Source organism: Talpa occidentalis, unplaced genomic scaffold (assembly GCF_014898055.3).
Source record: "Talpa occidentalis isolate TD23 unplaced genomic scaffold, MPIMG_talOcc4v2.1 talOcc4.14, whole genome shotgun sequence".
Taxonomy (NCBI): Eukaryota; Metazoa; Chordata; class Mammalia; order Eulipotyphla; family Talpidae; genus Talpa; species Talpa occidentalis.
In genome coordinates this window covers 3141933-3712444 of record NW_023601433.1, presented here as the reverse complement: position 1 = coordinate 3712444, position 570512 = coordinate 3141933, and the positions used below count along the sequence as shown (strand labels likewise).

The 570512-nt window shown below is 54.0% G+C and overlaps 4 protein-coding genes and 1 long non-coding RNA gene across 13 annotated transcripts; 1 reads left to right on the top strand and 4 right to left on the bottom strand.

Moving 5' to 3' along the window:
• Positions 1 to 138129: 138129 nt before the first annotated feature.
• NTRK3 (neurotrophic receptor tyrosine kinase 3) lies at positions 138130 to 387832 on the bottom strand. 3 transcript variants are annotated; one of them, XM_054694738.1, is made up of 18 exons: positions 387535 to 387832; positions 345196 to 345270; positions 344558 to 344629; positions 323660 to 323728; positions 318964 to 319121; positions 318229 to 318371; positions 317678 to 317819; positions 317005 to 317301; positions 311582 to 311605; positions 310216 to 310277; positions 309305 to 309407; positions 252562 to 252750; positions 187538 to 187668; positions 181781 to 181953; positions 178682 to 178925; positions 145533 to 145574; positions 141095 to 141253; positions 138130 to 140195 (listed from the first exon to the last, which is right to left on the bottom strand). In XM_054694738.1, the coding sequence occupies exons 1-18, from the start codon at positions 387780 to 387782 to the stop codon at positions 140010 to 140012; spliced, it is 2517 nt and encodes an 838-aa protein (XP_054550713.1). In that variant the 5' UTR covers positions 387783 to 387832; the 3' UTR covers positions 138130 to 140009. The 3 variants fall into 3 exon arrangements, with proteins under 3 accessions (XP_054550713.1, XP_037365924.1, XP_037365925.1); XM_037510027.2 differs by lacking the exon at positions 145533 to 145574; XM_037510028.2 differs by lacking the exons at positions 138130 to 140195; positions 141095 to 141253; positions 145533 to 145574; ... (1 more) ...; positions 181781 to 181953; positions 187538 to 187668 and adding exons at positions 213523 to 213917; positions 215265 to 215399.
• A 39459-nt stretch (positions 387833 to 427291) lies between these two features.
• Positions 427292 to 510805, bottom strand: LOC129145705 (uncharacterized). Of its 3 annotated transcripts, none has more exons than XR_008551631.1 (4): positions 510073 to 510805; positions 506842 to 506920; positions 495816 to 495920; positions 427292 to 427429 (listed from the first exon to the last, which is right to left on the bottom strand). It is a non-coding gene; the product is annotated as an uncharacterized LOC129145705 (long non-coding RNA). The 3 variants fall into 3 exon arrangements; XR_008551630.1 differs by lacking the exons at positions 427292 to 427429; positions 495816 to 495920 and adding exons at positions 504600 to 505059; positions 505247 to 505373; XR_008551632.1 differs by lacking the exons at positions 427292 to 427429; positions 495816 to 495920 and adding an exon at positions 503759 to 503893.
• A 1105-nt stretch (positions 510806 to 511910) lies between these two features.
• MRPS11 (mitochondrial ribosomal protein S11) lies at positions 511911 to 527219 on the top strand. Of its 3 annotated transcripts, none has more exons than XM_054694737.1 (6): positions 511927 to 512750; positions 521337 to 521450; positions 523892 to 523970; positions 524999 to 525128; positions 526171 to 526236; positions 526831 to 527219. In XM_054694737.1, exons 1-6 carry the CDS (start codon positions 512231 to 512233, stop codon positions 526936 to 526938), a joined length of 1017 nt encoding a protein of 338 aa, XP_054550712.1. In that variant the 5' UTR covers positions 511927 to 512230; the 3' UTR covers positions 526939 to 527219. The 3 variants fall into 3 exon arrangements, with proteins under 3 accessions (XP_054550711.1, XP_054550712.1, XP_037367295.2); XM_037511398.2 differs by lacking the exon at positions 511927 to 512750 and adding an exon at positions 521009 to 521229 and having other exon boundaries at positions 523872 to 523970; XM_054694736.1 differs by lacking the exons at positions 521337 to 521450; positions 523892 to 523970; positions 524999 to 525128; positions 526171 to 526236; positions 526831 to 527219 and adding an exon at positions 513584 to 515608 and having other exon boundaries at positions 511911 to 512750.
• MRPL46 (mitochondrial ribosomal protein L46) lies at positions 515133 to 520827 on the bottom strand. Its single transcript, XM_037510026.2, has 4 exons — positions 520594 to 520827; positions 519162 to 519348; positions 518247 to 518420; positions 515133 to 515962 (listed from the first exon to the last, which is right to left on the bottom strand). Exons 1-4 carry the CDS (start codon positions 520819 to 520821, stop codon positions 515712 to 515714), a joined length of 840 nt encoding a protein of 279 aa, XP_037365923.1. The 5' UTR covers positions 520822 to 520827; the 3' UTR covers positions 515133 to 515711.
• Positions 527220 to 539973: 12754 nt separating the features above from the next.
• DET1 (DET1 partner of COP1 E3 ubiquitin ligase) lies at positions 539974 to 557927 on the bottom strand. Of its 3 annotated transcripts, XM_037510023.2 has the most exons (6): positions 557869 to 557908; positions 552704 to 552878; positions 551447 to 552543; positions 548810 to 548997; positions 542947 to 543138; positions 539974 to 540618 (listed from the first exon to the last, which is right to left on the bottom strand). In XM_037510023.2, exons 3-6 carry the CDS (start codon positions 552527 to 552529, stop codon positions 540429 to 540431), a joined length of 1653 nt encoding a protein of 550 aa, XP_037365920.1. In that variant the 5' UTR covers positions 552530 to 552543; positions 552704 to 552878; positions 557869 to 557908; the 3' UTR covers positions 539974 to 540428. The 3 variants fall into 3 exon arrangements, with proteins under 3 accessions (XP_037365920.1, XP_037365922.1, XP_037365919.1); XM_037510025.2 differs by lacking the exon at positions 552704 to 552878 and having other exon boundaries at positions 557869 to 557927; XM_037510022.2 differs by lacking the exons at positions 552704 to 552878; positions 557869 to 557908 and adding an exon at positions 556311 to 557466.
• Positions 557928 to 570512: the final 12585 nt, after the last annotated feature.

Sequence of the window (570512 nt, the reverse complement as noted above, 5' to 3'; positions counted from 1 at the left end):
AGGACTAGGGCAGAGACACTGAGTGACCCAAGATCACAAGGTGGTGAGCAGGCCAGAACCATCTACTCACAGAACCCAGTTTCTTTTCTTGTAAAATATTTGAGCTATTGAAATTTGCAAGGATCCCATCTCCCTATTTGTATTAAGCTACCCCAGGGAGAGTCTGGGGCGTAGGGGTAGCACAGTCTTCACAGCTGCATGACTCCTACCATTGGGGTGTCCCCTGTGGGATATGGGGGAACCCCTGCCCCTGGGAGAGCCTGGGAGCTCTCCATCCAGCAATTCTGAGCTAGCCAGTACACAATCTACGCCCGTGCACACGTCACCCTCTTCAGAGTTCTAGTGTCCTTGGGCAGGGCCACCGAGTTTATATTGATTGAGGCCCTAATTTGTGCCGAGCACCAGGAAACCATGGCAACTGGTCCAGGCTGCTCCTGCCTTCATGGCGCTAACTACTGAGTAGGAGAGACAAGCCAAATAATGACTCAGAAAGCCCAGAGCCGCGTCTCCCATAATGATGAAGAAAGGGATGAAAGGTGACATCTGCTTGTGGGGAATGGAGCCCATGAACCTGCCTTCGTTCTGTCTGTTCAACATAGAAACACATCCCAGCGTGTAGCATAGCGTGGATATTTTCCATCTCTCTGCCCTCGTGTCTGTATTCTGGATAATTTCTGTTTTTTAAATCACAGAACATTCGTTGTCTAGTTTCCTCCATTGCATTAACCCTCTACCCATCTGATTCTAAACGATGATTATTTTACGTTATTAAGGTACCAGGGAAATAGTTTCTATAGATACAACACTCATCGCTCTAAACATCAGCAGGCAGATGGGACAGGGACTTGGAAACCCCAGGATCCGCAGGGGTCACGTGCCCCGGGCTCGCTCCTTGTCTCAGTGTCATCCTCAGAGCCCAAGGGGCTGGCGACCACCAGCCTCCACCAGGAACAACAAACCCAGGTAAAGGGACACAGTGATTTCCAAGGTGACCACATTATATTATCGAAAATGCCAGTTTTCAACAACAACAACAAAAAATGGATGCCATGAAAGAAATGAGTAAGCACAACCCCTATGCAGGGAATAATAAATCAACAGAAATTGCCCCTGAGAAAGTCCAGACATCGGATTTACTAGGAAAAGACGATAAATCAGCTACTTAAATATGTACAAAGGAAACCATGTTTAAAGAACTAGAGGACAGTAAAGAATCATGTCTCACAAATAAGAGAATATCAATGAAGAGATACATATTTTTTTAAAGAAACTCTGGGGTTGAAAAGTATAATCATTAAAGGCAAAATTTATAGGGGGGTTAATAGCAGATTTGAGCTGGTGGAAGAAAGAAGCAGAAGACTTGATGATAGGTGCATTGAGATTATCCAACCCGAGAAAGAATAAAAAAAAAAAAGTTAGAAGGAGAAAGACAAATGCCAGATGATTTCACTCATATGTGGGAACAGATCAGACTAGACCCGAATAAACCATAGAAATGTGACTGCAGAATTGAGGCTGCTAGCGGGGGAGGCTGGGGCAGGGAGCGCCGCTGGGAGGGAAGGCCCCACTGGACCGTGGTGGAGGCTGGTGGGGCTTTGGTGGAGGGGGGGGGTGTGGTGACACCCACCTGAAAAGTATGCCCCTGCTCCCCAAAATCACATACAGTGTGTAAACCAATGTTAGTGCAATTAAAAAAGAAAAGTGACACAAAAAGAATAAAAGAAGAATAAAGAAAAAAGGCAAGGATTTTGCAATGCTATCAAGTGTGTTGTTACAAGGGCCCCAGAAGGACAGGAAAGAGGGGAAGGGGAAATAATAGCCAGGAGCTCCCCCAAATTTCCCCAAAGCATGGGTGTGTGAGTCCTGTGGGCTGTTCTCCTCAGCCCCTGCTTCTACTCTGGAGGTCCTCCCTCTCTCTGCACGTCCGTCTATATCCTGAGTGACTTATGTTTTTTAGATCGTGGTTCATTCGTTCTCTCGAGCTCGCCATTAGATTCATTCTCTATCTCTCCGTGTCTAAATGAAAATTTATTTCACATTTGGGTATGTTTTACCTACAGTGTTTCCTTTTCTTTTTCCTGTGTGCCACATCAATCTCCCCAGAACCCCTCTCCCGTCATACTTCTGTCCTCTGTTCTTTCTTCATATTTCTTAAACATCCCTTCAATATTCTCAATTCTAATATTTGCAGTCTTTACGGATCTATGCGTGGCTTTGCTTTGTTTTGTTTAATCTTGCTCCTCTTGACTTTGCCTCTAATTAATGCATTTTTTGTAAGTTCTGCTCTTTGTATTTGTGGGAAGTCTTTGAACGCGGACTTGTGTTCCTCCGGACAGGATTTGGTTTGCTTTTGTCAGCCACCCGGGGAAGGGATAACCTTCACTCTTTTAAATAGGTATATTTAACCTTGGATTTTGTTCCTCCAGGTCACAGCAACTCCAGAATAAAGACTTGTAAATAGTCATCTTGAAGGCTATCCACACCCCCACCCCCACCCATGTCCTTGATGAAAGACCTAAGACCTCACCTAGATCCCTCAGCAGGAGGTACTTTTCCAATCCTAGGCTGTCGCCCCGTGTAAGCCACCGTTCTGGGCCAGGGGTCTGCTCTTTCTGTCCCTTCGGGACCATCTTCGACTGATCTGGGACACCGGATCACTGCAGCCCCCCATAAGACCCCCTGCAGGCACCATGCCATGCTCAGCCCCACCCTTATTTCATCCTTGTCTCTAAAGAACATCCTTATTTTTCTCAGCCATGCATTATTTATCAGGTACGTGCAGTTCTATGCTGGGAGAAACTTCTATGACCTTTAATCCACCCTATTGCTTCTATGTTTTACAGCATCCCCTTGCTCTCAACTGGCAAGTTTCAATTAATGTGATATTAGCAGAAGCATGGGGGGAACACATTTGTCTTGTTGCAATAATAGTCTAGGCCAGAAACTGTAGCTTAAACTGCTATGGCCTTGATGGCAGTGGACAGTGCTGGATGAATCTGAGAGATCTTAGAAGTGAAAACCATATTTGTTTTTGGTGAACTGGACATGGGAGTTGGAGACAGGTGTTTGGACATAGCCAATGTTTAGGACACTGTCCACTGTTTAACTGGACAGATGGCAGAGCGATCAATAAGGGATGAGGTTCAAAGAGCAGAGAATATGGGTTTGTTTTTTAAAGATTCATTTTACATATTTATGCATATAAGAACTGGGGTATAGACCAGAGGTATGGAGGGTAAGAGGATTCACCAGAGACAGAGTGGGGGCAGAACAGGCAGATCTACTGAAATACGCTGCTGAAGGGAGCAGCGGGGAGACAGGAGAGGTCTGCCGCGCCCTGTGGGTCAGCTCCCTGGCTGGGGATCGAACTCATGCCGCAGTGTCTGGCTATAGCTTAATGGCACTGGGACTTAACCCCTGAGCCACCAGGAAGGCCCTGGGTTTGTTTTTTAACTGAACCTGACCCCCCAGGAAACATCCAGCTGGCCTGTGTAGACCTGGGAGTTGAACTAAGCTGACTCTGAACCAGAGCTGTACCCTCACACAGGTGTGACTGAAATGGGCTGGGTGACAAGACACAGAGTGGGGAATGGCAAGCCCAGGCCCCAGTCCTGAGGAGCTAGAGCTGCAGTGAGCAGGCAGTGGGGAAGGCACCTGTGGCAGCACGAAGCTCAGAGCCAGCAGCCCGGACGCCAGGACAGCCTGTTCTCTTCCCTGCCCATGGGAGGCTTACCTGTGTGTGCTGTAAAACCACAGTGGCCAACCTGAGATGTGAAGGGGTGAACCGTGCAGCCAGGTGGGGTACACCACATGGTCTGTCTCTAGCCCCTCTGCTTTCCAGAGAATTCACTGCAGAGAACACCCCTGAGTGAGCTGCAGGGACCGACCCAGCAGGTCTGGGTGCCCTGACATCAGGGCATGCACCCCTCATTGTTAGGGGGAAATGGTAGAGCATTGATGAGTCCTTTTAAGCGCGCGGGTGAGGACCCACAGTCAGGCACCCCGTTTTGTATCAGGGTTGCTCTACAACATCATGAGGCGGCAGAGCAGTGGGGGGGCCTGGGCTGGCACTGGCGCTTTGAGAGCAGACAGAGCAGGGGAGGCTCTCCAGGAGACCACACGGGGCTCTGGGCAGAGGAGGCGGAGGAGGAGACAAGCCCAACAGTCAGAAGAGGCTGGATGTCCAGAAAGCCTGTTGTTGGGAGCAGCCTGGTTCTCACAACCATCTCAGGGGTACTCAGTTTGGGGCGCGGGCAGGGTGTCCCTGGGGTCAGATTACATCAAAGTGGGGACAGGGAGGCAGTTGGAAGACTGTTTGCATTTTCTTCCCAGATTGATGCTTATTATGACTGAAAGGGAATGACGAACAGCATGTGCTGCTGCTGACATCAGCCCACAAAAATTGGGGCAATGTTCGCAGTCTGAAGCAATTCCCGGGGGACTGGGGGGCCCATGTTGCAGTGAGTGCCACTGGGCCTTGCGTGAAATTGGGACAGAAGGCCATCCATCAGCACCCAACAGCCACAGCCCAGAGTCCGGGCCCAGAGCTTAGCCTCTGACACTTTCTGTTATTTGGCCACAGAAGTCCTTTAACCCCCGCTCCCCACTATTTTCCTGGACAACCCTGGCTTCCAGGCAACATCAGGACAGAGTCCCACACACTCACCGCGTGCCTTCCTGTCTCTGCCACATCTGTTTCCCACACCTGAAAGGCTCACCTCACTGCTGATCCTGCTAACATGCTTCTTGTAGGGCTGCGTCATGACACCCTCGCCGAGCTGGCAGGTGCATTAATATCTACCTGCTGCCTCGTGCCCCTGGCAGCTGGCGAGTCACAGCAGAGCAGACACTGCACCAACACAGACACCTAAGCTACAAAGCACCCAGCACAGTCGTGGACATCATCCACGCCGATTCCAACCCCAGGCCTGAGGCAGAAAGTATGATTCCCTGAGGTTGTCCTGCCTGGATGCTGGTAAGCACAAAGGTAGTGCTGTGCACCCCCCACCTCACCCCACCCCCGTGCTTCCTCTCCAGACTGAGAAGGTCTCATTCAACAGACCGACAGTAAATAAAGAGGGGAGATTGCATGAACGAACAAATTCCTTTACTATTTCAAATTTGTCAGAACTGTTTCCCGAGCATCAAAATTGTGGTATTTTAAACAAAAATAAAAGCAAAGTCAAAACAAAGGCCAGGACCTGTCCTGAGTTATTTCTGTCTCTTGGTCCAGATGACCAAATGGCTTTGTAATACCCCTCAGGGGGGAACCGCCCTCCATAAAGGTCAGAGCAAGGTCTGGGCTAACCTGAAACAGGTAATATGAGCTTGGCTCCAATCCCAGGCACTGGCAAAGCCTGACCTTTGCATTCTCATTTGTTAAAAGCATTTCCTCCTGACGTGAACCCGGTCTCCATGGCCTCCAGAGGTCACCTCCCCTGGCTCCACGGTGCCCTATTTAGCAGGTGGCATGGAGACAGAGGCCAGGGTAACCAAGGAGGATGAGGGACGAGATAGGATTCAGTGAACATTCTGTGAAAGCTCTGGACACCCCGCTTGGCCTGGCTGGCAAGTGAGCAGAGCCACCTGCAGAGACATGAAGGCAGGAAGCGGCTGGCAGGAACCTGCTGACTGCCGGGAAACCAGCCTTTCAACCCCTCTGATGACCAAAGGGCGGGATAAAGGCGGTGCAAGGATGGGTGGCCGCCTCTGTCTCCCCAGGGCATTCTCTAGCAATCAGAGAAGCAGTCAAACCCCAGCATCTACATGTCTATCTTCAGGTCAAGCTAACTTAGGAATGGAAAACTCTAAGTTCCAGAAAACGGCCTTCCCCACCAAGAATAATCACTTTTTTTAATGACAATAATTCACTGTTCCGCTCTACATAAATTGAGCTCAAATGTGGAACAGCAATCTGTCCCACGGCTTCCCGCATTCTAGTCCTCACTCTGATTGTCTAATAAACTGTCTAACTATCAGAGGTTTCTATTTCCCTCAACAACTGGATCATCTCTATAGGTCCTGTCTAGCTCTGGCATAGGGAGAACAAATCTACCAGCCAATGGAGGCCCCAGAGAGGCCCTGACAGGGTGGGGAGACGCTATGTGTATGTGTGTGGGGGGCGGTGCTGTGGGGTATAGATGCTGTGGTAGGGAGGTGCCATCCTGGGGGGGGACACTCCCCAGCCACTTCTCGGGGTTGGCCTGAGCGCCCCTCACCTGCTAAACAGGCCTCCTCTGGGGAAGGAGTAACCAGGGAAGAGGGAGGCGGCATTTCTGTCCTGGGGGCTGCTCCCCAGCAGTCCCATCACCTGCAGTGGGGAAGAGCTTCCCTCTCAGCAGATCTGCCCAGAGAGGCCCGTCTGAGGGTCCTGCATGCCAGAGAGGCCCAGGCATGGCTCAGAGTCCGGCAAGGGTCTTTTTAAAGTTGACAGAGCTGCCAAGATCTCCCCTCCAAGATCTTCCCAACCCTGAAGAACCCCCATAACCACAATTTGAAGGAGGGGTCACACAGCTGTATATTTCAAATCCTTTCATTTTTCATAAAATAGTGAGAGGCAACCTGAAATCCAGGCTAGAAACACCCCAGAACACATGGGTGTGTTTCCCAGCTCTCCACCACAAAACTTAGACATGTCACTTCATCCTTCTGTACCTCAGTTTCCTCATTTGCAAAATAATAACAGGGACTACACACACACACACAAAAAGCTATGAATTATTTTCAATAGCCAAGCTAAGGAAACAACCAAAGTGCCAAAGGAGGAACAATGGATAAAGCAGATGTGGTATACATATGCAGTGGAGTACTATTCAGCCATGAAAAAGATGAGCCCCTGCCATTTAGGACAATATGGATGGGCCTAGGAGATCTTATACCAAGTGAAAAACATCAGATGGAGAAAGACCAACACCATATAATTTTACTCAGCTGTGGAAGGTTATCAAATGATAAGTCTGTACATCAGAAACCTGTCTAGTATTTAAAACCAAGATGAATTCAATAAAAAGTTTTTAAAAATTTAGCATTTATAAAGCACGTGAAACTGTTTCCTGGGAAGCAGGCATGACACGAGACTTCATTAATAAATCTGAATGAATGTGACTACTTGGCTTTTCACCAAGCCTGCTGGTTCTCAAAGTGCAATCTGAAGACCAGGAGACTGAGCAGCACCTAGAAAACTTGTTACAGATGCAAATTCTTGAGGCCTGGGTCCAAATAAGCCAAAAATACTGGGGAGGGGGGAGGGTGTGTTTACAAGGCCTCCTGGTCCACAGTCAAGTTTGAGAACTGAAGCTTTCAGCCATGAACTCTCATTCAAATGTCTTTTTCTCCAATCGTCAGCCTGATTTATGCTTGCCAAACAGCCCTCTTTGCTCCCCAGAGAGACAACGCAGTCATTCTAGAACTCGGATAGACGTCAAATGCATTTTCATTAGTGAGAATTATTTTGGTATCAAGAGATAGACACGCACTTAAACCAATTTGGGCCCCAAAGAGGCTGCATCTATTGCTTTATACAGCTGCCGGCTCAGTGGTCACAATAACAGTCAGTGTTTATGGAGCAGGTACCGGTGCAGGCACCGTGCACCCACCTTACCCACGCTGCCTCCTGCACCCTTTGCTACAGCTGCATGAAGGAGAAGCTGCTATCAACTCCCTGAAGTGTCAAGGGGCCAGGAACAGAAAGGTGGAGGAACTCACCCAAGGCTGCACGGCGAGACCTGGTAGACCTGGGTTCCTGCCACAAGGCGACTGGGAAGTGATACTCTCAGGCACCTGCAAGGCGAGGCTGGTCCAGACGTCCCAGGAGCCGGACTGTTTGTCTCCTTCCGGGCCTGCTTTGCACTGGGCTGGCTCCACTTTCAGGCAGATGGTCCTTGCAGAGGATGAAGACCGGGTGCAGCCTGGACTGCAGGGGCTACAAGCCCATCTTGCCGTTCTTGGAACAGTGACTGGTCTGGACTCCTCGGGACTGAATGTGACCCTTCGCCGGGCTGTCGTCGGTAACCGTCCTGGATTCAGGGACCCTGGGCCCCAAGAGTTTAGAGGAGGCATCGCCCCAAGTGGCGTGAGCCTCCAAAAGGAGGCGTGCTAGCTGGGCGAACACTACCATGCTCGCTGCCAGGCCTGTCCTGAAATCCTTAGGCTCAGCGCCCCCGTTCCTGGTCACAGCCATCCCGGGGGGGCTGGCGCCGTCACCACCCAGGCTTCAAGGAACTGCAGGTGACCCCCGTTACTTACAAGGCCGCCTTCTGGCTACTTTGCTGCAGGAGAGCCCAGCCTTGCGCAGGCCTTGTCATGGGAAAGGAACCCACTGAGGACGGCCGCTTTTACGACACAGGCGGAAACGCGCCAGCGGCCGTGTGCTTTACGGCTGCTGCCCAGGCTGAGCTGCAGACAGCCCGGGGGTCTCTCCGCACCCCAACTGTGTCCCCAGGCCTATGTTCTCATAGCGGTCCCCCCTTGTCTGTGTTTGCGTGATTTGAGGTCGCCTGCGTTGGTGGGCGTAGGGTGAGGTAAAAAAGCATCAGGCTTTTCTGCCCTCCCGCCATTAGGGTTGATGAGAGAACCCTGTGGTCCTGAATGCATGCCCCATGGCGGGCACCTGGAGTGGGGTGTGGGCATATGTAGATGGGCTTCACCTGGGCTGAGACTGGGTTTATAAAGGTGTTGTCACAGGGACCCCGGCAGAACGAGAGAGAGAAGGGAACAGCAGAGAGAAAGGAGCAGAGAACAAGGCCACGGGAGAAGGCAGCAGAGCCCAGAAAGAGTGAAGACTTGATTGGGGCTGGGAAGCCTGCCAGCCTCGCAGCCCACTCCCCCACCAACCCCCTCCTCCACCGGAGCACCCCTGCCTGCCTTGTACCTGGTAAATCCTAATAAAAGCCTGCAATAGCCACCGAGGGCTCCAGGACTCCTCCTTAATCTGTCTGCCCAATCATAGACATCCTGCCCTGTGCCCATCCTGGCCACCACAGTGGGCTTATTTTGGGGGGAGGGAGCTGTCAAGGTCTGCTCAAAAATGTTTCCGTGTGAATGAACAGTCCTCTGAGCAGCCGCGCGGCTTGCAAAAGGGTCAAACTGGGGCGTCTACATTGTTCCCAGGGCAGGAGCAGCAGCAGGGGGAAAAGCAGCATGCAAGTCGTGCCCTGGGCCTGGGCCTGCCCTCAGGGCACCCTCACCCCCGGGGGCTCCCGCAAACCAGGGAGCAGCGGGCCTTGCACATAGTGGTTCTTGGGTCAAAGAGTACTGCTCCCATTTTGCAGATAAAAAAATCAAAGTTCAAAGAGTTTAAGAAGCATCTTTCCTTGCAATCTGCTGGGTCAAAAGCAGTGTACTGGCTCTCTCATTCTGACTGCAGATAAATAAAAAATCAAAGTTCAAAAGAGTTTAAGAACTTCTTGTAGTCAAAAGGAAGTTTAATGATCTAGAAGCCTTCGGTTATGCCAGAAGAGTAACTTCTGGAGATGTGCTTATAACATGGCATTATTTCAGCTGCCAAGCATTCCATGGGCATTACCCCCCACCCCCACACACACGCGGGATCCCTCAGTTAGCACAGCAGCAGCTCACACCCCCCAGCCCCCATGAGCAGGGAAGTGTGGTATCTTCTGAAGAGCCAGGGAAGCCCTGGGTGTGAATTTCAAACGTGCCAGTGACTAGCTGTACAAGTACAAGTACAGTACTAGTACAAGATAATCACCCTCTCTGAGCCTCTGTTTTCTCGACTGCAGAAGTGTGGATGGCGGTAATAACTCTGGTTCTCACGCGATCTCTCTAACAGACCATCCTAACCTAGTGGCAGAAACAACATTTGTGCTCTCAGATGCTGTCTAGGGAGTCCCGAGAGGCAGTCCCAGACAGGTGTGGGCAGCTGCATTCCAGGATTGGAGGCACCTGCTCCACAGTCCCCTGAGCCCCAGAAGCTTCCAAGAGAGACAGGGGTCTCGGGTAGCTCCTGCTATAGGGCAGCGGGGTTGGAATGTGGGCATGGGGGCGCTGTTGGGCATCTAGACCTGGTGGAGTTATATAGCCCCAGGAGATGTGGTCAAATACTGCCCTCAGTTCAGACCCCAGGGGGAGCCGCGCTGCGCTCACCCTTCCCTGCAAACACCCAAACACCAGTTTGGGGTAGCTATTTCCTAAAAAGGGAGAGAACTGCTCTCAGAGCCTGCTCCAAGCCCCCTCCCCTGCTATCCAAATGGTCAGTTCCTCTTTCCCAGCCCAGCCCAACCCCACTGCTTGTAACAGGAGCCAGGTCACCCTCAGGACTCTAGTTCCTCCCCCTCTCTTCTGCCTCCCCCCTTGTATCTAGTCAGCAGAGCAGCCATCCTCACCTCTACGATGGGCAGAAACTAGCATCCTCTAAAGAGCATGCAGAGACCCGCCACCGGGAAGCTGAGTGTGAACCTCGAATGTGCCAGCGACCAGCTGTGCGATGGTGCAAGATAATTACTCTCCCCCAACCTCAATTTTCTTGACTGTAAAATGTCTACGACAATAATTTTGATTCTATTAACTACCACTGAGTAACAAGCCATCTCAACCGCATGCATAGGGCAGTCATCTGATTATGTGCTCGCATTTGGGAGGCCAGTCATTTGGAAAGGACCCCAGGGAGGGCTTGTCCCTGTGCATCTGTCCACCACATATGGCCACCCCCAGGCAGATCAAAGGCTCAGAGGGACCTGACAGCTGGGGCCTGGGGTCTTCTTTAGGGTCATTTACTTTCATATCTGAAGTTAGGATATACTTTGTATCTTACAGATATGATAGAGATAAATAACCTAAAGAAGATAGACAGACAGGTAGATGATAGACTGATGTATATATGTGTATATGTGAGATTTGAGTGTGTGCATATGATCTTCTCATGCCTTTATTGTAGATTTTATGATATAAAGGATATGTAACATACATATAACACATTATACTTAACTCTATTTAAATTTCTCTGTAGCTAACTGATTCTTAGAGAACGCTTGCATTGACTTTTGCTGAGCATATGTGCATATATACACACTTACAGAGAGTCAATGTGTGTTCACAATTGCTATCAAATGAGTGTAGTTCAAGCATGAGAATTAGCAGATACTTTCTATCAATGAGTGGGATGACAATGAACCAGCAAAGACATGTGGGAATTTCCTTTGTCCATCAATGACTGACCAACATCTTTGCTGAATCTAATTGTTGGTTTCAGTAATAGAAGAATGTTCCTTAAGTTGTGTGCACTATTCACACGTCATGGCTGAGGATGGGGCATGCTTTCAAGTTTAAGCTGCATCATGGACATTTCTACTCCTTTCTACAGAGACAACACTCAGAGCCAGCCATGAAACCCTGCTGGGCACTGACCTCCATGGTGTCGCTACCCCTGTCTCCATCCAGCCTCAAACCAGCCACGTGACAGGCCTGAACAGCGAGCCGAATGAGAGGAGCAGCAGCACCACAGGGTGCATTTCTACACGTCTGCATTTCAACCTTACAAACAGAACCGACAAAATGACCTAAAGGGAACAGTTAGCAGCAAAGTGTAATAAAATGATTAAGAAGTGATGAGCTCTGAGTTTTTATTAACTTTGTTTATAATATGCATTTAATTGTCACTTTATATCATTTAAATTTTAATAATGACTTTCCAATAGCAACTTTGCCAAATTCCTTAAAATTTCAGTTTTCCCTGGTTGATGTAAGCCAGCACCACACCCCACCAGCTCCCCCCCAGCCCCCACTAGCCCCAACAGTCCCCGCCAGCCCCCACAAGCCCCTCACTCCCTCCGACTCGCACTCACTGGCTGGGCCTGCTGGTGAGTCCCTGGCTGGGGGTTGTGCTTGTCCTCACTCCTGGCACTGGCAGATTGTAGGCAAAGGCTGCCACGACTACAAACTGGAACCCTTTGATCTGTCTCTCAAGGTCACAATGAATTTCTCAAGGTCACAATGAATTTTCCTTTTTTTTTTTTTGCTCCTGGAGGCCCTCCCAGATGGCTCCTCCATGCCCCTGTATGATGGTTCAGGGTGATGAAGTGCCCGGCTGCTTCCAGTTCGGCTGGTAAGAGCGGTCACCTCCAGTGGGTCACTCCCTGGCTGTAAGTGGATCCAGCGGCCCAAGCCTAACTCTGCAATGCAAGTTTCCCACGTCACAGCCACACTGTAACTCATTAAAACTGTTTCACATTACCCTGGGCGGAGAGAGCTTGGCTTCTGGAAGCACAGTTATAATGAGGGCAGACTGCTCAGCACACACAAACAGTTCCTACAAGCTCATTAGGAAAATTGACTAGTTAGGCAAAACGCTTGTTCTCCCACTTTGACTAAGGACCTGAAAGTCTTTCCTCCTCCCAGGGTTGCAGGCCTGGTGATCTCCCTGGGGTCCCCAATGCTCTGATTTCTCCAGTGGTCAGAAGGTGGGCAGGTCCTCAATGCTGTTGACCACGGGCCTTGAGAAATAGCCATGGCTTCGCGTGTGAAAGTGTGTGTGCTTGTGTGTCTGCATGTGTGGGGATGGGCCGAGGGAACAGAGAGAAGGGGGACAGGGAAGTAGGACATTGACCTCCCTTCCCTTGATCCCACGGGTAGGAACAGGATGTTACCCGTTGGGTGGAAATCTTGGAATTTCCAATCTTTTTTTTTAAAGATTTATTTATTTTTATACAAGAACCAGGGTACAGGTCAGATGTGCAGGAGGGTGAGAAGATTCACCAGAGACGGAGTGGGGAACAGAATAGGCAGACTGACGAAATACACTGCTGAGGGGAGCAGCAGGCAAGACAGGAGAGGTCTGCAGCACCATGTGGGTATCCCCCCAGCCGGCCGGGATCGAACCTGTGCTGCAGAGCCTGCGGACAGCTTTACGGTGCGGCGCTCAACCACCTGCGCCACCAGAGAGGCCCTCCAATCTTATTCTTGAACATTCTTCCAATCCTTGCCTTATAGGGATTTCCTCAGCTCTTGATTAAAGAGCATCCAATCTGGGTCTCATAGCCTCAACTCCAGTTATTATCATTATGATAATTAAGACCATCCGAGTCACTGGAAAGACAGCAGCACACCAGTTGAAGGACACCAGCTGAGGACACCCAGTTGAGGACACCCACGTAAACCACACCCAGTGAAGCAAGCATGTCTTTCTTTTGCTCAGCCAACTTGTGTCACCAAGTTGCAATCACTGGTAATAACACTTTCCATGTGATTTTCAAACCTTATAAATATGTTTTTAAATCAAGATGCTATTTCTTCAAGCAGCATCAAACATGGAACCCAGTCTACAGAACTGGTCAAGCTGGAGTTCCTCTGGGGAGCACGGTGGAGGGACAGGAGCTGTGGCCCTTCCCCTCCCCTGTTACTATCCCCTAGGGCCTCCAGGTCCCCTTTGGAAGCTCTGGGGCCAGACTGAAGCCAGGGCCATGTCTCCAAGGACTGAATGACTCAGCAGCCCTGTTCTGAGGACGAGAACGTGACAAGAACCAAACCAGCGCCAAAGATGTTTGCCCAAGGGTGGCCCTCTCATCTCTGCCCATTATTCTGAAAATTTTATAAGGCTGACTAAATGTTTCATAAGAAGATTGATTAAATAAATTATAGTGTGTCAATATGAAGTGGAATAATAAGCTTCCATTAAAATGATGTGGATTTATACTGATGACCTGGGAAAATAGTCTTTCAGCATTGGAATGTTGGCGGGTGGGGGCGAGAGCAAATTCTGCAACACTATGACATCATCGTGTAAAACTCTACTTACACAGACATGGGGGGCTTGCACCAAATCCACTCTGGGGGTTAGGATGACTATCCCGCCATTTCTGTACTTTTCAATTATAATTATATGACTTGTTTTATACTTTTCAATTACATGACATTATAAGCATTATTTTTACCCATAAGAAAACATGTGGGAAAATGTAAATAAAAGGAAAGAAAGATGCCAGTTTTTATCACCTTTAGAGTTACACCCACGTCCCTCAACTGAGGTCACTATATTTTTATTTAAAAAAAAAAAAAAAAAACAGAGCTTGGCGGCCATTCCCTTTCCGGGACCAAGAATGTGGCTTTTTTTCCACACCCATGTGGCTGGAACTCAGCACAGGGGCTCCTTTGCACACATGGCCTGGGGGGAGGCCTGACCAGGCCATGCACCTGCGCTGGGGTGGGGCGCACCAGGAGGGAGGGCAGCGCCCTTACTTGTGCCCCTGAGGTCTATTCATCTGACAGTGCCCACCCAGCATCTACTATGGGGTTGAATGGAGCCACAGTAGTAGAAATGCTGATCCACTGGTCCTCTGCACCCCAGAAAGCTCCCCCATGGTGCCCCAGGAGCCCAGCACCTGCCTCATTGCAAAGTGGAGATGGGCCTTGTGTTTGTCCTGCCAGGCGACACAAGGGCTCCTGGGCAGCAGAGCCCCTGCCCCGCCATCCTCATGGTTCACAGACTCCCCTAAACCGCCCAGTGGTCACTGCCTGCACCCCAAGCAGGAGGCACCGACACCTGCCATGGACCTGGGCTGGGGGAGGAACCAGGAGGCCCAGGGGCTCCTCCCTCGGTGAACAAAGGTCCTCGAGCAGGCGGGAGGCCAGCACAGGCCAAGAGGTGGCCCCGTCCCGTGCTCCCTTCAGGACCTTCTCAAGTTTCAGAAAACAGAAGCCCAGATAGAATCTTCAGCCCAAACAGCTACATCGGATGCCTCCCAGCAGCTGCGTGGCTTCACCTCACCCCTGCCCACGAGGCTGAGCAGAGGAGAGAGAACTGCCAGGAAGGACTTCTTGGTCTTTTCATGAGGGTAACACTGGTCGACATCTCTGTGTGTGATTAGGGGTCAGGGTCCCACACACCAAGGACCTCAGCGTGAAGTGAGGGGCTCCCTCAGAGGTGGCTTCAAGGCCGTTTCACCTGCAGAGGTGAAGGCAACATCCCTCATCGTTCCATGAGGAAGCGCGGACTTGAACTTGTGAGAATCCAGCAAAGGGGCTTTTCTGCCATCTGTGCCGGGACATCAGGGGGCCCTGACATTCCACACAGTGGCCCCACCCCGGCCCTCCCTGGCCTGCACAGCACCATCCATCAATCTGGCGACCCCCCTCGAGACAGCTCCCCTAGACCAGCCCTGAACTACCCTCAAACCATGTATGATGATTTTTCTTTCCAACAGCTCATGTTCGTCTCCCACGCAGAGGCCTCCGGGGCCCTGGCGGGGCCTTATCATCTCCGGCTTCGCGGCTTCCATCAGCTCCCAGCAGGGTCCCCAAGGTGTGTGTGTCTCTTTCATTTAATTTTCTGGATATAAATTGAAAAATATCCAGAATGGATTAATCATTAGAGACTCTTTTCCTATTATAGAGTCTATTCATCTTACTCTAAAACCAGCCGAAAAGAAGATACCTTTGGAAAAAAATTTATCAAGTGTGTGATGGGAGATAAAACAACCCAACAGAGCAGGTGAAAATGATAGAGGCGAAATCACTTCACAATTTCTGGAACATTCTACAAACAAGGCACGACTGGTAATATTTTAGTAATCGCTTATGTATCTGGTGATGTATTTAATATTACTTAGTATTATTTAGTAGTTACCGTTGCAGTGTGTGCACATATAGTATTCCCTATTTAATTATCTATTTTAAGTAATTATCATTACTGCTTTATTTACATATATTGGTATAACTAATAACAGTCCCGGCATAGTGTCAGAGCAAGCCATGCTTCTCTTTTCTGATTCTGCTACGTGTCGTCTGTTGCTAATTACACACTGACCCAGCTCGCATCTCTTATTACATCGTCCTGAGTGACGAGAAGGGGGGCACAGTGTTTTCGCGGGGACTCGGGGGTGGGAGGTATGAAAACACCTTTCCAGGTGCTTGATCAGGATCCTGCCCCGTGCCTCCTACCGCCCATGAGAAGTCAGACTTCTAGTTTCCCTCCAGGCCATGCCGTGTGCGTTTTCTTGCATTATTAAAAATAAGATACCCTCGGCAGACAGTATTTCAGTAGGTGACCCGTTTATTATAGACAGTTAACTCTTGTTCAGTTCTCCTCCAAGGTTGACCATGTAGGGTGTTCTCTTTGGGGAAGAAGGCATAAATAATCGCTATTTATTTTTAATTCTATTCTTCTTTCTGAGGGAACATTGGTGGACAGGCTGGCTAGGATGCAGAGGCGCAGGATACCCCCTTCAGAGAGTTTCTCCCCACGCCCCGAACCACAGTCCTCCACCCCATCTGCTGGGCACCCTCCACACTTGCTCCTCACCCTCCTCCTTCCCATCTTGCAGCAAAGGGTGCCCCAACTCCTCCACCTCCTGCCACACCCACCCGGCAGGGCTGAACAGGATGCGCCCTCATCTGCCCCCCCTTGCACTCTGAGTCACTGGTAAGGGGTCACAGATGTGTGTGCGGTTTTCTTGACACCTGGTCTGGGGCCAGGGGGTGCCGGTGCTTAGGGCCCCTGACATGAGCCAGCCCCCACCCCCTGCACCACCTGGATTACACATGGCCTTGACCCTCCACACCGCCCAGGGTTGCCAGTGGCAGCCCCTTCTGGGAACTCACTGCCTTCATCGAGCAGCTGGTCTAATGGTCACTTGACAGAAGGATCCTCGAACCTTCCCTGCCGCTCAGTGTCCCCAGGACAACGCCATCATCTCCTTGAGCCTCAGTTTCCACAGTTCGGGGCAGCGGTTCCAGCGGTGGGGCGAGTCCTCCGCCTCCGGCCCGGTTCCACCTGAGGCCAGGCGCCCATGGCCTCTCCCGGCCCGGGAACCCCACAGATTTGATTTAGTATTAGACCCAGATTTCCCTTGTGGAAAATTGACCCTAAATTATGAAATTCAACGGCTGATTCCTGTGCTGGGATTCTTCCCTGCCCGGTAATTCTGCAGCTCGCTCTCTCCTCCCTGTCACTGCACCAAGGTGGAGCCCCAGGGCCCAAGCCCAGTTCCGAGCTGGTCTCACCTAGTAAATCTCTTCAAAGAGTAAGTCCCGGCCTCACCCTTGTCTCCCCCTCCCTCCTCGGGCCTCAGCCACCTCCTTAAGCCTCAGGGGGCAGTGGGGCGGCTGCTGTCAGTTGAGATCGGCCGCTCAAGCCACCTTCCCTCAGGGACTTCGGAGCACCCAGGCCCCTGCCTTCCAGCCCCCACCCATGGGCCCGTTGTCACCCAACCCCACGCCTGCTCGGAGACAGAGTGAAGGATCACCCCGTGCAGCAGGTGAGGAAGGGGGCTGGTCAGTCTCGCCCCTTGCCCTGGCAGGACAGGGCATCAGACGGGGTTGCCCTGCCATGGACACTGGCTCGCTGCAGTGTCGGAGGCCCATGAGGGAAAGGATGGAACTGCTCCCTGGACAGCCAGAACGGGCTACCCACAGCCAGTCTGACATGCCCGCCGTGAGTCCCCAGGGGAGGGAGCAGCTTCGTGGGCAGAGGCCTGGTACTGCCTGGGCCCCGACACAGAGCCCTGCCTGGCTCCCTGCCCTCATCTGGCTCTGCCTCTGGCTGGCTGTGTGCTATTAAGCAGTTGCTTCCTCACAAAATCTCACCTACTGCCCCATCCCAAGACTATGACGCTTGTCGTAAATTCACAACCGCGGACGAGACACGGTAAAGAACAAAGGTGGAGACACGGTGACAGGGCCTGGTCCTTGCCTGGACGACCTCCCAGCCGTGCCTGCCTGATGAGTCTCCCTCCCTAGGAAGAGCCCCCAGCCCGAAACAGAGGGCGGGGAAGCAGGAGAAATAGGATTTTCCAAGAGAGACTTTCAGATTGTTCTTCTCCACAGCTCTGGCCTGTCTCAGGGAAGTTCAAGCTTTGTCCCACCAGGCCCTTGATTTCATACACAACCATTTCTGCAGGCCATTTCTCGCCATTTTCTCTCACGCAGCTGTATCTTTTTTTTTTTTTAAGATTTATTTATTTTTATACAAGAGCTGGGGTGCAGGCCAGAGGCGCGGGGGGTGAAAGGATTCACCAGAGACTGAGTGGGGAGCAGAACAGGCAGACTGACGAAATACACTGCTGAAGGGAGCAGCGGGTGAGCCAGAAGAGGTCTGCCACACCTTGTCCGGGATTGAACCCGCACTGCAGAGGCTGCAGAAAGCTTCACAGCACGGCACTTAACCTGCTGCGCCACCGGGGAGGCCCCTCACGCAGCTGCATCTTACGAGAACCCAGAGCACCTCATCGGACAGTGCCCCCACGCCCTCGCTTCCTCTCCCCACACCTCCTTGCCACACGTGCTGTCCCTAAATATTCTGTAAATAAAGAGATTGATCCACTTGATAGAGCTCTACAATTTATGTTGTAGAGTAAATCTACAACCAATAAAAATGGAGATCACAAGAACGCGAGTTTATTTAAAGAGGACTGATTATTTTTTAACAGTTTCCGCTTACTCTTCACACCTACTTATGCCTTTCAGTCATAATCAAAAACTTCAGTGTGGGGGAAAAAAAACAAGCCCTGGTAGTTTACTGTCATGTTCTCACCTCCGCCTGTCTGGGCTCACATCCCCCTCCCTCGTCCGCCACACCAGATGACAGGAAATGTTTAGCATCTACTTTCAAAAGCATAAGGAGAGCGTGCTTCCCCGACGCCGAGTCTTCTAGCTCTGGAAGCGAAGATGCAGCTTACGGGAAAGGGTGCAGACAGGAAGGGGGCTGGTGCGGGGTCACCCCTGGCCCCACCTGTGTGGCCCCTGGCATGACCCCTTCAAGGCACGGGTCCCGGCTCCCTCAGAGGGTCCCGCTGCACACACCTGTCCTTTTTCCCCTCTGCACTGGATTATTCTTGGACGTGAGAACTGCCCCTGACAGGTGGAGGGGAAAAGTACCCCACTGTCCTGGACTGGAGCGGACAGGTCTGAGGCAGCCTCTGAGAACCTGTGACTCAGCGACCCCTCCCTGCCCTGCCTCACCTCATGCCTGCATTTCCTGCATCACCCACTAAATAAACTGGCCCCATACCAATCTCAGGGTCTGCTTCGAAGACACCTGGTCCAAGATGGCTGTTTACCCAGAACCCTCCCGCCTCCCACCCAGGTGGGAGTTCACAGCATGGGGGCTGCTGGGCTGACCCAGGAGGTCCAGACCAGCCTCCTCTGCCCTGGCACCTCCCCATGCCAGTCGGGGCCCATTTGTCCCAAGGCCACCAGGACCACTGGGAAACTTGGATGCCTTGATTGACGGCGCTGTCACAGGCCGGAGGGTTATTCTACCAGGAGGGCTCGTACCCAGGTGACAAGGCAGGGGAAGGGACACCAAGGGGTTGGGGGCTCTGTGAAGTTACCATGATGGTGAGACTCCGGGCTAGTCTGGCCCTGACACAATTTCCGGGCTTCTGAAGCTGCGTCTGTATGTTCGTTGGTTTGTTTGAGTCTAAAACCCTCCACACCTGATGCTCCTGTGGGTTCACCCTCTCTCCTCCTCCCTCTCCTCCCACGGCCCCGTGAGTCTCTCCTTTTCTATGCAACACTGTGTTTTCCTTTACCTGCGAAAGTTAGCATTAATAACCTAGCAGTAATCACAACGATAACCATTAACAACGGACTTCTAGGGGACACGGCGCTAAGCCCTTTGAGCCACTTAAATCCACCCCCCAACAACCCAAATGCCCAAAAATAGGTGACCGGATCAAGAAGATGTGGTGCATATACACCATGGAATATTACTCAGCAATCAAAAAAGATAAGCACATGCCATTTGCAGCAACGTGGATGGAGCTAGAAGGAATGATGCTCAGTAAATAAGCCAGAAGGAAAAGGAAAAATATCGGATGGTTTCATTTATAGCAGGAATATAGGGGAACCTAATAAGACATCAGTGTAAAAAAATAATAAAAGTAGAGAACCCAACAAAGCAAAAACAGACAATTATAAACCAGAGACATCCTGCAGGGGAGGCAGGAGAGGGATCAGAGGGAGGGAGGGAGGCGCACAGGGGACTGAGGTGATGGTGCACGGGTGCCTCGGGGAAGGAAATTCTAATGGGACTCAATCTGAGGGGGTGGGGGAAGCAAATATTATTTTAAAAAAATAAAAAAATAATAAAAAAATTAAATTAAATTAAATTTTTTAAAAAGAATTCAACCCTCCCAAAAATAATCCACCCCCACACAGACCCCATCTACACTCCTAGAAGCCCCCTGTCGTGTCCATCACCAGAATGGCACCCGTTCCCCACCCTTTCCTGGATCTGCAGCCTTTGCCGGGTGGCCCCAGAGCCCTCCCAGCAGGCAGGGCGCCATCTCATCTCAGGCCTGCGATCGGCCAGGACTAGAGCGTGGAACATGTGCCAGCAGGTGGGACACAGGGAGAGACTGGTGCTTCTGCTCACGGCCTGCCTCCCCTGACGTGTTCGCCAGACGTGCTTGGAGCAGAGCTGATGTGTCACGGTCGTCTCAGCTGAGACACTCTAGATGAGTCCCTCGCCAGCAGATGCCCCGACAGAGTAACTCAAACCAGAGAACAGGAAAGGAATCTGGCCAAGGCTGAACTCCCGCAAAGCTGGGAACAAAATCACTGGGTATTGCTTGAAGCCTCTGAGTTGGGGGTGGTTTGTTCTGCTGCAGTCGGTTATGGCCACAACAGCTCCTTCTAGATCTGAGCTACATGGGCCTGGAGAGGTCAAGCGATGGACCACAGTGCTGGGAGAGCCGGAGGCAGGACCAGGATCCTCTGGGCTTAAAAGATACTTCTACAGACCTATCTCTCCAGCTTCTTAGCTGCAGCATTGAGGACAAGGGCAATCAATTACTGATATTTATTTCCTAATTACCCACAGTTCCTGGAGAGTAAATTCCAACCAATGTGTGTTGAATTATGCTGTTTATGTTCGATTAAAATAAATCATAGGTTCGTTTTTTAAATGAGATAAACATACTAAGAGGAGAAAAATACGGGCTCCACTTCATTTCCCCTTTATCGCAGGACAGAGAATAATCTCAGGGCATCTCATAAGCACATTCGCTTGGAAATATTTGCGTGCAAAATTGTGGGGTCTTTGATATTGGACTCAAATTTTTCCAGGGGGAAAAAAAAGAATGGCAAAATCCTAATCATTGCTGGTGGGGAAATTAAGGTTCACTGCACTTTCAAGTTAGCCTGAACAGTTTCCAAACAAAACGTTCAAGAGAAAAATAAAATGCGTCTAACAAAGGGCCTTGTTTTCCATCGCGCCCAAGGCACTAACATGTCCCTTCAACCTTCCAAGCGCGCATTTGCCCTCCGATAAGGCAAGAGAGTGTCCTGAACTGTCCCCAAGAGGATGTGGTTTTTCAAAATGCAGTAACCAGCCTGGCTCCCCTCCCCACCGGGGTTTGAATGACACCAGGACCCTGGTCCCAGAGGCGCCGTCCACAGGCTTGCGTCGGTGTGTGGAGTGGAATGCTGCCCGGGCACCAGCCTGTCCATGGCTGCCTGAGGTTTCAGGCAGGGCCTGTGAAATAACCACGAGACAGCAAAGCAAAGCAAAGCTGCTCGAATGGCCACACACGTTCTGAATGGAACGGCCGGTGACTGGTCTCCTCCTGGTCTGCAGCAGCTGGCCCTGTAAAGGAGGCTCCTGTCTCCATCCTGTGGGTTACAACCCATTTCCCTAGTCAGGGCCATGCTGGTCCCTAACCTATAAATCTTGTCATATAAACGGACTGAGAGGCAGCCGGGTATCTCAACATCTCAACGCCGCGACTCCCTCCAGCGCGGGAGGCACTCAGGAGGGAAGACAGCAGCTAGAGAAAATAGCCCGCTGCACCAATTAGCCTGGCGCGCACCCTGGAGGGGCCACACAGGAACCACAGAACATGGTGCGTTGCCACATTTGTCAGAAGAGGCATCAGCATAGAGGAATCTATGGAAGGAGGAGCTAGAACACGGGTGACATGAAGTGAAGGTGGTCACGACAGACAGGAGACAGCTCTGCACGGAGCGGACGGCAGCAAGTTGCAGTGGCGAGCACTATTTTATCCCCGTTTTCCAGATGAGGTCACTGAGAGGCCAATAAATAACAGGTCCTGCATGACCCATCTCTCAGGACAAGCCTTAGAATCCACCAGGACACCTGCGTCTTCACATCGGCTCCCCCTCACAACATGTGGCACCCACTCTGCTCTCACCTACCTAGCTTCTGAGTCTTTGTACCCCCTTCCAGTCAAGCACCTGCGCCCACCAGCAGAAGCCAAAACATCTGGTGCAGGAAGCAGGATCATCACAAGGACCCTTTAATCCATCCCTGCGCCGCTCCCCCATCCCCCAGCTGAGGATTCTTCTTATCACTTCTCTTTGGGCTTATAGCTCTCACTGTCCTCTCAGCGGGAAAAGGGAGCTGATAAGGCTGGATCTCCCTCAATGAAAAGTAAGCAGAATTAACTTCTCTCGGGAAGGAAAAAACCATCAGCCGCAGAGACCCGCCAACACCACAGTGACCAGGGCTACACTCTCTGTGTGAATGGACAGTTTCCGAATCCATTCACAGTCCTGGAATGGAAGTGCCTGGATCAGCATCCAGGGCCTCACAGCCCAGCCTCTGTCTTGAGTTGGGTCAGGGACAAAGTGAGATTTGCCCTGGAGCAGAATTTGCAGTGTCACCAGTGGCTGGGCTTCCGGAAGGGACCCAGGAGTAGAACACAATGGTTTCCCCTCCAGGAGATGGGTAACAGGTGCTGGCATGCAGGGACCAGCTCCTACCAGCTCCCCATCAGATCTTCTTAACCCTGGTGGGGTTACTAGCTGTTCAGGACCAGGTTCTAGGGTGATCTGGGGCCTCTGAGCAGATGTGCATGCACTGAAGCAGACTCTGCAGCCTCTAGGATGTAAGGTATTGGCTGGCGGAGAGCCAGCTAAGGCCAGAAAGAAAATGTCATGAAATTCCCCCAAATATTAATAAGACTGCTGTCTGCCTTGTTCCTGGGGGCTTTCCGAACAGTAGAAGGTTCCAAACAGAAACACGTTTATAAAATAAGCTCTCCTGTGCTTTAGGCACTAGTGAGACATCTTGAGTCCTCTTTGATTCCCGTGCAAACTTTCTGGGCAAATGTTGATAGTGACAGGGCAGGGGGCGTGCAGAGCTCTGCCACGGATGCACAATAATGCTCCCCCTTCCTGTCCCGTGCTCTCTACAACTCATCACAGCCCCCACCTGACACTTTAATTACGTCACAGCAATCATTTTGATTTCTGTGGTGGTGACTGAACACCTGGATAAGTCACAGCAACAAGCTCTACTCCATCTGCAAACATTTATGAGACTTGTCGGAAGCAGGCAAAGTACTAAACGCTAAGAAGGTTTCAATCTGGATCCAACCTAGAGTTGGTTATACTTATGGATGATGGAAGAGCTTGAAGCCAATGGGGTAGGGTGAGGCAGCTTGGAGGCTGGACTGGAGGAAACTGGGGGACAGTTTCCCACCCAAAACTGGGGGACAGAGGTACCCTCCCAGAGCCCCAGGGCTGGGCACAGAAGCCAGCACTGAAACAGGCCTGTTCATTAAGAGCTGGAGCCCCTGCCAGGAATGCCATGGGGGGTGGAGAAGCATGAGGGGGGCACGGCACATTTTGTTGAGCTGGGTTGGGGGTGCTCAGTCAGGGATGAAAGTTGTACAGAGAACCACTAAAACCAGAGGGCGCGCTGGCACGGAGGCCTGGGGGGGTCCATGTCCACAGGGCAATGGTGACGCCAGGCCTGTGGCTGTGGCTCCAGGGGCCAGGCTTTTCCTCCATGCTCTGACCCATGCCCACCCCCTTGCACAGATGGATGGAAAGTTCTAGTTCCAGGTCTCTCACATTCCACTACTAACACCTACCAATTAATGGGAACCTTGGGTGTGAATTTCACGCCAGGAGGGACATACTACCGCAGGCCCTTGAATGAGGTCAGTGCATTTAACGGAGTTTGGTTATAACGTCCATAAGGAAAAAACACACAATCCCAGCTGACAGAGAACGAAACAGCCTTACCCGAGTTCCCACTACTTGACAGGCCATTTCATGTCAAGGGGCCGTTTCCAAGAACCTATCAAAGCTCAGTGAGGGCTGACTGTCCTATTATCGTCAAGTCACTAATGAGGAAAGTGAAACCTGAGAGATTAAGTTGCTTTTCCACCAAAGTGGGGAAGCAGGCGCCTCTGGACAGGTTCTGCCCGGCTGCACTGGCAGCCTGGCCCGGGCCAGTGGCTCGGACCCCGGATTTCCCATAAAACCAGTCCATCCGCCCCGACCTGGCTGGCTTCTGCAAAGCACTGGGAGTGTCAAGTCAATGATCCCCGTGATGATGTTCTGGAAACCCCCAAGACGCCCTCTCCCCCCACAGCCTGCTTCTAGCCGCCTCACGGGACTCAGCTACTATTTTTGGCCCGCCAAGCTGTTTTCGTTTTTCCCCAGCATGCACGTTCCTTTCGGGTAATGGGAACAGATGTGACAATGGGAACAGACCTCCTCCAGCCACGCTTTAACCCAAACATCCCAAGGCGGCTTCCAGAACTGTCTCCCCATGTCTGCACCGGGGCAGGCAAGTGCGGGTCAGCCACGTGCCTCGCTGGCGTCTTGAAGAAACCTGGATCGTTTCTGAGAAGTGCTCTCGGGAGCCACTCTTCGTTCGCGCGCCTCTGAGTTCTCGGGTGTTGTCCATATTATATTAATAAAGGTCCGCGGGGAAAGAGTGATTTGATGGAGGTTAAGGAATAATTGTAAGAAAATGTTTTGACATTATGTTAATGCCTGTCAGTGTATTATCCCCAATTTAAAGTTAATCACCAAAATTATATTGCCATTTCAAAAATGTAATGAAATAAGATTTGGCGAGGTGTGAATAATAAAGAAACCAAGAGCCGGGAGCTGAAAAAGAAGCAAACTTCTTGTTTAACCCTTTTGTCGTTTTCTGCCAAGGGGCAGAGGAAGGGATGGTGATTTGGGCGTCTGGATCTTGGCAAAAAGAAGAGTGGATTCTCCATCCAGAGAAAAACAAAAGGGCTTTGTCTACAAGTCAGCATGACCTGAATCGGGAGACAAAGTCGAAACTTAAATCCATTTCCAAAGGGCTCAGAAATCTGGATGTTTGTCATTTTGTGGGCAAGATATTTAGACACTTGATAAATTGCTCAATTTTCTTGTAGAATGTTGGTGTCTTGCCCGCTATCTGACTTTCTGCTTCCAATGACCTGTCAAACTCTTCTGCTCGGGGGCCTGGCCATCGCCTGGAAATTAACCGAGCCAATCACATTTCCCTCCAAAGGCACGCTCTCCCTTCCATCAGCGCCACCCGCGCTTTCTCAGGCTCTGACCCTGGAAGGCTCGGCCCGTCGCTGACCCTCTGCACTTCATGCCACCCCTTCACAGCCAGGCCCAGGGATCCTCTGCACTGGCCTTTAAAAACAAACATCACAGCAGCAGCATCCCTCGCCTGCTTTCTGCAAGATGAGCTCCCACTGTGAGGGGCTCCTCAGACCCATCTTTAACCCTCAAAATAACTTGTAGGATGGAGAGTGTTATTCTGTTTAAAGAGGAGACACGGGGATTTGGGGTGAGGTGTGGTGACTGGCCCAGGGGCTCTCGTAGTCTGTCTGTTCCCAAGGGCAGCCTCGGTGCTGTTGGGGATCCACAGGATCCTGGAAGAGACGCCCCCCAACACAAACACAGGTGGGTTTGTGCTGCTATGTGATGTTTATTTGGGGCCACTTGCGTCTCCACTGTCCCGGTCCTTGGCCTGCCTAGTTTGTGGCCGCTTCGCTCTCCAACGGTCCTGGATGCAGTCTCTTTCCTTGCCCCCTGAACACACTAGATTCATCTTCTCAGACACACTGTTGTGGATTTGGGGAACATGGTACTTGCATTTTTTCACTCACAACTCTAGGGACGCGTCTCACTTTCTTTAGGAAAAAGTTGAAAATGAGCCCACCTCCAAGCGCTCTGCAATCTGTCCTCTTCCATCGACATCACCATCAGCCCTGTTGGTGCTCTCAGTTCCAAAAGCAGGGGCTTCCTGAGCTGGAGCTGGCTTCTCTGAATGGCTTGTATGCTTTATCCTGCTGTGAAGGACCCTTGGTCTCCACTTCACTAAGACCCCATTCAAATGACACCTCCTCCAGGAAGCTTTCCAGGACCACCCACAGCCCCTTCTAGTTGCTTTCCCCTTCCCTGACCCTCATGGGACATTTTGTCTGCCTCATGATATTAATCAAACCTGCTTTGGGCTCAGTAGCCCTTGCCCTCTGCTAAAAGCAGGAGGGCCCAGAGGGAGAGGCATATGCCATCACGTCCGAGGGAAGATGGACTGGCCTTTGAACTTGAACCAGCCACTAATTTGCCAAATGATGCATGGGTTTGAGCCAATCATTTTAAGAAAAGTGTTTATTTATTAAACACTGCCCGTGAAGTTAAGGCCCTTTCATGCATTATCTTCAAAACAAATGACCACAATATCACCCTTGTAAAGAGAAAGAACCTGAGGTCCAGGGAAGATTAAGACGTTTCAGAAGTTACTTAAGTCAAAAAGTGAGTAGAAGGTAGGATAACCTTCGGATCAACAAAGAGACTTTCACTGATCTCCGGGAGCTTTTAATTGATATCTAGAAACTCAATTCCAGCCCATGAGAGTCCAGGTCTCTGCAATCAAACACATTCAAACCCCCAGAAGCTCTGCTGTCAGGCCACCCCTCTCCAGGCCTGCCTTTCTTGTCCTCGCCGGTAGGGGGAGTGAGGAGGAAAGGTGAGTTTAAGGGTTTTCAGGGGGCTTTGCAGAGCCCACACCACCTACGTGCAGAGAATAAGGATCGTGGAATGGCTGCAAAAATTGTGTTCTGACCACTTTGTGGCACAGAGGCAGGTCCTGAGGCTGAAACAGGAGAAGCAAGTGAGTCAAACACTCCCACCTAATGAGAGAGATGGCACTTCCTCGCTCCCTGCCGGGACTCCCTCCACCATTTCACGTGCCAAGCTGCTCTGAGACTCTCAGTTGAAAACCCAGGCACCTTACGCTTTCAGAGAGATGTCCTTTCATCCACTTCTAATCTGTGGCCATTTAATTTCACCAGGCAGCATAAACAGGAACCCCCACTTGGCCTTTGGGGAGCCCTTCATCACTGCGTTTCCCTCTGCCTTATTTCTCACCCGCCCCAGTCTCTGGAAAGCTGCGCTCTAATCAGCCACGTTCGCTCAGCTTCTCTCCTCGGCGCCCAGCTCGTCCTCAGGCCTCTGATCAGAGCCACTGCCCTGCGCTGGCCTCTCACCCTTTCACTTACATCCTCATTGAGATAAGACAGCTGGCTTTGGCCCCGCAACCCAAGTGAGGGTGCACCGCTGATTTCAAGCACTGAGTAATAATATCCCACATCTCCTTGTGCTGCCCCTGAACACACCTGTGTCTTATCCCAGCCTGGCCCCACTGGCAGGCGGCAGATGTCTGCACTGAGCTGAGCTGTGTGATGACACAGCCTGCAAATGGCTCTTTTTTTTTTTTTTTTACCTCTTTCTCTTTTTAACTCAGACATTGCAGTTAAGTCAGAGGCCACCGGTGTGTGCATAGAGTTTAAATTGCTGTCTTTTATGAGCATTGGCTAGCCCTGGCATGCAATACAGATAATTGCCTGTCAGAAAAATTCCTTGAAGCAGCCTCTGGTGCCCAGAGCTCTTGAACTCCAGTTTGAGGGTAAGTGTTTGCTACGAGAGGCCACGCTGCCCCCTGAGAAGCTCCTGGATGTCAAGGGGCGTGGTCAGCCTTCCACAGGGCCATGAGGCCATGAGCCTGGAAATGCAAGCTCTTGTCTTTCCAGGGTGTCCATCATTGATGCCACCAGGATCGGACACGTTGGTGATAACACTTGGTCCTCTCTGTATATCTACACAACATCTTAATGTTAATGACTTTTTTCCGATGTTCTGTCAGAGAACTCAAGTGTGTCACCAGGATGGTGATTTGTCTGTTATATCGGGGTCTGCTTTCCCCACGTGGAGTGTGTATCAGTTTGGGTTCTCCAGAGAAGCAGAACCAGTAAGGGGTAGGAGTGTGTGTGTGTGTGTGTGTGTGTGTGTGTGTGTGTGTGTGAGAGAGAGAGAGAGAGAGAGAGAAAATTTATTTCTAGGACTTGGCTTACACTGTTGTGGGAACTGGCAGGCTAAAAGCCATAGGGCGGCTGCAAAGCTCGAAACTTTCAGACAGGATGTAATGCTGTAGTCTTGAGGCAGAATTTCTCGTCTCCTGGATTTGCTCTTGATGTCTTTCAACTGATTGGATGAGGCCCACCCATATTATCAAGGATAATGTCCTTTATATAAATCAAATGAGTAGCTATTAACCACCTTTAAGAAATATTGTCACTGCAACACCAGATCAGGGTTTGGTTGGATAACTGGATGCCAGAACCTGGCCAGGCTGATCCACAAAACTAGCCACCATGAGCCACAAAACTAGCCAGCACAATCAAGATCTCCCCAGCACCCAGGGTGTCCCCTCACATCACAGCAAACATCAGTCCCAGCCCCTGCGCTAGCAAATCCAGCCAAGCACCAGTCACGCTGATCCAGGCTACTGCCCAGACCACCCTGGAACTGAGTCCCTACTATTCCAGTGGCACATTCAGGCTCTTCTGATATATTTGGGGACCTACTCCCCCACATGACTCTCAGTATCACATGTATGCCAATTTGTAAGCCCACTTCATTGTATTTCATGGTTTCCTTCCTTCAGCCCTGACTTTTGTCGTCCAGCTCCACTGATTGGCCAAAGCTCCTCTAAGAAAGAAGCAATGTTCAGACAAAGTAACACATGTATGGAAGGAAGGATTGGAATTGGCAGGGTTCTAACTGCTCAGGTGGATAAATACTATATGGAATATGTGGAAGAGAGTAGTTCAGGTTTATGGGTCAGAGAAGCCGGAGTCAGAATTTTGACCCTTGCACTTACCGACCTTGAACACACCACTGTTTAACCCTGCTGAGTCTTGACTTTCCTATAGGGTTGGGAGACTATATCTATCTCTACTCCACAAATCTGGGTTCTTTTCTCCAGAACACATGGTTAAATCACACTTCCCAGCTTCCTACCAACTAGTGTGCCAATGAAGAACTCTCACCTGCTAAGCAGGGGTATTCCAGGAATCTATTACTATGTAAAAAGCTACGCCAAACCAAGCAACTTTAAATAATAGTCATCATTTACTCTGCTGATGGATCTGAAATTTGGACAGGGCTAAGGGACAGCTTGTCTCTTTCCCGTGTGGCATCTGTTGGGACAGCTTGACAGAGGATAGAGGATCCACTTCCAAGTGTACTCATTCACATAGCTGATGTGAATGAAACAGTACCTCTGTTTCTCTCCATGTAAGTTTCTACATAGGGTGATAGGGTGATGTCTCCTTTTACCATGGAGACAGGATCCCAGAGCAAGTGTTCTAAGAGACAGGAAAGGAAGCCATCAGTCTCTGAAAGCCTAGACTCAAAAACCATACAGGGTCCCATCTGCTGTATTCTACCAGCCCAACAAACTGAATCAATAATGAATTAAAAGTGTTGTACACCATGACCAAGCAGGATTTATACCAGGGACACAAGGATGGTTCAACATCTGAAAATCAATCAATACAATTCACTACAGCAATAAAATGAAAGATAAAAATCATATGATCATATCATATGAGAAAGCAGTTGATAAGATTCAACATCCATTTATAATAAAAACCCTCAAAAAATTGGGGCTAGACGGGACAAACCTTTATATAATAAAGGTCATATATGACAAAACCACAGCTGACATTCTCAATGGTGAAAAACTGAAAGTTTTCCCTCTAAAAGCTGGTGCAAGACAAGAATGCTTACTTTCACCACTACTATTTAACATAATATTGGAAGTCCTAGCTAGGGTAATTAGGCAAGAAAAGGATATAAAAGGAATCCAAATTGGGAAAGAGAAGCAAAGTTATCATTATTTGCAGATGATAATGCACATAGATAACTCTAAAGATTCTACTATAACAATTATAAACAAAAATCAGTTCAGCAAAGTGCCACAATATAAAATCAATACACAAAAATCAGTTGCCCTCCCTCCTATGTTCAAACAATGATCTAGAATAGAAAAAAAAAATACATCCATTATCAAATGCCTAGGAGTAAATTTAACAAAGGAGGTAAAGAACCTATCCAGAGAAAACTGAGACATTCTTAAAAGAAACAGAAGTCAAAAGAAATGGAAAGTTATGCCCTCTTCTTGGATTGGAAGAATTAACATGGTCAAAATTGCCATCCTACCTAAAAGCAATATATGGGTTGAATGGAATCCCCACCAACATTTCAATGGTCTTAGAAATAGAATAAAAATAACTGAAATTCATATAGAATGACAAAAGACATTTGAATAGTCAAATCAATCCTGACAAAAAATAGGAAGAATGGCAGTTTCTCACCCCACAGATACCAGCTATCCCACAAAGCTATAATAATCAAAACAGTATGGTACTAGAACAATAACAGAACTGCAAACCAATAAAATAGAATTGTAAGCTCCCAAATAGGCCCAAACCTGTTTGGTTGGTTAATCTACAACAAAGGAAAATCTTAAAAGCATCCGGGGAAAAGTGATGTTACACACAAAAGAACAAAAGTAGGGGAAATAGATGATTTCTCACCAGAAACAGCAAGAAAACTGAGAGACTGCTAAGAGAATACACAGGGAGTAAGTCTTTTCCTTCCTCCCCTACTTCATGTCAGTTTCCTAAGGCTACTATAAAATTTGCCACAATGTGAGTCGCTTAATCTATTTCAGTTCTGGAGGAGGAAAATTTGAATCAAGTTGTCAGTGGGGTGCTTCCTCGGGAGGCACTGAGGGACATCTACTCCTGTCCCTCTCCTGCTGGAGATCGCCAGCTTCCCTGGGCCTCCCCTCACCTGCAAATTCATCAGTCCAATCTCTCCCTCCATCATCAAAGAGGCTTCTTCCCTGGGTGGCCCTACTGTCTTCAAATCTTCCTGTGTTCATAAAAGCACTAATCATTGGGTTTAGAACCCAGCTTACGTCAGTAGGACCTCAACTTAGATTGTCATTATATCTGCAAAAATCCTATTTCCAAATAAGGCCACATTCACAGGTACAAGGGGTGGGGACTTGAACAAGACTTGTTGGAGAACACAATTCTACCCTTTACACTCTCTTCTGGTCTCCCAGTAGATGGGGAGGTCCCTGTGTATCCTTCTAATGTCCTTGAGTGACGAGATAGAAGGAGACTTGATCCCTGAGTCACAGTGTGGAAGGCCACCCTGGGACCACTTGCCTGGACTGTGACATGAATGGGAACATAGCATGATAAGCCACTGAGACAGTCACAGACTGGTATGTGCACTGTTCCTTGTGAGGAATAGGGAGATTACCCATGTAAAGGACCTGACATGTGAAGAGCAAAATTTAGCTGGTACCATGATTAGGATATTAATCAAGGAAGAGAGAACAATGAGCCTATAGTGCGTCTCAGATTGGGCTTTGAGGAAACTTTGGGGAAGACTTGGACCAGTGACAGTCTTAACTGCATCATCCAAAGACTTTGGTCCCCAAAGGTATAAACGATCAAGTACAAAGGCAGAGGGCTTTAGCACCCTTCAACGCATGGCTTTGCTCTCATCATACACCCTATTCCAAAAAAGTACACAGATCTGTCAGTTTACACAAGAAAACATTAAGCGGAGTAGAAAGAGGACTCAAGCTAAATTTTTGACCCAGTTAACTAGCAAATTCCGTCACAACAAAATCCAAGAAATAAAATCTCAGTTTCTGCCTGAACCAGGGAGGAAATGTGATCTGCTGTTTCCAAGCAAAATCAGTTTACAAAATTATTTTCTGTTTCCTATACATCTTCTGAGATGACTATAGATGAAATTACCAATTGATTTGGGGCCATTTTTTGCTCTCATCCAAAACAGAGAAAGATTTTTCATTCCTTTCCAAAAGGAAAAATGTTAAATCACAAGTGAATTGCAGATATAAGCATTTAAAGACTGTTTTCCTGTTTTGTTTGTGAATAATTTTTCATTTCATGAAGGAGCCAAATATCTCAGTAGGTAAAATCAATAGCAGCCACCAGAGTGGATGGAAAATTCTCCAGGCTTAATGTGGTTTCATGCATGGCTGTCGAAGCTGAATGTCTTCAGGGAACGAATAGTGAATTCCCTGCCTTGGAAGAAATGTGTGAATTAAAGTCTTTTCTTTTTATAACTAATCTGTTGTATAATGGTTTGTTCATTCAACAAATATTTATTAAGCACTTGTTGTATGCTACATACTACATCAAATGCTTGGAATACATAAAAAATAAAATTAGTAATCTACTCCAGAGGGAAGAGAGTTTAGTGAAAAAATAAGTTACCTTGAAAGAACTTACAAATTGCAAGCACTGTTCTAAACACTTTGTGAACGTTAATTCATTTCTCCTCATCACAACTCTGTAAGATGACCTCTTTTACACACAAGGAAACTGAGGCACAGAGAGTTTAAGACAGCTATAGAATTGGGGCATGAGCTCAGGTAGCCCAACTTCAGACACTGTGTTCCTCCTGTGCATGGAACATGTACACGTACGTCATCTCGCCAACACCATCAGAGATTAACTCTAAGATCTTAAGGAGGAGATTCAGTGCCTTTGTCTCCTTTTATCACTTTCCTCGTAGAGTTTCTGTCGTGTGACATCATTTTGAAAATGATGGAATTGAGTACTACAAAGGAATACGAGGACAGAAATCTGATAGACCCAAGGCACCCACTACCAAGCACGGTCTTGAGAAAACTACAACAATTCTGCTAAGAGTGAATTAATTTGCAGAGGCCAAGGTGGGCAGTAGCCTGTGACACATGCTACCCACCTGCCTTGCTTCTTGGTGGGTTCCTGGAGGGCATTACAGGTCCATGCACTTCCTTGACTTAGAGAAACATCATTACTTTCCAAGATGCCCTCTCCTAAATGCCCAAAGCTATCGCCCTACTGCCATCAACATTCTAACGTGCAGAATCAAAAGCTCTGAAGGAAGTCCCCCAGTAAGTACTCCTACAGAGAAGAGGAACCTACTAGAATAGAAAGACTTCTTAGGCTGCTGGGTACCCCAGAATTGTTGGTGGCTAAATTATTATGTAGCTTTGAATACCTGAGACCTGGGACTATAAAGCCTCAAGAAAATAGCGTCATTGCAACACCTGATTTTATTACTATGCCCATTTTCCAGTCCCCAGAGGGATAATGTCTGTCTCCGAATGGACTAGAATGGTCTGCTGCTGCCATGGGTCCTTCCCCTTGTTTCATCTTCCCAGTGGCCCCAGAGTGGTCTTACTTCTTCTCTCCTGGGAGGCAGCATGTTCTTTGCAGTCTGGTTGTTCACCATCAACCATCTTTGATCTCACACCTAAGGCTCTGAGTTGATGACTACATACATGGCTGCGCTTCATTCATAAGGACTGTGTAAAAGAATATCAATAGTCTAGAGTGGCCACACTGAGAGAACTGAGGAATGTGACAGATCATGAGGCCAATAGAGGCTAAAATATGTATCTGGATTTTGGGGGGAAGTTTGCAAGTACTGTTCTAATAGATGAATCAGTAAACAGATAAAAAATCACATAAAATATCAAGTAGCTCCGAACCCTATAAAGTCAAGCATGGTTGGGGTATTGAGAATGATGGAGTAGCTGGCATGGGGGGACTCAGTTTCTTTGGGAAGGTGGCAAAGACTGAAAGATGGGAAGAGGAAGACATAGGCTTGCTGGAGGGAACATACTTGGCTTATGCTCTCTGGAAACTTTTCCAGCCAGCACAGTCTAGTCAGAGTGGAGGGGACCAGGGAATAAGAGAAAACACACATTGTATAACAGTCATCGCGTTGTAGGTTTTTCCCTTTTCTGGCCCTGATAACAGCAGGCTGCAGAGTCAGGGAAGAGCCGGGAAAATAATTCTCAGCACTGCTTGGCCTACCATTGCCGCCCGTCTACTGCTTCCATTTATAGAGAGCTCCTTCTTGTCTTCAGATAAACCACAAAAGATGGAAAATGCTACCGTGGATATGAGATGGACAATCTTATCACCTCGGCCACGATAACCTGACTGGTAAATGGAGGACACGTCACTCCAGCTCCCCACCCACCATCAACTTGACCGAAAGTACAAGGCAGGCAGTGAACAGGAATGAAAAGCAGGTGGATCTGGGTGTCACGCAGGTGCTGTCCTGGCTGACAAGCGATTTACCCTCTACGAGTCACAATCTTCTGATCTAGCAAGCGAGGTTAATAACACCAGCCACGGAGGCTTTTCATAAAGAACAAATGGCGTCATGCACGGGGAAGGGACTGGCAGGGCCCCGGGTGCTGCCTCAGCAACAGCCCCTTCCTCCTTTGCCATGGCAGGCACAGCAGGTGCTGATTCATGACCTCGCTCGGCCTCCTTCGGATCCTTTATCAGTCTGGCTGGCATCCCCGGTGGCAGCGCCGCCCGCCCTCCTGGAAGGGGGGTGTTGACAAGAGAGATGAGCGGGGCCCACTCACTCGTCTTGCTGATGCCCCCAATGTTTGAGTACAAACATTTCCTTCTCCCTCCAGAGGCTTCTGTCTGAACCCGCCCAGCCTGCTTTTTAGACAATGCTGCAATCACTGGCCAATTTGGTTAAGTTGGGGAAAATAGTCTTTTGAAATGGATGAATTATGCAACATTTTCCAGGCCTGAGGGGACCCTGTGGTGGCAGCAGCATCGCCTGCACAGGTCACACCCCAGACCTGCTGAGCCAGTCAGCTTGTTAACAATATCACCACATGAACCCTAAGCACACGGCGGTGTGAGGACAGCCGGCACAGGCCAGGGGCTCTTAATTCACTTAATTCAGCTTTTACCTGGGGGTCTCATCCCCATGCCCACAGAGTGTTTAACTTGCCAGTATTTTCTGGCAGTTTCAGAGATGACACTCTTGTGCCAGCAGGATTGAAAAGCCAGGCCACCAGCCACAGGTTTCTGCTGGCCCTCCCGTGAGCCTCAGCCATGTTGGAAGTCAGACCCCAAACTACACCGCGAGTGCCCAACAGAGTCGAGATTAAAACGAACCCTCCGAACGTCCAGCTTCATTTCTGACTGCACCCCGGGCCCTTCCTGGCAGGAGGCTAGGGGTGTCTGTCCACTCATATCACGACATGGGCCTGGAACATGGAGGACGATCAGAATTCCAAATCTCCACCCATTGAATCTACCAAAATCAAACTCAACAAAACTTGCTGCACAAGTTTTACTCAAGTTCATAAGGAAGGCAGATGAGTTCATAAAATATCTGCAGCGTATCTTTCCCTCTGAATAAGTGTAGATCCCCAGTGCTGCTTCTGCGGGCATTAAACAACCAGAGTTTTCCTTTCTTCCTCATATCTACCTCCCTCTGCTCTCTTGGCTTTCCGACCCAGCCCATGTTCTAAACCCCAAAACAGAAATAGACTTGCCTTGTCACCTCTCGCTGGTTCCTCTACGCGGGCTTCCCTCCTCCTGGTGGAGCTTGTGAACGTCTCTGAAGGAGTGAGGCAGAGACAGTGCTCTGAAAGTACCCCCAGCTGCCCCTACTGAGCACTCCCCAGCCCACCTGGGGAGTGGAGCTCCCCAGATTGAGCTCGCAAACGCTTCAGCCAACAGACTGCGAGCAGAAGATTTTTGTGCCACTTCTTGGCTGAGCATTGAAGAGCAGGTTGCATGCCTGCTCCCCTGTCTCTCTGCATTTGGGTGGAAACTGGAAAGCCACATGTTTTGAAGATACTGTCACTGAGTGGAGAGAACCTGGATCCCTGGGAAAACCAGCTGGGGGGTTGCCTTCCCTCACCTCAACAGACAGAGTGTGGGAGAGAAATTAGAGTGCTGTGTGACCCTCTAAGATGGTAGAGGGCTGTGAGGACAGCAGCCAGCACGGCCTGGCCTAAGAAGATGGCCATGATATTGGCACTGACCGGACTTCAACATGAAGAGAAATCTCCTGGGGAACTTGTTAAGTTAAACTCAGCAAATCTGTGGAAGGAACTGAGATTCCACACTCCTTACAAGCCTTTCATAATAATAGATCCTTGGACTAAATTTTAGTAGCAAGACACTAAAACATTCTCCATTGTTCTATAACCCTTGCACATGGGCTTTTTCTCAACAACCAGACCATGAGATCTCCATGCTATGTCCCTGTTTTCCTGCCACAGTATATTCAAGAAAGTTGGGAACATCAGCAGAAAAATTGAGGAGTACTGTCCTCTGAAAATTCCCTCCTCCATAAAAGCAATGAGAAAAGTGGCAAAAAATTAGAGAGACTCTCCAATTTCCCTGACCTCTGGAAATTGATCAAAGGTTTGAAGCAATCTGGGGAGCATTTAGGCCAAAATGAGAGAGAGAGAAAAAAGAGAGAAACAGAATCCCATTAACAACAGTGAGTTTCATTGTCTTCGACTCCCTTAGTCCCGCTGCCCACTCTCCAGCTCTGCATGTGCCTTAAAAATAACTGACCAAATTCAAGGGAAGCAAAGAGTCTAGAAGCCACTGAGGGGGCAGCACGAGGCAGTGAGGGGTCAGTAGCTCTTTCAAAGCTCCATGCCCAAAGAACGGTCATTATGGGACTTAAATTGTGCTTCCTTGAAAAACCTCCTGGACAAGGATGTGTGTATTGGACACGATTCAGAGATCTCTAGTTGTGAAAATCCCTTCCCCAGGGGAGGCTTATAAAAAATAATTACAAACTTGTGATTAACTTTGAAACTGCCTTAGGCAACAGATAGAGTTGGGGCTAACAATAGATGAACCAAAAAGCTTAAAAGGAAAAGCTGGAAGTGAGATTTTGAAAAGGCCTGACACGGTCCAGGGAGTCTAGCAGGCCACCTGCGTGCCCAGGGCTGCACACAAGCACAGGAGAGACCCCAGAGCACCCCTGGCTCTTGCCTTAGCTGAACATGAGCCTACCTGAGCAGGGAGTGAAGGTGCGCATGGGAGGGTCAGTACCTCCTTCCCTGCCTGGTTGAGAGTTGGAGGCACCCCCGCCCAGGGACATCGAGCCCCTAGGCAAAGTTGGGGGACTTATTGGTTCCAGGCATTTAAGGACATTTCTGCCCTATCCTTAGTCAAGCACTTTGCAAAAGCAAGCAGAGTTCAGAGTCCACACATGCCGAAGAATACAGATTTTGCAGCATTTGATCAGAAAAGTCACAAAACCAAGATGCAATAACATCCACAAAAGGCAGCAACAACAGCAAACCTTTGGAGTGGGGCAATCTGATCTTCAGAGTTGCTGCATCATATTATTTATAGTGTCTAGTTTTCAATGAAATTGAGGAGGGAGGCATAGATAGATAGATAGATAGATAGATAGATAGATAGATAGATAGATAGATAGATAGATAGATAGATAGATAGATGGATGGATGGATGGATGGATGGATGGATGGATGGATGGATGGATGGATGGATGGATGGATGGATGGGTGGATGGATGGAAGGATGGATGGATGGATGGACGGATGGACACATGCACGCATGGATGGACAGACAGACAGATAGATAGATAGATTAGAGAGAGAGAGAGAGAGAGAGAGAGAGAGAGGCCAAACAAGAACAGAGATAACATGGGAGCGGATTGAAGGGAGTGATGTATAGAAACTTTCCCTGAAGAGATGCAGACATTGAATTTGCTAAAAACTATAAATCAGTTCTTTTAAATCTTCTTTAAAGAGTAAAAAGAAACCAAGTCTAAAGAACAAAACAAAAGTATAGGAACAATATCTTATTCAGTAGAGATCATCAATAAAAAGAAGCGATTTAAAAAGGAAACAAACAGAAATTCTGGACTTGAAAAGTGTGTAATACTGAGATAAAAAAAAAAATATGCCAGGGTTTTCCACAGCATATTTGAGCTGGCAGAAGAAAGAATCGAGATTATCCATGAAGGGCAGAAAGGACAAAGAAATGAAGAAAATTTACAGTGATGCAGAGAGCTCTGGAAAGCAAAACATGAGTTATGTGTATCCTGGACGGAGAGGAAAGAGACATGGGAGAAAGGGTATTTGAACAAATAATGGCTGAGTCCCCCCAGTGTGATAAGAAACGTGAATCTACCTACCTGAGAAGCTCAGGTAAGTCCATGCAGAAGCTCAAGGAGAACCACATGAACATACATCAAAACAAACGGTCCAAACAAAAAAACAAACAGCGGAGACAGAAGCTTGAAAGCCACACAGACAGGCTTGTCCTCAATAAGATAAACATCTGATTTCTTGCATGAATCCATGGAGACCAGAAAGCAGTGGAATAACATTTAAAGCACTGCACATTCTTTTTAAACGTCAACCAGAAATTCTATATCCAGATGGAGGAGATAGGAAATAACATCTGCAAGGCTTCTTCCAGGTGCCAGCAAACCATTTCTGAAAAGGGTGAGACAGCAAATATTGTAGGCTTGGCGGGGCGCGCAGCCTCTGCTGCTACTGAGCTCCAAGTAGCTGCACAGTAGCACCAAGTAGCCACACACTATGTCAGCAAACAGGTGGCTCCAAGAAAACTTTATTTATACAGACAAGTGGTGGCCAAATTTGGCCAGCAGTCCATAGCGATCAGCTCCTACACTATAAAAACTTCAGTCCCAGCCACACGACCTCATGACCTCTTCTGCTACCACTGTCCCCTCACCCCAGTGCAGCCAATGGCGATCAAATATCCCAGCCCAGAGCCCCTCCCTTTTAGGTCCTTTGCCTGCCAGGATCTTTGGTCAAGTTTCTCGTGAGCTACAACCTCCTCTTCTTCAGTGACCTTTTCCTACCCCCCCTTTATTTTCCCCTGTACCCCTCATTGCCATCCGGTGCACTGAGTATCCTATCTACTGCTAGGTGTCCTGCCTGACTCCCATTATCAGCCCTTCCCACCCCCACAGACATAGGTAAGAAAGGGGATTTCTGACCTTTTGTTCAAGGATGCATCCCCAGCGCATGGATGGAACAGGCCTAACACCTGAAGAAGCCTCACATGCATATGGGGAAGCTTTGCAGGAGGCAGAAGCTCAGATCCAGGGGCAGAGTCATCTCCCATAGTCCACGGGGCTGTGCCAGCTCTTCCCACCGCAGGGGTGTGGCCATGGCACCGGGTTGATGAGCCCGGGGACTGAGAAGTGGTCCCCACCGCTGAGAACAGCTGAGTCAAGGATGGCGAGGAGAGGCACGTCAGCCACGGCAATTACATGCAGATTTCTGCGGGTTGTGATGCAATGATAGTGCTTCTATCCAAGCGGAGTGGTCACGTGACTTACCAGGCAAGGCCTAAATAATTATGTCTTTATGCTGTAATTATACGGTACCACCGAATTACGGAAATTAGGAGTGGGAAACAATTATGGTGCTAATGAAACCTTGTTTTCATTTGAGGTTTTCTCTCCAAACAGGTCAGAGTGCTTTAGACTATTTTTCAACAGTCACTCACAGAAAAAGAGGCTGGGGGAATATTTAATCCCTACTTTTTTTTTAAACATTTACTTTTTTATGCATACAAGAGCTGGGGTACAGGCCAGAGGTGGGGGTGTGGGAGGATTCACCAGAGACAGAGTGGGGAACAGAACAGGCGGATCCACTGAAATGCACTGCTGAGGGGAGCAGCGGGGAGACAGGAGAAGTCTGCTGCGCCATGTGGGTAGCTCCCTGGCAGGCTGGGGATCAAACCAACTTCTCCACAGCCTCATCCACACTTGCTCTAGTCTGGCCTTTTTATCACAGTCAGCCTAGTGCACATGAAAGGAGCTTTCCTTGTGGTTTTGGCTGGCATTGCCCTCGTGATCAAGGTATCTTTGATGTGCTTCCTGGCCATTTGCATACCTGCCTGTGAAAAATACCTATTCAGACCTTTTTCTCATTTTTAATGATTGTCTTTTATTGTTGAATGGTAAGATCTATGTATATATGTATGTATGTATGTGTCTATCTATCTATCTATCTATCTATCTATCTATCTATCTATCTATCTGGATATAGATATAGACATTTACTTTCTGGATTTAAGCCTCTTATCACATATGTAGTTTACAAACATTTTGTCCCATTCTGTGGGTTTATGTTTTCATTCTTCGCAGTGTTGTTTAATATACAAAAGTTTTTGATTCTAACGGTCCAATCTATCTATTGTTCTCTTTGGTTATTTGTATTTTGGCTGTTGCATCTAAGAAGCCATGGTCTACCCTTTCCATTGTCAAGGTCACTAAAATGTATGTGTTTCCCCCCCACCCCAACAGTTGTATGGTTGTAGCTCTTACATTTTGAGCACATTTTCGTTCATTTCTGTGTGTGACTTGAGGTCCAAGTCCATTTTTCTGCGCTACAGCCAGTGGTTTTAACACCATTTATTGAAAAGACTGTTCTCTCCCCGATTCAATTGTCTTGGAAGCCTGGTAGAAAATCAATGTCTGTGGATGTGGGGTTTATTCTCTACTATCAATCCTAGTCCGTTGATCTGTCTCTCTTTATGTCATGATCTCACTGCTTTGATGCCTGTAATAAGTTTTGAAATCAGGAAACGTGGGTCCTTCAGTTTTTTTTTTTTTTCTTTTCTAGGTTGTTTTGGCTCTTCCAGATCCTGTGCAGTTCCATTTGAATTTTAGAATCAGTTTATCAATTTCTGCAAAAAAAAAAAAAATGAGTTGAGATTGACAGGGATTGTTCAATTTCTAGATCATCTTGAGGGGCAGTGCCGTGTTGATTTCACATTTTCTGATCCATGAGCCTAGGAGATCCCTCCATGCTTTTAGATTTTCATTAATTTTTTTCACAGTGCTTTGTATTCCAGTGTATAAGTTTTGGATTTATTTGTTAAATTTATTCCAAAGCATATTTTTATTTTTGATGATATTGCAAATGGGATTGTTTTCTTAATTTCATTTTGGATTGTTCATTGTTAAAAGATAGAAATACAATTGGCTTTTCATATATCTGTCTCCATTCTGTAACCTTGCTGAGCTGGATCTCATACTTTCATATTGATTTTTGTTTAAAAATCGCTTTAACACTCATCTTATTTGAAGTTGGAGCTGTAGAGAAAAGCATGTATCAACTACCTAATGCTCTTATATTTCAGACCAAGCATCTGAAATCCACAGAGGGGAAATAACAGGTCCAAAGACAAGCAATGGTAGAGCAGAGATCTAAAAGTTCATCTCAAAGGCAATACCCGCAGCTATGGAAACTGAGGAGCCCATCCAGAGAGAACAGTTAAAGAACAAAACCCGCACCCCAAGGGGGAAGAAGACATCCAAGCAAAGAAGTTGCAGTCACAGTCAGAGACCCACAGTAGAGCAATTGCTGGAGGGGCATGGCAGGGGGAGGGGAGAGTAGGAAGGGCAGGGGATAGGGGGACGGGGGAGGGCCACAGGGGAGGGACAGGGAAGGTAGGGTAAGGGGAGGAAGACTTGGGCTCCATGGAGCTGAGCTAATGCTGCTTCCCTGGTACCTTGTCATCTGTCCATTCACAGAATCCGTATCGTCACCTATAAGATTTATACTCTTTGCCTTAAAAGGATGATTTATGAGGAATACATGCAATCACCTACGTGAAAGCATGTGTGTAGAGCACAGGGTTCAATGAATCCCAGTCATTAGTTGGGCGATTATTGTATCATCTAGCAAGAGCTTGTCAACACGGAAAGTGCTGGATGTGAATGTTGTCCCAGGAGTGCAGGGTCCCCCGGAGAGCGGGTATAGATAGTGGAAGTGTTACAGGGCAGGGAGAGGGGCAGCCCAGACCCTGCAAATCTGCCTGCTCTAAATAGGTTCTGCCATCTGCTGCATCAACACAAAACAATACAGGAAAGACAAGGAATCCAGTTTCTAAATCAAGCACCCAAAGGTACCCGTCCCCTCATGGGTATAAGTCCACCCAAGCAGTGGGCCCAGAGCAAGGCCCCAAAGCCTGCCCCAAGTCTAAAGCACCTTCCAGTGGGGACCCACAGAAAAGCATGAGAAACAACCAGATGAGTCTGGAAGAAAAAGAGCAAAATCAAAATCAAGACAAAAACCGCCACGGTCACCTCCGCACGGGTCTTACCCACATCTGTGTCACCCCATCCACGACCAAAAGGCAAGCGCAGTTTCTTCACGTGTCTCTCAGCTCCATGTGCCTCCTCCAGGTCTCCTTCTCGCTCCTCCTGTTTCGTTCCTTCCTCAGTCTCCTCTGCAGCCTCTTCTCTCCCTGCTCAGCTCCACCCTCCCTTGGATGGGGCAGGAAACCTGGAACCCCTCTCCTTTCCTGGGGACCCCCCTGTTACAGAAGGGCACCAGCAGAAAGGGGTTAATGAGCAAGTGGGCAGTGTTGACATGGGACACTGAACTCACTGCCCTTTTGAGACATATGAAGGTCACGGGAAATGGAGCCACCAAGCAGAAATCTCCAGAGCTCCCCATGCTGGGGAGGTGGGTCCTTCCTGCCTCTGTTTGTGGTGAAGAGACTTGGAAGTGAAACAGACAAGAGAGAAGGAGAGGCGACTAGGAGAGCAAAGAAACCAGAGCTTAAGAGGAGGGTTCGGCTTTGGCAAGGAGGGAGAACACCTCTCCGGAGAAGCAAGCCCTTGAGAAGAGGAGGAGCAAAGAGACAGAGGAGGGAGAGCAAACATGTCCTCCCAGGGCCCAGGAGGTGCAGGGCACACAGGACGAACTTGCCCAAGCCCCACACAGGCAGGCAGCAGAGGGAGGGAGAGGAAGCCTCAATTCAGGTCTGGGGAACTCAGGAACTGAAAAAAATGCCTGTCAACCCTGGGCCCAGCCCAGCCAGACCCCTGCTGTGAGCACTAGGCCCCAGAGCTTGGACCTATTCTTGGCAGGTTCTCAGGAAATATTTCCTGGACTGATACACACATGCAAGTGTGCAAGTGTGCATGTGTGTATGTGTGCATAGTGTAAGCATGTGTGAGAGTATGTATACATGTACATATGTGTATGTGTTTGTGTGTAAGCCCACGTGTATGAGTATGCATGTGTCTGTGCATGCATGTGTGTATTGCACATGTGTGTGCACACATATATTGTGTGTGTGTAGTTCAAGGAAATTCCTTAGCCTGGAAACTGGTGCAACAGAGCAGTCTGACTTGGGGGGCCGAGAGCAAGTGAGTTAGAGAAACAACTAGGTCCACCGCCCTCGGTCTCACCATTGCTAGATGTTGGCTACGTGGACAGGAAGTTTGTTGAGGGTGGGGACAAAGCTGTGCCTGCCCCAGGCCAAAGGCCTGGGTCTCCCGCCTGCTCCTGCTCCAGGTCAGGGTCTCTCAGCTTTGGAGCTGTCAAGACGGGACTGGCTACGCCCTTGCTGTGCTCGCTGTTAGCGCACTGTGGGTGGGGAGCAGCCCCTTCACACACTAGATTCCCTATGAAGCCTTCCTTCCTCGGCTGTGAAGACCACAACTGTCCACAGACATGACCAAAAGTCCATAGGGGAGCAGGATCTCCCCATGAGCCTTTACTGGCGAGGGTGGTGACCAGGCATCATATTTGGGCTTCAAGGTGTTGCAATCAGGTCTGTGTTTGGGGTCAATGGAGATAGGTTTGAAAGGCGGGATTCAAGGTGTGAGAGTCCAGCCTTACCCCCGGTCTAGGCTGACGTGAGGACTGGGTGAAGTCAGGGGCCTTGGGAATTTGCTCAGTTATGGCTTATGTGGCAGCCATGTTGGAAATTGAAGCCACGTCGAAATCACAGATTGGGCTTAAGAAGAAGCTAACGTGAAAATGTTCTTGGGTCATAGAATCATGGATCAAGCATCAAGGTTTGACCGAGGAGACTTGAGAAAGGTAGAGTGTGATGCCAGCTGCAGAGACCAGGTTCCAAGGGGCATGAGAGGGACTTTGAGGCAAGGAGAGAGGTGGCGCATCCAGGCAAGGGTTCAGCAGGGAGGAGAAGGCGGCAATGCTGTGGCTGGGAAAATGGGGGTCCGCAGCCCCAGGTCTGGCTGTCAACGTGATGAACCCCTGGTTCCTTCTATTACAGCCCAAGAGACAGAGCGCAGCCCCAAGGCTGACGCAGCCTGCCCAGGTGGGATTTCTCACCAGATCCCCACCAGGGAGATGTCACCCTCCCTAATAAAGCATTCACGAGGCCCAAGCAGTGACTGTCCCAGAAATGCAGGTGGTTTTCTTTCTGTCCTTCTCTTGGCAGCCGCATAACTCAGCTCACTCAGCAAGCGCCCCGCCCTGGAAACACAGGCTGTTTCATAACAGTCTGGGCCGCCCAGGGGCTGTTTCCCAGGCTGAACTCGGTAACACGTCTGCACTGCAAGGCTCAGTTTACAAGAGGAGCCACCAAGGCGGTGTCTACACCGACGCCAATCCCAGGGAGAAAAACCAGAAGGAAAAACAGCAACGCAGGCTCCAGAAGTTCCGGTCACAAGTTTGAAGCCTCCAGATGTCTGGAACTTGCTGGTTGAATTGGCTGAAGCGATTGCTGATTATTTCATGCAGATGTGGGCATCAGGTGGCGTCTGTGCACAGACACACACACACACACACACACATACACACACTCAGGGTGAAGGCAAGAACTGCAGGAGATGGCTGGTTTTTCACCTGGAGACCGTTTTCATTCAGCTACTGCAGCTGCCGCTTCCAAGGAGCTGCTGAAGCTGCTCCCTGTGTTACCGGCGCTCTCCACCCAGGGCTGAGGGAATAGCTCCGACCTGCTCCATTGTTAACACTGCTCTGCACAGTAGAGAAGCCTGGAGTTCATGGAAGGTTCACTTTCAGTAGTTTGCTTTGAACTGGTGTCGAATGGAAACTGAAAAAAAAAAAATTAAATGGAATTGAAAACAAGATTAATGTGGAACCCGGCTCTGAAGTATACACAGCGTCATATTTGTGATGTCTTTGGACTTCAGCTCTCCAATAAGCTCTGCCTGCTGAGCATCAAACTAATGCGTGGACAGAAGAGAAGGGTCTACACACAGATGAACAAAATAGGGGGGTCTGTGCAGAAGGTTTGGGGGGAAAATGCTCTGTGTCCCAAACTCATTAGGAAAATGAGAGCTGAAAAGCAGAACTGAGCTGTCCTGACCTTCAAGAGGAAGTGAGTGGGTGGAAGAGACCCTAGATAAAGGCGAAGGGCAAGACTGAACAGTTGAGATGGAAACTCATTTCCTAAATTTGTCTTTAATGAGAGGAAAGAAAGAAAGAAGGAGGGACAATGAGGAAGTAATGAAATCCTGACCCCAACTGCAATGTCAAAAACTAGATAAGAAAAAGCTTCGGGAAGTACGATTGTCTGCAAACCAGTGGACTGAAGCCAGGGCTCCCGCAGCACCGAGGGGCCTGGCCAACATGCTGAACCACTTACAGGGATGGGAGTTACAAATTATTAAAAAACCATGGAGAATCGGGAAGGTCGCCGGAGGCAGGGGAGAGAGGTGGTGGGGAGTCAAAGTGGTCAGAAGCCACGACGTGTTAAAGGGGCCGTGGCTCAAGTCAGATGCCGGAATTTCTCGTGGCTGTATGTCAGCTTCATGTCATCGTTGGGAGCAAAGAGAATTCGGCCTCAAGTACAAAGGCAAACGAGAGGCAAATATACATCATCCTTGGAATCTTAATACTCGCCAGAGATTCTACTTCTGCTTTTATCGTTATAGATTTTTTGTTTTGTTTTGGTTTTTTTTTGGGTCATCTATATTCATGTTGGGACTTTTATTTTTTTAAAGATTTATTTATTTATTTGTACAAGCACTGGGTACAGTCAGAAGCACGGGAGGGTGAGAGAATTCACCAGAGCCAGAGCGGGGAACAGAACAGGCAGAGTGACGAAATGCACGCTTAGGGGAGCAGCGGGCGCAGCAGGAGAGGTCTGCATGCCATGTGGGACCCTCGCTGGTGGCCGGGGATCAAACCGGTGCTGCAGAGGCTGCAGGCAGCTTTGCAGCCCAGCGCTCAACTGCTACGCCACCAGGGGAGGCCCATGTTTGGACTTTTAAATATATATACCTTTGGGGACTTTTGAAATAGGCCAGTGAGACTTTTGTTTGGAATTTTATAGGGAATTGCTGTAAGTTTACATTAGCAATATGACCGCCAAAGATCTGGGGACTCTGGAGAAGGCAAGTTGGTCCGTGGAATTGAAATGACAAGAGTCTTGAGGGCACAGCTCCATGGAATGCACGAGAACCCTGAGCTCAGACCAGGACACCTTGTTCCCTGAAGACTTCATCACAGCCAAATACAGCAACTGAAGGAGGTTTGACCAATGTCCAGAGATGGTAAAGCCTTAAAAGAGGCACAGGTTTCCTGGGAATGCCAACAGCATCAGGGTCAGCCTGGAGGGGTGGGGACCCCCGGGTGTTTGGCTGACAGCTCGCTGAAAGCCTGCCTGTGTGGGGCACTGTTGTGTGGCTCTCCTGGAGACAGGACCCTGTGTTATGCTGCTCTAAAGCCACCCAGGGCAGGACCTCACCAGGAACACCAGGGCTGGGGGTGGGAGGAGTCACAGGAACAGGGAGCGGACATGAACTCTGGAGTAAACCCCATCTGTGATGAAATCCTAGTTCCCTCTCCAAAATGAACTTCCCTGAGCTTCAGATTTCTCACCTGTAAATCGGGGTGGATGACTCCTGTCCTCTGGGGGAGATGAAGGATTTGGAAATAGCACAGTGAATGCACTTAAAAGGTACTCAGTGAACATGGGGCTTTCTGGCTCTGATGCTGATTTTCCAGAAGCCTGATTTAGTGGACCCTGCTCCTTACTGCTCCTGTTGAGATCTGGGGTAACATCAGCACCACTTTATGAGCCGGAGCAGTGGCAGAGGGTCACTGTCAGAAGGAGAAGCAGGCCCAGGGCAGAGGCCCCTTTACAGCCGCACAGGGCAGACACGCAAGCGTCTCCACTTCATCAGTGACTGTCAACCCACCCAGGTGATGGGGGCCAATGTCTGGAGATGTTTGGAGAGAGGATGCCACTGGCTTTGGAGGCCAGATGGTACTTGCTCAATGGGCAACTGGACGCCGGTCTCAGAACCCCAGTCACGGAGGTCCTGTGAGGTTCGAGACCAGGCTTGGATGCCTCAAGTGAAGTGAGGAAGAGGAGCAGCACTCGGGACTGTGTGGGCTGGGGTGACCTCCGAGAGGAGCTGCCAAGAGGAGGGGAGCCCTCTAGGCACTGGTCTGACGCTGTTTTCCTGGCCCTTGTTCTCCTGTCGCCTTCCTTCCGAGGCTCCCCTGAAGCTCTGAACCCCACAGGGGCGAGTCCAGGAGCAGGCTTTTCCTCTCCTTTCCTTCTTTGCATATGACAAAGTTGGTGGAAATGACCAGGCACAGGGCTCACAAAGGCTTCCCATGAGCCACGTTGCAGGAGGGACTATCCTCTGGCCCCAGAGACTGGGGTATGTGGAGAGCAGGGCTGGGAATCCAGAAAGTGGCATCTCCCCAAAACCACTGCCAACTCCTGCCCTTGGGGTAGCTTGAGAGGGTCAAGTGACTCAGCCATGTGCTTTTGACCCCAACACAGGTCTTCGTCAGCATGCCCCAGTTTCACCTGCGCTTTGTGGTAGAGTTTCTCCGAAGGGGTGAAGTCTCTGAGAAGATGCAGGAGCTCAGTCTTAACCAAGGTTCCCACTGATTTGCCCATGGGGAGTGGATTCCACCCCAAGTAATCCATGACCCCTGTGTCCTGCAGAGTGTGGGTCTTGTCCAAAGCTGGACCCACCCAGTGGTCCAGATGAAGGACTCTCCTGACCCAGAGCAGCTCCACTGCCCCTCAGGAGCCGGGAGACACAGCTTCAGGGAGACTGGATGGTCGGTGGCGTTGAAGTGGGATGTTGGGCAGGGAGATTCAGTGGGTATTTACACTTTACTCTTGGCTTCCTAACACCCTGAAACATGTAGCCACATAATAGGAACTATCTATTCCCCATTCTTATAGCTCTTCCACAACTATAAAATCAAAACAAAGTCACAAATCAAATACAAGCAAAGCCAATAATAGTAAAATTAACATTAATTTAGTGTGATGGATATGGTTCTTTGGCTAAAACTAAATTTCAGCTCACAATGTGAATCTGATACTGACTGCTGTAGAATAAATTATTTTGAATTGAGCTTGCTAATACTAACATGGTCTCAGTGGCGACTCAATTTTCATATTGCTTTTCCTCCTCACAGACGACTTTAATTCCATCTCTGATTCAGGATGCAGTGACGTCACTTGCATAAAGAAGTTGCATAAAGAATCTTCTATGCTCTGATTGGCCTCTGTCCATCCTCCTTTGCCCAAACAACTAGAAAAGTATTCGTTGGCTTTGATGTCATTTTAAACAAACTGCAAAGGTTATCACTAAAATGGTGACAGTATTTACTTAAATGATGGTCATGTGATGGACGGGTTCTAGAAAATGTTGATAATGTGCAATAAGATCGTGAATTTTTAATGTTGTGATGGAGAACTTACAGAGCTCTCAAGAATGTGTTTCTGGACCACCACTTCCCCATCCCAAACATCTACTGGAAAGCATCGATACTGGTGATGTAAGAAACACAAGAACCATACCAGAGAAAGAGTCTGCTTTTTTGTATGCAAACAGCTGTTGCTTTAACATGTCCATGTTCCCATCTCAGGTCTCTGGTTTAAAGACGAGCCCTGGAAGATTATTACAAGTTGGCATGGGGGTAGGGGACAGAAGGAATAAGGATAGTGTAGGATCGATGAGAGTGGAAGAGATTTATTAGATGATCCAAGTCTGGAATTAAGGCCAGATGGTCACTTATATGTCAAGGCAAACCAAGCCCATAGGCCCAGGAAGGAAAGATTAAGTCCAGACTCTCAGCAGTTGGCAAAACTGGGGAGAAATAAGTGGGACAAAGAGACTCACCTGATAATTTTTCAATGATTGATGGATGAAATGATTCATTCACTTGCTCATTTATGTATTCATTCATTTCAGCAGCTGTACCAGGTTCAGATATCCTGCAAGTAAACCAGACATGACTCTCTCCTAACAGCACAATAGCCAACGTTTTGAACATCAAGGCAAGGACAGAGCCCTGTGCATCCTCTCCTAGCTGGGACCTCCTTCTTTTGGGCCGATTTTGCAGCTAAATTCTCTGGGGGAGACAAGGAGTTTGGGCATAGGCTTTTTTCCTGGCCCCCCATTGGGAAGCTGAGAGGGACAATTAACCCCTATCAACGTGTGGTCAGACACTCTTGCTTTCTAACAGTGCTGTGGACTCTAGCTGTATTGATAGTGCTTAATCGTGCTATGTTCTCATTAACCCCAGAAGGGCAAAGACCATTTTAACACAACACAATCAGGATTTAGTATAAAGATACTCACTAGATGTAAGTGAACCAAACTCAGTAGAGTAACCTTTGGGGCAAGTGCATGAAAGGGTGTTGTGATCTCCTGGGCCCTGATGGGGGGGGCAACCTAGAATTCCAACCACTGCCAAGAGGTGAAATGGGGAAAAGGAGCAGCAAGCCGGGCCTGGACTGACCCAGCCGTGTCTGCTTCTGAAGACCACGGGCAACAGTGGGAAGCAGCAGAGACCATGCTGACCCTGGCGGGACCCACAAGTTACGTTGGGCATGGGCAGAGCACAGGGGCCTCTGGGTGCTGGTCCTAGAATTCCAGCATCTTCTGGGATGAAGCAGTAGGATGTCATCTAACAGCTGGAAGAGGGAGTCTGTTGTACCAAGGGAGAGGGGTCTTTGCACACGCAGCTCCTGGTGTGGAATCTTTAGTGGCACGTGGAGAAATGAATGGCATCTACGAGCTTCGGGTTAGCTGGGGCCTGCATGCTGTGCGGCACGTCGAAGTAAGAGGCTCTGAGCTCCATCCGCTGTGAGGGCAACTCTGAACAGCAGGTGCCATCAGGCTCAGGGCTCAGCAGAGCTGCTTCTGTGACCTGAGGATTTTGTAGACAGAGCAGACAGGGATGGGCCAGGAGACCAGGAAGGGCGTGGCCTGGTTCTCTGCAGCGACACACTCGGATTTCGCTCTCTTGTCTGTGACCGGCACACACCCAGGCAGGTAGGACTCTTAGGTGCCCCGCACCGAAACCTCCTTGTCTCAGTCCCTCCCCTTGAGTGCAGGAGGACCTGTGACTGCTTCTACCACGGGGACTATGGCAAAGGCCGTGGACAATCACTCCCATGACCTCCTTACACTACCTGACTCCATCTCAGCAGACTGGGGGGGGGCTCTCCTGCTGTCTCGAGAAGAGGCCGCCCTGCTGAGCTGGGCTATGGAGAGGACAGAGAGGCAAGGGCCTGGGGACCAGCTGTAGGAGCTGCCACTGGTCAACAGCCACTAAGGAGACTGGGGTCTCCCACAAACAGCCACAGCTAAGAAATTGTCCCAACAAAATGAACTTGGAGAGGGACGCTTCCCCAGCCAGTCTCCAGAATGCGGCCAGCCTTCACCTTGACTGCAGCACCCTGAGGGGGGGCAGTGCCAGGCCCAAACATGCCCACCACGAAACTGAGATAATGCTGTGCTGTTTCAAGCTGCTTTTGGGTGGTAATTCGATCTCCAGCAGCAGAGAACTGGTTTACCATCTGGAAGGAAATCCGGGTCTATCACTCACCAATTGCCTATTAAAAAGTCTCCTCAATCTCCTGCACCTCCATATCCTCACCTGTGACATGGGGAGCTGAGAAAAGTTGCACCTGCCTCTTAGAGTTCTCCTAGGAATAAATTACTTCTCTTTCCAAGGAACTACAAAGCTGCTCTCACAGCCCCTGCTGCACCTCCCCAGCCCCACCCCGCTGCACTCAGCAAGAGCTGACACCCGGCCACGGCTGCCCCAGGCCCAAGCTCACCTCCAGTGCAAGCTACACGTGCACGAGTTTGCCTTCTCCTGAGTCAGAGGCAGAGTGTCCCATCAGCTTTCCAGACCTGTCCTCTGCCACCCCACACACTGTCCCGCCCGCTCCCTCCCTGCGTGCTGGGCTGCCTCACCACTGCCACCCCGGTGAACCAATGACAGGAGCCTCCCAAGAGCCTGGGTGCACCTCTCACTCCATCTAGCCTCAGACCCTGCAGATGCCTGCACCCCCTTTCCGTCTGCACATCCTCCACTCACTCCCTCCTGTCCAGACCATAGTCCAGCCTGCCTGGCCCTTCAGAGTGACTGCAGCCAGGGATGGTTAATACACTGCCTCAGGTCACTGGCACAACCGGTTTGTGCTAAAAAGGCTTTGCTTGGCAGGGGGTGCAGTGCTCTGTCCCTGGCTGGAGTCTGAGTCTATCCATTGCCTTGTCCTCAGATCCCGTCCCCATAAAGACAGGCAGAAAAATGATGAAAATGACTGAAAAGTCACTTTCTCACACTGAAAAGCTACCGGGGGCTCCAAGTATTGGGGAAAGGATCTTGGTCTCAATCAGGACAGTCGTGGTCCGTGGTCCCTAAATTCGGGACCTCCCCTGCCTGGCGCAGGCAGAATCAGGGGTGGTGTTCAGCCATGCTGTTCACTTGAACCACATCAACCCTACAAATCCCGTGTTGGCTCTTAGCTCCGGTTTCTCATCTGCAAAATGACCTTGGCCATTGCCAGTTTGCAGAGCTGTCATATTAAGGAGAAAGAAGAAGTATCTAGCAGAGGGGTGGGCCGTGGTGGGTGCTCCATGCCAGCTGCTTTATGAGAGGGAGCTGAGCACAGGCCCAGCAAACAGGATGCCAGGCTCTGCCCCAGGGCTGCCTGGCAGAAAGAAATAGAGTGCAGGTCATGGAAGCAGCCACACACAGGATGGCTTCCTAGTAGTCACATGCAGAAGGTAAAAAGAAACAGATGACTAATTTTAATGATCTATTTTACATAATCTAATATATACAGAATGTTCACTTTCTGAATGTAACCACTTAAATTATCCAAGAGATTTTTGCTTTTTCAGAATCTGAAATCCATTTACATTTTGCGCTTAGCACGTCTCCATTCAGACAAGTCACACGTCACTTGGCGTCCACGCCGGCCGGGGCAAGTCTGCAGAGCAAATTCCCAACCAGCCAGTGAGTTGAACGAAGTGGTCCATTGGGGTGTTAATATCTGCCCCAATCTCTTTTTAAGTTATGCGCTGTGAAGTGGAATTGAAGAAGAGACTATTACAAACTACGCCGAGAACCAGCTGAGCTAGATTCAGAATTCTAATTGACTCTTGTCGGTAATGACATTTCCCAGACATTTCTAGCAACTCTATTAATTCGTCACGAAAAAGAGAAATAGAGGTCAATATTCTACAGCCCAAGAAAGGGCTCGTAATTCTGGCCTCTTCCCTCATTTGAAAAGACATCACCATGCAATTGTCCTGAGACTCACCCTTGTCTGTGCTGGGCGCTGGGGGCCAGAGAGGGGTGCACAGTCCTGCCAATAGGACCCCTATTCACACCACAGAACTGGTTGGTCCTTCTCCTGAGTTATCTCCCAGTGCTTCGCCCAGTGGGGGATTCATTGTCTCAGACAAAGGACCTGCTGAAGGCTCTTTAATTGCCCTCATCTGCTCCCCCTCCTTGTTCTGGCCAACCTGGGTTCCCCTAAGATGGAGAAAGTTTATGAGAAAGTGGGGAACAAAGAGGCAGGAAGGGACACCTTGTGAGACACTATTTGAGTGAATATTAATTAGCACAGCAGAAAGTTCTGGACAATTGATTCCAAACTCCAGATGTTCCCATTCTAACTAAGAGACATGTGGAAAAAAGAAAGCTAATTGGTTAGTATGTTGTTCATTTTTAGTGTCATGTAGTGAAATAATCCAGGACTGCTGAGCCGGAGGGATTTTGCCTTGCTCCTCTGGACTTTCACTAATATTTTAATGCACTTGCTTGTTCCGTCCCTCCTCTGCCCGCGGGGTATTTTTTGCCTTCTGATGATTTTTTTTTCTTTTTATGCCACATAATATCCATCCCAATAAAGGGGAACCTGGAAAATGCCATGAAATGAAAGGCCATCCGCTGTGTGTCCCAAGCGGGGCTGGGGAGAATGTGGCTCTTCACCTGGCACACGTGTAGGGTTTTTCCAAAGTTATGTTCAGAGTGGAGCGTCAAGCTTGGGTCTATCCTTAGTATCTTCCTGAATGGCATTTATTATCATATCTGGGATTTGACATTTTCTGAAATCTTGGCAATCATTATCAATGGCTCCATCATGACAGCTTGCCCCAATTATGCACAGATAATGAGGAAGAGCAAGAGAAGACAGAGAAATGGGTCACACTGAACACTTGCTTGTCCCCATGCAATCTTGACAGCAGTTGCCTGCTGGAAGCTTCATGGCTTTCCTCTGTTTCCAGTTGTAGGGCCACAAGCGTTGGATCGTCCAAAACAGTGCCCTCAAGAGCAAGAACAGGAAAAAGCCAGAAATATGGGTGGACAGTAAAATGAATTTTTAGAATATTTTCAAGCCTGTTGCTCATAGCTTGGGGGCCAGTCTTGCCCAATGAGCAAGGCCAAGAGTCCAATAAGCCCACGAATTAAGTCCAATAAGTCTGTTAAGTCCAATAAACTTAACAGAACCATTTAAGATGGTTCCTTTCATTCAGACCCCATGGGGTCTGTGGGACCCAACAGGCAGCAAAAGAATCTCAACACAACCCTTACCCTCATCACAGTACTCCTCCTGCAGAACCCCCGGTCCAGCCAACGTCCCCTCTCCCCACTCCGAGTTCATAAAGGAAGCCCTTCTCCAGCCAGGCCGGGAGCGCTGCCTTCCGCCCCTCACGCTTCTCTGGAATCATTTCTCTGCCTTCCGGCGCCACCACCCTGCCCTGGGTTACAGCCAGCGGCACTGACACAGCCTCCTTGCTGCCCTCTTAGCACACTCTGGAGCCTGCCCCCTCCATGCTTTACCCAGCAGTCAAAACAGTTCTCAAAAAGTGGAAAACCCATCATTTAACTTGTTGGACTAAACGCCAACGGCTCCCAATCGTGCTGGAGATAAAATGCCCTTCATCTTTGCCAACGAGATGCCTCCCTTCCTCAGCTCACCTCCAAGTCCTTCATTTCCTTTCACTCCCTAAGGGTAGGATGGTCCTGCCTGCTCAGGCCTCACACCCACTGTTCTCGCCACGTCTTCCCCTGCTGCACCTGGGTCAGGTCTACTCACCCGGGAGCTCACAACGCACGTGCTACCCCTTTGGCAAGACTTTCCTCACAGGTTGGGGGGGTCTCCCTGCTATTTCTGGTCAAAACAGCCCAGAAAGTTCTCCATTATAAGACAGTACAGTTACATAATTCATCGTGTGAATGGATGTCTGTCCTCCACTTCGACCCAGCGCCTTTGACCTCCCGTCCTCAGGGTAACCCTGGGTCCTGCGGATTGCTGAGTAGGCGCCGGCACACGTGGGAGGAATAAATGACTATGTGAACCAATAATTGGATGAGCGAAGGCAGTGAAGGGGGAGCTATTGTGCCCAGGGTGCCAACCTCCCGCATGACTCAGCTGTAGGCTCAGGGTGAAGCTTCCCAGAGGAGCGAGGACCCCAGGAGGGCTGCCTAGGAGGGTGCCGGCCATCTATGACTCTCGGCTGGGAAGAGGAGCTGTTGCAGCTGCAGACTGAGAACTAAACGATGAAGAGGAAATGCAAAGTTGCGTCTCTGGGGTTTCCATCGGGGGTTTTAGTGGCAAGCAACAGGAGGGGCTTTTGTCAAATTTGAGCATGAACGCAGTTTATTGGAAGAATATCAGCGGCGAATCAGACGGAAACTTGATCTCAGACAATGGGCGGGGGCCAGGAGGGGCTGGACCAGGGCATAGCCTGGCGAGGACCAGTCTGGTTGGACCTGCTGTGGCCACTGGCTGAGCTGGTCATGAGGTGCTTGCTCACCCTCTGCAGCCCTCGCTGACACGGGAGAGAATCCACCCGCGAGCAGCTCTGCTGGGGGTGTCCACAAGGTGGGGGTGTCCTTGAGGTGGGGGCAGCAGCTGAGCCCTGACTGGGGGTCAGCCAGAGCCTCCGGGAAGATGCCCAGGTGCCGTGTGACTGTCTGTAAGGCCAGGAATGGATGCGGTGTAGGTTTTCTGATCCCATGCAGACCGGGTAAAGGAGGAGTCAGAGTCCTCAGTGGTTTTTTGCAGGTCTTTTTTGGGGTTCACCAGGCATATGGCAGGCAGGGGTGCTGGCTGGGGGGCTGGGAGGCTGGCAGGCCTCCCAGCCCCCAGCAAGTCTTCACTCTATCTGGGCTCTCTGGCGTTCGTTCTGCTGCTTCTCGGCTTCTCTTTCGGCTTCGGCTTCGGCTTCGGCTTCTACTGCTGCTTCTCGGCTGCTGCTGGCGTCCCGGTGACGCCGCCCTTAAAAAGCAGTCTTAGCTCAGCTGAATCCCATCTACCTATGCCCACACCCTACTCCAGGTGCCCGCCATCAGGCATGCATTCAAGACAAGGATCCATCATCTATCCTGATGGCGGGAGGGCAGAAAAGCCTGACATGTTCTTTACCCTACACTGTCCTTGTCCTGGAGGATGAGCCTGGCTCTGGCGGGGGTGGCAGCTTAGAGAAGGGGGGGCGGGGGATACCACACACAGAGAAGTGACCGCTTCTGTGCCCTTGACAGACACTGTATAATACGATTATGGGTATCCCTGTTGCTTGTCCTGGGAGCAGCCTTATCGGGGGACAGGGAGGCATTTTCCATTTGGATCTCCTGTATGTATTATCTCCCAGCTGCTCTTTTTAATTTCATTTTCAGAGACAGGGATTTGCAGCTGACTGAAGAGAAGAGAAGCATAGCCCCCACCCCGCCAGCCCCCACCGGCCCCCACTGGCCCCCACTGGCCCCCACTGACTCCCACACTCCCCGCTGGCCCCAGGGTGTCTGTGCACCCACATGAATGCACAAGATCAGCCATGCACTGAGATGTCACCCCTCAGCCTCCACCTGTTGGCACAGTCTTGGAAGAGCAGTGAAGTCACAGGGAGGCGGGGGACAAGGCTGTATCAGCCTCCCGCAGCCTGTCCAAGTCAGCCCTGCCATTTGTGGCACATTTGATGCTCCCAGGGGGGCTGAGAGATGGAAGGACCAGGCCGGGGGTAGCTCTAATCATGCAGGCCTGATGCCCTCATCTGTCAACAGGAAAGGGGAGGCAGGGGGCCAGCTCAGGGCCGTGGGAATCCTGCACCTCCATCGCCTTGCTGGACCACAGGGCATGTGAGGAACTGAGAGCGGTCGACCAGCCTTATCTAACAGGGATAATAGCGGACAAGAGGAAAGAAGACACAGGAAGAAAGCAAAACCTTCCATAGGAAGGAAGATTTCTCTCCGGGCTTTTTTGTCTCATTCTGTCCATCTGGAGAAAGAACCAGAAGAAACCAGGGAGTCCAGTTCTAAACAATTCTCCCCCCAACCCAACCCTGTGACTTAATGAGGGTGAGGGCAGAGAGAGGTGGGGTGCACAAGGCCCCAGGCTCATCAGAGAGCAGCAAGTCCCGGGCATATGCCACAATGCCGGCTGGATGTCAACCCAGGGGGCTTCCAGGAAGACAGTCTTGACCTGAAGGGGCCAGGCTCAAATCCCACTCCTGACATTTGTCACCTTGGCCAAGTCACTTCTTATCACCCATCTCTACTCTACAGTCTCAGTTTCCTGTCACTACAATGAAGAGGTAAATTAAACTAGAAGTGGCAAAGTCAAACGCATTTGGGCACTACAGATAAGGAAATGAAACAAAGAGGCAATAGGGAGTGGTGGGGACTGGGGTGAGTAGAAGTACCAGGCACAATGCCAAGGGGGCAGTCACCACCCTGCCCATGCCATCGCTGCCCTATTGAAATGCCAGCCAACACTGCTAGACTTATGACTGCACAGCCTGGAGAAACTCCCAGGTTGTGAATTTGGCATCCACTCATTAAAAAGAAAATCTGTGTGGACAAAACAAAATACGATTGTGGGTCGAAGTAGCCATGGGCTACAGGTTTGTCATCTCTAGAGATGATCCTGAGGTCGCTTTCTGCTCTAATAATCTGTGAGTTGCTATTCTGCTCCCAGGGACTCTGAAAATGAATCAAGTTTTCCGAAATAGAAGTAGGAGCACATCTCAGAGCGGCAAGGTTCAGGAGCTTTTGTTTTCCTTGAGCGGGTGACTGCAGGGCCTTGCCGACAGAGCGCCTGCATCCATCTTTCCTTGCTGCAGGGACCTGACACGTCCCGGCTTAAGTCACTTTACAAAATGAGATGCAAAGGCAGAGAATGCATCCAAGGCAAGGACTGACCCGCTGTTGGCTTGGGCACATTTGGCAGAAGGAAGGTCCGTGGCACAGTGGGCTGAGCCTGCAGGGAGCTGGGCGGACCCAGTACAGCCCCTCCCTCCCAAGCCCGCATCCTGGGCCTCCTTGCAGGAGCTTTTCTGAACTATCCTCACAGTATCTGGAGGCCAACACCCCCGGGGGGGATTTCAGAGAGGAGAAATTGCTCCAGAAACCACAGACTGAAAATGATGGAACCTTTTTTCCCCAGGCCCAACTCACCTGAATCTTCCACTGTCTGTTCTGAGGACCCACTGTTCCAGGTTACACCAAAAATTGCCCACTCGCTGCGCAATTACTCTCCGGACACTGCTCTGTAACAGCTGATCTCTGCGGACAGCACTGCTGCTTTTCTAGTTTTGCAGTTGAGGAAGCTGTGGCTGGAGGAGAGATGCTAAGTCACAGGGTCAGAGTTCCCACGAGCTTCTGGGCCTGGGTGAGGACCCCCAGCGCCCCCAGGCTGGCCCCGGTCTGAGACAGACCAGAGGCTCAGCCGCTCCCACTGGCATGCCCGTTCCAGCGCCCTACCGCACCCCTGCTCACCCTCAGCCACAGGCCCCTCACCTGGGACTAGAGCAGAGGTGGGGAGGGAGACTTAGAGTCTCGTGCCCAAAGGTGGAGGGTGCCAACTGCAGACATCCCCTCGCCAGCGCAGGCATCGCAGGTGGAGGTCAAGGAAGTCAACCGAGGGCTGGATGTATAGCCAAGGCTCTGGTCTAGGTGGAGCCTGGCCTTTCTCTTAAATAATCGCTTGCCTACGTCTAGGGGACTCGAGCAATGGGTTTGCCATTGTTCTGTCTTCCACGCCGGAGCCTGCATTTGCTGAAGGTTCTCCGTGAGGCCATTGCTGCGTAAAGACCTACAGGCGTCATCTCATTTCTTCATCCACCACACTCCAGCACAGCACTTGGTCCACATGGCGCTGACAGGGAAACTGAGCCGAGAGAGGGAGGGATGTTGACAGTGACCACGTCCAGATGGCACAGCGGAGTGTCCAGCTCAGTCCAAGCTCGCCTCCACCACCCACCTGCCCCCAAACAACAAACCTCCATCCAAAGCTCAGCCCTTCTTCCCCTCCTGTTCACCTTGTTTGAGTCCTGGTGAAGGGGCTAATGTGAGCTTTCAAGTGGAGGGCATTAACCTTAATTAGCTTTCATCATGGTTGAGGGGGTTCAGTGAAACCCCTTGCATGTTCAGCAGCAGACTGTTCCCTAAAAGTGGGTCATGGTTGTTCCAGCCTCTTAGAATAGCTTGGATGAAGACTTGGGTGATGACTTGCTGATGACATGCAAGCACCTGGCCCCATTCCTGATTTCTGTGTGCTGTGTCGTCTGCACCAGTCTAGGGACAGACATGACTGTCAGCCTCAGTTCGCAGGGGCACCAAACAGGGCGCCAAGGGTAAAGGTACCGGCTCAGACACACAAGTGTGGCAAGTGGCAGAGCCGGGAACAGAAGCTACCACCACAGGGTCCAACACCCCTCCTCTGGGTCCATCCACTCTCCTAAATACTTAGTGAGACTCCGGGGCCTGCTGGGTCAGAAGAGAAGGCAAGGGAAGGGGGAGAGAGAGGGCAAGGGGGGAGGAGAGAGGGAGGTCAGGGAGGGGGAGAGGGTAGAAGGGTGCAGGGGAGACAGCGTTGCAGGAGAGAAATATTACATCAGCTAACATGTGCCCAAGGGAGGGGTCAGGAGATGCAGTCACAACCCCACAGTCTTCCCTTGACTCAGCTTAAGATCCTCTGATCCCGAAGCCAGCGCCGCCTGCTCCACCACAGGGGGAGAGACCTTATGAAGGCCTCAGGAGGGCAGCAGGTGTGTATCTGTGTGGCTTCCCGGGCCCTGGCATGGGCCCCTTTTGCAATTCTTGATATGATTCAAAACCATCGATCACATAAAGCCAGAAAGCTAACAGGGCAGCTCCTTTCTGGAGTTAAGGTCTGAACTTTGGTGCTTTTAATGATATAATTGCAAAAGGCAAAAATCTGTGTGCATGAAACCTTCCCGTTGAACAGGGGCTGGATCGGCAGACAGGGGTGCATGTTCCTCTCTGCCTCCAGGGAGGTGGGAGGTAGGGACGGGGACAGGGCCGCGTCACTGCTGTCCTCTGCCAGTCTGGAAGTCACTTCGATTTTTCCTTTGGATCTGCAGCCAACCGGTTCTGAAGACAAGAGAGGTGATGTCAAAACCCAGATGATTTACTATTGCCTTCGTTTCCTAGTTGCTATCTGCAGATGGTCAGAGAGGAAATCAGGCGCTGCAGAGGGGCATACCTGGAAATCCAATCTTTCTCCCAGATGGTCCCCACTGCTCATCTCTTCAATTCTCTGCCCAGACTCTCCTATTCTTGCCAGATTCTTGTTTCCTCCCAAAGACAGTCCCACAGGCTGCCCGTGTATGTGGATTCTGAGATGGTAAGGGTGAGCTCTAAGCCTGGTGCTACTGAAGTCTACCAGGCCCTCCTGAGGTCACTGCAGCTCCTTCCTCCCCCTCTTGTTGCTTCCTTTGGATGGTTGGTGAAGCAGGGGACAATACTGTCCCTCACCTTTGTGAGCTCTTGTGAGGATCAAGTGAATAATGCAAGGTTTTAGTCTTCTGGGTGGCACAACCCCTTAGATGGCAGCTGCTGCTGCATAAGTATATCCCTTCTGCATAAGTATAACCCTTCTTATAAATATAGCCCTTCTGTATAAGCATATCCCTTCGCATAAGTATATCCTTTCTGCATTAGTATGTCCCTTCTGTATAGGTGTGTCCCTTCTGTATAGGTATATCCCTTCTGCATACAATGGCCAAGACCAGGCCAGCTCTTCTGAGCCTGACACGCCCTCATCATGGCAGGGTCACATTTCACAGCATAAATGTGTAGTTCTGGCCCCATCAGCCTTCTGTGACAGACATCAGGGGACTAGTCTCAGTCTCTATGTCACAGTGCTGCTCCCATGATGAGCGTGTGTGTGCGCCTGGGTCACAGGGACAAGTGATTGAAGGACAGTGCTCCTCAGCCTTGGTCAGGGTAGAGGGTGGCAGCAAGGTCCTGGGGGTTGGATACAACAAAAAAGCTGTTTCTCCTTTGTTCTCTGCCCAGGGCAGACCTGATCAGCCTGTGTGCCCGGTGGTTCACCTCCTCCAAGGTTGACTTGGGGCTCCCAGACCCCAGTTCCTTCCAAATTGCAATACTGTGACTGAGTTCTTTGCTGCCAGCCTTGGGAGCTGGTGACAGAGACGACGTAAGGACACACACATGTTCTCGCAGCTCACACCTGCTGGCACTCACCCCCAGGGCGGCGGGGAGATGCAGCCTTCAGAGCATCTGGAGGAAAGGAAGCAGAGAGGTGAAGGCACAGTGCTCGCCGGGTCAATGATACATTCTAGAAGTTGATGCACTTGATCGGCTGTATTTTAAGTTCAAAGTATTGTACACATGCCAGGCCAGCTCATGCTGTAAAAGGCCGATCCACACATGAGGACAGAGTCCCCGTGGACTCAATAATGCTTTTAAAACAGTAAGTATATTTTATTCATCTAAATTGGGTTTGCATTGGAAAATAAATCGATGGTGGATGGCGTGAGGGTGAGACCTTGCTCGCTCTGTCCATCACGAACGGCTCCTGAGAAGTGGAAACGACTCCGCTGTCCCCAGGCGTCTGCAGGCCAGGAGGTGCTTTTTGCCACCACTCTTCTCACTGGCTTTAGAGCAGCACGTCTAGAAGCTTCACGGACTCTGGGTCCCCTGGTGACCTCATGAAACTCAGGTCCATGACTTTAAGGTGCAGCTAGACATCCCGGGACACACTGAGCAGGGTGTGCTGACTTTGACACGCATCCCTTGGCCAGGCGGGAAGCTCTGCCCTCAGCTGACCTACTCCAGAATCCTGTCCCTGTGGACAGGGGACCCAGGGCCAGCCGTAGGGCAGCCACTGGCTAATGGTGACCCCCTGAGCCAGGGGCCCCTGAGTTCATGCCCACCACCACCCTCCCGGCCTACGAGGGGCCTCTCCAGAGCATTTTCCAAAAGGCTGTGCCCATCCAGGATGAAGTTCACAAAAGAAGTCTCTTCAGCCACCAGCTGCGCCGCCCACCACAGGCAGGGCCAGGTGCAGGGGTCCCCAAGCTCAAAGTGGGGGCCTGCCCTCCGCAGAGACGCCGGCGTGTTGACGACCATCTCAGATTTAAAGCTAATCCTCCGGAGCCCCCCGGACTGTATTAGCACACTTTCGAAATAAATCTACAAGGAGTGAGGCTCGCGAGGCCGGGTGGAGAGCTCACTCGACCTTTCCCAGGAGCTGTCAGCGCTGCGGGACTCAGAGGGACAGGGAGCAGGAGCCGCGTCTGCTGAGGTCGCCACGCTCTGTCTCTGCCTGGGACTCTCCTTGTCCTGCGCTGGGGCGCTCCCGCACGGCACCGACGAAACAGGACACACACTGCCTCATGTGTCCCGGCAACATTTGCGCAAGATGCACGGCCTGTCACAGGGCCCAAGAGTCCACATCCAGGCCTGGATCCTCCAGCCAAGGGTGGTTTTCCGCCGGCAGAGGCAGCAAGACCGTCCCCGCCTGCGAGCTGCGATGGAGACGTGCCTGGGAATGTCGCGCCCGGGGTGCAGGAGCACGATTATTCCAATAATCAATCACCCAAATTGAATTGCTTATTTGTACATCTGATTGTCTTTGCATTATTTAGAAGCCAGCCTGACAGCAGGCCTCTAACTCATGCCAAATAGATTTAGGAGACTCGGAAACATCTCTTTCTAATTGTTTAGACAGGTATATTGATTACCGCTTCCTCTTCCAGGGTTCCCTAAAGCCCATTATGTCCTTTGCACGCTCCACACACACACAGGCACACCCAGGCCAGGGTTAGCAGCGCCGGAGGCCATGGTGGGCTGAGCCGAGGCAGGGGGCCGGCGGGCCGGACAGATGTGTGGGTGTCCTCCAGGGGTGGCCTGCACAGTGCTTCCTCCGAGAAGCCAGCCAGCTCCCCCAAAGTCCCCGTATCCCAATTGCCCCCCGCTCTTGCTCTTCCCAGGAACAGGGGGAACTAGCCCGGAACTGGGGCAGGAGATGAGATTGGGTCTAACATTTTTTTTTAATTTCTGCAGAACAGCTGACAAGGGACTGAGCTGGAGACTGACTGTGTGACTGTGGGCCCGCCCTCCCGCCCCCACCTGGCACCCCTGGCCAGCCTGCAGCTTTATTACACTGTCATTCTCCTTGGATGTTAAATATGATAAATTAAAGAGTAACGAAATTAATGTCCTGGGAGCTAATGGCTTTGGCGCTTAGTCTATCTCTTGGAGAAAAAGAACACTTTGATGTGGACTGTTTTTTTGGACTGTTTTTTTCCTTCTTTCTCACTGGCAGAGTTTACTGTTCTGCCTTCTTTTATCTCCCAGCCTCCCCCGAGGGGAATCTGCGTGACAAACATCCTCCTGAGGCAGCTCCTCCTGAAGCCTGAGCTCCGGCCACGGGGGTCCCTTCTGGCTCAGGGGCCTGAGCCCTGCACCTGCAGCCTCCCGTGTGCTCACCTGCGGCAGGTGAGGCCCTGCTTCAGGGAGGGGCACGGGCGGGTGGGGGAGCCCGGCAGCTTTTGCAGAAGGACATCGTGATGAGTAAGTTCATCAGGGTTGACCATAAACACTGGCTTTGTTTTCCCCACGTTCCCAGTGGACGCGCACGACACGGGAGTGACCAGCTCTCTGCAGTCAGGGCTCGGCCCACATCCCCCCACACTCGGGTGCTCTCACTCGGCTTCTTGGCCTCAGGCACACCAGGAGGACCCCAGAATGGATATTCCATTTGCCCCCAGGGCTGCGGCCCTCTCCCCTCAGGGTCTCTGCCCAGACCCAGGTCCCCATGGCAGCCCAAACCAGGAGCTGGGAGCAGCAGGTAAGAAGCCGGTGGCCCTGTCACTCTGCTGGTCCCGGCTCAGGAGGCCCTGGGTGAGAGGCAGAGGCCACAGAAGCACTGGCGCTGAACCAGCAGGGGACATGGAGCTTTCACGGGGCAGCAGGCAGAAGGCCAGAGGGTGCGGGGCCCCTGTCGGGCTTTGAATGGGGAATCTGAGTCACGGGTGGGCGAACTGCCCGTGCGAGGTCAAGGGCGAGTGAGACAGCGGGTTCCCCGTCGTGGGTTCCTGGGTGAGGGTGCCTCTGGGGGCCCCTCGGGCTCGGGACTTCAACTCGGTGGGCCTGGTTGAGTGAGTCAAAAGGCAGCCTCCACACCCTTCGCCAAAGGCCCCAATCTGGAGATTCTCTCGCCTCCCCACCGAGGCGTGAGGCGCCCTGCAATGTGGGGTCCGGTCAGCAGCAGGTTGGGACCCCATCCCCGGACAGCCGTTGGCCAATTCAGCCTCGGCCAGGCTTTAGGTTTATAGTGTGAACTACAAACAAGGGAAGGAAGAGGAGGAGGCCGAGAGCGAGAGGATGGATGGGGTGCTCGCTGGGGGCCAAGCAGGGAAAGGAAGACCCACAGGCCTCACCGCAAACAAAGCGCCTTTCCCGCTGTCTCTGCCCAGAAAAAGAACAGTCCCTCGGCCTCCGCGGAGGGTTGTTTGTTTTCAGAGAAGCCTCCCCAGGCCCCCCAGGAGATGTCAGCTGTACCAGAGACCTTTCGCAACGTGAAAGGTCTTGAAATATCAGCCTAGCATCCAAGGATCCAAAGCCACGTCCCTCTTCACCCCAGCCGGGCCCCCAGCCCCCGCCTCGTCCATCCTGTCCGCCTCAGCCCTGTTTATTTTTAGTGGCGATAAACCCAGTCCTAATCATGAGAGCTGATCTTTTTGAGTAAATTTAATTAGCTACATTTTTAACTCCACTCTCCTCAGTCTTGGCAGGAGGGAGCCATTTGTCTTGCAGACGAGGGGTCTGATGAAGAGAGGGAAGGAAAAGGGGGTGATAACTTGGAACCAGCTCCCCCCTCCCGCCCCCCACCCTGAGCTCTGTCCAAAGACACCAGTGGGTCATGCGCTTCTGGGCCACTCACCACAGGCGGCGAGATGGGGTCGCAGGGGGAGCATGGGGGAGGAAAGACAGGGTCTCAGCCTGACGTGGGCTGAAGGATGCTTCTAGAACAGGTGTGTGTGCACGTGTGTGCACGTGTGACTGGGCACACGCCTGTGTCTTTAGCCATGCCTGTCGCTAACCACTCTGCCGAGGCTGCTGGTACCTTCCTGGCCTCCCTCCAGGGAGATACGCGAGAAAGGGGTGCAGCAGTCTGTTTTCTCTGCCTGTATTTTCTCCCTCTTTGTTTTTATTAAACGCTGATTATTAATATTAGAAATGGAACACTGCCACGAGAAGTCATTTGCAGTTAATAAGGCTGTCACTGCTGCCTGGGGAGTTAATAGAAGGCCGGGGAAGCCATGTGAGAACCACTTAATGGCCACATTAACCAAGTGGGTCAGAAGCAAGGAGGCAGAGTGGGCCCTAGCTGGGCTGGTCAGTTCTGATCTGGGCATGCTAGCCCAGGGCTCCCCCATTCCCGTGGGGACTGGGGTCACCTGGGGTGCACAGCTGCTGGGTCTCGGGCCAACTGTGTGCAAGAACCCCGGGGAGCAGCCGCCTCACAGAGCACAGCTGTGAAAACACCAGCTGGGCGCAGGCAGGACCCCCCAGGGAGGAGGGGCTGCACACCACAGCCTCACCCCCTTCCTGCAGAGGGCACCCTTCAGGTGTGGCTTCCCTACCTTGCCTCGTTGACCAACTCTGAAATGGGAAACTTGGCCAATGTGAAATGATTAGGGTCGCATTCTGGGAGCTGCTTGGATGCCTGAGAGAGAAAATTCTGAAGCCAGCTTCTGCCACGTTCACTTCCTGGCTTCAGCAGAAGGAAGAAGGGGGTGGGTGAATCCTTGCTTATCTGCTGTGGGTCCTTGCAGAAGTGGGTCCAGCCTGCAGTGAAGGTGAAGGTAAAAGGCTGGGTCCCTGGAGGTGCTTGTCCCCTGGGCCGGCAAGTGAGGCCGAGAAGCCTAGCTCACCAGGCCTGGCGCACACGGGTCTTCTGCCTCCCTAAGCAGGGTCGGGTTCCGCCTTCTCCAGGAAGTATGCAAACCTATTGAACACTTTTTTTTTTTTGCCAATTTTTGGATTGTTGTACAAAAAAGGTTGAGTCACAGAGACCCCACCTTTGGGAGTATATCCCACCTCCTAGGAGAGTGCCAGCCCTTTGCGTGAACACAGACATCACTGAATGATGGAGGAAACACTTGCAATTCATTTCTTCCACTTAGAAAGCACTTGGGATTATTTCGGGTTCCATGAGGAGCCTTGCTCCCACCTCCAGACACACGTGGGTAGGGTTTGAGACCCATGATCCTCACGTAGCAGATGGAACTATCCTGAGTCAGACCCTTACAAAGGCACAAAGGCCAGGGTGAATGGTGAGCAAGGAGTGCACAGTCCGCTGGTCTCTCCAGGATGAGTCTGAGGCCAGAATTCACAGCCTTGGCACTGAAGGAATCATTTTACACCCCAATATTTAGAAAACTGACAAACAGGAAACAGGGATTATAATCCCAGATGATAGAGCCTCGGCAGTGACAGCGGGGCCGTTGAGCTGGTCCAGCCTGGAGCCGGGAAGTTCACGTGAAGAGTGACCCACCTGCTGAGGGGTAGCTGCTTCCTGGTGCTCGGGGCTGAGAAAGATCCTAAAGCTACTTGAGACACAGCAGAAAAACCAGCAGTAAGATGTGACTCGCACTCAGGTTAGCCTTACTTTTCTCCCTGCGTGGATGAAATGGGGAGAGGTGAGCTCCAGAAAGAGATCAGGCAATCTTGAGGTCGGGCAGCCCTAAAACTTTCGCTTTTTGAATACTGATTCACACACTGGGATTCAACTAAAATCAATATACATGATGTCACTTGGTGTTAGGCAATATGCAAGCTCTAGGAATACATCAACTCCTATTAAATCCCACAGGTCCTGGGTCAGCCATTGTTTATGGTGAGAGTAATTTCTTCAACTATTTTTTCCATTTCTGGTCATTGTTTCAATTCTGGGCAACTGGAAATGCATATAATGTCCAAAAGCAATTCCAAGTGCCTTGCCCATATATGTCAGTCTCTGCAGGAATCGTGTGGGACCAGGCTGCTTTCTTAGCTGTGGGTATAACTTCCACTGCCCTCCAGGGTCACCACTCTGAAAAAAGTCATGTGAAATCCTCATTTACAAACTAAATGAGGTACCCGAGTCCTTTGGACACCAAGGGGTCAAGAAGTATGAAGCTGGATACAAGACATGTTTTTCTGGTCCTGTAGAGAGAGGTGTGGGTCTTAATAAGCAGAAGATACCCACATTCTCCATGGGACCTCAGAACATGCAGGGTTGTGTCTCGTGTCACCCGCAGCCCTGTCACAGGACTCCACACGTGACACCCTCAAATCCCACAGGGATTTGGGATCCGGGCCTGTGGAGACTTACTCAAGGGCTTCTCAGCCAACCACACTTTATTCCCTTCTCCTTTTACCCTGGGAATAGCACGCCTTGTTCAGAAAGTGGCTGATTGATGAGAAACCCGAATATGGAAATTCTCAAAAATGCCAAGATAGTGAAGGCAAACAAGTGACTTTGGAGACCAGAGTCTGAGAAAATGTGGAAAGAATGCCTGTCTGGAGAGGCCATGGTCCAGAGGAAACTCACTTTGAAGCCCGAAGTCCAGTCCCATTCGGGTTCCCAAAGTCCCCTCAGTCTCTATGAGGCCAATTCTGGGCAATTGGAAGTGCATAGAATGTCCAAAAGCAATATTCTTTGCTAAAATCTGTAATGACTTTTCAAAAGGAATATAAATATGTGTGTGGAGACAAGGAAACTTGTCGAGGGCACTCTCTGTGGACACTGCCCATGGGAGGGTCGAAGGGCAGGGTCCAGGTAAAGGCAGGTGGTCTTCCCAAAACCCAATACCCAGCACCTTTTCAAGCTCCCAGTGTCACCCTCCCACCCGCAGGTGTGGGTGGCAGGTCTGAGGACTGGCTAAATAAGCGGGCACAGCCCAACACTCCTCCAACCCAAATCTCTAAAACCTTTAAAGATCAAGGGAGTTCCTGGCATGCTATTAAATTACACAGATGAGGAGATGCAGGCAGTCATGCAGGAGGGTCTGTGTGCTGCTTGAGCGAGGTCTGTGGAAACTTCACTTCATCATATTCAAATTGTCTGCACTTTTCCAAATTTTCTGAATTAAATGTGTACATTTTGTAACTGAGAGGAATTTCAACTGGTTGCTGTCTGGCTCTTGACTCAAACAATTAGAGAACTGAAATGGAACAATTCCTATTGGTAGGGATTCCGATTTTTAAAACTTCCAGTTAAGACCCTGCGTGCTACATTCTAGCAACTTAATAATTCAGAACTTTCTCCTTACACTTAATTGAACTCTCTTGCTATAACCGAAGTATTTTTTTTTTTCACTTTATCACACAATTAGGTGAAATACAAGCCTTTTTGGAATTCCAAAATCTTCCCTGTCTTCTGTCTATAAAACAAGTAAACTTTCTCCAAGGGATTCTATTTTCAGTATCAAATGATTTCTATTTTAACTCCTAAATGACTTATATGCTTCTTTCCCTTGTTTTCTTTTATAAAAGTCTGGCCAGAACTGGCTTCGTGGGTTTTTTTTTTTTTTTTTTTAAGATTTATTTATTTATACAAGCACTGGGTACAGTCAGAAGCGCGGGAGGGTGAGAGGATTCACCAGAGCCAGAGCAGGGAACAGAACAGGCAGACTGACGAAATACACTGCTGAGCGGAGCAGCGGGCGGCAGGAGAGGTCTGTTGCACCATGTGGGACCCTCACCGGCGCTGAAGAGGCTGCAGGCAGCTTCGCAACCCAGTGCTCAACTGCTGTGCCATAGGGGAGGCCCTGGCTTCGTGTTCTTAAGAGGTAACTTGTTTACAAACACACCCCCTTTCAACTGGTGGAAGAAGGATCCACCAGATAATTCTTTCAACAGAAAGTGCTCAGAGGTTAGCAATGTTTCTTCATGTACTTAGTATCTACTAATTCCCATCATTGTAATATTCCTTCCCTACTGTGAATTCTCATTATAAAAAACTCGAGTATATGTGATTTTAATTCTGTGTACTCTTTATACATTAGCGTTACAGTCTGAGTATATAAAAGTCACAAGCCCTCCTACAATATTAAATAAAGATGTATTGAAATATATACAGTAAAACAATACCTAATAACATGGAAAGATGACAAAATATTATTGAGTTAGGTTAAATAACAGATGACCAAACAGTATATAAAAATAATCACGGTTTGGTAAAACTGAATGTGAATATATGGTCATGGAAAAAAGAGTAGAAGGACATAAACCAAGACAAGTAATGTGAACTATCTCCAAATGGTGGTAGTTTAAAGCGTTTTTTTTATTTCCCAGGGTTTGTAGTCCATAGTGTTCTCAGTGGAATGTGTATTACATCATCTACAAAAATAAATGAAATGCTTTTTAAATAAAAGAGAAAATATTTTGAAAATTTGGATATAGGGTCAAGCACATAAAATAATCTCTAATCCTGTGTAATATCGAAAAGTGCTTTAAAAAAGATTACGAGCACCTCGTTAAGTTTGCATAGATTGGGGGCCTTAAATGTTTCCAGGGACCAAGGCGAGTCAAGGAAAATCATCTCCTGTTACTTGTCACTGATGGTCTCTCAGCTCAGGGCTCCTGATTTTACTGCATTGTTTTCACAAGAAGCAAAACTATCTGTGTCCTGTTACTAGATCACTCCATCATTATTTCCTTGAAAAGACCCTCAGTTCCTTCAACATAAATCCCCGCAACATGTGGTCTCCTTTCACAAGATTGTATTCTGAGTTTGGCCTTTCTGACCAGGAGGCTGTGCAACAAAATTAAAATTTATGTCTTTGCATTTGTCCTGATGGAACTTCAACACATCCTGTGGGGTTTTATTGAAAATAAAAGGAAGTAAAATGAGACCCTGTCTGGTATCATCTGTCAACATTAGCCATAAATAAATGAAAATGTTAATAGTAATAAAACTCCTATATCTAGGGGGAAAAAAAAAAACTCCTATATCACCAAGAGGTGGTTATTTCTGTAATTTTGGAAGTAGATGGTTAAAGGCTGAGGCCAACCACGGAAGGACAGTCGATTTTAAGGTGCCCAAATCTATGGCGTGTGCGAAGCAATGATGAGAATAGACAAAACTGAACAATGAGGGACTGACTGAGAAGATTATCTGTACCAGGTCAGCTCTGCAAAGGTGCTGTGTCAGGCAGATGGGGGAGACTGGGCAGACAGAGTGGGTCCCAGAAGAAGCTGACTCCCAAGAGACCTGAGTCAGGGGGTGTCCAGGTCCCCAGAGGCTTCAGCAAGTTCCAGAACTTCTGGGCAGCGAGCGGGAGTGCCACATGGAGCACGAGGAAAGACGTGGTGTCTTCATTTCTAAAGGGAAAGATGTGACATTTCTTACACCCGAATGCCTGTCGACAGTGCACCTATTTCTTTACCTGAATTTTCTGAAAAACAAAAGATTGCATCTCATGGAGAATTGTCATTTTCTTATGCTCTTTCTAAGGGAATCTTGCTAAAGCCTGGTGCACATTTTGCAAAATAAACAAAAGCAAAATGGCACACCACGGGGCCAGATCAGAGGTGAAATGACACATGAAGTGTTGGGGTGGCTTGGGGGGCTTTGGGGGGCTGGAACACACTTCCACCCCTGCTGGAACACACTTTTACACCGGCCTGAGACTTGCTACCTCATTCTGTCCAAGTTTGGGGCCAGAAGTCATCTGCTCAGATAAGCCTCCCTTGACCACACTTACCTCAACAGCGGTGTCTCTTCTGCTCTGAGTTCTGCTCAGTTCTGTCTTCCATTAATCAGGAAAGTGGCTGACGCGGATAAGCAGCCAAGGGCTGATCTCAGGTCTCATGGTCGTGATAAAGGAGCGTAGGTCACCAAGCGCTCATCAGAGCCTTTTGATTGAAAGCTGTCACTTCTCCCCCAACTTCCGGGGCTTCCTGGGGACAGTCTTCCCTTGACAGCTCCTCTCTCCTCCGGGGCTACCTCACACACATCCACGCTGGTCACAGAACAGCCCGGCTTTCCAACGCATGGCTCAGAACCCGCCCTTTCCCCCTAATTATGATCACTGAGGTCAAGCTGGTTTATATCATTGCATCTGTTTTAGGGGTTACAAGTTCAAATCTCTACGAATGTACGTTGTCACCTCATGCCCACCAGCAGCACCCCCAGAACGCTCCTCCATGGCCCATGGGGCCCCGTCCCTCCCACCACCTCCTCTGCTGGTTGCCTCTGCTTTGAAGTCAGAAGTCAGGGGTGGATTATTGGTTTGGTCTGTTTGCTTTGTTTCTCTAGAGCCCTTGACTGGAGAACCCAGTTGAGCACGTTTGACAGCACTGGGTGTAATGGGTCAGGAATGGAGGCCACCTGCGTCCCTTCTTGCCATCTTTAATTTTGATACTTAATTTAATGCTAAGCAGCTGCATAAACACTCACCTGAAGTACAGGAACTGGAGTGCCGGCGTCTAGTTTAAAAATAGCATCCTGCCCCTCCAGCTGGCTCCCTCAGGCCAAGCTGATTTAGTGTTTTCATCGAGGGCCTGGCGAAGAACGAGGAGCTACCCCAAGTGTAGAGTCAGGAACAGGACACTGTGCAGGTTTTCTGATCCAGCAGACCGGGTAATGGAGGAGTCAGAGTCCTCAGTGGTTTTGCAGGTTTTTATTGGGATTTACCCGGTACACAGCAGGCAGGGGTGCTGGGGGACCGGGAGGCTGGCAGGCCTCCCAGCCCCCAACAAGTCCTCACTCTATCTGGGCCCTCCGGTGATCTCCGCTTCTGCTTCTTTGCTTCTCTCTCGGCTTCTCTTTAGGCTTCTGCTGGCGTCCCCGTGACGCTGACCTTAAAAGCACAGTCTCGGCCCAGGTGAATCCCATCTACCTATGCCCACACCCTGCTCCAGGTGCCCGCCATCAGGCATGCATTCAGGACTGCAAGGATCCATCATCTGTCCTGATGGAGGGAGGGCAGAAAAGCCTGACATTTTTCCTTACCCTACACCAAGCCAATCTCTTCCCACACAGCCTGTGGTCATCAGGGATGGGGGGATCTGGTCCCACGAGCAGCCCTGGCCCCTGTGTTGCATCGAAGTACCCCCTCACCTCATCTGACCTGAGCCTTGGGTCTGACTGCGGACAAGGCCTGACCTACTTTATCTGGTTTACCCCTCAGCGCCCCACCCTGGATATGAAGCTGCTCAGCCTCTGTGGTTCCATCTGCATCTGGTCACCCCAAGTCACCATGGAGCCAGCGCCTTCTCCAGCCTGCCCTGCCTCCCGGAAGGGAGAAATAACTAGCATCAGGGTCAAGTCACTTCCTTGTGGGTAAACTCCAAAACAGATGTCAAGTTCAATGCAATCCCCAGTCCTCGTGTTACTGGCACTTGACAATCATTTAATTTGTCTAATTTGACCCAATCTGCATTGCCCCGTTTAGCTACACCTATAATGTCAAGTATTGTATTTTAGAGAGACGGAGAGAGGCAGAGAGAGGAGAGAGCCTGCATGATGCCCTTGGCTCAGAGCTAAGACTCTCAACCCATTTTCCCAAAAATTTAAAGATAAGGCAATGCCGGATTTCAAGGGTGTGAGTCAGGAATAGATGATTAGAAATTTCTCTTCCTAAAGAAATCTTCGATAAAATACACCTGTTTAATTCACATGTGGCCTTCTTCACTTCGGTTATGTGAACAAAGCTGAACCCTTTCTGCAGGCAAAAATGTTAAAAAGAAAAGACAAAGCCCTTTGGTTTTTCCCAGTGCTCTGATGAGCTGCCCTCCCTGCTGGGAGCTGACATTTCACTCACTTTTCCTCTCTGGCCTTCCTAATGTGTGAGCCTTATCTCTCTCCTGTTTGGAAATGTAATAAGAAGTTTTTCTGGCTACAACCAACATTTCAGGAGCCAGTACCTGAAAAATGGAGAATGCTAAAAACAACAGGCATCTGATAAGACAGCTAGAAAAATAACAAAAAGTAATATAAAATGTCAGGTTTTAATCAAGATAATTAAAAGGAAAGATCGTGTGCCTAGAACAGGCAAATCTTTCCTAATTATAAAAGTGCAAATTCTATTTAATTCTGCCTTGTATGTGCCAGATATGCCAGATGTTGGAAGCTAGAAAGATAGGTCAGACATAGTCTTTGCACACTGGTTAGGAAGGGAGAGAGCTGTTGAAAATGTTGAAATTATTATCATGGCGCTAACCATTGTTTTGCTTAGCATGAGGGGATCAGAAAACTATAGAGCAGGACATTAAAGGTTGAGTGGGAGTTTGTGACATGAATATGGGCAGGAAAGGCAGTCTGAACAGCAGGCAGCGTGGAGTGACCAGTGTAGACTCTATGCAGAGATGTGGCGGGAGAGCAGTGGAAAGGGAGGCAGAGTCAGGATGGATAAAGTGCACCAGACTAGATTCACACAGCTTCTAACCAGTTATGCCAGATGCCTGACAATCTCCTTAACATCTCTGGCCTTCCCATGCCTTCCTGTCTTTGCACATGCTGTTTGCTCTGCCTGGAACAGTCTCAGCCTGTTCATTTTGACAGCATTTCACTCTTTCTTCAAGACTCACCTCTGGTGTCTCCCTCCTGCTAAGGGATTCATTGAGAGACCCTCCCTGACCCAGCCCTTCACTCTAGTATGGCAATAGGGAGGAGAGTAGATATATAGCTCAGGAGCGATTAATAAAACCATTATAAACGAAAAGAGAGTCAGATTTGAAATCCAATTATATCCCAGCAAACACTAGAAAATCAATTTAAAACCTCTTAGAATTTATTAGAGTTCTGTAAGTAGCCATGTGTTAAGTAAAAATGTGGGAAATGTGGGAAAAAAAAAAAACAGATTTCCCTATATGCCAACAATAATGTTTAAAGATAAAATGGAAGTAAAATTATATTTACAGAAGCAAAAAATATTAACTATCCACACACACACACACAAAAACTAAAAAGACATGCAAGACCTATATGAGGGTAACTATAAAATTGGAGAAAAATTTGAATAAATAATGTTCCTGGATGGAAAGACAGAATTTTTCCAATGTTAACATTTCCTAAAAGTAAGTAATAAGATTAATACAATCTAAATAAAAATCTCACTTAGATATTTTGAATATTGCCAAAATGTTTTTAAGTTTTTTAGAAGCAAACAGGAAAGAAATAACTATAATTGAAACTAGAGTAATGGAGTTTCCTTTGCCCAAACAGACACTAACATCGCCTATACCACAGTGGTGATTCAATGACTTTGACCCTGGCCAAACAACCACAAGAAAGTCCAGTGAAACAGAATTAATGGTCCAAAAATAAGTAGAAGTTATTGATTGTTAAAAGACACTGAAAGACAACATTGTGGGCTGTTCAGACAATAAAAGATATAGCAAAATTGTTTAATTATGTGAAAAATGAATGAAATGTTAGTGTATATGAAATATTAGTATAGACACACATCCACATAAATTTCAGGAATTAATGAACACAATTTAAAGACAGCCTAAAAAACAGATAAATATCTTAAGTTTCTCTGAATGAGTAAAATATCTTTTAAACAAAAAGAGATTAGAAGAAGACAGAGGATATACTAGTAGGTGTAATTATACGAAATGTAAATTTGCATACATAAGAAATGATAATAATAAATCAAAAGTTATTTTGTCAAGTGAAAAAATGGAGACAAATTTGTAAAAAACTGAAAAACTAATGACACTCATATATAGAGCCCTTAAAAAAATAAGAAAACATTGATGATAAAAATGGAAAGTAAAATAGAAAGCAAATGAGATGTCAATAAAATTCACAAATGAAGAAATATAAAATTAATAATAAAATTTAAATGTTACCACTAATAATATTTTTTAAAAAGATCTCTTTTAGTCTAACATACAGATTTTTTTTAAATAGTTGCTTTCTTTTATTTATTTATTTTTTTAAAGATTTATTTATTTATTTATACAAGCACTGGGTACAGTCAGAAGTGCAGGAGGGTGAGAGAATTCACCAGAGCCAGAGCGGGGAGCAGAGCAGGCAGAAGGACCGAAGTACACTGCTGAGGGGAGCAGCGGGCGGCAGGAGAGGTCTGCGCGCCATGTGGGACCCTCCTCTCGTGGCCGGGGAGCAGCCGGGGATCGAACCGGTGCCGCAGAGGCCACAGGCAGCTTCACAACCCAGCGCTCAACCGCTGCGCCACCGGGGAGGCCCAACATACAGATATTTTTAATGGTAATATTTAATGTCAGCACTAGTTAAGACAGACATATTGATGTACAGTTGCTGGGAGCATGAAGGGATCTAACCTTTGTAGAAGTCATTTACAAAGTGTTTAAGCATTAAAAATAGAACAAAATTCTAGCTTTAAACTAGCACAGTAAAAGCATCTTACCTTTTTATCTCTCAAAAATAACCGCATGAAGAATAAAACAGGGCCAAAATGTTCATTTTCCATGAAATGAGGGGACATCCTAAATATAGAGACAGCATATGAAATCCAGTGCTTTGGAAAAATAAGAAATTATGAGCAGAGTGGAAAGAAGCTTAGTGGACAGAGAAGGTCCATGGACAGCAAAGACCCAAACTTCTAGAGTGTTCCTACTCCATCATCTTTAGTATGACCATGCACACTACTTCCATTTCGCCTCATGATAGCTACTAGAGCACCAGCCATTACATCTGTTTTCCAAGTAGGAAGAAAAAAAAAAAGGGCAAAAGGGCCAAAGGCCAAATTCATCGACATGCCAACTGAGTCAGTTCCTTCAAGAGATTTTCCTTTCCACATGCAAATCAACCACCAGCTCTATAAGGGAGGCAGGAAAATGCTATTCATTAGCTGGAAACATTATTCCCTGCTCCCTGTGGGTCTGTTGCTAAGCAAGAAAGGGAGAGAGAATTTAGTCTAGCAAACTTGTAGTTTTTCCCTCTGAAATCTTTGATAACACAGAAAGACGAAGAATCAAAAGCTAGTAATGCATACACATTATTTATAGATGTGGAACCAAAAACAATGATAAAATGGGAAAGGTTTTATCTTTGGGGAGAAAAAAAGAACAGAATAAAGAGGGAACCATAGGGCTGGTAGTTCCTTTTTATTATAACCCTTTTAGAACTATTTGGCTTTTTATGCTATGGACATGCACTCATCCATTAAAATAAAATATAATTTAAAACATTGTGTTTGAAGAGATCATAGTAAAATGCAAAGTTGTCCATCTCATTAGTAACCAAATTAAAAGAACAAGGACATATCCCTTCCACTCAATGCTTTATAAAATATTAAAATAGTCATAATGGTAAGCGTTGGCTCAGGTGTGCGGAAACAGGTCCACAAATAATGTTGATGGGGGACTGTAAATTGATACAACATTTTTAGATAGAAGGTTGGCAGGTTCTATTAAAACTTTAAAATATGCAGATCCTTCAACCCAGAAATTTCACTTCTAGGTTTCTACCCTAGAAAAAAAAAATACTTGTCATAAAAGCAAAATAGCACAGACAAGGATTTTCATTACGTGACCATAGTAGGAAAAAGTTTAAAACACCATTGTCCACCCAGCAACAAGAAAATGACTGGATGAGCTGTGTGCTATATAGACCATGGGACTCAATTCTTAAGGTCCTGTTTCTTTTTTTTTTTTAAGATTTATTTATTTATGCATACAAGAGCTGGGGTACAGGCCAGAAGCACAGGGGTTGAGAGGATTCACCAGAGACAGAGTGGGGAGCAGAACAGGCAGACTGACCAAAGTACACAGCTGAGGGGAGCAGCGGGTGAGTCAGGAGAGGTCTGCTGCGCCATGTGGGTTCCTCCCCGGCCAGGAATCGAACTCTTCCTGCAGTGGCTGCAGATAGCTTCATAGATGGTGTCTTAACTCTTGCGCCACCAGGGAGGCCCCCAAGATCCTATTTCTTTTTTTTTTTTTTTAATAGAGGCATTTTTTATTTATTTATTTGTTTTGTTTATACATGCACTGGGTACAGTCAGAAGTGCGGGAGGGTGAGAGAATTCACCAGAGCCAGAGCGGGGAGCAGAGCAGGCAGAAGGACAAAAGTACACTGCTGAGGGGAGCAGCGGGCGGCAGGAGAGGTCTGTGCTCCATGCGGGACCCTCCTCCAGTGGCCGGGGAGCAGCCGGGGATCGAACTGGCACTGCAGAGGCTGCGGGCAGCTTCGCAACCCAGCGCTCAACCGCTGAGCCACCGGGGAGGCCCAAGATCCTATTTCTTAAAGGCGATACGACTTACATGTTTTGCCCTGCAAAGAACTTTCACGTAGATCATTAAATGGAAAGAGCAAGTGTGTAATAATACAGACAAAATTGCAACAGATAGTATTTAATACAATGTAGAGGTCACCTTTATTGAGGGGAATCTGATTGGAGAAGAAAGAGAAGGTCTGCAAGAGAATCCACCCATCAATACAACTTTCTCCTTAAAACATGACAAGCATAAAAGCAAAATCCTCCTGGTGCTGAAGCGTTGCCCCTTGCTCTGTTTCTGGGGCATCTCCCCCACCTGCAACAAGGAAGTTCCTCTTCAGAAGATCACAGGTGTTACAGAAAAATCCAAGGGAATAAAGAAAACAACCTATTTTTCACTTTACCTACTTTTGAAATGTTTGTTTTAACTGGGTGATTAGCCAGTTTCGTTAAGGATGAGATCTCAGATAGAAATTATCCTTTGAAAGCACTGCTTGAAAAGAAACCTACCCATGTAAACAAAATCAAAAATACACACAATTCAAAGGCCACTGCACAGGTATTTTAAGAACAAGCTGTATTCAGTCAAAGGCAAGGCTGCTAACTTCCTTCAGCAGAGTCCCACCCTCTCTTTCCAGTCCAGGGAAACAGGAATGGAACAGGTCGTGCTGGCGACGTGTACATACGGGTCCTGACCGCAGTGTGTGTTTCAGGCATGCAAGGCTGCTTTTCTATCACCACCGTGTTGTTACTTTGCTCCATTTCAATTTGTTAAGTTCACAGTCCACCTCACATCAGACAGGGAGGATGCCCTAAATCTGGCAGGCTGGAGAAGACAGGCACTGTTAGTGCAGAACATTCCAGGGGTAGGTGGACAAAGCAAGAAACTCACTGTCTCTTCCACCCAGCACAGAGCTCCAGCCAGGAGGGGAACAATAGCCTTGCCCATGCAAAAGCGCAAGAGCAGGGTAAATTTCAGGAGGTCAGAATAGCATTACATGGTCAGGAATTTTCCTCCTCCAAGCCCTGGGGGAATAAGACACTCCACTCATATTATGTCATATCAAATATTTGAAATAGCTTGGATGAGGTCCAGAAGCCAGTTTGGGGTCCTCTCTCTTCTTTCTTTCAGAGCTGGTAAAGAAATTTCCTGAGATATGTGTGATGTGTGTGGAATTCCAGAGCAAGTTATCTGCAGCGTTTGCACATTGGCCTGGAGTTACTTTTTGCTACCTATGCAGAGTTTGCGGATGAGAGAAAAGTAACTGCTCCCTTTTTGAATAAAATGCTCGTTCATTGCAAATTGCCCCCAAAACATTGCTAGGAAAAAAAAATAAATGACCTCCCTATTTCTATTGTCCTTGGCAACAAATTCAAATACTCAAAATTAATTTTGCAAATAATGACACCTTCTTAAAGCTTCTTTGTGAAGGAAGAGATGGAATCGCCAACATACAGCCAAGAAAATTCCTGTTTAGGCAGAGCCAGTAAAAAGCACGGTCATGATTGGGGGTTGGGAGCGCTTGGGAGGGTGTCTGTCTGTCCCAGAGACAATAATCCCTCCTTAGCACTCAGCCTGCACTTGCACGTCCTCATAGCCAAGCTGGGCGGCCCTTCCAGGACCAGTGGACGAGCAGTAAGTCTTCCAAAGATGGCGGCTGCCTTCCTTCCTGGCGTCTAACCGTCCATCCCAGCCTTGCCTCATGCACTGCACAGATTCGGTCAACCCAGCCCAGCTCTCCACCAGGCCCACGTCATCCTGCTGCCCTCGGTCCCTTGGCCCGCAGCAGCTCTGGGTGCAGCCCCCTCTGTGTGTGGTCCTGCCCACGCCCTCTGACTGGCCAGTCTGATGTGACCGGCCTGGGATGATGGGGTGTCACCTCCCACCTCAGGACACCACCAAGAAGTGATTGTGGCAAGGTGGCCTCTGCAGGTTTTACCAATTAGCAAAGCAGATTTGTCTCAGCTCCCGCACTTGACCTTCACATCGGTTCTGGGAGATAAATACTCTTAACACCATTAAGCAATTAAAAATAAATCAGGGAGAGGAGATGGCCTGTCTGGGCACCCTACTCCAATGCTTCCCAGTATTCTGGAACATTCCTGGTGCTTCCTCCAGGCCAGCCCTAATGTCCATCCCCTCATCTTCACCCCAACAACCGTGTTACAGACTTGGGGCCGGAGCCCAGGGAGTGTCTGACCCCAGGCAGCTGTGCCTGAGCCCCCGCCTTTGCCTCCCAGCCGTCAGCTGTGGGACCCACCAGGCCTGGTGCCGTCCCGCTGGGCCTTCCCTGTCCGCCAGCACCTTCTTTCTCATCCACTCACCTCCTGCCCCACTCTTCCTCGTGCCTTAAAGCCCATCCTCAGCAGCCTCTCCCCAGCGGCATCTACAATCCCAGGTTGCACTTCACCAGCCAGGAGCCACTTGTAAATCAAGGGCTCTGTCTATAGGGCCCAGTAAGTGACAAACTGCTGGAAGAGGGAGAAGCCTGAAGCCCCAGAACAGGATGGGGTGGGGGGTGGTGGTTGCTGCCCCCCGGGGGCTGTTGTGGAAAGCCTGAGGCCTGGAAGTTCCTCCCCACCTGGGCATTGCTGCCTCCTGGCATCCACAGCTCCCACTTCCAGCCCTAAGGGAACGGTGAGCTGAGCCAACCTGGCCTGCTGGGGGAGGTCCTCGGGGCCCAGGCCTGCTTCCTGCCCAGCCAGCTGCACCCTGTGGCAATGTCCCTCCTCCTCCCCAGCGCACTGACCTGGTTTTTGTTCCATAAAAGATGAGCAACTCCTCAGAGGATCAGAGAATTTGTAGACAGCCCCTTAGCACAGAGCAGGTAGCTGGAAATGGCAGTTCCTGGCTGGAAACCTTGCCCCTTGCAGTGACTAGGATCTGGAAGCTTCGACCTTTCAGTCTTCCAGAAAGTGATGGGGGCCTTGGAAAGGTCAAGAGAGGGTCTCTCCATCAGACCACCTCAGGCCACCAGGCACCAGAAAGAACCAGTCTGGGGAGGAGGGCACCTAAGACCCCCTGTGCCCCACAGCTGCTGGCCAGCTGGTCCACCTGCCCCTGACCAACTTTGCCCACTCTGTAGGGCAGGGGTCCCTGCAGACAGTAAGTGACACCGCAGTCCCCCCCACCCCATCTTCGGGCTCCCTTCACATCTAAGACCTGCTGGCAGGAGGGGGGCTGCTCAACCAGGCCACTCCTGCCTCTCTTGTTCCTTCCACCCTGGGGGGCACCCGTGGAGGTAACTACACCCCCTGTGGGTCCAGCCATCACCAGTGTGTCCCTCCCTGTCCACCCACCTGCCCCCAGGAGCCCCTGCATCTTGTGCTGTGAGGCAGCCACCTCTCCCTGAGCCCCGGCCGCCCCAGGTGGCGCGAACCCCGCAGCCATCAGTTCTGGGCTCCTGTCAAAGCCCTTCTGCTGAGCTACGAGTCGGGGCTCCCCTAGCCCACACAAGGAGGAATCATCTCCTGCCTGCAGTTCTAGTTTCCTGAGAAAATCTGCTAAGACCAGGTTGGGAGTAAAAACCATTGGTGAAATGGAGTCAGTGAGTAATGGACAGTGCTTGTTGTAGCGGCCGCTCCCTTCTAGAGCATCTGATCTGCCCTTCTAGATCATCTGATCTGTCCTTCTAGATCATCTGATCTGAACGTCCTCTTGTTGTGCTGATGAAGAGGCTGGAGCTCTCAGAGTCTGGGGGACTGACTCGAGGTCATTCATTTCCCCAGTGGGGATCTTCCTGCGGTGGCTTGAATCACTGCATCTTGTAGCACGAAGACAAGCCTGGCACTTCTCTTGGCTCGAAGGGGCCGGCCCACATCACACGGCTGGGTCTGGAAGGGCGCCGCGCCTCCGCATCTTCGCACTGCAAGTCACTGCAATTCTAGGTCAAGTGTAAATAATAGAGCACGGAATGGCGAGGCCCTGCTGAACGAGATCTGCACCTCCGTATCTTTGGGCTTCAAGATCAAGGAAGAGAACTTGGAGAAAAGGCCACCGGAACTTTGAAGCACTGATGGACTTGGGAAGCAGAAAAGGGGAGGGGAGGCCGTGTGCCTGAGGAGAAGGGAAACGCCTGACTCCAGACATAGGCAGGCATGCTCGGGGCTTTCAACTGTGTGCTCTGGCTGCTGCGCCCACCCAGGGGATTCTGTGAACCCCCTTTATCGCATCATTCAGACGACAGCTGTTTAGCATCACGTGTTACTCAGGCCAATGGGCACACAAAGGTGGCCAGACAGGTGTGATCCTGTCCTCCAGGGATGGATCTTCTACTTGCTAACTTATTCATCTGAAAGCCAGTTGAGGGGGGCATGCTGGCACCCTTAGGCTTCTCCTGCCCCCCACCCCAAGGGGCTATACACAGCTAAATCAAAACTTCTGGGATCATTGGTAGAATCTGACCCTGACTCTGCCCACCCTGATCTCACTTCCCACTTATAACCTCAGTCTCCTTCCAAACATCCACCTTTGGTCTTGAGCCTCGGGGGGCAGCATGGGCATGCAGGACAAGCAAGAAAAACCCAAAGTGCAAACCCAGCCAGCAGTGAACAAGACAGTCCCGGATGAAGCCAGGTCCATATGTACAAAAAGTCTTTTAACAAGTCAATTGCATCTTGAGACGTGATAGACACCTGAGGTGCTTGACAGGATCAAACATTTCCTGAAGGCACATGCAGAGTTGATATATGGAACACTGAAGCAGGTGCTTAATAAAATAGCCTCTTTGTGTGTCTTTAATTGAATGAAATGTTGACAAAATATTTTTTTCATTCACTCATTATGACTCAATGAAGATTTTTTCAAATTAGCTTTATTGCCTTTCGCGTGCTGACTTAAGGCATTTTATCACATGGCTAGCCTCCCCTGCAGAATATTTTCTTAATTAACATTTGCTGCTGATCTGACGCAGGCCTTACCTGCCTTTGCGGGAATGGAATTTAATTTTTCTCTCCTTGATTGGCCTTGCCACTGTTATTCTAGACAGAATTGCCTTTAATATTCAGAGCATGTTCTCCTGTCTGCCTGCTCTCCCTCTCTAAACTCAGGGGAAGCATCAAGGGGGCTGCTTTGAGGCAGGGAAACCCTTCACACACCCCTTCCCCAAAGGCAGTGCGCTCCACAGTTGAGTTCTGCAGGTGGCATGTGTGTCCACACCAAGCCCCATCCACCGCACACCTCATTCGGACACTGCCGGGGCTAGGCTGGCAGTGTTGTCCCCAAAGCAGGGAACAGAGAATCTGAAACAATGAAGGCAGGAAGGGGCCGTGGGGATGCAAAACCTGTGAAATCAGCCCCAGGGGACTGCTGCGGTCCTGGAGGGTCAAGCTCTCCTTTCCCCAAGGCCCTGGGGCCTGAGGACTCAGGACAGCGCAGGAGAAGACTCCAGATGTGGCAGGTGTGGCCGGCCCAGGATGCCATGAGCTGGGGACTCCAAAACAAGCCCGCATCCTGCCTGTCTCTGCTCCCAGAGCTTCCTTAGAGCAGGAATCACAGGCCAAGCCCAAAGCCGCCTGTCTCTTTCAATAGCGCCTATAATCCTATTAAAAAGGATTATTCCATTGTCCTGGCCTATCAGATCTTGGTGAGAACTCATTTAGGTCAAACTTTCAGGAAATTTACACACTGGCGGGAAGAGTGACATAAACCATGTGGCATATTTCTCAAAGGCCCTGGCTTGGCGTGCACAGCCCTGAAGTCTTGCGCGTTTTCTCTCACAGCCTCGTGGAATTCTGGCTCTGGGGCCCCTTCAGTCCTGGGTTCTAGAAGCAGACATGGGGGATTCCAGGCAAGAGCCAGAGCCTCATAATTTCCACTGAGTGGACTTCAAATCGAGTTTAACCTCGGACCTCACCCCAAGATAGAGAGGAGAGACCAGAGCTTCAAATTCTGCTTCTTTTTCTCTACCCTTGATGGCTGCACCACAGTCACTGCCAACTGCTGTTCCTGGGACCTGGGAGAAAATGACTGCTCATAGCCCCAGTGAGGGGAGAACCCCCTGACCTCCCCACTTTCTGTGAGGGAGCAAACAAGGGATGGAACATTTACCAAATTACTGAGAGTGCAGTCTGCCCCCCAAAAGCTTTGCTGCTCTAAGCCTGGGGCAGGAGGGGTGGATAGGGAAGCCAGAACCAGGTCCATGAGGTTGGGACCAAAGTATCCTCACCCAGAACCACTTTTCAGTGTCCATCGCACACGCCCGCACACGCCCGCACACGCGCACACACGCGCGCACACACACACACACTCCTGTGCACACACAGTGGTGAAGGCGGGTGGCAGCAATGAAGAAGCAGTCAAATGCAATATCAAATTAGAAGGAGATGCCCTTCAATAGCAGCCTTGATCAGGAGGCTGCAGAGCTGTAAGGAGAGACGAAATACTGCAACATGAAGAGTCCTAGGGAGGGGGCGTAGCAGAGCAAGTCCGAACACCCAGGACAGATAGTGGACACTTCCACGGGACAATCTGACAAAGCCAAACTAGTGGTCACTGATAAATAAGTGAGGCTTGGGGTAGGAGGCATGGTGGTGGGGAAAGTCACAGGGAAGGAATGAAGAACTCCCTTTCTTGGGGTGCCCCACCTTCTCAGGTGATCAGAAGGGGGGTGCCCACCCTGACCCAAATGACCCACAAGGGTCTAGGCAGCTCTGCTGCCTGCTTTCCTTGGGAAGGGAACTGGCGGGTCAGGAGGATCTGCAGGTGGGTAAGGTAAGAACAACCCCCAGGTCTCCACAAAAAGCCTGGAGTGGAGCTGTACCCCAAATTCCTGCCTCCTGTAACCGAGATTGTCACAGCTGGAAAACAGCATCTATGTACTTCCAGCTTCTCTGAGTTTCCCAAGAGCCCTCACAGTTAATTCTTCCCCAAAGCCAAAAAGAAAATAAATTACCCAAATTGGCTCAAAGTGAGTAAAATTCTATGAGTGAGAACAGAAGCACAGATGTGATGTTGGGGTGTTTGCAGCTGGACTGAACAGTAACTGAATATTCTGCCCCCCAAGAGAGCAGCTCCTCCGAATACAAAGTGGCAGCCTCTGGAGCAATCCCAGCCACTGCTGAACACCCCTCTTCCACCCTCAAGACACCCCCTCTTTTTCCTCTGGTTAGGTAACGACTGTCTGCAAAGGCTGAAAGTCTGTTTCCAAATGGCTTCGCTGCCTTTTCGCCCGACCACCAAAGATGGGTGTCCACTCAGCTAGAGGCCTAGGGGACGCAGCTCTGGGCTCTCTTGCCTGTGACCGGGACTTGGAGCCCCCTCCTCCAGGGCGGGGCTGAGACACCCTACCTTTTGCCAGGGGGCCTGCCTGGCAGGCTGTCCTGGATGGATGAGCCCTGCCCATGTCTGGAAGACCGAGGACAATCTTCTGGCCATCTTGGCTACAGGAAAAATCTGGCTGCAAAACATACAAGTCATCTGTTGATGGAAGGACAAAGTGCTGGGTGCCAGGGCGTCCCAGCCCGGGAGCTGATGTGGCTATTTATGGTGCTAGATGGGGGGGCACCCACGAACAGAATGAGAGGATGCCCCAAAGTGATTTCTAGGGCCTTCATCCACCCACCGGAGAAGAATGCCAGAAGGTTCCCAGAAGGCCTTGCAACCATCACTTTCAAAAGCAATTTAAAGGGCCAAAGTAATTGACTTTCTATTAGCTATCTTGTGGGACTATTTCATTCCATCAACCTTTGGGCACGTGCAGACGAGCATCTAAGCCAGCGAGGCAGCCACAATTAGCAGGGTCCCGAATTGCGTTCCTCCTGCTCGTTTATTACGGAGGCCCATGTCGGAAGTTAGGTAACTACTTCACAAGAGCTGTTAACAAGGCCCTGGCTTCGTAGACTTGCATTACCCCGGGAGACAGCCTCTGCAAGCACTCTCATGGGTGCTAACAGCTCTAATTAAGAAGGTGCTGCCTTCCTAATGAACCCTGGAAGATGAGGCTTTGGATAATCCAAATGGAGGGCCTTCTTCTTGACTCACTTTCTGGACCCCATTCCTGTGGGGGGCAGGGATAAATAAAATAACATCCATGAACCTAGAGTCCAGGCTCTAGTGGGCAAAATTAGACAGGAGGCCAGAGATTATAATGCAAGGCAGATGGTATCAGGAGGCACCACCTGAGCCACACCTCAGGCAGGGGGAGGTGGAGGATATGGAGGGAGGTCCTGTGGATACAGACCACATCCAGCTGAAGCAAAGACAATGGTGCCAGTCATTGGGCGCTGCCTTTGAACATTTCAAAACAAGTGCTAGCTTCAGGCACAGCTGCATCTAGGGGCTTAAACAGTGTTGTCATCTTCTAGCCTCATCCTTTCCTCACTTCTAAGCTCCATTTTTCTCCTTTGTTGGATTCACCTGCAGGAAAGCTTTCTATCCCTAGTGCCCCTGGCAGGTCAAACACACAATCTTATTCTAACCAGCAGCCCCAGAAAGAAGGGAACTTTACTGTCACCATAGATCCAGAGACGTCCCAGAACTGAGATGCCTGGCCCAGAGAGCTGGAATGTTCTAAGTGGCCAGCCAGGGGTCATGGAGGACACACAGACTCCTGACTCCTGGGGTGGGAATGAATCCCTCCCCAAAAACAAGAATCTGAGGGCTGACACGGCATAGGGCATCAAGGCAGCCGTCCCCGAGGGATGACTTTGGACGCTGGTGGTCATCATGGCGACTCTGCTTTCTCACCTGTAATCAGAATGTGATTGCACAAGATGGGTGACAAGATGGCAGGGTCACAAGATGGCAGGTCATTTCACCTGGGAAGTTTGCTAAACAAAGTAGTTTTCTGGGTCTCCCTTGAGACCTTCAGAATCAGAATCTCCAGGAGGGGAGCCGAAGGGCCTTCCAGGGTGTGCAAAGCAGGTATCTAGGATTCCCAAACTGGCTGATCACCAGGATTGGCCAAGCACTCGATACAAACACTAGTGTTCCAGCATCTTCCCTAGAGCTGTGCATTCGAGGGATGCGCTTGAGGTAGGACCTGAGAATCTATATCTGTACTGACCCCCTGTGTGTCTTATAATTAGGTAGAGTTTGGGAAACACATCTATAAACTATTTCTGGAGTTCTTAACCCCCACTGAATATTAGAGTCACAGGGAGAATTTCAAAATCTCCCAATTCCCAGGCCAGGTCAGACAATCTCTGGGAGTGTGGTGGAGGCATCAGACTTTTAATATTTCCTGAGCTGGCAATGAGTCACTGGGCCACCTGCTAAGACTGAACAGGGACAGAACACGGAGACAGAACAATCAGTACAGAGCCTAACAAATGCTGAGCTCCCAATAAATAGATGATCATTAATTCATGGACAGTGAACAGAGTGAAATGAAATAAAAGGCTTTTAAATTTTTTACTCTGAAAGCTTTGGGGTTTTCTTTAATAATTCAAATATACAGTAAAGTGAAAAAAAAAGGAATATAAAGCACATCTATATACTCACAACTCAGATTTTAAAATATCAAAGTTTTGTCATTTTTGCTCCAGCTAGTTTTTCATTAAAAATGGATACAATTCAGATTTTTCATACTTCTTCCTTTCCCAGAGACAGTCGCATTACTGAAATAATTCCCATCCTCTTGGTTCTTGCTACAGATATTTCTATACGTATGGACTTAAGCAAAACTACCTGGAATGTTGTACTGTATGCTTTTAGAATGCACGTAAATGATATTACGTCCTAGGAATCATACTGCCACTTTCTTCTGAGTCGATGTATCTGTGAAATTCATCCATATGGAGACATAGCAATAATTTCATTTATTATAATCACTGTTAAACATGTTCTCTGAATACAGCACCCTTTATGCATTTCCCCACTTAAGAGGGTTGTTTCCAGTTATAAACTATTGAACATATCGCTACAATGATAATGCTTAACACACCCCCTGCAGTAAAACGGGATCTTTCCGTCTGGCCTGTTCCTGGGAGGTACAGTTGGGAGCGTGGGTCAGGTGAAGCTCCGCCTACACTCTGCACCGCCTGCCTTTACAGAGAGGCTGTAACAAATGCGCCACCCCAGCAAGGTCTGGCAGATCATGTGTCCCCACATTAGGAGCTGTTGCATTCAGTAGAAATGAACCAGGTTACAGAGCTCCCCAGATCAGTCCAACACCCCAAATCCTGTCCGGTGAGGATACCACTATGAGATGCCATCACTGCTGGCAAGAGGCTCCAGTCGTAACCTGGCTGCTGGAGACCTCCTCACCAGTGGCTCCCTCCATCACTCCCTGGAAGGAGTCAGGGTCTGCTTGGTGGAGCCACAGCAGGTGCCCGTGCCAGCGATGCAGGGGGGCTGGCATGGCTAACATGGGCATTTCCAACCTTCGGGGGTAGAATGACTTTACCTCCAAAAATGGGGGACTTCCCCAAACACAAGAAGAAGCTGGATGGACAGGATGGATGGATAGCCATTGCGCTGACACGCTGCTGAGTGTGGAAAGTCACGTGTTGTTGGTTTAGACTGCAAGTCCTTACTTCTCAGGAGCTTGGGCATCTTTTTCATATTCGTATCAGTCTTTTAAGATTGCTCTTTTAGGAATGATGCTTTATACACTTTGTCCATATATTTCAGAGTCATTTGCTATTTCATATTGATATAAATTGCATATTCTGGGTCATTATCTTTGGTTGGTTATAAATGTGGCAAATATATTCTTCTGTCATTCCTTGTATTTTATGAAATTATTTTAACATTGATATTGTTACATTCATGGATAACAACATTCTTTATGAGTTGTATTATGGGGTCCTGCTTAAGAAAATTTTCCTCAGTCATGATCTAGAAGGTATCCTCCTGTATTGTCTCCAAAAGTTTTACTGAGGTTTTGATTTTGAGAGTTAGGTCTTAAATGCATCTGGAATTTATTTGTACAGATGGGGTGCAATAGGGACGCAAATTTGTGTGCATAGAACATTTTTCCTTATGTGCAGTCAATTCCCTTTCCCCACTGATCTGTGATGATGCTTCCATCTGGTGCAGCGCCACCGTGTTTGTTTCTGAGAGCTGCAGGCCTTCCCCATGTAGCCGTGCTATAAATATGGCGGCTATGGGCCACTCATGGCTATTTAAATATAAATCAATTGAAATGAAATGCTATTAAGGATTGCCTCTCTTAGTTTCACAAGTCCTATTTCAAGTGCTGGATAGACACGCGTAACCGTGACTACAATACTGGACAACTTAAGAGATTGTATACCCCCTCCCCCTACCATCACAGAAAATTCCACAGGGCTGGTCTATAACATCAGTCACTTTGCTCGACTCTGCTCTTATTATACACTTAAATAATTACTAGGGCCTTCTAAGTGTTGACATTAGCTGGGGAAAATCCTCTTACAAATCCCCTTTCTGATTACCCTCCAAAATTGGCTTGGCTACCTTAAGCATACATACTTCAAAATAAATTTTTTAAATCGATTTACAATGTTCTAAGAAAATTTCTATGTGAATTTTATCTAGAATTTTATGGAATACATAATTATGTGAAAATCTCACATTTTTATGATATTGTGCCTTCCTATTCATAACCGTGGTATATTTCTGGGTTTCTCAGGTTTTTATGCCCTTTAATAAAGTTTTGTCATTTTCTTCATATTTTTTTAAAGATTTATTTATTTATACAAGAAGTGGGGTACAGGTCAGAGGCGCAGGAGGGTAAGAGACAGAGACAGAGCGGGGAGCAGAACAGGCAGATGGACCAAAGACACTGCTGAGGGGAGCAGCAGGCGAGGCAGGAGAGGTCTGCCGTGCCATGTGGGAATCTCCCTGGCCGGCCGGGAATCCAACCCGTGCTGCAGAGGCTGCGGGCAGCTTCACAACCCAGCGCTCCACCGCTGCGCCACCAGGGAAGCTCTATTTTGATTTTTTTAAAATAAAGTTTATTATCTAATTGGTAGAGTGTAAAATCTAATAGCTTTTGTCTATGGCTCATTTTTATATCTATCTGATTTTTTAGAAAATCCCTTTATATTTTTATGTGGATAATCATTCACACATCTGCAAATAATAAACTTTTCTGTCTTTTTAACCCTGTTTCTTTATTTTGTCTTTGAGCATTAGATAGTAATAATGAAGAAGAAATATCCTGGAGTTGTCTCTGCTATTAACGGACTCTCTTGTACTAGTAGCAAATATGCTTTTGGCAGGTACTGTCATTTTAAAGAAGATCTCATCTCAATTTGCTTGATATTTTTTAAGTCATCAACAGATTTTCAAACTTTTCAAAAACTTTTTTCAGCCTTTCTTCAGATGATTGTATGATATTTAAGATTTAATATAATACAATGAATTAGATGCGTAGAATTTCTAATGCTGAGCCAACTTGGGCTCTTGGGTATACTTCATATTTGTTTTGTTTTATTTTGTTGTTTTTCATTTTCATACTTATTTGTGAATGTCTTTAGGATTGTCTACTTCTGGTTCTTGAATAAGATTAGGCCATAATTTTCTTATACAATCCCTGTCTGACTTTCATTCTCTGAAATTTGAAAATTTATTTGGGAACTTCCTATTTCTTTTCCCTCTGGAGAAATTTGCATATGATGAGGATATAAAGATTATCCTTCCTTGACAATCTTTAATGGCTATTGTTCAGTTCAGATTTTTCTTTGTCTTCTTGATTACATTTTGAGAAATCAAATTGATTTTTTCATTTTTTATTGCCTTTCAAATGGATTTTTTTTAAGATAAGGTGGTTTGTCCATAAATTTGTAGGCAAAAGAGACACAGTTTGTCTAAAATGACACAGAAATAGCACACAGAGGGGAAGAAGCAAAGAGTGAGATCTGAGTTGATTTGAGAGCCAGCCCCATTCCTCAAGAGGTTGCCTTTGAAAGAAGGTGGTTCTCGGAGCAAAGAAAAGGACATCATGGGACCAGCCCCAGCACAGGTGACGGAGGTCCCAGCTGAAGCCTGAGAGAGAATGGGGGTTGATCAGGCAGGAGAACATGGAAAGGGCATAGGCTTTGAACCTTGATTTCTCCAGGATGGCATTGGAAAGGGTTTATGTAGGTGCCAGGGATGAAAATCACAAGGGCACATCCTATCACAGCCACACCCCTGAATTCCCCCGCAAAGCTCCAGTCTGGACAAGGTGACAATTTGTGCATCTCAAAACTAAATGCAAGAAGCTTTGGAAAATGATGTTGAAGGGTAAAAATCTGGAAACTTTCAAATTCTAGAAGCCTTCTTTATAAAAAGCAGAGGCTACCTGGATATAATGCCCAAAAGTACATATGACCTTGGGAGTGAGACAGAGTTCACGCCCCTGCTTTGTCACAAACTAGCTGGATGATGTGGGTTCAGGATCTAACCTCTTTGAACCTTGGTTTCTCCAGAAAGAACATGGGGGTAATGACCATAACCACCGCAGCTGGCTGCGTGAGAACGGCATGAACTGACAGGAGACCCACTTGGCACTGTCTGGCTGAATAAATGGCACAGACTATTAGCAGTCAGGCCTTGCGTCCCTGGTGATTTCCCGGAGTCCTGTTTTACATATGGAACAAGGATCCTCGGCTGACACAGGTGTAAGAGGAAGCATGAGTCATCTTTCTGGTTTTTCCCTGTTGAGTTACAGCTGAGAAGGTTCATCCTCAAGGACACTCTGGAGGAACCTCTCCATCCCTGGTTCAAGGCTGAAGTGGGAGGAAAGGCTGCATCTCCTGGGGAAAGCTTCAAGGAGGCAGACTGAGCCCGTTCACCCCTCTTTTTGAGAAGTGAGCCAAATAACACCCCGCCTTTTCCTCCTCCCCCTACCACGGTCCCCGAGGCTCCCATCCTCCTCAGAGTCACCACCACTCCCGCTCCGGACGCTTCGGCCCCACCCAGTGCACACAGCACAGGGATGTCTGCGAATGATTACACGTCGCCTTTCTGCATTGGATTTCACTCTGAATGGAAAGTTCACTCTGCACAGAGCGGGCGAGGTCGGCCTGCAGCTCGTCCCCCTCAGCTCATCTGGAGGAAGGCAGGGACCGCCAGAGGGGCTCCGCAGAGAAGTGCAAATTGGACCCAGTTCTCTGCCTTGGGCTCTTCGAGTCTCCGAAGATGGTTTGAGTTTCTCCTTGGACTCAGAGTGGCTTCTTGGTTTCAAACGAAATATGCTTGCGTCGTCCATCTCCACGCCTCCCTGTCTGGGACCACTGCCCTCTGGGTTCCGTGAGTCCAAGTGCAAAGTCAGAAATCACCTGTTGGCGTGTCCACCTGGACAGCTGTCTCGCGGATGCAGGGTCCAGCCTGGTCCTCCTCATAGAGACACTGGGAGCCGCGGCAGCCCTGTCCCTTGCCAGGAGCATTCCGAAGGGCAGGTGAATCTCCCAGCTCTGCACCAAATGTGAGTTCTGAAAATCCTTAGGGGGTCCATGACCCCTGGGGACATGGACACTTGACTCAGTGCAGCGAGTGAAGCAGGCCTCACGCATAGTGTCTGGTGACTTCTCCGGAGAGATAAGTGCCCCATCTGGAAAACACCCATCCACAATGCAGAGAGAAATCAAAATAAAAGGCCTTTGATAGAATGATAACCTTGTCATTGAAGGCAACAGTGGCGATTTCGTGAGAGAAGCAGGGCCTGGCGTTGCCTTATCGCTCTAATCACATGAGGAACTCGCGCTGTCTGGCAGAGATAAGATGAAGGGAAACAGGGGCCTTCTGAAATTTCCAACAGACAGCACCTGGATTTATGGACTCATTTTGTCCTTGGACATTAAGTCCAATTACTTTTCTTTAGCTCTGAAGAGTTCTGTCGCCAGAGAAACATCATCTGGGTGATCTCTCATCACCCCGGCCCCCTCCCTGCCGCTCCCCCGGCACAGATGTGCCCAGGAGACACGGGGCTCGCTCGGGGACCCAGGGGCTGTCTATTTCCCTCATCTGACTTCTCGCTCCCCATCTCCGCAGAGTCTGAGCAGGCGAGGGACAGACAGACGCGCTGGCAGAGTTGCTGGGGATCACAGATGGTGGGGGGGGTGGGGCCGTAGGGGCACCTTTCACTCTGCAGCGCTGGACACTGAGGTCCAGGGTGGCCCTTTCAGCCACCCAGGGAAGGTGAAGGTCACCTTGGCATCTCACACCAGGCCCCTGACCGCCCTCCCAGTACACTCCATCTGAGCCCAGCCGCCCCAGCCCCCCAATCCCTGTCTGGCCACAAAAGCTGAGAACACATATTCCTAGGGAAGTGGGGGTCTTGTGCTCACCTCCTCTGCTCTCTGCTCCGGCTCCAGGGCTCCCCTTCTCTTCTCCCTACTCCCTCTTAGGGGTGGAGATGCAGAGTGGGGACCATTGGGCAGGCGGCCCCTCCTGCGGGTCTGTAGGAGCGTGGGGAGACCAGCAAGACTGGGATGGCCGGGCTCTGGCCGCACGGTCCACCTGCCTGCCCAGCTGGGTCACTGAGAGCCTTAACGGCACAGATCCTGCCCCTCTGAGCCCGCACATCAGAGCCCCCGGGGGCCAGAGTGTGTATTCGGTGCGTTTCTCCTGGGCCTCGTGTGGGCCGGCCCAAAACAACAACCAAACCTCAGTTTGGAAAGTGTGGCATTTGGCGTGGCTGGAGCAGGTGTTTTCCATAGGAAAAAGCAGTTGTTGCCCAGGAACCTCGTCGTGAACCTGAAGCTACTTGACTTCCTTGAAGCTCCGGTGTCTGTGTGAGCATCGGGCTGCGGGGCGGGAGGAGCATGGGATTCGAAGGTGATCCTGCAGACGGGGAGCCCCACCTCCAGGGGCCTGCGTGGGCATCCGGGACAGTCCAGGTCCCCGGGTTGGGGCAGACGCGTGGGCTCCTCTGCCTCTGCCGCCCGGGGGGTCTCCCGGCCTCACAGTGTGGGCACAGCTCCCGTCTGCAGCAGGGGGAGAATGGCGCCCCCACCTTGGCACTTGGCTGGTGAGGGGCGTGTGACCCCCATCTGCCCTTGAGCATGGACGCCACTGCACACAAACGAGACCCGGACATCTCCAAAGCCGTACTCCACCCTGCTGGACCCCAGCCGGTGCCCAGCTGGGGCTTGTGCACGCGGAAGGTCAGGCGAGCAGGAGGGGGCTGCAAAGGCAGGGGCGACGTCCCCGGCCCTGCCGAGAGTGGCGACAGGAGTCTTGTCGCGTCCTCTGGGCAGCGTCTGCCCGCTGACTCGCACCTTCCCCGCACGGCTGCTCAGTGCCCGGCGGGTGGCACCGGGGCTGATGAGTCATTCTTTCTTAATTTGTCGCCCTCTCCCTGCATGACATCACTGACGACGGCCTAATCCCACATTCAACGGCTTCACCATGAAATCATAGACATAAATTTGTTTCCCAACCCTTGCAAGGAATGACACGTTTATTTCCTAAATTAATTAAACACATATTTATATAGCGCTTACAGTGGGCCAGGCAATGTTCGGCGTGCTTCTCAAATATTAGCTTGTTTAATCCATACCACGGCCCGAGGAGGCCCTCTTTACGGAAGGCACCAAGTTTCGGGGAATTGAAGGTGGTGCCCAAGGCTGCCTCGCTAGGAAAGTGGCACAGCTGGGGCTCGGCCCCAGATGTTGGATGATGCTACACGGCCTTAGAGCAAAGCCACCTTGAAGCCCGACTCCTCGCCACAAGGGTCACTGTCACGGCATCTGCCCCTCTGCAACACACGGTCATGGTCCCCAGCATGCCCGCCCCCTGCCCAGGGTGCTGGGCACACAGTCAGTGCTCTGTGGGCTGAAGAGGGAGTTGATTACGGTGAAGGACGGGAGGCTGAAAGGCTCTGAGGGGCAGTGATACATTGGTGTGATGTTGCAATTCATAAGGAAAATATATATTTATACTTTCTCTTTATAAAAATATCAATAAGAAATATTTTTATAAGCATTTATTTATATTTTATATATATTTACAATATAATGCAAATGTCTATGTATTTACATAGACTTATAAGTAAATATTTCTAAGAAATATATAGTTATAAGAAAAATATATGGTTCTCATATGCCTTTGATTTGCATTTATAGTCCCTGGCTCACAGCTCCAATAGTCTTGAAATTTTTCCGAAGTTTGAAAGTGATTAAGGTGTCTCTTGTAATGTGAATCAGGTCACTTTGGGGAGCATCTAAGGATGGGGCTGGTTGCCAGGGGAACCAACCCTGTGATCCCAACCCTGTGACTCTGGATGAACTTCCACTGTCTGCTCCTCCTGGCATCCCGAACAGAGGCTGGGGGCGGAGCTCAATCCCCAGCGCCGAGGAATTCATCATCATGACCATGTCATGCAGCCCCTTAAAAAAGGATGGGGTTCAAGAGCTTCTGGGTTGGTGAATGGGTGGAGATTTGGCGCCACGTTGCCCTGGAAAGGGGGTGGGGGCTCCACACCCTCTTCCTACACCTTCCCTGGGTCTCCGCCATCGGCTGCTCTGGAATGATGTCGTTTTACAGTAACCTGGGATCCAGTAAGTAAACTGTTTGTCTGAGTTCCGTGAGCTGCTGTAGGCTCTGGAAACCTCTGGTATAGACGGCAGGAACAGCCGCGGCTCACACAGGCGGGGATGTGAGGCGGTCTCGGGAGGCTGCTCTTGACGAGGCCTGACACTGTCTGCCAGCAGGTGTGTCCAGCTAACGGAAGCATGGGCATCGGGCTGGTGTCCAGAGGCCTGCAGCCTGAAGAGGCGGCCCTCAGGCTGGAGTCGGTGCTGGACCCCGCTCTGTGGATCCCCATTCAGGCTCTGGCTGGCTGTGGAAACTTAGGACTGTATGGCACCCCCCCCCCACGCCCCCACTGTGTCTGCACAACGAGGTGGAATGGCTGGTTGGCCAGCCTCGAGCAATCAATAGCTGCTGGGGGAATATTTGACTTGGAATTAAGCGGCTCTATTTCAGGCAGTTTTCTGAGTAAGCAAGTCTGGGCGCCTGCTTTCCTCTCTCCTTTAGTTCTCCAGTGATCTTTTGACCTAGCCGTGTGACACTTCCAGAACCTCTCCTCAGTATTCTCCCATTGAGCCTCTGGATGCTTCTCCTTTAGATACTTTGAATTTAAAATTCAAAATTCAGTAACTAGTGCGGATACCTGTCATTACCAGGTGGCAGGTGAGATCGAGCGACCGCCCTCAGGAGGACACCTCCCCTGCGCCAGGACCACAGGGATCAGGTGTTCAGGAGAAGGGCCGTGGCCTTCTGAGGACTGAGGGACCCCATGGAAGAAACTGCCCTCCAGAAGGCACTGGACATCCATGGGTCCCAGAATCAGCACTGAACACTGACCACATGGCTGTGTCAGGGTCCGCCAGGCGTGAGGTCCGGCTTTTCCTGGGTGACGTCTAAGCTTTGTGACGACGATGAAGGTGTCCTGTTTCTCACCCAAATTTCACCCATTAAATTTAACCTCCATTGATAACGCTTGCCTGAAAGCATCACCACCGCAGCTTTGAATCTCATTCTCTCTCTTCGTTCATCAGCTGAGCCCACGACAGAGAGTCCCCCTTCTGTCACGTCAGTAGGTGTGCAGGTGTGTGTGTGCACCGCGCCAGATGTGTGTGCCAGGTGTGTGTCAGTGCATTCATTTTCTGCTGCTGCTGTCACAAATTAATGCAAACTTAGTGACTCAAAACAGTACAAATGTATCATCCTAAAGACCTGGGGGTCAAAAAAGATCTAACAGGACCAAAATCAAGGTGTCAGCCACCTTCCTCCTGGTCTCAGGCTCCTGAGGTCACCCAGATTCCTCAGCTTCTGTCTCCTTGCCAGCAATCAGACCCCCCACCTTCTGCCTCTCCTGCCTCCCTCTTGGCTGTACGAGGACCTTGTGATTATGTTGTCTGTCTGGATAACCCAGGATCATCTTCCGAACTCAAAATCCTTAACTTAGTGCCAGCAGCACAGTCTCTTTAGGCATTTGGCATTTTAAGGTGATAGTCACAGCTCTTGGGATCAGGAGGTGGATATCTGTGAGGGCCATTTTTTCTGTTCTCCACACTCAGGATGGACATGGGGCATCCTATTTTATTCTTCAGACCATAATCTGTTACAATATCGACTTTGACACTCAACATGTCCAACTTATCAACTTGTGGGCAGTGGAATCCTTTTCAGCTGACCCCGTGTGCTTTTGACCCAGTCCCTATTATTTGGGGGACATTTCCATCTTTCTGGCATGAAAAGTTATAGGTTCAACCTGTCCTTTCCTGACCCAGTGCTGCCTGGAATGTGGGGGTGGGGCTCTTCTTTCTTTTATTGGAGAATAATCTTTAGAGCCAAAAATCTGGTCAGCTGATATGTTCATGGCTATAGGGCCTTCCCCCTTCCCAATGGAAAAGAGATAATAGGTAGGTAGTTAGGTAGTTAGGATAAATAAGTAGATATCTATATCTGCTATATGTTTACGTGCGCGCGCACACACACACACATGCATCCATCCATCCATCCATCCATCTAATGTTAAAAGTCACGAGCACACACTGACACCTCCAATTCCAACCCAACATCACAGAATTCATTCAAATCTCCACCTTCTGTCTCTGTAACACCCTCCTCGGGCATTGAGAACCCTGGTTCCCATAGTCCACGGTATATTTCACTTATTGTTAACATTAAGTACACTTCACTTTCTGAGCTGCTCACCCAAGGCCCTGTATAAACAGACCTACTAAGCGCAGTTCAGTGTTTGTTTACAGTCCTTTCTGTGAAGCCAAATCGTGGAATTCCAGTGTGCCTGGGTTTCTCCTCCCCACGCGCATTCAGTGTGGTTATGTCTTTTTCTTATCTTGTTTCCCCCAACAGAAATGACCACTTCATTTCACCAAGCAAATTTTGCCCAAAAACGACAAATTAGTTGGGAACACTTTCCATTGGGTAAGCCAGTCTGTTTGAAGACTCCTTCAGAGTAATTGCTATTTTATCTTAAATTGTTTTCCTTTTGTCTAGGTCTTTCCAGTCAGAATGAATGTAACATAAGGGTATATGGGTGACCTCTTTCCGTTCTAATCTTCCATAGAACCTTCCAGATAAAACATATAAATCTTTGTGGAATCAATGAAAACAGTCCTCTGGCTAGAGAAAAATGGCAAAGATGATTAAAGGGATGAGAAAAAAAAGGCTGAGACAATGCAATCATGGCCCTGACAATTCTATCATTTTTGGTCCTTCCCCATAGTGGTGATATTTGATTTATTGTCTATAATGTCTCAGGTTCCTATTTGATCTTCAAAACAGCTATTGAGCTTTGGGAGGGGGGTATTATTGCTCCAGTTTTTAAAGGAGAAAATCAAGGTTCAGCTCGATTAAAAACTGGTCCAATTGTGCTGCTAAATAAGTGATCAACTCCAGCACAGGAATCTCCCCTGGAAATAATAATTTTTAATTTAAAATTCTACAATAAATGCACATCTTTCTTGTAACCAAGTGAATCTTTCAGAGTTGCAGGATAGAAGTGAGTAGCTGTCCCTTCCGTGCCCCACCTGCCCCCGTGTAGACCGTACGGTGTGTGTCTTTCTTCCCTTATCTTTCAAGAAAATTCAGAGTCTTAAAGACCCACGAATGCTGGGCCTCTGAGGTCGCAGACACCTGATGCACAGGAGGAGGGGGAGCAGACTGAACGCCTTCGCTCGTCGTGCCCCCTGGACTCCCCAAGGATGGTCGCTGCAGAAAGGGGTCTCTGCTCTGGAGCCCCAGGTCTTTGGGGACAGCAAAGCCTCCTCAGTCTCATTTTTCCTATCTGTAATATGAGTTTCATGGCCCCGTTGCATCCTAAAGTCTCTTCAGCTGCAAAAAAATCTGATAAATAGCATCTGTCCTCATCAGGAGACGTTGGCATTCTGAATCTGGCCCCACGCTGGGAAGTGATGAGAGCATAGCAAGGAGGCGAGGGGCTTCTGTTTCTGGAGAGTTGCTGAGCACCCAGCCCCTTTCCGAAGAGTCTCCCTCTAGTTTCTGCGGCTGCTGGCTTTTGCCCGAGAGCTGGTGACTTTCAGTTCTGGTTCAGGGTAGGTTGAAGGAATGACTGTTGTGTCTCCAGGGCCCACCTGAGCTCTTTCAATCTATGTGAACTTCAGCTCCAGGAATGTGAGTGATGCGGACCTAGTGCCAAATCTGCAAAGCCTGTGACGTCTGAAACTCAGGACAGAACCGTACTGCGCAGGGAGACTTTCATACACACTGTGGAATACTACGCAGCTGCAAAAAAGATGAACTCTTGATGACTCAGCAACATGATGGAACTGGAGGGGTTGCTGTTAAGTGAAATAAGTCAGAAGGAGAGACAAATACTGGATGATTTTGCTCATAGGTGTAATACAGAGAAACAAAACAAAGGATTAGATAACACTAAACAAAAACAAAACCTGCAAGGATGACTGTAGAATTGAGGCTACTAGAGGGTGTGGGTGGAGGCGGGAGCAAAGGAGGGGAGCCCAGTGTCTGTGGTGGAGAATTCTGGGTGCTTTGGTGGTGGGGTTGGAGGGTGACATCCATCCGAAGAGGTGTGAACTTACTGCCCTGAATAATACCCAGCACTGCAAACCTATGCTATCTCAATAAAAATAAATGTAAAAAATTTAAAATAATCCATACAAAGTCTAGCGGTGGATACCAAATTCCTGCCCCATCTCCCTTAGTGGGACTTTTCCAAGAATCAAGGCATTCATGGAGCTGGGTTCGAGCATATTCGCTGGCATGACTCCTAGCTGTTGCATCTTTGGACAAGTTACTCCAGCCATTGCCTCTCACACAAAGCGAAATAGCTTGACTAATTGGTCTCTCCGTTGCTCCCAGGCCAAGCAGGCCAGGATTCCAAATGGAAGAATCTCAGCTCAGCCTTGGGGGGGCCAACAGCCCTTACCCTCCCCACAAGCCCTGGACTGGGCCTCAAGGTCTTAATTATCAATAATGGGACAGTTCTGTAGGAAGGCCCAGCTAGGCCCCTGACCACCCTGGTCTGCTCACAGGTCAGGTTGCCTCTTCGCCCTCTAGCTAGAAGTGGACAAGATTCACAAGCCCAGATTCAGGCAGAGCCTGGTGGACAAGCCCCCAGCACCAAGGCGGTCGGGGACAACACCCACCGCTGGTTTTCAGGCAGCGTAACGACCTCCCAGAAGCTGCATAGAGTCTACAATTAATCACATCCTTCTATTGTGCCCCGTTCCTGGTTTACACTGTTAGCTTCCTCGGCAGAGTCAAATGTTAGTTTAGCAGCTCCCAGCCCGGGTCTCCGCACCCGCAGGGGGTCCATGAAGGGAAGGGCGGAGGTGGCTGAGCTATTTTCAATATTTCCAGAAGCCTGACAACGCTTGCATATTACCTGCGACAAGGCCGCGAGGCTAACTAGAATGTCAAGTCGCTGAGCTCTGGGGCCGTATCCTATGAGCTCAAGTGTAGCTTCAGCTATCAGGTGTTGATCTGAAATTGGAATCGGAAGGCGTGTGTGCCTTTGCTGAACCAGGAAAGAGGCAGCCCATTAGTTACACGTGCATTCTGCTCATTAGACAAAACATTTCAAGGCTCCGGTGCTGAGCGGGGAAGAGCAGGAGACGGGTCCTGCTGGTGAAGAAACTGGAACCCCAGGTCTAATTGCTCATGAACTGCCCCACACGTGGCCCGAGGTTCCATGTCCGCTGTGACTAAGGAGGTGCTCCCATGAAGTCGCCCACTGTTGGGATTTCTTTGCCCGGGGTGGGGTGGGGCAAAGCGTTTTCCAAACTAGGGACCCTCTAAAGGAATTCTAAGGGGGCTGTGGAGTTCAGGTTACAGCAGGAAGAAACGGTGAGCCCCTGGGTGGCTGACATGCCAGAGCTGAGGTGTGTGCTGCTGGGTACATGTGAATGTGGGTGTGTGCTGGGGTGTGGTAGGTTGGGGAGAATCTGGGTGTGTGTTTGTGTGACAGATGGGGGATGCTGGTTGCTGATTGGGACTGAGAGCTTGTGTGAGTCTATAGTGCCAAGCTTGTGTGTGTGTGTGTGTGTATCTGCGTGTGCAGACTGGAGTGTGGACAGGCAGGAGGTGAAGCGTAATCTGGGAGTCTGGTGCACAAACGTTCAGGAGAAACTCTCTCTGGGCATCCGGCCACCAAGCACAATAGACCATTTATAATTTCACAGATTCCCAGTAAACAGGCCCAGTCAAGTTCACCTGAAACAAAGCAGCTGCTCACCAAGAGCCTGGCCCAGGACCTGGCGGAGCTGCAGCTTATCTTCCTGCCCCAAGTGTCCAGGCCGGCTGACCTCTCTGGACGGCTCACTGCCCTGTGTCCACGCGCAGGGACGGAGAGGGCTGGTGAGAGAGAACCGGCCCTGCTCTGGCCACCGCAGGTGTGAGCAGACACACAGGGCGCGGGCACCTTCTCTGGGGATGAGAGAATGAAACACTGCAAGGGAGTGGGGGTGTTGAGGGGTGTCGGGGGGTAGCCCCTGGGAGGCAGGGAGGCCTGGAGGCTCTCCAGTATCTGACGGACTTGACTGGGAGGTGCAGTGGGGCAGCCTGCTCCGTCCCCTGCACGCAGTCTTTCCTGTTGGGCTGAGTCGGATTTTGGAGACACTTTCTCAGGAGCAGGGTCCCTGTCCCGGGAGCTGGGGCTTCTCAGCACAGCCATTCTCAGCACGATGAGCCTCTTGCACAGGCTCCTCCGATCTTCGCCCCGTTGGGCCCACCCCGCCACCGTCAGGGGTTCCTTTCTGGTGCCCTTGCCTCTTAGAAGCGATTTTTCCGCGTGTGGCTGATGGGTGGTGGAGGGCCATGGGTCAGGACTCGGCACCAGGGCGTCCAGGGTTACAGTCGGGAGAGGGTGGGGCTCTGGCATCTGCGCTGGACAGGCTGGGCTGGCATCCCTGGAGCCCTGGGTGCTGGCATCCCTCCTGTTCTCTGAGGCCCCAGCCTGCTCTCCAGGCCGGGGGGCAGCTCTACCTGGCTGCTGGCTCTGGATGCCCCCCCGGCCCTATCACCGACTCCGCCTGACAAGCTGGTTCCAAGATCCCGGATCTGATCGCTAAGTCTCTTGTTGGCAACAGAAACTCTGAAATCTGTGGCCTGACGTTTCAACTCGATCTGTTCACACTCCGCTGTCCTGTTGTTGTTTGTAACTGCTTTTACAGCAGCCCTTTTCTTCTGTCAAAACAAGTTTATGCTCAGATTGGCTAAGGGAAGACCAAAGAGGGAATCACGCAGTAGAGGGATGGCCTGCCCACCTGCATTGCCGTCTCTCTTCTCTCAACTCTGCTGCTTGTTAAATTTCTAGTAACCTGACAAGTGTCTTCACGGGGGACCGTGGCTGCAGAACGGACAGCCAGTTGTCTCCATCCTGTTCTCAGTAATTTCACACATGCTCACTTGATCACACAAGGAATACCCACGTAGGCTATGAGAGGATTTACTATTTTATTCTGCTGATTTATTTATCTCTCCTGGCAAATAGCTGGCAAATTACAGACGCCGGTGAAAAGGGGTGCAAGCCTGTTTTTGTGTCCATGAGCTAAGAACAGTTTTACATTTTTTATTTGTCTAAAGGCATAATCAAAAGAAGATATTTTCTTGCTATATGAAAAAAAAATGTGAAGTTAAAATTGTAACATCTATAAATAAAGGTTTATTGGCGCCCAAACACCTGCATCATGTGGGTCTTGCCTGGATCCTCCCCCACAGCAGAGCTGAGTAGCTGACTTAGGACTCCTCAAGCTGAAAATATTTACTATATTCACAGAAAATGTTTGCTCCTCCCGGCCTATTCCTAAACCAACAGAGTATTGTTTAAGAGGCTCTCGCTTTATAATATGTTGTGATCTTTCCCAGGTGGGACAGGGTCCGTGTTTCATGGGGCCTAATAATTCTATAATTTATAAAAGAATAACAAATTACAATGAGAAATTGGGTGACTTTATCAAGAGTGAGAACAAGATCACAAAAATTTATATTTTTCAAAAAGTTCTCAAATAGTACAAACATCACAATGTTCCCATGTGTCTACATTAATTAGCAGACACACCTCTGAGATTGCATTTTTGTTTGATTTTGGGGGCCAGATATTCTTTCTCACCTTCCTCACAGGACAACAATTTTGTAACATCTTCTACAGGAAGGATACAAAGCTTTTAAAGCTTAGGGGCCTCCCTGGTGGCGAAAGGTTTTAGTCTCACTGCTATTAAGCTATTGCCAGCCACTGTGGCATGAGTTTGCTCCCTGGCCAGGGGGCTGCCCACATGGCGCAGCAGACCTCCCCTGTCTCTCTGCTGCTCCCCTCAGCAGTGGATTTCAGATCTGCCTGCTCCGTTCCCCACTCTGTCTCTAGTGAATCTTCTCACCCCCCACACCTAAGCCTCTATACCCCAGTTCTTGTATGCATAAATAAATAAATCTTTTATAAAAAAACAACAACAAAAGCTATTAAAGCTTAACTCTAACACAGTTGATTACCATTTGGTGTCTGATTATCGATAACCTCAAAGCATTTCTTTCAGCCTAACAGCTGGTGCCTGGTGATGACAGAAAAAGTTTAAAGATTTTTGTCAAATTCTAGCAAAAACCCTGGCTAGTTCGATCCTGCCCGGAGTGGAAGCTCCCAAGCATGCCACTCTTCTTCTTGTAGAGGCTAATTGCAAATTTAAGTTATTTTGTTGATATTGACATTTTGTGTCCATTCAGCAATAAATGTAAATATTTTCCAGTGTGTTCCTGTGATTCTTCATGTTAATTGCTTAGATTATCAAACAATCCATGAGCTTATTCATAACTTCTATTTATGACACATCTCTTTCTCTGGATAATCATGACTCTTGACATAATTTGGCAATTTCTTTGTGAGTCTTTTCTTCTCAGCATCTGCAAAATTTCTGTGAATTTTTTTTTAGATTTTTTAAATTTATTTATACAAAAACCGGGGTACAGGCCAGATGTGCAGGAGGGTGAGAGGATTCACCAGAGACAGAGTGAGGAACAGAACAGGCAGACTGACTGAAATACACTGCTGAGGGGACCAGCAGGCGAGACAGGAGAGGTCTGCTGCGCCATGTGGGTATCTCCATGGCCGGTGGGAATTGAACCAGCACTGCAGAGGCTGCAGACAGCTTCACAGCACTGCTCTCAACTGCCTGTGCCACCAGGGAGGCTCTTCCTGTGAATTTTTTAACTCATGTTTGTAGCTTGTTTTCTGCTTTTTGTTTTCCTCTGACTTCATTCTCTACCCTTCAAAAATAAATTTAGAGATGACAAAAGAAGTTACCCTTTATTATCCCTCCAAATCAGAAGTCCATAGTTTCTCAGTATTGTATTAAAATGTTTCAAAGCTTCTTTCCACATGAGAGTTAAGAGTATATTCAAGCTTTATCAACTTTACAAATAAATCTTGCGTTTCATTTGCTTTACAGTTTGTCTCTTCAAGATGAATTTATGAGTCCTGACTGTATCGGTGTAGCCATATTGCAAAGTTTTAGCAGTGAGCATGGGGTTTGGACTGAGTTTGAGATCAGTGTAAGTTTGGGGGGTACAGTCTCTTGTGGAAGTTTGCTTATTGCAAAACAGTGCCCATATATTGAGAGTCTCCAACCAAGATGCTCCAATGCCACTGGACATGTTGAAGTGTGAATCAAAGGAAGATAGAGCAGAAAAAGGTATGTAGTTAGGAAATTCTAATTTGGCAGTCTTCACAGAAACACACCACCCTGTCAGCAGAAAGCTCAGAGAGGGTCTTGATGGAGCCAGGAATGACGGATTGTGAGGATGAAACTTCATTGCTTTGGGACAAATTAATTTCTGCAAGTAGGGCACTATCCACTTCAAAGTAGCCTTTGCTATGAAATTGAGAGTCAGTTTGACAAATTCCAGGAAAAAGCCCGTTAGGTTTTTATGGGTGTTGAAACTCTAGTTAAGTTTGGCTACTACCCTTGTACTCCTAGTACTAAATATTCCCAAGAGGGAGTTCTCTCTGCCTGTTCCTGAGGAGCTCCTGTTTGTCCTTCAATAAATAAATTTAGAGGCCCTGAGGCCTTGCATTTCTCACAAAGTGTGATGTGCTCTTACCTGCTTTCTAAATGACCTTTTTTGGTGTGTTGTCTTGAATCACTAAATGTTCTTATTGTTCTGATAGTTGCGAGAAGTCTCAGTAGAAAAGTATATTGTTCATAGCATAAAATTTATTTTGTTTCTGCTTTTCTGATCTTTCTAAATTTTTTATTTTTCTTATATTACTTCATGAAATTGGGTTCCAAATATAGTGCTGCTGTCTCAGCAGATATCTTTATTCCTAAAGAGAACCGCTCTTCTAGTCCTGCTTTTGTAAGAGGATTATTTTGATTATTGGGTCTTTTGTTGGTTATGTATGAATGTTGAGCTATAAAATACACTTTTTTTTACATGAATTGGGATAAACAGATAATTTTCCCTTTGATTATTAGTGTGTTCATCTGCAGGAATCATTTTTTTGAGTTTTTTTAATCTTTTCATCACTTATGATTTCCATTTCATCTGTAACTTTTTCTCTTTTTGAATTAATTATTGTTATGTTGCTTCTTTCATCAAGTGACTTGCCAAAGATATCTCTATTTTATTGTTGTTTTTTTTAAGAGCTTTAGGTTTTATTGACTAAATCTGCTTTTCTATCATTTGTCTTTTTTTAGTAAGTTATTATCCCACAGGGGAGGCAGGTTTCTTGACACTTTGACATTCTCTTCCAAGCATCCTGAGTGAGAAACTTTACTTATCAGCATTTGATCTTTCTTGCTGACTAACAATTGCAGTCAAAGTGACAGATTATCCTCTCACACTTATTTGACCACAACACAGATTTTCTACCTTAGATTCTGTTATTCATTTTTAGCCTCAGAAGAACAAAATTTCTTTTGAAACAGGATACAAACCTGGCAAGTCATAAAAAAATAAGATTGATAAATTTGACTACCCAATATTAAAATATTCTAAAGCTTAAAGTTAAAAGACAAAAAAGGATTTGAGGGCAGATTAGCAAACAATTACCAGCAGGGCAGATTACCAAAAAAAAAATAAATAAATAAATAAAAATAAGAAAAAAGAGCCAAATTGATCTATAAAAATAATACCTATAAAAATCCAAGAAAGCTTTTTTTTTTTCTATTTTTAGAAATTAAGAAGCTAACGCCAACACTTAAGGGGAAATACAAACACAAAAGACCTACAATATCCAAAGCAATTTTGGGATAAAAACATTGAAACACATTACATATCAATTTCCTATTCACCTTTAGGAATAAAGCAGAGTGACACTGGTGAAAGATGTACATTTATATCAAATGATTAGAATGGAACACCCAGAAATAGACCTACACATACACAGGGCATTGATGTTCAATAAACACACAAAAGCTATTCAATGAAAAGCGGTTTGTTCAACAAATGGTATTGGAACACTTGAATATGTATGTGCAAAAAATTAACCTCAATTCATACCTCATCAATGGGGAGCCCAGAATAGAGAGCCCAGAAATAGACCCACCTTTTATAATCATTTGAATTTTGACAAAGATGTCAAAGCAATTTGCTAGGGATAGAAAAGTCTTTTTTTCCAAATGATTCCAGAATAACTAGATACTCATATGGGGAAATGATCTAGACCCCACCTCACACCCGACACAGAAATTAATTCAGAATTGATTATAGTCAATGTAAAAGGTAAAACTACAAAACTTTTAGGGGAAAATATGAAAGACTTCAGAGTAGGCAGAAGTTTCCTAATTCACAGAAAAAAAAAAAAACTGTCATAAAAGAAAAAATAATAAATTGTATTTCAAAAAATTCAAAGACTTCTAATCATGTCATCGTGGACAGAATGAGGTAAGCTACACACTGGGAAAAAATATTCCTAAATCACATATCTGACAGAAAACTGGTGGCATCCTGAAAACAAACCACCTTTGCAACTTATAATAAAAAGGTAAACAACTCATTAAAACATTGGCAAAAGATTTGAATAGATACTTTAAAGAGAAGACATATGTATCACCAAAGGCAGATGAAAACGCGTTTAAGATCATTAGGCATCTGAAAAATGCAAATTAAAACCTCAATTAGATACCTCTACCTACATGCCAGCATTTTAAATGACTGACAACACTAAATATTGGCAAGATGGTGGGAGAATGGAAATTTCCATAAAGTATTAGTGGGATGATAAAATACTACAATCACTTTGGGGAAGGGTCTGCCAGTTTCCTATAAACATATGCCTGTTCTATGAGCTTTTAATTCTATTACTAGGTATTTACCAAGAGACAGGAGAATATTTGTACACAGCAAGACTTGTACAATAACATTCATAGTAGCTTTATTCGTAAGAACCCCAAGCTGGAGGAAATCCAGGGGTTCATCCATGGCAGGAAAGCAAATGAGTATGTGGGGTATGGTCACACGACAGAGAAACTGGGGGTCAGGAGGGATGGGTTACTGACACCCACAGTATCAGGGTGCATCTTGAAGACCTTATTGAGTGGCAGAAATCTTAATAAAAGCTCCTACTGTGAGCTCCATTTATGAGAAATCCAAGAAGAGGCAAAATGAATCCATGGTAGGAAATAATTGGAACCTCTAGAAGAATTGTTGTCTCTGGATGGTGGGGCCATGATGGACCTGGCGTGGGAACCTTCCAGAATCATGTTTCAGTCCAGTATCTTCATAAGAATTTGGCCTACACAGGCATGTGCATTTTTCAAAAGTTATATAGATTTAAGACTTGTGTATTTCATTGTATATAAATTTTATTTCAAAAGGAAAATCCCTGTAAGCAGACTTAACTATAGTTGATGACTAACGTGCTGAGAGGAGTGTAAATGATATTGCAATTTATTTTGAAATGCACCCAAAATGAGATAAATTAATGCATGAGCCGAAAGATAGCTAAGTAGGTAGCTATCTGAACGAGTAAATAGAGTAAAAATGTTAGCTGTAGAAGGTGGTTGGTAGATATGGATAGGCACTGTAAAAATCTGTAAAGTTTGCTACATGTTTGGAATATTTCACAATGAAATGCTTGAAGCTTGGATCCTGGAGGGGCTCTAGAAGCAGCCCCCACCTCCTAATTCTCTCTACAAAAGGAGCCAGCCCCCAAAGCTTCTGTAAGTTAAGACACAACGTCTCTTCCTTTTCAAAGCCCTTTTCCTTTGTGAAATGAATTAGACTCTACTGGTCTCCTCCAATGTTTAAACATTCATTCATGTCTTCAAGTTCATAAGGGTGGGAGTGGAGAGAAGCAGGGAGACAAACGTATTTGGAATTTGACAAATGCCTCTCTGTCAACAACACGGGAGAAGTCGGAGCCTGACACATCGGGAGCTCCGACAGAACTGGCAAATTCTAGTTTTCAGAAGTAATAACCCACAGTCACTAAAAAAATATCAGAAGGACACGGACAGCCAGAGTTCATCTCCGCACCATCTATTACTGCTCCTGGCTGAGCAGTCACTCCTGGGAGATGAAAGTCTTTGTGAAGGGATCCCCATGAGACCGGATCTGAAGCTCATGACAGGGGCCACAGGACAGGACACCCAGCCCTGGAGTGGGCCTGAGAGCCCCTGACGCACCCCTGCTCACTCTGTCCACGGTGTGGCTCGGAGTTCACCATCCTGGACCGTCCAGCCCAGGTAGCTGGCTCCCGAGGTTCCAGGCAGCGCCCTCAGCCCGCTCCTGGGGCGCGTCTCTTATATATAAGGACATCATTAACACACCCCAAAAAGCTTTTGAGCTGGGGGAATGCTAATTTTACTATTTCCAACATAGTCATCAGCTATAGCAATAATGGTACCAGGAGCAACTATTTACTGAGTCAACAGCTCCAGGCCTCCAAGCACGCCCAGACATCAGCCTCAACACCAGGAAACTAAACTCGAGTGGGCAAGCGCGCAGGGTGCCGTGCTGGCCAGCAGGGTCCATGTTCCAGTCACATCTGCCTTCCAAATCCACGCTCTTGCCATTTCATTCTGGCTGTGGCTTCTGTGTCCACACCAAAGCGCTGCCCACCCGGCTGACCACGAGCCCCTCAGGCCATCTGACTAAAGCAGCACCCACAGCCGGCTCCCAGCTGCCCCTCAGGTGCCAGTAGACCAGGCTGGCCCGGGGAGCCAACTCACGAGACTAGCCGACCCCGCACAGGAAATGCCTCCAACTTAACCCCAATATTCCTAAAATATTCCTAAAAAAACATTGACAATTACCTGCCGAATAGAGCCGTGGCTGGGAAACTTGCCTCCACCCATTTGCCGGAGCTTCCAGGATACCCAGCCCAGGTGGGCCAGAGGCCTAACTCCCGGCACCTGGGGCCTGAGCACCGGCGGAGAGGCCGGCCCTGGGTCGGACCAACTTACACTGGTCACGTGATGACCAACCCATTTTACCCCCGGACACCTCAGTTTCTCTCCAGTAGAAGATGGGGCCCTGGACCTAGAAAATGCACATGTACCAAAGGATCTTAAGGTGCTGGTGGTCTTTTGGGTGTTGACTGTGCTGGGAATAACCCCACCCGCCCGCAAGTCACGCCTAAGAGCTCACGTCCTTAAGGAGACAAGCTGCTGTTTAGCTGCTGGGACAGTCCCCGGCCCCCAGGACAGCCTGGGGTGCCCCAGGTGCCTCTGGGGGCAAAGTGGGCCCGGTGAAAGCTTGCTCTGTAACCACTCGGGGTCCAGGTGTGCTTTCAGCCCCTCCCCGGGGAGCCACGGGTCAGGTGCAGGTGAGGCATCCACAGTTAACAGGAACAGGATTCTTCACGGTGAAACTACGTTTTTCCTTTGACTTCCATTATCATTCCCAAGAAGTATTTATGTCTTTTTGTTTCTGATTGATCTGTAACTGGTGGTGGCTTTTACCACTTTGGCTTTTTGCTTTTCTATCCTCTTTCCCTGAAATAAGCAGCGTGTGAGCTATCAGAGCACATTTAAACACCCAGGGGTGAAGCGGTCGGGGTGAGGCTGTTAGTAGGTGGTTGCTATTTAAACATCATTCTGTGGCACGCCCTGGGGTTAGCCCAGATTTGTTATGTAATACAAATCATTGTCTTTTAATTGGCCTGTTTGGGAACTGGGGAGTTTTCTTCTATCCGGCTTCCTTGGGAGGCAGAGCAGACACGTGGAAGAATCCATTGGGTGAATTTGATCTTGAGGGTTGACTTTCTGCCGTGTTTTTGCTTTTCTTTGCCTGTGCCTGCAGGTGGCAAACTGTAAAATGGGGGAGAGGGAGATGGTCAAGCGAGTATGCAGGAGTGTAAAGGCCTGGACTGGCCACAGTGCAGGTTCTCTGATCCCATGCAGACCGGGTAAAGGAGGAGTCAGAGTCCTCAGTGGTTTTTTGCAGGTCTTTTATTGGGGTTCACCAGGCATATGGCAGGCAGGGGTGCTGGCTGGGGGGCTGGGAGGCTGGCAGCCTCCCAGCCCCCAGCAAGTCTTCACTCTATCTGGGCTCTCTGGCGTTTGTTCTGCTGCTTCTCCGCTTCTCTTTCGGCTTCTGCTGCTGCTGCTGCTGGCGTCCCCGTGATGCCGCCCTTAAAAGCAGTCTTAGCCCAGGTGAATCTCATCTACCTATGCCCACACCCTACTCCAGGTGCCCGCCATCAGGCATGCATTCAGGGCAAGGATCCATCATCTATCCTGATGGCGGAAGGGCAGAAAAGCCTGACATTTTCTTTACCCTACAAGGAGCCTCCTCTGTTCCCTCTTGTCCTGCCTTTATTTCTCTAGCAGGCAGGCCAGGCTCCCATGATGTTACAGGATGCCCTGCAGACTCCTTTGGTGACCCAGGGAGCAGCACGCAGACACCACCTCCCCTACAAAACCTCCCAACTTGACATCTTCCCCCAGACCTGGTGAGCAGGGTCCTCCATGAACATCTGTTGACTTTTCTTGCAGACACAGCTTCAACGAGGGGGTGAGACCCTCTTACAGAATGACCCACACTTACTCAGCTTATGTCCCCAGCATCTAACAAGGTGCCTGGTATATAGGCGCTCAGTAAATGTTTGCTGAATGAATGAATGAACACCAAGCTGGAGTTGATGTCTTCCTAGAAGCAGTGATTGTGGGCTTGTTTGGAAATAAGAGCTTTACAGATAGTCAAAGTCAAAAAGATCGTGCTGAGTTGGGCTGGGCTGTAGCCCAGTGACTGGTGTCCTTGTAAGAAGAGGGAATTCAGGACAGAAACACAGACACAGAGGGAGGATGGCCACAAGGAGGTAGAGGCGAGAGTGGAGTGAGGCAGCCACAAACCAGGGGTCCCCGGGGAGCTGCAGCCCCAGAAGCTGGACGAGGCAAGCAGGGGAGATTCCAGAAAGCCTTCAGAGCCTGCAGACACCTGGATTTCAAACCTTCCTCCTATTTTTAGCCACCTCGTTTGTAGTCACTTGCTAAACAGCCCCAGGAGACTCACACAGGGGTGAGACGGGAAGGGCTTCCCCATAGTGCTCCTTTTATTTGAAGGATCCCCAACCACATCTCTCTTGCATCTTCTCTCTCACTCCTTCACATTTCCTTTTCCATTTTTCCTCCTCATTGTTAACTCATAACACTTTTCCACATCCCCCCTCACCCCATTTATACCTTTCCAATCTCTACTTCACACATAGTCACTCAACAAACCTGAATAGGCCACGCAATCATAAAAGTGGGTCTCAGATTCAGACCCAACACATCCAAGTTTTCCTAAGCCCCCAAGGGTGTGCTCTTCACTGCACCCCACACCTGCCTGGGCACACAGTAGGGAGGGGATTTTCTCCTTTACAGACTGAGGTGGCTCAGCAGGAAGCCTCTGCCTGGGTCACAGTTCTGTGTCTCAAGTGATCTTGGAAGGCTGACTTGTTTTCCTGGTGACCTAGGGCCTCCAATAGCTATCTCCAGGAGGCTATGGGAATAAGAAGAGTTCTTACGTGAGAGGCTCTGATTGTGGAATGTAGTAATTGCTCAATAAACTTGAGCTCTGTTACTGTAACCTCTAGTCCTGCAGTGTGATTAGTACTTTTTCCCAACTTGCAAGTCCACTCCCTGCCGCCTATAACCTGATTTCTCTAACCAGTGCCTGCACACCCATCTGGAGGGCTCTGGGAAGTGAGGGCCCAGCTCCAGACAGACATTTTCCCCTCAACTGTGGAACTCTGCATCTATCAAGTTGCTTTGACCTGCAAGGACAGAAGGTTCATCTTGTTGGGGCTAATAGATGCTTTGCTTTTTTTTTTCCTGCCCTTAAGATGGAGGCACATAAACAAAGGCATTTTGTTCGTCTCCTAGACGAGAAATTTAGCAATCGTTTTTCTCAATGTCTGCCTCAAGCTGGAAAGTGCCACAAAGTGCATGTCCTTTTCAGCCAACCCTGGCAAGGAAGGAATGGGAACCCCACAAGTGGAGACCCGCTGGGAGAAAGTGCGTCCCAGTGTGCACTTCTATGGGGGATACAAGCCAGGAGCCAGGGCCACTCCCCTCCCCCACCACTGGCTCAGACCTTCTGGGATGGTTTTTGGCCCAGAACATAGCTCAGCAACTGAGGATTTAAACCCAGGAGTCCGAGAACTAGTCGGAGCAGACCCTGCCTTCTCACTCTCTGCTGTGCAAACATCCCAGGCCCGGCAGCTTCATTATTGATTCCGGCAGGCAAAAAGAATTTTGGAGTCTCTGGTATATGAATCAGGGGACGGGACTCCCAAGCAGACCAGCAGGCAGGGAGGCAGCGACTGAGCCCCCAGCCTCAGAGTGATGGTGCCGGGAATGCCAGAGCCAAAGAGGATCCCCTTTTATCGCTTGCTCCCTGGCCCATTTGTCCATAATCATAGGTGTTTGTGGCCCGTGCTCATACTCTGAAGCATATTTTGCACTAACACACTATCACGTGCAAGCAACACGCAGGTAACACAAACTGGGAGGACCGTAGGGCTCAGGTGGTGGCCTGAGAGGCCAGAGGTGGAGGCGCTCCAGGCTCCTGCAGCCCGGCTCTACTCAGGCAGGTAGGCAGGGCCGCCTCCTTGGCTCCTGACTCAACTCCTTTGAAGGCTCCCGGGAGCCGCTCTTCCTGCAGAGAGCCCCGCCTGCTCCCTCCCCTGTATTAGCACCTCATTAGCACCCTGCCAGCCAGAACATCTATTTAAGCAGCTCTTGCTGACACAGCAAGGCTCCCCTCTTCCATCAAGATTCTCTCTCCATCCTCTTCTGCCTTCTGACAATGGCACAGCTGCCAGGCCCTGCCCAGCTCCCAAGATTCCTCTGACCTTGCTCTGCCCGAGCCCCGCCCACCCACCGTCCCCCTGGCTGGCAGCACAGAGGCAGACAGGGAGGCAAGGAGTCCTCCAGAGTCAGCTGCAAGTGGCTCCAGCCATGCCCGGCTTCTGGGCTTTGCCTTTGCCCAGGGCTAAGAGGAAACCCTCTCCTGATCTGGCTATGGAGGGGCCCCAGGGAGTCCATTCCTCCTGAAAACCCTTTCTCCCCTTCAAGCTCCCACCTCCCTAGGAGCTCCTGAAGCACCTCAGCTATTGCTGGGGTCGTAAGGTCAAGAGCCTCCTTGCGGACAGGGATGGGAGGTTTTGGACAGATAAGGGGAACTGAGGAGTTACCATGGGAACCAGCCAGCGACCTTGGCCAGACAGGGAGCCAAGTGATTGTTAATGAACAGCCTTAACACCCACCTGGGGCCCTTAAAGGCTGATGTGAATTCCAAATACCAGGACTCATCAGGACCGCGGGGCAGGGCTGTGTCCTGACTCTCACAAGCCCATGCGTCCAGAGAACAAAAGTGCCTCGAACTTCCCTGACTGCACGCACTGCCCGTCACCCCTTCTCCAGCAGGGGAATCAACGCATCTGCCTTTTCTGCTTTCTATGCTGCCCCAGTTGTTCTCTCACCCCCACCACCTGGCATCCCTGCACAGCCACTTGACCCCTCTACTGGCAGCCGTGGTCAGCCGTGGTCACCGAGCCAGCAATGTCATGGACTCTGGCGTTTTGGGGTGCATTCATCCCCGTGAATTCAACAACCGGGTTAAGCCCCTGCCTACCACGAAGAAGGTCCGACGAGGCTCGCGCCGGTCCCGCCTTGTCACGGGAGGGCCAGGACAGCGGGCAGAGGGGCTGAGCGCCCGCCCACCCGGGACGGGTCTGCAATGGCACCTCTGAAGCCCATGACTCTCCTGCTGAAGAGGAACCTGTCATGTCAGGGCAGCTTGAAGGGTTGGCGTTGTGCGCTGGGGGACAGCAAAAGGGCAGGCTGGGTGTTGGAGGTTGCCAAGTGTTTCCAGGCCCTGATGCTACGTGGTGACTGAGTGCAGGCTCTGGACATGCAGTAGGCCTATGGGAGCCCGCCCAGCCACGGTCCTGTCTGAGTGGCATTGTCCAGTGCCAGCCTCTGCTCGAGGTCAGGCTGAGCGGCCGAATCTGCACCTCATGGTAGCATCCCCTGAATCAGCAGAGTGCTCGAAGTGACCCCTGGAAAGGGTGGGGCGTCCACAGACTCGGCGAGTGAGAGAAGCGGGGTCAGGGCCCAGGCGGTGTCCTGTGTGGGCATGGTGGGCACTGCCCATGATACAGGCCCCAGGCTGGGCCACTGCCCCACTCTTGCCAGCTTCCAGGCACTGTGGCGTGGCACATGGGAGCTTCAGGAAGCTTCTAGAAGTAGAATGAGAGAGAGAGAGAGAGAGAGAGAGAGAGAGAAGAGCAAGTGTGGTCTGTTAGATTGACAGAGTTGGCAGTTCCCTGGGCTTCCAAGGGCCAGGGGGAGCCTGGGCCAGGGGCGTGCCCCCCACCCCCTACCCTAGTCAGTGCTCTCTCCATGGTTGTTTTATCAGGAACATTTAGCAAATTAACGAAACAAGTGCATTAGGACCCTCCTGCGAGGCTGTGCGTTCATATTCTGGCCCCTCACTCACTCGTCCCTCGAACTCTACAGTCACCGCTACCTGCGTGCCCAGCTGGAGCTAACCCAGGAGGTGAGCGTCCTGTGCCCACCACTGCCTGAGGTCATGCCACCATCCGAGCTGAGGGAGCCAGCACAGGCACATGGGCCTTCACACCGGGGTGATGAGCCTGAGCGGAGGAGGTACTGGCTCCCGCCAGGAAACAAACCTCGGTGATGCTGAGTGACAGGAGCCACCGATGCCACGCCGCGCCAGAGTCCACCTGAGGGAGAAGTGCAGAATGGCTGCATCTCTAAAGACAGGGGGCAGGAGGAACAGGGAGCCAGTACGTCACGGGCCTGGGGTTTCTGAAAAGGTTCTGGAAACATTGCTGAATTGGACACTTTAAAATGGCCCACATGACCAGTGTTGTGTGTGCTTCATGACAGTAAAAAACGCGAAAATGTGTTCTGTGTTTACCTCGCTGGCAGCAGGCAGCCGGGGAGAGCAGCAGTTCCGGGTGTCCCTGTATGGGTAACCTCGCTCGAGCTGCACCTGCAGGGCTAGAATAACTCAACCCAACACAAAGGGCGTGGTCAAGGTCTCTGAGGATGCAAAACCTTTGCACACAGATGTAAAGAGCTTAAACGCACTTTCACAACTACGTGGAAACTTGCAGGTGTGAGTGGGAGGCAGGTGGAGGCAGAGGGAACCTGGGGCTCTCACACCAGTCACCAGAAAAGCTGCTGCACCTGCAGGGTCCCCACGTGCTGGCAGGGGCCCTGGCACAGACACTTTACAAGGACTCAGCAGGGGGCATTTTATCCCCCATTGTACCCATCAAGAGACTGACTTGGGACCCAATCCCTTCTCCAGCTTCAGTGTCCACGCACACCCCAGGAAGAACCATCTGAAACAGAAGCTCCTGGTTTATAAACTCTGAATCTATTACTGTAGCTTCTTCTTCTTTTTTTTTTTAACTGAAATACATTAACAAAAACTGGCAAATAAAATATTTCCTAATCGGAGTCCCGAGATGTTATGTATCACCTACAAATTACACGCTAAGATTTTCTTCGCAATTTGTTCAGCATGCTGATTTACACCGTAATTGTTCACTACTGGAAAAGAAATTGTTTGCAAAGAAAAAAAATGTAGTCTTTAGCCCATGGTGGGATATCAACAACGCTGATGAGTGGAGACCAATGAGTAGGATTTGGGTAAAGTATAACAGGAGCTGGGGGGGGTGCAGATTTCATCACTGTCTGTTCCCACGAGGACCAGTGCCTGGTTTATCCTTTAGGCGGCCACCATCAGCCCCCAAGTGACAGGGTCCCCTACACTGTCCTCACAGGGAGAGTAGGGGGTGTCCTGACCCTGGAAGATGGCACTGGGCAGCTGGGCGGGGCTAAGTGAAGTCTTGGGAGCTGGGTCACCCAGTGACCACCTACTGTGGCTGTTGACAGACTGTTCGCACCTGTAAGTTTCCACGTATTTGTGAAGGTGCATTTAAGCTCTTTACATCTGTGTGCAAAGGTTTTGCATCCTCACGGGGCAGTGACTTAGCTATCCACCCAGGTGCCATAGTGAGTGCAGATTGGCGGAAAGTAGAGGAGAAATTGGCTTGGTGTGCAGGAGGCTCCCTGCGGTCAAGCATGCACAGGACTCTCCTCTCCTGCTCCTGCCCGCCGGCCCCTGGGAGGGTGGCACACACCCAGGTCGGCACCACCCCTGTTCCTCTCCAGTCCAGTGTCACGTCACACCCATGCCTGTCCCCTGGGGCCTTCCACTTTTCTCCTCAAGATCGTGTGTTGGACTTTTAAGACAAAGTTATTTTTCTCTGTGCCTCCAATTTTAACCGCCTAATTCTTCTCGAAGAAATGTAGATGCCCCCAACTCAAAGTGGGGTACAAACTGATAGAGGATCGTACAGTAGAGGAAAGAGGAAGGAAAATGTTAAGACTTCAATGTGCTTTTAATTTAAAAAAATTTTATTGGCTTTGGATTGATGGGCGGATGGATATAGCTTTGAAAAAATATATGACTCAACTGTCGTGTTTTTACGTAAGTAAATACACGTCATCTGTTCAATGGATAGACGTACACAATACAGGAAAATTCAGAAACCCTGTTCTAGGTGATCCCAAGGGGTCAATAAATGTAGAAGGTGGAAAAGAAATGAAGAAGATAACTGTCTCTAGATCTTGCCTTCCCTCTTCTGCGCACATTGCCCTTGGAGACGAGACATTGTCCTATGGCAAAAATAAGGGGGGGGTCACTTCTGACACCCCCAGGGAAATGTTCATCCCTTGGGAAGTAGGTGCCCCTAGGCCGGCGGCCCCCAGGATGGCCTCTGGATAGGAGAGCAGAGCAGGACTCAGGCAGAAGTCGTTGCCAACTCCCTGCTCTGCGGGCTGGCTTTCACGCCGGGGGCTGGTTTGTTCTGCCTGGATTTTAAGCACAGCCCCTTTCATTCTGTGGCTCCATGAAGGCTTTCGCTTTAACGCAAAGCTGATCTCAGGGTCTGTGGGTGCAGATTTGTGCAAACCTACGGGAAGCGCTAATACGAGAGGCAAAAGCCCTTGTGGGACGCGCCCATGGTGCATGGGATAAGGTGCACTCCACGCCCCGCCTGCCTTGCTGGCCTGGGTGACGCCTCCGAGCCACGCTGACCTCCACTGTCATCGGCCGCCTTCCTCCCTCAGCCTGGCTGAGAGATCGCCTTAAGACCCACAGGCTTCTCTTGGGGGAGAGAAGAACACAATTTTCTTATTGTACAATCCATTTCATTCCTAGCTGCGGGATTAAATTTATTCCTTTCTGAAGCATCGTCTGTGCGTATAAATCATTTAAGTTTATATGTTTTCGTTGCTGTGGCAACTGTGTGGCTAATTGAATTCCAAAGTGTCTTTCTCGATTTCAAAGCCATGATAAAGAGCCAGAGCACTTAACAGTGGGAGTCAGAACAGAGGCAGAAGAGGCAGTGGAAGCAAAATTAAAATGACACATTCTCCCACTGGCTCCTGCGAGCCCAGAACAATGCCATCCCGAGAGCCCAGCAAGCCCGCAGGGGAGTCCTCTGAAGCAAATGGTAATGAACATCCCCGGAGCTCTCTGAAGAAGCACCTGCATTCTCTGGCCCTGAAGGCCCAAGAGCGCTCTTGTTTCATCCTGTTTGGCCTGCTGGCTCTCCCAAGGGCAGGGGCTGATTTTTTTTTTTTTTATGCTGATGGTTTACTAGCCATAAGTAAACACCTGTCCAATAAAGCTTCATGGATGGATGGATGGATGGATGGATGGATGGATGGATGGATGGAGGATGGATGAAGGATGGATGGATGGATGGATGGATGGATGGATGGATGGATGCATGCATGCATGCATGCATGAATGGATGGACGGACGGATGGATGGATGGATGGATTGTTGAAATGTAAAGGGACCTCACAGGCAATTTGAAAGGAAGCTGACATCTGTTAAGAAAGTATCCAATGGGCCTCCTTGGTGGAGCAAGGGGTTAAGACACAACCTATGAAGCTGTCCGCAGCCTCTGCAGCACGAGTTCGATTCCCAGCCCCTGCCGGCCAGGGAACAACCCATATGGCACAGCAGACCTCTCCTGTCTCGCCCGCTGCTCCCCTCAGCAGTGTGTTTCAGCCATTCTGCCTGTTCTGTTCCCCGCTCTGTCTCTGGTGAATCCTCTCACCCCCCACACTTCTGGCCTGTACCCCAGCTCTTATATGCATAAATAAATAAATCTTAAAAAAAAAGAAAGTATCCAATGATAGGCCCTGTTCTGGGCATATACATGCATCCCAAATTCAAAGCACACCTTATAAACAGGTTTGACTATTCTCTTTTTGTAGACAAGGAAACTTCAGACTTTAACTTGATAAAGAATTTGTCTAGTGAAACTCCATTTAAGGCATCTGATGCAAGATATACCCAGGTCTGTAAAATTCCAAAACCCCTACCCAGCCTGGACTTTCAACTTTATTTCACCTTATCACCTGCGCCAATCCAAACAAATATACAATCTTGCTCTGGCGTCTCCCCATCTGCATTAGCTCCACTATGCCTCTCTTATCTCCCCTACTCTCGTTTTCTCTTCATTTTCTTTCCTGTCCTTCTTTCCTCCCTCTCTCCCCATTAGTGTTTATTCAGCATAGAAACAATAGTTACTAAAAATTATTCCAGTGGATGTAAAAATCATGAAAACCATTAAAATTCTGTAGCTGATTTTTAAATTACTTGTTTCACTTCAGACCATTCTGGCACCCTACCAGAAGGAAGGAAGAAAATCTTACATCAGCCCCCATCAATTTTTGATAACATACAACATGAGTTTATATTGTAAATTTTCATATCATGATTTTCAAATCACTTCTACAATAATTGAAATAACTGTAACAGATTAGATTTCATATTAAAAAGAATCCACTACTGTTCCCGTAGGCTCTCCTTTCTGAAATTGTCCCCCTGATTTTGCTGGGCGGGGGGGAAGCAGAGGGAGAAGGGGGTGGCATCACAGTTACCCTCACTGTCCTTTCACTTTCTACCTAAGTGGAAACTCTCCTGGGCGTCTGAAGCCTTAGGGATCCGCTCCTTGTTAAATCTTGTGGCAATTGCTGCACAGTCATCCGAGCAGAGGATCTCACCGGTATTTCCTTTTACAATAGTGGTTCTCTGTTTAATTTCGTGCATAGATTTCACCCTCAAGGAGTGTCATCTTTTCAGTTGTTTTGTTTTTAGGTAGAATCTACTAGTCTCCCTGGGAGTGGCCCTAATCTGAAAAAGAGCAGAGACGCCTAAAATACCTTGACTGGCGCTTTCCGCTGCCCTCAGAGGCACCGTCTCAGGGCGTCGAAGCATAGATTTGGCTGTGGAAAAAATAGGAAACCAGACTCATTTGCACTCCTTAAAGGAGTTTTGTCTTCTCATTTCTGGCTGCCACAAACTTCTTTCTTCATTTATGAAATTTAATAATTTAGGCAGGAAATATCTCTGTTCTCCTGCTTGACTTTTCAAAATGCAAATTCATTACTTCCTAAATTTGAGAACAGTTTTCTTTTATTGTATCTTTTGTTGTATATTATGCCATATAAAAATGTGATTGCCATTCCATTCAAAAATATTAGAAAATATTAAATAACCTGAATTGAATCACCTTTAACATACAAATGTGTTCTCGTGTCTCTAGCATGTTTAAACTCCTTGTCCTGGCATGCGAGTGATTTCCTCAAACTTCTTCTCTGTGTCAGTAACTTCACTTTCAACATCACCTCTTGCATCTTGCTGGAATTGATTTATTTATCAATCTTGAATTATATTGTTGGTCTTCAGTTTGTTTCCTTACTTTCCTAAGGTCACATTTGTCCTCTTTCAATCTGCTTTGTACTATCTGATTATAAAACTCTTTTAATTAAATTTATATAGTTATCTTATTATGTAATTTCAAGAACTCTTAGGGAATTTTCTTGTCTTTTTTCCTTCCGTAGACTTGGTTCTCTGAATGTGTTTTGAATGTTGTTTTCTTTTCACCTGATATATACATATATATATAACCTACATATATAACACATAAATATATATATAACCTATATGTCTATATATACACATATACATACACATATAGGTATGTGATAAATGTATCTTTATATTATGACTACGTATGAAGATACATTCTGAGATGTCTGCGAGGCAGTCACACTTTCCAGATTCTTCTTCTTTCTCTCAAGTTCTCAAGGCTAGATTCAAAGCCATGCCCTCCCTGTGCCATAAAGATAACACATGGAAGGGGAAGGCTGATCCTGGCCTTGGACTCTCTGGCCTTGCAAGTCCATGTAACCGGCCTTGGCCTGCCCACCCACAGGATCCTTTGGGGAACGCTGTGATGTATACCCAGTCGTGTGCAGGTGTATGTATCTACAAGTCCCTGTGAGTTCATAAATGTAAATAAAGGCTGCAGAAATACCACTGGCTTCAAGTCAGGTGGATCTCGGTTCAACTTCTGCTTCCATCATGGAGTAGCCAGGTGACATTAGGTGAGTCAGTTAAGTTCTTTGAAATTCATTTTCTCATTTAGAAAATGGGAATAACAAGGTCCACCGAAGCAACCATCAGATGAACCTTAAATGGTAGTTTCCACCTTTCCTTGTCCCTTTCTATTACTCAGCTTTTGACAACAGGACAATTTTTACTTTTGTAAAATACATTCCAGTCTTTTGAAGCTCTGGGAGCCGTTATTATTCCTGGATCCATTCATGGCTGCCAGTGACCTTCTCCTTGTGTGACAGTCAGAGGCAAATGGCCATGGCCAGGCGGAGGAGAGATAGATTGAATTTTGTCAATGCTTGGAAAAGTGTGGAAGCTGGGTTTCTTGTATTGTTTGATTTAATGAATCTCAAAAGGACTTGGCCTTGGGAGGCACCAATCAATAATGTAATGTCAGGGTACTACCTGTTCAGCTCCACAGAGAGAAAGTCTCCCGAGAGCAGTCAGGGACAAGTCAGCTTTTAGAGACGTGGGTGATGGAGAACATTCTCAGGCGAGGAAACTAGGTGGTGGCTGTGGTCGAGATAGTGATGATAATGGTGATGATGAAGAAGGTGAAGATCGATGATGATGATGAAATCTGTTTCTACCACTTATTTAGGGTGCCTTGTGTGCAAGCTCCTGCACTAAGCACTTTGTGGTGGACCCACATGACCCCATAGTATAACAACCCAACACAGATGTGACTGCGTCTTTCACATTGGAGAAGCTGAGACCCAGAGAAGTTGAAGGACTTGCTCAGGGTTCCTAGTTGGTGAATGAAGGAGGAGAGACATTTTTCCTTTCCTTCATCTAGATGACAAAGCAATCAGAAAAAGTTCCCAAGCGAGAGAACAGCCATGTTTTATTTTGCCTTTAAAAAAATACCAATTGTCTACGTCAGCGTGCTGATTGGTTATTTCTAGATGGGAAACCTCCACATTTATAGGGTGATAGAAAACAGCATCATACCCCCCAGGAACCCTCACGTCTCCTGACTTGGTGTGAGGACCGCTGTGTACATTTCAGTCGCTTCCTGGAGCCACTCCTTGCATTAGGCTTCTGCACGGGCGCGTAAATGGTCAGAGCATCAACTCTCCTCTCTGTGCATGAACCCATACCCCACTCAAGAAGACCAGTGGGCACTCGGTCCCCCCACTGTGGACGAGAGACAGACACAGCAGGCATCCAGACAGGACCTGGGGTGCCCCGCTCCCCCAGACTCGGCCCCTCTCAGATCGTCAGACACCACTTTGCATTAGTCTGTGGCATGAATTCCCACTGATTCTGAATCACCAGAGGCCACTGCATCGCCAGGCCACGGGCTGGAGTCTGTCACAAGGCATACAGGCAGAACCAGGGGTTCTGAGCCCAGCTCACCTCAAAAAAAAAAAAAAAAGAGAGAGACAAGAGTCCTTGATGGACATGCCATCAATAAACCCTGGAGCAGATGCCATGAAATTCCAATCAGAAGAACTTATAAGTGAAGTCAGATAGTACGTAGTGAGAAATAGATAAACAGAAATTGTCAGTCAAACTCTTGGCAGCCGGGGCCCCGGCATCAGAGGCAGTAAATGAACTAACCTCATAAATCACATTTATGCAGAGCCCCGGGGCACGTCCCTGTAGCGGGGCTTCCCCTCGGGTGGCGGGGCGGGGGCTGGTCGTGCCTCACAGAGATGGGAAATGATGGCCTGACTCTGGCTGAGGCGTTGCCTGCTCTCTGGTCACTGTCCATGGGAGGCCTCGAGGAGGGGGCTTGACTTCCCACCTGGTGTGAAATCCCGGAGGAGCGCGAGTCACCCGCTGAATTCTGGCCAGGTGTGTCTCCACGCCCTGGACTCGGCACACGCAAGTGCAAAGGGAGTCAGTGGCTGTTCTGGGAAAAGAACGAGGCCAAACTCATCTCATAGCCACCATCCAAGTCACGCACTGAAGCTCTGCCCCTCTCTGCATCTCCTTGTGCCCTCCTCTGCCCCCCTCTGCCCTCCTCTGCCCTTCTCTGCATCTCCGTGCCCTGGCTCTTGGCCATGAAGACGGCCTTCTCTTCAAGGGGGCTCCAGAGGGCGAGGTGCAGGCCCCAAGCTGCAGCCCATCACAGTGGCTCTAACATAAAATTCTCCTCGATATCTCGTCCATCTGCTACGTGAATGAGTGAAGGAAGATTGTCCTAAAAGAACTGTCTTCCCAACTGGCCCCCCTCTCTGCCCTTGGCTCAGCACCCTCCACCGTGGCCTCGGGGGGCACGCCTGTTCACGGGATGACAAGCGTGGTGTGGGCACAAGGACAGGTGTGTTAGACCCTCTCTGGGCTCCAACGTTGCCTCTGCCTCAAGGAACTGGGCAGCCTTGACACATATCTAAACTGGGGAGGCGTGAGCACGTCTATACAACGGAAGTACTAACACCAGCCCCGGGAGAACGGACTCACTTAGAGCCCTCGGCAGAGCGCTTGCTTGGAAGCCAGGGAAGGTGCTGAAATGCAAATCCCAGGGCCACTCATGGGGCCCTTCCCTCTTCCTGGGCTCCTTTGTCACAGCCTAGCATGTGCCAGCTGTACTGTAGGAGCTTGGGCGACACAAGGGGCCGCTGGATGTCCCCAAGTCCTGAGGAGGAAAGGGTCATGACCGGGGCACTGTTCACAGACACTTGTGATTGGATCTGGGGCTGCTCCCTGCTGGGCACGGCAAAGGTCTGCCATCAAGGAAGCCTTAGCCTGCAAACCTGCCCAAGGCTGCACCACCCAGCATCCCTAGTGAGACTGCAAGTCCCAGAGAACTTTCCAGAGAAGCTGGCCTCTCTGCTTAACTGTTTTAAAGGCACTCCCTGCCCCTTGCAGCTCATCAGCAAGTGGCAAGCAGGCACTAATTAGACCCTCTGCTGAGCCCTGCACTGGCGATTTGAATAATTGAGAACATTGCTAACCCTGCTGATGGGGGGAGAGAGAGGCCAAAATAGAACATCTCCCTGGTTAATAGCTAAGTAACCTCAGCAGCCCAAGAGGAGCAGGACTAGGCCAGGGTCTGGCCCAAGGAGGCCCACTGAGCCTTGAGCTGTTGCAGAAATGTATTCTGAGAGGCCCAAGCAGTATCCCCGGGAACTCACACTTGCATTTGCCCAAGACCCATGTGAAAAAGTACATCAGCTTTGATCATTCTGTAGGTCTACCTGGCATCGCCTGAGTGCCTTGTGGACACTTCTGCTCTTGGGGTCATTGTGGGCAGCCTGCTGGCCACTCAGCGATGGTCAGTTGCCATTTCTGAAGTTTCTCTGCTAGACCACGGCTACTCTGTTCCATCAGTGGGACCAGGATGTTTTAGAACCCCTCTGTCCTCCCAAGAAACAGTATCGGCAACCCCCTCCAGCAGTAGATGACGCTCGAATTTTGGAGCTTGTTCCAGTTTTTGTTTACCTGAGAATCCTGGCTGCAGGCAAGTAATTGAAAGACTTTATCCATCTAGGACCTTCCAGACCTAGGAGTCCAAACCTTGTCCAGTCCTTTGCTTCTCCTTCTAAAATAAATGCCAAAGAATGAGTCAGAAGGGTGAGAGATGTTCTGAAGGGCAGAGGTGAGCCCCTGGGGCCCAGGGCCTTTGGTGGCGGAGGAAGGACTCCCTGGAGAAGCACGAGGCTGAGGGCTTTAAGGATGCAGGGGGCAGCTCCCTGCTCCCACTGCACCCCAATGGTCCCTCACTGGCAACGGAAAGGCCAGAACCCCGCCTAGATGTCAGAGAGCATTCAGAACCCTGCCTTGAGAGACATCTGCTTTTCCTGTGAGCAGCCTAGATCTGCCATGGACTCTGTCACAGGAAGTCACTGGCATGAAGGCAGCTATGTTCGGGCCAGGGTGGGAGGAGGGAGATATTTCCATGCGACTTGACTTGGCAGGTAGTTCTGAATTGTGGACCTCAGAGCACTTTCCCAGGGGAGGTTCAGGGGGTGTGACAGCTGCCCTCCGCATAGTGTGCAGCTGACCCAGGTCATAGAGAGTGGGAGTCCAGCCCAGCATGGCAGAAGCAGGTTAAGTGCATCCTGCACACACACCAGGCTGCAGAACTCACCCACCCCGGCCTGCAGAGGCTTAAGGCAAGTTCCTCTTACTCATCAAAGGAGCTGATATACCAGGGACTTTTGTCCCAGATTGACAAGGGGTTGAATTACGACCTTGTAATTGATGTGACCATGTGACAAGGGTCAGGTGAAACCTGTGATTTTTTTAAAGGTTAAAAGGAACAATTTAAGGACACAAGTTCCAGCCCTTTAGGCATGCCAGCTTCTTTCACAAGGATCTCACTTTTGGAAAGCTCATTGGTTTCTCCCCACTCAGAGCCACACTGACTACACTTTGTGTAAAAGGTGTTCTGTGTGGGGATTCTGGGGGGTGAAGACGTGGTGATGGATGGAAAAGATGAAGCTCTGACTGTTGCTGTCTAAGACGCCCATGCTGGGCATTGGAACCTGATCCTCAGCAGCAGGCTTTGAAGGGAGACACCAGAGAAAAGGGTGCGGACAGCCACGCAACTGGTCTACACAGACCTGGCACATGGACGCGGCCCTTGCACTTTCTCTTTGGAGGCTTTGTGGTAAGATCTAAAACCTTACATCAGTGGTTCTCCACCAAGGGATCTTTGTACCCCCAAGGGACATTCCACAGCACCTAGAGGTAGTTTAGGTCATGCATCTGGTGTGGGGAGCAGGGGTGAAGCTCTCTAAAAGTCATACAATGCACACCACAAAGAATTCACTGGTCAAAAACATCAGTCATGCAAGGTGGAATAACAGGCCTCTGCCCTTCCTACATCTCTGCTGAACTCTCATGGGTGATGACAACCAATGTTTTTGAAAGAAATCTTGGAAGTAAATCTTGAAATCTGTTAGCAGAAACACATCTCATGCAGTGAAAAAGAAAGAAGCATGTAGAGAAATGGGGAGAAGCTGGAAAGAAGAGAAAGAGACTTAAAATCATTGTGCTGAAGAATCCTAAAGCATTTGGTGTAAAAGGACATTCGACAGACATACTTTATGCGACCTCGGGAGCTTAGCCGAGGTGACCGTATCTGAGATAAGAACATGTGTGCAGTGACAGGACGGCAGTGAGACATGACAGCTGAAGGCAGCCAAGCCTTCCCTGGGCCCTGCCTCAAATCATACATGTATTTACATTTCTCAGATTCACCCAACATGCAACCAAAGGGCTATTGTACACACTGTGTGAGCTACTTTAATCCCCAGCAAACCAGGGGCCCAGCTCACAAGTGGACCCTCCGTCCTACAATCTTTGCACACACTTGGGCGTCCCACAGTCTTAACCTACCTGTAAACTCAACACACTCCTCTATTAAATAATGAATCCGGAGAAAACAAGGGCATTGATGTTTTATACTTTATTTGAGAAGAGACCCTACATAAACTATGTCAGGAGTATACAGTTCTACACACGATCTCATCAATCGATAAATGGAGTCGTTAACATAACATTGAAGATATGATACCATGAGGAAGACAGACATGTGACCAAGGAGTATTTACAACTCTCACATATGATATATTTATACTGGGGATGGATATATACATATATACATGTACATGTGCATATACATACATAGGTCCATACATACACACACATATATACATATATATGTATGAAATGTTTTAAGCAGAAACCAAGGACAGAGTTTGCCTTCGTGTAGTCATTGAGCATGTGAACGTGAAGAATGGTTGGTTTGATTAGCGTCATGGTGTTAAATCTCCACCCCCACATTGAACCCCAACACCGATAGAGTCCGATGAAGACACACATTTGCCTCACGATGGAAGCCTGAGGGCGAAGGATGGGGTGATGGGCGTGGGGCCGAGGGTGAAGGACATGCACGATGGGAGAAATGACCTTTGGTGATACCATTAAATCAGCCTTTTGTATTAAACATAAATTATTAATACAATTTAAAAAAATAATTTTCTGTTTTCTTTTGAGGTCGGGGAGGAAGGAAGGGTAAGGTGGGGAGTAGAGAAAAGGAGGGCACTTGCCTCTGCAGTGCGATCCCTCAGTGTCATCCGAGAACACATCCCCGACCTGAGGCCGGCCTACTGAGTTAGAATCCGTTTCTCTCTTAGCACAAAGGACACCTTTAAATAAGGATTTTCCTTAAACCTTGAGCCTCTTCTCCACAGGCAAAGACAGTCATCATTTCCACGAAATCGATTCTCTGAGACGCACCAGGGTACCAGTAAATTTAGCTTAGTCAATGGATTTATTCGTCATAAAGAAAAAGCATGGAAGAAATAGGACCTCAAGGAAGGGGCACTCTGGGGAAAACCCCGGTCACCCATTCTAAGTGAGCAACTTTGGGGTTCAACGAGGGGACGGAAGCATGACCAGTCCTTTTCAGTGGCTTAGGGAAGAAAAACTCAAGCATCATGGAAGGGTGTTTCTAAGTCATAAATAGAACTGAGGCATGATCTGTTGAGATGAAATTAAGTGACATAAAATCCAGTTGCGCCCTCCTCAACTCTGGTGCCGCCAAGGCCTCTCCAGCGAACCGTGGCTCGGCGATCCTAGAGCCGACAGTCAGCTTTCCCCAGGCCACGCCACATGGCACTGTTTCTCTAACTCTGGAAGGTGGGCTTGGCCTCAGAACACATGTGCGCAGACGCTCCTGTCTGCATGTCACACACCGTGGTTCAGCAGTTGGCATGACCGGCTGTCCCTTCGGATGGCGGATAGACTTACACAGACATCGGGAAACACACACAAACACGCGAGGTCAGACGAGATAGAATCACTTGACATATATTTAGTACGGAAAGCTCAGGGAAGGGGGTGGAAATCAGTGACGACAGCACCTGAACTTCATTTGCAAAATTCCTCTCTGAGAACAGAATATCCTCCCAGCGCACTGAAGCAGGTACCAGCTGATTTTCCAGATATTGAAAGTTTGCTGCACAACATCAGCCTAAAGATAAAGGGACATGTAATGTCCAGCAGGAAACCAATCAGTGTACATCATTTACACAGCAATAAATCCTTCATTTCCCTTGAAATAAGATATGTAAAGTAGCACTTAGTTTAATACAAGTTTTGTTCTGCTTTATACCTAGCTGTAAAAAGCCATTCATGCAAAAAATTACCTCCAGTTTTAGCTGGATGTTTATAAAGGACACTTCTCCTGAAAACAAGTCCCTTTCACATAGGGAAGGGAGAGACTCCCACTCCGAACAGCCGCTACTGGCTGAAAGCAGGAAATACAAGACTTTGGTGTTGGTCGGGCACCTGCCTGAAGAGCCCAGAAGTAAATCTGAGCTCGCCTCTACGGAGGCAGAGGGCTCGGGTGCCCTTGAAAATGTTAGGAATTTTGCAGAAAAAGTACTGAGAACCACAGTCGGATTTTATCCTCTGGTCCGTTCCCTTCAGCGGCTTCTACTGGCATCACCTTTCCTCCTAAAGGTGCCCGCTCCTGTGCCTTCAGCCTCAGCCCACCTTTCTCTCCGGCCCGTGGCTCCTTTGTTCCCTGCCAGCCTGCAAGTCTGCCTCCTCCGTTCTGAGGGAAAGGCATTTCTCTTAATTGTTTCTCCTGGAGCTGCCGGTCCTCCATGTACCTGTTCTTTCTAAACAAAGATTGCTCCTTGATTTTGACATCAAACAAAAGCTCCTCTGTTCTGAAGGACTCCAAATAGAAGTTGTGATCCTCCTGCCCTGCTCCGCTCCTCACGCACACAAGCTAGAGAGACTCACGCCTTTTTCACCAGGCACGTGTCCGCACGTGGAAGGATGCCCTCGGGAAAACCACACAACAGAGGGGCACGAGGGCTTCCCTCAGACCCTCTCCAAGGCCCAGATCACAGTTCCATTCAGCTTCCTCCTCTGAGACCTGGCTCTAGCCCGCTGCTACCACCTCATTTTATTCCTCAGGGGCTTACACCACTAAATGTTACAAATTATATTAAGGATACGGAAGGGGTGGGAGAAAGAGGAGGAGAAGGCATGGCCCAGGGGGCGTGTTCAGAGTCTTGGATGGTCCGGGGGCAGCTGAAGTAGACATTACTTAACAGCCGTAAAACAGAAGACTGTGTTGAAGATAAAATCTGCAAGGAGCCATCCTGGAAAGTGCAGAGAGGATGCTCCTGATGAGTTAGGAAGAAACAAGGTTGCCTCTAAGACGGCATCTGTGCCTTATTGTGCTGTGTGGCCACCGGCCAGTCACAGAGCAAAGGGAGAGCATGTGCTTCTGCTACACTCAGGGTCTCAGTGACCCCTCAGTCTGGCCTGAAGGCGGCCGTGGAACCATTTGCATTCATCTTAGGATTGCTTAAGGCAAGTTAGCTGCTGACCAGCACCCAGGAGGGGAGGGTGGCTGCTGACATCCAGTGCGGGTCCTACCCAGAGTCCCCCGAATACCTTCAACAGCATCACTGGGCCCTTCTGGCCCCAAAGTCCACAGCTTCTGCTCAATTCTTGGTGAAATATTACCTCAAATGCACACGGAGTGAAGCACAGACTCGGGCAGAGTGGGACATGAGCAGAAATGCTAAAAGGAAATGATTGCCAATAGGCGGTGCCCCGCTTGGCGAGTCAGGGGTGCCCGTGATGACATGATGCAGGAGACACCATGTGTGCCCCCCACTAATGGCTAAGTGCCCCTGCTTCCACTCCTCTGGCGCAAGTGACCGGGGAGTGTATGTCTATCCTCACCATTTGTTAGCAGCTGGAGAACGTGACAAAAACAGCTAAACCACTGGGTTTAGAAATAAATAAAGTAAGCACCTGAACTGAACTCTAACCATTTGTTAGCAGCTGGAGAACGTGACAAAAACGGCTAAACCACTGGGTTTAGAAATAAATAAGCAAAGTAAGCACCTGAACTGAACTTTAAAATCTTCCAGGTGGAGCCCCCTTTGGATAGAAAATAAAGGGAAAACGCATTCTCCTTTCTGGAAGGTCAAGCAGGACAGCAGGCTTTGGTTCTGGAGCGGGTGGTGTGTGCTGTCCCTGGTGCTGAAAACACCCACGATTCACTGATTAATAAGAGACGCAGAGACCCTGCCTGCCAGACTCAAAACTCAGCAGAGACTAACTTTAGTGACAGGCTTCAAAACATGCTTCAAAAGCTTCTTTTTGTGCCATTTCAAGGGAAAGCAGCCCTGACGCGACCCTGGTTTTCCTGTGGGATGGAGTTACTATCTTGCCATGTTGATGGGGAAGCTCATCCAACTGCCCCCCACCCTCATGGGCTGTTAGGGGACTCAAGAACCTTCAACCCTGAGAACAGAAGCCATAAGTGGATGCAGCATCAGGGTCAGCGCAAACCCCTACTTGTTTCTTTTATCTGATACCAACCACAGACATAACATCGATTTGCCTTGCTGTGACTCAATGATGCAGTAACGTCATATTTGGGCAAAACTCGAACACACACTGACACACAGGCCTCTGATTCCTCCCCATCCTTGATTGTATTGTCACATTTTGAGAAACACACCAGTACTTTTGCAGGCTCAAGAGCAAGTCAGAACTCAGAAACCACTTCCCATCTGTCCCAGTCATCATCCCCAGCCAGTACACACACACACACACACACTCACACTCACACACAGACACACACACAGACACGCACACACAAATGCGGTGTCACAAGGTAAAGACTAGTTGAGAAAGAACATGATTCTTCCCTGGCGAATTTTCACCAGAGAGAACAGAAGTGCTGTTTTCTCTCACATTCAAAGTGAGAATTTTCTTGTCCAAACTTGCTTTCTTTTCATTTTATGTTGACAGCGCCCTTGAGCTCACCCTCCATGGCTTCACACACAGTCAAGAAGGGGCTTTGATTCTGTGGGGTAACAGAGCGTTAACATGGCTCATTTCTGGTGGCCTCCAATGCCCAGGGGCTTAGAGGGGCCTTTCCTTCTCAGTGGGGAGATGTCCTGTCCTTTCCGGCCTTGAAAGAGACCTAACCCAGTGACCCGCAGGCAAAGCTCAGCTCCCACAGAGGAAAGAAAAAAGCATTAAAATAACTTCTTGTCATTCCAAATTTCCATTTCCAGTGAGTTATTTCCCCAGGGACATCACTGAGACCCTGAATAAGCATCTGGTCTTGACATCACAAGATGACCGTCCCCAGGCCCTCGCAGACCAGAGGGCGAGCACCGTCCCCTCTGAACACAGACACGCGTCATGGCTGTTGGCCTGGACCACGCTGCCTTCCCCAACTTGACACCAAAAACATCAGATCCTAGTCCTAACTCAACGGGCTCTCATTTCAAAGAAAGAGGGGAGGCTTTTGCCCACAGGGCAGCTACAGGGAGAAATCAACCAAACAGAGGTGCAGAACAGAGGTGTTGCTTTTCTGTATAAGACACATGAAGACTGAGCCACTAAGCCCAAGGAAAAAAGAGAAGAAGTGAGCCAAGATAGTCTGAACTTGACCAAAATGTTGTGAATCTCTTAGGATTTCAGGTACTTGCTTTTATTCTGATTTCTCTCGGGATTGGTTAAAATTATTTAAAAAAAAAAAAAAAAAAAAAAAAACCACGCACAGCCTCCAGTCAGTTCATCACACCTGATTGTTGCTGGGAACCCTGAAGGAAATTATATCCTAACCACTCTGCTAGCCAGGTACTCACCAGCGTGAGGGTGTAAAATAGTGGCCGGTGGCTCAAAACACCTGGGACTTTTTTCCAGGGCTGTAAATGACATCACTGCTGTAACCTTGGCAATCTGGCCTCAGGATATACTGCCGGGGCTTCTATTCAATCAGATGTGTTTCTCGGTGGGAATCCCTCTCACACCTGTTTGCCAGGGCTCTAGTTATTAGCAGCATGGCTGAGCACTTGGTCCTCACTGGAGCAAGTCTTCCCATCTTAGGGTTGCTTCCTGTGCACAAAATCCCACTTTGGGGTCATCGTCACTTTGGATGGTTCCTGCAATTTTAGTTTCACCACTTCGGAGAGTCTTAACCTAAGAAAGATTCCACGCCAATCTACAGAAGCTCAACAAAATCAAGGAGGGGTGATAAACAAAGTTAAATAGGCGGGACCTGCTGTTTTGCTGCAAAAATATCCAGGGTTCCAGGCCTGAAAGCAAAATCTACCAACAATATCTTTTCCATGGCAAAGTGCAATGATCACTCAGGAAGAAAATGCAGTGAGAAAATCTAGGAACCAGGACTGCCAGAGGGATTCAAGGAGGCACACCTCAAAACACAGTGCAACCTCAGGGGGTACATGCCATGCTCATGGCCCAGAGAGGGTACATGACTTTATTCGAGGGTCCAGGGGTGCCCACAAAGCCTTCTGACAGCTGCAGCTCACTGTGACCTCTGTGGCAGCAGGGGCATTGCCAGCATCTCTTTCATAGGTTGAGAAACTGAGTTCTAGAAGACTTAATGATTTCTCCCGGGTAACTCAGCAGAAAATGGGGTTCAGAAATCCTCTGCCTCCTAGCCTCATTACCTGCCCCCCATCCTGCTCTGAGCTCTCGCCATCTGATGCATAGACAGCACTTGAAATGGAACCCTGTCTTTTCCAATGAAATGGAACGCAAACATCCAGAAATGTCACTGAAAACAATTGAGGGAATGAAGGAAAAAAAGCAGTAATGGACGATCCTGAGTTAAGAGGAAAAAAATATTTTTTTAAGTGGAGGTTGGGTTAAACACAACCAAATTTTAGTGGCAAACACGGAGGGTTGGCCATCGCTTGTGCTGGGATTTTTTTCAGAGCACCTAAGGGACAGAATCACAGCATCTGTTGACACAGGATGACTTGTGGGCCAGAGGGTCTGATCGCCCAGCTCCCAGACAATTTCTTCCACCTCGCTGTTCCCCTTCGCTGTCATCAGGTTCAATTCTGTTCTAATGCATAAGCCGGGCGCCGTCACTCAGTGATCACACAATCAGTAAAAACCTCCATTTGACTGAAAAGGACTGAAACCCCTCAAGATTTGGATGTAGCAAATCTGTGTCAATCCCTTCGCCTCTGCACTAGATAAATGGTCACTTTGCTGCCATGTGCTGGCCCCGTTTGTAGGGACAGGGCACACCCCTGCTGGTGGGGCATCCGGGGAAAAAGAAAACCCAACTTCGCCATTTATCAGTGTGTCTAATGGCCAGCAAAAACACCAGATAAATTGGAAGAAAGGCTGTTCGTAGTCAGACGGGCGTTTCCTAACTAAGCCAGGAGACAGGGAAGACTTCAAAAAGACAGTCCACAGTCCACAGCACTGCAATGGGCTGGTTGTCCCAGGGCCTCTAGAGCAAAGGCAAATGATGAGGCGCTAATGAGCTGCTAATCACTTGGTCCACAGAGCTGGAAAGAGACTGAGGGATGGTGGAGGGTGATGTGAGCACACTGCTTTCTTCTCCAGAAATCCAGGCCAAAATACAAGTGTGGTTGATGCTCAGGCAAGGGGAGAGGGAGGTGGGCCAGTGGGACTTCCCAGGGATGGAATCCCACCATGAAGGTGGGCTCAGGGCCAGCAGATGGCCCTTAAGTGTTCAGCATTCCCAAGGAGAGGAGCTGAACGCAAGACAAATGCGCGCTGACTTTTCCAGGTGGGATATTTGCAAAGCTGTTCCAGGCAAGACCTGGAGAAGAGGTACTTGAATGGCAACCGATCTGAGTGATGGAGACAAATGGGTGGCCTTGCGCCACCCCTGGAGGCAGAGAAGGGGCACAGGCCTGAGACCAGGGACCCGCTCCCCGCTTTATACTAAGGACACTTCCACCTTAGCCCTGAGAACTGAGGGGACTTTGCAGTCCCCCAGTCACTCCAGGTCAGCCGACCCTTTCCAGCCCAGCACGCTTCTGGGGTCCCACGTTAACTTCTTTCAGTTCATGTTCCAATCCAATTTGAATGTTGGGTTTTATAACCAACGGGTTCAGCCCAAAGACAGTTTCAGCAAACTGCTTGAACCAGTTCCCATTAATATTTGGGCTGAAGATTTATTACTTGGGCCCAAATTCAGTGCTTCTCCATAGCCCTGGGAAATTAATGAAATCAAATCTGCATCAAGTTTCCATTTGGTTTTGGGATTCTCGAAGGAAAGTAGCCCAGCCTTTAAAGACACTGGATGGAAATTGGGACTTGATCTCCCTTGAAAATGCCCTAAAGCCAAGAGCACCCAAGCTGCGGAGCTACAGCAGAGACGAGAGGGAGCGGTGCCTGAGTTCAAGGAGCCACGCCTGGGGCACACATATTTGCACACATGTGCACACGGGCCTGGGGGGGACAAATGTTGGACCGTGGTGAGCCACCAGCACCGTGGAGGGCTCGTGTGCATGTGAACACGCGTTGGATGTTACAGCAAAGACACAATGCAGTGGGCCCACGTGAGCCTGGGCGTCTAGAACGACCCTGACACTGCTCGCTGCTTTTGAGTAAAGGCAGCAGGTCTTTGTCCTCAGGATCCTTCCACTGCTTGGCCCAGAAATCTCTCTTCTCAGTCCACACACATGATGTCTGAGGCTGGGAACTTGCATTCCTCCTAAAGAAACCTAAGACTAGAATGGGGATTCTCTTTCTAGAGTCAGGACAAGAGCAAAGTGGGGGAAAAAATTGCCAAGAGATTCAGAATGAGTAAAACCCCAGGGACGTTTGTTCTTTAGACTTTGGGATCTAAAGTCCTGAGGTGAGTGCCCCAAGACACCCGTGCTGATGTGGAGAAGCGCAGACAGGCCCTCTTCCTGGCAGGCCTCTGCTCCGCGTCCATCTGCAGGCACACTCACAGAGCTCCATCTACCTACAGACCTTTTCTCAAGACTTCCGATACAGTGAAGCACCTGAATTTGCAGAAATCATTCTTTTCAAGTTTGAGATTTCTGCTGGCCTCAAAGCGACTCCCCCATCGTGCACTAGAAAGGGTACCCGGCCTGCTGCAGCTACCACCCAGTGAAAGCGGACAAGCTGGCACTCGGAGGTCAGCGACACCCTCTGGCCCGACCAGGAGGGAAAGGCGCTGGGCTGCCTCTCTGATCAGAACTCGGGAAACACCTGCAGAGACGGGCCGAGCCCTGTGTCCCTCAGAAGCCCGGGCTGCACTCACAGCCGCCGCATCTGGACTGGAAGCGCAGAGCCCTGGGCCGCTCCGGCGCTGGGCCTTTGCTCTTGTCCTGAGCCAGTTCCCTTTGTGCAGCTGGGCCGGCCGCCCACCCGTCGTCATCGGCAGAGTGGCTCTTGCGGGCCCCCAGGAGACAACCCAGATGATGACAACACTGTCACTGCAACGAGCAGAAAGCCTGGCTCAGCACTGCGCTCACAGAGAGGGCAGAACTCCTCCGTGGGGTCTGAGGCCAGCCCTGGCGCCTCTGCTCCTGGAGGCTAAGCATCCATGGAGGGAGACTGCAGGGGGTGAGAAGGGAGATGAGGCCGCCCCGGGGGCTCCGGGAGGGGTGGGCGAGATGCGGGGTGCGTGTCGATGGGCCTGCTGCAGTCGGTGGCTGCACGGAGGTTAATCTAGATGTCAGGGTTGCCTGGCAGCACTGGAATTACTCCAGGGCCGGGCCCCTCAGAAGTCTTAATATAAGAGTCAATTCCATCCTGCCTGCAGGAAATGAAAGTTTTCTGCTTTGTGTGCCGAATCATTCAGCACCAATTTTCTCACTGTTTGAAGTCCAAACTGTTTGTGGTCTTGAGACTCACCTCCTATTAAGACTTTCTCAGAGCTTGGAGGAGCCGGATTGTCAGTCCCTAGGAAACAGGAGGAGGAGGAGCCGAAAGAAAACGTGGGAAGGCCAGAAATGAAAGAAAAGTTTCTGCACTGAGATTTACTTCTCGACCACAGCTCGCAGAGCTAAGTCACCTGCACCAGGCTGAAGTGCCCACTCATGCACGCAGAGGACCAGCGTGCCAGCTGCTAAGTGGACAGGGTCATGGGCAGCCCTGCCAGACACAAAACCCTTACGGAGGCTGCCCACACGGGTCCCGCCAGCTCACGTATTCCCAGCATCCTTATGAAGGAAGGAGCAAGCACCTGACTGACGCTCAAGCATTCTCATGTCTCATTGGGCTTTAGGGGTGCTACATCTGAAAGGACGTCAGCTCTCCGCCCCCCTTTGGGCTTTCAGGAAGGACGTCTAAATTCTTCATGCGCTCAGTTGAGAAGAGCCATGTCTTCTCATGATGCGTCAGGTTGAAACGCCAGAGCCCAGTGCCGAGGCCCTTGCCAGCAGCAGGGGACTTTCCTTGGGGTGTCTCTGGAAACGTCCAACATATTGGCCATCAGGGTCTCTTGCAAGCTGAGAGCATGGGCCGTGGCCCAGCCACAAAGCCAGGTTCACCTTGGGTATTAGGAGACATTACCAGCGCTCCCTGGCTTTCTGTCCTGCCTCGGTGTGACAGAGACAGTCCCGCACACTCGTTTAGATTTGTCCTGACTGCAAATACGAACCAGATCTGGGTGTGAATTTGGAACGTAGCCAAAGAGGAAAGAGAAAATGATTTTATTACTATGATCAAGAACGTCAGGTACTTAAAGGCCACTCCCCTGCTTCCTCTATCTCCTTGCAAAATAGAAAAGGGTCTGTGTCGGCACGCAGAAGCCTGAGCCAGAGGCATCTCTTGCTGGAAAGCAAGTTGTTTAGGCATCAGCAGGACCACGCTTGGGAAGACTGCATCACGAGCAGAGGTGTCAGAAGCTAAGGGTCAGGTCGTAGGGCAGAAGAGCCAATGCCCACGCAGAAGCCCTGATGCCCAGTGCAGTCACACGAAACACCACTTCTACCATGGCCAGCAAAGCATTTTGGAAAGAGCAAGCTATTGGCAACATCTCCTTCTCTGTCCCATCCTGGCTGGGGCTGCTCTCACCTGCTATGCAGGTGAATTCCACAGGAACCCCCAAAAGGGATGGCAGAAATGGCTCCTGCCTGGCAATCTACCAACAACCAGGAAGAGTGACTTCCACTTCTCAGCATGTTGTCATCAGACAAAGTAGTGCAGGGAGGCCCAATCAGCACCTTCCTGATGGAACCTCTCATCTCTCTGGATCCCTCTCTTATTTCTCAGATCTCTCACCTCCCAAAGATACAAGTCTCCAATAGACCAGGCATCTTGGATCCATTTTTTTGGCTCCAAGCTCACCTTCCCTGAAGCCATTTCGATGAAATACACAGATACAAGTGCCAAGTGCACAAAGGTCTGTCGTTTCCTTAAGCCAATGTTCCCTGTGAGGCTAAACACTCCCAACACGTTTTCTGAAACCCGTGTTGCTATCTCAACAATGAGGACAAAATTTGGAATTTTTCATTAAAACCAATTCAACATGAGTCAAAAATTTTTTTTTTATTTGGTGTCAAAGAGGTTGGCACTCCAGGCACCAAACACACAGTGACTCCAGCACCAAGTCTTGGGCCAACGACGCCATTTTGTTTTTGTTCCAAGGCAAATGGCATGGGGTATCCCAGGGAGTCGGCTTCCAAGCAAAGCTGACAAAGGACATCTCAGGGGCACTGGAGGGCCGGTGTCAGGACTGTGGGCACAAGGATTCATTCAACAACCATCTGGAGAGGTTTCTTTGCTCCAGACTCTGAGCAAAACAAAGAGAAGATGCCAAGGTCAAGACCATCGTTGCAATGACTGCCCCTCACGTCAAGCAAATGCACTGCTGTCTGGTTTGCAAAAGGAGAGCAAAGAAGCCTGGCCGGAAAGGACTTTGGTGAAAAGCCTGCAACTGAAAATACTGCCTTTTTCCAACATCCTTCTAGAATCCATCTGAGTTCCCTATAATTAGCAGTTAAATTCTCTTGGTTTCTGATCCAAGTTCCGACTGCCAGGGGCCAGCACGAAGTCTGGGGAGTGTTCCTCTTTCTTGGAGTGGTTTCTGACAACGTTGGGTATGTTGGTGAGAAATGGGGCATCTAGCTAGTTGAGGAGGAGATACAGGGCAAGGTTAGCCGAGGGGCCAGCCGGTGAAAATGGGGACTCTGACCAGTCCCCCCACAATATCCCTTCAACCTAACAGTCACTGAATCTGGTCCCGCACCTTCCAGCATCAGTGTCTGGCCACTGGCCACTTCTCTGCACCCTTGCCTTGCCTCTCTCCCCTTTACATTTATTTCTAACAAACCAGCTAAAAAATAAATAAATAAAAGGTGAGGCCAGGCTACAGGTTGGTTGTCTTGTTTTGTTTTAGACCGAAAGAGGCCTCCAGGATGTCTGCTCCAAAGCCTTCAGTGTCTCGATGAGAAATCTGAGCGTCTGAGCTCAGCAGAGCCAGGCCAAGGCGCGTCTCCCCGCCTGACGTGCCACGCGCCCACGCTCTCCCCCGTGACGGACTCCTGCCTTGAGTCTCCAGTGGCCTCAGCCACCAGCCCCAGCTCTCCTGTTGGTGTTGGTTTCTGCAGTATTTAGCACCAGAAATACTTGCACTAGTGTGTCCCGCGAAGTCAGTGTCTGGGGAACAGCGCGGTTCAGCCCCAACCCAGCAGGCCCAGGCTTTCTCCGGGAAGCCTTTCTCCAGGGAGGCAGTGGGGGGCCTGTTGGGTGGAGGCAGCACCCCATCCTCTGTCCGGGGGCAAGAGGAGGCCCAGTGGCTCTCAGGTCCACTCAGGGGTCGGGGATCTAATTCAAGGGCAGCACTAGACTTGCTCCAAAGTAGTGTGTGTCTGTGTGTGGGGGGGGAGGTGCTGGACATGGCGCCCACTCCGAGGTGGACGTCAGCTGCATCCAGCAGGGGAGCAGGGAGGGCGCCCAGTGGGAGAGCAGCCGGGCACCCCCTCCAGTGGGTACTGCGGAGCCAGCTTCGGGCGGCTGAAGTAGCCACGGGGACGTGCTGTTTTGAAATGTGGACTTGGGTGGGAGGGATGAGGAGGGCGGGGTGGGCACAGCGGCCGTGTCGGCACTGGGATGGCATTTCCAGACTCACCAAACCACTTTGAAAAATCACCCCTTCAACCTCCACCCGCACGTCCTGGGGTGCAGGAAGGCGAGCTTGCTCCCTCAGGGCCTAGTGCGTCCTGGGCCGTGGTGGCACGGCCAGGGTCAGGGTGGTCAGGGTCCAGGCCTGGTGAGGGTGGTCCCGGCATGCCAGAGAACACAAGTCGAGGGACCCAGTTGTTGTCAGAATCTGAGAGTTTCAGAGCCCGGAGGGCCAGAGTTAGCAGGCACATGCCTCATTTTGCAAATGGGGAAAGTGAGACGAGGTCCAGTGAGTCTCGTCAGCCCTGTGCAGCCCTAGCACAGCAGAAAGCACAGCCTCTGCTGACCCCGGAGCCCCGGAGCAGCCCCACAGCCCCGCCCTGTGCTCCTTCACTCCCCCACCCGCTTCTCAGCATCTCACCTGTAAGACCAGCGAGTCCACCAGCAGACCACACAGCCCGCAGGGGGGAGGCGAGAGGCAGGCGCCCTCCTTGCTCAGCCCCCTCTACCCTACGGTCACGCAACAGGCAGCTGCTTGCAAAGGACGCAAGGAAGACAGGACCCCCGGCAGCATGGAGGCCCCGGGGCTGAGACAGAGGCCCTGAACAACCTCAGGTCCTTCCGTTCTTCCTTGCACTCGAAGGAGCAGCCTGTCATCCAGCCATCAGCACGAAGTTCCCTGAGCTGAGCCACATTCCTCATTGTCCATTGGCCCCCAGGCGCTCTCCCTACTTCCCAGCCTGTCAGGGGCTCTAAGTTTCTAGAAACACACACCCAAGGAGAAGGAAGCCACACCTCGTTTGTTTGGGGGGACATGACAGAACGGCAGACCAGAAGGCACTTCTCCAGGACCCTCAGTCACCCCCCAGACACGTCCCCCCAGTTTCCCAGCCTGTGATCAGGCCACGAGGCCGTCCAGCGCTCGGCCACATGGTGGCCAGAGGGCTTGGGGTGCAGAGACAAGAAGGGGGAAGAGGCCGCAGGGTGGAACAGGATGCTCTCCAGGTGGTCCGTCCACGGAACTCCTCCAATGTCCCCCAGCCCAGTGAGAAGACCCCCCCCCCAGCCAGTCCAAAGCACAGCTCACCACCCCCACCCCAGTCCAGCTGAGCAGCCCACCGGTCCCTGAACACAAACCGGGACCCACTGTCCGAGCACAGCTCTTTTCTGTTTGATAAAAACATGTGTTGGTCTAAAAAAGAAGCAAAACCACAAATTCAGGCCTGGACCCTGCAGGGGATGCCCCCCACACCTGAGCCAGGCAGCCCAGGCTGCTGGCAGCCCTTCTGCAAAGAGAGAGCAGGTCAGCCCCCCATCCCCGAGATGCCAGCAGGAGGGGGGCTGGTCAGTCGGCAGCTCTGTGCTTGGCGTGAGGCGGGACTCGGCGGCCTGGGAGGGACATGTCCGCTCCTCCTGGCAGGAGGGTACTGCGGGGCCCGGCTGTCGGCTCCAGCAGCATCCGGGAGGCCCAGAGAGCAGCCCCTGGCGCTTCCTTGACAAGCAGCCGAAGGCAGTGATTCCCCTGGTGTGGCCAGGGCGCTGGCTGGGCCCAGGCGCGTCCTCTCTCTCCGGCCAGGGCTCTGTCCTCATTAAGATGCCGAGCAGTGGCCACATGTTGGCCGTGGCCCAGAGATGCTCAGGCCCTCCCCCCACCCAGCCCACAAAAGCCATCTCTCAGCCCTGCATTTTCTCAGCAGCCCAAAGGCAGATGCATCAATCCTTCAAGGGGCTGGGACGTGAGGAGAATGCCAAGGGCTGGTGCAGGTGCCAAGAGAATCCCCCTGCTGGCCCCTGCCCACTCCACCGCCAGCTCCCTGACACCAGCGCTGCCTCTCACCAGACCTGGCTCACTGCCTAGCGGGTAGTTCACCTGGGTCTGGCAGAGTCCAGGAAGGGGGTGGCAGGGAGGGGGGTCAGGGCAAGAAAGACCACCTCAGGGGCACACCTCATGGTGCCCTAGGGGAACCGAGGCTCTGGCTTTGGAACCCTCTGGGTCCCCACAAGCAGACAACCCAGGCACCTCCCCACCCCAGCGCTCCCCAAAAGCCTGAATTTGGGAGGCGAGGCCAGGAGTCTTCCCGACGATGCAAGCACCCTGACAAGGTTCTTCTGTGGTTCTTTCAGTCCAGAAAGTCCAGTTCTTGAAGATCAGAGGAGATGACACAGGCCTTGCCGACCTAGCAAGGAACTTGAGCGCGGCGCACACGGGAAGGCGTGGCCACGTCGGCACAGCTTTGTTTGTGGTTGTGGCTTGTTCAGGGTTTACCTTGACTCCCCAAAGCCTCAAGACCACCTTCTAGAATGAACATCTCAGAAGACGGTCTCACAGGGGAAAAGAGTAGGAAGGCGTGATGGCAATGTTGGGGGGTCAGGAGGCATGCCAGGGCCCCGGTGCAGGGTCGTGTCCTTGCTGAGCGCAGTCCTTGTCACCTGCCCGTGCGCCATTGAGAGCTTGGGCGTAACACACCTGGCAGGTGATGCACACCCGGGCAGGCGATAACCTGCACGGAGATGATGATTCGCATCCACCCCAGCTCTTCCCGTCTCAGCACGAAGATTGTCTCTCTGCATCGTCCAGGTCTTCTGCTCCAAAAAGCCAGAGCCGAAGAAGCATGCGCCAGGCGTAAGTCATCGAGAATTTTCATGTGTGTTCACAATAGTTAGGGTTTTCTGAGCGTTGCGGTTTTGTGGTTTCTGTCTCAGCAGCTTCTCTCTGTATCAGAGAAGCAACTCTCCGGAGATATAGATAGATAGATAGTTAGATATATAAATATATATATATATATGTATATATATATATATATGCCAAACTGCCTTACAGGGTTTTTTCTTTCTTTTTTTTTTTTCAGTGTTGTATGTGTAGCAGGCACTTGAGTTTATATGAAGATGTCGCTTCAGTCAAGGATGGAGGAAGGAGATGCGAGGTAGGGGGGCGGAGGGGAGACCAGGAGAGAGGAGGCAACTGAGTATGAGCGCGGGCCTGGCCCTAGCCGAGGATGTCCAGGTAGATGGGGGTGGCTTTCCCCAGAGCGTGGAGGATTTTGTAGATCTCCTTGATGTTCAGCCGCTGCTGGGGCTCCCTCTGCCAGCACCCCAGCATGACGTCATACACCTCCTTGGGGCAGACGCGGGGCCGCTCCAAGACCCGACCCTGGGTGATGCACTCGATGACCTGAAAGAGTGAGGAGAACGGGTTGTTACGTTCAAGGTCAGGACGTGACCTGTGACTCGGGCCCAGCAGCAGGCCGCACCTTCGTGGGGGAAGCTTCTGCGTCCAGGCTGGACCCTGTGGCTGGGGAGTTCCAGGCAATGGCAGCCTGGCTGTCCGCCTCTTGTGCCTGCCCGCCAGCCCCCAGCCTCATCCGGACGACAGTAATGGGGCTGCGCTCACCCTCCCCGCGACAGAGGGGCTGGCCTGCCCGCCCCCTCGATGAGCGCCATGACGCTGATGCCTCCTTGCAGACGCTCCGTACCCCCAGCCCTGGGCTTCTCTCCCCTAACCCCAGGCAGCCCCCCACCATGAGGCTGCACCTCAACAAGTGTGAAAAGCACTGCTGTGTTCCTACTGCGCTCAGAGAAGGACCTGGCAGGGGAAGCCATGACTGAAATGAGATTACCCAAAGTTTTTCTATTATTATAAATCAAAACCATAAAAGTAGATAAGGGGCCTGTTTCTATTACATTCGCTGTTACCAGTGATCCCTGGAGGCCACTCCCGGGTCCACCAATGACATGGACTCTCCTCCCAGTTCCCATCGGCCCGTGCCTGGGCCGGCGAGCCTAAAGCTTCTGGGGACCCAGATTATTTGGCATCTAAGGAGGTGTTTCCACAAGATGGCTCAGAGTTGTTCTGCATATTCCTTTTCTGTCTTAATGAAACATGGGTGATGTTCTCTTGACACCTACAAGCTCTCTTGACACCTACACCACATCTCTTTCAACGACACCTTCTTCTCCTGCTGGGGTGCTCTCCCGTCCTGCTGACGCCACAGCCGCTGTGCTGACCGCTGTGCTGACCGCCGAGGTCCTGGCCTGACGCCTCTTCCCTAACCCCTCCCCAGGGCTCAGTACCTCTGTGTTTGAGAGCTGGAACCATGGCTGTTTCCCATAGGTGAAGATCTCCCAAAGGATCACCCCGAAGCTCCACACGTCACTCTCCGTCGTGAACTTCCGGTACATGATGCTTTCGGGGGGCATCCAACGGATGGGGAGCATGGTGTGTCCTCCCACCTGCAAGGGGTCGAGACACAGGCACCCAGTGACCAGGCGGCCGGGACGCGTCCTGTCCATTGCTCTCTCCCTACACGGATGCACTTTGGTGCCCCCTGTTCTGTGACAGCTACGGGGTCAGAGGGCCAGCGGGTGCCGGCACCAGATCTACCTGTGCTGCAGACAGCCAGGGGCAGCTAGAGGTCACCCCAAGGGCAGCATCCTTCCAGGGAGCGTAAGGAAAGATACATGATGACGTGAGGTGGGTGCAAGGACTCAGAACCTGGCATTACAGGGAAATCTGACCTTGAAAGGAAGACTGCAGGAAGGAAGCCAGAGAGTCGCTCAAGGGTCGAGTATTTGTCACATCAGCTGAGATCCTTGGCCAAGGGGAGACGGCAGATACGGCCCTGAGCTTCTAGTCTGTGGACTGTGACTTTAGCCTCCACCCGACAATCAGGAACTTTCCACCATAACTTATGACTGTTTCAAGGGAAGGGGAGAGGCAGTCCCCAAAGCATGAGGAGCCCATGCCAAAAAGAAACCAGGGGGGCTGAGAGAAGTATTCACAATGGTTCTTCCTACGATCTCAAAGGCCAATAGGAAAGTCAGCAGCCTGAGCATAAGGTCAGCCAGGAGAACCTGGTTCCAGAGCTGAGAGCCCAGGGCAAAAGGAGGCTGACATCTGAGCACCCTTCACCTTCCCTGAGAGAAGGGCCGGGCCCCCCAGGACCTGAGCAGAGAAGACACAGAGGGAGTCTGGGGTCCAGGACTGACACACCACGAGTAAGCAGAGCCTTGAAAATAGGAGCTCTTGGTTAATCCTGCAGATTGCTAGAAAACTGCTCACCATTGATGAGAAAATCTGCTTATAAATGTCCTGATGAACCACTAATCAGACAATCTCACTCTTACTGTGGCTGTTGGAAGAATATCAATAAACACAAAAGAATGATTTGTTGGGAGACAGACTATCTTGCTTGGAAAAAGGGAAATTATGTTTGCTTTCTGCACTGAGGTATTTTAGAAGATGTGTGATGATAGGTCTTTGCAGAAATTGTCCTCAACCTGGAGTTTTATAACCCAGATAGCTCTGTAGCAAGCATAAGGACAAGTGAAGATGTTTCTTTCAGACAAGCAAAGACTCAGGAAGTTTACCACTCTCAGCCTTCCAGAAAATTGAGAAACAAAATAGTAATTAAGGATATACTCCAGGAAAAAAAAAAAGAATCTAAAATATACAATAATTTGGAACACAACAAACAGTGTAGAGCAAATAAGCGACAAAAATCTAAATAATGGTTGCTAATTTGGTAATAAAATGTAATACAATTACTAGTAAAGTCTCCCTCTAAAATAGAGACATAAAGCATATAATGATACTAATAATGCTAATAGTTCCACCACTACCGTTATTAAGGATACTTATCTGAAATGAAACTTCCAGATAATTCCTACCATAAAGTGTAGAAGAGTTGATAGAGAAAAAAATTGAAAGTTTGATGAAGGTTTGTCATTTAGAAGACATGGAGCTGGAGTATACAAACAGTCAGCAATTGGTGATTTGAACAGATTGAATGTAAATGTGCTTACTAAAATTGTAGGAGTTTCCAGAAGAATAGCAATAGTGTATGTAGCTTCCAAGTCAGTTTCAGAAAAACAAGAACCAAAAATTTCTGACCAATATCAAAAATATCATAAAAAGAATGAGATAATGGTACAGAAAGTACAAAATGACAAAAGAAGCTTAAATAACATCACCACATAAGGTTAAGTAAAAACGTTACCTCTTAAACAAGGAAAGATCAATTTTGAAAAATCAAAATACATGTTATTTTGAAAAGTTATCTAAAGGCAAATGGCAGAGAATATTGAAAATAAAAGATGCAATACATAACAAATACAACAAATGATAAAAATTACATGTGTGCGTGTGTGCATGCGCGCACACGCATGTGTGCATGTGTGTTTTCATGTGTGTGTGTATGGGGGGAAGGAGAGAGAGAGAGATAATGTCAATAACATAACAGATAAAGTGGTTTAAATCATATTTGAAGATGGCAAAATTCACCACTATGATTAATCATGAATTTTTATGCTCCAACTAACTTAACATCAGAACAAAAATATAAAAAGAGTAAACACAGGTAATAAATAAAAGGAAACTCACAAAGCTACAATTATAATAGAAAATGAAAATACTTCTTTCACAAAGTGACAGCTCAAGAAGACAACTTAAATGAAGACACATTTTTAAAAATACAAATAATAAATTTCAGTTGAGGGATATCTATTGTGATCATGGGTCTTTCGGGCTCACTAAACTGTTGGACATTATTATCAGTTAGCTAAAAAAAATTCATAAAAGCCAATCACATATTAGACTTCAAAGAAACGCTGAAATACCAAGAGAAGACAGCAAAATAAAAAATAAAAATTTTCAGTACCCAATAATATAAAATAGAAGTTAACAACAAAAAGATAATCTTTAAAAGGTTCTCCTTAGGCAGTTAAAAAAACAATCTGATAAAAAAATAAAAAGTAAATTTAAACTTTTTATTATAGTAATAATTAAAGTTGTATTTATTGAAACCTATGGAAAATAGCTAACAATATTGTGGGGAAAAATGTGTAGCACTTAAGCACTTTGCAGTTAGGTTAAATAAGGACTCAACAAAAAGGCAGTAAAGATCTACAAGACAAATTTATATGAAGCAAGAGGAAATAAATAATAAAAACAAAGTGAAGAATCTGTATAAAACAAAGCAAAGCAAAACAACCAACCAAAGTGGGAATAAAAGCAATCTATATTATTAATAAAATAATATAAGCCAATGTCAAGGCTAAAAAGGACATAGAGAAAACACATATGAAATGTTAAGAATGTTAAACCAATAAATTAAGAAATAAAATGTCATGATTGATTTACCAGAAAATATTAATGAAAAAGTTAAAAGCAGAAAACTTGAACACAAATGTAATTAAAATTATAGTAAAAAAAATCAATGCATTAAAAAAGCACAAGTTCTAGTTGGTTTTATGGATGAGTTCAGTTAAAATACTCTCTCCTATTTATACTTTTCTAAAGAAAAATAATAATAAACATGACCAAATCACCCTCTGTGACTAAAAGTCCAGATGAAAAAATCAGTCAAATGTAACATTAAATAGATAAATACAGATATGAATACTTTCTCTATGTATGTATAAAGTTATCTGCAATATAGTCTCCAAATCTGAAAAAATGTTGTATTAAATCAGCAAAGTATTACAAAAATTCATTTTATAACTTAATAAGGTTTTGAAATATAAGTGCAAGAATATCTAAGCTTTAAGAAAGCCACTGTTTTACACAAAGGATAAAAGAAGAAATCTTTTCAAGATACCAAAGTATTCCAGTACACTTCTCCTGATAAACAGTCCTAATTCATTCATAATAGAAGGTAACTTTCTTTATTTAGCACACTCAGTAACATTTGTACTAATAAAACACTGGAAGCATAGAGGATATCTTCTATCACTGATTTTATATAACCCTGTTCAGACTATCCTAGCCAATATAATAAAACATCAATAAAAACAAGGTCGAAATAGTGAAGATGTCCATTGTCTGCCAGTGATATGACCACTCAAGATAATTATCTAAAAAACAATTGGAACCATTATGTGAGTTAGTGAGCTGCTTAGATATGAAATCAACATGCAGAAATCAAACTATTCTCATATACCAGTAGCAATCCCTTAAAAATTCAATGGAAATAATATTGTATGATAGCAACAAGAAATGTTTAAAATTCCAGGCATAAATCTTAGCAGAAAATGTACAAGGTCTATTTAAAGAAAAATGTTGAAAAGCATAAAAGAAGATCCAAAATATATGGAAAGCTCTCTTGTTTCCTTGCATAGAAAGACTCATTATCATAAATCTCTCATTCTCCCACAAATTAACCTAAACATTCAACACCATTTAAATGAAAACCCCAATGGCATGATGTATGGAAACTGACAAAGTGATATCAAAATTCATTGAGAGGGATACATATTCGATAACAAGATATACTTGAAATAGAACAAATTAAATTTTCTCTGTCAGCTAGCAAAGCACATTATCAAACTATAGTCATGAACACATTGTGATATTAACATAGGAATAGACAAATTTTGTTGATCAATGGAACAAAGAGTCCAGAAGCAGACCCAATTAAAATATTGGAATTTAATATATGAAATGATGGGTTAGTAATCAAAGTGTTGGGACAATGAACTATTATTCATTTAAAAAGTACACTTGGATACCTACCTCACACCATATACAAAAATCATTTCCAGATGGATTAAAGAGCTAAACATAAAAAACAAAACAATAATAATATTAGAAAAAAAACTTAGAAAAGGTATTTGCATAACCTCAGGAGAGGAAAACCTTCCTCAATAAGACATATGTTCAGGATGCCATAAAGAACTGAATTTAAGGATACAACTTATAAAAAGCAAACAATTTTGCATGACACTTTACAAAATAAGCATAGTTCAAAGACAAATGACAAAGAAAATATTTGTAACACATAGAACAGAGAATTAAAACCCAAATATTATGAAGTGCTCCTTTCAATCAATCAGTTTTTAAAAAGCAACTCAATGGGGAAATGATGGAGGATGAGGGCAGGTGGTTCTTGGGCATCACAAAGGCCATGGACACATGAGAGGTGCCAACTCAAGCAACAAAGAGACACACTCTGAATGTCATGTGAGAGACATTGAGAAGACGGAGGCTCTCTGGTGTGTGGGAGAGTGAGGGACTCGTTCATCTCAAGGCACCGCCTCCGTGGAGACTGCCTTGCTGAGGGCGGCGGGGCAGAATCCGTCCTCACTTAAGTGCCTCAATCCAGCAATTTCGCTTCTAGGGGACTTAGAAAATACCAGCTCTTGTAAGCAAAAATACTTGGTTGAAGATGTCTATTTTGTTGTTTTTAGGGCAACGAGGTGTTGTCATTGGACGTATATTCAGCAAAGAAAGGGAGAAGGCAGGGTTATCTGCCTGCAAATATGTCTGGGATATACTAAGTCAAAAAACAAGATACTAATATATCTATGGCAGCATTTTCATTCACGTACAGATGTGTAGACGTAAGCAAATATATTACAGGGCAGTAATGATAACTCTGTGATGGCATCAAGAAAATTCCAGCAATCTGGCCATCACACCAATGGTTCCTCGAGAGAGGGAAATGAGGGGAACATGACATGCATTTGAAAAATTAAAAACAATAAAAGGGGGAAAAAAAGACATGCATTAAGGGAAACCAGTGGACTGAATGTGCTTCATTCTCTAGAAAGAGATGGTGTTTTTTTCAAGGAAAACATGTTTGTGATAGAATCTGGTAGAATGGTTTATTGTACCTGATTTCTTGGTTCAAAAAAACATAAATGTGAGGGACATAGGAACATTTCTCATGGTGAAAACTTTTAAATGATGGATTCTTCCAATCAATGCTGGGGTTTGCCTCACTTGATGATTTTTGACATAGACCAGAAGGGGTGTTCCAGATTGCAATCCCCACATTTATAGAGCAAGAAATTCAAATGTGCTGGTGTAAACTTGTGAGCTTAAGTATATGGACAGAAAAGTATTTGAAGGGTATTAATGGCTAGAGGGGCCCCACTATGAAGAATCTTATCAAGATTCTTGCTGGGTGGCACCGCTAATGTGGGTGGCTTATGCAACATCCCTCCAGAAGTAGACTAAAATATTCCAAGAAGTCAGTGACGTAACACAAAATCATAAATTGGAAGGCAGAGGTCCTGGGTTCTAATGTGAACTTCAACAAGTGCTTAATATCTTCGAGTTAGAATTTCCTCCTCTTCAGCATGGAAGCTAAGCAACAGCTCTAGTAGGCGAGGATGTGAAATCCCACTAAGCATTACTCAAAGCCCATGCATATGCACACGGTGACACACCTGCCTGCCGACTTGCTAGTGGGCGGGAAAGCAGACCTAGCTCCTATATTTTTCCTATTCCCCATAAAGATTTACTCAGGCTAGGCTGATGGTCTCCCCAGGTAACCTACATTCTTCAACCACCTTGGAGAGATCCAGCCTGGGAATGTGGTGTGTGTGTGTGTATATATATATATATATATATATATATATACACAACCATCTCCGTGGTAAAACCTAAGCAAGGGATGGGTTGAAATGAAAATCTTAATATGAGTTACACTAATGGAGGGGCCTCCCCTGGTGGTGCAGGCGGTTGAGCACCACGTTGGGAAGCTGTCTGCAGCCTCTGCAGTGCCGGTTCTATCCTGGCTGGCCGGTGAGGGTCCCACATGGCACGGCAGACCTCTCCTGTCTCGCCCGCTGCTCCCCTCATCAGTGTATTTCATCAGTCTGCCTGTTCTGTTCCCCACTCTGTCTCTGGTGAATCCTCTCACCCTCCTACGCATCTGGCCTGTACCCCGGTTCTTGTATAAATAAATAAATCTTAAAAAAAAAAAACTAATGGAGGCAGACTGACTACCAGCCTCTGGATGTCACCCACTCATTGAGCCCTCCCTAGAATTCCATATGTTGGGTACCCTATTCTTTGCATTTCACAGATGAAGATTGGGTGATTTGCCTACACATGGTATGAGAAATACTAGCTAATGACCCATACTCTTAATGAGATACAGTAAGGAATAGAAGCAATCAATAAACATATAGTCATAAGGCCCACCAACTAATCTAAGAGATGATTCCAGAAGTAACACAGGTACTTGGAGAGCTTTGGATCCCTCTACCTATGCTGACACCTCCCAATGTTGCCTTTTTCACACCCCTAGAAAAAGAGGTTGGGAGTTCGAAGAACCATGGAGTTTGGAAGTATGTCAGGGTCATTTGTCAATATGGGGGATCCAAGGGGGCTGTCAGGAAGGCTGGGTTGTCCAGATGTCGGCTTGGAGAAATTAGGGAATCAGGAGATGGTGGAGCACAATTCCCTTTTGCCTTTGTTCCCAGATGGAGCCTGGATTCCTTGAGGTCTTGGCTTCTTGGACTTGGTGGTGCAGAAGCAAGAATGCAATCCAGTTAGCATTACAAACTGTCACTCCTGGTATATACAGGAGTGACAGGTATATACAGGTGTCCGTATTGGATGTCTTCATCTCCACAAAATTCCCTTTATACTCATGGGTCAGATGGCTTCTGAAGGATTCCAGATTCCATGCAGGAATCCAGAGGACCTAATCAACTCAGCTGTAGGAGATTGTCTCAAAGTCTACCACACCGGCTGCTCTGGACCTCCTGTCTGAGCAGCTCACTAGCCAGGGCTGCCCTTGACTTCTTGCTGACCATTATTTCGCTGAACATTTTTGCTATTGCTTCCTATGTCATCAGGGCTGCCAGACAAAATACAGGATTCCAGGCAATTTGAATTCAGATAAATAATGATTAATTTTTTAGTATAGGCATGTCCCAAGTATTGCATGGATCAAACTTATACTAAAGAATGACTTGTTTGTCTGTAATCCAAATTTAAATCTGTATTTTTATTTGCAACCTATGATTTTTTTTTTAATTGAACTGAGAACCCCTCCCCTTTGGTCCAGCAATCCCCTTCCCTGAGTGTTGCCACAACACACGTGCATAAATGTACACACACACACACACACACACACACACACTCACACACACCCCTGCCACTCTCAAAGGAAACAAATCTCTCATTGATTCTAAATCTCAAGGGAGAAAAACTACTGAGCACAAATGAATAAACTCTGGGAAACGCTGGTACAGGTGCTGAAAACAAACACCTCTTGTGGTTGGGAAATAAAACGTTTTACAAATTTAATAGTTTCCAGTTCTTTTCAAACAACTGAAGGGGGCAGACCTAAAAGAATTACCCATGGAAAGGAGATTAAAAAGAATTGTTGATAAGAGACCAGCAGGTGATGTCGGGCAAATAGCAATAATTCGAAGAACAATGGTTCCAAGAAGGGGGTCAAGACACAGCAACAAACTCCTCCCTGTGTGTTATGAACAATGTTTCTGAGGTCTCATCCTTATAAAAATGAGAAACAGGAACAGCTTGGACCCTGAGGCTTGCTTATTTCAGCAATCAGTCATGCTCTGTAATGATTACATTGAAATATGACCTGCATTTCCAAAAACATTATTCTTCTCATCTTGTATATGTGTATCCAAAGTTGTAGCACATATACATTATTTTGATCAAGCTCCTATTTCTGTGTGTCAGTGATAATTGCAATAATAACTCAATCCAAAAACTCTTAATGTCTAGAAACTTAGGGTCATTGGACATTAAAAATTAAAGTTGAATCTTCAAACATATTTTTTTGTCATGCTAAATGATGACAGAGTGCCCAGTAACCGACTTTCATGCATAAGAATATGCATAAGGGTAAAATTAGGTGGGGTAACTGGAATAAAAGCATAAATCCAAGAAGAAAGGAATCCTCACAAAGCCAAGAGCTGAAGGCCTGGTCCAGGCTTTAATGGATGAGGCATCAAATTGCTCTGGTATTTGAAGTTCATTAGATACATTAAAGGAGTCATGTGTTTCTTTAGTGTCAATATTTACAATATTCTAGAAATGGCAACATTTGCAACTATTTAAAATTGTGTTGAAGATTTAAATGGCAAATTAAAATGTGCAGGGGGCCAGCCTGAGTTTTCAGATTCTTTTAGGAAAAGGAAAGTTGGAAGGTCTCGGGTCCAGAGCCCTGGAGTTGCAAAGTTTGGAGACTCACCTCTGTCAACCTACCATCTTTCCCGAAGACTGAACCCCCTCCCATCCCAGGCCAGTAGAGGCTTAAGGAGGAGAGAATGCCACACACGGAGGGAAGCAGGAGCCCCCTCCAGCCAGGGTGCCTGCCCCAAATCCCCAATTCTCATTGCTTTCATCCAAGTCCAAGCCTTCACCCCCAGCTTTGTCCCAGGGCAGGAGTCAGCAGGATGCCTGTGCTGTGCACTCGGGCAGGCTCTTAGGATCCAGGACCCCCTGAGAGGTGCTGCAGAGAGCAGAAGCGTGGGGGCTCCCTCCTCCCCACCCACCCCAGCCATCCCCTGTCTCCTGAGCCAGCCTTCCCTGAACCTGCACCTGTCTTGTGCATTTCCCTAGAGCGACGCCAACTTGCCCTCCATCAGAGCAAACACACTGCTCAGTGTTAAAGAGAAACCCAGGTGATTTCTAGAAAGTTCTTAGGCCTCTATGTTTAATTACACAGAAAAGGAAGTGGCTGGAGGGTTCCCCCACAGAAGCTACTTCTCTCCCAGAACTCCAGAGCATCTGTCCTCATGCAACTCTGATAAAGAGTAGGGAAACAAAGTGACCCACATATTCCAGATGGAGAAGCAGACCCAGCAGAGGTGGACCCCTGCTAAGCCTTTGTCTGTGAAGGGCCACCTGGCCTCCTACATGCCCAGCAGCTCTGCCCCCTGGCCCCTGCTCTGTAGCCACCAGGGGTTCACTGTGACCTTGGCCCCAACAGCCATCCCAGGAGCCCCCACTGTCATCTTTAAAACCATTAACGGGGGTTTCCCTGGTGGCGCAGGGGTTAAGTCTCAGCACGATCAAGCTATCAGCAGCCACTGGGGCCTGAGCTCGATCCCCAGCCAGGGAGCTACCCATATGGTGCAGCAGACCTCTCCTGTCTCCCCGCTGCTCCCCTCAGCAGTGGATTTCAATGGATCCACCTGTTCTGTTCCTACTCTGTCTCTGGTAAATCCTCTCACACACCCTCCCCACACCTCTGGCCTACACTCCAGTTCTTGCATGCATAAAGAAATACAAATAAATCTTAAGAAAATAAAACTTAACTATTTTCCCAGATGAACAGGGGATGCATGTGGGTATTAGGTCCACCAGTACAGACACGTCTAATAGATGCCCACAGCCACACATCTGGAGGGAGGACATCGACCTGGACACAGGTGTGTCAAAGCACAGTCACAGATACACACACAAGCCTGCCCAGCACAGCTGTCACACGCAGGGGTCAGCTCGCCTGTGGACACACCCTGAAATCAACAGGCTGAATATAGGGGAGAAGACCCCAAGCCTTCTTCTTGTGGGCCCTGTCCCCCCAAAAGCAGATATAAGTGGTTTTGCTCTAAACCAGTTGATGAGCTTTACTACCAGCTTCAGAACCTGCCGGAATGGCCTCGCACTCCATGCTGGAGCTGACCCTGCAGCCCCTCCCACGGCCAGGTCCTCTCTTTGCTCCCTCCTCATGTGCATGGGAGGGTGCCCCGCCTTGGAAACCGCTGTCTGCCCTTGGGAGCTCTGCCCCTCCATGCCCCTCCCCACTTGCAGGGGTGCTGTAGGCTGAGCCTCCACCCCAGCAAGAAGAAAGACCGTGGAGACTTCCAGAATACAAGTTTAGAGCCAGCTCCGCGAGGGCCCAGAGGGCACTGCAGCCCTTGTGAAGCTCCCGCCTGCTTGCCTGGGGCTGTGACCACTGGCAGCTCCAGGCGCCCGTCCTAGAACTTTCCTTGTCCTCCCCCCGAGCCTGTCTCACTGCGGCTTATTCTGAGACGGTGCTGCTGTCCTCTGCCGCCCTGGGGCAGTAGATGTGCTTTTTCTTATAGAGAGTAGACAGTTATAAGACCAAAGATGTGGACTGAGAAATAACTTGGCCTTTGTTTTCTTCTCCAAATACTTAGACCGGGAGCCTCCAGGCTGCCTTCAAATCTCCTCATGGAAACAAACTTCAAGACATTGTGAAAGAGAACAGCCCGGCACAGAGCAGGAGTCTCGGCTCAGCCCCGGGTCATGCCGGGTCCAGACTGACCTCCCCGGACGCCATGACCTTGGTGAATGTCACTGGGGAAAGAAGGGCTGAGACCCCTGTGATAGGCCCAGACTTCTAATTCGCCCTGACGGCTCAAGCCCTGGCAGGGGAACTGTTGGTTTAGAGTCTGACCGATTCAGCCAAAACCAAGATGATCCCTTTCGAAGGAGATTGACTTTGCCAAACATTCAGGCGCTGAAAGATCTGGAAAGTAGGATAAATGTGCAGACAGCGTGAGGAAACAGGTTCAGAAGGAACCAGGATGATGTGGACATCAGGCCTTAGGGGGTTCACTTAAGCTCTGGTAGAGGCCCCTGGTGTGGGATGGGGGGACTCCAAGGCAGGTTTCCAGGCACCCGTGGCTTGGATCTGGATCTTTCCTAGAAAATGTGCACTTCTCCAGTTCTGTTTCTCGCCCCACATTCCCATTTTTTTCCAGGGACGTGGACTTTCTGCCCATCGACCTTCACAGCAAGGAGGCCCATTCCCGATGGACAGGCCAGGAAAGAGGCTGGGGGTTGACCCGGAGATCTGTGGTCAGTAGAGGCCAAGCCAGAGGTGCACCCACTGCCCAGCTCCCTCCTCCTCTCTGTGGGGGCACAGGATCCCACTGGGAGCCCCTCTAGGGGTCCCCAGGACCGGCTTAGTCGCCAGCCTCTGGCCAACCCACACCCAGCACACGCTTGGCACAATCTTCCACAGAAAAGCTATGGGTGTAGAAGCAGGTCCCCAGAAGGGGGACCCCCATGACCCTGAAGGTGGCTCCCCCGTCCCCTGAATTGATGGTGGAGACAGGGTAACAGATCACAGAAGCAGACCACGGGCACAACTCATAACCACTTGACCTCCAGAAATCACGTAGCTTCCCTGAGTCTGTTTCCCCAGGCAGGAAGGCTTTTCCCGCCCCAGATCACCATGAGGATTGAATAAACAACCACGGAGGGAGGCATTCTGTGAAGCCACGCAGAGTCACGTGAGCCAGTGACTCTGCAAGCTTGGTGGCAAGAACTGCGGCGCCCGTGGTGTCATTGTTCTCTCATAACTGTTCGCAAGATGCATGCTCGAGGATTTAGACGACATGAGGGAGGGGGTCTGCACTTCTGCGTGTGCAGGGAGACAGCAGTGTCTGGGGTGGCGGAGATGCTGGTGGATTAGGCCGTGAATTTCAAGTGTCCTTGGCTATAGCTCTTCGGTGTCGGGCTACGCTGGGCGGGGTGTCTGTTCTGGTTTTGCGCTGCAACAGTGAGCTGAGCAGACCCCAACCTGGCTCTCCCCCACCTCAACTTGCCCTGGGCCCTGCGCGAAACGTGCCCTGTCCCTGGTGACCGCGCTCAGCGCAGGCTGCGGGCAGATCAGCCAGAAAGGCATGGCTGTCGCTAGAGGTAAAATCTGTCACTTCCAAACCACTCCAAATTAATCATTCTAGCTGGAGGGAGACGCGGGCCTTTGGGCCCCCCTTTTGTTTTATTAACTGCCAACTGAAAATGCCAGAAGTAGCTGGGGAAGAGGCGCAAAATGGGGGCCAGGGAACACTTTGCATATTTTAATTACTTCAGTCAACAATACATACCCCAGCTGAAGCCTGCCCTCCATGGCTACATCCCCAGGCAGAGAGAAACAGGAAAAGCATCACGGGAAATGCCACAAATCACGCAACTCCTCCTTGGACTAAAGGCTGCCTTATCCAGCTCCCCTGAGCCGCGTGAGCCCCCAGTCGCCCCGCTGACCCACACCTGGAGCAGCCGCGCCGAGGGCAGGGGCAGGGCGGGCAGGCGCCTCCCCAATCGCCCAAAGTGTCTCGGGAAGTGTGTGCACCTGCTCCTGTTTGCCCATGGAAAGCTTCTTCTCGGAGCCGAGAAACAAGACCGTCCTTCTCAAGGAAGGCTGCTTGGTGCCTGAAGGAAAAGGGCCTGCAGGCCGCTTGCTGGGTTTCTGGCAACACCACAAACGTGAGGCAGCGGATCAAGACCTCAATCCTCATTTCAAAGTGGGGGTTTCACTTAGAATACATAACAGGGTTAAATTCTCAAGGAAGCCTGCGGATGGCTGATAACAGCTGCTGAGCAGCCTCTGAACTGCAGTGATGAGTCAACGTAGTTCCACCACCGTGTTTATGCATCCTGGGTGCCTGGTCGGCCCATTCCCGGAGAAACTCCAGGGGCCTGGGGCACCCCCAGCGCCCCAGGAGGGAGGCAGCGGGACACCAGAGGAAGAGCCTGGGTTGGACTGGGGTCTGCGAGTTCTGGCCCCACTTGCACCCGCACGCCACCTGTGGCTTTGGAATCTGCCTTCCTTTGGTCCCAATGTTCATATTTTAAATAATGACCCATGGAGGCCTCCCTGATGGCACAGGGGTTAAGGCCTCAGCACTATCAAGCTATCACCAGCCACTGCAGCAGGAGTTCAATCCCCAGCCAGGGAGATGACCCACATGGCACAGCAGACCTCTCCTGCCTCCCCACTGCTCCCCTCAGCAGTGTATTTCAGTGGATCCACCTGCTCTGCTCCCCACCCTGTCTCTGGTGAATCCACTCACCCCCCCGCCACACCTCTGGCCTGCACCCCAGTTCTTGTATGCATAAATAAATAATACTTTAAAAAATAAATAACGACCCAAGTGGGCCAGAGGCATGCTAAGATTCTTCTCCACTTGAAAATTGCTTGAGATTGTCCAAAAAAAAGTGTTCTCATCTGAACTGACATATTAAGAACTCATCTCAGGGGCCTCCCCGGTGGCGCAGCGGTTGAGCGCTGGGTTGCGAAGCTGCCCGCAGCCTCTGCAGCGCTGGTTCGATCTCCGGCTACTCCCCGGCCACCAGAGGAGGGTCCCACATGGCGCGCAGACCTCTCCTGCCGCCCGCTGCTCCCCTCAGCAGTGTACTTCGTCAGTCAGCCTGTTCTGCTCCCTGCTCTGGCTCTGGTGAATTCTCTCACCCTCCTGCGTTTCTGACTGTACCCAGTGCTTGTATGAATAAACAAATAAATCTAAAAAAAAAAAAAACCTGTTTCCTTTAAAAAAAAAAAAAAAAGAACTCATCTCAAGGTCCTTCCAACATTGGCAGGCTGATGTTCCTCTGTGTGTGTGTGTGTGTGTGTGTGTGTATGCGTGTGTGTGTTATGTGTGTGCTGCAGGAAGGCCAAGAAAAGGGTCAGAATTCGGGAGCGCCAGGGCCCTGCTTTAGGTTTACATAATTCCACCTGCCTCATCCCTGGGCCCAGTGTCCTCATCGACAAAGTTGGTAGGTGGAGAAGAGGTCAAGTCCGTCGAGGAGTCAGTATCACCTCGTTCCAAAACACGACAAATTGGTGAAGCAGAGACTGGATAACCTTTGCGTGTCCCTCCCAGCTCTGCAAGGAGCTTGGAGCACTGTGACCCAGGAGCTCCACCCAGCCCACCGCTCCACAGCCAGGTCCCAGGGGCCTCTCTGCAGCCAGGGTGCGAGCCAAGGGGAACCGCAGATGAAAGGGCTGGAGGAGCCACCGCATCTGGCATCCCCCGGCATCCTCTGAAGCCTGCAGCTGTGTGCTGCTCCTTCTCCCTGTAGCAACAAGCCCTACCTCTTGGCTTCCCCTTCAAGGTCAAGAGACGGGGGAAGACTACTCTGAGGGTGAACCAGGAGAAAGTCTTAAATGCTAAGCCAGTAATCACAGCGGGACGGCTCTTTCAAAGGCATTCCTACTCTGCTGCACACTCATGCTCCCAAAAGCATAGAAGGAAGCTCAGAGCAAGAGCCTTCTTGTTTCCGGGCTCACGAAACCGGGAGGAAGTGTCTTTCTCGGGGTCACACAATGGGCCCCAAAGAAGGGAAGCTAAGTTAAGTCAGGCATAGGTAATCCCTCATCTTAACTTATTTAAATTCTGCTCTTCACTCTAACTAGGTAGGAAGAGGTGCTTCCTGCATTCCAAGGTTGGGGCTGCAGGAGGAAGGGGTATCCATGGAAAGGGGAGACCGAACAAGGACTCGTCAAGTGTTTACACTGTGGCAGAACCTACTCTGAGGGAATGAAAGTGTGCGGCTTCATCCACTCCTCCCAGCGGCCTTGGTGCTGGAAGTGACAGCAAAGGCACTGAACACACCGCACCGATGAAGGCATTAAGAAGGGGGGCAGGGGAAGAGGAAGGAAGCAGTTAAGCAGCTGATAGGAGTTCAAAAGGCTCAAGCCTGACAGAGCCATGCTTCACAGCTCAAGTATCTGGCTCCAGACCCAGGGCTCTTTTGCACCGCCAAGTTCCAGTTCTGCATTTTCAAGTCGAAGGACAACTCAACAGTAAAGGCTTTTGGAGGCACGTAAGTGGATGGGTGAGTGTGGCAGATTGTGGATAATGTGATTAAAAATCCAAAAATTTGATTGCTCTGCAAAACATCCATAAAAATTGATGAGAGATTTCCACGGAGAAATCTCTAAGTCTGCAAAGGCAATGAAGCCGAGAGCAGGCGCGGACCCACCAGAAGACATTCCACGGTCCCCACAGTCAGCCGGGAACGGCAGCCTCCCCAGCGCAGCCTCTCCTTTGGGCGCTTCCTGCTTGGTCCCAACACGGCTCCTGGAGAAGCGACTCTGGCTGCCGCGCCCGGACAGCCGGGGCCTCGATGGCACGGCTTCTCCAGGGAAGGCTGCCCTTCGGTACCAGCAGCGCAGCCCCAGATAATCTGCTGAGCCGCTGCAGCCTTTAGCATCATCATTTTCAAAATTCATCAGCCCCGATTGGTTGGGGATCTACTTCCCTCTAACGCCTCTGCCTCTAAGACCCTTGTCCCAGGCAGGAAAAGGAAGGCGGAGACAGACAGGGGAGCGCGGATGAGAAGGAGGAGGGCACAGAAAGCAGCGTAAGCCACGTTGGTGCCTTCTTTGCACCTGAGCATGACGTCACAGCAGGAATAAATCTGGATGTGTTGATGCTGAAGACAGTATCCTGCCTTCTTGCAAAAGGCAGATGGGGTTAGGTTTTCTGTCTCTTGCAGCTGAAAGAATCTCGATAGAACTCTGGAAAATTCAACTCCCAAGCTGGTCTCTACTTCTAGGCAGAAAATGCCTATTTCTCGAAACAAACCTTCCTCGTTCCCACTCTACACGGTGCCCCACACGCGGGGCTTCACCCACCACAAAGCACCTGGGGACTCAGCCGCCCCGTCTCCCTCTGAGGCTGTTCCTGTCCTGAAAGGCCCCTGCTCGGGCTGCACCCCCAGGCCAGGCTCCTCCAGCCGGCGCCCTGCAGATGGCGCCGTGGAACGCCTTTCCTGGAGGGTTAGCTACAGGCCAGGGTGGGGAAGGTGCTGAGTGAGTCGGGGAGCTACGTGAAGCTCCAGGGAGCCCAGCAGACCGGGTAAAAGAGGTACAGAATCTAGGGGACCCCATCCGCACCCCCAGACAGGACTGGCTCGGTTCTTCCAGACACACAGAATCCTTGTGAGTCTCTTGTCCCCCGAAAATTGTAGAAACAATGGACTTGACCACGCTTGAAGATCAGATCCAGAGCACGGAGTGCAGGACCCATCACCGCCCAGGGCCGCAGCCCCGCCCACTCTGGCACCTTCCCCGGGCTCCTGCGCCTGCTGTGAAGCCTGAGTCCCACCCACTCCAACTCTCACCAACTTGCTCCAGGAATTTGTGCTGAGCTAGAACATGAGAGAGCAAAGTGCTAAAAGAACGAGAAGGCTGAAGATTAATCACCACTTCATGGGCAGGGTTCCTATCTCTGGACAAGTCTCTAGGTGGGAACCCGCAGGAGCACAGCAGGTTACCCGGGACCTACAAGAACATAAGAGACCGTGTAATTAAGGGGCGGCTCCCCCGGGAGCTGTATCAGGTTCCCCACCAAAGACGGGTCTTCACTATCTTGAATTGCAGGAGCTTGGCTAGCAATTCCGGGGCTGTTAGACCATGCTGGGTTTTGACCCCAGCAAAGTCCTGGTGCGTTTTAGGATACTTCTGAGCTCATGCAGGCCGACCCGCCCTGCGGCCGCACGGGAGAGCGCTAACTAGCAGACAGGAGTGAAGAAATCTCATGCTCAACGCTCCTTCTGGGGCTCAAGCATGCAGGGACAGACACACGTCCCAGTTTTCTTAAAAATCCCCCCATGTGGATGGGGCACATCCCTGAGTCCCAGCACACTGATGTCAAGGCCAGGCCCAGGATTGGGGCCCTGAGTGTGGCCCTGAGGGGACACTCTGGTGACAAGGTGAGTTGTCCTCCCAGCTGCGCTAAACCGCTGAGAAGGACCAAGGAAAGTAAGAACATCCTTGTCAGCCTGAAATAGCACCAGCCGTCGCCAGTCTCCACCCTGCCCAGCGGCACCCAGAGAGCACAAGGACGCAGAAGGGAGAAGCCGGGGGTGCGGAGGTAAGTCCGGGCTTCAGAAGAAGAGGCAGAGGCAAGTCCCGCATGGAGGAGGGTGAGTGGCGTTTCCCCCCTTGGCCCTGGCTTCGAGGTGACGAAGGGAAAGTGGACAAGAGGCCACAGCTGTGGAGAACAGACCCTGCGGGGTGGCCACGATGCACGTCAGAAGGCCACCGGTGCCCGGAGGCTCCTACTTGACACTGACCCTGCGTGGTGAGGAGCATCCTCGGGCAAAGTCCGAGGAACAGCTTCTCGCGCTCCACAGGGTACACAAAGTGCCACTGCCTTGAGACTCTGGATAAAGGCGGTAGAGAGGCCAAGAAAGCAGCCGCATGCGGGTGGAGAGCGCGTCCTTCAGCACAGAGGGAAACTGGGGCGGGTTACTGACACCCCAGACATTTCTTCTCTTGCTCTGACCACTCTCTGGGGTGTGTGCTCAGCGGCGGGCCTGCCCGTACCCTCACTCGGAGCCCGTCTCATGGATGAAAGAGGATGCCACCTGTCTGATTTCCTCCCGGGAAGTGTTGTACATAAGTACATATAGAGAAGGCCAAGGTCACACGGGGGTGCTGACGTGAAGTCTGACCGTAACGAGATGTGCTCCCGAGACACCAGGTCCTGCTTCTTGCTAACGGCGGCCCGAGGCCGGATGAGGCTGGCCTGTGGGTTCCACTCACCCAGGCGGCAGGAAACTGAAGCGTCTCTTCCAACTCATGTCTTTACTCAAAGCCCTTGTCAAAGACCCTTTGTACAGTCTCAGGCCTCTGCATGCGTCCCCCGACCCCAGCCCTGCGCCCACACCATGCACCGGCCCCGCCCTGCCAACGTGCGGTGACCTCGGAACAGACACGCGGGAGTCTCGTTCCACCACTGCCCAGGACGCACGCCACGAAGGAAGGCTCCCCTTCATGCCCCCGGTTCCCCAGGCCTCCCCCTCCCAGCGGTGCCAGCGCACGGGAAGCAGCGGGGTCCTGCCCCTCATGCACTGTCAACACAGACGCCGGCCACCGCCCACGACACAGGTGCCGTCCCAGCCCCAGCCATGCGGTCAGCCCACTTGCAGGACTTCCTCGCTTCTTTCTCCTGTTTCCTGCCAACTGGTGTCTGTGGGTGGATCCTGAGACTCACTGATACTTCCGACTTAGCTCGACCTTGGGAAAAAGCCTGACTCCATGCCTCTCTAGTTCTGTGTAAACGCCAGTGTTTTCCTCCCTACAGCAGGGCTAGAACACCTTCTTCATGGGGACAGGAGAGGACTTAAAGTCCCCAGCAAAGCGCGTTCTTGGGGGTAGATACTCGGCAAATTTAATTTGCCCCCAAGGGCACCGCATGGAAGAAGGAAAGGCCTTCTAGTCCCAAGTGACCAGCGCGACCAACATGAAGGCCGTGTCTACAGAGACACTCCCAGGTGGATGGACCCACAGCCATATCTGCTTCCTGGTGTCGTCCCTACGTCGGCAGGTGCCAAGAGGCCTGAGGCCCAGCAGACAGGGTCAGCTTCCAACGCCACGGCCGCCTGGTCCTCCCACCGCTGGTCTCCTTATGCCAGAGTTTTGAGTATGTCTTGCTTTGGACTCGGAATTTCCAGAATTGCTGACTTGTTTCTGAAAAGTCTTAGCCAAGCCATCAAAGCCCTCCTTGACTAAAATAAACCAAAATATCTCATATTCTTCAGGCAACTGTTTCAACCTCCATGACAAAACACACACACACACATACTTGCACACATGTTGACACCAGCAAACACTTCTTTTTCTCTTCTCTGCGTATTTGTCTTCAAAGGAGTGTTAATTTGGAACATACTACATACTTTATCTTCTAGTTTCTTCAGAGGGCGGAGGCCTCTGCTGGTTTTAGTTGCAACTACAGACCTAGCATCCAGGACGGTTCACTGTGGCCTATGTCCCGCCTACTACGGTCAGTCCCAATTCACACCTGTGATCACTAAAGCCGCAATAGCTTCCCTTTTCACTCAGAGATGTCCACGTTCAGTCAAGCAAATGCACACTGCTGATTAACAATAAATATTTGTTAAACTTCACTAATAAATCTGACCATTTTGATATTTTAATTAAATCCATTGGCTCCAAAAACCAGAAGTTCTACCTGGCGAGACTGCAGTACAGAGGGTGCTTTGAAAGCCAGAGGTGAGATGAATTAATCTGGCAGGCTGGTCCTGCTTGCAGGATTCTCTCAAGGCTACACAGCACGTTGGTCGTGATAAACACTAGCCCGACAGCTGTTGGCGGTGAGGAGGCCTAAGCTGTAACACTGTTATTCGGAACAGTGCCGACAGGAGAAAATGAAGATGAGGCCAGGAGAGCGCCTGGGAGGCTCTGCTTAATTTGCAACCTGAGCAAATGATGAGAGGAACAAATGGAATTTAAGGGCGACCCCGCATGCCTGCCACAGACTGCAGCTTCAGGAGACGCTGCGTGTGGGAACCCAGCTCTCTCACCTCAGAATGAGCAACAATTCACTGGGTCAGCATGGGGAAGGCCCCAGCAGCGGCCCGTGGGAAATCACCCAGAGTGGCCAACAGGACGGGTGTCTCCCTGGTCTGGGGAGACGTCAAGGCCGGGCAGGTAATTGCTGTGGTTTCTTTTCCCCTGGGGACCGGTTCCCAAGCTGAGGGGAACACCCCGAGGCAAGAAGTGGAAGGAAGCTGTCCAGTCCAGTCTGATGATCAAGCAAGACAGATGAGCTTGGCCTGAGTCCACGCCTACCCACCTCTTAGCTAGAAGTTACCATAGAAATTACACGAGAAGGGGCGCCTGCGTGCCCCAGAAGCTGACTCAGCACTGGGCTCTGTGACGATGGCTCACACGCCAACTCTCTCAGACCAAGGTCCACCTGAAGGCAACAGGACACCTGGGCCTCGTGCCCTTTAGCCCACATGGCTAAAGGGGTGCCCTAAGGGGTGCCCTAAGGGGTCTCTGATGGAGTGTAGGCAGCACCCCACTTCGAACTCAAGGTCAAGGTTGCACTCCCTGAAAGGCAAGAAAGCAGCCAAACACGTCCATGCAGAGCCTCCAGCCTGCACACACACAGGCCGCGCAGAAGCCTCAGCACCAGGAGAGCCCCCGGTGTGGGCCTGGCTTCAGCCCATCCGGCCCCAGCCCCACCATGCGTCCTCCAAGAGACACCAACAAGCACATCCATGGCTTTGGCAGAAACTTCCATGGAAGTTCAATGACACCCTCGGGGCGAGACGGGGAAGGAATGCAGGAGGAGGCAGCTCGAGCCCATGGAAGTTCCTCTGCAAAGCCGGGGGACTGCCCTGCCCAGCCCCCAGGCCCAGACTCACTGTGGAAGCTGCGGGTGCTGCCAGCCGCTGCCGCTGCCACGACACGCTGCAGGAGCCCTTCCGGCACCGCCCTTCCTGGCAGCCAACGGAGAGAGTGGGGAGAGAAGAGAGGGGTGAAGGGGGGTGGCAGCAGGAAGGCCAGGGGAGGGAGCACAGCGGCGGCTGAGGTGGACGGCGCAGCCCACCCGTGGGGCCTCCAGCGCGATCCCCTCCCTCGGGGAGGGTGGCCGCGGCGGCCCACCCCGGGCCTCACCCAGGAGTCCGCCAGGGACGCCACAGGCTCGGCGGACACGGCCACGCCAGCCCCGGCACCATGCTCCGAGGAAGCGACTTTGGTCTAGAGTTCCAGCCGCCCAGGGCAGCAGGGGGTACGTGTCCTTGCTCCTTCAGCAAGAAAATCACTGAACCAACCACCGCTCTCAGGCCCCCCGGTGCCTGTCCTCCCTCTCTGACGTGGGAAGGGGGTGAGCTAGCCCAGACCAGAGGGTGCAGCCTCGCCCCCACCCTGCCGCCCACAGAGTCAGCGCCTCTGCGCCCCGTGGCCATGTGGGGACCCCCTGGGGAAGCCGGGGAGGGTGTGACAGGCTGCCTGAGAGAAGGGTCCATCTCAGGCGCTTTCCAGGACAGAGCGAGGGGCAGACGAGAGCTTCAAAGCCGAGGCAGGCGCGGGACAATGCGAGAAGGACACGCATGCAGCCACACAGCGCGGGGTCGCCCAAAGATGGAGACCGGGAGGCGGGACCACGGGCTTGGACGGCAGCGAGGACAGACGGAGAGAGCAGAGAGGGGCCGAGGGAGGACAGACGGGGGGTCAGGAGAGACATCGGGCCGGGTGGGTCCCATCCTGACCAGCACCTCAGCGTGTGGCCGCAGGTGGAGACAGCCTGGATGTGGGGTCCCCTGGGGTCCTCACCCAGCCTGACCAGGGTCCTTCACAGAACAGGAGAGCTGGACACAGACACAGGGAAGCGACCAGGTGGGGAGACAGGGAGCAGGTGATGTCCCCAGCCGGGGAGAGGCTGGCTCTGCGCCACCTTGGCCTTGGAGCTCCAGCCCAGACCCCAGAGAATAGAAGCTGCTTGGGGCAACCTAGGCATGGGACCTCGACGGGGCGGCCCCAGCAGATGCACGCGCAGGGCAAGTGCCGTGTGGAAAGGGGCGCAGTGTGGAGGGGAGACCAGGCCTGGGGCGGGAGAGGATCATGCTCTGGAGAAATGAAGGCCCGCAGGAGGTGTCCGCCCACAGCGGGGCGTGGGAGGCTGGGACGCCCGGGCAGGAAGGCCTGGAGACTCGCTTGCACGCAGGTCTGAGGGGCTGCGGTGGGGGTGCTACACAGACACCCACAGAACACGGGCTCCAAGGGGCTGCAAGGAGAGGTGTCCAGGCCGTGGGGAGGAGCCGGGAATAAGTGACGAAGAGACAGGGTCAAGGTGACTCCCCTTTGGGGGCCTCCCAAGCGGGTTTTGCGGATGCTGAGGGCCGCAGAGACAGCGTGCGAAGCGGGAGGGGGCCGTGGCGAATTTTCTTCCCCACAGGCCAAGTTTCCACTGCGGGTGAAATCTCCAGGGGAGGCTTCCAGATTAAGCAATCAAAGAGGGAAGAGGTGGAAGCTAAAAATGTAAATTCAAACAGCTTCTGCATAAAAGACGGGGCTCTAGCGATGTGGCTGCGAGAGGCTTCTGAGGGAGCCATGAGCGAGAGGAAGGAGAGGAAGCCAGGGAGAGCCAGGGTGGCTGGAGGGCCGGCAGCAGCATGGGGTGCCCGAGGCTCAGGTGGGGGTGCTGAACAGTGGGGCGGGGGGGGGGCAGGACAGAGAGGCCACGCACGATGTCCTTCAAGAGACCCTTCAAGACGGTACTAGACGCGAGGAAAGGCCCTTGAATTTGGCCACGACGAGATAATTAGTGACCCTAAAAATGCAGAGTCGATGAAGTGGTAAGATCAGAAGGCCCCAAGTTAAGAGAGAAGATGAGAAAGAACAATGTCAATAGTTGGGGAGACAACTGGGAGCTGCAAAGGGGAGAGGGTCAAACACGAAGATGTTCCTCTCATGTCCAAGAGGCGGTGGTGGGTCTTAGAGAAGAGCGGAGGGAGAAAGGCTTCTAGACAGCAGGGGGTGATGACGTCGCCACAGAGGTGGCCGGGCCCAGGAGGCCACGGGGGTCGGGGGAGCAGCTGTGTGAAGCTGGAGACGGGAGAGGCCGAATCTGGCCTCGAATTTCACAGAAACAGACACGACAGCGCCCTCCGCCACGGCCTGTGCCCGCCCAGGCAACGCCCCTTACAGGGTGGACTCGGAATTGGAAAGGGCAGAGTCCCGAGCTTGCCTGCTGCAGCTTCATGTCCCACACACGCGTGTCGGTAACACCCCCCAAACGTGGCGATCTGGGTCTTCTGGAGAATCACGAGCGTGGAGAACCCGCTCACTTCCAGGGCGGCCTGGACGCTGCGCGCGGCCCCAGTGCCTGCTACCCCTGCCAGGCCTGCCAGCGGGGCCCGCGTCCCAGAGCCTGCACCGGGTCCGGAGGGTGGAGCCGGTCCCCATAGGACGGAGACCTGTCCCCGGGCATGGCACTGGGCGGGAAGAGAACTGGAGGGTGATTTCCGACCATCCCAAGAGCCGGTGCTGGCCCCCCCGAGCCCCGTTTGGTGCAGGCGCTGGACAGGGCACTGGCACACCCCAGACACGGCGTGGGGACAGGGCATGGTGACGGGCGGAGGGAGACTGGCTGCTGCCCCCAGAAACCCCGGCCACGGGAACAAATGAGTGCCGACTGATGCTCTCAAGGAAACATGTTCTCGGGGAGCTCGTGAAAGGAGCCGCTCCCCACGATTCCTTCAGAGGAACAAGGGCACCCCTGGCTCCGTGGCCACCGCCCTGCTCTGACACCCCCACTCACTCTTCAGTTTCTGAGTCTGGGTTACGTGTGGGGGCGACACGACTCAAATCACCGGGCTGCTGCTCATTTTACCTCCATCCCAGAGACCCCGAAAACCCTCTGAGTTAAGGTCTGGCTCGCTAGAGTGATCAGCCTGGAGTCACCCCAGTTGCTCGACTCCTTTTCCTGGACTCTCCTTTCCGCCAAGCCCCGCAAGAAGAAGCCACAGAGCTGACGGCCTGCAGGCTCACCCTCGCCACCCCGGCCCCGCCTGTGCTGGGGCTGCCTAAGGGCTCACCCCGAGGGGCCTCTTCCTGCGCAAACACACCCGGAGCCAGAGCAGGCTGAGGGCAGTGGGATCACCAGACGAGGCCAGCTCCGCCCAACTTGTTTGTGCCATGAGGAGCAGCAGCTCACGCCGCTGGGCTCAGCCCCTTGTCTGAGACGGGAGAGCAGCCCAGGTGTGCGCACCTGAGGACAGGAAGCACCAGCCCGCGAGGGACCAGGGTCCTGCCGCAACTCAACACTAACCGGATGCTGGACTCAGAAGCCCCTGCGCACGCACGGTCTCTCGCTCGCTCGCTCTGTCTCTCGTGTGGCGTCCTCATCCTCCGATTAAGTGCGTGTGGGGGCGAGCCAGGCACAGGATGGGCCAGGCAGGGGAGCCAGAGGCAGGCAGGCAGGCAGAGTGGGGGACCAGGGATCTGGGGGGGAGGGGGGCAGAGGATCTTTGCTCTCTTCCTCATCTCCAGCAGCCTCTCTTGCTCTCACACCTCACCTCGGATCATCTCTCCTGGCGTCCACTCTTACAGGCCTGCACGCCCCATGCTCACAGGCGCCTTAGCCCAGGCCCACATGACAGGTGCATGCAGGCCCCACGCTTACGCCTCTTGGCCCAGGTGTCTGCGCGTGCCCAATGCTTGTGCTCCCAAGTGCCTCTTGCACCAACACGATATCACACAAGGGCAGTGAGTAGGGCCACAGGTGGTGGCCATAGAGGCTGATGACGGGAAGGTGGAAAAAGCCTGGGCCACTCCACGTGCTCCACGGTGGGCTTCACACCACCTCCAAGTTCATGGCTAGCCAGGAGGCACAGGTTTGCCAGCATCCAAGCTCACCCGAACTCATCCAGCCATTTATCACGGGTTCTGGAAAGGCCTCTGACAGAGACGTTGCTGTGTGCAGGATAAGAATCCCGCGGGCCGAGGCATGACCTTGGAAAACTGCATTCAACGATGGCTGGTCTCTGGACAGACATCAGCCGGGGGGCAGGACGCTAGCTCCCAGCCCAAGTCTTGGGCCATTCACCTTTCCAAAAAACTAACAACACACCCGTCCTTGTGGGGTACGGATGAAAGTCGCAGGCAGTGCACAGAGGGAAGGGAGGCGCGTAACCAGACCACAGAAGGCCTCGGCGTACGGAACAGGCGACCGGAGCTACCAAGAACAGGCATTTTGCTGTAAGCTATGAAACAACAAAAACTGCTCGAGGGGAAGGGGAAAGGCTGGGGGAGACAACCGAGGTCATCAGCACGCTCGTCCCCCCTGTAAACCTGAGTTCGCCCCGGTGGCGCAGACCGCCCGGTACGGTGCATTCGGTCAGCTCACACCCAAGCCACAATAAGTCCTTCCACGGCCAGAGGGACGGGCGCAGCAGAGGCCCTGGTGCGGGAGCGCTGACCGGGGTGGCCAGGACTGGCACAGCACAGCACTCACCCGGAACCCCGGCTCTCCCCTCGCTGAGGTCGTCACCAGCGGGTCCCACGTGGTCCACTGATCTCAGATGCAGACCCCAAGGCCCTCTGGTCACACGCCTGTGGACATCCACTGCCAGCCAGAACTATTCCCGAGCTCTCCCTGCTGCCCCGGGGCACTCGCTGCTTGCTGACTCAATATGCCAGCGGCAGGAAGGACCCGAGCTGTGGGCGGAAAGGCAGCTCGGTGGTGCGGGAAGCACCGGCGTCTGCCTATGAAGTGGCTTCGCCCAAGTCATCGGAAGTGGAGGAAACGCAGTAGGTCTCTTTAAGATAAGCCAGCAAGGCCTGGGGGTAGAGATGTATATCCGAGGTTGCCTGAAAATCGTGACTTGCAGGCTCTCCTAGCTCGCTCAATCGCTCAATTGTGCCCTAATCGGCAGGTGAAGAAAGAGGGCCACGCTGGTGGGAGATTATGGCCAATCACAGTCATCTGGACCTGGATGTGGCTACGCGCCTCCCCTTGGTCAAGGAGAGAGGAGCACTTAGGCGTTCTGGACCTCCCGGGAGGCCAAGCTGTCCCGGGAATGTCGGCTTCGTCGTAGCTGTATGCCATGACCACTGGAGTCCGGGGGCCCCTCCTGTTGGTGTCTGTTCTTGAAGCGACCTTCTGAGCGTGACCAGGCTTCCCGCACAGGTCGGCTTACTGGCTGTGGATGCTGCGACGATACAGCCTTCGAATAATCCGGTCCCCTGAGTGCGTTAATAAACTGTCCTTCTGGCGCTAACTTGTCTCATGGGCATTTTAATTATCGTGAGACATTTACTCAGACCTCTCCACTGATAAGCAGATGCCTGGTCTTGATGAGGCATCAGATCCAGCTGGCTCTCCCTTCGCTGACACCATCGCATCTTCCCCGTGAGCCGACAACCTCACCGTGAGGGTCTGCAGCTGGGGAACCGTGAGGATCTATTTAAAAGTGCTGAGGCCAGTGAGGGCGTCTTTCCTTACATGCCAAGCATCTGACATAGGAATATATATTTTTATTTTTTATTTTTTTATGAATTATTTTATTTTATATAATTCTTACATCATTTTTCATTTTTGCACAATGTGTGCATTTTCGTCTTGGTTCTAGTCCCCATACAATTCCCACCCCCCCTTTCTCTGACCCTAATCCCTCTTCTCCTCCCCCTGCCCCCCACTGTAGTGTGTCTCTGGTCTATAGTTGCTTGTTGATTTTGACTTTTTTCTTTCTTATAGTTATTCTTTTTCCTGGTCCCTTATTTAGGTTTTCTAGATTCCTGCTATGAGTGAGACCATCCGGTATTTTTCTTTTTGGCTTATTTCGCTGAGCATGATCCCTTCCAGCGCCATCCATGTTGCTGCAAATTGCATGTGTTTATCTTTTTTGATTGCTGAGTAATATTCCATGGTGTATATGTGCCACATCTTCTTGATCCAGTCATCTATTTTTGGGCATCTGGGTTGTTTCCAAAGCTTAGCTATTGTAAACAGTGCTGCTATAAACATAGGGGTGCAGGTGCCCTTTTGAATTATTGTTTCTGTGTCCTTTGGGCAAATACCAAGCATTTTTTAAGTACTTTTTGTACTAAAAATGGGGAGTGGATCCCTTTACTTTTTTTTTTAAGATTTACTTATTTATGCATACAAGAACTGGGGTACAGGCCAGAGGTGTGGGAGGGTGAGAGGATTCACCAGAGACAGAGTGGGGAGAGAACAGGTGGATCTACTGAAATCCACTGCTGAGGGGAGCAGTGGGTGAGACAGGAGAGGTCTGCTGCGCCATGTGGGTAGCTCCCTGGCCGGGGATCGAACTTGTGCTGCAGTGTCTGCGGACAGCTTCATAGGTTGCATCTTAACCCCTTATGCCACCAGAGAGGCCCCAGGTCCCTTTGTTTTTAAGAGAGATTGTGTTGAGTCATAGTACCTGAGCAACTCGAGGGCATGAATACACACATACCCAGACTGCAGGGAAGTTGAGGACTGACTCGTTGGGTAAGGAAACAGCCAAATCAAGAACAAACTGAGATTTGAGTCAAAGGTCCTTCCTGGCTGTAGAGGCAGAGAGCACGAGACCACGGAGGCCAGGAGGCCGAGGTTGTCAATGTAATTGGCAGAGGGGGAGATGTGAGGTACTGACCAGCTGCCAATCAACTTGAGGATGTTGATGGACTTGACTCATTTTTCCAGAGTGTGCATGTCACTCACTAGCAGACTATCCTGGTGGCCATGGTGGTGGCGGGACCAAGAGCTCCCAAGCTAACAGTTCGCCACTCTCTCTCACGTCCATTAGCTTATGTTACACACAACAAGCCAGGACCCTCGTGTCATAGATGACTAGAGAGAAAGGAGAGGGGACAGGACTGAAACCAGCTTTGTCTCTGTCCCCAAGGCTCTTGGGCACGTGACCCTGAAATTTTCCTCTTGGACAACACACGCTTGGGAGGCCTAGGGCGTGGCTTTGTCTACTGCAGAATTCATGGCCGGCAATGATCAAAAAGTTTGCTCCTGGCTGGAGTTACCAGTTCCACAAAGGGAAAGCTCTTCCTTTGACCAAACAGAAGAACTTTCTTGTTCCTCCTGGCCTTCCAACAGACCAACGTGAATGTCTAAACCAGTCCTGGAGAAATGAGTGGCTTTGTTTTAAATCTTCCTGAGTTCTTCTGGTAGATTCTTCTCCCCTTCAATTTCAGTCTCCAGCACCAAAGACCATCATTGAAAATACCTTGGCTTGTAAATTAAAATTATTTTAAATTTCTCATATATAATTTCTACCTTATTCACTTACACAGAATGGTAATTACCATGTATTGAGAGCCTAATAGGTACCAGGCAATTTGCATACATTATCTTATTTAATCCACACAAAAGAAGAAATTGTTCTCTCTCTTTTTTTTTTTTTACAGATAAGGATCTACAGCTTAGAGAATTCTGAAAAATTTCTTAAGGTCACGTAGCTTATTAATAGAAGGAGCAGCTACTGGAAGGTGTATCTACCTGACTCGGGAATTAGTGAGTGCTTTGCCCACTTTCTCTTGCGTTTCTGGCTTCCCACCCCACCTCTGTCCTGTCCCACCCTAGCTAATCTGTGGGATTACCTACGCCTGAAAAGAAAAATAAGCAACCAGGAGTCAAATCAGTGTTTGAAATTCTGAATTTCAGATACTCTATTGACCCAGTCCTCAGCCTCCTCCTCCTCCTGTTTAGACACAGACAGATCACAAAGTCTTGGGCTTTGAGGATTATGAGAGAAATACAATTCCCTACCAGGAGCAAGTCAAGGGAACAGAATGTTCTCTTTGCATGCAAATATCTTAATTACAGCTGGTAAAGAAGATATTTGTATGGAAATTTATGTATCTTTATATGTTATATATTCAGTCTGCCTGCAGAAAAAAGGTCTTTCACACTTGAGGAGCCCAAACAGGATCTGTCACAGTACAAGCCACTGGTGCCACTGTCAGGTGATCAGGCAGTGCCACCCCAGCCCTCCACAGGCGCCGGGATGCACAGAATCAACCCTGATTCCATGGCCTCCTGGGACTGCTGCCTCAGGACCTGAATCTATCTGATGGGCCACCTTCTAGTCTTTTTTGCCCCAATACCTGCCCCTGTGGAGACAAGGGTGACTGTGTTCACTTCCATCAAGCCCGCCACTGTCACTGGCAGAAGAGAACAATGAGATTTTGAAATTATAGGGATTGCGGACCAAGTTTCGGAGACCACAGGATAACACTTGGGGAAAGGATCTTCACTTTTGGCAGGACAAGGGCAGGAGCCTATTTATATGCCATTGACTCCCAAATTGCCAACAAAAAGTGCAAGCCCCTCTGGTGGCCCCGAGCTTCGTTAGCGTTTCCTGGGTGTTATAATACAAACCAAGTTTATGTCCACTGAGGAGACCACGTTTATTACAAACCACATTTCTGTCCACTGGCTGGAGGTACCAGTTCCAGTTCATCCAGACTCAGGATGAAGCAGACTTAGCTGGAACAGGTAGGGCTCTGCCTAGACAGAACTGAGAACTTCCCACTTCCAAAGGATGTGACAAAGGATAGAGACAAACAGAAATCTCTGCTGACAACAGCTGGAAGGACTAGGGGGCACCTGCGGAAGCCCAGAATCCTGGCAGATGCACTGAAGAGGATGGCGAAACATCTGTCCAGATGACCTGGGCTAGTCTTTGGACCCCCAGGGGTGGTGGAGAGATGGGTTCAAGGTGTTCCTCAGCTTCCAGTTTCTTTAAATTGGAATAATCTGGCATTTGTCCATTGGCCTCCAATACTCGAGGGACACAGAAAGGTCTTGGAGAGATTCGGAGAGCCCAGGCCAGGGGCCTTCAGGTCACCTTCCCAGACGCCACCGATTCTGAAGAATTCTCTCCCATACTCCTGTGCTAAGCACCCAGCATGGACTCGTGGCCTCTGCCCTGGGTCGTCGTCATGGGTGGTTTGGTTCCTCGCCACTGCCTGATGGTGCCTTCACATACAGTCTCGTTTGCACAAGAACAGCAGGCGAGTCCTCCATGGCCGTCCGTCAGTGACCCACATCCAGCAGGTGGCCCTTCGAGGACCACCCCTTTCCTGTGCAGATGCGTCCTTCCATGCATCTCTGCCTCTTCAGCTTTGGCTAATGGAGTGACATGCCGTTCTAGATCACGCCTCCAGTTTGTCTGCCTCCGTGACTTGGTTCATAGAACCCCAAAGAAGAACACCCCCGAAAATTCAGCCACTCCTGCCAACCCAGCCCTCAGGACCCAAGCTGTCGGTCTAATAAGATGGACTATTGAAACGCGTAACCCTTCAGTAAGATTTGCCTTCCTCTGGCTTAGGGCGAAGCTATGCATTTCCATCCTGTTTTATATTCCCTGAGATTTTCATTTCCTAGGAGTGCAGCTTATGTTCTGTTCATCTTGCCCACAGTCGGGAGGGGAAGTGAGTCCTATTCCCAACACACAGACCTCATCATGCTAGCAGATGGGGTTCAAGGGGAAGTTCACCCGCATGACCAGGTTCAACACGTGGACAGCTGGAGCCCTCGGCTGACGACTGGAGAGGTGTTCCAACCTGACCTGGCTGTCAAGGCGCCGCCTATCTCAACCATGTCAACTCTCTCCAGGACATCAATAATTTTATTGATTTCACCAATAAAAACTGTGCATATGAGCTGAGCGGGCTCAGGACACCAATACCTGCACTACATTCACTTTTGCAGTTACGAGATGCCCGAGTTTTGTGCAGCTGCCCTAGCACAGCCACTGCTCTGGAATAAAGAGAGATTGGGCCCAGAAGGTCAGAGGTCAGAGGTCTAGAGGTGCCAAGGTGCCCAGAAAAATCCAGGTAATTCTCATCTTAAAAGAACATCGGTAACACCTGCCCAGGAATTCTTCTGCCCATCAGGTGGAAGACCTCAAAGGAGGCGAGGGAGGAAAGCAGACTTCAGCCACTAAGCTGGACCCAAGTGAGTGGGAAGAGCTCATTTCAAAACTAGAGGCTGTTCCCTTGTTTTCTGCGGAGAGAAAAAATCGGCTGGAGTATCGAACGGCTCTGATCGGGGGCAGAGGTGCTTGACATGACCTTGGCATTGGTCGTGTACCTTGGTTCTGACCCCCTCCATCCTCAATCAAGCCTCCCACTTCTTTGCATCACACACAGAACTTCTCCCCACTAAAGGTAAAACTTAAAAGAGAGCGTCACACCACAGTCACGACTCCCACCTCCCTTTCACAGGGAAAGTGAGGCCTCTAATTGGCAGCACGGTCGCCCTGAGACCAAGGCGTCCTGAACAGCAGTCCTTTCCCTCAACAGACTTGACATTCCAAAATGCCTGATATTTTGTAGATAATTAGTGTGCAAATCCTTTGGCTTTAATCAAGGAAACAAGGTTGTAATACCTATAATTAGCATAAATCTATCCAACACCCCTTCCTCCGTGTTCATTCCCTCCGCAGCTCTGTGCAGCTTAATGGGTCTTAGCATTTAAGTTGCTTTTTAAAATTCACTCAAGATGTGTGCACCGTGGCACCCCGTCTTACAGCAGACGCTCAAGCAGGGTAGCGCGGATCTTGCCCGGAGGCTGGCCCGGTGGCCGCCTCTCCTGGTGGTACGGACAGAGAGCCCCACCCAGTCGTCTGCCTGCACACTGGGGCCACACGCATGTCGCAAGCCTGCATGCCTCTGCAGGGCCTCTGCCTGATGACAGCTGAAATGAGCAACAAGAATTCCACCTTTGAGGGGTACAGTCTCCCCATGGCTGGCCTGCAAAGTCAAAACTGGGTGTTCAGTGAGCTGTGCAGCATGGCCACCGTCTATGTGGCTCCAGCACGTCCAAGCACACGCAGAGCTCCACCCGCCTGCTTTCTCTGTCTGGGGCTCTGAACACAGAATATGGACAGGGCAGAGAAGAGGGATGGGGTGTAGTGCCTGGGTGGCTTCCCCAGCCCCAACAAGAAGCCAGGGCCTTGGTGCACCTTGTCATCCTGAAAGCCAACTGGCTTACATTATATCCCCACCTTTAAAAGGTAAAAGTAAATTCCATGTTATTCCGTAGACCACCAACTTTTCCCAGCACACTGCTACCTACTTGGTGTCCCCCAAAGGGCCTCTCTCCCCTTGAGGTCAAGGACTATTAATTAATTAATAAGACTTTGTGGAGCCACACAGGCTGTCAGCCCATATGACCCCACAACCAATCTATATTCTTCTGATCCCAAAACTAGGAGTAGCCTTAGAGCCCAGTGGTCAGATTGCTTTGCATGAGCCTCGGGATCTGACTCAGCTAATCAGGGGGCTCCCCCTCCGCACCCCCAGACCTTGGATCTCTAACATATTCTCGTGAGATTGAGAGGCTAGAAAACACACTTCTAGTAAGCCATTGGGCCATCAACACCTTTGGGATTGTCTCGAATGCTCCGAGCCCAAAACCCAAACCAGAATACAGCACCCAACATGCTACATTGCTCACAAAACTTCAGGATGTCTTGGAGTTGCAGAGTCTGCTGGCTGAGGACTGGGCTTTTCATCAGGGAGCTTGCCCTGCTCTCCACAGCCCCGGAGGATGTCAGCCAGGACTTGGAATACATCCCGGTTTCCCCTTCACCACCCCTTTTCACTTAGAACACCCCCTTCTCCCAGCCCAACCCATGGGAGGTATTTCTCGTGAGTGTGACCGTCCTGCTTTCCGGAGGGATAAACCAAAGCACCAAGATGGCAGGTGGAGCCAAGCACCCCCATTACAAAGCTCATGGGACTGCAAGGGAAAATTAAAGGGGGTGTCTCAGGGTCACCATCTCTGTTCAGGAGGGGGTAGCAGTAGAAGGTCAGGCTGTTTCAGGTTGTCTTGTGCTAACTTTCCCGACAGACCATCAGACCTGGGTGGCATGCTGCTGGACAACAATGCTAGAAGAGGGAGGGGCCTCCTTCACCCCTTGGCAGGAATCGCCAGCTGCCCATTTGAATCTGCTCTCTTCTCTTCTACTAGGGGCGCTGCACCCCGCCACTGCTCAGCCTCCCTTACACATAGTGACGTGACGTGATGGGCCCCCCGCAGGCCAGGCCTATCAGCCACACGCGTCCCTCCATAGGGTACCAGGGACATCACACGAGGAAGGGGCGGCCTCCCCCTGGGTGATGGCCAGGGGCAGGCAGGTGGCTGCACCACCAGCTCACTTGCTCACACTGTTCGGCGGCCTGGAAATAAGCTGCTCTTGCCCTGGGAGCCGCTGCATATCCGTGCATCTGCTTGTCACAGCAGCTGGCCCGCCGTCATGCAGGCACGTAGGCGGGCCTTCTTCAGAACACTCACTTTGGAGAGGGACAGACACTCGTATCTCAGCTTCAGTAAGAGTAGCAGTAACACGTCGTTAGCATTCACCGTCTTCAAAGCTTCGTACTTAGTAACTCCTAATCCTCATAGCAAATGCATTCGACAGGGGCTGTTAGCCCCACATTCTAGTTGGGGCAAAGAAAGGTTAAGTAACTCGCCCAAGGCCGGATTCAGAATCACAGGAGCTGAGATTAGAACCCAAGCAACACCGGGTCCAAGAGCCTGAGCTTCTCGTCACTGCCGTGGGGGGCACCGTGACATCCATAAAATCAAATATTCTACCCTCCGGATGGATGTTTTCTAAATGACTCCCACACCCCAAGGGGGACTGCTATCGTGCTTTCCAGGGGGGCTCCAGACATCTGGGCCTTGCTCTCAGCTGCCAGAGCTGCCTAATTTCCCCCATATGTGGGTCCGTCTGGATTTGGGGGTGCTTTTCCTCCCCATCTCCTGGACACTCAGCTCATCTCCCACCAGGACCGCCCCTGCTTGAAGCGCATCTGTGCACTTCTGCCCCCTAGACGGTGTCCCCAGATTCAGCTTCTACTTCCTCAGATAGCGGATCCCTCACATCCTCTGCCCCTCCCCTTGCAACCAGAGTGGTCGCCTGGCCAGGATCCCCCTGATCTGGTCTGATCCGCTTCCTGCTTCCCTGTGAATCCCCATGCTGACTTCACTCATTGTTCATTCTTTTTCTTTTTTTACTGGGTGCCCACCAAGTCCGGGCACTGTCGGGGAGCAGGGGCAGCGGGGCGAGGAGGCAGGCAGGCTCCCGAGGCTCTGAGAGCACAGGATCAGATGTCTCCCCTCCCAACCCCATCCGTCCGGAATCCCCACACACCAGCTCCCCTCCAAGTCAAAACACCTGAAGGCATTTCTATTCTGGAACCCCAACCTCCTCCTCTGTAGGAACCACGACACTTTCTAAAAAATTCTAGACTTGACCTCTAGTGTATCTTAGTGTCGTGTGATGTTCTGAGAAAAGGATAATGGTCCCAGCGATGGCACCTGCGCTACCCCCTTGTCAAGGCGGGCGTGCGGGCGCTGGCAAGAGGGTCCAGTCAATGACGCATAAGGAGAAAAGAAAGGCGCCTGTCACTGGCATTGTCTCAAGCAGAGACAACGAATGACTCTGGCCCTCCAGTGCAGACATGTTTGTTTTCTCTCTCTAAATAGGTAACAGGAAATTAGGCGGTTCACCTTTGTAAACCGTTTGCATACCACTCTGCGGAAGCCAGATGGTGCCTCTTTGTTCCAAGAAATTAAAAATGAAACAGAAAGACTATATAAGCAGGAGCTTATCTCCACTTCCTCCCCTGCCCTTGCATGCACACTTTGGAATCAGCGCTGAGCGGGTGAACACACACACACACACACACACACGCCCCAATTATCTGCATTTCACTGCATCAGGCATAAGAAGCCGGCACACTCCTAGGCCCAGCAGATTTCAGTAAGCCATGGAGCACAGGGGGGCAGCCTATCTTGGGGTATCAGTTGCAGGGAGACTCCTTCAATATTCTTGCTACCTGATAAATCACTGCATTCCCCCAGGGCCTCAGCTGGCATTTAGCAAACACACACACACACACACACACATGCATGCATGCACAGACACCTTCCATAAATCACCCGAACAGAGACCTCACTCTAAGATACACAGGCAGGTCCAGATGAACACGGGCCTGAAGACTAGGCGAGGACCAAGCCCTCATATTTTGAAGTTGAAACTTCGGGAATGAAATTTCCAGAGGTGGCCAACTCAGAGGCTTGCCCCTTTGGGGCAGCTGCAGGATTCCAGGTAACTGTCCAGTGTCAGCAAACCCTCTCGCCCACCCAAGAATTACATTACGTGGACGTAAGATTATTGAGTTTTTTGCCTTGGGAGGGGCCCACACAAGACAATATAAGTGATAGTTTTTCTCATAAGTAGTGTCTTCAGGTTCTTGCTACAAATTCACTCGTTTTACACCAAAGTAACTCTGTTGGGTGACTATAGTCATTCTCCCTTTAAAAATGGGAAAATCGGGCCTCCCTGATGGCGCAGGGATTAAAGACACAGCGCTATCAAGCGATCGCCAGCCACTGCGGCCTGAGTTCGATCCCCCGCCAGGGAGCTGCCCACGTGGCGCAGCAGACCTCTCCTGTCTCCCCACTGCTCCCCTCAGCAGTGTATTTCAGTCAGTCTGCCTGTTCTGCTCCCCACTCTGTCTCTGGTGAATCCTCTCACCCCCCACACCTCTGGCCTGTACCCCAGCTCTTGTATGCATAAATAAATAAATCTTAAAAAAAATGGGAAAATTGAGTAGGGCTAGGGACTGGGCGCTGGGGTGCCCCGGCCACCAGTGTTAGGATGTGAGCTGAGTGCTTGGAGAGGTTACCTCCAGCTCTGGGACTGTCCCCTGCTTCTTCCCAAACAAAAAACAAGACCTCAAGTTTCAGGCAAATCTGCTTTTCCTTTTGTTTTACAAAGAGTGGGGAGGAGAAACAGGGCGTGCCTTAGGGCCCTGAAGACAGGGAAGCTGCCCTTTGAACATGGAGACTGGAGTACCCACCACCCACAGGCGACACGTCCCCAGGGCTTGTGCTTTTGCTCCATAGGTCCCCTTCTTTATGGAAACTCCCTTGGGATCAAAGACATGCATGTCAAGTCGCATGGTCTCCGCTTCTACCTAGCTTGGAATTCATGAAAATGCAGCTGGGGCCACCCAGCGAGTGCACCCCCTGCCTCACTCTGCCCTCCTTAAACTCCAGCTGTCCCGTGCCTGCAGAAATGAGGCTCCTCGGAGCTCCCCGGAGTGCAGAGCCGCAGCGCCCAGTGCTTACAGCGATGGCACAACCGGAAGCCAGAGCTATTAAGTGCCCCCCTCAAAGCGAGTTTGCCAACTGAGGCCACCCACACTCTGGCCAGACGCTGTTTCCCAAGACCCAGGCGGGTCGGTGGAGACGCGGCACCATCTGTGTCCGCCCCTGGGAGGAGCAGCGGTCCTTGCTGTAGTCAGCACGCACCTGAGCTGGGCACACGGCCCAGCGAACCCGCCATGCGGCGTCAGAGGAATCACACGGGGCTGCTCCGGCTAGAGGGTGCGCTCGAATCCCCGCAGCCCCAGCAGCCACGCGCCACGCTCGTGGAAGGGCCTGGAAACGTGGATCTAGATGCTAAGCCCACCGCACTTTGTTCTCCCTGGCAGGTCTGTCCTGGTCACCTGGCCGTGCCTACTGCTGCCTTGTGCTCCTTTCTCATCTCTGGGGACCTGGATAGGCAGAGGCTAGAGAAAGCACCCACCTCATGCAGATGCCCTCCCAGCACACCCCACTGGCCTGGTCTATTTGCCTCATCTGCCCTCCTGATAACTTATCATCCACTGTCTTTGGGTGATACCATGAGTAAGTTGCTTTCGAGCCACACAGGGCATTTCTCAATCCATTGTTCTCGAGAATGAAGGGTCTAGAGTGGCCAGCTGATGCCTCCTCCCGTGAAGCCAACAGGAGCAGCCGGACAGAACCAACCTGCAGGGGTCCAGCCCAGCTCCTGCCTCTGGGTCCACTGTGCTCAGGCCAGCAGGATGGCCATGCCCGGCCCTTGATCACTTGTTTCCTACAAAGAAGGTGAGGACAAGGCCACATGCCCCTCAGTCTCCAGAATACGCTCCCCCACCCCTCCACCTCTCGATTCCACATTCCAAAGTCCATCTTCCCTCTCTCTGAGGCGTCTGCCTCCCGATAAGCTGGCAGAAGTTAGCCCGTCTCAGTCTCAGCACCTGAGGTCACACCAGACTTCCCCCTTGGGGGATAAATGGCTGTCATCCAGTCTCTGATCACGACACTCTCAGAACCGCTCCAAGACCCACAGGAAAGGGGTTCTCAGTGACTGAGGGCAAAATCAATTCTGGGAGCAAAATCAGACACCTGTTGAGGAGTGGACGACCAGATAGAAGGAAACTTGACCGAGCCACCTCCGCCTGGACAGCCTGTCTCCCCTGACAACCTCTCGGCTTCTCCTAGAGCCCCTGCACCTGTGTCCCACCGTGACAGGGAGGATACGCTCGCTTCCCTCCTCTCGACAATATGGTAACCGTGTTTTGCTACTTCGGGTTTCTCATCCGGGTCTACCTCTGAAGACAAGACAATCCTGCGGGGACACCAGATCATTTCAGAGAATAGCGTGTATGGGGGGTGGGGCTGGACTGGGCACTGAGTTGGAAGAGGGGGAAGTCCAGCACCAAGTTGAGCTTGTCGGTGTGCATTTGGGCGCGCACACACACACGTGCACACACACACGCACACACACACACGCGGACACGCGTTTGCATGAAGAATGGGCGTTGGTACAAGCAGGACCCAGTGCGTCCCTGTTACTGCCATGTGAGGCTACGGCTCAGTCAGATGTCCAAAGGGCAGAGTGGAGTGAAGCAGAGATTAATAGACAGGTGTGCCAAGGTGCAAGTGGCCAGCAAGGCCATCGGGTGTGCGTGTGGCCATGGGCATGTGCGTGTGCTCCAGGGTGACAGGGCTCATGGACAATGACAAAGACACGTGAGCAGGGTTAGCTCTGCCTCGAGTCCTGCCGCCTGCACAGCCCCTTACCCTGTAGTAGTCGGTGCTGTAGACGTCCCTGGACATGCCGAAGTCCCCGATCTTCACCAGCAGGTTGGCCCCCACCAGGCAGTTCCTAGTGGCCAGGTCTCGGTGCACGAAGTGCTGAGAGGCCAGGTACACCATGCCCGAGGCAATCTGGCTGGCGATGTGGAGCATTTGGGAGAGCCCCAGCTCGCCTTTCGCCTGGCGTGGCTGCCCGTCCACGAGGATCATGGCGTCCGGCCCGTGGGCCCTGCGGGGGCGGGGAGGAGAGAGGGGGCAGAGACGACTCAGGGGACCAGGAGAGGCTGTTCGGGGTGTGTGGCCTCGGGAATGCACCGCAGAAAGGAACACAGCCTCCCTTCTCACCCACCTGGCCTAGCTCTGTCACCTGCGAGTGTGGGTGCAGGTGATGCCTCGGTTCCCAGGGAAGGCAGAGGTGTAAATCCAGGTGTGCTCCAAAGGATCATGGGTAAACCTACTCTTTTTAATGTTTTACTGCTCTCCAGTGGGTTCCTAGATCCCCGATGTCCACCACAGAATAATTCATGAGCAGCAACCCAACATGGCTCTCATGTGCTCCAAGAATGGGTGTCTGAAATATGTTAATATGTAAATATGTTTCTGAGTGTCTGAAATATGTTAATTCACTTAGGCCTCCCCCACCCCAATTTTCAGATGAGGAAACTGAGGCACATAATGGCCAAAGTCCCAGAGGTCCCAGAGTGGCCACTGGGTGATTTAGGAGGAAGCTGAAAGCAGACATGTGGCTGGAGAGAGCTTTGAACTTGAAGGCACATGGAGAGGCTGGGCACACAGGCCCGGAGGCCCCGGCCCCAGGCTTCTGATTGGTGGGGAGGGCTGGGTCACGGCCTTTCTGATGGCTCCTGGCCCTGAGCCTCCGACCTGGGCCAGAGGGCACCCTCCTAAGCGCCCCTGCACACCACTGAGCGTGAGTGGCTTCTGTTGGGGGCAGGGCCAGATGTGACCCTAAGGCAGCATCCTGGGGAGACCCAGTTCCCCCTCCACTCCAAAGCCAGCTCAGATTTGTTACCCTAACACCGTGCCGGTCATATCCGTCACTTACGGCATCCCCTTTTTCCTGCAAAAGGCCCAGTGAGCCAGAGCCACGCCCAGGGCTCTTATTTATGAAGTCTCGGCCACAGAGACCTGGTGTGCAGCAAGGCCCAGCCTGTTTTACTGCTTCTCCAATTTCCACTGAAAGGCACCGTTAAATACGGACACGTTCATTTTATTATCTCCTGTGGGCTCTGCCCTCCGTGCCCGAAGGAGAGTGACTGCCACGGCAGGCAAGGAAGGGGGGCAGTGGGCCGGTCTCACTCCTGTCCACCAGGAAAGTCACTGCAGCCCACCCCTGAAATCGCCAGCCAAGGGACGTCGGGTGGACGTGGCCTGGCGCGATACCGGGCCTGATAGCAGCACAGGCAGACACCGGTTTAGTCCTGTTGGTGCCACTGGGATCGAAGGCCCGCTTGGTCCATGGGGGTGTGATGGGAGAGGGAGTGTGTCCCTCTGACCCCAGAGGAGCAAAAACCAGGGAGAGGAACAGCCTGGTCACTGAGAAGGGTGTCGCCTGAATTAGAAACTATCTGCTTCCCTGCTCCTGATGAAATAAGTGACACCTGCAATAATGCGCATCACCGCTGACTGAGCGCCCAGCTACGTGGAACTCACCTAGGTGCGAATATCGTCACGTCGTACTCAGAACAGCCGGTGAAGCCCTGAGTGAGGTTATTGTTTTGGGGGAGACAAAACTGAAGTCAAAGACCTTGCTCCAGGGGTATCACTAAGACATGACAAAGAGCTGAGCCCAAGTCTGTCCTATGATAAGGGCCAGTCTACAGGCAAGGCAGGAAGGGCATGTGAGGCCAAGGTCACGAGGCTCAGAACATGCTAGAGATTCATTTGATTCCTCTCGGGCCATTTTTCACAGCCCAGCTCACAGGCGTAACTCAAAGATGCTTCTGACCCGTGTCTCCCACCAGCCCTTCCGACCCCCTCTAAACCTCAGACCTCTACTGAAGGCCCCATCTTCAGGGGGACCCTCGCCAGTTTGGGGGCAGAGGTGAGGGTCTTCCATGACTACATATGAATTCTAGGACTCTCTTAGCTGTGGAATTCAGTGGGATTCAGGGTAGGGGGTTGGAGAGACCACACCACAAGCATGCGGGGCCCCAGAGCCCAACGTGCTCCCTGGATGCTCAAGCCCACAGCCTGGGGGCGTGGCTGCCCCGCCACATCCAGGCACCACTCTCGGATGAGATGGGGTCTCCTATGGGGAGTCAATCCTGCAGTCTCCTGCCACTTCCACGAGAGCCTCTCAAACTCCAGGCGCTCGGGCTCCAGACTTAGGGGAGTCCTTGCAAGTGTACCCCACCACGCTAGAGCAGTGCTATCCACTAGAACTTTCTAGGGACAGGAATGTTCAATCCTTCACTGCCTCAGGGTGGCCACTCGCCGCACGTGGCTACGGAGCCCTCTGCAATCAAGGACTGAGCTTTTACATTTTTAATTCCTGTCCATTAAAATTCAAGTAGCCACACGCAGCTACTGTACCGGACAGCATGATTCAAATTTACCTGAGGGAAATCTGCTCATTTCTTTTTATCCATCTCTGCCTCTGATGAATTTACAGCCTTGAGACATTTTATTCATCATTAAAAAGTCTCTGGCGAGGCCCGTGGGAGGATGCAAGGTACCAGACTCGCTTCCCAGCACTGAGAGCCCAAGGCACCCAGCTAGTTGCCACCGCCCGGCGGGCTGGACCCGAACCTTAGAGATGGACGAGATGGGTTGGCAGGGCCCCTGGGCTCCCGCTTGGACCCCGCCCAGCCCCTGCTCCTGCTCTCAGCCCACCTCGGCCTCAGGAGGAAGAGCACAGGTTACTCCCCCACCATCGCCACGTCCCCCACAGAACCAGCAGCAAAGGCCTGCGTCCAGCCGCTCAGGGTGTGATGGGGAAGAACAAAGCTTGCTTCCCTGAACCGCAGGGTCCAGAGGCATCGTGTTTCTGGCTCCAGTGAGAACCTCAGGGCGAGGCAGCAGGGCAAGGTGGGGAGTGGGGTGCAGATGACGGTCCCCGCTTACCTGAGGAACTTGTTCAGGTCCCCGTGCTTCATGTACTCGAACACCATGATGAGGGGGTCCCCATCGCCGCACACCCCGTAGAACTTGACGATGTGCTCGTGCTGCAGGTTGGTGAGCAGCTCAGCCTCCCTCTGGAAATCCTTCCGGGCGGCCAGGGTGGGGTCCTTCAGGGCCTGGGAGCAACACAGGACACTGGGTTTTAGCGGCGCCGGGGAGGGGCCGTGCGCTCCCCTCCTGGCAAGAAGGCTGTTCCCGGGATGAAGACATGGCTGGCTCCCAATGAATAAGCTTTTATCTGGGGCTTAAAGACCCCAGGGTGCAATCACGCTCCCCAGGAAGCCACCCACCAATGGCACTGCAGCCACCAATGGTCTGCAGCCCCATGCGCCCACCTTCTGGGACCAACACCCCTGCAAAGGGGTGTGGGAGGCGCCTGCTAGGGTGGGGAGGCAGCCCCACGGCGGCCCAGCCCTGAGATGCTGGGCGGGGGTAGCGGGACAGTCAGAGATTTATTTATTGTCGTGAAAAACAAGCAGGGGAAGAAAAGGAACCCGCATGGGTGGGACGGGAGAGCACAGAGATTTATGTGAGTGCTGGATTTATGAGAGGGAAAAGTAGATCAAATTTGGGGCCAGCCAAGTGGCCTCTCCCCATCTCTGTAAATCACTCCTGCCCATCGCGGGTGCCAGCGGCCGCCGCAGGATATTTCCGTTCTCAGCTCTCCAACTGCCAGTCAGTGTGCCCACTCCCGGTGCCCACACACCAGGCAGACTGAGATCCTTGTGGGGGGCACGGGCCACTGCAGGCCCTGGGGTTCCCCATGCAGCTGCTCCTGCCTTCTCCCTCGGCTGTCACATGGGGTCTCCAGCTCCTGGTCCCACCCAAAGTTCCTAGGTAATTGGCATATGGTTGGAGGTGGCACTGGGTTCACCTGTGAGCAGCTGTGCCAGGGATGGTGCACCTGGGGCTGAGATGCCAGAGAACAATGAGGGGAAAGTCAGCTCTGAGGCTCCCTGGCCCCTCTCAGGAAACGTCAGCACAGCCACCCTCAGTGGCTGGAAGGTGAGCAGAGGTCTGGCCAAGGGGCCTCTGGAGACTCAAGGTGGTAGGCACAGAACTGAGAGGGAGCTAGATGCTGTCCCTGTTGTCTCTGTACCTCCAAACTTTGAGAGCATTGTGCTTCTGGTCTCCCTACCCCCCTCTGCATGGGGAATGGGTTTCCTGGGGCTACTTAGTGGGATGGGAGGTGAGGACACAGCTTTCTCAATAGCTCCCCACTCCACAGAGCCACTGAACCCCTCATCTTGCCCAACCTAGGGCTTCTGCTGCCCACTACTTTTGGGGGTGACCAATTTCAGATCCATTAACATAATTGAACCCTGTTTTATTATATGAGCAGGGACACACACATTTGTAAACACTCACATTCCTACTGTTTAGATTCCCTGGGGTCTAAACACACATGTGCGTACACACGCACACACACACACACACACACCAGTCAACCCTTTGAAATGAAGATATGAAACCACCTTTCTCTTTGTCTCTCAAGATCCACTGTCGCTTCTCCTTGTTGAGATTCCTGAACGATTTTATCAGGGAGGAAGGTGGATCGTTATCACACACACAGGAGTCCTTCCTCATCTGTCTTCCTAGCTTCAAACTAGCTTCTGTTCCCACTATTTTTTAAAGTTTTTTTTATTTATTTATACAAGAACCAGGGTACAGGCCAGATGCGCAGGAGGGTGAGAGGATTCACCAGAGACAGAGCAGGGAACAGAACAGGCAGACTGACGAAATACACTGCTGAGGGGAGCAGCGGGCGAGACAGGAGAGGTCTGCTGCGCCATGTGGGATTCTTGCCCGCTGGCCGAGATGGAACCCGCGCTGCAGAGGCTGCAGACAGCTTCAAAAAGTGGCGCTCAATTGCCTGCGCCACCAGGGAGACCCTGTTCCAACTATTTTCAGGGTAAAATCCTTAACTCAGTCCCAGGCACTAACTCTAGGCTGTCCCACCTCTTCCTACCGCCTCTCCGTCCCTACCCTGTTCACTACACTTCCGAGTCCAGGTCTTCCTGTCCTTTGTCCCCTCCAAGACTCTGTCTGCCTCAGGACTTTTGCATATGCTGTCCTTTCAGGCAGAAAAACTCTCAATTGAGTCTTAGCCACATGACAGCCCAGATTAGCAGGCCGGTCCTTTATCCCTATGGATGATACCGACCAGCCCTTTATACCCGGATCACTCACTGCTGGTTGGATTCTCAGAGGAATATGTCTGCCCCACAGAGGAACATATTAGCTGGAATGACCCCCAACTCATTGATGACATAGAGGCCAGTCAATGTCATCATTTAATAGGATGAAAAGTCTGGAAACCAAATGAGCACAGAGAGAGGGCTGTTTTATGGGACTTGGGAGGAACACTCTAGAAGGGCCTGCAGAAAGTCTGAGGCTAAAAAGTGTTACAAGTGGGAGGAAATTTTACTTTAAAAACTTGGGAAAATAGTAAAAATCTGAGATTCTCCACCCAGATTGTTTCACTGATATCAGAAGTTGCTGCTCAATTTGAAGCAGTTGAAACTAGAAATCACAAACTCCCCATATACAAAAACAAAAAACAAAAACCACCCTCCAGATCAAAAGGGGCCATTTGGACGTGTTGGAAGAAATACCTCATTAAACCCCAATAATTAAAATTATAAGGAAATTTGTGTTCTGGCCATTGATAATTTTACTACCTAAATATGAATTCCTAAATACTAGTTTAGTTTTTCTTCTATTTTTTGAACTGTGAATAAGTAGAAACATGTATGTATTATAGATATAAGTATACATATATATCTACATCAACATCTTATTGCTGAGATTCTTGCGCATTGTGGCATTCATTTTCCTTGTGAATAGTTTGCCGTTGTGTGAATATATCATGCTTACTCATCGGATGGATACTGGGATTGCTACTAATGGACACTTGGCTGTTGTAAGTAATGCTCTGTGAATATCCTTAGCCATACCATATTGTAGGTAGACAGATACATAGATAGATAGATACATGCATAGATAGACAGATTATAGATGGATGGATGATAAATAGGTCATAGATTAATGATGGCTGGATGGATGGATGGATGGATGGATGGATGGATGGATGGATGGAAGATAAATGGAGAGATGGATGGATGGATGCATAGATAACTACCTGTTGGGTACAGACCTAGAGATAGGCGTGTTGACCCTTACAACAACGTACTACAATACCAAAATGTTTTTAAAGAAATTATACTCCTTATGTTTCCACTGATGCAGGCATGTTGCAAGTTGCCCCATATCTTTGTCAGCACTTGGTATTGTCATTACTATGAGGCCCATGAGCCTGCGTGTGGTGGCATTTCATGATGACTCAATATGCATTTTTCTGATGATGGAGTAGATTGGACACTTGCTTCATACCCTTATTAGCTATTTGGGTATCAAGGAGACTTTTGAATTCTTTTAAGTAAATGTATTATTTGTTAAATGACTATTTAAATGTGGCTTTGTCTATTTAAAAATATTGCGAATGACATGATTTTAGTGCCACCCTTACACACACACAACCTGTCCTGCTCTTGTTTCTTTCATGGGCCTCCTCTTGTCTCCCCAACGGAATACAAGTGTCTTCAAAACCAAGGCTGTCATTTCTGCTTTTTGTTTTTCATAACAACTGGTGATCAAAAAATTCTTGGCAATTAATTTAAAGTCACAATTTTGGGAAGCCCTAATTGTGGGTTACACTTGAATGGGTTGTCCGCAAGCCCACAGAAAACATGTTTTGCATTATCCACTCTGGAAGGGGCCCTCACCACCAGACCATGCAGTGGGGGCGTCTCCCAGAGTTTTGGCCCATCCCCCAGCCCCCAAGGGTGCTGGAACCCGCTCCCCACCCCCCATAGAGGATCAGTGTCATCCTGTAAATCATGTTTCAGGGATGGGCCAAGTCTGGGTTTAGACAAAATTAGAAACCTTTCCACATCCCTGGTCCTGACTGTTTAGTGCCACTTCACTCCTCCGACCATCGGCTACTGTGGACACACACGAGTTAGTTTATTAGCAGCTGTCAGGATCGTTAGCCTTTTATGGGGCAGTGATTGAGTTCCTTATTTATTTTCAAGAGTAGAGGTCAGCAGTCAATGGTTATTTTTATTAAAAAAAAAAAGGAAAGTAGTCACCCTCATTAGTTTACGAGCTGTGTATGTTGCTTTCCCACTACCCAGGCAGAGTTCAGGGGTTCTCATGGAGAACCAGTGCCCCCCAAAGCACAAATGTTTATCCTCTGGCCCTTTGGTGAGTGCAGTCATCTCTGTTCTAGGCGGTCAGTGCCAGAGGTCAAGCGTGCTGTGTGTAACCACTTTCAATCACATGGACATCGAGATGATGATGATGATAGAAGACAAAGAGCAAGGACTGACTCTGCACTGAGCACTTACTATGTCCCAACCAGCACACGCGGGGCTTCACATGTTATGTGATGTAATCACCGGGACTCTAAAGAGGGGCTATTAGAATTCCTATTACACGGAAGGAAACTGAGGCCCAGAGAGGTTAAGCATCTTGCTCAAGGCCACACAGCTAACCAGCGGAGGGACGAGGACAGCCACCCAGGCTTTGGTTCCCCACGATGCCCGGGGCCCACACAGCACTGCTGGGACGCCTGGGGGTCCCCTGGCCTCTATGGCCTCCCACAGTTGCAGACACACCATGCTATGAATACAAGGTCCCCCAAAGTGCTGTAGCAGGGGCAGTTTGGTTAGAGCCCTCAGTGTGAACGATGGGACTTTTCGGGGTCCGGGGGAGAGTCCTCTTGGGGAGCAGGGTCTGCAGGACATGGTAGAGAACTCACACTCGCAGAAGGCACAAACATGGGGTCATCAGTGTACACTGGAAGCCGAGAGAGTGCTCGCTGCCCAGCACACCTCAGAAGGAGAGAATCACCCACGGAGACCTCACCCCGCCGCCCTCCAGGCCAGGGCTCCCTAGCCCCCAGGGGCTCTCGGGAGGTGTCCTGACTTCTTTTGACTTGTTTATGCCAGTCACATTCCAAGATTCGCCCACTGTGATATACCCTCACAGCCGGCCCGAGGGGGTGGGAGGTGACCGCGGGGGCCAAGTGCCTTCCCCAGGCAGGTCAGCCCAGCTGCAAAGCTGCACAGCTGGCCCAGCCACACCAAGACCTGTGGTCAGTGGCCGGGCACGCAGCTGCCAGCAGTGGTCCTGGGCATGCTGCCCCTGAGGGTCAGAACCTGGATCGCCGGGCCGGAGGGGGCTTTGAGAATTTCTTCCAAGTTCATCCACAGCCCTCCCTGCCCTCGGAGCTGCCCACCCGCTCCCTTCTCTTCGCAGTGATATCTGCAGCCCACAAGCCACCCACCCCCACCTCTGCTGTTGGAAAATGATCTAGTGACTTCCCAGGAAGGGACCACGGGACCCCAAAGTCATTGAGGAGCGGGGCAGGCCTGCTGGGGCCTCCAGAATAAACTGGGCTCTTTTTACAAGCTTAACCTGCTCCTGCAGCTACCCCCAGGCACCCTGAGGTGCTGCAGCTCTCCACCTCAGAAGCCAGGGGAAACGGTTGCGGTCCAGAGGACACGTCTTTGACCTCAGAGCCAGGGCCCAGCGGCAGCTGACAAAGCCAGTGGGCACCATCTCCCCAGGGAGCAGCCTGTCCCTCCCTCTATCCAGCCCCAGCCACCCCTCTGGGGCCACCGGGCCCGGAGTTACCTTCACAGCCACAAGCATCTTGTCCTTGGTGGGGCTGAGGTTGTAGCACTCAGCCAGGAAGACCTTCCCGAAGGCGCCCTCGCCCAGCTCTCGCTTCAGCACGATGTCCCTCCTCTTGATGTGCTGCACATCTGCGGGCAGACAGGGGGCGGCCAGGTCAGCCCACGCCGGGCCTCCCGGCCGAGAGCCCGGGGTCTCGGCGGGAGTTCTGCCCGAGGCCACAGCAGGGAGAGCCGGGGCCCGCGCTGGGCGTGAGAGTCTGACCAGGGGGGAAGCCGGACCTCTGCTCTGCCCCCCTGGCCTGCCCGCCCACACGGGCTTCCCGGCCTGAGCGCGGGGTCCGCGGCAGTGACAGCGCAGCTTCCGGGATGCTGGGAGGGCCCGGGCTCAGCAGTCACCGTGCCCGGCCCCGGGGACCGGGGCTGAGCGCAGATGCCACCATGGGCGTGAGGAGCCCCTGTCCCCAGGCTACGGTCCTCGCACAGAGCGAGGCTTCTCAGTTCTCAAGGTGGGGCTTGAACCCCAGCTCCACCTCCTTGCTAGGTTTTGAGTTTCAGAGAGTTAGTGCACCCCAGGCCCTCCGTGTCCTCGTCTGCAAAATAGGAGCAACCACAACCCCTGACTAGCTGCGCTCTGGTGGAGACAAAGGGGGTCATTCCTATGAAAAGCACGGCCCAAGGTTGGGGACAAACCAAAAAGACACACAAGGAAATCACAATGCACGCGCGCGCGCACACACACGCACACACACACACACTCACACTCACACACACTCACACACACGCGGGCTCTGTCCCGGTAGATGGCCTCTGCCCCTGGCACAGTGTCGGCTTGTGACGGGGATTATGCACTAAAGGGCAGCTAAAAATGTTTGGGGACCATCTACCTGAGAGGTCCCTCTCCTCAGAGAGAGAATGCAAGGAGACCCCGAGAGCCACACGCAGCCACCATCTCCTGCGGGTTGTCCTGTGCCCGTTGGCCGGCCTGGCCCCTCCGGAGGAGCCCGAGAGCCGCAAGGTCAGCGACAGGCTGAAGCCAACTGACCAAGATGGTGAGGGGAGCACAGGGAGACGAAGCAGACGCCTCCCCCAGCACCGCCCCAGGAGACAGCTCCCCCCAGCCAGGTCGCTCCCCAAGGGAACAGGCAGCTTCTGCAAGAAGGGGCTGGATCTAGCCACAGGCTTCCTCGGGGTCCCCCCGAAGACCCAGCACACCCCTGACCTGCTGCCTCCAGTTGGAAAGAAGCAGGTGAAGGGAGTCGGGGCGCCTCGGCCTCCTGGTGACTCCACATCCCATTCCAAGCACCCAAGAGGTGGAGGAGCACCCCGAGGCAGGCCAGCCCCCCCAAGGTCACAGAGCTAAAAGATGCCAAGGGAGGCCTCAGCATCTCTCGTGGCCTACGGCCCCTTCCACGACAGGAGGCAGGAGGCTGCCGTCCCCACCCCCCCCCGAGTGGGTGGCCACCGAGGCCCAGGCCAGAGACACCCCCCACTCAGCCCCTCCTTTCTGCTGTCCTGCTGTGCTGGGGCCCGAGGAAGGGAGGACCCCACCCCGGGCTCTGGGGCAGTAGGAGAAGGGCCTGCTCAGGCCTGGGAAACGCCGAGCCTCGCGTCCATCGGGCCCTGCTTGTGCTTATTTTTAGCTCCCACAGGCTGCTCAGGGCGGGCTCTGGTGAGGCCGTCTGACCCACACGCCAGCGAGTGATGGATTCCCCAGAAGGGGAGGGCATCCATCTCATTTACTGCCTGCCCGGCTGGCCCGGCAGAGCCCGGGTCACCGGCTCCGACACGGGGAGTGGGCAGAAGCGCCCGGCCCAGGGAGGCAGGGGCGCCGGGAGACAGGGCCCTGCGCGGGCGGAGGGTCTCTGGGAATCAAAGACTCCTGCCCCCTGCAGCCGGGCTCTGCCCAGCTCCTGCTCGGGGGAGAGCCCCCAGGTTGGTCCCACCGGGCAGCAATCTGGAGAGCTGCGTCCCCCGGGCAAGCGCATCGGACACAGAGGCCGAGGACATGGCGGTGACTGCCTGGGAGGGGTCCTCCCAGCTGGGGCCCAGAGAGCGGGTCTAGGCGTGTGGGGTTACTTCTGGGCTCAGAAGTCGGTGGGATCAGGCCTGACTCGGAGCCGAACCCCTCCTCCAGGGGGCTGCGAAGAGCGAGAGCCCACAGTGGTCAGCGGGCAGGCGGCCTCCTCGTCTGGCCCCAGTTCCCAGCCGCCTCGTCCTAGAAACAAAGGCTTCTGGGACCGGCACGGACAGACGGCGTGGCCGGGGACACAGTGACACCTGTCGGCTTCCCTCCCTGTGCCGGGAGAGCGGGGGCCGCTGACCGGGGATGAAGGGAAAGCATGAACCCCACAAAATACGGTGTTGCCAGAAGAGCAAGGACTCGGAGAAGCCCAAGTCTGTGCGCGCCGACCCTGCCGCTCGGGGGCCCTCCCGGCCCGGCTCTGGCTCCTGGACTGGCGACGTGGCTTGGCCTGGGCGTGGCCTGGCTCACCCAACATTGTCAGATAATGGAGATCCCAGGAAATACCTGAACCACCATGGACATGTAAGGAAAGTCCACCTCCTTCCTTCCTACCAGCTGTTCGTCTTACCTGCGCCCAGTCTACCTGCCAACGACAGCGGCTGGGGGAGAAGCTGGAGGAGGAGGGCGCTTTGCTTCTGAAATAGAACGGCGTGCGGCTGCTGGGGAGCCAGCGGCCCCGTCCAAGCCACCGGGATGCCCAGCCTCCTCCCCCCGAGCCCAACACAGCGTGCAGGGGAGGCCGGTCAGAGGAGGAATGAAGACATCAGAGGCAGAGACGGCCATCTACTCAGGACAGCCATCGATCGGCCGAGGAGACAGATTTCCCAGGCCCGGCGGTGCTGAATATGTATGTCAGGCAGCAAAGCCAGCCCCGCCGCGCCCCCCAAGCCAGAGCGCCCTCAGCGAGACCCAGACTGCGCTGACAGACATTCGCTGATCCCGGGGTGGTCCGGCTGATGACTGTCCCGGGAGGCCGTCCGGTGGGCAGCCCTGAGTGGGCCCCTCCCTGCAGGCTGCCCGACGGGTCTCCGAGCTGCCCTCCCGGCCTCTGCCCCTGCTGCCTCTCCCACCTCCCTGCCTTCGCTGCTCCCCTGGCCACGCTGCTCCCCTGAGCCCCGGTCTTCTTGCTGAGACCCAGGGATCCTGCCGCCATCAAGTACCTCCTGATGCCTCGTCTTAGCTTGTCAGGACCCCCCGTAGCCCCACGCCCTTTCCAACAATGGACTCCACAGCCACCTACCGCGCCGGTGAGGAGGAAGATGAAGTTCAAGGGCGTCAAGCCACTTAACAGTGACGTTGAGTCAAGGGCAGAGCAGGCGTGGGACGGTGGTCCTGCGGACACCTCGGGCAGTGGGCCTGTCCACCCGGGTGCGGGCAGTCCTCTGCCGTGCTCCCCACAGGACCCTGAGGTCCTGTGTCCCAGAACATGTCTCTGTTGTGACTTAACCACGATCACCAGCTGTTGGGGGGCTGTGTCCCTGCGGTCCCTCAGCGTGACTCTCCCCGGGCCTTGTAAGCCCTGCTCCCCGGGGACACTGGCCGCCATGGCTGGGCGAACCACTCCATCTGCAAGGCCCCAGCGCGCCCCCGCTCACCACCCTGGCCCTCACTGCGGAGCCGCAAGGCACCTTCCGCAGACGACAGGGCGCCAGGGGGCAGAATCCAAGGCCCCAACCCCCCAGAAGAACAGAGGGGCTCTGCAGACTCAGCGTACTGGCATGAGGAGGGGAGTCCTGGGGTTGACAGTGAGCGGGAAGGAGAGGGAGGTTCTCGCAGGAAGTGGGGGGAAGGACAGGAGGCGCTCGGAGGCGCCCGGAGGAGTGTGTGTGCTTTCTTTGCACTGGCCAGACCCGAGGGTCTCAGGCTGCCAAAAATGCTCAGAAGAAAACATTAATTCAATACCACACATTTAATTACACATGAAATGGAATGTCCTTAAATGGGAAAGAATAACAATCCCGGAGCTCCAGCTGAGGGGTTCTGAAGTGGCAGGAGGGCCGGGGCCAGCCGAATCCTTGACGGGGAGGGGCCCGCCGGGAGGGCAGGACCCGGCTTTCCACAGTGGTAGGAATTCCTGCCGCAGCAGAGGCCTGCCCGCCTCCCCCGGGGCCCGCTGTCTGAGCAGGCCCAGCCGCTGGGCAGCTGCCCCGTGGTGGGCTGCGGCTGACCCCGAACCTCGGCCCCGAGCTGGACTGTCCCAATAACTGCTCTTAGAGCAGCCGGTGGACGATGCGCAGACGAGGAGAGGGGCCTCTGGGCTCCCGTCAAGGACCACGGGAGAGAAGACACGTGAAAGCTTCCGGAGCCAACAAGACGACTCTGGGAGGCCCAGGGCCTGACAACATGTCCCTCGGGGTGGCGCGTGAAGCGGTCGCGGGCGGAAGGGACAACAGGGTTGTCCACGGCTGGCTCTGCCCTCGGACGAGGCAGGCTCGGTTGTTCGTCCAAGACCCTGTGTTTCTGTGGGGACCAGGCCCCCTGCCCCAGGGCCCCGCGCTGAGTGGGGCTCCGCACCTCACCTTCCTTGTGGAGTCTGAACGCTTGCAGCGGGGTTCCGAGAGTGCTGGCCGCTGGCCAAGCACAAGGGTAGTGTCCTGTGTTACCGAGTTTGTGCCCTGGGCCTTGCCGGGGTCTCACAGAGATCCGCACTAAATATTTGATGAATGAATAAATGAATTACGACTCTGTGCAAAGCCCTGCTGGAGGCTTCCGCAGGGAGAACACAACCACGAGGGAGAAGAGAGCTGAGGAAGCCGCAGGGAGAACAGGGGGAAGAGTGACTTCCAGGCAGCTCCAAACAGCAGCTTTATTTCACCCCTGGCTCCTAGGCCGGCCCCGGCTCCAGCACCACCAGGAACAGGGAGGTCCCGAGACCCCCAGCCCAGCGCAAGTCTCAGGCCCCTGAGCTTCCAAACAAAGAGCCGCTGAGCTCTGAGGCCTGCGCCTGACGAGGCTCCGCCAAGCCCAGGTCCCCCCGGGGGCACGCGTGCGCCCCGGCTGGAGGCAGCGGTCAGCACACCGAGACACCGTGTTCCCACCGAGTTGAATAAATAAACACGACACCCTGCTGTTTCTGGACGCAGCGGAGAGAGGACCAGCAGAGGACTGTCTGTTCTGGGGTGATTTCCAGCTCACGTCTCCTGACAACGCGAAGTTCAGAGAGTCGGGCTAAAGTTCAGGGGGGCCCTGCCCCGGGTGCTGCCCTGGAGCTGAGTTCCGTGAGCTCAGAGTGTGCTGCCCGCTGCTCCCGGCGGGGGCTGCCCTGGGCAGACCTGCCCCTTCTGCCCGCTCCTGCCTCCGTGCCGCCCGCTCTCCCGCGGTGAGCGCCCCTCGGCTCGCATCAGCACGGCGGGCCAGAGCCAAGAGCGCAGAGCGAGAGCAGTCCCCGCGGAGCGCATCTGGAATCGAGAAGCTAGGTGCTGAAAGATGAAGCTCAGGCCTAACCGGGGACGTCACTCCAAACCAACGTCCGGGCCCGCTGCTTCACTCCTCCTGCCGGACGCGCCCTGTCCCTCATGACGGTGACCAGTGCCACTCACAGTGCCCAGCCAGGGGCACCTCCTCCATCTCCCCGGCGGCCCTGGGACACACCTGGCCTCACCTCGCTGGCCTCTGACCAGGTGAGGACCCAAGTCCCCCCATGACTCAGCAGCGACCAGTTTCAAGGGCACATCTGGGGAGGCAGCAGGTGCCGAGTTACAAGCCCGTCTCCAGCCTTGGTGCTTTCATGAGTGACATGAAAGCTCCCATCTGACCACATGCCCATGAAGCGACAGTGTGGGTGCAGCGCAGGAGGTGCTGAGTGCCCCGAGGACTGAGGGAGAGCAAGCCAGGCCTTTCCTCTCACTGGCCAGCCCCACCTTTGGTGGTCGTCCCAGACTGCGGGATCGCTCGGAGCCTCAATTTCCTGACTTGTAGATGGAGGTGATTTTAAGACACGCCTGTTCCATGGAGCTGTGGTCTCTTTTCAACAAGGGTGGCCACGTGCTTAGCACCAGGCAGGGTGCGTGGTGGGTGGTCACTGTGTCAGCCAGTGAGGCCTTCTGGGGTCTTTGCTCTTGGTTTTTCATCTTAGTTCCAAGGCTTCAGGTCTTGGTTCTGATATTTGAGACCTTGGTCACCTGCCCAGTCCCCTGTGATGCGACTTCGTGGAACCCCTACATAACGCACAGGGTGGGCCCTTCGATGCTGGGCAGCACCCTGGGCTCCCTGCACCCTGCCCCACACGGCTGCCCCAGAGGGCCTGCTTCCAGCACTGCTGTCCTGAGACCGCCTCTGGCCCTGGCCCCAGAGACCCTTCCACAGTCTTCACAAAGCTCCCTGTCTCCCCTCCTGATGCAAAAGCAGGAGGAACCTAACCCCGCTTACGCCAGCATGCAAACTCCCAGCACGCAAACTCAATGCACCAACTCACCGTGAGCAGCTCTGAGAAAGCAAGCTCCAGGCGTCCTGGGCCTCCCCAGGCAGCACCGACTAGGCCTGCATGAGGTGCTCAGCACAGGCCCCCTGAGGCACCGGCCTATGCATGGGCCCAGGCCCAGCCCTTCACTCTCCACATTCACTAGATTCCAGAAAAACATGATGGCACAGCAGGGGACTGCCATCCTAGGGCCTGAAGATCTGCTGGCCGGTCCTTCCCAGCAGTGGACGTCACACTGGGAAGGTCTCAGCTACGGCCCAGAGAGTCCATGAAAGAGAATGGGTCACCAGGGGCCTGAGTCCCTCTGGGAGCCTGGAGGCCTCTCACGAGAGTCTCCCGAGCAGGAGCAGAATGCAGGCTCAGCAGGACGGCCAGCTGAGGCTGCACGGGAAGGGGAGGCCGTACCTGTGAGGGGACTCTGGACAACTATGCCCCCATGGGCCCTGACCTTCGGTCTTTCTTCAGAAAGACCCGTCTTGGGCCTCCCGGGTGGCACAGCGGTTGAGCACTGGGTTGCAAAGCTGCCCGCAGCCTCTGCAGCGCCGGTTCGATCCCCGCCAGCCAGTAAGAGTCCCACATGGCGCAACAGACCTCTCCTGTCTTGCCTGCTGCTCCCCTCAGCAGTGTACTTCGTCAGTCTGCCTGTTCTGTTCCCCACTCTGGCTCTGGTGAATTCACTCACCCTCCCGCGCTTCTGACTATACCCAGTGCTTGTATAAATAAATATTTGAAAAAAAAAAAAAAAGGAAAGACCCGTCTTTCCTCTTCTGCACACTAGCGGGGCTTAAGCCGGGAAGCTTCTAGGTCAAGGGAAGTCCTCCTAGCTGGTGCACGCCCGCCCCGGGGAGGGACCCCCTCATCAACCAAGAGTCCTGCCTTTCCAGCTGCTCCTGCAGGACGGGGGCAGCCTCAGCCCACCTGATAATCCCACATCCTCTCCACCCCAGGGCTGGGGCCTCCTCGCTCCTCCCGCTGGCTCAGCTCACACCTGTTCCTTCTTGCACAGCCCATCACATACAACGCCTGCCCGCCAGCGCCCCACCTGCCCCTGCCATTGCTCGGGGCCAGGTCTCCCTTCATCTGCCCTGGGGGTTTGCACGCTCCCTTGACCAGACGTTGGAAGCTCCCAAAGCCCACACCACGCACTGCAGAGAGAGGCTGGAGCATCCAGGGCTGGGGCCTTCCAAGGGGATGTTCCCATTTTCAACTCCCACTCCCAAAGTTAAGGCATCAAGCCAGCCTCCCCCGCCCCCCGCCCCGACTAATCCCCCTGCTCTGGTCCCTATTTTTTTCAGTCCTGTATCTGGTGGAGTTCAAGGTCAGAGGCCCAGGCCTCCCAGGTCCTCGGCGTGGGCAGCCCGAGCTGGGCGTAGCCAGCAGATTCGTTCCGCACGGCCGCCGCGATCCCGGACCCGGCCTCCCGTCAAAGCCCGTGTGTCTGCCAGGTGTTCCCACCACATCCTCTGAGCCGACTTCCAAGAGTTCCCCCACACCAGATGTTAGACGCCCTGGCCCCTGGTTTCCTGGCCTGTGTCCCGAACCTCCCCCTGCCCTCACTCGACCAGAAAAAAAAAAAAAAAAAAAACCATACATAAGCAAAAAACAAAGAAAAGGTTGCAACTGGTGAGTCCAAGGTGCCCTCACCTGCCCCCTGCAGGCCTGGCATCTCCTACTGGGTCTGTTCAAGTTCACCGGTTCCAAGTTTGCTCCCCTCGGGCACCAGCTGAACGCGTGAGCAAACCCTTAGTCGGTGCCTTGGCTCAAGCGATCCTTCTGTCCAGTTGTCCTGATGCCCAAAGAAATGGATCCACACAGAAGTTTGGGCTTTGAACGTCATCAGTATCATTTTGCTCTTACCAGTCCCTTGGAAGATGCTGGAAGATGGGGGGTCGAGTGACTGTCGGGACTAATGTTGGTGGAAAAGGAGAAAGGAGAGAAGTTGTACCAGACATCGCTGGCAAAGTGGCCACCTCTCATTGTGAGGCCTGGACACCCGCCAGGTGACCCCAAGCCAAGATGGGGCCTCGGGGGCCTCAGCCTCAAGAATCCACAGGAGACACCCTCAGGGGCCAACCAGAACCGCCCTTCTCGGCCCTGCAGGAGGAGCCCGACCCCTGTCCTCCCAGCCTTGGGACGTGCCCCTCTCGTCTCGCAGAAGAGCACGTTGCTTGATGTGGTGGCACCGGCACGGCCCGTCTACCGGGGTCACCTTTACTGCAGACTGAGCCACTTTCCCTCTCATCCACCCTCACCCACCCCTTCGTCGGATCTTAAACGCCCCCACCAGAATGAGCTCTCCCTCCCCCGGCCACCTGTCCCTTCTCCCCGGCGAGTGAGCTTTGCCGCCGGCCTGCTCCTCCCTGCTCCTGCAGCTGCTGCGCTCCTGCCCGACCTTCCCCGCGCGGGGTCTGCGCTGGTCTGTGTGTGGCGTGTGCACATGCACAGTTTCTTTCTCTCTGGAGCAGGCTTGATTGCAGCTCCCAGGCACCTCCACGTACAAGGCCCAGGCAAGACCCCAGGGTGTTGCCGCTCCTGCCAAACCCCCGGGGCCAGGCCCCGAGTGGGGCTGCCTCCGCACGGCCACCCTGGTCGCGTGATCACAGCCAAAGGACAAAGGAACGGTCGAGATAAGCCGTGTCCGGTACCAGCTTTTTGACCCCATACGCTGGCCCTACCTGCCAGTCTCCTCATTGGGAACTCACCCATTTCCCCATGTTCAACAGAAAAAGCACAGAAGGGCATCAACAGGCAGCCATGCTCCCTCCTGCAAGTGTGTCTGGGCCAGTCGTGCAAGGACATCAGCCCGCGTGAACGCCCCTTGTCTCTGAGAGCTCGGGACCCAGCACACACGCACTTGCAGTTACTCTGGGTCCTGACTTAGGCAGAACGATTTAGGAAATCCAAGTTCAAAACCAGGAAGGAATTAAATATTTGGGTTGAAGACCAGTGAAGGCAAAAAAAATGAATGTTAGCTGATACACGTCTCACGGACTGTGGAGACGCCAGCAGAGTTTGGAGCCGCTCGGCTCTGCTGAGTGGCACGGCCTGGGGGCTGTGAACACTAACTTAACACGCCTGGAAGGCCATGCCAGGCTGTCCACCTGGGTGCTGCCTGCTCTGTTTTCCTTTACTGGCTGTTAGAAATAAACCGATGAATAAATAAAACCACCTACAAGAGCGTCCGTAAGGTCCCTGACAGCCTTAGCGATCTCAAGGGGGCTGGTTTTTTTATAAGCTCTTTCATTTCTCATGCGCGACTCCTTGGCTTTAGATTTCCCAGGAGGAGGGAGGGAGGCATGAACCTCAGGACGGTGGCAGGTTTCTGTTGCAGAGGGGTGGGCGGAATGGAGAGCAGAGAGGCCCAGGGGCTTCCGTGCTTGACCTGGGCACCCGGCAGTGCGGCCTCCCAGCTGGGTGACGCTGCCCCAGCCTCTCTGGGATGACATCTCTCCCAATCAGGGGGATCCCCCTCCGATGCTTTAAGTTTGCAAGCTTAAGAATATCAGTGTGTGAAGTCAGCCCAGCGGCCAGCGTCTGCGGTGGGGGCTGAGAGTCACGTCTGCTCTCCCGCCGGGGTCTGCCTCCCGGCACGCTCCTCGGGCCATGGACAAGCAGAAGGGCCTCCCTGCCGTGAGACGGAGCTGCCTGCCTGTCCACCCGCACAGGAGCCTGATGGCCACCACAGCTGAGAGCACGGATGCTCCCGGCCGCGGCCCTCACCAGGGCCCTCCGCTAGACTCCTGGGGGCTGTTTACCCCTGCTGGTCCCTGCAGACGCTCGGGAGGCACAGCAGGGCATGGGGCGCTGGCCGGCAGCGGCCACACGTGAAGAGCTCACCGCAGGCAGGAGTCTCCCGGTGGCCTGTGTGGCAGGTGTGGCCTCCTCGTGCGTGCACTGCCGAGGGGCTGTGCCCGGGCCCCGGCCACCGGGGGCACGAGAGCTGGGGAAGGCCACCCACGCAGGGCCTGGGGGTTAGCTCAGCTGCAAACCCGGGTGGCAGGTGCAGCCATAGGCCCAGCCCGGCTGCCTGCGTGGGGTGAAGAGGTCAGTTCCCCTAAAACTGACATTTTGACAGTGATGGGAACTAGGGTACGGAGAGGGCCCTCACCTCGGTGTATCCATCTGAGTATTGGGGGGCTGCGCCTCCTCTCTGTCACATGACCAGGCTGATGTCTCTCATCAAACAGGTTCAATCAAGATCTGAAGTGCCAGGAAGCCCAGAATATAAAGAGACTGAAAACGGGGTGTGTGAGCCTGTCCCCTCGCATGTGTACACAGCAGCCACCAGGCTCAAGTGCCGGGCAGCCCTGGTGCAAAGCCCTGGCGTGCAGCTCGGACGCACATGAAGTCCCTGCTGTCACCATGTGCCACTGAGGCAGGGACGACCCCAGCCGGGTGTGGGGGGGAACCTCCAGAGAACCGGGAGCACTCTTTCCTGGGAGATCTTGGAAAGGAAAGGAGCATTTAATTAAAGTCTTAGTTAATAACTTCTGAAAAATGAACATCTATTTATCAAGCCCCTGCTGTGCAGCGCCTGGCACTGTTGCTGCAGCTCTGAGGACAAGGACAGCCCTAGCCAGCTGCAGCAGGAGCCTGAGGCTGGGGCGGGGCGGGGGTGGAGCCTGAGGGGGGTTGCCCTGTGCCCCCAAGACCCCCCTTCTGGAAGTGGGCGGGTGCTGCCAGGACACAGCTCCTGGAAGAGGCCGTGGACAGCGCTGGCGGGCTGTGAGGCACCAGTGCCCTTTGTCCAGCGTCAGCAGCTGACTCCCGCCTCCACGTCTGCACTGCCCTGTGCCATCTTACTGCAAGAAGGGAAAAGGGCGCTGTCCGAGTTTCTGCCCGTCCTCGAAAATCCCTGCTTCCCATTACCTGGGCTTCCAGGGAGATGCCAGACCTCGTATGGAGGGGCGCCCAGGCAGCCAGGGCTGGCGTCCATTGTCCCTCCCTCAGCCTGGCAGATGAAGGACCAGCGCGCAGGGATCTGGCACGCACGCGGCGCCTTGGCAGCCCCCGGCGACAGCTGACCAAGGAGCAGCTTGCTGGGGAGGTAGGAGGCGACACCAACCTAATTGCACTCGGTGGTTTCAACTTCAATGCTCCTCCCAAGCCCCGTGTTTGTCTCCCTCCCCTGTTGCCACCTGATCTGGGTCCTTAATATCACAGCTCGAGCTGGTCTGCGCGGCTGCGTTTGTTTGGGTTCTCTCGGCACCATCTGCTGTGCGCGCGGGGCCTTTCCCCTCCCAGAGCCTGGTGTCGGGCAGGCAGGGGCGCAAAGGGGAGGGCGAGTCTCTCCCGCAGGCCAGATTCTGCCCCACGTTCACCCCAGGGGAATACTAGGGGCTCCGTCAGCAAAAGAGAAGGCACCTGGAAGCCAGCACGGGCTTAGCTGTTCTTCCAGAGCCTTCTTCCATTGCCAGCCCCAGGCCTGGTTGGCCAGGAGTCTACTTTGCCCGCTCAGCCCCTTGGGGGACCCCCTGCCCTCTGGCCGCCCCCACTTCTCCTGTTGCTCTTTTTTGAATTCGCTCCAGCCGGTTGGCGCCTCTCGGTTTGGGCCCTCCTCCCCCTGGTGCCGCGTCGGTGGGCTGGCTGGAGGCGGCTCTCCCTGACTGCCGGCTGCACTGCACTGCCTTCTCCCATCTCTACTGCTGCACCCCCGAGGCCACCTGCACAAAGGCCTGGGGGTCGGCGAGGTCAGGGAACATGGGCGCCGCCTCCCGAGGCTCACCCCGACCTTGAGAAGGTCCAGGCACCACGCTTGGTTGACCATCTGTGCCACACAGGAGATTAGAGGCCTCACTCGGAATCCCATTAACATTTCTGGACCGCGCCACTGAGAATCCCCAGCCCTGAAGCCTGGCACGGCTCCAGCGGAAGAGCCTTGGGGGCGCGACATTATGAGCACGTTGGCAGCCCTTTGAAGTCAGACTGGAAAAGCTAAGGACCCCGGTCTCCCCGACTTTGCAGCCTGGCCCCGGGAGCCATCGCATGCCCGAAAGGAGGAGGCTTGCCTCAAGCCAGCTCTCTGCTACGAGGGGACTCTGCCCACAAGGAGCCCCGCCTGCTGACCATCCCTGCCTACCCAGGGTGTCTGCCATGGGCCTCAGGCAGTGAAATGGTGACGGCATCTCTGTGGGCACCGCCTGGGCGTCTCCCTCGTCCAGCTGAGCTGCCCAAAGGGCTGAAGTACCTGCTCTGCTCTTCCGAAGAACTAAAAAATAAGGAACTAGGAAATAACCCAAGTTTCCAAAGAGGGGACTAAAGACAGATAAGTGGTGTAAGCACTCAGTGGAACATGACCCAGCCTGTAAAAATTGGGCTGTAACCCCCTGTTTTGAGGGGCTGTGGGGAACCGCTTTCTCTCACATTACTATCGCGGGTCCACTTTGGTACAAAACCACAGGGTTCACATGAGCGAAAGAGGCGTGTCCAGTGGCCCATGTGAACGACCAGGCCCTGGGTTGCTATTGCTACCATCCCTAGGTTGACCATATTTATTTAGGATCAATATATTTACGTAGACTCCATTGCAGTAATTTATAAGAACAAAGTACTGTAAGGAAATGGGACATGCCAAGTAATGGACTCGTGGGTATTGCTCTAAAAATGAACAAATTGTCTAAGAGCAGAAGAAACTGGGGACTGTGGGGGAGAAACAAAGGATCCAGCGTAACAAGCCAGAGAGGGTTGCATCTATGCAAAATGCAAGAAAAGTCAGAACAAGTTCCTTTCGCTTTTATATGACTTGCCCGGATGTAGACAGTATCTCCAGAGAGAATCTACAGGGTCGAGCATCAACAGCACCCCTGGGCGGTGACGGAGGTGGTGGCGGGAAGAAGCTGCAGAAGTGATGATATTGAGTAATGATATGGAGGCTACACCTCAACAGAGTTTATAGGGGACCTTTATTTTGCACCATTATATGTGTATGTATCTATTTTATATTTTTCCTATAAACTTTATATTTTATGGCTGTATAAACTTCACAGAGGTATTATTTACATAGCAGCAAACTCACCGATTTTAATGTAAAACTCAGTAATTTTTAGTATATTTACCTAACAGTGCAACCATCATGTAATCCAGTTTTAGAACATCTCCATCACCCCAGTAAGATTCTAGGGTCCGTGGACAGGGACAGGGGCTCCCCATCGCCAGCCCCAGGCCTGGTTGGCCAGGAATCTACTTTCCCTCTGTCTAGATTTGCCTGTTCCGGGTACTTCAGGTGAACATAGCTTCACACAGGGCTTCTCACGGCCTCGCTGCGAAAGCTGGTTCTTTTTGAGGTCCGTTCATGTCACCCCCTGACTCCCCCTCATGCTGGCATTCATCCCTTGACAGACATTCGGGGTGTTTCCACTGTTTGGCTAGTTTGAAACATGCATGTGCTCGTCTGTGTGTCTGTGTCTGTGTGTCTGTGTGTGCTGCACACACGGGTGTGTGTGCACTTGGAACCATGTGAACATATCACCTCCACAAAATGCTTAATGTTGCAAAGACTAGTCAGGTGGCGCCCCCAGCGACCCCACAAACAGGGCAGTGAAGGACCCTGTGGTGCCAGGGAGCAGGGTGATGGGGTTAGATAATCAAGTAAGTAGCAACGGGTGCATACACTTGACATGGAGTGACGTGCTCTGTTAAATAATGAAATAAGTGCAAGATTAAGTAAAGTAAGGAAAAGATCAGAAAGCAGAAAGCGGAAGTGTTAACAGTGTTGTCTTTGGTGAGGGGATGGTGGATAATTTATGCATCTGTGTGCTTGTCTGTTTCAACGAATTTTCTACTGTGAATACAAATTACTTTTATAATCAAGAAAGAACACAAGGTTACTAGAAGAGAAATAAAATCCTCCGATTCAGTTTCTCCAGGGTCTTTACCTCTTTACTCTCTTTTCAGCAAGATTCCCCCCAAGAGTCCCCAAACGGGGAGAGGGGTGCAGCCCTCAGTCCGTCTCTCCTCCCCTTCTCCCTGCTCCCGCTCTCCTGCCTCTGTCCCTGCTTCCCTCTCTCCTGCCCTCACCCCACCCACGGCATCAAGAAAGCTGCAGCTCCCCAATAATACCAATCAATTTTGGAGACCTGGAGATCGGTCTCCATGGCAACCTGACAAGGGCATGACTGAGGACTGCCCCCAGCACAGAGCTGGCCCAGCAGGAAGAGCCTCCGCCCGGCAGCACACTGGCCCCAGGACCGTGGGGTTCAGCTACGGGGCGGTGGGTCAGGTCCCGGCAGGCGGGGAGAGGCGGGAAGGCTGAAGGTCCTCGCTGGCACCCTGATCGGGGGGAGTTTAGATGCCATTGCTATTTGCGTAGCTGCAAACGGATGTCATGACTCAGTGCTTCCAAGAAGCATGTCAAAGAGCTCGCGCGCTCCCCGTGCCCCCCTCCTGCCCAGTTTCATCACATCGCTTCGCTGCCACTCACTTGCCACCCCAGGTTTGTCCCTTCCGATCGCAGGGCCTGGACAAGAGAATGGTTGGGAGGCCACATCTCACATGTCTGAAGACGCAGGGATTAGAAATCAAGCTCACCACGGCGGATAAGGTGTGGCCTCTCTCCCCACCCTGTTCCATGTGGCTTCAGAACCGGAAGGGCCAGGTTTGCCTCTGGATGACCCAGCTCCTTGGAAGGGTGAGTTGGGACCCGCAGTGCTGGCCCCAACTGCCCTGCTCCCCTTCTTCATCCTCTGCAAAAGGGGCTTCACGTGTGCACCCAGGCACCCACCCCTGAGCCACCCTCGCTCACACTCCCCTGACCCCTAACAGCTGTGCCTTGGCCAAGCCTTGGGCTCTCCTGGCAAGCGCCGGAGGGGAGCAGCCCCCCAGAGCAGCCTGTACTGTCCTGGAGCTGGGCTAAGAGCCGATCCTGTGCGGGATTCTAGTAGCGGCAACTGAGACATGAGCTAGGACGGGGGGCAGGTCCTGGGTGGTCAGTTCCTAGAGCTCTGTGATTGCTGGCAATGGAAAAAGGTCCCTGAAAATGTGGGGTCCCTCTTGCCCAAGACTCAGGGTACCACTCTGCACTTCCCCTAGACTGTGCTTCTCCACCTTGGTGGATAGTTCGTTGTTGTGGGGTCATCACTACTATGTACCCTCAGTTGTGCCAACCCAAAATGCATGTCCCCTGGGGGACAAGTCACCCCAGTTGGGAACCACTGGTCTGGCCACGAAGGTGTGGCTGCTTCACTCCAGGACCCAGTGCCTGGCATAGAACCACAGCCGCCATCTGCCCATAATTTCAAAGCGACCCCTACAGACCTAGTCTCCTGGGGGGCCATGAAATACTGGGAACGAAGAGCCCCTCGAAGAGCGCCTCAAAAAGTGCTGAGAGCAATTCTTGCTCCCAAGAATACAATTAGTGCCCTAGGGGTAAAGGTGAAAGTGACTGGCGCAAGGACAGGGCCGCACCCTGGCACCCCAGGCCTGGACAGCTCCGTGGGCCGGCGTGGTCAGCGGAGAAGGCGCCCTGCACCCCGCAGCACGCATTAGCCCAACCTGCCTGTGCTGAAGCTGCCCAGGTTAGGATGAGGGGAGGGACGCGGGGATAAAACACTACCTCGCCCTACCGCTGCTTGCAAATCCAAACTCACGGCACAAGGAGGACCCCACAGATCATGGGGAGCATGCAGCCCTCACCCGCGAGATGCAGCTTGCAAATTCCTTCATGCCCCTGCTGGTCACGCCGCTTATTCTCACTGTCAGAATTTTATAAAACCCGCTCCTGCTGAGCCTCTTCAATCAGCCAGTAACCACGACTGCTACGGCCGTGCGGGCCCCTTCTCCAGAGCCAGGGAGTCCCCGTCAGCCTTCTTCCTAGCAGGCAGGTGCTGGGTACACGCCCTTGCTCCGGGCCACCGAGCGCGCCGAGAGGACAGGACAGCTTATGCCCTGTCGGCCCGTGGGGTTGGGTGGGCTCGCGCGGGGTGGCCAAGTGCGTGCCTGGCACCATTCACTGGCACTCGGGAGCCCCAGACTTGGTGTCAGGATCTGCCTCAGTTTCCCTTAGCGCACCAGGTCTCACCCTGTGGGCGAGAGAGGCCCTGAGGCCCTATCACGATGATTTCACATTTTCAGCTGTGAAAATGACGTTCCAGGAAGACAGCTGTGCACGTTTGCTCCCATCCGCGCCCGGGAGTGCCGCCGTGACGTCCTGCCACGGTGACGTCATCGCTCGGATGATGAGGTGGCGCGTGTTTTTAAACTTTTCTGGGTTTTCATTTCAATTGCAGTAAACGGAAATAGACAGAACCCATAAAAATGCTGTTTGGAGTCTTTACATTTTAAGAGCGTGCCGGGCCCCCAAGACCAAAATGTTTGAGACCCGCTGCCCGCAGCAAGCGCGCGTGTCAGGGGCGCAGAGGGAGGGCGCCCGGGAAGCCCCGGCTGAGCGGGGGGGGGGCCGGGCCTCGCGTCACAGAAGCGCATCCTCAGAGTTTCATAACAGGAGTGTCACCGTGACATTTTAACTGCAAAATGTTCTCTGGGCTCTTCGAGGTGGAAAAAAACAAGTGCGGAAAAAACACATCTTCGTGTTGCCGGCAACATCCTACACGAGCCGCGCTCCTGGGGGGTCCACCCTGAGCGCGCTGCACTTGGGCTGAGCGCTCCTCGACACCCCCAAACTGTCCCCAGACGGCTCCTCTGGTTCGCATCCCCGAGAGGGCCGAGGGGAGGGCATGAAAAAGCCACGGTCGTGGGGGGAGGGCGCCCCAGAGCGTGTTCGCCTCATTTGTGGGCCGAGAAGGGAGAACAGCCGAAGCTCGTCATTGGAAATTTAACTGCAATTTTAAGATTATCAGTGGATCCCAACTGCCCATGTGAGAGGCTCAGATGTGATTATCTACCAGCAGCATTTTTTACAACATCTAAAGAACATCCCTGACCAAAATCAGCCCCCACAATCCTTCCATTATTTCTGATTTTCCCTTTTAAAAATATATTACTTCCTTTTATTTCTCCTTCACCCCACAAGACGCCGCCCCCCCAGCTCCAGGTACGGAGGTGTCTTAAGCACATGGCTGCACTCGCTGGCCAGCACACCCCCAAGGGCGGGCGACAGTCGTCTCGGGTCTCTGATGGAGCAGCGGAGAATGAGCGTCACCTCCCAGCTCCACAGGGCAGGGGGACCAGGCCAAACTGGGTCGTGGGGTCCTTGTCACTGGAGCAGAGCCTGGCACGCGGGCCCCGGGGCTCAGGGCCAGGCAGGGCTCAGGACCACATTTTGAGGCCTGCTGCTGTGGGAAGCTGAGCCCCCCCCCACTCTGGAGCAGGGGTCTTCCTTGCTGGAAGAGGCACAGCTGGGAGCCAGGGGGTGGAGGGGGGTGCGCATGGCCATGCCAGGGACTCAGAGCTCCCTCCTGCCTCTTGGACAGTCGCCTCTAGAAATCACCTCCCCCCAATGCCCCTATCAAAGAACACGGAGTTTCTTAATCAAATAATAAGAGCAGCAATGCCAACACAAGCCTCCGGGAGAGGTGCGAGCACGTCCCCGACGGGAGGAGTCCTCCAGGCAAGGCTGGGCAGCTAAATGACAGACCTCGTCAGCGACCGCCTCCAACCCGGCCACTTCTCTCCAGCCTGCTCCCATCTTCCGAGCTATAAATAATTCAGAGTTTTCTTTTCTCTTAAATATCACAAAACCAAGGCGGAATCTTTCTGTGAAGGCTTCTGCTGTGTCCCTCCCCCCTCCGCCCCCTCCCTCGCCAGCCCCAGCAACTCCCAGGAGAGCGACCCCTCAAGCTTTAACATTTATTCTTTGACATTTCAGACTATTTGCTAGGCAGAGCTGCCTTCTTGAGATCAAAGTCGGAAAATCTTGCCGAGAACTCCCGCGTGGCCCCGTCCAGCTGTGACAGAGGGTCTGTGAACCCCCAGGCAACTGCGTCCTTCTTCACCGCGCGAAATCCGGCGGCCCTCACGGCGGAGGTGGCCTCTGGCTTCTTTACCCCCCGCCCCATGCCTGAGGCCCTCCCAGCACTTCCGTGGGGGCAGGGGTCACTCTTCCCAGGGGTACACCAAGGCCTTTAGCTGAGGGACACCTGAGAAGCCGTGGCGAGGGGCCCTGGTGACCCCTGGACACACAGTGGGTGCCGCGCAGGTCGGGTCATCTGCCTGAGGCTCAGCCGGCTCAGAGGTAAACAAGGAACAAGGCCGAGGAACTTACCCGCGTCCTGAGCCGTGGTGGTGCTGGCACCGGGCTCCCGCCGTCATTTCTGAGACTGTCAGAGACGCTGCCCCACGCCCCCAGGCGGTCAGGGGTCATGTTCGCGCTGGCGTCTCGAGCTCTCATGTGAAACGACTTACCATTTTCTTTTGAGACAGCAAAGGGCCTAGATCTAGGAGGCGGGTGGTGGATCAATGCACCCTGATGGGCTCTTCTTGCAAAAGCTCATGACCACCCCAGAACTCATGCCAAGCGTGGGTGAGCTCTTCAGTCTCTATAAAATGGACAGCGCTCGGGGTCAGTTAGATGTGGGGACACCAGCTGCTGACACCGGATCGGGCACGAGCATCTCGAGGTGGGACTCGGCCAGTGGCACCCCCCAAGTGGCTGGACGGCTCTGAGTACCCCATGCCACCCAGGGGAAGCCTGGCCACACTAATGGCCAGGACAGCACTTGATTCTCGCCACGTCATCCACCCAAGCCTGGAGGAGAAGAGGCTTCTCTGTGCTCAGGCATTTCAGATACAGGGAGAACAGAAACAGAATCTTTGCCCAGAAAACTCATCAATCCCTGAGGGACCACCGTTGCCAAGTGGCTGACCCGCTCCGATGACCAGAACAGCCCAGGTCCGTCCGGAGGGCATAGGGGTCGTCATGGCCACATGGCATGAGCTGTCCTGGCAGCCATCACCTGCAACAGTAGAGGCCCACCCACAGCAGTCACCACCATGGAGGGATCCCGTGAGTCCTCCAACGTGGACTCAGAGCTTAACCCCCAGGAAGGGCGTCCTCGGGGTACAGCTGACATCCATGGTGCCTCCTCTGCCCAGCAACTGTTGGCAACAGATGCCAGCAACCCCCACCCCGGCCTCTCGGTCTCTGCCTCCCTCTGACTGAAAGACGTCGCTCCAGAGCTCGGGCCCTCGGGGCGGGGGAGGGTCTCACAGCTTCCTGGGTCTTGGCCAGGCCCTCTTGGCCAGGTGAGACTGACCCTTATGACAGATCCGGCTTCTGAAATTCCCTCTCAGGCTCTGCCCTGAGGGTTTTCTCTCAGAGCATCATCAAGGGAGAGCCAGCTCTTCTGTGTGTGTGCAGGACATGGCGGGCTTAGCAGCCAGCCTGGTTCTGGATGCTTCCTTCTCCCTGCAAGTGTGCACAGGAGGACCTGGAGGGGGCATGTGCACTAGCTGGCTCGGGTAGAGGCAGGGGCCCCCCGATTCTTGCAATCTAAGACTAAGCCCTCTCAGCCTCAAACGCCAGGGGGCTCCATGCCATGCACCCCGACACCCTCAGAACCTGGCTGCGTGGAGAAGTTGTCCCCTCAGCCGGGGTCACACACACTGTGGACAGAGGCCATTTCTCTGCGAGCACCCTCGACCCCTGCCAGCCCCACACCCTCTTTCCTGTGAAGTCCATTTGGGGCTCAGGAGTCCATGACCTTGGGCCACAGTCTGCTGCGGCCGTGCGGAGGAAAGCACGTTGCAAAGCAATTGAAAAGGAACCATTACAAGGACAAAATCAGACCGAAGCTGTTGAGACCTTCAGGGCAAGGAAGCGGGTTGCGTTCCGAGTCCTGTTCCCAAAGTGTCACTGGGACAGCAAGGAGGCCCTTGCCTCGCAGAAAGAACTGGGGGACAGGGAGTGGGAAGCCTGTGTCCTCTGTGCCAGGAAGGTCCCCCAAGGCTGAGCCAGGCTCCCTTTTGCAGCCATGGTAACAGCACGTGGCAGCGAAACCCAGGGGAACGCGCCAGTGACAAGCCGGGCACCGTCACCCACCGAGGCCCCCGGTGTCACTTACCAAAGCCAGGCGGCGAGGGGCTTTCTGCAAGGACATGGCGCTCTGTCCCCAAACACGGGTCAGGCCACGCGTCGGGGCCCACGACCCCACCACTCACACCTTCCGGCAGCCTCAGGCCTTGGTCTTCAAACCCTTCCATGCCTGAGTGGGGAGCTCGGATCCACCCTCCAGAGCCCGCTCAGCACTTGACGACGTTGCTCTTGGGGGTGGGTTTGCTGCTCAGTGTCTCTCTCAGAAAAGCCGAGGCCTTTCTTGACTCGCTCACAAGCCCTCGCTGCGCCCTCAGCCGCTAAGTCAGGTGCACCAGCACCGAGGGGCCCGGGGCTGCCGGGGCCTGGAGGAAGCGCCCGTTTCTCCGCCTGAGGCCCCAGGCTTCGCCAGCATTTCTCCGCAGCTTGAGCTGCTCTGGGGGAACTGGGTCATCTCCTCTGCCTGTACCCCCAGTGTTCCAGATCCCTTCTCGAGACCCTCAGACCTGGTCCTGCTTTGGGCTGGACGCTTCTGAGGAACCTGAGTCATCGCCCCACCTCCTCTGTGTCCCGCCTGCCATGTGCATCCGCAGGGCCCAGAGGCTCTCCTCGGGGGTGAGCCGGACCCTCCTCAGTCCCCCGCTTCCCGCCCCCCACCTGAGCTGTGAGCACCAGGGTAGTGAGAAAGGAAGCCCAAGGGGACAGGCAGAGGGCAGAGACGACCTGGCCCACTCCTGGACGCAAGCCCCCAAGCAAGCAGAGCCCAGTCCGGGGAGAGGGAGGAGGAATTGCAAGGCAAAGCCCACCCAGCTGGGCCTCAGCATCCCACCCCCACGTGGGGCCGGAGGGGCCGCTGCTGGCTCTGGGAAAGCCGTCAGAGCCGAGGCTTTCTCGGAGGCGGGAGGTACGGGCGCAGTAACAGGATTTCTGAAGACAAATGCCAGGCAGGAAAGCAGGGGCTGTGGGCAGCTTCAGCCACATCAGGCAGCATGAGAGTGGGGATGTGGTGGGCGGGAGGCAAATCAGCCCCCCAACTCCTCCTTCGCGCCCCTGTGTCCTGCTCCGGGGCCTTCAGCGCCCTCCACCCTCGACCACCACCCCCGCCACCTCCCAGGACCCTCATTTTGTCTCCTCCTGGGGACTCTCAGGCAGCAGAGTGAGAGTCCAGCTGGAGCTGCAGTCACCGCTGCCAGCCCCGCGAGCCCCTGCTCGTGCCTGCCCCGGACCCAGCCAGAGGAGCCACCGCTCGGCGCCAAGGCCACACCGGTGGCTGGAGGCGGAGGTGAGGACGTGGCAGAATGAATTCCCACACGCGAGGGGACGGGCCGGCAGTCCAGAGGCCGCTTCTGGCCTCCAAGGCGGACATGCTTAGCACCTGCTGTGCTCTCGGGGGCGCGCGCGGCAGAGCACACCAGGCGGTCCTGGCAGAGGGACCAGGCAACGCCAGCTTCCTGTCTGCAGCTGCTCTCACTGCAGGCGGGACGTGGGCAGGTTCTGCTGCCATCCCGAGGGCCACCTAGCTGCCCTCCCCAACACGACTGCTGGGACATCCCCCCAGCTGAAGCCCAAACCAGCCTCCCTGTAGGCATCCGGCCCCAGAACGCCAGAGTGAGTGAGGAACCCACAGGCCTCTGGTCTGAGCAGTCTTAGGCCCCCGCCGCACCACACACTCCCGTTCAAAGGTGGCTCCCCACACCTAAACACCCTGAAAGCCCCCTTCACCATGGAGCGGGGGCCACAGGGGCCACGACTGGGGGCTCCCCGAGTTCCCAGCCTTCCCAGAGCAGAAGCTGCACAGCTCAGCAGGGTGGCCGAGCTGCCAAGAGCGCCCTGAGGTCGAGCAGCTCCCGCCAAGCCTGGTCAGCCCACATCCGTGGTGCAAACTCTGGGCTAGTGGTTGAGCCGAGCCTGGGCTCCTCGCTGCTACATGCGTCTGATCGTGCGGGTGCTCCCCGCGTTTGACGGACAACCCGAGGGAAGCCCATGCCTGGCGCCCGGCACCCAATGCCAAGATCTGGCCACGTCACCCTCTCCAGAGAATGTCCCTGCACGGCCCGCGCTGGGTCTCACTGCCCTGCACCACCTCAAAGGCACAGTGAGATCCCCACTTTCAAGCTTCAGGGAATGAGGGTCAGAGCCAGTGCCCCTCAGCCACCCCTCCAAAAGGAGGAGCTGGGGAGCCCCGGGCAGCCAAGCTGGGCTCGTGGCTGGGTCTGCTGCGGACCTGTCACCACATCCCCCAGGACCAACATGTTCACTAAGTCGGAGAAGACAACAGAGAAGTCCTGTGGGTAAGACGCCAGAGCCCCGGCCGGGGAGCTGCAGGTCCCGCTGGGCCCCAGAGCCTCCTGCACCAGCCAGGGCAGGGGCAGCTTCTCCGGCTGAGCTCTGCCCCCCGGTCTGCCCTGGGCTGACGGTCCTAGAGACTCGATGGCGGGAGGAAATGCCTTGGGCAGCAGAGCCCAGCTGGGAAACTGAGTCTGGGCACTGACATGTTCTCCAGTCGCAGCCCGCTCTCGCCTCCGGGTCCGGCCACCTTTCCCTGCCACCCGCCAGCCTGTGTCGGACTCCAGACACTCCAAACAGGTCTCCTCACTCACTCGCAGCGTCGGGCCTGGCCTTACACCCTGTAGGCAAAACACCAGCCACCAGACAAGAACTTGCTCATTTCCACGTTCCCCAAACCTCTAAGCGCAGCCATGGCCCTCATCTCCCCTGCTGCCTCCCACTGGAGGGGAAAAGCTCTCCCTGCCGGGGCTGAGGCCGCCCCCTCCCAGGCACGGAGCTTCCCCTTCACCTCCCGGGGCCCCTCTATCCACCATCTCGCCCGCCATGCACGGACAGGCCTGTGCATCGGACCAAAGGAAGCACCACCCCTGCGCCTGCCGCTCACCATGTTCTCCCTGGAGCCCAGGCATCCCCACTTGAACCTTCCATCCATCGAGAACAGCAGTTGCAGAGCTGGGGCCACCCCCGCCTCAGGCCGCTTGGGAGAGAAACTTCCACTGTGGATGGGGTGGGGCAGGGGACCCAAAGCAACCAGACGAAGGAGGTGTAGCCAGCAGGGGAGGCAGAGACACCTGGCCAGTCGGGCAGCTTCCTGTTGCGCTCACCCAGCCCAATGCATGGTCTTGCCCTCATACCCCAAGTCAGCGAGCGCCAACCAAGCCCACAGCGGCGAGTGACGTCCGAATCCACCCCAGGAGCCACCCAGTCACACCCTCCACTCTTGCTCCCCATCTCCTGCACCCAGATCCCCTCATCCTAAGGGGAAGGCAGTGAGTTACAGAAGCTTGTCCCTCCCACCACGGCAGGGCTGGGCACCGAGGGCAGGTGACGTGTCAGCTCATGTCCACATTCTGCTTCGGGGTTCCCCCAGACTCTCGCCTGACCCCTCTAGCTGCCCCCGAGAGATCAGTCATGAGAGCAGCGTGGCCCCAAGCATGCACAAGTCCGCGGGGGTGCGGGGGCCTCCCAATTGTCTGCAGGTTGGCCTGTAAGCCCACAACCCCGTCTCCTCTGGGCAAAGTCACTTCCCAAGACCCCCCAGAAAGACACAAAAGTACTCCCCCAAGGGAGGACCCCACAGTGTCCAAGACAGTGTCCCCAGCCCCACTCCCAGACCCCTCAAACATCAGCACTGAAGAGAGGGTCTCTGCAAGGCTTGGCTGCTGGGGCAACAGGTCGCCCCCAGCCCAGAGTGTCAGCAGCCGGGTGGCGTCTGGGGGAGTCAGGCTTGCGCCTTGCTCCGCTCCTGTGCCGGGAGGCGCTGGGTGAACCACCAACCTCTCTGTGCCTCTAATTCCTTCTCCATAAGGTAAGAAAGCACCTGGCTGCACGGACCTGACTGATTGGAAGGGGTCTCAGTGAGCGCGACCACGGGACCGGGGCATCAACAGCTTTGCAAACAGGACTGGGTTGAGAAACTGAAAACGAGAGTAAGCTAGGGGGAAAGCCAGGGAGCCCAGGGTCTCCAGCTCTTGCATTTTCTTTGCAAAATTGCCAAATAAGAGGTCTGACCCAGTCTTTTCATTAGAAAATAAAGTGTTTATTAAGAAACTATACACTGAACACGCCTATAGGTCTCTGTGGAAACACAACGCCCCGTTGTCATAGCACAAGGTGAGGACATGGCGGGTGGAAGACGCTGGGTGGATGGAGCCTGGCAGGCTGGAAATGAGGTAATGATTTACAATAATTAAAAAACATCGTCCTCAAGCTTACTCCTTAAAGCCACACTCAGGAGACGCCCTGGCCCAAAGAGCTGGCAGGGCATGATGGGGAAGCCTGAAGCAGTGGGGGGCAGGATGGTGGGGAGCTGGGAGGGCTGGATACACACGCGCCTGGAGGCCTGGGGAGACGCTGAACCCCCCTTGCGCTGCCCCAGACACTCTGGTGCCCGGGAGGCAGATCCAGGACAAGAACTTGAAGTTGTTAAACCCCAGGGAGGCAGCTGCAGAACCCTGCTGGGCATCTGACCTGAAGCCCCAGCCCCACGGGACCCAGGAGGGAGAACCCCAAGTGGGAATCTTAACTCCCAGGGAAGCTGGCCAAAGGCAGAGGATCTGTCGCCAATCGCTGTGCATCAGCACCCCAAAACTTAGCGGGTTGCAACCATCACCACTTTTTCCTAAGAGCCCCCATTGGAAGGCCCCATGTTCCTGACCGCCCGCTGACTCCCCGGATGGAGGCACCGTGGGCGGGAGAGCTGGGCCCCTCCCAAGTGCAGCAGCCACTAGGGCGGCCAGCCTGGGAGACTCGGGCCTGGCCCCTGCGCCTTTCCTATCAGAGCCTCCCGCCCCGCTCCCCAGCAGATCAGGTGGGCCCTGGGGGAGACACACCCCTCTCGGGAGAGGGTAGCCATGGAGTAAGGCATGAGTCAAAGCAAGCAAAGGGGCCACGGTAGTGGGCGCCGCGGGGCTCCCACGGGTGCCACAGGAGGGGCTGGAGGAGCCAAGGGCACTTCTCTTGCCCTTCAGTTCATCTTGGCCTTGACATGGTGATTCCACTGGGTTCCGAGAGTTCTCAGAGTCAAGAGTAAGTGACAGTGGGGGAGGAAGCCAGTCCCGGGTCCCGGGCCAGCAGGCAGGGCCTCGGTCCCCGAGCCCCCTCGGTCCCTGCGGTCCCAGAGGCCAGCCAGGGTGCAGCCAGAGCCGGGGCGCTGCAGAGCTGGGCCGGGGGGCGCCCTGGAGCGGTCCTCCTGTCCCAGGGACTTTCTAACATCACACTCACTGTGAGCCGTTCCAGAAAGAAGAGGAAGTGGGGGAAGTGTGTCCAAAAAAAGGTATGGTTTTTCTCCACCAAAAAAAAATAATAATAAAAATAAAATAAAAACACCAAAAAAAGAGAGAGAAAATGACTGGTTTCCATTCTTTCCTCTGGGACCTAATCTGGTGCCAGCGCCCGGGCGGCTCCCTCCTCACCGCGCCGTCCCTCTGCGGAGCCGCTCCCCGCTGAAGGTCGCAGGGTGGAGGTCACTAAGGGCACAGCCCGGTCCGGGGGAGAACGCGGAGCCCCGCGCTTCCGCTGGCTTCAGCAGGCTTTCTCGTGGCGGCTGGGTTGTTTGAGAAACGAGAGGAGGGCTAGTGTGTATAGGTGTTTCCTGGCGCCAGGTGCTAATTCGCTTTATAGTGACTCTAAAGACGGTGCAGGAGCTGCCTCGGAGGCCGGAAAGAGGAGCACAGTGATGATTGGAGGGGGGGCAACCCTGCCAGTGGCGGGTGGGGGCAGACACCCGGCGTGGTGGTCTGAAGGGGTGCAGGGGCACCGGCGGCTCATGCAGTTTCTACTTAGCATCCCCGGATCCAAAGAGAACAAGGCCTAGAGCTGCCAACCTCTGCGAGAGCCCAGCCTACCCAGGTGACATCAGAACAGGGAGGCTTAAAAGGAGTTTTAAAAGCCATGACGTCCTTTGCTGAAATAAACATTGACATCCTCAACATAGATGCCATGGTTAAGAGGCTTGGAATGTCCGGGAAGGCTTATTGGATTCAACATAATTTCTCTGAAACCTATAAAAAACAAAAAACAAAAAACAAAAACAGAAAAACAGAAAAAAGCAAAATAAAGTAAAAACCAAAATCCCCAAAGAAGAACGAAACTAGGAGGGGAGACAGAGGAGTCGGAAAGGGGGTGAGAGCTGGAGCTGGGGAGACAGAGCTACGGGGAGCAGACACCGGGCGTCAGGAGGGGCGGGGAGGGGGCGGGCTGGGGAGGCGCTAACTGAAAACCAAGCGAGGTCAGAGAGACCGGAAAGCCTCCTCCATTTTGCTGCAGCCTCCACTCAACCCAGGGAGGGACATGAGCAAACTATCTGGGGCTGGGTCTCGGGTTGCCATGGAGACTGGAGCAGCTTCACCTGGAGGGGGCTGGAGGGGGCGGAGGCCCTGATGATGAGCCGGAGGAGCAGGGGAGGGCTTGGGCCCTGGGGCGGGAGGGAAATGCTCCTCAGAGCTAACTGAGTGCTAGGGAAGGCGCTGAGCGGAAGGGCCATGCCTCGTCGGGGAGCTGAGGGCCAAGGGCCCCTCTGAGCACACCTAGCCTAGGGCCGCCGGACTCAAGTCTACAAGGCCGTGTCCGTGGCCTTCTTTCTCATTTCATCAGGTCCGTGGACGGCTGAGGGGCTGAGGGCTGATCTCTAAGCTCTTCCAAGCCAAAGCCTTGGAGGAGATGGAAATACCCTGAAGGACTAACACGGGTGACCCCAGAGCCACGGCAGCCTCCAGCAGGAGGCCTTCCTGCTCAGCTCCCGCGTGGACACACCGCCACGCCCCGGAGGAGGGTCCCTGACCGAGCCTCCGGGTGGGCGCTCCACCAGCCCCGGGTTAAAACCAAACATGTCTGTACCTCAATTTCTGTAGAGTGTGTGTTCCTGAACTGAGTGCGGGCAAGAGAGGGGCCAGCCACCCCCATCACTCTGTGAAGGGCATGACGGCTGCTGGGGCTGGGGCTCTCCAGGAGGGGCTGAGTTGGCTGCCTGGGGCCTTCAACCTGGCGAAGACGTAGTTACCTTGGATGTTGGGACCCCTCCCTCTGCAGGGAGCATATTGCTAGTGGGAGATCAGTTTCAAGGGCAGCCATTTCTGGGGTAGCACCCTCGGTCAAGCTGGGGCAGGGCCGACCTGGGTTGGAGGTGGAAGGGAGCAGGTGGCTGCTCTGGGCTGCCTGTGGAGACGTCTCTCTCTCTCACACGCCTCCCCCAGGCCCTGGGAGGCAGCCTCCCGTGGGACACTCCTCCAAGCTAAGGGCACCTTCATCCCCCAGTCCTCTGGGACACATGGAGGTCTTAAGATTTTAAGAGTCAGAAGTGGTGGGGGAGGGTCTGCACTGCACACAGAGACAGGAAGGAGGGAACTCACCATGTGACCTTGGGTAAGTCACTTCCCCACTCTGGACCTCAGGCTCCTCATATATATAGTGAGTTGATGGGACTAGATGATCTCTATTGTCCTTCAAGTTTAATATCCCATGATTGTCTATGTTTGAAAAGACCCCTGGCAGAAGAGGCAGACACGGGGTTAATGGTCAGTATTGAGCCCCAAGAGCAAAAACATGGGGAAGAGCGTTTCTTTGGGCACAGAAGTCCAGGTGTCCCCAGCTCCCGCACTGGCACAGTTTGACCGGCCTCCTTTGACCATCAAATATGGTTCTGCCACCCTCTGGCATCAGGGGACCGCACGGGGAGTCAGGGAGGCGAGGCTGCCCCCCAGCACCAACTCTGTCCAAGCGTCTCTCCAGCGTGCTGGCCCTGCCCCCTTTCTCCTTGGTCCAGAGCACCCCGAATTTGGGCCCATCACTGCCGCTCGGGGCACTAGTCCCAGGTCTGGAAGGGGAATTATTACGACTCAGGCGATAATCCTGGTTCCTTCTTTCCCATCGAAGCAACCCAGCCCATCTCCAGGAGGGGAACAGCTCCCCAAGAGGACACGGGGAGTAGACGCAAGGGAAGGCTCAGCCCCCTGAAATCTGTCTTGCCTCCCTCAGAACAAAAGCCGTTGGTCCGCTGAAGACCCAGGACCACCCCCCCCCACCATACCCCCCCCCCTGCTGTGAAAGGGACAGCCTCGCTTCCAAGAGGGCGTCCTGCAGAGGCCGCGCGGCCCTGGGAGGCGCCATGTCTGGTCCATTAAAAGAGGGGCCCACGCCTGCCTGAGCCTCTGCCAGGTCCCTAAAGCTGCCTCCGTGAACATGAGCCTTTTCCCATATGAGCTGGGATCTGAAGTTTGTTTTCTCTGGAACTCTTTCCCAGGTGGGGCCGTTCCAAGATTCTAAATGCTGAAGCCTGATAGTAGAAGAGGCACAGCTCCAAAACCCTGCAGTCCGCCCCTCCTGCTCAGAACAGCCCTGGAGCAGGAAGGAGAGGCCTGTCCGGGGGGGCGGGGGGTGAGGAGGCCAGGACTACCATGGACACTGGGAAAGGGACAGATGGGGGGGCCACAAAGAGGGGCGGACACCCCCCTGCAGAAGGCCTCGCCCCCCGGGCCCCACGTCCAGCCCTCCCCCGTCTGTCCACAGCAGGCCCGCGCCATCCAGCGCGGTCCCTCGGAGGCCTCTGTAATTCAGAACAGAGCTGGGTCTTCGGGGACCGCCTAGGTATAGGTTTCGCGAGAAGCCAGCCAGGACTCCGGGATCATTTTAGGGAAGGGAGGGGAGAAGTAAAGCAAGAGGCCGGGGAAGGGGCGCCGAGCACCCGCAGGATCAGGTGAGAGGGTCTGGAGGTCCCAGGGCCGAGCTCACTGAGCCAAAAGCAGGTGAGTTCTCCGACCGGCAGCAAGGCAGGCCAGGGCGGCTGCTACGGCGGCGACGCAGGGTGGCCGAGGCCTAAGGCCTCTGTCTTCCGACGGTCTCACATTCTGCCCTCTCCCGGCCCTACTCCTGGCCCAGACTCAAGTCCAGACACCCACCTGCAGCACCTGCCGGTGAGAAGGCCTCCCCGGCACCCCCATCTGCGCGCATACCCCACTCGGCATCCTCAAGGCCTCCCTCTGCCCGGCTTCTTCCTCCGGTTACCTGACAGCACAGCCTCATTACCTAGCTCCACGAGGGCGTGAGGCCCTGCTACAAACACCACTACCCAGCAGAACTCTCCTGCACGACATTTTCAAACACTCCCTCCTGGACGGTTTCTGGCTGTCCTCTGCCAGCTGCCGCATCGCAGTAAAGCTCAGCTCTACACGGCGGGGTGGCGAGAGGCGTTTTCTACACAAGAGCGGATCCTGGTGCTGAGGTCGTGGGGGACTGACTCATGGGGCACAGGAGGCCCAGATGCCAAGAGCAGGACGGGAGAGAGGCCAGGAGTGTGTGCCTGCTGGGCACCCATCCCATCCGGGCCGTCCTCCTGCTGCCACCCCGTCTTTGCTTGGTTCTAGCCTCGGGCAGGCACAGGCTAAAGAGGGGCCCCCAAGCAATGCCCAGCTGCCCAGCCTGGACACCAGACATATTACTGACCACCTGCAGGTCACAGACCCGTGGAGTGAGCCTGCTTAACGCAGCACCTCCCAGGGCTTGGGGAGATGCCAATACTGACTGTGTACATGGGGTGGGGGCGCGGGAACAGACGCTCCACTATCAACAAGAAAACCAAGCTGACTGTGGTGCTGTGACCGCTGAGCCCGGTCATCCATAACCCACCGGCCTGCTAAGTGACTGCCTGCATGCAGCTCTCAGTTGCTCAAGCTCAGATCCAGCAAGAGGGGGCAGCCTTGGTGGGGACGTGTCTGGGTCCTTCTCCACACTAGATGGAGGGCCAGAGCTCCCCTCCCTGGGGGCGAGTCCCCCACGGCCTGCCTGCCACACTCCAGCAGACCCCCGCTCACCCCTCTCCCAGGCTGCTCCGTCTCTGCCCCCACCAGCCGCCACACCTGCCCCTCCCACGGCACACTGCGTCTATCAGGGTGCCCACGCAGGCAACCCCAAACTCCATCTGGACATCGAATCCTTCATCTTGATGTTATTTTGGGGAGTTCAGCTCAGGAAGGATGAAAAATAAACCTTGTGAAGACAGATGAAAATGGGTTTGGAGAAAAGAGCAATTACTCAGAACACAGTCACACCCAGAGCAAGTGTGGAAAGTCCGAGAATTCTCCTGGGAAGCCAGGCAAGGTGCCCAGTGGAGCTGTCTCCCAGCACCCTCTCCTCGGGCTCTGTGGGGACAGGGAGGGCAGGAAAAGCACGTGGTGGTAAAGAGAAGCCCCCCATCAATGGCTCTGGCTTTGTTTCCTGGGGTTGCCCAGTCCCTGGGAGATGGCTGAGGCTGCTTTGCCTGCACCTCTGCTACCTGGTGGGACAAGAGGGTTTGCAATCTAAGGTCTTTCTTCTCCTTGTGGAGAAGGCTGGTAGACGGGACCCTAAGGCCAGGCTTGTTGCCCACAAACTAGCTTGTTTGAAATTGTTAGATCGTCTCTGTTTGTCTGAGGTTGCACCTCACCTATAGGTTGCATGTGGCTCTAGGAGGTGTCTTTTTGATGCATTAAAAAAAAATCGACTTATTTGCTGGCGTTCAACACCAGGGATATTCACATGTTATATATCCCCATTTCTAGCTTCCTTTGAAAGTCCAAGAGATCTGGCAGTGCTGGGCCAACAATAGCAATAGTGGTGCTGTTCGATTGAGACAGTCTATGTGTTTGCCAGTTTGCCATCTACCCCACCACTCCCTATTGTCTATCCCCTGGCCCCTTGAGTAGCTCACAATATCTGCATGGTTTCTCTTAGCATTTGAAACTTTGCCAGACACATCATATTGTAAGAATGAAGCCAGCAGGTTATGCGCTGTGCCTGAAAGACGGAGGTCGGCCGCCTCAGCCAGCCTTGCCCACCACAGTGATCAAACTCACCCTCCTCCGGGTGCTGGGGCACCATGAGAAAGAAGTGCTGGGATCCCACACCAGGGGAACAGACCTCGCGCACAAAAAAGGGGAGATAGTGCAGAAACTGAGCTGTGCGGGCCAGAGGCAGGGAGTCTGGAAACCGGGTTCCCAACAAGAAAACCTGCTGCAGGCCGCTTGCCAGGCGGATGCGCAGGAAGAGAGCGACACTGTAGCTTCAGTGGCTGTGGGCGTCTGACCAAGGCGGTCAGGTGCCAGCCACACCTGCTGTACCCAGGGGGCACAATCTGACCCCAAGTGTGCCCACATCTCTAAATTCCCAGCCCGACAGAGGCTTCACTAGGTTGCTGAGGAGGCCTTGGGGAGATAGCGCAGGACACTCCATGACACGAATGCACCCACCGACACATGCATCCTGAACCAAGACCCCCCCGCTTAGGTGAACAGCATGTCTTCCTGCAAGTGGCCTCAGCACCCTGGGAAAACAACGAGGCCCCAAGGTCCACAGGCCAAGCGGCATGCAGGGATTTAGAGCCCAAAGGAGGTTTAGCTCAGGGCACCTGCCCTGGGGAGGTCACCCTGGGAGGGCACCGCCCTGGGTGACACGAGAGAACATGAACCACCAAGAGGCTAGACAACAGCCACGGGTCCAACTCTGAAGGGCCCTTGAGGATCAGAGGCCTCTTCCCCGACAGGGGTTTCAAGAGGACGCACAGTGGGGCTTCACCACTAAGACCGTGCAGTGACAGCTGAGCCTGGCTTAGGGAGAGAGAGCTTAGCCCGACGACACGATGACATGACCTCTTAGGATCAAAATGGCCTGGAAGTCAGCGGGTAAAAGCAGCCACACAGCAAAACCCCCTTCCCAGTCTCCAGCTGTAACTCCACAAGGGACAGTGTGTCACAGCCGCACGTCACCTCCTGCTCATGGACAGGTGAGAGCGCCTGGGTGTGAGCCCAGTCTCCATCCTCACTCCCCACCCTGCTCCCCAGAAGGCCTGCCTATACGCAGCACGTCCGCCGTCCCTAATTCCATAGCTGCTTTTCAAAATTTTGAAATATCCAAAATATCAGAAAACCGCAGAGAATATCAAAACTATGTGCGCACCACCCAACTAACAATTTATAATTTTTTGTTATCATCTTTCCAAATTTGGGGAGACACCATGACGGCTGTGGCTGAGAGCCATCACCCCTGCCCGACCCGACCCTCCGACCGGGGGGTGACCCTGCCCTGATGGGAGGGCATCCTTTCCCGGCAGCTTGTAGTCACTGCGCCCCCCGGGCACCCAGCCGTGAGCAAACGATAGTGTTAGGCTGCCTGAGTCTGAGCTGAAAACAGGGATGTTTTCTAGATTTATCCATGTCGACCCACGTCATTCTCCTTCACTCATCCCACGCTGTACTCCACTCTGCAACGAGACTACAAGTTAACTCTATACCTGGTCTCCCCACTGACACTTCCATTCACTCATTACCCCACCCAAAAGTTGCAATAAATATTTTCACGCAAGTTGCAGTAAATATTTTCACACCCTCTACAGCAGCAGTGACAACCTTCCTGTAAAGGGCCCAGATAATGAATATTTTAGGCTTTACAATCCTAGAGTCTGTTGCACTAGGAAACCCTGCCACCATCGTCGGAAAGCAGCCACAGACAACACCCAGCAGGTGGACGAGCGCCGATTCAACTCCATTTTCGAAAGTGGCCCGGGGCCAGAGCTGACCCCGGGCCAGGGGCCACTGCTCGCTGACCTCCATCCTGGAGGCTTCTGCTCCCAGCTGGGCATGGAGAGCACAGGGCCACGTCCGCTGGGAGTCCAGGGACACAGGGTCTCAGACTCCACTGCGTCCGTGGCCGCATTTTAACAAGCTTAAAATGTGGGAGAAGCCTTGGAGGCTACCTCTCTGATTTCATGGACCCAAATCTTTAACTGCGTTGCTAAGCATCTCCCCAAGGTGACAGGGCTCGCTCACACCTGTGTGGTCACTCAGCAGATGGGCTCCGTCCTCTGTCTCCCGTCTGCTGAGTCAGGCCTGGTACCTGAGGTGAGCAACTGTCAGGGCCTTGGAGCTTTAAGATGTGACTCCCTGCTCATCTGAGGTGACCCTTCATCTCTGTGGGAGTCTGTTCTCTGAACTTTCTCTCCACCTCCTGTCCTCACGGTGTGTGGAGGATGGGTTATATTATACGTGACGTAGACACATACGTATATAGTGTATATGTAGGTCATTGGTCTCTTTTATGTGGGGAGAGTCTGCTCTTGGTCTGCAAACTCTGCTGCAGACATGCATTGGAATTAAGCCCTCTCAGTCTACGGAGTAAAGTCCTGTGCCACGGCCTATATAGATGTGTTCTTAGATTAACAGAGTCCAATGCATTTAACTCCCCCTTTATGTGATTTGCACTCTGTGTCTTTAGATTTTGCCTCCTCAAAGTTACATGATATTCTCTGTTCCTTTGAAAGTACGATTACCAAGCCCCCTTAGAGAAGAATTCCGAATGATCTGTATAGAGCCTCCTCCTCAAGGAGCTGAGGCTTAACTCCTGGCGTGGAGGGGCTGTTGCTCATCAGCATCCTTCCCCAGGACAGCTGAAGTGGGAGACACTGTTCTGCCCTGGCAATCCTGCCAACACTGCCATGGCGGGCAAGGGGCGGCCGTCAGCCATACCACAGGAGCACCCACTCAGGACACCGTCAGCAAAGGGACACTCACTTCTGTGGTCCTCCTCCCAAACCCAAGACCCGATTGTCAAGCCTAAGTTAGGAGACATTCTGCAGTGTCTGATCAGTGCTTTCAAGGCTGTGAAGGTGACCCAGGTCCAGGAGAGGCTGGGACACCACAGACCCGATCAGCCAAGAAGCACACCTGTCATTCTGGGACAGATCCTGCAGCAGAAAAGAGTGTTTGCAGAGCATGGGGGCTGAGGGAGTGGGCAAAGTCAAAATCAAATATTGTGTCTTGACAATAACACCATTTCTGGTTTCCCAGCGGGCGTGAGAGCCTCATCGTGATTTAGGAGGACCGCACAGCAGACTTCCATTGAAACTTTTTGTGTATCTAAGATCATTTCAAAATACCCAACCTTATTTAAAACAAAAAGTTTCTGCTTACAACTTTCACCCCTAATTTATGAGTTATTTTGTGATTTTATTGAACTGTTTCTCCCTTTCATACTGACTTGCAATGACATCTCAAAAATACACACATCTGTCTGTCTGTCTGTCTGTCTGTCTACCAACAATAACTACAGGCACACACACATGTTCTCTAAATAGTAAAACATATTACATTTTGGCTCATTTGTCTCCCCTATCTAAGTTACTGTATTTTTCTAAGTCTACCAGGCAAGTCTCCTCATCTTTATCTTCTCTTTAAGAAATACCTTTGCTATTATTTGTCTTTCATTCTTTGATTTCAATTATAAAATAAGCTTATCAAGCAACTACCTTCAAAACACCTGCTGGGATTTTAATGGGACTGTATTTAATTTGTGGACTTCGGGGAGAATGAACTCAACACCTTTATCAAAGTTCTCTCTATTCAAAGTAACTTATCCACTCCATTTACTCAGCTTCTCTTTCATATGCTCAATAATGTTTTGTGTTTTCCCAAAACGTCTTGCATATCCTTCATGAGGATTGTCCTTTTTCACTCATATTTTTGTTTTATTTCATTTTTGATCTTGTAAATGTCATTTGCTTTCTGTTAAATTTTCTAATGGTGTTTAGGGAACATGCTGATTTTTGTTTATTGGCCTTGTTTTAGTTAGCTATTTTGCTAAATTCTCTAATTGGCTCTACAGTTGCTTCTAAGACCCCTCAACAATCTGTGGGGTGATCCTAACTTTCACCATAAGACAGTCGCCTATCCTTTCAAGTCTTGTATTTCTTGTCTTATTGCATTGGCTAGGATTGCCAGAATATTGAATCAATTCATTAGGTTTTTCTTTTCTAAGTACTTCATAATTTTGGATTATAGTTCATTTTGCGTAGAAAGGGTTTTTTCTGGTTTTCCTTTTCTGCATGTGGCCACATTCCATCTCCTGGTATCTGCACAAACACCAACTCCCCATGTGTCCACACTCCCTATTCCTCAGCTAGCAGATGACGAAGCAGCCCCTGCCCTCTGCTGTGTCCTGTGCCAACAGCCACATCCTTGGTTCTTCAAGTACCAACATTTTGCACTCGGTTTCATCCTCTCTCAGGGGGTGAGCAGGGCTGCTCTGACCACCTTCTACCTTTCTCTGAACCTCCCTGGACATCCAACTCTAGGAGGCCAACTCAGACCTTCATCTCCAGCTACAAAATCTTTACCAAATTTTTATTTTCACAGTAGCAGTATGGCATTTTCATTATTGAACATCTCAACCGCAAACTCAACCTTTCTGTAATTCCCCTCCCAAAGTTTTTCCCTTTCTGTGCGGCCAAGTGTTTAAAACACTCCTAGGCTTCTAGTTACTTAGGCGTAAACTCTTGGAGTTATGCTCCCTTCTTGCCAAAACCTTCCTAATTCCCCACACCTGATCAAACACCAGGTCTCAAATACGTGTTTTGTGGTATCTCATGTACACAACCTTTTACTAGGCCCCCACTTCAGTACAGCATGGCAGAAAGATCTGGAGACAGACTGCTGGCTTTCAAACCCCTCTCCTACCACCTACCAGCTGGGTGTGACCTTAAACAAATTACTTAACCTCTCAGAGCCTCAGTTTCCCCTCCTGTAAAATGTAGATATCATTATGTACCTCCTCGGTGCTACCGGGATTTTTAAAAAAGGGTCAGGTTAGCACCTGGTGTGTGACATACATCAGATGATGAACAAAGGCTGGATCAAATTCCTCACCCCTACTCCCATTTGGGGCCACTGCTTCAAGGCTTCTTCATATAGTCCCTGATTCTAGATAAATCTACCTGACACACCACTATCAAGCTATGTCATGGACATGCCCCGTCCCCCAGTCCACACTCTGCTCTGGGTCTCCAGTGACACGAGAGAGCTCTGCCCGGTGACAAGACACTCGGCTGACATCTTCTTCTTGCCAGACAACCGTCTGGCCTTGTCACCCACCCTCCTGTCCACAGCCCCATGCAGATAAACGCTAGGCTGACCATGCCTTCCGTGTTTTAGCTTCTGTTCCCTCTTCCATTGTTCCTCTGTCCTGAATGCTTATCTCATGGCTTATTTATCGCATTCGCTTCCCATTAATTCTTCAATTACCAGCTCAAACCTCACTGTCTGTGAAAGCTTGTTGGCAGTTAATTACGAATTGCTATATGGTATTTTTTTTTCTTCTGTTATCTGGAACTATTTTAAATACATACAGTACAGTGAAACTTTTCATGGAGCTATTTTTCATTTCTCAATTAGATCATTATAAAACAAGCCCAGCAGCCAGCACCCATAGCAATGATATACACTCAGGCAATGGGCTAAGGAGAGAACACAGGGCTCCTCATTGACAGCATCCCCATCGCACACCCCTCGGAGGTGAAGACCACCTAGCTTGTGCCAAGGAAGCCAAGGGTGGTATACTCAGTCACTCGTGCTGACTTGTCCTGGTAATAAGATGCTGCGCCATGTTAAATCCAGGCTTCTCATTCCAAGTCCTGTCACTTAGCCCCTGGGCACCACCGTGACTGGTCAGGAGCACATTCAAAGGCTTCTCCATACACCCCCCGCCCACTGCACTTGAGACAATTGAAAGCTGTTTTCCAAAACCCTGTGATGTGACTCACGGGTGTGTGAATCTGTATAACAATATGCCACATTATTTTGAGGTTCTACTATAGCATCTTGGCATTTGCAAAGCCTTTCTTCTTCCAAAAATGTTAAATAATGATTATGTTCGTCTCAAAATAACTCCACGAGGTAAGGGAAGACTCGTTCTCTCAACCTCTGTGCCTCCCACCCCAACTGAGGCCCTCCAGAGCTGAAGTCCTCAAGCGCCCTGCCACACCAGGGTGGTGGCTGTCCTCTGGGTCATGCTGTTTAGGTTCTGATGAGCAAAAGGCAAGGGCTGGAGTCAGCAGGAAATGTAATCAGGGAAGTCAAATCCCTGGGTGGTATCAATTTTAAGCAGATTATCTTGGAGCAGGGTATGGCTAATAAGATCAGATAGCTGCCACATTCTAGAAGCCTGAGCTGAAAAATTAAATAATATAAACCGATGAGTCGCTTAGTAGGGATGATGATGAAGATACCAAAGAAGGTGAGGAAGGGGAACAAGGAGACAGAGAGGAGGTGCTCCCCCACAAAAACAACACCCCTTAGAGCAACACCCCTTAGCCTTTCCCTGGCCTCTTTCCTTGGAGAAAGCGTGCATACACACACGGACACATGGAAAGATTACACCTTTGGGGCAAGGGGATGCAAGATCTCCCTGAAGAGCCAGAGGCGCAGGTCTGCCCAGGTCGGGAGCGGCGGCACCTGGTGAGGACAGGTGTGTGCACACCAGCAGCTCGGACCCGGACCCTGCTGTGCACCCACTGTGCCCCCACCTCCTGCTGCAGGCTATGCCAAGGGCCTCCCATGCACCCAGATACTGTGTCCAGAACTGGAGAGGGAGCGGCAGAGCCAAAATGAGCGAGACCCAAATCCCACCCTAGAGAAACTGGAACTCCAGGGCCGAGAACCTGAGGCACACACCTGCTAAGCTTACCGGGGCACTAATCTTTCAGGGGCCAAAAAAGAGGGGGGATTAAGAAGAAAAGCAAATGGTGATAACATGAGAGACTCTAGTGGGTGTCAAGGAAGAAGCACCACATGGAGCTCTGGGGTCCACTAGGGGGTGGCCCCACATGGGGTGGAGAGGGAAGACGGGGAGATGGCCCCAAGGCAGAAATCATGGGGGGGCATTGCAGGTGATGGGAACAGCGTGGACATGGGAGACTGTCAGGGGTTGGTCTCCCCTGAGCACATCACAAGGGGACTTTCCTTGGAAACAAGATCTTTGCTAAAGGTCAAGTTAAGACGCGGTTGTTAGCCCCACATGACTGTGCCCGTAGGAAGGAGGAAGAGGGGGCACCCAGATGCACACGCCCCTATGATGCCACGTGGACATGAGGCCGAGAGGGGAAGGGCGTACGATAGGGGCCATCGAGATGTCAGGCGCCCCCACAGGGAGCGGCCTGGAGGAGCCGGCGGGCGCCCAGCTGTTCTTAGGCACCGAGTTGGGGGCACCGCGTCACAGCAGCCCTAGCAAACAAAGAGGGTGTTTTTTCCAGAAAAGTAGAGTGTCCTTTGGCTGGAAAATAAAGCAGGAGTTTGGGCGTTGGGCGAGTCCTGAGGATCCAATGCTCCATTAAACGGTGCTCCTCAAGCTCAGAGCCGCGTCCACTCTGGCCCATGCTGAGCCCCGTAGGGCCGGTGAGAGCAGGGGAAGAACCGAGGCTCATGTCAAGTCTGTTACTTCAGAGCCTCTGTGGGCACGGACGGTTTCTTGAGGGTTCTCCCCGAGTGTGAGCGCACAGGCTGCCCCGGGAGCCGGAGAGGATGTCTAGTCCCGACTAGAACCAGAGTCAACTCTCCGTGGGCCTCGGGGGTGCTGCCTCCTCTTCTGCAAGCGAGGACAGGGTGTCTTTCTTGACTGGGGCGCAGGGAGAGCATGAGGCCATGCCACGTGGAGAGCCAGCCAGTGCCGGTTCTGCTGGTCCCCCGGCTGCGTCACGGAGAAGTGACACGTCTCCCTGAGTCTGCACCGTGTGATGTAGACTCCCCATGAGTTCCAGGGGGTCACGGGCATGTGTGCAGGTGGGTGGCGCCGTGACCAGGGCACCGTGCAGCCACAGAGCCACCGTGGCCGAGGGAGAGGGGCAGTGACAGGGACGTGCTCCGGCAGACTCCCTAACACGACAGACCCCTCAAGATCCCCAGACAATGAGGGTGCAAATGCAGAGTGCTCTGAGCTCCTGCGTGTGCCTCCTGGGGACCTCACGTCACGGGTTCGGGAAGGTACCCCACCTGCGATGCACACCGACAGATAGGGGCGTGTGGCTCTCCTTTTTGTAGGAATGCCTTTGGGAATACTGTGTGCTTTCAACCTCAAAACACCACTGCTCCTTATGGTCCCCACTGGCCACCTCCTACATTAGGGGACCTCCAAGGCTCCAAATCATTTGAATGTGCGAACCGGCTCCAGACTGCAAATAACCAGGCTTCTGGCCCCTGCAAATCCTTAGTCCTCCCAAGAACCACCGCGATCAAGACCCCCAAGCACAGCACTTCTGATGGGTATGTTCTCCGCCGTCCAGGGGGCAGGGGCGGAGTGGAGGAACTTCCCTCCAAGACATGACATAAGCACTTAGGGAAGACCTGTACCCCTGTTGGACACTAGAGACTGCAAAGCTCACTCACACGTCACACACAAGGTGTGGGAGTGGCAGGAGGATGACCGTTGGGGTGAGCCATCAGTGACCTGGCCCTGCGGGATGGGGGCGTGACTTCTCTAAGCTTGTTTTCAAGCCACTGTGGCACCACAGGACATGCTGTCACCCCTGGCAGCTGCAGCATCACTGACATTGGGGTCCAAGCATTCTTGATTGGGGGGCTGTCCTGGGCATTGCAGGATGCCTCTCTTCCCACCAGCCGCTGAAACACCTTCCACCCCACTGGGGACAAGAAAAATGTCTCTGGACACTTCCAAATACCCCTGGAGGACAGAGTCACCCCAGCTGAGAAGGGCTGTCATGATCTCACTGCAATAGTAGGGGGTTTTCAAGGCAAACTGCATGTCAGGAACTGGGGGGAACCAGCACCCTTCATGCTAACTAGAGTTCTTTCTTCAACCACTACATTTTCTGATGCACCCCAAGTCCATGGGCCATGAACAAGGGCTGGGAACTTTATGGCTGATGACTGCGGCTGTGGACCCCATGGATGTGGACACTGTGGTCAAGGACATGCGGGCTGATGACCTAAGGACATAGCAGGTGCCACAGAGTGGCGGTGGTGGTGGGCGGTGGTGGTGGCTAAGGGTGGTGGATGGTGGTGGGCCGAGGGTGGTGGATGGTGGTGGGCAGTGTGTGGTGGGCCGTGGGTGGTGGGCCGAGGGTAGTGGGCATGGGAGCCAGGGCAGCAAATAACCCGCACTGGGAATGAGTTTCTCACGACTGCATGAGCTCATGTTCAGAGGCATATTTTTAAGCCAAGTAGACTCACTGCCAGCAACCCCTTATTATACCATATTAAGAGCAGCAGAAGAACTAGTAATTAAGGGGTTTAATCACTTTTAATCAGAGTCTTTCCTAGATGACCAGAAACAGAAACTGGAGGGCCCTCCACGGCCCCCAGGCCAGCCCAGGGCCAGGCCGGTGCCATCCGTCATCTCCCGTGCAGCAATCATGCTAATTAAAGGCCCCCAGAAGAGTACAGATAAAAATGTCAAAGGGAATTTGTCCTGGACGTCAATGATTTATTGCCTCGCACGATCGGGTTCTGATATGTGTGGGAAGGAAGCCCTGGGCAGCACCCACCCTTGTGGTGGACAGGAAGGCGCCAGCTGCAACACTGACCTGCCAGGGGCCACCTGGATGGGCCAGGAGGGGGCCACCGTCAGCTCTCCACAGGGCGCTCCTCAGAAGTTCCTCGCTTCCAGCCACTGCCTGGGTCTCCACAGAGTAAGACAAGGCCCTGGTGGTGCTTCTGGAAGCTTCTCTCCCCCACCTCTGCCCACCCACTTGGTGGAGTGGGTTTGGACATGCAGTCCCTGACTCGCATCAAAGGCTATTTTCACCAGCACTCCCAAGAGGTGCGCCCTGGATCTATTTTCAGGAAGCTGGTGAGTGTCATTCTGCATCCCACATGCCATGCTGCTCTTTATGAGGGGAGGAGAAGCTTCTGTTAGGCCAGCATGTTTGGAAAAGTGATTCCTCCTCTGAACAGCCGTCTGTGCCTGCGCTGTTTACCTCTGTCCCCAGGCAGCGAGGACGCCAGAGCCAGGTGGCAACGGCCCTTTACAGGCCCGCACGCTTCTCCCGGCTTCCTCTTACACCCTCACACTCAGGCCCTATTTCCAGAGACTGGCCCTCATTCCGGCATCGCTGCACAGCCTGAGTATGTGGCTGCAAGCCACCTGGACACCTCTGGCCACGAGCTGGGACCACACTGGACAAATGACCTGTCGATGTGACGCATGGGCCACCACTCAGATGCACCAGCAGGACAGACGGCGTCCCACCACCCTCTGCCAGTTCCCCCTCAAAATCACTGACCAAGATGCTGATTTTTCTCAGCTCCCAACCCAGACTTGGGCATCTGAGTGTGCAGAACTGAAACTTGTGGGGATGGCATGTGGCCATCTGTGATCTGGCCTCCCAGCAGGGGATCCAGGAGCCCCGAGGGGAAGCCATGGGACTCAGGCGAGGGAAGCTCTAGCAGTCAGTGGGAAAGCACTGATGTGTTCACACTCATCGTTAAAATACAGAAGTGTGTCCACCGAAGTGGGTAACCAGCCACTGCCCCGACTCCCCAGGCAGTCAGCGCCGCTGAGTCCATGCCCAGCCCTGCCTGGGAAGCTCTGCCTGGGCCCCATGCAAGGGCTGGGGGAACTGGGCGTTGTTCCTGTGGGTTTGGTTTTTTCAGAATCTTTTGAGATTCCCGAACATTCTCATCCTCCTCCCACGAAAAAATAAAGCAAGAACAATCCACGCCCATTAGCAGTGACTGCCCAGCCCTCTCTCCTCACACCTCAGACCACCATTAATATGCTTCCTATCACCTGACTTGTCTGCTCTGGACCAGCCATAGCCACAGAGTCATCAAATAGACAGGTTTGGGGGCCTGGCTTCCTTCACTGAACATCACGTTAGCAAGGTCCACCCACAAGGTGGTGTCTCAGTAGGCCATTTACTTCATGATTCAATAATATTCCACTGTACAGACAGACCACTTGTTTAAGCTACGTTTCCACTGGTGGACATTTACGTTCCTTCCACTTTCTGGCTATTATGAATCACTCTGCTATGAACATTAACGTCCAAGATTTTGTGTAAACACCTACTTTCCATTTTCCTGAGCCTAGACCTCGAAGTGGAATTGGTGGTCAAATGGAAACTCTAAGTTGAATGCTTTGAGGAAATGCCCCATGATTCCCAAAGCAACTGCCCCCCTGTACCTCCCTCCAGCAATATATGAAGATTCAGCTTCCCACCTCCTTGCCAGCACTTGCTGTCATCCAGCTCATTGGCTACAGGTATCCCAGAGGGTGCGGAGTGAGCTCTCAATACGGTTCTGCGTTTCCCTCACGGCTGGTGATGTGGAGCTCTCTCCTTGTTCTTATTGACTATTTGTGTATCATCTTTAGAAAATTATCTATTCATTTGCCTATTTTTCAGTTCGGTCACCTGTCTTTTCCTTACAACCTAGATATAACTCCTTGATAAGACTGTTGTTTTACAAGTATTTCCTCCCAGATCATGGGTTGTCTTTCTACTTTCTTGATGTTGTCCTTTGAAACATGTAAGTTTTTCATCTGATAAAGTTCCATACATATGTTTTTTCTTTTGTTGTACATGCTTGTGGCGCCATACCTAAGAAACCATTCCCTCATCCAAAGCTACAGAGATTAGCCCCTGTGTCTTTTCCTAAAGGTTTAATAGTTTCAAGTCTTATATTTATGTCTTGAACCCATTTTGAGTTAATCCATGTATATGGTGTGTAGTAGGGGATCAACTCCATTCTCCTGCATGTGACTATCTAGTTTGCCAAGCACCATTTGTGAAGGGACTATTCTTTCCCCATTGAATCATCTTGGTAACCTTGTTAAAAATCGCTGAACATAAATGGGGTTTCTCTCAGGACTCTCAATTCTACTGTACTGATCTCTACATCTGTCCTATGCCACTGCCATACTGTCTCAATGACTGTAGCTTTATAACAAATTTGGAAATAGAGAAGGTTAGGTACTCCAACTTCTTCTTTTGTAAGACTGTTCAGCTATTCTGAGTCCTTATTTTTCTGTATTTTAGAATCAGCATGTTAATTTCTCCAGAAATAAGGAGCTTGGATTTCCACTGGAGATGGCATTGAATCTGTAGATCAATTTGAGGATTACTGACATTTAAATTATATTAATCCTACCAATGCATAAAAGTGTACCCATTATTAAATAAAAATAAAATTAGAAATATATATATATATATATATATTTATGCATTGATAGAAGACTGGCCCATGAGGTTATGAGCTCCCCGTTGTTGGACAGATGCTAGGAGAAGGTTGATAATTTGCCCAGGTTGTAATATAAAAGAGATTTCCTCTCTGCAAAGGATATTGTTCCTTTCAAAGTGAAAATCTAAGAGCTGGCCTATTTTTATTTCTCCATTCCTCATGCTACAAAGCACTCAGGGTCACATAGGAGAACCATACTGCCATAAAATCTCAAAGGACATACATAAGTTCTGTCAAAGATGGATAATGGCGGACCTTATTCTAGGCATTTCCACCAGCAACTTGACTCTGCCCTCAAGGAAATGGTAAATGTGTTGACAGTGTGTCTGCCCCAGCCCTCATCCCTGCTGATTGAGGTTACCACCAATTACAGGAAGAGGGAGATTCCTACCCCAGTGACTATCCCCATCTCCAATCAAACTAGAAACTACCAGCTAGGGGATCTTTGGGATCTCTGCTGTAATCTCTATATTATTTTATCCTGGAGTAACAAAGTAAAAGCAGTAGATAAATAGGAGTACAATTCCACTCTGAACCTCATGTTGAATTGGAAACAGTTTTAAAAAACTAGGACTCAACAGAAAACCTGAGAGGTTATGTTAAAACAATAAAAAAAATCACTGTAAGTGCAAGGAAAACAAGACTCTTAAGAATCAAAATACCCAGGTCCTTCAACTCAAGAAGAAACTAAAACAAGTATGGTTAAAAAGGTGAATCTCAGCATCTCCCAACAACTGGGATGCATCAAAAAACAAATTGAAAGGCAGACTCCCCCAGCAAAGAGAAGAGGAGGGAGAGGGATGTCCCAGGAGCCAGGCATGCTACCCAAATCAGACGTGCAGTGAGCCCCAAACACCCAAGTGGCATTTTGCAAAACCCTCCAAGGCCAAGGGGAAGACTCTCAATCTGCCAAAGGGAATGTGATACCCAGCACAACAGTCACAGGGCAAAATGGATGCCTCAGGTAGAGAAGGGGGCAAAGGAGAGAAAAATCACAGATTTGCCTAATTCTTTGCTGAGACCATCAAGAGGTAGCCACTCCCTTGATGGGTGAAGCAGACAAATGTAGAACACATACAGAATGTTCTGGATGTAACTGACAACTAGATACAGATGAACTGGGAGGTCTGACATCAGCTACCTCTGAGCTCTAAAGGGACATCATGACATGGAGAGCTGTTGGCTCTTCCCCCTTCACATGCCTTTATGGAAACAGATGCCAGCGTCCTCCAGAGCTCCCTAGAGAAAACTCCAGTGGCACCTTGGGAGGATTTACTGTGTGCCAGGCGCTCTTCTGAGCACCTGCCAGGCTTACTCCCTTTAAGCCCCATAATTCCATCATGCAGGTGCCATATTGGTCTAAGTCTACCAATGGGGAAAATGAGGCATGGCATGGAGAGAAGTAGGGTAGCTTTCCCAAAGTTGCACAATTCCTAGGAGCCAGAGCTGAAACGGGAACTCAGGAGCAACGCCTCTCGCAGCCATTAACCCACTACTCTGCTCTCTGAGAAGCAAGAGGGCCATGTGGCACATTTTCAACCAGGGAATCACACGTTGCTTAAGCCAACATGACATATGGAGAAATAAACACTTTCTCCATAAGGAAAAGTCAAGCCTGATGCGAATCCTCAAGGGAGTAAATAGGCACAAGAGTGTGGGAAGCCAACTGCTATGATAAATTTGGAAATTTTTTTTTGCACTGAGATTCCACACAATGCCTATTTTTAAAATGGAAGTCTCCATGGTAATTGAGGGGATATATTACCATGGATGGAAGACCGGTCTTGCAAATCCTTCTCCAGTGGGGAGCAGAATCTCTTGCTTCAGGGCCACACACTCACAGAAAGGAGAGCTAGGGTAACAATTGTCTTTCTTAGCCCATCTGGCCCCTTCAGGTGCTTCTTTTGCTGTGTCCCAGACTTGACCTGGGCTTTACCTTATCTCTTTTGTCTCTGGGCATCTGTTCCACACCTGGTCTGATGCCCTAATCTTAATCCATCGTAAATTCCTGAACTCTTTACCTGTTCACTACATCCTCAGGTACCCCTTGGCATCTTGATCTCCACACCAGATGACCTCTGATGTGTAGGCAGTCCTAAGATCTTGCAGGTAATCAAATGCTAAAACCAAAGGCATCAAGTACAAAGAAAATATTAAGAGACTTTTATATGTGCCTTAGGCAACAAGAGGGGGATAGGCCAGAAAATGGGAAGACAATATTTCTGTAGCAAGAAAAGGGGGTGCTTTTCATCAATAGAAAATTCAAACTATGCAACTCAGAAAAGAAACTTTAGGGAAGACTAAAAAGTCTTCCCTGGGGATGTGGCCTCAATATGTGCTGCTTTGGCCAAAAATACCAACTCCCTGCCAACCATTGTCAGAACAACTGATGGGGAAAAAAAACAATGACAAACCATTGTCCTACCCTTGGCAAACCAAGGCACTTTTGCACGTGGACAAGCATGTCACCCCTACCCTCTAAAGGCAAGAAAGATGTGCGAAGGCTAGGGAAGGTGCTGGAAAAGAGGAAACACTTACAAGTTAGCAGGTGTATAGAGCATGAAAGGCCAAACTTGAAAGCCTTGAAATACAGGGGTGGGTGAGAACAATATCACAATTGCAGAAGTAGGTCAAACATTGACTTGAATGAATGACAATCTCACCACCACTCAATCCGCCTTGATCAGAGCCAGCAGAAGGAAGGGTGGGCTTATCACAGCACGGGCATGCTCCATAGATGAAGTGGCATGTGCTACTGCCCCAGGGTCTAGTACTCCCATCTTACAGATGGGAAAAGGAGGCCCAGCAAGTTTAAGCAATTCGTGCAGAGGATACGGCAGCTGAGCTGGGCTCTGAACTACCCTTGCTCAACTCAGAAGGCTCCTAGGGCATCCCGTCCCCACTGCCGACTAAGCGTTGCCAGGTGAGGCTGCCATGTCTCCCTGAGATGCAGCCAGTCCCCTTAGGAGTCTGCCTCCAGGTCACAGATGACTGATGGGCCACACAGACCCCTGACTGTGCTAAGACAAAGGTCTCGTGGGTCAGGCTCCCCTTGTCGATGACCCCAAACAGCCATCAGTGACTCTGTCAATGGGTTTGGCAAAAGACCTAACGTTTACCTGCCCTAAAGTCACACAGGTCTACCTGGATTCCTCAAAAAGTCACCTGATTGTGACCCTGTATGGGGTCTTCCACTATAATGGAGAAAACCCCCTTTAACCATAAAAGCATCACCCCAATTCTACTCAATGCTTCAAGTCCAAAGGGGCCTTGTCATTCTCTAAATCCTGGGTAACTGACGTCTGTATTGTCCACAACCCAGCAGCCAGACAGGGCACCAGAGAAAGAAACCAGCCGGGAACCTCTCACCGGTGTGAACTGGACGCGGTAAGCATCTGCCTCGGTCTCCAGAAGACCCTGTTCAACCGAGACACCCACTGCTGAGCTTCGCTAACAAGCCCCACGAAGGCAGTGACAGCTGGGAGGGCTCCGGGTCAGGGGGCAGCACAGGTTTGTCTGGGAGGGGCTGAAGCTGAGGACCAGCCTGGGGCGCGGGGAGGACCTCGGTACATCCAACCTGCTAACAGAGAGACTCCCTTCCAGAGCATTCTGAGGACCAGTGAGCACAGGACACGCCGTGCCGGCAGCACCTGTGACGGCAGCCCCTGAATCCAGATGGATCATCGACAAGCCCCTCACCCAATCGAGCGGGTGGAACGGCGATTACACGAGAACCTTTCACACAGCCAAAATTTTCCCCATCGTCTCTGATAACGATTCGAGGCATTTCTACCCCTCTCTCCTATTCCCTCCATATGCATGTATGTCCAGAGAGGATTTAAATACATGGGGATGAAACCTCAGCAGCTACGTCTCAGGTGTCCTGAACGCAAAGTGCTTTCAGATGAGCGATGGAGGCAGCTCTGCTATGCACCCCCGGGCCAGGCTCAGCCCCTCCCCGAGCTCGTGGGGAGAGACCTTCGTGAAAGAAACGTCGCCCCATCCAGAAGGGAAATGCCCCCCAGAAGAAAGATGTTAAATCATGTGCTTGGACATATCTGGGAGCAAAAGGGCGGCCCGGGGATGAACCGGAGCGAGTGTACTTTCGGAGCCCGAGGGAGGAAGAGGTGGTGTAGGGGGAGTGCCGGAAGCCGGCGCCTGGTCTGCCCAAGCCGCGAGTCACAGTGCCCTACAGACACTTGGCCTCTCAGCCACTCAGGGCCGTCTCCTGAGTGTCGAGCACAAGACTGGAGGGATCAGGCGCTGCAGGGCCACACGCAGGCCACAAGCCAGGATCTCAGGCCGGGCCCAGGACATGGCGGTTTTTAAAAGCCCCTGGTGATTCCAAAGCAGACACCTCAGACACATATTTGGAGTCGCTGAACTTGGTAACCTTCACATTTCCAACACTCTGACTCCAGCAAGAGTCTCTGTTCGGTCCCCAAGCCCAGGCTCCTGGCTCACAAGGCTCTCATGGTAGTAGGGGCCCTATGAGGAGTAGCCCAGGCTCCGTCCCCAGCGATTCTTCATGTTAAACAGCTGCCACCATCGCGGCTCTGCTCTCCATTATTCATGAGATCATATCAATTACCGAAATCCTATCTGGGCCACTACCGGGAAATGGAATAAGTAAGATCCACCTCCGTGAGCATCACCTCCCTTTGCTATCCCTCTGGAAGCTTCGCTTTCCATTAGCAACAGCTCAGATAGCCCAGACTTCACAGAGCAGCCCCCTTTTTGGGTGCAGAGAAGAAACACTGTAGGGCAGAAGGGGAGGGGTGCCGCCCTGTGTGCTGGAGGACCGACTTCTGGCTGTGCCCCCTGTCGGCCTCCAGGGTGCAGGGGTCGGGGGAGAGGAGCTCCCTCTCCCGGGAAGAGCTGGCCTCGCCCCCACACTTCTGAGGCATTCCTGACACGGAGGTGGGACAAAGCCCAGGGACCTTTCCAGTTTTATTCTTGATGTGGTCAAAAACAGGAGATGAATGATGATGGTGATGATGGTGACGATTTAGCTAACATTTCACTTATGGAACCATTACTATGGATCAACTCTGAATACATTCTCTTTACTCCTTTATTAAAAAATTACCCTAAACATACACGTAAGCACAGCCGTTTCAACCACAAGCCCATCTCCAACAGAAACGGGTACGTACCCAGACACACGTACATGCAAGCCACGTGCTGTTAATGACGGGGATGAGCTCCGAAACACGCGGGGTTCCCTCCATCAAGTGAACGTCATGGAGTGTGATCACGCACACCCGCATGGCCCAGCCTGTTACACACCCAGCTGCCTGCATTGCCTACTGGACCCAAGTCTTCCATGTGGTCCACCAAGGTTTAGATACAAGTGAAAGTGCCAGGGCCTCCTTGGTGGCACAGAGGTTAAAGACACAGCGCTATCAAGCTATCTGCAGCCTCTGCAGCACAAGTTTGATCCCTGGCCATGGAGCTGTCCCACATGGTGCAGCAGACCTCTCCTGTCTCCCCGCTGCTCCCCTCAGCAGTGGATTTCAGTAGATCTGCCTGTTCTGCTCCCCACTCTGTCTCTGGTGAGTCTTCTCACCCCTGCACCTCTGGCCTGCACCCCAGTTCTTGTATGCATAAATAATAAATCTTGGAAAAAAATGGAAGTGACAGGTCCAAATGCCAACCCACAGTAGGCTGCATAAACAAACCACTGTGTATTCACACATGGAACCCCACACAGCCATCAGAATGAACCAACTCCAGCCTCACGCGACACTGTAGATAGATCTCACAAAGGAAGAGAGAGTTCAGGAAACTAGACGCGGGAATAGATTTTGAACGATTCCATTTGCACAAGGTTGAAACTGAGCAAAACCAATGCACGCTGATCACAGGCACACAATCAGTTCCCCTGGGAGGGGTGGGGACGGCTGGAAGGGCCACCAGATGGCACAGGGGCGTGTTTATTTTAGAAACATTCACAGTCATGATTTTACCTCACTAAATAGTTTCCATTAAAAAAAAGGGGGTCATAAATGACCATGGTCCCAAAAGTCATGTGAGCAATGTACATGTCGGGGGGGAGTCGGGAGTGAGACTATAGGGAGTGAAGGGACTTTGGTAAAGGGGAGAGAACATGTTCTGTCTGTAGGTGCAGCAGCTCAGTCTCCACGGAGGTGTTGCCGAGGCTCCTGTGTTTCCAGAAATTGGAAATTCAGAATTCTATGGGCACGTTCCCAAGTTTTAGTTGTTAGTAACCAAGTGAGAAAAAAAATTATAACCTCTGCTTGGTCCACACGAGCCCAAGTACTGGCTTGCAAGCCAACCCTACAAGGAGCAAGTTTACAGAGAAATGACTGACTACAAGACTGACCATAGGACTCACAGCTTATACGTGCCGTTAGCCTCAAATGGTGTGTGAAGAACAAGCTTGGTTCTACCCTGGCTTCTGCCACACAGCTCAATGGCAGCATTGACCCCGCCTAATTCCCTCGACCCCTCACCTCCACATGAGCTGTGCCCTCTGCCAGGCCAGCCTCAACTCTGGCACCTGAGATCCTACTCATTGGTAACAGTCTCCAGCTCACTTGTAAAAAATCAAAATAGAATGGAATTTGAGAAAGCTGTTGGGATCTAGTTAAGATGTGGCTCTCCTGCTAATTCTAGGAAGGACTTACGAAACGTGGACATTTCCATATTGAACAAGAAGAGGTCAGATGTCTAAAGCACTCCACTAAGGAGGATTTGCTGCATTCATACATTTTCAGAACCTTTGGAAAGTCATAATTAAATTCTTGCTAATCCGATGCATTCTGTGAACCCCTCCCCGCCCCCCTGGGCATTGGCATGATGTGAAGTTTGGGGACTGGATTAACTCCGAGATGCCAGGACTGAAGACATGCAGGTGAGTCTGCAAGCAGGCGAGTCAGCCCCTGAAGAACGTCAGCGAGGTGTGACACTGGCCTCCACGGAGGGACACATTTCTCAGCACATAACACTACCAGGGGAAAGTGTGACTGGCAGTGATGTCAAACCCAACGTGCCAAATGACCTCCCCTCACCTGCTAGGGCAGAAGTGCTGTCACGACACTCGAATTCCCCTTGTGGCGTCTCGGGCAGGCAGGCTGCACTCAAGGGCTTTACCCATCGCGTCCCAAGGCAGCCCCTCGCCTGCACGCCTCCCGCGAATGCACAGAAAAACCCATAGAGATGGATCCTTTCGTGGCTCCCAATTTGCAATAGACACATGGGGACCTACAGGGTGACCCAGCAGATGTCAGAGGCTGACGTGTCAGGCAGCTCGCGCACTGTTGAAGGAGGAAGCACCCACTGCTCTTTGCAAAACCCCACATTCAGCCAGTTTACTCGACGTTACCCTGCCTAGCCCCATACAAACCCACGAGAGCCCGGGCTGCCAGATGGGCTGGGCCAACCCACGGCAGCCATTCTGTCAGGGCTACTAGGACATGGTGGCTTTGCTAGCAGGGAAGGGTATTAATGCAGCTTTTAACACGTGACACTTGTACCGTGGTATCCCACGTAACACAGGGAGCCGGCACCCTCGCCCCACACAGAGCCGGTCCCACACCTCACCCCACCCATCGCTCTCTCACAACAGTCTCCCCATAAGCTTCCCAAAGTTCCCCATCTAGAGAAGCAGAGGTCACAGGAGCATGAGGATAAGGGAGGACAGACCCCGTCTATATTATTGTCACCCCCAAAAACATTCATACGTAGCCCCATCAAAACCTCCAAGTGACCTGTTCATTTGCCTGTGCTCCCAGCATCCAGCATGGTACCTCGAACTCAGCAGATGCTCAGTAATGTCTACTGAATGATACAAATTTTGAAATCCTACCAAAAATTACATCAGAACACATCTCAACTGCTTCAGAATGTTTACACTGGGGGAAACCACCACTGATTCTTACAAGGGCTTCTCACACTGCTGCATCTCAGGACCTTCTGGAGGGGCTTCTCACAGCACAGATGGGCTAAGACTCACCCCAGGGGGTCTGATGCAGAGGACTGGGGGTAGGGAAATCTGCATTTCTAAAGTTTCCAGATGAGCTGCTCTGGGGGACACTTTGAAAACCACTATTTCATAAGAACAATGCTTTCCCGCAATGCCACTGTCAGGAGCCCAGAGTGTGTGGCAGCTGGACTCTCGAAAACCACCCGCTCCATCTTCTTCTGGGTCAGAATTTAAGCAGAGGAGGTGGGATGAGCCTGGGTGGATGCCTGCAGGGAGCCATCCCCCAGGGCGCGCCTGCAGAGCCTGGAGATGGGGAGCCTAGCTCATGCTCCTGGAAAAGAACCCACTTTCGAAAAACCAGTGAAGTGAATCTCAGGTGCTGTTTGTTAGCTGGAAGTGACGTCAAGTCACAGACGTGGCGGAGGAGGAGAACCTCTGTATGAGCTGGGGAGAGCCTCTGTAGGAGCTCCCTGTATGAGCTGGGGGCACGCTGGGTCTCAGCTGTCTGGGTCCGGGAGAGAGGCCCGGCCCCCAGTCTGCATCTTTCTGACGCCATTAGGAACTCAGACGCTCTTCAAAAAGCTCTGGCGCGCACCAGTGACTTGAGGTCCTGCCCAAGGAGCAGGGCAGGGAGCCTGGGCAGGCCACATCCTGGAAGCCGAGCGCGTACCTCCCGGAATGCACCGGGCAGGGTGGCGGCCCCTGCATGCTAACTAAAACAGCAAAGAATCACTCCCACAAGCAACAGCGATATTTGAAGTTCTTGACATCCGTGGAAGTGTCGGAACAAACTGTACCTGATAAGATGCCTTCTGGGTTCAACTGCGGAATTCCCCAAAGACACTAAAACCAATTTCTGTAGCAATTACTGCACCTGAGTCAGACAGTTCACTTTTGTCAGATGCTCCCTATTAAACGGCCCAGACAAAATCAACTTCTTTGGGGGAAAAGATTGCATCCCACTTACAGGTTCAGTGAGAAATATCGAGAGACAATTGCCATCGGGCCTAGTCATACAGGCGCCGCCAAATAATTACGTGGCTGATGGCACTGAATTATGGGTCTGGCCTCAGTTTCCTCATCTATAGTGTGCAGATGCTGGTCTTAATGGGTCTCTCGAGTCTTTTTCAAATTAAAAACATCTTTATGGGCTATAAGGAAGTTAAGTGAAAGAGAATTAAAGAGCAGAAAAGAAAAAATTTCTCTGCTTTCAGCCAAGTCTTATCAACAGAATAATTTCTGGCCCAAGATTTGAAGGCAAAATGGGGAGAATCATTTCGCAATTGCAACTGGCCATCAAGTCTAGGCCAGCTAAGACCTGGTCATGGGCAGCCACGTTCCAACGTGCTAACAAGCTGCTCTTCTGGGTCCTTCCGAGATGGACGCTGGGGACCTGCCTCACTTGCCTCTCCTTCAGCGGGGCGGCTCCCAAGAACTCAGCCCTCATTCCTCTTCTTACCAGCTCCAGACATTCTTTTTTTTTTCAGAAGCAAAAGGCATCAGTCTCTCTATGTTTAGAAATGCACACAAGAAATCAAGAAATAAATTCATACGTGGAAGGACAGGAATGCTAGTCTCTCCATCCAAGCAAACTTCCATTTTTATAAGCCTCTGAAGACAATATGTATAAATCAGACGGAGCCCAGCCTGGCGGCAGCAGCGACCTTTACAAACCACTCTCATTTTCTCCGCGCCATTCCTGTGCGGAAGGGTGTGCTCAGCGAGAGTTCATCTCGCTCCCCTGGAAAAGGGGTCTTTCTTTGTCTGCTGGGAACTGTCCCCAGCTTCAGAGAGAGTTGCCTGCTCTGCTTCACCTGTTCTATTACAACGTGATGCCCCTTTACCTCTCCGGTCATTACCTGCTCTTGGAGAAGCTGAGTGAGCTTCTACAGCCAGAGTGAGCACACAGAGTGCATCCATTTAAGTGCCAGTGCCGTGAAGCCCTGACTGCCTCACGCAACCAGACCACCAACACAGAACGGGACCGCGCCTGGCTGCCCGGGGTTCTTCCCTAGTCCCCCTATCAAGCCCCCGTTCTGCTCCCAGCTACTCCTGCTATGGCCGTGAAGGTCCTTCCCTTCCTTCTCTGTCCATCTAAACCTCCCTAGCTTTCCAGAAAACTCCCTCGGTGGAGTCTTCACCTGAACCTTTGCTCCCCTAATCTGAACATGCAGACTCTGTGTGCACCCCTGCCTCAACCGTTGGGGAGCACCCCTGCCACACGCATATGCTGGGGTCATGTCGACCTGTCTTTCTCCTCGATGAACTCCGTCACCTGAGCTACCAAGGAGCCACTCGCTGCCCGCACAACCTCATCACATCCACCTGGGGCTCGAAGGCTGCCCCCGGTTAAGAGCTCTGTGCAAAGGCCATCTTAGTCCTCATCTTCCTCCCACGCCCTGGTACTCTGGGGCTGGCGGTAGAGGACAGGGCGGTCCTGACTGACTCATCATCCACTCACCACGGCCCCCGAGTGAATCCGCCCCGGCCACGCATGTGGAGCCACTAAAAATAGCTGCACGGCTTCTAACAATGGGAAACAAAGGGCAACAGAATATTGCTAAGTGATGAGTGCAATTTTGTGAAACCGGATGCAGAACACGGTCCCAGCTTTGCACGTTAGACGTGCATGTGCTGGCAGGTGCTCTGTGTGTGTGTGCATATTTGCATGTGTATGTGCATGTGTGCGCACTTGCTTATTTGAGTGTCCATGCAAAGATGAATAAGACTGGAAGGTGACACCCCAAAGAATTCATAACATCCATCACCAGGCACAATTTGGGGGGCCATTCCTACTTTGTTCATTTCTGGATTTGCCCCAAAATATGAGCATAATTACTTTGGAACCAAAGTAGGCTTTTTAAACTTATTTTTTTTTTTTTCTTAAGAGGGACAGAGGAGAGAATTAGAGTTCGGAGTCACAGACCAGCATCTGCAAAGGGTCAACTACTGGACGGGGAGCTCCCGGGGCTCAGTCAGGAATGTGGGGTAAAACCAGGGATGGTGTCGCAGGGATGCTGTTGTTCGAGGACTGGAGATTTAGATCTGCATCCTAAGGTCCCTAAGCGGCCCATCACACCTTCCTACACACTTTCTCCCCAGCCACAGGAGGTGGAGCTATTTGGGTCGCTTGGCTGAGAACAAGAGCTTCGCTCCAGGTTCAGAGCTGGAACAGCGATCCTGGCCAGCCCCTCTCCAGCAGGGTCCAGCTGGGCAGGCCCACTCCCCCGGCCCCCCAGCGCCTCTCACCATTTACATTCCAGCAGTGTAAAATGACGGATACTTTTAATACGAGAGACCTGTCATTTATTTATTAGCTGGGGACAGGAGCTGCAGCAGAGAAGGATGCATTATAAATCAACTCCTTTCTCAGCCATTAAAAATTAATACAGTTCATAATGCAGAACGTCAGTAATTTCTTTATTAGAGTGTAATTTTTTCCTTTTCTTCCAGGTTTTGTTTTCACTTCCTCCCTTCCCTGAGGATACTGTTTTTCCCAGTGATTGACGGGATGTAAATTACGCCGGGGAAGGGTGCAGGGAATTCTAGCCTTTGACAGAGGTAAAAATGAAGGAAGAGAAAAAAGGTTCTGGAAAAATGACCACTGACCATGTCCCCTCGCACTTGTGGCCTGACCTTTGACACGCTGCCTCCCAGAGGTTCGTCGTGACATTCTTCACTAGCGTCACCCCACCCTCCGCCGGGCACAGAGGGCGTTTCAGGGGCTGGGTCAGCCAGAGGGAAAGAAGTATTTGCGATGGGTCATTATAGGCACGTATTAAAGTCTCTGTGCCACCTGCTGCCCAGTGGCTTGTGCACAGACAGACCTTCACGAGCATTTTCCTCATCTCAAACTAACTTTTCCTTCCCCAAGGGCAGCACAGGTGTCTGAAGCCCAGTCCCAGGCCAGGGGCCCTTCGACAGTGCCCCCTGGAGGCCTCGGGGTCAATGACACCAAATCCACCCCACAGGGCTGGAACAGAGGAGCTGAGTCTCCTCCAGGAAGGCCTCCCTGGTTTCTTCCCCTGCGAGGCAACTCCAGGAAAAGCAGAACCTTGGGATGACCTTGTACACTCCCCGATTTCAAAGGAAGTAAAAGGGAGACACTAGAACTGTTGTGCTTCTCCATCCTACCTTTGGAACATGGGGGGGGGGGTTGTTGGTTGGGGAACCCTAGAAGACCTACTCAAGACCCCCACCAGGGGGTATATGAAGGGAAAGGGCACTTGCTCACCTGCCCCTGCTGGCTCCAATAGGCTGTCCTGCTCCAGGGGGAGGGGAGGGGGTCGCCTGAGAAGAACAGGGCCCGGTGGGCTCCTGACATTGGTGTGTTTGTCCAACCAGCCACGATCGAGTTAAAGCTCCTAAGTAACAAATTCCCACAAATCCCTAAGCACATATTTAAAATCTATTTTCAGAATTACACTGAGCATAATTCAACCAATCAATGAGCCATTAGGAGTTCAGTCCCAACACTTCTTCATCACCAGTGGCATTCGGGCTGCCCGACTCAGCAGAATCCAATGCGAAGAGTTGCTGCATCACCAGCAATTTGAGGTCCAGGACGGAAGCTAATACAGTGCCCGGTGAGGGGCCCGGCTGGCCACCATCTGGGTGACAAATTAAGCTACACAGCCACCAGGGACAGGGTCACAGGAGGCGTGGTGAGGACTTCCTTCCACTTCCTTCCAGAGCAGCTCCACATGACCTCCAATGCCTGTGGCTGGCTGGCCCTGCGTGGGGTGACAGGGCTTGTAGCTCTGAAGCTCTCAACGACCCCATGGTGCCAGTGAGGACAGGGCTGCCTGATCAGAGCTACGGCAGTGCCAGCGAGGGGCTGCCTTCCCTGGGTCACCCACACTAGTGTCTATCTGAAAATTGCCACCCTCTGTCTCCCAGAAAGTGTGGGTGCAGGCGAGGCAGAGGTCAGCTAAGAGCCAGGGCAGGAGGCACTCTTCCGAACCCTGAGTTTAAACCCTGGCTCCTCCGCTGACCAATCTGACACCTTCAGGGAGTATCTGAAGTTCCCTGGGTCTCAATGTCCTCATCTGTAAGGTGGGAACAACGGCAGGTGAGTTTGGCAGAGAGAGCTAAGAGAAAAAGAGAGGGCGGCAGGTCTGCCATATCACAGCTCTGTCATTTCTTAGCTGTGAGGCTCCAGGCAATGGGTCTTTGCTTTTCTGGGCCTCAGTTTCCTCATCTACCAAGTGGGAAAGTGACACCCCATATCTCTTTTATACAGATGAATCAACACTCGGTCTTAAAATTGTTTTCAGCACCCAACACACAGTAGGAATGTGCAGTGTAAGATGCTGTTCTGTTTTAAAGTATTTTGAGTCCAGAGCCTGGCCCTTCAAAGGTATTGAGGAGTGGCGATGTGTTCTCTTCTCCTCACCACCCCCCATTCCCTCCCGCTCTCCAGAATCTACACTCCCAAAGGATCTCACAGCAGCTCCTAGGAACTTTCACTGCTTGCTCAACCAAGACCATCCAATCCAGACAAAACCATCTGAAGAAATGTCTCTTTGCTGGGGCTCATAGACAGCTTTGAAAATTAACAGGAAGTTCATCAGATCCGAACCACAAATTACCAGCTTGTTAGGAAGACAAAAACAAGGGCTAAAAATACCCACATGGGGTCAAGGTTCTCGTTTTCCTCTGCCACCCCCGCCCAGAGCCTCTGCCGACCCTGGAGGGTAGGCCGACAGCAATTCATGAGGCCTGATGACCCAGTGAGCATGTGCATGAACCTAAGAGGAGAACTTGGGTGTCTGGACGTCTCGTTTCTAACAGTCAGTCCCCTCTCTTCCTTGCTAGCAGAGACCTGACTCTGTGGGGCTATTCGCTTCCCTCCAGGTGACTGCGTGCATCAGGCAAAGTGAGTTCCATTTCCAAGCCCAGGAGAGAATCTGGACAAGACTAAGCTGCCTGTGGTAATCCCATCTCTTTGTGGGTGACTGGCTTAGAAGTAAACATACGGCATCATTTTGACAGATGAGACAAGAAGGAAAGACTTCCAGAGGCTTTAGGAAAATGTTTTCTCAATTTCCATTAACCCACAAGAAGAGACATCTCTGTGGTTCCCCAGGTCCATCTATTTGGTTGTGATGCCTGGAGCTGCAGCAACCATTTTGTAACCATGAGGGGTGCCAGTCTGGTGGTAAAGGAAAACATAGAGCAATAGAGGCAAGGCAATCGTGGGAAAGCAGAACAAGAATCCTAATATACACCCACCCCCTGCCCCAAGAACCCTTCCTCACTACTTACTTGTTATCTGATACTCAGTTCCCTTTTTTAAGCCCAGTGGTTCAGGATCGTCTGCTTTCATCCAAAATGGATCTCAACTGATAGGATCAGCATCCCAAACATGAGACATGGCACAGATAGGAACAAGACCCATGGACATGTACATTTGCATCTTGAAACCCTCAGCGGGGTGCGTACCACGTGGGCTCAGATAGCAGCGCCCTGGTTTGAGGCGGCTGGGGGCAGGGGCACAGGGCACTGCAGCCTTCGCAAAATACTGTGTGTGGACAAGCGGGAGAGTGAACGAGAGAACAGAACACAAACAAAAAAGATTCCGCCATGACTCTCTCCGCCGCCCCCCGGCTGAGCCCACAGCTTTTCGGTCTCATTAACCCAAAAGGAAATGGGCCTGAGCGCTCGGCTCGTCGACATCCATCACGTCCTGACAACCAGCATATTGCAGCCCCGACCCACAGAGCATCCTGTGACTGGCCTGGGTGATAAAATGCTGTCCTGTCCCTTCCCCCTGGGGAAAGACGTCGTTGCAGGCAAGGACACTTCAAGTTTTGAAAACCTCTATTTTGGGCACCAGCGAGTTGGTGTCCCCCGCACAGCTCATCTAAACCAGGAATGTAATGACAGTGGCAAAAACTTTGTCGTCCAGGCCAGAACGACCCGGGATTTCAGGCAGGAGGCTTGGGGAAGCCGATAGCCCTCGCAGTTCCTCATGTACCGTCGTCTCAGGAAATACCAGTGGGACAGTCACACATACTCCTCCCGAGCTCAGCAAGGACAGAGACGCTGCCCACAGCTGCGCCATCACTGGCCTGGCAGGCTGGAGCAGGGATGAGGCCACCCACACGGCTGCCACTCTCTTCCCTAGAGGAGAGGCATCCCTAGAGCCAGCAGTCAGCCCTCGCTCCTGCTTGCTGGGCCCGCTGGGCACCAGGAGTGACAGGAGAGACGCGCCCTGTCACTCTGGCCTGCCTTGGGAGCACCCTCCCTCTCCTGTGAGCTGAGTGGCAGCGCAGCCTGGAAACAGGAATGCGGAGAACACTTGGCCACGATCGGATCCAGGGATCAGGGGCCTTGGAAAGCTTTAGAAGCACCTGCGAGAGCTTCGAGGCAGAGAACAACGGACAGAGACCTGGGCCCATTTGCAGGAAGGCGCTCAGCGCCCTGCCGGAAATCCCGAAGAGTACTTTCCCACAGAGCCCGGCCCTGTCCTGCCCGCCCAGGGCTGTGGGAAGAAATGTGGCAAGCATGTGCCAAGCGGGCTCAGGCCCACCTGGGGCCTCTGTCAGCTGAGCTCCCCCATCTGCCGGGGAGGCAGGAATAGTCCCGACCCCCCAGAACCAACAGAATGTGAGGCCTGAGTGTCTGTGTCCACAAAGAAGCAAACAGGCCCCAAAACTGGACCAAGCAGCTCCCGAAAATCAGGGTGCGCCGCTGACCCCGCTAGGGACGCTGCCTGAGAGGCTCTCAGGACCCCACAGCAGGGAAATGCTCAAGCCCAGTTTCCCCAAGTTTGCTGACCATGGAACACCAGCTTGGGAGCCACAGGGTCGACCACCCCAAGGAGCCCCAATGGGGAACTTGCGTGCCAGGCTGAGGGAGACAGTAGGCAGGGGCCTCGGGCTCCTGCACTGGGAGGCAGGGGGTGCTATGGGGTTCTAGCTGCTGACCATTCAGAAGGGACCACAATGGGACCAAGAGGCAACCTTGGGTGCGTCCCCCAGGGAGAGAATGACTCAGGGGCGCCTTCAGAGGAAATGGAGAGGGTGACCCTTCATCCAGGAAAGAGGTTCTGGAAAGAGAATACTAACAGGCCGCCCCTGACCAGGGGGCCCCTCTTCCTTCCCTGTCTCCTCGTCTCTGCCCATAAGCAGGAATTTCTATCCCCTTGTTGATCGGAAGGTAGCCCCAGTGAGTCCCCAGCCCTGTCGCCCGCTCCTCCGGGGTAGCAGGACTGTCCTGAGGGATGGTGGCACCTGCCAGCTACCATCCTGCTTCTCTCCTGGCAGGATGCACGCAGGGAGGGAGACTCTCTGACAGGCAACTAGTCCAGGGGACCCCGCCGGGAGGAAGCCCCATGACTGGACGGACTGCAGACCAGCTCCCCATTGGCCTCGTGAGTTCGAGCCCCGGAGAGGCATCAAGAAGCCCACTATGCCTGGAGAAGCAAACGATCCTCTTGGGCAGCCAAACGCCATGTTTTCATCCTAGCAGACCGCAGTGTGTGTGTGTCACCCGGCTCAGAATTACTGCCCTTAAAATTCCCAACACACCCCGGAAGCCCGCGTCAGCCGAAGGCAGAAGACTGAGGCCATCTCTGGGAAACCTTGAGTCAGAGAGGCGCTCAGGAGAGTTACTCCTCTCGCTGCCTGAAGACTGACTGGACCCACCACGAGCAGGCCTTCTGCCTCGAGCACCGAGCGGGAAGGGCATTCAGCACACTCACTTCAGCTGCTGGGTGCGAGCCACCTGGGCCCACGTCCCCCATCCAACCCCACTGCTCCCCTGGCCGGGGGTCCTGTCACCCCTCACCTCCTTCACCATGAAGCACATGCTTCTCCCCCAAGTACTTTTTTAAAGCCAATTACCATGTATTTACAGTGAGCATAATTATGCCTAATTACTTAATTAGCATGACTGCCTGCAGCCACTGACTTTGACTATGATGATGGCAGTGACGCTCAGAACGGGGGCCAGGAAGCTCGACGTAAGGCAGGCTGTCCTGCCCGGGGAGAGGCTGGAGTCGCCCTGCTGGGCCAGGGGGCCACATCTCCAAACAGCATGCCCAGGAAGGTCTAGGGGTCCCAGATCATTTAGGGGACATGGCAGGACTTGGTTTTGTTCTTCCTGAGATGGGAGGAAATGACGGAATGTCACAGGGACTTGGGAGTCCGCACCCAGCTGAGGCCAATCCAGAGGGACTGAGAAGCTGAAGACAAGCTCAGCATGTGGCCCAGGACTTACAGCCTTGACTCCCAAAATATCCCATCCTGGCACCATCTAGTTCTTTCTAGATGGGAAGGAAACTGGCATGTCTGAGACCCTGGGCTCACAAAAACTAGCATCACAGGATTCTGGGGGAATCTGACAATAGGAGCGAAGAGGAGGCAGCGTGGGGGAGCAACCCTAATTTATGCCCATGGACAATGTTCTGTGAAAGATGGCCTGGCCAGCGGGGCACAGTTGCTGGGGAGAACCTCAAGGGGAGAAGGCTCAGGCAAAGGGCACCACTGACCTTTGCCAGGGCAACGTAAAGTCCCCTCAATGAGAACGGACTAGACACAACCAGCAGAACAAGAGCAGATGCCCATGCCGACTAGTGCTTTCTCTCCTGGGTCACATCTGGCAGAACCAGTCTCCTGAATGACCAGGGAGCCAGTGACAGTGGGCAGCACTGTCAGGGGAGGGCCCCAGACTGGAAGCAGAACCCCCTTCCCCCAGGCAGGCTGGCAGCACTCCAGCTGGAGAAGAACCTGGAAGGCTCACTCTGCTGCATGCCCGTCCCCTGCTCTCGGCTCCAGAGGGGCCCGGGGCTGGCAGGCAAAGATGCCCATTTTCCATATTTCATCTGCAAGTCCATTATGCTGAGCAAAGTAGCTGGAAATAAACACCATCATGACCCTGCGCTGAGTGATGTTTGTTAGTATAGAAGGTGTCAGAAATCTAGATCACGCCGGCGCACTATTAACACCGCATCACACACAGCTCCTCTCCCTGCGCCGCTGGGGAACAGGCCTTGGCAGCTCATTTCCCAGCAAAGCAAGCTCCGTAGCGACGGGTCCAGAAGGATGGTGTCCCGGTAGCTGGGCCACAGCGCCGCCACGGGAGGGAAAGCGTGGTCCCTGTCCACCTCTCCTGGACCAGGAGCTTCTCCACCACACAGGCCCCTGCGTGTCTGATGCTTTCGAGAACTGGGGGCTTCAAGCAAGTAACGAGAGGCCCCAGCAGGCTTTGGACTCGGCGCTTCCTGTCCCCGGGAACTGAGTCCACTCAAAACAAGGGCCCCAGACGGAGCACTGGCCAGGACCGGGCCCTGTGGAGGGAGGTTCCGGACGGTCCTAAATATCCTCAAGCCCCGACACGCTGTGGTCACCACCAGGAGCCGGAGGGAAGACGGACACACACGGGGGCTGCGTCCTCACCGCCCGCCGGGTCCCTGCAACTGACTCACACGCGGGTTAGAGAGAAACCCGCCGGCTCGGCCTGACCCGGGTGTGGGGACCTGCCCAGGCTCTACTCCCCGAAATCTCGCCCCACATCCACATCCCTGCAGGCCGCGAGGAAGGGGCTCGGATGGGAAGGCCCCACCCCACCTGAGCCTGTCTCCTCTCTGCATCCCCCTTCCTGCCGTCCTCGCCCAGGGAGTGACCGGGCTTCCCGCAATGCCACAAATGTTCTCGCCTGCTCGTCTACGCAGGCTGGGTGGCTTTGATCACGTGTGGTGTGAGGCCCGGGGGTACCGCCGAGGGGCGGCCAGGCTCCTGCCGGGAGAGCTGCGGCCTGGACTGCAGGGGGAGGATGAGCCCGATGCCAAGACGTCCGTGCTGGCCACCAGGTCCTCTGAGAGCAACCAAGAGCCTGTCTATGGGGGGACAGACATGTTCCCAGAAGGACGCTCCCTGCTGCGGCCTGAGCTGGCAGCTCGGGCTTCCCTGTGATGGGGGCTGTGGTGCCTCCTTCACACCTGTCAACATACCTGCCTCCTGGTACAGGAAGTCCTGCCTGGACGCATGAAGCAAGAGCTGGGGCAGGAAGGCCCCTCCACGCATGTCCTGTGAGCCAGCCCCGGCTCACACCAAGGGACTCGCTGCCCAGCTCTGTCCCCCTGGGCCCAGGTCTCCACAGGGACGCCAGAGGAGGCTGCCACGGCCAGGGCCCAGAGACGGCACCCAGCAGGCTTCAGGGCCTGCAGTCTGCCCCCATGACTCCCAGCCTCTGTATCCCAGACTCTCGCCCACCCACTAGAATGTGTCCATCCCGCCACCAACACTTGCCGCCGTCTCAGCTCTTCACGAGCACTTGAGGGCGGAGAAAACTGAGTCACCCACCACACACGCTGAGCTCCCAGCTGAAGCAGAGCAACACCATGCTCTGGCGTCTCCCACCCCCACACCGTGAACTCCCTTCCCTCCCACCGCCAAGTATCTGTCCCACGTAAAGTATCTTTCCTCACAAGGTAAAGTACCTGTTCTCACACCGCCAAGTACCTTTTCTCATGCTGCAGAGTACTTTTCTCACACTGCAAAGTATCTTTTCTCTTGCTGCCAAGTATCTTTTCTCTTGCTGCAAAGTATGTTTTCTCATGCTGCCAAGTATATTTTCTCATACTGCAAAGTATGTTTTCTCACACTGCCAAGTATCTTTTCTCACTCTGCAAAGTACCTTTCTCACACTGCTCAGTATCTTTTCTCACACTGCAAAGTAACTTTTCTCATGCTGCAAAATATCTTTTCTCACACTGCCACGTGTATTTTCTCACTCTGCAAAGTACCTTTTCTCACACTGCTAAGTATCTTTTCTCATACTGCAAAGTACTTTTCTTACACTGTAAAGTATCTTTTCTCATACTGCCAAGTATATTTTCTCACTCTGCAAAGTACCTTTTCTCACACTGCAAAGTACTTTTCTCATACTGCAAAGTATCTTTTCTCACACAGCAAAGTATCTTTTCGCATGCTGTAAAGAACCTTTACTCACATTGTAAAGTCTCTTTCATCACACTGTAAATTACCTTTCCTCACTTTGCAAAATCTTTCCTCATACTATGAAGTATCTTTTCTCATAATACAAAGTATCTTTCCTCACTCTGTAACTGTTCTGTCCTCACACCGTAAATGAGTGCATTTGTGGTGGTGCATTTAGTGCCATATTTCACTTATTTGTGCTATTTGGGGTGATTTCACTTTCAAGCACAAGTAGGCTGTGCTGTGCCTTCACGAACAAGTTGCAGAGCTGCTAGCCCCGAGCTCAATGTCCATGAATCGACAATACGCACTAAGTAGAACATCTGTATGCAGGCTACATACTGGTAACTTGGCAAAAACGCAGTCACAGAGGCCGCAGGAAGCTGGCCCTGCAGCACCCCAGCAGCATTCACGTGACCTTATGGCTGTAACTACGTCATGAACCACGAGCATCAACACGCAAACCCCAAGCCTCTGCTCAAGCACCACGTCACCCTGGACAGGCCAGGACCCACGCCCCAGAGGGCTCTCCTCCCGGCCGCACGCTGGCCAGTCCAGGATGGAAGGGCGTCCTTGCTTTCTGGCAGGGCCCTGGGCAGCTCGCCTCCCTCTCACGGACCCTGTCGGGGCATCTGATAAGTGCTGAGATGGTCTGGAGAACGCCCAAGGTTGACAGCAAGTGGCGGCCTGCTCTGACCCCAGCCCAGCTCGCCTGCCGTGCCAGCCTTGCGCTACACATCAGAGCCAGAGGAACCTAAGCGAAGGCGGAAGTGGGAGCAGATGCCCGCTCTGCCGTGAGGCGAGCCAGCGGGAGCAAGAGTCCCGTGAGCCGCAAAGAGTGTGGCCGAGTACCGAGAGCTCAGCCGGGGGGACTGCAGGTCCTCCCTCCTCGGCACCCCGGGACCAGGGAGAGAAGAAGAGAACCGACTGGCAGAAGACTGGGGACAGGGGAGGGGAGCTCACAGCCCCCCAGAACCTCGGTTTTCCTGTTTATGAGATGAGGCCAAACCTTAGCCCGTCCCTTCTGTCCCTTCACCCTAAGGCAGTCTCCAGGGGCTTCTGTCTCCAGGGGTAGCTGACCATTTGCTGACTACTTTGGGGGTGCAGGAGCATTGGAGGGAGGCGTGTGCACTGGGGTGGCCTGGATTGAACCTGGGTACGCAGCATGGGGAATGCCCGATGGTTGGAGGGTCAAGCCATGGAGGCTCTGGGAGCTGAGAGGGGCCCTCACAGAGCTACGGAATATGGGGGTGGGCACCAGAGTGGGGGACAGAAGGAAGCAGGTGTGTTTGTGCCCTCTGCTGGGAGGGAGACATGGATTTGCAGTGGGGTCGAGGTCTGATTTATAGAAAGAGTACCTCCCGGGACACTGCAGGAGGGGGGCGGCTAGCGGGACTCACTGGCCTCACTGCCCCCCACCCCCTCCCCCTGTGGTGGACGAGCTCAGGGGCTGCTGTCTCCACAGAATCGGGTTCTGCTTCCTAAGACAAAGGCTGGGTTGACAAGATGACCAGCCCGCCAAGGCCTCTGTCTCACTGGGCCACCTCTCCTGCCCTCAGATCTCTCTACCCCAGATGCTGCCCTAGTGAAGCCCCCTGCCCAGGTGACTTTTCAAGTTTGGAGACAAAAGGGGAGGGTCTCTTAGAGAGTGGGAAGCTTAGCAGGAGGTAGGTCACCCCAGAAGGTTCCAGAACCCCAGCTATGTGGGCTCTGGCCATGCCACCCTCCCCTCCCAGAAGGGCCAGCATTCTACCCCAGTACTCACACGTGTCCGGCTTGTGGCAGTTGTGTCCCTGGCGGAAGTACTGGGGGTTCTCAATGACCGGGATTCGGGTCATGCCGATGACCACTGTGTCTGGCCCGGCGTCCAGTGACGAGGGCGTGGTGATGCCATGGTTGATGTGGTGCAGCGGGCTGGCTGAGTCCTCTTCGCCACTGATAACTGCCACGGGACCTGCACGGCCGGGAAAGACACACATGGTGAGGCCTCAGCCAGCCCCGCCCCAGACACCTGTACTCTCTGCCATCCGTTCCATTAGAGCGAAGCTCACCACAGGGTGCAGTACCCCCAAATGCAGAGAACCACCCCCCTCATTCGCTTCAAGAGAAACATCACCCCGTATAAGCAGCACCAAAATAGGTGAATCAAAATGAATTTTTTTCACGGCCCGAAAATCACAACTAGTTCAACAGAATAAAAAGTTTAAATTGTCCTGGGTTATGAGGCAAGAATGGGATTTTTAAAATAATCTTACAGCTTGTGTGTGTCCATCTGCCTTTCAGGAGCCAGAGAAGCCATGGAGGTCAAATCCCACCCCAACGGCTGACTCGGCATTGGGATTCAGATGCCTCTGAGCCCCACGTCTAGCTGGCTCTGGAGCCTCCGATGAGGCCCTGGAGACAGAGTGCCTTTCAGAGTGGCCATAGATTCCTACAGGAACCCCAGGCCTCTTCCACTGGACTCGGCCAGCACCCTCCGGGCCCCGTGGACAGCAAGGCCCGTTCTCACAAGACAGTCAACAGGCTGCACCTCCTGAGCCCACCAGCAGCTGCCCCACTCTAGAAAGTTCCAAACTGCCCAATGGCTTCCAAGAACACCATTTGTGTCCTCACCAACCCCAACCCCGCCATTTTCCAACCCAGAGGAGAAACCCAGTAAGAAGGTGATTATGAAACGCTAGTTCACCATGATGATAAATGCCATGATCCTGCTAAAGCAGTGATTCTGCTGGGTGGTGCGATGTTCCCCCACACACCAGTGACTTCCCCAGAGTGAGCAGCCGTGGCTGTGCCAGCGCCTCCCAATCCATGGTCCCAAGATGAAGCGCCTGCTCCACTTGGCCTCGTGGCCTGCACAGCGCTTCCATCGCAGAGACAGTCACCTCCTACTGAAGTTTATGGAGAGAGTATTTCCCATCAAATAGCGAATAGCGCCAACAAGACAGAACTAAGTGTAAATGCAAACCGAGGACCTGAATTCCATTCCATCATCACAGATAGGCCTATTCCAAGCCATGTGGAATGCCCGCCTGGGGGTGGGGTCAGGGGGAGAGGGACACCGGGCCGCCCATGCCAGTGAGCACCACTCACCTTGCAGAGAGAAAGCAGTTCCTGAAAACACCTTGCAAACATGCAGAAAAACTTCAGAGTGATCTCCACTAAAAGAGCTGAGCACCCCCAACTTGACAACAACAAAAAAAAAACAAGAACCCCAATTAAAAAGTGGGCAGCAGATATGAAAAGAAAATTTACCAGAGAGGGAATCCAGAAGACGAACAGATGTAAGGATATAAGCTCGTCATCACTCTTAATAGCGGATCTGCCAAGTTAGACCACACAGACAGCATCTCACACCCGTGAGAACGCAGAGGCCCCAAAAACAAGCGCTGGAGACGACATGGAGAGCAGGGAGCTGTTACACTGTTGTCGGGAATGTGAACCGCTGCAGTCATTCTGGAAAGTGGTCTAGACCGACTCTAAAAAACTAAAAATGGAACTACTATATGACCTACTGATCCCACTCTTGGGCATCCATTCAAAAAATACAAAACCACCAACTCACAAAATTACATGCTCCACAGTGTTTATTGCAGGATTATTTACAATAGCCAGAACCTGGATGCAAGCTACATGCCCACCGAGAGAGGCCTGGATCAAGAGGAGGTGGTGCAGGCACACAATAGAATTCTATTCAGTTGCAAGATGAAAGGTTACCGTTTACGGCAAAATAGAAGGAGCTCTTGAGGGAATTCTGTGCAGTAAAGCAAGTCAGAAAGACAAAGGCAAATACTGGACAATATTTGCAAATCTGAATAAAATAAGGAATCAATGAGGATGAACTCACAGAGCAAAATAATTACAAACTATCGAACATCAATAACCAAAGTGAACTTTTGGAAGTGGTGCACATGCGGAGCAGTGGGAAATGCAGCTTAGTTGTCTAAAGTCATGGTGATTGGCAGAGGTGCTGTTTGTTCTCACAGCAGAACCTGGTTCATGCCGACTAATTCAGGAGAGAAACCACCTCCCATCAAACAATGCTACGTTCATCATTTCCTTCAATGTTGTGCCCGCTAAACACCCTCTTCAGCAAAGCCTTACAAAAGTGCCTTATGCAAGGAGGCTCTTAGCATCCTCGATGACAGGGATTCATCTCAAATGCCTCCTCCCAATGCCCCACGCCCAAAGGGAGTTCTAATCCTGTCTAATCTAATACAGTTCCACAAAGAGCCAGACCATGACCTGCATTGTTGAAAAGACTCCCCACTCCTCACCCCATCCGAGTGGGGAAGTAAAGGAAAGGAAACCTGGGGGGAACCTCCAGGTTTTTATTTTTTTTTTATTTATTTTTTTTTAAAAGGAAGTTTTTTTTTTTTAATTTTATTTTTTTTAATAATAAATTTTATTTTTATATTCCCCATACAATTGGAACCTCCAGGTTTTTAATGTGTCAGAATGAAGCAAGCAAGCCAACCCTCAGAATAAATGATTTTTTCAAAACCTCAACCTTTTCCTACTGATACAAATCAAACATTGACGTGTCCCTGGTGAGTGAGCACTTCGCATCAACAAATCTGGGAGCAGGAACTCATAAAATGGAATAAGTGAAAGCACAACAAACACAATTAAAAATCCAGCCATGCTCAGAGAGGGATTCCATTTACTGTCTCATAAAAAGAGCCTAGTCCTCAGAGGCAAACAAAAGAAAATCAATTTCTTAATTTTTATTGGCAGATATGGGATAGAAGCCAAGTGAACATGGGCTGTGCCCCCGAGAGTACCCAGGGACTGAGTCTTCATCCCCGGGCCAGCTCCTCTGGACTCTCCCTCCAGGCTCCTCCAGCTTCTAGATGGACTTTGCTGCTGTGGTCTTGGGGACCAGCTCCCACTGGTCCTGCAGGCTGCACAACAAGGCATGCCCTCCTCGCTTCTCCACTCCTCTCCCTGAGTCATTTCCCAAAAGATAAGCTTTATTCTCGGGCTCAAATTCCCTCCCAGCCTCTTCCAGAAACCAAAGGCTCTGTTCATGCCTCGTGGCGTTCATCACTTGGAGGGATAGTTCAGTGATTGAAAATGATGCCGCTGATCAACCAGCCCTAAAACGCACATTTAAGGAAAGGGACGGCGGACCGTGCTCTGAACACTTGTTTTCCCGTATCTCAGTTAATCATCAGGACAACCCCGGGGGGAGATCCTGTTATTTCAGTTCACGCAGTTGAGGAAACTGAAGCTCAAAGTCTCATCATTTTCCCAAGGTCACACAGTTAATAAGCAGCAGACAGACCCGCATCTACTGATTCCACGTCTGCGCTCATTTCTGGCACCGAGCGGGCCAAAGCTCCGGCGTTGTTTTTCTGACACCGGGATGAGTTAAAATGGATCGATCCACAATCTCCATCACACTCCCAATCTTAAGTCCCTTGAGACTCATTCTCAAGAGAACTGGCTTCATTTGGGAGTGGAGTTCATGACATTTCTGGGGAACTTGAGGCTTACAACTGGTGCACCAGGTTGTGGCTGGAAGGGGCCCATTCTGGGCAGAAGAATGGCCGGCAGCGAAGGGCCGGCAGATATAGAAACACGCAAGCTGGAGGGAAAGCAAATGTCATCAGCTTTCTGCAATGACGCTTCCTCCAGACTGTATTTCAGGACATCCCAGGCATCAACAGGAAGCAAGCAATTACCTCCCAATTGCATCTACAAGTACTCCCTTCTTTTCAAAAGTACATGCTAAGCCACTTCCCTTTTAGGAAACACCTACATTAGGACCTGTCTTTGCTAACAAGAAGCAACCTAAGTTACCACCGCCAGAGACGACATGGCACGTTCAAATCCCTAAGCAGCCATAAGCAAAGACAAATTGTCCTGATGGAAGAAGCTTAAGAGAACAGTGTGTCATAAAACAAGCTAGAAAGATAAAGACCAGCATTGCACAATTTCATACAGATGAGTAAAACAAGGAGTCAGTGGATGTACTGAGAAAGCAGAATAATCACAAACTAGCAAACATCGATAACTAACGTCAAGTGGGAGGCCAGCAGGACAAAGTGTCCAAGAAGTAGATGGTGGGAAAAAATAAATAAAATGTTAAAAAACAGAGATACCCCAAGAGGATTTTCACTTTAACTCTAAAAGGTCAAAAGGCCACCGGAGGAGGGTCCCACATGGCGCGCAGACCTCTCCTGCCGCCCGCTGCTCCCCTCAGCAGTGTACCTCGGTCCTTCTGCCTGCTCTGCTCCCCGCTCTGGCTCTGGTGAATTCTCTCACCCTCCCGCGCTTCTGACTGTACCCAGTGCTTGCATAAATAAATAAATAAATCTTTAAAAAAAAAAAAAAAAAGCAAATATAACGTTCAGTGCTGGTTTTGCAGCAGCTGTTGCCCGTCAAGCACCCACCAAGCTCCCACCCTGGGAACTACACTTCACGGGGTGTGTATTCACCCCAGCCTTCCTGTTCTTACATGGTACTAGTGGGATTTTAGGTTTTATGTATTACTTGGTATGATTTGGTAGGTTATTTTTGAGTCTAGGAATTCTCAAAATTTTCTCCACATAAATTAATGGTAATGGCTTCTTCACTTGATGCCATTCAGCTTATGAAAGGATTTATAGGATTTATAGACATGCCCTCCTTGGGAATAGCAGGGGAACCTTCTACAATTCTGGAGCACAGAATCTGCTGTTCTTGTTCAAGGGCCCATAAAAAGGTGACAGCTCAGGCCTCCACCTCTCTCGCGTCAGCCTTGGCTACTGCGCATTGGCCAGCCAGTGTTACCCCCCACTAGATGCATTTATTCCTTCTGAAAAGATTAACCAAAGCTCCCCACTACCCTTTCAGGGGCATCTGTGACTGGAGGGAAACAGTTTGAGCTGCTGTCCTGGGTGCCACCACGTTGAGTCACTGACATCTCTGCACTAACTAAGCTGCATCATGTAATCTGTATAATCCAGTGTCACCAGGGGAGCGAGAGCCCAAATCCATGTGGGCTAGGCCTAGTGGCTATGACTTCCCTCGTTCACCGATGGGAAACGCGGTGTCTAAGTCGCTGCTGGGTCACCTGTGGACGGCTCCAGTGAGGTCCATTAAATTAAAGGGAGGCAGGACTAGATAGGAAGACACGGGCGACTAATGTGAAGAAGATTCAGAAGAAACTTGAGGCCAGTGGGACTGAATGATGTGGGGTCCCCACAGGTTCACGGGTCTCAGGCACTGCTTTCAAGCAGGTGCTTTCCCGAGCTGTGTCTGGAGGGAATCCTCTCCATGTGTGTGAGCACATCGGAGCAAGGCCATGGGACACTGCCACCTGCAGAAACCCCAGACTCTCCAGGGACATGGTCTCACTCACTCAGACCAAGTGCCACAGTAACAGCTGATGCCTGCTGGGCCTCGCTGGCCACTGGACACTGCTCCAGAGCTCACCGTCCTGACCACTCCCCTCCTTACCTCAAGGCCCATATTCATATGCCCCAAATCTATGGGTCTAGAATGAAAACCCCTCTGAACTGCAATGTCCTTAAGGAGGACAAATCTAAGAGGCTGAAATGGGGTCTGAATGAATAGCTAGGGACAAAGCATGGATGCCCAATGGCTTCTTCCAGATCCTTCTGAGATTGCAAACCTGTTCCCAAGCTTGGGAGATTCTTGGGCTTGGCACAGACCATGTCACTTATGTTAGACAAAAAGATACCTTCTCCTTTATTAGAAAATGCTCACTGAGAAGGTAGGGGGCCTTCGGGGAGCCTTGTGGAATCAGGGCCCTGGAGATGGCACATTAAACCCGCATCTAACAGAGATGGAGCTGCCAGGCACATTATTCCCCACAAGGCACTCCCTCATCCAGGAACTCAATCATCACAGACACCCAGTGGACAGGGATATGTTTCCTCACTGATGAGGAAACAGAGCACTGAGTTGTTAAAGCGGATGGCCACGTAGTTGAGGGGAGCAGCGACTTGACCTCCTCTGATGATGACCAGCCCAGGGTTCTTCCAAGGTTCTTCCTGTCAGTCCCATCAGACGTCCTAGAAACCATGAGGTGGCCATGGATCTCGAGCACCAAAGCTTCTGGAAGTAAAATCCAACGTGGCATTTCCAGGAGCCACAAGGCGGCCCCATCAAGTGAACATCCATGGATGTTGCCTGGAGATTTTAGGAGCTTGGCTATGAATCTTCACCTAGGATTACACACTCACAAGGAGGGACATGAACCACAGGCCCATGCCCGTGAAAAATGCACCTGGGCCCAGGTGAGCCTGCCTGAAAAAAGGCAGCATGAGGTCAAAGTTAGCCCTTGCCTCTCCAAGGATACTTTCTGTATTGGTGGTGATCCCTGCCCAGGTCCCTGTGGTCTCCAGGCCAGGAGCTCAGTCCTCTGTGACACCTGCAGAGGTCGGCAGGCCCAAAGGAGCTGGGCCCTGCCACATGCCTTAGCCCTCACTGTCCTGGCACAGCACAGCAGGTGCCTCCTGGCTGCTCACCTACTGTCGCCGAACCAGGTCTTGGCACCGCTTCTCCTGGCTGGCACACTTCCCAGACCTGGCTAGTTGTCAAGGTGTAGCGTTTTCCCCAACAGAACTGGCCCCAGGTCTGGCCAGCTCACAGAGGCCCTGTGCCCCGGGCCCCCATGGAGATATCTCCAGGGAGAGTCAGGGCACGGTCCTATGGAATTCCACTTCGGAACTTAAAATTCTGCCAGAGGCTTATAGGATGATTTTCATCAGAAGCACCACATCCTTAGAAAACCAGGGGGGGTCACATTTATATTTCACCCCCACACCTGAAACATCCTATTGTTGGATTGTCTTGGGGTCCACCCTGGCCCAGCTCCTGGGGTTCATCCCAACTCAAGTTCCTCAATTGCCCATGAAGTTGCTACATCATCAGTCCCTTCAGGTCAAGGACTCTCTCTATCCAAGTTTCTCTGAGTTTCTCGGAAAGGGTCCTTAATACAGAGGACATGATCCATGGGGGTGCTGGTCTGGACACGGTCAGGCAGCCTCTGCGCATACTAGGTCCCTGAGTTGTCTGGAAGAAAAGACCACCGACTGGGCGGCTGATTCAACCACATGGAGACTGGAGACCGAGGTCAGGAGTCAGCAGGGCCAGGGGCCCTCTGAGTCTCCAGGAAGACCCTTCCTGGCCTAGTCCGAGCATCTGCTGGTGGCTGGTCGTCCTTGGATCCTCCTCCACCTTAGGTACACCCTCCTCTGTGTCATGTGGACGTGCCTCTCTGTGTGTCTGTCTCCATGTCAAGGCACCCATGCACCATCACCTCAGTCCCTTATGTCCCTCCTCCCTCCCTCTGACCCCTCTCCATGGGTCACAACTTTAACACAGGTTTTGAAGGACACGATTCAATCCACAACACCAAGCCTCCCATCTGCCCCGCCTCAGCACCGGTTCCAGCAGCCACAGGCAGCGTAGCAGATGAGACGGCACTGGAAGGATGTTGACAGGGGACTATGGCTTTCGGCTGAGTGGGGCTACCCTCTGCGATGCTGACCCTCCCAGAAGCAGCTATGTCCCAGGACTAAGCCCATTCTAGAAGCTTCAAATGTAGCTCCCAACACACCACCGTCTAGCCAGCTCTCCTCACCCAGGTGTCTGCATGCTGCCTGCTGTGCAGGCTGCGAACAAGACCCTGGGGAGAGGGGAAGACACACCCAGTCACGAAGGGGCCCAGGCCATGAAGAGGCCCAAGTGGGAGGCAGAGTACACGGAAGTGTGTGTGATGAGGACCGTGGGGCAGGCCGTCGGGGGCAGCACGCCAGCGACAACGCCCAGGGACAGGCAGGAGGAAAGCAGGCTCAGGAGGACTGGAGCTCAGCGAACCCCAGCCCAGACGCCCATCACCCTTCCTCCCTGCAGACAGCCCTACCCTCCACCCCAGGGGACTTGCCCTCCTGTGCCCACAGGTCCTCTCTGCTTACTCAGCGGCCATCACCTCGGAGGCACCCTGAACCATGGCTGCCGCCTCTCCTCCATGCACCGGCACAGCAGCTCGGCGAGCCCCTACTCACTCGTGAGCCGCTCATCCCTTTCACGGGCACACAGTAAAAGTGACAGAAGCATTTCATCACACAGCACTGCGGCAGGGACAGGCGGGAGCAGAGGAACAATTGATTTCCAGCATGTGAAGGTATAAACACGACACCAAAATCAATCGAAATAACACAGTCTCAGCTCTGTGATCTCTTGCCTCGTGTGGATGCTTTATACACCGTGGCACCTGTTTCTGTTCATCCACCTGCCCCGGTCCCTGCAGGGCTCCACTGGCAGGGCCGGTGCCCAGAGGGCATGGCAGGGTGAGCCGGGATGTCTCGCTCACGCTCCCCCCAGACCCTGCGGCCGTGCTGGGATCCTGGCTGCACAGTGGCAGGCTCCTGAGCCAGAACACGTAGGAACCCATGCGAGAAGTCACGTGCTTACAGGTGTGCAAGGAGACGGCATTTCTGTAGGAGTCACCTCTCCTTCTCCTCACCCGACAGCACGTCTCCATGGGTAAGAGCCACCATACACTGACATGTACGATGTCAAGATACTGAACACGCAAACTGAATATTCCCCAAAAAGGAGACAGAGGAAGGTTCTGGTAGTAGCGGGTGAGCAGTTTTATGTTTCTGAAGATACACACATGGGCCAGACTGGTACAAATGGAGGGGAAAGATTTAACTATCTCATCTGAAAATGCGCATTTTTCTTCAATACTGTGAGTTCCTACAATCCCTTCCAAGGAGCTAGTCTCAGGCTGCCTTCCAGACCCCGGAATATTATCTATCAATTCACAATTATCTATCAATCAATTATCTATCTCTCACTTTCATGGGCCTCCTCATCAGCAGCCTGTGTCCACACAAATCCATTAACACAAAGGAGGCTCAGGTACAGAATTCTGCCCCGCCAAAGAGGGGGTATCTCCACCCTCCATTCTACCTAAAGGAAGGTGGCCATACCCCCTGATTTTCCCAGGCCAATCCTTGTTTATACCTGCTGTTCCAACATAATTAATAGCCCCCCTTTTTGGCTTGGATAGAAATGAGGTAGTCACCCAAATAAAAAGTAACCTGGGTTTCATGCGTGTGCAAGGGGTGGGTGGTAAAAAGATAGTCAAGGTAGAATCCATTGTTGGTTTGGATTCCAGACGCAGGGGGGCAGTGTCATGGGAGGGGGGGGTGGCAGTGAGCCACTCTAGCCTACATGCTGGAATGTTCTCAACTCCCTTTGAAGCTCTCTCTGGGGGGCCTGGCCTGTAAATATCTTTATGGGACATTGTCCATCTTGGGCAGTCAATAAATATCCCTTGATGGTGATGACAACGGGGCCATTGATTCCGCGTCCCCCCCCCAACTCCTAACCACCCTCCCCTCCCCCAGGGTACAGGTCAATCAATCTTAGGCCATCTTGATCTACTTGGAAAGCTTAACTGCCATGAAGCTAAACCACTTGTCCTCTGGCTCCAATCTCTTAGAGAAATTAGTGCCAATGGAAGTGTCAGTCTCAATTTCATAATGTTATTGGATGAAGGCGAGGCCGGGCCAAGTCCCGTATTCCTGACGGGCGATCAAAGTGACGAGGATTATGGGTAAGGAGACAGACAGCTCTGACAGGAACGGCAATGACTCAAGATCAATTAGACTGACAAGACTATCTTTAAGCCCCATCGCTTAATGCTGACACCGGCGCACTGCCCACGGGGACCTGGAAGGTGGAAGGCAGAGCTGCCTGGTGTCTTGGGGGTAACCGGAGAGCCTAGAGCTGGCCGGGCAGCCGCGGCCCTACGGGCTCCCAAGATGAACGGAACAAAGGCCTCCACCAACGGGAAGGGCTCTGCTCTGGACGGGAACACGCCTGTCTGGCCCCCCTCCTCCTCTTCCTTTTTCCTGCCTTCTAAAGAAAATGTCAAGATAAAATGCAGGCTACATATTTAAATTTAATTCCTTCGCAGAGCCGAGGGAAGGCTTGAGATTATTAAAATGGAAATCAAGACCCTGTAAAAGTCAAACCATCCTAGCAGGAGAGGAGATTTGTCATGGAAGACAGGAGCAACAGATGGAGCCACAAGGGCCCCGAGTTCTAATCCAGGTTCTCAGCTGGCGCTGCTGGGGCCGGAGCGCGTGCAGTCAGGAAGCTCCCTGCATTGCCCGGGGAAGGCCGCGCGCCTCTGCACGCTCAGCCGCAGCTCTGGCCAGGGCGCTGCAGGGCAGGCGAGGCCAGCAGCGCCGAGGGCAACGGGGGACTCAGGAAGTTCTTTGAGACCTGGCCAGGAGTGCAGGACTCACATTTATCTTGTGCTGAACAGAAAATGCACGAGGTGACGCTGCCACTGAGGACGTGGGGTGGTGAGGAGGAAACAAGCCTGCTGTGCCCTGCGGGCAGCCCTCGCGAGGGACCGCCAGGACCGCCGCCTACGTCCGTCTGATGCTGGGCTTATTCTATAGCCTCTAACTTCGCAGTTTCTTCCCCTCGTTCTCATGAGCTTCTGTCCCCAGAGCAGCAGGCAGAATTCTGAGCTTATGAAGTTACAGCTATTGAGGCAGGTTTGCTTTATTATTTTTCACTTGCGCAACAGTATTGTTTGTTAGCGTTCTATTAAAAACCCCAGTGTTTTGTAACGGACTTGAAAATCCATCCAGTTTTAAAGTGTCCCTTTCAGAACGTGGGTGTGTTTCTGGGGTTAGCTAACACCAGTATTAATGAGTGGATCTTGACATTGACCTAAGCAGTTTCGGCAAAGCAGTGACAGATGGAAAGAGCAGGGTGGAGCGAGCCCTCGCTGGATAACGTCAGCCCGGCCAAGAGGCTGTTGTCAATAGTATCTGGAACCGCTGACTGCCCAGCATGCTCAGTATGACCTGGCATGCAAATGTGGGAACAGGGGGGCTCCTCCCCAGGCACCTGAAACAGCAGCTCCGTAGTGTAGTGAGGGCATTTTAAGAGAATTAACGACTGAAAGGGAGGTCGGGGGCAAAGAAACTGAAGAGTTGGAAGTTCCCGCCAACTGACAACGGTGCAGAACCAGTGATGGGCAGCTCTGGAATTGCTGGAGGAAAGCAGAGGACGGCCGGACAGCAGCAAGCTCTGTGCACACAACACGGGCAGTGCCCAGCTGTGCGCACAACCAGAGGGAGCGGACCTCGCCCTCCACAACTGGGAAACATTCTCTGGGAAGCCCGAGTCCCGGGCACTATTTCTCATCCTGGCGTCTGTATTCGAAGTAGAAGGTCTTCATTACATCAACAATTTGCTCACTAAAAATTTTTTAAATGCACTTAAGTGCTAGGCAAGTAAATGGGAGAACTCTGTAGGATGCGCCGGCCAGTGGGGTCAGGGATCTGTTTGAGGACCGTCACCATCATCAGCATGACCTCGTGTTGAGTGGTCTGGGGCGGGGTGGGGGGGGTGGCACCCAACGTGACACCTCTCCCAGTCAACACACCGTCATCCTCACGCCAATAAACAGCAGTTAGTTTTTAAGGGTAACACCTAAAAGACCAGTACTGTTCCCACCTTGACCTGGTTCTCAGAGGGCCTTAATGTGAAACGCTCTCAACTGCTGTGGAATATACGTGTGTCTTTCCAAAGTCTGTCTAGGCAGACTGTGACCACAGCGATGACATGTTGACATGCCTGCAGACACACACACACACACAGGAACTACACCTATTTGTGGAGAACCCGCTAGACGCCAGGCACCGGGCTATACTTTCCTGCATTTTCTAATTTAATCAAACTACAGTTGGATGAGCACCTACTGTGGCCCAATAATTGATGAATGTTGACTCAGGAATCCTTCACCACCCTGCAGTGGTTATGCCCACTTCACAGGTAAGAGAAGCAGGCTCAGCAGTTTCATCAACCCGTCCACCTCCCTCAGCTGGGAAAGGGTGAAGCTGAGATTCAGTCCAAGCTCGGCCCAGGTCTAGGCCGCTATCACCATACCCTGAGCTAGCCTGTCTGCCATACCCTGAGCTAGCCTGTCTGCCACAAACTTCAATTTTAAGAAAACCTAAAAAATAATATGAAGTGTGCAAGAGCATATTTACTGTTTCCCTTGGGTCTGCTGCAGAATTTCCATCAAATCCATGCTCTGATTTTATTTGGGTGTGTCCTGATTCACAAACACGTACAATTTAGTCTTTTTTTTTTTAAAGATTTATTTATTTATTTATTTATACAAGCACTGGGTACAGTCAGAAGCGCGGGAGGGTGAGAGAATTCACCAGAGCCAGAGCGGGGAGAAGAACAGGCAGAAGGACCGAAGTACACTGCTGAGGGGAGCAGCGGGCGGCAGGAGAGGTCTGCGCGCCATGTGGGACCCTCCTCCAGTGGCCGGGGAGCAGCCGGGGATTGAACCAGCGCCGCAGAGGCTACGGGCAGCTTCTCAACCCAGCGCTCAACCGCTGCGCCACCAGGGGAAGCCCCAATTTAGTCTTAATGCTCAAAGTCTGTCATTAGCTCTCCTACTATTCACAGAGCAACACTTTGCTCCTGCCTCCCCAAAACACGATCTGATTTCTATCCTGTCACACCTGCTCTGATCCCAGACCCATCCTGACACCTCAGCCCACCCATCAGGCCCTGCGCTTCAGGAGAGAACGCAACTGCACCGCTGCCTCAAACCCTTTCTAGAACTTTCCTTTCCCTCTTTGTTCTCCCCCCACACACACCACCAGCCCCTCCTCTAAGTCCGCGCAGTGCACTGAAGGCCAGGGCTTCTTGCCACGTTTCTCGTCTCATTCTACTGACCCTCTTCAGCAACCCAAGAGTAAGACCGAAAGCAGGGAAGGCTGCTTCCAGCACCATCTTTTCATCCCCCTTGACTGAGACGCAGTGAAGGCTCTTAACCCTGCAACAAGGTTCTCAAACACACAGACTTGTCCCCACTGCTCAGCTGACCACTGTGCCGTTGGTCAGCTCACTTAACTCGCCAAGTTCCATTTCCTCATCGATAAAGTGGGGTTAAGAATAGTAACTGCCTCCTCGGGCTATTATTAGGGTCAAATAAAATATTTATGTAAAGCACTTGGCACAGTAGAAGGGCTTAGTAAAATAAGAATTTTAATAAAGTAAACAAGATGGCGGCGCGCTAACTCAAGAAGCTCGCTGGTGATGGTCCAAGTCTCTGCTAATTACTGGGGTCAGAGCCTTGTCTTTAAACATGCCCGCGACCCCCAGAGCCTGCATCTCTGAAGTCTCCATTCCTGGCTGGGGGGTCAAGTCAACAGTGTCTCTCCTTTCTGAGCAAAGCAACTGCACTCGGCGTGGGAAAGAGAAGCCAGCTCGGTTAGAGGGAGGAAGGAGAACCGCGCGGCAGCTGGCCACTCTTCTGAGTTTCCACAGGCATCAGTCTGGCCTTCACCTCACCAGGAATTCAGGGCCTTAATAAATTAAAAGGCAGAGCTATGGACACCCCAGATGGACACAGCCCCCTAATTTCCATACATAAAAGGGAAGTACAGAATAAGTGAGGGGTATTTCCAGGTGTTGACGCAAAACAGATCCAAGGCCAGGACAGAAAGCCCGGGGCACCGACACAGGGCCCTCCCGTGTCACGTCCCAGAGAAAGGCGGGAGGAGGCACCTGCAGGTACCAGCCTGTCCTCTCCCCATGACAGGAGCACACAGGGAGCTGAGGCTGAGAGGGGTGAGAACTTGCCGCCAGACAGAGGAGAAGTTGCCTTGAGCCCACGTCAGAGGACATCCCAGCCTCGGCAGGTGGCTGTGCGTGACCCCACCCAGCCAAGGCGATGGGCATCTTCCAAAGGGGCACAGGGACTTGTGCTGTGGAGCCTTGGGGACACCACATCCACCTGCTGCATCCCCCTGAAGCCACGCACCACTGTAAGGGTAACGTAATTAGTGCTGATTGTAATCACTAGGAATTAATAGATTGATTATAATAGTGAGCTAAAAACGGCTTATGCTAGTAAATCGATGAGGAAAGAGGAGTGTCTGGATAATGGGGTGGAGCTGGGTCATAGGGGGAGAGTGGATGCTGGCAGGGGCCACAGGTGTGGCTGCTCAGGTGTCAGAGCCCCGAAGCACCAGCCCCTGGGACGGGCAGTTGCACTCCAGGTGCCTGAGCAGCAAGGAGCCGAGACAGGCGAGAGCCGGGCCTCCGGCCTCGACCATCAATGTGGTGGCTCGTCGCTGTGTCTGCAGATCATTTGCTGATTTCCTCACCCACAAAGCGAGGTCAGCATCTACCTCCTAGGATTGTCCATCCACCCAATTCCACATTTATGAAGCATCTGCATAGCCAGGCCCTGTCCTGGGACATGAGCAGGACATAGCCGTGCTGTGTGGGGCGGGCGCTACAGGGGAGGAGGCTGAGGTCTGTGGGTGAGTAAATAAAGATGCTCAGTCACCATGTCAAGGAGCTGCCTCAGGAGGGGATGAGCAGCAGGTAAGGGGACAGGATGGTCACCAGCCCTGTAGGGGCTCACAGGCGCAGGGGCCAGCCCACGGTCACGTGAGGCAGGAGACCTCAGCCCAGTGGCCCCTGGAGTGGGGAGTGAGGAGGGCTTCGCAGCAACCTGGGCCTGATATGCACAGTCCTGGCCAAAGGAATGGTTCTTAACACCTGCACCCCAGGGCTACCGCCCACCCCGAGTTTGACAACAGCAATCCGACCTTGGGTCTGCCCCCTGACATCCAGCAATGCCACAAGTCACTGTGGTTGTGGGTAAGGGCTATGGTGGGAGGGTCTCCAGCACTAGATTAAGCTCTTGGTGACATCAGCTGAGCAAGGGACGCGTGTCTGTGCCTCGGTTTCTCCATCTAAGTAATGGGGAGAACAGTTCCTGCCTAACAAGACTCTAAGAGTGTCACAGAGACTCTAAGAGCTACATAGAGAAATACCTGGGGCCTCCCTGGTGGCGCAAGGGGTTAAGTATCGCACTATGAAGCAATTTGCATCCTCTGCAGCATGAGTTTTGATCCCCAGCCAGGGAGCAACCCACATGGCAATGCAGACCTCTCCTGTCTAGCCCGCTGATCCCCTCAGCAGTGTATTTCATCAGTCTGCCTGTTCTGTTCCCCACTCTGTCTCTGGTGAATCCTCTCACCCCCTCCCCACCTCTGGCCTGTACCCCAGCTCTTGTATGCATAAATAAATACATCTTTAAAAAAAAAAAAAAAGAAGTATCTGGAAAATACATAGCATTGTGCCTGGCACACAGCTGGGTTAAATATATGCTAGTCGGAGAGTTACTAAGAGCGAACACGGGCGTGAAGACCTTGCTGGGACAAAACGCCGCAATGATGAGATAAGACCTGGATGCTCACGTGAGTTCTCCAAGAGGAAGCTCGGCAAAGGGCACTGAGTGTCCTGTCTGACACGCAGGAAGGGCAGAAGGGAGGCTTGGCTTGGCCATTCCAACGCAGACCTGCCTCCTGCTGTCGGGAGGGACAGGTGGGCTGAGACTTCAACCTGGGCCCACCCCATGACGGGCTTGACCATTCAGTACAAACCCGAGGCCCTTCTGAGCAAAAAGAAATGGGAATAATAAAACCTGCCTCATTTGTTGTGCTGCCAGGTCGGCAGCCCATCAACCCCAAAGATGTATCGAATCGAATGCCCGAGAGAACGAAGCCTTAAATAATAACACTAATGGCCACCATCGGTTGAGAATCTATGGAGGATCTAGGAGGTGGTGTCTCCTGTCGCTGGGCTTCCTGGGAGTTCTGCTCTGAGGACCCAGAGGTATTGTTCACCCACCACCAGCCATTGGACGCCCCCTTCCCTGGCCGCCACCCTCAGCACAGCGCAGGGCCCACTTTGTGCTGCAGCTGGTCAGGGGTCTTAGTGGCCGATCTGCTGAAGGCCACTCCAGAGCAGGGACCCAACACAGCTACGTCCATGGCATCCACCACATGACAGTGAGTGGACAAATGGAGGCTGCAAAGTGCAAGGGCGCCTTCTCGTTGAGTTCTGGGGTTTCTGCAGAGGACTCGGTACCTGGCATCATGGCGCAACCCCAGGACACAGCCTGGGTCAGCAGAAGAGAGAGCTGCACAGAGCTGCTGCAGCATGCCTGCTCCCATTGGACTCTCAGTTCTAGGCAGGCACTGCTATTGTCCCTCCTGCACATGAGGAAACTGAGGCACGGAATGAAGTTACCAGGCCAGAACCTCGAGACTGGTGCTGGACCCACACTCTGCATACTTCTGTGCGGGCAGCGGGCCTGGGGTGTGGCCACGCCTGGGTGATGGCTGCTGGGGATGAGCACAAATCCCAGGCCCCTCGGTGGAGCTGCAGAGCCTGGGAATTCTGTCAACACACTCAAGGCTCTCTGCCAGCAATCCTTTTAGCCCTCCCACCTCTCTATAGGAAGGAGATTAAGGGCCATCTGAGCCACTTAAAATATTAAAGCAGGAGGAGTAGGCAGAGGGGGACAAGTGGCGTCTTGGTGCCACATTCAACCAGTGCCCCTGCCGAACCAGTGGCCGCTCTGAGACAGAAAGCGCCCCCCAACTTTTGGACGGGCCTCAAGTTCCGGTTCTAATAATGCAATTTCGTAAGAGCAACCAAAGAACTTGTTTCCTGGAAATGGAAACACAGTAAAGCAGCAGCGTCCTCATCCACATGGTGCTGCCAGGTCCTCTGAGCCTCCAAGCCTGGCCAGTTTACCAGCTCACATGCTTCCCGCTCCCAACACCCTCTGCCAGAGACGAGGCGGTGAAGTCCTGCCTTCCGGCCAGCGACATCCCACAAGCTGCCCCGGAGGGCTCATCCCACCAGGCAGCAAGAAAGCTGGTCTCTGACCTGTGCTCTCACCTGGGTCCCACTGACGCTGGTTTCACCCTGAAAAATGCCCAGGATGGGGAGGGAGGCATTGAAGGGGCCAGCCCCAAAGTTGGTGGACCCCAAGTCACGCTGTCCCCGCTGAGATCCAGAATGGACGTGATTCTGGGCGGCCTCTGAGGACGGGAGGCAAGGGTTGCAGGCGGCGCTCCTGCTAGCTCCCCGGGGGGACGGGGGGCAGAACTGAGCCAACCAAGCTTGGAGGAGCTGAAACTGGCCAAGAAATGCCCCGGTGGCAGGAAGGCGTGGAATGCGGGGTAGGACGCCATTCACCGTCAAACTGGAGAGAAAGTGGCGGGAGAGGAAGACGGAGCAAGGAGGCTCCAGGGCCTCGTCCTGGGGCCCTGATGGGCAGCTGACGTCCCTGCATGGACTGTCCCACGTGCACATGTTTTTAGTGTGGAGCCTCGAGCTTACGGTAGAAGGTGGAAGAGCTTAATAAGTGTAGAAGGTGGAACTAGAGCAAAATTGATGTCCTTTTATAGGCCGTGATTTATAACGAGCGATAACTCTTAAAAATTAATACTAAGTAAATTGTTAAGGCCTTAGGTTGAAGAAGATAAAGGGAGGTGATAAACTTTCCCCATTTTTTGTTGTTCGCATTCCCAATTTAGAAGAATAAATAGAGTAAATATTCTCCCTATCGCTGGCAATACTTAGACAGTTTATCATCTGCCTCAGGGCCCTGGGCCACTCGGGAACAGATACAAGGCTTCAATTTGACACTAAGATCATAATTTGGAGCTGGGAAGAAAATTGTTTCATGAAATAAAATAATCTCACCGAAATTTCAAATATGGCAAAGGGACAGCATTTTCATGAACGTGCGCCGCTCCCGCCCCACTGGAGCCCGCGCCCGAGCGGAGAGAAGCTGAGTTTAGGAGTCGGGGCAAAAGCCCTCGGCCCCTCCCACAGCCTTCTGGTGACTCCCCGGGGCCACAGTCACACTCCCCGGGACGGGAGCCTCGTCCTCTGCTGGCCAGTGCAGGACGGCGGGCGCAGCGGGCGCAGCGGGCACCTGGCCACCTTCCAGGCAGGGCAGAGGCGCATCCGAGCTGCTGTGCCGGGAGCAGGGCCTCCCCGCCCGACACGCTGCCCGCCTGACCCACGTCCCCGCAAGCCCAGGCTGCCCCTCACTCGCTCCCTGGATGGCTCCAGGGGCTGCCTGCGCTTTCTCAACCCACTCAGAAAAGCTCCCACATCCTTCCTGGAGAGCAGGGACCTCTCCATCTACTCTTTGCCTGACTCTGATGACAAGCTAGGGGAGCGTGGGGCTCAAGCCCCCACCCCCGACACCGTGGATCATGGCAGAGGGAAAGGCAGGGCCAGGGACGAAGGACCAGCAGATGCCCCAGCCCAGCAGCCGGGGGTGGCAGAGCCGGCTCCCCAGGATGAGACCTCACTGTCCTCCGGCTCATCCCTCTTCCTGGCACGTGGAGGGGAGCAGATGGCACAGACGCCACCTTGACTCCAATGGGGTCAGGTGCCAGTTTGCAGGAGCTCAGGCTGCTTCGGCCAGAGGGGAAAGCCGTGCGGGGGCTCCAGGACATCGGCCGGACCTGGGGTTCGAATCCCAGTTTCTCCATTTCCCAGCCGCGTGGCCTTAGGGAGTTACTGAACGTCCCTCCTGCTTTCTTCTCCATAAACCAGCACACAGGGCTGCGGTCAGGGTGGAAGAAATTCAGAGCTGAAAGGGTTTGGCAGGCGTTGGGTCATTATCACAAGTGGAAGGGAAGAGCTTTCTTCCAGAGGTCAAAGGTTAAAGCAAGCCTTGGCCGCAGAAGCTCTGTCTCGGCGCCTTCTCCTTCCCTGGAACCACCATGCTCTACATCTCTTCCCAAAACTCTGTCTCAAAGCAAGCGAGTAAGCCTCCCCCCAGGACCCCCACCGCTGCCCAGTGTCCATCCCCCAGGAAGAAGGTCTTTGCACCCTCAGTCTCCAGCTGCCACCACAGGCTCCTCCAACGTGGCCAGGGTCAGGGACCACGTGTCGGCTTGGAGAAATCTGTCGTCACACAGGGGTGGAGGATGAGCAGAGGGTCTAGTGTTGGCCAAGCACCGCCCCCCTCATTCTCTGAGTCAGCAGAGAGAAATGGGGGGCTCTGGCTTCTCCCCAACCATTCAGGTATCCATCCCGAGCAGCAAGCTGACTGTGACCGACAAGACAAAGCCACCTACAGAAGAGAAGAGGCCTCCAGGCCCCGTGTGCCGCCTCTGGTGGAGCCCTGTTCAAGCCTTTCTGGAAAAGCTGAAATATCCCAGCAGCAACAGGTCGAAGGGCAGGACAGGGGCCTGTACCATTCCAAGAATGTGACGAGTGCCTGATGCCAATGGCATCAAAGCCCTTTAATGGATTAGAGAACATCGTGTCAGAGATTCTGCAGTCCCTCCAATGCCAGTTCATCTGGAGTTCAGAATGATCAGAGGCAGCTCTGCTGGGAGGCCAGTCCAGAATCCAGAAGGAAGCTGACCCCTGAGAGACGGGGGAGCCTGCTTGGCAGGCAGTGCAAATGTCCTGAGCTCACTTCCTGGCTCACTCACCTGTGAACCCCAAGTTACAGGCACAAACGTTGGACTCAGTGTGTGCTCTCCTAGGCACATGTACACATGCCCATGCACACCCACATCTGTTCATGCCTCACACACCTGCAAGCTCCCACCTGCACATGCCTCACACACCTGCACGCTCCCTACCTGCACATGCCTCACACACCTGCACGCTCCCTACCTGCACATGCCTCACACATGTTCCATCTTTTGCACAGCCCCAGCCCCCAGGGCAAGTTCACCAAGAACCTCAACCAACACCAATGAACAGGTACCCCACAGGTGTCCGCACCCATGATGCATAACATCGGCTGTGTCTGCAGTGGGAACAGCCTCCATGTGAACTAGGAGGAGGGAGGAGAGGGAAGCGAGGTGTTTTGGGCTGGCCTGTGTCCCCACTAAAGCCTGTGCTACAGCCCTGAGCCCCAGCACTGCAGACTGTGACTGTATTTGCGACGGGGTCTTCAACGAGGTCGTGAACCCAACGAGGGGTCGTTAAGGTGGACCTTTGTCCAATCTCACAAGAGCAGAGGTTTGGACACAGCTAATCACAGGAAGGAGGAGCTGTGTCGAGATGGGTCGACACAAAGGAAGCCCCAGGGCAGAGTCCCCAAGAAAACACTCGCCCAGTGGGGTCAGAAACAGCACAGAGGCTGGGGGTTGGTGGGAAGATGAGGCCAAGAGGACAAGAGAGCCCGGGTCTCTCTATGACAGGAAGCCCGGGGATGAGCACAGCACTACTGAGTGGCCCTTACACAGGACGGCTCAGGCCGCTGCAACCATGCACACCACAGGTCAGGGGAGAAGCAGCGCCTGGGAGCTGGCTCAAGGCCCCTTGAGGCTCCAAGTAGGTAGAGACGGGGCAGGCACAATGCAAATGTGAGACGGTGTTACAGCTCAGGTGCATGTGGCTCAAGCCACGAGACATCAGCACATCCCCTGGTCTAAGCCAGCAGCGCTGTGGCCCAAGGGTGCCTCTGCGAACACACCACGGGGCCACAGGCCCTTTCTTTATTTAAAAATGTTTAAAATGATCTTCATTTAGAGGGGAAAAAAGAGTTGTTTTTAATTTGTTCATCCATTTCCCTTTTCTCATGTACCTTGATGGACTTTTATGTTGAAATATTGCTTTTAATATTTCAAAAGCAGACCCCCCATTTAGGAGCCTTTGAAACCTGGCATGAGGTAGTAAGTGGCTTGCCAAGAAAGTGAGCTTCCCTTAGCCCCCACTAATAAAAAAATCGATAAATCATTAGAGATGTCCTTAATAAAGATTAAATAAACGAGTGCCTTTAACTTTCACCTGACTGTCATTTGTACTTGCAATAGTAACGCAGAGCAGTCAGGCCTGAATGCTGAGACACCGGCTCCCGAGACAGAGCCCCCGAGGCCCCTTCCCTCCACCGGTGGCCCCTCTACTTGAGTCCCATGGTCAAATGGGACACCAAATGCCGGTGCTTCCCCCCAAGATGTATCAGGGTGAGGGGGTCATGCGTGGCCCACGAGAGCATCTTGAATAACCCACATTCAGCACCCACAATGGGATGATGTTAATGAACAGCAGTGGCCTGAGCAGGCGTGGCAGCCCCGGGCCCCTTGGGAGGAGCAGGCAGCCCCCCAGCTCATAGGCCCCACAGCACCAGGCCCACAAAGCCAGTCCTTCTCATGCCTACATGATCAGTGGTGGCAAGTGAGGAGAGAGTCCCAGCCAGAGTGACGTCACATAGGCTGAGGGGCCTCCAGGGTTCCAAGGCGCAAGCCCAGACCTCTTCCTGGTGTGGGATGGGGCACAGCGGAGCACGTGGGGAAGGCCACAGTCTTTGGAGACACCCAGAACTGATTTGAGACTCAACTCTGGCATCCTAGCCCTGTGTCCTCCGCTTCCTTGCTGAGATTCTCGCCCTCCGTCCAGCAAATGGGGGTGCAATAACAATACCCTGCACCAAAGTGTCCTGTAAGGGTGAATATGTTTTGCTCAGCAATTATGCCCTACATGATACAGTTTTTAGCACAGGCTAAAGCCTACAGCCCTTGTCTTGATTTGAGCTGGGCACAGCCTCTGACACTAAGACTACATTTCCCAGCACCCCCTGCAGCTAGGTATGGCCATGTGACTCCATTTGGGCCAATGGGAGGTAAGCAGAAGTGTTGGGTAACAACTTCCGGGAAGTCTCCTTCAGAACCATGGAACAGGCAAGCTTTCCCTTCCTTCCTCTTGCCCCTGAGATGCTGACGTGATGGCTGGAGCCCTAGCTGCCCAATTAGCCCACGAGGCAACATAGTAAAGACAGTGAGCAGCAAAAAGAGGAACCCTGATGATCATGGAAGCAAAATTAAATCCTTAGGGGGCCTATTTCAAGGCTTTTTTTCCAGAAGAGAGAAATATCCATCTTTAAAAGTCATTTTTTTTGGTAGGATCTCTGCTACTCAGAGCCAAACTAATTTTATTCTTATTACCATTGTTCTCAATGCTCTCACTACTATTTTTGTCAGAGGGGCAAGAAATCTTCTTTCCCTGGGCGCCCATTCACCTCCACTCCTAGGCATCCAGAACTTCTTGTTTTCTCCACGTAAAGACTTTTGGGGAGTGAGCAGGGTGACAGGAGTGTCCCTCATGTCTGTACGTCACAGAGCACTGGGCCTGGCCCCTGGCTGCCCCAGCTATGGTAGCATACTCTGTTCTCCTGCAGAGCCCAGCTTGCACATGGAGAGTCAGCACCCCTGCTGGCAGGCAGACGGAGGGAAGGTGCTCCAACAGCCCTTCTCTGACCATAAGTGTCCAAGAACCCTAGAGACCAGAAACCACTGCACTGGATGAAAAGAGGAAGATCAGCCTGTGCTTCTGTCATGGTCACTGTAGGGCACCACCCCCCCAACACACATACCCCCAAAAAAAGAGCTTGTCCACCTGGCACCTCAGAATGTGGCCTTATAGTCTTTGTTGGTGTAATTATAAAATGTTGTCAGACTAGATGAGGCTGGGCCCTAAATCCAATGATGGGGGCCTGGTAAGAGAGAGGCCACGTGGGCCACAGGAGAGGCCACGTGGAGCCACCCCGAGGTTGGAGCCATGTAGCCACACACCAAGGACCCAGAGCCCGCCTGAAGCCGGGAGAGCCATCCCCCAAAGCCTGTGGAGGGGCACAGCCCTGCCAACACCCAACTCCAGACTCTGATCTGCAGACCTGTGAGAACCAACCCCGTGGTTGGACGTTTGGGCAGACAGCGCACACCACGGCACAGGCTTCCCACCCACCACCTCACACCCCCTGCTCTGCAGCCTTTTTTTTGTCAGATGGTGGGAAAGATAGCGCTTATCCAAGACACAGTCTCTTGGGGCGAGTCCACAGTCAGCTCTGGATCCCAGAGGAGGAAGCCAGTCTGACAGAGCGGTGCCCTGTGTCAGGGTCCTCCTGCTGGTCAGAACTGCCACCTGCCATCTCCCCAGCACCCCTGCGCTGCAGCAACTCAGTGTCTAGACCCAGGGAGGTGGAGCCAACGGCACCTGGAGCCCTCGCAAAGGCCCAAGCCCAGCTCCAAACAGGCTGCTGAGCCCCGAGTCCCATCCCTGACTCCACGTGACTCGTTCACTCTGGGACTCAATGACCTTCACCCCTAACCATGACCACGGACCCCGAGGGTGGAGAGGGGCCACTGGAAATGAGGACAGCATCTTTCAGGTGAGGGCTCCTTAAGCACAGGGACCGCGGCTCATTTATTGCCTCTCCAGCTTCTGGCGCAGTCACTGACACATGAACCATGCTGGATAAAGGTTTTTTGTTGAATCAAGGGCTAAGAAAGTGAGGGAGCTGCCGCACCAGTGGCTGTGGGGCCCGCGAACTCTGCAGCTGCAGTGCTTCCTGTGTTCCTCTCCCCATTATGGAGAGAAGAGGGATGTCACCAGCCCCCCGTCACTGCCGGGTGGCCTGCGAGCACGCAGCCTGCCTGGGCATCCTAGCCCTTGCCTCCATGCCCTCGAGCACGGCCAGGCCACTGGGCTGCCCACCCCGTCTCCGCAGGAGGGACATCCCAGATAATCGCAGCTCTGGCTCCCTCACAGAGAGCTGCCGCCCTGGTCCTGTTTTCAGTTCAGAGCATTTTAACCTTAAAATCAAAGGTAAACAAGGTGGAACCTTGAGGAGCCCATATGGCCGCTGCCCGAGTCAGGAGGCTGAGGCTCTGCTGGCGAGCAGATGGCGGCCCGTTCACTGGGACGCCCTGTGGCCTGGCTGGAGGAAGGGGTGTTCCAGGCGGCCAGGACTGGGCAGAGACCCCAGAATATCGCTGGAGCAGAATGTACGCCCCTCCCAGACGCCATCTGGATGCCTGTCCTCGAGCTTTATCCTCAGGAATCCTCGGGGCACGAGGCCAGCTAGAGACTCGATTAAACAAATTCCCATTGGGAAAGTTCTCCTGGGGACCATTCCCCTTCTTAGTTACGCAAACCTCCCCTGGTCTGTGGACCGGTCAGGGACTTTCACCCAATAGCCATCCAGGCTTCCCATGTTCTCTCCACTGTACTCTCTAATCAGATGATTAGAGAGTCTAACACTATCTAACACTCTCTAATCAGATGCCTCCACAAAGTGTTGAATTTCTCTAGTGGGTCTCTTGCCTGACCCCCTCCTCATGCTCCCCTGACTCACACCACCTACTTCCCCAACAACAGAGAGAGAGAGACAGTCTGATATCAGGGCAGAGGGGTGGGTTGCCAAAATGGCTGAGTGGCAGGGCTGCCCCCAGAAAGCACAGTCAAGATAAGACAGCTCAGCCGAGCCACGTGCTACGGCAGAGTCCTCAGATGTTAGAGAGACGACTATCGGGCAGTGTGGTCTTCTGAACATGTTGGTATCAAGTGAAAACCCTCTGTTCCTGTTCTCCAGAGCTCCTGACCCCCCTAGAACAGGCAAAATACCCCACCAGCACCCCAGACGAGCATGGAAGATGAAGGCTCGTTGGCCATCACAGACTTCCTTGGCCCACAGACATACCCCCTTCACCTGGAAAGGGGAACAGGATCCAGAGGTGGGCAGCTCTCCAGAGAGAAGGCCACCCTGAAGGCCGCAGACCTTTCTCCCCCAGCCATGGGCACACCGCCTGCCTTCCTGGGTATCAGCCCCACCTGCTCATCTTATATGCCCCTAAATAGAAAATTCTACAGCTGATGGCACAGTCCAGAATATTAGTCCAACAGCACTCCAAAGTTCTGGCTCAACAGGTAAAGGAAGAAGCAGAAACCAGGGGAGGACACAGGCATGTCCCTGGTTCAGCCCAAGTGCCCGTAACCTTCCTGGGCTACCTGTGGGCAGATCCCCGGCCACTCTCTCCCCAGGACTGATATCACAACCGTCACCCAGGAGCAGTGCTGCCCTGGGGGGACTTCCTCTGCATGGTCATGGGCTGCAGCCTCTTGGCATGGGTGCTGGAGCCCTGAGTCCCTTCCCCAGCTCACCCCTTCACCCCCTCCCCGACACTCTCCCGCCTGCCCTCACCCCCACCAGCCCCCACAGGCAGTCCCCATTCCCAGCACTTGCCCAGTGGGCCACGTGGCTTCTGGAAGTTTCGGTTCACCTGGGTGTCTTAGCCCTCCCTTGTGGTCAACTGCTTGGCACATGGGGTCCTCAGGGCTCCCAAGCTGTGGTCTCCCACGGGCGTTTTCACGCCACTTCCTCGGTATTACCCTGTGTCCCACCCATGCATTTCCCCAAAGAGCCTCCGTGGAGCGCAGCTCCCACCAGCCATCTCCGGTGTCCGCGTGTTTCTCTCTCGTGTCGTTTCGATAGCGACTCTACCAGCCCTCCTGGTTCTGTTTCAAGTCGCCCACTGTCCATGGTATTTCTCTCTATTTTAACGTGACTGCCTCATTTTTGTAACCCTCAAACCGGGACAGTTCCCGGGGGACAGCCTCGCCCGCAGCAGAGGCTCGGAGCAAGGCAACGCGTGCTCAGCGGCTAAACACGGGGGGTCAGGGAGGCGGTGCCGGTCAGCAGAAAGCACAGGCCTGGGGGGCCAGAGCACAGCCAGGATGTGGGACCCGCCCTCGTGGGCCCACCTTTAGGAAGGAGAGTGGATGGAAGGTGGGCATCTGGGGACTCGGGCCAAATCCTCCTTGGCTGCCTCAGCTCTCCCTTCTCTGAAACGAGAGTCCTGGAATCCCAGCTCACAGGCTGGAGTTGGGATTAAAACCACACACAAAAACCCTGATGCCGTGTGATCCAGACACACTCACTCGAAAACTCCTGCCCTGACCATGGCTGTGATAATCCCATTATGTCATGGTACGTGGTCTGGTGGATTTTACAAGCATGAACACCTCGCGGCCTGTGACTGACTTCGCATGCAAGCTTATTGATATGCAGATTCAGGCCAGAAATAAAGTGGATAAGAAACAAGTATTTAATGTGTGAACATACTTACCCAGGCTCTCGAAGTGATACAGGAGGGGACGGTGTGGATACAGAGCCACAGAGGCTGAGGAGGGACACTGCAAGGCCAGCACTGGCCAACTCAGATGCCAGCAAATATGCAAGATATTCACTGAGCTTCAAAGAACTGAGCTGGGCAAGACCTGAGTTTGCAAGACCTGATGGGGGTGAGCAGGAGCTGAATCAAGGACCTGCCCAAAAGCAGGGAGGGTCTTGCTGGTGTCTTAGCATGACTTCCCCGCTCCCATGACGGGGTCAGCAGGAGAGAGGTGGTACAGGCAGACAGAGCAAGGAGAGCATGGGGGCAGGGATGTGAGGGTTCTTGGGGGATGTCTTGAATGGCTAACAACGGGCTTGGTCTGGATGGGGATATAAGAGGTGCCAAGAGAACCCTGAGGTCACAGGAAGTCAAGACACTTGAGTCAAGGTGGGGTGTAGAGAAGGGCCAGCAGAAGGGAGAGAGGCAGAGCACTCTGGATCTTAGGGACATTCCAAGTCTCAGGGCCAGTTAAGGAGAGGGGTGGCCACCGCCTCCCTGAATGGAGTAGAAAACACAGGTCACTGATGGGCAGAGGTCAACGGCATGGTGAGGAGGCGCGTCAAGGTCACTGGCATTGCATCAGCTCTCAGAATGGCATGTTGCCCTCGAGGTCGACAGCATGGCGCCCTCAGATAACCTTGCAGGAGAACCCACCGGACACGGCTCAGTCTAAGACGACCTCAAGAATAGGACCTCATCAGGACGGAGGCACCTCGAGCCCTCGGGAGAGCTCCCTGATGATCTGTCACTGTCCATGCACGTCCTGCTGTTGCCATAAAATGACTCACAATCAGCTTAGCACAAGCGTCCCCATAGGGGCCCAAGGTGGCCCCATGACATCTGGGCCCCAGAAACTGTGCAAAGGTGTCGTTGGGATGCACAAGGAGCCTGGATGCCTCCAGGCAGCAGCTCCTGCCACCAAGCGTGCCCCTGCAGCGTAACGCCCAGCGAGAAGCAGGACCGGGGACACAGGCTACAGGGCTGCCCGGCCCAAGGTAATAGGGCTGGCAGACAGACGGGGCCACGACATGGAGGAAGCTGGCACTGAACATGCAGGATTTCGCTTCCAAACTGCCAGATGCCAGCTACGGCTTTCCATCTGCCTCTCCTCATCCTCCCCTCCGGCGGCTCGCAGAGCACGAGGCGCACGTCCAGATGCATCTGTGAGCTCACCCAGGGAGGCTGGCTTGGCCAAGAGGCCAGGGACCTCAGCGCCCAAACATTCAGAAGAGCGAGGTGCCTCCTCCCTAGCAGACGCCCAGGCAGCTGGAATGCAAAGGCCACCGGTGAGCGGCCGGAGCCATCGCAGGAAAATCGGGTGGCGAGAGCCAGGCTCACTGCTGTACATGGCAGGCGGCGGCGGTCTGCTGCCCCTTCCCCTGCAGCCTCTCCTGCCCCGGCCTTCTCCTCGCCCCTCAGCCCTCAGTGCTGCCGGGCAATGGGGTCATGAGGTCACGTCCATGGGGTCATGAGGACCCACCCCAGGCACATCCACCAGAAAGCTCGCTTCCATGGACACGCTGTTCCATAAGCAGAATCAGGAGCAGGAGGAGGAAGTCTAAAAGGAGAACCAGGAACTTCCTAGTTCCCGGAGCCTACAGCTCTGGGCTGCCCTACCCGGGCCAGGTGTGCTGCAGATACACACCTCCTCCCCCCGCCACCCCGTCCCTCCTGACCCCTGCGTGACCACGCACCAGCCTGAGCCCAGGAGGAGGGCGAGCAGGGCCTGGCCCCACCGAGAGGGCACTGAGGCAGCTGTGAGCACCCATTAGGGTGTCAGGCAGGTTGGAATGTACAGGATCATCACGGGATCCCCTGGGGCGAGAAGGGCAGAGAAACATGGGAAGGAAAGAGAGGGAACTGCAGCTTCCCCTTCTGGTGGAGGTGGGCACGTCCAGGGTCACAGAGTGGCCAAGACGGGCTCTGAACTCACACTTGGCAGGTCCAAGGGCGGACCTTCGTAGAAAGACACCAGAAGTCCTCAAGGTGGGGTCTCCGAACCTGCAGCGTCAGCCTCACTTGGGAACCTGTTCCAGCACCACCTCTCCGGCAAACACCTCAGCTGCATGCCCCTCGCCGGCACCCTCTGGCCGGGACAAAGGAGGTCCAGGTCCTGGTAGCCTGGCTTCCTTGTGACTTTGACAGGGTCACCTCCTTCCTGGGGCGTCCCTGGTCTGCCACGAGGCTACAGAAACCCACCTCGACACCAAGGCTCCCCAGGATTAGAGTCAGCCAGTTCTACTCAGAAACCAACCCTAGTCCTTTATGGACAACTGGGTCCCCAAAACCTGTGCTCCCCCAGAGGTAAAAATGGGGCTGAAATGCCCCCACCCTTGAAGGTGCCTGGAATGAAACAAGCAAGATACCCTGTCTGTCCCCTGCGCCCTGTTCCACCATTCCTCGCGTCCTGGAAGCCCGGCCCTGGGTTCCTCATGGCGACACGCTCGTGCTCTGGCTACTCATGGATTACAAGGCACATCACATCACGCCTTGCTCAGGATCTCCCCAAACTCCTTCTAGACTCAGCGGAGTCCAGAATCCACAGCAATGATGTGGCCGCTGCAGCCAGGCCCCGGCAGCCTCACCCTGGCAGGGTCTCCCTGTGACGGGCTGGACCACACAGGCTCCATCAGGCGTGAGGGGCCACCCCCACCCTCAGCATGACAGCCCGCCACATGACACTGGCACCCGTCCAGCCGCGTCCATGCTGGGACATGTCGAAATCAAATTAATTTTCCCTTTACCAGTGTGATCGTCAATAAAAAGTTACTATTCAGTGAGTGCACGGCTTAATGACAAATGTCAAGCGCTGGCACCTTCCATTAGCAGTTTAATGGTCCTGAGAGAAAGAGCCCTAACAGGAAGTTGGGAGAATCCTGAGCCCCTCACTGTCCCTAGTGAGGGCCCATCCTGACTGCCCTGCCTGCCCTTCTGGAAAGTCCCCAAAGCGGGGAGCCTCTCTCTCCCCAGAAGCACATCTGTGCGCCCCAAAGTCCCTCCCCAAGCTGGCACCTCTTGCTTCAATGCTGTGTGATGGGTAACCTGCAACTTGACCCTGGCGGACAGTCTCCGGACACATCCAGGGGGACACATGAGAACCCCAGTCTCGCTGCTAACCATGTGCCACTGAGGAGATTATTCCAGTGCCGCGGGCCCCAGTTTCCTCACCTGACACATAGGGTGTTTGTACCTATTTTGTAGGAGATGGCGACTGTGAGGCTCAGCTGAGTGTGGGGCAAGCTCTGTCCAGAGCAGAGCAGAGTCCAGCTTTGTTGTAGCAGGTGTGTCACACATGAGGGGGTTCCCTCCCTGGAGTCCTCTCCCGACTCCCCTCCTCACCCTCCATCAGGGCCTGGGACCGTGCAACCTCCCTCACTTCATTCATCATTCCCCTGATTCAGTTAATAGCTGTCGAATGGGAACCACAGGCTCAGAAGGGCCCTCTTCGTACTGGGGATGCAAGAAGGTCAGGTCTCTACACCCAGGAAGCTTCCGTGGGGCGCTGGAAATTTCCACAAGCAAGCATCCCATGACCACACGCAGATGGAAGCGCTGGTGGGGAGGCGGCGGATCTGACTGTAAGTCGGGGAGACGCGGGTTCCGCGAGCTGGAGGGGCACTCCTATGGGAAGGGGGTCTCGGCTCCCAGGGCAGCCAAACACCAGCTGCCAAGAAGCAGCAGAGTTCCCCGCTGAGACCACAATGCACGAAACGTTGGTGGAATCAGCAAAGGGACGTGTGTTTGGGCAGATGGACGTTTCTGCCAGCGTGGCCTCTGGTCCCGGCCCCCACCGCCTCCGGTCCCGGGTCTTGCCTTTCTGGCCCGCTTCTGGCATCATCACCCTCACCCCGCCCCATGTCTGCCCCTCACGCACCAACTGCCTGCTGTGGAAATGCCCCTGAAATGCTATCTCTCCCGCAACTGATACAGGCGACATTCTCCACTCTGCCCACCCAGCCCTCACCCCAGAGCTGTCTCCTCCCCCGAGGGGACTCTAAAAAGGGAAAGCCGCGTGCAAATAAAAGACCTTGAGCAGCCGACATCGGAGGGCTATGCTCTTCTCCAGACGGTCACGGGGCCTGAGCCGTCCATATGTTTTGAGACTAACGGGTGCCACCCAGGGGACTTGGGGAGAGCGGGCAGAGGCCACGCCACCAGGACCCCATCTGCAGGGCCGGCAGGCATAGGCCCCAGCCTAGGGGCTCAGGGAGAACGGACGGGGACAACGGGCTGCTGACATGGTATCACCGAGGGCAAAAGAATTCCTGCACAAGCCCTCCAAGATGCAACTGTGCTCGTGAGCCACACACCATCCGTGGGCAGCCATTTGACCCCAGACTCTGCTTCTGTGAACTACAGAAATTTGCACAAAAGTATGAGTAAAGGCCGTTGACCCAAATGTGATCAGCAAGGATGCATTAAGCCTCTAATTTGAAAATGGAAAACAATCAAAAACCATGAAGTCAAAACTGACATCCGCCTGCCCTCGCCATCCTAGAAACAAACATGACAGAACTGCTGGCAAGCATCTAGCCAGCTCTTCCCTACCAGCTAGATGATTTTTTTTGTTGTTGTTAACATACAATTGGGATCCTGGGCCTCCCTGGTGGCACAAGGGGTTAAGACACAACCTGTGAGGTTGTCTGCAGCCACTGCAGCACGAGTTTGATCCCCGACCAGGGATCTACCCACATGGCGCATCAGACCTCTCCTGACTCGCCCGCTGCCCCCCTCAGCAGTGTATTTCAGTCAGTCTGCCTGTTCTGCTCCCCACTCTGTCTCTGGTGAATCCTCTCACCCCACACGCCTCTGGCCCGTACCCCAGCTCTTATATGTATAAATAAATAAATCTTTAGAAAAAACATGCAGTTGGGATCCTATTGACGATACTGCCTGACAACCTGACTTTTTCTAGGTAGAATATATTGCAAATATTTTTTATGCCATTAGTGATGTGCGACATATTTTCATGGCTTTGTGGTGCTTCGTCATCCGAAGGAAGCGTGATTGATTGAACACGCTCCAGATTATGGGACATTTCCAATTTTCCATCATTACAAAGAGAGCTTCGGTACCCCGGCATGTATGTGAACCTTGTGAACATCCCTGATTACTTCCTTAAGGTAAGAGAAATGCCAAGACACGGAACTGCTGAGTCAAAGAGAATAACCGTTTTTAAGGTTTTTTGAAAAATACTTTCAAAAGTATTTGAAAGCCCTCCAGAAAGGTGGGATCAATTTATACCCCCATAGCAGGGAATGAGAGCCCCCATTTCTCCACATCTAAGACAGTGTGTGTTATGATTTTTGCCAATTAAATAGGGGAAAGCAGGATCTTGTAACTGATTTAATTAGTGTTCTTTGATCCCTACTTAAGCTGAACAAATTTCCATATGCTTATTAGCCATTTACTTCTTGTTGTTGTTTTTTTTCTTAATTCTGGGAATTGCCTGTTCCTGCCTTTTGTTTATCTTTTTCATGCTAATTTTTAAAAGCCTATTAGACCCAAAGGCAATTTCCAAAGTCACTCTGGGCTTGAGGACCAAACATCACTTGCAGACAGTCCCAGGAGGTTTGGTTACACCCCACCAGGCCTGGGCTCTCCCAGCCTCCCAGCCACAGGACCACAGTCTGGCGGAGCTCAGAACCAGAGCTGAGAAGACAGAAGCCATCAGGGCTGGTGCTCACCAGCGAATGAGAGGAGGAGATTGGGGAGACAAGATGCACTGGGGGTTCAACATGACGGACGTCTCCAATCGGAACAAAAGGGGGTGCACGTGGCTACAACTGGGACCCCTGGCTCCACCGGTCCAGTGGAGAATGACATATGCTTGAGAATGAAAGTGTTAGCATGTGTCAGCTCAAGCCTGAAGGTCCCGTGTTTGGGTTCCCCTCGCCTCAGAACGAAACAGAAAGGGCTGGGACGAATTAGCCGGAGGGGAATCTGAAAGCAGAGCTGTACATAGTTCACTGCTCACACTGATTGGCAGGAGGCAGTTGCTTGGGTTGGAAAGAAAACCGTTTTCCAGAAGGGAATTGAATTCTCCCTCCTCCATGAGTGAGCCTGGCCTGGCAGAGGCCAGGGCCGCCACATATGGACCCTAGAAATAAGAAAGCCTGGGCCTGGCTCCAGCGATGGGGCCCGGACTCGGGGGGTGGGGAGGTACCCACACCTTCGGGCAACCAGGGGCATTCCATCCCATCCCCCCAGTGACCTCCCCGGCAGCCTGGTGGGGTGGCTGTGGGTGTCCTCACAGTTCTCCAGAAGACCAAGTCCTCTGAGTCTGAAAGGGGGTTTTAGGGCTGTGAGACGAGTGTCCCCTTCGCTCAGAGTCCACTTCATATCAAAAAGAAGACAGGGGATGAGGGGGTCTCTGCTACATGTGGCAAGCAGTGCCCGGGGTGGGCTGCCTCCCAGGCCAGCTGTGCCGCCATACTGCAATCCCCTCAGGGCCTGCCAAGGCCCCAGGCACCTCTCACTCCAAGTTTGCTCTTTGTGATCAGCCTGAACCCTTATCACACTCAAACAGAACCCGCTGGGGTGCTCTCTTTGTCACCAAAGCCCTCCTTTAACAAGGAGAGCCTTCTAGCACTTTCCAAAGTGGGCCCTTCTCCATGCCCTGCCCCACGCAGGTTCTGCCCTCATCCTTACATCAACAATCTCCTAGTCCAGACTCTCATCGCTGCCTGGGGGTCTACCTGACAGTGGTGCCTCCAGACTTTGGGGGGAAGGAGAGTGATGACAGTTTTCCTGCTTTTCTGACAAATCATGCAATTACAACGAACAGGATCGAGTGTGTGGTTCCTGCACGTGCAGCTTGAGAAATTTCCACGTAGGGGTACACCCGTCACCGTCAGCCTGGAAAACACGGGCACAGCCCCAGAAAACCCCTCACGCCTCCTGCCCACCGTGACCAGCAGTGACCAGTCGGACCCCCACCCACCGGGACCGGCTTTGCAGATTTCTGAGCTTCCTGTAAATGGAACGGAGCCGGTTCCCTCGCGTGCCTGGCGGCCTTCACTCCCCATCTTGTCCCCGGGACATTTATTAACTTTGCTGCGGGTCTAAAGCAAGCCAAAGAATGTTGGGATTCTTATCCAGCTCGGTGCTGCCCAACTCAGCCCCAGAAGACCTTCAGGCCCCCTGAGCAGGGGAAGGAAGGGCGACAGGGTATAAAGGGGGCACCCTCTGGCTATTTGGTGGGTGGGGGGGGCTTTCTCTTCATCTGTTGTGCGCTGGGACTGGGTGTGCTGAAGGGCTTTGGAGCAAAACAAGAGACCACCCTGCCCACCGAGGCTGCTCAGCCTCTCAGCAAACACACCACGCAGCTCTGCTTGTTGGTCAAAAACTGAGACAGAAACTAGACAAAGGTACCAAGGTCAACACACTTGGCAATACCTGAGCACGTGGTTAGAAAAGCTGACCTCTCCCAGGGGCCCTCTCCCCAGCCCAAGACCAGAAGCCCTGCTTCTGACGGCAGGGACAGCTTCTGGGAGATCGACACCCCAGACAGAAGCCGCCCGGCACGCACCCCAGCCCGACGCACCCCACCCCAGCCACGGGCTCAGCCTTGCCCCACAGCCGCCGGGGCGGGTGGTCAGAGTGGAGGGGCAGCAGCTACAGCAGCGCGTGCACGTCAATCTCCCTCCCCCAAGGGTTCAAGGGCTTTGCAGGAGCTAGACCTTGAACCTCTCCCGGGTTTGAAGACCCAGGGGAGAGGCGTGGGGAATGATTCAGTCAAGAGCAAGATGCAGGCCTGAGGAGAATAAGGACAGAGCTACAACTTGCCCGTGACCCCCTCGGTTGGAAGCCCCCCCCGGGGGGAGCCGAGGGGGTCAGGAGGGCGGTGGGAAGGGGAGGCGGCCCGGTTCTGCAGCTCCTCCAGCCTAACTCTGTCCCGGGCTCTGGCGGAGACAGACACACATTTTAACAAACACTCTTCCCCTAATTGTGAAGCCCCTGTGGATTGCAAGGGAAATTTAATCCATATGTCTCTGATTCATTTATACTTAACTCATCAACATGTTATTTTGTAAGAGACAGTTCGTGTCCAAGTGCCTTTTTTTATAAAGCTCTTAATATCCCGGGGTTTTTTCTTCGAAACAGGAAATCGTACCGTGCCAGGAGAGCAGGAACTTGAACCCTTAGAGGTTCAGGCTTGGTTCAGAGCTCGCGCTTCCCCAGAGACCCCCCACCCAGTGAGAAGGTGTCCCACTGACCCCTGGCTCCTCTGTGCCACCCTGGAGGCAGAGATCCTATGAGAAGCCAGATCAGACCTGGAGAGGCCTGGAGCAAGAGCAGGCCGGGCTCCGCGGGGCCCAGCGGCTATGTTCACAGCCAGGCCGGGCTGCGCAGGATGCTGAGGCCTGCAGGCCACGGGGGGAGGGAGGGCAGCCAGCAGTTCCGTTCTGCTTCGTTAGAGGCAGCATCTTTACTCAAAACAGAATCCCACAAACAGGTTCCTCTGAAAGGACAGGGGCCTCTGGGCTGAGCTCAACCATGGGCTTCGGCCAGGTCCCTGGAATAGCAGTGAACTTGGAAGGGCCAGAGCAGATGGATGGAAGGGAAACCAGCTGCTTGGCCCCCTTTCCTCCCTGGCGCACCCCTCACCTGGCTGAGTCCCCTCTGCAGTGGCACCTCCACAAAAATGCCTCTGCGCTCTGACCCTGACCTGGCAGACCTGGGGTTCCAAGTGCGAGCTCAGCAAAGCCGGTGAATGCAGGCAAGCGTCTTGAGACTGTGTGCTGGGAGCTGCTGGGAGCTCTGTCCAGGCTGTGGACACAGAGCCCCAGCATGCACGCAGACTGCCCACTGGGCAGGGCACAAGGGCCAACAGTCGTTGATGCTTCCCTGGAGAGCTAGAAGCCCATTTGGCATGAATTCTATGTAGCAATTCAGGAGCAAAAGGACTCTCTCGATCAAGAGAGCCAAGGTCAAACAGAGCAGAAGCAACTTCAGCACAGCCAAGGAGTTATAGCTCAGGAGACCCCAAGCCTCCCCTCTTTTCCCATTGAGAAACAGGGCTCAAGTTAATGTCATCAGATAAGGGGGGGCAGGCACGCCAGCACCCTGGCCAAGGAAGCACACTGCAGTGAGGTAGCTGGGAGAGTTAACCTTCCTCGCCTCCCTGCCCCACTGACTCAGCCTGGGGGGTGATGTACTTGGGACAATGACATGCACAGTCCCAACTCAAGGCTTTAGGAGACATGCAGAATGTTCTGCTCAGCGTACATGCCCCTGCCTCTTCAAAAAACACACTCTGTCTCTTCAATCAGGGCCCCAAAGGGGAAATATGGAGCAGAACAGGCCCTGCCCCCCAGCCTGGAGCAAAACTCGACTGAACACAGCGGCAAACAGCCAACCCCCAGGCCTGGAAACAGGAAATAAATGCTGGTTGGCAGCAGCTGAGGTTGGGGGTGTTTGTTACCCAGCATCATGCAGCACTAGCTGACTCAGACACATGATGATAATCTCTAAGAGCCAGACTAGGAGAAAGAGCTGAAAGAACAGAACTGTCTGCCCTGGCCCGGTCTTGTTCCATAAAACCATCTCCAAGGCTGTCAACTCTTCTTGCAATGTTGTTGTGAACCCGTTACTTCATTCCAGAAACATCTCCTGAAGAAATACTGCACCTTTACGGAGCAAAGGCTCATTAGGACATGTCCATGGCCTTAAGGAGCTTATGGGCCATGTGACAGATGCACAGAGAGGAAGAGGACAGTACGCAGTGACACAGACTGTGACAGAGCAAATCTAGGGCAGGGAAGTTCTGCAACCCGAGAGGGAAATCAGTGAAGGCAGGAGTGCAACAGAAGGGTCAGGAGGACTGGAGGCTGGGACGTGTTTAATGTTTGAATCCTGAGAGCAGAGTGAGCAGACCTCCTCGCAGAGAGCTCTGCCAATGAACCACACTTTCTAATCTGCAGGGCTGGCCAGCTTCACCTGCACAGGTACAGGCATTGCCACTCCCACTACTGATTCGCATGTCCAAACCACATTCCAGAACACTACCTGTGAGCCAGACCAGCACTGTGCCACTCAGGTGTGAAAACCTGAAAGGTGGCTACAAATCTGAACTGAGCTTTGCACTGACTTCAAAGACTTAGCACCAAAATAATGAACGGTTTTAAACATCTCATGAATGTCTACAACTGGAAATATGCTGATGTGATAACATTATGGATGTAGAGGGTTAAATCATCAGAGCTGGTTTCACCTCCTTCCTTTCACTTTTTCTTTTTTTTTTTTTAAGATTTATTTATGCATACAAGAACTGGGGTACAGGCCAGATGTGGGGAGGGTGAGAGGATTCACCAGAGACAGAGTGGGGAACAAAATAGGCAGATCTACTGAAATACACTGCTGAGGGGAGCAGCAGGCAGCACAGGAGAGGTCTGCTGCACCATGTGGGTATCTCCCCAGCCGGCTGGGATTGAACCTGCACTGCAGAGGCTGCAGACGGCTTCATAATGCTGCGCCCAGCCGCCTGCGCCACCAGAGAGGACCCTTTCTTTTACTTTTTTTCAACGTGGTTTGAAAGTGCATGTGTGGTCTCATTATATTTGCAGCAGACAGAGCCGTGCGAGATTCTAAGTCCAAACCTGCCTGCACATGAGGATGCCAGTTTTAGGCTGTCCCCCAGGCCAATTAAATCCAAGTTTCAGGGTGACACCCAGGCGTCAGCATTTTCAAGCCCCCCAGGCGGTTCCGTTGCTCTAGCAAAGATGCACGGGCCAGGATAGCCCTCCTGTCATCCAGCGGTGTCACAGCAGATCTTGACAGTGATGCACAAATGCACACACCACCAGCGGGACATGCGTGCACAAGTACACAGCACACACCACCAACACGCATGTGTGTACAAGTGTGCACTCATACAGCAAAAAATCACATCAGCCACACAGTTCATCTGAATATTAACTGAGTGTGATGAGAAGATAATAGAATGATTAACAGGACAGAGTCAGTTCCCCAGGGGCTAAGTGTGCACCCAGAGAGTCATGAAATGCATCTGAGAGCATCAGCCCTGCAGAGTAAGCAGGTGGCCCCGGGGAAGCGGAAGGTGCCTGCCTCTGCTCCGGGAGGGATCTCACTTTGGAAGGCGGCCCCCAAGAGCGAGGGGTCCCCGAATCTGGGGAGAGGCTGCTCTCAGGGTCTCTCATCTTCCTTGATGGGGATGTGTCCCCATCAAGTCTCTCCTGCTGGAGGTGGTTTGTGTGCCACCTGAACTCAGGAAATGGTCACAGTCTTGTTTGGGATGAAGGTGTCCAGAATGCAGATAAGGGCAAAACCTCTCGCAGCTCCCAAATCACTGCCCACAAGTCACGCCTCAGTTAAACTGTTAACAAAAATCAGCACTGAGCTCTGAGATGTGGAAAACTCAGGAAACTTTCTGGGCCTCAGTTTCCTCAACAACTCCTAGACTAGAGCACCTGACTTGGCCATGAGGGCTGTGGGGAAAGTCAGCCCAGCTCTCAGCCCTGAGGCTGGGAACACACTCCTACGTCCAGCCAGGGCAGTGACCATGGCAGTGAGGCGATGATAGCCACCTAGGGGCCTGCCTGGTTTCTGTTCCTCCTCTCTGCCCTCATCTGTCCTTCCACCTCGGCCTGAGAACAAGACACATGGGTCATGGTAAAAGCAATGATGTGGTATCAATAGTAATAATGTGGCAACAGCAAGGGCAGGTAGTAACAGTAATGTGATATATAAAAGGTGGGTATATCTAACATTCTGCAAATGTCCATTGAATGAGTCACAGTAGCCACGTCCACTGACAGACAAAGAAGTCACAGAACAGACACTCAGTGGAACACCACACAGCTCTGAAAAAAGACAAAACAGTGCACTTGCGACACTAGATAAACCTCCAGATGATGACACTGAGTGAAATAAGTCATAAAGGGAGACATTTACTAAATGGTTTCTCATCTGTGGAATATAAACAATCAAAGAAAACAAACTGGCAAAATGCCAAAAAATAATAATCTTAGACTCTAAAGACTGAGGTGGTTTGGAGGACCCAGCGGGGGAATGTGAGAGCTCAGTGAATGGGAGCCCTGTGGGGGGTGCTGTGGGGAGAGGTTGTACTCCCCAAACACTGTATTTTTGTAAGTGAATGGCAAATCCATAAAATTTTGATTGGAAACCCCCCCAAATATCAGCATAGAGATCACCGTAATAGTACAAAATAGAGTAATAACATAAAATAAAGCAATAACGATGATAATCATTGCTGCTGAAGCTGGAGCAGCATGAAGCCACGGGTCACAGAAGAGCTGTGACGAGCTGGCACTAACTGTGCCAGGAGCCCGCGGGCCCCAGCCCATGTAGGCAGCCTTCGCCAGGGGGGTTAGAACACCGTTCACTGGAGGAGAGTGAGATCTGTTCAGAACGGATCAGAAAACCTCCCTGATGACCTTCTTCCTCACTCCCCACCCAAAGCAAACAACGACCACCTCGCATCTGAACCGTCCACTCCAGGCACAGGTGGCCTCGCTACCCGCTGACCATCACAGAGCTAAGCCATGCTCCTCCCACTCCCAAACCTGCCAGCGCCCAGCTGAGCCTCAGCAACCTTGCACCAACTTCCTCCGTCTGCTCAGCCTGCATCGGTTTCTGCCGCTTGTCAGTGAACACAGACCGAATCACCCATGGTGCCCATGGACTGAGAATCAGCCGGCCCACGCCCATTTGGGATGGCGGGTTCCTGGACAGGGTGCAGAGGCCCACGGTGCTGAGGCCCCACCCCACAGCTCTGTCCACCGAGCGTCCTCACGGCCCGGCACCCAACTGCCAGCCCTCAGGGGCCTGCATCTTGGCCCCCGGCTGGCAGAACCCAGTTGTGGGAGTGGACACGCGTGGAAGGAGGCCAAGGGCCAGCAAAGGCAGCCCCTCCGCTCTCGTAGCAGCACGAGCATGCCCCCCAGTTTCCCAGCTGGTCCCAGCGAAGCTCTGGGTGCCTGCAGAAGCCTCTGCTCACTGTCGCGCCTTCCCTTTTCCCCTTGCTCTCCCCCGACTCCAAATGCTCCCTGGAGTCGCCTCCCTTATGAGCTCGTGCACTGTAGGTCCCCGCAGCTTTAGGTGACTGTGCACTTAGGAATGGAGAACAGAAAAGTCTGTACCCTACAAGAAAGATGTGAGTAGGAGAGCGCCTTCTGGCTTGACTTGGTCAAAGGCCGCACCGCAACAGAGCCCCCGGAAAGCAGCCAGAGCTCAGGCTGAGATGGTGAACCTCGCATGTACTCGGCTAGACCAGGGCAAACTTAAAGTGCCTCCACCTGCCTCACTTCACCATGCTCAAGATCACCTATGTGGGGTCATCAAGTTTCTAGTTATTTCCATCACATTGTTGGGCGTGGTCGGTGTTATGGCCCCACCTCAATGCTTTCGTGAGATAAATGAGAGGACCAGACTGGGGTGGGGTGCGTGATTAGTCACATGCCTCCTGGGAGGGCTCCTAGAATGATGGTGCATGCCAGAGTGAGCCGAGACCCAACTGTCTTGCGAAGTCTTTTAGCAGCTTGTCCCTCCCCCTCTTAACACGGGGGCTCCAGCATAGGGGATCTAGCCCAAGGGGACTAACCCTAACTAAGGAAAATGATGTGCCCCAAGTTGTCCCCTCTCTGTCATATATAAGAAGCAGTCTTTGTCACCTAAGGCACCACTCAAAGCAGATTAACAAAGTTCAAAAAGCCAGACTGACTTGGACTGGAAAGCAGGCAGGCCTTAAAAACACGGTGATGGGGCCTCCCTGGCGGCCTAGGGGTTGAGTCTCAGGCTGCCTCCGCTACGGCCTAATTTCGATTTCTGGCCAGGAGTGAACCACATGGCGCAGCAGACCTCTCCTGTCTCCCCACTGCTCCCCTCAGCAGTGTACTTCAGTAGATCTGCCTGTTCTGCTCCCCACTCTGTCTCTGGCTCTGAATCCTCTCACCCTGTGCACCTCTGGCCCGCACCCCAGTTCTTCTATGCAAAAAATAAAATTAAAAAATATATATGGCAATGATGATTGGATTATGTCCTGTGGATGCATCATGACCCTACGCTAGGGAGGTGACCCAACTGGCACAGCAGATCTGGAGAGGAGCACAGCAGGAGAGTGGCCCCTGGAGGTGGGGGTGCTGAAGCGGGAAAATCCTGGGGGCCTAGGGCGAGGGGCGGGTGGCTCACCCCAGCACAAAATTAAGAGATGCCCAAAAACTGAATAATCAAGAGAACTAATCACATAATGTAAGATTCTGAAACTATCAAAGTTAATGCAAAATATCCATTAATTTTTTAAATTTTGATTATTGTGTGATTTTTGTGGAATTTTGATCTCCTCCTAAATTCTGTGCCCAAATTCTCACTCCAACTTGATCCTGACAGACAGGAAAGGGGGTTGTGTGAAAACAAGGTGGCACTGGGCGGCCAGCAAGGAGTACATGGCAGGTGCTGGAGGTAGAAACCCTGTCATCGCAGAACAGAACCTGTGAGGAGCTGCGAGGCCCAGGGCGGCTCCGGTGGCCTCTGGGCAGGTGGTGGAGGGCCCTGCCTGAGGGCACTGCCAGGCCAGGAAAGCACCTGTTTCCAGTGCTTGCACCCACCGAGTGGGCCAGCCCTCATGGCTTGTGTGTGAAGCTATTCACAGGTGCTCAACACCTGCATCAGTCTCCCTTGGGTGGGGTGTCTCCAGGAGTGAGGACAGGCCGTGGGAGGAAAACCTGCACTTCCCAGAGATGAGGACCCTGCTGGAGACCGAGCACCGACCCTGCCTGAATGCCCCCCACGCGCAGGCCACCAGCCCCCACTGTTGCATGAGGAATTCTTTAAAATAAACACACACGGAACACACACACACAGATACACAGCGTCCACGCACACTCATGAGGTGAGGAGGCAGGGGTGCAGGGCACAGCCTTTCTGGTTTAACCGAAGGTGAAAAGATGGGGTGGCTTTAAATTGCCAGGGCACTGAGTGGCAGATCAGACTGCACAAAACCAGAAGTCTCTTTCTCGCATCAAAAGCCCAGGATTCCCTACCCGATATGTCATTGAAATCACAGGGCATGGGCACCCCAGCAGCCAGGCCACAGCCTCCCCTGAAAGCAGGTCAGGGCGCAGACGTGCAGACATCCATCAACCATTTCCCTTCCTCCCCCTCCAGAGAGCCCCCGCCAGTGGCCCCATGGCCTTGGAGCCAGGGTACAGGAGACCCTGCGGGCATGGGCTGGGGTGCTGCGTGAGCCTGCAGGGCACCCACAGCCGCAGCCATGCTGCCTATCACCCCGACTCTGCCATGGCCCTGCTTCCGCAGACCCCTCACAAGCCAGGCCACATGGCACAGCTGATGCCCAGCACAGGTCACCACTCCACAGTGACCTGCTCTCCCCACATGGGGCGCTCCGGGTGCACGCCCATCCTAGCGGGGAAAGGTGGCGACTCTGGAGCCACGGGGTTGTCCACAGCAGCATGGCCTGAGATTCCCTCCGGCTCAGACGCGGGCCGCAATTGTTTTCGCATAAAAGACATTTCTCAAGCGCCTTTGGAATCCATTGTACTGTCTCTAATGAAGATGTGAGCTTCCTCAGCGCGAGCTCTCTCTCCCCCGCGCCATCTCCATGAATGTTTGGCCACTCGCTCCTGCCCTGTCAGACTTTCCTGGGGACGACGCTGACAGCCGCCGGCTCCTGGCTTTGTCATCAGCACCATGTTTTGACTTTTGCGACTCGCCCTTGACAGTCTCACGCTGATGCCCCCTCCCGGCTATCAGCACGGATATTCAGTTGCTTCGAGCCGTGCCCGTGCGTGAGTCTGCTCAGTTCCCGGTGCCTGGGCGCTGCCGGCCCCACCGCGCACATCCCCGCATCTCCGTGGCCTCACCGTCCCGCCCAGCCTGGGCAGTGGATCCGAGGGCACCTGGGGTGGCAGCCGTGAGGAACCCAACTGGATCCGAGGGGTCCACGCTCCATCCCCCGCCCTATAAGCTGAGACCGTCAAGCGGAGGGCAGAGCAGTGACTTGGCAGGAGCTGCCATTCGGAAAGCAGCCCCGGGTCTCCGGCTCTGGGTTCTGGGCTGCGTCTCACATACATCTTGGCAAACCCAACAAGGCAGCCAGGCCCCAAAAGCTCATGCAGCGAACCACCATTCAAGACAGAGGTGGTCTCTCGAGTGCGAAGCTGTTGGTGTTTTTTATAAGAATCACCGAACCGGGTGCGACCTGTCCACGTCTGGGTTCAGCTGACCTGCTTCTGCAGGTTGAACTACCACGCAGGCCGGGGCACTCTGCCATCCTCACTGGATCCAGGGGCCACCCGCTGGCCCTGACCTGGCTCTGCCCAAGGACGGACGTTCCCATCGACTTCAGCTGAGAAAAGGCTGTGCCAGAACTCTCATACCAGGACCTCAGCCCTCCCTCCAAAACCTCACAGAGGGAGCCGAGAAGGCACAGCCGGTGCCCTTCAGATGTGCCTCCCGTTTTATAAATGTACCTTTGCCTCTCTGCCTCCAGCCTCAGGGCAAGCGGACTTCAACCTGAATTAGCCAGATGAAATGCTATCATTTACAAGCAACACGAAAAGATAAAAGGAGGCGGAGGCGAAAAAGAAAAATAAGCTTTGCCGAGTAGTGGAGACACCAGAGGTGGGTCTAGTAAAAGTCCTGGAAAGCTCCCTAAGAAACGCTAGATTAAAAAATAAGGCAAATAGAGGGGAAAAAACAAAACAAAACTAGCAGCAAACTATAGACCTGAGGCTCACAGCAGGGGCAGTGGAGGGAGAGGGGTCCAAACAGGAGAGGGACGAGCCCCGGGACTGTGGTGATGGCTCACGGGTGACGTGCGGGAGATTTACTGGGCCTACACCTGAGGGGAGGAGTCAAACACTGTCCAAAAATGAACAACTACGTAAGAAAATCAAGTTAAAAAACATACAGGACAAGTAACCAAGGATGGCCCAAGACCATTTTCACTGAAATGTGCATTCTTGCGCCTCTCACTAAGCACGGGGTCATCACTGACATTTCTTCAGTATCTTCTAGATTTTCTACAATGGAGTCAGACTCCTTTGATACAATGCAGGATGTAGAAGAACATGTAACTGTCTAGAGAGCAGAATCAAAATAAAGGCACGAGCCTTCCCAGGGTGACCCTGTACCTGGGGTCCAGAGCCTCTGCTGGCCGGGAAGCCAGTGTCGTGTCCTCGAGCTTCACGGCACAAAAGCAAGTTCACTGGCCATCTCCCTCGGCCTCTGATGGGCGCGAGTCACAGCCGGTGACCGCAGCGGACTAAGCAATGAAGGCAGTAGTGCTCCTCTCAACCCCTGCCTCCCAGAGCCCCCGCCCTGCTCACTCCGCGCTGACCCCTCCTCACCCAGCCGGCAGACCTTGAATGTCACCGCCGGAGGGACACTCACTCCGGGGGAGAAAAAGCAAAGCTGTAAGATCCCCGCAGAGGAAGCGCGGGCCGGGCCGGAGCAGATCTCTAAGCCACTCCCCAGCACGTGCCAAAGGGAAACAGCGGGCGTCAGAAAATGGACATGACCCTTCTTGGAAACCAGAGGTTGCTAAGTCCCGCGTGCAGCCGGCCGAGCGGGGGAGCCACACAAGCCGCAGGCCCGAACCCGGGCCGGGCCGGGAGAATCAGAACCCGCATTTTAACGAGAACCCTGGGGCCGTGCATGCAGGCCAAGGTTGAGGCTCTGGCACGGCTGTGACCCAGCGGCACGTGGGTGGGAAGGACCCCCCTCTCCATGCCACCCCTCCCCCGCTTCTGCCCCTCCCCCAGCCCCATGGAGCACCTGGAATAAAGGCAATGAAAACCAAGCTGACAGCAATAGTCCTGTTCCTCCTCAGCGAGTGCTTTTCCCTCACCCACAGGAAGTCTTTCCAGGCACTTAAATCTCTGCTAAACAAACAGCCCACCCAGAGCTCGGAAGAACAGGCAGGAGGTCACCGGCCGGGCCCCACAGCAGGAGCAGCCGGGCCTCAGACCGGCGGGAGGACAGGTACCCACACACGGAGGGGGGCGAGCCACGGGGCTGGCACCCTGAGGAGAGGAGGGAAGGGCACGGGGGCTGGGGGGGTGGTGCGTGCCCCGGCCCCAGTGTCCGTGTCCGGGTTCCATCCTGAAGCCAGGGGATGCCGGGGCCAAGTGCAGAGCCAGGCGCAGACCAGGCACCAGACAGGCGAGAGCTGCCCCGCCAGGCTTCCTCTCAGCCCACCCATCTCCCTTCACCCCAAAGTGTTCGTGACCTCTGGGAAGGGGCCGGGAGGCCCAGTGCGGTCACACCTGGGCTGCCCACAGCCATCACCTGCCAGTCAGGACTTCTGGCCCCGTCCGCAGTGGTGCCACATAACTGGTCAGGGAGCAGCGCAGCAGCTGGGCCTTCCTAAAGCCCCCACGCAAGTCTAACACTGGACCAAGGTGACAGCAGTAAGGGCCTGTGGGTCACTCACTCAGCTCATCAGGATGGTGCAAACGGCCTCCTTATTTCTCGCCCCCATGTTAACTGAGTGATCATTACCTGGCCAGGGGCTAAACTAAATGTCTATGGACAGTGTCACTGGATGCCAATAAAAGGCTGTGTAGGAAGGGTCCCCTCTCGCCTGTCAGCTGAGGGGCGGAGGCCCAGGGAAGGGCCTGGCAGATGCAGCAGAGCTGGACTCTACCCGGCCTCTCAAGGGGTTGGGGGGATATTAGGGGTATGGGTGCGGCATAATGCAGGCAGATGGCCCGAGTCCCCACAAGGTGGAGGGGAAAGCAAGAGTCAGGGAGGGAGAAAGAGCCAGACAAGCTCCAGTGATGCAGGGCTGAGGGCGGGGGCTGAGGGTGGGCTTTGCTGTCCTGTCCCTGGGGTGGGAGGTGGCAGTGGTTGGGAAGAGCTACCAGCAGAGCAGGTGCCTCCTGTCTATATGGGCAGTCAACAGGTGCCAAAGGTGATGTACTCCAGCTCATGTACCCCATCTGGCAGAAAGAAAACTGGAGGTGCCGGTGGTCAGGGAGGGGGTTCCACATTCCCCACTTGGGATGCAAAGCCTGGGGTGGATGGAAGTACAACTGCACCCCATGGCTCAGGCAGTCTCCATCAGTAGCAACACAGTGGGAGAGCCCAGCACGGTCACCCAGTGGGAGGGGCAGCACCCAGCAACACCTTTCAATGCCTGCTGCTGGAAGAAGAAGCTGCCAAGTCTGGGCCCAGGGGCTGCCCTGGCTCTGGGGGGCCAGCACTGCCTGCTTGGGGGAGTGAAGATAGAACTAAACATGGAAGGAGGGGGAACTGGGAGCCCCTGAGGCTGTGGAGAGGGGACCCTTTGGAGAAGCCAGGAAAGGAGCTTCAGCCTGAGAGAGCAGGAATGTTGGAGAAGCAGAGAGACCGACCGGGGGCAGCAGCGGAAACCACATACAAGGTGCGGCAGGGGCCCGGGCCCCAAGTCAGGGCGGTGAGTTTGTGTCCCAAGAGCTGTGGAAACCTGGGGGGTGTGGGGAGTGGGACCCAAGCCAGGGTCATTATGAAGCCCGACTCGGATACTTTGAGAGCAGTGCAGAAAACACAGGACAGGCCAGGACCAGAGGGGCAGGAAGGGCCTGTTAGCAAGCAGAGCCGGGAGCCCTGCAGACAACAGAGGGGAGCTCGAGACAGGGCATGCTTCAGGGTACTTGGGGGGACAGGACAGGGGCCGGCTGAGCACTGGTGAGGGGAGGAAGGCATCAAGAATAAAAGACTCCTACGTCTCTGGTTTCCAGGGCAGTCACCAAGATGAAAACTGGGGAGACCCCCAATGGGAGACACCCGAGTTCGGTGAGAAACCACTGGTCCCGCCTGCCCCAGTCAACTCTCTGAGCCTGGACGGAGCCCCCAAGGCAGCGTGGAGTCACCAGCCTGGAGGGAATCAGGACAGGGGGGCCTGAGGTCTAGGCTGTGTCTGGGAGTTCCTGTGTATTCAGGGAGACAGAAGAACAGAAGGGGGTGTGAAAGGGCCGGACCAGGGAGACAACAGACCCCATTAACCTGCAGTCAAGCTTCCTGTGGCAGGATAAGCGGATTATTAACTGATAAGAGCAAAGTACCCGCAGCCATTAGCCCGGGAGCCGCCCTGGCTTGGGAGCTAGCGGCAGGCTCGCAGACGCCAGCACAGCCAACACTTTGGGGGTGGGGGGAGCAAGCGGCTTTGGAGCCCCTCTAGACCTCAGGACCTGCCTGAGGCTCCCCGAGTCCTGGGGTTCTCATTTGTGAACAAGGGGACGACACCATCGACCTTAGAGGATGGCTGGCGTCAGCCATGGCAGTTACACAACAGCGGCTCTCTGGTCACCGCTCCTGGGCTGGCTTCACCAGGCTCCCTGCTGGCTTCACCCAGAGCCATGAACCAGCGTCTCCAGGCGCATGAGGTTCTCGCTGAACGGCAGCCACAGGTATTTCTCTAAGAATCACTTCACAGGTGCCTGTGCTGCTGCCTGGCACAACACCAGCCTTGGAGGCTGGCTCCAGGCCAGGGACGGCACCTCCCCCCAGTCTGCAGAGAGGCTGGGGTCTGGGCAGGCTGGGGGAGGGTTGAAATGCAGCAGCACAGGCGGGTGACGGAAGGCTGTGGTCTGGCAGCCACCACACAGTCCCTCTCTTCAGGCCCATGGCAGATGAGCTTGGTCCCGGCGCCTCTGCTGTCTCCAAGCAGGGTGACCGGGTGAGTGTGGTCACCTGGGAAAGGCATGGTCCGGGGGTGGGGGCGGGACGAAGCCTCCCGTCAGCAGCTGGGCCTAAGGGCTCTGGGGCTGGATTCGGTTCGCCTAGCGTGGTGGCTGGACAATGTCCACATGCTACTCCAAGGGCAGAATTCAGCCACCTCCGCCTGGGCACTGCCTGCAAGGCCTGGCCGAGCCCCAGTTGGCTCCACCTGGAGGAGTGTCTGTGCAGGGCAGGGCGACCCCAGCGCAGTCCCAGTGTCACTTCCAGAAGCTGAGCGTAGGGCTGTCACATCGCAGTCAGATTCTCCAGGGCAGACCCCCACTGCCCACGCGATGCTGGACCACTCACGTCGTCATTTCAATTTCGGGGCCAGATAATCCAGACCATGGCCACTGGGCAGGGTGGTTTGTAGGTCCAGTGCTCCATTCACAGTGTCTATTTAGATTATGACCCACTGCTCAGATATGAAGCAAGCCTGGCAGGCTGCCCCATCTTCTGGTTGACTTTTAGGGTTCTGGGCCACTCGACACCAGGGATCTGAAACTGCAGCCCACTGACCAAATCTGGCTCACCCCCCTTCTTTGTAAATAAAGTTTTATTGGAACACAGCCACGCCTGTCCACATTCCAACAGTCTGCTTTCCAGCTCCACAGCTGAATTGTCATTGCAACTGACACCAGCAAACTTGGACATGTGACCTAGCTTTTTATGAGACAATCTACCATGTTCCAGACGACACCAAAGATTCTCAAACGTTCATGTGCACTGCAGTAGTCTCGGGTGTGTAGCAAGAATGAAAGTCCTGAGTGGGGCACCAAGTGCTATGCAGGAGGAGGACCCAGAGTCTGCACTGGAATCAGGCCCCACGGTGGCAGCCACTGTTGACGTGAGACAGGAGACTCAGGGAGGCCGTGTGCCCTGGCAATCCCAAGGGACCCCAGTGCCCAGCTGTCCCTGTGAAGGGGAAGACGGAGCCTGGGTGGGGACAAGCTGACCATATCTGCTGGGGGGGTGCAGTCTGCCAACCCCCACAGCTCCCCCCACCCCGTTGTTCTGTTTAAAGGTTCAACGGAGAAAACTTGGAAGAGCCAGAAAACAAAGCTCACAACAGAGAAAATAAAAAGCCTCTGGAATCCCACTACCTGACAATAACTACTGCCTGTGTTCTGACCACAGGCAGGTCTGCACAGCCACGGGACCCTTCCTAGGGGTGTGTGTGAAAATACTTTCTTTTGATTTTAACAACAAAACAAATGGGAAGCATTTGTCTCTCCTTGCTCAGAAATAGCTAACATTTTCCCGGGTCAATAAATGCTCTGAAACATCAGTCTTGAGATGCAACTGTAAAAAAACGTAACCAGGGAACATGCTTCAAACCATCAGGTGGGACACCCTAAACTCACACGGTGCTGACTGTCGATTCTGTTCCAACGCAGCTGGAAGACGGGCCCGGACCTCTGGGAACCAATAAGGGAACATGCTCAAGGAGAGACTGGCAGCAAGACGGTGCTCGTCTAAACGCAGGGGGAATGACTGAGCTCGCAGCTCTGGCTCCCCCAGCAAGAACCTCGAAATAGCCGTCACCCCAGAGTAGGAAATTAGGCAGAGATCAGGTCTTAATTTTCACTACATTACCTTTTATACTACTGGGCTTTCTTACCATTGGCAAGTGGATCCTTTCGGAAAGCCTACGAATTACTTTTAAAAATTGCCCTTTTGAATGTCTGCCTTGAATTACATCGTCTCTATGAACCGTAACGTGCTTAGCTAGCCGTTGATTGTTAGAATATTTAAGCGACTCTGAATTTATCAAGTAGGACATCACCGTGAGGGACACTCAAGACTCGGACTTCCAGGGGCCTCTGTTTTTACTGCCTGCAGCTGAGTTCTCAGAAGGGCGTGCCTGGAGCACAGGCTTTCCATGACTCGAATCTTTTGATAAATCCACAAACCACCTTGCGGAAGGAGCCCCATGCACACGTTCAGCAGCAGCCATCGTGAGTGCCCAGCTCCCCGTTCTCTGAACGGCCCCTGACTTCTGATCAAACTTCCCACCGCAGAGGCCAAGAGCCCCACACACCGCCCACTCAGGCAGGAGCGTTCCCCTGAAAAGCAAGCCCAGGCCGGGTTGGTGCTTTCGGGCCATTTCCACAGATAAGCAATAGGAGTGCCCAAGCTCTGCCTGCTTTTCCGGAGGGGGCAGCAATGGAGTACCCCTTAGCACCCCTTCACTGGCCCAAGGTCAACATAACCTCCCAGATCAGCTGCAGGAGGAAGAACCAACAGGTCACAGAAGCATGGAGGAGAGAACATCTGTCCAGCGGCACCGAAACTCTGCTGACCTCACACTGCGCTGGGATCAACTCAGGCCTACAGGTGCTCTTGGTGGGAGGAAAGGGCTCCTCCTCCTTCCTCCAGGGGCTCCCCTTCCCCCCAGAGGCTCCTCCTCCTTCCCTCTGGGGCTCCCCCCTCCCTCTGGAAGCTCAGGAGCAGGTAGCTGGCCTCTGAGCTGCACAGGGTGCCCCCTCCTCCCCATCACCTCCTGCAGCTCGCCTACCCGGGATGAATGCGCATCTCGGAGGGCAGTGGAGTGAGGAGGAGCAGGGCCTGGATCTGCTGTGGTTGGCTGGTTTGTTATTGTTTTCAGTGCATGGTTTTCTCCTCACACAAAGAACGTGTTTCCACATCAAAAGTCATTCCAATCCCTCGGCTTAAGTGCCTGTGGGTCCAAGGGCTGCGCTGAGGACCTCCTAAGCCGTGTGTGGAGCACTGGGCAAAAGGCCGCGTCCACACGGGGCGGGGCCAGCACCTGGCAGTGGAGGGCTTGCTTAGCCATAGCCCTGGCACGCCTCCTCTGCACAGGGAAGAGCCCCAGGACCCCCTGGGAGGGGGCAGGGAGAGGGGCCAGGGCGGGAGAGGGAGTTTTCTTGGGGCTGTTTCTGCAGCTCAACTCTGCAGGGGCAAAAACCCTCGTGGACAAAAGCACTCCGTGAAGGTCAAGTTGGCAGCTCCCGCCCCATGTGCTTTCACCCCCACACCCAGGGCACACAGCAGCAGGAAGTGAGTCCCAGAGCATTTGATGAATAATAAAATACCAAAGTCTGTAAAGTCCAACGAGGGAAAATTACTATGGACTTGATCGTTTTGTCAGTTTTAAAAATCCCTTTTGCTGCCCGGAATTCTGATATGTTGCTCTCAGCATGAGGCTCCCAGGAGCCAAGGGCTGCGGGGCCTGGCTGTCATCTGTCAGGTGCGCAGCGGGGTCCCCGGCTGAGAACCTCTAAAGGGAGGTATCAAAGGACTATTAACCCTGCAGGAGCCAGTTCTGACAACACAGATTAGCGAGAACGCTGCCCTGCAGCCACAGCAGATGAACCACAGAGGCGACCGCTCTGCCAAAGAAACAGGCAGATCGACCTCCCCAGCCCCGCTGCGCAGGAGGCACAACCGTCACGTGGAGAGCCCACGGTGTCTTCCTCGGCTGCCAGGGACGGACCTCACACGGCAGAGCGGGCTGGAGAGCGGCGGGGTCCCCTCAGCCGAGAGTGAGGGATGGGAGGGAGGGGCTCCACTTAACATCGCGCCAGGTCTAACCTACTCCACTTAGACTTGGACACAGGCGCAGTGTTCCTGGGGGCTGAGGATCTGGCAACGTGTCTGAAAAGGGGACGGGGCGTGGGAACGTTTGTGAGAACACAAGGCCTGTCGGAGAACAACAGGAGAAATGAATCCAGCAGCGCCCCTTGAAGTTAGGTCTGAAGAGTCCTCTTCTGCACAGGCTCCCTGCAATGGCCACCACACCCTCCTCCTCGCACCCCTGAGTTCAGAGGAGGAACAGAGAAAGCAGTCGAGAAAGACAGGCAAGAACAGGTATTTTGGGAAGTCGGGAAACCCCGGTTCTTCACCCCACTGGATCTCTGGTCCCTGGCTAAATAAAGGCCAGATACAGCTACTTGTCACGGAAAAGTCTTTATGGGTGACAACGGCAGTGACTCAGGCCTCAGCATGCCGCTGTCTCTACCATCCCGGCGCAGGCGCACGGCCCCGCCCCGGCAGAGAAAGAAACACCTTAGGAGTCCGAGTTCCCTCCCAGCAATCCCGCCCTCTAGCTGGAGGAAGCTTCTCAGTGCTGTGCCCTGAGGTCAGGACGGGGCGCAAGGACTGCTCCCCAAATCCCATCATTCACCTTAGCCAGGTGGCCAAGCAGAGGAATAATGAGGATGCTCGCGAGGCAGCGGCCCCTGAGATCCTCTGGCAGGAGCCGGTTCCTCCAAATCAAGACAGGGGCAGGATGCTGCAAACACTCAGGGGACAGTTCCCATCTGTTTATGGAAAAAATGTTAATAACCCCCAATCATAATCAAACAGGCAACCACTTTACTTCAAGTGCTTATTAACAGAGGCTAATTCGCGGTGGAACAGTCTGGCGGCCCCGCACACACCAACCACGAGGACCAAGGGCCGGCGGCAGCCGACGCAACATGTAAGGGGTGACCGGCACCCACACAGCCGCTCACTCCTCGCCAGCTTGCCAACCTCAGCACCACTGCCTGCACCCCTCTCCCTGCAGCGTGTCAGGCAGCAAAGGTGGCCCACACCCGCCTTTCTTCTGGGCCAGATCAAGCAAAGCTATTGCATAGGGGGCATTGTTGAAAGCCCTGATCAGACAGGAGAGCATCAGAGACAATCAGGGAAAGTACTGGAAGAATTAGGCTGGCGCAGTCACAGTCCCGCTCTGCTCCCGAGACCTGCGGTGTCACCTTCCTGCAGGAGGGCCCTTGGGCTTCCGTTTCCTCAAATGTGCAACAGGCACATTAGCCCAAGCAGCCTAGGCCGGAGTCGGCTCTACTGAGCCCTATTCCCTCTCCTCCGAGGCTGAAAGAGGAAGCCAACAAGTGAGAAGTTAAACTCCCACAGCAACTCTGACCTACACGTGTTTAAACACACAGACAAGTTAGCACATGGAAGGAGGCCAGAGAACCCCTACTCTGCTCAGGTACAAAAAATCCATGTATTTGCATCTTTCTCCACTAAAAAGCAACAGCAGCCACCTTGCAGGCAAACTGGAGGGCTCGGCTTATTATTTACAGACACTGGCACCAAAACTGGTCACTGTCCTGATGACCTCGGGGAACACAGGTGGCAGGTGTGCCGTGAGGTTCCCGGTGGAGACTGAGGATGCAGGTGGCTTGTGCAGCCATAAAAGGTGGGTGGGCAGGAGCAATAGGGAGTTCTAGACCAAACCTGGCCTCATAGACTGAAACCAGAACAATCCCTCACCTTTCCTGGGCCCCACTGTCTTCACCTGTAAATACCAGTGCTGGATGCCGACCAGGTATTGGTCTTGGGGGGTCTAATTCACAGACAGTTGAGAAGATAAAGATGTGGTGTGCACTGCTTGATGACAGCGAGACACTCTGGGAAATGCATCCTTAGGGTCCTGTTGTGTGAATGGCAATAGCGTGTGATTACACAAACCCTGTGGCAGAACCTGCTACACACCCGGGCTGGAGGGTGGAGCCTGTTGCACTGCATTGTGCATGTGCCATTGACTGAAACACTGATGGTGCGTGACTGTGTGCACAGTGGAATACTACTCAGCAACAAAAAGATGGGTCCTGCCATTTGCAACACCATAGATGGACCTGAGGGCATTATGTGAAGTGAGAAAAACCAGACGAGAAAGACAGACACTATGCGATACCACTTACGCGGTAGACAAAGAAACAAAACAAAAACAAGCTTTTTAGACTATAACAACAAAATAGTGGTTAGCAGGAGGGATGGGGAAGGAGGTGGGTAAACCGCATTAAAGGGCTGTGCTGTATGTTGACGACGGAAACTAGAACCCTGGTGGTGACAGATATTGAGGTATAAGCTGTACGCCTGAAACCCACATGATGTCACAAACAGTTTAATATAAAAATAAAAACAAAAACAAAAAAAATTTGTGTTTTGCAAGGATGAGCTTGGTAGAAATTCTGAACCATGCCACCTCCAGGCCCAGGATACACTGGCTCAATATAAGAAGACATGGAAATACTGGAAGATTACCTGTACCTCCCTGCCCTACACGCCCCGCACCCGCCTCCCAGCCACCCCTTGGTCCAGCAATCAAAGACTTAGCACCTGACATGGGGTAGCCTGCCCTGGGCAGTGCCCATGCCATACCCCCACCACCCCACAGCCCAGGGCTTCACTGGAAGCCCCAGGGGACCCTCACTTTACACATGTTCAAGAGGGTTCAAGGAGGATGAATTCACCTCCTAAATGACCCCTGTCCAGGCCAACATTTTGACCAAAAAGATGGCAGCTAAGAGGAGAGAGAGGTGTGGGACCGTACGGTGATATACACATCTCCCACAATAAAGGTGCAGAGCAGTGCCTGCACGGCCCCCGCGGAACCGTCGCCAATACGTGACTGGGCACATGGCGAGACGCAGGATGAGTATGAGAACAGCATGTATATAAACCCACTGAAGGAGGCCCTTGGGAGCACAGCCCACTGTGTACACAGATGTGCACACATCCCGGGCAGGAACTTCTGTCATACACTGTGGGGGCGCGGCCCTTAATCATTGCCGTCTAAACTGTCTTTGTCCAGATAAAACATATCCATAAGACCTATAGATGGGGGGGAGGCACTTTCTAGAGGTCTGCCGATGCAATGTGTGACCTACAACAAACAGAACGTACAAACGCCAACACACACATGCACGCGTATGCGCATACATATGCAAATATGCACACGTGCACACATCAGTGTGAAAGTTATCTACCATGGCCATGGGCACTGTCCTGGGAAGGAGGCAGCTGCCCACTTGGTCCCCCAGGGTACGAGTCTGACTGGGAACCAGCCATGGTGTAGCAACAGTAGAGGGAGGGACTGGAGGTCCGGGAGAGACAAAGCGAGCGAGCTGACGCGCATACACACCAGGCGCTCGGACCGACGGGCAGGGACAGGACAGGGGTGCCGTGACAGCAGACTTGGTTCTATCAGTGACAGGGACCAATATTCCGTGCAAATATAAAACAGAATCCGTCACTGCTTCTGCATGGCGGGAGCACAGGTGCTTGTTGCATTCATCTTGTATTTTTCTGTATCTTCAAAGCTCTCACAAGGACTTAGAGTTCGTCTTAAAAAGGTCTCCTTACCTGCACTGTGTGCCAGCCCTCGGGTGGGGACTGATTCATGAGTTTCCCCCATCACCCCACTCCCCAGTGCCCAGCACCTCAGATTTCCAAATTAGCCCCAACTAGCCCAGCCCTGATCTCCAAGCTTCGCTTTCTTTATGAGTAAAAATTAAGTCATTCATTTCCAAGTTCAACAAGTGCTCGTCAAACACCAAGTGATGTTTCAGGCCGCTGGGCTGAGTGCCCTGAGTTTCTGACAAGTCGCCCCTGGCTCAGACAAGGGCGTGTGAGTTGAGGCATGTGGAGACACCAGGATGGGCGGAAAAGCAGAGGGAAGCCCTTGTGGACACTGAGGGGAGACTGGGGGAGATTCTATAGGCAGAAAAGAAGGGATCTGCCACAGGGGAGCCTCTTGGGGTGCCAATCACACAGGACTGGGCTCCCGCAGGCACGCAGGGGAGGCGGCAAGCCTGCAAGACTAGGTGCTGGGCGGAGAGCAGTGGGTTCTGGGCAGTTGGAACATCCGGCTTGGACCGGCTGCATGCACAAGGGAGGTTCACTGGGTCAGGGCAGGGACTTCTGGGACCCACCCCTTCACCTCCTCCTACTGGCCACAGACAATGAAATGTGTACACAGCCTGGCCGTGGCATATTGGTCTTGAGATGAGCCCCAGCACGCTGGAGCTCCGCCACAACCAGGGAGGGAGCCTCGACTCCAGCCCACAGTGCCCTCTGTACTATCCCTCGTGACTCAGACACAACCTAACTTCCTCTGTTGCCTGGCTCTAGAACAGGGGTCACTTCCCTTCCATCTGCATGGACATGCCCCCCCCCAGGGTCCAGCCAGGGCCCAGGGAGGCAGCTCAGCCGGAAGAAGGGAGCAGGGGCTGGGAGAGGCTCTGAGGACAGCTGAGGCACAGGCACCGCCCTGGGTGCTGCCTAATCCATCCGACATGTGGACAGGCTGTTCCAGAAACCGGATGACAAGTAATAGGAAAAATCTGCTCTCCCAGAGCTGCCAAGCATGTCCCAAGGTCTCAACTGGTGGCACGCCTCCTGGGGGGATGGGGAAGATGCAATAACACCCCATTCTCCCCCTCAGGCAAGGTCCTGATGTTTTCTCAGGTGCATAGAGGAAGAGCTAGGAAGGACCCACCCTCAGTGGGAACAGCACATGGGAGACGGTGGGTCCTCAAGCCAGAAGCCCAGAAGCGATGCTCAGCTTTGAGGCACCGACTCGCTCACCAGCTTCATCTCTAAACCCAAGCCCCCTTCGGCACGCGGGGGTGTCAGCGACAAAATGACCCCATCCAGGCGCCCAACGGTCTGATCTTGTTTGAGCCTCTGGCTTTGAGCCAAACTTCTATCTGCTCCCATAATTTGCCTGTATCTCTGGGTCAACACGTGTCACATGACTAAGGAAAACCTGGCTGGCCTGGCTGGGATGCGTTCAGCTTAATCAAGAACAGAGGTGATGGCACCATGTGCTCTGCCCCGTTGGGTGTCTCTCAAGATTTGTCTGCCTTCCAGACTTGTAGGGGAGCCATGGGATCTTTGGGAATATAATGAGAAGCCAGGGCTTCCCTTGGTGGCACAGGCAGTTGAATGCAGCGCTGTGAAGCTGTCCACAGCCTGTGCAGCACGGGTTCAATTCCCAGCCACCCAGGGAGATTTCCACATGGCGTAGCAGACCTCTCCTGTCGTGCCCACTGCCCCCTCAGCAGTGTATTTCGTCAGTCTGCCTGTTCTGTTCCCTGCTCTGTCTCTGATGAATCCTCTCACCCTCCTGTGAATCTGGCCTATACCCTGGTTCTTGTATAAATAAATAAATCTTAAAAATATATATATATATATATACACATATAATGAGAAGCCATGGGCTACCTCCATTCCGACTCCATCTGTCCACCATGTACAAACATCCATATATTTGCACGCAAGCTCAGGAGACTGGTGTCCCTGTAGAACACATCCATCCACTCTCCTTCCATCCGTGAGCCCCAAGGTCAGAACCTCTAGCACAGATACCAGCTTATAGGAAGGAGCTAGAGAAAGGCGTCTTTCTGGACCCCACCAGAAACCCCCAGCCTGAATCCTAGCTCAGCCACTGATGGCTGGTTTAAGCTTCCACCACCCTTCCTACCCACCCCACACGCAATCAGCCAGAGCCAGAAGCCCCAGCCAGAAGCATACCTTGCAATTCACAGTTCTGGTTGAGACCTGGCCCCCAGTCTCTCCTGGAGCTCTTCAGCCAGATCCATCCCAGGAACCAGGCAGATGGAGTTAATTCACCATGTTAACCCCTTTTGTACCAGTCTCCCTACCCAAGCCTTGGTGGAGAGCCACATCCCACACCCACAGTGAGGTTGAGTGCTCTGTGTGATGGAAGCTGGCCAGCAGATTTAGCAACCCTGTTGCTCTTGGCATCCATTCTGGAACTCCATGTAGAGCTACGTGCTGAGAAACCATTTCATGGGCAACTTTTCAATGCCAGAGTCCACCAGCTTCCACCAGCCATGCTAATGGCTTCTCATCATAACTCCAAGGATAGAAGACAAGAGGAGAACCAAGTTACTCAAAGAGTCCCTTTACCCACCCATTGTGAAAAGAAACCTAAGTCCTCTCCATTTGGCCGCCAATCAACTCCCTTCCCAGAGGCTCCTCACTGCACCAGCCCAGCTAAGCCACGTTTGCCACAGTCATGGCCAAGCCAGGTGGTCTGCAGCTTGGTTCCCACCAATGCCTTCAACCCCCCAGCACAGATAATAACATCATAGGCAGGAGCCTCCACCAGAGGCTCTCAGAGACCAGGGAGATGGAAATAGCATCTCTGATCAGAAGGCACCACATCCTCTCACCCCCATGAGACCCTTGCAAGTGAAGACCCCACCTTACCCTTCATTCCGAATTTGGACCGTCGGCCATACTTGTTGATCATGATAAAGAGAACCACCAGCAGGACGCAGGCAAAAGCAGCAAGTCCAACAGCGATGGACACCTGTCAGGAGCCAACACCAGAGATGAAGACAGTGGCCGAAGACCCCAGTCTGGCCACCTGGCCAGTGCGACCGGGGCGGGGCAGGGGAGGGGCACTCACACCCCAGAGCCGTGCGCCCTCCCAGAGCCAGGAGCCGGGCCACTGAACAGAGTCTTTAGAAGAAAACATTTATGAGACTCTAAGTCCCTTAAAAAACAGTTTCCCTACTTGATTAGAGAAAGTCCCAAGGCTTTCTCACCAGGACCACACTGAGACACGCACGGGCAAGTGCTGTCTCTCTGCGGCTGCGAGAATTTGCGAGCAATTCAGCGTCTTCACCTAGAACGTCTTTACACGATACTCTTATCCAGGAGATTCAAGGTCATCTGGACTCTGAATAGTCCCTTTTCCTCTCCTCCCCAGAGAAATCCAGACTGTGGGATGCAGGATGGTATGGGGGGCCCACCCAGGGTCCTGCTCTAGGCAACTGACTAGCAAAGAGCCCGGCTCTTGGCAACACCCCCAAATCAGGGTTCCTGCTGGAGCAGGGGTTTCCAAAGGGTTCTCTGATCATGAAATTTGGAATAGGTCCTAAAAGGCTTCTTCTCAGAGACCAGGGAGATGGAAACAGCATCTTTGATGGGAGGCTGTTTCAAGAGAAGCTCATGGGACAGGGAGGTTTCAACCACCCGCAAGGGTGCGCCCAGGACTGCTCCCTGCCGGGGGGTGGGGGGGACAGCACGGTGACATCCGGGGAGGCTGCAACTCAACCGAAATGTAGGAACAACTAGGTGGGAAACACTTTCCTCCTGGTCAAAACGTGACTCACCCCAAAAGTATCTTCCTCCGGTTTGAGGGTCACAGTGATGGGTGTGGGGCTCACTTCGTAAACTGGAAGCCAAGCAGAAGCAAAGGCGGTTAGCTGTGTGGCCCAGGGAGGCCCCCCACATCCCGCCAGTTTCCCAGCCCCATTGGAAAATCTCATCTGGAAGCAGATGCCTCCCACCCGAGCACCCGGCTTTGCAGAGGCCCCCAGGACGGCCCTGTCTAGCCACCAGGCTGGCACTGAGAACCCCGGGGAGGCTCCATCAGGAATGCGGGTCTTCACTCTGTCCCCCGACATCCCCTGCCTGCCGCCCCCATGTGAGAGTGAATCAAGCACCCTGGGCAACACGGGCCAGGAGGTTTTGAAAGAAAACAGAGAAATATAGAAATATGTGGTTTGGGGCCCCGGTCAGGGTCAGGACAGTGGAGTCGGCGATGGCAGCTGCAGGAACACTTCACTACTCATGCCACAGCCACCCTGTCCCGTCTCTGGCTCCTTCCCCCCCACACCCTCAGGGACATCCAGAGATGGTCCCTGGGGCAGAGCAGTTCACGAGAAACAGCACATCCATTGCCTTTCCCAGCTGACGCAGTGGGAGCCCAGAGTGTCCCCTACCTACAGTCACCCCACGGCAAGAGACACCCCAAATACAGAAGGAAGTCTCTGGAGGGACAGTCTGTGAAATGCCAAGTCCTTTAGGACAAGTGCCAATAAAGGAATCACAGGTGACACCGCATGCAGGTCTAAGAGTAAGGGGTGCCCGACCCAGGTGGGTGTGCACCCCAACCAGGCGGGAGCAGCGGGGCGGCCGCCTCCCGCGGGGAGAAGGGAAAGGAATCTAGTGCTCCCCAGAGCCATGAACAGACACAGAACCCCTTTGGGATTGTCTAGTCCAAGCCCAAACCGCCTACACACAGGCCTCAGTAACCTCATTGGAGGCACCTACCGGCAGAGACCCTGCACACTGCAGCCCACTCCAGGAGGTCCTGAGCCCTCCAGACTCTCCAAACAGGGGAGACATGCTAACAGGTCTCCCCACATCTCTCCGAAATGTAACTGACATGATCCCAAGTTCTACCGGGCGGCCTCCTGACACCACCACGCTCCACCTGGGCGTCGAGACCCACACACTGTCAGACACTGGGAAACTCCCCGGGGGAAACTGAGGCACAGGGCAGCTGCCCAGGAGGGTGGGCTTGGAACTGCCTGAGAAGTAGTTCACCCCCAATTCCCTTTCATGGTTTACACAGATGCTCAGCTGCCCTGGGTCTGGGGACGGCAGTGAAATGGGGAAGGGGTGATTTGGATTTAGCAGTCACCAAAAGTATGGGACTAAATCTGTTCCCAAGCGAAAGTAAAGCAGACTTACAAGAGACGAAGTTCTCCGTGCTCTCTGCAAAAAAGACAAAGAGATGATTAGCAACCTCCATAGAGACCAGAAGAGACAGACATGAGGGGGTCCCCCGCACAGCTAGGACCTCGTCGCTCACTGCATCCCCCGCATCCCCCAGCAACTGGAAACTAAGATCCCTGCTGCCTCTCTGCTCCCCATCCATGCGTCCTCCTCAGGAGGGGGGTTTCCAAATGGAGAAGAACTAAGAGATCAAGCGCCCAGTTTCTAGAATCAGGAATGAAACCCAACTATCTAGGCTCCTCATTTCACCACCGCCCCCTGCCCGTCTCAGGCACCAGGCAGCTGGGGTGGTGGTGGCACATCCGGGCCAGGAAGAAACACCGCAGGGGGCATTCTCTGGGCCTCTCTTGAAAACACCAGCTATAACCTAAACAAAAAATTCCTCCAGGGCTGTGTGGAGTTTATAAAAGCAGGGCAAGGAGATGTTCTTGGGAATGACCTAAAATCTGCCTGCCCCCAGATGAAGATGCGTTGACCTTTGGCCTTGAGAAACGACTCGCCTAATAATGAAAGCTAAAAACTACTGGACATTGGTGATGATTCGGGGGCCAGGCTCAAATGCTATTTGCAATAGATCTCTGCATCCTATGAGCACCCCAGGAGGTGGGCAGCCTTACCCCAGCCAGCAGGTAAGGAATCAGCACTGCAGAGACTAAGGAGCCAACACTCATTCTCAGGTGGGGCAGCGCTGCACTCAGACCTGCCCGGGCTGTTCGTCACTGGCACAGATCCTAGACTGTAGTGCACCACAGAAGCACCCACGGGGTGGCTGCCACCTCTCCCCAGGCCTCAAGGCACACACTTGGGAAGAGTGTGCGTTCAGGGCTGGGTCATGCTGCAGTGCTGGAGAGAAAACAGCACTCAACCATCAACATGGGACATGGAGGAAGGACACAGAGCCAGCCAAGAGTGGATGGGGTCCGGAGGCCAAGCCAAGAGTGACGGCTGCTGACTGCCTTGGACTAAGTGACAGCTCATGGATTTGCATATGGAGGCCCTAACCTCCAGCACCTCAGAACACAACACTCTCTTTGGAGATGGATATTCAAGGAGGTAAATTAAAACGAGGTGTCAGGGACTCCCGAGCCAGTGTGACTGGTGAGCGAGCACAGAGACACAGGCGCATGCAGGCGTGTGAGCGCCGGGCCTGGACAGCTACCCCCAGCCAGCAGAGAGGCGTCGGGATCCAGCCCTGGCCATGCCTGGACAGCAGAGCACTCACCCCAGAATTGCAAGAAGATAAATCTCTTGTTTTTCAGTCGCCCCATCTGTGCTTTCTTAGGACGACCCCGGATTAACATGTGAACTAACACGTGGGCAGGCGGGAAGCCACAGGGCAACACAGACATCCAGAAGCCAGCAGCAACAGAAACAAGTAAGCGAGTAAATGAAAGGGGACAAAGAGGGAACTCATGCTCACAGCAGCACCCCAGTTAGCAGAGCACGGGGACTGGGGGGGACGGGGAACCCCCGTTTGACAGGCACAGGTAATAGCTGTTTGGGGCCAGAACTATCAGTGAATGCCTGAGTTACTATGTGGGGGAGTGATGGGAAACAGACACTGATTCGTCTCAAAATACTCGACTCATCAGCTGCCCAGGGAAAGCAGTGACTGTGGGTGGAGAAACGTGGCAGACACAATCATGAGTAGGGACGAGGTGGATGTCACCAGCAGCCAGAGGACAAAACGTACAGGTGCCAGGTGCCCACGATGGTGCACTGAGGGCACCTGAGCCTCTTCCCTGGGCCTCTTGCCAAGAACAATGCGTGACTGGCATTTAATCTTGAGAAAACATCCTGCAAACCCCGCTCGGGACAGCCGAGGAGCTGACTGGAGAGTATTCCTCGAAACACCAGGGTGGGAGAAGACAAGCAGGCAGGAGGGGCCGCTCCAGAGTTAAAGAGAATAAAGAGACGGTGCAACTAAAGGCCGGGAAATTCTGGGTCTGTGAATCCTAGACACAGAAAAGATGGCAGAGAAACCGACAAGACTCGCCAGAAGTCTGTGGGTCCCGTAATGGCCTTAAACCCACATTGATGCTACCGGAACCGAGAACAGACAGCCCCACAGGCCAGAGCCGCTGATTATTTTGAATTGAAGGCAACTGAAAAACTGCAGCTCCGAGAATGATGCTTTGCCCAATGAGGTCTCCCTAAAAGCAGAGATTAAATGTTCCCGCTTTACAGCAGGAGGAGGGAGAGGCCTCATCCTCCCAGACTAGGGTTTCCAAGGTCTGTTCCCATGTAAATACGCATTGCGAAGCTCTTTCTGAATTATATATAAATAGTTTCATTTTTTGTACTTTCCTCCCAAATTTATGACCCTCTTTCTAAAAGCTAGATGATCCCATCACAGGCTCCCATTCCCCGGGTCCCCATGCATGAAATTAAGTTTGTCATTTCTCTTGCTCCTCTTTCTTGCATCAACTGATTATTGAACCAGCCAAAGGAACTAAAGAAGGCGTGGGGGGATACCCCCAATTTCCCCTTCAATATGCTGGCTTTGGTCATGATCAAACATCCAACAATTTTGATGCAACAATAGCCAACAACTTCGATCACTGTGGTTTTGTAGATGTTAGCATTCGAGGAGGCTGGGTGAAGGGAACGGGGTATGTTGGTACCACTTTGTCACTTTTTTTAATAAGCCAAAATTTCAAATGAAAAGTTAAAAATCTTTTAGGAAAGCTCAATTTCAGTAAATTGAGAGCATCAAAATCTCTCACCTTGGGGGGGAGGCACAAGGGACCAAAGAGAGTAAAAACCTCTATTTTAGTAAATCTCAGTTGCAAAATGAAAACTTGAAAATCTTTAGAAGTTTTTTAAAGAAACCAAAGTCTTTGGTCCTCACCCCAGAGTTTCTGATTCGAGGCCCTGGGGGTGGATCTCCAGCATTTTTGTTTCTAAGTTTTCAGCTGATGCTACTGGTTTTCTTAAGAACCAAGGCAGGCGTTTGACTGCGCCTGGTGCTGCCACACCCCGTCCAGCAAGAGCGACGCGGCACCCAGCCGTGCTCGTGGGTTCTGTATTGCCAGGCCTGGCTCGGCCCTCGCTCAAGTCCATCACAGCTCGATTAAGTATCAACCAGCAAACACGCTTCTCTAACCACCTGCAGGGACTGATGCTTCTGGGAAGGAGTCTCAGAGAAAGTCTATCCACAGTGAGCACAGGCTGGTGCGTGGCCTGTCTCTTACCCATTTCACATTGTTTAGGGGACAGCAACAGCACTTTCTCCAAATTCCTGAGCAAGCCCTTCATGTCCCCACCATCTCCTAAACTCTGGGTGACCAAATGGATGATGGCGGCGGGGTGGGGGGCGCAAGGCAGATAAGGGGCTCCAATCTAGGCGTCAGAACTGAGAAAAGTAGATGCCCGATCAATTTAGAACCCACCCTGATGTGCGTATGTCCCCTAAGGTTCCTCTGCACTAGACAATATTCTCAAGTCAGTCCTGCGTTCCAGCCGAGTCTGAATCTGTAAACTCCCCATCAGCTTGTGGCACTCAGCTGCTCTGCCGGAAGGAGCCTGGAAGCTGTCACAGGCCCAGCAGGCACGTGAGTCTTGCAGGGGGGAGACTCCGGGATCCTCCCTAAGTTGTAAGTGTGGGATCAAACTTTCACACTGGAAGAGGATGGCACCCCAGAATCGTCCTCATCCCCCAGCCCACTGGCAGGCTGGGCATACCATGAGCCGGGACGCCACGGCATCATGCAAACACACATGGAGGGGTGCAAGCAACGCCCATGTCCCCAGCCCTGCCCGGGGCTCCCCCAGGCCACACCTCTGCAGGGAGGGCCATTTCTTTCTAGCTCCCAAAAAAGTGTGAGGTGGCCAGCACTGGGAGGTTTCTGGAGATTCCCCGGCATGTGGGTGGGGTAGGGGTGGGTGAGGTGGGGCTGCAGGGTCTCCAACATGAGCACATCTGAGCCCACCCCAAGGCACGTCTCCATCGTCGGGAGCCAGCAGGGAGACTTCAGCTTCACGGGCAGCCTCATCTCTCCACTTCATTCTCAGGGCCTCCCGCTGACTCTCCCTGCGCTAAGATAAATGAGGCCCCGGAGCTGCTACCCCACTGGGTTACCTGTTGGCTGTGATGGTACAGAGATGGCACAGAGCTAGCCTGCACCACCTCCCCGTGTGTGTGTGTGTGTGTGTGTGTGCATGTGTGAGACTCATCTCGCTGGAGCTCCTGATTCTGGGGACTGAAGACCAGGAGGCCCGCCAGCCCTCCCAGCAGGTCACCAAGGTGATCGAGCATACACAGCTTCTTGGACAGAAGGGCTCCTCTGCTCAACCCGCCAAGAGACACAGCAACCCTTTTTGCCCAGTTCTTCTGGTGTTTTCTCCTCTCCTGCAGGAGAGCATTCAAACATTCTAGCCGTGACAGACCACCACAGAACCATCCTCCAAGCGCCCAATCCAAGTTCTTGCATAACTCAGTGACGTTCCCCGTCCACTGGATGTGAGCACCAGGCTGAAGGCATTAGCCCCCACGTGACTCCCCATGGAACAAGGGGGCGGGAGCCTCACACCTGGGAGTCAGAGTCACCGGGTCCTGCTGCAAAGCCATAGTGGTCAGGAGCGGCGGGGCTTCTCCTGTGGGTTTAGTGTGGGCTTGAGCCGGAGCCACCTCAAATCCCTTGTGAGGGGGGTCACCACGCCTCATCGTGGACATGCAAAGTCCACAATGAGGCATGGTGACCCCCCTCACAAGCAGGTGACCTGAGCGCTCAGATTTACTTCACAGCACAGCGCAATCCTGCCTCCTGCGGAGCCAGCTGAGGTGTCTCCCAGCCAGTGTGGTGCAGGGCTAGTCAAGGTTGTCAGCACCCAACATGCCAGCCCCCACCTCACCCCACTCTCAGCCACACCAGCTGCCTTTCTCTGCACGGCCATGCATTTCTGGGGTGGGGGCGCCCTGATTTTCACTGTGACAGTGACCAAAACCCAGAGATGCACCTAGTTGGCACAAAATGCTGGTGGTGGGGCCTCCCTGGTGGCAGGGAGTAAAGTCTCAGCACTGTGACGCTATCAGCAGCCAGTGTGGCCTGAGTTCCATCTCCGGCCAGGGAGCTACCCACATGGCACAGCAGACCTCTCCTGTCTCCCCGCTGCTCCCCTCAGCAGTGTATCTCAGTAGATCGGCCTATTCTGCTCCCCACTCTCTCTGGAGAGTCCTCTCACCCCCCCACACACACACCTCTGGCCTGCACCCCAGTTCTTACATGCATAAATAAATAAAATAAATCTTAAAAAACTCAAAATGCTGGCGGTGGCTGCGCTGTTTCCGGGCCATCCGGCTCCGGGCAAAGTGCCGGTATGGACGCGGCTTCTGTCTCACCCTCGCCCAGCTCACCCGAGTGGGTGCCGCGCCTCACCTGGAAAGGGCTCCTTGAGAAAGTGGCCGTTGATGGTCTGGTTGGCCGAGCCCAGCGGGTTCTTGGCGATGAGGGTGTAGTTGCCGTTGTTGTAGTGCGTGGGCTTGTCAAAGAGCAGGCAGCCCTCGGAGACTTCGCCCTCCTGGTAGAAGTCCACGTGGATGATCTTGGACTCGCGCAGCGGCTGCCCATTGTGCAGCCAGTGCAGGGTGGGCGGCGGGTTGCCCCGCACCACAAACTCGATGCAGTGCTCCAGCCGCACCTCCGGCTCCTCCAGGCTCACCACGCGCGGGGGGTCTGCAGGGAGGCAGCGGCTGAGGCCAGGGACGGGATGCAGCATCCGGAGCAGAGACCCCGTCCTTCCTCACCCAGCTCTGAGAAGGCTGAGGGCATCTTCCCCTTCACCCCGCAAGAGGGGAAGAAAGGTCTGCCTTCACCCACACTTCCCACACCCACCCAACTGCCAGGTTCCCACTCTAGACCTGGTCAGGGGCTAATTTAGGAGAATGCCACAGGCACCACTGAGTCAGAGCCCCAACATCTTCTGGGGGACAGAGACACCCTTTCTGGGGTGATGTCCTCCGCCTGCCCACAGGAGTCTTGCTGCCCCCCCAGACCATGCTGCCCCGGCCTTCTGCCTAGGCCCGGTATGCAGCGCCAGGCACCCACTCACAGTGGACGGTGAGGGCGACACTGGCGTTGCTCATGCCCACCACGTTCTCTGCGATGCAGGTCAGCGTGAAGCCGTTGTCCTCGCTTGTCACGTTCACCAGTGTCAGGTTGATGGCGTGCACGTTGGTCCAATTCAGGTTTGTCTGCAGCCCCGGTAGGAAGGCAGCACTCAGCTTCCCCGGCACCACCTGCTCTGGCCCCCTCGCCCCTCCGGGAGTCAAAAAGCCAAGCAGCCCGACCAGTGGTGGGTGCAGCCGCCCCCGAGCTGAGTGCTCCATTGCCAAGAGCCCAGGTGATCCCCGCATCACCCTGTGCATGGGAGCAGCACGCCCCATCACAGGGGAGGGGGCTGTGGGGAGGTCAAGCTGCGTGTTCAAGGTCAGGTGGGTCAGAAGCACTGCAGCTGGACAGAAGCCACGGCTGCGTGCTTGGCCCTGTGGACATGACCACACACCTGCCCGCCTCTGCCGGACTCCCTGTGCCTGCTTCCAGGCACAATTTAGCTCACAGGACTGGGGGAGGCCCCCTGGAGGGGACCGGGCCACAGCCTACCTGGTGGGTGTTGATGGACTGCAGTCCGGAGACCATCCAGTCCACATCTGGCAGAGGCGACCCTGAGCCATTGCAGGTGATGACGGCGTTGTCCCCCTCCCGCACGGTCAGGTTGACATGGCTCACGCTGATCTCGGGGAGGTCTGGGGAGGGGATGGGGCACAGACACTTATAACCACAGCACACGAGGCCGATGGTGGCCTCCTTGCTATCCCACACAGCTGCCTGGGCTCTGGAAGACCCCGGCCCCAGGACATGACCCCCTCCCCAGACATCACAACTCAGAACTCAGCCCTGCAGCTGGACTCCCATCCAGGGCTGGGAGTGGGGTGCCGGAGGCAAGCAGTTTTAGCCATGAAGTCTCATGGCAGCTTCCCCTTTGGGCACTCATCTTGGAGGTGTAGACTCCCGTGGTGCTTGCTAGAAATTCAGACTTCCTGGCCCCGGCCCCAGACAGTCTGCACCTTGTATGAAGCTGGGTACAGGAATCTGCTTTTCTAAAAGGACCGTGGGTGCTCGGATGCAGGAGGGCCAGAGACCGCTCTTGAGACACACCCCTGCAGGGCCCGTTGGCGAGAAACTCAGAGAGGAATCTGGTCTGATGAGAAGGGGCACCGGGACCCCTCTGCATCCCCGGAACCAGCCTTCCCGGGGCTGAGTCAGATCTGGGCCCAAGGCAGAGGTCAAGGCCGGGAGGGCCCCTCTGCATCCGAGCCGCACGGCCACCGCACTCACCACACTGGCTGATGTTCATGCGGAACAGGGGGAGCTGGGCGCCGTCGGCACCGATGCAGTAGAGGCTCTGGCTGTTGAGCTTGGCCTCCCCTTGTTCCTGCCACAGCTGCATCCAGCGGATATCACAGCTGCAGTTGAAGAAGTTCTGCTCCAATCTCCTGTGGGCAAGAAGGAGGGAAGGGAGATCCTGAACGGACGACGGCTCCCTCGGGGCTGAGACGCCGCCTGCTCTTCAGGGCTGAAGGACAGAAGGGGCTCAGCGAGGTCTTGAAAGGAGAAAAAATACTCAGGTGTCCATGAATTTATTTAGCTTTCCAACAAATCAACTCATTTGTAAAAAGAAAAAAAAAATCCACTCTGCTAACTCACAGCAGAGATCCTTTTGAATCCATCACTTGGGGTTATCGAAACCCTTCAACAACTCCCCAACTCACTGACAGTCAATCCCAAAGGCCCACGGGGTGGGAACCCCTCTCTGTCACCTCTCTGAGCTCACATCCCACCTCACTGCCCTCTCCTCCTCAGCCACAGGTTCACTGGGATAACCAGCACGCTCCTGCCTCAGGGCCTTTGCACTCGCTGTCCCAGAGGTCTGCAGAGTTCTCACCCATAACACGCTTGTCGGCTCCCTCACATGGCCTTCCCTGACCACTTTCTTGGGGAGGGGAGCACAGTCCTGCTGACATCTTGAGCTTAGACTTCCGGTCCCCAAGACAGCCAGAGGATTCTTTTCCATTGTTTCAAGCCACCAAGTTTGTGGTGATTAGGGAAGGCAGCCCTGGGAAAGGAAGCAGCAAGGAAGGGACTTCTCCAAGGCTTTGCTTCCACATCTGTGAAATGGGGGCTCTGCACATCACGGGGGGCCACAGAGAGGCCAGAAATCATCACTACTACACCACCATGACAAACACTGTCCAGGGCGGTCTCAGAGCAGTGGACAAGCAGTTACAGCCAGACAGGGAGCGGGGAGGGCCCCCGAGCAGCCCACGTCCGCCCCAAGACCCAGTTAATATTTTACCACGTCGATTAAATCTGCCAATTATACCAGAGGTAATTATCACTTTGCTTTTAAGAAACTGAACTATTGCAATCTGTCTTAATCACGTCTGCTCGGCGAGTGCAGGTTACCAGGGCGGCCCTCGGGTGTTCCTGGGGTTTCTGTGCCTCTGGAGCCACTCGCCTCCACCTAAATCAAGTCTTGGGAATAAAATTCAGCTGCTTTTCTCTCTAATTCATTCTTGAGCGCTAAGACAATCCCTCTCATTTCTGGACGGACAGTTCCAGTCTTCTCTGCAGGGAAAAAACACCATCTTGCCACAATCAGAAACTTCTGGAGCACTGAACCATGCCAAGGAAAATCTCTCCAACCAGGTCGTTGGAGCAGTGCCAGCTATTCCAAAGCAGGTCTTGAAAGCTGCCTCCTGTTGGCTCAGAAGAGCAACGTGAAGTGATCCCGGCAGGGCCAGGACCCCTGCCCACACCCTGCATCTCACGAAAGCCCCGGAGGGCCCAGGACAGGGCTCAGAGACCTTCACTCCCTGGGTTCCTTGTTCCCATGACTCCACTCACTCTGGGGACCAGCGGCTCAAGGGCACTCCTGGGAGGCCCAAGCCAGGCCAGGCTCACCGTCCCGGGGTGTGCTGCTGGGTCCTTGGGGACAGACCCCCCCCCCATCTTTAGAAACACAGGCCTGGATGCGGCCACGGCACTGATGACCGCGGTGCTGATGCCAGCGGCACATTCCCCAGCCATGGGATCCTGGGCTGGTTCTGTGCCATGGCCAAGCCTCACGGCTCTCATCTGCAAAACCGGTCATGAGACCCTCCTGGCGGGATTGTCCCCAGACACGACAGTCTCATCATGCAGGCACTGCACAGTCTTCTTTCTTTTTCTGGAAAAGCAGACGGGACTCAGCCCTTCCCCTGGGGAATCCCACCTGCACACACCCTTACAGCAAGGGCCCCTCGCAGGGAGGAGCTGGCAGGGTCAGTCAGGGATGTCCTCACGGCGGAATAAACGTGCCGAGAAGCTAGGAAGTTGGCGTCCTCGCCTGCCCTCCCGTTCCCACAGAAGGTCACACAAAGCCACACACTCCTGGCTGCGCCATCCCGGCTGCCAAAGCCCAAGGCCATCTCCCCCAGCCTCCCTCCTCCAGGGCCAGAGCTCCGTCTTCCTGGAAGTCTCCTGTCCCCACGCCCCAGCCATGGCTCGGCAGGCAGGCGCTGGCAGCCTAGATGCCCCGTGGCAGATGGCGCCGTGTGGAGTAATCAAGAAGTCGGACACGAGAACGCTGGTCCTCTCCGCGTGCCAGGAGCCGATTGTTTGGATTTTAATCATGGCCGCAGCGAGGGGCCAACTCATGGCCTCTCCAGCCAAAAGATAAATTTTCCACTCATACCAGTCAATGCTTCCTCAAAAAAACAGACCTCCCCCTCACAGGGCGGTGGCTCCTGGGCTGGCGTGAGGGTCTTTATTTCCCAACATAATTTTCCCTTCTTGAACAATGTGACAGAAATAAAATGCCACGTGGACAAGGCGGCGCTCACCCTGCCTCCCGGGAAGGGGCCTTGGTTCGCCGTAAGTCACGTCGAGCTCACCGACGTATTGATCCCGGGCAAAGATGAATGCAGGATCCCATGATCCTCTGGGAGAAATCTGACATTCTCTTTAAATATACATCCACGGAACAACTGTTTCTAAAACTCCCTGAAACAGGTCACCAGGGCAGCACACCACTGATTTGGCAGCCAGTGGTTTTTTTCAGAAGGAGCCCTGAATGGTTTCTCAATAATTCAGCCAACAGCAGGTCCAGCTGTCCCTCGGGGAGACACTGTCCCTGGCTCCCGCAGAGGAAGGAGCCGGTGCTCCAGGAGAGGCAGGGCTAGACACCCGGAAAACAGCCCCACAAAGCTCCGAGGACCCCGAACCGTCCTCGGACAGCTGAGCAAGAAGTGCAATCAGGCACTTGGAAAATTACTATAGATCCTTGGGCTGGAAACATATTGAAGAAGCTGGGAGAGCGCACAGCAGAGTGGCCAAGGCCCGATTCCACATGGTGCCGCTTACTTAAAGGTGACCCTGACCAAGATACTTCACCTGGCTAAGTGCCTCATGTCCCGGAAGGTGAAGTGACAGGGTAATTCCTACCTTGTAGAATTGTGATCAGGAGTCAATTAATAACCCAGGTGATCTGATAGACCGCACGGGCAGAGCAAGATCTCAGAGGTCAGCGTGACCCTGGCGGTCTTGTTAATGTACCTCTACAGCCTTTGCACCTGCAAAGGTGGGCGGGAACTGATGGTCAGGTGTCTGAATGGTTGCGTTTTTAGTGCTTTATAAACAAATAAGTATGGACCTACCCTTTCCAAGCCCAGGTAGGAGTTTTTATTGGTGTTCATCTGGATCTCAGCCACCTGTGATTCAAGAACTCTGATCGCTAAGCCAATTATATTCAAACCAGAGGAGGCGCCTGGAGGGATGGGCAACATCCTCAGAAAGGCAAGGGCCCACAGCAGTCTGTCCTGGACGCCCCCAACTCTGTCCAAGAGGCCATCTGTACTTCCCACCCCTAGTTGGCCACATAAGTGCCCTGGGATGAGTGGAGTGCACAGGCTGCCATGGGTGGGTGGCTATTGGGCCACTGGATGTGATTATTTCCCTCCCTGACAGCTGGGTCAAACGGGATCTGTGAGCTCAGATCCTACCAGGTGAAGAGGGACAGGTAAAAGCCCACAGCACAGGCAGGCAGGGATCCCAGGCCATGGCCTCTTCATAAAAACTCTTAAGCAATTTGTACTCAGCACACTTGGATCTGAGTCTCAAGTAAAACAGAACACATGAGCAGCGCCTCTGGAACCCCAACTCCCTAACTTCATGCCTCAATTCCTTTTCAATTTATTCCTTGATTTGCCCAACATAATATGCTGTCCTTCATGCACACAGATGACCTTGATGACTCACACATCAGCGGGTTATTTTTTCCAGCAGCGGTCACCAGTTTCACTCACCCATCCAACCCGTGCTTGCACGACATGCTAACGGGGCGGGGATTGCACTGATCGGCCTTGGGACCCACAAGGCTGGGCAGTGCATGGCAGAATGAATAAACACATGTCCTGGCCCCACCCAATGCCCATACTCAAGCCCAGGGGCTGCAATTCACAGGTGGTGAACAAACATGTAATCCAAAGTCCAAGTCCTGGTTCTGCCAGTCTCTGGCAGTGTGCCTCTGGCTGCTGCTCTGGGGTTCAGACCCCTCACCTTAAAGGGTCGAGAGACATTTTATGTGGGGGGTAATAATACCGACCTCCCATGACACTTGTGATGACAAACCTAAGGCTGTAGTAATGAAATCACACCCAATCATGTAGAAGTGCTACGTCATGAAAGCTTCTATTACAAATGGACAAGACACTTCGGCGATACATGTCAACTATTACTGGTGGTCTACAAATTACACCATGAGGCCCTGCTAAGAGAGAAGGGTTTCACTGTCTGAAAGGCACTGGGCCAGGAGGAGCCTCAGAACCCAGCACTGGGGCAGCCTGCTCTGGCTGCACATGGCACACAGCATGTCATCCAGCCCAGGAGCCCTTCAGCTGTGCGCCCAGTCTCAGGGGGCACCCTGCTGAACAAGTCTCCCCGCCCAACCTCTACACCTGTCCATCACTGGAAGGGTCTTCGAAACCCTACTTACAGTTCCCGGAGACTCAGCGTCTGGAAGAGCTGCCATGAGAGAGTGGTGAGCCGGTTACTCGACAGGTTTCTGCAAGATGGACAACAAAGGAGAAATCAAAGGATGGGCCTGGCCCAGGGGCCCTCTGGAGAGGATTCTGGGTGCTCTCAGAGGGTCAGGTTTTATCAATAGTAATTTTTTTAAAAAACAATGAAGCTTTCCTGGTCCATTTCCTGGCCCATTTCCTCTTGCCATACTAAAAGCTAAGGGAGGCTTTGGGCAGCCACCCGCTCCTGACAGGAGGGCCAAGGCGGTCAGGGACACAAACCAACAGGCATCCTTTATTATCGTTACCGGGATACAATTAACATACAAAATAGCCAGACTTCTTTAGTTCCACACTGTAGAGTCAGGAATGGCCACAGTGCAGGTTTTCTGATCCCATGCAGACCGGGTAAAGGAGGAGTCAGAGTCCTCAGTAGTTTTGCAGGTTTTTTATTGGGGTTCACCAGGCATATGGCAGGCAGGGGTGCTGGCTGGGGGGCTGGGAGGCTGGCAGACCTCCCAGCCCCCAGCAAGTCTTCACTCTATCTGGGCTCTCTAGCGTTCGTTCTGCTGCTTCTCGGCTTCTCTTTCGGCTTCTGCTTCGGCTTCTACTGCTGCTCCTGCTGCTGCTGGCGTCCCCGTGACGCCGCCCTTAAAAGCACAGTCTTAGCTCAGCTGAATCCCATCTACCTATGCCCACACCCTACTCCAGGTGCCCGCCATCAGGCATGCATTCAGGGCAAGGATCCATCATCTATCCTGATGGCGGAAGGGCAGAAAAGCCTGACATTTTCTTTACCCTACACACATCTTGATGAATTTGAAGGTAAGTATGTGTCCTTGAAGCCAGGACCACAAACAACTCCATGAACTTAGCCTTCACTTCCAAAAGTGTCCCCCCTCCCTTTTTTTTTTTTTTTTCTGGCAAGAACATTTGGCATGAGATTTACCCTGGTCACAAGTGTGTGAGCATCAATACAGAATTGCTAACTCCGCACCAGGCGGGACTGAAGGTCTCTAAGTCTTACTCATCTTGCACAGCTGGGACTGTGTTCCCCTCACCAGCAAGCTTTTGTAACATCCACCCAGGAGCAAGAAGCCTGCAGGTGATCTCCAATGCCTGCAGCCTGGCCCTGCCCCCTGAAAACACACCCACCGCCCATAAGACACCAGCCCCTGCCCACACTTGGGCTTCCCCCCTCACGGCAATTTAACTGTTGTCACTAGGATATTCAGGGGAAAGAGTAGCCATCCATCTTCGGAAGAAAAGCAGCAGCGCGCCCACGTTGTTATTTTGCCAGGCGCAACAAACAACTTGTGATGTGCTGACAGTCCTTAAAGGCAGCAGCGAGACCTGCAGGAATTGAAGTGGGACCCCAGGAGCGACGTACTCATCAACCGCTGAGCACGCGGCAGTAAGGACCCACTTAGGGGAATATCCACACGCACGCACATGCGTGCGTATGCTAAACAGGTAGGTGGCACTGCACATGCAGCGCTGGCTAAAACACACGTGTGAGCTCACACACACGCACCTGCACCCGGGTGACGGCCATGACAGGTATCAGTTGTATTGAGGAATAAGGGGATGGGTGACGGGTAAGAACCACCTGGAACTTAAATTCAAACTACAAAAGAATAGGCAAGAGAACGTCAGTTCCTGATAAGCAGGAGGAAAGGGATAAACAAGGCGAGAAGTGGCGGATGTGGGAGAGGGAGCGGGCCTGTGGCCAGGTGCCTGGGAAGCAGAGGTGTCCTCCCAGAAGGGGCCGTCGGAGCTGAGACAGAGGGAGTGGGGAAGAGCCCCGGGCTCAGAGAAGACTGTTCCAGGCGGTGCAAAGAGCAAGTATGGGATGGGAGAGGAAGCAGGAGCCAGCAAGGAGCCGATGGGAGGAAGTAACAAGAGTGGTCAGTCTGAGCAGGAGGGGAGGGAGCCGGTCAAAGGCAGGAGTTTGGATTTTATTTGAAGGCAGGATGGAAGGCGGGGTGGGGGGGTTAAGTGTGGGCGTGGCATCATCTAATTATCACTTTTAAAAACAGGAGGCCAAGATGGGGCACCACTGGGAGCCTGCTGCAGAAGCAGGGGGCAGCCGGCAGAGACAAGGGTAGGTGCCTTGAAGCTAGTGCTGGAGGGAGCACCAACAGTTGGTCTGGGCACTGGAAGGCTGCACAGGGTCACATTTGGGGGCTGGGGGTGGAGCTCAAGAGCCTCCACCTTGCATGCTCTAAGTAGCGATGTGGTTAGACATCCAGAAGGAAATGGAACAGCCAGCAGCGGGGAGGGGGGGGGCGGGGGGGGGCCAGCTCCTCCCCGGAGCACCCACACACCAGGATAGCCTCAGGGACAGGGCTGCCCCTTCTCCCTGGAGGCAGCCCAATGTCCTGGCAGCTTGTAAAGGTGCTGAGGGTGGTGGAGAGGGAAGGGACTCTGGGGAGGGGTCCCCAAGGTGACTGCCCCACTCTCCCTGCACCCAGAGTCTTCGACCCCTCAGCTCTCTCTAGGAGAGCCCCCAGCCCCCACTTAGCCCCTTCCCCCCTGCAGGGCAGCAGGGCGCTCTCGTGCCTGACAGGGCAGGCTCCCACTAGAAGCCTATCAACAGTGACCCACCTTCAGGCCCATGGAGCCCTCAAGAAAGGCACCTCTTATTCCTGCAAGCTTCATCCATCCTCCCAGGTCAGAAGGAAAGGGGTGCTAAGAAAGGCACCCCTTTGGGGACCCTTGAGGACACCCTCTGGGGCACAGACCCTGAAGGGAGGGGAAGCAGGGATCGGACTCAAAGCCCCACAGCCTGGTGACCTCACACCAGGTGTCTGCCTGGAGCTCAGAACTCGGGGTCCAGGGGGTTCAGTACTAAGCTATTCGCCTTTGTGATGTTTCAACAAGTGTGAAGGACTCATCTCGGGAGAAGCCTTCTGCTTCGCTTTTTGTTTCTGTCCACCCCCAACAGCAACCGTTGCAGGGAAAGTCAGCCAGTGCAGGAGCCGGCTTCCCGGCCCGCTCCCGCCGGCACCAGATCTAGCCCGAGCCGCCGCTCCAAAGCCCAGCGAGCACCTGAGTCAGCAGCTGGGATTCCCGCCTCAGGAGCCCTGGGAACCTGCTCTTGGGAGACACCAGAGCACTGGGCAGGGTCCAGGCAAAGGGGACCCCAGCTCGGCTCCCAGGGAGTGGCCCCACGCTCTGGGGGAGCCTGAGGCAGGGAGCAGGCTGCCAGCAAACTCCTTTCCCAAAGGTCATGTCTTGCTACATTAGGCAGAAATGTCAAAGGAAAATTGGATTCTGGAAGAAAGAAAATAACAGGCATTCTGGGCAAATAAAGAATAAGAAATAGCATTTTATCTCCTTATTACAAGTTGGTGGGGCGGGGCTGGAACACCTGGGATGGGGGAGGTGGGCTCCTGCCCCCAGGTGTCTGGCTTCAGCTCACCACCCACCAAACGCCTCCTGGAGGAGAAAGGACCCCGGGGGACCCTCCCCTGCAGCCCTGGGCTCTGTCCACACTGCCCTCTCCCCTCACCAGCCAGCTACTGGGGCCCAGATCGCCTTCCTCTCTTGCTGGAGGGAAAGGGCCGTCCCTCGCCCCCTGAAGCCCTCCCCTGCTCACACCCTCCTGCACCCCTGCACCAGCTCCCACTGAGCCCCCATGCTGCATGAAGCACATTTGCATTCATGGTCACACAAGGTGGCCTTGCTGCCTCCATCCCGTGGCTCCAAGGCTGCTGTCCAAAGCTGAACAGCCCCGAACATCCTTAACTCAAAGACTTTGGCAGCAGGCAACATGCCCAGGAACATTTGCAATCCACACACAGACGTGCAAACTCCCAGGTACACACACACGCATGCAACCCAGCACACACCCACAGAGACAAGACCACTGATCTGCTCAAGGCCACTGTGCAGTGTGCACAACCTGTGCAGCTCTCCACGGCCCCACTCCCAGACACACAGAGTAGAAGTGTCCAGCCCAGAGACAAACACACAAAAGACAAGGAAGGCAAACTTGAGTCACCCCAAGAGAAGCCGGGCAGGCTTCTGGCCATCCTGCCCCACTGGCATTTATAATGTTCCTGGTGCAAAGGGGGAGGCTGAGCCTCGGGGCTTTAATAGACCCCCTCCCCGGACTCAGAACACACGGCCGCTGACTGTCCGGCCAGCTGGTGTCTCTCCTGTGCTCACCTGTCCTGTTATTGACGAGCTGGTTACCCTGCCCACCAGACAAGTCCAGCCTCAGGCCACCCAGCAGCCTCTGCCCATGCATATCCATCCGCACCGTCTGACTTTGGCTGGGGTCGATGGCCAGCATCCGAGCCGCCTGACATTGGAACTAATTTGGTGAGTAAGATCTTACAAGGGGACGCATCCGACACATTCCCCAAATCAAGACCCACAGGGTGGCCCTGTGTGACTCATCCAGATGCCCAAGCAGACCCACCATTTCCCTGTGCCCTTGGCTCTCTCCCTGGAGCAAGAGGAACGGGCGACGGTGCCCACAACTGAGGCTCTGGGACCCCGAGGAGTCAGGGCTGCAGTGACCCCTCCTTCTTTAAGGCCTGGCGAAAGGGACCCCTCGGCCACAGCCCAGCATGGTACCTAGTGTGGACCTTCCTGAAAGGCAGCAGGACAGAGCCCCAGACCCGAGGGTGTCCCCTCTACCTAGGGAGCCTTTGTGCCCCAACGAGTCCCTCAAGACGGACCCTGTGGCAAGAGAGGCCAAGCAGATGAATTCTGTGTCCTTTGGGCCATGCTAAGGCCCACCCAAAAATGTATCCTGAGCACAGAAGGCCCCGGGGGTCTTGGGCTAGAGACGGGAGGGGCTTGGTGGGTGATGGGGCTGAGGCCAGGAGCCCGAGGCAGGAGTCCGCCTCCCTCACAACAGGCCTTCCATTCCAGCACTTTCAAGGTGCTTCTGTGAGCACCCAGGGCTCAGCATGTAAGGACAGCCCCCCGGGAGCTGGCCCAGGCCCTCACCCTTTGCAGCCCAGGCTCATGGTGCATGTCTCACTCCTGCCATCCATGCATCGTGAAATCCTTCCCTCCTAAGGCCCCCAGCGGTCTGCTGTCCTTGCCTAACTCTCGCCAGCCAGAAATGGACTCCTCAGTCTCCCTGGAGACAACCAAGGCCCTGCCCAGCGCCCCCAGGCCAGAATCCTCTTGAGAATGTAGGGGAATCTGGAGGAGAAGCCAGGAGAGGAGCATTCCCAAGGCGGTGCCAGCGCCCAGGCCACAGAGTGTGCTGGGAGGAGGTTGGGGGCGGCCGTCACTACAGCTCCCCCACCAGCAGGGCCATGGCACTGCTCCCGGATGGATGGCCGCACGTGCCACCCCCAGAGCCCATGTGAAGAGGGCGAGGGGCCTATCAAGCCCCCCAACGTGGAAGGGGGCAGCACCACGCAATCCAGTCCCCCATCTGCTGTCACCACCAAGGAGGCCCACCAGCTAGCACCCACAAAAAGGAGGATCAGCGCTGCACCCAACTTCCCCTTCGAGGACCAGGACATATTGTTCTACATCATTGACGTATTTGCTTTTCCCTCAATTAAATCTCTATGGGGGGAGGGGGGCGGTTAAAGCCATTTGAGCCATTTTTATTCAACTAAATTACACTGGATGGTTCATTACATGAACTTTAAGGAAGCCAAATGCTCTCTAATCAAATCGCAAGTGACGTGGCTGGTGTCCTGACCTCTCATTGGGACGCTCTTCTGCTTGGCCCTGCTCTGAGCCGCCACCCCGGGGTCTCCCATTCCTGGGAATCCCGGGTCTGGGCCCAGCAGAGGGTAAACACCGACATTCCTTGAGAAAAGTGGCTTGAAACCATCCCAAACAGGTGTGTCTACAGGTGTGACTCCCAGGAAGGCCTGGTCTGTGAGCCCCTTGAACTCGCAGGACCACAGAACCTTCTCCACGGCAGCTCAGACGCGCCCCCACGAAAGAGGGCAGCGATGGTCTGGACCAGGCCAGCCGCCAGCTTCAGTGAATCCAGTTTTGGTGGGACAAAGTCCTGCACCCACACTGAGCTTGGCACACAGTAGGGCCTCAGCGCCTGGCTGCAGGGTGGCGGGAGGTAAAAATCAGCAGCTAACACACAGTGGGTGCTCTCGGGCACCTCCCCGAGGGTCTGCCTCTAGGGGCTCGGGAACTCAACCGCAATCCCAGGAGGAGTTTGGTGTAACCAGGGTCATCACCCGCTTCATTTCGGGGACGGGCGGAGCAGGAGCGAGGAGGCTGGCCACGCCCTGGGCTGGGTGGGCGGCCGCCTGCAGTCTGGCAGCCGAGCCTGCACTGGGCCTCATGGCTCAGACGCAGGAGGCCTGGTCAGGGTGCGTTCTCCATCTCCCAGGGAACCCCTTTCACAAGCACTCGGGCGGGGTGCTACTGTTCTCAGGCCAGCTTGGGAAACTTCCCCACCCCCACTGGGAGGGCCTGAAGCTGAGCTGGGTGAAGGAAGGGAGTCCCGTCCCCACTGCATCCTGGCCCGGCAGCCCCTGCAGAAGGCACGGCAGCCCCGGAGCCACAGGACGGAAGCAGAGACACCTGTGCTTCTCCCCTTCGGCTGCAGACGACCCAGAGATATCCGGGAGGATCACACACAAATAAGAGCCCAGGGCCGGCGCCTCCTGGAGCCCCCCAGGGGGCAGGTGAGGTGGAGACACGCACCTGCTGGCATGGAGCTGCTGGGTAGAGCCCTCTGCCCACATTGGGCTCTAGACAGCGAGCAAAACAGAATGACAGGTGTGGCTTCACACCCAACCTGCACCTCCCGGCCTGGCCCCCAGACCCAGACCGTCTCCTTAGAGTACGAGGTCCTCGCCCAGGTGCTCAACAGGGTCTTCAAGCAAACCCACAACTTTCAGTGAAACAGGGTAACAGGAAACCAATTTCCCCACAGCTAAAGGACATCAGCAAGAGGTATGTTGCGACTGCCTATTTCTGGTCACAAAGCCATCCCCGAACTTATACTCAAAACACTCCTCATGCTTAACAGCCATTTGTGCCCATTCCCACGTTCAGTTCCCACCTGCTGACTCTAGTTCAGGGGCCCGCGGGCCGACGCGCCCCGGGCAGCCCCGGGCACAGGACAGGGCCCCCTGCAGAACGCCCTCCACTGGCGCAGGGCGCACCACGCACCCACACACCCACGCCCACCGGGACGCCCGGGACACGCCAGTGAGCCCGACTGCACACGTCTGGGACGTGGGGAGAAGCCAGAGCCCGGGAGAAAACCCAGCAGCACAGGAGAAGGTGTCGGCTCTGCTCCGGGGACAGTGGCCCCGGGCCTGCACTGTTTATCCTCAGCGTTGTAACAAAACACGAGAAAAGAAGCCACGTGGTTCCAGATCCTGCTGGGCATGACTCCGGAAGCTCGGGCCCCCTCGCCGGGTCCCCCTCTGATCTCCTCTGAAATGGGAGCAGAATCCCACCAATGAGAAGATGAGAGTGGAGTAAAGCAACGCCCACAGGTGCCCATGGGTGGCCCCACTGTGCCCAGCACCACAGCCACGCGGAAATGGGCAGCGATTACCAGCGGAGACTCAAAGGGGAACAGCAGCGAGACAGCACCTCCAACGTGCCTGGAGGACGTGGGGAGCTCCGCCAGGGGAGGGGACGCAAGGGCGGGGTGCGCTCAAGTTCCCAAATCCCAGGAAGAACAGGGGCGCCGGAAGGGGGCCCCCGCGGGAGTAGCAGACTCGCACCCGACAAGGCGCGCGGCAGACGATGCTAAATGGATCCCTATTAATTAGCTGATTACATGATAGAACAGAAGGGGATCCAAAGGAACACTGTTGACCTTTAAGAATAATTAATATCATCAGGATTGCAAACTCATCCAAGGAAAATAATGAGGAACATTTTAAATTACATTCAAGGGCTCTGGATGGGAGGCAGATGGCCTCCTCCTCTCTGGCTTCCCGTCTGCCCACCCCTCCTCTCCCTCCCGGGGCTTCCGGGCACACCCGGGGGACTTCCGGCGCCCACCACTGCACGGGGCATTTGCTTCCCTGGCTGAGTGCTGGGGCCACCCAGTCTCACAGGGTGAAAGGTACCCCAATTAACAAGAGGGGGACTCCCCACAGGCCACATCAAGCATCCCCTTCACAGTCCACTTAGGTATCTGGAAACTTCTCTCCCTACGAGTGCACTGCCAGGGTCAGCACCCAGGATGCCCCCGTGTGTGGCAGGCGCCCCTCTCACAAGGCAGTCCCCCCGCCCCAGCCCCGTGGACTATGTGATATCATCCCCCTGGGCCGGCCACAGTCGGAGGGCGAGGCCCAGCTGGCTGGGCCCGGTGTCCGGCACATGTTGCTGCTGAGTTCACCTGGGATGAGCTCTCTGCCCGACAACCTCCTTGGTGCTCCGGCTCCCCCAGAGTGCCTGGTGAATTCCTAATCGTCCTCCATGACTCCCCCAAAAGGCTCCTCCTCTGGGAGGCCTACCTGCACCAGCTCCAGACTCTGGTGTCCCCCACCTGCTCCCACTCACTCTGGCCAGCCCCTTCCTTCAGCACTTGTCACGCCACCAAACAATCTGCCAACAGCCTGGCATCTGACCAGCCTGGTTTTTCCCTCTCACTTTGCAGCCCTGTTGCCAGCAAAGCCCCCAACACATGGCAGTGACCCCAGAACCACCTGCTGGCCAAGCTCAAGGGTAATGGAAGGAACTGGACAGAAGGGGCAAGACCCACAAAATCCGCGTCTCCTCCGGACGCAGCAAGGACGCGTGTTGGCTCTCCGGGCAGACGCGGTGAGCACATGGCCTGCTTGCCCAGCAGCCCGTCTCACTTTTGTCCTGCAGTCCCATCCAGTCACCTCCCTGTCCCTCTCAGAATGCCCAGGTTGGACACGATCCTACTGAGCTCCTGTGAGCTGCGTACTCTTCCAGTGTGGCTGGCGGCATGGGCGGGACAGGAGGCGGCCCCGTCTCTAACAAAGCTCTAGCAGCACGTGGCTGTCACCTGTCCAAGGTCATCGCCACTCCCTCGGCCGCTCAAGCCCGGAAGACTTGGATCTACCCCCCAGGCAGTGCAGGCCCTGTGCAGGCGCACAGAGGACACATAATTTAATGGAAATTGTTCACTGGGCACATTTCTGGAAGGATCCAAGGAAGAGATCTGGCAGAAAGGTTTGAGGCGCAAATGTGACCCTTCCCCATGGTCGTGAACCCCTGCTGGCCCCGCAGTTGGTGGGGTGCAGTCAGCCAGGCCCCGGCCCTACATCCAGCATAGCAGCCCAGGGTCATGCCCTTCTCCAAGCTCTTGCCATTTCTCATCTCTAGAAAGGGCAGGTTGAGGGCATTTGCCGAAGTCCAGAGCTGCAGATACCAGGTAGAGCAATGCTTGGAGCCCCACAATTCCAGGGAGACCCCACTGCTGATACCCCTCCTTTGTCCCAGGTTCCTACCTGTCCACCACAGGCCTCCCCCAGCCCAGCCCATTCTGAAGGCTGCAGTAGCCCACAGCTCCGGCTGCCCCTGAGGCCACGCCTCCACTGCCGCTAGAAGCACTCCAAGTCACCCCCCTCCTCCTGGCTCCAGCAGCGCCAGCCGCCCTCCTCACCTCCCTGACGGCCAGCATGGTGTGTCCGCCATGCTCCAGTCAAGAGACCCGCAGGGCCACCGCCCTGTCCAGCTCCTCCCCAACCTCAGTCTCAATCCAGCGTCAGCTGAAAACATCTCTTTTCTCCTTTTCAGGGCCCTGCTCTGCTCCCTCTCTGACTGGCCCCAGGACTGGGGCTTTAACATATCCACCCGACAGTGCTGTCGCACCACTGCTGTCTGTGAGTCACACCATGCACGCTCTCGGCCTCTGGGTCCAATTCTGCACACGGTTGAGGAAAGCAGTGTCTGCGCCCAGTGCCCCAGGCCCTCTCCTGCAGGGGCTAGCCAAGTTCCCGGAGGCGCAGGCCAGAAAGGGCGAGACGAGACTTCCAGCCCCGGCACCCGGCTTGTGGAGTGGCTCTGTGCCCTCACCGGGCTCTGTGGCCTCACTGGTCCTCCGTCAGGCCTCTGCCACGGAGACAGAATTGCCCGTGAAGACTTTGCATTGAGACTCAGTGAAGGAGATGGGGGAGGAGCCAGCGACAGTCACAGGCTCCCCAGAGTGACCGTCACCTCAGGATCTGTGAACCGCATTTCCGCTCACAGGTGTTTTCACAATGCAGAAGGCACAGTTCACACTTGGCTCACTGTCCAATAAAAGCGTGTGGGGGTTTCACCACGTGGCCCCCATGTCACCGAGCACCACCGACCGGGTGCCAAACCCAGCACCACCATGGCTGACCGTACCACCACGGCTGACCTGAGCTTCATGCAGAACCTCGAGCGTCGAACACAAGTGCCAAGAATTTATTAGCTCACTGATCATTTTCCCTGCTACGGGGATTTTTCTGGAATTCTTAACAACCGCCAGGTGAATGAAGAAAACTGGTATACAGAGATAATTTTCTGAGAGACAGACATAATGGGTAACATGTACTGAATGTTCGGGGTTTCAGGCTTTGAAGATGAGTCCACTGGATGGTGCCCAGGACCTCTTGGGGTCCAAATAAATGTTATGCCTTGTTCTCACAAGGTCACAAAGCCGGCGATGCTGAAATCGGGTCTGGACCGTGGTGTCCAAGCCCAGAATCCAGTTCCTTGACACACTGCTTTAGCATGTACCTCTGTGTGTGTGTGTGTGTGTGTGTGTGTGTGTGTGTGTGTGTACACATGCATGAGTCAGAAGTTATCTTGACCTCCTGTCAGAGACTATTTCATGCTTGCTGTCCAAGAATGAAGAAGGTGCATCACCACTGAGGATACCCCGGGACCTGTTGGCTCTGCTGTGCTTCTCCCACAGCGTGGCCCCCTCTGACGAGCCCCATGACAAAGAGTGTGACAAACCCACTTGCTGGGCCCCATTCAGCAGGCACAGGGATGAGGACAGTAGCCCTGGACCACAGACCCGGGAGCTCTGTCCTGGAAGAAAGAACCCTGCTGCAGCCCAGTCCCTCTGGAGTCCCAGCATCCTAGATGACGTCCCAGTTCAAGGCAACCAAAGACATAAACCCCAACCTTCATCCCCTCTGGCACAGACTGGGGTAGAGGGGTGGGAGGAGAGGATCTTTCTGACTTTCCTTCCCTTATATCTGGGTCCCACAGCGCAGGCTGGCCGTGAGCAGCCGCCTGGGCACCATGCGTGCTATGCTTTTTCTGAATGCACCTGTGACTTTCTTAGGGACCCAGACAGCCACCAGCCCCTGCAGTGAGGGCGGAGAGAAGACAAGGAAAAACCCAGGCTGGGGCCCTCTCTGGGGAGCAGCTCACAGCTCACTGTGCCCAAGAGGCCCCGGGCTCTGACCATGGTGCTGAATCCCCAGGGGATGGGAGCGGAGGCTGAGCGGGGTAAGCAAAAGGTGGTAGGGAGAGCTCGTCTTCCCTGCCAAGAACTCATTTTTAAATATTCCTCTGGGGAAAGTTGGGACCATGGCCCCATCCAGAGAGGTGATCTGAGCTTTGTATCATGATACGCCAGGAAGAACATGAGTTCTGGAGCAGACACGAGTGGCTATTAAGTCCCTTATCTTTAGCTGTGTGACCTTGGCAAGTCACACAACCTCTCTGAGCCCCAGAGTCCTCATTGGTGAAACAGGATGACTATCACTTCCTTGAAGAGGGTGGCTGCTGGAGAAGCACCTGGCAGAGAGATTAACACACACATACTTCTTCTCTCCTTTTTTCTCTTGTCTTCATTCCCTGTTTGCCCCATGCACACACTCATGCACACACACAAGCACACACACACACGCATGCACACACACGCACACATGCTCCATGAGTCTTCTTTCCCATCCAATTCTGCGTATCTTCCTTCAAGGACAAACTTAAGACCCAGGTCCTTCCCCAGCATCCCTGGCACTCAGCCATCTCTCTTGCTACAGTCAGCACCACCCAGCAGATGTTAGCAAATTGGTATCTCTTGGCTAAAAAAACTACTTTTCTCTTCCTGACTAGACTGAACACCCCAGCTCCACCTGGATCAAGTCCTGCCTGCACTTCTCCACTCCTCCTCACCCCCCACCCCGGGCCCCAAGTCACAAGGCCACAGGGAGACAGTTCCACAGGGACACCTGTTACCTGACACACAGGCCCACCCTGGCATCACCCACTGGCCCCTAGCAATGATCCTGAACCTAACGACGCGTGGTGTTTTCAAGCTACTTTCAGGTCAGCTTCTGGCAATGACCCCAGGACAGGAAGGTCACCAGGAAAACCACTGCTGGTACCTGCCTCTCATGTCACAGCAAAAGAACTCAAAGAAAGAAAAATATGGGGACTGAGGGTGCAGGTATCTGTGCAGCGTCGAGACAAGCAAGCGGCCACCAGGCCAGATGGCAGGTGTCGCAGGGACCAGGCAACAGGCGGGGGCAGAAGAGACAAAGACCCTGGGTCTGAGCAGGTCCCAGCCACTAAGAACATCCTGCCACGAGGCTGTGGGCCACTCCATTTCTCTGGCAATAAAATGGGGGTGACAGTAATTGCTACTTCCCCTTAATTTTTTTTTACCAAGCATAGATGGGCAGTGAAATTTCATTGTTATCGCGCAGCTCCCTTGCCAAAGTGACATGTTCATCTTCTCCCACCACCACCCTCTGGGCCTCTCTCCTTGCCCCCGGCTTCCTGGCCTCATTTACAGTGTCCACTAGTCTGTAACGCACTGCCCGGTCAGCGCGCCCACCACAGCTCCCTGTCCACTCATCTGCGTAAGAACAGACGAACAGTGAACCCCGGTATCTGTCTTTGTCTTCAACTTCACCACACCCCGTGTACTAAATGAGATGCTCTTCTGAGGCACATCGATAAAGCACCCCGACCCGTGGGTGAGCAGAGCGCACAACTGGGGAAACCCTCGCTTGTGGGGGGCCTCCCATAACAGGGCACACCAGGTGAGAAGCTGCTCCCCATTGGACTCCCACAAAGACACATCCCCCACACAGGTTCTTGGGGAGACCTACTAGGTTCTTGGAGTGTTCCAGGCACACCCACGGAAGTGTGAGTCCAGGAACACAGAAATGAGAAACTCCATGAAATCCAGAGAGGCGCTGGACCCGCAAGAGAGAAAAGACCCGGTATCTGCAAAGAACTGGCCGTCAGGGTGCTGCATCCACTCGTGCAAGTCCCCGGGCAAGCCCAGAAGGGAGGGAAGGGGCAGCTCAAAGGGGCCAGCGGGCCACGTCTTGGGCTGGCCAGCAGTCAGGGCAGCGGCCCAGTGCCGAAGGGCCCCACACTTGCACCCTCAACCCACCAATCTGCTCCTTCTCTACATTTGACCAAAATGAGGGGCAGGACAAGAAAATGCGGGTGTAGCCCCCAGGCCAGGAAATGTCACAGACGTGGCTGGTGGTGAGAACGCACGGCCCAGACTGTACTTTCTACCAGTTGCCAGGGCCCGACGGGAGACCTGTGCTGGCCAGGGGGACAGAGGGGGTCATGGTGGGTGGCGGGAGCAGGAAAGATGAGAGAGAGAGAAAGCTGCTGTGGATCCAAGCTGGGGATGCAATTATTAATATTCTAAATGGCGTCCGACCGCTTAAGCTTTATTTAAGAACATGCCTGACTGTATAATTACAAGGCCTTAATTTGTTTTCTTTTCCACACAATAAATAAGGAGCACACGGTTGTTCTTTGCAAACACCCCTTTACAAAATCCGCATCCTGATTGCGGATGGACGGCTGGCCCCTGGGAGACAGCCCCGCCACGGCCGGGACGGGCCTAGAACCCACGGCCGGGCACAGCTGGGCTCACCAGGGGAAGAAGGACAAGAGGATCGATTGCCCTCTCGTTCTTGGAGGGAGACACTGGGACGAGGGTGGGGTGTCTCCCTCCTTCCCCTGCCGAGCAGGCGCTGCTGGGGCGCCGGGTCTGGGCAGCAGTGACAGGCTGCGGAGCCAACTCCGTGAACACAGGGAGCTGTTCAGTGTCCCCAAGGCAGACGCTGACTCTCCTTGGTGCTGTGACTGGGCCCCCCAGGCTAGGTGCCTTTGGGCTTGGGCCCGACCCAGTGGGACCGGAAAAGAAGGCATCTCGCAGTCCCTCCCTCCACACGGAGCTCTGGGACCCTCAGCCCATGAGCTCCTGGGGGCCCCCACCAATGGGGCCAGGATACCCAAGAGCCCCGAGTGCCGCCTGGGGCTTGCTCCCAAGTGCCTCTCAGGAGGACTGGACCTGGCGCTTCCGAGAGGCCTGGAAGCCCACGTGTGCAGGCATGAAGACCGTGCTTCACAAAATAGCCTGCAAGGTACCGCTGATCTCCCGGGCTCTAGAAGGGTTCTGGCATTCACGTTCTGGGCCAAGAGCTCAAAGCTGTAGACACGGCTGGCAACGCAGCACTGGGCTCCGATGGCCCCGAGGCGCTCACAGTCACAGGGAGAGAGACCTTCCAAAGGTGCATCTCAGACCCGACCTGGCCGCCACCCCAGAACGTTGCCCGTGGCTGCCCCACCTCAAAGGCCGCCCAGGAGGGACAGGGTTCCCTCGGGACCAGGGCAAGTCCAGAGACAAAGGGTTAACTCGGGAATACGAGAGATTCTGGCAAATCCATCAGGGGAGAGACAGCGGCTGCGGCTGCCGAGACACCAAGCGGGACAAAAATTAATGACGACTCCAAAATAGCCACGAGACTAATCGCATTTTCTAAATCTGTCCTTCCCAGGAAAAATGGACAAAAGAGATGTGGACAAATGGGAACTAATGAAGCGGGGGTGGGGGGAGGGGAGAAAAGAAAGTCAGCCGGGGAACATGGGCACCGGGTCTGATCCCCAGGGAAGCACAGCGGCCAGAGCGCCTGAGAGGCTGTGCTCGCAGGAGGCAAAGCCGCTGGGGCTAGAAGAAACACTTCAGCGGGTCCCGAGGGCCCGGAGAGCACGCAGACCCCACAGGGGCAGGGCCGCACCCCAGGAGCAGGGGCTGCAAGTCTCGCTCTCACACTGCTGGTGCAGGCCCCACCCTGAGGCACCTGGCCGGGGAGGGTCAGAAGGGGGACACGGGCACCCCAGCCCACATGTGCACACATGCACCCACCCCATTTACCGCTGGCAACCGTCACAGCCCCTACAACGCGCCCCCCCCCCCCGAACATGCACAGTTCAGTGGCTTTTGGTGGACTTGCTGAGCTGCCCCGCCATGAGGTCCAGGACATTCTGTTCACCACCACCCCCCAAGAGAAGCCGGTGCCCAGAGCAGCCCAACTGTCCTCACGGTGAGGTCGGAGTCCTGGGGTGGACAGGCCGGGACACACATCTCCTCAGTCATGTCTAGGATGGCAGATTTTTAATGGCTCCGCCCAGACAGACCACACGCCAGGATGCCGTGGCCAGGGCTGGAGCCCAGCTCCAGGGGCGTCTGAGATCCCCGCAAATGTGAGAGAGACAGAGGGGCCTTTGTGGGGGTCCCACTGTCTTAATCACATTCTTAATAAAATAAAATAGATCAGGAGCCACAGTTGTGGTATCAGAACCACAAAGAGGCGGATAGACGAGCAGACAGAGCTTGGGGACAGGCACCCCTCACGTGACGCTGAGGGTACCTGTGTCTGACTTGTCCGTCTCACAGACCTGCAGCACCTGGGGGGGGCAGGCAAGGGTCTAACATGCCCCATGTTTGCTCAGCGGGCACCGGACCTGCCTGCCTGGCCGTTACCTGAAGGCGAACAGCAGCAGCAGCCGCAGCTGATAAGATCGCTCTGATCACAGGTCGTTCTTCTCGGCGCTTCTCAGGCATCAGCCCATTTAATCTTGCTAACAACCACATCGTCCCCATTTTTCCGCACGCGATTAAGGCACAGATATGCAGTCGCTTGTCCAAGACATACAGATAAACACGATAGAGCCGGGATGTAAGCTCGCCGGCGCGGCTCAAGAACACGTGTTCCTCACTACTCATCAAAATACCCAAAGCGCTGGGGGCATTTGGTCGGCGGCCTCGCTCCAGCCCCGGTGGGATGGCGGCTGCGAGCGGGAGTGCTGGGAGAGTGGTGCAAAGGCAGGAGCCGCTTGCCGGGACATTCCCCCCAGGGTCTCTGTTGTGATGCCGGGTTCTACGCTGCTTCCCCAAGTCCTGAGCCAGCGTGATCACAGCGCGCCTTTGCCTGTGGAGTGGCCACTGTTTCCCTCCCTGTCAATGAGCCCGCACTGTTGTCCTGCTGTGCACATTCACTGGAGGGGCCCTGGATGAGTGAGACCCCGGGAACATCAAGGGCAAAGCACACTGAGGGACTGTCTAGCTACTGTTTTATGACAGCCCTGGGGCATTTCAAGGAGAAAGAACATGGAGCTCAACACAGAACAAGTCAGCCTCACCATTTGTGCACCCCAATAATCTCAGGAGAAACGTACGGCCTTTCCAACCATCCCCTAAAAGGTCCACGACCCTGGCCTCCTCTCCTCCTGCCCACACAGTGTCACAGCTCCCTCTCCCTGCAGGCTCAGCACAGTTGGCACGACCGTGCCCCAGCCGGGATGCTCTTCCTGGCCCAGTGTCACGCCCCGCATGTCAGCTCAGGGTCAGCTCTCAGCTGAGGCTCAGGCCCCAGGAGCAGCTCACAGTGGCATCCAGAGCTTTGGGGGAAAAGCACCTTAATCCAAGTGAGATCCCCCCAATGACTCAGAGGGAACTGATCCATTCTCTGGGTTGCTGGAATCTCACGTTAGGTATTCTCGGCGATAAGTGGGCCAGAGGCTAATGCTAAGAAATCTTTTATAAGAAAGAGATTCAGGTTATGATGCAACTGTTGTTACATGCTTTGACCTGAATAGGAGAAGCAGCTGTTAAGCAGAGTTTTCTCGACAGAGCTGTTTGAGGACAATGGTGCTAAATCCCCTGGGGCAGGGAGCAGCTCTCTAATAAAACTTTGAAGACCACCCACTGCCCCCCAGAAGGAATTCTTGCTGCGGAAACTAGAGAGAGACAAGCATGCCCGGGGTGGCCAATGAACGTGGACTGCAGAGTCATGGGGCCAGAGAGCAAACTCTGACCTCTGGGCGACCTTGGGGCCCTTGGTTGTGACTTCTGAGCCTCAGACTCCCAGCAATGACTGGGAAGAGTGGGGTCTAACTCCAGCAGCTGTGAACATGAGCCTGCATTTGCGAAAGCACCAGGCACCGTCCAGGGCGTGCAGTAAGTCCGCGATCACAGCAGCCTTTACCCCTTCTCTTCTAAAACCAGCATTTTTAATGCAATTTTCTAAACATCTCAGTCGATTTTTTTTTTTTATTATTGCTCCAGTGAACAACAATGTCCCTTCTGGCCTGAGGTCTCCAGTGCAAACATTCTTGGAAAGAGAATCAGAGGACTTTGGAGCTAACCTACTTCTGGACTTAGAAATCAGACCCTGTCTGGGCCTGGCTCCCGGGCGGCGCATAACAAGACTGCTTCCCACTCGCCCCCACGGTGGCAACGAGAATACTGTGGAAGATGCAGGAGGAAGCACTTGGGAGCCACACAGTGCTCTGGAGGGGAGGAAGGCAGCATCCCATGGTGTGGTTCCGAGAGAGACATCGCCATCCCTCTGTGATCGGTCATGTCTGAACCCCAAGAAGAGATGAGCCAGCTGTAGAGGTGAAAGGAGACCCCACAAACAATCCAAGTTCCACGGCAATGGCCAAAGTGTCTCAGGGCAGGTGGACATAAAGAAAGTGTGAGCCCATTAAGTGCAGCTGCTGGGCCTCTCTGGGACTCCCAGCATTGAGGGGGGCCATCAGATGGGGGGACTAAGTGGGAAGGAGAGAGGCGCCCTCCAGGCTGACTGTCAGCATGCAAGGGGGCAGGGATCTCAGAGAGGACAGCGTGGGAGGACAGGAAGCAGCTTTTCCTGAGCGAAGTCTTGATCAGAATCGCCACCAAGGCCACCTAATACTACCTCTGGGGCTACTGTGACCACCCCCCATAACAGCAACAATTACTCTTTCTGCAACTGCCTACCTGAGCTCTGTGTACTGGGCAGGGGAACCCCCTATGAATCTTTCCCACACCCCACCCCAAAGAGGATGCTATTAGCTAACCCTTTTTACAGATCAGCAAATAGCTATTCCAATGGTCAGTGTAGACCACTGGACTCTTTCTTAAGATCGGGGTGGGAAATAAAGATCAAGAATATTCTAGTCCCTTGATGTATACAAATCAAAGCTTCCTTTATGAACTTTGATAACACACAGAGACCATCCAGGGGAGACGGTCAGTCACTCATAAACCTCGGAGCAGGACACCACTGTCCTAATCCCCAGCCTTCTTCGTGGCCAGGAGCTTGACCTTCCAATGACTGAGGCCACCCAGGGGTGGGGGCAGCCGAGCCAATCAGAACCATTTGGAAAACTTGACATCAGTACACGGGACAGTGATTTCACTTCCTGCTTCTTATTCTGTAGAGAAGACTTCTCAGCCACCACTCTAAAAAAAAAAGAAAGCAGAAGCCGCCCAGCCAGACTCGGCGATTAGTGCTGGAGTAAGTGATCATCTTGTGATTGCTCAGCTGGGGCCTGAAGACTTGTAAATGCATTTGGAGGACAGAAATAGAAGATGTGAGAGAGCAGAGAAACCTGGCCCATTTGCCGGGAGAAAATGTCCCGAAGCTGCCGGGAAATTCACTCTGTCGGATGTGGGGTGCGCCCTCAGAAGTGGACATAGTTATTATTAAATAAGCCCGTTGATGAGGCCAGTGCAACAGTCCTGACTTCTTGACTCTTGTCTCTGCGACCCCTGCCCCCAGGCGCCTCCTCTGTGTCTGGAGCCCCCAGCCAGGCCCTGAAACTGCTCACTCCAGCTGAGATCCCACCGTGCCCCCAGACTCAGCAGGCCCCAGACGGATGGCGAGTCCAAACTCCTGCAGCCGACAGCGAAAGCCGGGCAAGCAGCCAGGAGAAGTCAGGGCCCAGCTCAAGGGCAGCCTTGGCGTCATCCGAGCCTCCTGCGCCCAGAGACGGGATTCTTCAAAGACCCCCAGCCTGTCCCTGCCACCACCCAGATCACCCCTCAAGAGATAGTGGGTCACAGCCCCTTCTGAGATCTCAAGGGCAAAGCAAAAACATGTCCCAGAAGCACCCTGGTTAGAGCCCCCCCTCCAGAGTAACCCCAGAGGCACCTCTGCCAGCTCCTACAGAGGCCCTTAGATAAGTGATGGGTCCCAAAGACCTCCAGATGTCCCCAAGAGCTTTGGGGAAACAGGCCCTGTAGCTCCAGGCCCCCGGCCACCGTCCTCCCCAGGGACAGAGGTTTTTGCAGCTGGGCCCTCCCCAGGTGTGACCGTGGCCGAGGGCACCCTCCACCCACGGGCCAGGTCTGTTTGGCTTGTGGGGGGACGGGTCTTGCTTTCAGTTGGCTGCATGCAAAACCTGAGCTGTTTCCAGCTGTTCTTGAGAAAGCAGCACGGGCCCCCACGGCCACATGGAACTGCTTACTGGCTGCCCCTCCCCAGGGGGCCGCCTCCACTGGCCCCCTGCCCACCGCCACCCCAGGCACTTAGCTTCCTGACCCTGCGTGAGTCAGCAGGAAAAGGGAAACCGCTCAGAGGTCAAAAGCTTCTCCTCCCGGGCATCTAACATGGAAACGCAAACTACCAATAAAATAAACACCTGGAACATCTGGCTGGGGCTCCCTCTGGCCCTGCCTTGGCCTCCAGCTGCAAAGAGCACACATCAGAGGAACCCGCCCACCGAGGCAACAGGGCGAGGGCACCAGCTCAACCAGACAGTTGACTAGGAGGTCTCACCCCCCACAGCCGGGACAAGGACCTGGCAACGGCCGCCCAAGGGGCTTTCCCCAGATGGAGGAAGGAGCGAGCGTTCAGCACCCAGCAGGGGTGGCTGCAACTGATGAAAAAGAATGTCTGTGGGGTACTCCATGGGTGCTGGGAAAACACACAGCGCCCCAAGGGTGAGGCTAGGACCCTAGAAAAGAAACAGCCCCCTGCAGAATTCCCCGGGTTCCTCTCTTCCCTACCGCCCCTCCCACTGCTCTGCTGCATCATAGGGGGCCCCCCCTTATCAAATGTGAAGAGCACCCTCCAGGGTACCAAAAAGGGACCAAAAGAAAGGGACCAAAAGAAAGACTCATCAGCACCTCACTTCTCTCTTGTCTCCCCAAATACAAAAGACTCCCATCACCTGGCTCCTGGGGCATCCCCACTCTTAGGGAAGGTGCTCGTGGGCATGCCTGGGGGACGGGAGGGGTGGGCACCCACACTGCTCACCCTAGTGGTCTCCGCCCAGCTTTCCCAGGACATGGCGATTCTCCCATGTGCCCCAGCGCCTTCAGCCCAGAGAGAGGCTGGGGGAGGATGCGCCACGCTGGGCGACTCTGTCCCCATGGGTCCCGGAGCCATCCCCGGGGAGGGACTCTGCCATCACCAGGGCAGGCACAGAGGAGGAGTCCCACCCGAGCCGGGGCCCAGCCTGTCCCAACACAGCCGCGAGGCCCTGCGCACAAAGGCCCCGCTTTCCCGTCTCTGCGGCTCCCCAGCAGAACCTCTGCCGGGGCCCCCACCCCACACCACGGCCGTGGGTCCGAGGATGGTCCAGCCGCTCAGCGCCCACAGCCCTTGAGTGGCACTTCTGGTCACTCGCGTTCCCACAAAACCGCAAATGTCACCATTAAAGGGGGAGAGAAGGGCCTGGGAGGCCCGGACTTTCCCTCTGGGCCCGGCGCTCAGGCTTTATCCTCTGACAGGCCCCTCAGACACCATCAAACCCCAAATCCTCATTTTAGAAGCCAAATGTGAGGCAGGGGAAGTTTAGGGACTGGTCCCGGGGCGCAGAGCCCCAAAGGCCACCCTGCTCACTGGCCTCCGGCACCGCTGCCAGGCCTGCTGGCTGCCCCCTCCCACCCCGGCCCCGACCCCAGCCCCACTCACATATAGCGCAGGTGAGGGTTCTTGGCAAAGGCTCTGGGCTGGATGCTCCGAAGTCCTGAGTTCTTGATGGTCCTGGGGAAGAGAAAGGGAGGGTCCGTCCGCAGGGTGGACAGGGCGGGACCTCGGCCCTGGGGGGCTCCAGGGAGACAGCCAAGGCTGGACCTGCCACAGCGTCCGCTGAACAGAAAGCCCCCTCCTCACCAACCATCACAGGGGCCCCGGGGGGCCCTGTGGGTGCAGCACACCCTCGGAACCAGAGTGTGGGGTAGGAGTGGGCGCTGCTGAGGCTGACCCCTGGCCAGTTGGTGAGCCGTGCGTCCTGCTCCAGGATCTGCTCGGGCAACTACAGTCCCCAAATCCCCCTCTAACCCCCCAAAGGCCTATAGCCTAGCAGTGGAGTCAGAGGAGGGGGTGGCCGGGGACAGAACAACAGCCAGGATGACCTGGGCCCAGGTACCCCCTTGATACCCTAACTACAGGGAGAGACTTCCCGCCACCCCTTGCCTCTCAGAATGCAGGTGAGGCCAGAGAAGGACCGACTGCCTCAGCAGCGTGCCGACTCTTCCACACCTGCCTGGGGCAGCCAGCACCAGCTCCCCGGGCCTCGGCCGCCCCAGTCCGCCCACCCAGGCACTCACAGCTTCTGGAGACCGGTGTAGAGCTCCATGTCCACGGCATTGAGCGTGTGCAGGCCGCGCCAGTTCTCGATGTGTCTGCAGAGGAAGGAGGTTGGTCAGTCAGAGTGGCCTGGGCCCCGGCCCACCAGGCCACATGCCAGCCCATCCCCCCACCAAGCCACCCAATTTCTCCAGGCCTCAGGGTCCTCCGCGTGGTGCCCCCAGCCAGACAGGGGCACAGTGCACCCCAATACGCCCGACCCACAGGCGGCATCAACTCCCCCCTCCAGAAAGATCACTCCCCAGAGACCCGGCTCCCTGCGTGTCCCCCACCTGCTTTCTCTCCCTTTCCCCTTCCCCTTTTAGAATCTCCCAAAGCCAGCTTGTTTGCTTAGTCCCTGCCCATAAAGATGCACAATACTATGGTTGCAAAAGGGGCTGGGTGCCAGCCAGTGGGCACGGTCCTCAAGGGGAAAAGCCCAGGACGACGGCACATCCATCCGTCCAGGGGTCCCAGGGCCCCGCCACTGCTCCCTGCCTCGGCGGCCACAGCCCAACCCCCCTGGAGCTCAGAAACCAAGGCCTGAGCTGACAGAACCGACTCCACACAGGAAGAGGCGGCTGCAGGAGTACATGCCATGGAGAGGAGTGACCGCAGGGCCGGGCGCCCGGCCCAGCTCGCCCTGCGGCTCTGATTGACCAGTGGTCTTGAACAAGAATGGTGGCTTCTCTGGGAAGGAGAAGGGTGCACAGCCAGCAGCACCCCCCATCACCAGGATCTCCTTGTAGAAGCTTTCTCCCAAGCGACTCACGCTTAGGGAAGCCTGCATGGAGCAAGCACCCTGCATGTATTAAGTAGCAATTAATTCATCTTCTTGGAAACAGTAATCAAAGATATAAATCATCGCTAACCAGAACCCTTTATCAACAACATAAACCAGAGGATAAATCCAGCCCAGAGCAAAGGAACTCAAAGTTCTGTTCGCAAGGGAGGGCTTGGCGCACATGTATTTTGATTTCTGTTCATTTTCTCTTATTTATTTATTTATACAAGCACTGGGTACAGTCAGAAGCGTGGGAGGACGAGAGAATTCACCAGAGCCAGAGCGGGGAACAGAACAGGCAGACTGACGAAATACACTGCTGAGGGGAGCAGCGGGTGCAGCAGGAGAGTCACACCATGTGGGGCCCTCGCCGGTGGCCGGGGATCGAACCAGCGCTACAGAGGCTGTAGGCAGCTTAGCAGCCCATCACTCAACCACTGCGCCACCAGGAGAGGCCCCGTTCATTTTTTTATGTTAACTAAATGCCAGGGACAAACACCCCCCCCCCACAGGCTGGGTCACCAGATCCTCTTCCAGCTCTAGCCATGTGGGGTATTGTGCATCCCAGGAGCTCTGGGGAGTCAGGGGTCAGGACAGGGACTTCTGCCATTGCCCCCACCCTTGGCGTCTCACTCCAGCTCCCGTCACCCCACCACCCACCCACCCAAGGGAGCCAAAGAGGTGGCAGCTTACCCAAGACAAAGCTGGCAGCCCCTTTCCCCAGACACCTCCTCCCTGGCACCCCTACACAGGGCTCTGCTATCTGTACCGTGGGGGGGCCACAGCCAGGAAGGCCATGGGGCGGGGTGGCCAGACCCCTGGAAGCATTTCAGAGCCCATGGTGACAAGTGTGCCAAGAGCCCCTTCTGCATCACATCCTCTCGGGGCCTCTGCAGCCAGACACGCCAGCATCTGCTGGGGACATGAGCCAAACGCCAGATCGGTCCTGGATTCCAGCTCCAAAGTCCTCTCCCTCCAACCCCGTAGCCCTGGCGGGTGGCTGGGTCTGTCTCAGGGTAGGGACCTTGGCTGCATTTCAGGTGGAAAGGAAGAGGCCAGAAGGGGCAGGGGACATGTGCCCGTGCCCCACCCCACCCCGGGAGGGTATTCACGGGGCGGTGGATTCCCAGAGACCACCGTTCACCCGCTGGCCCACGTCAGGCAGGGGTCTGCTCCCAGCAGCAGCTGTCAGCCAAAGTGTTTAAAGAAATGAAATCATTCCTCTTCGTCCAAATTAGAATTCCACAAATATGTCTGCATTATGGTTGAGCTGTCAATCACTGCTGTGTTCTTAAACTTTGCCCTTCCCACCCTGAAGCCCTGATGTCCCAGACGGACTCCATCCAGATGCACGCAGGGGAGGCGGAGGTCAGCAGGGCGAGGACTGAACTTTCTGGTCAGGGTTCCTGCCCCCTTGGGGGACTCCTAGGTGGGGGTGGCGTTGTCACAAGCACAGAGCAGCAGGGAGCTTGGGTTGGGGTTCCAGGCACTGTCAACAGCCACAGCACGGGCCAGATCCAGCTCCCCCCTGCTTCCACGCAGCCTGGGAGCTAAGAATCATTTTCTACAGTTTTTAAAATATAGAAAGTAGAATCCTACTTCGTGAGACGAAAGTGCTATGAGATTCAAGTCTTCGTGTTCGTGCGCGTTAATTTACTATCATCTCAGCAGCTGCCAAAACACGGGGTGCCGTCAGGGACCCCAGGGCCCGAGAAGTCCCCGCAACTGACTTTCTGGGGGTTTACGGGCGCCGACCAGCCGTGCGCCAGGATGCCAGCCCTGGACGATACCACACGTGAGCAGCCGGGTCCGGCCCGCTGTGCCCCAGGGTCGCCCCGCCCCGGCCGGTGGGCATGGCAGACCCCGCGGTGCAGGTGCCTCCGAGGGCGGAGGGCAGCTCGGGGTTTGCAGTCCGTCCCAGGAAGCGCCAGCCGTGAGGGTTATTTTCATCCTGTGCCTTACAGAGGCTGAGCAGGTTGTTTTTCTCAGTTTTCAAGCTAAAAATGGCGCTGCTGGAAGTTGTCATTTCTCAGCCATCATTGATAAAGACTCCATGTGGCAGAGGGAGGGGGTGGCGAGCCCATCATTCAGGACCTCCAGGCAAAGCGGGGGCATGCAGGTGCCGGGGCGCTTGGCGGCAGCTGGGGCAGGTCCCCGGGGAGCAGGCGAGGGGGCGCATAGCCAGGGCACCTGCCCGGCTTACCCATGACCACGCTTGGGGCCAGCCCAGGGCAGGGTCAGCGCTGCCAGCTGCTTCGTGCCACGGGGCCGGCGCCAAGGGGGGAAGGCGGCTCTCAGAGTGCTGGGAATGATGCAGGTAAAGACGCGGGCAGTCGTTTGCCTTGGTTGGTGGTAAATGGCAGTTCCCGGGCCAAGGGGATGACACGTGGCTCCCCCTTCTGTGCGCTTCTGGCTGCCCAGTGGTCTTCATGCAGCGCTTATTTTGTCAATTGAAAAAAAAATCAGTAATAGTCATTGTTGAAGGGAAGCTGGGTGCCTGACCCCATGCCGGGCACTTCTGAGTCACCCTGTCCAGGACCAGCGTCCTGCAGAGCCATCTCATGGACCAGCCCTGCCTCGGGGGAGGGAGGACTCAGAGCCACGCCAGCGCCGGGTCAGCAGACAGTGGCCCTCTGCACGGAGGCCATGTCCACAGGCTGCAGCTTCTTGCATCGGGTGGGGGCGGGGACAGAGGCGGAGGGAGGCAAAGTGGGGGGCCTCCGGCTCCTGTTTCTCCTTAAGAGTGACTTCCAGTCCGGGGTCCTTAGGACAGTGAGTCTCAGCAGGAGGCAACCTGGCTCCTGGAGGACACTGCCATGCCTGGAGAACTCTAGGGCGTTTGCAATTGGGGGAAAGGACGTTGCCCTGGCACCTACAGGTGGAGACCAGGGAGGCCCCTAAAGGTTACATTAATGCACAGGCCGCCCCCCTGTCCCCAGCGACCAAGAACTGCCCCAATACCACTCAGGAGCCTTGTCGTACTGCTCGGGGGCCCCCCGAAGGTCACCATTACAGAGTTCCCAGCTTCGAACAACAGGTCTGAAAGCTAGGGCTCCGTCGCGGACCCTAACCCGAACGTCGGTCCAGGCGGCTGGGTCCAGCTGAGAGGAGACCACCCACGGCCAGGCCCCGGGCCCCTCTGTCAAGGGCGCAGCTGCGGGAGATGAGGGCCTCCGTGGTCCCCTGGTCCGTGGCTCCACCGACCACACAAGCAGGAATGTGCCTCCTCACGCAGTCCCGGCTGGAGTCCCCAGCCAAGGGCCCTCCCTCTCGCGTCTCTAAGGCCTCACTCTTCGTTGCATCAGAAAAACAAAGCCACCCCCAGAGTCAGGTCAGCGCCCAGTCCCTCCCCTGCACCCACGGCCCCGCTTGGCCACCAATCACACTGCCCAAGAGCAGTGTGTTTCCAGAGAGGGGAACAAGTGGGGCTTGACCCCCCACTCCTCCGCGAGGTCCCGCCATTCGTGCAGTCAGAGAACAAGCTGCCAGGGACGTGAGGGCCAGAGTGTGGGCAAAGCGTTGAGAAGTGACAACACCTTGGATGCGCAGCACCAGGTCCTGGCCAGAGACACCCAAGCCACCGAGAGCGGCCTCTCCCTTTGCGGGTGAGGGAAGGCACCGTTGAGGATTAACACATCCATTGAGAACACAAAACTCTGCTGTGCTAGAATAAATCAATTGTGCTTTTGTGCCCGAACGCTCTTCCTCCTTCTGCTTGGCTTGGGCCAACATGGAAATGAATTGGCAATCCCAAGCATGCAAAGCCGGGATGGTGCAGCCTGTGTGGCCCATATTTTAATTAAAAACATGTCATGTGGATATATTTAAGAGTTGTTTATGCCTCCAATATTTAAGTCCTATCCATGGAACATTCCAGAACATGGAGATGCCCTTCCCCATCTAATACCAGGGACTAGGTTCTTGGGGAAGCCCATGAAGAGGCAAGGCACCCTCACCCAACAGGATGTCCCTCCACCTGGGGTCTCAAGAAGACAGGGGACGGGGTGGGGGTGGGGAGGCATTGCTGCGCCCCCGCTTCAGGCACTCTGGGCCAGTGTGGCCCCTTTCCTACCATTCCTCGCCCCTCCCTGCTGTCAGATGGCTGTTATTTTCAGTGTGACTTCTCACCGCTATTAATGAGCTGTTCTTCATAACCAAAGTTTCCAGACAACTAAATTTAAGTGCAAAACCACTGCAGGTTCAACCTCCTCACTGGATGTTTCTTTCTCCCCCTAAGAGTCACCCCACGCCTCCTTGACATTTGCAGCAGATTAGACAGGACAGGACTTGCATCTTCTTGATGGGCCTGGATCATGCCAACCAACCCCACTGGTCTGCTGAGGCGGCAGTGACACAAGCACCCCTCTGCAGCCCCCAAGTTGACACACCCCTCCTAACAGCCTCCCTGGATGTGACTCTGAGATCCAGACCACGCTCCTGCTCCATGTGGTCTGGCTCTCCCTTTGCTGTGGGGCTGAGGATCTCGCCTGGGGCACCGTCCCACGCCCTTCCTGCCCCCATCCACTATGCAGCCCCCTGAACTTGATGGCCAGCCCAGGTATCAGTCCTGGATGCCCCTGGCCAGTTACTCCAGCCCCTCATCCCGCTTCCTCAGAGGAGATCCAGGAGCTGGCTCCATCCTCAATTTGGTGTCACTGCCCAGTCCCAGTGTCATGAGGCTGATGGTGACTACAGTGGGAGTGCATTCATGGACAGAACCTGAACAGGGACCTAAGAAAATATGAAAAGCGCACACACGTGTAGGGGATCAGAGGCCTTGTTTTCTTTTTCAGTTTTGAGGCTCCTTCCGGAGGCCACTGGCATCAGGCCCACCCCTGGACATGCCTCAGGGCAAAGGTAGTATGGAGGGTCCTTCTTTCCTGAATGTTCCCCCACCTTAGACTCCATCATCTCCTCACCTGCATCCTGTGCTAAGACAGAGGCCCCACACATGCACACACACATGCACACACACGTGCACACAAGCACGTGCCGTGCCTTTGCTTGGAAGCCTTCTAGGGCAATGAGGAAATTGATTTGTTATCCAGGCATATTATGTCTGGTGACCCAGACGGGAGCATTAGCTTTCAATTATCTGATATGTTGAGTGTTATAAGCAAACCATCTGGACTAACAGCTCCGTGAGCTGGGGCACCGGGGGGCTAAGGGGGAGTCACTGTGGATCACACCTGCCCCGCCGCCCATGCTCCCCTGTGATGGCTGTCAAGGTGGGGGGACTAGATTTCTGGGGAGCTGGACCCGAATGCCAGGGGAACCTGTTTGGACATCCCCGCCCCCCGGCACCCAGCACCCAGCTCTCTGGCACGCCCTCCAGCTGCTGCACGCCAAGGACCACGGTGAGCCAGCCTGCCTCTGGGACCCCCGGGGATGGCAGAAAGGAACATTCAGATCAGGCGGCGAACAGATGGGCGACAACAGCCTCTGCATGGGCCTCCTGAGCGCTGCCGAGCTGCGCCAGGAGCAGGCCGGGTTTGTGTGCACACCTGTGCTCTTCAGGTGCAGAGCTGCTGCGTCTCCCCAGAGAGAGCGTCAAGGGCACCCCACCTCTGCTCCCCGCCAATCAAAGGTGCCACTTCATCCGGGACTCAGCCAGTGCACGGGGAGCCTAGGCTGTGCTGGTCCAGAACGCCCACACCTCACCAATCTGATTTTTTCCTCTCCGTCTTCACCCTCACCCCTGGGTGGGTGCAGGCTGCCATCACAGTGAGCCCACACAGCTCACTGTGGCACAACAGTCACCACCTCCTAACTGGCCTCCCTGCTTTCACTCTTCTTTAACAGTCTCCGCACCACAGCGATCCCATCCTCTGGCCCCAAATCTTCCAACTGCTTCCCTGGGTCCTCCCAGCACCGCCCCCCAATTCTCTGGGCCCCCACCACTTCTGCCTGGCCTCCGTGCCTGAGACACACCAGGCTGACGTGCAGCCAAAACTTCCATTAAAACACTCGTCCTGGCTTCTCTGACCCCACAGGTCCCCCCGAAGGTCACCTGCTCAGGGAAGCCACCCTGACTCCTCTGCGAGCAGCCCCCTGCCCACCAGCTGCCCCTCGCGGCTCCCCGGTGCCCTTCGCGGACCTTGATGACTGTGTGTAGTGCTGTGGTTTGGTGGCATGGTTGTGGCCAGTGTTTCCACATCCCTGCCCAGGGATGGCCTGTCCCATCCGCCTCCAGAGCATCAGATGGGGATGTCACCCCAGACTCAGGCAGCCTTGGGGAGCCACTCAGGTTGGGGCCGAAGAGACACCTAGAGGCCCCACCCCGTGCCAGCGGATTCCCATATGCGCCCTGCACGGTCCCCACCCCGGGTCCTTTGGACCACCCAAAGCAGGGGTGCACCCCACAACACCTCCACCATCCAAGTCCACCTCCACGGCTCCCCTCCTACTCCCCACCTCCACACACATAACTCGGCCCAAGGCCAGCACCCCACAAAGTCTCCTGGGTCCAAAACCAGGCAGTGCTTCCACGTGGCCCGACTAAAACCTGCCCTCCACCGGGAAGCCGCACGCACCTGTGACAGAGCCAGGGTGTCCCCCCCTCCCCCCAGAGAAGGCCTCCGTGCTTTCCCCTGCACTGGGACTGCAACAGCAACTCCGCTCTGGCCACATGTCCGTCCTCAGCTCGCTTGGCTGTAGTCTCACTGGTCCCTGTCTGGTCTCCAAACACCACGCTCAGCCCCTCCCACGCTCCTCGCACGGGTTTTGCATTTGAGTTTACCGTTAAAAACCCTTGGGTTCCCTCTCCATGTCACCTCCTCAGAGAAGCCCTCCTGGCTTTAGTCATCCTTTGTAATCTGGATCGACCGTGCCTGGTGCCGAGTTCCACATGATGGCGGATGACCACTCAGTCCCCAAATCCTCACAGAGGGACGCTCCATGCGGGCAGGCAAGGTGTCGCCTTCGTCACTACTGCACCCAGCCCAGGTCCAGTATCAGCAGGAAACACCGATGAGCCAATTACAGGGAACCGTCCTTCCTCACCACCCTGGGCCTCGCAGGAAAGGCCACAGTTCCAAACTGGCCCTGAATCCAAACAGGGCCATAGGAAGCAGGGATAGGATAGGAAGCAGGCTGAGCTGCAGGGCTGGGTGGGGATCAGAGGCCTGGCCGTGGGAGGCAGCCTTTCTTATCCACAGATGAGAGTCAAACTGCCTTGATCACACAATCTCCAGTCCCTGGAGACCTCTCAGCCCTGAACAGGAAGGGAGTCGGGTTCGATGAAGAGCAAAAGGAGCCAGAGGCCGGGACACTCTGCCTTGACCCTTTCTCCTGGGGTCCTTGGCGGGGCCAGTCTAAGCTGGCAGGGCCTCGTACAGCCTGGGGAGCCGGCTCAAAAGTAATCCAAGAATGGGAACTCCGGGCCCCAGCCCAGCCGGCCCCAGGGGTCCCCAGAGTGCTGCCCTCCAGGTGGCCGATTTCCCTAAGAAAATGTGAAATGACCAGCCTCCCTTTACTGAATTATACAGCACTTATCACCTCTTTAATAGCTACCCGCATGGAGGACTTAATTCACTCAATATGGAAGTTATAAAGGCGAATCGGTAAGTGAGCATTAAGCCCAAGTGCATGAAGACTTATGAGGGTAATATTTTCCCCTATTAAAAGGGTACATTTCCGCACTGCCCTGGCCTCAGACCTGATGCGGAAAAGCTACTGGAGGCTCAGGGCATTTGCAGGGGTGGAGAGTAATTCCAGGTCACTGGGAGGAGAGGCGCGCTTGACCTGGTGGGCATAAAGGGGCCTGGAGCTTGGGGTGGGGGGATGTGATGAGTCAAGGTAAGCACCACAGGGACGGGTCACGTTTGTGGTGTCTGCACGCGCTCTGCACAGCAAGCGGACTGCGACGGAGCCATGGAGAAAAAGAGAGAATCCACGGGACAGAGGAGGAAGGGCTGGGCTGGGGCGCGAGAGGATGCGGAGCAGAGGCCCAGGGAGGGAGGCTCCCTTACAGGCACAGCTCTGGGGGAATTGCCGGGTTACTGAAGCCTAAGAGGAAGGCATTCATCATAGTAGCCCTGGTGATCTGTAAGGAAAGCAGCCCTGGAATTCCAGACGTTTCCAAAGAATTCCATGCAGAGCCCTGGAGAGAGGGGTCCTCCTCTCACAGTGGAGGAAGTGTGGTCTTTCTCTTGTTAACTTTTCTCTTCTTGCTTCAGCGTGGTAAGCACTTTCCCGTCCTCCAGCAATAAACCATCTGCTCTTATCCCCAAATACTCGCTCTCTTGGAAGGAGTCTCTCTATTCACATGACTTCAATTATAGTCTAATTAGGGATGAATCCTGCTCTGCAGCTCCACCTTTGGTGCCTATCCCCTCCCCTGCCCTGCAGTTCCTGCCCCCATCCATGCAACCCTCTGGGCTCCCAGGAGCAAATATGGACAGGACAGCTCAATCTGAGCTCTCCCAACTACTTCAGCTGGCTTCAAACACTAGGGGAGAGATGGTGAGTAGATTTCAACCTTGTGCAACACAGTGGGTTGGCAAGAGTTCCCCCAGATTGCGGTGTTTAGAGAGAGTCTGTGGCTGGGCAGGAAAAAGAACTGTGGTCGATTAGTGATGTCTGCAAGGGCACACGATCTATAAAGACACAATGTAAGTACCCTCTGCTACACATCTATCCAGGAACCTTTTGACCTCTCTCTCTCTCTCTCTCTCTCTCTCAGACACACACACACACACACACACACACACACACACACTTTTATTCTCTCTTAATTTCAAGACTGGTAGGACCTGATATTTCTAGTAACTTCCCTCATCTCTTTATTTCCACAGTCCTTATCTAAGAGAGACTCACCCAGAAAGATAAAATGATGTCTTAGCAGACCTGTCAGCTTCCAGGCTCTGCATCCTGACCTGTTCCAGGCTCTACTTTCTCGATGACGACCGTGAACATGTCCCTCACCGGTCGAGCCCCCCAGTGGTTAGCAAACGCTCTCACACCAAACTAAAACTTGTGTGAGGAAGCCATCAGCCTGCAGGGAGATCTCAACCCAGTTGGAGAAGCAAGTTCTTCTATTCCTGTGGCCAGCACACCCCACTGCTAAGTGCTTCCCTGGGGTCACTGGAGAGCAAAGCTGAGGGGAAGGGGCTGAAGGGAGTGGCGCTTAGGAATATCATGTCTGTCACCCTAGCCCCCGTGCATCCTTCATCATAGAGAATAAGAAGTCAAGCTCTTCAAGGCAGGGAGCTCATGTCAACAGAAAGGCCATCTGGCAAGCTTCCTCAAGCCTTCCTTCCACAGACTTCAGAAAACAGTGGGATGCAGAAAAAAATAATGGCTTTGGAGTCAGCACTGGACTTAATTCTTGAGCCTGCCTCTGGGTAATCGCCCCAATTTCTTCATCTATAAAATAGATAGGGAGCTGATGCCAGCCTCGTGGAGGCATGCAAAGATGAATCCAGAGTTTGTAAGAGACCCACTCCAGAATATGCTGTCCCCCTTCAAAAGGAAATTGAGATAAATCTATCTGGCCTCTGCCCCCTGGGAATCTACAAAGGGAGCTGCCTTTTTGTATGTTAGCGAGATGACAGGGGCTGGGTTCTGGAAAGCCTGGGGTGGGGGCCAGGGACCCAGGGGCACTGACCTCAGGGCTAGAAGGTCAGAATGTTGAGCCCCACCTGAGCGGAGTCTGAATCGCAAAGGGCCCTGCAACATGTGGCTCTGAGCTGCCAGGTTCAGCTTGACCCACATTTTCTGGTAACCGGGCGACATAAACTTATGGTCCAGTGCCGCAAATGCGTTTTCTCTTTCTCCATAGTAACACTTCCTTTCTCTTGTTTAATTTATTGTAAGCATACAGGCCAGAATACATAGAACATGCGAAATGCCCCTTCTCCAACTGCTTATATTATCATCAAGTTTCTGGTCAATAGCAGACAATTAACAATTAAGTTTGGGGGGAGTCAAAAGCCATCATCGGAAAAAAAAAAAAAAAAGCCATCATCGGATTCTTGACGACACGGGGGTCAAGGCTCCTCACCCACATGGCTGCAGGGTCAAGTGTAATCACCACTGACCAATGATTTCAGCAGCGCTGCCTGGATAATGAAGCCAAGGTAGAAGCGCTAAACCACAGGGTTCAGGAGCACGGGGGTTGGTGGGCCAATGGGGGTGCTGGGAGGGCAGCTCCCTGCAGAGAACCTGCCCTGCCCCCCCCCAGCCCTGCCCTGCCCCATCTCTCCACACGCACTGCACAAATAGCACCAGTTTCTCTGGTGATGTGGTGCCAGGATTTGGGAAGCACTGCTCTAGGAAAAGCTAAGGAAGAGGGGCCAAGGGGAGGCCACGCCCTGGATGAGAGGGTCCTGCTCCCCTGAACAGGAATGACCCGGCTAGGGGAGCAGACCCCCGGGAGTTCAGAGAGAAGCAACTCAGAGAGGCGGCTGGTTCCAGACCAGAGAAATGACCTAATCTGTCTTCTTTGGGGACTCCTCAGGTGGGGGGACTCTGAAGAGCAGGCCAGCCCTGCCCAGCCTCCAGTCTCAACAGAAATGGGGACGCCACAGAATGTTCTGCGTCTCAGGCACGTGCTGTCTGCAGACCCAAGCTCCTCTCCACGCTTTGCACGGTGCTGGCTGGGACCCGACAAACGGCAGATGCAGCAGAAACCCCGACAGTGGCTGCAGGGCCCTGCTCGAGCCCAGGAGGCCCAAAGACCAGATCCACGAGTTCTGAGGGGGGTTTGGAAACCCCCCAACACTCATCTCTATCAAGTCCATGCAGAAAGCCCACGCCTGCCCTCACAGCAGCCAACAGCACCGAGTTCTCTGATTTATTTATTTGCAAATGGACCGTGAAGCTCGTCCTGAGATCATGGCCAAAGAACACAGCCACGCCTGTGCTGTGACCGCCCAGCGCCCGGGACGGGCGCCATCTTCCCTGCACGGAGCCCGAGGAGCATGAGGGGGGTGCCCTTCCTGCCACCCCCCACAAATCCCCAAAACTTGGGGTTTTCTACTCCACTTATTTTTTTAATGCAAGATTTTCTCTCAGTAAAATAAAATCTGCATAACATGAAGTCAACTGTCATTAAGTGGGGTCCAGAGGATGGAGCTGCCTGCTCAGGCAGCCCCTCCTCTCCGTCCTAGGGGTGGGATGCACAGGCCGGACAAGGCCATGTCCACCTTTCCCTGCAGGGTCTGTTGACTGCAAAGTCCAGACAGACAGAGAGACAGATGGGCAGCCTGGCCCCTCTGGGGTGTCGTTCAGAGACAGGTGTGGGGCTCTGGTGATGACAGCGCACCCAGGGCCTCCGTGCCAGGTGCTGTGTAGACACTGTGCCCACTAACCTCACACAGCCCTGGGGGAGTGCCTCCGCACCCCACTTAACAGAGAAGAAAGAGACTGAGGCACAGAGAGGCCAAGTCACCAGCCTCAGGTCACAGCGGAACCAGCATGTAAAGGGAGGCAATGTGGCCTGGCCTGCAGTCTCTTGGGCCCTGTCCAGTGTGCAAGGGCCAGGTGGGGGGCCACAGCCACCCACAGCCATCGCAAAGACCGCCACAGCGCCATGCACAGAGCAGCCCCGCAGCCCCGTCTCCTGCTCACGGTGGGTTCAGGGCTGGAAGTCCCGCGTGAAGGAGTCGGCGGGGCTTGACCCTGACAGCTTGGGGGAGACGCTTTCCGTGCTTCTCCAGTTCCGGTGGCTGTAATCAGGGTGCTGGCGCATCACCCCAATCCCCACCTCCCCACCTGGACATGTCTGAGTCTCACACGGTCACTGGGTGTTGGCCCCCCCAAAATCTGGGAGGACCCCGTGTTAACCCATGACTTCATAGAGACACTGACCCTCCACATCAGGGCGCATTCTGAGTGTCCAGGTGGAGGTGGACTTCAGGGGGCATGTGCAGCCCAGCACAGCCACCAGGCCACGCTGTCCGGGAGGAGGACAATGCGAGGACAGCCCCGCTTAAGCCACGAAAACAAGGGAGAACATGAAACCACAGAGACGCGGGGCAGAAACTTGGCCCGCGGGGGACTCTGCATCTTGACCGGGGTGGCTGCCTGCGTGCCAGCCGTCGCGTGTCCCCCGCTGGGAAGGGGGCTCCCTAAGGATGGGCACAGGGTGGGCCGGGCCTGCAGCACTGGGGTAACAGGTGCCCGGCACGGGGCGGGAGCAAACAGCTTGCCGGGGCTCCTCTCGTCCCCCTGCTGCCCGGTTCCTCCACGTCCAGCGTTTGGCTCAGGAAGCTGCGCTGAGGTCGGCGACGGCGGTTCATCAGAAGGAAAACATCCCGGTTTGTTCACAGCTTCCGTGACAAATCCCAACGCAAACGGCGCGTGACCCGGGGGTCGGCGCAGGAGAGCATCTGTCCCCAGAGGTGGCCCAGCAGCCGGCCACGTGGCCTTGCCCGGTCCTCCACACCCCTCCCTCACGCAGTGACTCCCGCAGCGTGCACGCATTCATCCCTGCATGAGGCCGGCTTCCGGCCCAGCCTCTCCCCGCTGCTCGGGGCTCGGTGCCCTTCCCACGCTGGTGTCGGAGCTGCCAGGAAAGAGATCCAGGTCAAAGGCAGCTCTCAGCAGTGAGGCCAAGCCACCGCAGGGACGGGAGCCGGACTAGAAGAGGCCTAAGGGATTCTCAAATAAGAAAGCAGGGAACTTAGGCTCCAGTGCGGCAACAGACCACAGCAGGAATACTGAGGCAACACGCAAGCTGAAAGCAGGGCAGGCTGCTCCTTGAGGGGGCCTCGGTGGAGGGGCTCAGGGGCTGGGGACAAGTCTGCATGGTAGTTTGTGGATATGAACCACAGTGAGTGACACATGCAAGGAATAAAATTGGGGGATGCAGACATCATGCAAAGGACCCTGGCTCATCACCCCCAATCTGAGCTGTGCACCCTGAAATGCAGGAAGCCAGTCTACCCTCACTTGGTTCCTTCGAGACTAAGAGGAGATGGTGCAGGCAAAGCTGGCCCAGAGCTCCAGGCTGCTGACGGCCCCGCCCACAGAACCCCAGCTTGACCCAGGGTCCAGGGAGGGCTGGCGCGGGGCGGTGGCTGACTTAGGACAGGGAGGAATGGAGTGTGGATTCCCCCAGCCAAGGGACTGACTGCTGGGTATTTGGGGTGTTTGGTTTGCCAAGTTTGGCTTGCACGGGGACTGCGTCCTGGAATTGCATGACACCACACGGGGCTGCATATTGAGAAGCAGGCCTGGGGGCCCTGGGCCCTTGTCTCTGGCACAGAGAAAAGCCATCCTGGTGTGCTCACTGCAGAATCAAATGCGCCCCAACTGCTCTCCCCGGGGTCACACAGCCAGCCTGAGCGCCCGGCCCTACTGAGCAGGCAGCTCTGCACAGCCTCGGGCTGGCCACGAGCCCCAGAGCAGGGGCCACATGGGCCCCACAGCTCGCCCCTTCCCTAAAACAGGACACCATGTCTCCCTGGGCCGGCCCTGGTGATGGGGACCCTTAGATGAACCCTGGGGTTCATCTCAGACGTGTGTCCTCCTCCCCCTGCAAGTCCTCCGGATCTACAGTCTGCCTCTCTGGTGAGCGTGACCGCACCCTGCCTTACCACAGTTGTCGGCCACGCCTCAGGCATCACCTGCCTCTATCGACAAATACCTTCAGAGCAAGAAATCTATTCGGTGGTGACCCCAAAGTACCAGGGTATGAAGCAACCTCAGTAGTTTGGAGTTCAAGGCTAACAAGTCTTCAAAAAATGACTCCTGTGGTCGGCAGCGCATAAAGATGCTCCTCGTCACCCACCAGTCAGGAAATGCAAATCAACACCTCAGAGAGGTCCCGCCTCACTGCAAATGAGGCAAACGTGTTACAGCAAATGGCAAACGTGGGCGAGGCTGTGGAGAAACTGGAGCCCTGGGCGCTGTCAGTGGGGATGTAGAATGGTGTAGCCTCACGGAAAACCACATGGTAGATCTTCAAAAAGTGAAAAATACAGTTACCACATAGTCCAGCCAGTCTCCAGCAAGTACCTCTAAACAAAATTGAAAGCAGGGCTGGGAAAGGTTTGTCCAGCACGTTCACTGCACCATTATTTATGAGAGCCCAAAGGTCGAACACCCAGTCCAAGGGTCTGTCAAGGGATAAATAAAATGTGTGGAGTGCATGAAAGGGAACATTACATAGCCTTGAAAAAGAAAGAAATGCTGACACATTCTACAAGATGGATGAAACCTGGAGACATTATACTAAGTGAAATAAACTGGTAACAAAAAGGTAGGGGCCACTTGAGAGGGGCATAGAGGCAGAAAGCAGAGGCTGGTCACCAAGGCTGAGGGGAGACAGAAATGGGGAATCAGTGTTTAAAGGGTAGAGTTTCAGTGCTGCAAGACAGCGTTCTGGAGGCTGGTGGCACATCAGTGGGAACATATTTAACACACTGAGCTGTCCACTCAAGAACGGTGACCACAGTAAACTTAATGTTACGTGCTTCTTACCACACCTGGAAAGGAAAACCGAACAGGACTCTGGAACCCACTCTGCAGGCTGCCTAGCAACTGCCATCTTGGAAGACTCCCTGAAGGAAGTTCAGCTCTTCTCCAAAGGCCACAGAGAGCCCCCTAACATCTCTGGTCCCTTGAGCTGAACACAGTTGTGCTATAATGAACTATTTCTAATCTATCCTGACCCATCACACATCACCAGGCAAGTCACATGACACCCCAGCCGGAAAACCAGAGGCGAAGCATCTGCCTTCAGTGGGAGCAGTGCCCCAACTTAGGCCTCTCTTGGGTGTTTCTAGAAGGCCTCATAGAAAACTGTCCCAGGGGAACAAGCAAAGGCGTGGTCTCTGGTGGAAACTCAACTATGCAGCCAAGAGACCTGGATTGGCTCCCAGCCCTGCCTTGGATCCTGGGTGACTCGCTGGACCTCTCTGAACTCAGATCTCCTCAGTAACACGGGGTAAGAGCCTCATCCACAGCCTGGTCCTGAGGATTAGAGATGGTCCCGGCACACTCAATCAGTGTGTGACTGGGATGGTCGCCCTGAGTTTTGACTAGTGTGTGATCTGGGGCCCCACACGCCTGCTCTCTGGTTCAGAGCCCACCACAGTGTCTGGGGAGCCTACAAGGTGTTGCCCCCAGACCACATGTGAGTGTGGGGCTCCTGGGCCCCTATCTGGACCCTCGGGCAAAGACTGGGCTTCGATTTCACATTAGCCTCTGCAGGAAAGGAGGAGCAGGAGGTGCCCGGACTCCCTCAGCCTCAAAATTCTTCCTTCTTGTGCAGATCCGCCTGTCTGCAAGCCCTGCCTGCATCCCCATGGAGGCCTTTCCCAGCCCACAGCCGCGTCCACACGGAAGAGGGCATGAGATCACCCGCCGGGCTTCTTCTGACACTGCCCAATGACAGATGCCTTAGCAACAGCCCTAGCAACGGTGACAGGAGACAAGCTCTCAGACACAGGGCGACAGGAAATATGCAAACAGCAGCCACGTGTGGAACCGGGCTGCTGAGGCCAGCCACACACAGCGGGCAGGAGGCACCTGCCTGAGCACCAAGGGAAGCCGGTCCTCTGAGTCCAACTTCCCCTTTCCGCCTCAACGGGAAAGGGACTGGGGGGGCCCATTTGACCTGCAGCAAATTAGGTTTCCTCCTCTCTGGCCAGCAGCACGGACACCCAGAGGTGAGTCCAGGAGGAGAAGCCTGGACTGGTGGTGGACCAGTGCACTTGTGCATGAACCCCAGCACCCCATCACTCAGAGCTGGACCCCCTGGATGGAAGGCAGAGGTCCTGGCTTCAACCAGTGACTACGGAGCCCAGCAGCAGCCTAGAAGTTAAAGGCAGCCCTGCCTCCCTCACACGGAACCACGCCCTGGAGCAGCGAGCTGTCATTCTGCAGGACAAGGGTGACCAAGGCCAGGGCTCTCAGCCCAGCTTTGGGGACACCCACTGCAAAGCCATTGGTTCTGGGGGGGGAATCTCAAGTTCCTGGAGGGTCCTGGAGGGTGACTTGTCCTGGCTTCCAGGAGAGAGCTGAGTTAAAGTCTGGACTCAGGGCCACTGATGGCAGCCGCAAGCAACAAGCCCAAGCCCCCACCGCCCCGCGGGGAAGCCAAGGCCCACAGGCGACGTGCCCGGGTCACAGCTCCCTGCGTGCCAACCCACCCAAGACATCCCCCCGTACACCAGCGCGAGAGGGGTCTCCAAAGGCCATCAGAGGCCCCCAAGTAAATCCACCCCCTACCGAACAGGCCCAGGCATGAGATGTCACCAGAAGACCAAATTGCAAAGATAAAAGAAATGAGAAAATCGGCAGCAGGGACAGTGACGTGGCCACACACAGACACTGCAATGCTCCTCAAGCATTCCAGGGGACCCCCTGATGGGGCTCCTGCTGGAGGTGGAGAGGGGAGACGCATACAGGCCCAGCTTTCCCACCCAGAGGGGCAACAGGGAGCCCCGAGACCGCCAAGGTGGAGACCTGGGAGTCGCCCCCACCCGTGGCACCCACCGGAAGGGACAATGCCGCGGCTGTGTGGGTGCAGGTGGCGGCCAGTTCCCTCCAGGCCCTGCCGCGTTGCTGTGTGATGCTGAGCTGGCCCTCAGCTCGGATCTGAGAAATGGGAACACAAGGCCCAGCCCGGACCATTGAGGACGAAGTGTGCTGAGCAGTGGGAGAGGGGCCGACCCCGCAGAGCTCCTAGGAAAGGCCAGCTGGCCCGAGGCCCCGCTCTGGGCGGTCCCGGGGCCCACGCCTCCTCTGGACCACCCATTTCTAGCGCACGGCCACCCGCGGCGGCGGCTTCTTCCCAGCAGGAACAGGAACGTCCCGCAGGGCCCGCCCTCACGCCAGACACTGGTGGCCCCAGGATGCCTGTTCCCACCCCACAGTCTAAATCCAACACGCCAGGAGGGCAGGGCCGTGGTGGCAGGGGCCCGAGGGCGGCTGTCTGGAGATCTAGCCCCGATGCCCGTCGGAAACTCCTCGGGCAGGGAATCCTCCCAAAATGCTGGTTCCTGGGCCCAACCCTGCAGGCTGGACACGGCCCTCTGACATTTCAGACGCCCTCTCGGGGACTCAGGGTCCCTGCCAGGGCTGGGAATCTCCCCCAGCACCTTCACTTGACCAGCGAGGATGCGCAACCAGTGGGCTCGAGGCTGATTCATCTCAGTGACTCATTTCCTGGTTGTAAAGTAACAGGCTCGCGGTGGAAAGGAGAAAAAGGGAGAAAATCAAGAAAATGAGTATCAGGGAGCATAGCGTCCGCCAGGGAAAAGCGCCCTTGACCTGGGGTGCTGCTGTCTCCTTCTGGGGCGGGGGAGGGGGCTGGGCCTGCATCCTAGCCTCCCTGCACTGATGCTCTCCTGTGTTTTATAATATTGCTGCAAATTCATTAGGAAAATATCAGTGAAGATAAAAACACAGGTTTTCAACAGGGCGAATCGCCCAGGTAAACAGCCAGTGAATGCCAAGGGCAGGGCCGGGACTGACCCAGGAGCCCGGGGGGCTGCCCAAACACCCACCTCTTGCAGGGTGTCCAGTGGGAAGGCGCTGAGGCCAGACGCCAGGGGAGGGTGCAGGAGGCAGGGGGCTGCCTGCCAGCCCAGGGCGTGAGACTACAAACAAACAGAAACTAAGGGCACCGTTGTTGAGTCTGATCTGGCCGCACAATGGAAATCACAGGCCTGTCATGTCCCCACTGCGTTTAGATTAATCTATCACCACAGCTCAGGTGGCGCTGCGCGATGCGGAGTTCCCCGCACACCTGGCGTGCAGGTGGAGTCTCCCGGGCCCAGAGGCCGCCAGGCTCCAAGCCGGAGCCAGGGAGCTCTTCTGTGCCCCCCGGGCGGGCAGCATGGGGGGCTGCCCCCGGCCGGTGGGAGCAGGGGTGTGGGCGCAGAGGCTCTCTGCCGCATGGAGGCAACGGCAACACTCCCAGACCACGCTCGAGCCCGCGCTTGATTCCGCAGCCCTTCCACCTCCCCCGCCTGCGCCCAGCCAGCACGAGACACGGGCTCACGGGGCTGGCACCACTTTTACCCCCATTTCACAGATCAGGACATGCAGGCAGCTGGAGGGGAGTGACTGGCCAAGGGTACACCACAGGCCAGGCAGCCCCGGGGATCAAACCCAGGCAGTCTCCCGCCCTCAGCCCTTCCCCCCACATGATGCCTTGCATCATGCAGCAGCGATGACAGAGCTGTGCCCTTGCCTCACTCCTGAACACATTCACGGACCTCCCAGTGTCCCCCAGGAGCTGCCCTGTGACTTCTTCCATGTGCTGGGGAAACTGAGGTAGGCACATGGAGACCCAGGATTGGCCCCTGTTCTGAGACTGTCTGGTGGTTAGGGTAAGCTGCACAAAATCGTTGCCACTGCATACCCTAGTGCCCTGTGACCAGTCACCAGGGAGGGCAGGCTGCAAGCCTGGCAGTGCTCACAACCGTCCTAGGGGTAAGTGCCACCATGCCTAACAGAAAGGGAAACTGAGGTCCAGGAGACTAGAGGGTCACCGTGGGGCCAGCAGGATCCTCTGGGGAGACAGGGCTGCCTGATCCCTGGCCCCTGGCTCACCAGGCTCACCAAGCTGTGGAGCTGGCAGGAGGATGTGGGGTGCAGGGTAAGACCAATTGGCATCCCTTCCACCTACAGTCAGAGCAGCAGGCCCAGCAGGGATAGAGGCAGAGGGCAGATCCCCCACCCCTGCACACAGGCCCCAGGACAGCAGTGACCTTCCCTGGAATTAGCCGAGTGGACGTCCGTGACCAGCTGGCCAGGGCACGGTGTCACACTGAGCCACCCGGGGCACTCCAGGGCCTGTGTCACCAGGCATGAGTGCAGGCATGGGGGTGGTATCTGGGCACAGCTATTCCCAGCTGCCCAGCTGTCCCTTCCTCCCTGATCCTCTCTCTGCCCAAGGGCTCCCCAAGAGGAGCAGCTTGCAGGCAGAGGGTCGCCCCAAGGACGAGAGAGCAAAGGCCAGGGCAGTGAGGGAAGGCTGTGCCCGAAGCCCAGAAGCAGGTCCCAGGAGGTCACGCTCGGACCAGGTCCCACCATTCCGGTCACGGCTGGTCCCTTCACATGTAAATCACACACACAGGACCTCCCACTGCGTGGAGGACAGGCGGGACACTGCCCTCGGAGAGCTGAGCAAATGCGTGCTTGACAAAAGTGGTCACTGTCGCTACTAATGTAGAAATGGGCTCAGAAAGTCACGCTCCAGCCCTCAGCAGCCTGTACCCCAAGACAGGTCAGAGGGGATGGTCCCATGTGAGCATCCTGGGGAATGAGACCCCAGATTCAGGTTAGAGGTTACGGCATGGTAGGCACCCCTGCCCCAGGCCCCTAGAACCGAGGGGAGGCATCGGGCAGGCTGGAAAGTGGGCATCTGAGAACCAGTTGGGAACCTTCAAGAAACAAAGAGCACACTGGGCGGGTCACAGAGCAGCCCCCTCGCTGGCACTGCCTGCATGAACCAGGCCCAAACACTCTCCTCTGCCTCCCAGCCTGGGGGCTCAGGGCACATCCCCACAAGCCTCTGGACCTCAGTGTACTCATCCGGCCTGTGGGGCCAGGGGCAAAAGTGGCTCTTCCACCCAGCAGCAGCCAGGGCACCAGGGCCTCACGACCCCTGGGTCGGGGGCCATGAGACTCTTCTCCACAGGAATGCGCTGCTGTCCCTGGGGCAGGGCCGGTTCCCACCTGGGGACCCGCAATACAGTGACCCTGGTCCAGGGGGTGGGCAGGGGTGCCCAGCCCACGCTCCAGGTACCCGCCCCTGCCAGGAAGAAACCAGCCCGGGAGCAGCCCCTGCCTGGGCAGCAGCTCCCCTGACATTGCTGGCTTTTTCCTATAATTATCTCCCCTCATTTTCATCTAAATACCAACCCATGCCAAGATGATGCAAGAAAGATGGGTTGGCGGGGGGAGTATTCAGGGGAGCACACTCCTGAGGCAGAAGCTGAGGCCAGGAAGAGTCAGAGGGAGGGGACCTCAAGATGGAACTAGGGGACCAGCAGGAAGCCACAGCAGATTGCACCCCTCCACCCACAGGGTCTCCCACCCACGGGCCCTCTGCTTTAAGTCACCCACAGTCCTGATTCATGAAGCAGTGGTCGGAACGAGCAGGCACGGCCCACCTCCCTGCCTCCCCACCTCCCCACCGCCACTTGGTCACGACTTGATGAGGCTGCCTGGTCCAGAGGGGACACCGAGGCAGTGATAGCTCCGCCCTCTCTGGCCCGCGCCTGCCCCCTCCTGAAGGCAGGGCTCAGGCCCTCACCCTTCCCATGGCTCACCCTTGGCTTCAGGAGTTACCTCGAGGCACATAATTCACAAATTTCCAGACTGGCTTCCCTGCCCAACACCAGCCCTGAGCTTTAGCCGCCAGCCAGACATATGCCTCTGGATTTCCAAGCCAGGCCCAAATCAGATGCGAGAACCCAGACACATCCATCTCCTTCCACCGCCCAGCCCCATCTGCCTGTATCTGCCGGCGATCGCTGCCCGGATCCTGGGCCTGACAGCCATCTCCCCCGGCCCCTCCAGCTCACCTCCCTGTCCTCCCCCGCCTCGAGTCCATCCATCCATCCTCACCTCCATGGAGCTGCCCGGCCCGGGGCCTGCCGCTTCCAATCCGCCTCCCAACTTCCAGAAACACAGATGCCATCCTGTCTCCCTACCACCCCCGCCGCCAGCACATCCGGAGAAGCACCCCCTACATGGGACTCTGAGGGCTTTGCCAATGTGTGTCCCTGCGCCACCCCTTGCTCTCCCCCTGTGCCCACTGTGCCCACTGTCCACGCCATCCATGCTCCCCGCGGAGGGCCGGCCCATCCCCAGGGGAACCACAGCGCACGATGTTGGGCTTACAGTGATCTGTGGGGGCTGCTAAAATCCCAAAGTCACTGGGGTGTCCAGCTATGGTCCACAGAGCTCCCCAGAACCTTGCCCTTCTCCTCTCCCCCCATGGAGGCTGAAGCTCCACTGGCGGCCACGGGCAGTCACACCTGGAGCACGTGCCAGCCTGGGTGGGGGGCGCTCTCGCTTCCTGAGGGACACACCCCTCACCTTGCCTTCCACAGCACCCAGAGGCCACAGACACCTAACGGGCACATGAGAAACTGAGAGAACCGCAGAGCGGCAGCCATTGACATAACTGTGCTCCTGGACGACCAGGCCCTCCCGTGGCCTAACTTGATGTCAGAAAAATTAAGCCCTTTTGTTTAAACAAAGCCATTCCCAGTGACCTCCAGCCAAAACGCAAAGTCACATGCACGAGCCCCCTGGACTCCGGCAGCCGCCCCGTGGGGTGGGGATTCACACGAGAATGGAGCTCAGGGTGCTGATTTGTTCAGCACCCCGGGGCCTACGGGGTACACTGAGCCAGGCTTTCCAGCCTGCCTCGCCATGCTTTGGGCTTGTTGAGGGACGCAGCGAGTGAAAAAGCTACCCGCTTACCAAACCCTCTCCTGGGGACCCGGTGGAGACATGCGGAAGTTTCTACCCAGGCTGTGTTCCCTGGTCATTCGCTCCCAAAGGAGGTGCCCTGGTCAATGTCTACTGGAAGGACCCGCTGAGGACCAAGCCACACCCCCCGGGGACACCAGCGCCCCAAGCTCTCCCAGGCGCTCCCCACGCAGCGGCCTCTCACCCGTCCACCAGCACCTGCTCCCCCCACCTCCCGCTCACAATGGAGCAGTTGACCGCGCGGGTATTTTACCCCGCTCCCCGCACAGGGGGGTCCAGGCCACGGATCCACGGAGCCCCAGAGCTGCATTTCTCATTAAACTGACTCGCGGAGCCTTGTTCCAGCACAGGTCCCGAGCGAGGTATAACGCAGCTGATGTACTGAGCGGGGAGCAGGCTGGCCCCGCCAACTCTGGGTGTGGGGAGGCCAGACTGTTTCCCACGGGCGCAGGAGCAGCCCGGACTCAGTCGGCCTGAGCGCCAACCCACTGGGCTGCTTGTGGGTCAGGTGACAGTGGACAGGGGCCTGAGTCATTGCCTCGGCTTACACACCTCGAAGACAGGAAGAAACGCTAGCCCAGGCAGCTGTGCAGGGTAAAGGCGCTGAATGAAGTGCTCAGTGCTGGGCGGCGCTGTTACTGCTACTGTCACCAGCACCACCAACATCTGCGAGGACTTCTTCAGCCAGGAGGAGGCAAGACTTTCTTGGGAAATCTAGAAAACGAAGCGCATGTGGGGGCCTGGCGCCCCATGAGGATACCCCATGAGTCATCTGGAGCCAGAGGATACGATGCAATGATACTTGGCATCAGGAAGGGTCCTTCTCAACTGACATGCACCTTGGGTGCCTGCTCTGTCAGGGGGCACAGGAAGACCTGGCGGCCTTCCTCACCGAGCATGTGGAGTTATCCTCCGGATCCCCGAGAGTGCAGGTGCATAATCACCATTCTCGCCTCCCCGCGGCCATTACCCAGGATCACGTAACAGCCCATCTCCTTGCTGCCCGCCCAGAACTGCCCACTGCGGCCGTGACCTGGCAGCAGCTGCTCCGGGGTGAGCTGAACGATCTCACCCACAGAGGTGGGGAGGGAACAGGCAGAGAGAGCCTCTCGTGAAGCTGGTTTTGAGCTACCACATGCAGCAAAGAGCTCAGGACCCAGAGGCCGGCCCCTACAGGGGCGCCCGTGGCTGGACTCCCAGGGAAGGGCGCATGGCCGTGGCAGCGAGGGCTCTGGAATAAGCCCGGCACTCCCTGCTCCAACAGGCTCCCCTGCCGCCTCGGCTGGAGAGACTCTGGAGAAGGGCCCCTCCGCATGGCGCCGCTGCGCCCACCTGCGCACCAGCCTTCCCTGCACCACCCACTCGGGGGTCCACACGGAAGCCGCCAGCCCACCTCCCACCTGCTGCTCCAGGCGCCGTGGTCCCGCCCACCGGGCTCTGGAGGCCCCGCCCTTCCACGCCTCTCCCCGTCTCTCCCCGTCTCCCACGCCCCAGGGTCGTCACACTAGGCTGAAATCCCTGCAGTCTCTGACATGTTTGCTCCCCAAGCCCTGGCCTCCCGCCCACATCACCCACCGGCCCCGCCATCCTTCCTGCCTTCTCTCAGAGCTGACCTGCTTCCCCCTAGGCCCTGGGGCTCTTGAGATGATGCTTCTTAAAACACAAATCAAAATCACTTGCTCCGAGACATGTAAATACACATACACACACGCACACACACGCATACACACAAGGTGTGATTTCACTCGTAACTTGAACTACATGTGCCAAGTGAGCTCTGTGCTCCCAGAAAGACTAGGAACAAAAACGACAACTGTTTTTAAAATGCTGGTGCTGCTGCCCCCACCTCACTCCAGGGGGCACCCCCCCCCCCAAGTAAGATGGAGAGGAACCCGCTCCCGGCCTGGTCGCAGCTCCCGCATGCCCCTGGGGGTGGATGCAGGTCTCAGGCCACCGCCTGCCTGCACCCCGACTCCCCCACTAAGACTTGACGGGACCAGCGCCTCTGGGTGTCTCTCACGCTGCTGGGGCAGATAGTTTCTTCCTCTTTTATTTCTCTCGACTTCTAAGTTTCCACCAGCAAACACACTTCAACTTGTTACACTTGAACATTCTTTACTTAAAACTCTACCCTGCCAGCAGCTTATGCATACAAGAAGTGGGGTATAAGCCAGAGGTGCAGGGGGTGAGAGGATTCACCAGAGACAGCATGGGGAGCAGAACTGACAGCATGGGGAGCAGAGTGACTGAAACACACTGCTGAGGGGAGCAGTGGGCGAGACAGGAGAGGTCTGCTGCGCCATGTGGGTTGCTCCCGGGCCGATGGGCCAGTCCCCTGTGCCATCCCTTCAAAGCCAGAGGCCACTGCCCTCTCCCCCGCAGCCTGTGGTGTGGAGCCCTGTGAGGATCTCACCTGGCAGGTGCAGAAGGGGGTCAAACGGAACCAAGACATCTTGGCTGGTCCCATATGAAATTACATCTTGGTTCTGGTAAACTGGGTAAACTCAGCCTTTGGCAAACCCGAGGTGCCTGCGGGCAAATCAGCCTTGGCTCGAGGTCACTTGGGCTTTCAGGCAACTGGCTCTGACCCTCTGGCCCCTCCGTGCAGTGACTTCTGCATTTCCAGAAACTGACCCAGAGTGGTGGGGAGTAGCAGGAGGGGCGGGGGGACACCCAGAAACGTCCAGAGACCCACTCACCAGGGGATCTCAACCTGAGCCCGTTGGGGACTTGGGGACACCTCCAGAACCCCCAGCCCTGGGAGAGTTAGGAAAATGCGTTCCCCTAACAGGCTTCCATGGGGCGCTGCCACCACCTCAAGCTCCCAGGACATAGTCTGTCCAGCCAGGGCTTCCACCCTAAGGACGGGCCTGCTCTGGGCCACAGCCGAAGGGGGCGCCAGGGGCCCCGCCCTGCCCTCCCCCAGCCCACAGCCAAAGTTTGACTAAAGCTCAGTGTCTTTGCTTTTATAAATCTCTGCCTTTTAATGATGGCTTCAAGGCTGAGGGGAAAAAGGGCCATTAAACTCACTGAATAAGTTAATGGGGCAGAGAGAATCTATTTCAGAGCCACCCCAGGCTATTTTCCTCTGGAGCTAAAGCCTGAATAAGCAAAAAGAAAAAATTAAAACCATAGAGCGCACGGCCAATAAATAACCCCAGTGTAATCTCTCAGCGTCCCCGGCTTCATCGGCAGAGATGTTATAATGCAGGTCGCTCAGAACCCGCCCCAGGACCCCGCGTTCCAGCCAGCGGTGGCCCGGCCTCCCGGCCTGGCCCCCCGCGAGGCCACGCCGTGGCTGTGCCCATGTGGGATGCTTCAGGCGTGGCCGTGAGAACCTGCTCCCACAAAGTCAAACAGGCATCCCCTAAAAGCAAACCCTGAGCCCTCCGATCCCGCTGTAGAAATTCCCAGAGAGACTCCCTGGTTGTCACCAGCCTTCACCTGCAGCCCGTCCCTGCTGCCCCCAAACTAGAGGCTCTTTGCTCTCCTCTTCCCGCCACGCAAACCAAATACAACCGCTTGGTTTTTCCGACCACCTCCTTGGAAACGCCTTCCTCCTCCTCCTTTCCACCTGCTTCCCTCTCTCCAGCTCCTCCTCCTCCTCCCTCCCCAGCCTCTGCTCCTCCCCCTGGCTTCCCTGTCTCCTTGGCCCACTTCCTTCCTCCTCCAGCAAGAACGAGTCTCCCTAGAATCCAGCCGGAAATCTGGCTCTAAGATCAGGAAGCACAAATCATTAAATAAGTCAGAACTCCTGTTGGTAAATGTTGAGTCCCACTAGACACAGGTTGTTTACTCTTTAATATTTAAACATGTTAATTAAATCTCTGAATAAACAAATATATTTTAGCAAGTGGCATTCCTGAGTCACAGCTCCTCTCTGCCACCAAGCACCTTGGGGCCTTTCAGCGGGGACCAGGTCTCCCTCCGGGCCGCTGCCGTGGCAGCACATGAGGCCCAGGATCGCTGACCCCCACCCCCAGGCTGTCCACTAGGGCAGCCAGACTCCAGTCAACGAGTCATGGACCCGGCCCACATAACTACATCTGTCCCTCTGAGAACCCGAGGCTCCCTCTCAGTCTCCCTGACTGTCAAACTGGCCCCCAACCTTCAGGTCCCCAGCATGAGCTCTATCATTCATTCATTCATTCTCCCATCCATCGACCACTTTGTCCAGCCATCCAGCCTTCCACCCTTCCATCCATCCATCCATCTATATTTCCATCCATCCATCCATCCACCCATTCATCCATCCATACGTCCATCCATACGTCCACCTTCCATCCACCCATCCATCCATCCATCCATCCATTCATACGTCCATCCTTCCATCCAGCCTCCATTCATCCACCCATCTACCCATCCATCCATCCTTCCATCCATCCATATGTTTATTTTCCCAAACAGATGCTAAGCACTGGAAAGACAAAGACAAACAAGACTGAACCCCAATTCTCAAGGACCTCAGCCTGGATGGTCATTCTCTTTCCAGTTCGACAGGCGGAATAAACTTCCTTGCTTCCAGAGCTTTCCATCCCCTGTACCTGAAATAACCCTCTATTGCAGCCCCTGACCCCTGCCACATGGCAAATGCCTCCTCAGCCTTCGGGTTTAATACTAGACATACTAAGATTTCGGGGAGCATGGACACACATCTACAACTTACGTAGCTGCATCAGAAAAATGGGAGTGATGAGATGGGAAGCAGGACAGAGCAGTGGGTCGACTTCGTGATAGTGCAAGTAGAATAAAATATGACCTGCAGGTTCCGGGCAGCAGCCACCGGACCTTCGCTGTCCGGTGCTCAAGCTGGCACATGCTGGAAGGTTTTCATAATAAAATGATGGGGTGGAGGGGTCCTATTTATTTTCACATCCCCAGGAAAGCCTTTCCATAGCCTTGTTTGGTGGCCATTCTACTTGGCAAGCTTTCCTCGTGCTAACCAAAGCTGCACTGCTGTGTCCCCAGTCGCTGTTACTTGAGGGGCAATAGCTGCCTGACGTGGTGGCTGACGCGAGCAGGCGGGGGCTGGTAGCTGCTGAAATCATTGATAAATCAGCTCATCGGTTAGTGGGAGAGAGCATGCATTTGATCTGGAGTTGTTCTGTTACCTCACCTGCAATTCCCTGGACACAGAGGGCCAGAGAACTGTCTTGGTGGGCCCTTGGCACCTCGCCCTTACTCCTGGAGCCCCCCCTTTCCACCTCTGCTTCTCCTTCAAGCATGCAACCTTTCCCATGGTGTCCTGTGCTCGCAAGGCCGACCTGGCAGATCTGCTTAGGGCACCTGCAGAGGGACCCCAAACAGGAGAACTCTCAGCTCGCATAACTCCTGCAGGTTTCTGCACTCAGGGAAGGTTAAGAAAGGCCTGACTTTCAGCAGCTGTGCCCTTTTTTGTCTTACAACTGTAGCCCGCTGCCCCCACCATCTCCCGGGTGGAAGTCCTAACCCCCAGGGCCTCCAAGTGTTACTGTATTTGGAGACGAGGTCTTTAAAGAGGTAATTCATTTAAAGTGGAGCCACTGGGGGGATCTGAACCCATCACGGCCGGCGTCCTTCTGAAATGAAGACATCAGGACACGCCCAGAGAGGGAGACGCCGCGGTCAGGGTGCAGGCAGGCTCCAGGCAGCCGAGGAGCGAGGTCTCGGGGCCCAGCCTGCCGACCCCGGGGCCTTGGCCTTCCCGGGCCCAGAACGGCGGGGCTGCGGTGCCTCGAATGGCAGGGACGACCACTCTGTCTTCACCTCCAGGCACAACCCGGCGGCACGACCGTGTTTTTATTGTCTCCAAACTTCTCAAGTCTTGTCTTAACAGAGGAAAAAACAAGGGATCCCGCACAGAACAGCCCGTTTCCCCATCACCTGCAGCTGACAGATGCGACCACGGCGTCCTGCGCTAGGATTCCGAAAGAGAGAAGAAAACCCCGGGGCCCCGTCCAAGAGCCAATGGCCACCGGGTCTCCATGGTCTTGTCCTTCTCGTTTCTGTGTCCAGCACGTTCGACCGGCCGCACCTTTCCTGTCTTCCGTCGGCATCGCACTTGCGAATATAGCCAAGTCACGCTCGGAACCCGGTCTTCCTGGCCACTCCCAAGACCCTCCTGCCCGCCGGCTGCGGAGCCCTGCCTTCCCGGAGCCTGGAGCTGGCTGCCCACTGACCCCTCTGCGCACTCGGCCACAGCGAAGGCGAGTGCAGGCGCCGGGCCTGGTGGAGACCGAGCCAGTCACACAGTGGCCTGAGACACGTGCTCCCCTCTTTCGGCCTCAATTTCTCCCTCTGCGGGGTGACAGCAGCCTGCTCATGCTCATGGAGGCTAAACGCGGTGCCCGATAACCCGCCTGGCCCCCAGAAAGGGCACAAGAGCAGCAGCTGCTATCTCTATGCGCTCCAAAGACCGGCGAGCTGGAGCAGACAACACATGCAGGTCTGGAGTCCAAAGCACCCCCCGGAGGGGAACAAGCTGACAGGGGCCCCGGTGAGCAGGTCAAAGGCCAGAACCTGCGGGCAGGAGCCCGAGTCCAAGAGTGGGAGGTCTGGGGGAGGGACACAGAGCAGGTGAGACTGGCCAGGCCACGGGCTCTCCTGGCGGGCAGTGGAAGGTCAGAACACGAACCGCACCCGGGAGCACGGCGTCCCCCCAACACGTGCCCTGGGGTCTGGAGGGCAATCTGAGAAAAGTAACCATGCCCTCACTTCTCAACTGGGCATCCGATCCGACTCAGCACATGCGGGCCAAGTCCGGCCCCACGGGGAGGTGAGGGTGGGACCAAGGGCAGACCAGGGCCAGGTACCGTATTTGGGGTGCAGAGAGAAGGGAAACAGAGAGAAAAGCCAGGGCCCCTCGGATGAGCTGGGAGTGGGTTAGTGTCCTCCTAGAATGGGGGGCAGTGATTTCGCAGCAGGGAAGCTTCACAAGGATCTTATGCTGGGCTCCCCTGAGTGGGCTCCGGAGTCCTGCTTGAAGCCAGGTGCCCAGCAGCTGGCCTCAGAGCTTGGTCCCTGGGCAGCAGCAAAGGTACCGCCCAGAAGTCCTCAGCCCTCCCACAGAAGGGAATCAGAAACTCCAAACTCAGGGGGACAGAGGGGCAGACCCCTGAGTGATGGGTATGCACAAGTGGTGCAGGGCCCTGGAGCCCACGCTCCAGCCACACCTGCAAGTTCAAATGCCAACTCTGCACCCCACTAGCCAGTGACCATGGACAGGCTCCTCCCTCTGACACACTTCTCGAGGGGAGACTCCCCCAACCCACCCACCCCCCAAACAGGCCGCTGGCTGAGCAGGAAGCCCAGGCACCCCAAGCATGGGGACCAGAGAATGAGGTGCCCGCCCCCACAGAGCCCTGACACCATGTCGGCGGCTGCCAGTCTGAGACCTTCTGGATAGACGCACCAGCTCTCCTGTTAGGTGGCACACAGCACCCACTGGTGCCCGTCCAGGACAGAGGGCCACGCAGGACCCATGCCCTGCCCTCCACACCCACAGCACTGGAGGCAGACGCCGAGGCTCAGCTGGGCTGCGCGGGCAGGCGCAGGGATGGTCGCAGGGTGCAGCCCCAAGGTCCGCACGGTCTAGGCAGGCCAGGTAGACAGGCCAGCCACCCGGGTGGGGCACAGGACTGGGGAGGCAGGGTTGAGTGGCCAGTGAGTCCTGTGGAGACAGGAGATGACCCTGGAAATGAGGCTGGATAACAGTGAGGGAGCACAGGCCAGTCCCCCACCGCCATGCCGGCCCCCGGGGCCCAGGGCCCCGCTCTGAGCTGAGCAGAGAGAGAGGAGGCCGGGCAGCTTCCTGGCCAGCATGGCACAGGCCTAGCAGCCTGCAGGCAGGGTCGCAGGGAGCCAGGAGATGGCAATGTCCAGACAGCAGCCAGCACGTAGGGCCAATCAGGCATCCAGCCACCCCACGCTCCCACAGGGAGGGGAGGTGGCCCCCAAATCACCTCTGGAAGGACCTTCTCCCAGAAACCTGTTCTGGGACAGAGGGAACCTGGCTGCCCCCTCACTCCTCCCGAGACACCTTCCCAGAGCGGGGTCAGGTGGCAGGAGAGGCAGAAGGGCCCTGGCGGACCATCCGTGGCCGACACATGGACATTCTACAGAACATGGAGACCTCGCGTGTCAGGGTCCCGGGGGCATCCCCAGCTCTCACCAAAGGGCTGGCCCCAGGGATCAGGACAAATCAGAGTGAGAGGAACACAGGGACACGGGCCATTTGCTGGCCAGCGACGGCGCTGGCCTCTTCCCTGCTGCCTGGGTCACCTTCCAAATAAACTATTCCCCCCAGGCCTCTGCCTTGCACTGTCAGGAAGTGACTCAGTGGCTCCCCTGAAATAGCACAGGCCCTTGCGAATGCTGGCAAGGCCAAAGGCCCGGCTCACAGCCAAGGCTACGAGCATGAGACTGGGCTACCGAAGCTAGTGGCCCCGAAGAGGGCGAGTGTGGGGCCTCCAAGCCCCTCCACCCAGGGAAGCCACCTCGTCCTGTGCACACGTGTCTCCTGAAACTCTAGGGAGACACGTTTTCTAAAATGTTGTGCCTGTTCCTCCGGAGGCACCCCTGTGGCTCGGAGCCCCTGCTGACGATCTGCCCCCGCGCTGAGTTCCAAGCGAGGCCTCTGACCGCACAGCATCGCGCCCAGGAGCTGGGCACTGAGTGGGGGACTCGGCATGGAGGGCTCAGGGCCAGCCCTCCAGTCCGGGTCCAGCCACGGCTGCTGACCATCCTTTCCCAGAAGCCCGGACACTGGCTGAGCCTTGGCTCCAGGGCAGACACCTGGAGCCCCTCGGCCCTGGCATGAGACACCACCGCCAGGCGCCACTGCCTGTGTCCACACGCGAAAGACAGTCCTTCAAGAGCACAATTCCAGGTGGCCCCGTGGACAGGAGCAGGGGCCCCCATGGGACATGCAGCCCTCCCGTGAACGAGGGAAGCTGCCACCAACCAAGGCCACGAGCCCCAGAAGTGGGCACTCCCGCCCCCCCCACCCCGGGCCGCCCCTCACTGCCAGGCTTAGGGGGCCCAGCTGCTCCCTCCGCTTCCTCCCAGAGCTTCAAAAACACAGTTTCTGAGGAGGGAATCAAAGGACACCCCTCCCCCAGGCCCCGCCCCCTCCCATTTCTCATGTCAGTTCCCACTTGCTGTCTTATCGCCACATTTGTTAAAATGACTGCCACTTAGGAGGTGGCAAGGCGTCAGAAACACAATCTGGAGCAAAGCTGATATTCACTATCTCCCTGAGCCCGCACGTCTGCCAAGACCCCCGCCTGCAGCTCAGGTGGGTAGAAGGAGCCACACGGGCTGAGGAGCCAGAGACCCCCCATGCCAGCCTCGAGGCCCCCGCGCCGATGGGGAGACACCTCCCTGTAGCTGGAGCTTCTGCGCCAGTCAAGCCTGACGCTCGACCGCGCTCACCACCCCCTCCTGCCACGTGAGCCCGCACGCCCTCACACACACATCGCACACCCGTGTCTGACGCTTAAATCCAAGCGGAAGAGCCCCCAACCCCCTGCCTTTTTCAGATAAACAAAGTGTGTCTCAGAGGCTGGAGCCTCATGGCTGAATGAAAGCACCCCATGGAGCGCGGCACCCCAGGAACCACTGAGAGCAGCGGCGGTCAGGCGCCAGGCAGGCTGGCCACGGCGCGTCTGTACGTGGCACGGGTGTGCTCTGGGGTTGCCCTCACACCTCTGGCCCAGTGGTCACCATCGCGCCAGCGCCTCAGAGAATCATGTCCTGTCATCAGCACCTAAGACACACACAGGGCGCTAAGTTCCCCTGCCCCAGCTCTGGCCACCGACTCCCCAGCCCCGGCCCTCAGCACGGAAGGCACCGATGTTCTGCATTCCAGCCACTGGGGGTCACTGCTGCCCCCATGAATGGGAACCATAGAGCCTTCATTGGCGAGTGACCCCCTCCCAAGTCATATGGGGTCCCCCAAACATCTCCTGGGGTGTGTCCTGTCTCCGTCCTTCATGTGGAAGGGGCAGGTGTTCAGCCACTGAGTAGCCACACGTTCCAGACACTTTCCGTTCATGAGATAACTGAGTCCTCACAGCAGCCCTTCCCACTAACACCTGGCCTGGCAGCTGAAGGAAATGAGACCCAGAAAAGCCAAGGGATTTCCTCATCACGTGACACCCCAAGCCAGGAAGGGGGCAAGGCTGGACCCCCCACATGCTGCCAAAGTCCATGACCTTTCCATGACCCAGTCGGGTCTCCCATGAAATATGAAACTCCAGGCGGGTTAAGTCCAGCGGGTTTGCTGTGGTCTCAGGCTGGCGTCTGCCAGGGGACCACAGGGAGCCTGGACTCTGAGCAAAGATGCAACCCCAGTGGGGCAGGTGAAAGGCGCCTCCTTCCTGCTGAGCTCGTGGTCTAGTGCCCTCTTGTGGCTGAGCAAGGAACTGGGATGAATGTGCTTGAGAGAGACTGGAGGGTGGGCTAGAGGGGGGCCCAGAGCTCACCCCTTTCCCCCTGGATTCCTAGATTCTTAGCCCCAGCGATGCTCCTGGATCCCCACCAGTCGCTGATGGGCTTAGTCAATACAGTTGCCAGAAGGGGTTCAGCGAGAGATAAGGAGCCACAGTGGGCTCCCTGGGAGAAAAGACGGGGGGACAGCACCTACAAGGGCTAGGTGCTGCTGGGTTACCCTGCATGGAGATGCCTGGCACCTCACCTCTGGGGGGCCCCCAGGGGGCAACATCTGCCTGGGACACTCTGGCTCCTGGGGTTCTCAACTGAGTCCACCCGTGGGAACCACACAGTCCCCCGTTCTTTGGCAGACAGGTGCCTCGGCCACTTTGTCACCATGTCCAAACAAACACCATCTTGGCCCTTGTGCCGCCTCCCTGAGCTCTGGCCCGGTTGCTAGCTCCGCTCACAAAACTTCCCCTAGCCCTGCTCTTCAAGGGCCCAGACACCAGAGCCCAGCGCCTGTGAGATGCCCCCTCGGTGCGCTGTGCACCCACCTGTGCGGCACCAGCCTCACCTCACAGCCACTCTGGAGAGATGTCCAGATCTCCGCCTTCAGATAAAGAACTGAGGCTCAGAGAAGCAACGCGCCTGAGCTCACACAGGGCTGAGCCAGGACGTAACTGAGGCTGAAGCTGAGAAGCAAAGGCCACGCAAAACTGGGCCCAGTTGCTACTCATACAGGCCCTGGCCGGAAAGGCTGAGCTGGTGGTGGGGGAGCGCGTGGAAGCAGGATGAGGGGCAGAGAGCACCGCCATGGTGAGGGGACGCGGGGGAGGACCAGAGGGAAGGCATCTGTTTCACACACGTGTGTTCTCCCTGAAGCCCCAACAGCCTGCATTCACTTTATCTCCAGCCCTCAGATGAGGAAACTGAGGCTCCGCACAGGGTCACACTGCCAGGAGGCGCTAAGACCTTGACCCCAAGAGTAGGCACCACCCATTAGCACGGGGTGCATGTGGACGGGCTCCAGCCAGCCGGGAGTGCCAGCCTCACCTCTGCTCTTCAGGGCATAGGCTAATGCCCAGAGAGACGGTCCCACTGCCACCCTGGCTCTGGCACCCATGGGGTGACCCCAGGACAGAGTCTTGGCCCAGTCAATGAGTGCCCGGGACAGAGGGGCCTGGCAGGAGGGGGCTGCTGGTGTGGGTGGGGCCAGGCACCCCCGACCCGTCACCTGCGCGGGATCTCTGGGAACTGAGACCAGGCGTGGTGGCTGGGACATCAGCTCTGGGGTCTGGGGCCTGTCTGGGCCGGGTGCTGACCACACAGCCCCTCGGTTCCCACGCCAGGCATGGGGTGGGGCAGGGAGCGAGGCAGCCTAACAAACAGCCTGACCCCACACTTCCCTGAAACCCCACCCAGACTGACGCGGGGCCCCTCCCTCTCCTCCCTATCCCCTGAGCCCTCCTGCAGCTGCTGCTGCTGAGACCAGCGGGCTGGGGGAGACCTCGCCGCCAGGGCCTCTCCAGCAGCCTCCTGCGAGCTCGGGTGCAGGAGGCTCACCGCCCTGGCCTGCAGGACCTGATGGAGGCCGGGTTCGCTCCGCTGAGGCAGCCCCGCCCCGGGAGCAGGACCGCAGGCCCAGGAAAGCCTCCTGCAGCCACTGGGCTGCACATGTCACCGGGCATGTGCCACATGCCCAGCTCCCGCGCCCGGCCGGCCGCAGCCCGTCTCGCGCGCAGCGTCGCCCTCTGGCGGCCGCCGGGGCCTCGCGCAGCCGAGCGGCCGGCAGGAAGCCAAGGCTCGGGGCTTGTTTACGGAGCCCGGGAGGCTGTGCACCCAGCACAGAAGCGAGCACGTGTGCGTGCGCACAGACGCCCCCAGATGCGCGCACGCAGCCCCGGTTCCCGTGGGAGGCAGCCCAGATTAGGACTGCGAATCTCAGGCGGCTCCCCCGTCATTCCCTCCCTCTTTGCAGGAAGCGAAGGCTCCTTTCCCAGCCTCTGGAGGAGCAGCCTCCTGCGCCCCAGGGAGCAGGCGGAGACCCCAGACCCGCACCGGGGGAGAGCCTGGCGCCTGCAGGGGCCCTGAGGCTCCACTCACAGGTGACCCGCTCCAGGCCTCGGCCTTCCGCCTCAGCCGGGTGAGCTCCTCAAACTGGGATTGGCCCCACCATTTGCGAACCCCTTTCCAGATGGGCTGGTTTAGCCAAAGTCTCCCCCACACAACACCCCAGTCTACAAGTGAAATAACCCAGGGGCTGACTGTTTCCAGCCCACCTAGGATGACATCACACTGGCCTGACACTGACCTGGGGAGCCGCACTGGCTCCGTCCCCCAGAACCCCAACTCCCAGAGGGGATGCAGAGGCCAGAGAGGTCCCATAGTCCACCAAGCACCAGCAAAACGGGGGCTGCCACAAAGGCTTGCCCCCCCAATCTGAGCCTGACTCCGGCTCCAAGGGGGCCCAAAGACACCCCCAACCTCAGGGTCAACTCTCTGAAAAGACAGAGCGTCCAGAATCGGGGAGGTGGGGGGAGATGGGGCAAGAGGAAGGGTGGTAGGAATGAGGCTGCTGGTTTGGGACAGTGCAGGGGGAGGGTTGGAGAAGTGGGTGTCAGCCTCCACCACTCAGACAGAGCAGCCTCAGGACCCCCAAAGTTCAACCTAGGAGAAGCCCCCCAGCCCCATGCTGCCCCAGCCAGGCTCTCTCTGGCCCTGGGCAGCCAGGGACACAGTCCTGCTGACCAGGCCTCAGCCCCGAGAGGAGCTGGCCTGGCCCCAGCCGCCAGATTCCTGAACCCCTGCCAGCCCAGCTGGCACCTGCCCTCCTGGGAGGGCTGACCTGATCTCCGAGGCCAGGACAATGTGGGGCAGTCAAGGAGGCCTGGGAAGAGGCCAGGCTGACACTCGGCCCCACGGGGAGGCTGCTGTCGGGAACAGGTCAGGAGGAGCCCAAGGCCTCACCAGAGAAGGGACCTGTCCACTCCGCCTGGCCAGCACTGCCCGCCAGCTCCGTACCATCGCTGGCTCACTGCCTTCCCCTCGCCCTACCCGCTCTCGCCAGGAATGGGGTGAAAGGCTCCCTGGGCCTTCACATTTACCCTTTTTTTATTACTGATTTCTCATGAGGTCACACGTCCATGTGTGTACACACCAGTGCACGTCAGCACGCCAGACGGCACAGGCAACATAGTGTGATGTTCACACTATGTGAGAGACATGCTGCTGTGTCACCTGCCGGATGCATGAAGGTAAGCAGGTCAGAGTCTGCCTCCAGACTCAGTTTCCCCATGTGTAAAGTGGGACCAATAATAGTATTTATCCCAGACGGTTGGTATGAGGTCACAACGAGGAATGACCTAGAAAGTGCTTGCACCAGTGTCTGGATATAGTAAGTGCTCAGTAAAAGTTAGCAGTTATGACTTATCCTGTATTGACAGCTTCCACACCGCCGGACATGACTCAGGGCCCTGACCGCAGAGGGCTGCAGAAAGGTGGTTTTTGTTGTCCTCAGCTTAAGGTAAGAAGTTGAGGCCCAGAGGTGGGCAAACTTGGGAGAGGCCAGGCCCAGGCTCAGCTCCACCGGGAGCCGAGCAAAGCCACAGGCCCGCTTCCGCTCCTGGCTGGGTGTTACTATCTGGGGAGGGACCTGAGTCTCCCACCAGCTAGACCTGGGACACCGTAGTGGGAAAGTCAGATGGGCGCCTGGGGCCAGTCGTGAGAAGGGACGGCTCCCGGCCCGCGGAGCCCGCGGATTCCCCAGCCCTGCCGTAAATAGAGCTCAGCAGCCGCCCTTCTCCAGCTGATGCTAATTGGCGTGGGCTGCAGGCTGCCAGGAGCCCCGGGGCTTCCAGCCTCACACAGTTGCTGCCTCTGGGGACCCTGAATTTGGAAACATCGTCCCAGAAGGAGACACAGTCGTGGGCGAGGCTCTGGCTTTGACAAAGTGCCCAGAAGGGGGGCCGGGGCGGAGTCCAGGCAGCCTGGCACCTGCCCCCAAGAAGCCAGGCCTTCCAGCCACGGGGAGCCCAGGGAAGCCCCTGCCCCTGACTGGCCTCTCAGCAGACCCCCATGGGTAACCTAAGCTCCCCTTCCAGCTCTGAATTCAGGTGAGTCTTGCACTCAGAGGAGGCAGAAATTTGAGGATCCTCAAAGGACTCCCCTCGCACCCGGCTTCCATTATGGCTTCAGCAGAGTCCTGTCTTGATGACCCCACCCATCAGGAGGGGCTGCTGACCCACTGGGTCCCCAGGACCACCCTTGTTCCCCAGAATGAAGGCAGCGAGACTCCAGGGTGACAGATGGCTGGAGCTGATGCTTCCTTGGCCACAACCAAGCCCAGCCTCTACTTGAGCCACACTTAGACCCAGTGGTCAGCACACCCAGCTGCCCGCCACAAGCCCCTCAGAGATGCACCATAACGCTGCCTCTAATAGAAAAAAGAACATTCTGAATGAACAGAGTTGGCATCTGCCTTCTCCCAGAGCCAGAGGGTGTGCAGCCAAAGGGTCAGGGCAGGAGACAGGAGGGAGTGGGCGAAGGCGCAGGAGACCCACAAGAACATTCTAGATCTTTCATTTTGTGAGTCAGACAACTCAACCATCAGGGACTCAGGTTCTGTTTATTTTGTGTGGTTGGTTAATCAGTGAAATGGGACTAATAATCCTGGTTATGTTCTTCAAGCAGCTGAGTCAAAAATTAATTGGGCAAGTGTAAACCAGAAGCATGGACAGAAGGAGATGAGGGGGCTTGTCAAGGTCGAATCCCAATGGTCCAGGAGACCTTCTTTTGAGAATTGGCCTGGTCCAGGAAGATGAGGGAGGCTAGGGAATCCTGGTCCAGAGCTGAGACCCCTTTCCTGAGCCTGATCCCTGTCACATGCCCCCTCCCGAACAACTACCCCTCCTCGGAACAGACCTACGCCTCTCCAATGGCACCCACCTTGCCCTCAAGCTCAGACCCCGACCTTTCCTACCACAAGAGTGGGCACCGAGCTTTGTTGGTTCTGTATGGCTGAAGCAATAAAAAATGTAGTCGGTAACCCCCAAACACTCATATTATTAAATTCTATGCTTATATATCCTCAACTCATACATTAAGTATTCCCTTTTCTAGACAAGAATAATTTGGAACAGAAGTTCTAGCAGTTTCTTCTCTCACCCAGTGAGGTGGAAGAGGGAGCCCTCTCCTGCCCAGAGCTCTGGTGGAGGTGGGGGGCCCGGAGGCTAGGGGTCTCCTCACTCTAAGGAGAATGCGCGGTCCCCACCAGTCCTTGCTAAGGATGGCATCTGGCCTGGGCAGTTGGTTCTAAATTGTGTAGCAGTTTCTGTGGCCCAGAGTTTTGTAGAGATAGGAAGGGAAAGTGGGGGTGAGGGAGCTCCCCCTGGCCTACTCCTGGAGGAGTCGCCTCCTGGGGCATCCCAGGCCAGCAGCAACCGCACAGGAGAGGCCCCCAGAGGGGCCTTGAAACCTCCAAGCTCAGTCCTCAGCCCCGGGGCGACACGTGCCCGAGCCAGAAGGGACACCGCCGCCCGGGGCCTCCTTTCACCGTGGAACTTAAAGTCCTCCCTCGCTCCCAGCAGCCCAAGGGCAGAGCAGGGTGGGGCTCAGTGTCCTCTCCCTTGTCCCATTCCCAGAACCCCACCCTGCACTGGCTTTCTGGTGGTCCCAGGGGAGGCTGGGGACAATGTCTCCACCCCAGCACCAGCCGCTCGATGAAGCACTTGTGATGGGGAGCCCAGGAGGCTGCCGGGGTACCCCGGCCCTGGCTCGGGACATCCCCAGGGAGGCCACAGGCTACCCTTTCTCCCACCCACGAGCAGCTGCGCTGCGGCGGGCCCACCTCTCCAGAGACGGCACGGAGAGGTCAGGGGTGGACACACGGGGGGCTCCTGCCCCACCCAGCACACGCCAGGCAGGAGGGTGGTGGCCGGGCCGCCTCTCGGGCTCCAGGCTCGGCCTCCAGGCGCCAGCAGGCAAGCATAATCGAGCTAAGGTCGGACGGCCCCAGGGTCCGTGCTCAGCCCCCGAAGTGCAGAGTTGGGCCCTGGGCTGCTCCTAGGGTGCGGGCTGAGGTCCCCGGCCCAGGAAGGGCCCTCCGGGAAGCCCACCCACCAGCGCCCACCCAGGGCCTCGGTAGCACTCGCCTCCCACCCCGGAAGGACCTCTTCCCCAACAGCTGACCGCCCCCTTCCAAATCTGACTGCAAAGGTCCCGACACTCCTTCCTCCCTCCGCCAGCCTCGGCCCCCCTGCTGGGGCGCCTGGTCAAGCCCCACGAGGCGCTGGGGCCTGGCTGGTGCCCTGGCCTGCATCCCAACTCCCACTGGGAACTGCCAGGGGCAGCTCCTCACCTCTGCATGCTCAGGAAGGAGCAGGAGCAGCAGGCAAAGCCCCAGAGCCCCCCATCCCTGCCAGGGGGCAGCCTGCAGGAAGGGCAGGGGAATCAGGGACCAGAGAGACACACACACTGGGGACCCAGCTGGGGCGTCCCAAGCTCGGGTGGCCAAGCCCGGGAGCACCCGGCCCAGCGAGGCCACCGGCCCCCTTCTGAAGGCCAGGCAGGCCGAGGATGCGCCCTGCCCACCCACCGCCGCCTTTGTGACGTCAGCGGCTGCTGGGCGCGGCCGGGCCCTTCTAGGTAAGGTCACTGCAAGTCGGTGCAAAGGGACTGGCCTCCTGAACAGAAAGAGGCCAGAAGGGGGGGCCCTTTGGAGGCGCTTTGACTCTGGGGGGTGGAGGTGAGACCCACATGTCAGCCCTGATGCCTTGCACCTGATTTCCTCATGACACTGATAGGGAGCCCCCCTCCCCCCCCCCCGGTCAGAGGCGCCTCCTTGAGTCCACGGGAGCCTCTCCACACACCACTCAAAGAACCCCAGGGAACCGCGTGTCCCTCCGAAAACTCAGATAAATTCGTTCAGCACCTGAGGAGAGACCTTGAGACTCCACAGCCCCAAGAACAGGAGTGCAACCCAGAGGGAACCACCCCAGCTTCCCTTAGCTCAGCCGGATGGATCCAGCGTCTGCCGCCCCACTGCCACCTCCCAGAGTCCATCCAAGCTGCCCCCCTCAGCTGACACCAGCACCAAGCGCTTCAGATGCACGGAGGAATGAAGGCCCCCATAACTCTGGTAGCACGAGACGTCAGAAGAACACTCACTGCTCCTGCAAAGCCCAGGCTCTGGCTGAACCCCCTTCCCAGGCCACGCTACTCCCCCAGATGGAGGGCTCCTCTCGGCCCTCAAATTGCTCCCTCCAGCCTGCCCCAGGGGCAGCCCCCAGAGCAAACGGGGAGCCTGCCGTTGGAGAGAAAGGTCTCAGCCTGGCCGACCTGGGCTGTGTGCCCCGGGAAAGTCACTGGGCTACCCTGAGCCTCCATCCCCTAGGAACCCAGGGGTGCTGCCCTCTCCCTCCTGGGGGAACACAATACCCCCCCTCCATGGTCCTCTGCCCCCGGGCTGGAAGGCAGCCCTTCGCTGAGCCAGTCAATACCCGTCTTAGACATAACAGGGCACTAGGGAGAAGATGGGGTGAGGAAGGGTCAGCCAGCCATGACCTCTGACCTCCCCTCCTGCCACCCCGCTCAGGTCCTATAGACATCCAAAGCCCTGGCTCTCAGATGTGGGGGTGCATTTAAGGAAAGGATGGGCATGCACTAAGGGGCTCCGGCCCACGCCCAGCTCCCTGTGCCCCAGGTGCCCTTCTGGGGTCTCCAGTGGCAGGGGCAGAGGCTGCCCCACGCGCCCCCCATCGCTGACTTTTCCAGCAGCCCCATCTTCAACCCTCTGCCTGGGAAGACCCACTCAGCTCTTCCCTATCAAACTGCCGTCCCGAGCAGCCTTTCCAGAGAGCAACACCTCCCTGTGGCTGCTCAGAGCCGGTGTGGCTGTGACCGGCCCTGCCTGCCACCAGCAGCTACGGCCGCACACATCCTCGGAGGGAGTGGAGACAACCCGGACCCGGCTCCGACTGGGCACCTTCCCTGCCCGCCCCACCTCCTGGGAGCCCGGGCCCAGGTGCTGCCCCCCACACCAGCCCGGCAGTGCTCGGCCAGGGCAGAGTTTCCCTGACAACCCCACTTGGGACCTTCCTCCCGGCATCCAAGGGGATGCTGGCAAGCACGGCCTGCAGGGGGGGAGAGGCAGAGTCGGGCCCATCCTGTTCCTGCACCACCGCCAGCCCCCCATTTATCTCGTCATCTCTCCAGTCAGCCCCGTCGGGTTGAAGGTGATAAGGGGGCAAACGTCGGTGCCAATATAAGGGTCAATCTCATGCCCTGGGCCAGGAATCAGGGACATCTCCTGGGCGACACATTCCCCTCCAATTGTTAGCTGCAAGCACCCGGAGCAGAACCTCCATCAGCCAAGAGGGCTGGCGGGCTTTCGAGAAAGCAGGACCGCAATTCCTCCCGGCCGTGCAGCAGCCCCACGGCCCAGAGAGATACACCAATGGCAGCCTCGGCCCCTGCTGAGGACGCCCACCCAAAGGACCAAGAGCCACCCCAAATGCCTTCCTTAGCCCCAGGCAGGATGTCCACACAAGCCCTTCTCGGCGTCCTACACGTTTCAGGGGTCCCCACGGAGAGAGGCAGGGAGAGCGCCCCTGAACAATCCAGTGCCATCCACACCCTTCCCCGGAGGGCAGGACTGGGGAGCGGTGCCCACGGGCCCGGGTCGGTGGAAGAAGAGATGGACAGCGGCCCTGGCCCCGGAGCTCTCCTTTCTCCTCCCGACCCCAAGTCCCTGCCCTCCCCTCCTCCCCACCACAGGGAAATAGGAAGAAAAGCGGAGGCCCTCGTCGGGCTCCGACCGGGCAGAGCCAAGCCAACGCCAGTCACAGAGTTCAATTTTCCAAACAGACGGGTCCGCAGGATCACAGAACAGGTCCCCCAACACTCCAGCCCCCTCGCCTGCTCTCGCCACCCTGGCTGGGAATTGCCCGAGCAGTTCTCAAAGCCCGAAAGGGGAAGGAATCTGTGGGCACCCAGATGCAGATGGGGTGGGAAAAGGGGGTGTCTCAGAAATGCCCAAAATGGGGTTGGAGAGGGTGGGGTGGAGGCAGCCGGGAGAGGCCGGCTTCCATGGCGGCCTGGAGGTGTCCAAAGTCTCCCCGGGAGGCGCCAGCTCCCAACTTGTTTACTTGTCAGCGTGTTTCGCTGTTTCCAAAAGGAAATAGTTAAACATCTCGGCCGGGTGGGAGCCGACCCTGTCACCTTCCCTCCCGGCTCAGCTCGGCCGCGGCCACCCTGGTCACCGTCCGCCGCTGGCCGCGCTGCCAGGGAATCGAAGCTCGTCTACTTTATTCCACTTGAGCGTGGCCAAACTGTTGCTATTTAGCGGGGGGTCAAAGAACCCGATTCACACCCTGGGAACGCGCCCCAGCCGGTGGGGGCGGGGGTGGGCGCAGGGCCCCGCGCGCCCTGGGCCGCCCGGGTCCTCCCGGGGAGCGGCACCCGCGGGCATGCCCGGATCACCCCTCGCCAGGCCGGAGTCACCTGGAAGGTGCAGCCCGCGAGCATCTCCCGAGCCAGAGCGAGCCTGGCGCGCGCGGGCGGCGGGCGGCGGGCGGCGGGCGGCGGGCGGCGGGCGGGCAGCGGGCGGGCAGCGGGCGGGCGGCGGCGAGCCGGGCACCGAGGGCCGGAGGGAGCCGCGGGCGGCGGGAGCGCGGCGCGGGCGCGGCGGGAGGCAGCGGCCGGGGGCGGCCGCCCGACTTACATGGAAGTGATGTTCCTCGAGATGTCCGTGATGTTGACGCTGGCGTTGCCGTTGCTGGTCCCCGAATCCTGCCCCTCCAGGAGCGGGAAGAGGTTCCCATCGTCCGGCCGCCGGCAGCTGATCTCGGTCTTGCTGCAGACGCAGTTGGCGGGGCACGCCAGCGCCGAGCCCGCATAGTCCAGCCAGACGCTGCCCAGCAAGAAAATCCGCCAGAAACTACACTTGGCCGGGCAGAGCGAGACATCCATCTCCGACCGCGGCTCCTACAAGAGAGGAGGAGGAGAGGCGGGTGGGGAGGGGGGAGCGGGGCGAGCGGGGGGGAAGGAGACAAAGACGCCGGGAGGGGGAGGGGGCCTCTGCCTTTGAAGCGCCGGGCGATCAGACGCGAGATCCTTCGGCGTCGGGAACCATCGCGGCCGCCGGTGGGAGCCGCGGGGCGCGCCTAGCGGCGCGGGCGGCCGGGCATGGTGGCGGCTCGGCTCCCGCGGGCCGCGGCGGGCTCGGGAGCGAGCGAGCGGCGCTCCCCGACTCCGAGACTTTGCAGGGCTGCCGCGGGCGCGGGGAGGCAGGAGAAGCAGCAAAAATGGGGGGGGGGGGCGGGGATGGTGCGAAAGTCACCAAGTCCCACCTACTGGGCAGAATTAAAACGGACACACCTGCAAAACACACACACACACACGCGCGCGCGCGCACACGCACACGCGCACTCACACGCGCACACACTCACGCAGACACACACGCCCGGCCGGGGGGAGGAGGAGGAGGAGACGCGGCCGGAGCTGCAGCAGCGGCGCGAACGGCTCGGCTCGCCGCGCGCCCGCGGAAATGCACAGGCGCCCGGCGCGCGGAACGCACGGGGCACCGGAGCGGCTCCCGCTCCCTCCCCCGCGCCCCCGCCCTGCGCCCCCGCCCCCGCGCCCGCCCCCCGCCCCCGCCCGGGCTGGGAGCGGCAGGAGAGCGGAATCTCCCCCGCCCGCCCTCCCCACACCCCTCCCGCCGCCCGCCCCGCTCACCCACCCACTCGCCGCTGCGCTCTCGCCGCCCGCGCCGCCACCCGCAGCCCCGCCGCGCGCTCCCCGCCCCGCGGCCCCGCGCCCGCCGCAGCCCGGGGCGCCGCCGCCGAGGGGAAAAGTTGGGTCGGGATGGCGAGGGTCGGGCTGGGCGGGGGGCGCCGGCCGGCGCGCGCCCCTCCACTTTTTGGCCCTCGCGCTGCCCGGTTCTGCTGCCACCCGGACCGCGGGAGGAGGGAGACCAACGGGCCGAGGTGACCGGGAGCGCTCGGAGCCCGGCGGGGCTCCGGCTCGCGCGGGGCCGGCGCGCGGGAGCGCACGGGAGCACCCCGCGGAGGCGCCCCAGCCGGATCGCGGCCGCGGCCGCGGGCCCCCGGTCGGGAGGGCTCTGCTCGGCGTGCGCGAGAGTCCGCGCGCCGGGCTCGGCCGCGAGGGGCCCGCGGGGCACGGCCGGGATGCGGTCCCCGCGCCCCGCGCCTGGCGGGCCGGGGTCCGAGCGGGGCCGGGGGCCGGCGGGGGAGGAAGGACCCGGCGCCCCGGGCGCGGCGCAGGAGAGCCGGGCGCGCGAGCGGCGCGAGGAAATTGAGATGCAAGGGGCGTCCGGGGTAAGCGCCAGGCCAGCGCCCACAGGGCCGGCTTCCCGGGCTCGGCTCGCGGGTGCGAGGCGCTGGGTGCCGGCGGAGGGGGCGGGCGGGCTGCTCTCTCCCGATCCGGGGGCGCAGCACCTCCCTCCTTCCGTCCCACGCAAGCACCCCTTCCTGGTAGGGGCGCAGAGCAGGTGCAGCCCTCGACGCGAGCTCAGATCCCGTCGGGAGAGGAGGGGGTCCCCGCTTTTTGCCTCAGTATGAATTTTTTTTTTTTTTAATAAAACGTCAAGATGCCAAGTGCGAGCGGTGTGCGGAGAACGCCGCGCGCTCGCGGCCGGGAGGAGAAGAAAGGGTTAGGGCCGGGAGCCGGGACACACTACGGCATTCACACGCAGAAGAAAGCCCGGCTGCCTCCGGGCTTGGCCGAGGGCAGGCGGGGAAGCAGATCCGCGGCTCCAACTGCAGCCAGCAGCTGAATGGAGGCTCCCCGCCCCCTGTGGATTCCGATGCAGGCCGCGCGGCTCGCAGGCGAGATGGGGGCAGGGGCTGCCGTGCCACGGCCGCCCCGGCGCGGCCACAGACAGGCCGGGCGCCTGCGAGTGGCACCGTCTCCCTGAGTAAACTTGGGAGGGAAAAAAAGAAGAAAGGCGCATGTCTGTAAAAGGCCGTCTCCGCTCTCCCGCATATGCCCGCCCCCGCCCGCTGCCCCTGGCCTGGGACACTCGGACCCCCTGTTGCCATCGTGGCCTGTCCCCAGACTGGCATTTTGCCCTCCCACCAACAGGAGGGGACAGAGAGTGGACTGGCCTTAGATTCCCAAACCGGTTTCTGCTGGCCCCAGGCCAGCCCCTGCTGTCGCCGTCCACTGGGAATCTCCCTGCCACTTGGAGCGCGATGCCGGCACTGGCGCTGGAGAAGCCGGGAGCGGGAAGCGGGCACAGGCCAAGCGCCAGCGGGGCCTGTCTGGGGAGGTGGCAGGTGGCGGCAGAGAAACCCGGGGAGCCCTTCTGGTCACTCCCGGGAGAGTCCGACAGGCTGGGCCTAGCGAGAGGACTCAGCCGCCCCTGGGCCTGTGGCTCTGTCTCCAACACACCCCACGCCTTTTTTTTTTATAGAAAGAGAAAGTGTTTTTAGCATTTCCAGCAGAGAAGGGGCAGCATCCTAAGTGAGGACAAATAAAAATACTTTACAAACCCCAAGGGCAGTGGTGAAATGCAGGCCAGGAGGCCAAGGGCCGTGAGGGGACGAGTCTTTCATTCTAACGGGAAAAGGGAAAGAAGTCGGGACTTCCGGCCTACGCTGAGCTTCGCGCGGGGCAGGCCCCGGCAGCCTACAGGAAGGAAGGCCGGTTTTGAGGCCAAGGATGAACAGGAGTGAAGAAAACTGCAGTGCTGCTTCGGACCTGGGGCCAGCCGCCCAGCGCCTCTGGGCCTCAGCCTTCCCGTCTGTAAAACAGCTCAGAAGGACCTCATTGTCCCCTGGCCGGGAGCCTCCACCTCACCTGCTCTTAAAGCCAGCTGCGTACCCCCACCCCAGCCCACGGAGCCAGAAGGTCCATCCTCCCCAGCCCCCAGGGGATTCGAGGCCCATTACTATATGGGGGTACTCAGATGGCCCCGGAGGCCCTGCCAGCTGGAATACCCCCTCCTATGGGGACCTGGAGAGACTGTCGATAGGAGGGATCAGGGCTGTGGACCCTCAGGATTGGGTTAGGGGGACCCTGGGAAACCACTGCAGCGCCCAGCGCTCTCCCTGCAGGGGTGGGCTCAGTGTAGACCCTGCCTTTCGGCCAGCAGGGTCCGGCATGGCGGCTTGTGTTCATGGTAAGAATGTTCTGGGAGACACGCTCGTCCCCGCATCACTGTCCCCCTCTGGCACCACCACCAGAACCCGGAGGGACCTTGACCCAGCCCAGCAGCCAGTGGGGATCACCCTCCACCCCATCTCCTCTGCTCCCAGAAAGGAGGAAACACCAGTGCCTCCTCGCTGATCTGGGAGAGGCGGGAGTGATGGTTGTGAACAGAAGCTGAAGCTCTAGAAACCCTTACAGCTGAGCAAATGCCTCTCGCACCAGGGCTCTGGAGAAAACAGGGATGTTCCCAAGGTTTGGGTGAGTTCTCCCACTGGACAGGCACGAGCGGGGGTGCCTGTGGGCCCAGTGGGCCACCCCGACACCAAGGGTGCCAGTTCCACCGTGTGGGCGCCTGAGATCCCCCCTTCACTGTGGTCCATGAGGACTCCCCAAAACCCGAACTCCATGACACCAGGGCAGGAGCAAGGGGGCGGAGGCTCCAGGGAGCCTGGGCATCATGGCCTCCCAGCCCCCAACCCCACTGCAGGGCCCGGCTGACTGCCGCTCACATGGCCGCCTCCCAAACCCTTTTCCAGGGAAGCCACAGCAGAGCCAGGTACAACATCACTGGGGTGCAGGCCAGACCCCAGACACTTTGGGTTCACCCACCACACCCTGCTCTGACATTGTGGGCCCAAATCCAGGAGCAGTGAAGTGGGGCTTTCTAGTTTGAGCCAAAATGGAACCCCGCAGCCATGCTCTGAGCCAGGAAACCGGCTGGGCACTGGGGGACCGCAGGAGGGGATGGAGGGAAATTGGGCCCTGAAAAGCTTGCCATTTGGAAGAGCTCCCCAGAGCTGCCGAGCTGGGCTTGAGTCAGACAGAGAGGTTTGTTTCCTGGGGCGCGCGCTCAAGATGCCAGGAGGAGCTGTGATGGCCTCAGAAGGCACCAAGGAGGGAATGTGGCCACACATGGAGGATGCGAGAGGGACTGCAGGCACCAAGCTCTCTACCAAGTGGGCAGATCCACCCCAGGACCCTGACTCAAGTCCCCAGAAGGTGGGAGCTGCCTGCCCTGGGAACAGTGCCTGGCCCCTCACTTCCGTCTGTCTGCTAAAGAAGATTCCCGGCTTCCGCGTCCTGCCCTGGGGGCATACGGCAGGGCTGCAGGGTCCTCACGCATGGTACTGATCACGTGATGCTGCCTCCACTTTCTTCTATTAACCCACTTTTTCTACAGACTCATAGACTGAGCTGGAAAGGACTCCCAAGGTCAAAGACCCACAACCACCCCTGTTTGAGGCTGAAGTCCCCTCAGCAGCATCCCTGGATGTCCAGTCTGGCCCTGCTTGAATACCCTCAGGGATGGGAAGCTCAACCCACCAGGGGCGCCCCACTCTGTCATCAGACGGCTTCATTTCTTGAATGGCCTTCAGCCTGAAATGATGAAGCCCCACCCTTGGCACCCGTGCTGCCACCCAGTGCCCAGGGAAAGTCTAGGCCCCTCCCCACAGCCAGTCCAGAGGCTGCCTGCTCCCACCCCCTCTCCGAGGGGCACAGCCTCCGTTTCCTCCCCGCACCTCCCAAGCACAGCTTCCTCATCTCTCCCCACTCAGGGCAGCTGCCAGGCATCCGGGTTTGCCAAAGCCCCTTCAAAATTCACCTCCAAACTTGCAGGAGTGCTGACCTTGGAGGGCGTGGTGTAACAGGCCCATGGAGCTGAATTCATGACCTAAGAGTCCGAGTCTGTGCAGGCACTTGTCACCCTGTGCCTCGGTTTCCCCATCTCTCTCACCAGGTGGCTCTGAGACGATGCTGTGGGCACTCTGAACAGTGCCGACACCAGGAAGCCACCATGTCAACGTCACTGTGCTGCTTTGAGACTGCCAGAGACAACTCTCCGTCCACCTTGGAGAGCCCCACAGTGCCCGCCAGCAGCCAGAGGGGCTGTCCCCATGAAGCTCACAGTACTCAGACAAGGCAGGGCCCCTGGCAAGCTCAAGCACCCAGCCAGACCTCGGGGCTGTGGGACACAGCTTCCTCCATCCCAGGATACTCTGCTCCTCTTAGACCTGAAGATTCCAGCAGCCAAGGAGGATAGGTGAGTCTGGGGTACCAGGGGAAGCAGGTACAGGGGCAGGCAGGGCCTGTGTCTCAGCTTAGAAGCTACCCCGAGGCCCTCCCCGGTTCCCTTGCCAGCTTCTCCCTCCTTGCTGGGGCTGGCTGGGCCGCCTGCAAGGGGGAACATGGGGGGCAGCCCCAGCTGAGTCAGCACTGGCTGGAGCAGCTGGGCTGGGCCAGGAAGCCAAGGCTGTGACACATGGGGGCTCTGGGGCATGGGGCGGCAGCAGAGCAGGGTCCAAGGCAGACAGGCGGGGCCAGGGAATAAAATCAGAGTGTGAAATCAGCAGGTTTCTGGGAGGCAGAGTGGTGAAAACCCAAACGCTTCACGCATCAGCACCAATAGGGGCTGGGGGTGCAGGGAGGACGAGCCATCACCGCAGACCTAGGACACCTGCTGGTCACTAGGATTTCCCAAGAGCCACCTCAGTCCAGCCCCAGAGGGGACATCACACATTGGGCAGGTGATTTAGAGACTCATTTTTTTTTTTAAAGATTTATCTATTTATGCATACAAGAGCTGGGGTACAGGCCAGAGATGTGGGGGGTGAGAGGATCCACCAGAGACAGAGTGGGGAGCAGAACAGGCAGACTGACTGAAATACACTGCTGAGGGGAGCAGCGGGTGAGAAAGGAGAGGTCTGCCTCACCATGTGGGTTGCTCCCTGGCCAGTCAGGGATCCAACTCGTGCTGCAGAGGCTGTGGATTGCTTCATACTGTGGTGCTTAACCCCCTTGTGCCACCAGGGAGGCCCTAGAGACTCATTTTAATGCCTAAAACCCCGTGGGTGTCCTCCAGAGACTTTGGGACAGAAGCAGGGTGCTTTGAGCTGACTGCCTCTTCACACCCTGGACTAACATTTGTTGCTACAAACTTGTCCCCAGCAGGGCAGATATCAAGGGACTTCCAGAAACAGGGAGATCAGTAACTCCTGGTCTTAGCCCCCAGGGCAATGCCAGACCACCTGGGCCCAAGGTGCCAGGGGCTGAACCCAGGCCCAGTTTATATTTTACTGCAGCTTCCATCCTGCAGAAAGCCACACCCTCTCTGGGTCAGGTGCCCCTTGACCCTGTGGCTCCACCAAACCTGCTGTCCTTGCCCCCTCCAGCTCTCTCCTGCACAGCTCCCAGCCTCCTGTTCTGCCTTCCACACCTAGCCCGACCTCTCTCTCTTCTGCTTCCACCAAGGCACCCCATATCACACTGTCCCCTGCCCTTGCCCATACAACCTTGGCTTTCAGACCCAGCTTCCCACCCATTTGCTAAATGGCACATCAAAGAGACCAGACACAGGCGTTGGCAAGGATGTGGAGCAAAAGGAACCCTGTACACTGCTGGTGGGGATGTAGACTGAGCCAACCCTATGAAAAACAGAATAGAGGGTCCTCAAAATATTGAAAATAGATCTACCATATGACCTAGCAATTCCACTCCTATCTACCCGGAGAATGCAAAGACACTAATTCAAAGGAATTTATGCACTCCCGTGCTCTTTACAGCACTATTTACAATAGGCAAGTTATGAAAACAACCTAAGTGTCCAACAACAGATGAGTGGAATAAGAAGATGCAGTGTGTGTACACAACGGAATACTACTTAGCTATGAAAAAGATGACATCGCTATTTGCGACAACATATATGGAACTCGAGGAGATGGTATGAAGAGTAAGTCAGAAAGGGAAAGCTACCACGTGATTTCACTCAAGGGGGAATACAGAGAAACAAGGACAAAAGCAAACCCAAGATAGACAAAACTAAACAAAAAAAACACTTAGAAATCTGACTGCAGAATTGAGGCTATGAAGGGGGATGTGGGGAGTTGAACAAAGAGGGGGGCCCAATGGACTGTGGCAAAGGAATGTGGGTGCTTAGATAGTGGGTGTGATGTGGTGCATATACCTACAGAGGGGATGAACCTATATACCCCAAATTATATAGTGTTGCAAATCATCATTACCTTAATTTTTTTAAGATTTATTTATTTATACAAGAACTGGGATACTGGCCGGAGGCGCGGGAGGGAGAGAGGATTCACCAGAGACAGAGCGGGGAGCAGAACAGGCAGACTGACTGAAATCCACTGCTGAAGGGAGCAGCGGGCAAGGCAGGAGAGGTCTGCTGCGCCATGTAGGTATCTCCCTGGCCGGCTGGGGATCAAACCTGTGCTGCAGAGGCTGCGGACAGCTTCCTAGCACTGCGCTCAACCCACTGCTCTACCAGGAAGGCCACATTACCTTAATTTTTAACAGAAACAAAATGCCCCAAGCAGTGTATCCCTGGACAAGCTTCCTGCATCCCCGCTCGCTCCTCTACAGGGGACCAAGGATCACAGATGAAGGCACCACTGTGCCAACCAGTCTCTGCACTTGACACACACCCGATGGCCGGGCGACCTGAGAGTGGGGGGACTGGGCCGAGGCATCTCCCCCACAGCACGCAGGCCTTTCTGGCTTCAGAGGTGCAGCCCCAGGTAAGCCAGGCTGGGGTCCCAGCCTCTGCATGTCACATCACCTGGCTGAGCCTCCCCCACTATACCCCGCCACCCAGAAACTGCTCTTGGATGTTACCCCAGCAAGGTGGTTTGGGGAGTGCAGTCACAAATGTGCCCAGTGTGCCTACCCAGCGCTGGGCCAAGCGGCGCCATCCCTTGTCTTCTTTGTCATGCTTTCTACTCGTCCCCAGGGGCTCACCCTTACTTGATGGGTCAGCCCCCCCTATTCGGGAACTCGCCAGCTCTGCCTGCCACCTTGCGGGGCTTCTATTTCCTTGGACAGGACAGACCTCCAGCAACGCAGAGGGTTGGGGAGTGGATACCCTAAGGTCCTCAGGCTGAGAGGGGAAGAGGTGGCCCCACACCTGGAACCCCAGCAAGCAACAGCCAAGTCGAGTGCACTTCGCTGTGACCCTGGCGATGCCAGAGCCGCACACGGGCACACAAGTATCTAAGGAGGCATCAGGAGCGAGTAGAAAATTTTATAAAAAAAGGTCTTCTTTGCTGAGACACCAGTGTGGGAATTTGGGGGACGTGCTCTGCTGGGGGGAGGGGGCACCAGGAGCCTTGCTCGCCTTTGGAACTAAGAGACAGCTCCCTCCCACGGGCTTTCTGCCACGTCCTCCGCCCCCTCCCCAGCCCACGGCACCAGCTGCACTGCCTGGGAAGCGAGGGAACAAAAGCCCAGCCCAGGGAGTTCCGGGATGCGGGGGGACAGGAGGAAGGTGGCCGCGGGGGAGGCTGCAACCAGCTCTGGTGGCCCCCGGCTGGACTCCAGGCAGACCCCCAGAGCTATGGGGTGAGGGTGTGGAGCAGGGAGACCTGGCCCGGAGGCTCCCTAGAACACACGCGGTTCAGCTGCCGCCGGGAGCCAGACAACCTCCAAAGAGAGAGATGCCTGTTCTTCCCCGTGGGCGCCCCTTCACGGTATCCAGTTCCAGAAGCATCCTCAGGACAACAAGAAGAGCTTCGGCTGGCCGACACTCTCCCAGCGGCCCCCCGCACAGGGCTCAGGGGGCCAGAGCAGCCCTTTCTACCATGCAGGGACGAGCCCGTGCCCCCGCCCCCCCAGGTGTGCTGGCTGAGCCTCTCCAGGGCTGAGCGTCCTCCTGCAGGGAGCTGGCGGGCCCCAGGCTCAGCACCCAGGGGTAGCAGGTGGAGCAGGGGCCAACCTGAGGCCACAGCCCCAGTTAAGGAGCAGCTTCAGCCTGGGCCGCAGCACGGGCCAGCACCCTGGGGTGACGGGATGAAGAGTCGCGTGGCCGCAGCGCTGGCCCTTGACAGACAGGCCCAGGCGCCGGCTTCGGCCACTCCCTACATGCTGCACCGGCCCCACCAACACCGCCTCCCAGGTGAGGAGACAAATCAGAGAGGTCCGGTCTCTCGCCCAAGGTCCCCCAGCCGGCCTGGCAGGAGCCGGGTCTTCAGCCCAAGCCCACCGGCCGCACAGAGCCACCTGTCACACCAAAGTGGCCTCGCGAGGCGGGAGGCAGGGAGGGGGCCGGCCTCCCCTCGGCAGCCCAGGGGCCCTTTTCCAGGGTCCTCTCCTCAGGCCTGGCCAGAGAAGTCAGGAGGGAAGCCTGGGTGGCGGTTGGTGGATGGGGCTAGTGCTGGGGTCTCTGGGGGGTCTGGTGGGGGGGTTGGTTAACCTGCAACCTGCCCTGAGGGCGGGCCCCACCTAACCCCTGCAGGGAGATCACCCATTGCTTTCTCCTGCCTGGGGCGGGATTCGACAGGCCCCGCCCCACAGCCCCGGGGAGAGGGCTAGGAGTCTGTAACACCCAGATCGATAATTAAGAGAGGATGCACATTAGCCTTTGAGCAGCTTCCAGGGAGGGTTTATTTTTGATCCTACACCACGAGGTGAACAATGCGATGGGGGACTGGGGGCTGTGGGCAGGGGAGAGGGGAGCCCGGGGGTGGGTGAGGCGGACGTGCTACCTGTGGCAGGAGCCTGCAGCCCCTAGGGGGGCCGGGTGTGCAGCTGAGCATGGGGGGGCGGGTGGGGGAGGAGCTTCCTGGGGGGCCGGGGAGGAAGGGGGTCTTTGTGTGCAGCGAAGGCCACTGCTGGGGGCCAGGGGCAAATGAGGCTGCTGATTCAGGGGTGTTGGGAGGATCTTCCCCCACCCCAGTGCCAGATTGAGTGAGAAGCCCGTGCTTTAACTGTGAGCACTCTGATAGCAAGATTACCAGAGAGAACATTTTAAATATCACCCCCACTTCCTGCCTCCCACTTTTTTTCCCCTCCACTTCCTGCTGGCCATTTTCTCTTTAACCTCCCAGTCCACTGGAAGTTTACAGTCCTGGGGCTCTTGGAGAAGAAAGACCTTGGTCAGTCGCCTTGCCCAAGGCCAGTCTACGTGACCCTGACCTCCCGCCCCCACTCGCCCGAGGTCATGCCGGCACCAGCTCGGCAGGTGCGATCCTGTAGAGCCCTGCACAGCAATGGGCCAGCGGTTCTCACACTGGCCCAACTGGAGCCCCCAAGCACAGAGAATGAACCCCCCAAGTGGGAGCAGGGTTGGGAGGGAGGGAAGGGGAAAGGACAGGGGCAGGTAAGAAACTTCAAAGTCTCCCCTTTTATTTTATTTATTTTTTTTAAAGATTTATTTACTTATACAAGCACTGGGTACAGTCAGAAGCGCGGGAGGGTGAGAGAATTCACCAGAGCCAGAGCGGGGAGCAGAGCAGGCAGCAGGACCGAAGGACACTGCTGAGGGGAGCAGCGGGCGGCAGGAGAGGTCTGCGCGCCGTGCGGGACCCTCCTCCGGTTCCCCTTTTATTTTAAAATTCACACGTGTCTCATCTACTGCACAATATGGCCGGTGTGTTGCTATAAACTGAGGCTTTAAAATCTCTCCACGAGGCCAGGGGAAGCTGCCTGCAGGTCCATGGCCCCAAACCCCCCAGCCCCAGCCACCTTGGTGCAGGGGGTACCCACACTGGGACACACACTCCCGACAGCCCTCTTCTCTCCCTGCCGTGTCGTCGGTGCAAAACTTAGGCCCAGATGACTGATGTCCCCACAGCCACGCGGCCAGCTAGGGCCACAGTCGGTGCCTCAGTCCTGGCATCTGTCCTGCCGACCAAAGAGCAAGACAGTCCCCCCAGGCCTGGTGGTGGCTCTCAGAGCCCCTGGGCACCCTTGGACGGCGTCCTCCAGGCCCCACGCGGGGAGCCACCTTCTCAGCATTTTATGACAGATCTTTATGGCCTCGTCTGTCTCCCTGAGCAGCTTCCTCCAAGGAACACAAAATTCCCCAACACTGCCTCACTCAGGGCTCCCGGCCGGCTCCCAGAACTCTGCACAGCACAGCAGTTTGGGGTGATTTTTGGATCCCTATTTCTCCTGCCTCTCTTCCAAATGGATCTGGAGGTAAAAGTGATGACCTCGCCATTGTGCAGACGGGACTGACGTGGGGCACCACGTCCTCAAGGTCACATGACGGATGGGGGCGGTGAAGCGGCAGGTCCCCGGCTCCACCATCCAGGCCCCAGAGGGCAGACGGCCCCACCAGGCCCTGCGCATCACATCAGGCTCTGCTCAGAGTGCGCCAGTGCCAGCCCCAGTTGAGAACCTGGGGCTGCAGTAACTGGAAGGGCTGGGCCAGGTGGGACTGGGCAGCGTTGGGCAGAGCTGGGCTGAGAGGGTCTGGGCTGGACAGGGCTGGGCCAAGCTGGGCCGAGCCGGGCTGAGCTGGCTTGGATGGGCAAAGGCTCTCATGTCTCCCACTGAGCTCAGGAGCACAGGCTTGAAAAGCTTCTAAAAATACAAGCATGTTTCTTGCAGGGGGGCTGATTCAGCTGACCTTTCCTAAGGATGGCCAGTCTGCTGACTCGGTGCAGGGGTCCAGTGGGCAGACAGGCCTCTTGCTTCTCTGCAGCTGATGCCTGGGCTGCTGTGGAGCAGGATGGGAATAGCCCTCGCTCCCAGCCCTCCTCACCTCAGATGGACCCAGTGACAATACAAAAGGAGCAGCAGGACCATCCGGGGGTCTCTCCCCAATGGGAGGCTAAAATTGGGAGATTTTACAAACTCATCCCACAGAACACCCACACTGGCTGGGTCCTGGCCTAAGTCAAGGGCTCTCTTGCCCAGGTTTTGGGGTGCTGAGGTGCCACTGTTAAGGAGCCGACCCTCAGGACTGGCCTGCTACTGCCCCTCTCGGCCCCTGGAAGGTGGGGACTGGCAGCTGCCCTAGCGGGGGTCTCTGCCTCTAGCAGAGATTCCCCACACTGAGACCCCCCCCTCCCACTGCTCTTCAGTTTCCTGCCCCTCTGAGCCTAGGTCTCACCCTCACAGCCTGGCATTCTGGGGAGAAGGCTCAAGTCTCCACCTGTCTGACAGCTCCTGGTCTGACCCAGAGCTGATGTGGGCCTTGGGACCAACGTGTGGGAGCCCAGTCCAGACCGGCTCTTTCTCCCTGCCCCGTGGCCCCTGGGCCTGACTCTGAGCTGGTGGGACCCCTCAGCCCCCTGCCCATGGCCCCCCAGCTTTGAGGAGTCAGCCCTCCTCAGACAGGCCTGGAGCCTCACCAACAACGCAATGTCCACCGAAAGACAGGAGCAGGCGCAGACAGCCCCTGACGTACGCCCTTGTTAGCCGTGGGGGAGACAGGGCGGCAACTTGGAGGGCCAGAGCTGCCCCGGATGCCCAGTGTGGAGCCCCACACCACCTGGAGCTGCGGCTGGTTCCCCGCCAAAGCGACTTGCCTCCCAAAGGGCCCAGCTCAGCCTGAAGGGGGCAGGAAGGAGAGGGGGCACTCCTGACTGCCGGGGCATGGGGGTCTCTCATTCACTATCCAACCCTCGCAGAAGACCAGCACAGAGAGGGTGGCGCAGAGAGGAGACTGAGGGCAAACTGGGGTCCCTCTGACCTCAAAGGCCCTGGGCAGCTGGGGAGCCGTGGGGCCCCAGGGAGGAGGGGTGCGAGAGGGAGGAGGACTGTGCTCTCAGGATCTGGGGACGTAGAAAGGGGTGAGGAGGGAGAGGGGAGGAAGAAAGGCACAGCAAGGTGACCAGGAGGAGAGACCTGCCTGCTCCAGGTGGCAGGCACCGGCCCCCCTCCCCCGTCCTTTCTCAGAGTGAGTGGAGCCCATGGCCAGAGTCCCCCAGGGGTGGCCCAGCCCTCCCTCCCCAGGCACGGGGAGAAAGGTCAAGGCACATGGCCAGAGTCCCCCAGGGGTGGCCCAGGCCTCCCTGCCCAGGCACAGGGAGAAAGGTCAAGGCACATGGCCAGAGTCCCCCAGGGGTGGCCCAGGCCTCCCTGCCCAGGCACAGGGAGAAAGGTCAAGGGCGCTCCACTGCAGGGGGAGGGGAGGCCCAGGCCTCCGCAAAGAATTACAAGGGCAAGACAGCAAGGCGTGCAGGTCACAGCAGCGGCTGACATTTCGGGCCAAGAGGGCTGGGTTCTGACTCTCTTCTGCTTTGAAACCTCCCGTGGATCCCCACTGCCCGCAGGACACATGCCAGGCCCCACCGCCCAGCTTCCAGCACTCTCAGGGCCTGGCCTCATTGCCCCTCAGTCCCAGAGCCAGCAGGCTGCCCTGACCCCCAGCCGCCCAGGCTCTAGCTGCTTCCAGTCTCGTTTCCCTGCTCCTCACAGGCCCTCCCCCTGTCGAAGCCCACCGAGTCTCAAAGCCCTGGACAGCCTGCCTCCGGCCGGCCTCCAGCTCCCCCGCCAGCCTCGGTGTCCCCATCTGACGAGAGGGGCCAGCTCCGCATCCATGCTCGCATGGACAGGACCCGGCTCCGTGCCTGCAGGTTCTGCTCCTGCTGCTGTATTTACAGAGCTCGGGGCCTGCGTCCATCCAGCAGACACTGAACTATGCCAGGACACGGCGTTCCCTGACCTCCCCTTCCCGCACCCGCCATCCAGCAGGATCTCTCTGGGCCCCAGGGACAAACCCTGCAGGCCGAGCGGGGCGCCCTTTTGGACAGTGTTCCCTGGAGGCGGGTAGGGCTGGCTCCACTGTCCATCTCCATGGACTAGAGGCTCTGCGTCCAGAAAAGGGGGCTGCACGCAATGCAAGGACCTCACATTCCCACAGGCCACTGGACAGCTTGAAAGGAGGACGTAATCACACGGTCACTGAGAACTAAACCTCGAATCGTTTCAAGGAAAGTCACGAGCTGAGCTCAATGCCAACGTTGCCCCTCTGGGAAGAACAGGGTGTTGGCAAGGGACCTCCCTGGAGGCGCAAGGGGTTAAGTCTCAGCACTGTGAAGCTGTCCGCAGCCTCTGCAGCACGAGTTCCATCCCCGGCCAGGGAGTTACCACGTGGCACAGCAGACCTCTACTGCCTCCCCGCTGCTCCCCTCAGCTGTATGTTTCAGTGGATCCGCCTGTTCTGCTCCCCACTCTGTCTCTGGGGAGTCCTCTCACAGCCCCTCACCTCTGGCCCACACACCAGATCTTGTACGTTAAATAAATAAAATAAATCTTTTTAAAAAAGAAGAGGGTGTTGGCAAGAACAGGAAGGACCCAGTACCCAGAGGCCATGGCCACCAGTATCTACAGTGGTGACAAGAGGCAAACATGGTGTCTCCTGCAAGCCCGCCTGGTATGGGGCACCCGTGGTCAGCAGTGGATACTCGCAGGCATTGCCCATTCCCAGGGTGGGCTGTGGGGGCGAGGGTGAATGGCTACCCGTGAGATGCTGCCCTTGACTCCTGAGCATCAGTTCACAACACCCCCCCCCCAACTGCTGTCCCCCTGTTGTAGGGACAGCAGGACTGGCCAGGTGCCGGGGAAGAGGGAGGTGGATGGATGCCCGCTAAGGCCACGGCTTGTCTTGCCTTGCCCAGGACCATCCGGGTTTAGCACTCAAAGTCCTGCCTCCCAGGACCCCCATCCAAACCAGCGGCAGGTCAGCCTAATTCCAGCCCAGCAGATGCCCCTACAGTTGGAGGGGCGAGGGGCTCCTCAGGGTGGCCAGCACACAGGGTGCCTGCCATCCCCCAGCAAGTGCCCGCCCGAGGCTCAGGAGGCCCTGCCTCCCTGGCCCGAGCCCACAGAGCTAGCATTTAAGCCTCGGCTCCGGCTGGGGAAGGGCAGGCAAGGGCAGCAGCCGCCTCGCTTTCCGAGTCGTCGTCCTGCCTCAGTCCCGAGAGCACGGGGGCTCTGCGCCTGCCCTTGTCCTCACCCAGAGACCCCGGGGAATTCCTTGCAATTAGCGTTCCCGACTCAGCAAATACCAGGCCCAGCCTTGGGCCAGCGGGAGAGGCGGGATGTGAGGCCACTGACCCTGCAGCTGCTCCAGCTGTGACTAAGTGACCCAGAGGACGCCCCCGGGCACAGAGGGAGGGAGAGGGCCAGAATGAAAGGCAGGGCCCTCACCCTCAACCCGGGAACTCACCCCTGCTCAGGCCCGATGCAAGCAGGCCGCTCATTGAACCCCTGCCCCAACTGGCCATCTCCGCGGCGGAGGGCTGGGTGCCTCCAGGGAGACCCACGTGGTGCTGTGAGCCCCTGGTTCCGCGCCCCTCGTCTCTGAGTCAGCACATCTTGTCTTCTCAGCGACAGCCTGGCTCTGCTCGTTGAGCGATAGCAGCAAAGATTTAAGAAGTCACAAAGGGAGAAGGAACAGGTTGAGGGCTTCCCCAGGAGCCGGCACTCGTGAGTCACATCCCAAGTTCTTAGCACTCGCTGGAACATTCCAAGAGAGGTCAGCAGAGCACGCAGAGCCTGGGGCCACCCCAAACCTTCCCCAACACAAATTCACCTCGGCTCTCCCGTCCCTGGTCCCTGCCAACTCCATCCGTGAGAAGCCCAGAGGTCCTCGCGCTTCATGCACTGGCTCCTGAGGCAGATGCTGCTTCAATCCCTGTCCCGCCTACCTGGCCCTCCACCCCTCCAGCTGGTCTGTCCAGATCTTTGGGATCCAGATTACCCACCTGCCCACCGCATGGCAGCTGCAAGTCTGGCTTGCTTCATCCAGGCCCTCAAGAAATGCGCCTATTCTGGGGAGTCTGAGGTACTCCCAGCCTCCCACCAGCGCCGCTGGCAACGCAAGGAGGGTCCACCGCCCAGGCGCGGGCAGAGAGCCGGGCCGCCCTAACCAGATGCTGACTGGCCGCCCAGGAATGCGGCACCCCCCAAGCGCCGGCACCTGGGAGCTGAAACCAGACTAAGGCCCCAGAGCCTGTGTCTGGGAGTGGGAGGTGATCTCGGAGGCTTGAGGAGGATCCTTTGCTGACAGAGATGTGCCTGGCGCACGGCAGGCTTAAGTGTTCCTCAGATGAAGAGAAGAGGCGCACAGGGGTGGGGGGGCATCTGCGGGGGGGGCATCTGGGGTGCAGGGGGCCGCCCCTGACTGCCAGGCCCTCAGAGGTCTCCTTCCCCGCTTAGGGGGCCGCTCCCGGCCCCTTGCCAGCGTGCGCCGGTGTCCGACTCCCCAGGACTCTCCTTCCCACGTGCGCCGGGGCTGGAGGGGAGGCCCCTGGGGCTGGAGGGGAGGCCCCTGGGCTGGAGGGGAGGCCCCTGGGGCTGGAGGGGAGGCCCCTGAGGCTGGAGGGGAGGCCCTGGGGCTGGAGGGGAGGCCCCTGGGGCTGGAGGGGAGGCCCCTGAGGCTGGAGGGGAGGCCCCTGGGGCTGGAGGGGAGGCTCCTGGGGCTGGAGGGGAGGCCCCTGAGGCTGGAGGGCAGGCCCCTGGGGCTGGAGGGGAGGCCCCTGGGGCTGGAGGGGAGGCTCCTGGGGCTGGAGGGGAGGCCCCTGGGCTGGAGGGGAGGCCCCTGGGGCTGGAGGGGAGGCCCCTGAGGCTGGAGGGGAGGCCCTGGGGCTGGAGGGGAGGCCCCTGGGGCTGGAGGGGAGGCCCCTGAGGCTGGAGGGGAGGCCCCTGGGGCTGGAGGGGAGGCTCCTGGGGCTGGAGGGGAGGCCCCTGAGGCTGGAGGGCAGGCCCCTGGGGCTGGAGGGGAGGCTCCTGGGGCTGGAGGGGAGGCCCCTGAGCCCGGGAGGGGGAGACCTGGGGACCGGCCGTCGCCACGTGGCAGCGCCCCGCAGGGTGAAGGAAAGCCCGAGGCCCCCGAGGAGGGAGGTGCTTTGCCTGAGGTGGAGGCCAATTCCCAGCCCGGGTTTCGGAGGCAGCGTCTCTTTCAAGTCGCCCCGCTCCTCGAGGGAGACCCCGGGCTCCGGGCGTCCAGAACTGGCGCCCACAGCTGCTTCCCGGCGCGCTGCGGAGGCCGCCGCCCCGGCTGGCATCGGGCGCCACCTACCGGCCACAGGAGGAAGCGCGGGGCCGAGCTGCCACCTCTCCCCGGGGTTCTGGCAGGCCCCGCTGGCCCGGCTGGCACGGCTGGCCACCCCATCACCCATTGACCCCAGACCTCCACCCCAGGCTGAAAGGCAGCGCTCAGAAGTGACAGGGACACCCTGAAGGAGGCAGGAGGCCATGTCCGAGCAGTCAGACCTAGGGGCAGTCTGTGCCCAGAGCATGGGGGTGACAGCAATGGCAGAGCAGGCAAAGGGGACGCAGAGGGGCAGCAGGCCGGCAAGAGAGAGGGTCAGAGCCAAGCACTGGAGGCCTGGAGCATGCAAGAGGATTATTTAGACTCTTTCTGGAGAACCAAGGACTAAGCTGCCTGGGGATTCGGAGGTCCCAGGAGGGGGTCACATTCCAGCCACAGCAGGCCAGGGACCAAGAGGAGCCCTCATTTACACAAGCCACTGCTCTGGAAACCACACCTCCCCATCATTTCCTTCCAGCCTCTCATCTCAGGGGGTCTGTGCTTCGCCAATCTGCCCCACAGGCCCCAGCCGAAGTCGGGGAGCCCCCCTCTGGATGTTCTGCCATCCTGACTCCTTCGAGTTGGGAGAGAATAAGGGAGCTTGGAAAGAAACCAGGGGAGAAGGAGCGGGGTGGGGTTCACCAGGATCTGATATTAAGGGAATCACATAGAAAGTTCCCTGAGTATGCTTAAATTGCAATTGAACCTCTTTGGGTTTAAAATCTCGTGTTCAGGAATCTCTGCTTAAAGAGAGCATCCGGGTGAGAGCCGCTGACACCCCTGCTGGTCCACCCCCACCACCGGCCACTCCAAAAGGGTCACCCTGACCTGCCGGCCCTGGAGGAGCCAACGGGCCTCAGGTGAGACCCTAGACCTTGGCCCTGGGCGAGTCCTCACTTACCTGCTCTGGGCCCTGGGCGTCCCCCCTAGGAACAGCAACGCCGCCGCGGAGCACGCGGAGCAGGGCCGTTTGGCCAGCACCAGGAGAGAAGTGCGATACGTAGCAGCTGGAAATGGAGACATCAGGCCTGGGCACCTGCCCCAGAGTGCATCCCTGCCCAGCTTGCAGGCTCCCCGCCGCTCACAGGAGGCAAGGTGGGGGCGAGCCTTTCCCCCGCCGGGAAGACTGCTCCTGGGTGCTGACAAGAGGACATTGCACCCAGAGGGAAGACGCGCGGTGAGAAGGGAACCAGCCAGGGCTGCACTCAGTGCTCAGAGCTTCCCGGAGCCAGCAGCAGCTCCAGGAGGCAAGCGCTCCTGCCACGTGGGGGCTGCGAGAAGCCACAGCCGAGGCTACCAGCTGGCTAAGGTGTGGGCAGCAATCCCAGGGCAGAGGCCCCAGGGGCAGTCGGAGCTGCCGCCAGAACCCTATTCTCCAAAGGGCTGGGTGATGAGGGCGGCAGGTGCCCAGAGATGATCTCGGGTGCCCCAAGGAGCTGCCTTAAGCCGGTGCTCCTCCACTCCGCCGTGCACAAGCCCCACCTGCAGGGCCAGTTAGCACAGATTGCTGCCCCCAGCGTTCTGCTCCCTGGGGCGGCTGGGGGCCTGAGACTCTGCATGTCCAACTGTTTACAGTGAAGTCCATTAAAATAAAATTAAATCAGAAATACCTTTGCTCGGACCCACTGGCCACATTTTGGGGCTCGGGAGCCCACATTAGCTATCGCTGTAATGGACAGTGTCTGAAAGACGGGAACAGGCAGGGAGACCAGGGCTAGGAGGGAGGTGGTGGGTGTCCCGTGGGGGGACGTTGAGGCTTTCAGGGAGCCTAAAGAACCCCGAGGGAGCGGGGAGGCAGCCTCCCAAGACTCCAGAAGGATCCAGGTATTACGTGAACAGTCAAGATGCCCCAGCCGTTCTGGGGCCGTGCGGCGCGGAGGCAGCGGGGTGGAGGGCGGCGCTGAGTCTGGAGAGAGACGCAGGAGCTCCTGCCCCACTGTGATGTGCGCACCCATGTCCCTGCCACTGGGCAGGCGCGGGGCCGGGTTTCATGGGGGCGGGCGCCAGGCGGGGAGCCGGGGAACGTGACGTGGCCCGGAGGAAAAGCATGCATCCTGGCGGGAACAGATGGCCCAGCACAGGGGTTCGGGAGCAAGATCACTGCGAGGAGCCTTGTCACTCGCATTTCAGCGGGGACCAGGAGGAACAGACTTTTGGTGGGTCCGAAATAGCAAGTGCCAGGGAGGAGAGCAAGCCCCGGCCCCACGGCCGCCCCCGCCGCTGCCAGTCTTCTCCAGAGATGACAGGGGCTCTGACAGAGGCCCCCAGAGAGTGAGGGTGCTCCCCCTGAGGGGCTCAGCCGCTGTGTCTTTGCCACACAGAGAGAAGTGGGCTCCTCCCTGGGACTCCAAGGAGCCAGCTGGGGGGCTGGGGCGAGGGGCATAGGAGGCCCCAGGCTGTATCCTTAGCTGTGCTCAACTTCGGGGGGCTAGGACCCCTTGTCCAAATGTTCTCCCCCTGACCCCGGACCTTTGCTTCCTGCTGTAGGGCCCTGCCAAGCAGGCCAACCGCTGCCAGCCAGTCTGGGACAAAGGACTTGGCCAGCAGGAAGGGGACTGGTCATTCACAGCCCACACAGGTCCCTGGGCTTCTTCTCCACTGCCGGGCAGAGCTGGCACCTCCTCCTTCTCTGCTTCTCTGCTTCTCTCCCCTCTCAGCCTCCTGCTCCTCCGGCTTCCTTTCTTCTCCCTTCCCTGATGCCCCTGGTCCCTGAGGCCAAGTCTACTCTCAAGTCCTAGATCTAGAATGAGCTGCTCAGAGGCCCCCCCCACCCCACCCTATCCCCCACCTGGGGTCCCAGCAGCTCCGGGACCATCTCGACTTTGGGCACAGACAACACCTCCAGCCCTCCTGGACCCGTGTCCGCCGCACGCTTCGCCGTGATCTCTCTGGTGATCTCTGCCGTGGAATCCCAGGTGCTCCCGCCACTTCGGTTTCTCCAAACTCATTCCCCCACCACCCTAAGGTAGGAAGGTGGACCCCAGACCCCCATCTCTTCTCCCTGCTATAAAACTCAGTGTAGATTGGATAGTCTCTTTGTTTATAAAGAGACATATATCATGACGGCTTCACAATTAAAAATTATATTTAGCATAAGAAGGACCGCAAAAGACGAAAAGAGATCAGCCAGCCACTGACTCAAAGCTGTGCTCGCAGGAGCTGGCCTTGCTGCTCTTCCTCAGGAATAGAGAAAACTGCCACCACCTTGTGGGGAGGAGCAAGGGCGATGCTCAGGCAGGATCTGTTTCTGGCTGAGAAACTCGAACGGGGTCTCTCGACCTTTCGGCCATATCCATGTTGTGGGAGCTAACGGTATATTTCAGGGTCATTCCAGCCTCCTGGAACCACCCTCTCGGCGAGATGCCAGGAGGGTTTCCAGATGTTGACAAGTGTCCCCTGGGGGCAAAATCACCCCCCTGGGGACCACTGGCCTGACCACGGCTTGTTCCAATGACAAGCTCTGAGGCTCTGGCGGCCAGAAGGTGACTCCCTCCACACAGACACAAGTGGGGCAGCTTCCCAGGCTGGGGCACGACCTTGACACTACCCCAAGGAGGGCACGGAGACCGGGGGATGAGGAGTGAATCCAAGGGACCACGAAGCTCACGCTGCAAACCCGGAGCGAGCAGGATGTTGGCAAACACTCATTGCCAACTCCACCTTGTTGCAGCCTTGAGCCCCTCCTTCCTGGTGAGGAGAGATGGAACCTTAGTCCTTCCTGAGCCTTCTCAGCCCACCGTCCCCTGGGCATCAGGTCAGAGTTATGGGCCTTCTGCCAGGGCCAGAAGACGACAGAAGAGACAGGAGGAGGGTGTGCCCCTCTGTCCTCGCAGAGTCCAGGAAATGCCCATGACACTCCCACGGGGCCTCCAGGTCCTGCAGAGTGCAGGAGACAGGATGCTGTCTCATGACCCACCTGGATGCCTGTGGCTTCCCAGAGAAGTCCCAGCAGCACCTTCTACCCCACGGTTTTTCCAATATGACTTGAAAAGGCCACCTCGAGCTTGCAGGGTCTGCTGTTGTGGCACAGTGACAACATGGGACCCTCCAGGGAAGCCCAGCCTGGTTGGGGGACGCTTGCCCTTGGCCCCTCACCCTCCTGCTCTAAGGAAGCCCAACCAGCCACAGAGACCCCCGTGGCAGAGGCCCACCCCTGGCCAAGACCCCGCCCGCAGCCAGTGAGCTTCCAGGCAGACGGGCAAGACTTCCGCTCCCAGCCCCGCCCAGCAGGTCTGCCCGGCCTTCACATTTCCGGACACGACGGAGCAGACCTGAGCCCTCCTTTGCGCCCGGCGTTCCCTCTGCATTCCTGGCCAGTGTCTGGGGTTCAGTGACAAGATCGCGTCACAAAGCCCAGAGTGACCTGCTGTGCATTGTCGGGGGGGGGGGGGCACCAACACCTACTGGGATCTGCCTCCTCCCGGGGGCACTGCCAGGGGGCAGGGCATGTGTCCACTGCCTTGAACCTTGCACCCTTCCTACTAAGCTCCTGCCTGCCTACTCCCAGCCCCAGAGCACACCCCACCATCTCTCTCGCTTCTGCCCACACTTTGGGTCCACCCAAGCCGCCTCCTTCCCTCCACCACCTCCACAACTCATCTCTTTGCCAAGCAGTTCAGGTCTTTGGAGCACAAAAGCCACACGGGCTTGTCTTGTTTGCCACCATGGGAGAGAACATGAGGCCCACTCCAAGCGTACAATTCAGTGACTCGAGTGTTGCCGCAGAGCCAAGCAATCCCCACCCCCGTCAATTTTAGAACATATCTTCACTCCAGAAAGAAACCCCGCGTCCCTGAGCTGTCACCCCAGCCCCGCCGGCGCCTGGCAACCACTGATCCTTCTGCCTCCGCAGATGTGCCCATTCTGGACACTTCACAGAAACGGAATCGGACACCACGTGGTCTGCTGTGACCGGCTGCTTTCACTTAGTCCAAGGTCTTCAGGGCTCCTCCCCATTGTGACAGTCGCCCCGATTGACATCACCGGTCACCATCAAGTCAGAGGTGTCCTTCCAGCTTCCCCAACCTTCGTTCCGAAGGGTGGAGAAGATAAAACACGAGACCCCGTTTTCACCTACAGTAATTTCTCCTGTGACTGGCAGCGGGATTGGCACCTGGACCCAACTTTGGGGGCAAATGTCCACCAGCCCCCTTCCTCGGTCCTCTTTCCCTGTGACTAAGTGCCTTGTAAACTAAATCCTCTCAGGACCACCAGAGGCCCCGTGTGTCCGCCCACCCTGAGCCCAGACTGAAGGCAAGGAGCTGAGGGGCACGTCAGCAAGACCCCTGGCCTCGGCCACGTCTTCAAAACCCAGGGCCGGGCCCCACGGCTCAGGATGCTGGCGTAGGCTGTGAGCAGGCAGGGCTTAGGACCCAGCGCCAAGGAAAGGGCTTGTGGCTCACCCAAGAAATGGATGAAGAATGGGCTGGAGTGGAGCATGACCAGCAAAGAACCACAAAGCCTTTTAGCATCCATTTGCGACGGCCGCTGAACAAACAATTGCAAACACACCAGCTCGCTAACTGGGGCTGGGCCTCCTGGGACGGCCCTGAACTCCAGCCCGGAGCCCCATGCCCAAACAAAGGAGAGAGGAGGCACTCTCGGCAGCCCCCCGAAGTCTCGGGAGCCCCTCAGCCCTGGCACCTTGCAGGGCCCGAGCTCATCTTCGCGGGCATCCTGCGCTTGGCGAGGAGGAGAGCCCAGCTCTGCAGGCCAGAGGGCGATGCTCGGGATGAGCACGGCCGAGGCGCTGGGCTCTGCCATCCTCAGAACTGCTCTTTAGGGATCGGGCTCAGAATCAAACCCTCCTAGCTCACCCTCCCACTGCGGCCTCCCTGGCCGGAGCAGGCAGAGCCCGGGTTCAGGGCCGTGCAACAGGTGCCACCCCCCGGCGGGTGGGGAGCCCTCGGTGTGGAAGAGAAGAGAGGGACTGTCCTTGCGATGTTCCTGCAGGTCTGGACCCCAAGGGCTGGCCGACTGGACTCACTTGATGTGAGTTGAGGGCTAAGCGTGGGGTTTGGAACCCACACAGTCCCACGGAGCCCATAAAGGGGGAGCAAACTGCTCTGGAAGAACGAAAGATTAGGCTCACCCACCACCCCCTATATGGGGTTCCCCCTTTGACCCACGAGCCGGGCCTGGGTCTCTCTGTATTGGGGGAATAGGGAGCCCTGCACTGCAGTGAGGGGATAAGCAGCCGCCCAGCCCCTGCTTATCAGCCAGGGCGGGCAGGAGGCTGCACTGAAATGGGAAACGCCTAGAAGCCGAACAGGGCAGACGCTGAACAGGTCCTGTTTATCGGGACTTTGCCCACCTTCCAGCACAAAAATCAACGGAGTCAGCTGATTTCCCAGATTCGTCCCCACCGCCACCGACGAGGCAGGCAGATGGCCAAGGATGCTGCGAGGTGCTACTAAGCTCGCCCCGCCCCCACCACCCTGCAGCCCCCCCCACACCCCCCACCCCAGTGGCGTCTGCCTGTTTATTTGCTGAGCCCGGTTTAACAATGCGCTGTTTTTATGAGTTGTGCTGTAGTTCTTGGTAAAGCACTTTAATCCACTCTAATGCCCCCGCTCTGCTCCTGCGTGACAGTCTAGCGGTTACTCTAATGCATCCCTCTCACCTCGAGGTTACTAATGAGGTCAGAGGGAACGCAATATCCCAACTGAATAATTCACTGATCAGATGCTACCGACTCCAGTGGTAAAATTTATTCCTGACACCTAAGCGGCAAATGGGTTTGTGGACACACTCCCTCTCTCTGCTCCTGAGCTATTTCTGCTAAATGGAGGGCCGCTGTGTTTGCTTAACAAAAGGGCTCTGGTCTGGCCACAAAAGCAGCTCAGCCCACCTGGCATTTCTTCAGGAGGGTGAGGGTAGGGGGAGCAGAGGATGGGGTGTCGAGGGGGGCACCCAGCAGATGGGACTGCCTTCTGAGGCCTGTCCCTTCTCTGCGGCCACCTCCCACCCCATCCTGGGCCTGAGCTCACAAAACCCCACTGCGCTGTCCCCATTAGGTGGGTGCTTCTGACCAGTTCTAGCAGCCAGTGCTTGGCCAGCGTGCAGAGGACTCCCAGCACCATCCCGGAAAACGCGCACTTTTCTCCTGTTTGCGCTGTTTTCAGGGTCCCCAGCTCCTCCAGAGGTGCCAGGATCAGTCCGCGTGGCTCTCGCAGGGTTGTCACTAGTCCCTTCTGCACCAGGCGTCCATTTCCCCAGAGTACAGAGAGGACAGGGGTGGGGTTCTCTGCACCCCAAGCAGAAACCAAGTTCTGTTCCTCATGCGCTGCCCAGTGCAGCGAAACAGCACCTTTCACACCCCTGCCCGGGCAGCTGAGGGACACACGTCCATCTTCAGAGCCCTCTGCGGGTCCACTGTCCTCACAGCTGTGATGCCGCCCTCTAAACTGCAGTCCAAGCTCCCCCCCACCCTAGAACACTGCCCTGTGCTGGAACATTCCTGCTCCCTCAGATCACACCAGGTTTTTCTTTATCACTTCAAGTGACCGCTGGCAGAGTCAGCCAGCGTCGCTGTGTTGGGTTCAGCATTTGGGCAATGAGGAAGGTGGCAGCCCACCTTCTGGGACCAGCAACAGAGACACCGCAGAAGGCCCTGCTCACAGCCTGTGAGCTTGTCTGCAAAATAAGAACGCAGCTGCCCCTTGAACAACCATAAGGGCTTGAACTGCTGGGGCCCAAGTAGACGCAGACATCCCCCTGAAAATACAGCACGTCCAACCTCTAGAGCATTTCCCACCACCTAAGACAAGGTCAATGTCGGTCTGAGAGACCGACTACCCGTCCTTAAAGACGTGACTGATGGACTCCACAGACTCGGCCCGTGCCGTGAATGCGTCTGCTCGTCCTGTGATTTCTGTACTAATGTTTCCTTTTCTATAGCTGACTTGACCATAGAGTTCAGCCTACAACACCCAGAAGAAAGAATCTGTGCTCATCGACTAGGTTATGAGTAAAACGCCCTGTTGGCTGCTTGGGGTCGGCATGTGGGGGTCAGAGCCCCTAAACCCCACATTGTTCAAAGGTCAAGTGTACATGCATACATGTGCACAAAGTGGAACCTGAACAGCTCTTAAAAATACAGACTACAAGGGCCTCCCTGGTGGCACAAGGGGTTAAGTCACAGCACTATGAAGCTATCAGCAGCCACTGCAGCAATAGTTCGATCCCCTATCAGGGAGCTATCCACGTGGTGCAGCAGACCTCTCCTGTCTCGCCTGCTGCTCCCCTCAGCATTATACTTCGGTCAGTCTGCTTGTTCTGCTCCCCGCTCTGTCTCTGGTGAATCCTCTCACCCTCTGCACCTCTGGCCTGTACCCCAGCTCTTGTATGTATAAATAGATAAATCATAAAATATACATATAGAGAGAAGGACTATAAATCAAAATTATCTTCAATTCCCAAACAAACTCTACCCCTCAGACATCCTTTGTCACGGGGTTAAAACCAGAGCTTTGAGGACCCCATTTCTTTTTTCAAATTCCTGAACCACTCACAGGGGTCCAGAGTCCTCCTAGAGACTCACCAAGGACTGGGGAAGAGGACCCTCACAGGTGGGCCCAGCGCATTCCCCAGCCTGAGCACGCAGAGACTTTAGGGACAGCACTGGGGGACCCTGGTGTCTGGAAGAGCCAGCTACACAGAGCGGGCACAGCCTTTGTCTGTGGGATTCTACTAATCAGCTCCCATGCCACCTGAGGCTGGCATGCATCCCCGCCTCCCGAGGTTGCCAAAGGTGCAGGAGACAGACAGCGTGGCAGCTAATGAAGGGCCGCTCTGCCAGGGAGGAGAGCGTGGATTCAGGCAGCCTTAATTGCCTGTCCCCCAGACCATCCCTCTCTGCTTCTCCCCTTCCCTCTGCTCTGCAAGAAGCCAAGAGGCCAGGGGTGAGGCCCCAGGCTGAGTGAAGGCCCTCGCTGCCCTCCCCGCCCACAGGTCTCCCTCTGTTTTCTGTAAATAGAGGCCAAGGCGGCTGCCTGTCTGAGGGGACCGAAGCCACCTCCCGCTTGACCCTTGCTCTGAGGTGTGACCCCAGCTTTGCACTCTGGTTCTAATTTAGGAAGCCTCCTCCTCACCTGGTTCCTGGGAGCCTGGAGCTGGCGGATGGACCTGAGCCGCTGACTTGAGCAGATTAACACCTCCCTGCCTGCAGCCACCACGGCCCCCGCGCCCGCAGCTCCTGGCGCTGGGCTGAACTCTTTGCCCCGCTGACTTCTCCAGGATCTCTCTCTTCACCCCACCCTGCCCAGACTCAGTCTTGAGCACTGAAGCTGTCGTCTCCTTTGGACCCAGGCTGAGGTTGGGGTGGGGCTCCCGTTGCAGCCCCCAGACCCAGCCTCCCAGAAGATCGAAGGGCTCCAGCTGCGCGCGACAGGGCTTGTGTGCGGGGCGTCAGCTTGCAGGAAGCGCCGCTGCGCCCTTTACAGGTGAGGATGCGGAGCTCATGGCTCCGAAGTCACCTTTGCTCCCTCGTTCGGCTCAGGAAGAAAGAGGGCCTGGGGAGACCTGAGGGCATCTGGAGATAGCAAGGCGGGGCCCCACCCACACCTCCGCAGAAGCCCCCAGGAGGGGAGACTGGTCCAGCCCCCGAGCCTGGGCAGCCCCTCACTCCCACCCAGTGACCCCCCCACTCCCAGGACAGGCAGTGTAGGGCGCGGGAAAAGAAGGGCAGGGGATCGAGCATCAACTCTTGGCTCCAACTGGCAGCATGGACTTAGGGGTCATTTGGCCCCAACCCTCTGGGTCTGCATTATGGGAAGGGCTAGTCCAGATGACCCCCCCATGGTACCCGAGGTTCCATCATTCCCTGTCGGGACACAAATCCTTTATACAAGCAGATGATATTCAACATGCTCACGTCCAGGATGCTAGTCATGTGAGCACTAAGGTTGCGCTTTCCCGGAGAGCAGGTTGTCTAGGGCACCATGCTGGGTGTCATTCTCCCTGGGCCCACCCCGAGGACCGGCACTGCCCTGGGCTCACAGAGAAGGAAACTGAGGCTCCTACCAGGTTCATACATCTGCGGATCGTGCACTGTGGTCACACCAGACTCCTGACCAAGAGCTGTACTCTTACCGCTATTCTAGGCCCTTCTCTGCTATGCTACATAAAAGGCTTTCCCAGCCCTTGGCTGAACCATCCTAAACCCCAAATGGCACAAGGCAGGACAGATTCTTCCGAGGAATACAAGATCCCAGGTATTGTACCTGGGATGTGTGGACTCCACACCCGATGGCTTTGACCTGCTTTGTGGCTCAAGGTCCATCTTCCCTTCTTAAAGAAGTCTGTCTCAAGCCAACGTAAAAGGGGTTTTAAAGAGTGGACACTGAAAAGGAGATTCTACCTGGAAAGACTGTCCGTGAATGTAAGGACTTCGGGGTCCCTCACAATTCTGGTTCCTCAGGGTGTCCCCACTGACCAAGTGTCTCCTTCCAGGTTGCCCTGAGGGGGCGGTCACAGGCGGGCATGCCCTCTTCTTCACATCAAACCATTCCTGCGCCCCTCCACCTGTCTGCATCCATCCATCCACTCAACCCTCCGCGCCCTTTGTCCTCTAATTCACTTGAAAACTCACCTACCCACCCCTCCATTCACCCGTGTGCCCCTCCAGCTGCCCAAAAACCTATTTATCTGCTCATCCATCTATCCATTCACTCATTTCTCTACCAAACCCCCGCCCACTTGTCAAACCACACACCCTCCCTCATCCATTCATTGACTGTCATAAATTTCATCCATCCACCCATCCATCCGCCCACCTGGAGATCCACACACCTACACACCCCTCCCCCCAACTGCTACCCACTCACTCATCCATCCATTCATCCCCTTATGCATTCATCCCTCTACCCACCCCCATTTACCTCCCCACCCGGCGATCTCTCCATTCACCCGCTCACCTTCCTACCCTGCCATTCATTCATCAAGCCACACACCTGTTTATTCATCTCTTTGTTTGTTCATTTAGAAACCCCATCATCCTGTAACATACCAATTAACCTTTCCATGCAGCCACTGTCCCCTCTATCTATCCACAATTTCTCTCTCAATTCACCCATCCGTCCATCAAGCCTCTCATCAATTCTCCCATCCCTTCGCTCAGTATGTTTTGACGGTCTACGATATTCCACACCCAGTATCACGTGCTGAAGATAAAAATGTAAACAAATCATAGATTCTGCTCTGGAGAAGTCAAAGTACAACAAATAAGAGTGACACAAAAATAGGTGCCATGAGGGTGGTGTGCACGGCATGGGGGAGCGTGGGGGCTGCAGCTCCTGTGGGGTTCAGCATGGATTGGGGAGCTTCTCCCAGGATCTCACAACGGACTTGCATTTCAAAGGGTGATTAGGAGCTGGGGAGTGCTTGGGGGAGTCATGCTACACAGTGAGAGGCATGAAGACACGAGAGGAAGCAGCTCTGAGCATTTGTTCTCAACTCGCACGGTTCTGCTCTCAAGGGGTCAGCAGGCCGTGGCCAGACGCGCATGACCATCACAACGTGGAGACATCCCTGGCATCCAGTGGGGAGAGGCCAGGGACGCCACTGAACATCTTTCATTACTTCGGACGGCACCTAGCCCCAAGCAAAGTGCTTGCACCTGCCCCTGTCAATGGTACCGGATGGAGAAATCTGCTCGCGGCATCAAGAGTTGGGCTGGCTGGTGCGGAGAGAGAGGAAGCAGTGGAGGGCATTGCGGGAGGCAGGCGGGAGCTGCTCAGGGCTGCGAACCATGTGAATTCAGCACCCGCCGCCTCCTCCATGCGGGCTCTGTCTGTGACAAGTCGCCATAGGCTGGGGCTCTTGTCTGGTCGCCATGGAGGCCGGGTGTGCAGCCCACGTCTCCCCGTGTGTCCTCACAGGGGGCTCTCAGCTGTGTTTATATTGATGCTAATCCTGCCGTGGGGGCTCCCCGACACACCCTGATCTCCTCCTCAAGCCCCGCCTCTGAACATCATCCATGGGGGTTAGGGTCTCAACGTGGGAGTTCACATTAAGTGCTGCACTATGCATGGGGGACCCCGAGCTCTAATGGGCCTGGGTACTGCTGTCAGTGGGGAAATGACAGCATTTCCCCGGGGGAGGAGCCCCACAGGCCTCTGCTGTGGCCCAGTCTTGTCCTCTGTCCTTCGTTTATCTTGTTTCCTGTTTTCCTTTTGCTAATCCTGTACTGCAGGTGCTTTGATTTCCATTTTCCCGAGGAGAAAGCTGAGGCTCAGAAAAGCTAACGCCAAGCAAACTGGCTTACTTCTCACAGGTCACGCACCGCAGGCCCCGCCCTGCCCGAAGCTCTGGTGGCAGCCTTGAGGGACGCACCCCATGTACATCTCTCTCTCTCTCTCTCTCTCTCTCTCTCTCACACACACACATACACACACACAAACACACACACACACGCCCCAAATCTGAGAGTTTCATGGGCACAGCTCATCAGACCAGGAAAACAGTTTGCTGAAGAGAAGGTTCCCTGGCCCCACTGCTCTGAGTCACATCAGGGTGAGAGGCTTAAAGAGAATCAATTTCATCCAAGAAATCTGAAAGGAGACAGGGGAGGGGAGGGAAAGGAGAGGCAGGCAAGGGAGTCACGGCCCAGGCCAGGGAAAATCTTTGCAAATTGAATCTCTGGCCTTGGCAGCAGCAGCGAGACAGGCAGGGCAGGGCGGGGAGCCTATATCCCAGGGAAGATCCAGGCACTGGGGCCAGAGGGTAGCCCGTGGCCTCCTGGGGAGGCACCTGGAAGAACAGGAAACCCTCTCCCAAGCCAGCAGGGCCCTCCCTGCCCGCTGCCCCCCAAGCCCATCTCCTCCATGTCTTCCGCTCCCCTTAGGATCTCTGTTCCCCTCCTGGTAGGAGGGGGTGGCCCAGAGTCCAGTGAGGCCTGCCAGGTGGGGCCACCCAGGTGAGGGGGAGTTGTAATGCCAACTCAGCCTTGCCTGGCCACCTGTAGAGGCCCCAAGGAGGGGATCCCACCCAGACCCTGCCCATTGCTCTGGACCCCAAAGGAGGCTTCACTCTCTAGGCCTCTGCTCCACGTCCCCACACGGAAAGCACCAGAGTGGGCCACACGCAGCTGAGCTAGGAGGTCGTGGTCAGTGCTACGGCCACAGAGGACCTGGGCGGTGTGGGCCAGGGTGTAGGTGGGGGGTGCCCAAGTGCACACCCCCAGAGTACCGAGTGGGAGCCCACCTTAGCTGGCATCCTGGGAGGAAAGGGGCTGCCAGCACGGGCAGATGGACCACCCAGCATCGCACGTCTGGCTTTGGTTTGAAGTACAGGACCTCAAAAGCTTGTAGGAAGAGGCTGAGGACTCAGACTTGGGGGGTCCTGGACACCAGCCCTCTGGCTGGCCAGGGTTGTCGCCATGCCGGAGAGTGGGCCCGAGCGCAGGCCCTGTCCTGGCCAGCCCCCGGGGTGGCCAGGCATCAGGGCCTCCAGCTGCAGCAGTGTGAGTTCCCGGCCCCACCCTGGGGAAGGGAGGAGCAGCACGGGGAGGGGAAGCCGGGAAGACTGGGAAAGGGGCCGAGGGGTGCAGCAGGAGAGGTGGGGAGACGAAGAGGAGGAAGACAGCTGGAGGAGGCCGCACTCGCTTCTCGGCCTTGGGCTTGTACTGGGGGCTTGGGGGACGTGGACAGAGACACTTGACACAGCCGAGGACAAGAGACGCCTGGGGAGGCTGACAGTAGCAGCCTTTATCTTGATCTCGATTTGCTCCTTTGCTTCCAGACTCGCCTGGCCCCTTCCACCCCTTTCCTGTGGGTCCCCACCAGAAAGCACCTTATGCTTATGGCCAGCCTGTGGGCCTCAGCTGCCCTGCTTTGGACCAACCACGTTTGGCTGGCATTTGCCCACGAGGAGATGGGTAGCTTTGTGTGCTTGATTTAGAAACGCTATTCTTTCTCTCCTCTCTGTGGCATACTGGCTATTGCACACTGGCTGTGTTAAAGATTCTTCTCACTGAAGGTCTATGCACCAGAGTATGTTTGTCTTCATGCAGCAGATGGCAGAACCCATGTAGAGGAAGCAGGTTTGGGGGCCCTGGGGTGCCCTGTAATCCAACCACTTTCACAACTGTGGAAACCCTTCTGATGGCCAGGCTGGCAAGCTTCATGCCACAGGGCCCTGCCCTGCATGGAGGAGCTGCCCCTGGAGGACCCGTGGTCCGCCTCATGTCCACCAGAACCCATTCCCAGGCACTACCATAAGCAGCAGCAGTGCCCGCCGGGCCGGTGACCACTAGCGGCACTGCCTCCCCGCTCGCCAATGGGGGAGCTGGAGCTGACAGGAGCTGGACCCGCGCAGGCCACTCAGCTCGAGGGCAGGGCCAGGCCTGTGTCCCATCTGCACACACTGCAGGGCCCTGATGCCACATAGCCTGTGCTCAAGTCCCAGAAGCGAGACTTTCAGCCACAGGCCACGAGTCTGTGGGAACAGTGGGCGCAGCACCCTGGGGAGCCGCTCTGCTGGGGAGTGGAGGTGACCAGCGAGACACCGAGGAGCCGCACATGGAGAGAATGCCGTGGGCAGAACCAGCCAGAGGAGGGAGGACTTGTGGAGAGTTGCCGAGGAGAGGAAGAACCCGGGCTCTTCAAAGAGCCCCAAGGCCTTCTCTGTCCGGGCTGATAGACGCGCGGTTCCCCACGGAGAAGGCCCTTCAGAAGTAGCCATGGAAACGCCTGGTGTAAGGACACGAGGACTTACAATGAGAACTGCCATCAGTGGAGGACAAACCGCCAGGACAGACAGGGAGGTGCCTGACGCTCAGGAGGGCTCACCTGTGGGCACCCAGATCCAAGGCTCACCTGTGGGCACCCAGATCTGGGGCTCACCTGCGGGCACCTGGCTCTGGGGCGGCTGCCCTTCCTTTCAGTCATCGCTATGCTGGTGACAAGCCTGGGGCATTTAGTCATCCAGGGTCCAGTGTCCAGGTGATACCTGAGGGGCGCTGGAGACCGTGACCACCATGGGGTGGCCCAGTCACCTAGACCCGGTCCGTTCTGCCCTCCTCCCCTCACCAGCCTGCCGGCTCTCTCACCCCCACCAGACAGTCTTCTGTCCCCCGGCTCCTGCCCACCCCTCCCAGGGGCCCTTCCATTCACCCAAGTGATGCCTGGCCCCTCCCCCAGACCAGGGAGGACAAGGGGTCAGGCCCTCTCGACCATGGGGAGATCATTATTTTAGAATGTGCCCACACCTTCGGGAAGTGTCAGCGCCCGTAGCAGAGTGAAAATAACAAACCAACACCCCCCAGCAACCAGCGCCGGGCACAACAGGGACCTGACAAAGGAGAAAATAACTGGGAAGGAGGGAGAACACGTTTAAGGCTGGAGCCTTGGCAGCGCAAGGGAGGTGAGAAAGAAGTTGCCGTAGGGCGCTCCCCCAAGGAGGCCTCGCCCCACAGCCCTCCCAGGTCAGGGGCCCGGCCTGGAAGCTCAGGCCAAGGGAAGCCCTTACAGACCAGACCGGATGGTCCCAAACGGGTCACGGACTCCAGGCTAGAGAGAAAGCAGGGGCCAAGGGAAAAGCCAAAGCCGGGGGCGGGGGGGGGGGGGGTGTGCAGACCTGACGGCCGAGGGGCAGGAGGGACCGGGAGCTTGGAGAAAGTCTGCACCCGGCTGGCGGCGTGTGTCCGCTCACCCATGTCAGGATGGGCTTTGAAAGGTGCGGCTGTGGCCACTGCCTGACCCATCTCCACGCCCGCCCGGTCACGGTGTCCACTTCTCCCATGGGGACTGATGTCTCCCTCCTGCTCCGCTCACATTTGGGTGCCGGCCCTGCCCCTGGCTTCAGAGGCAGGCAAGTGGCCCTGGCCTGGCCAACCAGGGTGTTCCATGGCCCTGGCCACATCAGTGGCTCATGGATAGGCTTGAGAGGAAGCCTTGTCAAGAAAAAGGAACTTGAACTGACCACTAACCCAAAGCAAGGCGCCAGCCTCAGCCACCAAGGGCCACTGTGGGGAGCACCCGCCCGAGGAAGGAGGCCAGTGGAGACATCGTGGGGAGGTGGGCAGGAGGGAGACAAGAGAACGGTGATGCTGCTACTCCAGCCCCAGGGGCCAGCACTGCCAGACGGGTCAGTCAGTTGTACAAGCTCAGACTCCAGTGAGGGTTTCAGCCACTCCAGGTTTGGCTTCTCCCACTTTCAACCAAGGGGTCTTCATTGTCCAGACACTCCAGGTGCACTCAGGAGGCCCAAAGAGGGTGTCACGTCTAGCAGATGCACCACTGATGCCCCCCACCCCAGGTGCCCTCAGGGCTGCCAAGGGGCCACTGGTTGGACAGTAGTTTCCTGTAAGGGCTGCCGCTGGCTGCATGGGGGATGCTGACCCCACCCTGCTGGGTGCAGGTCACCCCAACACGGAGCCTTCGAGCTCTCTGGGGTTTCACATAACAGGATCATGAGACAGTTTTGCTTTGTTGTGTGTTTAGAGGAAAAACTTCCATTACTGTTTTTCAAATTTAAGAGCTAGTTGGCACAAAGTTCATTTCAGGCCATGATGAGCCTTGTGTGCCCCATTCACATTCACACAAACTTGGGGAGAGGCCCCCAGGGGACCATTCCTCTTGCTCCGGCTACTGCTGGCTTCTCAGTGCGCTGGGACTACTGTGGATTCCGCTAGGTCTCAGGCCCCAGAGCCTTGTAGACGCTCCCCAAGTCGGAACTCAGGGCCCCCTGCATAGCTCGCAGGGACCCGCCCTCCCACCCCGAGCACTCCCCACCCACCCTCGGACCACAGCTGCTCCCAGTTCCGCCTCACACGCAGGTATCGGGGAGCCCTCTGTCCCCCAGTGCACCCCAGTCCACAGGGACCAGCAGGAAATCCTGGCACAACCCTCCTGCCAGACACCCCTATTCTTCCCCCCGACACACACAAGTCGAGGTAAGAGCCCGCCCAACAGAATGCCCTTGGCCTGCCAGGGAGTTAAGGCCCAGCTGGCAGGGACACCTGTCAGTGAGGGAGTTAACACAGTGCCCAGCGCTCCCTGGGTGGAAGCTAGGGGACCAGGCTTGCCATAAGAAGATCTGTGGGGACACGCACCCCGGCCGAGGTGACAGGCGCACTGCCCTGGACGCGGAGATAGTCGGTGCAGACATCAAGCGTTTCATTACCCGAGAAGCAGACACGTCCCACCGACGGGAATACCCGACAAAGGCCAGGTACAAGGCCACCCCGGGAGAAGGCAGCTTTCTCAGGGGTGCTTTGCCGTAACCCCCTCCATTTGCCGATGGCCCATCCTGCTCAGAGGGCTGAGGGGGCAGTGACAGGACTGGGAGAGGCCGCCCAGTATCCGACAAACAGAGCAGGTCTCCCCCACCTTCCCTCAAGCAGTTCATCGTTCCTGATTAGAGCCCCCAGCACCCCCCACCTCAGTGCCACCCCCCACCCCACATCCCAGGGAGAGCCGGACACCCGCCGGTCTAGGCATAGAGCAGTGACTGGCCTCAGGAACTAGTCGCTGTGTTTAAAAGCTGTGTGTCCACATTTGGGGCTCCCGTCCCTCCGGTACATGCAGGGAACCCTCTCAGGACCCGCTGCCCTCTGCAGTGCCTCCCTCTGCTCAGCCCAGGTAGCCAACAGCAAAGACCCCTGTTCCTCGCCGACCGTCTCCCCATCCTGCTGTGACTACAGTAGAGCCCACACAGAGTCCTCTCTACACCTTGAGACGCTGTAAGAGGCTTCCTGGGTCTCTGGCAGATACCACCAAATTCCAACCCACCATGTGCCCCCTGCACCAAGGGGGCAGCCTCTGCCTGGCTGAGCAAATCCCTTCAGCTTGGACCTTTGCTCAAGGTCCATGAGGCCTGCCCCCCTTCCTCATGCAGCCTCTGGCCAGGACACTGCCGAGTCCACCCTGACCAAGGCCACCCATTCCTTGCTGGGGTGTGTGGAGGGGGCTGAGCCTCAGCCACAAGGAGATGCCCAGAGCACAAGCCGGCCCTCCCCAGGGGCGCTCATGGGAGAAAAAGCACCTCGCAGGCCGGGAGGGAAAGACTGGCCAGGAGAGAGGGGCCTCGGCCAGCTCTGCCCACTGCTCGCGGGCCTGCCTTAGGTAGGTCAGACTTGGTGGCTAAAAAAATGGATGTTGTCCGCACAAATAGAGTTCATATTGCATTGCACGTATTTATAAATAAGGGTGCTGTGGCACCACCACCTCGGTGCCTGCGAAGAATGCGGGCAGGTTGTGAGGAGAGGTGAGTCCGTTGCTGACTGTGGGTTAATGAGCTCTGCTAATAAACTGCCTGCTGCTTTACCCAAGAAAAATAATATATTTCATCTTAGGGAGAACAATTAAAGTGCATGTAAAAGAGATACTTCTGCCTAATGAGCATTTGAAATGTTTTCTTTGGAAAAAAATCACACGTACACATGCATACACCACGTTTCCCGGAAAAACAAAGAAAATCCAACGACCCCCTCCCGTTCATCCAGTCGGATCATGGTGAAGACGAACTTGCAAGGGGCTCAAGGGGGCCTCCGTGGCAGGTGTTGGCTTCGGCTGGAGGCTGGCCGCGATCAGGTCTTCCTAAACCGGGCCTAGGCCCCAGTGGGAATCTGGGGCGAAGAGCAATAGGAGTCGCTGCACTGAAAGATCCACCTCCATTCGCAGGGAGAGGAGCGCTGGTAACCAGCACTGCTGGGGTCAGTGAAGCCGCCACGAGGAAGCGGAGGGCGAAGGGTGGGTGGCAGACAGCGGGCCAGGGACGTGACTCTGGCCACACTGTTGGGACAGCCGCCTGTGGGGCCCACGCGAAGCTGTGAGCGAGGGTCTTAGAGACGGGGCTAGACGAGACCTTCAAACCAATCTGCTGGCGGGCAGATGGACACCTGCTCTAGGCTACTGGCCCCTCCAGCTGCCCTGGGTGCACACAGCTGATTGGTCCCAGCTTTCCTTCCTACTGCTCCCTGGCAGCCACTCGGAACTGGCTGGAACGGGTCACTCCCGATCTTTGCCCTCCCTGATGTAATCTTGCCTCTTTGCTTCAAGGTAAGAAAAGTGAGATCCAAGAAAACCCCCTACTGGGTCAAGTATTTCAAGTGACCTTCACAAAGGTATCTCGACTCTTTCCACTATACACCATGTCCAAGAGATGTCCAGTATTCTAGAAGGCCTCATCACGGCCACCTCAAGTGAATCATAATAAGCCTTCCAGAATCCAGAAAAACCATCAGCAGGCATGCAGACGGGAGTGCGGCTGCTTCTGAAGGGTCTCTTTGGACAAAGCAAGAGGCAAACTAGGGTTTGGGGGAGGAGGTATTCCAGGAATAAATGTTCTCCATGGTACTGAGCCAGGCAAGATGTGACATCCACCAGGACAAAGACTGACCCGTCGGGTGCCTCAGTGCTGGGGCTGCCCTTATAAATGCTGCAGACTGGGCAGCTCAAGCAGCAGAGACTGCTGGAGGCTGCAGGCCAAGATCCAGGGGTTGGGAGGGTGGGCTTCTGAAAGACCACTCCCCTTGCTAGCAGATGCCACCTTCTGTGTCCCCACATGACCTCCTCTGTGTCCCCACATGGCCTCCTCTGTGCCTGCACTTCCCTGGTGCCTCTCTCTGCAGATACCACATCTGACTAGGTGAGGGCCCCAGCCTCAATGCCTCATTTAACCTGAATTACCTCTTTAAAGGCCCCACTGCAGTGGGGGTAGGGACTTCAACATAAGAATTTGGACCATGCAATCCCCAGCACAGGGTCTCATGTCACAGCCCTGAGAGTGGCAGGGTCGCCGAGGGCACCAGGCCCTGGCCCAGCCTACAGGTCCTGCTACAGAAGCTGAGCGTGCTCCTGCTGCCTATGCCTGGCCAGAACTCTGTACCTCACAGACATAGATGTGTGGAGAGGGGCTGCCCAGGCTGCCCACCATGGCTTTGGGTCTGTTCTGCACCATGGTCTGCAAGACAGCAGCCCCCCAAAGCTCCCCACATCCTAAACTCCGAAGCTTAGGAGTACAGTAAGTTCCAAGCAGGGGGAATTAAGACTGCAGATGGCGTTAAGTTGGCTGATCAGCTGGCCTGAAAGTGGGGAGACAATCACAGAGGCCCTTCAATGGGGAGGTGTCACAGAGGCCCACACGAGGGTCACAGAAGTCTTTAAGTGGAGGGTCATAGAGGTCCTTAAATGGGGGTACAGAGTTCCGCAGTGGGGAAGAAGGAGGCAGACAAGAAGTCAGGGTTGTGACAGCAGGAGAGACCCCAAGGGGCAACACAGCTGCCACATGGTGGGTTTGTGTTGTCGGGATTAGTCACCAGGTTCTTCTCTACAGCACACATAGAGACAGAGGACAGCTGGGAGAGGCAGAGGCCTGAAGGAGAGCTGGCAGCCTGGAGGAGGGAGGCCAGTGGGGCCCTCCCCCTGGGGAGCAGCCCCATGCCCCCTGAAGGAGTATGTCCTCCAGGACTCATTGCCAAGGGTGCTTAGCTCGTGGGCTGCCCCAAAAGGAAGGCTCCACTGGGTTCCTCATGGAACCAGGCCTGAGTCCTGAGGGGGGTTGTGAGGTCTCCATAGAGACCTACCATCTCCTTGGGCCAAAGCACCCCACTGTCAGAAAGTCCATGTGGTCAATCTGAGTCAAACCTGCAGTTTCTAGAATGATCTGGAAGGAAAGAGCTCCATCTGCTATAGATAAACGCACATCTAGGGAAGCCCTCCATCCGGCATCTCCTGATATACTCGCTGCTTCTGGGTGGAGCTTCACCCCCATGCCCTAGGCAGGGTTCCTGGTGATGTGACCACCTCCGCCCAGGGCCTGGAAGCCAGGTCAGTGAGATCGAACCACCAGGACCTGCTGCACGCACCGAGGGGAGAAGCTTGCAGAAGGTCGGGGAGGGCCGGCCCTTGGAGGCCAGGGCTTCTGCCAGACCAGGGCCAGGTGGCAGGTCCCTGGCCACTCCCAGAGTGCTAGCAGAGGGTAAGTGCAGCCCGTGCTCCCTTCTCTCCCAAAGCCTGGAGCCAGGGACACGTGCAAGGCACGTCTGGGCTTTGGTGTAAAAATAAACCCGGGCTGTCAAGCCCCAGCATATTAATGACAATTAATGATTTGCTCTAATCCTCCCCAGCTCTCCGTGGGCATCTGTGACACGCTTGGGGCTGGACACCCCTCCCGCTCCCTCCGCCTCCTGCAGACTCCATCCATATGCTGAGATGCCGGGGATGCAGGTCTAGGGGAGCTTACAGAGGAGAGACGCCTGCTACAAACCACCTTTCCTAGGGCAGCGGGCGTGGGCTTCTGTCCATCGTGCCTGGCTCCCTCACCTGGACACCCGCAGGGCCTGGGCAGGCCTCTCCTTATGAAAGTCCCTGTGTGGGGAGCCAGGCCAAGAGAACTGAGGCCTCTAAGCATGCTCCCGGGGGCAGATGTGAGCTTTTCAGAAGCTCTGGCTGCTTAACTCACACCTCATTTACAGAGCAGCCTCCTATCACCCCTGCTGACCAGTCCCCAGCCCCGGACCCCAGACCTTCTGGGCAGATGGCAGCAACTCTCAGTTCCGGAAAGACCCCTCCTCTCTAACCTCAGAGTCCAGAGACAGTGAGTCCCCTTCATGTGGTCCTACAGCCCCCAGGCACCACTACCATGCTGCTCCCCACCAGATTGTCAGACCCTCCTCTGTGTTCCCCACCCAGTCCCAACTGTCTGGGTGGGACCGGACGCAGGTCACAGTGATGCTGGATGGTCATCCAGCCACTGGCCACAAGTTCTAAGAATGGCCCCTGCACATACCACACGCCCTGCGTTTGCTCCTGTTCTTGCACATCAATTCAGTCCTCCCACCTCCCGATGCTGCGGGTACTATTATTACTCCCATGATTTAGAGGGAAAAAACTAAGTTCCTACAGCTGAAATAACACGTTCCAAGTCCCACAGCGCATCGGGGCCAGAACCAAGACTCAAACCCTCCGTGCCCACCCCGTTCCGTCAAGGGCTCGCACAGACAGGGTCCCGGCGCACCAGACAGAACAGAGCTGGGGTTCACAGCAGTGTCTGTGGCTGATGAGGCTTCATGCCTTTCTGACTGGTCAGTACTTGAGAAGTGGGTGTCCAGGGTATTTGAAATGATCGCCAGGCCCGGGCCAGTCCCCGCGGGCTTGGGGGCAGACGGAGCTGCCAGCACTTTGGACCATCGCTCCTGGGTTTGCTCCTTTGCAAACCCAGGAGCGGGTGCCTGGGCGGCTCCAGCCCAACCCACACATTTACCTGCCCCTCACGTGGGAGGAGCAGGCATGCCAAGGGCCTCCCCAGCTTTCTCTCTGTGCCATAGTGCGCAGGAGATAAAGTATGCCTAGAGAACCCACCACCTTCGCTTGCCAGTTCCATTTGAGATTAAAACCAGAATGAAAACAAGAAGTGGATCCAAAAGCCGCGAAAACCAAGTACCTTGAAGACTTTCGGCTGTGAACGCCCTCGATGGGGGACCTACCTGTGGGGGGGGGGGGCTTCCCGGCCCGCAGGAGCACACACGCTGAGGGACAGCGGCCTCCTGCATCCTCCAGGCATCGCCTGCTGGGCCTGCAGAAGCTGTCCTGGGCGTCCACATTGAAAGCCTTTGGTGCTGGAGAAATCTCTCTCCCCAGTCCCCAGCCGGCCTTGGTGAAGAGAACTGGCTGCCGTCGTAGACTTGGGAGCAAGCACCAACTTCCTCCTTCTTAAAGCACAGCCCCTGCAGTAGGATGCAAAACCAATTCCGTGATGTTTATGTGTCCATTTCAGGAGGTGGGGAGCCTCCCTGGGCACCCCGAGCCGAGAGAACTCCTCATCCCCATCCTGTCTTGATCCCCTAAGACAGAGTCGCGGGCCGTCCCTGCCAGTAGCAGCCCCGGCCCCATCTTCCCCCTCGCTCCGACTGTGGCAGCTCCCTTGGCAGAAACCAACACGAAACCCTCGGCCCCGAGGCAGGCAGCACATTCCTGCCACAGGCAACACTAAGGACAGCAGGGGCGCGGGGTGATGGGGCCCTCCTGACCCGTCCTCAGAGCAAGGGCTGGGCTTGTCCAGGCGAGCTTGGAACTGACACAGAGTCACTCGCATTAGGGTCTTTTATGTCTAACCACCCCCCATCCTCCCCAGACATACACATGGGTGCATGCGCACACACACACACACACACACACAGGACGAGGCCCCCCTCCACACTACTGCAGGAGCCTCCTATCTCACACCATTTGCCTCTCCCATCCAGCTCTGCACACTTTGCAGAGGATGGTGATGCCAGCACCTGGATAAAAACCTTCAGTGGCCCTCCGTCACCCTGGGATCAAGGGCATGCTGTCAGCCTGGCGTGCAAGGCCGACCCGCTCCACCCCTGCATGCCTTATGGCCACCACACCCCTCTGGCCCACTGGTCCCCCCGTTCCTGTGAGTCTGCTCCTTCTGCATCCTCTGCCCAGACCCTTCCCTGCACCTCTTCCAAACCCCACTTGGTCTTCCAAGCTGAGCCCAGGGAGCCCTCCTTCACAAGACTGCTCACACGTGGCCGGCACCTGGCAAAAGCAGGACATTTCCATGGGGCCAGCTTGATTCAGGCTTTGCAAAGCAACTGATAAAGCTGAGCCATATCCAAGTTTAAAGTCCCTGAATGCCTGCTGAGCCTCCTATCCTGGCGGGAGGGGGCAGGGACTGGAGATGTCTGCTGTCTGCGTTTCTTAGTGAGAAAACAGCTGGCAATTTAAAGATTTGGTTTTTCAGGGCCTCAAAATGTTTCTCTGTCGAAATGACTGCTTCAAAATCTGTTCCGTGCAACATGCTTATTGGATCAGTGACTGAACAGGTGAATGAATGGGTACACTTCCCCTCAGCTCACTCCAAAAGAACCAGCCAACACCCTGAAGCTCCACGCCCCTGCCCCGCCCTGCAGACCGCCCCTGCCCATCCTCCCCTTGGCCTCAGCTGTGTGTCTCAGATGGCGCTGCTCCATGGTGCCCACAGGGAGCCAAGTCTGCCCCCCAATAATGGCTCAAAGCAGCCGTTGCCCCTTAATCTCCCCTCTACAGCTGCACACTGGAAGAACTAATGTTGATAAACAAGACATGACCTTCAAGCTGCTGAGATGTGACATTGTTTGTGACAGCAATTAGGCCCTCACACCAGCCCCCCAATTGTCCAAATGCTGTGGACACTTCCCCAGCCTCCCTATACGGCCCCCCTTCAGGAGGGCAGCAGCCAGGAACCCCGTCTCTCTTCTCCACCGCTCCTCACCCCAGCCCGGGGCGGGGCTCTGCATCTCTCCCCTCTCCCCTCATTTCCCAAATCCTTTCAGCCTTTTTGTCAAGTCCATGTGATCTCATGGATGTATTGTCTGTCCTTACACGGCTTCCTTCTTTCTTTAAATAAATAGATTGAATAATGATACTTTACATGACTTCTTACGTGGAATACTAGTGTCATTGCTATATTAATCAGGGTTCTCCAAGAAACAGAACATGTGCACGTGTGCATGCATCCGTGTGCCCATGAGTATATGCATATATGTGTGTGCACAGAGATAGAGACGAGAGAGAGAGACATGAGAGAAGGAAATCGACTCCCACGACAGGGAGACTGACAATCCCCAGGTCTCCAAGGGCCAGCTGACGGGATAGTTCTCCAAAGGCCCGCAGGCTTAAGGGCCAATGTCTCAGTGAGTCTGAAAGCAGGAAAGAAACTGACCTTCCAACTCAAGCAGTCAGGTAGGAGGAAATTCGTATTTCCTGAAGGAAGGGTCAGATTTTTTGTTGTATTCAGATCTTCAACTGATTAGAAAACGCCCACCTATAGTGGACAACAGGACGTCCAGTTGGTCAATTCAAATCTCATCCAGAAAGAGTTTTACAGACACACACAGAATATTTGACCAAATGTCCACGCACCCACGGCCCAGTTGACAACTAAAATTAGCCATCACACGTGCCACAAATAGACTAGAAATACAATGGAGAGCAGCAGGATTATTTAAGTCCAGCTCGAATCTGGAGGCGGACTTAGGCTCTGGGCCTGAGGCTTGCTATTTTTTCTCTCTTTAAGAGGGAGATTAGCAAGTATTGGGGAGGTGTTAAAATGAAGTGATGCTTTGCTGAGACTTTCACCTTAAAATAATCATCAGGATTGTAAAAGGATTCAAAAGGGAACACCTTTCCCACTGCATGATTCAGCTCTTTGTTGTGTGTTCAAACCCATATCCAGCCACCCAGTGACCACCAGTGAGGTCCACGTCCACACAGGGTCCACTGTCCTAGACCACGGGCCAGGTGCATCTCCCATGGCGTCTCACACACAGAAGCCACTTAATAAATGACAAATGAGCGAAGGCAGGGCCCGGAACATTCTCTGACCTACTTGGTGGTTTCTGCGAGGAGCAGAACACCATGACAGAGGCACTGGGATGAGCGTGGGAAACCACACTAAAGGTCCCGCCTGCCCGCCGGCCCTGCGGCCCTGGGGCAGAGCCGCGTCTACAGGAATTAAAACAGTCCATCGCCCCGGGGGCCAGCTGAAGACATTCTGAGGCTCTCCACTCCATCCCACGTCATCCCAAACACCAGAATGTATTTTCACAGAAAGAACATTGAACATTTATATGTAAACACAAATTAAAACTGCATATACACAAAAACACAGTGTATTAAGAGAGAAGGGGGGGGAAGAGGATGAGGAGAGGGGGAAAGAAGAGATGGGACAGAGGAAATGAATAAGCAATGAGAAGAAAACAGAAAAACAGCCTGAAATCTGATCGCGGCTCTCTCCGGCATGAAACTAGGGGGTGATGTGTCCCTTCCTAATAGGGCCAAGTCCAAGCCCCTTTTTAGAGGCACAAAGCTTTGGAACTTTCTGTCTAAGCCCAGGCCCCCAGGACCACCAGCCACACACACTCAAGGCCGAGCCAGGGGCATCCTTAGCTGAGTGGGTCTTCATTTCACCCAGGCCATCGTGGGGCTGAAGGGATTCTCAAAGATACAGGGGACTGGGAACTATTTTCAAATTTCAAGAACCTCCCAATGGCTATCGTATCCCGCAATGCAGCCACCTCGGCCTCCCGGGCCCCGAGGGCTTCTGCCCTCACCCCTACATTTCCTTTCCTTGGCTGTCTCCAAAGGGGTCAGAGCTCCTTGTACCCAGGAGCTAGGTGTTTGCCTGATGTCACATTTTAAAAAGGCTAACCTCAGTTTGATATAATCCCAGGTGTTAATCTTTGCCTTCACTACCACTGCTTTGGGTGATGAGTCTTTAAAGATGTTTCTGAGATGTATGTCTTATAGTGTTTTACCTACATTTTCTTCTATACATTTTATAGTTTCAGGTCTTATGTCCAGTTCTTTTATCCATTTTGAGTTGATCTTTGTGCATGGTGAGAGGTAGTGGTCTAGTTTCATTTTTTTGCATGTGGAAATCCAGTTTTCCCAGCACCATTTATTGAACAAACTGTCTGTGTTTCACTGCATATTCTTTGCTCCTTTGTCAAAGATTAGTAGCAATCAAAAAAGATAAACTCATGCCATTCACAGCAATGTGGATGGAGCTAGAAGGAATTATGCTCAGTGAAATAAGCCAGAAGGAAAAAGAAAAATATCTGATGGTTTCACTTATAACAGGAATATAGGGGAACCCAATAAGACATCGGTATAAAAAAATAATAATAACAGGACAAAACACAACAAAGCAAAAACAGACAATTATAAACCAGAGACATCCTGCAGGGGAGGAGGAGGGAGAGGGATCAGAGGGAGGGAGGGAGGGAGGCGCACAGGGGACTGAGGTTGATGGTGCACGGGTGCCTTGGGGAAGGAAATTCTATGGGGACTCAATCTGAGGGGGTGGGGGGAAGCAAATATCGTCAAAATTTTTAAATAAATAAAAAAAGGCTAACCTCAAGGTCAGCCACGTAAGCACCCCCAAAGGATGCCTGGTGGGGAAGGAGAGAATGAATGAACGAGGCAGGTGGGAGACTGGACGCTTTTCACTGCAGCCTTCATCTTGAGATAATGGTGTCGTTCAGTAATCAAACGGGAGGCAACCTATTAGCAGTAGATGTGGGTTATTTGGAAGGAAAATCACCCAAAACAAGTAAAAAAAAAATGAAAGGGTGCTAGGCTACAAAGAGGTTGGGAGGCTATGACAACACACGTTTGCCTCCGACAAAGCCCAAGACACCCAAATCTCCCCAGTGAAGCAGACCCTGAGCCCCCAGCTCATAGGGAGTAGTTCTTAAAGGAGGTCTGGAGACCAAAGTGGCAGAAGCAACAAGAAGTCTGACAAAATGCAAACTCCCCGTTCCTACTGCAGACCTGGAGTCTGAAAACCTGAGGCCAGGACCATGTTTCTAAGACGCGGTACAGATCATTCTTAAGTACTTGCAAGTTGGAGAACCATTGCCCTTGAGGGTTTGTGGGTAAAGCCCGTTCTGGCCACCTGCTGCCAGGGTGGGGAGAGCTGTCATCCTCGTGCTCCCACTGGGAGTGGTCCTCCCTCACCGGGAGCCATAAACACGGTGTGGAGAAAAGATGGAGGGAGAATCAGGCATAAATCACGCTCCTCTGCCCCTCTCCCACCCCTAGCCACCCTGGAGGAAGGTCCTGGCCCCAGGGACTGCTCCCCAGGTCTTTCAATAGACTCCACTGGCCCTTTATCAGATGGGCCAGTCAATTAGAACTTCATCAGGAATCAATTTGCGAGGCCCAGCTGAGATGTAACTATAGATCAGGGCAATGGCAACTGATTATCCCACTAATGGAATATTCCATTGATTAATTGAGTATTTAAATCTCTCGTGCTCGAAGCCATTGTCGCAGGATGCAAGGGGTGTGCAGAGCGTCGGGGTCAAAGACAGCAGCAGGTCTGCCCATTGGCAGCCCTCGGCAAACAGCAGGCTGTCGCGGGGGTCACACACAGGGGCCCTGCGAGGCCTGCAGCCCGTGCAGGAGCCTCCCCACCAGAGGACCAGCCATTTGGGGAAGAGGGATTTGAATTCTCCATTTTCCTGCAGGGCTGAGAGAAACCTCCTGCCAGCGCTTCTTCCTCTCCCACACCTGACCACCTGGACTTGTTACAATGCAGACACCTGGTCCTGGTCCCCCCTAACCCCCCCACCAGTGGCATTCTGCAGATATGAGGCAGGGCCTGGGAATTAGCATTAACAGAAGGTACCCCAGTGAAGTGAGGACCACCCTCTGAGTGCCTTATCAACTCTATAAACATGCGTTGTAACAAGCAGCGGCGGGCAAACACGCTCGAATGCCTATCTGAGTTAAGCTACAGTCTGAAATATTTAAAAGTGCATTATAAGCAACGAGGCGACCATGACTGACAGCACCGGCAATTGTGTGTGCGCCCTGGCCAGGAGGCGGCAACCAGACACAAAGCTGCTACTGGGACCCTTGACTCAGGGAAGGGCGCTTGGCTCTTGCCTCCAGGCTTCAGTTCGTAGCTGCTTAACGCTGGGCAAGCTCGTGGCCTGGGCAGGCCTGGGTGGCCGCCCCCTTCCTGTCTCCTTGCTGGGCTCGCAATGAGAAAGAGCCAGGCACTTAACGCGATGCCTGCCTGTGCCAGAACCAGAGCCGGAAGCTGTTACTGCTATTGCCCTGATGCCCAACGCCTAAAAGGTCTCAGAAGTCTGGTTCCCTCTGGGGAAAAGAGCGATCTGGTTGCTGTTTGCCAGAAACAGATGCATCTGCTTGAGGGACAGAGAGGCCCGGAGAGCCTCCCTTCTCCAGGTCCCCACACTGGCCTGTACACACAACGGGGAGGTTTGTGATAGCTGACTGTCCAGGAGCAGAACCATTCCCCCCCACCCCCAGCAGCTGGTAGATGGGAGAAAGGCAAGAAGATGGAAAATTGGTATTTGCCAAAGCCCCTCCTGTATGCGATGCTTTTTCTGCAAGTGATTGCATTTTCTCTTCACTGAAAGCTGGAGGGACTGAGTTATCCCTGTTCCTCAGACGGCGACACTGAGACCCAGAAGAGGAACGAGGTGAGCTCCGGGCCATCACCTGGACCTGGGACCAGGGTTGGGGGCCAGTGCAGATGCCATTAGGGGCTTGTGGTCGGGGCCCCAGCGTCCTGGGACTCTGGACTGCAGGTGTTTGGAAACAGCAGCCCTGTCCAAAGCACAGTGAGTTCCCGCCTCCATCAGCCTGTCCCCCTGACGCCTTCTTCACACACACACACACACACACTTTCTCTCTCTCCCACTTCCTTGGTCCTTAGGTTGGCTTTGCCTGACCGCTCCAGGGACCGCTCCAGGCGTGTCACTCCTGCAGCAGGAACTTGCCAGAACGAAGGTCAAGACAGACGCTTCTTTCGCTGGTAAGCCAAAGAGGGGTGACCAGTTTTCCAAAAATACCAAAGGCCACTAGTCCCCCAGACCATCCCAACTTGGAACCATTGTCATCTTGTGAAAATTAATTCTGGAAGAGACACATCTACCAAAACCCAAAGGCTCCTCGTGTGGTAAGATGTAAGCACCCCCAAGCTCTGGCTTTCTCCCAGTGACGTGAGCCCAGGCCTGGCAGGTAATGGAGAGCTAAGGGGGAAGAGGCTCATGGCCCAGCTCTCATGCACACGCTTCCCTGAGCTGCCATCTCGCCCCATGGACAGCCCGTGGATGAGGCAGGGCCTGCCGGCAGGATGCGCAATGCCTGGGCCCAGGACACAGCTCCCCCCAGGCTTTCCACGCACTGGCCATAACCTCAGAGAATGGCTGACCCCTGCTTGTGCCTCGGCATCCTCAGTTCTTGGGCTCTGGGGCTGCCAAAGACGCGATCAGCAGAGGGGCATGAAGGGTTCTCCCTTGCAGCGGGGCCGTTCGATCTGAGTGGACAAAGTATGACACGGGCAGCTTTTTCCTAGGCAGCTTGATGGAAGGCAGGGACAGCACGAAAGATTCAGAGTTAAGAGCAGAATTTAGTCGATGGTCTGAGCCCCACTAAGCCTTTCCAGACTCCACCGCATCTTGGGGGGGCTCCGAACCCTGCCATCTGTAGGCTTTTCCTGGCCAGACCCTAAGCCCAGAGCAGGCCCCCAGCTTGCTCAGATCCCTGCTTCACTTCTGGGGGAAGGACACTTACAGCTGGTCCCTGGGGGTACCTGGTATCCTGGTAGCTGATTCCCAAGCCAATCCCAGCTCTTGGGGTCCTTTTGGTAGCAATCCTTATGTGGTAGATGCAGATGTCAAGTTATAACGCCATGCACCTGAGCCAACATAGTCTTTTAAATCAAAGTTACTTCAATAGCAAATTTTTAAAAACTCCGGTCCTGGCTGACCTGCTAAGCTATTTCCCACCAATCCCAGCTACACCGTGAGAAGGTGGCAAAATAGCTGAGACTAATACCAGGAGACCTAACTCAGTCCTTGCCCCACACACCACCACTCAGCTCCCAGTACTCGTGGCAGTAGAGGGAGGTGAGTATTTGCCAGCTGAGGCACTTTGGGCTGCATATAAGAGAACAGTGAACAAAGATCACTAAGAGAAGCATTTAGTTTCCACCCTAACAAGCCACAAAAACATGAAAGTTAAACAATGTCATGAAGTACCAGCTTTCTCTGCTTCTACTCAATTTTTTCAGACTTGGCTCCTCTAGCTCCCAAAATGACTGCAATAGCTCCAGGCATCAGATCCTCCTACAACTACATTCATGTAAAAAAAGGGGTCATTTTCTCCCCTTGTGGCTCTTTTTATCAGAAACATCCTGCACATCCTCCCTTAGGTCCCATTGGAATGATGACTTCCATGCTCCCTATTCTTGATGCAAGAGAGCCCAGAGAAGAGGGCCTATGACAGTAACACTTCTAGTAGGCACCTGGCTCTGCCGTCCAAGAAGGTGCAGAGAGGTCAGTTAGCAAGGCAACCGGCAGTGCCTGTCCCCAGACAGGAAGGTAGCCATTTACCTGGGTAAGTGGAGTCACCCATGTTTTTAGGCATGTGAAATTGCGTCTGGATGAGTTTGGAGTTCTAGGGTTGTATAACTTTAGAGAGCAAGCTTTGATATGGGGCAAAGGAGGCCATTTCTGGCATCAGCTATAACTAGCCAGCCTAGAGATGGCAAGCCCAGAGGGGTGCCCCTGCAGCTGGAGCTTTGTAGGAGCTTCGTAGGTGATGAGCGTCAGGCTGCCAGGCTGCCCAGCTCCGGAGGTGCCATCCAAAGAGCATATGGCCATAGTGTTCTGGGAAGATGCCCGAGCTGGCAATGAGCCTCAGGAGAAGGGCTTGGTCCCAGAACAAGCAGAAGCCCCAACACTGCCCAGCCCCTGAGTTCTCCCAGCAAATGCTCACCACCCCAGTAACTGCCCCCACCTCCCAAGCCCTACAAGGCAGCCAGTGAAAATGACTGGGGCCCAACGGCTCAGCCTCATGACTTCTCTCTGCCAGCAAGAAGAAACAGTTATTATTTTTTTACATCCTTTCTTCACTCCACCCTCTGCCTTTGATCCCATTAGGACACAGGTCACATAAGAGAGCCCTAGAAATAAGCAGGGACAGATAAATGCCCATCTTTGGGGTGGAGCTGAGGGCGCGGCCTCTCCAGTAAGAGCTCTTTGCCATCTCAGAGGCCCAGATTGGCAAAGCCTCCCTACTCTTAGCAAAGTCTGTAGGAACCATAAAAAGAGGCCAAGGGCTTGACACAGAGAGCTGGCCGGACCTGGGAGCACCTGCTTGGGCCAGCGCTCAGCCCTGCGTCACCCTGCGTCTGGGGGTGGCACTTGAAAAAAGAACAAGCCCAAGACAGAATCCAGCCCTGACCACCTCTCCATGCCCACCTGCAGAAGACTGAGCTCCCTGCCTTTCTCCTGAAGTAGAATGGAACGGGAAAGCAGTGTGAGGTTCTGAGTGCGGTGCTACGGCCTGAGGGCAAGCGGCATGGTGTGCATGTGGCGTGTGTGTGTCACTCAACAGAGAACCAAGCACAAACACCTCCAGGCCTGCAGGGCGGCATTCACCATGATGCCAAGGCAACTGCCGGTTGTCATATATCTCCTAAATTTTCTCTTGGGCTCCCAGGCCTCAACCAAAGCAATCCCACTACCATGCGCCCTACACAGGCCACCAGTCACCCTGGCGCAGGGTCCGCCGTGGTCCTCTCTACCGCACAAAGGAGGTGGCACTGCCTCTGCGCCACAGAGGAGGCATCAAGTGGGCCACCTGCCACACAGCTCTCGGGCTGCACTTCACCCTGATAGCTGATCTTTGGGACATACAAGCTCTTCATAGGCTGCAGGCCCCAAGCTCCCTGGGCCGGGACGGAGGCTCTCAGCCGCCCGAGGGTAATAAAAGACAGCTGCTTTGCCCACATATATCTGGTACATTTTTGTAGCGTGAGAAGCTCCCTTCTCCCTTAGCAACCATTGGGGTTTAGCTGCTCACCCCACACTCCAGGACAATAGCAGGCCAGGCTAGGCAGGACGGCGTCCCCACACCCCACTCCTCCCTCTGTGTTAATAAACCCTGGATCCCACATCTTTCTTCCCAGCTTCTCATTTATTTTTCCAAAGAGCACAATAAGCACAATTGATTTTAAAATAAAAACCTCTGGCTTATGCACAGAGGCATTATTCAGAAAGGTTAGAAATGATGAGGAGGCATTATTTCCCATTATCCTGACTTTGTAACTTTGCAAGTGAAACACCGCAAGGCCGGAATGGCCTCCCCCAGTGGCGGCCCGTGGAGGCAGCCCCTGCAGGCGGGCAGCGTACACAATGGTGCCTGGGTGTCCTTGGCTCAGGGCGGATGCCCACCACAAAGGACACAGGCTTGTAAAAGTCAGCAGAGCAGCCATGGCCTTGGGTGCTCTCCAGCACCATGCCGCCCTTGCCAGGGGAGAGCGAGGGCAGCTCATCTGCGGGGGGAGGAGGTCTCTGGAACGTGTGACTCCGGGTGAGACAAGAGCAACGTGGAAACCTGGAGAAAATTCACTCAAAAAAAAAACCAGGCGGCTCCCACCTGAAGGAAGCAGAAATTCCCTGTATCAGAGGGAACTCAGCTGAGTTTTGTGTTCTTTCTAGTGAATAATGTGGGGAACACCTGCTGGGGGAGGTGGGGGGGCTGGCAGTTCAGCCCTAGGAGACCTGCAAACCCCAGTGGTCCAGTGGGTGCAGCATTTGCTCTGGAGGGAAGTTGCTGGGGAGATTCTGTGTTTGGAGGGTCTCAAGAGAGTCAAAGGGAAGGGACTTGGCCCTAGAACCCAGTCTGGCCCATGCCTGAATCAGTGCAGCTGTGAGGTTGGAAGGACAGTCTGGCTGTCCCCCCAGGACACACTTTTCTTGGGCCTGGGGTGTGGATGAGGGTGCGGGAACCCTGGGAGAGGAGCTGCAGGGTGGGGAGGTGGGCGCCCAGTTAGGGTGCCAGCACTGATGCCCTTAGTGGAGCCCGTCTCCCCACCCTGGAGGCCTTGCTGTATCAGCTCCAGGTGGCTGACACTGTCCCACCTCTCCCTCTGCAAGGTGAACTCCCTGGGAGCTGGGTTCAATAGCTGATCGATGCTGCCCTCCACACAGCCATCCCCAGGGCGCACAGAAACAACTACAGTTTGCCCTGGAAATTGGGCAGTGATCCTACTTGGCCTAGACTTGGCGGGTGGCGGGTTACAGAGATGGAACAGATCTCTAGCAGTAGGTTGGGATGATGCCTTAACTGGGGGTCAGCGGGTCTCACATAGTAGCTTTTGCACAAGAAAATTGAGCAGAGTTCAAACTGAGAGGCTCAGAAAGTTGATGGTTAATATACTCGGAGCAGATGTGTCATCTGTGGACAACTGACACCAGCTGAGTTCCTCAGCTGGCTCTCCACACTGGAGTCCCACTTGTTTGTTCCTGTTGACACACATGTAAACATAAAGGTCGTGCAGACTCAAGTCTGGTCTGTCTGGACCCCTCTCCCCTGGTTAAGACCCTGCCCATCAACCTTTAAACATGCTCAACTCTCTCACCTGCAGAAAAACAGAAAACAGTCCCACCGCCCCGGCCTCACATCTTCCTCCAGCTTCTGCCAATCTCCTCTTTCCCCCGCTTCAGAAGCAAAGATCTGTAAGGAAGCCTTCACTGTCATTATCCACCTTTGTCACGTCCCACTCACTTCTCAATCCCTCTTAACATGGCTTCTACCCAGCTGTAGTGCTCAAGATGCCTCGTTACCCATATGGCCTGGAAACGCATCACCAACCATGGGGTTTTGGCTGGTCCTCGAGACCCCAGGCCGGCTGGGAGTTACTGGACCGTGGGGAGGTCCACAGGTGAGCCAGGGAAGGAGCCAGTGGGCAGGGGTGGTAGCCGAGGAGCAATCTTAGGTAACTCGATGTTTCAACCACCAGCCTGTGTCTCCTCAGGGAGGCTGTGACTCCAGCGTTGCTCCATCACTTCACAGAACAGCTCTTGCAATGGTGAAGAGTGACTTCCACGTGGCTCAACCCCCTGGGGATATTTTTCAGTCCTTCCTTGAGCTTGGTCTCTTGATGGTGTCTAACACTCCTCACCATTCCCTTCATCAAAGCTCCTTTGTCTCGTCTTCCCTGGCCTCACCCTTCCTGGGTTTCTCCTACAGTCTGGGCAGTTCTTTTGCAATCTCCTATTCTAGCACATTCCATTCCACCTGGCCATTAAATTTTGTAAATCCTCACAGCTCAGTCTTAAGTCATCTCCTCTTTCAACATTATCCTGTCTCCCTTGGTAACTGTCCCACTGCCCATGTCTTCAGTCTCAATTTACACACCAGTGACATTCTATTTTATATCACCCATCTAGAACTCTCCTCTCAGCAAAAGCTGTTGGTTCTTGAGCACTGGGTTGCGAAGCTGCCCGCAGCCTCTGCAGTGTCGGTTCGATCCCCGGCCGCTGGGTGAGGGTCCCACATGGCACGCAGACCTCTCTTGCCACGCCCACTGCTCCCCTCAGCAGTGTACTTTGTCAATCTGCCTGCTCTGCTCTCTGCTCTGACTCTGGTGAATTCTCTCACCTTCCCGCGCTACTGACTATACCCAGTGCTTGTATAAATAAACAAATCTTGAAAAAAAATATAAGAAAAACCAGCAAGGAACCATATGGGTAACACCATCTCCCCAGACGTTGAGGGGCCCGGGTACATGCAGGTGCCCAGAAGTATCGGCACGAGTACAGGCACGTACAGGCACATCCACAGATGAGAAGAAATGAAACCATAAGGCAAGCAACGCCAAGGATTAAAATTTGACTAATCACCATTTGACAAACTTTCCACCAATCAGAACTGCGCTGACTGAAAACCTCATTTGCATAAGGCAGACCTTGCCCTGCCCCCCTGCCTGTATAAGCAGCTCCCCACAGAGCACCTTGGCAGGTGCTTGTGAGTCTGTATCCCCCAGACTGCCGTCCTAAAGCCCCAAATGTGTTTGCTCTAACACTCCAGCTGTAACCCAGCTGCTGTAACTAGCCCGGAAATCTGTGTCACTGTCGACACACTTGAGTGTTTTTCAAAAGTCCTTCTGAACAAAATATTGATGAAACACACATCTGATCAGGACTTGTATTTAGAATATAGATTTTAAAACTCTCAAAAGTTGATAAGAAAACAAACCCAATTTTTAAATGGGCAAAAGATTTGAACAGACACTTGAAGAAGATACCCAGATGGCAAATAAGCACATGACAAGATGCTCAACTTCATGAGTCATTCAAGAAATGCAAAATAAAATCAATACTAAATGCACCTACTGAAATGGCTAAAATAAAAATTGCCAACACCCCGGGCTGGCCAGGATGTGGGGCGGCGGAGGTTCCCACATGTCGCTAGTGGGACTGCGGAAAGGTACAGCCACTTCGCAACATGGCTCGGCAGCTTCTCATAAAGTGAACACGCACCTACTATTCAACGCAGCAAACCACTCTACTCACTATTTATTCAAGAGATACAAAAATATATGTTTACCCAGAAACCTGTGAGTATTTACTGCGGTTTTAATTATTATTGCCAAATACTGGAAACCACCCAAATGTCCTCCAACTGGTGAATGAATAAGCCAACGGCAGCACATCCAGCTCACAGAGTAGTACTTAGCGATTAAAAGGAGCAAACTATCCATACAGGGAAAAACGGGGGTGGATTTCAGATGCAGTGTGCGAAGTGAAAGAAGCAGGCTCACAGGCCACATTAGGATTCCCTTCGATGGCCGTTTTGAAAAGAAGAAACTACCGGAACAGAAAGCAGATCAGTTGTCACCAAGCCCCTAGGAAAGGGACAGGAGGAAACTCTTTGGGGTGACAGGACCAGCCACACAATCAGCAGAAACCTGTGCAAGAAGAAAACGCAGGGCCCTAGTGCAACAACTGTTAAGAATTAAGAACGTCATGGCATACGCAGACAGCATTAAACCACAGGGTCCTTCGAAGCCGGGGCCTGTGCAGTGACGCGGGTCACACAGCCATGACGTCAGGCCAGGATGGGAATGTTCTACTTATTTATGGAGGCGGCAGTTACACAGGGCTCTGCATTTGTCACAACCCCAGAATCAAGCGCTAAAAGCTGAGCATTGTGAATGTAAATTTAACCCTAATAAACCTGGCAGGAAAAGCCCGACTCTTGTCAAGAGGAAGCTGGCAGATATCAAGGTTCATCCTGCAGAGGAAAGACCCGTGCTCTCCAATCTGCCATGCATGTCGAGGAAGCACAAAGAGAATGTTCCAGACTGGAGAGGCAGGAAAGGACAGCAACTCCAAACAAAGCGTCCAGGGAGGGGTTGCAGTCAAAAATGCCAAAAGAGCTCATTGAGACAGTGGGTTCAATTTGCAGGGTGGTTTTTTTCCTGCTTTGGGGCTCTATGGTGGGAATGAAGGGGAGCATCTTTGTCGGGAGGATATTTAGGGGCAGTAGAATTGGCAGACTGGGGAGCCTGGAAGAAGGGGGTGCAGGAGTTCTTAGTAATCTTCTTGCAAAACTTATTGCAGTTTGAAATTGTTTAAAATACATTATGCTTTAGGTATTTCAGTGTCAACGGGTCCAAAACCCAACTTTTGGTGCCCCGCTCACCTCCCAGCATTGTCTCTCCTCCTCACGTGACACCTCCGGCCAGACTGACCTCTGCCTGCCTGGAGACTGCCGGCCCGCTGCCCCCTCCTCAGGACACTTCCAGGCAGGACAGGGGCCCAGCTCCCTCGGTGGTTCAGGGCCGCAGCTATATTTTTCTGCGCCATTCTCCCGTCCAGGTCCCCATGTCGCCAGGCGGAGACTCCTCCGGCAGGGACTGGGCCTCTACCCCGCTGTCCTGGTGCCAATAGGCAGGCAAAAAGACGGAACTGCCCCTTCACCTGGGAGCTATGCAGTCGCCGAGTGGCATCTCCCCTTGTGCATTTCACATGCACCCCCTACCCCCCGCGCCCCAGGAGGGAGCCAGACACAGGCGTGTGGCCGGCTCCGTACAGACTTTTAAGGAGGGGGGAGTGGTGGCAGAAAACTATGTGTCTTTGGCACAAGGTACAACCTCTAAGTAAGTTCCCCTCGTTATTCAGCCACCTACGGATGGGGGAGGGGGGTCTGCCTTTTTCTTGGGTGTCTCCTCAACCTCCAGATACAGGGGCAGCTTTAGATGACATCCGGGTTGTGACCCCACAGGGGAAGGGTTCCATGAGTACTTGCTGATGGATGTTCGGTGGCAGAAGTGGGCCCTGGCCTGCCTCTGTGGCGCCCCACGTCCTCATCAGAATGGCTGTGGCCATCTTGGGGTCAGGGTCCAGAGAGCAAGCAGAAAGCTAAGACAGGTCCAGCCTCTTGGTGTCCCTCTGAACTTGACCTGAGGCCACTCACATTGGCCGCCTGTCATCCACATTCATGTGTGTCTTTTGTGGGGCCTGAACTCTTAATATACAACTAAATCTTCCTTTCCTAACCACGGGGATGGGGGGAGGCCCCCTGCGCTGGCCTCCCCCTTCTCATTCTCGCCCCACAAGGGGTCTGTGGAGTTCAAGACCAGCAGGGTCCCAAAACACATCGGGGTACCCATGGAGCTGGGGGTACATACCAGTGGGTCCAGACCTGGGCAGAGGCCTGCATGAACCCTGGAAGTCAGTTCATCAGGAGAGTGGCTTCCGTCCATGTGTCATCCTTGACCTTGGGGCCTAGTGAGGTTGAGCTGGAGCCTGGGTGGCCTGTTGTCAGGTCTCTACTGCCTCCTGGGCACTCCCTACAGTGGTGTGTGTTCCGGTCACTTTACTTAGGGGCCCACCTGGGCCCCCATCCTGGAAGTGGATGAGAACACATGAATCCCTCACGCAACCCCCGGGTAAATGCTGTGCTTCGAAAGAAAGACAAAAGAATTTTAAAATCATGGGTGACCAATCCAACTCCCTTACATTACAAAACAGCTGAGCCCCCAAAAGGCCGAGCAACTCCCCAAGGCTGAGCATCTAAGCAACAACACCGTGACCGGACACCAGGGCATCGCTGGCTGGGCACCAGGGACTCCTGCAGGCCTAACAGCTCCCAGCTTGCTCGCCCTGTGTGTAGCGGGGCAGGGTGTGAGTTAAGCCTGGGCAGGATGCCAGCCGGAAGCCAGGCTGCCCAACACAAAGGCAGCTGCACCCCCTGCAAAATGGGGGAGCTGGCAGCAACCACCCCTTGTGCTAAGATGATTTTCTTATCTGTAAAATGGGAGCCCCTGGGGCCCTGGTTCACCCTGTCAGTTGCTGTAAAGGGTTAAAGTGCAATCCGGGGGAGAAGGCAGCACAGCGTCTGGCAGATGGGGAGGCCCAGTAACGTGAGTCACTCGTATTCCTCCTGACAGAAGGAGAATGATAAGGATGAAATACCCCGATTGCCTCGGGCTTTCGGGACCGAGCTGAGGCATGGATCGGCGCTGCTGAGAGGTGTGGGCAGCGGCTGCTTTCTCTCTCTCACTAAATCTCTTCCTCCCCTTCAATGGGCTCTCAAAACAGATTCATCTGTTTTACTGGTCTTTTTGAAGAATACATTTCTGATTTTATTTATTCCCCCTAATAGACTCTGGTTTTTATCCATTAATTTCTGCTTTCATCTTTATTAATGTCCATTCCCTGGACTTATTCTAGTGTTCCTTTTCTATTGTTCTGTTCTGATTTTCTTCAGAGGATAACTTACTCCACCTCATTTTTTGGAAGCTGGGATTCTTTTTTCACTAATAATAAAGGCAGTTGGGCTATAAATTTTCCTCTGAAAACAGCTTTCCCTGTGTCTGGCAGGTTTGGGGGCTGACACCCTCTATAAAGAAAGATTTCTGAACTTAAGCTCAGGCCTTTAAAAAAAAATGATTTCAAATTCAAAATGAGCAAGACCATAGTGCCAGGGCGCTGCTTGGCCCCCTGTCCTTAAAGCTTTCTCCCTTCTCGCTCCCCTCTTAGCTGTGTCCCAGCCTGCACCCTCTCTCCTTAAACTAACCCTGAAGACCTCCCTGCTTCAGCTCCTCTCCATGTCACGGTGTCTGTGACCTTCTTAATTCACCAGTATGTCTGGTCATTCCTGTCTAAAACCCTTTCACTGCTGGCTGGTTCCTAGCATGAGAGCTACGACCCTGCGTCTGAACCCCATCTCCAACCTCGACCCCCTCCACTCCACCCGCCCTCTCCTTCATCCTCCAGCACAGCCAGTGCGAACTCCCCGGCACCCCCAGCTCAGTGCTAAGCCCTGTCCCTTTGCTCTGCAGGCCGTCCCCTGTGCCCCTGCTCCCCCTGCTCTGCAGCCCTTCCCTGGCCCTCAGAGCAGCTGGCTTCAGGAGGCCTCCCTGGCCCCTTCTCTGCCTCCTGGTGAAGCACCTCTCAGCTCCCCGGCCTGCGCAGCACTCCCACCGCCCGCCACAGTGCACTACAGGAACGTGCCTGTTTATCCGTCACATGACTATGGGTGAGTGACAATGTCTTCTTTGACCTGAGGGCCTACTCATTGCTCCGGGCTCAGTTTGACCCCCTGAGCATCTAAGCCACAACATCTGAGAGTATCTGAGCTGTTGGCCCGGAAGGAGTTCTGGTCCCGAAACAGACATGTGTGCTGCAGCCCTTCCAGCGCCCGGCCCTGCCTACTAGCAGTGGGGCACACCAGGTGGCCCCAAGCCTCCATGAAGCATCCAGCCCCAGGGCACTCCAAAAGGGAGGCCCCCGTACTGGGGAAGTGAGGCTGGCCAGGTCCTGCTCCCGTTCATCCTGGGACGGGCAGGTCCAGGTCCAGCCTCTATTCCCAGTCCCCCTGGACACCTGTTCAGGTTGACGGGAGCTGCATCTGTGGGGCTTCCTCGTCTCACCCCCCATTTTCCACAGCAAAAGAAATTCAGCTTCGAGCAGGCAGGTCACACCCGAGTCTGCACACCAGCCCCCGGGAACCTGGCTTAGAGGCAGACCCCAACCTCCAGGAGCCATCAAGCCATGGCCAAACTTGCATGGATGATCAAGGCTTCAAGGACAAGGAAGGGGTGCCCTCCAGTCATCCAGCCTCAGGGCAGCACTGCCAGAACCTTCTGCAGAGGAGGAGATGATCTTTCTCTGTGCTGTCCAGCGTGACAGCCTCATGGAGCTGCGTGGCTGGAATGGAGAAGTCAGGTCTCATTTTACCTCAGTTCATTTCAATTTAAATAGCCACGTGTGGCTAGCAGTGGCTTCCGCACTAGGTCTGTGCAACTGCAGACAAAGCAGAGGGGGACAGGCGCAAGCAGCAGCCGGTCCGGCCAGCAGTCCATGGGTGGAAGGCACCAGAAGCTCCAGCCTGACAGGAGTAAGTCCAGGTGCGGGAGCTGCCCTGAGTGTCCAGCCAGCAGCTGGGCCAGGGCTGGGCAGCCCACCTGGGCCAGGGGGGATGGGGGGAGTCCCGTAGCATGTTATACTTCCCTGCAGGAGGGGACAGGATAGCAGAGATAGGCACAGTGGAGCCACAGGCCCAAGCAGTGCTGCCCAGGACACTGCCCTGGCCAGACGCTGTTGCAGGCATGGCATGGCTTGGGTAATCTGAATGTCCATACCCACATCCTCCATTTGCGCAGAGGCACGAGTGGGGGAGCTTGCCTGCGGACACACAGCTTGCAGGTGGCAGAGCTGGGATTCAAAGCCGGGAAGTCTCGCCTTTACCATCGACTCTCTGCTACAATTGACAAGGGGCTGGGGGCTCTGTCTGGTCTGGAAATGATTGCATGAAAGAATGTCTAGGACTTCTGGCCGCCCAACCTTCATTCACTGAGGTTCCCAGGGATCTTATACCATCTGTTCCAACAAGATGGCAGGCCCAGCAGAGGCCAGGTGCCAGGACTGAGGCCATTATCACCATCACCAGGGCAAGAGCCCTGGAGCCCAAGCAGGGAGCCCAGACAGGCACCCCCCTTATCCTCTGCACGCTGGCCCTGGCCCATGTCCTGATCATGTGACAGCATTCCAGCCTCATCCAACTCTCTCTAGGTTGCAAAGAAGGTTCCAGAGGCAGAGGTGGGGACCAGGCGAGGTGGTACCCACGCTGGAGGAGACTATGTCGTGTCGACGTGTCCCACGGAAAGCAGGGCAGAGAGTGGCTCCCTCCCCAGCCTGGCCTGAGCCCAGCTCAGAGGCGCCCAGGCAGCTGCTGGCCTTTAAATGCAGCCAGCTCCCCCCGGGCACTCTTAAAGCTCACTTCATTCATGAATTAAGTCCCTGACATCCCATATCTGTATGATCAATATGTTTGTTTATTAGCAGCAGCTGCTGTGTTCTAGCAAAGGCGGTGGGCCCCGGTAAGAGGGCTGCTCGGTGACCACAGAGCAGGGCCTGGGCCGGGGAGAAGAAAGGCGTCCTGCTGGCCGGTGGGAGCCGGGCTGGATAGGGTTTCATGGTAATGGTCCTTTAATTGAAATCGCTGGTTCAGGAGGCCTGTGGGTGGGGAGCTGTGCTGATGGCCCCGGCTGGGCCCCGCTTCCAGAGTTCCATTAACTGGTGATGTGCTTCCAGCTGCTGGGCTAGGACAGAGGCCGCAGTGGGGAAGCCAGTGGCAAGCAGGCCCTCCGTGTCAGCACGTTTGCTGGGGACCACGCCGAGGGCTGGGGGTGCCTGGGCTTGGCTCTTGGGTTGTGAGTCCTGCCCACTGGGCCTCCCTGGCCTGGTCCCAAACCCCAGCTCAGCCCCTTGGCCCCACCTTGGGTTCATTTCGGTGACTCAGGAACCTCAGTCCTAGGCTGACTTATGTTTTTCCAGAGGAGAGAGAAGACTCATCATTTCCAGCTCTGATTATCTTCTCCGTGTCAATTCAGGAGACGCTGGTCCATTTGTGGCACTGGAGGTCCAGGAAACAATCTGGAAATCACTACTTCATTCATTCATTCACTCACTTGTGCACTCGGAAGACACTTAATGAGCAACTTGAATGTGCCAAGCACCGTGCCAGCCTCTGAGTGCAGAGGTGAAAGTGTATCTTGCCGTAGAGTGATCTAGAGTCACGGGGGTCAAGCACGCAAACGTTGACAACACATGGAGTGAGGGGCTTTATTGGGAATGAGTGTGCTGTATGGTGGCCGTCTAGGGGATGCTGATCACGATCCCCTTGATAGCCCCCGTTAACACAGTAACTTTTGCTTTTTAAAGAGCAATCCCAGAGCTGTGCTCCCACAGGGCCCGGGCAATACCCTCCTTCTTGTTTCTTCTCAATAGCGAGCTCCTCTTTCTAAAATGTATGTGTGGCTCCACGGTCAGTGTTTGCTGCTGATTTACAAGACCTTCCCTGTGGGCAACTAAGTGGCGCCATGATTCCCAGCTAACGTCTATCGAGTACTTGCCGTAAACCAGGCCAGGGCTTTGCATTTATTTTATATCATTGTTTTGATCATTTCTACCAACCACCTTCCAAGGGGATCCTGTCATTCCTCCTATTTCACAAATGAAGAAGTTGGGGACTCAAAAAAAGGACTGATTCACCATTGAAAAGGCTAAATTTCAGACTCAGGTTCCATTGCACTCAAACTTCTCTTAACAACATCTCTACCCTGTCTTTGCCTTCAGCACCCACCCTCGTGTCCCCACGGGCGGCTGCCTCACCCGGGTAACTGGGGTTCTAAGAACAAGCTATACCCAAAGTTCACTTCTGCTGACTGGTCCCTGATGTCAAGATTTGTATCTCTGACCTGCGGCGGAAGGCAAAAGTGGATGCGCTCCCACTCTGTGGCCACAGGTGCCCTATGCGTATGATCACCTGTCCTCCATGCCCTGGGGGCTGCCCACATCTGTGCCAAGGAGCACAGGCAAAAGCTGTGCCACAGCCAAGTGTGGCCCCACACCAACTCCAATGCTATCTTGTGTGAGTGCCTCTGGGGAGCCCCATGGCAGTGGCTAGAGTCCACAATGACCAAGTCATCATGTCCATCCGCACCAAGTTGCAAAACAAGGAGTATGTCACTGAGGCACCACTTGGGGCCAAGTTCAAGTTCCCTGGCCACCAGAATATCCATATTTCCAGAAAGTGGGGCTTCACCAGTGTGCTGGTATAAGGGGGGTGGAGCACCTAGGAGGCGATTAGGTCATGGAAGGGGTGCCCTCGTGAGTGGGATTAGTGTCCTTATAAAAGAGGCCCCAGAGAGCCTCTTGCCCTCTCCATTGTGTGACTACATGGCAAGAAGACAGCCTCCCAGAGCCAGGAAGCCCACCAAGTCTGCAGCTTCCAGCCTTGACCTTGGACTTCCAGCTCCAGAAGTGTGAGGAATAAATGCCTGCAGCTCCTAAGTCACACAGCCCATGGCATTTGTTATAGCAGCCCACAGATTACAACAGTGAGAGAGGCAGCGAAGGGCCAGACGCCGTAGGACTGGAGGCTCCAGTAAGGATTTTGTGGTTCACTCTGAATGAGAAGAGAAGCCAGGGAGGGAGCTGAGCAGAGAAGGGACATCACCTGATGGGCTTTCGGAGTCCCCCCACACCTCCAGCTGCTGGGATGACACTGGACTCCCAGGGCCAGAGTAGAGGCAGGCAGGGCAGCCCAGGCACCACGGTGGGGGTGGCTCAGGCCTGGGCCCACACAGTAGAAAAAGGGGAGCAACCGGGTATGACCTGAAGGTCGAGACAACAGGAATTCCTCAAGGATAGAGAATGTGGCCGTGAAAGGCCAGGAGCCACGGCGATTCTGGCCTGAGCTGCAGGAAGGGTGGTGCTGCCTTCAGCTGAGACTGGAGGAGATGTGCTGGGGCTGGCGCGGCAGGAGGAGCACGAGCAAAGCTCAGACACATCTCTGGGATGCCCCTAGATGGCTCAAAGGGGATGCTGAGGGACCAGCTGGAAGTGGAGACTGGGGTCAACCAGGGTTCAGCCCTTACACAGTCACAGTGGTCTCCTGAGGGCCCACTGCAGCTTGCCAAGTTGCACAAGCCTCAGTGTTTCTGGAGAAAAACTAAACTAGCTCTTGCATTTAGATGGGTACTAAATGGCACGAGTATCATCTCAGACCATTAACAGCCTCAGCTCCTCTACCGGCATGTGTACACACTTGCACACTCTCACACACTCACACTCACACACTCACACAACCACACAAGGCAGGGGTCTCTGTGGAGGAGATTCGGGGAGGAGAGAAGGAAATCCAGGCAGAGAAGACACCCTCCCCAGCTCCAAAAATGTCTCCCACCCCATCTGCCCACGTCTGCCTCTCACACCCTGGCCTGGCCCCCCAGAGAGATGGCCCAGCAGTCTCCACTGTCCAGGGAAGGCGTCTGGCCTCCTTCAAGGCCTGCAGTGAAGGAAACCTCTAGAAAGATAACATCTAATTTTTTTTTTCAGCTTAATTATGGCTTCTGGCTGAGGACTCTGCAGGTGCAGCAACAGGCGCTCGAACTCAAGGCCCCGCTGGACAGACGGGGGAGAGTTTTCCCTTGGACTTGGGCTGGGAGATGGAGACTTTTTAATTAGAAGTTGTTATTAATGGGAAAGGCTGCAAATTAAAACTAGGCCTCCTCCCTCTCCCTCCTTCTTTCCCCACTATATTTATCTCTGATCTCAATTAGAAAGTTCAGGGACTGGCTGCGGAATAGAATTTGTGGAGATGAAAGCTACTGATATTCAGGGAGGAAGATGAAGACGTGGGAGAGGAGTGGGGGGCTGGTGAGTCAGGGCGCAGGGGTGGGAGCCCCCAGACTGCACTCTGGGTCTAAGTACCCCAGAAAAGGCCATCTCTGTTACTGACAAAAGTGACAAAATGTGTCCCCTCTCTGCGAGGGACGCAGTCACAGGGGGCAAGACCTCAGGGGTGGCCACACGTGACAGATGAGGTTAGAGTAGGAAAAAAAAATAAAGCAAAAACATTTAAAATCTACTACTAAAAAGATGTCCACCATTTGTAGTCTTGGGGAGGGCCCTGCTCGCTCTCCAACTCCTCCCCGGCTCCCAGGGACGGGCTATATATAGCCCGTGTCCCGAGGCAGGCTTTGAGCTCAACAAAATGCATTGTGAACTGTCTCTATCAATCAGCATAAATCTGTGTCCTAATTTTTAATGGCTACATGGCAGTCCATTATTGGGTGTGTCATAATTTATTGACTCTGGCCCATCTTGGGGGTCCTTTAGGTTGTTTCCAGGGTCCAGTCCTACAAAGTGTGTGCCTGCCCTTCTAGGGCGCAGAGCTGGGACTGACCCACAGGGTCCAACCTGGGCTCTCCCAGGGTCCAACAGCGCCACCTATGGGCCGGAAGACCCCAGAGCAACAGCACCAGCCGCCTCTGCTGGGACTGGAACCCAAGCATGGGGCTCCAGCCCCCTAACACCCTGCCTGGTGCCTGGAGCTGTGGAGTCACTGCACAGAGCAAACCTCCCCATGTGGGCTAAGCCCTTAGCAGGCCTTCAGATGGACAGGAACCCAACTCAGCACACTCAGCGTGGTTAGCTGTTATCTGTCTATCCAACCACGGATAGAATGATCCTGCTAATTCAATTCCACCAAAGGCGCGAGGGGAGAGAGATCAGGTCATCACTCGCCAGCCTGGGAGCAGATCCTGGTGCTTCCCTGCGCTAACTGGAGAACAGAGGTCGGGAAACCGGGCCCCTCTGGGTCTCCGTCCCTCATTTGAAAATGGTGGTAACGACCTCCCTCCCAGGGTTGTCTGAGAATCAGAAATAACAGATTGAGATGCTCAGCACATGGCCAGTGCCGTGAAGCTTTAACAACCATTATTATTGGCATTGTTAATAATAGCTAGATACATTATTAATAACACATTTCTCTCTGGCATGCCTCCTGCTGGTCTTGCAGGAAAAATGTACAAGAACAGGCCCTGCCCTCGAAGCAGGCACAGTCTATCTGCGGACCAGTCTCCCAGAGGCCTTGGAGAGTTAAGGAAGTCTTCCTGGAGGAGACAACTCAGGGCATAGGATGAAAGGAGCGTGTGGCACCAAGAGGAACATTTTGGGATGAGGTGGGGAGAGGCCCAATCCCCTGCTCCCACACTTAAGTAAAAGGCGGGGTCGGTGTTATTTGCCCAATTCCAGTCCGAGTGGATACACCCCCAGGAGGCCACACTTCTCACTGCCAACACCTCAGGGTTAGAAAGTCCTCGTGCCCCAAGTTGAGCAGCTTTGTCAGGATGATGAAGCGCTGGCCCCCAAGGGGAGGTGAGCTGGGTGGCCTGTTGTCATCTGCCGGGGCAAGGGCAGGCCCAGATGACCTGGCTGCACCAACCTCACACCTACCTTTTATCACGCATTGTCCACACCTGTGTTTCCAGTCCAGGCCAAGCACTCAGAGCACAGCCAGGGCAGTGCCTGGGGCTGAGGGCAGAGCAATGGGTGGGCAGAGGTGTGCTCTCCACGTCACCTCTTCTCTTGGCTGACAGGCATCCTCTTTCCACCGGGAGCCTTCCCCCCACACCACTGCCAGAATGATCTACAGCGGCCACTCCCCAGATCAGAAACCGTCTATAGCTCCCTGCTGCCTGCTCCATGAGGTTCAAGCTCATCAGCCCAGCAAACCCCGGTCAGCTCATCCCGGAGGACAGGCCGACAGCATTCACATTGCTCTAAACACGTGACAGCGACCGACAGGTGATGGATGTTCGGGACATTCACCTCTGGGCCGCGGCTACCCTCGGACACCCATCAGCTGCCCACACAGCTCGGTCACGATCAACAGTCGTTTCCTCATCTGTGAACGGGACTCACCATGCCTTCCCAGGGTTATCTGTCCATCCCAAAGCTAAGGACCAGGAGCTGAAGCTCCATGACAAAATCAGGCGCAAGCTCTAGTCAGGTGCATGGGATGGAGCTGAAAGAACTGAAATGAATGGTCACTGGATCTCACCTGGCATCTGGGCAAAGTCCGCTGCCTTCCCAGAGCTAGAGTTCTGGAAGGTGGGGCTAGAACACCATCTGTTATCTCCCTTCTTCAGACCCCATTCCCTTGCCCATCCTTCGGCCAGATTCTGACCCCACCTCCATGCGGGAAGCCCCAGCTCTCCCAGACACTCTTCGCCCCCTGCCTCCTCCGCTCGCTCCCCACAGGCGCCTTGGCTGCCTGCCCTGCTCAGGGACTTGGGCTCCCCAGGTAGCAGTGCCAAGGTGCTCACCCTGCAGGAGAAGCCCAGGCTCAAATTACCCCTTGTCTGCTAATTGCTCCTGCTATCTCTGCCTGTCCATAGGAATAGCTTTGCCAGCAATTAGCACAAAGATCCTTTCCCACTCCAGTTAAGATTCCGAGCTGCAGCTAAATGCTCCCAGATCCCAGTGAAATGATTTCAAATGCAATTCATTCTGGCTCATTAAATAATTCCAGGGCGGACTTTCCTTCTTTTACCACCTTAGAAATCTCTTTTCCAGAAAAGAAAAAAAAAAAAAAAAAACCCGAAGGTGGCTCACTAAAGGGAGTGGGTCCGGCCCAGGAGAGGGAAGGCAGTTTCTGTCCAGGCCTCCCCAGTGCCCTGTTTTGCATTTCATCCCTCCCTCTGGCTCCCACCCCAGCTTCCCCTCCAGCTCTCTCCCTCCATCCTTTTCTCTCGGAAATGACTTCACCTGACAGCTATGGATTCAGAGCTTTTTTGCCAATTACTTATGCCCAGTGAGAAAATAGGTTTTTAATGTCTGTCCTTGTTCCGCCCAGCCTAGCCACCTCAGCGTGAATGAGCCCACAGCCCTCTCTCCCCAGCAGCCAGATTTGCTGCCCAGGCTGGGGTGCATGGGGTAAGAACAGCTGTACTTGGGGGTGGGGGGTAGGGGAAGAGCACAGACTCAGCTCCTAGGGCTCAGCAGTGGTGCCACTGAGGGTCTACCAGCCTGTGGGACCCACCTCCCCTGCACAGTGCAGATCAACACACACTTATTCATTCACTCATCAGTCACCACAAGATTTACTGAGCACTTACTATCAGTAAGCATCTCCCATCTATTAATTTGCTAAATCCTTGAAACAACCCCGTAAGAGAGACACTTTAATTAAGACGGCCTTACAGAGAGAGAAATTTAGATTCCAGAAACATTTTGTGAATCTCCATAATCACGCAACTACTCACTGCTTAAGCTGGGACTTGGACTCAGGCACCATGGTTCCCAAACATCTAGAAATGCACCCTCTCATGCAACACCACAAGCTGCTGATCTGTCTGTGAGGGCCCTGGCACACCTGGGGAGGGCTCGGCAGGCCAGGGTCCCTGCCACAGCTCACATCATTCTACTTGGAGAGACAAATACATCATTTTCCTTCTAGCACAGCATGTGGTCGGGTGAGATCAGTAATGGAGATTTGTGCAAAGTGTCAGGAAACTCAGGGATCAGAGCCAGCCACTCTGTCTGGGAAAGAGCAGGCAGGTGGGAAGAGTCACAAGAGGAAGTGGCCTGCAATGCAGACCTGGAAGGCTAAGGAGGAAATCAGCAGAGTAAGGAGTGCAGAGAAAAGCAGAATGGAGAGGGAACAGTATAAACGAAAGCTCAGAGGCTTGGAAGATCCTGACATGAAGAAGGGAGTGTCGCACAAACATTATTCCAAAGCAGTGGTTCTCAACCTGGCGCAACTGGTTCTCCTTCCCACAGTGGGCTTTGGGCAATGTCTGGAGACTTTTTGGCTGCCACAAATAAGTAGGGAGGTGCTAGTGATACATGAAGAAACCAGAAAAGGCATCCTGGAGAAGGGACATCTGGGCGGCTCTAAAAAACAGGGAGGACATGTGTACATGGAGATGTGTACATCTCCTGTATCTCTCCTGATAAAGGAGAGAGTCTGAGCAGGTCCCAGAAGGTGGAGAGCGAGGGGCATGTTCGAAGCACCGTCCCCTTGGCAGCGCACAGTGCTCATGAGGAGCAGGCAAGAGAAAGGGATGAACAGGTGGCTTCAGGATGATCTTCCTGAGCTTAAAGTTGCTGAGGAAGATTCAAGTAAGACCATGGGCATCCATGGTCAGCCTCTGAGCATCAGAAGGCAGGAGGGGAGACACACTTTAATCCATCAGGCTCCAGCTAATTAGCCAGGCTATGGCAGGTAGCGGCCGAGGGCTCACAGGGGAGGGAGTCCGGACACCCCCCTTGTCATCCACTGCTGGTGGGAATGGACAGGGCCATCATGCTCCTTTCCAACCACGGAGCAGGTCGGGCTCAGTCCTGATTCCCAGCCCTGGTGGCTGAGAGAAAGTCAAAGATTGTTCATCAAACACTATTTATTACAAAAAAAAAAAAAAAGCGGGGGGGCCTCCCCGGTGGCGCAGCGGGTTGAGTGCAGTGCTGTGAAGCTGTCGCAGCCTCTGCAGCGCGGGTTCGATTCCCGGATGGCCAGGGAGATTCCCACATGGCGCAGCAGACCTCTCCTTTCTCGCCCACTGCTCCCCTCAGCACTGCTTTCGGTCCGTCTGCCTATTCTACACTCACTCTGTCTCTGGTGAATCCTCTCACCCTTCCGCACCTCTGGCCTGTACCCTAGCTCTTGTATAAATAAATAAATCTTTAAAAAAAAAAAAGAAGAAGCCATGTAAATCCCCAAATAGGGATTGATTAAATAAATTATAATGGCATCTGTAATGGGTTAGCATGCAACCCTAAAATAACAAGGAAAGGGAATAGCCAATTACATGGGAAATGTTTGTGGAATCTTGTTAAGACAGAAACACAGATTAGAAAACAGTCTCTACACATGAGCCCGGCTTGCGTCTGTATAAATGTGCCCTAAATGTATCTACAAGCATAGGAAAGAGACTGATAGGATAAACAAAAAGCTGTTAGTGGCTCTATCTGAGGAGTACAATTTCAAGTGGCTATTCTTCTTCTGGCTCATTTCTATTTTCTACATTTTCTGCAATTAGTTTGGATTGCTGTTGTAACAGGGAAAAATGTGCAAAAGATTGCTATTTTTGACAATCTTCCAACTCCCCTGAGCCATCTTATGGTCTAAGTCTTGTGCCTTGGGCTGACCAGCTGGCCAGTGGTTCCGGCCTCGCTGAGTTTAGGGGATCTGTTTTTGCCCATCTTCATCTACTCTGACAAAGCCTGGAGGCTCCCCAGAAACTACCCATTTCCATTTCTTCTTCACCCACCACCTTCTCCTTATCAGGTCAAGGATGGGTGAGGCAAGACTCCAATTGTTCCTCCATGCCCACCAGTAATGAATTTATCAGTCAGGCAAGACAAGAGTTAGGCCCTCAGCTAGTGCTTGAATGCAGGCTCTAGTCCCAAGTCCATTTCTGGATGCTTGTCATTTGATGACCAAAAGGAAGACCCTGCCCTCCAGAGTTTGCATTCCAGTGGGGAATTCATGTAAGAAATAATACCCGAGTGGATATACCCAACGGTGCCAAGTAGCGGGCAGGGCTGTGAAGAGGAATTGAAGCCAGGTGAGAGGATGAAGCCAGAGGGGAGGTGTTATTTACGGAGAAAGACTCCATTCAGCTCCCCCCACACCCCCCCACACCCCCCACACCCCCCCACCCCCCCCCCCCCCCACCCCCGTCTTTTGAGCTGCCTGAGTCAATTATGCGCACTGGGCCTGGCTGTGCAAGCCAGCATGAGTAGCCTTGTCGTTGCTATCAGTTGCCACAAAGTGTCTTGATGAAAACAGCTTTACAATCGTAAGGACTGGTAATGACGCCGATAATGATTATTATAACAGCAGCACAGAGCCTCTGGGGAAGGACCTGGATGGTACCCCTGGGGATTCAAGTCTAGGATGTTCATGCCGGTGGGACCACTCTAAGACCAAGTTGTCAACAGACAGAATGAGAGTATTCTCTGTGGAGTTCCACACAGCCCAGGGTCATTCCTCCGGACGCCTCCACTGCATCTGTCCCCTTGAAAGTCAGAAATCGAACCTTAGAAATGAGTCTAGAAAGGCATAAAGGCTCATCATCAAGTCAAACCAATCATTAGGTCGGTCATCTGTAGCCAGCAGCGGTAGTGATATTCCCAGGACTGATGCCTGGCGAGCCTGTGGATGGAAGGGAGGCTCGAGGGCATTGGGAATAAGGCAGGAAAGAGCGTCCACAGCCAGCAGGCGGGCTCCCCTCAGCGCTTACTGAGTGCAGGACTCTGACCTTGCCCAAGGTTACTGACAACAGTGGTCAAGGGTGAGAGGAGAAATATCATTAACTCTGCATTCCCAGGAAGTTTTCTGCATCTGGGTTCTTCTATTTTAAAGCCCTAATGCCCAGGAATGGTGTCATGTTTTGTAGCCACCCCCACACTTCTCTCGCTCTTCTCTCTCCCTCTCTCCCTCCCTTCTTCCCTCTCTCTCTTTCTCATTCCAGTGGAATCACTGGGGTGAGTAGTACCTACAGGATGCCCCCCATTCCTGGGGTCTTCCCAACTTGAACTCCTACAAACACACTGGAACATCTTATGTCATTTTCATGCATAGGATGTAAGACCAAATAAAGAAAAATATGAAACTAGAACTTCTATCAGTGTCCTCCTGGGCTGCCACACCCACACAGTGAATAATATTCGCCTCACTCAGATGAAGACGTGGGCAAGCCAAGAGGAGCCCACTCAGAAAAAAACAAAGCAAGTGCTTCAAGCCTTCCAGTAGCTACTGGAATTTTCTCATGTATCTCTTCCCCAAAACGCAATGATCACTGAGATGCTGTATTACCAGCCGGGAAAAAGTATACGCACCCTGAACTAGACAGTAGGAGGGCCTTTTCCAGAATGCCACGCAGGTTCTGTCTTTTCTAACTGCGCTGGGTGCACTCCGTACCTGAAATGAGCCATCCGGGGCAGTATTCTGCAGGATTGCTAGGAAAATGGGTTTTAGCACCTTTTTTGCACCAGAATCTCGAGTCTGAGAAACATTAATGACCTACCAGACAAACACATCTCTCAACAAGTGCTGAAAGGGCTGGCACACACGATGTTATGTGAGGAGAAAGTCTTGGTCAAGCACATTTGAGAAACACTGAGTTTTCTAAAAAAGACTTTCAGGGCACGATGACATTTGGGTGACAGCACATCAGTGAAGCAGAGACTTTTAAACGATAATGAATATTACCAGTGTACGACAAGGGTCCCAGATTAATGTTACCACATTTTTTAGGTGGGAACACCTATGGCTACCCCCCAGAGCTTAATCTGTAACGACCTGAACTGTAACAATATTCAATAGAATTCTTTATCCCCAGACACTGGGGATTCAACGCAAAAGAATAATGAGACTGTTTGAACTCACTATGGAAAGAGATTAAAAGATTATAGTCTGGATTAAACTTAAGTATAATTAAATTCAACCAAACACAGATTTAAAAAAAAAAAAAAAGTCTACTTATGAATTTTCAAGTTATAAACACTCCTCAAGACAAAGGTGCAAAACAAGATCACAGCCACTGGGCCTCCCACCAGCAGATGGCGATCTCAGTTATGCAGGGTCCCACCTGCCTGGGCCACAGAGTTCTTTGTTAATAAGTAGAATCTTGCTGGGGGTTCTACTCACTTCTGAGATCTGCAAGCATGATTAATCCATGGCTCACCCCAGCAAGTGCAAAAGCAGCAGAAGTTTTAAAGTACCTGAAATAAAAGCTGTGGGACTATGATGGAATTGAAAGATCATAAAAGATTGAAAATGCTGAGAAAAAAGAGCGATTGTTGCACAAATATGCTGTGATTCATTCCCTACAAGGCAGGGTCCAAATAGACAAAATGATCAGGCATGCCGCCTGCCACACACGCGCCATCCGTGACAGTTGAGGAGAGGAGAGGGAAATGTCAGGATGGGATTAACTGTCACCAAGAAGTCACATTGGGCCTCCCTGGTGGCGCAGGGGGTTGAGCGCAGCGCTGTGAAGCTGTCCGCAGCCTCTGAAGCGTGGGTTCAATTCCCGGCCGGCCAGGGAGATACCTGCATGGTGCAGCAGACCTCTCCTGTCTCTCCCGCTGCTCCCCTCAGCAGTGTTTTCAGTCGTTCCGCCTGTTCTGTGCCCCCACTCTGTCTCTGGTGAATCCTCTCACCCTCCTGCACCTCTGGCCTATACCCCAGTTCTTGTATAAATAAATAAATCTTAAAAAAAAAAGAAGTCACATTACGTTATGCTACAAAGCACTGTACCCACTTGTGGCCCCCCCAGCAACAATTCTTGATTTTGAGAACTTCATTAAGGACTGTATTACTTCATTCAGTTCTTATCTCTGGAGCACCTACTATGTGCTGCACACCACATACACACTGAGCCCACAGCCGTAAATAAGACACCTACTACGTGCTGGACACTATGTAGACACTGAGCCCACAGCCATGAACAAGACCATGGTCCTGTGCTCATGGAGCTTATGTTCTAGGGGTATAAACAGCAGCAACACACAAGCAAGGAAAGTAATAGTGTAGTCTCAGATGTGAGCTACATCTCTGAAAGAATGAGGACTATTCTAGCAGGAGGTGACATGTATTATTGACTAATAATCATGCCTAACTTTTAATCAAATCTTCATGTGACAGACAGTATCCTGAGGCTTTGCAGACAAGGGCTCATTTCCATCCCCTCATGCACACAGCCGTTGTCTTGCCCCAGGTGGCCACGCTAGGATTTGAACCCAGGCAGGCTGGTTCCAGAGTTTCTTCTGTTAACACTACATGATAAGATCCTCTTACAAGTTAAGAATGAGGAGAACCCAGTCAGGTGAAGAACTGAGGAAAGAACATTCTAGAAACAAGACAAACAAGGGAAAGCCCCTGAGACCAGACCAAGTCGGAGAACCACAGGAGGCTCAGCAGGGCTGGAGACTGGAGGGGGCAAGTGGGTGGAGAGAGAGAAACAGGCCAAGGCAAGCTGGCCAGTTGCTGAGAAAGCCAGCCAGGAGAGAACTGCCAGGGCCATGGACACAAGGCCACGGAGTTCATACCTGGCTGGCACTGTAGAGCTTTGCCACTGATGCCCTTTGGTTTGTTTTGGCATTGACATGAGACGCACTCCGCCCCTCCCACTCCACCTCTCTCCGTGCAACACTGCCCCCAGTGGTGTTGAGCCCTGCCAGCCACAAGGCACCCAGGCCATCTGCTTCCCTCTGGAGCTCAAGGTCACACACACGGGCCATCACGCCAACACTGATGCAAAAGCCCTCATTCCCGAAGGTAAGAGGGCAAGTGACTTCTTGGTCAAAATCTCCCCCTTACACTGTGGCTGATGAAGGGCTTGAGGGGCTCCTGGGAAGAGCCCATTTGCTTTCTCTCTGCTGGATGACATTGTCTCCACGCTCATTCTCCCCATAGATTTATGCAGAGGGAATATTTTACTGGTAGTTTTCGTGGCCTTTCAGGGCAGTGTGAATTTAGATGAGTGTGCTTCAGCCACCATTTTACCAAAAAATCAACTGGGTCTGCAGATCTTACATCTGACCACTTTGCCAAATGCTCCAATTTCCAACTATTTTTCAGTTCATTTCTTGAGTTAAGTAGGCGATCACATTATACACAAATAATGAGAGTTTTAAGAGTTCTTGCAACTTGGTCTATTGAGTTGATGCAGCTTTCCCCTTCCAGCTATAAACACTTGATATTATTTTTAAGATGTGGCTGCACTTGAAAGAAACAACGGGGAACATCAGAGCGCCAGGAATCCAGGAAGCCTGAGTTCTGGAAGCACAGAGGGCCAGGAATCAAGGTCTGGGGTCTAGAGGCCCAGGGGTAAGGAGATGATGCCTTGATTCTTGAGGTGGGGAAACTGAAAGTGTGTGGCCAAGGTGTTTGCACCCCATGCCATGAGCCTCTGGTTCCGTGTAGCAAAATGATGTGTCCCTCTCTCGCATCCCCCGGAGAGCTGTGCTCGGGCCAGGAGGGGCCCAGTGGGTCACAGTGGGACTTTGGAGGGGCTTCCTTGGCTGTATGATATTAGCTGATGTATGTTTCCAAGAGATTCCTGGGCCTGCCTGTGGAGAGGTGGGTCGAGTAGAAGCAGGGAAAGAGGCTGGGGGAGGCTGGGGGGCCACTGCCATCATCAAAGGGGGGGAGGTGTCCATATCACTGCTGCATACCTGGCACATCCAAATTTAGCAGCATTAAAGCAATCACCATTTTGTGAGGCTCCGGACTCTGTGGGTCAAGAATTCATGCGGTCACCCAGTGGAGACGGCTGAACTCTGCCCCGAGGTGTCCTGACCCTCAGCTGGGAGGTCTCAACTGGCCGGAACCCCAAATGCTAGGCTCGCTGGGAATGGTCAGCTGGACCAACGCCATGTGTGCTCTCGGTGACAAGAGGAGGCAGCCAGAGAGAGTGCTCCAAGAGGGCCAGAGAGAGGTCTTTACAGCCATCCTGGGAAGCCACCAAGCATCAGTCCTCCTCTTGACAAAGTGTCAGAGAATTTGGGGGCCGTGTTTTAAAACTGCTTAAGGCAGAGGATTCGGCTGCGGCGAACGTGGCTGCAGCAGACGGTGGGAGGAGACAGGCGCAGGCGTCAAGCCAATGAGGTGGCTCTTGAATTGTGTGTGAAAGAGGGTGATGCAAAACATGAATTGGGGGGACTCTGAAGATTTGGGCCAGAGCCTTTGGGGAGATGATAGAGTCGCTTGTGAGATGGGGTGGAGTTACTGCAGGTCTTATTTCACATGAAAGGAAAGGTTAAAGAAAATTACATTTGGGCCACCTGACATTTTGTGCTGGAAAATGTGTTTTTTAGAACAGCGCTGTCATGAAGTATATTTATTTCCATTTTTTGGATATAGCAACCACGGTCCCCAGGCTGAGCTACTTGCCTGAGGCCAGGCAGTGGAGAGCCTACATGCGAACCCCAAGATTGCTTCCAGGCTCAACTGCCTTCCTTCTAGGGGGTCACAGACGCTCAGAAAAGTGAAATAACTTACCCAAGATCACAGAGCGAGGAACCGACAGGATCCAGCTTAGTAATAAAGCTGAGCCCCAAAGCTCTTAGCAGGACAGGGGAGACTGGTGGCAACAGAGCAGGTGTGTCCGGTGCTCTCCACAGGAGAAGCGCTCCCTGTGCGAGGGGCACGGGCACGGCCATGGCCCCCAGGGCTCCAGGGTCAGTCCCGAGCATGAGGTTCTCCTCCCTAGGGGAGTGTCAGCTGATGCTCAATTTTTCAAAAGAAAGAAAAAAGGAAAAGGAACAAAACGGAGATGGCTCTGTGATGCCTTGATCTGGAAGCTGCTCCCCGAAGGTTACGCGCAGGTGACCCCGTCCCCACCCCTCCCTGGGCATGGTGTCAGGGGTGTTCCTTGAAGGCCCGGAGCTGCAGGGGGGTGCCCGAAGGGGAGAGTACCACCGTAGACTCCAGAAATACAAGAGACTGTTTGGCTCGAATCCCAGAGCTTTGATCATCCCTGGCAGGTGTCTTTGAGGTTGGCGGCAACTGCAACTGGTGAAAATTAACACTCAGATAGGACGCAGGTTAAAGAGACTAAGGAGGGCAGGGCAACTGAGGCGCTCTGCAGGCCCCTTCCACGATGACACTTGTTTCCTGCCTCTTCCTCTTCCGCGGGGGTTGAGTTTCTTGAGGTACAGACCTCTCTGCCCTCTTCTTTGCATCTGCGGCAGCAAGGGCCTCAGCACTCGACCTCGGGCATGTCTTTGCTTTTACACCAGAGACGGCAGGTGTTTTCCACGGGGAGGTTTCTGGGCCAATGTGGTGCCAGACTGACCCTGACCGCCCACCAGGGCCTGGGCCACCTCATCTGAGAGCAGCAAGGGGCTGCCCACCCGGCCCGCCGCAGCAGGGGCCCTCCAGCTACGGGCACAGTGCCTGGCAGACCCCAAGCCACGGAACATGGGGCACCTGTGACCAGGGAGGGCGCGCACACCCCATGCCAAGGGGTGGGCCTCTGCTGAGTCTCTGTCAGCACCCCAGCAGCCCCTCCCCACCCACCGCTGATGCCCCCTCCCAGCCAAAGCAGCGTTTGGGGGTCCTGGATTCAACAGGAGCCTCACTCAAGAGAGGGGCTGACCTGAGCCTGAAGGCAAACAGAAAGCAGAGGGGGAGGAAGGGGGAAGGGCAGAGGTACATTTATTCCCAAAGGAATGGGTTTCTTTGCCTGGCCCTTTGTTTTGTCTCTTTATCTTCCTCGAGGAGGAACCCACCTGGCAGTTGTCCTTAGATCCCGTTGCACCATCCCCTCCTGTTCTCTCCAGGTTGCTGCAAACTGCACGATCTCCCCATGTTGCTGCTGGATAAAGGACCTGAGGAGTCTGACTGTACAACTGAGAGGCAGGGCAGGGTGCAGGCCTGGAGGGGGGGAGTGTGGGGACCAGCGGGGGGCCTTGGTGGTGGGGTGCTGTGGCCACATGCATCTGAAAAGGTGTGGCCTGCGCCCCAAGTCACATACATTGCTGTAAACCAACGTTGCCTCATAAGAAATAGTATTTAAAAGAAAGAAATGTATAAAAAAAAAAAAACTAGGGGGCCTGGAAGGGATGGGTTTCTGTGGAGAAGTGGGAGGCCAGACAAGGGAGAAGCCATTCTCTGGTGCTGGATTTTGTCCAGAGGGGCCCGTTCCTCTGCCTGGAACAAGCTGCAATCGGGTCCCCAAGAACTCCTGGGCAAACAGGGCCTCTGGCTCAAATTCCTGGCTCTGGTCTCTGCCCCGGCTCCCTCCCCACCCAGGGGAACTAGCTTATAGAGCCTCCTGGGGGTCCAGCTCCCCACTTCCCGATGGGGTCCCAGGAGACCCCAGCCACTGGGACCCCATCCACGAAGGACCTGGGTCCTCCCTGCTTCCCTCTGTGCTGAGCCCCGGCCTTCAGCCGGGCCTTCTTTTTGGTCACAGATGTGTCCACTGCACGGCTCCCCGGGCCTGGCCCTGGCTCTGGATCCCGAGCTGGGCGAGAAGTCTGCTCACGAAAGAGCCCTGAGATAAGTGTTATTATACCCCAACCTGCCTAGGATGCCTCCAGAGCCCCCCCCAACCCGGGGGGAGGCAGGGGAGGGGAGAGACAGGGCGGGAGAGGAAGGGAGCAGGAAGAGGAGGGGGGAGCACGAGGGAGGAGTTGGGGGTAAGATCACAGGGGGGTGGCTCTGTGGCCTCAGGATGCTGGGAAGGTGTGAAAACAGGGCCCCGGGTCAGCACTCCCCAGTTCTGAGGCACTTTCCCTTTCTGGGCCTCCAAAGGGGGTCAGGAAAGGTGGCCCTACTGTCTACTCATGGAGACCCCAGCTGCCAGGGCACAGGACCCCACTCCCCAACACAGGGGGGGCCGGGCGGGGGCTGGGCCCGGCCTAGGAGAGCCCCAGGGAGGCGCTGTGTTTGGTGAGGGGGAGGGGGTGTGGGTTACCACCCCCTCACCCGTCACCCCACGTCCTGGACACAGGAAACATTCTCTCTGGACCAAAGTGGGCAGGGAAGTGGGGAGCTGGGGCCAGCGGGCGGGCCCAGGTCAAGTCCCCCTTTATGCCAACAGGGCCCTGGACTCCCAGCCCCCTCCTCCCTTAGAGACTCTGGGCTCCTCGTCCCCTTTCTGGCAGAAGACCGCGCTGGCAAGGGGAAGGTGCCACCTCGTGGGAGAGAAAGAGAAGCCAGGAGGGGCTCCGGGCAGCCCAGGGGCCGAGAGGAAAGGAGTCACGTCTCCCGGGCGGCCAGGGGCTGTCTGCGAGCAGATGGTGCAGCTCTGTGAGGGCGGCGGCCGCCCCCAGCCCTTCGCCAGCCCTTCTCCCTCTGCGCCCCCTCCGCCTCCTCCCCTCAGCCAGTGACTAATTCCTCATTGACTGCGTCACCCAGCAGCGAGTGTGTGGTTGTTTTTACAGCTTATTCTTTCAGGGAGTCTAACTGACATTTTTAAGTGCTCTTCCCCTGTCTTGGAGCACTGCGCCCCCTCTCCCCTCTCCCCCTCAATCTCCTCTCCTCCCCTTTGCTCAGCTCCCTCTTCCGGGGACTGCTGGCAGGGCCAGAGCAGTTCTGAGGGCGGGAGCAGGCCCCAGAAAGCATCAGGGAGGCGAGTTTGCTCCCTGACCCAGGGGTACCCCCTCCCCCCCGCCCCCCTCCCGCCCTTCCCTTTTCCTTCCATCAGGGAACATCTTCTGAGCACCAGCTTAAAATGCCAACCCCAAGAACAGAGCAGCAAGCAAAACAAATGTGCCCCCAGCCCTGGATGCGTGGGAGCATGCGGTGAGTAGGGGAGGGTTACTGTAGGGATAGTGGAGGCCAGGAGAGGGTGCTTGCTACCACCAGTAAACTGGCTTTGACAATATCATCTGTGTGTCCTACTGTCTGGAAGGCTCTAGCGCTTTATGTGCACTGAGTGGACATCCAACCTAACCTGGGAGGAAAGATGATCCCGGGAGGCTTCTAGGAGGTGGTGTCACAAAATGTGCATGAGATATTGTAGAAAGGGGGCAGGGACTTGACAGAAATAAAGCAAAGCCCCTCTCATTCTGGTTAGAACGTGGTAGGAAAAGCAAAGGAGTGAGAGGGACACTCTCTGAAGCCATAGGGCAGCCACATGGGGGCTCAGCTCCTGCTGTCAAGTGAGAGATGGGGAAGATCACCTCTAAAACCCGCTCCAGCTCTGACATTCTGCTAGTCAGGTTCTCCCATCATCAAAGCACGTGGAGGGCTGGCCCCAGGAGGAGAGTAGATGAGTGAAGAGCAGAAGGGATGGGCACTATGCTCACATCCAGGCCACCGGTACTTGCGGGACCCCAGGCAGTGCAGAGAGGGTATGTGAGCCTCATGGTGATGAGAAGGCATTTGCAAGTGATGACTGAGCGGGGAGTGGCCACACTGAGCTGCCCTTGTCAGGAGCCTGTCTGCTGGCCAGCTCAGAAGGCCGAGGACCTCCTAGGGAGTCTCTTTCCTTCTTGAGTCTCAAGCAGGGACTCTTCCCACCAAAAGAAGGGGAGACTTAAAGCCCCAATGGCCAGAGAGCCCAGGAGGACAGCCACAGCATAACACCTCAGAGCACAAAGGGCTTCCTTATTCCCCTAGGAGAGAAGCAACACCCCAGGACCCTCCCCAGACACCACAGACCACCCACCCCTAGGGCCTCAAAGCAAGAAGCAGGCGTCTCGGCACAGAGCAGACCACGGGGACAGGAAGACAGATGGACACTCAGACCTGAATCCAGACCAGACCACAGCCAGACGCATCCCACTGAGCTCAAGGGCTCTCCAAGCCTTCCTGGAGAGGATGTGCAGACCAGCAACAGGACAATCTGTGCTGGCCCTGCTGAAGGTCACAGGTCCTAGGCGTGAGCCCTTCCCAAGAAACACTTTGGACCGCTCCAGAAGTCTCCATTTGAAGAAAAACTCTCATTCCACAGGCATACCTAGGCAGGCGGACCCTCCCAACCATGACGCTACAGGCATTGCCAAGAGGGAGGGAACCAAGCAAGCTGCTCCCTTCCAGAATCCTATTTGGGGAGCACTGCTGTCACCAAGTATCTAGCACAGTGCAGGGCACCCAACGGCTGTCTCCCAAATGTGAGCTGCACAGCTCTGTGCAAGGGGACTCGCCCATCTTCTCCCCTCACGCGTATATTAGCTCCATGGGGGAGGTGATAGAGCAACCCTCCATGGGACCATAGTGCCACTCACCAAGCATTTCTGATCTCCCCCTGGCTGGGCACATGGTAAGACAGTCCCCTGGGCAGTGGAGGAGGCCATGTGACTTGCTCTCACCAATGAAATGTGAACCTTCTAGGAAGAAGCAGTAGGAGCCACTCTACCAGCGTTTGCCCACACTCTTCCCATCCCCATTGCCACAGAAATTGGCCATTTCTGATGGTAACTACTTGTGTCAATCTCTGCCCTAGAATGAAGACAACGCGTAACACATCCCTCGGGAGACCCAACATGGACATGAAAGTGAATTAGAAAGACATCTTGGCTTTGCTTTGCTAAGACAGCTCTGCTTTGCATTTGTTCCTGCTGCATGAGTCTACGCTGATGGAGACACCATGTCACGGATTGCAAGACCAAGGCTGAGATAGCTTAAGTGAACACACTTGCCTTAAGCAACACAGCAAGGTCACATTCAAACCAGATTTAAAGGATGTTCTAACCCCAAGTTCAATATTGCAAAACTATTTGGAATCTCGAACTTCAGCCGTTTTGAGCTAGTACTCCAGGACTTCTTTTATCCTTGTCCACAGGATCTCAACTCATAGCAGAAAAGAATACATGAAGAGTCAAGTCTTGAGTATCTCCACTGAGCAGACGTTCCCAGGAGACTTGGAACTTCCCAATTACAGTCAAAAGCTCATGACTTCGATCAACAGGTGAAACCTGATACTCTACCTCAGTTTCCCTACTATCAGAAGAAAAGAGTAGATGAGAGATCCTCAGCTCTTTTCACTTTCCTATTTACACCTATGGGAGAGACATGTACAAGCATTCCAAAAGAACTGAGCAAGCCTAAGCAAGGGAGGCCCAGAGTCCCATCCACAAAGATCTTATCAGCCTTAGTCCCAGGTGGTACTAGCAGGTAGCACTGGAAAAGCAAGGCTTTTTCTGAGACAACAAGGCTGGGGATGTCACCAGAGCTCAGTCACCAGTGAGAAGAATTAGGCTGGGATTTAGAGGTACAGCTGTGACCAGCAAAGACAGATCCTCTAAGAAGTGGAATAGATTCAGCTCCAACACTTGGAAGTAAAAATAGCCCAGAGTCACTGCTCTTGGCGTAGGCTACTGGTCCAAGCCTCTAAACAGCAGGCCTGAGTGTGCCACACAGCCAGCCTCCTCCCAGCCTAGGCCTGCGTAATCACCTCCTGGGCAGCCGGCAGGCCTGTGGTCACTGCACATGTCCTTTGTTGGAGCTCTCAGTTCACCCATTCTTGTCTGGCAGTTCCAATGCACTCCTGCATCGGGATGGGTGTGGGCTCCTGATGGAAACTCTGCAACCCAAAAGGAGCAAGGGGACAGCTGGGATAGGAAGGCGCTGTTGTAAAGGGGGCCTTTACCAAGGGCCAGGCATTGCCCTGGATGCTTTACACCTGTTATCTAAACTCCACATTCGATCAGATGGATTGATGCTACTGTCTTCATTTTGTAGATGAGGAGACTGAGGCTCAGAAGTGAGCAGAGCGCCTGCCAAATATCAAGTCTCAAATAACCCATAATTATTGTTTTCCTCTTCTATCACCATCAGGATCATCGTTTAGAAGATACTGACTTCAGAGTCCCAAATCTCTTCTTTTACTCACCAGTGAACTCTGTCGATCAAAGCTTCTCAAGCTTTGATACAAATCAGAATGACTACAGGAGTTTTCATTTTAAAAAAGTCTTTGCAGGGATCTGCCTCAGTCCAACTAAACTTTGGGGCCCAGGCTTTGGAGTTTAATCTTGCTTTCCAGATAATCCCAATATACCCCCCAAGTTAGAGAGCCACTGGCTTAGATGGAAGAAAGCTTTGCAGTCACCCACCTACACGCCCAACATCTCACTCGCCTACACATCGGGAGTCTGATGTTCCTGCCTTCTATCTTGGAAGCCTGAGAAGCTCTGATCATCAGGGCCAGCCCTCTGAAAGGAAGTGGTGTGTGTGATTGGTGGAGCTTCTAAAGTGGCTCCACATTTGACACCCCCTTCCTGAGACGCACACCCTTATGCTAACCCCTCCCTTCGTGTGCATACCGGGAGCATCAATCTGTGTCTAACAAATACAAGATAGCAGAAATGATGGGTGTCACTCCCGATACTGGCTGTACAAAGACGGTGGCTTCCATCTTGGGGGTCTTCTCTCATGCTCACACTCACTCGCTCTGAAGAAACTCAGCTGCCATGTTGTGAGCTGCCCTGTGACAAGGAAGTCATGCCTCTTTCCAGCAACCAGAGGGCTGCCAGCAGCCGTGCGGCAGGGCCTGGAAGTGGATCCTCCCCCATGGAGCCTGGAGATGATGATGACCCCAGTGACAGACACAGCCTGCAGGAGCCCTCGGCCAGGACAACCTGGACCCCTCACAAGCAGAGGCTGTGAAGCAGTAAATGTTCACTGTCTAAGCCATGAAATTTGGGGCTGTTAAAAAGAGTTGTTAACTGATACTATTATCCTCAGGGCTAGAGCACAGTGGCAAGCAGAATAACATCCCCAAAGATGTCCACATCCCAGTCCAGGAACCTATGACTATGTCACTTTAAGTAGCAAAATGAACTCTGCAGATGTGACTGTGGTAAGGAGCTCAGGGGGGAGATGACTCTGAATTGTCCTGGTAAGATCGGCGCAATCACAGAGGCTTTTGCTTGGGGAAGAGAAGAACAGAAGAGTCAAAAATCGAGATTCAGCATAGTGGAAAGGTTGGGGATCGCCGCTCGCTCAGAGGTGGGGGGTGAGACCCGGAGCCAAGGAACGCAGGCAACGTCCAGCAGTAGGAGAATGCAAGGAAACATTCTCCCCTCGCACCTCCAGGACTAGGACCTTACCAACACCCGATTTTAGCCCATTGAGAGCCGTTCCAGACTTCTGACCTTTGCTCTGTAAGATAATAAATTTGTATTGTTTTAAGACCCTACGTTTATAGTAATTTGTTGCTGTAGCAATAGGCAGTGAACACAAACATGACCAGGAAATTACTAGAAGGAGTTTTTCCTGGAAAAACATAATAGCTTTGACATCTCCAAAGGCTTTTCCTAGGAAAGCTTTGGGGATGGAGCTGTGGGGTTCATGAGAACAAGGATGAAGTAACTAGTTTGCCGTGTTAGGAAAAACCAATTGGAATGGCTTCCAAACCAGAACTGTGCACCCCAGAGCTCTCACCCAACATTCACTAGCAGCCCCACAAAAGCTCACCCCAGGCTGACCACTTTGGAAAGTTACTGAACGGATGTGGCTAAGGCAGGACAGCATCAATGCCATGGAGAAGTCTGAAGCATCGCCTCCAGGGCCAGCAAGGCAGAGCTGCCACACAGTTCTCAACTAGTCTTCCTGCTAGAATCATCCATGCCCATTTCCCTCCTGCTAGAATCATCCACTCCCATCTCCTTCCCACCCACCCTTCAACTTCCTGAAGCTGGAATTGGGTCAAGAACAATAGGACAGTATGGGGAGCCCCTGGGTCTCAAGGCCACTGAGATTCCCTCAGTCACATCTGACTCAAATATGCCATCTCCCCACCCACCCAGGGCCCCCAAAGCCACATCAGGAATTCCCTCTTGACTGCTCTGATCTGATTTTGTCCTTGCTCATCAATGAAGTAAGCAGAGAAACTAAAATGTAGAGAAGTTAACTGATGCCGAAGTCAAGGCCAGGGCCCAGATTTTCTGATTGCGGCTCCACACTCTGCTCCCCAACCACGTTTCTTTCGACTTTCTGCAAAAGAACTCAAATTCAAATGTAATTGCAGGGGCTGGGAGACAGACTACAGTGCCCTCAGCCTGGCTCAGCCGCAGAATCACTGCCATTTCCCCGTGCCTCGATGTCCCCATCTGTGAAAGAATGAGCGAGTAGGGAGTGTGAGACAGCACTGGGGTGCTGAGGAGGGATCTGGAGCACCCTAAAAGCCAGTAGCTGCCCCACTTAGGTTTCCAGACCCAAAAATGGAAGCCGAGGGGGGGAAAAAATGTCTCCAAAGTTTTTTCCGACAAACTTTGAAAACTGGAATGTGGGCATGAGCTTGCTTTAGAGGTTTACAAAGTGGCACGTGGATCACCTGCAAGGAGCCTGGGCTGGGCTGCTGGTTTTAATTACACTGAATATTTCACTTTCTTATGCAGAGGCATAATCAATTATCTTATTTAAAGGCATTACGATAATGTGTGTGTAAAATGGAGCCATTCCCTGTATTGCATTAGATTCTACTAATTATAGGAGAGTGTTTGGAGCTAAAATGTCAGCTTGTCATCCGGATGGCTCGGAATTCAGGATTTGCATTCACAGACGGGAAGAGAACTCTGACAAAAATCGCATTCAGTTTGAGCTCCGCTGGCCTCCGCCCCGCTGGCTCCAGCAGCAGGAGAGCGAGATCTCTGCTCTGCCCCAGCCCATCTGCCCTGCAGGGAGGGCCGCCATTCTCTCTCCCTCCCCTAGAGGGCAAGACAGGGAGCAAGGCCTGGACACCAAGCCCGCTGCTGCGGAGGAGGAGCAAAGATCCCTCTTGAAGATCTCCCCACTCCCCCCTCCCTCGTTTCCTTGTCTTCCTAGTAACTGAGATTCTAAAAGTAGTGTTTCAAGAGAACTGGGTTCCAAAGAATTTATGATCTTTGGCTTTCTTGCAAATAGCAATCTGATTCGCTTGAACTCAATGCAGCAGATATTTCATTAGTGCCTACTGTGTGCAGCATGGGGGCTGGAGAAGAGCGTGGGCGCTGACCACCAGACCACCTGCCTTAGCCGCTGGAACATCCAGATGTATGTGCACTATGAGCCAGTCAACTCCTGTGCCTCTGACCGCTCCTCTGTAAGGTGGGACAGTTGGGAAGTTGAGGCAGGTGGTATCTCTAACGTGCTTAGGGGCCTGACATCACTGAAGCAGCCAACAGAACTCGGCTGTCACCACAGCCATGACCATGACGTGCGATGGTCCAGCAGGACAGTGGGCGTGGCAGGTCCAGGCTCCCCGCCCTTTTGGGGTGGCACATGAATACCCAACAACCATTTGTCTTACAGCAAGTTGTTTCACCTCCTGTATCTCACCTTACCACTCCCCATTCATCCTATTGCTCCCCTCCCTGCAATAAAAAGGACCCTTGTGAACAATGAGCTGAGCAGATAGTCCTATTAGAGGTAACTCATCTACCGAGGGAAGCAGGAATTGCAGCCCCTCTGGACAAAGTCTATTCCAAGTCTCCTTCCTCCTGGTTGGGTTCCCTGCCAGTCCATCTGTCCAGGTCTAGTGGCTGAGGGCTGGCTCGGCTCCAGCCTCCCTGGTGTGGGGAGAACCGTGGCTGGGAGATATCGGGACCCCATCACTCAGTAGCAGGTAGAGATGACGGCAGCTGCCCACGCTGGCTGAAGGCCGGGACTCAGGTGAGCGAGGACCCTCAAGAAGGGATGCAAAGCTTCAGCTCCGTGTCCACAGCCAGGTCACCACGCCCAGCCTGCTCCAGGTCAGCTAGCGGGGATTCCTCCTCACTGCACCCTTCTCCCCGCTGCCCTACCAGGACAGGTCAGCTTCGGCATCTGCCCGCATCTCAGGACTCCCTGAGCAAAGCACTGGACTCCCACTGCCCCAAGCACTCTCCCCCCAGATGTGGTCCCTGGAGAACCCCATCACTTGGACTGTCACACAGTCCTTGGTTGGAGACCCAAACCCCATGGACCGGCCCAAGAGCTTCCTAACACGCCACCTCCCGAAGGCCCAGGGCTGAACATGTTGCTGTCCCTGCTAGTGGCCACCATCCCTCCTCCGGAGACCAGTGAGGTCAGGCCAGTCTCTAGCTCCAGGGAGAGTGCCAGAGCCCCCTATAGCTCCCCCAAGCTTCACTCATCTGTGAGGCCCTAGCATTTGAGAACCACCCGCACACCCCATTACCTAGGAATGAGACTTAACCTCCAGGCTTAAACTTTCCTGTTTTGGTTCTTTAATGATTTTTGCTCCTTTTCAAACTATGGCAGCCAAGAAAAAGCACTGAACACTTGCCATAGAACATGTGGGATGTGCGCTAAGGTGGAAGGGAGGGGGATTCGCTGTGAACCTCACCCCGGAGGCCACAACCGTGAGCATCTCCAGGTCGAGTGGGCTTCTTAAGATGAAATCAAGTCAAGATTGAGATGGGGAGCTCGGTGCATGCACAATGCTACACACTTGGGGCATCCACGAGCCCTCAGATGGTTCACCATCCTCCCCGTTGGAGGATCTGCTGAGCTGAAGGCCCCGGAAGACCATGAAGATGGCACTGCACAGCCACTTAGCCCCAGGGCAACCTGGACCCCTAAATTCATCACCCCAAGGTAAAGGTATTTGCAAGTGAGAGCCTTGGGGGTGGTGCTGATGAGGTCATGAGGGGATCCCTGAGCCCCAAAGAGTCCTGCTCTTCAGCTCTGGCCCAGGCCTACTCCTGAGCTCGGACCCTCACTCCCAGCTGGCACAGCTGAACGTGCATGTCTTCAAGGAGACCTGCTCCTCCCCCGCCTCGGGCAGCGCTGTTTCCTCGCTTGCCAGCCTGGCAACCTGCAGGTGTCTGACTCACCCTCCTGCTCCTCCCAGTCATTCATCAAGCCTGCTGTTTGTCTCCCAAAGTCTTGCATATCTTCCTCAAGCCCCATCCCACCTCCACCAGAGGTGAGCCTGCTCCCACCCCGACCTGTGCAGACACCTCCACTCTGACCCCAAGCCCCAGCTGGCCCTCTGTCCCAGGCAGGCTCACAGGTCCTGGGACCTGTCCTGACGTCCCTGACGTCCTGTGTCCAACTGCGAATCCAAGGCTCAGACAGCCAAGCAATTCAGTCAGCTACTGATATGGACCTAAAACTCAGCACCCCGAAATGGAACTCATTCCTCACCCTCTGGCTTACAGCCTGGGCAGTCCTTCTGCAGGTGCAGTGACTTTGTTTAATCCCAGGGCATTCGCTGAGCAGAGGGTTAACAACAGACCTGGAGAGTGAGAGGAGTCTACACTGGGGTACCCAAATGCCCCAAGGTCCCCACAAGGGAAAGTCAGGCAGGGCGTAGACAGAGAGCAAGGCAGGACCAGGGGCACTGGCCTGTACCAGGGCCTACGGGCTTTGGGGCCCCTGGGATAAGGTGGATTGGTCAACCCAAAACTCAAAGAGTAGGTTTGGATGATTATCACAGGATGTCCCAGCAGCAGACCCTGGAGGAGGCAGGAGAGGTTAGCAAAAGGGGTGTGCCGGAGCCACCTCACCACTTCCATCCATACACATACAGGCTGTTGTTCAGGACATGGGCTGGGGGCACAGGCTGTGGGCATGAGCACTGCGCGTGGGCTTGGGGCTAATGTCCATCCAAGGTCTGGGCAGACAACTGGGCCGCACAGAATGGATGGAGGTGAAGACAGTTGGGGGGGTGGGGAGGATCAAACTCATGCCCACCAGTGGCCTCACCATGCACACATGCCCAGCGCCAGCTGCTGCCCTGACAGCTCTCTGGGGCCAGGAGGTGGGCATGGCCTTGCTCACCTGCCCGGCCATGGTGCAGCACAGAGCGGACAGCTCACTTCTCCCGACCCTGTCCTCAATGTCCACAACAGCTTCCCTCTGAGGATACTCAGGACAGTGTTCCCAGGGTGGGAAGAAGAGAAGTCAGGGCTGAGGCCCAGCCTGGCCCAGCCAGTGGCCCACATGGCGGGACCGGGCATAGCTGGTCTTAAAGGGGGAGCGGAGACACTCCGCTGGCCATCACTATGCTATTTTTTATGATTAACCATTGTTCAGTTATGGCCCCAAATGAACAAAATATTTTTGAGTGACATAAGTTTAGTTGACATTCCACAGGTTTCAGGTGTCGTCCCACCTCAGTGCTGTCTCACCTGGACGATCCCTGGGGCGTCACTTTCATGAGCAAGCACCCCAGGAACGTGTCCACAGTCGCCACTCGGTTTGGAAACCCCCGGATGAGAACCAGGCTCTGTTGATGCGGTCTGCTCTCCTCGACACCTTGAACGTGGGGCCTTCCTCCCACCCAGAGGAAGCCAGTGCAGCTGGGGCCCCGAGGGTCACCACCGGGGTGATGCCACCACAAGAGCCGTGCTGCCCTGGGCCAGCTCCACCTCGGTCCCCAGTAACTCAGGCTGTGGCAGCAGCTGCCGGGCCCACCTTCCCCTCACCTCGTCCAGCTTGGCTCCCGAAAGCGGAGTAATGCGGGACTCAGAACTCCCCCAGGCCCCAGACTCCATTAAGGAGCTGATTAAAATTTGATGCCACCATTTAACACCTATTAGCAAACAGAGGCCTCCTGCTAGGAGAGCGAACTTGGAAGGGGGTTCTCCCCAGCTCCCAGCAGCACCCTGCCTGCCAAGGCCCGGTCATTAGACGGGAGAAAGAGAAAGCAGAGCGAGGGTGTGGGGATGGGGAGCAGGACCAGCTCCTCCTGCGCCCCAAGTGGGATGAGAGCATGAACCCCAAAGCAAATGTCCCCCTTGGGCAGTGAGAGGGGACCCAGGATGAGAAAGCAGCGTCCAAGACCCTGTGGCCCCCAGGGATTCAGAGGCTTGTCTCCCCACCGTCCCACAGGCTAAGCCCCCGAGCGCCCAAGACTGCTACAAGGAGACGGTGTGGGGTGAGTGCCGGGGGGCGTAAGTGCTCCAGCTGGAAAGAACTGGATCTCTGTTGCCAAGGTCAACTATGGGAACCCCCCCAAAAACTCCAGTGGGAAGGGGATCGCAGAGAAACGGACTGTGTCCCGCCCTCCTTCCTGAGGACACAGGCAGAGCAGGGGGACCTGGGGTGGGCGGGGAGAGATGACCACCAAATGCCCACTGAGGGCTTGTCTGTGCCAGTCCCTGGCACAAAGGAGCTCTGCCCTCAGGGATGTGTCTCTCCCCAGGTCACAGGCGCACACACTCACAGCACAGGGACAACACAAGGTGTGAGGAGGAGCGTGGAACACAGTTTGCTGGCTGTGAGATGCCTCAGAGAAAGTGAGTTCAAATGCCCTGCCTGACATGTGTCAACACAGCACCCGCCCACTCGGAGAGGGAACACAAAGGGGGCTTCCCCAGGGTAACGAACACACAAAGCTTACAAGTAAAACTAAAAATATGAAGGGGCCTGCGAGCACCGTGAGTGAAAGTAGCTGAGGCCACATACTGAGTGTTAAAGACTGGAAAAGCAGATGTTGCCTCAGCCTAAGCCCGATTAAGAAGGTATAAAAGGAGCGGACACCTGAAGCAGACCCAGAGCAGTCCTAAAAACTGGCTCGGAGCAAAGGACTTGCCGGAGGCTACTCTTCCGGAGTCCAGCTCGCTGCCTCCCTTTGGACTCAGACTGGCTCTCCAGCCGAAACCTCTCCTCGCCCTGCTCTTCGCTCCCCACACCCGGGTTCAGCCCATCAGGAACCAACCTGCACAACCCGACCATCCGCACTGCAGGCCCTCAAGCCTAGAGACTTCCACGGCCTGAGGATTTCCATCTAGGTGGAAGGCCCGGCTCAGACACATGGCGGCTACTGTCTTCAGTCAAAGGTACTTTGGGAACTTGGGGTTGGCTTGCCTCTATGAGCTTAAGTGTGTGTGTGAGCAATATAGGAATAAAATTCTCTCTGAGAGCCAGCTTCTGACTGAAGCTTATCTATCACGCTTGGACACCCGGTGAGCCACAGGCCAGGGGAGGAGCCTAGCGAGGCACAGTCCACACTCAGGCTCAGCATCCTCAGCTGTAAAGTGGAGTGAAGATGGCCATGGAGTGGGGCTGTTCTGAGAATGGGGTGCTACAAGCACATGAAAACCCCTGTGGCGCCCAGTATGACCAGTGTTGGGGAAGAGCCCACGCCCTCCAGGTTAGGACCGTCCTGGGGACACTCCACTAACACTGGAAGCAGACGTTTCAAAGTTGACCCAGCTCCTAATGGCTTCACCTGCTCCAGGCCCTGCCCTGCAAGCAGAGCCCCCCAGTCCTCCCGGGAGCTTGGCCTCATCCAGCAGTAGCGGGTGTGTGCCCAGCAGAGCCTGTGGGAGCCCCATGGAAGGGAGTAGCCAGACCCTTGAGGACCTGCACTTCGGAATCCTACACCCCCAATCCCGCCCCGGCCCCCAGAACCCTGTGGCTGGCCGACAACACTCAGCTCTCTGCTCGTCTCTGTACTGAGCTGAGAACGATCTCTGCATCCTTCAGTGTTGGGAAAAAGTCAAAGAACAGTGTGTCGGACTGTGACCTCACATTTCAAAGTCCGTAGACAGTCTCGCCAGAACACAGCCATGCAGCCCGTGGTGGCCCACGGGCTCCGGAGGCCTGCGTTCAAGGGCAGAGCTGACCAGGGGCCAGTGACCGCCAGCTGTTAGGTCTAAAACATTTCCTCTCCTCTCCTCTCCTCGCCTGACAGAAGAGCTGACCCCTCTGCATGGCTGCAGCTTGGCCCAAACACTCAGTCCCGGCTCCAGGGCCACCTGTCTTCTTCCGAGGTCTAGTCCCCAATGGCCATCGTGGACACTCAGCGCTGCAGGCCCTGATGTCTGGGGGCTGGCATGACTCCGTCTTCCCTTTGACCCTGCAGCCCTGGCAGGGGTGGGGTCTGCTGAAGACCTTCTAGAAGCGGAGGGCAAAGCAGCATCCCTCCTCCCTCAGACCAGAAATTGTCCTGTGGCCAGGTCTGGGGTGGGGGTAGCTGGGGCAGTTCAGCTGGGGACCTTTCCCTGCACACATGAGCAAGCACCCCAAGTCTCCTGATCAATGGTCACCCCGAGGCTAGGGAGCCCCTCAGGCTGGGGCAGTTCAGCTGGGGACCTTTCCCTGCACACATGAGCAAGCACCCCAAGTCTCCTGATCAACGGTCACCCCGAGGCTAGGGAGCCCCTCAGGCTGGGGCCTTGGCTTCCTTCCACAGCAGAGTCCCAGGACCAGAAGCCACTCCCCGGGAGTGTTTGTTGCGTGGGGTTTATAAGCAGCATTTGTCTAATAAAGTAATTTCTGAACATCTCACATCCCCTAATTACTTGTCACAATAATGTGAGGATCTCCCCGCGCGCTTGTTTTTCCCATCACTGGCACAGCGCGGGAGCTCCTGGGCCTGGGAGGCAGAGATAAATATAGCCCGTTTACTCACCAGTTGGGTTGCCTGAATGCACAATACACCTCGCGCCCCACACACGCTGAGCCCAGATGCCCCACGAGGGAGCAGCCCCCACATCACTCAGCCAGGGCACCCCACCCACATGGGAGCCCACATAATGCTCAGCCTGGGTGCCCCACCCATGTAGGGGCACCCCTGCATCGCTCAGCTGGAGTGCTCCACCCACATGGGAGCACCCCCACATTGCTCAGCTCAGGCGCCCCGCCCATGTGGGAGTACCCCCACATGGCTCAGCCCAGGCGCCCTGCCCACGTGGGAGCGGTGCCTGTACCACCCACACTTCCTGGGCCACCCGGAGCTCAGAAAGGGGTGTGGATCTGCCAGGAGCGCAGCCCTCATGGAGAGCTCTGTGGCAGGCAGGTGTGGGGTGACATAGAACAAGAGACCTTTCTAATTATGGAGCCCCTGATGACCCCCAATGGAGCCACCTCTCACAAGGGAGGATAGTCCGTGTCTGAGGCACCCATAGGTGCTGAGAAACGTTCAGCCACTGCTCCCGGCCTACGGCGCTCTGCCGGGAAGCTGGAAGAGTTGAGCGGACGCAGGATGCGGGAAGGCCAGGTGCTCAATTCGCTTTTCTATAGTGGCCTCCAGCTCTGCCCAGGCTTCCCCACGGCCGCTTCTAGCATCATCTTTGCCTCTTGGAGGGACCAGTGGCAGGACCACGAAGAGTGATCCCGGCTCCTTCCTTTGCGTGGCACACTCCCATCCCCCTCAGCCCCTGTGCTCTCCACCACCCCCTAACTCCCAGCACCCCCTACTCGAGTCCGGACTGCAGCCTTCATTTCCCCACATCATGGTCTGGAAGTCCCAAGAAGTGCCCCAACAACGTGTGTGCACCCATACACGCAAGTCTCCCCACCTTCCACATTTGGGCACCAACAAAGCTACCCCAATCTTTCCAGAAAGCAGCCCACCCCAGTGTCTTCAAGACCAGCAGAAAACATTGTCCTCCAGGCCAACGTTCATCTCTCCCATGGTGGGGACAGCGGGCTTCTTCCTGGTCAGGTTCCAGGGGGACACAGAACTGAAATTACTGGCTGAGTGGTATTTGCCAGCTTATCTCAACTTGGGGGTTCACTCTAGTGGCCACAGGCCTGGCCTGCTCTCCGAGGTGATCCTATGAAACACCAGCGCTGTGTGGCCCTCTGGGCCAGCCCACAGGTAAAACACAACGGTGTCACCAAGCCGGACCGGAAAAGGCTTTGGATGGACAGACCATTAGGCACTTGGGAAGAGCAATGTGCTGGTCTCTCAGGGGTGCGTGTCTGCCTCAGGACCCCAGGTCCCAGTCACCAGGTCCACCCAAGGGTTACCAGTCACTTGCTCTCCTCTGACGGATCATTCCAGAAGACCATCTCACTGCCCTACAGCCCTCCCCTCTTACCTGTGCCCTCTGGCAAGTCGATGCTTCCTGCGGCCCCTTGGCAGGCCTCGCGGTCAGAGCAGAATGTGCAATGAGTCCCCGGGGGTTGGAATCACCTCTCACTGAGTCTTAACTGTGCAGGACAGCACAGGTCACTCAACCCTCCTCAGGCCCGTTCCCAAGCCTCCGGGGGACCACTGCCATTTCTGCCTACCCAGCAGCCATACTCCCCTCTTCCTGTGTCAACACCAGGACTTCCCTTTGAGGAAACCTTCTCACTCCTGGTCCACGTGGTGTAGATGGGGCCTAGGTCCCATCACCACAGTGGGCAGGCAGCCTGGGATTAGCCGGTGGGAGAGCCGCAATGGCCTGGCCACCATGATTGGTTCAGGAAAGGCCACGTGACCCAGGCCAGGCCAGTGACAGGCAGCCCCAGGATTCTCACTCAGCCACTGCGTCGTGGGAATTGCTCCCCAGGGCAGATAACCACCTTTGATACCCCATGGGGTCTACCCTCTGAGAACAACCCCACATGGAAAAAAACACAGCGGAGAAATACAGGAAGAGATTCTTCAGGACATTACTTAAGGCTCTGGACGTAGCTATGTCTGACGCTCATCCTTGAACTCCCCAAAGAGATGAGCTGACAAATTTCATCTAAGCGAGTCTGAGTTGGATTCTCTCACCAGCCACCTAAAGTCCTGACTACACCCCCCCACCCCCGGGGCTTTTGTGGGAATCAAATGAAACAGCATACACAATCACCTAGCGAGCGGCTGGCACATAATAGGACCTCATTAAATATTAGCCACCTTCCTACCAAGAGGAGGAAGGGAAAAGCGCCAGTGGACACAAGCCTGGGAAGGCAAGAGAGAGAGATATATATCATCCACAGACCGAGCCCGCCGAGCCAGGGAGGGATGAGATCAAAGCTGAGCAGGGCTTAGTCTGAGCAGGAAGGGGGTGCGCCTACTGCGGGGAACGCAGGAAAGAGACTGGGGAAATTCAGAAAGCTGGAGAGCTCAGGGGGTGGTGAGGGCCTACCCAGCAGGGAGCTTGGTCCCTCAAGCAGGGAGTTGGGGTTCTTTGCAGAACGAGGCCCGTGGGTGACCTCAGGGTCCTGAGGATGGTGAAGAAAGACGGGCCCACTGCCACGATTGTTGTCAGGAGGGAAGTAGACAGTGGCTGCAGAGCAGGGCCTGCCTCGAGGAGGGCCTCCTAAGTCAAAGCTGCAGGAAGCAGATGCCCAGGGGCCTGTGTGCTGGCTCCCAGGAGCCCAGGATGCTGAGAGCAGAGGGAGCCCCGACCCCAAGCCCTGCACAAAGACTCAGCACCCCTCAGTTTCTCCTCCTTCGCAGGGACCAGTGTGCCTCACAGGTCTGGAGGTCCCAGAGCCTGCAGGTCTGACAAGCACCTCCAGAGATGCCCAGCAGCCCTTCCTGCCCATTTGGGAAAGAGGGGGCTCCAAGTCAGTCCTTTACTGACCAACCTGGAACTTGCTTCCTCCGCCCTTCCCAGTGCCGGGGTGACAGGCTCCCGAGGATCGAGGAGGGTTGGAGGCAGGACCCCTCTGACGCCACTGCTCATGGGGTGATTGTGTCCCAGCTCCCTCTTGGGGGCTACGCCCCAGTGTGATTCCCAGCCCACAATGCAAGGAGGTCTCATCCAACAGGAGGCCTGTGCTGGCAGGGGCAGGAACAGGACGCCCCATCGGCCCCTCTGGCTGGCCTCAGTGGAAGCCCACTGCCACCCTATGACTGCCGCCACTCCACAGGTGAGGAAGCTGGGGGTCTGAGAGGCGCATCACCACTCACTCCATTATCATCCAGTCAGCGGCAACACCCAGAGCCTGCAGCTGCTGACCCAGGGCTGATACTCAGCTGCCCGCCCCTAGGCCCGAGGCAGTGCCCCCATGCCCCCCCCCACCCTGAGGATGAAGGCGACAAAGTAGATGCTTCCCTCCAAGGAAAACAGCCCAATGGACAGAGACAGTGCTACAGGAGAGGGGCTCTGGGGTTCTGCCACGGGGGACCCTAAAGGGTGCAGTGGAGAGGTGGCCCCGCCGAGCTCCAGCCACCCAGTGCAGAGGGAGGTTTTGCGAGGGTTGTGCCTCCCCACAGCTGGCCGCGAACCAGAACAGTCAGAGCCTGCAAACCCAGAGCGCAAGATGAAAGTCCATCAATAACCCTCTGACGAGGCCGGCCGGGCCACCAGGGTGCGCCTCTCCTGAATCTTGGCTGTAGCTGTGGCTGCGGCTGCGGCTCTGGCTCCTGCACCAGGACCCGCAGGACAGGACAGCTGGGGCAGCTACAGAGGAGGGGAAGCAGCTGGGTGTGTCCTGAGCCTCCTGGGTCCATAGGGCCCCCGCGCCTGAAGGGCCTCTCTACAGATGAGGAAGGAGTGGGGCAGGACACCAGCCCTTCTATCCGGAGGGCCAGAGAGCTGAACACCTCCTGTTGAAGACCATCCCTGGCCTGGACTTCAGGGTCCTCAGGAGGTTCGAGACTAATCCTTTAACCTAGAAATGACCCTGGTGATAGCTAAGAGCCTTCCAACTCCACTATTCTAGGATGCCAAAGGAAGGTTGATTCAGAGACTCAGTTTCCAAACTCTTGGGAGCATAAGGAAATAGCATTTCTGGAATTCCAGCCAAGATGCAGGCACCTGCAGGCTCCATGCCAATGAATCCCCTTAATAACCCGGCAGAGCAAGGGCCATCGTGAGTTCCATTTTGCAGAGGAGCAAGCCGAGACTCACGACAGTAAAGCACCCTCCCCAGAACCCAGACTCTGGAAGGACAGATGCTGTGGCGCAAGTAAGACACAATGGAAGGAGCTGAAAATAACAGACTGAGGCAGGGCCCACATCCAGCCTGGCCCCGGAAGACTGTCCAGCCCCACACGCAGAGCGCCATGCCAAGAAGCCAACTACACCCCCTGACCGGGCACCCCAGGTGGCCAAGGAGCTTGGGCAGTGCTTTCCAAAATGGCTTTGATGGTGTAATGTGGGGCACAGGGGCAAGGGGCTCTTGTTCACCGGCTTGGAGCCCAACGAACCCGAAGCGTCTGCACGCAGGCCTGTCCACGCGTGGCCAGTCTTTCTCTGCCCACTTGTCTAAACGAAGTGCTCCATCACCCAGCCAAGCCCAGGAGGTGCTACGGCGTGGGCTTCTTATAGATGGCATTAAAATTCATAATCAGCTGCCTCTAAGTCAGAGAGGGGATCCCGGAGCCTCTGGGTGGACCTGACTGGACCAGTCCGAAGGCCTTCAGAGCGGAGCTAAGGCTTCCTGTAGAAGAAACTCCTTGGACTTACCTTGTACCCGTGGCCCCGGCCTGCCTTCCTCAGGCCTGCCCCTCAAGCTTCAGGTTGCCTGGCCACCCCCAAAATCCAGACCAGTCCGTTACAATAAATGTCTGTCTGTCTAGCAATCAATCATCTGTCCTGCTGATTCAGCTTCTCTGGGTGATCTCCACCTGATAAATCTGTCATGATTCCTGGTCTCCCAGAGAACAGGGGGCTGGGGCATCGACACAGGAGCTGGGGCATCGACCCCACGCAGTCAAAAACCCACATAAAGCTTTTGACTCCCCAGAAACTGAACTCTAGTCACCCCTTGGCACCCACAGGGACCTCCCTTCCCTGCTTCAGACTCGGGAATCTGCAGATGTTCAAGCCCTGCAGCCAGCCCCATCTGTGGGTTCTGTATCCACAGGTCCACGTCCATAGAGTCAACCCACGCCTGACATCTGTCGCTGGGCGGATCCGTGAATGCCAAGCCCACAGTTGAGGGAGCAACTGTCCTTATTGGGGAAACCCACATAGAAGCAGATCCACACTGTTCAGTCCTGTGTTGCTCAAGGTCAACTGCAGTTTCATGGCAACTTCCAGCAGCATTGGCCGGAAGGGCCTGGACACCAGGAGCACATCGTCTCTCTCTGGCAGAGGGGGGTTAGCTCCCAACGGCAGTGGAGGGTGGCCGTGCGCCCAGTGGGCAGTGTCCTTGCCACTCTACAGACACTGGTTGGTCTGACCTCTGGCAAGACCTTGTCTCTGCAGCAGGTGGATGGACCACTGGACCTGTGAGCCCTAAGGGTTACTCTCAGTCCACAATGAAGGCTGGAAAGCAGAGCTAATAAGCCCTAGGCCTTCAGCGACGGTGTGGCAGAACGAGACAGTTCCCACAGGGTGCCTGGCACACAGAGGGTGGTGGGCGTGCAGCCAGGGCCAATCCCACCTTCTCCTCCCCCTGACGACGAGCTGTGCTAAAAGGAGCCTCCTACTATATCAGGTATGAGTGATGTTTCAAAACCACTCAAAATGCTCAGCAGCTGCCAAGAGATGCTACGAGCGCTCCCAGGCCCACGGCCCGCCCCGGGTTTCACAGGCCTGTGTTTACAAACCCGAATCCATGCATCTCAGAGGCTCCCACTCACACCCCAGCTGTCCTTCCCCAGAACTCCGCGTGGAGAGTCTCTGGCAGAGTCACCGCCAGCTGGTGCCTCTGAGTGTTCCTGACACTCCGCCTGGTAGGAGAGAGGGAGGACCAGGAAGCCCTTCTGCTCCCCAGGGAGCCTGGGACCCCAGGCTGGAGAGCTGTGAGCAGGACATGTGGGGACTAGAGCAGCTGGGAGCAGGGGAGCACTTGGGAGACCTCCCTCTCTGGGCCGTGGTGGTTCCCACCATTCCGCCCTTCCCTGTGTGTCTGCAGGCAGGCGTGCTTGTGTGTGCATGCGTGCACATGCCTGCCCATGCACACACTCACACACGCCATCCCAGGACTCAGCCATCCTCTTACAAGCCACTCTCTGAGCACTAGCAGAGAGCCAGGGAGAAATACAAGCGCCCTGTCTGACCACAGCGAAGATGGTGGCGGGTGCTCTAAAATGCGTGCCTTGTGCAGCGGAGAGCATTTCTGCCCTTGCGCACACCCATTTCTCACAGCGCTGGCCATCAAATGTCAGGGACAATGGGGGGGAGCGCCTTAAGTCACGATCACTAGCCCCGCCCCCAGAGTTCTGATTAGCCAGACAGGGGTGGGCGGGACCCAAGAATTTGCATTTCGAACCGGGTCCCCTGATGTTGCTGATCCAGGGTCCGGGCACTGCGTCACAGCGCAGGCCAACCGAGTCACGTGACTCTCGAGCACTACCTGATGTGAATCCAGGTTGTGTGGGCTTGGGGACCGCAGATCCTGGCCTGCCGGAGCAGCTCTGACAGCTGCAGGAAGTGACAGTTGACAGCCCGATAGCAAAGAAAGAGACAGCAAACTATAAAAAGCAGACATGGGAACTCAAAAAGCAGAGCATTCTGAAGCCATCGCAGTGGATAAATTTACTATATTCCCCTAAATAAATCCTGAGGCAGCATTGTCTCCAAGCTGGAGAGACTTGATACAAAGATACAAAGTCCCTGAGATGAGGAGAAAGTGATACGAAGGCTGCTTAAGAGGGCAGAGAGATAGAAAATTAATTTCGTAAAAAAAAAAAAAAAAAAAAAAAACTACAACTACTTTGTTGGCAATAAAATCATCTGAGTATTCAATGGATTATTAATTTGGCAATCTGGAAAATTTTCCTCTGTGGACTCATTCATTTACCTCATTACACAGGGCTTTACTTACTGTGTGCTCTTGAATGCGTGTGCCCGTGTGCACATACATCCACACGTACCCACAAAGGCACACTCTTTATCCAGGCCTTTCCCAGCGCTGACTGCTGCTCATTCTCCGGGCCCCTCTTAAACATCACTTCCCCCTTGCCAACCAAGCCTGGTTGGCTCCCCAGTTAAAGCTGCCTTAGATGAGCCCGTGCTTCTTGGTTGTGGAAGCTCTCTCTTGCCAGAGTATGAGCCCCGAGAGGGAGTAGGGTCATAACTGCCTTTTTTCTAGGTGTTTCCATTAGCTAATAGTGTACAACATAGTAAGCTCAGAAGTGGATGTTAACTGCATAAATATCCAAACACTTGCCACTTTTCATTTACACTCTCACCCCAACACACACACACACATACACACACACACACGCCTCCTTCTCAAAGAAAATTAGGTCAAGGAGCACAGAGCACATGCCTTTAGGCAGCCCCACATTCTGGAAGCCAGCGTGACTTGTGCTTATTCCTGTTAGCAAGCAAGCACACAGTCCTCTAGAGGAGAGAACTCGGCTCCCCCAGCTCTTGGTTTCAATCAAGATTTGCATTTTCTGGGTGAGGCGGGGACAAGGAGGAGGATGCAAACTCAATTACCAAGTCTCCACCCTCTAACAGTTCCCAAGGAGCCCAGCTTCCCTCCCTCCACCCCCTTCTACTCCTGCCTGTACACTGAGGCCCTCCTGTGCTTTCGCAATGAGACCCACCATGAGGAGGACAGGGTTCGACACTCCTGGCCCGAAACACCGACAGATAGAAAGTGGAGCACAAAACTGACAGAGAAGAGAAAGCTGTGCTCCCCATAATTGATTCATTTGCCTGTAAATAAAGAGCATTAATGAGAGTCAGTCTGCACTAATCATCAGCAGGAACCCCCGACGGGCTGGGGGCGGAAGTAGCACGGATGCTCCTGCCTCACATAACTGATTGCATTAGCCACGGAGGATTCAAGGACATTGGAAGACTCCCTGACACACTCCCAGCCTGACAGCCCCACCTTCCCCACCCCAGGGCCAGGGCAGCCTGTGAGCCCCGAATCCATCCACTGCTTCAAGCGAAGAAGCCCCCCAAACAGGGTATGCGGGTGTGGGCTGACCCAGCAGGTGCTCAGCCCATGGAGGCCACTTTTCTCATGTCTCTTCTGGTCAAATTAAAATGGATTATGATTCTCCCCAAACGTCTAGCCAGAAGGTTTTCCCAAGAGACAATATAATGTTTTAAGGTGATAGTATTTCCTATTTACCACTTGTATTCCGGAGGCACATTTCTTAGACAGAATTCCTTTCCCTCCTATAAGTCAGAGGGTAGTAATTATGCTGTGGCAAGAAACTCCCTAAAATCTCATTGACTCTCAATTACCAAAGGTTATTTCCCATTCCTGGTGTTTGTCCCTCACAAGTCAGCGATGGCTTTGCTCGAAAATCCATGTGAAGGAGCAGCCTCTGCTGGAGATGGTCAGTCATCATGGCAGAAGGAACTTGAGCTTGCAGGAGCATGGGCTGGCTTTCATAGCTTTGTTACTAAGTCACATGACCATGCTTAGATTAAAAGGCAGGGACATATAATCATCTGGAGAAGAGTGCTAACGAGAAGGATGCCACACCTGACAGGAACAGCTTACAATCCTCCATCATAAGTCAGGGCTCCGCAGGGGTCCATCATCTGTACAATGGATGTGTCATTGCCAACCACACTAACCCCAGCTCATCACCCACACAGCCCCATCTCCATCACCTCCAGCCAGTCTTCACAACCGTATCAACTTCCCCCTCAACAACACAACATCATTATTTTTACCTGTCTAAACTTCATGCTCTCTGGAGAGGAAGGCCTGTCTAGAGAGAAGCTTATAGCTAACATTTTAACAGACAGTGCAATACCAGGAAAAGGAGGCTGAGGGGAGGAGATAGGAAGAGCAAATACAATCAGATATTTAAGAGACATGCCACAGTTTCATAACAAAAGCAACTGATTGTTCAGTCTTACAACCATCTTCGGATGTTAGTGGTTCACCTGCCTTACCTTGCTATCATTCATTTGTGGGGAAGCAGGGAAAAGAATTTATCTGTTGCCTCTCTCCTGGCTGCATCTCCCATAGGTCAAAGCCAACCCTAGGGACCATTTACTCCAAGGGTAAATGGGGCATTTACTCCATTACTTGCTCTTTTGAGATGCTTAAACTGAGTCAGTCCCAGCTTAAACTGGTCAGACCAGCTTAAACTGGTCTCTCCCAAACAGCCACTAAGAGGCCAGAGCTTCTTGGGGCCAAGTGCATTCTCATCAAGCCTCCTCCATCTGTAGAGGTGGGGATGGCAAAGCTGGAGATCTGGTTTTACTGCTATGGGAGCAATAAGTTCGGCCCTTGCTAAAGTTGCTCATCTGGAGAACAAGCTGTAGGCAGAGGAAAGAGATGGCACATGCACTTGGGGTGATATAAAAGTGGAGTCCAGTACAGTCCACCCCTTGCACCTTTCTGATCTTCTCAGACCCACTTGTAATATATGGGTCTCATATCAGAACAAAATAACTTCAATTCTTCCCTAAAAGGCAAGATGAAAATAAAGTTCTTCAAGGTAATGGCAAGTTGCAATCTCCTGCATGAATCAAAGGTTAGCAAATTTGCTGCCTCTCTACCAGTGCAGCTCGACCTGGAGTTGCTACGACTGATCTGCATCTTTGCTCTCGCTTGGCATCCGTTTTCACTGGTCTGGATTGCTACTCTGGTGGGATGATGTAGACTTTCGCCCTGAAGGAGTCTGAATCCTTTGTTGCCTCAACAATTTTTCCTGTAGATTCTAACCTATTCCTTGCGATTATTTTAAAGTCCTTGTCTACTAAAACCAACATCTGAATCAACTCTAGGTCTTTTTCTGTTGATTGGTTTTTCTCTTGACTGTAGGTCCTAATTCCCTGTTTCTTCTTAAGTCCAGTAATATCTTGAATATAGCTAGACATTGTGAGTGATATCTTATACACCTTCTGGATACTGTTATCTTCTTTAGACAAGTATTTATTTTGGCTCTACAAGCATTTAAATTACTAACAGATAAACTTGATCTTATAGAGGCTTTGTCTTAAGCTTTGTTAGGGTAAATATTCTTAGTCCCAAGTCCCTGTACCTGGTCCTTGCCCCTTGACCCTACACTTGTGGCATTTGAACAGAAAGCCTGAAGTGTATGCCAAACTTCTTTAATTTGGCAGAATGTGAATTCTAAATTGTGTGTCCACAGTGCTGGGGAGTTGCTGTCATATCTGCTTAGTAAGATCCCTAGAGATTTTTTCTGAGATTCCTTGGAACCTTGGCCTCTTCATAGCACAAAAGTCAGATACAGACTGGAGGAGAGATCTGTGCAGATTTGGGGGCTCCCTTTCACAAGACTCCTTTTTTCCTGAATATTCCCTTCCTCAATTTTCTGCCATTCTGGCCATCATGAACTCACCTTCTGTCTCCTCAGTCCATTAGGAATGTTGTGTGAACTCTCTTCCCATGCATGGAGCAGTCTGAGGAGCGCCTTCAGGGAAAAACAGACACACAAGGATCTCACCTTAGGTGTTTCCCCTCCTTTCGTTGGTTGTAGCCCCTCCACACACACAATTTCCATAGCCAGTAAAGACAAATGTTCCAAACTTCCATATCCTTTCCTCCCCGTGACAGGCAGAGACGAATTCCAGACAGTAAGTAAAGGAGGAAAAAGAGAAGTATCTTTGGAACATGGTGCATTCCACCAGTGCCAGAAGTTGGAAGGACAGAATCTTGTGAAAGCAAGAAAGCTGATCTGGGGAATTTCAAGAAATCCTCCTGAGCTCATTTGGTTGTGCACTGTCCGATCATTTCCAGAATTCCATATAAAGTGCTGCACTTGTTAATGAGCATGTTAATGACTCTTTAATTTACTCAGTGAAGACCAATTCATAAAACATTCATGCTCCATTATGCAGGATTTCCTCTGTCTCTTTGAAGTGAATCTTTCTCTCCCAGGAGAGACTAAGAATGGGAACGGGCAAAGCCTTTTTAAAACTGGGTTCCCAGATCGCTCTTCCTGCTAAAGTCAAGGAGGGACGAAGAGCAGAAGAAAGGGTTTTGGCAGGAGACTGGCCCAGAGTTAAGTCTCCACTCTGCTTCTTACCAGTTTTGTGGCCTTGGGTGAGTCAATTCTAATTAATAACAGCTGACATGTAGACCCCTCAGAGCCCTGCATGATTCAGATTCTTTCAAAGTTCATTTCACTTGATCCTTATAACTCCTTATTGAGCAAGTACTATTCCTATTCCTATTTCACAGATGAGCAAGCAGCGTGGAAGCCTGGGCAGGGGACGGCTTGTTCATGGTGTTTCCAGCTGCTGCACCCACCTGGGATGGAAGAAGCGGCTGGGTCGAAGCATCACAGTCTCGGGGCGTGAAAGGATGTGTCTCCTGGCTGTGTCCATCTGGCTTTGTGACTTTCAGACATGGGCCCTTAACCTTCTAGAAATTCTGTAAGTTTGCAAGCATCCCAGATTCAGTTTCTATTGCTGTGTAACACATCGCCACAAATTTGGTGACCTAAAATGTACCAGTTAGTGTCACACTTATTAACTCACGGCATCCGAGAGTCCAAAACCCAACACATTCTAGCTAAGTCCTCTGCTCAGGACCCCAGGGAATTCAGGAGGAAAGACTCACCCCTGAGTTCTTTTCAATTATTGACAGAACTGATTTCCTCATGGCTGTGTTATTAAGGTCCTATTATCTTAACTTGCAACGGGGGCCACTCCCAGGTCCGGAGACTGCTTGGATCCCAGTCCCGGGGCCATGCCGCCAGGCCACTCCTCTAGGCCAGCAGAAGCATGTCTCTGGTTCTTCCCTTGCCCGGTGTAACACAACTCAGACTCGAGGTCAACTGAAGTTTGCTTAATTCCACTGGAGCTTGAACTCAAAGTACAAGCATGTCTTTTGAAAGGGCAGTGGTTAAGGTAGAACAAGGTGCCCTGAGCTGGAATAGTGGCATTTCAGAAGATCCAGATGGCGCCAAGAGCTCTAAATCCTGACACTCGCTGAGCATCCTCGTTCCCCACATAGTGAGGTGCTTCATCCATGTAAGAGACCCTGTTCTGCGCTCACCAAGGAGAGTTAGGCTGTGAGGGGCCTCCTGTGACCTCAAGGACCCTCTCATCACCTCCAGATCTGTGTCAAGTGACAGTGTCCCCAGGAGACCAGGCGGTGGAGACAAACAGCACACCGAAGGAAAGGCAGGTGCCATTTTTTTATCAAAGATACGGAACAGAATTCTGGCTCCAGGTGAGACAGAGCAGGCACACGTGTGTCTCCCAGGGAGCGCACCTAGAAAACCTATCAGAGTGCGAGGAGTTGAGGGCTCTGAGAAGTATGAAGTAGAAGACGGGGACTGGAACAGAGCAAGAAGTGCCACTGAAGTGCTGGTCAGTGTCTGCTTTTCCTCCTGCTCACCCTGCCTGGACACAGAGAGCGCAGAGAAGAAGCACAACGAGGAATCCCTCGTTCTCACCCGAGGAATAAGAAGAGCCCCTGAGACTCACAGAAAGCTGGGGAGTCCTCTGTTTTTCTTTCTTTGTCTCCTGTTTTACGTCCTTCCCTGCCTGCCTGCCCTGCCTGCTTGCCTTCCTCACAGGGGTGTCAATGGCCTCAGTTTTCTAGCTCAAAGACCAAAAAGAGAGGCATCTTGTGATTTAACAGAGAGACACACGACACTTCCTTTCACCCAAATGTGTTGAGGCCCTGGGAGGGTGAGGAACCGGCCTGTGTTGCAGGGAGGAGAGGGCGACATGGACAGTCAGCGGGTGGAGCAGTGAAGCCCACTGCACCAATTAAGGTCACCATCTTCCACGGACATGGCTCATGGCACCCCAAGACAATTACAATAATAACATCAAAGATTATTGATCACAAATATAGGAATAATGAAAAAGTCTGGTTAGGGGGAGAATTTTGAAAACATGACGCGGAGACAAAAGGCGAATATAGGGTGTTGGGAAATGGTGCCTATAGACTTGCTCTATGCAGATCAATCAAACAAAACTCGAACTTGGGGGGAAAAAGCAATGTCTATGAAGTTCAACAAATTTGTTGAACACACAGCACATGAGGCGTGGCCGTACTGCTCCCGAGTCGGGGACACGTGGGCCGTACCGCACCCGAGTCGGGGACATGTGGGAGAAGCTGCCCTCTGCTACTAATGAACCACTGGCTGCATTTTTGTTTCTGTGACTCGGGACTCTGCTGTTTGAAAGGTCTTTGAACCGAAGGGAGGGTGCTTCTACCAGGGGTCACAGTACTGGATCACTGAAGTGGAGACCCACTGTGCACTGCTGTACAAAGGGCTGGTCCAGACCATCAAAGGCAGCCTCAGCACACAGGTGGGCAGAAAGGACTATTTCTGTAAACCGAGGGATTCCCTGGGGCGCCTATGAAATCCCAGGAACAAAAGTAAACAGAAGGTAACTTCTCACCCCCTACAGACTGAGCCAGAGGTGTTCAGATTCCCCAGGAATCAGAGTGGGGTCACCACACCAGCTAAAGAATGGCTGCCAGCTGACTCTTGCTGAGGCCCAGGGCACATGAATGGATAGTGGCGAGAGGGCATTATGAATACCCAGCACAGCTGCGTGCCCTGTTGCATAAATCAGTTCTACAGCAGCTGCCCACATCGCCTTGGCTTGCTGTGTCATGTACATATCTCTGTGTGTTCAATGAATTTTCTTTTTCTTCCGTCCCCCTTTCTCTACCATCTTACATAATCTGTGTGGGTGGCAGCTGACCTTACCACTTAGCCCACTGGCCATGGAACGTTAATATGGGGCAATAATGAAGAGGAGACATGGATATCACCCAGGAAACATGAACTCAGGTCTGATGCAGCCATGAATGGGCTTGGGTTGTTCCTTCGGGGACCTGCATTTTCCACGGCACAGTGGTGGCTGTGTTGTATGAAACAGCCACAGGTTACAGCTACTATTACAGTTGAAATGTAAGTACGACACCAGGCACATACTGATACTAGGCAGCAAAGGGGTGCACTGTGGTGGCATCTGTAACATTTGAACTCTTCCACCTTGTAAATGGCGCATTTCCAAGATGCCATCCCAAAACTACATTTCCCAGCCTCCCTTTTAAGGAAGCCTCCCTTTTAAAATGTCTTGCCACAAGGCCTTAAAAGCAGGAGAACAGGCTAATCATGAGAACCGTGAAGTTCCAGGCAAGTACAAGTTCATAGGAGGTTTTGCAGGAGCTGCAACAGAAGTTCTGGTGCAGGGCTTCCCCGGTGGCGCAGCGGTTGAGCGCTGGGTTGAGAAGCTGCCCGCGGCCTCTGCAGCGCCGGTTCGATCCCCGGCTGCTCCCCAGCCACCGGAGGAGGGTCCCACATGGCGCGCAGACCTCTCCTGCCCTCTCCTGCCGCCCGCTGCTCCCCTCAGCAGTGTGCTTGGGTCCTTCTGCCTGCTCTGCTCCCCGCTCTGGCTCTGGTGAATTCTCTCACCCTCCCGCGATTCTGACTGTGCCCAGTGCTTGTATAAATAAATAAAAATAAATCTTTAAAAAAAAAAAAAAAAGAAGTTCTGGTGCAGTGGGGCTGCCATGCGTGCTCTGCGGGGGTTGAGCAGAAGGCCATTACATCTGCAGGCTTTCCAGATGATAAACAGAGGTCACCAGGCACTGCTTAGCTCACGTCCATCTCTGGGGACGGCTGTGTCCTACTCTGTGTTGAACTCGTTCTTGGGGCAGGCTCTCCCCGTCTCCAGGGCTCCCATCAGCTCCACTCCAGTGGGAAGAGAGTTTCTTGTTCCAATAATTATTTTTAAAATCCCTGAAATTAATGAATCTTATGGACTCAGACTAGGCCCCTGCTTGATGCTGAACCAGTGGCCCACAAGCAATTGCTGCAGGATGAGCGGCCATGGGGAGGCAGCGCCCTGAGCCAGGACAGAGGAAGTTGGGGGGGGCCTTCTCCTGTGCACCTGCTGCAGGCACTTCTCCCCACCCCCACCCCGCCAGCAACTGGCCTTGCAGAGCAGAGGGACGGCCCAAAAGTGGACGCGCCACGGGAACCACTACCCAGGTGTTGCCTCCAAAAGGTGATGTGCGCTTGAGCCTGCAAGCTCCCCCTGAAGGATGGCGCCCCCCAAACCAGGTGCCACCACCTAGAAAGGGTGGATGCTGGGCAGGCGAGACCGCAGATGCCCAGATACAGGAAGCACAGCTCTGCCCTTCAGTCACACCTAGGAGGGGCGGCCAGGCTCTACCTGCCTGCTAAGACCCCCAGCTGGTCTCTCCTGCTGGCACTAGCACTCATGTCTGTGAACTTGGGACTCTCCCCTGGCATTTCGGGGCCTCCATCCCCTTCTTCGCCAAGGGGAGCCAGACAAAGGCTTTATGCCTTGTCATAAAGCCGCTTGGACACCTGTGGGGCACCCCACCTTTCCTCTGCAAGGGGAGCCCCGCTCAGCCCTCTGGCAATCAACAGGGACACGAGGGGATGAAAGACAAACAGGGGAGCCGGGTCAGTGCCCCTGCCTTTCACACAGATGGACCCACCCAGCTCTTCAGGCTGCTGTAAGGCCTGTCTGGGCTCCTCCCTTCCCCTGGACACGAGTGGCCCCAGCAAGTCAGCTGTGCCCCCGGAATTCCTCACTGAAGCATTTCTTCTAGGAAAATAATTGGATAGAAAAGCAAAGGTCCCACAGGTGGAAACTTAGCGCAGCAACTGTTAAGATAACACAAGTTTGAGATAAGCACCCTGAATAGGGCCCGGTGACGTAATTCCACAGATGATGTCATCGCTTGGGCGGCTGGTCAGGATGCAGGGCAACGCTGTGACGCGAGGAGAGCGGAAGGCACTCACACGCAAAGCACATCTACAGTCTGATCCCGTGGTCATCAACCATCACCTAGGTGTGTCCACAGGCAGAGACAAAGGGGGGAAGGTAGAAGGGGAGCCATATCACCTATGCCCTTAACTTCTCTTAGATCAACCCTGTGTACCCCAGAGATGGGGGCTCAGGGGTCAGAGACAGAAAGGAGAACTCAACCATCAGGGGCTCTGGCCTGCCCTCCCCAGCTCATGGCGGGGGACACAGGCCGCTAGAATATCCATCCCCCTGTGTCTTCCAGAATGTGGATGTCCTACAGGCTGTCGGCCCACTGTTGACCTTCCTGAGCCATCGTCCAGGGTGATTTTTCTCCTTCTGAGTGACTGCAGACTCCAGCCCTGTGGTCAGCTCTGACCCAACAAACTGTGGGCAGCGGTGACCCCTGGGAGAAGTCCTTTTTTTTTTTTCCTTATGATCCTCTCCCCCTCCAAGTTCCCTAAAACAAACACATATTCATGTAACAGGTGTTTAAAGGATGGGCAAGACCCCCCATCCCAAGAGAAGTGACTGACTGCCAGCAGGAAGCTCCATGTGGGGGCCTCCGCTTTGCCAGCCAGCAGGGTGGCTTCCTGCCGGCCTGGACAGCTGCCTGGGTGGCTCACGAAGCTGCTTTGGGCCCCTCTCAGCCCTTATCACCGAGGATCGTTGTGGTGATAGCATTAGGCCAGGCTGGACAGCCCTGGATGGCTGCAGGGCCCAGGGTGCCAGGCAGCTCGGGGCCATCTCAGCCCATCGCTCCCGGCCTCCATTAACCCTTGTTAGCGCTCATTACCAGCCAAGCCCAGACAGGCTGCCTCCACTCGGGGCCCGTGGCTTTTCTATTTTGAGAGGGCAACTTGGGCCAAATCATCAAATCTAGTTATGCCCTTGACGTTGTAGGTTGGCAGTGCTCTGACAGCCCCCTCCCTGTCCCCAAAGCAAGGACGGCCCTGCCCTGGTCCCCAGCAACCTGTAAACACACAGTCTTACAGAGACACCCCCCCACCATGTTCATACAGAGCTCGTATACCCTCCCAGGCCCACAACACGCTCCTACACACACACACACACACACACACGTGCACGCATGTATGCACGAAAAAGCATCCTAGATCACAGTGCCATCAACACACTCCAGGGCCCCGAGAGGCCCAGGCCACTTGCAGTTTTGAGGCTTCCAGAATAGTAAAGAATGAGGAATGACTACGACCGAATCCCCAAATTTGTAGCTGCTCTAAATGTTTACATTTAACAAATTAGCGCCATGTGTTTTAAATGCAATATAATTGAGTTATCCACAAAATCATTATAGGATGTATGAACTATTAATTCTGAGGGCAGTGCGCCCCAGCACGGCCACGTGCACAAGGCCTGGGATGGATGCCTGCTCCTCTCCATCTTGTCAGTGTCTCCGCGCAGCGAGCGCACCCTCATTCAGGGCCAGATCTAGAGCTCCTACCGGAGGCCCTCTGGAAGGGAGGGCCAGTCAAATGGCTCCTGTCAACTCCCATGCAAACACACACACACACTCCCACCCACAGTACCCACCCGGCCCTGCCAGGAGAAAGCCAGGGTCCTGGAGCTCTCTAGTCGCCTCGGTCACCCTGGACAGTCATGGGAACGCCTCGGGGCAGGAGGCACCCTCCCTGACACTTAGGTCAGTCCTCCCAGGGCCCAGCTTCCCCTGTCACCCTGGGTGGGTGGCCACTCTGCCAGCCTCAGTTCTTTCAGCTCGTGCCTGGCACAGCAGCCTGGACCACCTCCAATAGGGAGGATCACAAAGTCAACCATTCCAGGACTTCAAGCATCCTCTTCTTCCTCCTCCATGTAGCAACCCTGGGCTATTAGCCATCACCGCTCCATGCAAGGGTTCCACATGTTTGCCTGTGTCTGGGAAAGTGTAGCCTACACACACACACACACGCATACTGTAAAGGACAGTGTGGCGTCAGCAGAAGACCCTGGACTTCAGAGGCAAATGAGACACCTTGGAAATGTCCCTGGGGACTGGTCACACAGAGACTCACTCATCTCCTCTCAACCTTGGTTTTTCACCTTTAAAGCAGTTCTAGAAAGTGCAAGGCCGCCTCCTACGTCAGCAGCAGGACCTGCGGGAAGTGGTGGTAAAAGCACCCAGAAAGACCTTGCAGTCCTGTCTTTGCTGTATTTGATGCTTTTCTCCATCAGTCCCTCTGCTTGGGACTGATTTCTAGGAAATGATTCCCCCAGAGAACAAAAGTGCTAATTTCCAAGCAACACTCAATCGCCCGTGCAGTATGAGGCACTGAGACTCAAAATGGGAATCTAGTTCATCTGAAACCCCCAGGAACCTGTACCCCTGAATCATGCACAGCTGTAAACCAATGCTGTGTCAATTAAAAAATAATACAGAAAAGGGGACTCTGTTTGAACCCTCACTCCAGTTTTTCTCGGAACAAGTTGTATGCAGTTGGCAAAATAATTTGCAGACACTCAGCCTCAGTTTTCCCATCTGGGAAAGGGGTGCATTGGAACGAATCCCTGGGGTCCTCAGAGTCCACTCTAGAACTCTTCCAGAAGCAACTCTGTTATCCAAAGTGCACATCGACTTTCCCAGATTAGTCTGGGGACATGCCCAGTCCCTCCACATGCCCAGGCCCTGGGTAAATTCCAGGCCTGTCATGCTACAGGAAGTCTCAGCTCCCTCCACATCCTGCCCACTGAGCCAAACTGAGCCCGTGGAGCAAATGCCATGGAGGCTGCATCGAGGTAGAGGTCCTGGGCGCTGGGAGCTGGGAGGGTGAGGGAGAGTCCAAGATGATATTGAGGGAAGAAAGGAGGAACAGAGCAGAGCAGGTGGGCATGGGGTGTGGCATGGAAAATGGTGCAGGCCCATTTGCGGCGGTGCTAGCTGGATGGTAGAGGGTAGCTCAGACCATGAGGGACTGGCAAGCCCTGGGCCATGGCCCAGGGAGCACCAGCCTCGATGATCACAGGGAGAGGGGGCCAGAAGGGACAGGCCATGCTGACCTAAAGGCTCAGCCCTTTCTCAGCCTCTCCCAGTCAGCCAGTAAAAGACCTGAAGGGGAAATTCTGAGAAACTGTGTTCCCATCCAGGAACAGGAATGACACAGCAGTCAACATGTATCTTGCCACTGCTTACAGTCCCTTCTGGAAGCTTTTTGCACTAAACCTCCAGTACCATGCTCTTCCACCACTGATTCAGCAAGCTCTGGGCCTCCTACCCACCACAGCATAGCAGCAGGGAGAAGTCCCACCCAGAAAGCCGCCCCCCACACACACACACCTGCCTTTGCCGGCTCTGACGGGGCTGGTCCTGGCTCCAGCAAGCTCCATGAACCGCTGTCTCGTGAGCATCAACCACTGGGAGCCTGGGGGGGCTCTGCTTTGCCTGAAACATAAAAGTGGGGGGTGAGAAGGAGGTGGTTCCCCCAAAGCATAAAAAACTGCCCCCAGAAAGGGAGAGCTGGTGCTGGGAACAGGATGATAGCCACCCGCCTCAGGTGTGTCCCTGTACTCCTGCAGCACCCGGCCTTGTGACCTGATCAAGTCCACGACACTGGAAAGCAAGCAGGACTCTAAGGCAGACTCCCCAAGGGAAGCTGGATCATGCTCCCTAGTGGGTGCCTGGTGCACCTTGTTGCAGACAAGGTGATTGTCCGCAGACATTTCATTAGCAGATCTCCGTGAGGCGGCCTGCCAAGGCGCTTCCTAGTTGCCTTGTGGGTTCTGAATATCAACCTGAGAGTGCCTGGGAAGCAGCTGGAGAGCCCCCTAAAACATAGATTTCCCACCCAGTCCACAAGCTGGACTCAGGAGGTCTGGGGCCTGGGGCTCTGCATTCCCATCAGCTCCCAGGCGATGCTGACACCGCTGGGCCAGCCCTGCCTGGAGTCATGCTGCTCCGTGGAACCTTGAGGAGCCCCCCTGAACAAGAACCGGACCACATTCGGGATAAAACTATATTCAAAACATGCTCCCATGGCGTCTGTATTAAAAGAGCATTTTCAAATGGTTTTGCTCGATGGGGCTCCTAATGAAAGGTCTAGAATTTTCAGAACTATCTGGTAAAAGAGGCATTCAATTAAAGTGATTCAATTTTTAAGGGCATTTGTCCCTTCATGGAGGCAAAGCCATGATTTTCTAATTAAAAGCTAATTACTGGCTATTAGGCTGGTCTCCCAACTCTCAGTGCATTGAAGAGGAGGGAGAAGGGCCTGGGGGCTGTGCTGGACACCCCCGAAGTGAAAGAAAGAAAGGGATTTCTGCACCCCTGCAGAATGAAACTCATACCTGTGTCTTCATGCATTCAACTAGCATCTTAAGCACTTTTTTAAAAAGACACTTTAAAATACCCATGAAAGCCCTTCAGGGGGGTCCTGATTTCATGGGATAAATACCAGAGTTCACATGGCCCATGAGGACTGACCAGGCTCCTGCCCACCTCTCCAGCCTCATCTCATACCACTTGTTCCCTGGTTTGGGGCTCAGCCTCACCAGGCTTCTCTCCTTTGGTTCCTTCAATGCCCCAAGTAATTTCCTGCCTCAGAGCCCTCGCAAATGCTGTTGCTTCCACCAGAGAGGTCCTGTCAACATCAGTGGCAATGTCACCTCCTCACATAGACCTTCCCTGATCAATCCTCCCTTAGTCTGTTCTTGTCTTTTAGAGAACTCATCCATAATATAAACTTCAGCTTCCATAAACAAGTAAAAACACAGCACACTGGCAATACAACATTTCAAATCAGAAGAATGAAGGATGCAGTGCACAATAAACGATGTTGGGATAAGGTGTCTGTAGCGGCAGGATGGGCACTGAGCAGGATCTATGACCCGAGAAGATGGGCAAAAGGAGTGTCCTGGAGCCCTCGGTGGCTTTTCAGGCTTTTATTGGGATTTACCAGGTACACGGCAGGCAGAGGTGCTGGGGGGGCGGGAGGCTGGCAGGCCTCTCAGCCCCCAGCGAGTCTTCACTCTTTCTGGTCTCTCCGGCGTTCTCTCGTGGTCTCTGCTGCTCTTTCTTTTGTTCTCGTCCTGCTATTCCACTGGCATCCCCGTGACGCCGCCCTTATAAGCTCTGTCTCTCAGCCCAGGTATACCCACTTACATATGCCCACACCCTATTTCAGGTGCCCGCCATCAGGCATTCATTCAGGACCGCAGATGGTGGGAGGGCAGAAAAGCCTGATACCTTTTACTTACCCTGCAGTGTCTCTAGCTAGAAGCGGGGGAAGTCTGATCTCAACCTTATTCCTTATGTCAAAATCAATTTTTGATGGAAGAAAGGTTCCAATGTATAAAATAAAATCACACAAGTACCAGAACCACTTTTACACTCTTGGAGTGGGAAAGGCCTTTTACAAAGTCTGATTACAAACCCAGAAACTATGATAGAAAAGACTGATTACACTAACTTCACAAAAATAAAAAATTTTCTTTATAAAAAATGTTAAACAGAATGATAAGAAGAACAGCAAATAGCGGGAACTATCTGTAACATCTATCACAGACATAAAGCTAATTCCCTTAATATATAAAGAGTTTCTACAAATCAATAAGCTCACAGTCCAACAGAAAAATGTGGACAAAATAAAGTAGTTAATAATACCTGAAATAAATGGATTTTAAAATATAAAAAAAATCAGTAATTTTAAATGAGATACCATTTTTACCTATCAGATTGGCCAAGCTGACAAAGCTTAATAGCAAATTATTGACAAGAGTATGAAGAAAATAACTCTCTCATTCTATGTATTTTCAATGCCTGTGACCTTTGTAGAAGCAATAAACAATAATATTTAAATTGTGTAGAGTCTTTAATTCAGCAGTTGCAATTCCAGAAAATTATCCTACGCCTATGCTTGCATTTGTGTGAAATGACTTATGTAGAAGAATATTCACTGCGGCGTTGTTAAAAATTCAAAAGACTGGAAACAAACTAAATATCCTTCAATATCAGACTGGTTAAATAAATTATGATCCAATCCATACAATCGAATACTATGCAGCCTTTAAAATGAATGAGGCAGCTCCCAGAGCGGATGTGGAGCCTTCTCTAAGATACACTATGATGTGGAAAAGCAAGTCATTGAAGAGGGTGCATGCCACAAGAGAATGGGTGTTTAAAAATAAAAGAATATGCACTCATAGACTTGTATGTGCATTGACTAACTCAGAGAGAACCACAAGTGGCTGGTAGTCAAGGCCGACTTCCAGGAAGGGAACCAAGAGGGAGATTTCTTTTCACGGCAACATCCTCTGTGACTTTTGAATTTTGCACATACTCTGCATCGAAATGAATTTTTGATTACGAATAAATGAATTTGAAGTTATTTCACAGCGGGAAAATACCACAAGGAAAAAAAAAAAAAACAGAAACAAAATGTTACCAGGCATTACAAGGGGGTGGTGGGAGTGCCTTCTACTTGCTCTTTGTGTTTTTCTATATTTAACCTTATTTTTTTAGCAAGTATGTACTGATTTAAAGTGGGGGAAAGAATAATTTTTTTAAAGTATTGGCAGAGTCACTCATCAGCATCTTTCCCGTTGAGCCATGCATGTTCCCAGCTGGAGGTGGCATGAAATCCCCTCGCCACTTCTGTTGTCCTCAGCATCCTTGCATGTGATTTCTGGGGAAACAGGTCGCTCCTCTGGTCCCATTCCAAGCACTTGGGGGTGGGAGTTCTGCTTGAATGACAGCTCAGTTCCACCTCTAAGAGCTTCCTGGGGATCCCCCCGCCCCGAACACTTGGAAAGACCACAAAAGAACACTGAACATTTGAGCTGCACTCTGGGGGCTGCCACTGAGAGCTGCAATGCCAACTCCTGTCCCCTCCGGGAGCCAGGGAGGCTGATGTTCTGAGAAGGAAAGTGGCTCCGTGGCTTGTGGTGGTGCTCACAGCCCCACGCCATGAGAGCAGGAGGTCAATCCAGGTCTTCACCCTGCAGCGTGCCAGCCCTTCCCGCGTCAAGAGGGGCGGAGGAGAGCAGATGGGCTCCCCCAAGTGGGTCTGTTCCCTGGGCGCCCGGCGGGGTCTGGCTCCTGCCTTCCTGATGGTTTGACATCAGGAAACTTAATGACCCCTGGGGAAACTACCCTCCTGGGGTCAGCAGATTACTGGAGATAGTACAGGCAGGCACACCCCACTTAGCAGCGGGGTATGTTCTAAAACCACATCGTTAGGTGATGCTGTCATTAAGCAAATGTCATGGCAGGTAGTGACAAAGTCTGATGGTGCAGGCAGCCCCACCTACGGGGTCCAGGCTGATGGGACCACCGTCCATGTGGCTGTGGTCCCTTCTTGACCAGAACAGTGGTCACGTGACGGTGTGCGATGCCTGATGGGAAACTTGCCCAAGAGCATGCCTTTGAATCAACAGTTCAAACTCACCCCAGCACCCTGGGCTCTTACATTGGGGACTGGCACACCGCTCCTTCTGCTTACTGCAGGGGCAGTCGTCAGAGAACTTGGGGCAGTCCCCCTACTCCAAGCCCCCTGGAGTTATCCAAACTAGTCTTCCCCTGCTCACCCACGCCCTCCCACAAACCACTAAAATCAAGACAACACGCCCGGTCCCACACCTCTTCTGCTGTCTCCTACGTGACCTGTAGCTTCCCCATTTCGCCCTGCAGAGCTCAGCATGCGCCCCCTCGGGGACTGAGGCAAGCGATCTCTTCAACGGCAGGGCCCTTAGTAGCCCTCCCTGCTGTCATGCCAACGACATGGGATCGGAAGTGAAGGCGAACATTGCCAGGGCTGGTCTAGAAGAGGCCCACAAGTCTCTTCCCATCTCTCTCTCCAGGTCTCTCCCCCTCTCTCTTCCTCTTGGCTGGGAGGTATTTTCAGGTCCTAGGAGAGGGTTGTCACAGGGAAAGCACCTGTCAGCACACGAGTACCTGCATTTGAGCTAAACAACGAGCTTCGTTGCATTAGGAGACAGCAGCCCTGACCTCGTCTGCTTCGGCGGTTGGGCCCCCGACTAAGTCTGTTGCCAAAACATGTCTTTGGTTACTTCCACCTCCCATCAAAGACCTGCCTGTCTCCCAGACTTCTGCCTCCCTTTTCCACTCCTCCAGGGTCATGGAGTAAACAGTTTCCCTGAGAAGAACACCCTATTATATCAGGGAGACACCCCCAAATTTAATTCCACAATGTCTTCTAAGCACCTGCCCGGTGCCAGACAAATGTCCCCACCCTGAGGGCTGAGGACTGGCCACTGGAGCCAGAGTGGGCTCAGTGTGGGCCCAAAGCACAGAGTACCCACCATCTTGGCCACAGGTGCTTCCACCGCCAGGACTGCGGGTTTCACCAGCAAAAGAACAGAAGGAGGAGGTGGGGGGTAGAATGTTGCCTCATGGTCTGCAGCGGATGTGGGTACGTGCACGGAGGCACCGACGTCGGGGGAATATTCTGTGCATGTGGTCTTCTCATGGGCTTCAGGGCCTCTGAGGAGCCCACTGGGGGGCTGTTCCAGACATCCTGGTGTGTGTTAGGAGCATTTCTGTCACAGGACACTAAAAACCCACCCAAATTGTCCTCAATCAAATAAAGATTTGCCTTATTGGCAAGTGTGACACAGGTAGTGAAAAAATTCCAAGGTAGATCTGGCTTCAGCTTGGGCTGGATATAGGTGCTCAAGGAGTATCACCAAAACTTGGTTCTTCATCTCAAAGGTCCTCTTCCGCTGATGGGACCCATTCCTTTAAAGACTCTCCTGACAGAATCACAGATGACTAAGTCAGTGGCTCCAACATTCAAGTCCTACAAGAAAGTGAGAGTCCACTTCCCCAATTCTGCAACAAACAGAAGTCCCAGAGTTAAATCTGATTGGCTGCCTTGAGTTGCATGCTACTTTCTGACGCACTCGCTGTCAGCAGGGGAAGGAAAGGCGCTGATAGTGTGAGCCTAAGATGCATCAGCCTGGGGCCAGGAGGCGGCTAATCAACCCACACAGGTTGAGAGAGAACAGGAGGGAGATCCTCAGATAAAATTACAAAAATATAGACAATGGATGCTTAAAAGGCAAATAACACAAGTCCGCTACAGCAAGTGTCCTAAGCTGGGTATCGACCATGCGTAGTTCCCACTGCAGCTGGAAACCCGCATAGAAAGAATCTACTCAGTGGCTCGTTGGCGATCGTGTCCTCCTCCCCAGACTAATTCTTACTCATCATTTTGTCCCCTCAAGTGCCTCGTGCAGGACCCTCCTGCTAACAGCAGGGCTTCACTTCTGCTTCTGGATCGAGATGAATCTCTGTTGTGAGCTTAATTTCACCTCCCCCAGCCCTTGCAAGAGGCATTAGTAACCTCAATTTACGAGAAGAAAACTGGAGGTCAGTAAAGCCAAGGAACTCGTCCACTGCTAAGTGTCCTGCCCGTGGGTGAGTGTCGGGCCCATCTCAGCCCAAAGAGAGGTTCTTGCCTCTCCACTGCACAGTCACCTGGGAGTGAGGGGAGCCCTTGGCACCAGCTCGTCCCTGCTGCTCCAGTCCAGATGGACTCAGATGCAGTAAACCTCTTGTCTCCCGCTCAGCTGGCTGCTCAGGATGTGGAGAAGGTCTGCTGCTGTGTCATGTGGCCAGGGCAACAGGAGTGGGTGGGGGGTAGAGGGGAGCAGGGGCAGGGAACACAGGGGCCAGTGATAAACGCTGGGCTGAGCCTGCGGTGCCAGGAGGCCTGATGGGCCTTTTTTTAATGCCCATCTCCCGCCACCCTTTCGGCCTCTACTGAGACCGGGCAAGGCTGAGCTGTGAACCTCATTTATTGACATTCCAAACCCAAAGGTTTGTTTCTCTAAGATTCCGCTGAGAATGCATTTAAAAAAAAAAAAAACCAATGACTCCAGTCACTGAAAAGCATTCCTGTCCATTTGGTGACTGCCTTTGAAAGAACTTATATGCCTCTGAGCATTTGTTTACTTAATATATCCAAATTAAATTTAGAATATTCACAGTATTGATATTAAATATGTCACTTATTTTGAACTGTATAGAAGTGTTTACAGGAACTGGATGCATTTCCAAGTATTTATACTTCTAAATTAACCTTTGAATTTCTGCAAAGTGCTTGTTAAGCATGTCACTTTTTCTTTTAACACAGTACAGAAACAGATTCACAAGAATTGCATTGTTTTTGTGCATCTGTTTGCCTGATCAAAAATCCACATAAGCTTGTGCATTTATTTAATAAATGGAAGGATTTAAGTTTTCAAGAAGAGCAAGGATGACTAACCCAATGTAGGGATTCTCTGAAAGGCAAAGGAACTGCTTACACAACATTAGAGAAGCAATGAAACAGACTCTAAAGCTGAAATAAAACAGACACAACAAAGATAAGCAGAGGCCAAAGGAGGAAAGAAAAAACTAGAAATGGGAGATCGAAAATGCTGCAGAACTGACAGACACACAGACATCCCAGAGAGGAATCACCAAGAGTTGCCGTGGACTGCATGTCTGTGCCCGCCTGAAATCCCCAGGTGAAGCCCCCACCCCAGTGAGAGGATACTAGGCGGCGAGGTCTTTGGAGATCACTTACTCTAGGTAGGTCATGAGGGTGGACTCCCCACAAGGGCATCAGCGCCTTCATAAGATGAGGAAGGAACCCAGACTTCCTCCCTCCCCCGCATGAGGAGAGAGCAGGAGATGACTGTCCACAAGCCGGGACACGTACCCCAGAACCAAAACTGCTGGTATCTTGAATGCGGACTTCCAGCCTCCAGAACTGTGCGAAAACTGCCTATTGTTTAAACCACTTGGTCTAGGGCATTCTGTTATAGCAGCATGTTTATATCCAAGAAAGGAAATAAGCAGCAAATAACGAGCATTACGGTGAACTCCAACTCTCTTCACCTCTTGGGCCCAAGGGTGCCCTCCATATTCCACAGCACAGGTGCCTGGTTTTTTCAAGGATCCCCTCAAGCCCCAGGGAAACCTTCTGGCAGAACTTCAAATCCTGGAGAATGATAAGCTCTGTCAAAAGTTTGATCATAGGGTTCATTAAGGATTATATTTGAGAAGAATAAGATTAACTGTTCTCCACAAAGTTGATGAAAAACTGGTTTTATTAATAGCGAGGGAGAGCTGCCAGAAGAAAGTGTGTTGAGCCTCCCCTGTGGTGCAGCGGTTGAGCGCTGGGTTGAGAAGCTGCCTGCGGCCTCTGTGGCGCAGAGTCGATCCCCGGCTGCTCCCCGGCCACCGGAGGAGGGTCCCACATGGCGCGCAGACCTCTCCTGCCACCCGCTGCTCCCCTCAGCAGTGTACTTCGGTCCTTCTGCCTGCTCTGCTCCCTGCTCTGGCTCTGGTGAATTCTCTCACCCTCCACATGTCTGACTGTACCCAATGCTTGTATAAATAAATAAATAAATCTTTAAAAAAAAAAAAAAAAAAAAGTGTGTTAGCAAGGCTGGGGACAGCTCACTTCCCATCAGCCCCTGTCCCAGGCCATCCTCTACCTCTTGGGTCCTCCTAACAGGCTTCCTGACCCAACCCTCAGACCCTCACTGGACTTGGAGATGGGGTGACTTGGTATTCTGTCCAGATCCTTGCAATTACACATCAAAGCAGACTTGGCAGTTTGGTTCAAGGTCAGCCCTACCCAGCTAATTAGTCTCCCCAACACTCTCTCTCCCCCACCACACACACTCTCTCTCTCTCTCTCTCTCTCTCCCCCCCCCCCCAGCAACCTCAGTTCTTTCTAGCTCCCCACCAGGAGACCCCATCCTGCCTGTTCTGCAGTTGGACTCTACAACGCATGGACTTAGGTGGTGGGAGGATTGTCAACCACAAGACCAATGACCTTATCAAGCAGAGTCTTTACATTTTCCACCATCACTGAGCTTGTGGAAACAGGAGCACATTAAGAACATAAGCATGATAGATTCTCTAATATAAAAAGATGTTCGCAAACATCTCAAACCATCTTTCAGAGAAGTAAGATATTACAAATCACAGCTACCCCAACAACAATGATTCAACAATCAATAAAGGATTTCAGCCCAGGGGCTACAAACGCATGGCCCATGGGCTCAGAACAGTTAAGCCACAGAAGCATTTCCTTCAGGCTGTATAACTTTTTGAAACATTAGAATTTGTTGACAACTTGAAAATGAGATGATCTTGCATTAGAGGAACAATCACCTGACTCAGTTGGGATGAAGAGGTCATGAAAGGCAGCCATTCCACCAGAACACTGAGAAACTATTAAGCCACAAAAGCAAATTTTATAAACCCCTCAAAGAGTGAAGGATGCAGAGAAATCTAGATGAACAAAGTTCTTATGATAGACAAACCTTTCACAAAGGAATAGAGACCCAATGGTTGTTTTTGTTCTTGGGGACATGGACAGGTGAGGAAGCAAGCCTGCAATAGGGGTAATTGCTGAACTAAGGGAAAACCAAGCTCATTTGTAACAACCACAAGGGCTGGCATGATGGGTTGGCATCTGATTGGGCCACATGTAGATGGCACTCCCTGCCTGCCAATTCTCCCCCACAGAATGTTTGTTGAGGATGCAGCAGCAGGCAGACCTGGGCTGGGAAACAGAGCAAGAGATCAAAAGCCAGTAAAAAGAAATCAAAGCGAAATATCATCATCACTAAATATGTAAATCAGGAGAACGCCTGATCCCATCCTCAAGATATTTAAGGCCAGTGTTAGATAAAATCATTGTTTTACTACCGAGAGAAGAAAGGACATCACCTTTGGGGGATAAAACTTACCTACTTCAGTTTACGCTGTTCTTTTTTCACAACATCTAGTTCACATCCAAAGATACAATAAACATAAAGAAGAATGACAACTCTACTAAAGAGAACAATGATCAGTAGAAGACGACCTGCAGATGACCTAGAAAATGAATTAACAGACAAGAACTTTAAAATGACAAATTGAACATTTTAAGAAATTAGTGGAAATTGTAAACATAATTGGGAAAAAGATGAAGAATTTCATTAGAAAAACAGACACTAAAAAAGAAGCAAGTAAAAATTTCAGATTTAAAAATATAAATATCTGAAATGAAGTGTAACTTTATAGTGGGCTGAAAAAGCAGAAGAAATGATGAGTAAAATTTTTAAAAAAGGTCAATAAGAAAGGTAACAAAACTGAAGCACAAAGAGGAAAGGGAAATTAAGAAGAAAAGAAAAGCCAGAATGCAGCATCTGAGTGCTGTGGGGAAAAGTCAAACGGCCTGTATAAATACAGCTGGAGTTCAAAAAGAGAAGGAGAAAGATAATTGGGGAAAGGAAGTATTTGAGGGGATAATTACCAGAATTTTTGAAACTTTGTGAAACATATAACCCAGAGATCCAAGAGGTTCAGTAAATTCCAAGTTGGATAAATACAAAGAATACCACATCTAACCACATTATAGTCAAACCACTGAAAACCAAAGATGAGGACAAACTCCTAGAGCAGTCAGAGAAAAGACAGACATTCGATTTAGAGGAATAACCACAGGATTTACAGCAAGCATCTCAACAATACAAACAATGTACCCAGCAAACAATGGAATTCAGAAAACAACGGGATCACAAGGTTTAGGTGCGGCAAGAAAAAACTGTCAATTTAAAATTTAACATGCTGGAAAAACATAACTCAAAAATGATAATAAAATAAAGACATCTTCAGAAAAACCAAAAAAGAGAATATTCATCACCAGTAAACTGCATCAAAAGAAATACTAAAGGAAGCTCTTCAGACTGAGAAACAGATGGGGGTCCAGATCTTCAGGGAAAAATGAAGAATATACATAGACACAAAATAGTTGTATATATACACATATACAAGGACTTAAGCAAAAATATAATAGCATTGAATTTGGGAGTTTATATCATATCTAGATATAAAAAACAGGAAAATAGCACAACTTGTGGGGGAGGTGAAAGGAATCATACTCTGTAAGATTCTTACATTTTTCAAAAGTATAATACTAATCAGTACTAATTACTAATAATTTCCTAAATGTGAAAAGTTAAGGATGCATATTATCATTTCTAGAACAGACACGCATATAATATAAAGAAGTGTAGTTCAAAGGCCAAAAGAGGAATAAAATTGGAATAATAAAAATCCTTGACTGATTCTAAAGAAGGTGAGAAATGAGAAATGTATAAGAGGCTGAATGCATAGTAAGAGCTAAACTTAAAACCAGCCATATTTTTATTTATACTAAATGCAAATACACCAGACACTTCCTTTTTTTTTTTTAAGTTTGTTTGAATAAAGAATTAAGCTCAAATTATGTTGTTTGCAAGAGACACATTTTAAATATAAGGACACAGTTTGGAAGTAAAAAGATGAAAAAAAGACATACCAAGTAAATTTTAATCAGAAGAGAGCTGGTGTGGCTATAATTCACATCAGAGCGATTGACTCCAAGTCAGGGAATATTGCTAGGAAAAAAAAAAAGGATGTTACAATGATTAAAGAGTCAGTTCATAAGGAAGACCTAACTAACCATCATAAATGCCTAGTAAGAGAATCTCAACATAAACAAAACAAAAATTAACATAAGTAAGAAATAAATCCACAAAGCTTAATATTTTTATTTGGTGGTAATAAAAACACCATAAAGTACATAGAAGACTAGAACATTCTCCGCCACCTTGACCCAATTAAAATTCATAGAAGACAATACTCAACAGTTACAGAATATAATGTCTATGAAATTCACGTGGAACAATCATGAAAATAATCCACATGCTGGGACATTAAGCAAGTCTTGATAAATCTCAAAGGACTAAAATCCTACAGAGTATGTTCTCTGACCACACTCTCTCAAGGGCCCCATAAACCACTCCTGTGTGTATTTACACCAGACAGATGAGGGCGTGTGTCCACAAAGAAAACTTACACGTGAAAGTTCACAGCAACTTTATGCACAAAAGAACTGGAAACCATCAAATGGATCTCAACAAGAGCTTGGGTAAATAAATTGGGTGTCACTCAACAATAAAAAGAAATGAACTACTGATATCTGCAAGATGGATAAATCTCAAGAGTATTATATTGAACAAAAGAACCCAAACACTGTAAGATTTTATTCATAGAAGGTAAACATCAGACAAAACTTATAGATACAGGAGTTAGGAGTTACCTTTGGTGGGAGACGGGTAGCTAGTGACTTGAAAAGAGCATAAGGGAACCTTCTGGGGATGGAAATGTTCCATATCTTTATATGGATGCTGGAACATATGTATGTAAGAATTCATCCTGATTTGTGCATTTTTTCCCATGCAGATTGGCCCTAAAAATAAAATCCTGTATATATCTTGCTTCTTTTGAAAGTATGAGATGATCTGGCAACAGTGTCCACGTTTGGCCACAAATGGCTGTGGTAATCCCACTTCACCACAGACCCCACCACTCTCTATTGTTCACCTATCACATTTATTTCTGCTACTGTCTGATTCCATTCATTTCCAGGCCCCGCCATTTCAGCTTGTATGTCAGGCTGGGAGTCCAGAGTGAGGACACCTAGCAGCCACCTACCGGAGGACCATCAGCTAGCAGACTAATTGCTCTAGTTGTGTTTCTGCCTGGCCCTTGGAAGTAGGTCTACTTTATACCAAGCCACCAATGCAGTGGGGCAAGAAACCTCAAACAGAGATCCTGAACTTCTGAACACTGAAGATCATTCAAGCAATTAATTAGAGAAATAAAAGAAATGGGATGATATTTGCATCCCAAGCTGGTGAAGCAGGTCACATGGATTACATTTTTAATCATTTAGGCAAATTCTCTGCAAATTTTATTTGAACAGAGATGTACATTCCCCGGTACCCCAGTTCCTCCAAACATCAGGTCCTCCTTTGTCCTGTGGCTGGGGGCACTGTTAGGAGGGCACCACCCAGGGATGCTGACAGCAACAGGCCGAGCATCATGTTACAAACCGGGTTCCTTCCACTGCTGGCCCGGCAGCTCAGGCCTGGGATTCTGTCACTGATCCACGGTGTCTGGCACAGCCTGGATCGCTGACAGCAATGGGGCCACATCACAGGAGCAGGATCCCCATAACTGTTTCAGCAAAAGAAGGGTGAGCGGTCTAGCAGCAGAGGAAGGGGAAGGTCAGCTTACAGAGGAGGAGGAGGAGATGCTGGAGGCAGGTGCTTATTTGCCAGCCAGTAGGGGACTGGTGTGTATTCAGCAGCCTCACCCTCAGTGGGCTGGGGCTGAGCTGAGCCGGATTCAGTTCACACCCAGCGGCTTGAGCGCCTCCGCCCTACTCAGCCTTCAGTGACACCACACTGGTGGACGGAAACTGGCCACCGAAGGGTGTTCACGCCTTGGAGTGGAAGGTGCCAGGACACAGCACTCCCACCTGCCGCCCACACATCCCCAGGCCTGTTCCACACCGCCCTGGTGCCGGCCCCTTTCGGGGGGCGCCCTTCACTGGGGACACCAGCCCTCCCTCTGACACAGCTTCCTCTGAGCTGAAATATTCATTCTCACTTTATCCTCACAGCCACGCCTCAGGGTTTGTCTGACTTGCAGCCCCAATTTGCAGCGGAGGAACCCAGGCTCGGAAGTCAGGGGACTTGCCCAGCACACACCGCGGCTAAGGGGCAGAGCTGAGTCCCACCCCGGCCTCACGTGGCCCTCCTCCACGCCTCCTCCAAAGCGTCAGCGCCCGGTTTCCTGACAACCATGAAGCAGAGCCCAGATCACTGCAGAGGAAACTTGGAAGCCCCCTCCAGGCCATACCTCAAGTTAGACGTTTAAGGCCACACCTCTTCGGGGGGACAGGAGACGTCTGTCTCTAACTTGAGGGAAAAAAAATCCCCTTCCCACCCAGCTCCAGAAATGTGTGCACCAACGCCTGCTAAACTGCAGGGTCGACCTTCCCACCAAGACAGATGGGCCGCCCTGTGCACAGGCAGAGTTACCGGGAAGGAAGGGGGTACCGGATCCCCACTCGAGTGCAGCCACCCTCTCTTGCCCCCCCTCCTCGCTCCAATTCTAGGGGCAGAAACCCTCCTGGACTGACGACACCCAGCCCTGGCCCAGCCCCACACCGGCCCGGCAAAGGTCTCTGGGAGGTCCTGGCTCTGGCGCCAGGACCAGATGGCCAGGGAGATTACTGCAATTTGATTTCCACGTAATCCATAAATTTGGACGTTCCTGCATATGCCCTACCCTGCGACCCTGCGGAGAGCTGCGCAGAGGACTGGGCCTGCCCACCTCCCAGGCCTGGAGTGCTGCTAATCCCCTGCTCAGTAGGCAGGGGCCACATGGGCCAGGAGCCTTGCCGGGAGGCCAGGAAAAGCAGCAGCCGGAGCCCGGTAATAAGAGTTCAGTATTTGAGGGCAGGAGGGGAGACCTCCAGGTTCCCAGAGACTTCCAGAAGGCACTGGAATGCACGCTGAAGCCAGGCAGACCCCGCACGATGTCTGGGCTAAAGCCCTGGCCTGGGAGTGCTTCTCCCGGGGTCTCAGGCCGTTGCCTCCAGCTCTGTTCCAGGCTAAAGACTAGACACTGCTCTTCTCTGGGCCTTGTGACCCCAAATGGAAGGAGAGGAGGTGGGAGCCGTGGCTGAGCAGCTCACCTGCTTCCTGCTTGATGTCTGTGCCTCCAGCCAGTGCCACACATCAGATGCTGCTCGCATCCAGAATCACCCCAGGCCACCAGTGTCTGCCGTGGTTCATGAAGACCTGGGTTCAAGTTCTGGCCCTGCCACTCAACAGCTGGGCGGCCTCCCGGCTTACCAGCCCTCCCTGGGCCCCCTTGTCTGACCTGAGGGATCCAGCCCAGCCTGTCTTCGGCCTAACAGAAGGGTCACGTCAAGTCAGGACACTGGACGGCCGGGACAGCCAAGCAGAACTCCTCTGCTAGAAGCTCAAAGTAAAATAAGCGCTGCTGAACCCAGCGCAGCGGCAGGCCCAGATGGAGGTGTCACCACACTCTCCTGGCTGTCTCCCCTTCCAAATTGGCCCTCTCCAGCGCCTCCACGCCCTGGCTGTAATTCTGCTGAACCCTGTGGGCCCTGGGCTGGAGCTCAGCGGCGGACAGCTGCCACCGTCCAGCTGCATATGGGTGAGGCTTCCACTGCTGTGAAGCTGTCACCGGCCACTGGCAGGTAGGAACCAGAAGGGGCAGGGACCGGCAGCACAGGGCTAGCCTGGAGGGCTGGGGCTGCATGCCCTTGCGTGTGGTGCCTCCCTGTGAACGTCACACGAACAGCCTGCGACCCGCCCTGCAGGCCGGGGCCCTCGCCCCAGCTTTGTGACTCCAAGTCCCTACGTGGCAGATGAGGAAACCGTGACCACAGGGGCCTGTCACAGTTCCTTGGGCCTTTGTGAGAGGAGCAGGCGCCGGGTCAGAGTCCCTGGCGGCTCTGCCGGAGGGAAGGCGGGGGCCCCACCAGGGCCACTTCAGAGTCATCAGCTCCACCCCGGAGGAGGCCGGTGCTCGGGCCCCAGAGCCGCCCCATCGGTGGGGAGAGACGACAGCGCATCCCCTCCTGCTGCGTCACGCGGGGGGCAGCCCCCTTGCTTGGAAGACACCGGGGGGACCTGAACCCCAAGAGGCTCTACCCACTGTGGTCACCGGGGGGCCTGGAGACAGGCGAGGGTCCCCAAGATGTGAGTGGGGCCGGGGACGGGCCCCTCAGGGAGGCTATTCCTGGGGTTGGCGAGCAGCTCTCTCACCGATGAGGGCCGCTCGGGTCGCTGAGGGCCATGAGGGGATCACGGGAACGTCCAGGCCACGTGGCGCCCACGTGTGACGCTGTATGTGTGCGCGTGCGTGCGTACGTGTGTGCATGCGTGTGTGTGTGCGCGCGCATGCGCGCAGCGTGAGCCAGAGACAGAGGGGCGGGGGAGACCGCAAGGCGCTGGGGGAAGCAGGCCTGGAGCGCGGGCGTGCCGGGGGCGGCCTCTCCGGCGTGGCCGGTGGGGAGCAGAGGCTGCACGGAGCTTCCCCTCCTCCCCTCGAGCACGGGCAGTGCGGGCATGGCGTCGCGCGAGACGGGACCCCCAGGCGCACCTGTGTGCTGCGCACCACGCCAGAGCCAGCCGCTCCCGGGGCCCCCTGCGAAGGCGACATTCGCCCGGGGCCGCCTCCCCCCACGCACGTTCTGACCCCCGAGACTGCTGGCCCACGGAACCCCGGTGCGGGGCTGACCTTCCACTCTGCGGACCCCAAATCTCTCTCAAGAAAACGGCCGGCTGTTGCCTCTGCAGCCCCGCACCCCCCGCCTGCGGGCGAGGCGCCGGCTTCCCTGCGGGAGAGTGAGCAGCCGCTGCTGGTGGGGGTGTGCGGGGAGCCACAGGAAGAACTGGAACCTCGCGAACACCCCGAATCACATCAGATGCACGTTTGACACCGGCGAATGCAACCACCCTGCCGGGTCTGGGGGAGACCAGCGCTCTGTGGGCCCTCCGGCTCCTGAGGCTCCTGCTCTTTGTAGCCTGGGCCGGGAGGCGCCATCTCGGTGTGTGAGTGCCCGCAGGCAAGGTGACTCTGAACCCTTCCACTTCTCCCAAATGCCCCCGCCCAGCCCTTCCGGGAGGGCCTAGACTTGCTGGCATTGGCCCCCCGGGGTCAGGATGTTACCCAGCGTGGCCCTAAAACGCAGGCTAGCTCATGCAGGAACGGCAGGGCAGCCCGGATGTGAGCCCTCAGGGAGACGTTGATGTCGTCACCCGACAGTGACTTGGGCGAGGTTGGACTCTAGTACCCAGGTGAGAAGTGGCTCCAGTGTAATGAGAGACCAGGCTGCTCACCCAAAGCAACTCTCCAGCTGCCCTGGACAGTCAGCGCTGAGCACACCGGGCAGCCTCCCGGCAAGCTCAGGATGGACGCCAGGAGCTCCCCCTGCCTGGCTCAGCCTCCACGGGCAGAGGTGGGTGCTCAGCACATGCCCCCAGCACTGGCCCTGCTGCGGGGTGAGCATTAACCCGCCACCTCTGGAGGTCGGGTCCAAACCACCTCCAGGACAAGGCCCGGACGTTGAGACTGCATGGCGAGGCTGGGCTTCTTCCAGTGTTGGTGGAGTGCACTTGAAGGCAGTGACACTGATGTCAGGGTTGCCTCCCAATGCCACCCCATTCCCCAGCGCACACCCTGAGCCAAAAGAGGTGAGGGAGACCAGATTCATCACCCTCTCCTCCAAGTTCAGCGACAGCCTCCTCGGCCTCCTTGTTCTCTGCTCCAAACCTTCTTCGCCATCTCCCAAACTGCCCCTGCCCAGGCCATTCTGGAACCAGCACCCCTGTGTGACAGGTATGGGCACTCTAGGGTGGGGCAATTGTCCAGGCAGTGGCAGACAGGAGGAGAGTCACATACGGCCCTGGGTCCAGCCCGTCTCCACTGGCTGAGCCACCTGGGCCACCCCCATGCCAAGTCACCTGTTGATCAACACCTGGAAGAATAAAAGCCGCCCCACATCCATCACAGCCGGTTGCAGGTCAGCTTCAGGCTGCCCTGGACCCCAGAGAACGTTGTGTTTTTTGGGGAGTCACTGCTGAGCCTAGACAGGAAGCCTCTGAGGTGGCAGCTGAAGCCAGGCTGTGAGGCTGCCAGGGACGAGTAGGTTGTAAGGCAAACTCTGCCACCTGGTGGTGCTCATGCTGACACAACCCCATAATCTAGGCCATCCCCAGGACCTACACGTCCCCACCAGCTTCTTAGCCCGTGGCTGTCTTGGCTCCTCTTCTCAGCCCTGTCCAGCCCCAGTTCCTGACTGGAAGTGTCCCTGAGCCCCAGGGTGTTCCCAGCTTTCCAGCTGAAAAGCCCCCTACTCCCAGTGGTCCTCATCTTACCCCCACCTGGGGGCCTCTCCCCCACCTCAGCCCCTTCTTCAGTCCCTGAGCAGCTCTTAAGGCCCAGGGCACTGGTTCACAAGAGTCAGCATTGCACCTGCTCTGCCAGACCCCACCGAGCCTGTTCTCACTTCCTGCCCACCTGGGCTGGCCACAGCAGGGTGCTGGTGTGTGTGTGCCATGCACGGGGGAAATTGCCCTCACTCCTGCTCTGGGGTGGGCACCCCAGGGGTCAGTCCTGGTATGACCAGGGGTGGGAGCTGTAATGTGAGGCTCTAGGCCCCTCCAATCCAGGTTTGCCATGTTCAGCGCTTACGGGAAAGCAGCCCATTTGCATTTGGAGTTTAGCTGTGAGGCTGAAGGGGCAGAAGACAAACTCATCACCCTGCAGGACACCCAAGTGCAGGAGCAACCTCGAGAAACCACCAGGCAAACAAGCCACCAGACAAACAAACAGGGTTCTCTGCAGCACTGCACAGGTGAATGGAAGAGACTGGAAATCCATTGTGCAGGGACCAAGCAGGGCGCTGAATGTGTGGAGGAGCCCCCTGGGAGCTGTTTTATATTGTTACACATGCACGCACACACACACACCATGCATTTTTCTTCTTGGTGCACAAGCACACCTCAAACTGCCACTCCTTACCCCCCATCAGCCACACAAATCCCCCCCCCCTCCCGTGGTTTCCCCGGAAGACTCCTGTCCCCTCAAACATCACCTCTTGGCCCCTGGCAAAGGACACCCTGGAGCCATCTCCGGTCACACTCGGCAGCCAGCAGGGAGTCTGGCCGGGCTCAGCACACCGCTTCGATAATGCTGGCGAACCTGCATTCTGCAAATCACACTCCCGAAATAGCAGCACTTCTCGGAAGAGGGGGTCGGGGCAGGCCACTGGGAACTTGAGGCGCCAGGTCACTAACAGCAGAGCAAGTCCCTAAGGACACTGGGCCCCTGCCCCTACAGCTGGCCCCTGAAGCCTTAAATCCCGGGCTCCTTCCCGAGTCACAGGTCCTTGGAGATGAAGGTCCGCAGACTCATCCCATCAAAATCAAAAATGTGATCTAGCAGGGGCGCTGCAGCACCTTTCCTTCCTCAGTCTCCCCAGAGAGCCTGACATGGCGGAGTGGCTGGCAGCCTGGAGCCGCCCCTAGCAATGAAAGAAGGCGCTTGGACCAAGCTACCCACTTTCCTGATGGCATCCAAGCCTTTCCCTGGCCACTTTAAAATACCAGTGCTCTGGGGAAACCCCCTGGGAACGAACCCACTCGGACCACCCCCAACGTTGCCTGCTGTCCGCTGTGCACACAGGGAGGCCTCGCTCAGCAGCGTCCACGGGTTCTTGGAAGCACTGATAGTGAAACCGTGTCAAGAGAGTACAGGCCAGGCTGGCATCCCCAAGGGACCCGCTGGACACACTCCCCACCAAGGAAACCACCTCTGACCAGACCGGCTGCTAGGAGATAGGCATGAAGGCCGAGGCCACCTGACCCTGGTGACTCCCCTTCTGGCCCAGGCGCCCAAGGCCTTCCTATGCAGTACGGGTCACAGACGCTCACCCCAAGTCCAGAGACACACACGCCTGGTCGAGAGCCACACTCAGCCTTGCCCACTGCCTAGGCTGCATCCCCAGTGTGCAACTGTGACCCTGGAGACCGGCAACCTCAGCTGGGAGCACCCCCCACCATGTCATGAGGAAACTGAGCACCTGCAGGAGGTATAGGGCAAGCCATTTCCCCAACCCAGCCACGCCGACGCAGACAGGGCCCCATTTCACAAGCACACACCCCACAGGGCAGTGTGATTACCCAGAGGGGCCTGCCAGGGACAGGCCCGGGCCGCAGGTCACCCCTCCAGAGGCTGCACATGGTCATCACGCACCTCCCAGGAGCCAGGCCTGGTACCCAGTGACCCAGCAACACAGGGAAGGGCCCAGCGCCCCAACCCAGAGGCCAGAGCTGGGCGAGCAGAACTGAGGCTCGCCTCGGTGGGCACCCACCCCATGTGCAGAGGGAGAACACGGGGACCCTTTTTATTTCACCTGACTTCAACACATATGAATGAGACAGTTAATTCCGCTTAAATACGAAATGCTTCAAAAAAAAAAAACAAAACAACAGGAAACAAAAATGAACCGAGGGGAGGGAGGAAAAGGACGGAATTATCTCCTGGACGACACACGAGCACGTAGCCGGATGAGGCGGGACAGGAAGGGAAGTGGCTGAGCCGTCACAGGTGCCGGCGGGCAGCGCTCCTGGACACGAGGCTTCCAGGCGGCCGCTGGTCCCTTGCTGCATCATCCTGGTCCCTGCTATATCGTCCTGGCCCACGTCGTCAGCCCGGCCGCAGCAGAGGTGCTGGCGAAGTGCTGCTCTCCTCCCCTCAGCCGCAGGCCGCCAAGTACTATCCACGGCGGCTCAGTCATCACAGGTCCAAGAGAAACCTCCTCACCTGGGCCAGGTATTTTGGTTTCAAATAGTCGCCCAGCTCGTCCTTGCTGACCCAGACGTGCCGGCCTTTCTTCCGAGCCTGGGGAAAGTCTCCACTCAGCAGCAGTGCTTTGAAGAAGAAGACTTTGGCCCCGAGGTTGCTCTCTGTCCGCATCGCCTTCGGGAACTTGAACTTGTAGTGGCCACAGGGTGCATTGCCAAGGAACTTGGCTTTCAGGTTGTTCTCTGAAGGGGAAAGACAGAATGGAAGGCAAGAAGAGAGACATCGGCGTGTTCTAGCTCCCCAAATCACCCTGGGTCTCCGTGAGAGCTGCCTCTGGCCTGAGGGAACGCGATCCCAGGGCGCAGGGACAGGGTGACTATGGCACCCCCCCCCCACCCGCCTCTGCCCCCTCGCTGGGCTGTGAAGCTACCCGCAGACTCTGCAGCGCCGGTTCAATCCCCGGCCACCGGCGAGGGTCCCACATGGCGCAACAGACCTCTCCTGCTGCCTGCTGCACCCCTCAGCAGTGTATTTTGTCAGTCTGTCTGTTCTGTTCCCCGCTCTGGCTCTGGTGAATTCTCTCACCCTCCCGTGCTTCTAACTGTACCCAGTGCTTATATAAATAAATAAATAAATAAATCTTTAAAAAAAAAAAAAAGCTTGGAGGGTTCGTGGGTGTTGACTATTCTCAAGCTTTCTGTATTTTTAGAGATTTTTCATTTAAAAAAGAAACCATATGAGTACTGGGGGAAAAATGTAGAATACTTTATACACCATTTCTGAGGGGAAGGCCTTTCTAAACAAGACACAAGACTCAAAAACCCAAAAAAGACAAGACACATCAACATGAAAACTATACCTTCCCACAAGGAAAAGTTAAACATAAAAAAGTCAAAGACAAAAATGAACCAGGAAACTATTTTCAACACATTCAACAAGGATACACCTGACAGCATAAGAAGAATGGAAGAAATCGTGGAAAAGAAAAATCAATAAATCAAAAAGAACCAGTTACATGAAGAGGAAGTTGACATGAAAAGGTCAGTGGCTGACACAGTAAGAAGTACCCGGTTTTATTTTAAAAAACACAAACTGAAACCACACGTCAATACTGCTGACGTTCAGAAACTCGGAGCCCCACAGCGCCCGTGAGGGGCAGGAAAAAGGGGGCCTCTCGCAGCTTGCACGACATAAACTAGACGAACTTGCTGCATTTGGTGGGACTCACCAATCTTATCCTCATTTAGCAACTCCACTGCAGAACTGGATCCCCCAGGAAAGCTAGATATTTTTGAGATGTGGCTGATGCCGGTTTCATGCACACAGCACGATTCATACATGACTGCAAAAGGCCGCCCCAGTCAATCTACTGCCGCTTCCCCCCGACAAAATCTCTGCAATTCTTTTCTTGTGGTGAGAACATCGTAAGACCTTCTTGGCGACTTGCAAATGTTTGCTGCAGCAATAACTACCATCACCAGGTGAAGCGTGACCTCCCAGACATTTATTTTATAACTGGAAGCCAGTACCTCTTGACACCGCCACCCATTCTGTCCACCCCCACAGCCCTGCCCTCTGGCAGTGCCTTTCTGTTCTCTGCATTCTCGAGTTCTGTTTTGTTTGTTCATTTGTTTTCTAGACTCCACATACAAGTGAGATCATGGCGTCTGCCTCCTCAGCCTGAATGGCTTCCCTCAGCACAACGCCCTGAAGGTGCTGTGTTGTGCCAGTGGGGGGATTTCATTCCTAACACTGCACTGTCTTTAAACACCACATCTCCCATCACCCACTGAGGTGGTCTCTACATCCTGGCTGCTGTGAATAATGCAGTGAGCAGAGCATTACAGATTGATTGTCACCTCAGTATTCTGAAGCGGGGTGGCTGGGTCACACAGCACCCCCACTGTGTGCACAAGCTGTGCAGGAGCACCGCCCTGTGTGTCTTCTCCGCATCTGCGCCAGCACTTGTTATCACTTCTGTTTTTGCTCGAGTCATTCTAAAAGTGTGAGGTGGTAATCACACTGTGGCTTCGATCAGCATCTTCCTACTGATGAGTGAGGTGAGCACCTTTAGATGTGCCTGTCAACAGCACTGAAGCTGAGAAGCCCCGGTCTAGTGAGAGAGGAGGGGCCAGAGCTAAAGCTATGGGGATGAAGAGGGCTTATCTAGAGTGAACAGGAGGACTCAGGAACGCCGGATGTCTTTACACGGACGCGGATAACACAGGGCTTCTCAGTGGAGGTGCCAAAAAGCAAAGCAGCAAATCCTTGCTTCTCAAGGATAAGGGGAGAAGCAGAAAGGGAGAAACATCACTTTTGCATTGAAATGTCAACATCTCAGTGGGACAAAAACAGAGGTTCCCTTTATCAAAGAAAACTCCTATCTGGACTCCCATGGTGAACTCTTTACCAACAGCAGCTTCTATCAACCTCCCCATCTCTTACCCTTTAAGCTAGTCTCGTGGTTGGCCTCCTCGGGCTGAGTCTGAGTTAGCCTCAGTGTTTGCAGGGAGGTGGAGCACTCACCTGACAGGGAGGCCAAGGTTCGCTCGGCAGTTCCTCGCAGGGTCTCTCCAGGTTGCCACTCAGCCTGGGGCAGCAGCCAAACCTCCTGGTCTCCAAGCTTCTCTTTGACCAACAAGACAAGGTTCCTATCAAGCTTCCGGTGCAGTGAAGTTCGGTCATTCTTTTTATCAGCTTCTGTGAAGAAAAGGAGACACAACTATGATCTGCCAGAACAAGAAGACTAGAGTTTCAGGGTCTTCCTTGTAGGCTGAGTCACAACGCTTGCCCTCAAAAGACTTGTCATCTCTGTACGGCCCTGACACATTTCTCTAACTCAGGGAAGAGTCTCACCATCTTCAGAAACTAAAACATAAGACAAGGAAACCAAAGCTGAACTTCTCTGAAGAGCAAAACATGAAGTACTCTGAACCTGTGGGAATCAAGCAACACCTACATGAACGCAAACGCAACTCCTTTCTGGATTTTGACACTATCACTGACTTCACAAGCCCCCACTGTCTCTTGGTACTTCATCTGTGAAACAAAAATAAGAGGACTCAAGGCCCTGCTTTGGAAGGAATTTCTGATAAACTGCAGGAAAAGGCTTAATTTCTCTCTCTCTCTTAGGCCCAAAGTAGGCATCCAACTCAGATAACATCCACCAAGTTTAACTGAGATGGAAAAGCTAAACACCCATCCCAACACCCTGACCTCCCACTGGAAAATAATATGGGAAATAATACAGATCTTTTAAAAACTCCATTAGGGCAGATGTGAAGACAGGGAAGAGAATTTCTCTTTCTCCCACCTGAGAGAATTTTTTGTCATTTACCATTATTTGTTGCTTAAAAATACATCATGGGCTAAGCAACATCTTTTTTAGAAAACCAGAAAACTCTTTCCTTTCCCTTTTACTGGCAAGAAAAGATCACAAACCTGTTATGCGAGCTCCAGGTTTGAACTGTAGGAATTTCTGCTCCCAAGAATCTTCCAAATCCTGCACCAGCAATATATTCTTTTCATCCTCTTCATCATAAAGGTCTGCTTTCTTCTTTGCCAGATGCTTGGCTTCAGCCAGAGCACGAAGTTCATGGTCTGAATACAGGCTTTTTTCTACCTCAATCTGAGAAAATTAAGAGCAAAAATCTACCTCAATCTGGAAAAACTTAAGGAACAAAAGAGCAGACCAAACCAACAGAGCTATAGCACATTCAACGGACTCCAAAGTCTTTACCACCCAACATAACCAGATATACAGCAAAACACTGCAGAGAAAACAGAGAAAGAATAAAAGGTCCCTGACACTTTGGGTTTGACATTTACTAAAATGTTCTACCATAAGACTGAAGTCAATACTGCTACCAAGCACAACAGACTGGGACAGGCATGGCCTGCCCACTCAGCACTTTCTGGCTGTGTCACTCTGATCAGAATCTCCCTCACTATAGACTGTCATGCTTCAGAGAGTTTACAGATGCTGTTCCTTCTTTTAGAATGTTTCCCCTCATGTTCTCCTGGGAGATTCACACTCATCCTTCATATCTCACTTTCTGGGAGACATTCCTTGACATCCCATAAAATCAAAATTAGATGTTCCTGGTAACCCCTCTTACAGTTCCCTGTGTTTTCCTTGCAGCTGCAATCAGGCTGTAATGTGACTGGTCATTGCTGGACTCCCTCCACCAGAATGAATCATTCTGAAAACCAGAGCACAACATCTGTGCAATTATCTGTAGCGATTAATGAAGTATATGAGTGTGCTGAATAAATTAATAAACCAAGTGAAAAGCACAGAATTGTGAACAAAAGTTTACAATTCTCTGTAGCCAACAAAAACTTTTCGGATCCTGGAGGAACATATCTTTCAATCACTATCCATGTAAACTTACCCTCACAACCACAACACCGAGTTTCCACCCATGTTTCCTCACTTATCCCCCACACAAATAGTTGGGGGGGAGGTTTCAAAATAGGACAGACTTTATCACAAGCATCTTACAGATGTGCCCACTGCCTTCTCCTCTGACTCATCACTTCACAAACTATCTCCTCCACAAATTGTCAACCACCCACGGAAGGGATTGGGCCCGTCTTGTTCACCACCGCGTGCTCAGGGTGTTGAATAAAGAACGAGAGTATCTTCAAAGAGCAGTCTAAAGAAAGCTCATGAAAACAAACGACTGCAGAACACCCATTATGATCCAAGCCAAGCCAGCGAGGCAGGTGCTGTTCTGCAGGTAAATGCGCTTAAGTTCAGAGCGGTGAAGTAATCAGCCCAAGGCCCCCGCCCAATCAGCGCCAGAGTGCTGCTGGGACCCAACCTCACGCAGCTCTACTGCTCCCCCAAAGCCCCGCATCTGAGTCCCACCTGCTGTAGCAGAGCCTCCATCTCCTCCTGCACCGGGGTCAGCGGCTGTGAGACTCGCGGCGGCCGCTGCAGACACACCGCGCCCAGCAGGCGCCATGGAGACCCGCAGCTGGCGGGGGCGGCCGCCAGGGCCAGGCTGCGAGTCCTTAGGCTGCCGGCCCAGAGCCCCTCGCACCGCCCCCAGCCCCTCGCCACCTTGACCAGAGTGTGTCTCACGGGCGCCGCCATGTTGTTGCCTTCCCACAAAGCACCACGGCTCCCAGCGGTGCCCTGGGCCAATCCCGACCTCCCAGAAGATTGCGCGAGAGCGGCTTGACGGGAAAAACCCAGTCCGGGACCTGCCGGAACGAACCATTCCAAGGTGGGGGGGGCGGAGAAACAGCTGCTGGAACGGCAGGGCCAAGGGGGCGGGCTCCCTGGGGAGACTCGCGCCCAGGGCGGCTAGAGCGCTTTTGCACGCGCATAAAGCTCCCCAGAGGCCTTTCAGAGGCGGACTCTGACTCCCCCGCACCCCCCAGGCGCTCGTGGTACGGGCGGCGCCGACGGGGGCCGCCTGAGGCCAATTCAAGTCATGCAGGTTGTGCGGAGCGCGGGGTCGCGGCTCCTGCGGGCCTGGGCTGGGCCCCCGACGGCCAGGTAGGATCGGCTGACCCCTCCGAGCCCGCGGCCCCCGCCGGGCCTCCCCGGACGCCGGGCCTCCCCGGACGCCGGGCCTGGAGCTCGCCCATCTTTTCCCCCCGCAGGGTCTCAGCCGGGGCGCCGGCCCCCACCTTGCACACGGCGGCCGAGCGGCTGCGGGACGCGGCGGCCAAACCCGAAGGCGAGGAGAAGGCGGCGCCGAGCCGCGGCGGCTTCAGGTGAGCCCGGAGACCCGCGCCCGCCAGGTGAACCCGCGGCTTCCCGCCCCAGTGGGGCGCCCCGTGGGTGCGGGGAGGCCGAGGACGGACGCCGTCTCGGGGCCACACACCCTCCTTCCGCGCCAGCACTTGGGCCTCCGGGGAAGACACGCGTGCGGGCGCTTTCACCCCGACCTGAGCAGTCAGCGCACCCCAGAACTGGCTGCTCGGACGTGGGAAAGTGCTGCTTCTGGGGAACTCGGGCAGTGCTGCCGGGAGGGTGATGAGCGGAGGAAGGAATCGCCTGGGCGCCCAGCTGGGCACGATGAAGAGGGTGTCCCGGGGGAGGGGGGGGGGGCTGAGCGTCCGCGCGGAGGCCTGCAGTGTGCAAGTGTGCGTGCTCGTGTGTGTGTGTGTGTGCCGGCAGGTGAGGCCAGGGAGGACCCTGAATGCAGAGGAGAGACCCCTACCCCGCTGTAGGCTGTGGGGAGCGGCCGGAGAAATTAAAGCCAAGAACTTGTTGTCATTTGACAATGGCAGGTGCTTTTCAAGGTGTTGGACGTCCTCAGTACCCAGCACATAAATCCTCTGACCCGTTGTTTCTCAGTTCCATCTGATGGTGATAACGTGTAGAAAACAGTGTGAGCATCTAGTGTGAGGACTGGCAGGAAGGTCTGTGTGGAGGGGGGCAGTGAGAGCAGATGAGGGCCAGGGGCAGGGTTCCGTGGGCGTGCATGCCTGTATCTTGTGTGATCTTGCAGCCATCATGAGGACCTCACCTTCTACTCCAGGAAGGACTGGTGAGCCACTGGAGACTGGCTTGATGTGACTTGCTTACATTTTAAAGAGCCCTTTGGCTGCTGTGTGGCTGTTGAACCAGAGGGAAGCAAGGATGGCAGCTGGAAGACGTCTTCTAGGCAGTAGGAAGACCGGAAATAAACCAGGCAAGAAGTGATGGTGGCCTGGACCTGAGGACAGGCAGTTGAGCGCAGCGCTGTGAAGCCGTCCACAGCCTCTGCAGCACCAGTTCGCTCCCGGCCGGCCGGCGAGGGTCCCACATGGCGCGGCAGACCTCTCCTGTTGTGCCTGCTGCTCCCCTCAGCAGTGTATTTCGTCAGTCTGCCTGTTCTGTTCCCCGCTCTGTCTCTGGTGAATCCTCTCACCCTCCCGCACCTCTGGCCTGTACCCCGGTTCTTATATAAATTAATAAGTAAATATTTTTTTTAAAAAAAAGAAAGAAAATAGAACCAGCGGGAATTGTTCAAGTGAAAACAAGGGGGAAGGAGGAGGAACGCAGAAATGTTTGTGCTGAACGGCTGGAGAGGTGGGGTTCTTGGGAGACACTGGGCGCTTAGACCTGGGTGATTAAGTGAGATGCCTGATATCCAAGTGGAGCCACAGAGTGGGTGCTTAGAAATGGCGATCAGAGGACAGGTCTGGGCCCGAGATGGACGCTGATGATGTTTGAAACCGTGACATGAACAGGAGCATCAAGAGCACTGTTGCTAAAGAGGAAAAGAGCTCCAGGAGGCCTCTGACTTTTAGAGACGTGGGGGATGGGAAAGGAACCTGGAGGAGGGAGTGAAAAAACCTGGAGAGACTGTTTCATGTGGCCCAAGGGCAGGGACATCAGCTATGTGGGCAGTAGCTCAAGGAGGCCATGGGCTCAGGAGGGTTTTGTTTGTTCGGGAGCTGGGGAGATGGCAGCTGTTGTGCTGAGGGGGGCACAGCAGCAGAGGGGACGATGAGGACACCCCTGGAGCACTGACCTTGAGAAGCCAACACACAGCTGAGCCTCAGACTGGAGGGGCGGTGTCTGCGGGCCTGGATGTCTGGGAGTGAGCGCCAGGGGAAGTTCAGATTGCTTCTGCTTCTCTGGGAAGGCCATCAGCTGGCAGTGAGCACGAAGCAGGAAGAATTGGGGTTTTCAGGAAACAAATGTGCTCTTCACATCCCAGAAGCTTGCTCACCTCTTTTCTGGGGGACACTGGATTTTTTTTCTTAGAGTAATACAAATAGTACTTAAAAGTGGTAATGTTATTTTGTTTGTTTGTTTCTTTTCATTTAAAAAAAGCCAAGAGATTGTGGTGGATGAAATAAGTAGAGGTGTAACTATTTCAAAATGCAGAAAGAGAAGCCGTAAGAGGATTGGAAAGAGTGATAGGGTCAGACTAGAGGGACCAGGGGGAGTGGGGAGGCAGCAGTGTGCCCGGCAGTCTCGGCCGATCTGGAGTCAGAAGGGGGAGGCCCAGGGGTGCCCTGTGGGAGCCACGGCACCGCACAGCACCCAGGTGGCGGCAGCTCCCTTGAGAGCAGGGTGGGTAGGGGCTGCAGTTTTCCACTATGAATGTGTCTTGAGTTACTTCATTTTTTCTTAATCGTGTTTTTCTTTGATTTAAAAAATCAGGACAGTTTTACATAAAATGTTCCTTCTAATTGCAGCATTTACCCTCCAATTCCAGGGCAGGAGAGCCCTCTGAGGTGGGCGGGAAAGAAGTTTGAGGAGGTCCCCATCGCACACATCAAAGCCTCCTACAACAAGTAAGTGCAAGGGGAGCCCCTGCTGGGGGCGGGTGTCTGGGTGTGGTGCAGGTCCAGGTGCCCTCCTCCTGGTTTGGGGACGCCACCTCTGCGTGTTTAGAGGCCACTCCGATTTCACAGAGCATGGAAGGAGCCCAGCACGTTGGCATTTCTTTACCATCCCCGGGAGCTCCTGGGTGCGTCCATGGGTAGAGGTGCCTCGGGCTCAGGGTCCCGCTGTTGGGAAGGCCAGGGCATGGGAGAGATGAGACAAATCTGAAGTATTTCCATGTGAAACACTGGGTCTCGGGTTTGCTTCAAAGTAATCCTTGAGTGGGAAAGAGGCGGAGACGGGTTCACACTGGAGCTTGGCTGGATGGGAGTTGTGCTAAGTGGGGGGGTAGGGGGCGTGGCCCCAGCCCCTGTGCTGGTCTGTCCACATCCTGTTTATCTGAAACCGTCCCTGGTGAAGCCTTTGATGTGAGTCTCTTAGGGGAAAGTCTTTGATCGAATCTCTTAGGGGAAAGAAGCCCGAGGCGGACAGTGCGTTGACAGGCCACCAGGCAGACAGCGGGGTGCACTGCGCTCCTGGGTGACCCGTCCCGTTTACAGAGCGGGTCCATCTGGGGCAGTTCGGGCGCCCTTTTAAGCACCACGCCAGAGGCTCTCGCGGGACTTGGCTTCTCGCAGTTCTGGGGCTACGGTCAGGGAGCTGGCACAGTTGGGTTCTCATAAGGGCCGGCTTCACATGGTAGGGGCACTCGTCACCCCAGAGGACACCCCCTCGAGTCCTCAGCACCTGCTGCCGTCATGTTAGTGGGGAGGGCTCCCACGAGAATTCAGGGTCGGGACACAAGCCTTCGATCCCAGTAGAACTCTTTAGATTTTATGAGTTTTCTGTGGGGATTAAGGGGTGATTCTCCCCTTTCCTGGCCCTTCTGGGAGAATTCAAGAAACATTCGACTAATAAGCTGATGTCAAAGCAGCAGAGTCTGGCCCACGGCTCACTCCTGGCCAGTAGTTACATCCTCTGCCTCCTCTATCCCCAGCACCCAGATCCAGGTCGTTTCTGCCGAGAACCAGCCCCTTGCCCGCGCTTCCTGCGGCACAGAGGGCTTCCGGAATGCCAAGAAGGGCACGGGCATCGCAGCACAAACAGCCGGCATCGCCGCCGCCGCGGTAAGTGATTGCCTCCCACCTCCGGTGTGTCCTGCCTTCTGCATGGCCCCTCCGCAAGCAGAGCTGCCCTTGAACCAGCCATTCAAAAGCAGCAGGCCTGCCGACCCGCATTAGGTAGCCCGATGTCGGGGTGGCTGGGAGAAGTCAGAGCTCATTCCCAAGCAGGGGGAGTTGGGTTGGGAGGGCTCAGGCAGTCGGGTGAGGGGTGGGCTGAGTGAATGTGAGCTGTGGCAGACCCTCTTGGCAGCAAGGCCAGCGCCTGCGCTCAGCGCACACCGGCACACAGCATGCAGGGCCATGCGGGTCTTGCAGCCTCAGGAGACCTTCGTGTCACCCATGTGAGAGCCTGTTAGGTTCAGAGTGTGGGGCTTGCTTGGCACTTTGCAGCCAGCTCGGCTGAACCCAGGAGGCCTGGAAGCTATACCTGCACCCTGTGTGCACATCACAGCCCCCCTCTGCCACAGCTATCTCCAGGGGTAGCCTTGGCCTGCAGACACAGCCTCGTGCCCCAGAGTGTGGCAGCTGTGAATCCATGGCCTTCAAGGTGTGCCGAATGCCACCCTGAGCGGACAGGTGACAGCAGAGGAAATTCATGCGTGGTCCCGGGGCTGCTGCTCGGTGGCCGGGGTGACTTATGTGTGGCTTGTCCACTTTCAATAGGGAGCTCCCTTTATAATTAAGGAAATAAAAACGTAGCCGTTACTAAAGATTTAAAAGAAGAGAAGGCGTTCTGAGCAGGTGTTTCACCTCTGCCAGCAGCTCCTCACCTGCTCTGGGCCTGATGGGCGCGCGGCGCGGTCCCGAAGTCTCCACTAGGTGGCGGTGCTGTCCTGGCCGCGGGGGCGCTTCGCAGCCAAGTCTGCTGTGTCCAGTGCTGGCTGCTGGTTTCTGCCCCGCACGGCCCTGCAGCCCTCGGCTCCTGTCCCTGTCCTCTGCCTCTGCCCTACATGGGTGGGCACAGTCTCCCTGGAGCTTTAGCAGCAAGAGACTGGGGTGTGGATTTCTCTTTCTGGGGCACTAACCCCTGCCTGCCTCTCCCCAGAAAGCTACAGGGAAGGGTGTGACCCATGTCCGTGTGGTGGTAAAAGGCCTGGGTCCAGGACGCCTGGTAAGTGAACCAGGGTGCAGCGAGGGGAGTGGGAAGGGAGGGGCCCGTGGGGCTTGAGGTCTTGCTGTTGCTCTTAGAATCCACTCCTCAGCAGCTCAGAGCGGGCCCACCATCAAACAGGGCACCTGCCCTGGGCCAGGCACTGGGAATAGGTGGGCCCAGGGGCTCCCTCAGATGGGTGTCCAGGCACAGAACTGTGAACTGTAACATGAGGCCAGAGATGTGTCCAGGGGCCCAGGAACCCATGGGGAACCCAAACTTACTGGATACCAAAGGGCAGCTGCCCCAGAGGGGTGATGTCTGTACAGACTGTGTGAGGATGGCAGGTATTAGCAGATGTGGGGGAGGTGCTCCGGGCTGAGAAGCCCACAGGTGTCCACACAGGTGTGCCGAGGGCACCAGTAGGCTTTGCTGTTGGTTCGAAAGCACCAGGTGGGGGTATGGGAGGCAGGTGCCTCTAGAGGCATGACTGGCACCAAGGGCTGGGTGAAGCCCCCCTCTCCTCTACACCCACTCCTCACTCCCCCAGCCTGACTGAGAGACGCAGGTGGTCATTTTGGGGACTGAACCAACTCACTGCCCTTCTCCCTCCAGTCAGCCATCAAGGGACTGACCATGGGAGGCCTGGAGGTGATCTCCATCACCGACAACACCCCCATCCCGCACAACGGCTGCCGCCCCAGGAAGGCCCGGAGGCTGTGATGGGAAGGAGGCCTGCGCCAGCCCCTCCAGACCCCCTCCGGCTGGACGTGACATCCCAGTGACGCTGAGGGAGTCCTCCCTGCTGGTGGCCGGGGGTCCTGCCAGCAGTAAGGCGGTGTCGCCTCCCTCCTGGGGTCTGGGCTGTGCCCAGAAGTGGGGCCCCACCTCCTATGGAGGAGCCGGAGCCGGAGCCCACACTCCACCCTGTAAGCGCCGCCCTGTGCCGAAGGAATAAAACCATTTCTCTGCAGCTGTAGCATCTGTGGGTGCTTCACTGCGACTGGAGCGAGGGAAGGCCCAGCTGTGCGTGTGGGCCCTGCGCGCCGGGCCTTCCTTGGGGGCCCGGAGTTGTGTCACCAGCGCCTCGCAACCGCCCTCCTTAGTGCTGGCTTGTACCCGGGATGCGCTCTGGGCTGTGGCCGGCCGGGTCACCTGGGTAGGTGCGGGGGTCGGCCCTGACCGCTAGGTGGGCGCATCCTTGGTTTGGGTCCTTGAAGAGCCACCAGCGCCCAGCAGAGTGAGGATGCCCGGCAGCAAGTGGGCTCCCTAGAAGGTGGGTGGGTGGGCCCCCGCTCCAGAAGTCCCGAAAGGAGGGGCTGGTCCCTGCTGGTGCTGACCCCGCCTCAGCCATCCAGGCTTCTGGGTCCCCCACACCACAGTAAGTAAGCCAGGGCAGGGTGCCAGAGGGCCCACGGTGACCCTCCTCCCACCAGCTCAGCAGTGCCACCTGCCGCGTGCCGGGGGACCCACAGCCCCCTTGGGTGGCAAGGCCCCGCCGTCCGTTCCCTTAGAGGAGGGGACAAGACTGAACTTTGGCAGAAAAGCGGTCTCCCTCCTGCCTCTTGTCCATGCTCTGCAGCACCCACAGTGGGTGTCCTGTGAGCCGTGATTAGAAACCCCCCCAGGGCTGCGGACGCCTCTGGGAAGGGTGCGCCACAGCCTTGAGGCTCGCTCTCGCTTGACAGGGTCTGGCCTTGACTCGAGGAGCCAGAACAGGTTCGTAAGGTTTCAATTGCTGCGGGACAAGCGAGTGGCTGAGCGCTGGGGAAGCGAGAGCAGGGAGTCCCCATCACCCAGCCTGCGGGCGGAAGGGAATTCAGGCATGAGGGGGCAGCTCTGCCCTGCCAGGGCCTGGAGGGGGCAGGCGGGACGCCCGTCACCTGCTCGTGTTGCCAGTGGGTCGTGGGCGCGGGCTGGAGGGCAGACCGGTGGAGGTGAAAGGTCAGCAGGGGCTGCCGGAGGGAGGAGGCCAAACAGCCGCGGTCACAGGAGAGTGAAGCGGGGGTGACCGGGCGGGGTGGAGAGGGAGGCGCTGGAGCATGGCGGCAGGTGGGGTCTCAGAGTGGGAATGGTCCCGGGCGCAGGCCCAGAAAGGAGATGCGGTCTCCACGCTGAAGCCCCCAGGTGTGTGGCCGAGCAGAGGGTAAGGAGAAGGGGTTGAGAGGAGGTGCGGGATGACGTCCCGGAAGGGGTGAGGCGTTAGGAGAGCCCCTGCCGAGGGGGGAGGGGTGGTGGGAAAGCCTCTCCTCTTGGGACCAAGCCCCAGGATCCACGGTGGAAGGGAAGCCGGGGCTGCAGGTGGATGCTGGGAGAGCCGGACCCCGCCGGACCCCTGCGCTGCTGTTCAAAGGCCAGCAACCACCGAGAGACTCCATCCTGCCCGTCCTCAAGCAAACGGGAGTTGGTTCGGGTCTTGTTTCCCCAGATGAGGCTGAGGCCATGCGGGGGGAGAGGCTGCCCAGGAAAGAGCCCGGAATGAGAAAAGCAGGTTTGATGGCTGCGAGGAAGATGAACCTCAGAGGAGGCGGGAGGGCCGGTCCAGGAGGCCGAGACGTCAGCTCTGCAAGACGCAGCCAGGGCAGTGCCCATGGATTGGGCCCGTGGAGGTCAGGGGTCACCAAGCAAGAGAGGGAGGTGAGGAAACAGGCCTCCAACTCTAGGTGCCCAGCCTTCCGGGGCAGGTGGTGCTGGCCTCGCCATCAGTACACAGGGAGCCGACAGCGTCCCCAGGACGGCTCCAAAATACAGGTGTTGCCCCTCGCTCTCAGCAGGAGCACAGAAACGGCCAGGGCCTGTCAGGGAAATCGGGGCTCTCACACTGAAGACGCGCAGCCCTTGGGCTTCAGAACCCCCTCCAGAATTCCTGGCGCGGCCCGGGCTGCCGCGGAAGCCCCTGCACCAGGGAGATGCCCCCTCCCCGCCCCCGAGCCGTGGCCGCCTGACCCGAGTCCAGTGGTGCCTGCCTGGGGCGGGCAGGGGACCTTTTCCACACGTGCCGCCGTGTAAACGCAGCAGGTCCCTGCAAACAAGCCTGCGCTGTGACAGTGACAGAAACAGAATCCCAGCCAGGGGCTCACGTGCCTCAAGGACCTGGCTTCATTGTTTGTCATTCTGCTTAAAATCGTGGTTTTGGAGACCCATGGGCCACACGAAGGGAGGGCTGACCGCATGTCCCCCAGGCGCCGCGAGCCGGAGGGTGGCCCGGCCGTCCATGAGGGGGACTGCGCCATCTGCACGGCGGCCTGTGCCTGGGATGTCAGCCCTGAAGCGCCAGGACGTGGCCCGAAGTGAAAAGCCAAGGAGGGTCGGGCCACGTGTGTGGCACAGGCTCTAAGCTTGTAGGGAGAGGGCGTGCACGCGAGGGGCTGTCCATGCCTTCTTCTGGGGGGTCCCCCCGAGACAGCGGCCCTCTCTGCAGGAGAGGGACCAAGCCCTGGGAATCCAGCAACTTCCTCCACCTTTACAGACAGCGCCGTGTGCGCCCCGTCACCCCTCCAGCTCAGAGTGGACAGTTACCATGAAGTGAAATAAAGAGCTGGCTCATAAAAGTGTAAGGAAGCTTCAAGTCTGCACTGTGTAAATTACCTGCTGGAGTGTGCACATGACACTTTTAACAGTCATTTTCACACACAGACCCTGTGACACACTCACAGCCCGGCTGTGTGCCCATCAGGCCTGGCTTGGAGCTTTCTGGTAATTAACCTGGCTTCTTTCCTCTGTCCACCGGGTTCAAATTAAACTGTGGACAAGCTCTGCTGTTTAGCATAACAGGTCCTGCCAGAAAAGCCGTCTTGGTGTCATTAGGGCTGGAGGGGAGGGCGGGCAGACAGCAGGCCCCGTTTCCATAGCGCCCTGTGGCTGCGTATCCACCTTGGATTTGCCTAATCCCTGAGCCAGAGGAAAAGTCCACAAAGGGCAGCCCTGGTGTCACCAGGACCCTCGCCAGCAGGACACCTGCTGCCCAGACCCTGCTTCAGACAACGCAGCCTGCAGGTGGTGGGCCTACTCCCCTCCCCATGTTGGACCTCAGTTTCCCCATCAGGACAGATGGGGTTGAGTGGACTGTGGCTCTTCCCAGAAACCTACAGCTCCTTCCTGGCCCAGAGGAAGGTTCGGGATCTGCCACTCACACTGCTCACTCGACAGGCTGAGGGACTGCCTCAGGAGGCCCCGAATGTGCAATCGGCTCTTCTCCCCACATGGAGCGCCCCTGGTCTCCATCCCTGCAGCCTGCCCAGGTGGGAGACATGGTGCTTTGGAGACACACAGGCCTGAGCTGGACTCCCGGCTCTGCCTTAGTCAACCTCAGCCACCCCATCTGCCCCCGGCTACTCCACCTCCCCCAGCTACTCCACCTCCCCCAGCTACTCCACCTCCCCCTCAGCTACTCCACTTCCATGGGCTGCTAGGGGCATTCACTGAGGTAAATGTGTGCCCTGCTTGTATACAGCTGGTGCTCATCCAGGATGCTTCTGCCATCCTCACACCGCCTCCTCACCCGTGTGTGGCCTCCCAGGTGGAATGCAGTGGTGGAGGACACGCATGACATCTGGCCGTCACCAGCACCACCGTCGTCATCGTTATTCTCAAGGCTTTTATTTCCCCTGTGATTTTGAGGTTTTAAACCAGAAAATATTCTGGTTTACAGAACATTTACAGTCCCCCATCCTCCTAAATCACCCATGTAAATCCACTCAAACCTACTGGTGTAGACGGCCACATTGTTAAAAATTTGCAGTCAGAAATTAAAAAGCCAAATGACTCAAGATTCTCTCTTCAAGGCTTTGCTCCCCCTCCTTCCTCAACAATCCATTTATCCTCACACATACAATATGTCTAGAATCTGGTAATTACCCAAAGATCTTACAGGCTAGTGGAGGCGACAAATCCAGTAAAAGTCCATGGTGACAGCAGGGTGCAGCCACCAAACAGGGCCCCAGTGTGGGTGAGCACGCGTGTGCAGGGTGGTGACCAGAGAGATCAAGGAAGACTTCCTAGAGGAGGTGGCGCCTGAGACCAAAATAAAAGTAATCATTTTGCGGCATGGGGATGGGGCACGTTGCCAGCAGTGAGGACACAGGAACAAAGCAGGGAGGTGGGGGTGCACAGAGGCCTGTGCTGTAAAGGGGAAACTGCTGGAATGGGGGCTGAGGGGAGGCTGTCGCTGATGGGATGACAGGTCCTTGCCCTGGAACCTGTGCAGATCCCCTTCCATGGAGACAGGGACTTTGCAGAGGCAAATGAATGATCCTAAAGTGGGAGGATTCTCCTGGACAACCTGGGGGCCCTAAATGAGATGGGGAGCGGACATCAGTGAGGGGGGCATCCATCCAGGATCCATCCAGGATCGCCTGCAGCCACCGGAGCTGGCGACCAGGAAGGGGCTCTGCCCGGACAAGAGGCATACAAGAGGGTCCTGCAAGACAGGCTGAGGGCAAAGTTGCTACTCTGGGTGCAAGAGGGTCAGGGATCCCCAGGGCCGCCCCCACCTCCACGCTTCATAGCCCCCTGGGTCAGTGGGCACCGCCCCTGAGGGACAGACAGGCTCCCGTCCTGACACCTGGGCCCCCTTGGCGAGAGGAGAGGCAGCAGCGGGGTGATCCTGCCGGCGTGGCCTCGGGGGCAAAGCACAGGTTTGTCCTGTGGGAGGGATAATTGGAGCATTGATGGAAATGCATTTCTCACCTATTTTCTGTCTGACTGAAAAGTGCTTTGCAGTCATTTAGAGCCTCACACCCCTGTCATCAGAGCTCGTGTGGCTCCAACAGGCTGAAAACTGGGTCACTGCGTAGTAGTTCTGAGCCGCCCGCCAGCCCAGCATGCCCCCAAGACACCCCTGCTCTCACAGTCCTGGGGAGGACGGCTGGAGCAGATCAGCATTTTTCTGTCCCTTCAAAGCCTCAAACCAACACTCCGCCCTCCAGCTCTGCCCCAGGCCCCTTCTGGGTGGTGCCCTGGGCTTTCTGGTCTCCCCCATATTGAGTCACACCCCTTCAGGAGAACAGAGTCCGGTGGAGTCTATGACACAAGCCCAGCCTCCAGGCCGGCCTGCACCCTCCACTTCTCCCTCCAGGGCTGGGGTGGAGAGGCTAGAACTGGGGGTGCTGCTCAGCTTGTCCCCCAGCCCTGGGGCTCTCTGCTGTCACTCCTTGATGACAAGCTGGCTCTTGCATGCACTCACCCCTGCAGAAACTTGTGCCCTGGCCTTCCTGGGGGGTATACTGCCCTCAGCTGCCAGGCCAATCTGCCCCGCTGAACCCAACGGGGCCAGGAGGCAGCCAGCTGCCCCACAGCTCCCCTGCTCTCTGCCACCCCTGCCTCCCCACCCCTCCCACAGGCTCAACCCTGGGCGCACCTAATAAACATCTTGAATGCAGGATCTACTCCCTTGAACCCCAACACAGCCCCTTCATGGATAAGCAGGTGCACTGGGGGGCTGACTGCTCCCCTACTTCAGCCCCTGGCCCTGTGGCCCCGCCCCCTACTGCCAGACACCTGAGCCCCATAAGGTGATTGGGGGCCCAGCTAGGTTGGCTCTAGTCCAGCTCCTCCCAGTGCACCCTAAGCCACGGGAACCGGGGGGCACCCCACCGACCCTGGCCCACTAAACACAGCGACAAGGCCCACCTGCTCCCCAGCCTTCTGGGCTCTCCCATGGGAAGCAGGCACAGCTCTCTTCACCATACAACCCCCTTCTTAATCGGGCACACGCCAGCCACTATCCATATTTCAACTGTTTATACAGTCGAGAATTTCCTCACGTGAGGAGAGCGAGTAAGTGAGTTTCTGCCTCTACAAACAAAAACAGAGAAAAAAAACCAAAAACAGCAGCAGCAACACGAGCCAGCAGCGCTTCCTCCGAATGGCAGGCAGAGATTTTTGCTCCACTGTCACGGAAATAACAAAATTTAATAATCAACACGTGTATTTTCATGAAAAGAAAATCATGTTTAGCAAGTACCGTGACTCCGATCCCACAGCACCGCTGACGGTTAAATAGACCCTTTAAAAAAGTTGCACCAAAACGACGGCGCGTCCCTTTGGGCAAGCTCCCGGGTTTGGCCCGCAGGGTGCTCTCTGGCCCGCCCGACATTTCGCGACCAGACAGGAGGATGCAGAGCCGAAAGGGTGCCCTAACTGTCGCCTCCCAGCCCCTGGCCGGGGTCTCTGGGGAGCAAGATGGCAGCCTGCAAGCGCACCAACCCCGGAGGCGAGCGGGCCGCGGAGAAGGCTGCCGCAGCAACGGCCACGAACGCAGCCCCCTTATTCCAGCTGCGGTTTGCAGCTTCAAGGCCGCTCCCTCGGACAAGGGTGCCCACCCAAGCTCGGGTACCATAGGGTGTAGCCCCAAGCGGGAGACAGGTCCCCCTTCCTGATCATGATCTGCACCCCAAACTCCGCACGGCTCCCCCTGGTCCTTCGACTGCCACGCAGGGGTTTGTCTGCCCGGCCTCGTCCACTGGTGATGCTGCCCTGGCGGGAGGCAGGAGTGAGACCCCACTTGGGGAGAGGCGCCGTGGGGTCACTCCCATGGCCGCATGGTCTCCAAAGGCACCAAGGGAACGCAGACATGAAAGCGTGAGGTTGATCCCCTTTGCGCTCAAACAGGCTCTTACTGCTTATTGAATGACTCTGCTGTGTAGTAACTGCGTGAAAATGAACACGCCCAAACGCACCTCCACACTGCCCAGATGACGGGCAGGTTCCGACCCCGACGCCCCCAGCCCGGCAGCCGCCCCAGGGAGGCCCCTGGCCCGTTTCAAGGAGTCGCTTTATCGTCCTGGTCATCCCGAAGACAGGGGGTCCTCATTCGCACGGCCCGCAGCTTGGGGCGAAGCGACGGGTAACAAGACCAGGGTGACCGCAGCTGGCGGACGCCGAGGAGGGTACTTCTGGCCACAAAGGCTTTCCCCGTGTGTAGCTGAAGGCCCAGAACACCTCTCGGCCAAAACGGCCCTCTGGATCCATCGCTCACTTCCCAGCCCACTTGTTCCAGGTCAGGGGTGGGGCGGCCAGAGCCCGTCCTGGGGCCTGGGCACCAGCAGGACCCACCCTGGATGGACCCCGCTTTCACCATGGGCGCATCGCTACTCCCACACCCCTCACCCCCGGGACCACGGAGGTGCCCCATGAACCTCCCTGCACGTCTGTGGGAGGAGGGAGGAGCTGGCGCATGCTAGGGAAGGTGCCAGCTGTGCAGACTGGGCCCCGCCAGGAGTCAGCTGTCTTGTCAGAGACAACGTCGAGGGGGCAGGTGACCCCTCGGTGGCCCTGCTCGCTCTCAGCAAAATGGGGGGCACGCGGACGGCAGAACTAGATGAAGCAGCAGCCCCGGCGACAGGTGGGCCCATCCTGCTGGCAGTCTCGCTTTCTGGACATGAGCGGGTCCCCTGGCCATGTGGAAAAGCGCCCTAGACGGGAGGGACGGGAGAGCTGCAGACTTGGTGGCGGCCTGGCACCTCCTGCTGCCACGGGGACGGGACCTTCGCTCCTCTCCCCGGCTGAAGGTGCCAGGGAGGCCCGTGGGGCTCCACCCCCGCCACCCAGGTTGCCGGGCACACCTAATCCAGCTGTCACCTCGCACTTGCCCCCTCCGCAAACAACAGCTGGTCGAGGCTGGGCTCTAGGCCGCCCATCTGCCACCCGCCTCCCTGGCAGGGATGCCCGCGTGCTCTGAGCCAGCCCTTAGCGGGGCAGGAACCAGCCCTGAGAATATTTTCTTCTCAAACAGAACACACCCTGAGTGGTCCTGGCTGTTCTCTGCTCCCCACCCACCACCTCCCGCCCTCCAGGAGCCCACCTTGCCCAGACACCCCCACCCAGGCCTCCCAGGCACCCCCAGCCACACTGGCCCTGCCTGGGGCCCAGGCTGGCTCAGCACCCCCTTTCTCAGGACTCAAACTCCATCCTCCCTCGCGCTCACCTCCCCCTCTGTCTCCAGCCCCCGCCCCCTCTGTTCCTCCCTCCCACCCCCTTCTTCACCCCTCTGCCCCTGCCAGGCCACAGGCACTGCCGGCCACGCAAGCCCTCCGCAGGCCTCCCTGGCTCTCAGCGGCTGGCTGTCTTGGCCAGTCCCACGCATGCCAAGTCTGCCCGGCCTCTGGCTGGAACGCCTTCCCGTCAACACCAACCCCCCCCCAACCCCACCCCTCCCCTTTTCATCCCAGTGAATCCCTGTCATCCTGCAGAATTCAGCTCAGGTAACAGGCTGCCAGACTGCCTGACCCCCAGGGCGGAGTCTCTGCTCCCCGGCCCCTCCTATCCCCCTCCCCCACTCCCGGTGTCCCTCCCATCAGGTGTGCCAGCTCAGGGGCGCTCAGCAAGGACCCCTCCTCATGACCATGAAGCCCAGCCCTGGCAGCTCGGGGGCTGATACGCAGAAGGTGCTCAAGAAGCGCCTGTGACACGCATGAACGAGGGCACATGGGGCAGACCCAGCCTCGCCTGCCACATGGGTGCCGAGGGCCACTCACCCCACAGACCCACGGGTGAGGGAAGGGGGTGCGGTCTAAAGGGGTGCTGGCTGTGGGGGCGCATGTCTCCTGATGGCAACAAGAAAATGCAGGATGTTTTACCAAACTTCCATATTTTAGAGACACCACACCCACTCGGCCACCCTGCAGCATTAGCTCAAAGCGTCTGGTTGCCGCCTCTGGGGGAGAATCCTGTGGGAGCAACTGGGCCGAAGCCCCATGAGGGATGCAAAGTCCAAACTGGGGTGGTGGCTACACTTTCCAAAGCCCTCTCTCCAAAGTCCCGGGAAACGCAGGGCAGTGAGCGGGTCACCACGATGAGCCCTTATGCCCTCGCCCATGACCTTGACCGTGTGCAGCCAGGGCCTGGCCCTCAGCCGCTCTGAAAGGCCACAGGCCTCCATCTCCTGGCTGCACGCGCCCTCCCCAGCAGACTTTTCTAGACCATGTGGCTCTGCCTGGACTACAGCTGGTGACATCCTCTCTGTCTGCTCCAACCATGAACTTGAAGGAGGGGCAGGGTAGGGAGTTCAAGGGTCAAGAGGTGTTAGCACCACCTCGGGCCTTGCGGGACCAACAGGTTCAGCCCACTCGCCTCCTCTGGAGAGTTAGATCAAGGGCCCCACCCCACCGCTGTGACAGCAGGCGGCCCGGCCACCCCCTCGGTGTCTGGCCAGAAGCAATCAGATGTGAGCTCTGCGTGTGGCCACAGAGCGACTGGCAAGAGCTGCCTGGCACCAGTCGTGTCCCCAGGCACGTGTGCCCCCGCCCCCTTCAGGAGCTGCAGATGGAGAATGAAGGCCGCAGGAGTGGCTGGGAGCCTCAGGCGTGGAGGTCCCTCCTGTCTATGCAAAGGAAAGCTCAGGGGCAGGGGCATGAGGCTGAGCCCCAGGGGCTTCAGCCTGCGCAGTGCAGGGGGCCCTGAGTGCCCGGGAGCTGCCTCAGCTGCTCCAGCTTAGCCTGGGTTCAAGACTCTCCCCAACCCCCTCCAGTGTGCATCTGAGAGAACTGGAGTCTGCAGCTGGCCCCCTCCCCAGCCTGAGCTGCCCCATCATTCTCCCTGGGCACCGGGACTAGGGAGCCGAGTCCCTCCGCACCTGCACCTCCTACGTAATTCCTGCCTCTGGTGGTCAGATGTTGTATGATGGCCGGAACCTTCGAAAAAAATTTTTTTTTAGAAAAACAACAGAGGATTATAGCGCTAAAGGGTATACGCTGAGCATTAATGTCATCAACAAAATTGCCCCCGGAACACTGAAGTCACTTAATGTACTCAATTCCTTCCGAAGCACGCGTGGCAGAGAGCCGTTGTGCTGATTAGCAATAATTACAACCTGCTCGTTAAGGACAGCCCCCGAGGGCTTCCACAAAGGAACACTCAAGGCGGAGACGCAGTTACTCTGTGTACTAGAAAATAATGAAGCTCCCTTTCTTTTAAAAATTATCTAATTTAGGCTTTTCACTGAATGACACTGTGCTCTGCACGACTCTGAATGGAAGAGGTTTTGCTCAATTTAAATAGAAGCTTCTCTCAAAGGCCAAGAGCAGCCTTGCTCCGAGGCGACGTGCCGGCCGCCTGCCAAGCGGCCTGAGGAGAGAGGTGCAGGGAAGAGTCTGGATCTGAAACTCGTCCCCGAAAGTCTCTGCTGTTCTTCAACATTTTGGTTTCAACTGTTTTGCCATCTCATCTCTAGCTGCTGGCTCCCCTAAAGATTCTTGTGACTCATCTGGGCATTTGTGGGGAGAAGACACTAGAATTTACTGAGAACAACCTCCCATCCTTGAGAAACAAATGAATATGAACAAATGTGGGGGTGGGAGCTCGGTGGGGTTCAAGGACGCAGTGGGGTGAAGGTCCTATCTGCCATTTTCATTAAATCCCTTCAGTTACAAGAAACACCCAGGCCAGCTCAGGATGGCTGCAGGGGGCTAGAGGCCGGGGGTGATGGGGAGAGGCGCAGGGGACTGTGGGTAAGAGGGTGTCCCGCCTCCTGACAGGAGCTGGGGTGCATGAGTGCATGCACTGTCAAAACTCAACAAATGGAGATTTGTGCATTTCATTCTTTGTAAACATTACATCAAAATAAAACCTGTAAGAACAACAAAGAAGACGGTAGAGAAAGAGACGGCATGGCCAGGGGAGGGCACCCCAACATCTACAGGCAGGGCGAGGAGAAGGCGGTGAAGGGCAGGAGGGTCTGCAATCATGGACTGTCCCAGAAGCCACAAGGCAAGTGTTTCTGGCATGGAGAGAAATCAAGCTGATCGGGGGCCGAGCAGAGGGATGAGGTGAGCACTGCGGAGCGGTGGGGACTCCCCGGTGACCTGGAGGGGCAGTTTCAGAGGGGTGGTGTCACAAGAACCCCTCTGGAGTGGGGGGTGAGGAAAACAGGGCAGCAGGGACGTGTGATTGCTCAACGCAGACTACTCCTTCAAGGGGTGTGCTGTGAAGGGCGGTGGAGACACGGGCAGTCCCGAGAGGGAAATGTGGGGCCACCGTTCTCAGGGGAGGCCGTCCGGAGCACCCCTGCATGCCAAGGGGCACGGCCCCCAGAGAAAAGGCACCACAGAGACAGCACCGCAGGAACGGAGGCCTGGGGACGTCTGGAGACAGGCTTCACAGGCTTCAGGAGCAGGTGGCAGAGAAGCCGGCGGCTGGTGGCGGGGGAACCAGGCGGCTGCGTCGCCAGGCCCACCCGGCGCAGGAAGAGAGGGCACCCCCACCTGGTTGTTTCCAGGATGTAGGGGGCCGGTGATCAGAGAGAAAACGGAGGAGGATCTGGGCAAGATGAAGGTGGACGCGGCTATCTCGGGGTGGGAGAGCAGCAGGCGGAGGCGGGTCCTGGACCCCTCTGAGAAAGAGCTCGGCAGCTTCTGCTCGGCGGCACACGGCAGGTTTGCTAAGAGGAGCTTGTGCAGACACGCGTGGGAAGGGTAAGCCGCATTTTAAGTTTCTGCTCTAAGCGTCCATCGCAGCCGCAGAGTGAAGGAGCAGAGAGGCGGGATTCACGCCCAGGCTGCCCACAAGTGCTGCCCACTCCCTGCTCTTTCTGCTCAGCCAAGTCCGCAACCTGGGAGCAGAAGCGCTTCCACAGGCAGGTCGGCTCGGCCCACAAACGTGCAGCTGCCGTGGGGGCCTGTCTTTGTCACGATGGACACTCCAGGAGAGCCCCTCCTGGTGCCTCCCTGCAGGGGCCCGCGATGTCATTCCAGGCCCCACTGTCCTGTGTGACCACCAGCCCCTTGCCTGCCTCCCTAACTCTACGACCCCCCAAGCCCTTGTGCAGAGTGCAGAAAGCTCCCTGGGAAATGCACGCACGCCTGCACTAGCAAGCCCAGCACCAACCCCAGGGCCCCTCCGGGTCTGCTGTGCCCCCCCCACCACCCACCCCCGCAGCTGGGCCGCTGCTGGCGAGAGCCTCTGCCATTCCGGCCTCCACGTCCCACACTTCCGTGCCGCTGCCCGGGCTGGAACTCTCCTCTGGCTCACTCAACACCCCTGGCATGCCTCTGGAGCCCCTGCCCAGAATAGTTTTCCTTCTCTGCCTCATCTCCAGACACCCCGCCACCTCTGTTCCCGACACTCGCTCCGGGAGTGCGAGCTGTCGCGGTGCAATCCTGGTCACTGCTTCTCTCATCCCGTCACATCTCGGCAAAGCGTCCGCAGACTCAGTGGGTGCTCACAGCTGGTGGTGAGGGCCGCAGGAGAGCAGCTCACGTTCGGGACGGAAGGCGAGGAGCTGACTGCACTGGGGAAAGGGGTGGCGAGCATCTCTCCGTACATTTCTGGATGGTCACAGGGCACAGCATCCAGCTTGAACCCATTTCAAAGCCACCTTCAAGGTCAGAGGCTGCTAACAAGCTGCCTGCGTACATGGTGCACACACACGTTAACACGTAAGAGCCCACCGGCCCTGGTGGGACAGGCTGTGAACGGCGGCAGGTGTGGGCAGGAAAGATGTGTGGCTCGCCATCAGGAACCCCAGAGCTTGCCAGCCCCACCACCCCACCACCCAGGCCCACACCTGGCCTACCCAGACGGTGCGCTGGGAGCGCGCCTCCCCACGAGCCCGCGCCTGTGCCCAGCCTGCAGCCGCGACAACACGGGCCAAAGCCCCAGGGAGGAAGGCATCCTGGCAGTGAAGGGCCGCTGCTGTCTTCCCTGCCAGCACCCACCGCTTTGTTCTCCCAAGAGCAGCTGAGGGCCCACGGCCTCCAGGCCCTGACAGGGCCTCCGGGAAACAGGCTCTGGACAGCGTTCGTCAGACGAGCACAAAGGTAGTCATCGACCAGGACGCACACGAGTAAGAAAATACCAAGGCTTTACTTCTTTCTTACAAAGACAGCCCTGCTTGTCGGCTAAGTGACAAGGATGTGCACAGCTCTCACGAAGAAACAGGTTACCTGCCGCAGGCTGCACACCTTAATGCCAGAGAAGGGACACGAAGGACAGAAGTGTAATGCTTTCATCTTCGTAGCAATAAAAGGGAAAATAAAACAGAAACTAAGTGGACCCCATTAATGCCTGGCACGCCCACAGGCAAGAGGCGAGCGGCCTTGAGGCCGGCCAGGCGCTGGACTGTCCGCAAGCACATGCTCCGTCAGGCCAAGCCCCCACGCTCCCTGGGCTGCCCCCACCGGTCGGGGCTCACGGTCCACACCCCAACAGAGCGGGCAGTCAGGAGCTTCCGCTTCAGAGCAACGTCGTGGAAGCCCAGGAGCTGGCTTGGGAGGCACCTACGTGCAGCAGTGCCGCATGTGGAAGTTGACGACGTACTCGGCGTTAGTCCTCTGCACGGATATGGCGAAAGGCTCGAAGGGGTGGAAGGTGAAGGCAACGAGGCGGCGCACGGTGTGGTTGATGGGGCGGCCCAGCAAGCCCGCCTGGATCTCAAACTTGAGCAGACCTGAGTCCCGGGCATAGAACCTAGACAGACGAGAGGGGGGGTTTAGCTCTTTGCTACCACTCAGAAATCCGCACAGCAGGGTGACGTGGAAGCTCACGCCCTGGCCTCCCCAGGAAAACCTCCTCACACAGGCCCAGGATACTGCCCGCAAGCTCACCTGCAACGGGGAGCGGACTCTGCTGTCCCTGGTCGCTCATTATTTCTCCTTCCTGAGCTGACCCATCCTTATGGCCTCAACTACAGCCTAGCCTGCCCCCAGAGCCACCCGCCCTCAGACTGTCTAGGGCTAGAAATGAAATACAAGCCACGTGTGTCATTTGAAACTTTCAGGAGCCACATTAAAAAGCTAAAAGAAAAAAGTGAAATTAATTTTACTGACGGATTTTATTTAACCCATACTGGTGCCCTCCTCATCATCACTACAACCGACATCGAGAACCATGTATTTCGGGTCTTTTGGCACTGAGCCTGTGAAGCCTGACGCAGCTGCCATGGGAACACATCTTAAGGGGCGGCTCCCACTCGGGCACTTGGCGGCCTCATGAGGCGGCAGCTGCCACGAGCGCACGTCCACCGCAAAGGAGTTCGGGAACTGGCGTTCCTCTTCAACTGCCCTAACACCCTTCACTTCCCACTTTAAATTATAAATAAAATTGCCAGATAAGACCCCTCAGTCAGGGGCAGTGGCACCCCAAGATCTGACACTGAGGGGTGGCAGGGAAGGCAGGGAGCGAGGATGGATGACATCAGCAGAGGGCCATCCACCCCGCGCATGCAACAACACACTCTCCTCCCATCGTCCCCAGTGTGCGGCCTTGTCCTGCAAGGGAGCAGCGTGAGCATCCACTGCTACCTACCAGTTTCCAGGAAACACGCACACATGAGAGAATTGCACCTACTCCTCCTGGGTGTGAAGGGCCAAGAGAGGCTTGGGGAAACCACAGCACAGAGAACCTGGCTCCAGCCATGGCTTCTTTGCAAAGAAAATAAAGGGAAGCAGAACTTCCAGAACAAGGAGGCTTAAGGCAACAGTGACCAAAGCGGCACGCATACCTCATTACGTCTGACAGGACCAAGAGAACCACATAAACCAGACGTCTCATGGCACGAGGAAACTTCCTCAAGCTGGAGCAATGGTGCTTGGCTATATTTTCAAGTCCTTACCTTTCAGAAATCCACACGAAATATCCCTGGGTAAGGTGCTCTGACACCTGCTTCAGACTAGTCAGGGTGGCAGAAAGAGACGGTCACTCCCTAGGGGCAGACGCTGCAGGAGCAGGTGACGGGCACACGGAGCTCGGTACACACTTTATATGCTCAAAACTTTCCACAAACACAAGCAATTTTTTTAACTGGCTTCAGACCTTGATTAAATTTCCCAAAAGAAGTAACAGGGTGACCAGCTGCACAGAACGCCCATCACAGAGGCCAGGAAGCTGCATCACAAAGCACCAGCTGCACCGTTTCTAGGTGGAAAAGCCCTTCCAGGCTCCACCACGGGGCTCCAGGGCCTCACCCCTTCGACATGACCCCACTAGCGACACTGGTGCAGTTCCTGGGCCCAATACGGAGTCCAGCACGTGCAGGGGGAGATGGATGTGTCTGAAAACCTGCACACAGGTGCTGCCCGGGAGGTGAGTTTCCCGGTTTCAGTGATAACAAGTCCCTGTGGCAAAGTTCCTCCATGTGGAAGGCCCCAGTCTCTCCATACCTGCTCCCTCTGGCCTGCTCCCTCTGGCCCTGCTCACTTTTCCACCAGGCCACGTGGGGGCTAACATGGTGTGAACCAGATAAAACGTAAAAGGCTCCACTATCACCACCACTGTGATGTGGCACAAGAGAATGGAGAATCGTGGATTCCCTCCCGGCCACACTACAAAGGGGGACATGAACTCTAACTCAGGGGTTCTGATGAGCGAAGAGTAGAACTTGCTAACTGAAGAATTAGTGCCTAGGGCCTCCCTGGTGGCTCAAGGGGTTAAGACACAGCCTATGGGGCTGACCACAGCCACTGCAGCAAGAATTCCATCCCCAGCTAGCCAGGGAGCAACCCACATGGCGCAGCAGACCTCTCCTGTCTCGCCCGCTGCTCCCCTCAGCAGTGTATTTCAGTCAGTCTGCCTATTCTGCTCCCCACTCTGTCGCTGGTGGGTCCTCTTACCCCCCCCCACATCTCTGACCTGTACCCCAGCTCTTAATATGCATAAATAAAAATAAATGTTAAAAAAAAAAGTTTGTGCCTAATGACAGTGCACTCGGCTCATTCTCGAGACAGCCTGCCCTTTCACGTCACCCCACGGGGCAGGCAGCACCAATAGAGAAAGGACATCCCCGGAGGGGCCACGTACCTGATGGGGTGATCTCCGCACGTCTTGGGCCGCTCCATGACCGACACCCACTTGTCATCGTAGCTGAAGAGAGACAGGTCGAGGTAGGGGCTGCCGCTGTAGGACTGGGCGCTGATGGGCAGCTGGCCCAGCAGGCGGCGCACGGCCTCCGTGTGCCCTCCGTACTTGGCATTCACAATAGTGTCTTTAAACCTGGAGGAAGCACCAGCGAGGAGGCTCCGTGAGCAGGCACGTGCCGCCTGGCCTTGACACTGACAAACATGACTGAAAATGACTCAGTCTGTAAACAGAAACCGAGACACTGAATGAAGTCAGACCCCTCAGGCATCACAACTCTGGCTCAAGCGTAGAAAACACAAAGGAGGAGGAACGTGAAGTTATTTGAGAAAAGTTAACGAAGACTCTCTGAGCAAGTTAGAATGAGTCTACTCGCGACAACCACGTCTCCGCACACTTACTTTCCCCAGATAAAGGCGTGAGCCGGCACCAGGAGGGGGGCACAGAGGGCGGGGCACTGCCCCCAGGACTGGCCTGACTCTGCACGGGGCAGCAGCAGCCGCTCTCACAAAGCTCCTCGCGTTGTTCCTCGCGTTGTTCCTCGCGTTGTTCAAACAAAGTTGGCCGCGCCCCCAGAGCAGCAGGGACAGCGGCAGGGGTGTGTGTGCCTCGCCTCCAACAAGAACACAGGGAAGTGGGTCTCTCCCCAGCTGTGAGAAGCCTGTATGGCCCCGGGACCAATGTTTCTATTCTTCTGGAACGTGTCCTAAGAAGCAACCCCACGTGCAGAGACGCCTGTGCTGTCACAACAATGAGAAACTGGAGGGGAATGAAAGACCCACTTGATGGGAAGCTGTGATTCTCAAAGATTCTGTCGTAGCAGGAGCCACGTGAGTCATGACGGGAAACAGGAGACATGTGCGCCTTCTGGCCCACAGCTCGAGCTCTCGCACATGCACGCAAGTGCACGCGGCGTTTACGCCTTGAACACAAGCCAGGCGGCCAGCTTGACTCCAGGGTGTTCGCAGCTGTCTTTGTGTGATGATGTTTTGAATTTTTTCTTTCACATCCCCATAGTTGCTTAGAACGTGACCTATCGGTCTGTGTTCTTAAAAATCTCCTGTCAAAGCACATCATGTGGTTTAACCATCAAGGAAAAAATACATTTTTTTAGTCCAGAAAGAAAAAAAAAAAATCTCATCCCTGAAAGTAATAACAAAAACTAAAGAAAGAAAAATCTCACATGTTCCCAACCCTGAGAGGAACAAATGCTGAGCCAGGCTCTGAGCTCCGCTCCACTGGCGTGCTGGGGCCGCTGGAGCAGGCCTCGGGGCTGCACGCCCCTCCATGCCCCCTCCCAACTGGCTTTCAGCGCCTCGGTGGGAGCCAGGAAAGCAGCCCTCAGGCAGCAGCCCTGACTTCTCCCTTCCCTTCAGCTGGGGTCGGGGGGATGGGCTCTGTTTTCTACACTTCGGGAGCAGGGGCCTATACTGCAGCTACTGACCTGCACGGCGCCCCTGCCCCAGCACCCCCTGGCTTCCAAAGGCAGCAAGATGGGGCTGGTCCATGCTCTGTGAGGCTCTAACCCAAAGACCTGACCAACCGTTGGAGGGAGCAGAGCCCCTCCCCTCACCACCCAGGCCCCCCACACTCTACATACTCAAGACTAAAGCAGTGGCTGGATTTTACTTACTAGGTCACTGCCATCCTCCCCCCCAGGCATCTCTCAACACAGCACCGGGCTAGTCCTGCTAAAATGTGAGACTCGTCCCTCTGCTGCTCACACCTGCAATCTCATCTACAAGCAAAGCCAAGGCCTCAGAACAAACTCATCAGGGCCTGGCTCTGCGCCACTCAAACCACACCCTCTGGCTTGCTCCAGCCTGACCCATGGCCTCCCTAGTGTTCCTCCCGTGCACCAGGCCCACCTCAGGGCCTTCAGGTCTGCTATTCCCTTGGCTGGGTAGAGGCTCCCCCGATATCCACATGGCTTGCCCCGTGACCTCCTTCAAAAGTTGTGTTCAAGTATCAGCTTCTCCATCAGACCACTGCCGACTACCCACTGGACAACCTCATCTGAATACACTCAAACCCAGATGCTGGGGTGACTTTATGACTCCCTTGGCATCATTTCTCTTGGGAACCTGCACCCTCCTGCCTCCACCTGGCCTGCTGGTCTGTCAGCCTGGAACTTCCCTTGACCATCAGTCATCCAGGACTCTTGAGGCTTCTCTCCAGAGTCAGACTCAATTTCATGTACCATTCTTGTGGTCTGCTTATAAAATTCTTCTTTCAAAGGGTTCTTTAGAAAGGTACATAAGGGGTAACTTTTTGAAACCATGTACGCCTGAAGTGTCTACGCTCCACTCATGGAATTCTCAATAAAAATCACTATTTTCAGAGAATTCTGAGTGCATGCTTTCAAGAGCTTCGACATTCAGTGTTGTTTCTAAGTCTGCCACTATCCTGATGGCTGACTCCTCTGTGTGTGAAACAAGTGGTGTCCTCTTAGACATTCTGACAACTTCTCGTCGTCACCAACGCCCCAGCTCCACAGTGCTGTGCTCGGCCTGGGTCTCCTTCGCTGACCGCACTGGCACTTGGCCAGCCCAGCAATGCGCTGCTCAAGGTGTGATGATTATTTCTCCAAGAGAAAAGAGCTATGAGTTGCAGTGCTTGCCAATCTTTGTGGCATAAATCCTCCTGCTCTGGTCCATTTCAAAGTACTAGTGCGTCAGTGTCGAGAGAGCTTTTATCCATACATACAAAGCGGATGCAAATAACCTCAAGGGCATGAGAGTGAAAATAATTAGGAAATCATTACCTGTTAATAATGGCCGTGTTTAACAATCAGCATGCAACAATTCAATAACTTTTGCCAAACCTGGCGGTTGAACAACTGGCTGTCGTGAGCCGGCACAAGCAGCTCTAGCACCCACTGCCTGGTCCTGCCAGTCTGGAAATGCATGAATTCTCCAGCCTTGGGCCACGCCCAGCATTATGGCTTCCCCTTCCTCTCCTCTCCTCTGCTGCTCCTTCTGGACTAGACCTCCTGGGCCAATCCTGTGTATTTTTTCATCATTTCTCCCCCATTTTCTCCCATGTATCTTTTTACTCTACTTCCTTGGAGAGCTCTTCAACTAACGCTACAAATGTTGATTTTCTAAAGCATCTTGCTGTTTTAGGAATGTTCCTGATTTTATAACTTTAATTACTCCAGAATATACAATGATGTTTCTTTACTCCATTCATTTTATTTTGGTCTCTATCTATTAAGATAAAGGCTTTTCTTACGTGACCTGTGATCTCTGCCATTCTTTTTTTCCTTAACATTTACTCTAACCTTTAATAAATTCACATTCATTTATTTTTACTTCACCAAAAGATTACCAGAGACTGTAAAACTGAATAATTAGAGCTGTGTGCATGAGAAATGAAAAACTAATTGTAATTTACATGTCAGTGCAGCAAAGTTTAGAGTGGTTAATAGAATACGTTACATTATTATGGGGAGATGAGATACATGAATTTGAAACCAAAAAGAAAAATGTAAACATTAAAACAGTGTGGGGTTAATGTGCTCTGTACTGGGGGCGCAGGGGTTGAGTCTCAGCACTATCAAGCTACCCGCAGCTACTGCACAAGGTCGATCCCCAGCCAGGGAGCTACCCACATGGTGCAGCAGACCGCTCCTGTCTCCCCGCTGCTCCTCTCAGCAAGCAGTGTGTTTCAGTAGATCCGCCTCTTCTGCTCCTCACTCTATCTCTGGTGAACCCTCTCACCCCCACCCTCCATCTCTGGCCTACACCCCAGCTCTTGTATGCATAAATAAAAACAAATCTTAAAAAGTATTTGTTCTGTACTTTTTAATATCAAATACCAAATAGCAATCCTAATGTTCTCAGATCCCTGGCTGGATCTCAAAGTGCTATGTCCTGCACGTATCTGCATATATCCTGCACATACAATGCTACATCCCAACTAACCACAACAGAGCCAGAAAAAACTTAGGCATTGTAATAATTTTAGTTTTAAATGCCAGTGTCTAATAAACTATAAAAATTGCACCCTGTGAATCTAAACCCATGTGGGAGGGTGTCTGCAGTTTTCAAGATCTGTTAGTGAGAAGCACCCAAGCTTGAAGATCACAAAGCTGAGATACAGCCTTTTCTCTTCAACCTCAACTTTCTCCTCCTGGTGTTTCCTGCAATTTTACTTAATTCTGACCCATTCTGAAATAAGTTTCAGAAGAGAGAGCTTCCCCTAATTCCCGGTGTTGTCATTCACTCAACACTCACTTCCCCAGGTGGAAGGCACTCGCCTGGGAGCTGTGGACAGGACAGCGAGTATAACTCCCACCCTCCAGGAACCTACTTCTAGTGACTTCTTTACAGTCTGAACTGAGTGTAGCTAGTCGTCGTTATTAGTTGACAATGATTTACTCCATTGTAAAGTCAATTTTAAAAGAAGAAATTTCATTCCAAAATGAAAAAAGCAAAATCAGATTCATGTTCTACTTCCAAAAATCCTTTCAGACAGAACTGAAGTGCTGATAGGGCAGAGATGCATGGGGACCAGAGGAAAAGGGAAAGGCAAGCTGTCTGAAGCCCAACATCCATCTTCTCGTAAGCAGGTCCTGCATATTTTATGTAAAGAGGATGCTACTGCCTAAGACATTGATTTGCTTGAGTTTCCCAGTGGCAAGGATACAAAGTCCTCAAATTCATCTGCTCACTCTGGGGTGAGCTGCCTTGGACCTGACCAGACCTTGGACGAAGCTATGGCCGGGGAAGCATGTAGGTACCTGGGGTTTAATGAGGAAGTGACTGGAGCAGGGTTCAGCGTGGGTCCCGGCCCAAGTCAACCCTCCAGTACAACACTCAGAGTGTGCTCAGAGTTCTCAGAAGCTCTGCTTCGTAGGAGGATGTCACTGACCATGGGGTATCAGCTCATGAAGGCCTATGTGTTTCGTGAAGGGCCTCCGAGCAACAATACCTATAGGTCTCTTCCTGGGGTAGGTCCTCTCCCTAGGGCAAGTCTCTTATCTCTCCCTTGGGACTCAACCTCTGGACACCATACCTGATAAGAAGGCAAGGAGCCTGACCTCGGCAGGCTGACTTTCATTTAATTCATGCCTTTAGCATGAAAGCGGGGAGAGACAGCGATGTGTTGGTGCAGGCTTGGGGAAGGGAGCCAGGGTCTGGTCTGATTGCTCCTTTTAAGAACGTCACCCAACCCCTCTGATATCAGCCTACCTCACAGCTATCTTCAGGGGCACCTAGGGCCTACAACCTTTTCCAGAATTCTCTGGCAACCTGTTTCTTGATAACTGCAGGCTTAAATTTCTGTTGTGAGTACAGTAGGCCAGTTATCATACTCCTCCCCCCAGGCTCGCTATCTCCTATCATCAGTCATCTCCCCTGTTCCCTCTGCTCTTACAGGTTTATACCTCTGACTCCTTTATTGTCATTTTAGTGGGGTCTTGGGATGGAGCAGAGATAAACGCATGAGTTCAACACACGTTTAATCATAAGCTCAAAAATTATTTCCCTATTCATTCAACAAATATTTAAGCGATGAACAGTGCACCACTGAGGACAAAGCAGTATAACAAAGCCTCAGTCCATCCTTCTGCAGCTCACAGTCTAGAAGGAATGTCAGACAATGCACAAGTAGTTCCATGGGTGCTGAGAGACAAAAAGGAGAAGTTCAAGATGGCACAAGGGGTTTAAGAAGCAGACCTGAGAGTGGCCAGGTGGGCGGAGAGGACACCAGAAGGTTTTCTGGAGCAAATGACTTTTGGTCTAACACCAGGGAATTTTCTAATGGAAAATGAAGCCTCTCCAAGCACAGTGGGGCAGCTTACCGGCGCTGGATCTGCCTTGCAAAATTGTTGCTTGAAGCCGAGCAGGGAAACTGAACTTCACTGTGCAGGGTAGCATTCCGGAAGAGGTCACAGAAGTTCTCAAAGAGCTCTAAAAGCTCGTCTGAAGTGTTTTCAAACACAGCGATCACCTCTGTTGTCACCATGTTGTACACCACAAAGAAAGAGGCCTAAGGAAGAACACACAGGTAAGGGACAGCTGAGCCCAATGCCACACCCAGCAAAATTATCACTTGGTTGAAAATTCAAGACCACCACGCGAACACCTCTTCTCCAGCACATGGGCAGAGCTGCTCCAGCTGTCCTGGCTACGGAGGGCCTCATGGCAGGACCCCAGTAGGGCTGGCCCCACACTGCAGCCAGGCCACCAGAACGCCTGGCTGGCCAGCCTGTGCGGATAAAGCATTTGCAATCTTCCATATCAAACTGTGAAAAATCAGTATATTTTCTTCCAAGTGTTTATTCCCTACTCACTCCCAAACCCACCCTGAAAGAAAAAACAATTTTTTCAAAATGCCAGATTTAATTTTCCTTCCTGCTGAGAAAGTGATTTGCAGCCTGGCACTGCCTGTTGGCAAATTATTTCCTCTTGTATATGTACAGTTGAAAGTTCAATGGAGGGGCATTATTTTTCCTTCTTAATATTTCTAACGTGCAGAGACGCCTTAAGTACATTGTGTCCCGAAGCTGCCCAGGCAGGCTAAAAGCAAGCAGGGCACTGCAGCCAAACAAATGAAAAACCACGGAGGCATTTTCCATTTCTCTCTTCATCACATTCTTCCAGCCAAGAGCATGTGTGAGACAGTCGTGATCTGCAGCAGTGAAGGTCAGGGGCACACAACAGGTAATCAAATGCCACGGCGGCGGAGCTGCTGCTCTGGCTAGATGGGCCCCAGGTGACAGACCCCTTCCTTTAAGCCTCCGGGGCTCCGCTGGGCCTGACAGGAAATCCCCAGGAAGCCCCAGTCTTTGTCACAGTGAATGCGGCCGTGTGAATCAATCTACAACTTCCAAAAGGATTCTAGAAGTCATCAGAACACTAGGATTAGTATGTCCTCTCCCATGATTGAGTTAAATCTCTTTCCCAGTGTCTGGAGCCCTCTGGCCCACCTGTTTCACCAGTAATTAGTCCTTCCCGGAGCTTCCACTGCATGACTTCTGCAATCATCTGAGACTAAACTTTGTTCTAAAATAAAGAGGCTGGAGGAAACCTGAGAACGAGACCCTGATGCCAGCAAGGCTGTTTGGATGCACTTTTTACTCACTAGCCTTACTGGAACCGATCAAATTAATTGGGGGGTGGAGAGAGAGGCAGAGGTGGGTTGATGTCCCAGAACTGCAGCGGAGCACATGGCCCCAGGAACGTCTCCAGCTGCCCCTCGCTGCAGCTCCGACACACGACAGGTCACACTCTAGCAAAGAAAACCAGGGTAACCGCGAATGCAGCAGTCACAGGCTGCTTATTCCCTCCAAATAATAGGTGATTATAGCTCAAACCTAAACGGAAGATGACGCATATCTCCTCCTACATACCCGGACGACATGGCGATCCTGCCAGGGTGTCACAGGGCACCCTCACAATTATGTGCCTACAGAATCACCCCAACACACACCAGTTAGGACAGGCGGGCGCAGAGTCAGGGACTTCACCATCTGTATCCCCAACACACAAGGTGAAATCTATATTCATCCAGGGTGGCACATGGGAGTGTTATCACAGACGGGTTAAAAATGAACCCACAAAAATGGCCTCAAGGGCTATTACTCCCTTTTACCCTTTATTTGGGATACATGAACTGGGATTCAGAGGAGTTAAGGCCTCGGGAGCTGACCCCGCCCCCCTCATTGGGAGGATCAGCGGCAGGTCAGCGAGATGTGCTGACTCGGGGACATCGTGATTTACTCCTGTCCTGACCCCCCAGTGTGGCCCGAAGGAGACAGCCTGAAACAGAGGCCTGGGGGAGGGGTTGCAAAGGCGGAGGGACCCTGGCCCTCACCTAAATCACCCCCAGCTTCAACACAGATCTCCCCCAGTCTCGGCAGTTCCTGTGCTCAGAATAGCGGTGTGCTCCGTGCTGGGGGACGCTTTCCCCCTCCCAACACCCTACAGTCCTGACACTTCAGGGCTTCTGACCGCCTATGAAGCCTCTCACTGTGCTCCAGCCTGGCTCCAGCAGGAGGGCAAGGTCGGGGTGAGCCAGAGATGCACCCAGAGAAGACCGCGGCGCGCAGACATACCCAGGCGGGGAGGGCGGGCTCCAGAGGGCGCTTCCGCGTGGCAGCCTCACTCTCACGGCCAGGCCAACAGGCAAGTCTTACAGTGATGCCCAGGAAGCCCCGCCTGGACCTCACGGCATTAGGGCTTCCACCCAAGGGTGCCAACCGTGCTCTGCGGAGCCAGGCAATGACCGCAGAGCCGACTGACCAGGGGCCAGCGCGAGTCGGCCTCGGTCTGCCCAGAGACAGATGCGGGCTGAGCAGGGTGGAGCAGGCTCAGGTGGCTGGGCCTGGGAGAGTGACACACATGCCCCCCAGTAAGGGGCATTTCTGAGAGACTGGCGGAGAGGGAACTTGCCGGGGAGGCGGCGGGCGAGGTACAGGGCAGCGGGCAGCCATTACCTGGGAAGGGTCGGTGACGCGCAGGGTGACCACGTCCTCGCTCGTGTACTTGATGAACAGGTGGTTTTCGTCCAGCAGCTGCATCTTCCACATGCGCAGCTGCCGCAGCTGGTCAAAATACTGAAAGAAGCGCCGCTTGGCCATGGCGCTGCCGTCCTGCTCGGCGCGGCGCCACAGGTACACGAGCAGCCGGTGTTTGAGGGAGTTGATGAAGGGGTCCCTGAAAGGGTTGGCCATGCCCGTCTGACTGTCACGCTGCACCTCGGGGAAGACGGCCGACACGGTGAGCAGGTCGTCCTCGTAGCAGAAGCGGCCGATGGTCCTCACGTCGATGAACGTGCCCTCGGGAGTCACCTGGAAGACGTGGATGGTCTGCTGCTGCACCGACAGGATGGCCAGGATGTTCTTGTACAGGTACAGCCCCTGGTTGTGCGACAGCACCACCTTGTCGCACTTGAAGGTGCGCGTGTCGCACAGGCGGCCGGTGTGGAGGTCAATGATGTGCAGGGAGTAGTCCTCCAGCGGGGAGCGCGGGTTGGGGGTCACCGACTCGCTGTTGCGATACACCTCGTAGAAGGGCGGGTGCGGCTCGTCGGGCAGGTAGGCGGCGGAGCCCACGATGACGCAGCGGCAGTCGTCAGTGAAAAGGCTACATTCCCGGTTCAGGTGCTCGCCGTGCGCCGCCACGCTGGTGATGTGCAACAGCACGAAGAAGCGCTCAAAGAGCCGGCCGCGGATGCCCACCGAGCGCTGGTCGCTGCCATTGGCCAGGATCTCCCCGTCACAGCCCTGCAGCAGGTCCTCGGCCGCCTGGCAGCCCTGGTACTCGTAGATCTCCAGAGATGTCTGGTCTGAAGAGAAAGCAATAAAGTAGCGCCCGTCGGGTGAGAACTTGCGCAGGAAACAAGGCGGCTTTTCCACGTTGACCACGGTGAAGTTGGGGAAGACGTTCTGGTGGAACACGCGGACCTGATGCCAGTGGGTGCCCGCCTTGCCCGAACTGATCCTCCGGCGTTCCAGGCGGTGAATGACATTTTGGTTCTGGATTCTTCGAGGTTTGATGGTGGAAACATGATGATCCATTGTCACATCGCTGCCTGGAAGGGGAGGCGACGTCAAGAGGGTGAAACACAACTCACCAAGACCCGGGAGAGCCCCACCGGGTCCATGCCTGGCTCGGAACCCTCGCGCTCCACCGGACCGCAACCAGCACGACTCCCTCCCAGATCAGTCAGGGAGGGGCAGCTGCTAACTCACCAAGAAAGCCCGAACGCACACTTAGCTGCCGGGACTACTTGACAGAATAAACAAACTACATCAAATTTGTTCAGCGTAAGAGTCACGTTCAATGCACATTCATAAAAAAATGTCGGCTGGGCTGTTCAGGTGCCTGTGCTGCCCAAAGCAGTCTCCAGAGGCTGCAATGTCGTCCCTGCAAAATACAGATGGAATTTTTTTTTTTTTTTGCAAAAATAGAAAACTCCATTCGAAAATGCACATGTAATCTCAGGAGACCTGAAGAGTCAAAACAATTTTGTAAAACGGTATCAAGATAACGCATACCTCCTGATTTCCACACATCTCACAAAGCTACAGTAACCAAAGCCTGACACTGGAGAAACACTGGACACACGGACTGATGGAACAGGGAGCCCAGAGTAAACAAGCACACAGACTTGAGATTCGGGAGGTTAGGAGAGCCTCAGACATGATAACACTAAGGAAATCCACACCCAGAAACATCACAAACTGCAAAAATCAAAAACACAAAGTAAACACCTTGAACGCTCTGTGGATTTCTCATGAGTAACTACCCAGGCCAAAAGTGAAGCATTTTTTAAATGCTGAAAGAGCTGCCCGTCTCAGCATCGAACCTCAGCTAACACGGCTCTTCCAGGTCTGGCCCTGACTCCCGTGCCCAGAGCACAGCCCTTTGCCAGCCACGTCCATCTACCCTGCTTTATTTTCTTCTGTCCTTTACCGCTTTGTGAAATTATCTTATTGAGCTGTTCGGTACCTCCCTCCCCACACCAGACACCAGCCCCCCATGCGCTTCCTTGTGGATCCCTACACCCGGGCTGTGCCCAGCAGAGCAACTTTTGACATGGGTGGGTCTTGAAAGAGAAAGAATTCACGAGGCAAAGCGAAAGAGAAACAGCAGAGAGAAGGCGGCCTGAAAGCCCTACTGGACGGGCACTTTTGGGGAACAGGAAAGTTCCAAGCGGTTGGGCACAGAAAGCACAGTGAGAGGAGAGAAGCAGGGCGGGGTCCACTCGGGAAGCTACTCCAAGCCACGCCACGTGAGCTGCGGCAGCGATGGACCGTTCTGCCCCTTAGCAACCAAGTCACAAAACGGGGCGTTTATAGCCTGTCTCCTTCCAAGAGACCTGAAGCGCCTGTGGAAGCACGCGTGCTTCTAGCCACGTTGAAGATGAACACTCGTCTATGAGGGAGCGCATCAAGTCTCTCAAAATGCTAGTCCCAGCTCATTAATAGAGCCTTGAAGTCAATTTAGTGGATTAACTGACATTTAAAAAATGGAATAAAATAGAAAACAAACTGAATCACACATTAAAAGGGTAAGCACTGTCTTGTGAAACTTCTGTTTCAATTATATTCTGAGCTACAAGCTCTGAATACAAACTGTATTTCCTCCTGTCCTGGCCTACAGATCAGGCTAAAGACTGCAAACAACTGCCCTCGGGCGGGATCTGGCCTGCAGCCCATGTGCCATGTAAGTTTTACTGGAACAGTTGCGTTCATTTACCTTTAGCCCGTGGCTGCTCCTGCCCTGCAGAGGCCCAGTTGTCGGCTGAGGCAAAGACCACTTGGCCCACAAACCTAAAATATTTACTATCTGGTCCTTAGCAGAAAGCCTGCCAACCCCCGATCCTGAGTGCCGGTTCCCAATCGAGGCAGTTCTATGATACACAGAGACATTTTTGATTGTCTTAACTTGGGAGGAGGGGTGCTATGTAAGGAAGGGGGACATCCAGCAAATACAAGCCAGAGGTTGCTGCCAGACACCCTACAGTGGACGAGACAGCCCCTCGCATCTGGCTCCAAATGTCCACAGCGCCGAGGTCGAGAAGCACCATCTATAGAACTGCGGGGCCAGCGCTGCAGGCGGAAACTGGCGAGAAGGCCTGCACAGGGCTGCCAGCACCCTCAGCTGCTGGCAGCTACACTTCTCGGGCATATTCGTGCAGGCGGCCCCAAGAAGCACTGAACCCTGCGCAGCCGTTACCCACAGCAGCCCAGGGGCCCTCGGACACGAGGCTGAGTGGAGAGCCCTTGCAGAGCATGCGCATGGTTCCCTTTACATAAGTTGCAAACAATTCCTGTTTCAAGACCAGGAATCTATATGGTCTACAAGTACAAAAAGCAGAGGAATTACAACCAGAAGATGTAGAGTAGTGCCTCTGCCGAGGACAGGTACCGGGGATGCAGTGGCAATCCTGAGTGCATTTCTTCTTACGCTATACTTTATTCTTTAATGTTAATATATATTTGATATTTAACACACGTTTTTAAAGTACCATTTGCACTTACTCAGAACTTTCTTAGCAATCAGAAAATACTCCTGATGACGGGAAAACAAGGACATCGTAAGTCAAGGCCAGAGACACACAGAAAGCCCCGGAGGCCGGCGGACTGCCCCACGCCGCGCGGGCTGTGTCCACAGAGTGGCAAAGAGGGAAACCAGAACCCGCGCTCCAGGGAGAGAGAAACTCAACAGCTCTGCCCAGCACTGGGGTTTAAAAGAAATCTCAAGAGTTTTCTCAAAGGGTCTCGGCACGACAGCGAGCCCCGGCCTGGACATGGGAACATACAGTACTGAGCTTCCCGCAGCTGTTCCTTGCGACGGTGACGCGACTGATGCGGCTGGTGTGACACAGCCGAAAACAAAACAAAAACAAAACCACAAACACTATTAAGGCTCAACACTGAAAAATACCAAGCAACAGTGTCTCCCCGGGGCCCCTCTGCCACCCGCACCCTCCAGACCTCCGAAGCGGGCTGGCATCGGAGAGCGAGGCGGGCCTGGGGGAGAGGCAGCCACACTCAGGAGTGGGAGCAGGAGCGGGCATGACTCGTCCAGCAGGCCACGCCCACAGAACTGCATGTGATAAAGCACATTGCCCGAGCTGGGCTTGGGAAGGGCCACTGCTCACTTTAAGCGCAGGAGATGCCTCCTGCAAGGAAAATGCATGTGCATTTTGAATAGTTCCATCTGAAGTTATGTGTTTTTAAGGAAATGACATGCGTGAAGGGGTGAAGGAAGTGGGCAGTGGGGTGGGCAAAGAGGAAAGTCTGCTAGCATCAGCTCCGCATTGGACAGGAAATCTCAGTGAATTTTTTAACATTTCTCTGCGTGTTCTGTGTGGGGGTGTGTATGTGGGGGTGTGTGTGTGTATATATAATTTTACATCGTCCAATTATGTTGGTTGGGACATAGTGAAATTCTAAGTCTTTTCCCACTGGTCCTATCGGTATAATTATAAATTATATGCACACTCATAAAAATGCAAACTATAGAAAAGTACATAATGAAAGTCCCTTCTAATTAGGGTGGGAGTTAGAAAGAAACAGAGTAACACGCTATTTTTACTCAAAGCTGCCCTCCACCAGCTTCCCTAGTTCAGGGGATGATATGGTCCCACATCTGCTACAGTGAATCAGAAACTGGAGTCTTCCTTGGTACCTCTCACACTCTGCCCCCTGACCCTGGTCAGTCCCCAGACTCCGAAGGGTCTACCTTCTAAACAGTCCTCTAACCCTCCACTCTTTCTACCACAACCTGCCAGCACCCCCATCTAGTATCTCACAATTTCATGTCTCTATTACTGCAACAGCTTCTTACCTGATCTCCCTGAATCCACTCCTGTCCACCTCCAATCCATTCAACAGCCAGTGATCATTTCAAAATTCTTTGGTGATCATGTCCTTTCCCTGATGGCTCAAAACATGGATCTTCCTGTTGCTCATAATGATGATCGTGATCAAAATCCCTCACATTTAATGAGGGGCTCAAAAATCACAGCACTGCCTCTCCAGCCCAGAGTGGTCTAGACGGCTGACCTGGGCCATTACCCCTTTGGGTGGCACTGATTATTTCCAACAGGTAGCCTAGCTCATAGCCTCAGCTGCTTGGCACTTGCTGTTAACCTCTAAAATGCACTCCTCGGGGCCTCCCTGGTGGTGCAAGGGGTTAAGCACTGCACTATGAAGCAATCTGCAGCCTCTGCAGCAACAGTTGGATTCCCTGTCAGTCAGGGAGCTACCCACATGGCGAGGCAGACCTCTCCTGTCTCGCCTGCTGCTCCCCTCAGCAGTGGATTTCAGTCTGTCTTCCTGTTCTGTTCCCCACTCTGTCTCTGCTGAATCCTCTCACTCCCCAGCAACTCTGGCCTGTACCCCAGCTCTTGTATGCAAAAATAAACAAACCTTTAAAATATATATAAAAAAAAAATAAAACGCGCTCCTCACTCTGCTGAGCTGACTCCTATTTCAGACAGAGGGGCAGTCTAAGCACCACTTCCTTCACATCCCCAGTAGTTAACATACCAATATAACAGTCACACTTCTGGCAGAGCTCATCCCACTTGCAACTCTGTCTCTGGTTCGATCTCTGCCTAAGGACTAGATGGTGAGCTCCGGAGGACCAGCACACAAGCATCCACGTCAAACCCCTTTCCTGAACGTCCCACCCGCCTTGTGCCAAGTTCTGAGCCAACTCAGGTGCCCAGGGGGCTGCTCGTCCCCTCAGCCCCGCCCCCCCCCAACCTGGAATCTATCTCCCAGGCCCTGGCTGTGACTTCCCAAGTTGCAGCTTAAGTCTTTTCTTTCAGGACGTCTTCCCTGCCCACCCTATCTAAAACAGGGCTTCGGTTATTGTCTTCTTCATGGCATCTGTCACGATTTGGAGCTGTACTTTTTCCTTGGGGGGGTTTTGTGTGGGTGTGCGACTCCTCCACTACACCTGGCTCCAGACGGGAGGTGAGCCGGCGGGCTCTGGGCTCGCGTCCTCGCGGAGCCTGCCCGGGGGCTGGCCGGAGCCCGGTCCCCGCGTTATTCCGGGACCAAAGGAGCGAGCGCGGCTGATGGATCACTGGCTGCCCAGGGCGGCCCGAGGCCAGGCCTCCTCCCCTGATGGGTCTGCGTCCCCAAGGGGGCGGCTGCACCGCTCCCCAGCTCCCGCGCCAGCTTCCCAAACGAGAAGGGGATTCCGAGGGGCGGGCACACACGCCCAAGGGGGCGCCCCCGGAAAGAAAAGCCCGGGGCGGGGCCTCCGAGGGACGAGGCTTCCGCGGCCGGCCGGGCGGGGGCCGCGAGCCTCGGCGTCGCGCGGGGAGGGGTGGCCACCCGAGGCGGCCTCGCGACGGGCGTGGAGGCTGGGCCAAGGAAGGAGAAGTCCTCACCTGTCCGATCGGGGCTCAAACGGCCGGGGCGACGGGCCCCCCGGCCGGCTCGGCGCGCACCGCCCCCGGCCCCGCCCCCGCCATGCCTGCGGACCCGGCGTCCCGGGCTGCGGCGCTCGCTTCCGCCGGCCACCGGAAGTGCGGCGCAGCGAGGCGCGCGGCGGGAGAGCGCGACGCCGCCGCCGGCGCCCAGAGAGCACGTCACAGCGCGCCCTGGTGGCCGGAGGGGGCGCGAAGGGGAAAATGAACCTGAGCCCCAACTTGGGGTCTCTGTGACCTCTCGCATGGCAGTCTCTGGGCTTGCTGGACACCTTTGAGAAAACATAAATAAAAATTCATCTTTCTGGGCCTCCCTGGTGGCTCAAGGGGTTAAGATGCAACCTATGAAGAGCCACAGCCACTGCAACACGAGTTCGAGCCCCAGCCAGGGAGCTACCCACATGGCGCATCAGACCTGACTCGCCCGCTGCCCCCCTCAGCAGTGTATTTCAGTCAGTCTGCCTGTTCTGCTCCCCGCTCTGTCTCTGGTGAATCCTCTCACCCCCATACACACACCTCTGGCCTGTACCCCTGAGGTTTATTCACACAGAGGAATACTACTCAGCGATGAAAGATAAAGACATGTTGGATGATCTCAGCTCAGTGTGTAATGGAAGGAAGCAAAGCAGATGAACTGATAGAATAATCATGAAGGAGTGGGCACTGATGACTGTACTGCAGTTTCTGAGGTTAAAAAGGAGGGAAGGGGGCCTCCATGGTGGCACAAGGGGTTAAGATGCAACCTATGAAGGTATCCAAAGCCACTGCAGCACGAGTCCGAGCCCTGGCTAGGGAGCTACCCGCATGGCACAGCAGACCTCTCCTGCCTCCCTGCTGCTCCCCTCAGCAGTGTATTTCAGTAGATCTGCCTGTTCTACTGCCCACTCTGTCTCTGGTTAATCCTCTCACCCCCCACACCTCTGGCCTGTACACCAGTTCTTTTTTTTTTTTTAAGATTTATTTTTATTTATTTATACAAGCACTGGGTATAGTCAGAAGCGCGGGAGGGTGAGAGAATTCACCAGAGCCAGAGCGGGGAGCAGAACAGGCAGAAGGACCGAAGTACACTGCTGAGGGGAGCAGCGGGCGGTAGGAGAGGTCTGTGTGCCATGTGGGACCCTCCTCCGGTGGCCGGGGAGCAGCCGGGGATCGAACCGGCGCTGCAGAGGCCGCGGGCAGCTTCGCAACCCAGCGCTCAACCGCTGCGCTACCAGGGAGGCCCTGTACCCCAGTTCTTTATGCTCATCACTGTCTGCTATTATCTAGCTGGTTGGTTTTCTTTGTTCTATGTTGTTAGCTATAATTTTTTTAAAGGAAAATAGCAAAAATGGTGAGGATATGGAGAAAATGAAATTCTACATTGTTGGTGGGACAAGCACAGCCGCTGTGGAAACAGCTTAGCAGTTCCTTAAAAACTTACACAGAGGGCCTCCTCTGTGGTGCAGCGGTTGAGCGCTGGGTTGCGAAGCTGCCCGCCGCCTCTGCGACACAGGTTTGATCCCCGGCTGCTCCCCGGCCTCCGGAGGAGGGTCCCACATGGCACACAGACCTCTCCTACCGCCCGCTGCTCCTCTCAGCAGTGTACTTAGGTCCTTCTGCCTGCTCTGCTCCCCGCTCTGGCTCTGGTGAATTCTCTCACCCTCCCGCACTTCTGACTGTAGCCAGTGCATGTATAAACAAACCAACAAACCAACAAATAAATAAATAAATAAATAAATAACATGCCTCTATAAAAAATAAATAAATAAATAAAATATCGTGTCAGGAAAACAATGGAATTTAAAAAAAAAAAAAACTTACACAGAATTACCACATCACTTAGAAATGCCGCTTTAGATGTTTAATCAAGAAAACTAAAAACATACCCACATAAAAACTTCTACACAGAAGCTCATAGCAGTATTATTTATAATAGCTACAAAGTGTGAACACCCTAAATGTCCATAACTGATGAGTGCATTAACAAAAGGGGAGGTACTCATGATTAGTCTGTTGTAAAAAAGAATGAAGTCTTGATACATGCTACGATGTGGGTGAAGCTAGAACTGATTATGCTAGTGAAAGAAGTTGACATAAGGGCTATAAAACACATTAAAGGTATGACTCCTTTTATAGAAAATAACCAGAATGAGTAGTCGTCTATATACATCTTTGTGCACTAGTACAAACTTATGACACATCCTTAACAGTAAAATCTCCAACCAAAAGTTAGTCATTCAAAAAGCTTTAATAGCAACATGTTTATTATTTTAATGGCGAATGCTAATGACAAAAAGATTGTAGCAATTTGTATCCCCCATTCATTCTCATATCTTTACCCACACTAGATATCATCAGTCTTTCTTAATTTTGCTTTGCTTATTTTCTTACTCCTTATCTTTTGCATTAACACAAGATGATATTTCTTTGTTTTAATTTGGATTATTCTGATTACTAATGGGGTTGACTATTTCTTTTCAGATATTAATTGACCATTTACATTTTCTTCGGATAAGCATCTTTGTATATTTTTTGCCCATTTTTCTACTGAGACATTTTTTCCTATCGATTTACAGGAGCTATTTATTACATTCTGGACATCAGCCCTTTGTTAGGACTGCAAACATTTTCTCCCTCTGTGAGGGTTGGCTTCAATTTCTGACTTTATAGTGTTGCCTTTACAACGTTCTGACTCCCATTACTGCTCTGGCAATTTGTCAATTTAATGCAGAGCCCAGGTGCCGAAGCCGCCTGCTGTGCTCCTGGACAATCCTTGGTGGTAAAGGAGGCCACATGGGCTTCCTCCCACCTATCCCAGGAAGTGGGTTTCATTTCATTCTTCCAGCTGTAACAGCTGTCAGAGCATGAAGGGTTAGGGTGGCAACCAGAGGCAAGACCCCGGTCGCCTCGTGAATGTTTGTGCAGACTTTACATCAACCCCGAGTGAGAGAAGGGAAGAGGCACGAGAGAGCTTTGAGCAGAGCAGTAGCAAGAGCAAACTTAGGTTTTAGAACATCCGATCCGGGTGTGCCACAGGGAGAGGGGACTAGGAAGACCAACCCACAGGCTACTGCAATAGTCCAGGCAGAAGAGGGTGGGGGCATGAGAGGGGGACACAGTGGTGGGAAGTGGTGAGACTTGGGGTGAGGCAACAGGACCTGTCAGTGGATTGGATTAGCAGGGGCAGGGGACAAGTTTGTCTCAGGGCATTTGACCCACGTAACTATGAAAGCTTTTGCTCCATAAGTAATAGAATATCTGGACTGGGCTACATTTGAAGTCAGCTCTGTGGGGACAGGGACATCCTCTCTCACCTGTGCTGAGCCCCAGACTAACACAGTGCCAGGCACCCCTGTGCTCAACAGAGACATGTTGTACTCTGAGGAACAGCCCTTGGCACCGCAGGCCAGGGCCTGGCTCAGGGGACAGTCCTCAAGTGCTCCAGATGACGCATTTGATTTCCTCAGCTCTCCAGCCCAGATGTTGCAAGTCCTGTTTCCCTGCCCGCCTCCCATCGTCCTCTCGCCCCCGGAAGAACAGTAAGTCCTGATCCCCAGTGTACCCCGTGTTCCCTCTCAGGCTCCCCAAGTGAGGGAGATGATGGAGTGCTGGGGAGGGGACCTGGGTCTGAGCTCCCTGTCCCTCCCCCTCCAGTCCTTCTGCGGTTTCTGCCAAGGCTTTTAGCAAGTGTGCTGGCTCTCAGCATCTGCCAGAGAGGAGGCGAAGGGAACAAGGCAGGACAAGAGGCTCTTGTTCTTTCTCCCTTTCTCGAAGAGGCTAGCAGAGCTCTTTCACCTCTGCGCTCAGCAGCAGACGTTTCTGGCCCTGAGTGCCCCTCCACCACGTCACCGTCGCGGCATAAATCAGGAGCATAGCCATGGCCGCTCGCCACACTCGCCCCCATCCACCTGTGTGACCTGATGTACCCTCTATGCCTCTGGGGGTTAGGGGGCTTTATTCCCACTTTACAAATGCAGAAACTGAGGCCTACTTTCCCTCAACCCTCCTTTGGATCCCCTCCCTATTCCTACGTGACCAGAGCCTGTCTTCACACTAAGTCCTCTACTGCTTTTTACAAGAAAGCTTGCTTTCTCCTTGCAGTCCTCAGCCTTGATTTCAAATCCAGATGCTATCAACTGTTTGAAGCCACACAGCCCTCCACGCCCTTGGCCAAATGCTCACTCCCAGGCCGTCAGGGGTTCTTCTTTATTGGGGATGACCCAGCAGCCTCTGTCATCTCAGCCTCTCCCACTGCCCCCGGCACCCTTGACAGAGCTCAGGTGGCATGAGGGAGTTTTTCTTGCTTGGCTCCAGAAGGAAAAAAATAACCTCCAGAGTTCTTTCGAGAAGAGTAGGCTGCAGGTACTTGGGGCTTTTACCATTTTGTCCATTTCTTGACCACCACCCCCCGCCCCCCACCATCACACACACACAGCTTTGGCTTGGCTTGAAAGCTTTGGGGCAGCCTTGTTCCTGCTCACACAGCAGAGGAGAAAACTCAGCATCTAAATGAAACTGACCTGAGGTAAACAGGCCTCGCTGGGCCTGAGCTGGGATGCCCGGATGTATGAATCAGGCTGAAGTCGTGTCCTTGCCGACACAGTCGATCCCCGGGGCCCTGGCTCAGGACCACGTCCATGGAGAAAGAGGGCCTTTTTCTAACTGGCTCCCCCAGAGGCTGGCTGCCTCCAAGTGGAGCTTCTCCTACTTCACACAGAGGACCTCATGGTGGCAGCGGCCCTGCCGGAAGCCCATGGGAGCTGGGCCCCAGTGCAGCCTTTCGGAGGGGCGTCTCCCTGTTCTGCGCTGGGCATGCTGGCTCTGTGCCGGGCACTGTGCAGCAGGCAGGGCCCCGGTGAGTAAACCAGGAGTCCTTCTCAGGGAAGCCCCCATCCACTGGAAAGACCAAACCTCCCACGTGCATGTGGCACCAGCCCCCACTCCCTGCACCCCGTCCCACCCAGGCAGGCCTGCACGAGAGGGCGGCCGCTCCAGGGCCAATGCCCTAGCAGAGCCGCGGCAGAGGCGGGAAGGCTTCAGGCAGTAGGAACCACCAAGGGAAGCCACCGGGCGGCGAACAGCACAGTGTCCTCAGGGAACAAGGTGGCAGGACTAAAGCGCACAGGACATGGTGGGCAGAGGCCACAGAGAGGCCACAGCCTCCGCAGCTCATTCTTCTCGTCTCCAAAGCGAAGAACAGCCTAACCTCAAACAGGACTGAGCCAACCTCACTGTCAACCAAATGCTGCTTTCAGCCCAGGAGATGGGGAGCTTCTTGGAGACACCCCCCTCGTCTGCGGGTCAGCTCTGTGGCTTGTCCCTAGCCTGGGAGCCAGGAGCAAGCTGCGGACAGGTGTATGTTCAGTCCGGAGGATGAGCTGTGCAGAGCCCGCGGGCGCGGAGGCCAAGCGGGGCTTGTTGGATGAAGGAGGGGACGTGTTACCTGAGCCTGAGGTCGGTCCTTGCCTCCTTCTAGGGTTTCTGGAATATTTTGGAAGTGGGTCTTTGATACAGAAGGAGAGAATTCAGCTCCAGTGGTGGTAGCTGCTAGGACTGGGGCAGAGTCTGTGCAGCAAGCCTCTTAACGGGGGTCCCGGGCACCTCCAGGCCACACGCTGCAGGTGGGGGGCGGGCTGGAGAAAGGCTGTAGTGGGAACCGCCAGTCAGGCTGCGAGCAGAGCCCCCGGCCTGCAAAAAGGTCTCTGGCAATGACAGGAAGTGGCTGAGGGGCCCAGGAGGCACAGACCAGAGGACTTAACAAGTCTTAGCTGCAAGGAAAAGCTCTTTTACCTACACAGGCTGTGAAATTAGAGGTAATTGTGTGAGCAGATTCGGTAACAGCTGGGGAGGCTGAGAGGGGCCAGGGCTGCCTGGGGAGGTGCACAGCCAGCCCTCCCGCCAGCGCTGCTGGACTCACCCCTGCTGAGTGAACAGTGACCCTGAAGGGCTGGGGAAGGGGCCGACCACCCACAGGCAGGAGCCTCCTCTCTGCCACCCCCACCCACATATGGGATCTGGGAGCCCTAGAGCCAGGGCACTGGGACCTGCTTTAGGGGCTCAGCTCGGATTGACCTCCTGTCTCTGTGCAGGTCCCTGGTCATTGGGGTCGAGCTCCCAGGGACAGCGCTAACGCGGAGAGGAAGCTCATCAGCGATGTTCTCGCCTGTGTATTGAATTGACCTGGGGGGTGGCCTGGGCATTGGGATATTTCAGGGTTCTCAGGGGAGTCCAATGTATGACAGAGTTTGAGAGTAGCTGCTCTAAGGCACTGCTGGACACAGCAGAAGCCCACGGTGTCCCAGACAAGCTCTCCCCCGTCCCCCTGGGAAAGCTGCCGAGTAGCTGGCCACTCTCCATCAGGCTCCGATTTGGAGCTGCTCTGGGAAGGTGACGACTGCGTCCTCTGCAACATCACAAGGCTCAGCTACTTCGGCTCAGTGTTACCCATTATTTTCTGTCTTCCAGAAATCCGTTAATCACTTAATCCAGGCTGATCCCTCTTCCTGTTTTCCTCATCATCGTGGGTCTATTTCCTCTGCCCTTCACTGCCTTTGCTAGAGGATTTTGAGAGGAGGAAACACCCGCATGCAGGTGGAAACACCCCCCCAACCCCGACCTGCAGGCCCCTTCTGCCTTTTATGGGACCAGAAGTGCTGGGACAGACTGTGACCCTGGAGACAACCAGGCCTGCCCAGTCCTCAGTGGGTAAACTTTGGGGAAGGGCATCATCTTGGGTCTGCTCATAAGAAGCGAGCCTCTGTCCCAAGGGTGCTGGGGTGGGCAATTTCAGATTGAAAGCTGGTATCTGTGATATGTAACCAGGGGAGCTGGCTGCAAAATGAGGCCACCCTGAGTTACTCCCTTCTTCCCTCCGCCCTACCCACAAAATGAAAGGCCAGACGCCCCGGCCCAGTGCAGCAGCGCTGAGCAGTTAGATGGGGGTGTCGGAGACACCAGGGCCCCCCAGCACAACTGCAGGAAGAATCACACAGCAAGCCAGGGGGGACTCGCCACAGCCCAGTCCCCGCCAGTCTGCAAGGGCAGGTGTGGGAGAAAGCCCAGGTCCTCCAGAGTCCTGGCCCTCAGCCTCTGCCAGGGATCTGGTGCTTTGGGGACAGCGATAGCCAGCAGCTCTGAACCCCAAGAGTCCTCTGACCACCACGGGGAGGGAAGGAAAGGAAAGGGGAGGCTGCAAACATCACTGTCTGCTGGGGGCGGGGCCTGGGCATCTGATAAGGTTGTTAAGTGGCCCGAACACCTGTGCACCATCTGGCATGTTCCTCCCCCAGACAGGGCCACCAGCCTCCTGCTCCCCTTCTCCAAGCCAGTGAGCCTGCCAGGGCCTATTTACCTGCCACGGAGACCCACCCCCCACGCCCAAGGGCCGTCAAGCAGGTTCTGGGGTCCCAGGGAGCACTTCAGACACCCTTCTTGATTAAGAAATGGGTCCCTTCATGGAGCATTGGGGGATGAGGGCCCCCTCAGTGGCTCCTGATGGTTCACACTCATGCTGATGGGACCCTGGAGAGAGTCAGGGTTGGGGCGGGGCAAGGAGGGTTGAAACAGGGAGAGTTTGAACGTGGCCGCCCTCTCCCCTTCAGGTGATGGGATAGCAGTCCAGGGACATCAGTCATCTCAAATGCTGGGCTTCGGGCCTTATCTGGGGAACAATCAGCTCCTTGTCTGGGCTCTGGAAACCATAGCATTTGGGGAGAAAGCACGGCACCCACGAGGCTAGTCCAGGTGTATATTTAGCTGCTCCAAGGGCCTTCTGTTTAGGAAAACACAGTCGGGGCTGCTGGGAGAGCTGTGTCCTGGATGACGAGGACACCAGGGTCTGCACCTGCTGGGGTCCCTTTGTGCCTGTGCCTCTCTGTTTTCTCCCTCCACTGCCACATTTGGGAAAAACCTATTTGAAAAATGAAGCATCACCTACCTGACCCTTGCCGGCAGTGACAAGAGGGTGGCCATGAGGACCCAGGGCCTGGGTAGGACAGACTCTGCCCACGCCCAGCTCTATGTGTGTACCCAGGGGGCCTGTCCGAGGGGCGGCCTGTCGTGGACTGCACCCATGCCCACCTGTGCAGACCTGCCCCTCCGAGCAGACTGTGTTTCGGGGTATCTCTGGCTCCCAGAGATGATGCTTCCATTAGCTGCACTGAGAGTTTTCACCCCACCCCTGCTTCCCTCTCCTGTCCTGTAAAAATGCCCACGCCTCCGGCCCTCAAAAGGTGTCTCCTCCAGATTAAAGATCCCCCAGTCCTTCCTGTCACTCAGACTTGACCCTAAAAAGTTCTGCCCTTGCTGCCCCTCCCCCACTTCCATGATGGAGGCCACAAGGAGAAGCCAAGAATTGATGGCTGTTATCACGCTGGCCTGACGCTTTCACACCCTTCCACCCTCCCGCACCCTCACCCCTCGGGATTGATTCCCGGCCACACTAATTAGGTCTTGCTGGACTGTGACAGGAGCAGAGCTTTGCCATTTTCTTCAAGGAAATGCCATGTGAGAGGGCGACCTGCTGTGGTTGCCAGGCAACCATGATGCCCCTGCAGGAAAGCAGGGGGTAGGGAGCTGCCAGGCCAAGAGCCTGGTTAGCTGCTATTGAATATGAGCCCGTGCCCCTGGCTGACTCCAGTTGCTCCAACTGCCTTTTTAAATGGGGTGTGTGTGTTGGGGGTGCCTGTGGAGAAGTAATTCTCCAGAGAAGATACACAAGTGGCCAAAATGCTTGTGAAAAGATGTTCATAGTCACTTAATATCAAGGAAATGCAAATGAAAACCACAATGAGATACCACCTCACACCTGTCAGAGTGACTTATCAAAAAGCAAGAGCAAGGGCTGGTGAGGACGTGGGGAAAGGGAGTCTCACCCACGGGCACATATCAGAAACAGTGTGTGGTTCCTCAAGGACTCAGCACAAATGTGAGATGTTGAGATGTTGCTATTCCTCTTGTGGGTGTGTATCTGAAGATAAAAACATTAATTCAAAAACATTGCGTTGGTTGAAGCATTATTTATTAAGGTTTACTAGGAAACAACCTAAGTGCCCAACACCAGATGAATGGATGCAGAAGATGTGAGAAGATGTGCTTGAAATGGAATACTATTCAACTGTACAAAGGGAAAAATCAGAAAGAGACGATCTTGCCATGCCATCTGTGGCAACAATTATAGATAGAACATCAGGGAATTTTACTGAGTGAAATAAATCTCATAGAGATGTATTGCCTTGGGCCTCCCCGGTGGCGCAGCGGTTGAGCACTGGGTTGAGAAGCTGCCCGCAGCCTCTGCAGCTCCAGTTCGATCCCTGGCTGCTCCCCGGCCACCGGAGGAGGGTCCCGCATGGCGCGCAGACCTCTCCTGCCACCCACTGCTCCCCTCAGCAGTGTACTTCTGTCCTTCTGCCTGTGCTGCTCCCCGCTCTGGCTCTGGTAAATTCTCTCGCCCTCCCGCGCTTCTGACTGTACCCAGTGCTTGTATGTATCAATCAATCAATCAATAAATAAATAAATCTTTAAAAAAAAAAGAGATGTATTGCCAATTTATTTACATTTATTTACAAATACCACATGATTTCAGTCACATATAATGTATGACATAAAGAAAGAAAGCAAATGAGCAAACAAAATAAAACAAAAACAAACTCTTAGATGGAGAGAATGGAATGATGGTCATCAGAAGGTGAAGGGTTTGAGCGAAATGGGTAAAGGAGGTCACTAGGACGAGACTAGCCTGTCAGTGACAATGATGTAGTGTTTGCAGGCATCACACTACTGGACATACACATGCAGAACAGTAATTCTAGGAGCAGATTTCATACCCTTCTCAAAAATGAACTAAAAAGAGGATCATAGTCATAAATGTAAAGCAAAACTAGAAAACTCCTGAAAGATAACATAGAAGAAAACAGATTTGGTGATGACTTTGTAGCTACAATACCCAAGTCACAATCCAGATGAGAAAAAAAAAAAATAATAAACTGGACTTCATTAATGTCTACTCTGCAAAAAAACACTGTCAAGGACCTCCCTGGTGTGCAGGAGTTAAAGTCTCAGTGCTATCAAGCTATCTCCAGGCACCGTGGCCTGAGTTTCTGAGTTCGATCCAGGCCAGGGAGCTGACCCGCAGGGCGAAGCAGACCCCTCCTGTCTCCCCGCTGCTCCCCTCAGCAGTGGATTTTTAGTAGATCTGCCTGTTCTGCTCCCCACTCTGTCTCTGGTGAATCTGCTCACCGCCCTCCCCCCGCCCTCACCCCACCTCTGGCCTACACCCCAGTTCTTGCATAAATAAATAAATAAATATTTAAAAAAATAAAATGTGGGCCTCCCCAGTGGCGCAGACAGTTGAGCGCAGTGCTGTGAAGCTGTCCGCAGCCTCTGCAGTGCCTGTTTGATCCTCGCCGGCCGCAGAGCTACCCACATGGCGCAGCAGACCTCTCCTGTCTCGCCTGCTGCTCGCCTCAGCAGTGTGTTTCAGTTAATCTGCCTGTTCTGTTCCCCACTTTGTGTCTGGTGAATCCTCTCACCCTCCCTCACATCTGGCCTGTACCCCAGTTTTTTTATAAATAAATAAATCTTTAAAAATATATTTAAAAAATCTTTATTTTTTTTAAAATAAAAATAAAAAATAAAATGTAAAAGCTATATGAAAAGGGGAAATGACATTTAATACCAGTTCTGAATGCTCGTTGTCGCACCAGGGGTCCCCAACACAGGGTAGACCAACTTATAGACTAGACATGGGGTGGGGTCAGGTGGGGTGAGTGTGTGTGTGTGTGTGTGTGCGAGCGTGTGTGACATACACCGCAAATCTCTACTTCAAACCTGCGTCTCCTGGAGTCAAGACCTCCTCAAAGTCTTTGAGCCCCAGCGCCCGGAGCATCAAAGGCATTTTTTACCCAGAGGAAACATTATTTCAGGATGAAGCTTAACCCGTCTGCCAGGGACTTGGGACACAAACCCATCAAGCCCAGCCCCTGCAGCACTTAACAAGATTTCCACCTGATGCTGAAAAAAACAATTTTATTGCCATTTCCCTCAAGAAGCCGGAACAGGGGCCTCCCCAACCTGGTTGAAAGGTTGTAGGCTCCTTAGCAATAACAGGGAGGGGCGGGCCAGAGCGTCAACCCCTGTGCATATTAATTCACTCATCCATTTCCTTCCCAAGGGCAGGAGACCAGGGGCTCAAAGGCAAATTTTACAGGCTTTGCCGTCCCAGGAATGCCAAGAACTCACCTTTCTTCTTGCTCTGAGGATTTGCCTCTGTGACACACTAACCGATGGCTTCTTCCAGTTGCCTTGGGTGGCTGCCCCTGGCTGGCATTTTCCACTCAAAAGCTCGCAGGATCCATGGGTGTGATTTATGCTCACCCACCTCCCTGGGCAACATCTTTATCAGCACAGTTTAGATCCCCCTGGGGAAAGCTGTGAGGCAATCGAGGGCTTTCCCTGCATCTACAACCTAATTCAAAATCAGTGTGTGCTCTAACTGTAAACCTCAGATGGAGTCCTTCTTGGCATTCCATTTTCTGTCCCAACAGTAGTACCAGCTTAAGCAGAATGTATCGTTTTCTTTCTTTCTTTCTTTCTTTTTTTAAGAATGTATCGTTTTCAAAGTGCTCTCTGGGTAGAGCATATGTGATGCTCTCTAAAATCCTATTGGGTAGAAAAAGAAGGGTTGCCATTCCCACTTGAAGGAGGACCCAGAAGTTGAAGGGCTCCCCAGGGTCAAAGGTCAATTTGTACCATCAAATAACCTTCAAATGTTGTCTAGTCATTTTCCAAAGGACTACAGCTGTTGACAAAACAACACTATCAAAAAATTCCTATTTCCTCAGAGTTTCATCAACATTTGGAAGTATTAATCTTTTTTTAAGATTTATTTTTATTTATTTATTTATTGTTATTTTTTTATGCATAAAAGAACTGGGGTGTTGGCCAGAAATATGTGGGGTGGGGTAAGAGGATTCACCAGAGCCAGAGTGAGAAACAGAACAGGCAGATTTACTGAAATCCACTGCTGAGGAGAGCAGTGGAGAGTCAGGAGAGGTCTGCTGCGCCCTGTGGGTAGCTCTCTGGCCAGGAATCGAACTTGTGCTGCAGTGGCTTCATAGTGCTGAGACTTAACCCCTTGTGCCACCAGGGAGGCCCATTCTCCCTCAGTTTCCTGTCTGTTTTTTTTCTGAAAGTATTTCATGTTTTTATTTTAAATCTAAATATGAGTTATTTTCAAATGTAGTGTGAGGTTAGAAACTCATTTTAATTTAGTTTTTATATAAATGTTTTCATCTCAGTGTTCCAATTACCACACACCCATGTACCAGAATCACATCCATCCCTGGATCTGTGTCTGGGCAGTCTAAGACTAGACTATTCCGCACAGCACCATATCCTATAGCTTTATGATCATCCTTGATATTTCCTGGGAGAGTCTTTCTCCTTCTCATCATTCTCTTCACTATTCTTCCTTCTTTGTCTTCATAATAAGTTTAAGATCAATTTGTTAAGTTTACATAAGAAAATCTCCTAACTTTTATTAGAATCATAATACATTTATTAAATTAATTTAGAAAAATGAACATTGTAATGTCATCACTATAAGCCACAAATGTGCCATGTCTCTC

What these genes read in the sequence shown, in the direction of transcription:
- MRPS11 (XM_054694736.1), top strand. Translation starts at nt 512,231, where the DNA reads ATGAGAGACCAGGCTGCTCACCCAAAGCAACTCTCCAGCTGCCCTGGA. An exon ending in CCAGCACCCCTGTGTGACAG is followed by an intron (nt 512,751 to 513,583) that starts GTATGGGCACTC and finishes CCTCCAATCCAG; the next exon opens with GTTTGCCATGTTCAGCGCTT.
- NTRK3 (XM_054694738.1), bottom strand. Translation starts at nt 387,782, where the DNA reads ATGGATGTCTCGCTCTGCCCGGCCAAGTGTAGTTTCTGGCGGATTTTC. An exon ending in TCTCAAGGAGCCCTTTCCAG is followed by an intron (nt 311,606 to 317,004) that starts GTGAGGCGCGGC and finishes TCTTTTTTGCAG; the next exon opens with AGAGCACGGAGAACTTCGTC. An exon ending in GTCCAAATTCGGAATGAAGG is followed by an intron (nt 252,751 to 309,304) that starts GTAAGGTGGGGT and finishes CCGGCCGTGCAG; the next exon opens with GTCCCGTGGCAGTTATCAGT.
- MRPL46 (XM_037510026.2), bottom strand. Translation starts at nt 520,821, where the DNA reads ATGGCGGCGCCCGTGAGACACACTCTGGTCAAGGTGGCGAGGGGCTGG. An exon ending in TGGAGGCTCTGCTACAGCAG is followed by an intron (nt 519,349 to 520,593) that starts GTGGGACTCAGA and finishes TAATTTTCTCAG; the next exon opens with ATTGAGGTAGAAAAAAGCCT. An exon ending in AACCTTGGCCTCCCTGTCAG is followed by an intron (nt 515,963 to 518,246) that starts GTGAGTGCTCCA and finishes TTTCCCCTTCAG; the next exon opens with AGAACAACCTGAAAGCCAAG.
- DET1 (XM_037510022.2), bottom strand. Translation starts at nt 556,350, where the DNA reads ATGGATTGGAGGTGGACAGGAGTGGATTCAGGGAGATCAG. An exon ending in GCGTCACCGACCCTTCCCAG is followed by an intron (nt 548,998 to 551,446) that starts GTAATGGCTGCC and finishes GTTCTTCCTTAG; the next exon opens with GCCTCTTTCTTTGTGGTGTA. An exon ending in GCAAGGCAGATCCAGCGCCG is followed by an intron (nt 543,139 to 548,809) that starts GTAAGCTGCCCC and finishes TGCTTCCTCCAG; the next exon opens with GTTTAAAGACACTATTGTGA.